This window comes from Narcine bancroftii, chromosome 1, assembly GCF_036971445.1.
Source record: "Narcine bancroftii isolate sNarBan1 chromosome 1, sNarBan1.hap1, whole genome shotgun sequence".
Lineage (NCBI taxonomy): Eukaryota > Metazoa > Chordata > Chondrichthyes > Torpediniformes > Narcinidae > Narcine > Narcine bancroftii.
Genome location: NC_091469.1, coordinates 115,272,256 through 115,848,971, shown reverse-complemented (window position 1 = coordinate 115,848,971; position 576,716 = coordinate 115,272,256). Strand labels below are relative to the sequence as shown.

General features: G+C 41.2%; 4 protein-coding genes and 1 long non-coding RNA gene across 6 annotated transcripts in view; 2 read left to right on the top strand and 3 right to left on the bottom strand.

The window, feature by feature from the left end:
- The window catches only part of fam151b (family with sequence similarity 151 member B), a 404,076-nt gene extending 379,026 nt beyond the window's left edge, over positions 1–25,050 (top strand). Inside the window, exons 2-6 of the mRNA XM_069936502.1 lie at positions 2,925–3,038; positions 5,825–5,975; positions 13,792–14,006; positions 19,388–19,523; positions 21,435–25,050. Of these exons, the coding sequence (XP_069792603.1) occupies positions 2,925–3,038; positions 5,825–5,975; positions 13,792–14,006; positions 19,388–19,523; positions 21,435–21,579 (761 nt within the window). The 3' untranslated portion in view covers positions 21,580–25,050. The remainder of the gene's footprint in view (positions 1–2,924; positions 3,039–5,824; positions 5,976–13,791; positions 14,007–19,387; positions 19,524–21,434) is intronic.
- Positions 25,051–67,640: 42,590 nt separating this feature from the next.
- On the bottom strand, positions 67,641–69,242 carry ankrd34bb (ankyrin repeat domain 34Bb). Its single transcript, XM_069898000.1, has one exon. The coding sequence runs from the start codon at positions 69,240–69,242 to the stop codon at positions 67,641–67,643; it is 1,602 nt and encodes a 533-aa protein (XP_069754101.1).
- A 79,064-nt stretch (positions 69,243–148,306) lies between these two features.
- dhfr (dihydrofolate reductase) lies at positions 148,307–214,816 on the bottom strand. Of its 2 annotated transcripts, none has more exons than XM_069936483.1 (6): positions 214,663–214,816; positions 211,038–211,087; positions 209,744–209,849; positions 182,668–182,794; positions 149,912–150,027; positions 148,307–149,397 (listed from the first exon to the last, which is right to left on the bottom strand). In XM_069936483.1, the coding sequence occupies exons 1-6, from the start codon at positions 214,752–214,754 to the stop codon at positions 149,313–149,315; spliced, it is 576 nt and encodes a 191-aa protein (XP_069792584.1). In that variant the 5' UTR covers positions 214,755–214,816; the 3' UTR covers positions 148,307–149,312. The 2 variants fall into 2 exon arrangements, with proteins under 2 accessions (XP_069792584.1, XP_069792591.1); XM_069936490.1 differs by lacking the exon at positions 148,307–149,397 and adding an exon at positions 155,537–155,607 and having other exon boundaries at positions 149,941–150,027.
- A 2,753-nt stretch (positions 214,817–217,569) lies between these two features.
- On the top strand, positions 217,570–558,137 carry msh3 (mutS homolog 3 (E. coli)). The gene is made up of 24 exons (XM_069936474.1): positions 217,570–217,821; positions 226,370–226,484; positions 234,393–234,622; positions 241,810–242,031; positions 258,516–258,632; positions 266,617–266,734; positions 270,521–270,669; positions 277,311–277,477; positions 308,505–308,617; positions 318,030–318,144; positions 320,672–320,756; positions 325,473–325,582; positions 332,455–332,587; positions 335,497–335,684; positions 340,495–340,663; positions 348,598–348,662; positions 371,514–371,630; positions 375,715–375,822; positions 406,254–406,368; positions 415,027–415,184; positions 486,221–486,407; positions 510,075–510,198; positions 524,501–524,675; positions 557,179–558,137. The coding sequence occupies exons 1-24, from the start codon at positions 217,663–217,665 to the stop codon at positions 557,258–557,260; spliced, it is 3,321 nt and encodes a 1,106-aa protein (XP_069792575.1). The 5' UTR covers positions 217,570–217,662; the 3' UTR covers positions 557,261–558,137.
- On the bottom strand, positions 327,515–330,488 carry LOC138762993 (uncharacterized). Its single transcript, XR_011357283.1, has 2 exons — positions 330,391–330,488; positions 327,515–327,785 (listed from the first exon to the last, which is right to left on the bottom strand). It is a non-coding gene; the product is annotated as an uncharacterized lncRNA (long non-coding RNA).
- Positions 558,138–576,716: the final 18,579 nt, after the last annotated feature.

The following is a 576,716-nucleotide window of genomic DNA, read 5'->3' as shown; positions in this document are numbered from 1 at the left end:
TACCATTTTGATGATTTTCAATCACCCTCTGAGCAACTTTTTTGTCCATTTCTGGCCACTTGCAAGGTTTATCTCTGTTAGCACACTTTCCTTTCAGGATTGTTTGAAGTTTATTTGATCTCTTTCTCCAGTCTGTCACATGTTTCTCTGAAACGCAATTTTCTTTTGCTGCTACAGAGTTATTTGTCTTCTCAGCAACTTCAATAATCTTTAATTTAAATGCAGCTGTATATTTGTTGTTTTTTTTTTGGAGGGCATTTTTACACAAAATGGCATCAAAATTTTAAAACCTCAACTGTACGACTGTATTCCGAAAGTGCTGTATAAAAACTGAGGTCATCTGACGTGCAAACTGAGATTGTGACCCTACCTTGACCTGACACCTTTTTAAATTTTCACGCCAAATTCTTCCACGTCTGTCTCTTTTCTCATCCACAGTTTATTTTCTTAATGTTTAAACTAACATCTGAAGCAATTTTTTTCTGATTTAAAAAAAAGTTATCAGACACTTGGCTTACGTACTCTCCAATTATTGTAGCCAAGAAAAATCAACAACAACTTCATGAATCTTGCACAAAGCAAGAAGGAGTAAAAATGTTGTAACAGTGAAAAAAAGGGCAAAGCGGTTATTAAAAAAAAATAGATCAGCAGTATTTTACTGGTATTAACAAATTTTTGACAATCTGAAACTGACAGTAATAATATAATGTTAATGCACTTTGACCAAATTGACCTAGCTGCTATCCAAAGCTGTGTTTAACATCTGTAAACAGTTGGCAGACCAAGCATTGTGTTAATGTACCCATTCAGAGATACATTACTTACAGTGGAGTACTGTTAATGCAATGCATATCGTATGAGCTTACCATATATAAGGAATAATGATGTGATATACTTGATACTGACTCAGTAATGGGATAATCTAATGTTAATGAATTTTGGTCTAGCTGTGTTCCTACCCCTACCCATTTACATCTGTGAACGGCAAGCAAACAAAGTGTTGTGTTTGGCTTTGTTATTTTATGGAAGTTATGGTATTAAGTACCCATTCAAGGATACAGTAATTCTCATGAAGTAAATTCATATCGACTAGCTTATATAAGAAAAGGTAGTATGATATACTTTGTGATAATCACACAAATTACACTGCTGGTAATTATAATGTTGGCTGATAATGAACTTAAGGAATCTGTAACCTAACATTTGAATAAATTGTACATCAAAACAGAAAAAAAATTAATCTCCTCATTGTAACATTTATGGACAAGTACTTGCAACTGTTGATCTGTTATCTGTGAAGAAGTAGGTGGTCAACTTTTACATGAGATGCATGGAAAATTCCTGACTTTTTGGCCAAAACTAGGGGAATCAACATTTACATGAGATCAACTTTAATATGTGTATATACAGTAATTTGCATAAGATTAAGTAAAATTTACAATTTAACTTGTTTTCATAAAGACAAAATTATATATAATTTTTGCCAGTTGTATGAGAATTATGGATGCCAGATAAGAGTGTACTGTATTTAATAATTACAGCGTGCATTCCTGATTGTTTCAGTGCTGCAGCACTCAGCAATAATTGTAGCTTTAAAAATAATCACAAGAAACTCATGCAACATAGTTATTGTGAGGTTATTTTAGAGGCAAATATCTGAATCTTTTGTTAATTCATGTGATTTGACTGGTTTACATTACAGAAGTCCCATTTAGCCCATTTCTTTCCCATCCATGTACCGGTAAGAATGTAATTATACCCATCTCTACCACTTTCCCTGGCAGTTTGTTTCAAATAATACCACCCTGTGTGAAAAGGTCATCCCTCAGGCCCCTTTAAATCATTCCCCTCTCAATTTACATCTATGCCCTTTAATTTTAGGCTTTACTACCCTGGAATAAAAAGACAATGACTATTCTCCTAATTTATGCCCATCAAGATTTTATTTATACCTCTATCACATGATTCCTCAGGCTCCTTTTCTCCAGAGAAAAAAAAAGGCTCAAGACAACCTGATTTCTGCTGAAAGCTCAAGTCCTTCAATCCTGGGAATTTAATTGCAAATCTTTTCTGCACCTTCTCTGGATTAATGACATTCTTCCTACAGCTAAATGACCAAAATGTCACACAATATTCCAAGTGTGGTCTCACCAACATTAGTTATAAAATGATGTCCCAATTCTTGTATTCAGTGCCTTGATCAATCAAAGCAAGTGTGCCATATGCCTTTTTCCTGTCTCTGTGTTACCACTTTCAGGGAACAATGTACATTAAAACCTCCAGAATCTGGCACCTACAGGGATTGGTAGATGCCGGATAAGTGAATTATTCAGTTGCTTGAGATTGCATTTTGTGTGATTGGCAAACTAACTGCTGGGGGCACCAATTTTAACTTCTGTATTTTTTACCTATTTATTTTCTGCGGTTTTTTTTTGCTGGTTGTTTGAATTCCAGATAATGAGGATTTTACTGTCCTGAATTCTTTCGGTACAACAATGCTGTCCCATGCCTTGCCATTTACCATGTAAGGACTGTCCTGGTTTATCGTTCCAAAATTAACACGTGCGAAAAAATCTTTTTGATTGCTGTTCACCTCCCTTGTTTTTCCATTAAAATTACAGCACAGATGAGGTCCATTGCCTTTGTGCCTGTCAGGGCCCATTTTTCGTGTGGTTATTTTAAATCCAATCCCTTACCTTAAACATATCTTTTTATATTATTAAGTTTTAAAGTGCTTAAATAATTTATTTTTAAGGTTATATTACAGACAGCCTTAAATTCATTTGTGGTGTTTTCCACTAATTCTCTTTGTGAAAGAATCTTCCAGCTCCCCTTTAATTCTGGATTTATTATACTAATGTGAAGCAATTTGAGATGTGAAAGCCTAATGTAATTGTATTTTCTTTCTTTGTTGGTTTGTGGAGAAAATGCAGTGGAGTACTTTTTTAAACAAGGGAGAATACGTTCCAAAGATGCTGCAGAAATCATCTGGTATCACGCTGCCAACAAAAAAGCACAAATGAAAGAGGCATTGCAAAGTAAGATATCAATCAACAGATAAAATGTTCCAGCTGTAAAGTGATTCTGGTCCAGAGGATAACAATACTGTATGGTGTACACGTTAGGTTCCAATCTGTACTGTACTGGTCTCAACTAAACAATTTTTGTCCCAGTATTATTGATAACAGATTATAGATATTTAGATTGGTGAATAACATGAAATGAATCAAGAAATAAAATATCTGGCTCAAGACAATAAAAATGGTAAAATCTCTATAATTTGAACTACCAATTTGTGTTTTCATATCCATAAGCAAAAAAAAGTTCAAATTACAAGGTTTAAAGTGTCAGAGAGGATAGATCTAATTTAATTGTTTGTCTCTCCAATGGCCATCAATTCAAAGAAAATCTTTTAAATGTAGTTGAAAATGCAGGATGATCTGATATACCAAATGTTGCAAGCTTCTGTTTTTTAGTGAGTGTTACGTTGGAGGTTGAGTTCATGACATTTTCTAGACAGCCTGGCACCATCCAGTCGACACCATAAACAAAGATAATGCTTTGGAAGAAAAAAAGACAATGATTGTTTATTAATGTAAAAACAGATGGGATGTTTACAGGTCATATGATTATGACTCATGTGTTTGAGACAATTGAAGAAGTAGCATTGAGTAAGAGAGAGAGAGAGATAGATAACAAGCCAGGAGAAGCTTGTTAGAACTGAAACAGAAACTCCAGAGTGGTGGATGGCTGGAAGTGCTAGCTGTCTGATGTTTCTCTTGGAATAAGTTAGACAGAAACAAACTCTGTGGTCGCCTGAAAGAAGGAGGTTATCATCTGGAGAACCCTAATGGGGCAAGTTTCATCAGCAAGACATTGAGGTGACTAATGTTGGCACCTCAGTTGTGGAAATCCTGGAACAACAAATCTCTCTGCAAACCCTACAAGAACCTTCCTGAGCAGTAAACATTTACCTTTTGAACACCAAACCCTAGTGAACTTTATACATGTTAAATTCTGTGCACAGTATAAGAATTGCCTGCAACCAGAGAATTTGGAAGAATGAGAAGTGAGATTGAACTGTGAACCAAAGAAATTTTCTTAAATTTACACAAACATTACATACATGTGCGCTTAGAATTAGAAGGGAGTTAAGATGGGTTTAGTTAAATTAATAGAGATAAGTTAAAGTTTGATTCTGTTTTCATGTTTAAAGATAATTAAAAACAACTTTTGTTTAAGTAGCTACTTGTCGTGGTGAATTTGGACTCATACCAAGATCTGCAAGAGACAGAAATGACATGACTTTGTGTGAAATGGACACTTCTGATGTTTCTCCTTGTGACCATTGTAATGGCCATTTTTGATTGATCCATATCTAGGTAAAAAAAAGCAGAATTGCTTCATTGGATTGTGACCATTTTGATGGTTATTTTGTGTGACCCCTGCCTGGGTTCTTGGAAGCATTATGGAAGTCACACATTTTGTTTCCCCTTCACAAGGAAGAGGAGAATTGTGACAATCATTCGTATTGAACATTTCTCTGGAAGCAACTTGACAAGGATTTGTGCGTTTTGAGCAGACTAATAACTCAATGTTTCATCTACTTCATAATTACTTCTGAACATAAATTTAAAAGTTCTGAGTTTCAACACAGATTTCTAAGACTGAACTCTTTCCAGAACACACACACACATACACACACACACACACACACGCACACACACACACACACACACACACACACACACACGTATATTTGTGCATACTTGGGATTACATTTATATTTGAGTAAGATGCTATATTACTGGTAATCATTAATAAATATATTATTTTAAAAATAACACTGTCTTGGTGAATTTCTATTGCTTCTGGTCTATGATGTAACACAACATAAACATACATTTAAGGATTCTCAAAGAATATTAATCATCAGGAATATTCTAAATTTTCAGAAAATCCTGAATTTTTTGAAGCAGTGCGAACCTGCTCCATCCAATTTATAGCAGGCCTATTCTTTGCCCTGTGGCAAATATGTAGATCTACATTATTGATATTTGCATTAAGGAGGAATACAATATTGAGGGTAAAACATCACTGTATTAATACTGAATGGTAGGCAGAAGTCCTGAACCACTGAGGTGACAACAAAACTCCACCTGTAGGTTCCAGAGCAGATTGTAAACTTCCACAGAAACCTTAACAACCATGCTTGGAAATATCTTCCTTGAATCTCTAGCCCCTTTTACACAGCGCTTGAAAGCCATGTTTTATCAGCCTTTCAAGTGGTGTGTGAAAGCATTGAAGGCAGATTGGGGTGGGGGTGTGAGGAGGGAGAGGGGTCTTGACTTACCTGTCTTCAATCCGCCAAGGTAAGTCAAAGATATGATGAAGCGTATTTGACTCACTGAGCCAGCTTTTCTCAGTTCTGTGTGAACAAGCAAGCCAGCTTCCAGAGACAGGACGTGTATATGGCAATAACGCAGCTTTTCAGTGTGAAAAGTACAGTAGCCCTTTAATTTTTGTGAAAGGAATGATGGTGATTTATTAAAATTTATTTTTAATTTAGAGATAAAGCATAGTATCAGCCCCTTTTTGTACAAAGTTAAGTTTGCAAAGCCAGCGGCCAAAGCAATTCTAGGGACAGGCGTCCACATGTAGTCTTGAAGTGGCTTACGGATCTGGTGGGAGCTGGCTCACCCGAGGAGTTTGGGCCTGGGTTCTCTTTGCAGGAAGAGATAACTTAACAACCGAATGAAATTTGTGATTTGCAAACGTATTGGAAATATTGGATAACAGATGCCTTCTTTATATATTAACAAAGGTGATGTACACATGATTGAAGCAGATGTCAATTTTGGGAGACAAGGACCAATTATGGCTCATCCTCCTGAAACTGAGAGTGACAACACATTGCAGAATTGGTTGAACGAAGTGCTGCAATCAGATAAAGGCATCAAACTGGATTTTAAGAGGTACAACACTAAAATATCTATTTGTGGAGAATTTTTTTTTGGATAACTTACCAATTTAGGGCTGATATGGCTTGTTTCCGTACTGTAAATTGTTATGTGGTTAATGCTTTTTCATTCATTTAGTTGCAATGAAAGTCTGCAATTTTAAATAGGATTTTAACTAGTTAGGGAAAGGTTCAAGTGATAGGAAGTTCAAATAATCAAACAAGAATAGTGTAATAGTATAGTGATGGGGAAAGAGAAAATTGAAGTGTGACTGAACAAGGCAAAACAGGTATATGTGGCAGAAAATCAACCTGGAGTGAATAGAAAGGGAAAGAAGTCAAAGCTTATACATCTTCTCTGAATGGACGTAGCATTTGTTACAAGATGGATGAGTTAACAGCACAAATAGAAATTTATGAATATGATCTCATGACTATAATAGACTTGTGGTTGCAGGATAACCAGGACCAGGAACCAAATTTTTTTCCAGTTATTTCAAAAGAATAGCTTTGTTAATCAAGGAATGTATCCACTCAGTCTTTCTTTCTTCTTTGGCTTGGCTTCGCGAACGAAGATTTATGGAGGGGGTTAAAGTCCAAGAGATTTCTTTAGGCAGTCCTTGTACCTCTTCTTTGGTGCACCTCTGTCACGGTGGCCAGTGGAGAGCTCGCCATATAACACGATCTTGGGAAGGCGATGGTCCTCCATTCTGGAGACATGACCCACCCAGCGCAGCTGGATCTTCAGCAGCGTGGACTCTATGCTGTTGGCCTCTGCCATCTCGAGTACTTCGATGTTAGGGATGAAGTCGCTCCAATGAATTTTGAGGATGGAGCGGAGACAACGCTGGTGGAAGCGTTCTAGGAGCCGTAGGTGATGCCGGTAGAGGACCCATGATTTGGAGCCGAACAGGAGTGTGGGTATGACAACGGCTCTGTATACGCTTATCTTTGTGAGGTTTTTCAGTTGGTTGTTTTTCCAGACTCTTTTGTGTAGTCTTCCAAAGGCACTATTTGCCTTGGAGAGTCTGTTGTCTATCTCGTTGTCGATCCTTGCATCTGATGAAATGGTGCAACCGAGATAGGTAAACTGGTTGACCGTTTTGAGTTTTGTGTGCCCGATGGAGATGTGGGGGGGCTGGTAGTCATGGTGGGAAGCTGGCTGATGGAGGACCTCCGTTTTCTTCAGGCTGACTTCCAGGCCAAACATTTTGGCAGTTTCCGCAAAACAGGACGTCAAGCGCTGAAGAGCTGGCTCTGAATGGGCAACTAAAGCGGCATCATCAACAAAGAGTAGTTCACAGACAAGTTTCTCTTGTGTCTTGGTGTGAGCTTGCAGGCGCCTCAGATTGAAGAGACTCAGCAATGAAATCACGAAATGGAATTGTTTTTGGTTGAAATAATGAATTTCAGGAGAAGGAATACACAGGGGAGTAATGTATAGGCCACTGCTTCTTGATAAGACGGGGTACATGGGGAAATATTAAAGACAGTAATTATTGTGGGTGATTTTAATCTGCAAATTGTTTGGATTAATCAAACTTCAAGGGTAGAGTAAAAATTTGAAAACCTGCTATCTGACCATTTGGAAATTCTGATAGTTCAGCATCCGGCTCACCTGATTATCATTCTCCCTATCCTCTCTCCAAGACCCTGTTCCTGTTCTCCGTATCCTGTCATTAAGTCCTTTTTCCTGCACTGCTTTTCACTCACTAGGCACCAGTTCCCAGTCTCCCCCATCTGCTCATTGGGTTCTAGTTCCATAGAACCATAGAAAACAGGCTCAAAAACAGGCTCATTTGGCCCTTCTAGTCTGCGCCAAACCATTTTTTTTTTGTTGCCTCGTCCCACGACCTGCACCCAGTCCATAGCCCTCCATACCTTTCTCATCCATGTATCTGTCCAAATTCTTCTTAAATGTTAAATTGAGCACATATTCACCACCTCAACTGGCAGCTTGTTCCATATTCCCACCACTCTCTATGTGAAGATGTTCCGCCTCACGTTCCCCTAAACTTTTCCTTTTTCACTCTTAACCTATGTCTTCTGGTTTGTATCCCACCTACCCTCAGTGGGAAAAAAAAGCCTATCTGCATTTACTCCGTCTATCCCTCTCATTATTTTAAATACCTCTTTCAAATCTACCCTCATTCTTTTATGCTCCAGGGAATAAAGTCCTAACCTGTTTAACCTGTCTCTGTAACTCAGTTCCTGAAGTCTGAACACCTAGTAAATCTTCTCTGTACTCTTTCTTTCTTATTGATATCTTTCCTATAGTTAGGTGACCAAAACTGCACACATTTTTCCAGATTTGGTCTCACCAATGACTTATTACAACTTTAACACAATATCCCAGCTCCTATGCTCAATACTTTGATTTATGAAGGCCAATATGCCATCACTTGTGACATCACTTTCAGGGAATTATGGATCTGTATTCCCAGGTCCCTCTGTTAAACTGCTTTCCTCAGTGCCCTACCATTCACCATGTACATCCCTTCTTGCATTATCCTTCCAAAATGCAGCACCTCACACTTGTCTGCATTAAAATCTATCTGCCATTTTTCAGCTCATTTTTCCAGCTGGTCCAGACCCCTCTGCAAGCTTTGAAAACCTTCTTTACTGTCCACAATACCTCCGGTCTTAGTGTCATTTCCAAACTTGCTGATCCAATTTACCACATTATCATTGATATAGATGACAATCAACAATGATCCCAGCACTGATTCCTGAGGCACACCTCTAGTCACAGGCCTCTAGTTTGAGAAGCAATCATCCACCACTACTCTCTGGCTTCTCCCATCCAGCATTGTCAAATCCAATTCATTACTTCACTTTACATATATGAATTCCTAGCGTCTGAAACTTCCTGACTAACCTCCCATGTGGGTCCTTATCAAAGGCCTTACTAAAGTCCATGTAGTCAACTTTAACAGCCTTTACTTTGTCAATGTTCCTGGTAACCTCCTAGGGTATAAGATTGGTTAAAAATGACCTACTATGTTGAGTATCCCTAATTAGTCCATAGCTATCCAAATAATTATACAAATGATCTCTTAGAACACCTACTATTGATGTCAGGCTCACTGGCATATAATTTCCAGGGTTACTTTTGGGAACCTTTTTTAAAACAACGGAACAATGTGAACTACCCTCCAACCCTCCGCCACCACACCCGTGGCTAAGGATATTTTAAATATTTCTGTCAGACTCTGTGCAATTTCTACTCTAGCCTCCCTCAAGGTCCGAAGGAATATCATGTCAGGCCCTGTGGATTTATCCACCCTTATTTGCTTTAAGACAGCAAGCACTTCCTCCTCTTTAATCTGTATAGGTTCCTTGACATCCTACTTCCCATGACTCTGTGCCTGTTTCCTAAGAAAATACTGATGAAAAAAAAATTAAGAACTCTCTCATCTCTTTTGGCTCCATTCAAAGCCTTCAAGGGGACCAATTTTGTTCCTTACTATCCTTTTGCTCTTAATATACCTGTAGAAACCCTTAAGATTTTCCTTCACATTGTCTGCCAAAGCAACCTCATGTCTTCTTTTAGCTTTCCTAAATTCTTTCTTGAGTTTTTTCTTGCATTTTTTATACTCCTCAAGTACCTAATTTTCTCCATGTTGTCTATTCCTGCTATATACCTCTCTCTTCTGCTGAACCAGATCTCCAATATCCTTCAAAAACTAAGGTTCCCTAACTTTGCCTTTGATCCTGACAGGAACATACAAGCTCTGTACTCTCAAAATTTCACCTTTGAATGTCCTCCACTTACCTCGCACAATTTTGCCTGAAAACAACTTTTCCTAATCCACGCATTCTAGATCCTTTCTCATTTCCTCAAAATTGGCCTTTCTCCAATTTAGAATCTCAATCTGAGGCCCAGACCTATCCTTCTCCATAATTAACTTGAAACTAATGGCATTATGATCACTGGGCCCAAAATGTCCCCTACACATACTTCTGGCACCTGTGCTGTCTCATTCCCTAAAAGGAGATCCATTATTGCATTCTCTCTAGGTGGTACCTCTATACATTGATTTAGAAAGCTTTGCTGAACACATTTGACAAACTCAGACCTTTTACAGTTTGTGAGTCCCAGTCAATATGTGGAATATCAAAATCTCTACGATCACAATCTTATGTTTCCTGCAGCTGTCTGCTATCTCTCTACAGATATGCTCCTCCAATTATCGTTGACTACTGAGCAGTTTATAGCACAACCCCATGAGTGCGGTCATACCTTTTCTGTTCCTCAGGTCCACCCATATAGCCTCAGTGGATGAGCCCTCTGGTCTGTCCTGCCTGAGCACAAATGTGATATTTTCACCGACGACCAATGCAACTCCACCCCCTTTCATCCCCCCATTCTATCGTGTCTAAAGCAATGGAAGCCAGGAACATTGAGCTGCCAGTCCTGCCCCTCCTGCAATCAAGTTTCATTAATGGCCACAATGTCATAATTCCCTGTGCCAGTCCATGCTCTAACCTCGTCTGCCTTTCCTACAGGGATACTGCTGGCTTCCCTTGCATTTAAATAGATGCACTTTAGAAAATTTCGACAACAACAATTCGTTGACTTCTAACAGTGCATGCAACTTTCACATAATCTTTTCCTTCCTCTACTCCTCTATCTGCTCCGGTTCCCATTCCCCTGCAAATCCAGTTTAAACCCACCAGAGCAGCATGAACAAAATCATGCAAGGATATCAGTCCCCCTCCAGTTCAGATGCAAACTGTCCTGTTGGATCAGGTCCAACCTTTCCTGGAAGAGAACCCAATGATCCAGAAACTAGAAGCCTTCCCTCCTGCACCATGTCTTATGCACATGTTAGCTGCATTATCCTCTTATTTAACCTCACTACAGATAGGACATGGTGCAGGTAACAATCCTGAGATCACAAACTTGAGGTCCTGTCCTTCAACCTAGCGCCCAACTCTCTGAACTCTCCTTGCAGGACTTCCTCACCTTTCCTACTCATGTCACTGATCTCTAAATGGATCACAACATCTGGCTGCTCACCCTCCCTCCTGAGATATCTCCGACCCTGGCACCAGGGAGGCAACATGCATCCGAGATACTCGATCTCTTCCGCAGAACCTCTTATCTGCCCCCCTAACTAGGGAATTCCCTATCAATATAGCTCGCCTCTTTGCCTCCCTTCCCTTCTTAGCCACAAGACCAGACTCCGCTCCAGAGACTGATCACCATGGCTCGTGCCCCTTCCACCAAAATGGTATACTGGTTATTGAGAGGAACTGTCACCGGGGTGTCCTGCACTGCCTGCCTGTTCTCTTTCCCTCTCCTGTCATCTATCTACCCTTCTGCTACCTCTTAGGTATAATAGTGTCCCTGTAACTCCTGCCTATCACCCCCTGCCTCCAAAATGATCTGGAGTTCATCCAACTCCAGCTCCAATTCCTTAACTTGGCTTGTCAGGAGCTGCAGCTGGATGCACTTCTCACAGATGAAGTCATCAGGGATACTGCTGGCTTCCCTGATGATCCACATTCTACAAGAGGAGCATTTGCCTGCCTTGGCTGCCATTCCCACTGTTTATGACTAGAAGAACAAAATATATGATATCTAAAATCTGCCTTTACCAGTGCCTACCTGCTGAATCCTTTTTGTTGGGTGGCACTTTTATACTTCAGTTGCTACTATTCCTCACGCCTTACCTGTTCTCACCGAAGCCAGTAGAGCCAAAGGCTTATTACCCTGACTCAGCCCACTCTAACGATGACTGCTCCCATTGGTCCAATAAACTCACTGGGCACCAGTACCAACAATTCTTATCTACTTGCTAGGGCACTGGTTCCCACATTTACTATCCACTCACTGGACACCGGTTCCCACATGCCCCATTCACTCACTAGAGCCTTTGTGTGATAGAGTATATAGAGTAAATAAATATGTTTTTGGGAGATAAATTGGGAAAGGTTTGTTAGAGTAGGTCACACACAAACACTTTAAAACAGATATTATTTAAAATACTGGAGCTCTGCCCCATGCTGGTCGTATTGGCTCCAGAGCTTTTGCAAGAGCTCAAGAGACTTTACTAAAGGATTGTTGTTTGCAAAATGCAACAGATGAAAGAGCATGCTGGAGCTGCTGCTGTCTGGAAGAGAACTTGCTGTTCTAAGAGGGTCATGTGGTTTTGCAAGCAGAGAGAGTCAAACAGGCTTTCTATCAGAGAGAGACAGAGATTACTTGTACAGTGTTACAGCCAGCAGACAGCAGCTGAGACTGGAACAGGACAAACTGGCAAGCTTATGGAAAGCCTAGTTGTAAGAGAGCCTGGTCAAAGCACTTGTGGTTCGTGCAAGAGGAGAGGACTGGCTGTCTAATGTTTCATTTGAAATAAGAGAAACAAAAAAGGAACTCTGTGGTGACCTGAAAGGAAGAGGTTATCATCTGGAGAACCCTGAAGGGGCAAGTTTTGTCAGCAAGACACTGAAGTATCTGATTAAAAAGGAACAACAAATCTCTTTCTGAAAACTACAAGAACCTTCCTGAGTGGTAACCATTTACATTTCAAGCACCAAAGCCTGGTGAACTATAAATGTTAAATTCTGTGCACAGTGAACTTGGAGGAATGAAAAGTGAGATTGGACTGTTAACCAAAGAACTTTTCTGAACTTACATACACATTACATACATGTGCGCTTAAAATTAGAAGGGGGTTAAGTAAGTCAATAGAGATAAGTTAAAGTATCATTCTATTTTCACGTTTAAAGATAATTAAAAGCAACTTTTGTTTAAGTAACCATTTGTCTTGGTGAATATCTATTGCTGCTGGGTTTTGGGATTCTCTGGGCTCATAACATTAGTTCCTGCCTTCTCTTCCCACATATTAAAGCCCCAGAAACCCCCACTCCTCTTTCATTCACTCACTCCCTATACACTTACAGTTCTCATATTCCCTTTGAACTTGATTCATCAGTTATCTGCCCTTGAAACTTGTCTGTTTTTGTTTCCCACACTCCCTTTAAACTCGCCAGGTTAACTGAAAATTTTCTGTGTAAAATCATTTTTTAAATGTGAATTAAAAGTGTGTGTTTTATCAATAAATAGCTTCCATTGATGGTCCATTGTCACCAAAACACTGTGTTGGATTAATTGAGTTTGACTGTACAATGGAAGAGAGATTTGTGGATAATTAAGGATAGGATTTTATCATGAAATGTTTGGACTTTTATCATGGAGCAATCATTTGCTTAAAATAACTAAAAATTGACAAAAGGGGAATAAAATCAATGTGCACACATTTGTGAAAAGAGAACATTCACTATTTTGCATGTCGAGTTCATCAATCGTGTGGAGAATGGGTGCATTTTCCATCCAACACTCAGGATTATTGTTAGCAATTGGGCTTTCAATCAAGATAAAGAGATAAAGAATATTTATTATACTTTATCTTAATATTTTAGCTGCTTCTAATTATTTTAATTAAAAATTGTTTCTTAATACATTAAAAATAATCATTTCAGTTTCTTTGAATGGTTCTTGAACTGTGGAGACATATAACCTCAAAGTGATGAGGAGAGCAAAGACCAGGGAACAGTCAGTACCATTGATGCACCTATTATTGGTGGTTTCCATTGGAATGCCACTATGAACAAATTACACAGCCAGAAGTGCTCAGTGAGATTTTTGGAGTGGTGCAATGTTCTCAGAAATGGAAACGATCAAGGTAAAGGATAGCACTATGTGATAATATTTCTAGCTACACAAGTAGCCTGCATTGTGTCACATTTTTTAACATTACATTAACAGATATATCTGGTGAAATTATTTTGCATTAAAATTTAACGCTTTGTTATTTTTGAAGTTTATCAGCCGTGGAACCTGCCATGAAAATGTTAGTTTCAGTGAAGCATTTTCTCACCCGCCCAATTTGGATCAATGCTGATATTCTTCCTGGACCAAATGGAAGCAGTAAAGCAAGGATTTCAAATGAGTTTCTGCACATTGTGTCTTCATACTTGCCGGATGTGACACTGTCTCTGGGATGGACATCTGACCAGTTGGTTGACCAAACTCAAGGTAAGGCTTGGGAAATGCTTTAAAAATAATGATGCAAATTGAGCCATGTATCACCTTGATGGTATTTGCTTTGTGTTGGGTTTGTATTTGTTCATCTTGAAAATGAGTAAGAGTGATTTAGAGAAATTGGGTCCATTGAAGTCTGCTCCATTTATCATCAAGATTGGGCAAATACTGTACTAACAATAATAGTAGTTGTAGAATATTTGGATCTCTTGAAAAGCTTAACTAAATAACACATTTGGGTGCCTCAGATAAATAAAATTGTAAAGTGTAGTGTCATGGATAACAAGCCACAAATGCACTAAAAACAGGATGGAAATAAAAGTCAGTTTATGAAAATAAGCGATTTTCCATAAGTATTAAAAACACTGAAATGCTGGAGGAACTCAGCAGGTCTCACAGAGGTAAAGAGAAAACCAACATTTCAGGCCTGAGCCCTTCTTCAAGGTATGAGCAAAAAGCAGGTAGTCGCCTGGATTTAAAAAAAGACTAGTAGAGAAGGAAAGAAAGGGCAGGAGGAGGATCAGAGATCAAAAGACTAAAGGTGATAATTGGACATGGACAGGAGGAAAGGAGAGGAAAGGTGAGAATTGATTGGGAGGAGGGTGGTTGTTCTGTTAATGCAGAGCTGGAGAAAAGGAAACAGAGGGAAAGAGAGAGAGAGAGAGAGAGACACACACATAGAGCTGGAGGAAAGGAAACAGGGGTAGGGAAAGAGAATGCTATAAGAAATGAAAAATGAGGATGGGAGGTGGAGAGACTGAGTAGGGTGGGGCGGGAAAGAAACTAATGGAAACTGGAGAAGTCGATGTAAATGCTATGCAGGGTGCCCAGGTGTTCTTCCAATTTGCAGGTGGTCTCAGTCTGGCAGTGCATGAGACCTTGGATAGACATGTTGGCATGGGAATGGGGTGGGGAATTGAAATGGATTGCCACTGGGCGATCCAGTTTATTGCAGCGGACAGGCCTAAGGTGGTCAACAAAGTGATCTCCCAGTCTGTATCCATTCTCTCCAATGTAGAGGAGACCATAGCAGGAGGACTGGATGCAGTAGATGACCCCTGCAGATTCACTTGAAATGTTGCTTCACTTGGAAGGACATTTTGGGGCCATGAGTGGTGGTGAGGGAAGAAGTGACCACAGCACTTCCTGTGGTCATGGGATTAAGTGATTGGTGGAAAGGGAGGAGTGGTCAAGGGAGTCACATAGGAAGCAGTCCCTGTGGAAAGAGTAGAGGGGAACATATGCTTGGTGGTGGGATCATGTAATAGGTGGTAGAAATGGGGGAGGATGATATGTTGGATGCAGAAGCTAGTGGGGTGGAAGGTGAAGACTAAGGAGAATCCTTGTTGCATATAAGGCTGAGGAGTCCAGGGGAGGTATGGGGGTAATGGAGGTTATGTGATTGAGGGCTGAGTAGAGAGGAAGCCATGTTTTTTTGCACAAGGAGGACATCTCAGATGATCTTGCCTGGAAGACAGAGGAGTTGCAAGAAAGGAATTGAATCCTTGTATGGGACAAGATGTGAAGAGGTGTAGTTTTTTTAATAATTTTTTTTATTTTTCACACTATATTAACCAAAATACACACAAACATTTCCCTCTTGAATATACACAGTGTCATTTTCTTCCCTTTTCCCCCCTCCCTTCCCTCCCTCCTTCCCATCCCCCTCCAAACCCATTAAACGTTCAACATATACAATACAATAAACCCATTAAACAATGTCATCACACAATGAAAATAAACAAGAAAATTGTGTCATCAACTTTTACACACTAGGTCAGTTCATTTCGTCTTGTGAAGGGGTATAGTTGAAGAAGCAGTGGAAGTTGGTGGGCTTGTAGAAAATGTCTGTCGAGAGTTTTCCTCCCAAGATGGAGACAGAGAGATTGAGAAAGGGAGAACATTGCTAGAGATACCAATTGAATCAGGCACCTTCTCTTACCCCTTCAACAGGACATCACCAAAATCATTAAACCACCATCTCATGCACTATCTCTGAACTCATCTGGCCATCTCTCTTCCGAGACCTCCCGCCTTATTGTTTCCCAACCACGCACTGCCTGGTGTTGCATCCTACCCAAGATGCACAAACTCTTCTCTTTTCCCCCAGCTTTTTTATTCAGGCACCTGCTTGGTTTTTGCTTATACCTTGACGAAGGGATCAGTTACAAAACTTTGGTTATATATCTTTATCTCGTATGGAAACTGGAAGACCTGCTAAGTTCATCCAGCATTTCTGTGTTTTTACTATATTCACAGTGTCCGCAGACTTTGTGTTTCATTCCTTAAATATTATTCTGCGACCAAGGTTACTGAATTTCATTATAGATATATGCAAAGTGATACACTTTGCTGGAAAATAAAAATGCCATAGATTCTTGGAATGGAATTGTTTAGATGTTTTAAAGGACATTTACACAAATCATTAAAAGTAATTAGTTTATACAGCAATTAAAACAAAGCACTGGGGTCCATTTACAGAAGAGGAGAATTGAAAAGTAGATAACATTAAAATTTGGAGAATTTGCCATGAAAAAAAAAACTGGTGGCGCTGCTAGAGTTGCTGTAACACCAGCCCTGCTGCTGGTGTGAGCCTGTGGAGACCCAGTGCTGCCCCGTAGTGTTCTACTGCCCAGTCCGACTGCAGTCGGCTCTGTACAGGCTTTAAACGTGCTGTTAAAGGAGCCAATGGTTTATTTATTTTAAAATCCTGTGACTGTGATGTCTGAGGCCAAGATGGTGATGCCTATGATTGGCAGCAGCCACAAAGGGTTGCAGACTCCGGGGAGCAATGGACTGGGACTGAGCAACAGAAAATGGGGAGAACACCTCCCGTCTGAGAAGGAGAAGCGGAGGAGATGGCTTATGGGATAATGACCACGTTGGTGAACCAGCGAGGGGCCCTGAGACTGAAGATCACACAGGCGGGGTGGGAGGGGGGGGGTGTTGCAACTTACAAGGAGACTGCAAACTGCTGGTGACTGCGTCGAAGGACTCACACCAGGCTGCAACTACAGGAGACAGGTTCAAGCTTGGCTGAAGGCATACCATGTATTAGAACTGAGATGCAAGATGGTGCCAAGGGCACTGAAGGCTTCATTATTGTGTCAGAGGTTTGGATCTGGAGCTCAGGTTGCCGATGGTTTGGACTGAAGACTATGTGACTGTGAAGGCTGCAGGAGTGCTGTGGGCAAATCCACGGACACTCAGTGACTCAGAAGGGAATCTCTTTTGCTTCTCTTTCTCTGACTGTGCACTGGGCACTGGGCACTGGGCAATTTCTGCTGAATCTTTGTCTGCCTTAGTAAAGGAAATTTCACATAATATTGCATTTTCTATTTTATTACATGACAAAATAATTTTGAATCTTGAACTTTAGACAGATCACTTTTGGAATTCTTACTATAACTAGGATATACTGAGAAAGGTGTAAAAATGATAAGGGAGAAGATGTTTCTGCTTATGGGAAAGACCACAAGGAGACCATAGGTGCAAGTTGGTGATTAGTAAATCAATGGGCAATACAGAAGAAAAAGCCTTACTTTGACTGTGGGACACAATACTGTAAAGTGAAAATTGTGCAGATGCATTCGGACAGAGGCTATGCAAGCGTACATCAGAGAAAGGAATAATATATGTTCTTGGGACTGAATAAAAATAGGTGGGAGAAAGCTCATGAAAGCTATCTCCAATAATATGGATCTGTTGAACTGAATGGCTTGTTTTACAATATATTACTGCATTAAAAAGGATATATAAAGGAATTTTGGTCATGTCTTGCTATTTTAAAGTATTTAGCTAATATATGGTTTCAAGTGTAATGCCATTATCCTGACCATTTTAGCTTGAGAAACTTTGGATTTCTTCAAAATGACAGGCACTAAAATGGCCAAGATTTCTCAGTCCAAAAAATGCTTCCTGGTTTCATAGATGCCGGGGCAAAGACGAAGGTATTAATAGTATTCAGGAAAAGAGAAAGGTAGAGAAATTTGGAGAAGGAATTATAAAGTTTTGATATGTTGAGTAGTGAGACAAAGAAAACATGAACCAGTCAAAGAGAAAAAAGAGTTCAAGGTTAATGTGGGTTATGTTTATTTACCAGGATCCTATGAACTTGTTTGTCGAGTTGATTTCTTTAATATTGTTTTGAGACTATATAAATTAGCTTTAGTGATTAACAACTTGTAATGTTTGTAAATTATATATGTGTGTGACATCATTAGGTGACATTTTAGTGTGTGTTGAAGGCCCTCCATGGCTGCAAGGTGCATACAAGTTAAGAGTCTAATAAAGCATCTCGTTTGAGCCTTCCTACGATTGAACGTGCAAATTATTATACACCAACATACTCAAACACAACTAGTTATTTAAACTATATAAAGAGAATCAAGGGATGGGGTCCTTTGGCACAAAATATTAATATTTTAAAGATGATTAATAAAAGATTAATATAGATAAAATATAGATAAATAAATCCAGGTAACTGAAACCAACATATGTTTGATTTATTACATGTTTCTTTTTGTAGTTGCCATATACACAAATAAAAATATACAGTATCTTTTCCCACTTTTCTCACAACTGCCACAATGCTTACCACGCACACGCATCGCGTGGGAACAAGCAGTAGCTCGATGGAGTCTGCCTTCCCCCATCAGTTTCTTCAAGTTCATATGTTTGTTATGTTGTATAATTGGTTTATAAATAGATATCTGCACTGAGCCTGTGCAGCACCCACACACACTCACCACACAACATATCTCTTTATTAAATTTCAGAAAACTTAAAACAGCAGATAAATGCAATCACTTTGAGTAGTCAGGCCTGTGAGTAGTTTCAATGTTGTTGATACATTATTATATTTTAAATTAATTGTTTCATTATTAGCTTTGTTGTTGAGAGCTGTCTTTTGAGTTTTATAAATTCTTGTTTTTATTTTTTGTTAACTGTTAAAGCAAAATACTTTTTCCACTAATATATTTTATATTATGTTAAATATAATAAAATTGCAAAGTTTGTGAACATCTTCTTGGTCCATAATTTTGCCTTATTCTTTCTTGCAATTTAAAGTAAATGCACCAGTTTCAAGTTTTTCATTTTTTCTATAAAACATCTGTTTTTGAAAATCAAAGTTGGTCATTTTTTTGGGGGGCGAGGTTTAGTGGTGCAAGTAGTTGGCCTTTCCTATGGTGCAAAATAGTCTGGCGCCGGCCCTGGTAATTACAGTATCACATTGTTCTCTATCTGGGGCCTGTCACACTAACACTTTTTGACTCTAATTTTGTAACATTTCCCAAATTACCTTGTTGAAAGCATACAGATGATTTGAAAACGAAGAGAAATACCTTTAAAAATGGATTTACCTTTGCATCCAGGCTACACCTGGGAAATGGTGAAGGAGATGGAACAGATCTGCCAGATGCTATGTCAACCGGTAACATTTCCTGTCAGAGCAGTGCTTGTTCGATCATCCTGGCCACAGCTGCACTGGTTGCTGCAGCAGTCGGAAAGGTAAAAGGAACTGAATCCAGGCAAATTGGAGCAGCTTGGGTAAAAACTTGATTGGCTTGGGCACATTGGGCCAAAGGGCCTGTTTCTGAGCTATACAACTCTGAGACTCCCTAACAACATCTTAGTTAAATAGTCATAGGGTCACAAAGAACAGAAACATACCCGTTGAACAGGAACGTCTGTAGATACTGTGATACACAAAAGTACTGGAGGAACTCAGCAGGTAATGCAGCATTAATGGGAAGCAAAGGGTAACCAACTTTTCAGGCCTCAGCCCTTCATCAAGATACGAGCGAAATGCAGGCAGGTGTCTGAATAAAAAAAGGTAGTGGGAGGAGAGGAGAGAAAGGAACAAAGGCCAAGGGTAGGAGCACAGGCCAACAGATAAGAGGCCATAGGTGGATATGGGTGGGAAGGCAGAAGAGAAAAAAGTAGAAAGGTGATAGGGAGAGGGAGTAGCTCCCTAAATGGTGAGGGAAGGGGTAGGGTAGCTGAAGGAAAGGAGACAGAAGGATCAGGAATGAGAGAGAGAGAGCCAGGGGAGGAACCTAATGGAAACTGGAGAAGTCAATGTTAATCCCATCTGGTTGGAGAGTGCCCAGGCAGAACATTAGGTGTTGTCCTTCCAATTTGTTGATTGCTTCAGTTTGGCAGTGCATGAGGCCATGAACAGATATGTTAGTGATCAATTAGAGTATGAAATTAAAATGGTTGGTTACTAGGAGGCCCCTTTTATTGCAGTAAATAGAGGGAAGGTGTTCAATGAATTGATCTCCCATTCTGTGTCTAGTCTCTCCGATGTAGAGAAGGCACCAAGTCAGAACCAGATACAGTAGTTGACCCCTGTACATGAGTGGTCTGTGCATCCAGCCATGCATATACAGTCCTTTTTCTGCTGCATAGCATTCTGGGAGAGCAGGTTTGCCATCGCTTTTTCCCATGGTCCTTATAGATTGTGTGCGATAACACTATCAACTTTCCCACGCTGTATAAATTGTATGTAATAGCGCTACCAACTTTCCCACTCTGTTTAAAAATTATCTGCTATTGGTATTTATTGCTAGCACTTTCCCATGGTCCCTTATAAAGATTTATAAATGCTGACACAACAACAACAGGGCTGAATGGTTCATACCATGCTGTACATAAAACTTAATTTTGTTATAATTAAGCATGATTAATTTTGTTCAAATATAAGATCTTAATTCATTGACCAGGATTTATGGCAGGTCCACCATCGATCGATGCGTCATGTTGCCACAAGTCGAAGGTAGAACAGTCCTAACCCCAGGGATGGCTCCTTGGAAGTGTGAATGTATGGAAGTTAAGGGTGGTCAAGTGTGAACAGCAAAAATGCCATTCTTATTCCGGGACACTGAACGATATAGTGGGACGCAAGTGTAAATGGGGCTTAAGAATGGGAGAACTTGCGATAGAAGGTGTTCAATGAAAGTGCAACAAACTGGTTCTGCATTTGAGGAAAGGTTAGGTCAACTAGTTTTGTTTCACAATGATGTTGGGAAAATGAGAGGAGATCTCGCAAAATTAGACAGACTTGATGATGAAAAAAATCCTCTGTCTGGAGAGTCTCAAACAAGGGAAAAATATTAGGACAAAGATTAGGAAAATTTTCTTCACTCATAAGGTAGTGGAATCTATGAAATTTGCTATCATGGAGCAGTATAGAGACTAAATCACTATTTAAGGACAGAAACTTGTAGACACAAAAGGCATCAGAGTATTGGGAGAGTGTGGGAATATGAAACTGAGCAGTTTCAAATGACCAATGCTCCAATTTCTACATTTCTGTGTTTTATTATTGAGTATTTCATACATTTTTATTTCAATGTGTTTTCACAATTTGATCCTGCCTGCAATATCAATTTACTGAGAGAATTCTTTTTAATGCAGGTACAGTCTAACTGTGTGGACAAGAAGAGAAGATTCATACACTCTTGAAGATATATTGTATCTCAGAGAAGAGTTCAACAAATCAAGGATTTATTATGATATTTTTGAACCTCAAATCAGTGAATTAAGACAGACACTTAAATGAGAAAATTCACAAACCACATTTAACAGCAGTTACTACACAACAGAATGTACATTAATTCAGCATTTTTAACGTAGCAAAGTACTCGAAGTCCATTTTCAAAGACAATTTGATTCCATGAAAATACTATCGCAGGATCAAGGTACATTTTAAGGATAATTTTGGAGGAAATTCCAGTGTTGGAACACCGAGATGGATGCCAGCAGTGAGGTGAATAAAACAGTTTAGGCCCTTGTGCTGACCAGTATAAGCCTACTCCACAATCAATTTAACCCTTCCCTGCCTTATCGTCCATAAGAGGCTAGAAATGAAGGAGCAGAAAGGGTGGCATGGTTGATGTAGCGGTTAGCGCCACGCCTTTACAGCACCTGTGATCAGACCTGGACCTGGGTTCAAATCCTGTGCAGTCTGTAGGGAGGTTGTACATTCTTTCCATGTCTGCGTGGGTTTTCACAGGGGGCTCTGGTTTCCTCCTGATATGCCATAGCCATAGACATGGACCAGGCAACTATTACACTAATACTGGACTTTTATTAACAGACTATAACCACCACTAAACTGACCAGTGGGAAAACATCTCCCATTTGTTACACCAGTAGGGTGGAGTATCTCTACAGCCATAGGCAATTGCAAGGGGTCAGTATAATACGCCCCCCCCACAAAAATTGACCAATTTTAATAAAATACAATGATGGCAAAAGAAAAAAAAATTAAGGAAGATCAAGGGTTACACGCAGAATTAATGAGAATATATTGCAGAGAGAAAAAAAGGCTGCAAGCCTGAGATAATACAGGGTCACTGTAATTATGACTAAGGTTAGAAATGGGCATAACAGAGCCTCTGAGGAGGCTTCAAGATTCGTGTTGATCTTCGTAAGGAGTCTTACCTCTAACCAAAGGACTTCTGTTGCCAGGTGTGGAAGGGAGTGGAGAGTGCGAGGTAACATTCCCATGAAGAGGGTATTGTTCCTCAAGTGTTTCTCGTGATTGGGAGGGTAGAGAAGGAGTCAGGTCAGTGGAAGGGCTATCAGGCTGCAGACCAGGTGAGGCTAGATCCTTATGGGAAACAGAGTCCTCTCTTCCATCAGGAAAAATAACATGAGCATACTGCGGATTAGCATGAAACAGTTGAACTCGCTCTACAAGTGGGTCAGTTTTGCTGGGTCTAACATGTTTTCTTAATAAAACTTCTCCAGGCTTAGGTAGCCACGTAGGCAACGTCGATCCAGGTTTTGATTTTCTAGAGAAAACAAAAAGACATTGGTGGGGAGTCTCATTGGGAGCTGGACAAAGCCGTGTACTGATAGAGTTTAATGCTTCTGGCAGCTCATCTTGTCAGCAGCTGGTGGGGAGACCTTACGATTTTAGTGCAAGAATGATAGCTTTCCAGATTGTACTGTTGCTGTGCTCCACTTGACCATTACCCCATGGGTTAAAGCTTGTAGTATGACTAGTAGCTATACCCCTATCAAGAAGGTATTGCCTAAGCTCAGAATTTATGAAAGCTGGTTATCTGTCACTATGAATGAAGTTAGGATAACCGAAAATACTAAAAATCATATCAAGGCATTTAATAACAGAACTAGCAGAAACATCAGCACGTGGCTTAGCGAATGGGAAACAAGAGAATTCATCAATGATGTTAAGGAAGTAGGAATTATTATTTGAGGGTAGTGGTCCTTTAAAATCCATGCTGAGGCATTCAAAAGGTCTAGACGCCTAAATTAATGTGGAAGCGGAAGGTATGTAATAGTGTGGTTTACACTCCGCACAGACATTAGTCAGTTTCTTGATGTCTTCTAGTGAGTACAGCAAATTGAGCGACTTCACATAATGATAAAGTCTAGTGACCCCTGATTGACATAATTCATTGTGAAGGCATTTCAAATGGTCTAGCTGCAGACTTGCACAGGTCGTGCAAGAAAGCGGGTCCGGGGGATCATTGAATTTTCCTGGGTGATAAGAGTATATCATAAAAAATATGTAGAAAGCTCAATTCGTCAACGCATGATCTTATTGCTTTTAATCTTGCTCTTCAATTTAGTGTTGAACATGTAGGCAACAGATTTTTGATCAGTCAGTAAAGTGAATTTCCTTCTGGCTAAAAAGTGAATAGCGAATGGATTCTACAATAGCTCGTGCTTCCTTTTCGATAGAGGATTGCCTGACTTCTGGCCCATGTAATGTCTGAGAGAAAAAGGCCACAGGTCTACCAGCTTGATTTAGCGTAGCTGCTAAGGCCCAATCTGGTTTACCATGTCTGAGATACGAGGCAGTGGGTAAGCATCTCGTTGCGTAAACCTGTTTATAGTTTGGCTGTAGACCACGACCATTCTGGGTTTTGTGCCACTTTTGACCACTACCACTTGTGTGTGCCAAGGACTTGTACAGGGTTCGATAATTTTTTCCTTCAAATAATGTCTAACCTTGTTTTTAATAAAGAGTTTGTCTTCTTTGCTATAGCACCTACTCTTTGTAGCTATAGGCTTACAATCCAGGGTTAGATTGGTAAAAAGGTTTGGAGATTTAATCTTTAGAGTTGATAGCCCGCAAACAGCCTCTTGGGGTACCGTGATAGATAGTAATAGGGCATTAAACGCCAATATAATACTTTTCATTTGGCACTGGAGATCTAATCCTAAAATCATCGGTGGGCACAGACCGGGGAGCATGTGCAATTTGAAATCTTTATATTCATTTCCCTGTACCTTCAGGGTTACTTTACAGCAACTTGTAACATCTCGTATTAGTCCAGATAAGCCATAGAAATTTTGCGCTTAGTCTGATACAAGATAAGATTCAGGTGCTAGCAGTCATAGGTGAATATACTGACCCAATCGAACAAACAGTCAATAGGTTCACTGTTTACCTCCACCTTCATCGTGGAATGCTTCAGGCTGTGGGGTTCATCTTGATTTATCATTATTGACACCAGGACAGGGTCTCCCCACTGCAGGTGGGCCTTGGGGATGCCGCTTCAGCTCCTCTTTCTTTCTCGAGGCTTTAGCATTTTGTTGTGCGGTGCTAAGGGTCTTTGCTTATTGTAGAGCAGCATTAAAAGTTAGGCCTGGGGTCTCCAGTAAATGTTGCCTGATGTACCCCGACTCCAATCCACTTATGAATGTGTCCAGCATCAAAGATTCTCGGTGGGCTTTGGCTGTGACAGCAGTGGAAGCACAGGCTCTCGATCACCCTTTTAGTGTGAGCGCAAAAGCATCTTCACTCTCTCTGGCTTGTTGTTTTCGAGTGTGAAGTTGATGTCTTGCGAACAAAGTGTTCTGTGGTATATCATAATAGGTTTTGAAGAGATCCAGTGCATTCTGGTAGACAGCTGTCTCTCTCTAACCATGGAGTAGGGTACTTCTCCGAGGAGGGCCACAAGATGGTCCATTTTCGCTGCATCTTGCACAACATTGTTCACTCGCATGTATGCTTCAAAACACTGGAGCCAGTGGTGAAAAATATCTCCAGCTCAGGTGGTATCTTGATCTATTTTGAGTCTTTCAATTATCCATGATTGATAGTCTGTTAATAAAATTGATATGTCATAGACATGGACCAGACAAGTGTTACACTAATACTGGGCTTTTATTAATAGACTCTTTCTTTCTTCTTCTCTTTGGCTTGGCTTCGTGGACGAAGATTTATGGAGGGGTATGTCCACGTCTGCTGCAGGCTCATTGGTGACTGACAAGTCCGATGTGGGACAGGCAGGCACGGTTGCAGCAGTTGCAAGGGAAAATTGGTTGGTTGGGGTTGGGTGTTGGGTTTTTCCTCCTTTGTCTTTTGTCAGTGAGGTGGGCTCTGCGGTCTTCTTCAAAGGAGGTTGCTGCCCGCCGAACTGTGAGGCGCCAAGATGCACGGTTGGAGGCGATATCAGCCCACTGGCGGTGGTCAATGTGGCAGGCACCAAGAGACTTCTTTAAGCAGTCCTTGTACCTCTTCTTTGATGCACCTCTGTCTCGGTGGCCAGTGGAGAGCTCGCCATAGAACACGATCTTGGGAAGGCGATGGTCCTCCATTCTGGAGACGTGACCCACCCAGCCCAGCCAATGCTTGCGGACTCTGCCAGCTCGAGTACTTCGATGTTGGTGATGAAGTCATTCCAATGAATGTTGAGGGTGGAGTGGAGACAGCACTGATGGAAGCGTTCTAGGTGATGCCGGTAGAGGACCCATAATAGACTATAACCACCACTAAACTGGCCAGTGAGAAAACATCTCCATATGTTATACCAGTAGGGTGGAGTATCTCTACAGCCATAGCCAATAGTAAGCAGTCAGCATAATATGTGTCTCCCCCCCCCCCCCATTACATCATCACTCCTCCCACCCTTCAAAACATACCGGGGTGTAGGTTAATGGGGTGTAAATGGGTGGCACTGACTCGTGGGCCGAAATGACCTGTATGTCTAAATTTAATTTTTTTTAATTTAAAGCTTTTGGGATTTGACGATAAGAATACAATTAAGAGTGTTACGAACCCAAAGGATTCAAAAACCAGTAGCAACTGAAATTCACCAAGACAGTGGCTACTTAAACAAAAATGGTTTTATTTTCTTAATACATAATAATATCAATACTTAATTTATTATTATTACCTTAACTAAACTTATCCCAACTTTTTATTTTGTAAATTTTATTTATAGTTTTATAGACTCCTATTAGCCAGGTGTTATAGGGGAACAATTCTCCCCTTTTACAGGTCGTTTGCGAAGTCCTCCCTTTTTCCTTCTTCTCCCCCCATCCTTCACCCTCCCTCCAACTTCAACCCAGGTAAAAACATAGAAATCAATTATTAAAAATAACAATACAAATGCATGAGGGGGAAAAAAAAATTAAATAAATTGGGGGAAGCTGGCAGGACTTCCAAATTATCTCCTCATTCTCAGGGCTTGTGTGATCTTGATATTCCTTTTGAGGAAGGCCAATTACAGCTGCATTTCAATGTGTCGCAGTTATAGCTGCCACACTCCAGTGAATGTGTCATATCTCCCTCTTGAGTTGTAAGTAATTTTCTCCAGGGAAACACAGCTCTGCATCTCCATGTTCCATCTTGCTGTGCTTAGCTGAGAGTCTGATTTCCAGGTAACCATTAAGCATTTCCTGGCTACCGCCATGGTGACCTTCACAAATTGAATTTGATGTTCGGACAATTTTGGACTCGTGTCCATAATATTCCCCAACAGGAACAAGGCTGGGTCCTGTGGATACTCCACCCCTGTGATTTTGTTTCCAAAATGTCCCCTAATTCTACTCAGAAGGGTCTCACCTTGGTGCACAGCCAGGTTGAATGCACAAAAGTTCCTGTTTCTGTGCGACATCTAAAACACAAATCTGAGATTTCCGGTTCGACCTTACGCAATTTTTGCAGCATAAGGTATAGCTGGTGCAAAAAGTTGTATTGCACCAGCCTACATCTGGCGTCCCAGCAGAAGTCGGACCAGCATCGCTCATGAATTGTTGTTCCTAGATCTGATTCCCATCTTTGCCTTGCTTTATGGAGAACCGGTTTCAGACTCTCGTTTTGGAATAGGAAATATATAGCTGAAATAGATTTACATGTGATTCCCCCTTCAAATTAGAGCCTCCATGTCACTACACAGCGGTAGGGCCATAGATGGACTTAATTTGTCCCTCGAAAAAAATATTAATTGAAGATAGCTGAAGCAAGTCTTGTTTTATAAGTCAAATTAGTTTCTTATTTGCTCAAATGACATGAGCTGCCCCTTCTCATAACAGTGCTCGATACAGATGATCCCATTCTGGCACCAGGTGTCCAGGATCCTGTTACCCATTGTCATAGGGATTGTTTGTTCTGGGTTTGGGGTGCTTTAGGGGACAGCCCTACTTTTAACCCAATTATCTGGTTTATTTTTTGCCATGTTCGGATTACATGCTTTAGTATCAGGTTGTCTGTTTTTTGCATTATTAACGGTATCCCATTTGTAAATGATTTCTCCTATCTCCTCCCCTACCGTGTGTAGACCAATTTGTGCCCAGGAGGGTAAACTGCCACCCTCAAAGAATGAGGTGATAAAACTTGCCTGGGCTACTGAATAATATTTTTAAAGTCTGGGAATCTCATTCCTCCCAGGTTATATTCCCAAGCCAATTTGTCCACTAAGACTCTAGCTACTTTATTCTTCCATAGGAATTGTCTGACACATCCATTGTGTCTTGAAAAATCTCTGGGACAGTGGTATTGGGAAAGATTGAAAAAGGTGTTGTAGCCTTGGCATCACTTTCATTTTAATGCCATTAACACTGCTCATCAACATGATAGGCAGGTGCATCCACCTATGTATGTCCTCCTCAATATTTCCAAGTAGGGGGAGAAAATTCAATTTACATAGGTTTTATAAGTTCTTATCTATCCATATTCCCAAAGATTTCATCCCCTTTTGAAGCTACTTAAATTTATCCTCCTGTTGGCATTCATCATACTTCACTTTTGTTAGCGGCTGAAGGAAGCCCAGCACGTGAGTAGAATGGCGAATTAAAGTGACAGATGATTGGAAGCCTAGGGTTGTCTTTGCCCATTGAGTGGAGGTGATCCGCAAAGTGGCCACCAAATCTGCATTTGGCTTCTCCCGTGTGGAGAGGACCACCTTGTAGCCACAGAGAAAGCAAGTGTGTTTTAAGCTGCAGAGAGGGAAGAGGGGATGTCTACAATAAGATGACAGATGTTTCGCTGTAAGAAGGAAATGGGAACAACAGTACATGCAATTTGGGCATGTGAGAAAATGGAAAAGTTTTGGGAAGATCTAAACCAGGTATTAAATAAAATCACAAAAAGCAACATACCAAAGAATCCAGAGATCTTTCTTCTGTAATATAAGAAGTAAAGAACTTGGACTCGATTTTGGATGGAGCACAAAAAAGATTTATTATGATAGCCTTAGCTGTAGCAAAAAAATGTATTATGTCAACCTGGAAATTAGAAGATAGCCTGAGAATACAGCAATGGTACATAGAAATGAATAAATGTATTCCATTGGAAAAAATAACATATAATTTAAGAAATAACATCACAGTATTTGAAATGCCATTTGGGAACCGTACATGGAAAAAAAATAGAGAAGTCCTACCGCGGACCTCCACCGCCTAAAATGACAGAAGGAGAAGAAGACGAAATAAATTGACCCAGAATGTAAAAGTAGATGACACAAATTTATTGTTTATTTTCATTGCGTGATGACATTGTTTAATGGGTTTAATGTATCATATATGTTGAATGTTGAGTGGGTGGAGAGGGGGGGGGTGAAGGAGGGAGGGAAGAGAGGGGGAAAAAAGAGGAGAAAATGACACTATGTATATTCAAGAGGGAAATGTTTGTGTGTATTTTGGTCAGTATGGTTCATAGTGTGAAAAATAATAAATTTTTAAAAAATAAGATGTCCAGCATAATCATAGAAAAGAACCGTTGACTGTGCCTTTGGCTCACCATGACACCAAATTAAACTAATCCCATCTGCCTGCCTGTCCGTATCCCCCTATTCCCTGCCTGTGCGTGTCTGCCTAAGTGTCTCTTAAGTGAGTTGTCATGGTAACAATTACTTTAAAATCTGGCAGAGACAGATGCTCATCAGCTCAAGGACCACCACCTTATCTCTTACCTGTATACATTAAAGCCCTCTAGACTCAACTTGATTTTTAACAATTTCAGATAAGCTTTTTTATTTGTTGTCATGGATATGGTTGTATTTATTTCAATTGGCTTCATTTTTCTCTTCTGAATTTGTTCTCTTTGCCTCCCCTACTATCCTTATCCTCCCAGTTCTGATGGAAGGTCCTTGACCCAAGTGTCATCTCTGTTCCTCCGTACACTGATGCCTGCCTGACCTGATATGTGTTTTCATGATTTCCAGTATCGGCATTATTTTTGCCTCACTTAGGGAAATTTGCTTGCTTTCTTTCAATGTAAAAATGCAGGAGGGTCTGAGAACCAAGGAGTAAAGATCTTTTTTTTTTAGCAGAGTGAAGTGCTTAAAGGAAAGTTGTACCAGGGAATGGCAAAAATAGCTTGAGAGAAAGACATTCAAAAGTTTTTTTTCGATTTGCTCTCAAACTTCTTTTGACTGGATAGTTCTGTTAAATTTGCTTTAGACACTATATATGTTTTAAACTAACTGAGGCTGTTATGAATCACCTCTCCAGGATGTAAAGGAGCTGTTTCAACAAAATCAACTAACTAAATTAAAAGACTACAAATCTGATCCAATAAATTCTTCCACAACCTCAAGTTGAAGTTCTTTCCCTGATTCCCTCAGCAATAAACTTCTGTAATTTTGCAAACAACGGTGCAATCTTATAAATTAAGCTGAGTTTTCTTTTAATCTTCTGCGTTCTATGATTCTTCGAGGAAGTTTCCCAAATGTTTGTTTATTATCAATGCTGGAGGGTGAAGGTTGTAAACATGACCCTGGAAAGCAACACAGTTCATTAAAGGATAGGTGCTCAGTAAGATTAATTTAAAGGCAGGATCTCGTACTAAAATGTAACGACAAGCACTTGTTTATGCATTAGTGTATTAGAAAATCTTGTGTGGTCACAGAAAGTAAGTATTTTGGTGCATCTTTGTACTTTGTACATTATACTTGTGTACCTGACCACAAACTCATATCACATCACATTATATTGTAGGACTGTTGTCCAGCCAAGCAACTGCCTTTTTTTTTTGTAATTGGCCAAGGACCATGCATCTGAGTCAAATGCTCTAAAACCATGCCAGTGCTTTAAGCATCCCTCATCACTTAAACAATCGGGCAAGGATGCTGAATAAAATTATGTTCATTTTTCATCTGTTCTCTTGCACAAAGTTGGCTGAATAGGATCTTTGATCTATTTAGCAAGGACATATGTTAGGAAATGCTGATAAAATTCAACAAATTTAAACTGGTTCCCAAGGTGTCATGACCAAATATTCTTTAGCAAACAGCTGTGCAAAGTTTTATTTTACCATTATATAGTTCAGGAAACCCACCCTGCATTTGCAAGAAAGTTTGATTGGAACAGGAAATGTTAAAATTTTAACCAGAGACTGCTTACAATTTTATTTCTAAGTTAAAATAGAATTGAGATTTAACAAGGAATATAAATAATATAAGCTGCATCTTTCCTTTCCAACAAAGAAAGAAATTAATGGATTTATAGAAGTTATCAAAATGATACGAGGAGAATTACCATGACTGATAAATTGTAACTGAGGAATGATGGGATAGCTAGAGAGTGCCTAAAGCCACTTTCAGGTGGAATCACCTGGAGAATATGGCTCTGGAGCAGGCTGAAGGGACGTTCAGGTGGCAGCGCTGAAGGAGGTCTGAAGGTCTGAAGTGGGGAGAGGGGCCGCAGAGCAAACGCCGGCTCCTGAGTCCGGGCGGGGGCAGCCGTCTGACAGCTTGTCTCCCCACTGCCTGACAGCTCCCTCCTCGCTGCCTGACCGCCCCCGGTGCGGGACTACGGGGCTGGGGCTGGGGCGGCCAGCAGGGGACTACGGAGGTGGGGCAGCTGTCCCTGAGGATCCGGACTTATCGAAAGCTTTCACCTTTTAAATTTAACGGGATAATGCGTGCGTGCGTAAGCACTACAGATGTACAGTGGCAACAAGCGACCACTTTATTTTTCTTTAAAATGTTCGTTTTGACAAATGAACTACGTTGTATTTGCTGATGAATAAACTATCACAATTCACCTGTTCATCTCTTCTTTATTCCTCCTTGAATATGAATTTTAAAATTACTGCCCAAGAATCCAGAAAATCAAGACCAACCTAATCCCCAAGCAGTCCAGATTTTCGCAAGAAGTATCATAAACCATTTTAGTCCTTGGTTGGTAATTCAGTACCATCTCACAACCTCAAACGACAACGAAAAAAAACAGGAGTAGCAATTCTACCGCATCAGGTTCTTTTCCACTGCTGGAGCACCTGACTCACCTGCACCTCGAGGGCAGAAACAATTTACAACAGCTCAAACAACTTCTCAGGGCAGGAAGAGAAATCTCAATACTACGGCTGCCCAGCCCTGTAGTCCCCCTCCGGCCACCCCAGCCCCGTAGTCCCCTGCCGGCCGCCCCAGCCCTCTAGTCCCCCACCGACCACACCAGCCCCATAGTCCCACGCCGAGGGACTGTCAGGCAGCGGGGAGTTGGGTCGTCTGCTGACTGTCATCAACCCGACCGCTGGTAGGCACCTGAAAGCTGCTAGCAGCTTTGCCTGAGCTGCTTTCAGGTGCAACAGGGGATTCTCGGAGCAGGATATTATACCTACAGGACGAGGGTTAGGTACCTCCTGGCCGGGTTCTCCACTTTCAGGTGGCCACCCGACAGCTGCATAGGAGTACAATAGGCTGCTTTACAGTCGGGTATTGTGGCCACCTGAAAGTGGCTTAAGAAAGAAATGCAGGAAACGATCTGGCTCTTGAAGATATTGTAATGGAAGATTAAAACCATGTACCCTGATGCTTTTTGCTTATGTGGAACTGACGACACTGGGTCCACACACAGGTCACCTTACTTTCAGAACTAGCAGATGTAATTAAACTCAGCCATGGGGACTTATTTGAAGATACACTTTGAAATGGAATTCCACTGTGAGGCCCAGGGAAAGCAGTTGTCAAATGCAACACTCTGAAATTGACGAATTGGTCACAACCTGTCTTGTTCGAGAAGTTTTAATAAGTCTTTGTATCTACGAGATAAACCAGGAAATCATAACATACTGGTTCCATAATAATTAATCTTCTAAATTGTAGAATATAATGTTCAGTTTTGATTTTGACTGACAAATATTAGAAGGAGTAGGTGCATGATTAATTGTTTTTGGGGTATATAAGCCTGTGGTCCTGCTGCTGAAGTTTAGACTCTCCGAGGGGTGGGAACACCCCTTGTCAAGAAGGAAGAACAGCCAGAGTCCGAGCAACGTCCCGGTCGGGGGAGGTGGAGAAGCTGCTACCGGCGCCCTGACAACCTACTACAAGTGTGCAGTCGTTGCCTCGCTTTGGCAGTTGGGACCAGTCCAAGCGCTGATAAGTATAGTTGGGAAGGGCTTGCATATTGTAGTGTGAAATCAGCTTTTGAATTAGTAATAAACATTTGTATAAACTGAACTGCTCTCGGTGTGTGTGTCTATTTTCTTTCGATAGCTCAAACACTGTGACCAATCTAAAATGAACAAAATGAGAGGTATAAGTTTACCCAAGACAATTGGCGCTGCGAGCAGGGTTGGTCTCAAGATGTTTCGCCGAAAGAAAGAGGTGAGCCCTGAGCAGTTCTTGATTCCTGGATGGACTTCCAAAGACGATGGGTTTGGCATGTTGGCCAATACCCTGTCTTTGTTGGGACCACCCATTAGTTTGGATGAGAAGTTAGACCCATCAAGTGCACCTCTGGGAGAGCTGCCACTCTCCTTCGAGAAAGTAAATTTCCTGATAAAAAGGGGACACTGACGAATGGTTTTTGGTTGCTGGCCACAGCATTACGCCACTCCGTTCAGCGTGAAGCAGAATCAATTCAAAGAGAAGTAGAATCTCAGTGCAAAAGAAAGCAATTAGAGGAGGAGCTAGAAGCCATGCGACAACGCTGTTCCATGATGAGCGAGATTGTTCGCACCAGTCAGGACAGCCAAAGAATGGGAAGATAAGCATGTCCAAATGATCTGCTGTAATATTAAACTCCGGCAGCAGCTCTCTGCAGATAAGGAAAGGCATGGAGTAGAACCCGATCCATATCGTATTCATGCCATGATAAGGAATGGTGACGATCCTGATGTAATTGAGGATTGGGATGGGAATATCTGGAATGACAATGGTAATAATGCAGATACTCCTCAGCATGTGTCTAACACACTACCCTCTCCACCTGCTGTTCACGCCCGCCCTATAAGGCAGCAGACGTTCCAAACAGACGGAAGGGGGGTTGATGTAAGGGTAGAGATTGAAGGGATAGATACCCTGGTCTCCCAAGTGGACCCAGGGGAAAATACTCAAACCCCTGAGGAATTGTTGGGATTAGGAACATTATCTACTGATATCAGGGTCACTGCTGAGCTGCGGGGTAGAGGGAGAGAGATGGATTACTTACTTACTACTCTAGGGATGCCCTGCAACGAGTATACCCGTCACCAGTAGATTTGGATTTACATTTGCAGAACAATTGGGGCATCCCAGAGGAGGGTATAGCAGTAATTCGTCAGCAGGCCCTGGCCTCTGCCTTGTATGCAGGGCGTTTGAGGCTGTGGGTACATGGGGGGAGCCCTGATAAAGAGATATTCATGGCCGGAATGCATACCAGATTGGTTCGTTCTGCCCAACCCACCACACGGGGATTGGTTCTGTCTGTAACTAGTCCGCTAATTGGGCACCCTGTGTCTGAGGCGATGCACGCCTTATCTGGGCTTCGAGAATTAGAACTGGGAGGTAAAATCCACTCACGTACAGCCCAGGTTAAATCAGACAAGCAGGATGAAAAGAGAGGGACTGCTGCTAATAACGGACCGACAAGAAAGGACCTTTTTCTAACCTTGTTAAAGTTAGGCGTACCTAAAAGTGATATTGATGGGAAACCTACTGCAGTCCTTTATGCCCTTTATAAGAGAAAGGCAGGGGAACATCATCCCCAGCTGCTGATTCCTCCTGGCCCAGCTGTGCCATCTGTTCCCACTGCTGCTTCTATCGAGCTGGCTTCTCCTGCTCCAGTTACTCATGATGAGGTAAAACAATGGGTTAAACAGGCTCTTAAAGATAACAATAGCATGTGGTCCTGGAAGCCCCCGAACCCTTCTGAAGCCTGAAGGTGTGGGCAGGATTCCCGTGTCTACTCCATCGAGACACGGCGCACACACGGGGATCCGCGGCCCTACATACCATTAACAATCCACTGGGGTGGGGGTAATGATCGCCAATACTTGGCTTTGGTCGACACCGGTGCAGAGCACTCGGTGATTCCTGGTAACCCCGACCTCTGGACTGGACCGGCCTTTCGAATAGAGGGGTTGGGAGGAGCAGTCACCCTGGCAAAGGAAATAAAAGTCTGTGCCATGGTGGGTGATAGCCCTTCCCCTGTCTGGTTACGTGCCCTGGTGGCTGCTACTGACGAGTGTATCCTGGGTATTAATATGTTGGCCGGTATGGCCCTTAATACTAGCCAAGGGGGATTTGAATTTGGAATTCGAACTATTACAAAAAAAACTAGTAGTGGGTCAGGCTAAGTGGGATCCTGTGATGGTGCCAGCCCCCATGAAACCGATGTGCATTCCACAATATCGTCTCCCTGGGGGGCAGGAAGAGATTACTGCCACCATCGATGCTCTGCAAGAAGAAGGGGTAGTGAGGCCCGCAACGTCGCCCTTTAATAGCCATGTTTGGCCGGTCCAGAAGCCGGACAGCTCCTGGAGAATGACAGTTGATTATCGTTTTTTGAACAAACGTGCCCCACCACTTGCTTCAGCAGTTCCGGACATTGTCACCCTTATTGAAAACATTGCTACTGGAACTCAGGAACGTGGTATGATGTCATTGATCTCGCTAACGCCTTCTTCAGTATTCTTATAGCTGAGGACTCACAGGATCAGTTCGCCTTTACCTGGAAGGGGCGCCAGTATACCTTCACCCACCTTCCAGTATCGCCTTCCCTCTCAATTCACCATTATATTGATGATGTGGCCTCCTGGAGCCTCTGGCAGAAACAAGAGGGTCGCCGAGTCCCACTGGGATTCTGGTCACGTACCATGCCCGAGGCTGCCACTCGTTATTCTGGTTTTGAACAACAGTTACTAGCCTGTTACTGGGCCCTGCTAGAGACTGAAAGAATGACAGGCGATGCAGATGTTCAATTGCGACCTGCACTTCCTATAATGAATTGGGTCCTGGCTAATAATGCTAATCTAAAGATCGGGCGGGCTCAGCAGTCTTCTATTGTTAAATGGAAGTGGTATATTCAGAGTCGTGCGACCAGAGGGCCTGAAGGGGTGGGCCGCGTACACGAACAGGTGGCTTACCGTCCCAGGTCAGGAACTCACTTATCGGAGGAGGGGGATGGTGGCTCCAGTCAGTATGCTGAGTTGAAGGCAGTCACTTTACCACTAGATCCCCATGATCACCCTCTTCACCTGTTTACTGATTCCTGGGCTGTGGCTAATGGACTTGTGGTATAGATTTGCCTGATTGGCAAAAAATAACTGGATGATACATGACCGCCCAGAATGGGGCAAAGAGTTGTGGCAGCTGTTGTGGGATGCTTCCCACCATCGTGAGATAACCGTTTATCACGTTGATGCCCATACCAATATGGCGACTAACATGGCTCAACATAATGCAGTAGCAGATCAGCTTGCCACGATCAACCATGCTGATACCGTCCCCCTGGCTCGATGGGCACATGAACAGAGTGGTCATTTGGGGGAGAAGGGATCAGCTATGTGGGCCCGTACACATGCTTTATCCGTCCATCAGGATGATGTCCGCATGGTCGTACGTACATGCCCAGAATGTCAGCTTGTGAAGTTCCATACCATTCCACCGAATAAAATGGGGTGCTCACTCAGCTGCGGTCTGGCTAATTGATTACATAGGCCCCATGCTAGACTGTATGGGTAAACATTACGTCCTAGTAATGGTTGACACCTTTTCGGGCCTGGTTTTTGCTTTTCCCACCAAGACGGCTGACCAAGCTAGCACTATCCAAGGACTAAACCATTTGATTTATCGTTATGATGTTCCAGAGGAGATTCACTCTGATAATGGCTCGCACTTCTCCGGGAAAGCAATCTGTGATTGGGCAAATGACAACAGTATTTTATGGGTTCACCATATTCCTTATTACCCGCAGGCTGCCGGGTTAGTTGAACGAATGAACGGCTTACTGAAGGAACAAATTCATTTGTTAACATCACGGGAGACCCTGAAGGGGTGGTGCCATGTGCTGCAGCAGGCAGTCAACAATTTGAATCATCGCCCTTTAAAAGGAGGTACACCTTTCCACTGACTTCTTCACGCCTCTGAAGTACAGCCTATTCCAGAGGAAAAACAGTAATTGCCCCCCATTCCCGAACTAGAGAATGTTGGACAAAAGGTATGAGTGGCACCACCAGGTAGTGGCCCTCCTGTAAAAGGGGAAATAGTGACACCTACCCAGGGTATCACTCGATGGGTAGCTATTGAGGGACAGGATGGTTTAGTCTGTTTAAACACTGAACGCTTATGGTATCGTGAGTGACATGTGTCAGGCTTCTTTGTTCCAGGTTCTCCATTTTACACTCCTGGTGATTTGGCTTAACAGCTGCTTTGATGCCAGCAATTGGATTTGTAATGTCGAGGACGTTCCGAGGGAGTTCCCTGTGGGAAACATGGTCCGATGCATTACACCAAGGAAGTCCTTGGTCACCAGCCTCAAGTGCAGCTTATATAAATATGTTATTGTTCAGCATGTTTCAAAATCTGTTCGTGAGCTCCAGTATCTGGGTATTGTGGCCAGCAAGGATAATTTGAGCCTTGGTTGGAATCCTTTCTCATGGCTAACTGCTACATTTGGGGGGTTGGGCCACACTATCCTCCGTTGGTTGCTCGCGTCATTGCTTATCTTTGTAATTGTTGTTTTGATTTCTCTTTTTTCGCTCCCTCTGTACTCAAATACTGGTTAGGCCTCGCAAATGACAGATTGTGACCAAGGGGTGGAATGTAATGGAGGATTAAAACCATGTACCCTGATGCTTTTTGCTTATGTGGAACTGACGACACTGGGTCCACACTCAGGTCACCTTACTTTCAGAACTAGCAGATGTAATTAAACTCAGCCATGGGGACTTATCTGAAGATACACTTTGAAATGGAATTCCACTGTGAGGCCCAGGGAAAGCAGATGTCAAATGCAACACTCTGAAATTGACGAATTGGTCACAACCTGTCTTGCTCGAGAAGTTTTAATAAGTCTTTGTATCTACGAGATAAACCAGGAAATCATAACATCCTGGTTCCATAATAATTAATCTTCTAAATTGTAGAATATAATGTTCAGTTTTGATTTTGACTGACAAATATTAGAAGGAGTAGGTGCATGATTAATTGTTTTTGGGGTATATAAGCCTGTGGTCCTGCTGCTGAAGTTTAGACTCTCTGAGGGGTGGGAACACCCCTTGTCAAGAAGGAAGAACAGCCAGAGTCCGAGCAACGTCCCGGTCGGGGGAGGTGAAGAAGCTGCTACCGGCACCCTGACAACCTACTACAAGTGTGCAGTCGTTGCCTCGCTTCGGCAGTTGGGACCAGTCCAGGCGATGATAAGTATAGTTGGGAAGGGCTTGCATATTGTAGTGTGAAATCAGCTTTTGAATTAGTAATAAACATTTGTATAAACTGAACTGCTCTCGGTGTGTGTGTCTATTTTCTTTCGGTAGCTCAAAACTGTGACCAATCTAAAATGAACAAAATGAGAGGTAAAAGTTTACCCAAGACAGATATGGTACAAATCAATCAATCTAGAAGCCTGTTCTTTAGAACTAATGATAATGAACGTGCATTGGCCCATGTCCCTCTAAACCTTTTTTGCTCACATATCTGTACAAATGCATTTTAAACTTTCTAATTGTATCTGCCTGTACCACTTCCCATACAGCCACCAGCATCTGTGTTGAAAAACCTATCCCTCAGGTCCCCTTAAAACTATACGCTCTAGTTTTAGAAGCCATTATCTAGCCTGGGAAAAGAGACTATTCATCCACCTTATCAATGTTCCTCATGATTTTATAAAGCTCTGTAAGGCCACCACATAAACCTCCCTTCACTCTAGGAAAATCATTACCAGCCTATCCAGTCTCCTTAGAACTTATCCTCCAGTTCTTGGCGATATTCTTGTTAATTTTTCTGTGCCCCCTCCCCACCCCCACTTAATAACATCCTTCTAATAGTATGGCAACCAGAAATGCATGCAATACTCCAATTGCAGTCTTGCCAATGCTGTGTATTGATATAACATGGCATTCTAACTCTTGTACTCAAGTTCAAATTTATTTATCATCCGATTGTACAAGTTCATGTTTATTACTATCCACTGAGGAAAGTACAACCCGTGAAATAGCATTCACTGGTTCTCAGTGCAAAACAAATAGTCATAACATACATACAGATCAACGCCACATACAGTATGCACCGTGTGTATATACAATTATTGTTAAATAAATAATTGAGTCACAGAGGGTTTGTATGAGCAGTTTATCAGTTCAGCTTTCTCACTGCCTGTGGAAAGAAGCTGTTCCTCAGCCTGGTGGTTCTGGCTCTGATACACCTGCATCTTATTCCCAATGGGAGCAATTGAAAGATGCTGCATGCTGGATGGTAGGATTGATTTTGCGAGCCTTCTTTAGACATTGATCCCAGTAAATCATGCCAATTCGGGAGGAAGGGAGACCCCAATGATCCTCTCTACCCAATCTGATACTCTACAGCATACTGTGATGCAGCCAGCCAGGATGCTCTCGATTGAGGTCCTGTAAAGATTTGACAGGATGGTGACATGCAGCCTAGCCTGCCTCAGTCTTCTCAGGAAGTGCAGTCGCTGATGTACCTTCTTGACAACTGAGGAGATGTGTGTCCAATGCCCTGACTGATAAAGGCCATGTCATACATGTTGCTCAACCCCCCCTAACTCTTTTACCACTTTCAGAGAACAATGTACTTGTACCACTGCATTCTTTTGTCCTACAGCATTCCCCTCGGCTCTGTCCATATGACTTGAACAATTTTAACTTCCCAAATATGTCACATTTGTCTAGTTAAATTCCACTGCTGTTCCCTTACCCACTTTCCCAGTTGATTGAGACCATATTGTAACCTTAGACAGCCTTCTTCACTGTCCACTAGTCTACAAACTTTGGTTTCATCCCACAAACCTACAAATCATACCATCCACATTTTTATGCAGATTGTTAATATAGATGGCAATCAACAGGCGGCCCAGCACCGATCCCTGCATTTGAAGGGATAACTGCACTATTTGTTAGCCTGCAAGTTACTAAGATCAGAACATCACAACAAAGTGATTAATCACTGTCAATTGCAACTCTTTCTGTTCAGTCTTTTCCTGAATATTTTTGTCTTGTGCCTAAGACTTCAGAACTGCTTCCATAACAGATCAAAGCTTCTCAAGTGGGTTTGTGAAGGGCCATGGTCGTTCACCTGGCCTTTCCAAGTGATTCTTGTATGTAATTATTCATGATACGCTAATTCATGGTGAATACAATGGATGCAGCTAATTTTAAAATGTATTGACAGGATAAATAGTACCCTAGGAAAATAAAACACATTAGTGGAATGAGTCAACTTGTACTTAATGTTATGTAGTCAGGCATTTGTCTCTTGGTCGAGTTTCTTGGAGGGGTGTTGCACATAAGTCCTTATAAAATTTATCCCCAGATAATCACAATTCGATTGGGTTCAAGGTTTTTGAGGAGATTAGTCATGATTAAGCAAGTCAAAGATCAAAATATAAAGGTATTATTGCATGGAATATCATTTAACAATTTATTGTAAACCTTCAATGCAAGTACAAAGTCTTTGACAATACAGAATTAAATATGCATCTCGATCCTGAGAAAAATACATTTTAATTCCATTACAGGTCCACCTCACTCGCTTCCTGTGTTCAATATGCCCACCATTTGAAACGCAGTCATTGAAAACAGTCTCCATTTTAACTTTAGTTATTTTTAAATTACATTAGCTAAGGTAAGAAATAGCTCCATTGTTCCCAATAAATGCTTCAAAGGACAAAATAGATGTTTTAAAAATTGTGATTGTTCCTGGATTATTTGTTTTTATGTTTACATTTAACTTGGTTATAATTCTATTGCTAATAATTTTATGTCAAGGCATTTAGTAGAAATGCTCTAATGGCCATAATTCCTATCTGGGTGTAGCTATGATACCCTGTTTCTTATTTCTGAAAATAGAATGTCAGTTGAAGATATTTGAATGATCACCCCAATAATTTGTCTTTCATGTACTATGTATTAAATTCTGTGAGATAGCTGCAATAATCATGGACTATAGAAGAGAGCAGACAATTCAGCAATGTGTGTTCAATACACAAATTATAAAGTAGGTGTGGATTATGAAATACTCCTGATTGTCGGCCACATGCTGTTACTCCTGCAGCTTTCCTGAAATTATATGTGGCATAATGATCTAATTTCAGGTTGAGTAACCTTAAATGAAATGAATGAAATGACAAGAACTTTTTTGTTTAATCTCTTCCTCGCAGGTTATTCAAGATCATTTTCTGGATTTTTTTCTTGCAATCTTTGGAAGGTTTTATCGCCGCACACACACACACACACACACACACACACACACACACACACACACACACACTCACACACACACACACTCACACACACACACTCACACACTCAAACACACACACACTCACACACACACACATACACTCACACACACACACTCACACACACACTCACACACACACACTCACACACACTCACACACTCACACACACACTCACACTCACACTCACACACACACTCACACACTCACACACACACACACATACACTCACACACACACACTCACACACACACTCACACACACACACTCACACACTCACACACTCACACACACACACACACTCACACACTCAAACACACACACACACTCACACACATACACACACACACACACACAAAAGATTTATATCTACTTGGTAATAGTGATACAGACATTTTTGGTAACAGCAGTCATTTAAAACCTCAAAGAAGTTGCAAAATGACTTCGCTAGTGATTTCCAGTGATGAGATTCTGGATACTTTTCTCTGAGATTCTTCAAAGGGAAGGAACATTGAAGCATTTAAAAAAGGCTTATAAAATGAATATAGTTAGAACATAACAAAAAAAACCTACCTTCATAAAATAGGACTTGAGCAAAGGTCTCGTCTTTCTTTTGAAAGTTTTGCACAATTGATCCACAGTCCAAAAATAATTAAGAAATTTTAAGATTTCAAAGACCTTTTTATGGTAGCCACTTTTACCATCTATTTCTCCAAATATAAAGGCATCGATCCTTAGAAGGAAGGCCTTTAAAAACAATGTGTAGATGTAATTTTGCCCATGCTTCATTTGGTTATTAGTTACAGTATGCGTGGCCTGTTTTATAACTGACCACATGTTTACTGTTAATTACAGTAAAAGCCCAGTTATCTGAACTTCAAGCATCTGACAAAAAATTGCAGAAAATAAATAGGTTAAAAATGTGGGTTTAAAATTAGCACGCCTCGCCATTTGTTCGCCACTCCAAGCAGCGTGCATTCTCAAGCAACTGGAAAATTCATTTATCCGGTATGGTGTCTTCCAATTCCACAGGTGCTGGAGACTGGGGTTTTATCATTAATCCAACTGCTGCAGTCAAAATGGTGTTCATTGCTACACTTAAATTTTGTGATGAAAGTAAGGAGTCATCATTTCATTTTTGATTATGAAGTATCTTGCAATAATTTTCTACAAAAAAAATGTTGTTCTTTATGTTGGTGTTTTTTTTAGCAGTGACACATGTTTATAAGACAAATATATTTTAAGATGGATTAATTTAATAATGCTTTTGTGATATTTCAAGAAAGTTATTCTCAACCTTTTTTCATCTATGGCCACCTTAGGACCCTGCTCAAAGTTTATGGACCTCTTCCCTGTGAAGCATTTAAGTTAAGTTGGTTTCTACCGACTACATAAAAAAACAGAAAAAATATGTTATGATTTCACTCCCCGGCCCTCCTTCAATGTGCTGTGGCCTCTGGGAGGTGGGGGTGGTTTTGGCCCCCTATTGAAAATGGCTGTTGTGAGGTATTGTGGCAGACTTGTGAATGCAGAGATCTCTCACTGGTTTTATTCATCCAGGTTCTCTCCAGTGATACAGCCCACATTTAAAAGCAGAACATCGATAATCCTCCCAGGGCTGCTTTTCATGTTTGGTTAAATAGACTTGGAAGGAAGTCATCACACAATCTTGTACAGTAAAATCATTGCAAAATAAAAAGAACTAATCCATAATTTAAAAATTGTAGATTAACTGTGGTTTTAGCCAGGGTCTTGTGGCATTGTTTGTTCAATTAAACAAATACTTAATGTCACAAACAATTGACAATATTTTCCCTGACATGTCAAATCTATCCCGATGTTCTTCACTTGTTCCTGTTGTTCATGGGTCAGCCATTTGGACTGGTCGTTTTGCCAACTTGGGAAAGACCATTTCAAATCAGAAAATAGTAGGGCATTTTCAATGCAACACACCATATCAATACTTAGCCCAGTTGATCATCAGAGGTGAATCTGTAGCTAATATTGTCCATTTATAAACTGTAAACACACGTTGATCATTAGTTGTTTTGGATAGCAAATAGTACATTACAAAACTGAAAATTAACTCCATTTAAAATGGTATTAAAACAGTATATAATAATGTTAACATTCAAAATATCTGCAATTCAAGTTTTCTTTAGACAGCGTTTGCCTTTCTCCAGCAGTAATCACCAGGAACCATTGTTAGCTGGGAATATGTCAGAAGGCCATACATAATGTAGCTCCATTACAGAATGACTGTTTACAATTTTATTTCTAAGTTAAAATAGAATTGAGAAAAGACATTTATCTTTTAACGTGACAACTTAGTTCTCAGAACTTATCAATGATTCCAATCATTTCCAATAACCAGCCTTTCTAGCTTTTATCAGATCTGGTGACTTGACAGAACATGGAACAGCACAGCAGAGAACCATGCCCTTCAGCCCATGATGTCTGTGTTAAACATGATGCTAAATTAAGCTAAATCTCTTCTGCCTGTAAATGATCCATATCTCTACCCTCCTTGCATATTCATGTGTCTATTTAGAAGCCTATTAAATACTCAAGTATATCTGCTTGCATCACTACCCCTGGCGGTCCACTTCAGGCCTTCATCACGCTGTGTCTAAAATCAAATTGCCCCACACATCTTTAAACTCCCTCTCTCAGTTTAAACACATGTCCTCCAATTTTTGACACTTTTACCCTGGGAGAAAGATTGTGATCATCTACTCTACCCCATCTAGAATAACATTTCCAGGTGTCCGCTGCTCTTGTTCTTCCTTTTGAATATTTTATTTATAAATTTAAACCACAGAAAATCACATACATTACCAATTTTTAAGTCAATTTCAAATACATGTGGTATTTAAAAAGAAAAAAACCCTCTCCCCCCCCCCCCCCACTAAACCCCATAAGGAAAGGAAAGAAAGGAAAAAAAAATTAGGACTAGAGATTGTCAGTAGGGTAACTTCCAGTATTTAATGCCATCGAATAAGAAAGACCATCAAGAGAGAGAGAAGAATGTCGGGATTTCAATTTAATATTCATACCCATATTTTGTTCCTTAAATTGTATGTAATTTTCTCAAGTGATATGCAACTCCAAACTTTGCAGGCCATCTCTCCTTTCCTAAATCCGTGTCTGATTTCCAAGTTATAGCAATGCAATGCATTTTCTAGATATTGCTAAAGCAATTTTAACAAATTCCATTTGATTCCATTCCAATTTTAATTTAGGCTGATTCCTTTAATATTACCTACTAGAAAGAGGGTTGGTGCGAGAACGCAGCCTTGCTTCATGCCATTGTTAATGGAGAAGGGTTCAGAGAGCTCATTGCTGTATCAGACCCGACCTTGTTGGTTTTCGTGCAGTTGGATAACCATGTTGAGGAACTTTGGGGGCATCTGATGCACTCTAGTATTTGCCAAAGCCCTTTCCTGCTCACGGTGTCGAAGGCTTTGGTGAGGTCAACAAAGGTGATATAGAGTCCTTTGTTTTGTTCCCTGCACTTTTCTTGGAGCTGTCTGAGGGCAAAGACCATGTCAGTAGTTCCTCTGTTTGCGCGAAAGCTGCACTGAGATTCTGGGAGAACATTCTCGGCGACACTAGGTATTATTCTATTTAGGAGAATCCTAGCGAAGATTTTGCTTGCAATGGAGAGCAGCGTAATTCCCCTGTAGTTTGAGCAGTCTGATTTCTCGCCTTTGTTTTTGTACAGGGTGATGATGATGGCATCCAGGCGCCTGCAAGCTCACACCAAGACACAAGAACAACTTGTTCGTGAACTATTCTTTGCAGACGATGCCGCTTTAGTTGCCCATTCAGAGCCAGCTCTTCAGCGCTTGACGTCCTGCTTTGCGGAAACTGCCAAAATGTTTGGCCTGGAAGTCAGCCTGAAGAAAACTGAGGTCCTCCATCAGCCAGCTCCCCACCATGACTACCAGCCCCCCCACATCCCAATCGGGCACACAAAACTCAAAATGGTCAACCAGTTTACCTATCTCGGCTGCACCATTTCATCGGATGCAAGGATCGACAACGAGATAGACAACAGACTCGCCAAGGCAAATAGCGCCTTTGGAAGACTACACAAAAGAGTCTGGAAAAACAACCAACTGAAAAACCTCACAAAGATAAGCGTATACAGAGCCGTTGTCATACACACACTCCTGTTCGACTCCGAATCATGGGTCCTCTACCGGCATCACCTATGGCTCCTAGAACGCTTCCATCAGCGTTGTCTCCGTTCCATCCTCAACATTCATTGGAGCGACTTCATCCCTAACATTGAAGTACTCGAGATGGCAGAGGCCAACAGCATCGAATCCACGCTGCTGAAGATCCAACTGCGCTGGGTAGGTCACGTCTACAGAATGGAGGACCATCGCCTTCCCAAGATCATGTAATATGGCGAGCTCTCCACTGGCCACCATGACAGAGGTGCACCAAAGAAGAGGTACCAAGACTGCCTAAAGAAATATCTTGGTGCCTGCCACATTGACCACCCCCAGTGGGCTGATATCGCCTCCAACCGTGCATCTTGGTGCCTCACAGTTCGGCGGGCAGCAACCTCCTTTGAAGAAGACCGCTGAGCCCACCTCACTGACAAAAGACAAAGGAGGAAAAACCCAACATCCAACCCCAACCAACCAATTTTCCCCTGCAACCGCTGCAACCGTGTCTGCCTGTCCCACATCGGACTTGTCAGCCACAAACGAGCCTGCAGCTGACGTGGACATTTTACCCCCTCCATAAATCTTCGTCCGCGAAGCCAAGCCAAAGAAGAACCTACTAGAAATAGAATTGGATCCTATGGGAATACAACTCCTGTAATTCATTCCAATAAATTACCTACTTCCATCCAAAAAGATTTAACTTTAGGTCACTGCCAAGTAGAACGTAAAAGTGTACCCACTTCCTGTCCACATCTAAAACAGAAATCTGTTAAAATATGATTCAATCTATTTAATTTTTACGGAGTTAATATAACTGATGAATAAAATTATATTGTACCAGCATGTATCTTACAATTATTATACTTTTCATACTTTCTTTAGTGTTACGAGCCCAAAGGACCCCAAAACCCAGCAACAATGGACAATCACCAAGACAAGTGGCTTTTAAAACAAAAGTTATTTTTAATCCACTTCAAACATGAAAATAGAATCGAACTCTAACTTAACTCTATACTTATACTATACTCTATACTAACCCAAATTAACCCCCTTCTAATTCTAAGCATACGTGTATGCAATGTGTGTGTAAAATTTAAGAAAAGTTCTTTGGTTCACAGTTCAATCTCACTTCTCCTTCTTCCAAGTTCTCTGATTGCAGGCAATCACCATACTGTGCACAGAATTTAACATGTATAAGTTCACCAGGCTTGGTGCTTGAAAGGTAAATGTTTACCGCTCAGGAAGGTTCTTGTAGGGTTTGCAGAGAGAGATATTTGTTGCTGCAGGATTTCCACAACTGAGGTACCACCATTATGAAACTTGGTGATGAAACTTGCCCCATCAGGGTTTTTGAGATGGTAACCTCTTTCTTTCAGGTTACGACAGAGCTCCTTCTATTCCTCTTATTTCAAGAGAAACATCAGACAGATATCACTTCCGGCCATCCACTGCTTTTGGAACTTTTCATCAGTTCTTCCTGGATTGCACTGTGTCACACACATACCAACTGAGAGGGCTTCTCTTCTCTCTTTCTCTCCAACTGAAACTCTAAAGAGAGCATGTGACTCATGTCTTTCAAAACCCCCACCTTCTTCAGCAAACAACAGGAGTTCTGTCTTCTGCTCCCATCTGTTGTTAGATAAACAAAATCCAGGTGTGACCCTAATCCTAACCCTTTCTGCAAAGTGCTCATAGAAAGCATTTTATGACGTCAGTTCAATTAACACCTATTTTGAAAAGTGGTTACATTCTCCAGAGATCTTCAGTATTTCTTCAGTCTTTCAAAGAAGATATGTTTTAAAATGTGTGAATGTATGTGACCTACTCTAAATCTTACATATTCTCCCCAAATATTAATATTGTTACATTATGTAAATCCTTCCAACTATGTTCATCTATTTGGTTATTCAAATCTACTTCCCATCTCTGCCTTGATTTATGTTCCCCTACTTTAAAGGCTCTCCTTTGCAACAAATTATACATTATAAAATAAATTTCTTTATATTACTATTACAAATCAATAAGTCCACCTCTGTCTCACTTGGCAATAACAGAGCCAAATTTATCAGGTAAAAAAATTCTTAACCTGATAATAACAAAAGGAAGTATTAATGGGTACCCTCAACTTTTCCTTCATTCACTCAAAATTAATAAATTTCACAGGTTCAAAACAATCCTCAATCGTCTTAATGCCCTGACGATGCCAAACCTTTAAAAGTTGACTATCCATAGAAAATGGAATAAGTTTATTTTGAAATAAAGGTTTTCTTGACAATAACACCCTCCCACCAATTTCTTTATCAATCTTATTCCAAAGCTCAATTAAACACTTCAAAATAGGGGTATCTCTACCCACTATTAACAACCTCAAATTCCATTTATAAATAAAATCTTGTGCATTTGCCAGCCCTATCTTACCAAGTTCTATACGCACCAAAGCAGGAATTTCATCTAAGTCAAACATTACATTAACAAATCGCAGTTGGGCTACCTTATAGTAATCCATAAAATTGGGGAGCTGTAAACCTTCTAATTCATATTTTCATATTAATTTCTCCATAGAAACCATTGCCATCTTTCCATAAAAAATTTCTAACAGTAGAATTTAACTCCTTTAAGAACTTTTGAGGGACTACAGCTGGACGTGACTGAAAAAAGATATTGTATTCTAGGGAAGATTTTCATTTTAATACAATTTACCCTAGCTACTAAAGTTATAGGCAATGTATTCCATTTATTCAAATCTTCTATAATTCTCTTAAATAATGGTGAATAACTTATATAAACTCTTTAAATCCTTATCCACACGAATACCTAAATACTTTATTCCAGCATCTGGCCATCTAAACTGAGTAGCGCTTTTACATTGTGTATTGGGTAGGTCACGTCTCCAGAATGGAGGACCATCGCCTTCCCAAGATCGTGTTATATGGCGAGCTCTCCACTGGCCACCGTGACAGAGGTGCACCAAAGAAGAGGTACAAGGACTGCCTAAAGAAATCTCTTGGTGCCTGCCACATTGACCACCGCCAGTGGGCTGATATCGCCTCAAACCGTGCATCTTGGCGCCTCACAGTTCGGCAGGCAGCAACCTCCTTTGAAGAAGACCACAGAGCCCACCTCACTGACAAAAGACAAAGGAGGAAAAACCCAACACCCAACCCCAACCAACCAATTTTCCATTGCAACCGCTGCAAGCGTGTCTGCCTGTCCCACATCGGACTTGTCAGCCACAAACGAGCCTACAGCTGACGTGGACATTACCCCTCCATAAATCTTCGTCTGCGAAGCCAAGCCAAAGAAAGAAGAAAGAAGAGTCCACATTTACTAAAGGCATAATTTCACTTTTATTCCTATTAATTTTATAACCAGAAACCTCTCCATATTCTTCAAGTCTTAATTGCAGTTGACTCAAAGCATTATAAGGATCTGTTAAATGAATCAAAACATCATCTGCAAATAAATTAATGTTGTACGCTTCCTGATTCACCATGATACCTTTCATCTTAGAATCCTGTTTTATTTACTCAGCCAGGGGTTTAATCACTAAAATAATCAAAGCTGGCGATAAAGGGCAGCCTTGTCTACTTGACCCAGCCAAGTCAAAGAGTGCAGTTGTAATCCATTGGTTACAACTTTTGCACATGGTAATTATATAACATTTTAACCCATTTTACAAATCCTGGTCCTAATCCACATTTTTCCAAAGCTTTACAAAGAAAATCCCATTTTAATCTGTCGAACGCCTTTTCTGCATCCAAAGCAACTGCCACACTCATTTTCCCCCTTTTTTGAGCTAAATGAGTTAAACTAATCAACCTTGCCATATTATCCACAGATTTCAATCTTTAATAAATGCAGTTTGAACCATATGAAATTATTCAAGCGGTGAAGATACATTCTTTACTGGATTCTTTTTCAACTGCAATTATTACTGTAATACATAAGAAAAATAGAGATTTGTTGAGTACAGCATTGTACAGGCCAATTTCATTGTTAAATGTAGATTGTAAAATAGTTGCTAAAGCACAAGCAAATAGATTGCTCTTGTCCTTCCTGATGGCAGGCAGCACTGATTTAGGAGGTATGGCTGGAGTGGACTCTATTGATACCAAAGTTGTAGTGAGTGAGTGTTTAGCATAGTGAATGGATGAGAATCAAATGGGTTGCAGAGTCCCAGGTGGTGTTCAGTTTCTTGAGACTTATTAAAACTGTGCTCATTTGATCACACCTCAGATGTGTGTCTCAAGGCTTGGAATGGCTTTGGAGGACTGAGGGTGGGTCACAGAAAGCCCAGCCTCTGACCTCCCATTGTTGCCACTATATTTATGTGGCTGGCCCATTTGAGTTTGTCCTCAGCAGTGCTCCCCAGGATACTGAGTTGGGGAACTTGACAAGGGAACTGTCAGTGGGAGGTGGTGGTGGTGGGGAGAAACGGCATAGCTGGACTTTCTTGTTGGAGGTATCTTCCTCTCTTGTGAAGCCAGTAAAAGCAGAAGGAATGAGATCAGTTATAGGTATTTCAGTTCCTCTTTCCTGCCCTGCTAACCAACAAATCAAGGCTGATGTTTTACTTCAGTGCACTAACCCCACATCTCTTGATTCCATTAAAATCTAAATACATTTTGCTTTCTGGTTAAACCTTCATGGTGAAAGAAAATCCTGCAGATGCTGGAAATCTAAAATAAAAACCAAAAATGTTGGGAAAATTCAGCAAGTTATGATAAACAGTATTAATGCCTCAGGTCAAAGACATTTCATCAGGTCTGGGAAGGAGCAAAAAAAAAACTTGTGGAGCAATAAGTGTAAGGGAGGGGATGTCTGTGATAGAGTAATAAACCAGGGTGACCATAGGAATAAACTTGACAAGATTATTTCATCATTGGGTGAACGTCACAGTTAGAGAGCAAGATCATAGACAAATAAATGTGAGAGTTGCAAAATGCAGAACAGAAAGACATACCAGCAGGTCAGGCTGGGCATGCCTTCTACTCTCAGAAAAAAAGGGGAAAGCAAACAAGCTGAACCAATGTTATGATGGACAACTGATACAGATTGAAATCAAGTTACCTACAATTGTGCAGTTCAGTGTTGAGGTCAGAAGGCTGCAGTGTGCCCAAACAGAAGATAAGGTGCTGTTTTTCAAGCTTTCATTGGGTCTCATTGCAACATCCAGGAGGCCTCAGACTGATAGGTTAGTGTGGGTGTGAGATGAAGAAACAGAGATTAATAGATAATTAATATTAGAGGAGTCAAGGGAATGGGGCGGACAATAGTAAAACAGCTTTTTAGTCAGATCTAATGTTATGGAATAGCAAACTGTTCTGGAGATGTTCAGTATTGTTCAGTAATATTCAGTATTCCTGGTCCTACTTCTACTGTTTGTATGTGGTGTTAAGGCCTCAAGAGCAGGCAACATCCCTGCTTAAATTCAAAACGTTGAATTTCAATTACAAAAATTAATAATTACATCTTCCTCATCTTGGAAGAGCAATGATTACCATGGATCTCTGAGTCCACCTTCAATTAAGGAGATAAATTCAACTGAGGCAACTTCTGAGAAAGTAGAACAGGCCCTGCTGTTAAAATCACAATGTGGATTCCATTCATCCAGAGGCACAAAGGACATGATCTTCTCTATATATCACTCCCCTGGAGAAAAGCACAGAGTAGCATGAATCACTACATCTGATATCTATTGATCCCACAAAAGCCTTTCAATCAAGAAAGTCTATGAAGGGTTTAGCACTGGCTGTCTGTAAAAATTCATCTCTATTTTACATCGGCTTCCTGATAGATGGAAGCTGCGATCTGAATCAGTGGGTTCTTTTTAAAAAAAAATATTTATTAGAAACAAAGTAATAACCACAATTACAAAATTAAAATATTAACAAACTATCAAAAAATATTTCATGGTAACGTGGAAAAAAAATCTAACAAGAACTACAAAGAAACCTAAAAAAAAACCTAATCACCCACACCCCCTATCTACCCTTCCCCTAAACCAAATCCTACCCCCCTACTTTCCTAAGAAAAAGAAAATAAGAAAAAAAGAAAGATAAGGAGAATAACTTAAATCGTTCACTCACTCTACAATGTGGAGACCCAGCTGCACCTACCACCAGTCTCAGATTTTCAAGTTGGAATAATCCAAATATGGGCTCCAAATCTTTTTAAATACAAAATATTTATCCTGTAAATTAGAAGTTATCTTCTCCATTGGTATACAGGACCTCATTTCTGAATGCCATCTTTGTAAATTAAGCTCCATCTGATCTTTCCATGAAACAGCTATACATTTCCTTGCTACTGCCAAAGCTAATTGTAAAAATGCCAATTGAAATTTATCTAATTTATTAAGCAAAGCCATTTCAGTAACTTCCCCAATTAAAAAGATATTTGGATCTAAAGAAAATTGTATTTTCAGGATATCCTGCAAACAGAATCTTAATCTAACCCCAAACCCTTAACCCTTAACCCTATCGTAAGACTAAAGAACCCTTTTGCTCATTATAACAAGAACACAAAACTGAAGCACTCAGTTTATATCATTTCAAACGTTTTGGAGTTAAATATTATTGGTATAAAATTATAAGTCACCAACCTATACCTAACATTAACTAACTTTGTTATAGTGTCTCTGTTAATCTTCCTCCAACTATCCATGTCAAACTGAATCCCCAAATCCTTATCCCATTTAAGTCTCGATTTATACAAATCAATCTTAGATAATTTTTGCTGCATTAATTTATACATTTCTGAAATAAACCCTTTCTTTCCTCTGTTTTGAATCAATACTTCAAATAATGTTTCTTTAGGTAAATCGAGACATCTCCCTAAACAATCCTACAACATTGATTTAAGCTGATAATAACCAAAAGAGTATTATTAGGGATTTGATATTTTTCCTTCAACCTATCAAATATTAAAAAAACGACTCACCTCAAAATAGTCATTTATCATTCTAATTCCTTTCTGGTTCCATGCTCCAAATCATCAGCGTGAATCAGTTCATGAATGGTTACCAGAGCACAGACTTTATTCTCAATATTCACATAACACGTCCTTTCCAAGCTTCCTTCAATGAATAACACTGTCCCACAACAAAGATCCACAACACTGTCCCGCAATAAAGATCCACAACACTGTCCTGCAATAAAGGTCCACAACACTGTCCCACAACAAAGATCCACAACACTGTCCCGCAATAAAGGTCCACAACACTGTCCCGCAATAAAGGTCCACAACACTGTCCCGCAATAAAGGTCCACAACACTGTCCCGCAATAAAGGTCCACAACACTGTCCCACAATAAAGATCCACAATACTGCCCCGCAATAAAGGTCCACAACACTGTTCCGCAATAAAGGTCCACAACACTGTCCCGCAATAAAGATCCACAACACTGTCCCGCAATAAAGGTCCACAACACTGTCCCACAATAAAAGTCCACAACACTGTCCCACAACAAAGATCCACAACACTGTCCCGCAATAAAGGTCCACAACACTGTCCCACAATAAAAGTCCACAACACTGTCCCGCAATAAAGATCCACAACACTGTCCCGCAAGAAAGGTCCACAACACTGTCCCGCAATAAAGGTTCACAACACTGTCCCACAACAAAGATCCACAACACTGTCCCACAATAAAGATCCACAACACTGTCCCACAACAAAGATCCACAACACTGTCCCACAATAAAGATCCACAACACTGTCCCGCAATAAAGATCCACAACACTGTCCCGCAAGAAAGGTCCACAACACTGTCCCGCAATAAAGATCCACAACACTGTCCCGCAATAAAGGACCACAACACTGTCCCGCAATAAAAGTCCACAACACTGTCCCGCAATAAAAGTCCACAATGAATCCTTGACAAAAGTAGATCACTTCCCATATCCTGGGAGCCACCTCTCAATGAAGGCTGACATTCTTGATGAAGTTGACCATTTTTAATGACCTTTGGCCATGCAAGGCAAAGAATGTATGAAAATCAAGACCACATACCCAGTGCAATGTAATCATTCCTGGTCTTTCGTGTGCTCTCTCAATTACATTCAGTTATATCTGTCAGCAGTCCCCTTGGTTCACATGCAACACCAGACTCACAAAAATAGGCACTATTCCGAGATCTGTCATACCTCCCAGACTGCCCCATCAAGCACTGCCTATCCCACCTATGGAAGACGGGAGGTCCTACACTGCCATCATCAGCTATGTGTAGCGCGATCAATGACCACTCACAGACACAAAGTAAGGGCCAAAGGCTTTATTGATCTAAAGATCCAAGCATGCCTCAACATAATGCTGGCTCAAGTCCAAGGGCAGGTATGAGGGAGGAGACTAGGGCTTTCGGCCTTTATTAGGGGTCTTAAGGGGAGAGGCAAGCGGGCCAGCCTGCTCAGCTCAGTGGGAAATGTGCCTGCAATACCATGTTCCACCACATTCACCCCTCCTTTTTAGATAGAGTCTGGTGGGGTAAAGCGGTCTCACAGCAATGTTCAGAGGTTTAGTCTCTCCGGTGGCTTTACCTGTTGTTGGGACCTCTGCAGTCCTGCTGGCTGTATCTCTTGCTCTGGTGGCTTGGTCACTGGAATGGTTGTTGGGGGGCTGAACCGTGTCAGTGTCTCCAAGGTCCCTGGGAGTGGGGGGGGGGGGAAGAGGGGAATTAGTCAGTAACCGAGGAGGGGAACCCTCCAGTGGGGGGAAATATTCGGGGGCCATGCTAGGGGTGGGATCTCTAAGTCCTCAACCTGGGTGGTCCCGGAGAGGAGTCACGTGATGGAGTAGTGGCCGGACGGTGAACTCCAGCCCTCTCCAGAAAAGTCGGGAAAAACAAAGGAAAACACAAAGGCACAGAAATAAAAGTTACAGAAAAGTGAGTATAAAGGTGGAAAGAAGATGGCGACAAAAAAAGAAAAATCGAAAGCAACGGTAAGAAGAGAGGAAGAGAAGACAAAGGAGGAAAAAGGTGAAGGCCTTACCTGTCCGAAGATGCCCGCTGCGGAGAGAGAAACCCGCTCCCTCAGGTCGGTAAATAATGGACTACAAAAATGGCTCGCTGAGCCGAGTAAAAGTGCGCAACCGCGCATGCGCGATTCTTCGCGCATGCGCGATGCGAATGAAAAAAAACACACCGACGGGAGGGGGGACCAGCTGGGGAGTCGATCTCCACAGCCGGCAACGACAGCTGCAGAACACCTGCAGCAAGAAGAGACCACAGAAGACAATAGAAACAAGAAAGAAGAGAAGGAAAGGGCACCAAAGAAACAACAGATGGCCAACCCAGAGGAAGAAGAAGAGGAAGAGGAAGAGTACAGTGAAATAGAAGAAGAAAAGAAAGGCAAGATAAAGGATATACTTTCTCTTATTAAAGGATACATGGAGTCATTTAAAGAATGGCAAACACAGGAATTTAAGGATTTAAGAAAAAGAATAAACAACACAGAAGAGAAAATGAATAAAATAGAGATGACCTTAACAGAAATGGGAAAGAAAATGGACAAGATGGAAGAGTGGGCAGTAGCAGCAGAAATGGAGGTAGAAGACTTAAAAAAGAAATTGGAGGAATCTAATAAAAAAACTAAAGAGACACAAGAACTACTAGCTCAAAAAATAGATACAATGGAAAATTATAACAGAAGAAATAACATAAAGATAGTGGGCCTTAAGGAAGATGAAGAAGGCAAGAATATGAGGGAGTTTATAAAAGAGTGGATCCCTAAGACCCTAGGATGTCCAGAACTACAGCAAGAAATGGAAATAGAAAGGGCACATAGAGTATTGGCCTCTAAACCACAACCACAACAAAAACCAAGATCTATTGTAGTAAAATTCCTAAGATATACTACAAGAGAAAAGGTACTGGAGAAGACAATGGAAAAAGTAAGAGAGGGCAACAAACCACTGGAGTATAAAGGGCAAAAAATCTTCATTTATCCAGATATAAGTTTTGAACTCCTAAAGAAGAGAAAAGAGTTCAATACAGCAAAGGCGATTTTATGGAAGAAAGGGTATAAATTTATACTAAAGCATCCAGCGGTATTGAAAATATTTATTCCAGGACAACAAAACAGACTATTCTCGGATCCAGAAGAAGCACGAAAATTTGCAGAACAATTACAAAAATAGACTGAGGGAGGAAGACGGGTAATGAGAGTTAAAATGATCACGATTGATATGTATGTGGGTAAAGACAAAAATAGACTGAGGGATGAAGACGGGTAATGAGAGTAAAAATGATCACGATTGATATGTATGCGGGTAAAGAGGTATAAGAGTGAATAGAGACAATGTGCATACGTGAATGTATCTGTACTTAGAGGAAAATATGGATAGTATAGACAAGAATTAATAAGGGAAGGTAATGGAATAGAGAGAATAAGGAGGGAACTAAAAGAGTGACCTTTGTGACATATGAAAAGTGAAATCTTTTCTGGGGGGGGCGGGGTGAGGGGAAATAGCGGTCACTGCAAAATCAGTTGACGCTTGCGAGTGGATTCGCAAATCCAAATGGAGAGGGGAGATGTGGTTGTCCGACAAGGGATAAAGGACAACTCAGGAGGGGAAGGGGAGATTGGGGATAAATAAGATAGAAATAGGAGAATAAGGAAAATGTTGGATGTTGTAGGAATGTTGTCTTATAAAGAGTTGAAATAAGAAAACAGAAATGGAAAAGGAGGAAAGGTAATGATGGAAAAACGGAAAGAGAAGATAAACAAAATATAAAATGGCTACGCTGAACTATATGACTTTAAATATTAATGGAATACATAACCAAATTAAAAGGAAGAAACTACTAAATTTAAATGAATAAATGTATTCCATTAGAAAAAATAACATATAGGTTAAGAAATAATATTGAAATATTCGAACAAGTATAGGAGCCTTACATTAAATACAATAGCGAAAACCTACTGGGGACAAACATTACCTAAGTTGATGGAAGGAGAAGGAAAGAAAAGAATGGACTCAGTAGAATTTCTGGTGTATTTTTGTTGAATGACAACATTGTCTGACTGGCTTAATGCAACCTAGATTGTATACCTAAAATGGATGAGAGGGGGGGTGGGGGGTGGCTTGGGAGGAGGGGGGGGGGAAGAAAAAGTCACTGTATATGTGTGAAAAAGAAATAGTGTATATCATGGCTAATGTGATTTATGGTGTGAAAAATAAAAAATTTTAAAAAAAAACCTGGGTGGTCCCCAGGGCCGGCTGGCTGCTGCTCAACGGTATCAGATGCACCTCCCGTGCTGGGATTCCTGCTCATGCCAGGTCCCAGACACCATCTGGGTACCTTCCCACCACATACTAGGGGTTCAGATGCAGGAGGCGCACTTCCTCTACCAGTAGGCCCGCCTTGTAGAAACACTCTTGCCAGCCATTTCCTCTTCCAGGGGCATTTTTCATGCCAAAAGGTAACACATTATATTCGTATAAACCAGATGGTGTCACAAATGCAGAAATAATCCTTCCTCCTTCAGTGAGAGGCACACACCAATAACCCTTTAACAAATTCACTTTAGTATAAAATTTAGCTTTACCAATTTTATCAATACAATCATCAATTCTAGGAAAAGGATAAGCATCTGTTTTAGTTACTGAATTAACCTTCTTGTAATCTGTTGAGAACCTAACAGTTCCATCTGTTTTAAGTACCAGAACACAGAGAATTCCAATTTCAGTTTGAAGATTAATTAGAATAATATCATTTTTCAACATATATTCCACCTCCTGAGCCCAAGATAGCAAAGTTAATGTTCAGTAACAGCCTTGAGGGCTGCAGACTCCTGGGAAGCAGAGGATTGGTACAGGGCACTAGAAAATGGGGAGACAACCCCCATTTGAGAGGGAGAAGCATAGGAGATGACCTGTAGGATGGTGACCATGGCAGTGGAATAGTGAGGGGCTTTGCAGCTGAAGAACACACAGGCAGCAAGCTGTTGGCGACTCAAAGCGAGGAACACATGCAGGCTGTGGGTTGCTAATAGCTGCAGTCAAATGACTCACACCAGGCTGTGGACTGCTGGAAATTAGCTCAAGACTGCCTGAAGGGGTACCTGGTATCGGAAATGGGATGCAAGAAGGAGCCAAGGGTAATGGAGCGCTGGAATCGAATCCACAGATACTTGGTGACTCTGGGGGTCTCTTTTATTCTTCTTTCTATTTGAGTGTAAGACATGCCCAGCTCTTTCTGCTGATGGCAAAATCTGAAGCAAATTTCATGTAATATTAGACCTGTTTTATTACATGACAATAAAGGGATCTTGAATCTTGAATCCATATGCCCACCATCCTCTGACCCTCATCTCCTCTTTAAATTTTTTCTTTTCACTGTTGAGCCAAAACATCTAGTTATTGACTCCTGAGCCTTTGGAAAAAACAATGTGTCCATCCAGCTTTGATGACATTCTGTCAGATCACCCCTCATCCTCCTTCAATCAGGTGAAAAAGGCCATAGCTTATTCAGTCTCTTCTTGAAACTCAAGATTTTCAGCTCCACCAAGAACCTTGTCAACCCTTTTTTGTGCCCTCTTGAGCTTAATCACCTCTTTCCTATGGTGTGGCAACCAGAAGTGGAGTATCACCAACTTCTTGTTCAGCTACAACATGACTTCCCACCTTTATTCAATGTCCTGTCCAATGAAGGAAAGCATGTCATACACCTTCTTCATTATCTTATCTACCTGTGCTGCCAACTTCAAGAAACTATGTACAGGTACCTCTAGGTCTCTCTGTTCTAGAACATTCCAAAAGACCAACAAGCTGGGCTTGGGATTAACCACAACAATGTACTTTTATCTAGCTGCTTAAAAAAATACATTTTGCATCAGCATCAAACCACTGATTTTCTACTGCTCGAGAATAAAAAGGAAGTAGATTTTGAAAAGTAAGCATACTTGAATACGGCAAAAAAAAAATTGGTAATAGCAGTGATCCCTCATTTCTTCTTAGGATATTGGCTTAGATTGGTCTTAGTACTCTACGTAAGGATAATGCTTAGTACTGTTTGGTGGTGCACAGGGAATAGACCATTGGCTACAGTGAGTCAAGTCATGTGGAAATAAATGGATACGAGTTGAATAGGTTGTCCATAAACTCAAACTAGCTTGGGAAGAGGTTTAATATTATTGGTAGGTTAACAAAGATTAGAATTTCACAGGCACATAACTGAAGCACAGACTTTCTTTGCAATTATAGTTGGGGGTTTTTGATCTTTTGCCATTTAATGTCACTGCAGCATTCACTTTGTATATTTCACATCTTATAATGAAGGCACATTGTTGGTTTTTGCTTTCAGCCATTAAAGCATACTATTGAGATACTGCAGTTAATACCATATATTCTCTTGTAGGACAGTGCCATGAGATCATACCTTTGTGCTTATGTCTAGTATTTGATGAGACATGAAACAAAGACCATAATTGGACTCACTTCAATTTGGCAAAAGGATGGAATACTATGTTGTTTCATTGGTTTGGTGAGAAGGTTTAATGTTTCCTCTTATTTGACAATTTCTCATGGGTAGTTTCCCCATAAGAGATCAATAGGTGAATGATTCTGATAAAATTTTGCACAATAAAGGACTGGAAGGTTTGGTGTTGGTCAAATGAGTTCAAGAAAGTTTTCTAAATCTATATATAATGGTACCAACTAGAGAGAGTGCAATACTGGATCTCCTTTTAGGGAATGAGACAGCAGGTTTAGGGGAACATTTTGGGGCCAGCGATTATAATGCCATTAGTTTTAAGTTAATTATGGAGAAGGATAGGTCTGGGTCTTGGGTTGAGATTCTAAATTGGAGAAAGGTCAATTTTAAGGCAATGAGAAAGGATAGCATGGTAATAGGTTGTATAAAGGAAGGGGATGAGTCAGCACACAGGATGGAGATTGAAAACTTGGCTGAATGGTGCACCAATGCACTCAGTGTCAACAAAACTAAGGAGCTGATTGTTGACTTCAGGAAAGGAAAGACAGAGGTCTACAATCCAGTGATCATTGAGGGATCAGAGGTGGAGGGGGTGAGCTCATTTAGGTTCTTGGGAGTCACTATTGTGGCAGGCTGCACCAAAGGAAAACACAGGTACAATACTGTTTGGGGCAACACAGCTTTATTTAGAGAGAGAGAGAGAGAGAGAGAGAGAGAGAGAGAGAGAGAGAGAGAGAGAGCACATGGTTGCGATCTCGGCTTTATTACCATGGGCCCTCTGGGATATCATTAGGCCGGGTGCCATGTCTCTAGGCCACCTGATGGCCAAGTGATGTACTGCAGCGTATCATCACCTTCACCCCTTTTAAAAAAAGTCCTGGTATTGCTCACAAGTCCAGGTGTACCGTTGGTTTCCGCACCCTCTGGGTCCTCCAGGGAGGGTGCGTGGTTTGGGCTGGGGGAGGTGATTATTCAGCCAGGTGTTCTGGGTATACTGGGTGGGTTGGGGTTCCCCACGGGTATGGCATTTGTCCTCCGCTGTATGGCTGAAGGGGGTGTGGGTGCTTGGAGGGGTGCTGATGGTATGTCGATTGGGTTGGGCTGTGGTTCTTCTGGTTCTTCCTCTTTTTCTTCGGTCGGTTCTTCTTTGGCTGGCAAAGGAGACGGAGTCCTCCCTCCCGTCGGGGAATGACACAAACGCATAGTTCTGGTTCATGTGGATCAGCTCTCCCCTCTTGACCAGCGGGTCTGTCTTATGTGTTCAGCCATGTTTCTTAATCAGCATGGAGCCCAGTGAGATCATCCAATGTGTCACCTCTGAGCTCAGGATTGATTTCTTTGTGAAAGAGAAAAATTTGTCATGTGGGGTCATGTTGTGGAAGTACACAATAACGAGCGTATCGTATGTAATGCCTCGGGTAACCCTTTCTGCTACCTGGATACCGGGAGGGCCTTTGACTTTAGTATCAGAAGGACTGTCTTCCAAATGGAACCATTCTCCCTCTCTACTTGCCCATTCCCTTGGGGGTTGTAGCTTGTGGTGCGGCTGGTAGCAATCCCCTTCTCTCGGAAGTATTGCTGCAGCTCGGCACTCATGAAGGCTGCCCCCCCTGTCTGTGTGGATGTAGTTAGGATATCCACACATGCTGAAGATGGGTTTCAGGCACTTAATTACTGAACATATCTGCGCAGGGTTGGCGAAGGGGAACCAGGAGAACTCATCTATCACAGTGAGGAAGTAACAGTTGTTATTGGTGGACAGGCCTTTAAAATTGATGCTGAAACGCTCTAATGGCTGGGTGGAATTGATAAGGGCTGCCTCAGGCGGGCGGTAGAAATGTGGTTTGCACTCCGCACATAAACGACAACCTCTTGTAGTAATCCTGACCTCTTCTGCCGAGAACGGCAGGTTGGCGTTCTTAATGAAGTGAAACATCCTGGTCACTCCAGGGAGCCCCAGCTCGCTGTGGATGTTCAGCAGCTGGGACATGTGTTGAGTGGCCATGCAAACACCCCTGGACAGCGCATCCGGGGGTTCATTGAACTTACTGGGGCGGTATCGGATTCATACGTGTAAGTAGACAGTTTGATCCTCCAACGTAAGATTTTATCATTCTTAATTTTCCCCGTTCTGGTTGTCAAACATAAAAGCTACTGACTTGGTCTGTAACCCATGTAAAGCGGCTGCCTGCCAGGTAGTGCCTCCAGTGCCTTACTGCCTCCACTATGGCCTGGGCCTCTTTCTCCACTGCTGAGTGCATGGTTTCTGAGCCCTGCAGCTTTTGAGAAAAGAAAGCCACCGGGCGTCCCTCTGGTTCAGGGTGGTTGCTATAGCTACATCTGAGGTGTCGGTCTCCACCTGGAAGGGGAGTGTTTCGTCTACAGCCCTCATGGTGATGTGTGCCAAGTGATCAGGCAGGCTGTTAAATGCTTGGACCGCCTCACTGGGCAGAGGGAATTCTTTTGCTCTCATCAGTGGACGAGCCCTGTCTGCGTACTGGGGTATTCACTGCGTGTAATAGGCAAATAAGCCCAGGCATCTTTTGAGCAATTTGGGCATAGTGGGGATAGGTAAGTCCATCAGGGCTTGCATGTGAGCCGGATCTGGTCCCACCTCCGCGTTCTGTACAACAAAGCCAGTTTCCTAGCCCCGAACACACACTTGTCTTTGTTGTATGTCAGGTTGCGTTCTTTGGCTACTTTCTTTAGGTTTGCGTTGTGGTTGTTCACCGAGTGCCCACAGATGGTAACATTGTCCAGGTACGGGAAAACAGCCTCCAGGCAGTAGTCGTCCACCAGTTGGTTCATTTCCCTCTGGAACAGTGATAGCCCATTAGTGACTCCGAACGGGAGTCGGAGGAAGTGATAGAGTCGGCCATCGGCTTCAAATGCCATATAGGGCTTGTCGCTCCTCCTGATGGGCACCTGGTGGTACGCAGCCTTGAGGTCGGGTGGAGAAGATCTTATACTGGGCTATCTTATTCACCATTTTGCTAATCCGGGGGAGAAGGTATGCGTCCAGCTGTGTAAACTTATTAATGGTCTGGCTGTAGTTGACCACTAAGCGTAGTTTCTCCCCTGTCTTTGCTACGACTACCTGGGCTCGCCATGAGCTGTTGCTGGGTTCAATGATGCCCTCCTGCAGCCATTGGCGTGTCTCTGTTTTAATAAAAGCTCTGTCTCTGGGACTGTACCTCCTGCTCTTTGTGGCTATGGGTTTATAGTCTGGGGTGTGGTGGGTAAATAAGGGGGGGGAGCTCGATATTAAGGACCGATAACGCACAGCGCTTTTGGCTCATAAGCACTAGAGGAGGCTGTGGGCCATTGTGGACTACCGTGAGGATCTCCAGTTGCCACTGGAAGTCTAATCCCCACAGAACCAGGGCGCAGAGCTGTTCCAGGACTAGTAGACGGAAGTCCTTATACTCCCCCCCCCCCTTTTATTTCTAGTGTCACCACACAGTACCCCTTTGCTTCCACTGAGTGGTTGTTGGATGCTAGGAGAATCTGCCTGTTGTTGGGTATATGGGGAACCCGCAGTCTTTGGCTAATTTCAGCTCTATGAAACTCCCCGTGCTACCGCTATCTAACAGACATTTAAATTTTAACCCGCTCAACCGCACAGAGACCATAGCCTCTGACAAATTGTGTGAACTTGCCTGATTGATCCTGAGGGAAGCCAACGTGCACTCCTCGGTCTCCTCTTAGTCTCCGTAGTAGTGGCACTCCTTCTTTGGATCCTAGTTCCAAAATGGCCGCTCCCTCTGGTGTTCTTTCCTGGCTGACCTGGGGAAGAAGCAGAGCTATCCCACCACCCATATACATGACAATGGGTCTTGGCGGTCCCCCTTGGGCTCCTGCAGACCCGAGCATAATGGCCTCATTTTCTACCTTTCGAGCAGTCTGCGTCTCTTGCTGGGCAGCGTGCCCGGAGGTGGGGGTTTTGGCCACAGAACTGGCATCTACGGGTCGCATCTGGCTGACCTGCTGTTGCTGCAGCCTTTGTCATCTCCACATTATCTGCCTGATCTTGGCGGGGTGTCAGCGAGTCTAGCAGGGTTGGAGTGGGGTGCTTGGCGCTGTGGCCGGGGAGGTATTCCCCAAGGTTGTTTCATCGTCTCTGCCACCCTCATGCCTCTTCCAGGGACACCGTGCTTTGTTCTAATAGCCACTGGCAGATTTCATTTGACTGGATCCCTGCCACCAGCGTGTCCCTCATCAGGTCCTGCGGTATTTGCTGTGGGGTTCTAGAGCGGAAGTTGCATGCCCGTGTTAGGGCTCTTACTGAGAGCATGAAATCCTGGAAGGACTCCCCTGGTTGCTGTCTTCTGGTCAGGAGACGGTGTCTCGCATGTACTTTGTCTCCCCCTTAGAGATAGTGGGACTGGAGCATGTCCATAGCCTGCCTCTATGAGGTGCAGTCCTGGACGAACGCATATGGGAGGTCTCCCAGCTGGGCCACCAGCAGCATGAAAAGGTCTTCAGGGTGCGCAGTGGGCATCATCATGCGAGCGTAGTTCAGGAAACAATGTCCCCAGCGGCTGAGTTGCCCCGATCACGCTGGGGCTGGGGACTGTCGCCTCCACTGATGGACGTGGGACTCCCTGGGGTCCGGCGTTACCTGGTAGGTGTCCGTTGAGGGTTTAGCGTCCTCGCTCTCATCCCCGTGTCTGAGCCAGTCTCCACAAGGTTTGGGGAGGCTCGCACATGTCTCAACTATGAAGGGTTTGTCCCCCTCCTCGATTTCCTCCTTGTGCTTGGGTGGGATTGCCCACATTTTATGTGAGTGGAATAAATTGTGGCAGACAGCACCAAAGGAAAACATAGGCACAATATTGTTTGGGGAAACACAGCTTTATTCCACTCTCATAAAGATCTAGTTGGCTGCTAGCTGTGCTTGCAGTGATCCTGGAGCAAGAGAGAGAGGGAGCACATGGTTAGGACCTTGGCTTTATACCATGGGCCCTCTGGGCCCACCTGGTGGTTGGATGTCATTAGGCTGGGTGCCATGTCTCTTGGCCACCTGTTGGCCGAGTGATGTACCGCAGCGTATCATCACAACTATGTCTTATGGTCTTATGGAATGGGTCTATGTCATTGGTAGGTGTGTCTTGAGGCGCTCCTTTACCAGTCACTCAAAGCACTTCATGATCATAGAGCTCAATGCCACTGGATGGTAATTATTTTGTCCAGCTACCATCACTCTTGGGTACCGGGATGATGGTGGCTGTCTTGAATCCTGCGGGGACAATAGACAGCTGGAGTGAGACATTGAAGATCTCTGTTAGGACCTCAGTCAGTTGGTCAGCCCAGCCCCTCAGCACCCGACCAGGTATGTTATCTGGTCGTGCTGCTTTGTGTGGATAAGATCCACTTCACTACAGCTGCTGCTCTCCAGGGTGCCTGTTTCTTGGCATGAGGAGGGAAAATAGGGCTTTATTTGGTGTGTTGTTTTCCGCATCAAACCAGCCTATCTGGGAGAAAGTGTCAATATCATTGACCAACAAGGTTGACTTGCAGTCCATTATAATTTTAATACTATGCCACATGCGCCTCGTATCACCAGTGTTGCACAGTTGTCTGTGGATCTTCTGTGTGTATCCCCTCTTTGCCTTCCTGATTACTTTGGAGATTTTGGCCCATGTTATTATTACTGTCTTATTTCCTGTCCTGAAACCAATGTCTCAAACTCTGAGTAGCACACAGACCTCCATGTCTAACCATGGTTTCTGGTTTGCTCTGGCTGTGTAGTGTTTGGTCACAGTGATATCCTCTGTACACTGGCCTACATGGCTTGTTATTTCACGCTTATACTTCTGATAAGTGGAAGAAGCCAATAATTACTCACTTTTCGTGTCGGTTTTTTTTTGACAAGTCAACTTTCAGAAGGTAACACAACACTTTTCCAAGAACTTCTGAGGTTGCATGTTTGCTCAAGAATTACTCTAATCATTTTCTGGGAAATGTCAGATAGTATGTGAGATTCACATCCCAAACAGAGTTTTATCAGTCGTTCTTATTGTGGCAGAAGCACTGTTGAAATATAATCTGAAGATTCAGAATTTATTGTCATGAACAATTCACAAAATTTGTTGTTTCACAGGAGCATCATTAGTGGAAATATTCATATACCTCACAACAATAAATAAAATAGTGCATGGAAAGTCAAAGTAAGGCTGTGCCTTTGGTTCATTGATCATTCAGAAATCTGATGGCAACGGGGAACAAGTTGTAATGGTCAAGATTATGGCACCTAGACTGGACCCTCAGCTCAGAAAGGAAGGAGGGAAAAGAGGAGAGCAGTAGTGTGTGCTGCAACCACTGTATGTATGGGGTGGCCCGTCCCCCTGAACCTGTGACTTCTCCCTCCCAGAAATCCCTTTAAAGGCTTTTACGCCCAAACTCCTTCCTCAGTACCTGCCTCGGAACCGGGCCAGCAACATGTTAGATGTGTTGATGTCTTAAGGTGATTAAGCACAACTCTCTGTCTAATGTGGTTGATCTGTTGTGCTACAGTAAGCAAAACAAAAAGAACTCTTATGAAAATTAATTATAGATAAGGATCGGTCTGGGCCTCGAGTTAAGATTCTAAATTGGAGAAAGGCCAATATTGTAGAAATGAGAAAGGATCTCGGAAGAGTTGGGATAAGTTGCTTCCTGGCATGGATGTGTTCCATAAGTGGATGGCCTTTAAAAGCAAAATTTTGAGTGCAGAGTTTGCATGTTCCTGTTAGAATTAAAGGCTAAGTTAACAGGCAGAGGGAACCTTGGTTTTCAAGGGATATTAACAATCTGGTGAAGAGGAAGAGAGAGATGGACAGCAGGTATAGGCAACAGGGAGCAAATGAAGTACTAGAAGAGTATAGAAAATGTAAGAAAATACTTAAGAAGGAAATCAGGAAGGCTAAAAGAAAGCACGAGGTTGCTTTGGCAGATATGTGAAGGTAAACCTAAAGAATTTCTATATGTTAAGAGTAGTGGACAAAATTGGTCCCCAAGAAGATCAGAGTGGTCATCTATGTGTTGAATCTAATGAGATGGGGGAGATCTTAAACATTTTTTTTTGCAACAGTATTTACTCAAGAAACTGTCATCATGTATAATGAAGGAAGGGAAACAAGCAGTAATGTCATTAAAGAGGAGGAGGTGCTTGCTGCCTTACAGTGAATAAAGGTAGATAAATCCCTTGGACCTTAAGGGAGACTAATATAGAAATTGCAGGGACCCTGGCAAAAATATTTAGAATGTCCTGAGCCATGGGTGAGGGGCCAGAAGATTGGAGGGGAGCTCATATCTTTAAAAAAGGTTCCAAAAGTCAACCAAGAAATTACAGGCCTGATGTCTGTAATAGGTAAATTATTGGAGATTGTTCTAAGAGATTGGATTTTAATTGGAAAATGTTTTTCCCTTGAGTACAAAATGCAAAAGCTAAGCAAAAATGGAAGTATGGAAAGAATAAAAGAAAACATGCAATATTTAAAATGTCGCTTATAATTTAAAGTAGTTAATCTTTTTTCCAGATTTCACACCTCAGATAATTTAACTAGAAATCTGTAAACCTTGCAGGTATCAGCTCAACAGCTTCAAAATGAAATTAGCAGCCTTCCTGCTCCAGTAACCCCAGCAAGCAACCCATTGTCAGTTTTATAAGCAATCCCATCCAGAGTCGTCATAAGTCCATACAAAAAGTACCCCAGCATCCTGTGTGTACATAGGATGCAACAGATTATCTGCAAGGAAAAATTGGACAAAATGTGCATCAATTTAGTCATACAGTCAAAAAGGTAAATTCTGTCAGTTGGTTAGAAATAAAAATGTACTCAACATGGAAATATCGTAAAATCCTTGGTATCCGGCACCTATGGGGATTGGTAGATGCCGAACAAATGTATTGTCCAGTTGTGTGAGACTCTTACAATGCCTAACTAGCATACTTGTATGAAGAATAAACCATTTAAAAGACAAAAGACAAAAATACTATACTGTACTTCAACTGAACAAACTTCACTTGCATGAATAAAGCATTTTACTTTCATTTCAGTCACATTCTTTAAAATTATTTAACCATTGTTGCATCTGCAGGTTCCTCCCCCTCCATGGAGTTGCCGAAAGATGAACAATAACATTATAGATAATTAACCCCTACCCTCCCACAAGTTTACAGACCAAGCCTCTAACTGGGGTGACACTTACTAAGCAGGGATAAGGAGACATTTTAAGAGATCATGCCAACAGTGAGCAGCATCAACCAGCTCTTCATCCTGGGCAGTGCCATTTTATTCAAACACAACTTTATTCAAACAACTGCTACGAGCAAAGCATGACCAAAACACTCCGCTGGCTGAATATTTGCTCCCATCTTCACCAAAGGTTTATGTGTTACTTCAGAGAACATTAACTTTTACAATTTTAAAGTTACATATTTTTATTGATTTTTCTTATTTTAATTTTTTTAATTTATTTTCCTCAATTTTTTTTTTTGTCAGCTTCTTGAGGCTGCTGTTCGCTTGAATTCCGGATCCCAGGGGTTTTATTGTACTTTTCAAAGGTTTTAATAATTACTCCATTTTTTTTATATCTGATTTATTTTTACATTTCTTAGTCTTCTTCAAATGTCTGTTTATCATCCTTAATAATTTTTCTCTTGTTTGTCAGGTAATTAATAAGATTAAGCCTGATGTCAGTCTCTGTGTGAATTGTAATTTGCTGACAATGGTCCATGGGGAACAATCATGTAGAAAGGTGGAACTTGATGGACAGCACAGGTGCCACGGTGATTGCCAGTGTGCTGGAGCTTCTGACATTGTTTCAACCTCTGTTGCCTCTCTGTCTGCCTTTCAGGATATGAAATTAGCCAAATTATTGATCTGTGCTTCACATTATATTGCTGAGGCATGATTTGCCATTAGTCTGGGTATTTGACAACTGGAAATTGTTTTTTCTTGTTATCTGTTATTTGTCAAATCCCCACAAGAATGAGCATCTGTGATGCGAGTGGCCGAGTTTGCAGTGCTAAACCTAAGGAAAGTTGCTGCACCTGGCCATTTATCTATTCTAACAGAAATACTTTAGAGATTAGCGTCCTCCTTCCCATAATATCTCCTTTCTACTGAGAAAGCTGTCACTGTCCAAACATTTCTTCAAAGTTTGCTAATTGCTTCATTTGTTCAACCTGGACAGAGTGTCTCCTCAGTAATGCTTTTTTGCTTTTTGCCTCTGTTCGTTTCTGACTGCTTGGCACTGCTGGTATTAGAGATTTTGCAGCACTGGAAAGGGCCAGGGAACCTTTGGTATTGGCTCCATTATCAGCAATTGGACGAGGAGTGTTGACCTTCAAAGGAGGGAGGTATCCTGTCCGTGTTTGCAAAACGTGGTCAGAGAGCAGTGTCCCTGAATCTCGTCTCTCCAGAATGCCAGCGGATCTCTTGCCTGCATTACTCAGAGAAGCAGCTCTCAAATTGTCCAGAGAATTTCTGGAACTGGCTACAACAGATAAAGGGGAAGAGATCATTTTTTTCCTCTCCAGAAATGATTTGCTCTCATCAGTTGACATTTGTTTTGAACGGATAGTGAGCTGTGAGTCAGAATTATAATGGTCAATGCCTAGGTTTCGTTTCTGGACAATGCTGCGTAAACTAGAAACAGAAATTGGTGGAATTGAACCTGGATCCTGGTCCAAAGGAATTGTGTTACTCTGGCATAAGCCAGAGGGTAGAGATTGAGAGTGGATATCTTCACAGGAGAATTTCCTTGATGCAGTTAAACCTGAAGCTTGACCCAAGGACCTTAATAAGGCTGCAGCGTCTTTCACTTCGATACTTTGATGCCTGGTGAAGAGTCGCTTAGGTAGAGAGAGGCCATTGATTTTGAGAGAAAGAGTTTCTTCTGCGGTCAGGTTGTTCATCACTTCTTGAAACGAAGATGTCTTCTGCTGAGATAAGAGTGATGGTGAAGCAGTCAGCCATGGTTCAGAGTGCAACCTTTGTAGCTGAGTTAACTTGGCTCCTGGTCGGGGTTGTTTGGAGTTCCTGGTGGGAGAAGCTGGTTCTGACGAACCTTTATCATTGAAGAGGTGAACCGGGCCTCTGAAAGTGAAAACGTGCTTTTCTTCAACTACATTGTGTGTGAGGGGAGGTGATGTTTTAAGCTCAATTTCTGAGGGTGACGTACAAGGGACTGGTGAATTTTGATCTTCATTATCTTTAGGTGGTGGTACATTTAGATACTGCTTGGTTATCTGTCTCCCCGAGGGTGATTTATCCTTTGTGATGATAATTACTTCCTTTCCTCTCGCTTTGCAGGCATCCAGAAGAACTTTAAGGGTTTCCTTATCATTAGTGTTTATGGCATAAACCAGAGCAGAACTACCTGAGCTGTCTTCCAGACTTGGGTCAGCTCCACTTCTCAGCAGCGATGCTGCAACCTGGACACCAGCTTGCTCTATGCATGCATGCATTAAAGCAGTCTTCCCTGATTTGTCTTGGATATTGGGATCAGCGTGGTTTTCCAGGAGATATTTCACCATCTTTGCTTTGCTAGTGCTCTGTTGGTCCATATGTTTGGTTTTGCAAGCAATCATTAGTGGAGTTTCACCTCGTTCATTGCTCTCATTAATATAAGCCCCACCTTCTAATAATAGTCTGGTCAGGCGCAGTCTGCTCAGGTAAACAGCTTTTAATAGGGAGTTACCATCTGTCTGCGCATCCATGATCTTGTCCATCATCCAAAAACAGTTGGTAGATTAATGTGCTCCAAACTGGTACTTGGTTCTGTAACAATAAAAGAAGTGTTTCAACAGGACAATTTTCCAAGATCACCTGGGACAATTTTACAAATTCCATTTTAATCAATTTCTTTACCAAGAAAGGCTAGGAAATATCAGCCATTTACCAATGGCCAGAAAATAGGAGTTAAATTAACCCCTTAAATTGTAATTTCAGCCTGTGCTGTGCTCAGCTTTGGATAAAATTCTCCACGTCTACCAATAATTTTGATGATCTTTGACTCCACATAATTTGTTTTCCAACATAATTAGTTTAAATTTATTTTAAGCCAAGTGTTTCCCAAAATAACAAACGCACTTGGCTCAACTTGTCCATGCTGACAGGTGTCTTTAGCGGACAGGAGGAAAGTCATCAGAAATAACAACCCATGTCAAAATAAAAGAATATGCGTGAAATGGACAAAGATGCTGTTAACTCCCTTGTGAAAAATGTTTGCATATTTGGCACTTCTCTAACTGTGTGAAATACGCAACTCTTGTTAGTTATGGGTAAATTCAAATATTACAATAGTTATTATGAGGAAGTAGCTGTATTTTCACCTTTTAAGAAATCTAGAGAATATCATCTACCCCTCTCCAAATCGTCAAAATAAACTGTTTTCCCATATTTTGAAACATACATTCCATAAACATTAGACTTTGGATTTTACACAAAACTTCTATAAAAAATTAAATAGGCTTCACGTAGTTGAAACTGATACTTGAATTGAATATTACAGTACAGGTATAGGATCTGTGAAATGTAGAGTTACTGAAAATAGAGTTCTAGCAATGGTTTGGTTTCACTGTCCATCTTGTAGAAAGACGAGGGAGTCTTTTGAAGTCACCATAAATGTAAGTTCAGAAATAATTCATTTATGACAAGTTCAATTACCCTACATTTATTCTAGATTCCTCCAAGGTACCGGTGATGATTGACAGGTCATCTTGAAAAATCTGGAGTGACTGACATTGGCATTTCTTCTCTCCCACCCCAGAAAACAACTGCAACCAGCCAACTACTGTCTGCTCATCCATCCCTCACTGCAGTCAGTTTCAGATGAGGCCAATTCATGTCAACAGAGGCTGAAAATGTCTGAGTTTCTATGCATCATATCAGTCATGGAATTGGAGATTAGCAGCTGCAGCCAGATCCACTCCAATGTTTTTTTCTTCTGTTTCAGGTACTGATTCAGTTCCCTTTTCAAAGCCACAGTTTTTCTTCTTGTCACTTTTGCTTCCGTTTTTCTATCAATGTGGTCTTTCTATGCTGTCTGGTTCCACTTTACTTTGGCTACTTCCACCACATCAGAATCTTTGCCTTAAGAAGGACAATTCCCGTTAAAAGATGTAGTCACCTTATATGAAGAATATGAATTTAGTAAAATTGTAAATTTTTGTTTATTTTTAATGCTTCCCTTTAGGGATCTGTTGTGGGAGGTGGGGGGAGGGGATGGGTTTGTTTTATTGTTAGACTACTTATTCTGTAAAAGTCTGTTTATTTTTATGGAAAAAATACTAAATAAAGTTTTAAAAAAAAAGGACAATTCCAATTACATTATACTTTCCTTCATCTCTGGCTATCATCTGTCAATCATTTTGTACAGCTGCCATGCATCAAGCAGAATTGGATCCAAAACTCCAGGTATGGGTGAACCATTTTTCTATGAAGGCTCACCATAATTTTGTTCTCTATAACTTGATTTACGAAGCTCGGGATTCTGTGTATTATTTCCATGACTTTTTCAACATAATCCCTACTATTCCAGAACCTCATTCAAAATTGATTCCTTTACCATTGTATCATTTCACTTTGGTAAACTTTATCATTATTACACAGTGCACACTGAAAAGCTGTAATGTTAATGTGCTTCTTCTAAACACATTTCCACTATAATGTCCACTGACCTTTTTAATATTTGCTTTCCAGTCTGATTAAACAGTGATTATGTCACATAATTTCAAATTCCTGATTCTCTGTAAGTTTTCAAAACAGGTAGAAAAGGTATTGGATTATAAAGTGTGTTACTGAGTCATACTGTACCTATCAAACTTCAATATGGTGTCTATTTAAGTTGACTAATTTCAGTTGGCTTGTTATTAGATATACCAGTTGATCAGTATTTGTGAAATAAAAGGGCAAACTTGGTATGGTTGTAGCAGTAGAGTTGTTGTTTGATAGTATAAAGGTGGGGAGGGGGGGGGGGTTGGTTTATGCATATATGTACTTAACAATTGGTGCACTAATACAGAAATCATAGACAGTTACTGTTCTTCTGAGCAGGGGTAGCAGACAGTTCAAGGCAGGCCTATTTATCGTCCACGGGAGCTTACTATTGACATCGTTACAGCTGCTTACATTCCACCAGATGCCAATGTGTGTATAGCTTTAGGCTATCTTCTCAACACTATGCATTTACAACAGAGCTCCTACCCCAAAGCAGCCCACATTATAGCTGGAGATTTTAATCATGTAGATTTAAAGCCAGTCCTCTCAAAATTTAAAAAGCACATTAAATGTGCTACTGGGGTAAAAGAAAATACACTAGATAAAGTCTATTTAAATATTAAGAATGGCTTTAGGTCAATATCGCTACCACACCTGGGCCAGTCGGATCACTTATCCATATTCTTAATCCCACTATACACTCCCCTTAGAAGAAAAGCTCAACCCACTATAAAGACAGTTAAGACATGGTCAGAGGAGCTTCCTTGCAGCTGCAGGAGTGCTTTGAAAGGACTAACTGGGACATTTTTGAAGATCAGGATTTGGAGGTGTACACATCAGCTATTCTCTGTTACATACAGAACTGTGTTGACAATGTCACCGTCGACAAACATTCCAACTAGAAATCTTGGATGACAAAGGAGGTCAAAACTCTTCTTAAGGTTCATAACACCACCTTCAGATCTGGCGATAGAGCATTAGATAGTGCTGCTAGAGCCAATCTGAAGGGAGGCATCAGGGACGCTAAAGTGGCTTATAAAAAAAATTGAGGAGCACTCTATCAATAATGATCCACGGTGAGTGTGGCAGGACATCCAACAACTCACCAATTACAAAACCAGCAACGGTATGACTGTCTGCAGTGATGCCATGCTGGCCAAGGATCTTAATCATTTCTTTGCTTGTCCTCACTGTGCAGTGATGATGTGAGACAAGTGCTCAGGGAGGTGAATCCAAGGAAAGCCACCAGCCCTGCTGGCATGATAGGAAGGGTGTTGGAGGAGTGGGCATACCAGCTCTCTGAGGTCTTTACAAAGATCTTCAACCTGTCCTTGTCTAAATCCATCATCCTACCTTGCCTGAAATCTGCTACTAACATCCCACTGCCAAAGAAGAATGTTATTAGCAGCCTCAATTACTACTGTCCAGTAGCACTTCCACTGGTCATCATGAAGTGCTTCGAGAGGCTGGTCTTGCAGCATGTAAAAGTCTGCCTCCCACCCACCTTTGCTACATATCAGTTTGCCTACAGGCAAATAAGTCTACAGTAGATGCTATTGCCACTGCTCTTCACACTGCACTAACCCATCTTGAAGATGCTTGAAGATGTGAGGATGCTTTTTATGGACTTCAGTTCTGCCTTTAACACGATCATCCTGAGCAGACTGGATACAAAACTTGCTAAATTAGGATTTTCTAGATCTATTTGTCTAAGGACTTTCTAAATAATTTCCCCCAGATTGTTAAAATTGACACTCATCTCTCCTCTACCCTTTTACTTAGTACCGGCTCCCCACAAGCATGTGCATTGAATCCCATCCCATTCTACCCATGATTGTGCCTCCATGTATTCTACCAATACTAGCATCAAATTTGCAGACGACACAACTGTGGTTAGATTTGTTTCAAGAGGAGACGAGGCAGCCTACAGGGATGAAGTCCAAAGACTGACAGCGTGGTGTTCAGAGAACAATCTCGTCTTGAACTCCTCAAAAACAAAAGAACTTATAACAGACTTCAGAAGGAAGAGTATTGTTCCAGACACAGGTGTTAGCTCTGACTCCATTTTTCTTGCAATCCATACTTCAACAGGGACTGTGTGGAAAGGGTCACTGCTTTCAGGTTTCTGGGGTACGCACTTTGCTGAAGATCTCTCTTGGACTATCAATACAATCGCAGTAGTTAAAAAGGAACAGCAGCGACTCCATGCCCTGAGGATTCATAAGAGGGTCAAACTGCAAGAAAAACTGCTTTAGTCCTTTTATCGCTGCTGTATTTCGACCTGGTTTACCAGCTGCTCTGCAACAGACAAGAGGGACCTTCAGAGGGTCATCAGTACGGCCCAGAAGATTATTGCTGTGCACTGCCTTCTTTGGAGGATTTATTCAGATCTCGCTGCCTCAGCAGAGCAGCCAAAATCCTGAAGGACCCTTATCATCCTGGTCATCATCTGTTTGAACTGCTGCCCACCAGTAGACGTTTTAGGTCCATTAAATCACAGTCAAACAGACTTAAAAACAGTTTTTACCCCATACATGTACTGAATACCACCAAACATTGAATATTGTATTGTTTTACTGTGTTGTTGTTTTTATATTTTATTGCTTTATGTATGTGGGCACCGTCCGGATCTGCTCAGTTTTGTTGTACTTTTGCAATGACAATAAAGGCTACCTTACGTTATCTTAATAGTTATAGTCCTGAATAAATTATCCGGCAAGTACAAACCAAATCCTACTGTGGCAGGTGTAAGATTATGGATTTTAAAAATTCAGTTAATAAAAAATTGGCATCAGTAAAAGTGACCAGAAATCTGACTTAAGAACATAAGAAATAGGATGTAGCTTTGTGACAGGAACCATTGTGCACGCAACCTGGACATGTACCAAGGTGAGATCCTTTTGGGTGGAACTAGGCCAAGGCCTAGAAAAATTCATAGATATAGAATTCCCACAGGACCCAGAGCTGTTTCTTTTGGGTAACATGATGGACATAAGGCTTAAGATGAAGCTGTCCACATTCCAAATCCAATTTGTAATGATTGCATTTAGCAGTGGCCAGGAAGTGTATGGCGGTTACCTGGAAAACTGACTCCCACTTGGACATTGCGCACTGCAATACAGAAATGCAAAGCAGTGTTTCCCCTGAAGAAATTTACCTATAAATTAAGGAAAAAATACAATATTTTTCTAAAAAACTTAGCAATCATATTTAAACTTTGTAGGAGCACAGTTATAGTGAGGATCTGCATATCTTTCCACTCTGTCTATTTTTGTTCTGAAGGAGGGGCGGGATCCATTCCATCCCAATCAAGTAAAGTTAAGAAAAATGTAACAGCCTAGGTTCTGGCTATCAGACTGTGACTTTTGTTGTGGGTGTCTTGAATGTTGTATGTAATTGTGGTCTGTTGAGAGGGGAAGTGAGGAGGGGGGGGAGGTGGTGGGGAGGGGAATGGCTCAGACTCAACTGCAAATTTTGTATATGATAACTGTAATTTGTGATTGATTACTGGAAATTGTTTGAGTTTGAAAACTATAAATAAAATATTTTAAAAAGAACACAAGAAGTAGGATGAGAAGTAACCATCTGTCCTATTCAGCTTCCTCTGCAATTCAATAAGATCATGGCTGATCTGTCATGGACTCAGCTCCACTTACCTGCCTGTTCCCCATAATCCATCATTCCCCAATTATGCAAAAATCTACCTATCCACAGATACTCAGTGTCTCTGAAGGGCCTTTCTTTTGCTTCTCTTTCTCTCATTGTTGGGGGCACTGGGCAATGCACTGGGCATATTCTTTGCATCCCTTTGTTTAAGGGAGACATAAGGGGTTAAGTTGTTTACACAGAGAGTTGTAGGTTCCTGGAATGCACTGCCAGGGGAGGTGGAGGAGGTTGGTACAATATGGGCATTTAAAAGACTTTTAGACAGGCACATGGATGAAAGAAAAATAGAAAGTTATGAGGTACCTGTAGTTGATTTTTTTTGGTAGGCATGTATGGGTCGGCACAACATTGTGGGCTGAGGGGCCTGTACTGTGCTGTCATGTTCTATTTTCTAAAACAATAATAGAATCTTTAATCTTGAACCTCTATGAAATGCTATGTCCTTTCAATAGAAACATAGAACATAGAAACATAGAAGATAGGAGCAGGAGTAGGTCATTCGACCCTTTGAGCCTGCTCCGCCATTCAACGAGATCATGGCTGATCTTAAATTTCAGTACCCCGTCCCCGCCTTCTCTCCATAACCTTTAATACCCTTATACTGAAGAAATAGATCTAATTCCCTCTTAAATATATTTAATGAACCTGCCTCTACTTCTCTCTGTGGCAATGAATTCCACAGATTCACCACCCTCTGGGTAAAGAAATTCCTCCTCATCTCGGTCCTAAATGGTTTGCCTATTATCCTCAAACCATGGCCCCGGGTTCTGGATTTTCCCATCATTGGAAACATCCCATCTGCATCCATTCTGTCCAGTCCTGCCAGAATTTTATATGTCTCTATGAGATCCCCTCTCAATCTTCTAAACTCCAGCGAGTACAATCCCAATTTGCACAATCTTTCCTCATAAGTCATTCCTGCCATTCCAGGTATCAGCCTGGTGAATCGCCTCTTCACTCCCTCCATTGCAAGAACATCCTTCCTTAGATAAGGTGACCAAAACTGCACACAATACTCCAGGTGGGGTCTCACCAAGGCCCTGTACAGCTGCAGTAAGGTATCCTTGTTCCTATACTCAAACCCTCTTGATATGAAGGCCAACATACCATTTGCCTTTTTAACCGCCTGCTGTACCTGCATGCACGCCTTCAGAGACTGATGTACAGGTATCCCTAGGTCTCTCTGCACTTCCCCATCTCTTAATCTATTGCCATTCAAATAGTAATCTGCCCTCCGGTTTGTATTACCAAAGTGGATAATGTCACATTTATCCACATTGTAGTGCATTTGCCATGTATCTGCCCAGTCCTTCAATTTATCCAAATAGCTGGAACCATGTCTCACAAACACAATGCTAATTGGTCTCGACTATTTTGTCAATTAAAAAAAATTTAAATTTAGACATACAGCACAGTAACAAGCCATTCTGGCCCAATTTACACCCAATTAAGCTACACCCCTGGTACATTTCAAACGGCGGGAAGAAACCAGAGCCCCCGGGGGAAACCCATGCAGACAAGGGGAGAACATACAAACTCTTTACAGATAGCGCAGGGTTCGAACCCGGGTCCCAGTCACTGGCGCTGAAAAGGTGTTGTGCTAACCACTACACCAACTGTGCCACCCCTAATATTGGGAGACTTTGGCTAGAGAAAAGGATTGACAATGGCCTTGCAAAGCAATCACTTCTTCCGATCTTTCTCTGCCTTGGCCCAGGAATGAGACTTCAGTTGGATGGCTAGCATGCTGCACCAACAAAGACCATCTGATCTGGGCAAAAGCTAGCTCCAGCGCTGCTCCAAACCACTCTGAGAACAAAACCTCCAGTGAGCTGAGAACATCCTTTATGGTTAGCTACACTGTAATACAATATTCACAAAGCAAAAGTTGTGTTTTTCTATTTGAAGCCCTCATGTTGAAGGTTTGAAATGATCTCTGCAGGGATTTCTTTTAAATTCTGAAAACCTTTCTTTTGATTTATCAATTACAGATCAAAGATTTTTTTTAAAGCTGTGTTAATATTCTGATTATCAAAGACAAACACTTTATGATGCAGGAAGGATGAATAAAAGGTAAAAAAAAAATGATGCGAACACAGCATACTGGATAGTGTGATGCAGAAGGAAATCATGAACAGGACATTTAATTTAAGCACTTTTTATAAGAGCTTCACTAATGTTCAATTTTGTTGTTTGGTTTCACACATGCCATGTTCTATGCTATGTAAATACAGATGAATTTTGTTGTGTAAAATAAGCCAAAACATTTTGGGTAAACTGCCGGTAATTAAATGTTATTACTGATTAGCCTACATTTACTACAAAACTAATTTTTCGAGCTTGACATGCCTAAGCCCTGTCTACAAGGATTGCTGAGAGTGTAGTCGACCTTCATAACTACAGTGCCTTCTGGAGACACAGCATTCACAGCACAGCATGGGATACCTCAGGGCAGATTCCAAGGCTTGATCATCTTCAGTTGTTTCATCAATGACTTTCCTTCACTCAAAGTCTGAAGGAGGGATGTTCATCAATAATTGCTTTAATTGTTGATGAATTAATTAATTATTTTCTTAACTCCTCAGCGATTGAAGTCCACACTTGCATGCAGTACAACCTAGACAACATTCAGGCAGAGGCTGATAACACTGGACAACGAAGATTTTTCTTCCTGAACACTTCTGGGTATATTTTCTGGATTTTGGGCTGCTGATCATGAAAATCACCTTAAAATGTTCCTATCACATATGGGCTTTAGATATATCCTATTTTTGTGATTTACTATCACATTTTAAGCCTACTTCAAGCATACGAAACTACATTCACACTTGGACTTCTTCCCTGCTTAACTTGGTGTAGTCAGTGACGAACATGGTGAAATGTTTCACCAGGATATTGTGACCATGGAAAAATGGTATCAAGGCAACTGGAATCCATAAATACTGGCTGACTATTATTGGAGACTGACATGAGAGGCATCAGATGCTGAGTACAAATGAAAATCAGAGGCAAAATATTTTTAGGTCAGTTAATGTCAGCATCATTATGCGATTAAACATAACTAAATTCAATAAAAGTTAATTTAATGTTTCTCCAACTTCTTATGTGATACAACAAATCTGAAATTTATCCTTGTGTTCAGCTTGAAGTTGTCTATCATAATCACTCATTTTCTTTCAGGAAGCAAACTTTTTATTAAAATTTGTTGTCCAGCCTAGCCAGTTTTTAATGTTCGGGGGAGAGAGCGCACATAAAAAGGTGCCACGACCATGACTGTGCACAGATGCACACATTTTGCATCCAGCGTGCACAAATACACCCACACACGCTCTCACATACACACACCGAAGCACGCATGCACACACACTGTGGGGGTCTCCCTATTATGTGGATGGGAATGGGCTATTAAATTAAAGGGGGCAGCTTGTTGGCATGATGTCTGTGCAGTCGGAAGGGCTGGAGATTGCAGAGTTACCCAGAGGCTCCATTTTGACTGGAACCCTCTCTGACTACGTTGGCCACAATGGTGACACTAATCTTTACCCTCATCTCTGATTGGTCTGTGATCTCATCCTGGCCTGGACTGTCCCTGCCTTGTGGAGCCACCTTGCTGAAACATAAACTGCCCCCGATGGCTAAATTGTCTTTTGTTGAGCAACCCCTTGTTAACAAGGGAGGCAACCACTTCAGTGAATCCCTGCTGTTGCCATGTTAAAGTAGCCTTAGTGACCCGTGTGTTCAGGCAGTTTAGGAGGGAACACCATCAATACTGGCAGAGGACTCCCAAGTATCGTGGAACCAGAAAATAAACTCAGATATGATTTCTCCTGAATTTGGTGCCTCAAATCATGATGTTGACAGCCACGCCTCGAGCTAAATTTATCTTCACCCATTGCCTTGACCATTACCACCGTGTGAATCTCCCACTATTCCTCTTGGCACTCCAGCTCCCTTTCACAGTGCACCATACGCCATCTACAATAACATTTGAACATCCATTGTAAACTATCTGTCCGTTGTTAAAGATTATATATCTTAGAAATTTGATCCCACCATTTTTTTTAATGGGGTGGACACACCCTGCATTGACCCCCAGACTCAGAAGGGTCCAAGGTCCATTGTTGTTCAACAATCTCACTCCTTTCATTCTCCTCATCTCTCCCCCTTGAGTTGTATCGGTTCCTGTCCTCTTCTCCTTCCGTCGCAACTTCGGAAATTATATTTATTGTCACCCCGTCTTGGCGGTTTTCAACTGCCTGAAGCACTGCTAATTTCACTTTTGTGTTGTGCTGCCGACAGGTGGATTGACCAGTGAACTGCCTGCTTCCATATGACCGGTGTACCTGGCCTATGGCTTCTGCCATGATTTGGCCCTGATACAGGGCTGGACAGAAATGCCGGTATAGGTCAAGGGGAGGGTTCAGAGTCAGGACTTGGGCATCAGGAGCTCCAGTGTAGGTCGAGGGGAGGGTTTGGAGTTGGGCATCGGGAGCTCTTGGCTCTGATGACCATTGCTCCTGATGGCCCCCCCACCCCACTGTGGGGCACAATTTGCAAATCAATTCATTTTTTAAATAAAACAAACATTTTACTCACAGCTCTTGCCTCTCGGGCTCTTCCTCTCCAATTTACTGTTCTAACATAAATCGCTAATTCTTTTCGTGCCTTGTGTTTGCGGTGATTCATGTATGCACGGCATGCGATCCATGCCAGCTAAATAGCTGAAGGGCTAAGAGTGTGCCCAATCAGCAGGGAGCACACACAAGGAGATGGCAGGGTAGATCAGTGGCGCCTGTTTTTGAATGAGTGAGACAACGGAATCTGGAATCTCTCTTCAATTGCGACCCTCTGAGGTCTGCGCCCGAGGCAGCTGCTTAGTTGGCCTAATGGTAGCACCGGCTCTGAATACCTGAATTTGAGTTTAAAAAAGTTGAAAATAATAAACTGAAGCAACAATTAGAGAACAGTCAATATGAGAGTTCAAACCATTTCCTGCAGGAAACGGGAGAAGTAAAGGAGAAATGAATACATTACATTACATTTGAGTCAGTTTCAGATGCAAGCAAAGAATCTCCAGAAAAGCTAATATCAGGGAAGGAACAAAAACATTAGAGGAAGAAAATAAAAAATTAGTTAAATATAATGAGCATTCATTTATCAATCCATCCATTCACTCACTCACCACCGGCAGAGTGAATATTTTGCATGCAAACCACTGCAGTTATACACATAGACTACGCCAATTGCACCACTAGACTCGTGCATGAACATACACATGTAACAGTTTAAAATACATGGCAATAATGCAATCTTATTCATTTAATTTTAATATCACAATTTATGAATAGATATTATGGGCCTATCTCAAAAAGCACATTAGAAATGTGAAAGCTTCAGTGAAAGAAAGGAAAAGATTAGCTAGAATTCAGGACACAGTTCACTGTTGCCCATAGGACCAATTTAGGCTGCCAGTGAACATCAGGCAAGCCTATGGGAAAGGGGTGTGGAGCGGGGGTGCAGGGGGGGGGTGGTGGTGTGGGGAAGCATTGTACTATGTGGCACTTTAGAGCCTGAAGGGGTGCACTCCTCAAGGAAAAAATTACTAACTGTGGCTTCCAACTATCCCTTGTAAATGGGCAAGACAGCAGGAATGGAACAAATCATCTCAGCAGATGATCAAACCCCACTTGGAATATTGTGAACAGTTTTGGTTCCTCATCGAAGGAAGGATGCGTTGGCATTACAGAGGATCTAGAGAAGGTTCACCACAATGATCCCTGATGAAAGGGTTATCATATGAGGGGTGTTTGATGGCTCTGAGTCTGCACTTTCTGGAGTTGAGAAGAACAAAGGGTGATCTCATTGAAATCAATCAAACACTGAAAAGCCTGGATAGAGTAGACATGGAGAGGATGTTACCTATGGTGGGGGAGTCTGCGACCACAGGGCACAGCCTCAGAATATAAAAACATTCTTTTAGAATAGAGATGAAGAGGGTAGTGAATCAGTGGAATTTGTTGCCATGGACGCTGTAGGAGGTCAAGTCATTGGGTATATTTAAGACAGAGGTAGATAGGTTTTTTGATTAGAAAGGGAATAAAGGGTTATGTGGTGGAGGCAGGGGAATGGGTTGGAAAGAATAGTAAATCAGTCATGATGGAATGGTGGGGCAGTCTTGATGGGCTGCATGGTTTAATTTCTCTGCCATTGTGATGCGCTGTGGTAGCAGCAAGCAGACACAAAACACAAAAGACTTTTTTGCTAAAAGTCTGTACACACCAGTTTCAGCTGTGGTGGCTCCCAAGTGACTGGCTCAGAAGGGGCTAGCTCAGGTCTACATTCAGTTTGGCTGATTGACAGCCAGCCAGGTGGAGCCAGCCCCCGGTGGTGCCTCTGCAGGTACAGAGATCGCCCCCTGCAGTAGGCTAGTGGTCATATCACCACAGCCATGTCCTATGGCAGGGGTGTCAAACTCAACTTCACAGAGGGCCAAAATTAAAAACTTGGACTAAGTCGTGGGCCAAACTAAATATTTATTGAAAATTTTCAACAACATCTGCATGTTTTCTCTTCTTTCAACATATGTAATGTTAAACTTTTTCTTATTAAAATAAATGTTTAATAATAGTTTTGGTTAAACTCTTTCCAGAAGAAGCATTAACAAATGAGAAATAAAATATTCAATAAATAATATTTCTCTATAGCCTTTAAGCTCCTTTTAAATGTATTTTTTTTCACAAGCCAACAAGTCAAAAAATTAACAACTTGCTTCAATGTCTTTTAAAATGATGAACATATAGTCTGCCTCCCACCTGTCTTGAAAGGTCCTGTTTTCTATCTTTCGTCTGGCCATTTTTCGTAAGGGGTTTATTACATGTGAGTTAGGCGACAGGTTGTGGAGCTCGTCGAAAGAACCAAAAACTTGTTGATCCAAACCAAGGCTTTTATTAGCAAAAGACAGGAGCTTTTCATTGGTGGCCGACCAGTCCGGAATGATCCGACCTGGCTAGGGACACAACCCTTTAAGGCCCAGACAGTAGGCGTGGCTACGCTCTCAGCCAATCGCTTTAAGCACAGTCATTACACTCTAGATACTGTAACTATATACATTGGTGATAGGTCTGTACTATCACACAGGTCGCACATGCTAATGAAAGTAAAGAGAGGAGGTGGGGGCGATTAGCGGGCTGACGGGCCGGCGCCAACGCATTTGCAAAGCATTCTGGGATTTGTAGCATTAGCTGTGTATGTGCTATACTGGCACAGTGGCCAGCGGGCCAGCTCTAATACATATTTGATATGATCTTGCGGGCCAAATATAATTATATCACGGGCCAAATTTGGCCCGGGGGCTTGAGTTTGACATGTGTGTCCTATGGTCTTATTTAAAATGGGCTAATAATGCTTTCAAGTGGGTGCCATGAATGCTTAAAAGAGAATAAGAACAATGGTGTAGATTGAATAGATTTTGACATCATTATATGAATGTAAAAAGTAACAAAATTTTTCCCAATAATAACAAAAAAGCTTGGAACAGCTCACAGTGCAACTTTATCTACGTCAGCAGCTCATCAATCTAACTTGAATAACCAACTGCACAATGAAAGCACATCATGGTCTGCAAGGTGACTTCCAGTGTTTTGTATTATGACCACAGAAGAATAAAGGAGTACATGGATTTGTGTTCACAATACCAAGAGAATGATATGAATGCTTCTGGATCCTTTGATGTTTCAGAATTAGAAGCTGCACTAAAGGAAAGTGAGCCTATCTGAGCTTCAAGCAACAATGGAAGGATGAGGGGAACGAAGCAATGTTGCTGACGTTGTCCCTGTCATTCCTCTGGTCCTTGACTCCTGTCGATAAATCAAACATCGTTTTATTTTCATCAGAAGAACATGAAAGTGAATGGGGTCCATCAAGCGTAGCAAAGACCAGTGCTACAGTACCCCAACATTCAGTGACAGGTACCACTCAGAGTACCTTACACATGCATAGATTTTTAAACACACCCTCTCTTACTGGCCAAATTTAAACTGCATTTTCCTTCTGCAGGTGGAAGTGGTTAACAAAGAGAAGTTGTTCTGGGTGCAGCCTCTGCTAGATTGCCCTAGGGATGAATCCCAATTAATGAAAACATGACATTGCTTGATGCAATTACTGGCAAACAATGATTCCGTGACCTGATCACACCTGAACATTCAAACTCTGCCAGCCTCTTGTTGGTCATGAGATTAATTCCAGGATGTCTGATGCTTTTCTGGTTCTCATTTTTGAATCTTCCATTGGAGAGAATTGTACAAACCATAGAACCTGCAGCACAGAAACAGGCCTTTCAGCACATCTAGACTGTGTCGAGCTATACTCTGCCTAGTCCTATTGACCTGCACCCGGACCATAGTCCCCCAGACCCTTTCCATTCATGCTCCTCTCCAAATTTTTCTTAAATGTCAAAATTGAGTCGACATTCATCATTTCAGTTGGTCGTTCATTCCACATTCTCACCACATTATGCGAAAGAAGTTTCTTTTAACGTTCCCTTTAAACATTTGACTTTTTGCCCTCAAGTTCTTATCTCACCTAACCCCAGTGGAAAACCTTCACACTAATTTTTCCCTTCTGCAGGAGAGCGATTAAAGTGAAGCTGCTTTGTCATCACAGCCTTAGGGCTTTACTTAAGTGTAATTTTTAATTATAGTTTTAACAATACAGCGTGATAGAAGGCCCTTTTGGCCCATGAAATTACACCCAATTAACTTACCAGGCCCATACTTTGGAAAGGTGAGAAGAAACCCACATAGACATGGGGTTTACGTACAAGCATCTTACAGTCAGTGCTGTATTTGACCAGATTGTTGGCACCGTAATAGCACTGCACTAACCACTATGATAACCAGGCCACAGTACTTGATATATCTGTTCACTGCAGGCTGCCTCAAATGGAAGATGGTCTCAATAATGATTTTGAAGACATCCAGGAGCATCAAAGCTTCATGCTAAAATAACCGGGATTTTTCACATGAAGAGGAAATACAAGCAATTTTGCAGAAGATAGAACCATAGAACACTACAGCACAGACAACAGGCCATTCAGCTCCTAGTCTATGCTGACCATAATTCCACTAGTCCCATTGACCTGCTTCCATTCCATACCCCTCCAAACCTCTCCCATCCACGTATCTATCCAATTTTCTCTTAAAGCACACGATCAAACCCCCATTCACCACATCAGGTGGCAGCTCATTCCACATTCCCACCACTCTCTGAGTGAAGAACTTTCCCCTAATGTTCCCCCTAAACCTTATCCTTCAGCTTAAAACTATGACCTCTCGTATTTATCTCCCCTAATCTAAGTGGAAAAAGCTTACTCACATGCACTCTGTCTATACTTCTCATAATCTTGTAAACCTCTATCAAATCTCCCCTCATTTTTCTTAGCTCCAAGGAATAAAGTCCTAACCTGGGTGACTTCAACTTGCAAGTGGACTGGGAAAATCAAGTAGGTGTGGGAAAGTTAGAGAATTAGTTTATTGAATGTTTCCAAGATACATTCCTGAAGCAGCTTGTGACGGAACCTACCAGGGGGAAGTCGATTCTGGACTTGATACTGTGCAACGATGTGCATTTAATAAGGGACCTTGAGGTAGGGGTGCCATTAGGTAATAGTGACCATAATATGATTACTTTTAATCTGCAAATGGAAAGGGAGAAGAGAAGGAAGTCAGAAACATTAGTGCTACATCTAAATAAGGGTGAATATACAGCAATGAGGGAGGAGCTAGCCAAAATAAAATGGAAGGGCATTCTAACTGGAAGGACAAGTGGACAAAAATGGCAGGTATTGCTAGACATTTTTCACAGGATTCAGAAAAGATTCATCCCAAAGAGGAGGAAAGGCTCTACGAAGAGCAAATGGCAACTATGGCTGTCAAAGGAGATCAAGTGCAGTATCAGGTCTAAAAGAAATAAGTATAAGATGGCAAAGCAGAGTGGGAGGTTAGAGGATTGGGAGGCCTTTAAAAAACAACAGAGAGAAACTAAGAAAGTAATTCAGGAGGGGAAAATGAAGTACGAGGGAAAATTGGCAAGAAATATAAAATGGGATAACAAAAGCTTCTTCAGATATGTTAAAAGGAAGAAATTGGTTAGGGCCAAAATTGGACCCTTGAAAATGGAGAAAGGTGAAATTATCAGTGGGGACATGGAGATGGCTGAGGAATTTAACAATTACTTTGCATCTGTTTTCACCAAGGAGGATATAGGTTATGATCAGAACAGGGGTAGGGGTCAAGAAATATCGAGGGACTTGATGAAATTACAGAAGGAAACAGAGAATCTGATGGATATTCAGATCCAGAAGCAGGTGGTTGTGAGAAAATTGTTAGAACTGAGGCCTGATAAGTCCCCTGGGCCTGATGGGCTGCATCCCAGGGTGTTTAGAGAGGTTGATCTGGAAATTGTGGAAGCACCAGTTGATATTTTCCTAAGTTCTTTATAGATTCGAGGAAGTGCCTGCAGACTGAAGAGGCTGTTGTTGTACCACTTTTTAAGAAGGGAGGGCGAGAGAATACAGGAAATTATAGACCGGTCAGCCTGACGACAGTGGTGGGGAAGATATTGGAATCCATCATTAAAGGAGAAATTGCAGAACACTTAGGAAGGAATAATAGTATTGGTGCTGGTAAGCATGGGTTCCTTAAAGAAAAATCTTGCTTGACTAATCTCCTGGAATTTTTTGAGGACATAACAAGGAGGGTGGACTCAGGAGAGCCAGTGGATGTGGTGTACTTGGACTTCCAGAAAGCTTTTGATAAGGTCCCACACAGGAGGCGAGTTAGCAAAATCAAAGAGCATGGTATTGAGTGTAGGATGTTGTCATGGTTAGATAGTTGGTTGAGAAATAGGAAACAAAGGTTTGGGATAAACAGGTCATTTTTCTGGATGGCAGAATGTGATGAATGGGGTCCCGCAGGGATTGGTGTTGGGTCCTCAGTAGTTTATCATTTATGTAAATGATTTGGGTGAGAGGATTAATAACTACATATGCAGGTTCGCAGATGACACTAAACTGGGTGGTAGTGTGAAGTGCGAGGAGGATGTCAGGAAGTTGCAAGGGGTCTTGGACAGGTTAGGGGAGTGAGCGGAGAAATGGCAGATGAAGTTTAATGTGAGTAAATGCAAGGTTGTCCATTTTGGAGGCAGAAACAAGAGAGCAGAATATTATTTAAATGGTGTTAAGCTAGGGAGTGGGGTAATGCAAAGGGATCTGGGCGTACTTGTTCACCAGTCATTGAAAACTAGCATGCAGGTTCAGCAAGCAGTGAAGAAGGCAATCGGTATGTTGGCTTTCATAAAGAGGGGATTGGAGTATAGGAGCAGAGATGCCTTCCTGAAGTTGTACAGGGCCCTGTTGAGACCTCACCTGGAATATTGCATCCAGTTCTGTTCCCCATATTTGAGAAAGGACATACTTGCTCTAGAGGGAGTGGTTAGTTCCCGGGATGGCAGGATTGTCATTCATGGATAGGTTAGAAAGACTTGGATTATATGCGATGGGGTTTAAAAGGATGAGGGGGAGACATGATTGAGGTATTTAGGATTATCAAAAGGCTTGACAGGGTGAAATCAAAGCACATGTTCCCAATGATGGGAGAGACTAGGACTAGAGGGCAGAGTTTAAGAAAACAGGGAAGGCCATTTAACACAGAAATTAGGAGAACTTTTTTTTACCCAGTGAGTTGTGGGTCTGTGGAATGCATTGCCACAGAGGGTAGTGGGGGCAGATTCGTTGGATAGATTTAAGAGAGAGTTGGATAAAGCTCTTGTGGGCAGGGGAGATAAGGGTTATGGGGATAAGGCTAGGATTGGTTATTGAAAGGAAAAGATCAGCCATGATCCGATAAATGGCAGTGCTGGCTCGAAGGGCCAATTGGCCTACTCCAGCACCTATTGTCTAATCTTTCCCTGTAACTCAACTCCTGAAGACCCGGAAATATCCTAGTAAATCTTCTCTGCACTCTTTCAATCTTATTAATATCTTTTCTGTAGTTAGGCAACCAGAACTGCACACGATATTCCAAATTTGGCCTCACCAATGTCTTAAACAACTTTAATATAACATCCCAACTTCTATACTCAATACTTTGATTTATAAAGGCTAAGGTGCCAAAAGCTTTCTTTACAATCCTGTCCACCTGCGATGCCACCTCCAGGGAACAATGTATCTGTATTCCAAGATCCCTTTTTTCCTTTGTGCTCCTGTAGCATTTTTCCAAAGCTGGTTGCCAGAGGTCTTGGGAAGGGAGAAACTGGGGGAATCAGAAGAAGTTGAGAGGACCCATCGGTCCTCCTTCCCGGGCCCTACCATTTACTGTGCATGTTCAACTTTGATTTTCCTTTCACCTCACACTTGTCTGCATTAAAATCCATCTGCCATTTTTTGGCTCATTCTCCCAGTTGTCCAGATCCCTCTGTAAGTTTTGAAAATCTTCTTCGCTGTCCACAATGCCTCCTATCTTTGTGTCATCAGCAAACTTGCTGACCCAATGAGGAGGTTGGAGGCAGCATCAGGAGAAAAGAGCAGGGAAGACCCGGGATCCACAAGGGAAGCAAGATGGTGTTGGCAAGAGGGGGAGGGGGCACTCACTACAAGACATTTTAAAGGCCATGGGAAGAGTGGAGGAGAGACTGGCCAGAGACTTAAAGGAGAAAATAGGGGAATTGTACAACAAGGTGGACAGATGGGAAATTGCCCTACTTGGACTGACTGGAAGGGTGTCTGAAGTAGAAGACAGAACTGGGATGAGGACAGAATAAGTAAATTGGAGAGGGAAGTCACTGTGTGGGAGGTAGAAAGGGGATATCCTCTAGCAGAGAATTGACACTTTGAAGAATCATGGCTGGAGGAATACCATAAAAATTATGGGGTTGCCAGATGGTAAAGAAGGGAGGGACCCTGCAGCATTTTTCCAATGCTGGTGGCCATAGGTCTTGGGAAGGGAGAAACTGGGGAAGTAGAGAGGGCCCATCGGTCCCCCTTCCTGTGCCCGGGCCCTGGCCAAAGACCACAGTCGGTGTTGGTGAAGCTCTTATGTCACCAGGACCATGAGAAAATTTTAAGTGCAGCGGCTGTAGGGTCGAAAGTGAGGGGGGGGGGGGCCAAGGAACCAGGGGGGAATAAGGTGCTATTTTACACAGAAATAAGTGTGGCCCTCCTAAAACAAAGAAAAGAATTCAAGCCAATAAAAAGAATGCCCAAGCAGAAAGCATATGAATGTGTCCTTAGATATTCAGCAACTCTAAAAATTGTAACGCCAGGGGGTGAGAGAAAGTTCCTGTCAGACGTCAAAGAGGCCCAGTAGTATATAAAACAGCTGCCGGTTAGTAAGAAATAGTATAAATGTGCGTAGTGCCAAGTGGGATAATGCCACCATTTTGTTGTATGTAAGAATACATTGCTATATGAGAATAACACTGTTTTATAAATACATTATTGGGAGAATTTATAAAGAGGAAAATGGTCCAGGGGGCTTGGGGGATGAGGGTGGAGAGGTGTGGGAGGTAGATAGGTACAAAATGCACACCCTGTGGTGAGGAGGGGGATGGTGATGACGTGGAGGGTGAAGTCATGGGTTGGGAGGGTGGTGGAGAGGGAGGATTAAAGGGAAGGAAATATAAGCCACTTTCAGGTGCTCGGATGCAGATAATGCGCTGACAAACGCGGCTGAGGGAGTGCAGCTGGGACGTTCAGGTGGCTGCAGAGAAGGCGCCTTTCTGTCACCTGAACGTGCCAGCTGAAGGAGAGCCGCGTCCGAATGAACGCAGCTCCTGTGGACTGTGGCTGTAGTCACTGCTGTGTTCCAACTGTTCTTCTATTCCAGATAAGTTTCTCCTATAGCAGTGGTTCTCAACCTTTTTCTTTCCACTCACTTTAAGGAATCCCTATGCCATTGGTGCTCTGTGATTAGCAAGGGATTGCTTAAGGTGGTATGTGAGTGGGAAGGAAAGGTTGAGAATCACTGCTCTAGACCCAATTGTTACTGAAATATTTTGCTGATAAAATTTGTCATTGGCCCATTTCCTTTGGAGTTATGAAACCGTGCACAATACGAGTCAATTAGGTACGATTAAAACAGTAGTTTTCAAATTTTTTCTTGCCACTCACATATGACTTTAAGTAATCCCTTACTAATCACATGTCATAGGGAATACTTAAAATGAGTAGTATGTGAGTGGAAATAAAAAGATTGAGAACCACTGCCCTATAGTATGGAAAAGGCCATAATCTGGTCAAAACAAAAATATAATGAATTGGGAGAGAGAGCTCACAAAGGTCTATCTTGGCAGCTGAGGAGACAACAGGCCTCAGGATGATCAATGCGATGATCAATGGCAGGATCTTGCATAAGCCAAAAGAAATTAATGAGACCTTTAGGGAATTCTATGAGGGTTTATATGAATCAGAATTGATGGGGCGGGAGGGATCTGATAAAGGTAGTGAGTTCCTGTCCAAATTGGAGTTACCAAATTTGGGATAAAAGGCCTCGATCCTCCCTTCATGGAAGAAGAGATAGGAAAAACACTGATTTTGCTGCAGACCAGCAAGTCTCCAGTGAAGGATGGGTTTTCACCTGAATTTTATAAAGGATTCAAGGACCTATTAATACCTCTCTATATGGAGATGGTAGATCAGGTAATGGAGACCCACACCCTCCCAGACCTTTCTCGATAGCAATCATTATGACGATCCTTAAAAAAGACAAAGTTCTGCTCACACCATCTTCTTATAGACCCATTTCACTGTTAATCAGACTATAAGATACTTGCCAAAGCCATGGCAAATAGATTGGCGAAACATTCGCCAAAGCTAATAAATAAAGAACAACCGGGCTTTGTACAAAAAAAAGGCATGCAGTGGATAACATTGGCAGACTGTTAAGTATAATGTATCTGGCACAAACCAGAAATAAGAGGGGTTTAGCTGTGGTCCTGGATGCAGAAAAGGCATTTGACAGATTGGAGTGGGATTTTTTACTCAAAGTGCTGGAAAAGTTGGGGCTAGGGACAACTTTTATAAATTGGATAAGGGCATTGTACCACACACCCAAGGCTAAAGCTGTGACCAATGGACATATATCTCCAGCTTTCCCACTGACAAGATCAAGTAGACAAGGGTGCCCGCTATCTCCAGCCCTGTTCACACTAGCCATGGAGCCATTGGCTGAAGCCATCCATCAGGATCCATTCATCAAGGGTTTTAGAATAGACCAGGAAGAACATAAAATCAATTTATTTGTCGACAACATATTGATATATCTGACAGACCCAAAAAACTCATTGTCCAAGCTGCACTCTACTCTGGAGGACTATAGGGAGATCACTGGGTATAAGGTCAATTGGGACAAGAACAAAGACATGCCACTTACTAAGGAGGATTATAGTCAATATCAAGGAAATAGCCATTTTAAGTGGCCACAAAATGGAATCAAATATCTAGGAGCTAGAATAGACAATAACTTGAATAATTTATGTAAACAATAGGGGGAGTTGTGGATAGTGAAGATTGTTTTCAGAGACTGCAGAAGGATTTGGACAGCTTAGAAGAGTGGGCTGTAAGATGGCAGATGGAGTTTAATGCTGGTAAGTGTAAAGTGCTTAATTTTGGGAAGAATCATCAAAACAGGACATATGCAGTGAAGGGGACGGCACTGATGGATGCAGAAGAACAGTGGGATCTTGGAATAATGGTTCATCTTTCTTTGAAAGTGGAATCTCATGTGGATAGAGTGGTAAAGAAGGCTTTTGGTATGCTGGACTTTATAAATCAAAGCATAGAATATAGGAGTTGGGAAGTGATGTTCAGACTATTCAAGGCATTGGTGAAGCCAAATTTGGAATATTGTGTGCAGTTCTGGTCCCCAAATTATAGGAATAATATCAATAAGGTAGAGAGTATGCAGAGAAGATTTACTAAAATGTTGCCTGGATTCAGTATGTAGAATGAGAAGATTGAGTAGACTGGATCTTTCTTCATTGAGGCGTAGAAGGTGATTTGATAGAGATATTTAAAATTAGGAGGGGATAGACAGAGTAGATGTGAATAGGGTCTTCCCCTGGAGATTGGAACGAGGGGTCATAAGTTAAAGCTTGGGGCAAAAATTTAGAAGTAACATGAGAGGGAACTTCTTCACTCAGAGAGTAGTGGCTGAGTGGAATGACCTTCTGAAAGAGGAGGTTGCAGCAAGGTCAATTTTGTCATTTGAGGAAAGGTTGGATAGATGTATGGAAGTGAGGGGATTGGAGGGTTATAGGGAGGGTGCAGGAACTAGAGGAGATCACTTAAATCGGTACGGATTAGAGTGGCCAAGATGGCCTGTTTCTGTACAGTAATTTTTATATGGTTATATAAATTAAATTATATCCCCTTGCATGAGAGAATTGAGGAGGACTTAAACAGGTGGATGTCCCTGCCCATAACGTTAGTGGGCAGGGTCAAATATGTTAAAATGAATGTATTGCCAAGACTTCAGTACCTCTTCCAGATACTGCCTGTGGCATTGCCCCAGGATTCTTCCAAAATTTGCTTTCGCGAATAAGGACATTTTTATGGAAAATTCTTACCTTGTATTATAATCTGGGTGGACTACGAATGCCAGACTTCAAAAAATATAATTGGAAAGCCCAGTCGAGATACATCGTCCCACTCTTTGAGGGGGGTGGTGTACCATCCTGGGCATAAATTGACCTGCAAGTGGAAGGTGAGAAGGTAGCAGAGGACTTTATTTATAAATGGGACACCAAATTGTCATCTGAGAAAAACAGGCAGCCCTATACTAAAACAAATAAAGTCCATTTGGAATAAAATTAACCAATATGTAGGAATCAAAGTGGAGATGTCACCCAAAACACCCCTGACTCCAAATAGATTAATACTATTGAACAAGATCCTGGACACCTCGTGTCATAATGACATCAGCTGTGTAGAGGACTGTATGAGCGGGGGCGGCTAATGTAGTTTGAACAAATTAGGAATAAATATGATTTATCAAATAAGACATTCCACTGCTACCTTCAGATAAGATCTTTTCTGCAGGACAAATTAGGTCCAACTATGGCCCTACCAATGTGTAGTGACATATAGACCCTAATTCAAAAGGGAAACTCACAGAAGTTCATCTTGACAAAGTATTTCTTGCTCCAAGTGGAAGAACCTAAACCAGGCTTTCACAAATCAAGGCAGAGGTGGGAGTCGGGCATGGGAATAGTGATTGATGAGCAGTCTTTGTCCAATCTGTGTACCGCATTTATTAATGCGTGGTTCAGGCTGGTACAATACAATTTCCTATACCAGCTGTACCTGACACTGCAAGAATTGGACAGATCAAAATCAGAATGATCAGACCCATGCTTCAAATGTGGCATTGCAACAGGAACCTTTGTGCATGTACCAAAGTGAGACCCTTCTGGGTGGAACTGGGATAAGCCCTGGAAAAAAATCATAGGTAAAGATTTCCCACAGGACCCAGAGCTGTTTCTGTTGGGAAACATAATGGATGTCAGACTTATGATGAACCTGTCCAAATTTCAAATCCAATTTGGATCCAATGTGATCCAATGATCATATTGGCAGTGGCCAGGAAGTGCATAGCGGCTACCTGGAATCTGACTCCTGCCTGAGCATTACACGTTGGAACACGGAAATGCAAAGTTGTGTTTCCCTGGAGAAAATTACTTACAACTTAAGGAAAAAAATACAATACTTCTTGAAAATTTGCCAATCATACCTAAATACCATAGGAGCTCAATTACAGTGGGACCATCGTGCCTTGCCGCCCTACCTTCCCTGTCTACCCCTCAATTGCCCGGGGGGGGGGGGGTGGGGGAAAGTCCCATCCCAACCAGGAAAAGTCAAGAAAAATAAAACAATGTGAGCACTGGCTGCCATGATGTGACAAACCCATAAACCCCTGATGTATGTTTCATACCTTTGTTGTGAATGTCCTGAATGTTGTGTGCAACTGTGGTTAGTTAAGGGTTAAGTGTTCAATGTGGAGGGTGTAAAGAGGGGGAGGGAAGGGGGATAGAAAAAGCTTGAACTCTCCAGAAAACCTTGTATAGAATTGATAATTGTAAACTGTAATCAATGTTGATGTTGTCAACATTAATATCGATAAGACTGATAACTTTGAGTTTAAGTTTGGAAAATATAAATAAAATATTCAAAAAGAACCTTGTTGACCCAATTTACCACATTATCATCCAGATCATTGATATAGACAACAAATAACAATGGTCCCAACACGGATCCCTGAGGCACATCACTAATCAATCTATCTTCAAAACTCAAGATATGTCCAAACAAGTGAAGAGGGGTGACCCAGTGTGGTCCCGTTATAATAACACTGGACAACAGATTTTTCAAAAGGTTTGCTTCCTGAAAAATAAGGGGATTACAATAGGCAACTTCAAAGTGAAAACGAGGATAATTTCAGATTTGTTGTATTATGTAGGAAGTTAGAGAAACATTAAATTTACTTTTATTGAATTTAGCATGTTTAATCAATGATGCTGACACATTGACATAAAAATGTTTTGCACTGATTTCTAATTATACTTAACATCTGATGTTTCTTGTGTCAGTGTTCAACAATAGTCGGCCAGTATTTATGGATTCTACTTGTCCTTGGTTGCAATGTCCCGGTGAAATCTTTCACCATGTTCGTCACTGACTGTTCAGCAGGGAAGAAGTCTAAGTGCGAATGAATAAAATGAATTTTCAATGGTATGTTGCACTGTATGGTTTTGTATGCTTGAAGTTGTCTTAAAATATAACAGGAAATCACAAATATAGGTTAAAAAGTGGTACGTGAAAGGAAAGTTTTAAAGTGATTTTCGTGATCAGCAGTGCAAAATCCACAAAATACATTCAGAAGTGTTCAGGAAGCAAAATCTTGGTTGTCCTGTGTAATAGATGTGTACAAAATGCCTTAAGTATTGTTGCATCAGTACCCTGTAAAAATAATCTTTTGACAAGATCATGCATGGCAGGATGGCCCAGAAGGTTAGAGCACAGGGATTGCAAAATTGGCTGGATGACTGAAGACAGAGAGTGGAGCTGCATGGGTGGTTTTCAGACTGGAGCTCCGTTACAAATGGTGTAAACACTTGTCATTTGTAATATATATATCAATAGGCAGTATGGTTAGCACAATGCGATTATAACTCGAGCCTGGTCAGGTCACTTGTCCGAGTGCCACTGGTACCATGTAGCTTGCCTGGTGGGGAGGATGGCTAGGCACTTTACAGGATGAAAAACATGACCTGTCAAAGGATGGATGAACCCTCTCGTAGGATCGATGGCCATCTAACAAACACGTGCCATGAAGCGCAGAAAGGGCATCCCTTGCGTTGAAGCTTGATCAGGCCATTCACTGCAACAGAACTTCCCCAACCGTCTTGGACCTCACCATGCTGCTGGATGTGGGAGGGACTGTCGAGACATGCGCAACCCCTACTCACCCAAATCCATTCAGGCACACGCTGTTCCTTTCTGAGGAGAGGCGTATCCTCATACCAAACCGACTGAAAGAAGCCATCATCATCCTATGGGATGGATAGCCAGAAAATTATAATGCTAGCAAAATGGGTTCAAATCTGGTGCCGTTTGGAAGGAGTTTTTATTCTCTTTCCATGACTTGTATGGGTTTTCTCCATGTGCTCTGGTTTCCTCCTACCCTTCAAACTTGTTGGGAAATGGTAGGTTAATTCGGTTGCATGGGATTCATGGGCCAGAAGAGCCTCTTCTCATGCTGCACCATTAAAATTAAAATTTAAAATGATGAAGGTAAAGGTTCCATTATTATCATGTAATACTACATTTAGAAAGTAACATAAATGAATTTTTTTTTAACTTTTGTCCAGCGCCCCTCACAGAAACTTTGTGTCTGCAGGCGGTCTCCCCTTCAAATACTGACCAGGCCTGAGCCTGCTTAGCTACTGAGATCAGACAATCAGGCTATTAGACTTCTGAAGAATACATATGGGAGAATACATACAGTGTGGTCTTAGCAGAGATTTGTAGAGTTGCAACATGACCTCTCTACTCTGAATTCAATCCCCCTATTAATGAATCCCAACATCCCATAGGCCTTCATAACCATCTTATCAACCTGTGCGGCGACCTTGAAGGGATGTATAGCTAAAATTCTAGCTAAATTTAACTTTAGAGGGATGTATAGATAAAATACTATCAAATTTAACTTTAGACATACAAGCTCTATGCACAACTTTGAATTGTAATAGCGAGTGACAGGCACAAAGAGAAAATGTATTAACCAACTTAAAAATAAAGTTCCAAGGATCATATGAAATAGAAATATGGAAGTCCTGTTCCCAGGCCTTTTTAATGTTATCCACTGAAACACCAGGATTTCAGCAGAATATTATATAAAATAGCTATTATCCTTTTCTGAGAAGGCTGAAGATTGTAAATTATTTCTATCAAATTCATAACAGGAACCTGTGAGAATTTTGAAAATTGAGAATGGAGAAAGTCCCTAATTTGCAAATATCCAAAAAAGTGAGAATTTGACAAATTAAATTTAAAAGAAAGTTGGGCCATCTCTTGCCTGCTGCATCACAGTGTGGTACGGCTGCTGCAGAGAAATGGATCAGAGATCAATCCACAGGACCATAAGAGTGGCAGATCTACCGGGATCATTGACTGAAGAGGGCATGAAAAATCACTGAGGACCCCTCCCACCCATCTTTCAGCTGACCCCATCAGGGAAGAGATATAGGAATGTCAGAGCTGGCACCACCAGGCTGAGTAACAGCTTTTTCCCACAGGCAGTGAGAATGCAGAACGAGCAAAGGAACTGCTCAAACTAACCATATGAGGCTCTCATTTGTACAAAATAATATTTATTATAGATAAAATATATATTATTGCTTGTCTATATGTGTGTTATGTCTGGCTATGTGTCTGCATGTTTTGCACTGAGGACTGGAGAACACTGTTTCACCTGGTTATTTCCTGTACAATCAAATGACAATAAACTTGGCTTGACTATTTATTTAACAATATTTATTTATTTATAATATTTGTACATATGTATCATTTGTCGGTATGTGTGTTATGTCTGAATGTGTGTTTGCAGTTTTTTGCACAGAGGGCCAGAGAATATTATTTCATCAGGTTGTACTTGTACAAACGAATGATGTAAACTTGAACTAACTTTTTTTGTGAGCTCAGAACTGGTACCTATTGGAAATAATTGAATTGGGATTTGAGGGATTTCATTATGTAATTTTGAAGTCATTGGTTAAATTCCAGTGGGGAAAGAGAGGGCTTTGTAAGAATTTTGAATCAGTTGAGTTCATTGTAATTCTGTACACATTTACTTCCTGTTTCTACAAACAATTATATAGAATTTATTGTTTTTTGTCCCGGCAGGTTAATGTCAGAGTTCATGCTCCACAGAAGCTTTTCCTCACCATCTTCTTTCTACATTGTCAAAATATAGTTGTTTCACTCACTCTTGTGAATTTACCTTCCCTTTAAATATATTAAAATCTTTGTGTGGTGGTTAACTCCACATGCCTACCAATCTCTAGAAATTGTTCCTAAACTTCCTGTTGGATTTATTGGTAACAACATATTTTCAGACCCCCATCCCCATCCCTAATGCCCTTTGTGGCAATGTTCTTTCCACATTGAATCACTCTGGAATTTTAAAGGTATCTTTTCAGATCACTTCCCTGATCCTGATTTGAGTTTTGGCCTAATGGAAAGTTAAAGATAATGGGGAACTGGCAGAAAAATAGAGCCCAAGCTAGGATCAGACCAGTCACCATCTTATTGAATGGTGGAGCTGGCTTGAGGACTTATTTAAGGCCAGTTGAAATTTCCTGCAAATGATATTAACGACTATTCTCTTTGAAATTAAAAATATTCCACATTTATCAATGCATATTCTTTACTTTTCTTCTTATGCTCACCAATCTTTATGGTATTTTCAATTGTTAGAAATCACGAGTAAAAATGTCAATATATTTATGATTCTTGGAGATTAGCTGACCCATTTCTGGAATTGTTCTAGATTTCTTATCATCAACATAATATTTGTGGTCCAGCAGTCTTCTGTTATCTTTTCATTAGTCTTTTAAAGATTGAGATCTTTCTTGCTCAGGCACTAGGTCTTTGAAACAGGAGCAAAATATTTACTTTATGCTCTATTCTTGTTAAATGTGGCAAATGTTCAATTCCAGTTATGCTATCTTTCTGAAATATTTCAATTAACTTTGCATAAGTGTTTCTCAATCTTTAAAATAAAATTTGTCCTAGATTTCTCTGCAACCAAGTTAAGTCAAACTCATTATTTATGCTTACACCATACCTTTGTAAACAAGAGATGAAACTACAATTGTACACTCAGTGGCAGAGCACATTGGCCCCAGAGACATGATGAAAAGCTGAGAAACACAAAAGTTGCCTTGAACAAACAAACCAACCCCAAAGGAACTCAGCAGGTCAGACAGTATCCATGGGTAGAAGTGATTGGCCAACATTTCAGGGCTGAACCCTTTTATTAAAAGTAATTTCGTTTTGATAAAATATTCAGCCCTGAAATATGAACTGATCATTTCTCCCCATGTCTAACCTGCTGAATTCTTCCAGCAATTTCTGCATAGCATTTCACAGGGTATTCTGTAACTTGCTTACCTAAAACTAACATAAACTTTAGGGTTAACATTGAAGTCCAATAAAAGAATTTAAGAAGATTCTTCCAGCAATTTCTGCATAGCATTTCACAGGGTATTCTGTAACTTGCTTACCTAAAACTAACATAAACTTTAGGGTTAACATTGAAGTCCAATAAAAGAATTTAAGAAGATTCTTCCAGCAATTTCTGCATAGCATTTCACAGGGTATTCTGTAACTTGCTTACCTAAAACTAACATAAACTTTAGGGTTAACATTGAAGTCCAATAAAAGAATTTAAGAAGATTTTAACAGAAAGATTATTAAAAGATATAATTTGACATTTGTCCTAAAGATATCAGGAATAAAAGTTAGCGCTGTACCTCCGTCTTGCAATATAATGTCCTCTTGTGTTCACATGTATGGTTCTCTATCTCTGACCAAAACAAGGACATTTAACACTGTGAATTTACATCTGCTTGAGGGCAGCTTTTCTATAGGTCATACGATATTAGATCGGACACCACTGGTGCAATACCATCAATTCTTCACCAATTAATATGCACATTTGTTCAGTTCTTCATGCTCACTATAAATATAATTATGACAGACCAAATACAATTAATTCATCTACCACACTGACAGATAATGGTAATCATTTGGAAATTTGAGCTTCAGATATACAAAACCACTTCAGCAATCAATTCACAAATCAAATGAGGAGATCTAAATTAGACATTTGAGTTTGCAGAGTATGCCAGTAAAGTGCTAGTCAAAAGAGAGATTAATAATCAATGTACAAAGTAAAAGTGAAAAGTTGATGGTGATAATGATTAGACATGTAAATTGAAGACATTACAGGAATTTAGAACAAAATCCTTTTTCAATGCTAACATTGCAGTAGGGACAGGTAGTTACCGAGATCTGGAAAACATTCTCTACCTTCAATGCTAACATTGCAGTAGGGACAGGTAGTTACCGAGATCTGGAAAACATTCTCTACCTTCAATGCTTCTCATTTCATTTGGTTGCTGTGAACACATTTTAAGGACATAAGACACTGAAAGGGGTGGGGGTGGAGAAATCAGGCAATGCTGGAATAAAGTAAGAACAGCAGGAAATTATCTACCAACCAACAGCACAGTTAATTCTTCAGGAAGATGATTTGGAGATGAATGCAGCCAAGGAACCAAGTCTTAATATAAAGTCATAAAAATTCTTACCCAGAATTTAATCCAAGAGGCAAAATTACCTGAAAATAATCTTCATTGAAATGTCAATTCGTGCTATCCATCAAAGACCAAATGGAGGAATAACACAATAAATATCTTGCATTTAGAAAAAAAATCTTCATTAATTCTGTTCAAAATTCACTACCCCTGTACAGTATCCAGATGACTGCTCTATGTTTACAGCTTAGATTCCCCTCATTCCTGAATGTCAACTCATTAATTTTTAACTGACTGTGCTCGCAGTGCGAATATTATCGAAGTACAAACGATTTCCAGGATCGTGGTGGCACCTGAGAGGTTCGGATTTGGACTTTGTGCCGCTCCTCACCTGATCGAACCTGGTGCCGGCGATGCTCTGATGGGCAGATCCAGCAGCCAATTACAAGGGCGGTCTCGACCCGGAGCGAGGCGTGGCCAAGTGCAGTAGCAACATCTTCATGTCAGAGTTGCCGACTCCGCAGCCGAGAGCCACGGCGTGGAGCCATCACTTAGCCGGTGCATTTTAGAGGGCAACAAAGGCAGATCATGTGGGCTTTTATTATTAACGGGAAATGTGTTCAGGATCTGCATTCCGTGCAAAAGCCAAAACAGCCGCTTGCGAGAATAAAATCAAATGCTGCAGTAATTCTGGGAATTTAACAAGACTGGAGCGAATAGTTTGACAAGAGACGTTGGCTCTTCCACCTTCACCTGTTCAGACACCGCAATGCAATGAACCCGCGTCTTTTAAAACATGTGGGACAGTTACTGCTCAAGAAATATCGACTTATCCTCGGCTTGTTAAAGAAGCCTGATATCCCCCTTCGCAGATCCCACCCCCCACCCGACCTGCCGTGGAGAGTTAAAACCACACGGGAAACTTTCCGGATTTAGTTCGCAGTCTGTTAATTTAAAGATTGGTCTTGAAGTGATGGGCTTGTCCCTGTTCTGGGGTCAGGAACACTGTTGGCGAATCCTAGCTATTGAAATTTTGATCCTTTTGGATGGACGATTTATTGGGCTTTTCAGGTTCCCTGGAAATGCGAGGTCGAAGAGTCTCCAAACTTTGAAACGTGGAACCATAGGAGCAGGAGGCCTATCATCCCCTTGAGGCTGCTTCACCGTTCAATAGGAACTCTGTACCTAATTCCTGTTTTCTCTGCAGACCCCTTGATCCCTGTTAGGACCACACCAACAATCCCTTTTCAACATAGCAAACAGACTGGCCTCAAGCAGTTTTCTGTGGTCTTCAATCTCCTACATGTGGCTGCTGGACATTTGGAGCATTTTGCTTTAGATGTCCAGGATCTGCAGTTTTTATATTAATTTTCATTATTCCAGGGAGGTGACACGTTTTCTCTATCTCAAATACACTGTTCTTATGACAGAGCAGGAAACCATTTGACCCTCTGAGTCTGCACTGTCATTCAGAGCAAAACTATCAACCCTTTCCCTTTTATTCTTGTTTCCCTTTATTCATTTTTTCTTTTGTAAGGCCTATATTCCCTTGTGATTCTCCTGTCACACACACACACCTATGCTAATTGATGAATTAATTCACAAACTAGCATGTCTTTATCAAGTCAAGTTTATTATCATCTGATTGCATCAGTATAATCCGACAAAACAGAGTTCTCCGGTCTTTTTTTAAATTTTTTAAATTTTTCACACTATAAACCATATTGATGAAGATACATACATTTGACTTTTCAAATATATACAGCGTCGTTTTCTCCCCCCTTCCCTCTTCCCTTCCCTCCCTCCCTCACCTCCCCTCCCACTTATTTAAAGTTCAGAATCTAAGATACATTAAACCCGTTAAACAATGTTGTCACTCAATAAAAATAAACAAGAAATTCCACTGAGTCAGTTCTTTTCATTATCTTCTCCTTCTGTCATTTTAGGTGGTAGATGTCCACGGTAAGTTTTCTCTATTGTGTTTCACGTATGGCTCCCATATTTGTTCAAATATTGTAATGTTATTTCTTAAATTGTATGTTATTTTTTCTAATGGAATACATTTATTCATTTCTATATACCATTGTTGTATTCTCAAGTTATCTTCTAATTTCCAGGTTGACATAATACATTTTTTTGCTACAGCTAGGGCTATCATAACAAATCTTTTTTGTGCTCCATCCAAATCAAGTCCAAATTCTTTGTTTTTTATATTACTTAGGAGGAAGACCTCTGGGTTCTCTGGTCTTTGATGCAAAACACGCAGAAACACAGCCCAACATAACACACAAACAATACGTATGCAGGTCAAGTATTCAAATGTACAAATCAATATTGTTTTGTAAATATGAGAGTCTCAGATGGTTAATGTGAGCAGTTTCTCTGGAATGTGGGAGGAAACTGGAGCACACAGTGGAAAAACATGTGGTCACAGGGAAAATTTGCAAATTTCACGTGGAACGTATCAGTGGTCAGGGTGGAACCTAGTCTACGATACTCTCAGGCAATAACACTGCCTGCTGTACCATCCAAATTGAAGCAATTTTTTCCCTCCAGAAAATACCTTTAAAATATTTTACTTGCCTTAGCAATGAGCAAGAGCCTTTTTTTGTTGCTGCCAACTTTCCCCTGAACATGCTGCTTCCTCCTAGGTTTGAAGTTGCACTCTCTGGGATCCTTTGGCTTGCAGCTGGGAAAGAGTCCCAGTGCTGCATGTCAGCAGTGGGAACTTTGAAAAGACAATGGAAAAATCAGCATGCCTATGTAATTCAATAGACAAAAAAATGTTACTGTTTCCCATGGAGACAGATGCCAATTGACACTCCTTTCTCAAATGCTGACCATGGATATTTGATCATGTACAGCAGTGGGGCAAGGTTTAAACTAATTTGGCAGGGGTATGGGAACCAGAGTAATAGGGAAAAGGGTAGGGAAGATAAAATAATGGCCAGGAAAAGTAAAATAGGAAAAGTAATGTTGGGAGGAGAAAGTAAAAAATCAGATGGTGCAGTGAGTTTTCGGGTCAATGATAATGTTAAGAAAATTACAAAGAAAAATAGTGGGCAGAAAAATCAAAAGAAAAGGTTACAGAAGTCACTAGATATTAAAAGGACAAAGAGCATAGGCACTTTATCTGAATGCCCGCAGTATTAGAAATAAGGTTAGTGAACTTGAGGCACAAATCGGTACCCATGCCTATGACTTGGTAGCCATCACGGAGGTCATAAGAACAAGGTGACCCTAAATGGGAATTAAACTTTCAAGGGTATCAGGTGGTGCAAAGAGATAGACAGGATGGTAAGGGAGGTGGAGTTGCACTCTTAATCAAAGATGAGCTCCAGGCAGTAGTGAGGGATGATATAAGATCTAAAGAGCAGCATAATGTTGAGTCCATTTGGGTAGAGATAATGAATAACAAAGGGAAAAAAAATTATTGGTGGGTGTTATCCATCGCCCACCAAATAACAATAGTTTAGAGGCACAGGAAAAATAGAGAGATAAGTGAGGCATGTAATAATGATACGGCAGTCGTCATGGGGAACTTTAACTTCCACATAGATTGGGAAAATCAAGTTGCCCGTGGGAGTCTACAAGAGGACTTCATAGAATGCATCCGCGATAGCATTCTTGAGCAGCATGTTAAGGAACCCACAAGAGAAAATGCTCTCCTGGATCTAGTGTTGTGCAATGAGATAGGTAGAGTAAATGATGTAATAGTCAGAGACCATCTGGGAAATAGCGATCATAGTATGATTGAATTTCTCATTCAGATGGAAGGGGAAATAGTTAGATCTAAAACTAATATATTATGCTTAAACAGGGGTGACTATCATAGGATGAGGGAAGAAATGGGCAGAGTGGACTGGGAGCACAGGCTAATTGTTGAAACAGTTGAGGAACAGTGGAAGATTTTCAAAGAAATATTTTGTAATGCTCAACAAAAATATATTCCGGTCAGGAAAAAGGGCAGCAAGGGAGGGAAAAATCAACCGTGGTTAACAAAGGAAATAAAGGAGAGTATAAAATTGAAGGCGCAGGTGAACAAAGCTGCAAAGAGCAGTGGGAAACTGGAAGATTGGGATAACTTTAAGAGACAATAAGGAGTTACAAAGCGGGTAATAAGAAATGGGAAAAAGGATTATGAAAGTAAATTGGCACAAAATATAAAAACAGAAAGCAAAAAATTTTATAAATATATAAAGCGGAAGAGGGTGGCCAGAGTTAACATAGGACCCTTGGAGGATGAGAAAGGAAAACTGGTAGCAAAAAATGAGGAAATGGCCAAGGATATTTTGTGTCAGTCTTCACGGTGGAAGACATGTCCAGCATGCCCAAGTGCGGAGTTAACGATGCAAATGTTGGGGAGGGCCTTGATAAAATAGTTGTTACAAAGGAAGTAGTGATGGAGAAACTAATGGGACTAAAGCCAGACAAATCACCTGGTCCTGATGATATGCATCCAAGGGTTTTGAAGGAAATGGCAGAAGTTATAGTCGATGCATTGGTGATCATATATCAAAATTCCTTGGATTCTGGGCAGGTCCCGGCAGACTGGAAGACAGCAAATGTCACGCCACTTTTTAAGAAGGGATGTAGGCAGAAGACTGGAAATTATCGGTCAATTAGCTTGACGTCTGTGGTTGGAAAAATGCTTGAAGCCGTCATTAAAGATGAAATAGTGAAACTTTTGGAATGTAAAGGTTCAATCAGGCAGATGCAGCATGGTTTTAGAAAGGGAAGATCTTGTTTGACAAACTTGTTAGGGTTCTTTGAGGATATAATGGATGCGGTGGATAGAGGGGAACAGGTTGATGTTGTATATTTGGATTTCCAGAAAGCGTTTGATAAGGTGCCGCACAAGAGACTTATCAGTAGGTTACAGAAAAGTTGGGTCCGGGGAAGTATATTGGCCTGGATTGAAAATTAGTTGTCTGACAGGAGGCAGAGAGTCGGGGTAAGTGGGAGTTTTTCAGGTTGGCAGAGAATGGTAAGTGGGGTGCCGCAGGTGTCGGTGTTAGGCCCACAACTGTTCATCATTTACGTTGATGACTTGGAGGAGGGGACAAAATGTGGTGTAGCCAAGTTTGCGGATGAGTGGAAGAGCAAATTGTAATGAGGATGTGGAGAGTCTGCAGAGGGATATAGTTAAGCTGGATTTGAGGGCAAAGGTCTGGCAGATGGAGTACAATGTTAGTAAGTGTGAGGTTATCCACTTTGGCAAGAAAAATAAAAGAGCTGAATATTATTTAAGGGGTGAAAAACTACAGCATGCTGTTGTGCAGACGGACTTGGGAGTGCTTGTGCATGAATCGCAAAAAGTTAGGTTGCAGGTGCAGCAGGTTATTAAGAAGGCAAATGGAATGTTGGCCTTCATCGCTAGAGGAATTAAATTCAGGAGTCAGGAGGTAATGTTGCAACTGTATAAGGTACTGGTGAGACCGCACCTGGAGTACTGTGTCGTGTTCTGGTCTCCATATTTGAGGAAGGATATACTGGCTTTGGAGACGGTCCAGAGGAGGTTTACTAGGTTGATCCCTGGGATGAAGGGGTTGACTTATGATGAAAGATTAAATCATCTAGGATTGTATTCGCTCCAAGTTCAGAAGAATGAGAGATCTTATAGAAACATATAGGATTATGAAGGGTATGGATAGGATAGATGTAGGAAGGTTTTTTGAGCTGGCCGGGGAAACTAAAACGAGAGGACACAGTCTCAAGATTTGGGGGAGTAGATTTAGGACAGAGATGAGGAAAAATAGTTTTTCCCAGAGAGTAGTGAATGTTTGGAATGCTCCAACCAGGGAAGTGGTTGAGGCTGCCTCATTAAACATATTTAAAATTCGGTTAGATAAATTTTGACATGATAGAGAAATTAGGGGATATGGGGAGAAGGCAGGTAGGTGGAGTTAGGTCATAAATTAGATCAGCCATGATCTTATTGAATGGCGGAGCAGGCTCGATGGGCCATTTTTTGCCTACTCCTGTTCCTACTTCCTATGACTAGCAGAGAAGGGATTGGACAGAGTCAACATGGATTTACAAAAGGTAAATCATGCTTGACAAATCTATTGGAATTCTTTGAGATGGTGACAGGTAAAATAGATGGGGGAGAGCCAGTGGATGTGGTGTACCTGGACTTCCAAAAGGCCTTCGATAAGGTCCCGCATAAATGACTGGCTTACAAAATCAAGGTTCATGGGATTGGGGGCAAAGGTAGAAGACAGAGAGTTGGGATAAATGGCTCATTTTCTGAGTGGCAGGCGGTGACCAGTGGGGTGCCACAGGGATCTGTACTGGGACCCCAGCTGTTCACAATTTACATTAATGATCTGGATGAGGGGATTGGATGTAATATCTCCAAATTTGCAGATGACACTAAGCTAGGAGTGGTTGTGTGTACGGAAGAGGGGGTCAGGAAGCTCCAGTGTGATTTGGATAAATTGAGAGACTGGGCAGATACATGGCAAATGCACTATAATGTGGATAAATGTGACGTTATCCACTTTGGTAGTACAAACCGGAGGGCAGATTACTATTTGAATGGCAATAGATTAAGAGATGGGGAAGCGCAGAGAGACCTAGGGGTACTTGTACACCAGTCTCTGAAGGCAAGCATGGAGGTACAGCAGGCGGTTAAAAAGGCAAATGGTATGTTGGCCTTCATATCAAGAGGGTTTGAGTGTAGGAACAAGGATACCTTACTGCAGCTGTACAGGGTCTTGGTGAGACCCCACCTGGAGTATTGTGTGCAGTTTTGGTCACCTTATCTAAGGAAGGATGTTCTTGCAATGGAGGGAGTGCAGAGGCGACTCACCAGGCTGATACCTGGAATGGCAGGAATGACTTATGAGGAAAGATTGCGCAAATTGGGATTGTACTCCCTGGAGTTTAGAAGATTGAGAGGGGATCTCATAGAGACATTCTGGCAGGACTGGACAGAATGGATGCAGATGGGATGTTTCCAATGATGGGAAAATCCAGAACCCGGGGCCATGGTTTGAGGATAATAGGCAAACCATTTAGGACCGAAATGAGGAGGAATTTCTTTACCCAGAGGGTGATGAATCTGTGAAATTCATTGCCATAGAGGGCAGTAGAGGCAGGTTCATTAAATATATTTAAGACGGAATTAGATCTATTTCTTCAGTATAACGGTATTAAAGGTTACGGAGAGAAGGCAGGGACGGGGTACTGAACTTTAAGATCAGCCATGATCTCGTTGAATGGCGGAGCAGGCTCGAAGGGTCGAATGACCTACTCCTGCTCCTATCTTCTATGTTTCTATGTTTCTATGTTCCTATGTTTAACCCAAGACAAATAAATAATAATTCAAAAGACACAAAAATATGTTCTCCAAATTGGTTGCTTGCATTTTTGTAAATGGGCAGCAATGAGTGATGGTGCTTTTCATGTTTACATTTTGTGCTTTATTTTCACATATGCAAAGTAAGTAACCAAGGCAATTGTTTCCTCTGGAAACTTTCAAAGTTCTTTCTAAAGCACAAGATATAGATAAATGGGAGTAAAGTGACAGGAAAATGTGTAATAACAACAGAAAATGCTAGGAATATGTTGCAGTTGCGGCTGCAGCTTTGGAAAAAGAAAGTTAGCAATTCAGGTTGATGACCTGTAAACAAAATTTGGAAATGTAAGAAATTGGATATCTTTTCCTTTGCAGAGAAGTGAAAGGGTGGAGAGAATAGATAGAATGGCCCGTCAAGTGGAGACCAAGGAAGACTGACATGATAGTGGTGCTTGCTGACAGAAGGTGGAGAAATAAACCTCAAAATTAAAGGGGCCATGACTCTGGAATTTAGCCTGGAGAGGTGTAGAGACAAAGGCTTGGATATATTCAAGGCCCAAGATGTTTGAGATGTTTCAACTTCAAATGAGTCAAGGATTGGGAGAGAGAGTGGGACATGATATTGTGGCCAAGGCTGGATCTTACCAAAAGGAAGAGCAGGCTCAGGGAACTGATGGCCTTGTCCTGCTCCTGTTCATAAGAGATGAATGCGAAAGGAGGAGAGACAAATATGGGGACTGTGAGATTCAAGCCACTGCAGTTGCTAGAAATCTGAAATTAAAGAAATCCTGGAAATACCCAAGAAGTTAGACCGCTTCAGAGGAGGAAAATAATTATATATTTGGACAAAGTTTGGGCAGAATGTTGACTTGATGAATAATGATATGCAATAAAATAATTAGAGGAAACAATTACATTAATTGGAACTGATATAAACAGAATGCAAAATACCATGGGATTAATATCTACAACTTAATTAAACATAATGATCAATAGAATCATTTTAACCCACAGAGGTAAACAATATCAGTCATTTCAAACTAGCCTGGTAGAAAATAGAAATGCACCTTCTGTAATTTCTATTTTCTTTCCTGACTACCGATGGCCTTGGCATTTGTCTGCTGTTCTCCTTCCAGCATATTAGCGGAAACTATGGCCTAATAAGAGGAGATTCCATTTGAGAATGGATACAGTGAAAGATACCGGCAGGGGCCTAAATGACATAGCCTGCTACAAAATCAAATTTGGTGCAATAGGAGGCCCCTAAGCTTCACTCGAAGCCGTATGTGCCCGATTTGACCACCAGAACAAGGAAAATTCACTGCACACTTTCCCCTGATGATGTCAGTATCTGAAGATGATGATGATCCAAGGAAAGCACCTGGTCTGGACGGAGTTCCTGGCTGAGTACTGAAATCCTGTGCTGATCAACTGGCCAATGTTTTCATGGATATTTTCAACATCTCACTCCCTTCTTTTTCAATATTTTTAATCGGTTTTATAAAATAAATGTTCCACAGGCACATAACAATGAAATAAGGTATTAACAAATCTTGTATAGCAATACAAATAGTTACATTAAAAAGAAAGATAAAAATAAAAACATTAAATAATTCAATCCCCTCCCTTTGGAGGCTACTGACTAACACAGTCCACTACAATTAATAAATATTAATTAATTAATAACATGGGATTGTGAAGCCGTCAGAATTAAACCAGATGGCCCACTTATTCCAAAGAGAGCAAGAAAAGGATTTGGAATCAAATTAATATTAAGAACTACAGGTATGAAGTACCCCTTCCCAAAAATTGGAAAGAGAAAAACATAACCAAAGCATATTTACCTTCAGTTATACATTTAGGAGAGATTTTAGAATAGAATTTAGCCAATTGAACTTTGGAATAGTGGGCCTGGTGTTCTACCTTAAATTGTAATGAAGTGTGTCTACCACAAGAGAGGATGAATTCCCTCATTTCAGAATAGAGACCCATGTAGTTTCAGAAAGTGGCTGTTGAAAAATCTTGTTCCCATAATTTTTAAATTCTGTCCAGGGAACTATCCCTAGAATTTATAAGTAATTCATCAAGGCCAGATCCCACCCCTTTATAATAGGTTGAAAATTATAACTCATCTCAATCATATTAGGTTCTAGGTTCTCGGGAGCTTCAAAATCAAAGATTTTAAACAGTTTACTTCTGACAGGGTGTGGTACCCACCTGTTTCAAACAGGCCTCAATTGTACTGGTGCTCAAGAAGAGTGTGGCAACCTGCCTAAATGACTACTGACCAATGGCACTTACATCACAGTGATGAAGTGTTTTGAGAGGCTAGTGTTAAAGCATATCAGCTCCAGATGGAGGAAGTGGGGGGAGGGGGGTGGTGACATGGATCCATTCCAAGCTTCCCACAGGAACAGGTCTGCGGCAGATGCCATCTCACTGGCTTTACACAAAGCTTGAAACATCTGGACAACAAACATGCATAAATCAGGATGTTCTTTATTGACTATAGTTTGACATAAATTTGGGGCACACTTAGGTTCCCGTTCCTCATGATATCAATGAACTTATTTTCTGCTTACAGCCATGCTTCAGAAGTTTTGCTGATGACAATCACTCTCATAGTGAGTCCCTCCTACAACAGTGGTGTATCTAAGGTATGGCACATGCCCTGGGCATCACTTGAAGGGAGGGGAGGGGGACACTGAGCAGTTTTTATTAAAGTCGGACAAGCCGTTCTCTGAGGAGCAGTATTTTTGTGCATCGATGTTGCTGCCGCTAAATGGTTCAAAATCTGGAGAAGTGACGTGCCGGTTACCATGAGAATGGGAGTAAACGCTGCTATCTCCATGGCGACAATACTCTGGCATGCACCCAGGGGCCGAGGCCAGCTCAGCCATGAGAGCATGGATCTGGTGGTAAGGCCCAGCCCAGTCTGGCCATGTTGATTGACGACCACTGCCTCAAGTGGCTCTGGGACTGTGTTTATGAGGTGTTCGGCCTGAGCGAGCCCGAGTGTATTGATAATGGGCTGCAGGAGCTCGCTGTGCTGTGCTTCCTCAATGACACGCATGACAAAGACTTCCCGTCTGTCCTGCTGGTCTTTAGGAGCGGCTGCACTGAGCTTCCATGGGTCAAGGCCGACTCTGTGATCTTGCTCTGCTGAGTGTAGAAAGAGAAGAAACTGAAACAACTGACTTTGATCACATCATAGACCAAATTGCATCAGTGAAAGCAAGGAAGGTTCAGTTATAATTTTCATGTAGTGCCATAATTTATTAATTAAAAGATTAATGAGCTTGACGTGTATTTTTAAGCTGATATTATGGTACAGTTATCTAAAAGGTGGGTGCCAGATGTTTGGACAGGGGCACAGTTTCAGTGCTTGCCATAGGCGCTATTTTCCGTAGATATGCCTTAAGACTAAACCTTGAGGATGATTTTAAACTAGAAATATCAACCTGGAAGGCCTCCATCGTTTTGCATCCAAAGGGAGTAGAGTTGCTTGCAGACCTCTCTATTGTGTTACTGTGAACAGTTACTCCTCACTCTCCCCATATTTAAAAAAAAACATAGCCCAGCATTTCATCTGATTTTACACTGATCAACTGTTGCAGGCCAACCTGTGTATTCAGATTTTTATGCTCTTGGACTGTACTCTAATCCCGTTTCACATATTGATGAACCCCATGCAAAGTTTAATGGGCTACTTCTGAGCCGGGACATTTTAATAGGGGCTGTTTAATATTTGGCTGCAAATTTTTCTTTATTAAACTAGACTAGATTCAGTGTGCAAGATCTTATGACCTGCAGAAGCATGTGTTTATGAAATATAATAATGGATTTTGTCTAGTCATCCATTTTCCTCAGAGTTTAAAAGGAATTCCTAAGAAAAAATGGCCATGAGAGGAATGTGGACTTTGTACCAGAGATAAGGACAGCCTGAAATCCAAAAGGTTCTCAGGTAGTCCAATACTGTCTTTGCTCCCACATGTTCTCCAATGTACTCTTCAATCCTTTGGTACAAGTTTTTATTTGCCAAGCCTGAGCACATTTGTGGTACACATGTCCAAAGTTAAACTCTCTCATTTTTATTCTGATGTTGATCCACTATGTTATTAATATAAATACTTTGAGGCTTCTCTGATTCATGTGTCTTGGGAATGTCCAGAACTAAAAGAACTTTGGGAACAATTCTTCCAAACTTTATCAAAGATTCTTAGGATTAAATTGGAACTGTGCCCTTTTATTGTTTCATTTGGTTATTTTCAAAAGGAGAATATTTCCTTGAATTTAATTCAAGAAAGAATAATAGCTTTTACTCCATTGATAGCCAGATGAGCAATTTTGAAAAAATGGAAAGATATCTTAGCATCAACTCATATGCAATTGTTATGGGCCCAGAGGACCCCAAAACCCAGTAGCAATAGAAATTCACCAAGACAAATAGTTACTTAAACAAAAGTAATTTTTAATATTCTTTAAAAATAAAAACAGGGTCAAACTTTAACTTATTACTATTTACTTACTTAACCTAACTTAACCGCTTTCTAATTCTAAGTGCACATGTATGTAATGCGTATATGTTCAGAAGAGTTCTTTGATTCAGTCCAATCTTACTTCTCACTCATCCAAGTTCACTGGTATTACGCAATTCTTATACTGTGCACAGAATTTAACATTTATGAAATTTTGCCAAGCTCTGGTTACCACTCAGGAAGGTTTTTGTTGGTTTCAGAGAGATTAGTTGCTCGTTGGACACACACAAACTGATTCTTTCTGATCAGCCACTTCAGCCGAAGAGACTTGTCCAATCAGAGTTTTCCAAATGATAACCTCTTCTTCTGCAGGTCACCAGAGTTCCTTTTGTTTCTCTTATTTCAGGTGAAACACTCGAGCCAGCCATTTTCTCTTGTATGGACCACAAGGGTTTTCAACAGGCTGAACTCAAAACTCACAATCTGTCTTCAAAATGCAGTTTCAACAACCTGCCAGCTTGCCATGACTGTAGAAACTAGCTCTTTCTCTCTCTCTCTTAGAGAAAGCCTATTTCGCTCTTCTGCTTGCAAAACCACATGACCTTCTTAGAACAGCAAACTGCAGTCAGATAGATTGCGACACCGGATCCAAACTTCTGAGTCCGTTCATCTGTGGCTTTTAAAACAATAATCCATTTACACCTGTGTAATACGTGTCGAAAGAACCAAAGACTTGTTGATCCAAACCAAGGCTTTTATTAACTAAAAGACTGGAGCATATCACAAGTAGGTCGACCAGTCCAGAATGACCTGGTCTGGCGAGGAGCAATCCTTTAAGACCTGCCAGTATGTGTGGCTACACTCTCAGCTAATCACAGTCATCCTACACGACCATCTGTAGATATGTACATAGAATCTGTACTATCACAACCTGCTTTTTAAATTCTTTAGCAAAGCAGACTCCTTGTTTTATTGTTTTTGCAAAGGCTCTCAGTGCCTGAATGACTCACTTTCAACAAAACTCTTGCATTTTAAATGAGATCTGTTTTGTGAAGTGTTTGTTTGTTTGTGACCTACACTATCCCCACAATTCTATTGCCTTAAAAAACATATCTATATACAATATAAAATATAATATAATCCATCACACAATGGGTACAGGATATTATGTCTGCTTGAGTTTGGAGAAAATTAGATACAATATTAAAGAGATTAAGATTGAATTTGACGGGGGAAGTCATGTGATGCAGAGGACAAAGGACTTGGGATCCTAAATTGCCTGGGAAAATAGAAGAAAATGATTACTTAGCTAAAGTAAACAGATTAAAATACGAAGGAAGAAGATAAAGATAGTCCATTTACTTTCTAAAATGCCTTTGAAGAAAGGAATTGTTGTTGCTGGAGCTGATGAAGGTGTGGTTCCTGGATATGAAAAGAGGCCTCTGATGCAGATAAATCCCAGATCTGGAGTGACAACTGATGCCCATCAGAGAGTTGAGTTGCTGGGAGTCGCAGCGAGTGTGACCAGCCTTATGGCTGGTGAAGATGACTTCAGGCCAAAGAAAACAGATACTTTAAGCAAGGTTCGAGTGAGATGATTGATTTCAGTGGTGAATTAGCAAGCGTTGTCGAACAAGGACAGACAAGGTTTGGAGAGGTTGCTTCAGTCTATAAAGATGTTAAACAAGTTAAATATAAAACTAAGGCTATACAAAGGGATAAAGAGAACTCTGATGGTGGACTGCAACAGAGGGTGTGGGAAATGTGGGATTATATCAAAATGATGTGGAAAGAAAGGGTTAAAGATATGAATGAAAAATACGAGTAGTTATCAACAAATATGATGGAAGTACAAGAACAACAGAATGAGGAAAATCAGAATATTATGAAGGTTGATGAAAAGGTAAACATATATAGAAGCTGAAAATTTTGGAGTTTGAAGTGAAGGAAGAAATTGTTGAGAGGAAGATAAATTCTGAAAAAATTGATAAGATGGAAAATTTTAATAGGAGAAGCAACATTAAGATTGTTGGCTTGGAGGAAGAAGAAAAAAAAACATGACATGATTCAATTTCTCCAAAAATGGATACCTAAAGTTCTGGGGGTAAATCAATTTGAAGGTCCAACTGAAATTGAAAAAGCACATAGAGCCATTAGACCATAACTTCAATCAAATGAGAGCCTTGCTCCATAGTAATTAAGTGTTCAAAATATCAAGACAAGGAAAAGATTTTAGCCTTTGCAACAAAAAAAAGTAAGAATAAAGCAAAGTCCACTTGAATATCATGGTTCAGAGGTTTTCTTTTACCCAGATATTACTACACAACTGTTGGCTAAGAGGAGACAGTTTAATGAAGTCAAGAGAAGTCTTTGGGAAAAGGGATACAAGTTTACACTACATTATCCAGTGAGGATGAAGATTGTATTACCGGAAGGCAAAAATAATTTTTTAATGGATTATAAACAAGAATCAGATTCTATGGAAACTTTACCTTCTAATAGGACAAGTAAATATGAAGGAATTATTTGCAATGAGACAATGGACTAGCAAATTAGAGACTCTGTTTTGATGTAATACCTGAAGGTGAAGGGCGTCGGAGTCCGTCGGCTGGTTTGTGGCAATGAGGGGGGTGGTGCTTTTTTCCTTAGTGCCAATGGGGGAGGGTGGGTGGGGGAAGTTCCATATTATATATATATCTAAGAATGGAGTTGTATTGATGTTTTATTTTACTTTAGAGAATTGATTCAATATTGAATTTAAATTGGATGTTGGAGAGATGTGAGATTTTTAATGGATATATGATTAATTAGGATTATTGTTAGATGTATTGGAATTTAACATTGAGATCCAATTGAAATTGAACTCTCAGACAATGAAATCAGAATTGGTGGAAACTTTGCCTTTTAATAGGTAGAGTAAATGAGAAGGAACTATTTGGTATGGGGCAATGGACTAGTAAATTGGAGACTATTCTGATGTAGTATTTTGGGAGGTGAAAGGTGCTGGAGTCCGTCAGCTGCTGCTTAAGGGCTTGTTTGTGGCAATGAGTCACATCTTGTTAGATAGAGGAGGGGGTGGTGGTGTTATATTCCTTAATGCCACAGAGGGAGTTCTATTAATATTAAATATATGTTGATGAATGGAGTTGTATTGATTACATTGATGTTTTATTTTACTTTAGAGAATTGATTGAACATGGAATTTAAATTGGATGATGGAAGAGATATGAGATTCTTAATAGATATATGATTATTTAGAATTGATTTAAAACATAAGATTTACATATTTGGATATACGGTAATGTGTTAGTTTATGTAGTATCTTAAAAAAATCCACTCCATTCTTTTTTCCTTTTGTACTTTCTTTCTTTTTGGGGGAGGGGGGGGATAAAAACAAAATTACGTTTCATTTTGCATGGCTTCTATTGCAATATATTGTTCAAGATGAAAAAACATATGTTAATGTTTGATGCAAATGGAAAATAAAATTTATATAAGATTGAATTTGACAAGATATGGGGCTCATTTACGGATTATTATCAGAATTTGCATACATAGGTGGGGGTGCTCTGGGGGTTTCCTGTCAGATGTCCGGGAACCGAGACTCCATTCTTTACACGTTATTCACTGGTGATCATGTTTAGTGGAAGGGGTAGGATTAAAATGGAGGAGGGTTTTTTCTTCTGTTTCTATTTTCCTTATAAGTAGAAGAGATTTGTATGATTAGATAACCAACAATGAATATGTTGTCATATTAGAATATCAGGTGAAGTTTTCACAAGGGAATTTCCATTTTATTCAAGCATTGTGTACAAGACAATGTAGAAATCACTAATGATTCATATTCCATATTGCATTATATAAATGTTTTGTAACTAATATGTAGATAATATATAACATTGCTACCAAATCAATAAAAACATTTTAAAAAGGATCACACTGTAATGGATGTTTTTTGCCCATACAAAACAGTTTCACCTCTCCTGGTCTAGTCCAATTTTCTTATTACTCCAGGTCTAAATACAACTATAAAGTCAAATACAAATCTTTCTAACTTTAACCTTTTTCTCTTATTTGTTTATCCTCACTTAATGTTAAATACTATCATTATTTGTAAAATTGAGGTAGTCTGATAGTTTGGGGTGGCAGGGTTGGTATCATGATTAGAACAACATTGGTACAGTGCCATTGATCAGCACCAGGGTTTGAATCCCACGCTGTACGTTCTCCACATGTCTGCGTGGGTTTCCTCCGGGGGGCTCCAGTTTCATCCCACCATTCGAAACGTACTGGGTGTAATTGGGTGGTACGGACTCGTGACCTGAAATGGCCTGCTATGTGTTGTATGTCTAAATTTTAAAATACATAATTTTTTTTTAAAAGTTGCTTCATTTCTTGGCAGCTATTTAAACATGAATCATTTTGCCTCCATATATTAATGTGACCATGTTTTACAAATGTTGCTGAATCATCTAATTATACTATAGATCCAATGTTCAGTGCTGGGCAAATGAGAGCTTCCTTAAGTTATTTTTGCATCATTTGGTGGGAGCATCACCAACCCATTCAGGTCTAACCAAAATTATTCCACCACAAATGATCCATCATTTAGATCACTTCCAATGTACAAACAAAAAAGTGCTTGAAATACTCAACAGGCAAGCAGCATGCATGGATCTTCTCACTCTTACCATCAGCAGAAGGCACCCAAGCCTGACAATCAGCACCTCTAGGTTTGAGAACAGCTTCATTCCAACAGTTATCAGGCTCTTTAACCTCTGGTATTACCTAAACTGTGACATTGCTACAAGACTACCAATGATGCACTGACATAACAATTTTTTCCACTACTAGCCAAATGTGAACATTTATTAAGATTTTTATCTTCTTTTTATATTTATTATCTTTTATTTCTCTTTGTACAAATTAATTATTTTTGATTTGTGCTGTGTGTTTTATGTAACAGGAAAGTTGCAACAAGTAAAAATTTAATTGCACCTGTGCTATGACAATAATCTCTTATTTATTCATTCATTTATTTATTGATTCAAACCTGAAATGTTAATTCTGTATCTTTCTAAAAGAGTTGCCCTACTTGAGTAGTATTTTGAGCATTCTCTCTTTACATTTCAGATTTCCAGCATGTGTTTTTATTTACTTTGTGCCAATAATCTAATCTACCCTACTCCACTGCCCAGTAAACTAAGTCATGCCTTCAATGCCCCCAGACTCACTTTATTGAACACCCCTCATTACTTTCTCCATCCTCAAATAATACCAATTTTATTTCATGCACTGCTGGCCTGGCTGCGTCCCCTCTCATGTGAAGTGCCATCACCTATCAAGTATACATTGTCCTTGGCTCTTCTGTACAGATCCTGATTTTCTTCAAATCCATTCCTGGATTTGACTCTCTCTCCACAGTTGCCTTCAGTTCTCTGTCCCATTGTGCTCTTCTTTCTTTGGTCAACAGTACACATGCTGAGTTAAATGTCATATCTGGATTTCTTGCCTGGAGCTTATTTCTGCGTAGACTGAAGTATATGTTTATATCTGTGTATTATAGTTAACAACTTATAGTTAACAACTAGGAGATGTCTGATATTATCACAATGTTTGAGAAGGAACAAAGATGTTGTAATTGAAGTTAATGGTATCCAGTAGCGACCTGCTGCTTTTAAGTCTACTTCAGATTTTCAGACAATTAGATACTTGCTTGATATTAGTATTCAGTAATTAGCATTGCGTTATTGATATTTAAACATCTAGTTTTCATTTATCTTCAAAGACTTAACAGAACAAAACCAATGCTTAATCAGATCCATTTTTCATGCAAAAATCTTGCTAGTTATTTATACTGTTTTGTCCTTTAATTTTTTTTCTTGCTGTATTCAATTGAAAATAAAATGAACATACTTTTTACACTGATTATACAGACAACAAAATTCAAATTTGGATGAAAGAACATCTCTCTTTACACTACTCAGGGTGAATTTCAAGTGCAAGTTCCAATTTATTAACATCTGATTGTACATATGCTACCCTGCCTATTTCTGGTGGTCACATGGTCTCCCTGTCTGAAACTCATTTGGAAGTCACATCACCTGTCAGTACGTGGTGTACCTTTTGTTTCACTCAAAGTTACAAATTCTGGATGGTTTGCAGGCGGAGTGTCAGTTAAGATTGGACGCCGGCCACTGGTCAGTGCACACTTTGCCATTGGCTGGTTCAAATCACCTGGCATCTTTATTGACTAGAGCCCTGTATTTAGCACCAGCACCAAGGACAGTCAGTCTCTCTGCCTTTTGGTGATAGCCTCGGACACCACTCCATGCCAGGTCCCTTTTGTGGACATCACTTGGAAAGGTCATGGGTAAGGTGCACTCTGCACTGAAGCTGATCCATGGTATTGCTATAGATCAATCCTGGCAGTAGAGCTGTTGCTCTCATCTGATCAGGGATCCGAGAGCGTGTGTATACCCCTGCAGGTACAGCGGTACCAGATCTACCTCCTTTCAATCAGGGGTCTAGATAGGGGAAGGTGTGCATAACCCCTGCTTATAGTGCAGGTAGCCAACCTTTTAATTTTTAATCTTTTAGACATACAGCACAATAACAGGCCATTTCAGGCCACGTGTATGTACCAGGAGTGTAGGTTAATTGGGTGATACATAGGCCAAAATGGCATGTTACTGTGCTGTATGTCTAAATTAAAGATTAAAAATTAAAAGGTTGGCTACCCCGTTATAGTTCAACCCTGCCTTATAAATTGTGCACGTATGTTCTCTCCCCCCTTATAATTTGTGCATGTATGTTCCCTCCCTCCCTTATAAATTGTGCACGTATGTTCTCTCCCTCCCTTATAAATTATGCATGCATGTTCTCTCCCTCCCTTATAAATTGTGCACTTGTGTTCCAACCCTCCCTTATAAATTATGCACGTATGTTCCAACCCTCCCTTATAAATTATGCGCGTATGTTCCAACCCTCCCTTATAAATTATGCACGTATGTTCTCTCACTCCCTTATAAATTGTGCACTTGTGTTCCAACCCTCCCTTATAAATTATGCACGTATGTTCTCTCCCTCCCTTATAAATTGTGCATGTATGTTCCCACCCTCCCTTATAAATTGTGTACATATGTTCTCTCCCTCCCTTATAAATTGTGCACGTATGTTCCAACCCTCCCTTATAAATTATGCACGTGTTCCAACCCTCCCTTATAGATTATGCACGTATGTTCTCTCCCTCCCTTATAAATTGTGCATGTATTTCCCACCCTCCCTTATAAATTGTGCACCTATGTTCTCTCCCTCCCTTATAAATTGTGCACGTATGCTCCTAGGCTCTCTTATTAATTGTTGTGTTAATAAAGTTACGTTTGATTGTAAACCCTTGTGTCCAGACTAATTTCTCTTTAAACCCATCGAACTTGACACTTTCTCAACAAAACAGCGTCTCTTCAAATTATGATGCACAAAGAAAAACCACAAAACACAGTACATAGCAATCACATATATAATCAAAATAAATATATATAAATATTTGGGATGATTTGTCATGGTTACAGGATACTGTTCATCAGTCTCACAACCTGTGGCAAGAAGCTATTCCTGAGCCTAGCAGTCCTGATTTTGATGCTCTTTTGCCTTCTTCTTGATGGTATGAGGGTGGAGTTGCAGAGAAGACTCGATGGGCTGAATAGCTTACTTTTGTTCCTTTATCTTGTGATCTTGTATTGGGTTGAAGACACTGTGCAATGGAGTTTAGGGTCTTCTATAATTCCTTGACAACACTCCCAGTTAATGCCATCAATAAAGGAAAAGTACATCCAGTGATTCTCTCAGCTGTTTTAATGATCCTCTGTACAGGCTTCCGGTCTGATACTTTGCAGCTACTAAACCACACAGTGATACAGCCAGACAGGAAATTCTCAATTACTGTGTGCTCCTGTGAAAGGTTGTCAAGTGGGTAGCTGGTTGCCTTGTCCTCCTCAGTCTCCTCTCCGAATGAACACGAATTGGGCAGAGTCGAGTTTGTTGGGGAGGTGGGCCGGCCAAGTGCCGTGGCGTGCTGGGGGTGTGGGGTCCAGGGAGGCCAGTCTCTTGTGGAGGTCCGCCAGCAGGTTCATGGCCCCGGGCGCGCTGTCAGGTTCTGGGCTGAAGAACTCTCCGGGCAGGGAAAGTGATGTGCCATATACCATTTCTGCCACCGAGGCTTGCAGGTCCTCCTTGGGTGCTGCCTTGATCCCGAGGAGGATCCAGAGTAGTTTGTCTGTCCAGTCTGGGCAGTGAGTCTGGCCATGAGCGAAGACTTAAGGTGCCGGTGAAACCTGTCCACCAAACCATTGGACTGCGGATGGTAGGCCATGGTGAGGTGGAGCTTGACCCCCGAGAGTTTCGCCATTTGGATCCACAGAGTAGATGTGAACTGGGCACCCCTGTCACTGGTGATGTGCACCGGGACCCTGAACCAGGCAATCCACTGGCTGAGAAGGGTCTTGGCGCACGTCTCTGCAGAGGCTTCCTTGATGGGGACAGCCTCGGGCCATCTCATGGCTCAGTCCACCACCAAGAGTAGGTAACGCGCCTCCCTGGACACCGGCAAGGGGCCAACAACATTTACGTGGATGTGCTGAAACCTGTGAGCCCCTGAGTCGAAGTCCTGGATGGGAGCCTGCGTGTGCCGGTGGACCTTGGAGGCCTGGCACCTGATGCAGTTCATGGCCAGCTCCGCTACCTCTTTCTTAAACCCGTGCCATACGAACCACTCTGTGACCATCCGCATGGTCATCTTTACCACGGGGTGAGCGAGGTCATGTACAAGACTGAAGACTCTTGCTCTCCAGTGCGGTGGGACTACCGAGTGTGGTGTACCTCTTGAAACGTCGCAGAGCAGCATGTCCGGGCTGTTGGGTACTTGGACATCCTTGAGTTCGAGGCCTGAGATGGCAGTCCGCAGGGCTTGCATTGGTTCGCTGGGCCTGGGCTAGTTTTGCATAGTCCAACCCAGGGGTGAGTGTCCTTGCCTGCCCTGTGCCAGATGTCGGTAGTGAACTCTAACATGTACGAGAGGTGGCACTGCTATCTGGCAGTCCATGGGTCCTTGGCCATCACCAGTGCCTGGGTAAGGGGCTTGTGGTCCATGAAGACTGTGAAAGACCTGCCCTCCAGGAAGTAATGAAAATGGAGGATGGCCAAGTACAACGCCAGGAGCTCCCAGTCGAAGGCGCTGTATTTGAGCTCTGGCGGTCACAGCTGCATGATGAAAAAGGCCAGCGGATGCCATTGACCATCAAGCCATTGTTCCAGAACCCCCCTGACTACTGTAGCTGAGGTGTCCACGGAAAGTACCGTGTGTGCCTCTAGCCATGGGTGCACCAGCAGCATTGTGCTGGCAAGGGCCTCCTTCATCGCCGCGAATGCCTTGTCCACCTCTTCCAGCCAGGATAAGGTTTTCTTATTAGTGGCCATCAGCGCAAACAATGGGCGCATGATATGGGCAGCCCCGGGGATGAAACAATGGTAAAAGTTCACCATCCCCACGAACTCATGCAGGCCTTTAAGGGTGGAGGGTTTGGGGAAACGTTGGACGGCTGCCACCTTCTCCGGCACTGGGGCCACGCCAGTCACCAAAATGGTATGCCCCAGGAACTGGAGGGACTCCTTGCAGAAGTGGCTTTTGGCTGCGTTGATCGTAAGGCCACAAATCCACCAGCCAGGCAAAGGGAGTGCGGAGATGGGCTTTGTGCTCCTTGTGGTTGTGACTGGCAATCAGTATATCATCTAGGTAGATGAACACAAAGTCCAAGTCCTTTCCCATCACGTCCATGAGATGCTGGAATGTCTGGGCTGCATTCTTTAAGCCAAATGGCATGCGGAGGAACTCAAAGAGGCTAAAGGGGGTGATAATGGCTGTCTTACCCACGTCATCTGGGTGCACCGGGATCTGATGGTATCCTTGCACGAGGTCCACTTTGGAGAAAACCTGTGCGCCATGGAGGTTGGAGAAGTCCTGTGTATGTGGGGAACTGGGTACCTGTCAGGAGTGGTTGCATCGTTCAACACATGGTAATCCCCGCAGGGCTTCCAGCCCCCAGACAATTTCGGGACCATGTGGAGCAGCGATGGCCAGGCACTGTCCAAGCGTCGGACGATTCCCAGCTTCTGTAGTCTGGAAAACTCCTCCTTCGCCTGCTGGAGCTTTTCAGACGGCAGCCATCTGGGCCTAGCATGCAGTGGGGGGCCTTGTGTGGCGACGAGGTGAAAGACCTCGTGCTGGGACAGGGATTCGTCAAAGCATGGCTCCAAGATACCGGGGAACTCATGGAAGATATCAGAGAACTTATCACTGGCAGTGGCTACAGCGGTGATTTCTGGCTTGCAGGCGTCTGCTGTGTCCAATCGAACAGAGTGGAATGTGCGAGAGTTGACCAGCCTCTTGCCCTTCATGTTGACTAGTAGACCGTGAGCCCTCAGGAAGTCAACCCCCAACAGTGCAGTGCCCACTGAGGCTAGCACGAACCTCCAGTGGAATTTTTCCTTGCTGATCTGGATCTGTGCCCTGAGGGTGCCGTAGGTCTTGATGGTGGAGCTGTTGGCCACCCGCAGGGTTGGACCGCAAGATCAGGTGTGAGTCTCTAATGCTGTGGGGGGGGGTAAGATGCCCAATTCGGCCCCTGTGTTTACCAGGAAGCGGCGGCCGGTGGATTTGCCCATAACATGAAGGAGGCTGTTCACATGGCCAGCCATTGCAGCCATCAATGGCGGCTGGCCTGGTCGTTTCCCTGAAACCCGCAGGGTTGTTGGCACTTATGGGCTTGTGCTCCCCAGCGCTGATGGTAGAAACACCAGGTCGACTGGCTTTCCTCTGGCTTGGTCTTGGGGGCGGCTTGCAGTTGGCTGATTCCCGGTCATACCACCTGGTTGAGGGCTGCCTCATTCTCCCTCTTTGTTTGCTAGAGGGCATTCATCCGGGCTGCAGGTTTGCATGGGTCCGAGAAATCCTCACTGGCGAGGAGCAGCTGGACGTCCTCCGGCATCTGCTCAAGGAAAATTTGGCAGAAAACAGGGCTTGTGGTCTTCCGCCAGGACCAGCATTTCGTCCATCAACGTTGAGGGACTGCGGTCTCCGAGCCCATCCAGGTGCAGGAGCCTGGAAGCCCATTGCTAGGGTGTGAGCCCAAATGTCCCAAGTAGCAGGTCTTTGAGGGCGGTGTACTTGCCCACAGCCAGGGGGTGGGGATGAGGTCGTCCACCCTCGCTGCCATGTTTTGGTCCAGCGCACGATGTGGTAAAACATCATGGCATCTGCGGATATGTTTTGAAGCTGGAACTGTGCTTCCGCTTGCCCGAATAACATCCCTGGGCGGTGGGTCCAGAAAGGGAGGGGGGATTGGGGGGAAGCTTGATTGAGATGGTGTTAACCTCTGCTGAATCCATGATTCAGAGTCCAGAAAAACGTCTAGGCTCGTCGGGGTCACCAATGTGGCGGGTGAGCAGTGTAAGAAGCACAGCCACCACGCTGAGTGTTGTTAACGACTGTTTTATTGGAATTTGGCGCATGCATGATGACGTCACAATCGCTGCCTGGGGCACACGGGAGGTTTGAGTGAGGAAGAAACCCCTGACGATGCCATCTTCCCAGGGCTGCCCCACCATATGGCATTGCAAGCGGGGCCAGTTTGCTCTGAGCGAGTGCGCCGCCACACTTATCAGATTTTTATCAGACGAGAGAAAAACTGGATTGGACTAAGATAGAGCTAGATAAGATAGGAGAGAAGGTACTGAAACATATACTTTATAAATGGGATGAAAAAGCTGGTGCAATATAACAACTCACCAGTACTGCATCACATACATAAAATATGGAAGAAGATACACGTAGAAAGGAAAAAAAATTACAAAATACCAAAAATGCTATTGATGCTAAATCCACTAATACTCTTTACAATAGATAACTTATTCTTTAGAGAATGGGAGAGAAAAGGAATCAAAAGAATAGAAAATTGTTTTTTTGGGAAACAATTTATTAACATTTGAACAGTTGAAGGACAAATACGGAATAACAAACAGTACAATGTTTGCATATCATCAATTGAAAGCTTATTTAAAGGACAAATTGGGAAACAGACTGAGATTACCAGAAGGAAGCAGCATTGAATATGTAATTACAGACACAATGATAATTAAAAGATTTATAACAAATATGTACATTAAGCTGCAAGGCAAGGAAAATGATGAAATAAGGTACAAACCTAAAGAAAGATGGGAACAGGACTTAAACATAAAGATAAAGAACGAAACATGGGAAAAGTTATGTTCTGAAACTACAAAGAATACAATAAACACAAGGCTATGCATGATACAATATAATTGGTTACACAGACTATATATCACCCCTCAAAAATTAAGAGAGTGCGACCCAATAATATCAAACCAGATAGATGCTTTCACTGTAAAAATGAAATTGGAACAACAATACATGCAGTTTGGGCATGCACAAAAGTGAATATGTTTTGGGAAGAACTAAATCAGATATTAAATAAAATCACAAAAAAACAACATACCAAAAAATCCAGAATTTTTTTTCTTTTAAATAACATAAAATGTAAAGAACTAGGTCTCAAATTGGATAAAGCACAAAAAAGATTCATTATGATAGCCTTAGCAGTAGTGTCAACTTGGAAAATGGAAGAAAACCTGAAAATACAACAATGGTACATGGAAATGAATAAGTGTATTCCATTGGAAAAAATTACATACAATTTAAAAGACAAAGTTACATTGTTTGAACAAATCTGGGAACTGTACATGAAACATAACAGAAAGAGCCTGCCTCGGACCTCCATCTCCTAAAATGATAAGAAGATCAATGCGATCAGATTTAATGTGTAAAAGTAGATGACACGTCTTTCTTGTTTGTTTTTCTTTTGTGTGAAGATGTTGTTTTATTGTATTTTATATGTTCAATATTTATTGGTTTTGGAGGGGGTTGGGAAGGGGGGATGGGGAGAAAAGAGAGAAAATTTCACTGTGCATATTTAATGAGAAACATCTGTAAATATTTTGGTTGATATAGTTCATAGTGCGATAAATAAAAAATTACCAAAAAAAATAAACATTTATTCAAGAAAGAACATTTGAAATTAAAAAGAGATTGGGTTGGACATGTAATGTTTTCTTTATTTGACTCTAAAGCAAGAGGTGTGACAATTTTGATAAAAAAGAATCTTCCAGTTAAAATTCAAACCACTCTGATAGACCCTGCAGGGAGATATGTAATGATACTGTTAGGTCTGCTTTGTTCATGAATGAGTGAGACAAACACCAGGCTGAGTCGAAATCAGGGTTCTTTGTTCTTTATTACCGGATTGTAACACTTGCGACTAACAAAGTTAGTCGGAGAATGCATTCTGCCGTTATCAGCAAAATGGTGATTTTTTATACCCTTGGATACGTGCTTAGAACATCATCATATCATTACTTGTCCAATGACTAAAACTGTTGCTATCCTTTCCCTGCTAGCTTCCTGCCTCTCAATCCATCAATGTCTCTCTTATCTTGTAAGTACAAGGATGCATTCTGTTACTCCTTAGTACTGGGTGACTCCTTCTCCGGTCCCATCTCATGATGTTTTACCTAACAGGAGTACAAGGACACCTCCCCTTCTTGTTACTGCCCTGAACAGGGTAACTCCCTACACATTCCCATCTCATGATGTTTTACCTTACAATACATTGTCAAATAGATTCTGAACTATGGACTTTCTTAAATCTATCTGCTCCAAATATTGAAGATGAGAAAGTTATTGAAGAAACACTTCTTAATCCAGCAGAGGCACATGAAAATCTTTGAATAGGAGGAGACTTTAATTCTTATTTGGATCCATTGTTGGAAAGATCTACTCAAGTAGTGACAAGAACAAAAGCAGCAAAAGCTACTTTGGTATTAATGAGAGATTTGAATTTATTATGGAGGAGGATTCATCCCAGAGAGAAAGAGTATTCATTTTATTCAAATAAGCATAGCTCTTATTCTTTTATTCCAGAATTGATTTATTTTTAATTTCAGCACAAATGCAAGTTAGAATTCTTGAAGCTGATGATAAAGCGAGGATTTTATTAGGTCACTCACCTTTATTAATGACGATCATAATGGCTGATAAAAAGAAAATGATTTATAGACAGATATTGGATTTGAATTGGAAAAGATAACATAGAATTTATGTGATAACTGTTTTTTTTACCAGAAAGTATGGATCCCCTATTTGGATTATATGGGTTTAAAGTTTTAAACTTTCTGTGGCCCGTTGTGGTGGTGTTACCTTTATTCATGGTATTTAGTTATGTTATTGATGGTTGAATCTCCTTTCTTTCTTTCTTCTATCTTTGGGGTTGGGGCTAGTAGGGAGGGGGAGGGATTGGAGGGAAGGTTAGTGGGGTGGAGGGGAGGGGATGGTGGGTAGGGGGGGGGGATTTAGTATATGCAACATGTTTTCTTGTATATGAATGATCATACTTGAACATATTTGAATGTATTGTGGTTTAATTTTTTAAATTAATTATTTAAAAATAATTAGATTGAATTCGACATTATTAAAAAGGAAAGATTTTGTGAATTTGTTATTAGACAAATTCAGACATTTTGTGACATAAATCTTAACTCTGTAAATGATAAGTTTATTATATGGGATGCTTTGAAAGCATATTTGAGGGGACAAATTACTTCTAAAATTAAAAAGTAGTATATGAGAGAGATTTGTCCGTTAAAAAGAAAGATAACAGTTTTAGAAAAAGATCTTCAAAAACTGGGTTCTGAAGATAAGCGTTGGCAGTTAGTTAATAAAATACTTCAGTACAATACATTACAAACTTACAGGTCAGAGAAAACAATCACAAGAACAAAACAGATATTATGAATTAGGTGAAAGATCACATAAAGTATTGCTTGGGAATTAAAAACAGCAAATCTTGAGAACAATTAATGCAATCAAAAATTATACTAATGTCATTACATAAGCCTCAGGAAATAAATGAATCCTTCAGAAATTTTTATATGAATTTGCATAGCTCAGAACCTTTGAAAGATAAAAATAAAATAGATAGATATTTATCACAGTTGACTTTGCCGAGATTGAGTGTGGAAGAGCAAACTGAGTTGAGTTATTCAGGAAGCCTTGAGTTCAATACAAAATAATAAATCCCCATGAGAAGATGGGTTTCCACCTGAATTTTATAAAGAATTTAAAGACTTATTAATCCCTATATTTATGGGAGTATTAGAACAAGTTTCAGAAACACACTCTCCCAGAAACTTTTTTCGATGATAATTACAGTGATACCAAAAAAAGATTGAGACCTTTTAAAGCCTTCATCCTATAGACACATTTCATTATTAAATGTCAATTATAAAATCAAATGTAGATTATAAAAATAGAATGACGAAATTTTTACCTTAATTAATAAATATGAATCAGAAAGGTTTTGTGAAAAAAGACAGTTGGCTGAGAATGTGTTTAGATTACTTAGTATAATTCATTTAGCAAAAAAAGAGGAGATTTAAGTGTGGCAATGCTCTAGGTGCAGAAAAAGTATTTGATAGACTGGAATGGGACATTTTAAACTGTTGGATAAATTTGGATTTGGATTGACCCTTTTAAATTGATTAAGCCATTATATAATAATCCTAAAACTAAAGTAGTAACCAATGTTCAAATATCTGCATCATTTCAACTGGAAAGGTCAAGTAGACAAGATTTCCCTTATCTCCCAGCATTGTTTATTTTAGCAGTTGAACCACTTGCAGAAGCAATTTGTAGTGATTTAAAAATTAAGGGATTTAGAATTGGTCAAGAAGAGCATAAGATTAGTTTATTTGCAGATGACAGATTGATCTATTTGACTGAACTTGAAAGTTATTTACAAAATTGTATATTAAATTGGAGGATTATGCTAAAATTTCAGGATATAAAATAAATTGGGATAAAAATGAAATTATGCCATTAACGGAAGGAGATTATACTCAATGCCAAAGGGATACTCAGTTAAATTGCTGAAAGATGATATTAAATACTTAGGGATTTGTGCAAATAATAATTTGAAGAATTTATACAAATTGAATTATTTACCGTTACTTAAAAGTTGAGGAAGATTTTAAAAAGATGAATATATTCCCAGAATGCAGTATATTTTCCAAACATTACCTATTTTAATACCTCAACAAAAATTTCAAGATATAAAGAAATTCTTCTGGAAAGGCAAAATGTCAAGAATCTCTATAGAGAAGTTAACAGGGACAACTTCCTAATTTCAAAAATTATTATTGTGTGGCGCAAATGAAGTTTCTTACATCTTTTTTTGAAAGGGAAGAAAAATCGACATGGGTTAAAATAGAAATAAATAAGTTTGGAGAGATAACAATCAGAAGAATTTATACATAAATGGGATGCAAGATCGATGGTTGAAGAAAAAGAAACACCATTGTTGAAACATCTGATTAATATGTGGATAAAATAAATGATGAAATTGATGTAAGAGACTATTTATCACCTAAGATGCCTTTGACTCAACATTCCCCTTATATCTTTTTCAAAAGACAATCAATTTTTAGACATTTGGTTTCATAAGGGAATTATAAATGTTGAAGATTGTTATGAAAGAGGTCAATTAATGACATTGAACAATTGAAAAATAAATATGGAATGCCTCAAAGTATTCTCTTTTGTTATATTTGAGAGACAAGTAGGACCAACCATGTTGCTGCCTGTCTGTAGTGAAATAGAAATTTTTATTAGAAGAGGAATTGTTAAGAAATTTACTTCTCTAATATATTCCTTACTACAATCAGAAATTCCTAGAAACGGAGTTCATAAATTGAGACAGAATTGGGAATTGGATTTAAATGATACATTTGATGAGCAAAGATGGGTGGATCTTTGTAGAGATTGCATGACTAATTATTACTAATGACTATTAATGTAAGATAGCGAATAGTTCAGTATAATTTCCTACATCAGTTATATCTTACCCACAAAAATTGAATAGGTTGAAATCAGACTAATCAAATCAATGTTTCAGATGTGGTGAAGAAATAGGAACTTTTTTATATTCAACTTGATCCTGTTCCAAAGTAAGACCTTTTTGGATGGCAGTAGCAAAACGTTACAGGTGTTGCATTTCTGTAAATGCCAGATTTATTTTTATTAGGAAATGTTGAAGGAACAGTTTAAATTAAAATTGTCAAAATATCATTGAGTTTGTTAAAATTGCATTAGCAGTGTCAAGAAAGTGTATTGCAGTTACTTGGAAATCAGATATGTATTTGGGTATTGCACGATGGAATGCAAAATTAAAGTTGTATTCCTTTAGAAAAAAATCACATATAATTTAAGAAATAAATATGCTATTTTTTTTTTACAAATTTGGTGCCTGTATACCCAATTATTAGGTTTAAATTTATCATGTTGGGCTTCCTATACCTTTGAACCCATGAGAAATCTCCTCTGGAATGCATTAAAAGTTTTTGCTAAAGTAGGTATGTGGGAACATATTTCCTCTGTACAATCCTGAAACTCTTTCATTTTTTCTTTCTATATATTTTATTCTTATTCTGTAGGGGGGGGGGGGAGAGAGATTTGGGGGATGGGGGTTCTTGGATGTGGGTGTTATATACCACATGCATGTAGTTTTAGATTGTTATCTATTTTGTATTAATATGTTGAATTTGATCATATATGTTGGAAAATTTGAAATAAAATATTCCAAAAAAAATGGTTGACTTCTGTCCTCCTGAAATCCACAATCATATCTTATGTCTTGTCCACATTGAGATTCAGGTTGTTGTTCTTACAGAATTTTATGAGCCTTTCAACTTCCCCTTGGTTATGCAACTCATCATTGTTACTGATGAGGCCAACTACTGTTGAATCACCTGCAAATTTAATGATTCTGTTGGTACTGAATCTGGCAGTGCAATCGTGAGTCAGCTGTGGGAACAGTAGTGGGCTGATCACCCAGACCTGAGGTGCGCTGCGTCTCAGCATAATGCACATTTGACAATATGAAGAAATTATTTACTCATTACAGGTCAACAATGGGACATCAATAAAAATATGATATTGAATGATCTGAAGATGTTATTGCCAGAAGCTCCCAAATGATCAGCTCCACGAGCAATGTTTAAAAGATTCATTTAGTCAATATACTCTGCAATCAGTGGTGATTTCTATTGAAAATCTTTTTGTCAAAAAATCCAGTCTTGCAGTGATATTGTCAGTTAGCAACACTAATAAGGTTGTGAGGTTTCACTTCAGAGATATGAGCACATATCATGAGGTTGACATTCTGATCCAATACTGACAAAGCTCTGAACTGTCAGAGATGCTGCATTTTTGATAAGATATTCAGCTAAATTATTGTCAAAACTTTCAAGTTGTTATACAATACACCATCTCACTATTTCAAAGAAGAGCGGAGGAAATGTCCTCAATGTTCTGACAATATTAACATTTTGGCCCATGTCAATAAAAACTGATTATCCATTCATTTCACAATGGTGTTTGCGGGAACCATTGAGCACAAGTTGGCTTCTGGGGTTCCTGAAGCAAAGTACAAAGGCAACCAGCAACAATCCAGTCAAATTTCTACAGGAGCTCTATCGAAAGCATCCTGGCTGGCTGCATCACAGTGTGATACGGTTGCTGTAGAACATCCTGGATCAATCCACAGCACCGTAAGAGTGGTAGAGAGGATCACTGGGGTCTCCCTCCCTGCCCATCGACACGTTTTACCAGGATTATTGCCTAAAGAGGGCTTGCAAAATCAGTGAGAACTCCTACCACACCACATGCAGCATCAGAGCCAGAACCATAAGGCTGAGAAACAGCTTCTTCTCACAGGCAGTGAGAATGATGAATGATTGATGAACTGCTCATATAAACTCTCCATGACTCTACTATTTAACAAAAATGTTTATTTATTTTAACAATTACATATGAATATGTATCATTTGTCTGTATGTGTGTTATGTCTGTATGTAAGTTTGGAGTGTTTTACACTGAGGACTGGAGAACACTGTTTTGTTGGGTTGTACTTATACAATCTGATGATAAATAAACTTGAATTTGAGTATGACTGTCGTCCAGAAGTACTTCATTGGCAACAAAGCACTTGAGAAATTCCAGAAGCTGGGGAATAAGGGAGATAATTTTCATGTGCTTTCAATGGTTAAATTGTGAGCAATGTTATTTTGAATCTATTAATATTATTGATAAATAATCTACTCAATATTTTTGTATATTTTGGCATAATAATGCTGCAAATATTTAAATTATTACAAAGATTTGCTGAAATGATAATGAGTGAGATTTATAAAAAAGCTAATACTTTTGAAAATAGTATTTGACTTAAAATATTTAACATGCTATTATGTTATTTATATCGGTTGTAATATCAGTATGTTGTGACAGATTATGTTATATTTTATATTATATATAGAAATGTTTTTGGAAGATAGATTGTGGGGTTTTAGTTAGGTCATAGATACAAACATTTCAGAACAGATCTCATTTTAAAATGTAGCAGTTATGCATACTATGGTGCCTACAAGTTTGCAAAGACAAAAGACTGCTGTGCTGGAGATTTTCACAAAGAGGTGGAAATGGAAGGGCCCATCTCAGAGAGAGAGATTGATTGATTGATTGATTGATTGTGAGTTCAGCCTGTTCAAAGCCCTTGTGGTCCATACAAGAGGAAATGGCTGGCTGTATAATGTTTTGCCTGAGATAAGAGAAACAGAAAAGGTACTCTGTGATGACCTGAATGAGGTTATCATCTGAAAAACCCTGATGAGGCAAGTTTCTTTGGCAAGACACTGAAGTGGCTGATCTAAAGGAATCAGTTTGTGTCTAATGAGCAACAAATCTCTCTGTGAAAAACTATAAGAACCTTCCTGAGTGGTAACCTTTCAAGCACCAAAGCCTGGTGAAGATTCATAAATGTTAAATTCTGTGACAGTGTAAGAATTGCCTGATACTGGTGAACTTGGAGGAGTGAGAAGTGAAATTGGACTGTGAATCAAATAACTTTTCTGAACTTATACACATTACATACACGTGCACTTAGAATTAGAAGGGGGTTAAGTTAGGTGAAGTTAAAGTTTGATCCTGTTTTTATGTTTAAAGAAAATTAAAAGTAACTTTTGTTTAAGTAACCAATTGTTTTAGTGAATTTCTATCGCTGCTGGGTTTTGGGGTCCTCTGGGCCCGTAACAATGGAATATCAGATAATATGCATATTCTGTGCACAAGTTTGACAACTGTATGTTGAAGGGAAAAGTTTCAATATTAAAAGTTCTAATTGCAATATAATTCAATTTTTTTGCGTGATAAATAAATAGAAAGGTGGAAATGAATGATGAAAGATTCCTGGTAAATGCTACTAAATAATGGCTAGACACCATCCAAATTATACAAGGGATTAGGGACAAGAGATTCTGTCTTAAGGTCACCCATGCAATAAGAGGTTAGATTCCATCCCAGTGAAGATAAGTGAACTTGATATAAGTTAATTATTGGACGAGGTTTTCTTTTACTTACAATTCAGCAAAAGGCAGCACATTTTTGTTACATTTTAAATTTTTATATTTTTAATGATACAGTTCAGTAGAAGGACCTTCCTGACATTTATTAAAGTATTACATGCTCACATTTCATTTAGTGTTATTGTCACTTTAAGGGTTAATACAGACTGCAAACATTCAGAGTTGTGGTGAGACTGATTGGCACCAACTATAAACAGGGTTGGTGGTCTGAAGGAAGGGAAAGAACAATGGTTGTTTATCCAGGAAAACAAGTGGGACACTTACAGAGAGTCATGTGAGTGGGAAACTTAAAGAAAAAAGATTCTGAATAAGTGAATCCACAAAGGTGGAGTGACTGTGTGAAATGGACAATCCATTGATTCTCCCTTTCAGGGGAATTATTGACCCATTGTGACCAAAGGAAAGTAAATTCTGTAGGCACCATGGTTGAAGTAAAAACACAAAATGCTGGAGAAATTCAGCAGGTCATACTGAGTCCTTTATGTAACAAAGCTATTCCTCAACTGATATTTCAGGGTTGAGCCCTTCATTAAAGTATGAGAAAATGTGACCAAAGAAAAGGTCACTTTGATTTACCCATATCTGGGTAAAGGAAGCAGGAGAATTGCTGCATCGAACCGTGACCATTGTGATGGTCATTTCGACAGACCCGTGCCTGGGTTTTGAAAGCATTGTGGAAGTCACTCGTTTTGTTTCCTGTACGTGAGGAAAGGGGGAGCTGTGACACCCGTTCGTCCAAAAGGATATTTCTCACCATGAAACTCGACAAAGATTCATAAGTTTTCAGCTGTCCGGTCACTCAGTCTCTCCCACCTCCTTCATTATTATTTCTGGGCATCAGTTTAAAAGCCTGAGTTTCAACCATAGACTTCTAAGAATTAAATTTGGAATGACTTTCCAGAAACACACACGTGTTTGTATTATTAGTAGTTATTAATAAATATATTGTTTTAAAATTAAAGCAGTAATAGTAGCTTGTATTGATGCTGGTCTGCAATGCAACAAAAGACACAAAATATTTTGTTTAAAATAAGCAGCAAAATTCTCAATTACTGGCCTTCAGCACCTCAAGTTAAGGTCCAGATAAATACTGGCAAACTTATATGGACCATTAAGGTTTTGAAGTTCTGTAAGAGCTCTATCGGTTTCTACCTTAACTCCAATCAGAGTTGGTGTAGTTGCCAGACAAGTGGAGAAAATAGCCATTTTACTTGTCATAACTGCTATTTGAGGTTATGTAAGTTCTCATTGCAGGAATCATGTAACCCACTTGTTCTTTGAGCGAATGAATCACACCTTCTTGTATTATAGTGATAATATATGACTAAAAATCCAGCTTTATACCTTTCAACCTAATATGCTGGTCGATGGAAGTTTGACCATTTCACAAATAGATTCTGCTTCACAGTTCTAATGCTTCAGCCATGTAAATGTAGTATAAAATGTAAAAAGACAGGGCATGAGGAGAAAAACACAAACCTATTTTATGTGTGAAGATTTGGTTTTTCTAAAGCCCTGCAAAAGGCACCAAACAGATATGTGAAATGGATATTTGCTCAAAATTGGGATGAATAGACTCTTTTCTATTTGAAATTTTTGTGAGTTTTTCATCAAAAAGTCCAGGAGGAACACAAGAATAATATTGATTTAATTTGAATTGTTAGATAACCCTGTAATTGATTCACTTCAGAGAGATGTGTGGAGATTACAACCCATCAGTGCCGTTGTCATGGGTAACCAGAATCTTTTGGTGTTATAATTGAAGATGGACACATTCTGATCACCAGTTAAATGATATATGACTTGGATTGGTCTGTACCAAGTATTACTTTGAATTTCTGCCTTGAAACAGAATGTATTTCATATAATCTATTTAATACATAAACAGAAAGGTTTGTAAGCATCTAAGAAGGCAATTCATATTTTTTCCCCTTGTAAATTATTTAATGTTTCTGCTTTAAATCTTAGCCTGGTCTTTAATTATTTGAAGTTCTTCCCTTTCACACATCTCTCTGGCTTTGGATATGGAAGAAGTGAATGTGCCTCAATTAGGAGCCAAATACACAGGTATATTCAGCACATAAATATGGACCACATCTGGACAAATAAATTAATCTCACATAAACACCTATTACGCAACATATAGATAAAAGTCAATGATATATACAGATATATATTTTATCCACACACATGTAGAACTACCATTTAAATACAGTGCTTGCTAAAACATTAATCAAATATACATGCATGGGAGTAAACACATTTGTTAATTACTCACCTAAATGAATTTCAGTTGCAGTATTTTTAGAGCATTATTTTCTCTGTATCCACTAAATTTTCACCTGCAATATTTTACTGCAGTCCCAACCCATTTTTAATGGGCATAAATATAACCTGTCAGGAATTTAAAATATGACATTAACTATGCATTGAAATAGAACAGTTAGCAGATTAAACCATTCAAATGTTTTTTTTTCACAGTCACTCAATACTGGGCTTGACATTTCTGGCTATTTGAATATTTAATTAAAGGTAACTTCATTTCTACTGCTTGACAAGTGACAGAAAGCACTGAGTGGTGGTGGGTGGCATTGAAATTAAAGTGTTCTTGAAATCTAAAGCTCCTCCTGATTTTCTTCCCCTTCAGTTTCCTCTTACCTCATCTCTCCCCCAAGTCTTATTATTCTTTACTGCTTTTACACTGGACCTTCTGATCTTATCTCCTGATCTCAGCCACACATGAGGCTGCTAAACAAGATGAGAGCCCACGATACAACAGGAAGGACACTAGCATGGGTAGAACATTGGCTCTTCGGCAGGAAACAGTGAGTGGGAATAAAAGGATCAGTGGTGCAACCCCTGTATGTATGTATTGTATGGGCTGGCCCATCCCCTGAACCTGTGACTCCTCCCTCCTGGAAATCCCTTTGAAGGCTGTGACGACCAAACTCCTCCCTCAGTACCTGCCTTGGAACCAGCCCAGCAACCTGTGAGATGTGTTGATGTCTTAAGGTGATCAAAGCCTATTAATCACAACTCTCTGTCTAATGTGTTTATCAATAGTGCTGCAGGATCCTATTCTGTTTGGCTACCATTTACCAGTGGTGTATGGCAGGGGTTGGTGTTGGAGTCACTTATTTTTACCTTGATTGTTAATGATTTGGGACATGGAGTAAATGGCCTTGTAGCTATGTTTACAGATGATACAAAGATAGGTGAAGAGGCAGGGAGTGATAAGGAAATGGAGAGGCAGATAGGAGAATGGCAAAGAAGTGACAAATGAAACACAATGTTGGAAACTGTATGGTCATGCACTTTGATAGAAAGAATAAAAGGGCCGACTACTATTTGGAGAGGGATAAAATTAAAAATTTGGAGGTGCAAATGGATTTTGAGAGTCTTCGTGCAGGATATACTAAAAGTTAACTTCCAGGTTGAGTTGGTGGTAAAGAAGGCCAATGCAATGTTGGCATTCATATCTAGAGGAACAGAAGATAAGAGCAGGGATATGATGTTGTGGCTTTATAAGGCACTGGTGAAGCCTCACTTATATATACACGTGGCTGAATTGCCATCATCCCAGTTCGAATGGTGGGGGTGAGGTGGGGGGGGGGAACCTTGATGTATGTCTGTAATTTTGACATCTGGCAGTGCATGCAAGTTCTGGCCCATTGACTGACCTGCCAGGTGAACCTGCTGGCTACCATCTTGACGGTGCACCAGGTTGTGTACTGCATCGAATACCAGTCATCTCCATGCTGCCGGGACAATGGGGCGAGGCTTGCTGGTTGAAATGTCGCAAAGGAGGGTCTGGTCACTGGGGCTGATGTGGACGTCCTCCAGTTTGAGTCCTGTCATTGATGTCCTGTACCTGGAGATGTCGAGGTCCCTCTGTTGTGCCTGGGCCAGAGCATGTAATTGATTCCTTGGGATAGAGTCTGTATTGCCTGGACAGTTGGATGGGACAGTGCGTCCGCCACCACATTGGTCTTCCCAGTGATGTGCTCAACATCCGTGGTAAACTTGGATATGCAGGACAAGTGCCTCTGCTGCCTGGCTGACCAAGAGTCTGAAACTTTATTGAAGGTCAATGTCAGACCCTTGTGATCTGTGAAGACCTAAAATCGTCTCCCCTCCAGGAAATATCTAAAATATCGGACCACTAAGTACAATGCCACGAGCTCTGTCCTTGAGCTCGGGGGGCTGGAGGTGCCTGCTGAAGAAGGCCAGGGGTTACATTCCCCCCGCCCCCAACGCATTGCTCAAGTACACCCCCATTGGGGGCGTGGCAAGATGGCATAAGGATCAGACGTGCCTTCCAGTCCTCTCCTGACTCTATCTTATTGTTTTGTCTAGAAATGCCCGTTAAAATTCTTTAAAAGTTTAGATCATTTCAGTGCTGTTAATTTAACTTATGATGGTACAATTGGTGAAAAAGAGCAAAAAAAAAACGACAACAGATCATCAAAAAACTACATTTTCCAAAAGTTCAAGTTTTGGAGTCTACCTGCAGGAAAGACACCGGGACTCAGCGTGAAATGGATCCCAGGAGAGAGGTACAGTGTTCGGATGTAGAGCTCTATGTTACATCGGTAGAGCCTCCTAAAGAGGGCGCCAAACAGCCTTTAGAACAAAGAGTTACTCAAAGGCATTTGTCAACTGTAGAGGTGGCGCTGCAAACTGCACCTCTTGAGATAGAAGAACCTATACAACTTGATGTACTGGGAGAACTTAATACATTATGGACTGGGGAAAACCCTGGCCAGCGTCCTCCAGTCACTGCTGAAGAGGCTGTGGCTGGGGTTTCCACACGCAGTCATACTACAAGGAAGGCAACCAGAATGAAGGAAGGAACAGAAGATCCTTTGGTTATGCAGAAGAAGCAGGAATCTGTTGAGCCAAAATCTCTTCCAATTGAAAAGATTTTTGTGAATCTTGAATCTAAATTATCTTATACAATGCAGGGATTATCCAAGATTATGACTGAACTTGGTACTAGGTTTAATACTCTGGTGAAAATACATTCTCAACATATGGCTGAGTTTGGAGCTTTTAAGCTTGAAGTGAGAGATAAATTTAATTTGTGTGAAGAAGATATAGACGAAATACGGGATCAAGTTTTTGTTGTGACCAAAATGGTCGAAGACTTACAAACTCAAAATAAAAATTTGGTGAAAAAGATTGATTATTTGGAAAACCAATCCAGACGGAACAATATAAAGATTATTGGTTTGCCGGAAGGTATGGAGGGACCAGACCCAAGAAAATTTTTTACTGAATGGATTCCGCAGATGCTGGGTCAAGAACATTTCCCGGAAGGTATAATACTGGAACGTGCTCACAGAGCTTTGCGTAGAAGACCTATTTCAGGTCAAAGTCCAAGACCTGTTTTGGTTCGTTGCTTGAATTATTACGACAGAGAAATAATTTTACGAGTGGCTATTAGAAATGCACAACAGAGAAAATCACCCTTGATGATTCAAAATAATCGAGTTTTCTTCTATGTGGATTTGAGTCAAGAAGTTATGTTCCAATGACGGGAATTCAATCCTGCTAAAGAGTTGATGTGGAAGAAAGGTTACAAGGCAACCTTTAGATATCCAGCTGTTTTGAAGGTTTTTCAAGATGGTTACCAACCAAAGTTCTTTGATTCTCCAAAGGAAGCTATAGCATTTGCTCAAGAGCTGCCAATTACTCAGTTTCAACAGAGACATAGTCTGCCACGATCTCTAAGGAGACAAGAGATGGAAGAAAAGAGCCGTGCTCCAAGAAGGAATGGTTGTAATGGTGACTCGGCAGTTGGAGCTGATTAAAAGAAGAGTTGTCCTTTTTTTTCCTAATGTTTTTTTTTTAAAAAAAGGGATATTAAATAATGATGATGTTAGTTTAAGATGAAGTGAGAGTTGGGGGAGAGAACTGGATAGGCACTATTTCCTGAAAGTCATCTGCTATGTGTGGGTTATCTCACACCCATTTTTTTTTAGGAGTTACCGCATTGCGCGGTTTAGACGGGAGGGGGTATTTTTAACCTCCTACCTGTTTTTTTTCCTTTTTTTTTGTATTATTAGATTAAGGAGTGAAGGGTTTTTTTTTTGTTTAAATATTAAAAAAAGCATAAGAAAGTATTTGATTGTTTAAAAAACTAAAAATTGATGTGGTTTTTTTTTGTAAAGTTTATTCAGTAGATAAGGAATATCTGAAATTTAAATGTGAATGGGATGGATAAGTTTTTTTAAATTTTTTCTTTAACTTTAAGGTGAAAGGAATGGTAATTCTGGTGTATATTATTTTGCTATTTTAGTTATAGAACGAAGGGAATAATGGTGAAAGTTATAAATTGAATTGTACAATTCTTAATGAGGCTTGAATTTTGTTTGTGGTTTATGCTCCATTTGTTGAAGATATAGATTTCGTTGTAGATGTGTTTTTATTATTTGGATATCTGAATTTTAACATAATGATTGGGGATATTTAAATGTGGTATTGGAGCTATTATTGGATAACTATTCAAGAGTAAAAGGGAAAAATGGTGGAAGAGTACTAAAATTGAATTGTACAATGCTTAATGAGGTTTGAATTTTGTTTTAAGATGGTGGTTTATGTGACTAATATGATGATAGATGTGAAGTTAGTTGATATTTGGTGAAGGTTTATCTCTATAGAGAAAGTTCTTTTTCATCTTTTTTTTCATGCTACAATGTTTTTTTAAGAATTGATTATTGTTTAAGAATTTTTGATAGATGTTACTAACTTTACTAATTTTTTATATTAAGTTTGAGTTAAATATGTTTCATCTTAACTCCGTTTGTTAAATATATGCATTTAAGTTTGATTTAAATATGTTTTTTTAAGTCTGATATCTTAGTATTAATTACTTTTCTTTTTGTTAGTATTTTAATCGGTTATGTTTTTGTTTTTTTTTGTAAGTGGGTTTTTTTTCTCACATATATTATTAACTTTATTAATTCTTCACTCTTTATTTTGGGGGGAAAGGGGGGGTTGGACTAATTTGAGTTGGGTTATTAATGTGTAATAATTATTGGGGAGGGTATAGTTTATTTAGATTACTGATACTGTATTGTAATTTTATTATTTTATTCTTAATTTTTTTTGAATGTAATCCTATATGTTATTCATGTTATAAAATCTTAAATAAAGTTTTAAAAAAAAGTACACCCCCATTGATGCATCCACCGTGATGGTGGTCGGGGCATCTGTTCTCAGATGCAGCAGGAGCATTGCATTGGCCAGGGCATCTTTAGCCTTCTGGAAGGCTTCTGGTAATATAAATGTAACCTATGACCATGTCCTCCTTTGGAATGGCCACCCTACCTCCACCACCTTCCTGGTCCCAACCAGCTCCTTTTCACCATAGATGCAACACCATTGTTGCAGATTCATCGTATTCACTGACAATTTCCACCCTACATAGTCCATGAAGTAAAAAAAAAATGTCACATGCTGGAAAGCTGAAATAAAAACAGAAGCATGAGAGTCATTGGGTATGGCAGTGTCTACAGAAAGTGAAGCAGAATAAATGTTTCAGGTCAGAGACTCTTTCTCATTGTACAAATGCTGACAGACCTGCTGAGTGTTTTCAGGATTTTCTGTTCACACAGCCCACCTGACTCCTGCCTTTCTCGACTTCTCTTTATCCATCTCAAGGGATAGTTGAGTGATCAATGTGCAAAGCAAGCAACTATCTTATATGTCCTGCCGCTCTGTGTCCCTGAGGAATTGTTTCCATTTTCAAGCAGTTCTATTGGTGAAGCTTCCACACCACTGATCTGGTATCTTTAACCAGTCACCCTTCCAAACATTGAATCATTTATTATCACATGTACCAAGATATAGTGAGAAGCTTTTGTTTTGCATCTTATCTGTTACAGTAGGTTGTTCAATAATAAAACAAAAGTTCAGGGCACAGTGTCACAGTAAGTGTTACTGAAGTGCAGGACATGGAGAAAAATAAAGTTATCAGTGCGAAGGCATCACCTTTTGAGATGTCCATTCAAGTCGACGTGGCAGTAAAGAAGGTGCATGAGTGCCTGTCTTCAATGGCCAGAGCAATAATTATAAAAGGGCAGCGCAATTAGCATAGCAACTAGCGGGGAGGGGTGTAGATTGATTGGTGTATTTGCGGGGCATGGCTTGTAAGCCAGAAGTGCCTGTGACCACGCTGTATGTAAAATTTAATTTATAAATTAAGGAAATCATATCACAGCTACATAAAAAATTTGTTAGGCTGCATGTGGGGTATTGGGTGCAATTCTGGTCACCCATAACAGGAAGGATATGGAGGGTTTGGAAAGGGTACAGGAGAGATTAACCAGGATGCTAACTGGATTAGGGGGTGTGAGGTATGTGGAAAGGGTGGCCAAACTTCGGACATTTTCTGAAGGTTGACCTGAAAGAAGTGAAAAAAAAATTATGAACTGTATTGATAGGACATAGAACTCTACAGCACAGTATAGGTCCTTCAGCCATGATTAAATTTAAATTTAGACATACTCCACAGTAACAGGCCATTTTGGCCCATGAGTCTGTGGTGCCCAATTTACACCCAGTTAACCTATGTTATGTTTTGAACAGTGAGAGGAAACACAAAGGAAAAGCTATGCATACGTAGGGAGAACATACAAACTCAGACAGCGTGGGTTCCAACCTCAGTCCCGATCGCTGGTACTGTAACGGCAATGTGCTAACGTCTACACCATCTGTGCCAATCTATTAAAAAAATGAAATCCTCCCTACCTCATAACCCTCTATTTTTCTTTCATCCATGTGCCTGTGTCTCTTAAATGCCCCTAATGTTCCACTCTCCACCACTATCCCTTACAACCAACTCTCTATGCAAAAAACTTACTCTTGATGTCTCCCCTAAACTTTCCTCCCTTCTCTTTGTACAGATATCCTGTTTTTTTGCTACTCCTGCCAGAAAAAAGGCAATGACTGTTTGTCTACCTTAATCTTATAGACTTCTATTAAATCACCTCTCATCCTTCCGCTCAAGAGAAAAGCCCTAGATCTCCTAACTTTGCCTCATAAGACATATTTTCCAATCCAGGCAACATTCCGATAAATGCCCTCTGCACCCTCTCCATAGCCTCCACATTCTTCTTATCATAAGGTGATCAGAACTGACTCTCACCAGAGATTTATGGAGCTGCAACATGACATCTCGACTCTTGAACTCAATCCCCTGACAAATGAAGCCCAGCATCCCATAGGCCTTCTTAACTATTCTATCAACCTGTGCAACAACCTTGAGGGATGTAAAGATTTAGACCCCAAGGTCCCACTGTTCCTCCACACTGTTAAGTATCCAACCATTAACCCTTTACTCAGCTTTCTGGTTTGATCTTTTAAAATGCTTCACCTCACACTTATCTGGATTGAACTCCATCTGCCTCTTTTCCACCCAGCTCCGCATCCTGTTTATATCCTTTTGTAACCTATAACCTTCAACACCTTTGTATCATCTGCAAACTTATTGACCCATTCTTCCACTTCATCTGTCATTTATAAAAATCACAATGAGGAGGGGTTCCAGAACAGATCCCCATGGAACTTCGCTTATGACGGACCTTCATGCAGAATACTTCCTGACAACTACTACACGCTATTTTCTACAAGCCAATTTTTAATCCACACAGCCAAGACTCCATGGATCACATGCCTCATGATTTTCTTGTCAAAAGTCTTACTCAAATCCATGTAGACCACATTTACAGCCCTATTTTCATCAATTTCTTTTGTTACCTCCTCAAAATGTCAATTGGGTGTGTGAGGCACAACCTTCCCTTCACAAAGCCATGCTGACTATCCCTTAGTAGATTGTACTTCTCCAAATGCTCATAAATCATATAAACATATATAACCATATACTGCACAGAACAGGCCAGTTTGGCCCTATTAGTCCATGTCAGAACAAATCCCCACCCTCCTAGTCCCACTGACAAGCACCTGGTCCATACCCCTCCAATCCTCTCACCTCCATGTAATTATCCAGTCTTTCCTTAAATGTAAATAACGTCCTTGCTTCAACCACCTCTGCCGGAAGCTTATTCCACATCCCAACCACCCTTTGCGTGAAGAAATTTCTCCTCATGTTCCCCTTATAATTTTCCCCCTGCAATCTCAAACCATGGCCTCTGGTTTGAATATCCCCCACTCTTAATTGAAAAAGCCTATCCACGTTGACTCTCTCTGTCCCTTTTAAAATCTTGAACACCTCCATCAAATCCCCCCTCAATCTTCTACACACCAGAGAAAAAAGCCCCAGGCTGCTCAACCTTTCTCTGGAACTCAAACCCTGACATCCTGTCAACAGTCTCGTGAACCTTCTCTGCACTCTCTCTATTTTGTTTATATCCTTCCTATAATTCAGTGATAATTCCTATAATCCTGTCCTTCAGAATCCTCTCCAACAATTTGCACACCACCGATGCAAGACTCAACGGTCCATCATTCCCAGGATTCTCCCTATTACCTTTTTTACACAAGGGGAGAACATTTGCCTTTCTCCAATGCTCTGGCACCTCCCCTGTGGCCAAGGTGACGCAAACATCATTGCCTACATCCCAACTATCTCTTTCCTCCTTTCGCATAGAAATATGGGGTATATCTTGTCCACCCCTGTGGACTTATCTGTCCTAATGTATGCAAGAAGATCCAGCACTTTCTTTACTTAATCATGATCCAGTATATAAGTCTGTCAATTCAGACCTCACCCTGATCAAGGTCCTTTTCTTTGGTGAACACTGAAGCAAAGCATTCATTAGGACCTCTCCAACTTCCTCCTCCTCCAGGCACATGTCTCATTTATCCTTAAGTGGCCCCAACTTCATTCTCATCATCCTTCTCTTCATGTATGTATATAATGACTTGGGGTTCTCCATAATCCTTCAGGAAGCCTAATAGACTGAATATACATTGTTTGATCTCAGAAGCTAAACAGGCACAGACCTGGTCGGTACTTGGAGGGGAAACCACCTCGGAACACCAGGTGCTGTAAGTTTCTGTGAGGGGCACTGGACAAAGTGGCGACTCTCTGTCTGCCTTACGGTAGACAAAAGTCAAAGAATTTCATGTATATTACATTCTAAATGTAGTACTACCTGACAATAATGCAACCTCTACCTTTACCAAGGCTTTCTCATGCCTCCTTGGTGTTCTCCGTGGTCCTTTCTTAAATTCCTTCTTGGCTGGCATATAATTCTCATGAGCCCTTCCAGTTTTTGCTTCCTTCTTGCTCTTAATTAGCTGTCTCGTCTGTTTTGGCAACCATGGTTTCCTTTCTTTTCATCTTTTCTCAGTCTCCATAGGTCAAACCTATTCAGAACCCAGCGCAAGTGGTACTTAAATATCCGCCACTTCTCATTCCAGGTGAAGCACTTTACTCTTTCCAGTTCATTTAATTTTTTTATAAAATAGACATACAGCATGGAAATAGGCCCTTTCAGGCCATTATACCCATGATAGGTTTTTGAACAGTGAGAGGAAACCAGAACACACACGAGGAGAACACACAAAGTCTTTGCAGACAGCACCGGATTTGAACCCAAGTTGCTGGAACTGGAACAGTGTCGAGCTAAGTGCTAAGCTAACCGTGCCCTCCCCCCACACCCACAAATCCAGTACTGACAATTTCCTCTCCTGTCAGGCAAATTCAAGGGCAGCTTCTTTGCTGCCAATATCACTCTTGAACAGACCTCCCATTTGTATACTTTGCACTGCTGATCTGCATTCTTCTTTCTAACACTACACCCTGCACTTTTTTCTCGTATTACCTGCGGTACCATGTATACATTAACTTGCCTGGATAGAACAGAAAACACATTTTTCACTGTATATTGGTTCACGTGATAATAAACAATTCACTTCATCTGTTTCTCTCTCCACAGATGCTGTGTGACCTACTGGGTTTTTCCTGCGAGTGGATTTCAGATTTCCTGCAACTTTTTGCATTTCCATCATTTTATATTCCCTTCTCTCCACTGTTTCATTCATCTTCTTCCACTTACATCTCTTCAACACAGACTACAATGACCAGGCTGTCAGCACCCACTGGATCAGATATTTCCTCTTCTTTATTCATCTCTACCCTACCTCTACACCATAACATGTTTGATTCCTTACTTTTCCCTGATCTGAAAAGTTGTTGTGAAGAAAGAAAGCTGTCTATTTCCAGCATTTTGTGATGCTGAGGTCTACAACCAAAATGTGCCAGTGATCCTGAGGTCTACAACCAAAATGTGCCAGTGATCCTGAGGTCTACAACCAAAATGTGCCAGTGACCCTGAGGTCTACAACCAAAATGAGCCAGTGATCCTGAGGTCTACAACCAAAATGAGCCAGTGATCCTGAGGTCTACAACCAAAATGAGCCAGTGACCCTGAGGTCTACAACCAAAATGATCCAGTGATCCTGAGGTCTACAACCAAAATGTGCCAGTGATCCCGAGGTCTACAACCAAAATGTGCCAGTGATCCCGAGGTCTACAACCAAAATGTGCCAGTGACCCTGTGGTCTACAACCAAAATGTGCCAGTGAACCTGAGGTCTACAAACAAAATGTGCCAGTGATCCTGAGGTCTACAACCAAAATATGCCAGTGATCCTGAGGTCTACAACCAAAATGTGCCAGTGATCCTGAGGTCTACAACCAAAATGTGCCAGTGTTCCTGAGGTCTACAACCAAAGGAGTGCAAGTGATCCTGAGGTCTACAACCAAAATGTGCCAGTGTTCCTGAGGTCTACAACCAAAATGTGCCAGTGATCCTGAGGTCTACAACCAAAATGTGCCAGTGATCCTGAGGTCTACAACCAAAATGTACCAGTGATCCCGAGGTCTACAACCAAAATGTGCCAGTGATCCTGAGGTTCTCAACCAAAATATGCCAGTGATCCTGAGGTCTACAACCAAAATGTGCCAGTGATCCTGAGGTCTACAACCAAAATGTGCCAGTGATCCTGAGGCCTACAACCAAAATATGCCAGTGATCCTGAGGTCTACAACCAAAATGTGCCAGTGATCCTGAGGTCTACAACCAAAATGTGCCAGTGATCCTGAGGTCTATGTCTACAACCAAAATGTGCCAGTGATCCTGAGGCCTACAACCAAAATGTGCCAGTGATCCCGAGGTCTACAACCAAAATGTGCCAGTGATCCCGAGGTCTACAACCAAAATGTGCCAGTGACCCTGAGGTCTACAACCAAAATGTGCCAGTGAACCTGAGGTCTACAACCAAAATGTGCCAGTGATCCTGAGGTCTACAACCAAAATATGCCAGTGATCCCGAGGTCTACAACCAAAATGTGCCAGTGATCCTGAAGTCTACAACCAAAATGTGCCAGTGATCCTGAGGTCTACAACCAAAATGTGCCTGTGATCCTGAGGTCTACAACCAAAGGAGTGCAAGTGATCCTGAGGTCTACAACCAAAATGTGCCAGTGATCCTGAGGTCTACAACCAAAATGTGGCAGTGAACCTGAGGTCTACAACTAAAATGTGCCAGTGATCCTGAGGTCTACAACCAAAATGTGCCAGTGAACCTGAGGTCTACAACCAAAATGTGCCAGTGATCCTGAGGTCTACAACCAAAATGTGCAGGTGATCCTGAGGTCTACAACCAAATTTGCCAGTGATCCTGAGGTAACAACCAAAATGTGCCAGTGATCCCGAGGTCTACAACCAAAATGTGCCAGTGACCCTGAGGTCTACAACCAAAATGTGCCAGTGATCCTGAGGTCTACAACCAAAATGTGCCAGTGATCCTGAGGTCTACAACCAAAATGTGCCAGTGATCCCGAGGTCTACAACCAAAATGTGCCAGTGACCCTGAGGTCTACAACCAAAATGTGTCAGTGATCCTGAGGTCTAGAACCAAAATGTGCCAGTGATCCTGAGGTCTACAACCAAAATATGCTAGTGAACCTGAGGTCTACAACCAAAATGTGCCAGTGACCCTGAGGTCTACAACCAAAATATGCCAGTGATCCTGAGGTCTACAACCAAAATGTGCCAGTGAACCTGAGGTCTACAATCAAAATGTGCCAGTGATCCTGAAGTCTACAACCAAAATGTGCCAGTGATCCCGAGGTCTACAACCAAAATGTGCCAGTGACCCTGTGGTCTACAACCACAATGTGCCAATGATCCTGAGGTCTACAACCAAAATGTGCCAGTGATCCTGAGGTCTACAACCAAAATGTGCCAGTGACCCTGAGGTCTACAACCAAAATGTGCCAGTGATCCTGAGGTCTACAACCAAAATGTGCCTGTGATCCTGAGGTCTACAACCAAAATGTGCCTGTGATCCTGAGGTCTACAACCAAAGGAGTGCAAGTGATCCTGAGGACTACAACCAAAATGTGCCAGTGATCCTGAGGTCTACAACCAAAATGTGCCAGTGATCCTGAGGTCTACAACCAAAATGTGCCAGTGATCCTGAGGTCTACAACCAAAATGTGCCAGTGAACCTGAGGTCTACAACAAAAATGTGCCAGTGATCCTGAGGTCTACAACCAAAATGTGCAGGTGATCCTGAGGTCTACAACCAAATTTGCCAGTGATCCTGAGGCCTACAACCAAAATGTGCCAGTGATCCTGAGGTCTACAACCAAAATGTGCCAGTGATCCTGAGGTCTACAACCAAAATGTGCCAGTGATCCTGAGGCCTACAACCAAAATGTGCCAGTGATCCTGAGGTCTACAACCAAAATGTGCCAGTGATCCTGAGTCCTACAACCAAAATGTGCCAGTTATCCTGAGGTCTACAACCAAAATGTGCCAGTGATCCTGAGGCCTACAACCAAAATGTGCCAGTGATCCTGAGGTCTACAACCAAAATATGCCAGTGATCCTGAGGTCTACAACCAAAATGTGCCAGTGATCCTGAGGTCTATAACCAAAATGTGCCAGTGATCCTGAGGTCTACAACCAAAATGTGCCAGTGATCCTGAGGCCTACAACCAAAATGTGCCAGTGATCCTGAGGTCTATAACCAAAATGTGCCAGTGATCCTGAGGTCTACAACCAAAATGTGCCAGTGATCCTGAGGCCTACAACCAAAATGTGCCAGTGATCCTGAGGTCTACAACCAAAATGTGCCAGTGACCCTGAGGTCTACAACCAAAATGTGCCAGTGATCCTGAGGTCTACAACCAAAATGTGCCTGTGATCCTGAGGTCTACAACCAAAGGAGTGCAAGTGATCCTGAGGACTACAACCAAAATGTGCCAGTGATCCTGAGGTCTACAACCAAAATGTGCCAGTGATCCTGAGGTCTACAACCAAAATGTGCCAGTGATCCTGAGGCCTACAACCAAAATGTGCCAGTGATCCTGAGGTCTACAACCAAAATGTGCCAGTGATCCTGAGTCCTACAACCAAAATGTGCCAGTTATCCTGAGGTCTACAACCAAAATGTGCCAGTGATCCTGAGGCCTACAACCAAAATGTGCCAGTGATCCTGAGGTCTACAACCAAAATATGCCAGTGATCCTGAGGTCTACAACCAAAATGTGCCAGTGATCCTGAGGTCTATAACCAAAATGTGCCAGTGATCCTGAGGTCTACAACCAAAATGTGCCAGTGATCCTGAGGCCTACAACCAAAATGTGCCAGTGATCCTGAGGCCTACAACCAAAATGTGCCAGTGATCCTGAGGTCTACAAGCAAAATGTGCCAGTGATCCTGAGGTCTAGAACCAAAATGTGCCAGTGATCCTGAGGCCTACAACCAAAATGTGCCAGTGATCCTGAGGTCTAGAACCAAAATGTGCCAGTGATCCTGAGGCCTACAACCAAAATGTGCCAGTGATCCTGAGGTCTACAACCAAAATGTGCCAGTGATCCTGAGGCCTACAACCAAAATGTGCCAGTGATCCTGAGGTCTACAACCAAAATGTGCCAGTGATCCTGAGGCCTACAACCAAAATGTGCCAGTGATCCTGAGGTCTACAACCAAAGGAGTGCAATTCCTCCAGTGCTTCATGCATCATTTATTTGCCTGCTGCAACTTGCTGTGCACCAATGACAGGATAACATTTCCAACATTAACAATTCAATATGTATGTTTGCCTGTTTGGGCACACCCATTGGCTGACTGTGCCTGTGGCTCCTCCCACCAGCTCCAGAATGTTCCGCAGGCCCCCTGTGCAGAACAGTTGAACAACATGGATCTGCTTTTGTTCTGTAGCTAATAAAAGCCAATCAGTTCATTCAACTTCCGTCTTTTTGAGTTGTTGATGGTGCATCAATTTTATTGACTTTAGTTTTTATAACGGAGCAGATCCTGAAGCCCGAGAAGCAGGAAATTGACCCTCAATCACCTGAGGCGTCTACCCACTTTGAACCCTGGCTACATTGTTTCAAGGCATTCCTGCAGCCACTGTGCGATCAGAGACCGACAAATTACAGGTACTGCACTCCCGAGTCAACACCTTGGTGTACTTGATCATCAGAGACACTGCATTGTATCAGGAGGCTATGGACATTCTTCAGGGCCAGTAACTACAAAAGATTAATGAAGTCTACAGCATCTCCTGGTGACCCGAAAGCAGCGACCTGGGGAGTCAAACGCCAGGTTCCTTCAGGGCCTGTGAACCCTCAGAAGGGCCTGTGAATGTGAGGCCGTGATAGCTACGGATACATGGAGGACCTGATCAGGTATGCCTATGTTGCAGGGATCAGGTCAAATCGTGTTCGCCAGAGATTATTGGAGCAAGAGGAGCTCAGTCTGTGGAGAGCAGTTGAGCTGACGAGTATGCTGGGAAATGGTCCTCCAGAGTATGGAGGCCTACTCAACTGACAATGTGGCCGCCTCATGATTGCCCCAAGTGCTACCATCTTGGGACGTGTTTTGATTATTTTTTTTCCCCCTTGAAAGCCAGTTCCTGGAAGCAAAGTGCTGCAGCTGATTAATGTTAGAACTAATAATTTAAAAATACAAGTTGTGCTGAAACTGTGGCTTAATTTGTTTATACCTCATAGCTTGCATGTCTCTGTAGTTGACTACATAAAACATGAGTAAAATGCAAGCAATTGCCAACAGTGAATGTGAATGCTTGTTCATTTTGTCTTGTGAGGAATGTCAATGCTAATAACTGAAACACCACACATCACTACCTCAAGTAAATATTCCATTCTCTCAGAATAACAAAAGTTAAGATTTAATGTAGATATTTCAAAGAAATGGAAAAAATACAAAGTTAATGTCAACCTCAGAAATGCACCAAATTCATAGCCATTTCAATCTTTCAGTTTTCATTGAGCCTTTTCACATACATTGTAATTTACAAAATGAATGACGTCCTCACTGATCCTGCATTGCTGGCTGCAAGGAGTCATGCCCAAAAGCAGCTCTGGTCAGAGTTAACATAGCTATCTTATTACAAATCATATGTACTTCAATTAGAAGGTAGCATGTCAGGAAAATCATCGGTATTTAAAAGTCTCCACCACATCCAAGAGAAAATATTTTTTATAGTTAGACACCTTAAAACATTATTATTTGTGTGTGGATGCACTGGCATTTATTATTTTATTCCTCATCCATTTCCCCCTCAAAATGATGGCTACTGGCCTTGCTGCAGACTATGTGGTCCAGGAACTCATACAAAACGGTTCAACTGAGAGTTCCATGACTTATGATCTTGTGGTGATGGACGAACTTGAGCACATTCCCACCCAGGATGGAGTGAATTGGAGTGAAATTGTTCATCACTAATGGCTGCAGCTTTGGAAGCCTGTGTCAATAGAGCAGATTGCTTTTCTCTGAATGGTGCTGAGCCTGTGTAGTTGGAGATGCACTTCCCCAGGCACATAGAAATCATCCTAATCACAGGTCTCATTGTAGTTTGCAGTTGACGAGGAGATTTCACATTACAGATGGATCAGTTGCCACAAATACTCAGCATCTGATGTGGTCATAAAATCTCGTAGGCCTGTTCTACTGAATTTCTCATGGAAGGCTCAAGTTGGGAATTGAATGATGTATTTGGTCTTCAAAATAATGCTCCTGTTCTTTCAAGATTTTAACAGGCATTGCACACATTTGTAAACATGTTTGTAGCAAATGATTACATATGATTAGAACTTGAATTATTTCAGAAATGCCCAAAAATCACTGGTACATGTAAAGGGAATTTTTTTCCCCACTAAATAGGTGTGATTCTTTCATACACTTCAAACTTAAACTGGATCCCATTCTCTTCTTGAACATCCATAGGTATACCAGGGAACCTGTGCAGAAGAGTTACAAGAACTTTATAATCGAAAAATGCAGAATTAAAAGTGCCTTCACTTCTGAACTTTATCCAATGCAAATTGTTTTCTCTGGAATCCAATTTCCTGGTCAGACAATTCTCCCCTCCCACAACTCCCAAAACAGGACCTCAAACACCAAACATGCAAACATGTGCCCATAAGAGATCAGCATTACCACTGAATTCTCCAAGCTATTCTTTTGTTAAACTGGACAGACCTTTGCAGATTGAAAGCTACCCACCAACTGGAGAAACACTCCCCAATTAATATTTCTGCAACAACTTCCAATTAAACTTTTAATAATAAATCATTTATTCATGTAGATCTAAAGCAATAATCAAAAGTTAGCCAAGATGAATCTCAAAGCAATGATGAATCGATGATATTGATAATTCCTTAAAATTAGATTACCACATTTAGGAATCCCTCAGTTGCAGGCATTTATGCAGACGATGTCATATATGGTGAGTATTGCAACTGAACAACTTACTCAGGAAGCAGTTTAAACTTATTCAAGTTTATCTCTGTTATGAAGGTATCACTCTCAAAGTCTTGAAGAATACGAGTCACAAATATACGATGCAAAGCTGGGCTTTCAATGGCCTCCTGGAAAATAATTTTAAAGTTAGCCAAGTGGGGAATTTTGCTCTTGTTAAATTGTAAATTTCATTGCCTGATTTGCACACAAACTCATGAATTCCACTGTTAGGTAGGAACATAGGAAGTAGGAACAGGAGTAGGCCAAAAATGGCCCATCGAGCCTGTTCCGCCATTCAATATGATCATGGCTGATCTAATTTATGACCTAACTCCACCTACCTGCCTTCTCCCCATATCCCCTAATTCCTCTATCATGTAAAAATTTATCTAACCAAATTTTAAATATGTTTAAATTTACATATAATACATATAGTAACGTCCACAAAATACCAATTCAGTATATGGGAATTTGAATTCATCAGTTTCTTTACCTTTTACAACATAGTGATAACATTTGCTCAATTCAACTAAATATGGGAGACTTCAGAACAACTTACAAACAATAACTTCTAATTATAGTCAAGAAGGAAGTCACAGAATGGACAGAGACCACTGTGGTCTCATTGTGGTCCAGAGACCACATTTGCTCAATATTAGTTTTTTTAATACAAATTAAATCTAGAAATACAGCATGGTAACAGGCCCTTCTGGCCCATCAGCCCGTGACACCCAAATGTACCAATTTATCTACAAACCCTGTATATTTTTGGAGAGTGGGAGAGAACCAGAGAACCTGGAAGAAACCAAGGGAGACACGGAGAGAATGTACAAAATTGGGTCACTGGCACTGTAATAGCATTACACCAACCACTAGGCTATCTGCCCACTCAATCTATATTAATCTATCCTGATACTCTCCTTTACCTTCTTCCCATAGATCTGTAAATTCTTTCCTTGTGAATACATAATCAGCTCATTTTTGAACATTATGATTGCTATGTTGGTTAGTGCGTGCAATACCATAACAAAACATGAAAACATGATAGAACACTATCCACCCAAGTCTCTCGTATCCATGAAACAATATTTATTCATTTATTTGTTTGTTTAGATGAAATACTTGTCCTGCACATATATTGTTTATTTGCATGTATGTGAGTTATCAGTATGTCTGGTTGCATGTCTGCGTATTTTGCACTGAGGACTGGAGAACGCTGTTTCGTCAGGTTGTACTTGTACAATCTTGTACAATAAACTTGATTAGAACATTTTTCATATTGTTTTTGGTTCTTCTACCCTTCACCTTGGTTTTGTCAATGAGAAAGTCTCTCACCTTGCCCATCTCCAACCCTCTCCCCTTCCTGGATCTGTCTCCATCTCAGGAGACAAGCTTTACACTGGATATATACGACAAATGCTCTAACGTCCACAACTTCCTCACACTCTGTCCCCTGCAAGGATTCTATCTCCTTCTCTCAATCTCTCCATTTCTGCCGCACCTGTTCACAAGACGAAGTCTTCCAGTCTTGATTTTCTGAAATGTCTGCCTTCTTCCACAAATGTGGCTTCCCCTCCACCACTATTAACTCAGCCCTCGCCCACATCTCCTCCATTTCCTGCTCATCTACCCTGGCTTCCTCTGCTCCCAGATGGAACACAGAATCTCCCTCATCCTCACCTACCGCCCTACGAGCCTTCGCATCCAACATATCTGCTGGAATTTCCAGAACTTGCTACAGGATCCCTCCACCAGACATATTTTTCATTCTCCACCCCTCTTGGCCTTCCGCAGGGACCGCTCCATCCATGATTCCCTCATGCACTCATCCCTCCCCACCTATTGCACCCCCCCCTCCACCACGCACCTGCTCCTGTGGCTGCAGGAGGTGCAACACTTGCACCCACACCTCCTCCCTCACCACAGTCCACACAGGCCTTTCAACACTTCACTTGAATATCCACAGGACTTATTTACTGCATCCGGTCGGTGCTTGCTTTCTGGTGTTCTCTACATCAGAGAGACCGGTCTCAGATTTGGAGATCACTTCGCTGAGCACCTCCTCTCCGTTTTCAACAACAGCGGCCTCGCAGTAGCCAACCATTTCAACACTGAATCACACTCCTTGACTCACATGTCTGCGCATGCCTTATGTACAATCCCATCCTGTCTACTCGCGGATTGGAGGAACAACACCTTATTTTCTGTCTGGGCACTTTATAGCCAGATGGCACTACACCCATTGATTTCTCTGCTTTCTGCTAAACATGCTTGCCTTTTCTTTCCCCTCCCCCTTTCCTGTCTTTCCAGTTCTCCTCTTACCCACCCAGCCATCTCTCCTCCCCCTCATTGCTGCTGTCTCCTCCCTTCTTTCTCCTCCTATCATCACCTACCTTTGCCACCTCCCCCTTCCCTTTTCTTTGGATGGCTGCCAGCATTCTAAATTTAAATTTATTAAATTTCAAGGCATTCCCTCATACCTTGATGAAGGGCTCAGGCTTGAAACGTCGGTTCTGTATCTCTACCGTTGCTACATAAAGGACACTGTTTGACCTGCTGAGCTTCTCCAGCATTTTGTGTTTTTACAGTCTCTAATATCAACAGGACATTCAATTTTTGTATGGGTTTCTGCATAAAAATGTGCCTACAGTTTCTGTATTTTGTGCAACAATCAGGCCGCTGCAAGAGTTTCCCCCAGATATTCCCATTTACCCCACATCCCAAGGATAAGTAGGTTGTTAGCACCACTGTACATTGCACCGAGTGAGTGAGTTGTAGAATCTGAGTAGAAAAAATAGGTTTGAGGGAAAATTACTGGGGGAAATGGGCCTACTCAGAAGGGGGATAACTTCAACTCATTAAATCTATGACAGGTCACTGTCTTAAGGAAATGTGAATACAAAAATGCAATAGGGTTGCTGTAACCTGCTGTACCAGAGGTCCCAGCATGATCAATCACTGCTGCACCAAGATAAGGAAGGCCTACCTTTCTTTCCTGTGACCCCATTTTGGCAAGTTGGATTACCTAACTGTGCTCCTTCTGTCTTCATGCAGACAGAGCCTTAAAAGAGAGGCTCTGGAGATCAGGACAACTAGAAATGGTCACAGGAGGTTGAAGAACGGTTACAAGACTTTCTCAAGTCAGCGGATTGGGCAGTGTTCAACGACTCAGCTAAAAATCTGAATGATTACACCAGGGCTTTCACAGACTTTATCAAAGCAGGGTTTTCCCCAACCAGATGAACAATAAAATCTGGAAGCTACTGAGAGCCAGATCACAGGCATTTAAGACCAGAGATCCAGATCAATAGTGAAGGAGCAGGTATGACCTGCAGAAAGCTATCTCCCAGATAAAGTAGAGATTCCAGATGAAAATGGAAATAACAAGGCACACCCAACAGCTGTGGCAAGGCCTAATGCCATAACCTACTACAAAACCAAATCCGGTGAAGTAGCAGATGGCAAAGCTTTGCTCCCAGAGGAACTCAATGCCTTCTACGCCCGATTTGACAACAATAACAGGGAAGAACCACCCCTCCACACCCAGTGATGATCCTATCCTGTCCATATCTGACGATGACGTGTGTGCTGCCTTCAGGAGAGTGAATCTGAGGAAAGCATCTGGCCTGGATTACAAGGGAGGGGGAAAAAAAAAAAAAAAAAAACGGGATTTTTTTCTGCAGCTGCTATCTGAGCTGTTGGGTCTTTCCAGCATTTTCTGAAGTTATTTCAGATTTCTCGAATCTGCAGCTTTTGATGTTCATTGAGAAAATAGCACAAGTGAATTTGAAGACACAATTTAATACTGTGAAGAGAAGCAGGACTATGCTGTAGCAGGTAGAGACACGGCAGGATTCAAAATTGTTTATCTTTGGGGTTCTCCCTATTTTATAAAATGTCTTTGTCCATATTCATTATGAGAAGCAAAATGACACATTTGGCATCTTTAACATTGTAAAATGTTTTAAAATCGTTAATCTAATTGAAAATATTGGAATACAACACCAGAGCAATAACAGAAATAAAATTTGTTTTGATTCTTATTCAAATTAAACAACAGATAAAAAGATAGTTTAAACTGCATTCAATTGATACAATTCACTATTGGACTATTATGCAGAAATTTAAAGTTTTCCCTTCCACTTAGTATTCCAAAATACTACACTCTATTGTAATCTGGGGAAAATCTACTCTTTCTTTAATGTTACACTGTAAGAAATTATGCGTTTCAAAAAGCAATACAAGAACTGAAATTACACAAATTGGAGAATCGAAAAAAGAACACAGGAATAGGCCCTTCGACCCACGATCTATCAACCAAAATGGGAATTTAAGATAATCCCATCTGTTTGCACACAGTGTATATCCATCCATTTCCTGTCAGCACATGTGACTATCTAAATGCCTCTTAAATGCTGCTGTCATATCTGCTTCCACCATCTCCCCTGGCAGTACATTTCAGCACCAACCACTCTCTGGGTAAAAAAAATTGAACTGGTAAATAAATGTTCTGACCTCTCACCTTAAAGTTGACATAGCAATTGACTTTTCCACTGCAAGAAAAACACTATCTACGCCTCTCATAATTTTATGTACTTCTTTTAGGTTTCTGGCGCTTCAGACAAAACAACTTAAGTTTGTCCAACCTCTCCTTATTGCTAATATTTTCTAATTCATAAGACATAGGAGCAGTAATAGGCTATTCAGCCCATTGAATTTTTACTGCCATTTAATCATAAGCTAAGACCCAACTGCTCTGGGTGGGTCACGTCTCCAGAATGGAGGACCATCGCCTCCAAAAGATCGTGTTCTATGGCGAGCTCTCCACTGGCCACCAAGACAGAGGTGCACCAAAGAAGAGGTACAAGGACTGCTTAAAGAAATCTCTTGGTGCCTGCCACATTGACCACCGCCAGTGGGCTGATATCGCCTCCAACCGTGCATCTTGGCGCCTCACAGTTCGGCGGGCAGCAACCTCCTTTGAAGAAGACCGCAGAGCCCACCTCACTGACAAAAGACAAAGGAGGAAAAACCCAGCACCCAACCCCAACCAACCAATTTTCCCTTGCAACCGCTGCAACCGTGCCTGTCTGTCCCACATCGGACTTGTCAGTCATCAACGAGCCTGCAGCAGATGTGGACATACCCCTCCATAAATCTTCGTCCGCGAAGCCAAGCCAGGAATCCTTGTATACACCTGACAAATTCAGCCCCATCTATCCTCTAGCAGTCAGTAGGTGCCAGTCAATATTAGGGAAGTTGAAGTCACCCATAACTACAACTCTGCATTTCACAAACCATTTCAAAACCTGACTGTTTACCTGCTCCTCTGTGTCCTGAGGGTTATTTGGCGATGTATAGACTATTCCCAGCAGAGTGATAACTCCCTTCCTGTTTCTAACTTCCACCCACACCGATTCAGTGGACACTCCCTCTAGTGTCCTCCCTTTCTATAGCCTTGATAGTATTCCTGACCTCCCATCCTATTCTTTTTAAAAGATCTAAACCGCAGTACCTGCATCAGCCAATCTTGCCCTTCCTCCAGCCATGTTTCAGTAATAGCCACAACATAGTATTTCCATGTATTGACCAAATTTGTCATTTGTTATTATGTATTGTCACCGACCATGGACTGACCTTTTGGACTATCATCATAAAGGATGGAATTCTGCTGGAAACTGTGTGACTTGTAGTGTAGCTGGGTTGAGCTGTGCAGACAGAGAGAGAATAGAACATTCAGAACTGCATTTGGAGTGATGGAGACCAACTGGAGAGCTGTGTGAAAGGCACATGCCTCGTAAGTTGATGAAGGGTTAAAAAACCACAGTTTGAGAACTGAAGGAAGTCATCTAAGGAAACCTTGAAAAATGATTTGTAAGCTTATGGCAACACAACAGCAGTCATTTCTCTCTCCAACGTTCAATGCGATGTCCTTTAGTTATTCAGTTAAAGAATTGGACATCAGCTTTGAGATTGAATTCTGTGGACTGTGTTTTTGGATTGACTTACTTGACTGACTGACCTGGGGATTTTTCTCTTTTTGAATAGAACACAGACTGTAATGGTCTGGGTTTTATTTTACATACAAAGATATTACATCTGTATACTTGTTGATAATTATAGTGGGGTTAATTTGGTAAAGACATTATATTGTTAATAGTCATTAATAAATTTAGAGTTAAAATTTAACCCTTTTGAATTGTTCCTTCTGTTGTTGCTGGTTAGAGGCCTAACAGTATTCCATAAATGGTTAATGAGTTGTCAAATTTGTCATGTTATTAATATTATTATTCCATAAATGTTTTGTATATGCATGCTTATATTTGAAATTAATAAAAATATTTAAAAAGAAAAACCTGTGTTGACCAACTTGCCAATGCATTTACAGATATTTTAAGTATCTCACTCTGGCAAGGGGTGGTACCTACCCATTTCAAACAAGCCCAAGAAGAGTGTGGTAACCTGTCTGAATGACTCTCAACCAGTGGCACTCACATCAAGAGTGATGAAATGTTTTGAAAGGGTGGTGATGAAGCAGATCAGCTCCTGTCTGAGGGCAACATGGATCTGTTGCAATTTGCCTACCGTAGCAACAGGTCGAAGGCGGATGCCATCTCACTGGCTCTACACAAAGGCCTGGAACACCTGCATACCAAAGTTGCATACATCAGGATGCTCTTTATCAACTACAGTTCTGCATTCAACACCACCATCACCTCAAAATTGATCAGCAAACTCTAAGACATGGGCCTCAACACCCAACAGTGTAATTGGATCCTAGATTTTCTCATCTCCAGTCCACAATCAGAAAGAATGTCTCCTCCACAATCTCCATCAGTAGCAGAGCACCACAGGGTTGTGTTCTTAGTCCCCTGCTCTTCACACCTATGACTGTGTGGCTCAGGACAACACCACCATCTCCAAATTCACTGATGATACCACAGTAGTGAGTTGAATAAAAGGGGTTAGGAGTCAGTATACAGGAGAGAGATTGAAAACTTGGCTGAATGGTGCACCAACAACAACCTAACACTCAATGTCACCAAAACCAAGGGGCTGATTGTTAACTTCAGAAAGGGAAAACCAGAGGCACATGATCCAGTGATCACTGGGGGAATCAGAAGAGGGCAAGAAAATTTAAGTTCTTGGGAGTCACCATCTTGGAAGACCTTTCCTACTTACTCGGAAGTTTACAGAGGTTTGATGTGATATCAGTGACTCTGGTAATTTCTACTGAAACTATCTGTGATGGAAAATGTGCTGACTGGCTGCATCACGGCCTTGTACAGGGACACCAATACCCCTGAGCAGAAAGTCCTGAAAAAGATATTGGACACAGCCCAGGATATCACAGGCAAAACTCTCTCCACCATCGAGAATGTCGACATGAAATGCTGCCGTGAGAGAGTAGCAGCAATCACCAAAGAGCCACATGACCCAGCACACATTCTGTTCTCGCTGCTACCATCAGGGAAGAGATATAGGTGCCACATGACTCGCATCACCAGGTTCAGGAACAGCTGCTACCCCTCCACCATCAGAATCCTCAACAACAAACTCAATCAAGGACTCTTACCTTTGCACTTAGTTCAACAGAGAGAGAAATAAAAATCAGTAGTTCGTTTACATTTCTTTATTTGTTTCCATGTGTAGGCATCTTCTCGAGTAGTTTTTTTGCACTACGAATAAGTAGTAATTCTGCTTCGCCCGCAGTAAAAAGAATCTAAGGGTTGTTATGTACTCCAACAATAAATCTGAACTTTGATTTCAAAATGTATATTGCCCATAAAACTACTCGTTTTCCATTTAAGTTAATCTGTACTGGGCCAACTCCACAAGTTCAATAAGCAATCTTCCCATCTAAACTGTGGGGTGTTATGCTTCAATGTTGTAATCCAGGGATACCATTTCAAAGAGAGAAAAAGAGTGACAACAGCAAGGTCCTCTCAGAAAGTTTAGGAGAATGATATTATCTGAAGCAATTGATAATTCAGATAACTGAAATGGTAAATCTATTTTCGATAAATAGCTTTTCAATGATCCAATCAGCAAGGAAGGACAAATAAATAATCAATATCTTAGCATTGCCTATTAATTGCCAACCTTGAACAACCAGCTATAAAAGCAAATCTATTAACCCGAAATATGTTTCAGCAACATTATGCTCAACTGGACAGTGACAGAGCTAATAACAGCAGTTGGTATTTTGCTTCCTTCAAAAGGATCCAATATTTCTTTTCCTCTGAACTCCTACACAAAACGTCCTTGAAAGAGGATGGAGAGAGATGAAGTCTTTAATATTAACATGCTTGGTGACTGCAGCTTTCTGACTCATTTCTTCCTTTTTTCCTCTAAGAGATATTCAGATAATGTTAAATCACTAAGACTCTCTCAGGCAGATGACCTTTTCTGTGACACTGCTCTTCCTGCTTTTCATTGCAAAGGTGTAAACAAATTTAGATACATACAGATTTCAAACAAATTGTAATCAATTCTCAGACACTTCTGGGCCTTCAGATCATTTTACAGAAAAAAAAAACATTACCTACATTCCAAGCTGATTTTTTTTGGACAAGTCATTTTTTTCCCCTTTTAATCAAAAATTATTGTGAATTGAAAGCTCCATTGGGCAATTCTGAGCATCTTCAAGCAGTTGGAAGAAGGAGACTTGGGACTTGTACAGGGAAATATCAAGTTCTCATCAACAAGACAATCATCACAGCCTAGCATACAGGGGATTCTACACTTTACGCAAAACACTTGGCCACGCATACATACCAGTAATGAAAAAGGCTGCCTCTCATAGCCTCACAATATCCCAGACCTTTCTAATGTTGAACTAGTTCGAATAAAAATGGTAGGGAACATTATTAGAAATATGATTATCTGGTCATTATTGGATAGGACACTAGAGACAACAGCCTGATATAACCTGTGAAATATGACAGTCTGCAGATGCTGTGATTGTAGCAAAAACTCAACAATGTTGGAGGACTCCAGCCAGTCTTGCAATGTCCATAGGAGGTAAAGATATGTAACCAGCATTTTGGGTCTGAGCCCTTCTTCAAGGTAACCAGGTCATCACAGCAGCAGACTAGCAAGGGGTTCAGTGGCTGAAGCTGCAGGCGATTGTGGTCAGGGGACCCACACGGGCTGCAGGAGACTGGCTCATGGGAACCAGGTATTAAAGCTGGGATCCCAAAAGGTTTCACGTGCTGAAGGTTTCCTGACAATGGAGGTCTGGATCTGGAGCTTGGGTTGCCAATGGACTGTGCGGCTGCAGAAACAATGGAGGTGAATCCATGGACACTCAATTACTTTGAGGGCACTCCCTTTCACTCCTCTTTCTCCTATTGTTATGGGCACCAGGCAATACTAATGGTGACTCTTTGTTTGGCTTACAGAAGGCAAAAGTTAAAACACATCATGCATTTGACAAAAGGGTGAAAGACCTGAGAGCGTCAACTATCACTTCAGAAATGAGTATGCTTCTTGCTGAACAAGGAATACCCAAGCAAGTAATATGTGACAATGGAACACAGTTCATGTCACAAGAATTCAGAAAGCTGGCTGCAGAGTATGGGTTTGTTAACACTACATCATCCCCATACTACCCCAAAGGTCATGGATTCATTGAAAGCGCAAATTGTGAAATGCACACTAGTTAAGTGTCATGAAACAAAAGAAGACCCATACCTAGCTCTTCTATCTGTGACAGAGTATATAGAAATGTTTTTTGGGAGATAAATTGGGAAAGGTTTGTTAGAGTAGGTCACATGCAAACACTTTAAAACAGATCTTATTTGAAACGCTGGAGCAATGCTAGAAATAGTGGCTTCTCACATCCTTTTGCAAGAGCTTTGAAGAGTGCTCAAGAGATGTCACAAATGGATTATTGTTTATCAAGGCAACAGATGAAGGAGCAGGCTGGAGCCACTGCTGTCTGAAAGGAGAGTCTGCTGTTGTAAGAGGGTCATGTGGTTTTGCAAGCATGTGTGTGTGTGTGAGAGAGAGAGAGAGAGAAAAGCAAAGATCACTCCGATTGTGTTTCAGCCAGCAAGAGCAGCTGGAAGAGAAACAGGAAAAGCTAACAACAAGAAGCCCCAGTGTGGAAGATGGCCTAGTCACAGCCCTTGTGGTTCATGCAAGAGGAGAGAACTAGCTGTCTAATGTTTCACTTGGAATAAAGGAAACAAAAAGGAACTCCGCGGTGACCTGAAAGAAAGAGGCTATCATCTGGAGAATCCTGATAGGGTGTTTAGTCAGCAAGACACTGAGGTGGCTGATGGAAGTACATCAGTTGTGGATGTCCTGGAACAACAAATCTCTCTCTCAAAACCAACAAGAATCTTCCTGAGGAGTAACCATTTATCTTTCGAGCACCAAAGCCTGGTGAACTTTATAAATGTTAAATTCTGTGCACAGTATAAGAATTGCCTGCAACCAGTGAACTTGGAGGAATGAGAAATGAGATTGGGCTGTGAACCAAATAACTTTTCTGAAATTACACACACGTGCGCTTAGAATTAGAAGGGAATTAAGTTAGGTTGGTTAAGTTAAAGTGTGATTCTGTTTTCATGTTTAAATATAATTAAAAGCAACTTTTGTTTAAATAACCATTTGTCTGGTGAATATCTACTGCTGGTGGGTTTATGGGTCCTCTGGGCTCGTAACACTATCATTATGAGCAATACATTTAAGAGCTGACATTAAGTCCCTAGCAGAACTTCTAAATGGCAGGAGATACAAAACAACTCTGCCAAGCAAAATCCACCCTCCAGAAGACCAGAAGGAAACCAAAAGAAGTCTGGCTGCATACAAGACGACGAACGCCAGCATTACAACAAACATTGCCTGAACTCTTCAGAGGGCAGCATGTGCATATTCAAGATCCGATGTTGAAAACATGGACCCCAGTAAAGGTCATCAGAGAAGCTGAGACGCCAAGATCATATATTGTTGAGACAGATTCTGGTAATCAGCTGAGGACAGAATTCACATCAGGCTGACACAATGCTTTCTGTTTTGTCACAACTTAATAGCAGCAAAGCCTGCAACACCATATCAGTGAGGTAACAAGTGAAGAGACCACAAGACCACAACCACTAATACCAAAACATCAACACAGCAGTTGTCAGGTGAAGCACAACAAGCTACATCACTTACACATGTACCGGAAACACAGAGCCCAACGGTCACAGCCAAATACACAAGATGGCAAAGCGACATACTGCCACCAGTGTGATATTGATAATAGTTGTGTAAATAAACTAGTGTACAAGTTCAGTAACTTAAGTTTCACTGGAAGGAAAGAACACTAATTTTTTTCTTAATCTTGAGGAGGGGTGTTATATAGTCAGGAAAATGTGAACAATTTTGTAACTGCATAATACACCCTTCTCACTGTAGTAACTGTAGTTCCCCATTGTGGGACATATGTATATGTACATGTGTGAACAGTTTCCTGAGATGATGGAAGGCATCAATAAATCTTTTTTGTTATTTGAATCTTGAATCTTTACGTTATTTAAGAAGCCTCCCAAGTAACACAGAGACATAACAAGAATATTAGTAGCTAGGCACCAATGATCAGATATTTGTAATTCCAAATGTCCCATATTAAAAATAAACTGTGATCACATCACTGTTGTGAAGTAGTCATAAGGCTTTGAAGCACTCTGGGATATACTAATTTCTTTCTGTTCAATCACTGCTTTACTAGCTAGATTTTGGTTGTGCCTTGCAATGAAAGTTGCAGTATCAGAGTTCATTTTTTCCCCTCGATTCTTTCCAATCAGTTGAGGTATAGGCGAGAGATGGTATTATTATCATAATAATTAATGGGTGAAATGCCAAATTTTCTAAATATTAATATTAATGGGATTAAAAATCCAATTAAAAGAAAAAAAAATAATGGTATATATGAAAAAATGAAAGTGGATATTGCTTTTTTTAAAAAAAAGCAAGAAACACATTTAACTGAAGTTGAACATCAAAAATTGAAAAAGAGATTGGGTAGGATGTTGCAGCATCTTCATTTAATTCTAAGGCTACAGGAGTAGCAATTATGATTAATAAAAACATTCCAGTTAAAATATAAAGTATTATCATAGACAAGTGGATAGGGCGCATTGTCAAGTTTGGACTTCTGAATATATATGCTCCAAATTTAGATGATGAGAAATTTGTGCAAGAAACATTTTTGAATTTAGCAAATTCCCAGAAAAATGTATTAATAGGAGATTTAATTTTTGTCTTACCCATTGTTGGATAGATTAGAGAAATGTTGTTAAAGGTAAAGCTGCCAATGTTACACAGTCATTAATGAAAGATATGTATGGAGAATTCATCCAAAAGGAATTATTTTTTTTATTCAAAAAGACACAACTCTTACTCAAGAATTGATTTTTTTCTTAATATCGGCACAATTGCAAGGAAGAATAAGAAGAGTAGAATATAAAGCAAGAATTTTATTAGATCATTCACCTTTTTTAAAGCAGTATCAATAGAAGACAGAGAGAAGTCCGTTTATAGATAGAGATTTAAATCTATGTTATTAAAAAGGAAGGATATTTTTGAGTTTATGGAAAAGCAAATAGGGATTTTTTGGAAATTAATTCTAATTCAGTAATGAATAAGTTTGTTTTATGGAATGCAATGAAAGTATATTTAAGAGGTCAAATAATAAGTTATACATCTAAGATTAAAAGATTATATGCAAGTAGAACAAATTGAGAAAGAATTAATAGTTTGAAAACATTTACATATACAATCAAATGAAGAAAAAAATGTTGTTAAATAAGAGAACTTAAAAAAATAGAAAGATACAATGAGAACTAATCAAAGATAATGAGTTAGGAGAAAGCACAGATTTCTTGCATAGCAATTAAAAACAGAATATAAGTTTCTAGGACAATTATAGCAACTAAGAAAGAATCAAGTCAGATAACTTGTAACTCACAAGAAATAAATTAAAATTTAGAGTTCTCTAAAAATTTATATCAGTCAGAATAGTTAAAAGATGACAATAAAAGAAGAATTTTTGTCTCAAATAAATTAAATACAGAAGATCAAAGAGTATTGGCTACTCCATTTACTTAAAAGGAGGTTAAAGAAGCATTGGGTTCATAACAAAATAATAAGTCTCTGGGAGAAGAGGGCTTTCTCCCTGAATTTTATAAAGCAATTAAAGATTTATTAATTCTTCCATTTATGGAAGTACTAGAACAGGTGGGAGTGACAAATGATTTACCAGAATCATTTAAGACATTGTAGCCAACTGCTACAAAGAAACACACACACTCGCAATGTGGGAGGTTAAGCTTTGAGATTTATGGAGGCTGGAAAGGCTCCTTTTATACAGTTTGAGTTCCCACCATTTGTTAGATTGGCAGACATCAGCCGCATGAATAACAATAGCAGGCGGGAACATTCTTGTATGTGAATACCCTTTTTCCCCAGCCTGTTATTGATCTGTTAGCTGGGTAGCTTGGCCAGTGCCATTTTAGGGCTGCGGGTCTTGTACTGCTCCAGTTTTCAACCTTGCCGGTTCACTGTGTTAAGGGACGTGTTACAGTGTGTTATGCTGCTGTTCACTACTGCACGTGCCGCATGATGTGCCATTTCGATCTCTGTGGTGACGGGCCACCACAACATCAATATTAACAGTGAATCCGAAAAAAGGGAAAAATCCTTTGAAACCACCTTCATATCGACCTATTTCATTGTTAAATGCAGATTATAAAATAACATCTAAAATGTTAGCAAATAGAAAATTAATAAATATTGATCAAACTGGATTTGTTAAATGGAAATTAGCAGTTAATGTAACAAAGTTAGAGTATAATACATTTAGCACAGTTAAGAGAGGTACCTGGTGCAGTAGTTACTTTAGACCCTGAAAAAGTATTTGATGGACTTGAGTGAAATATTTTTTTATTTAAAGTAAGTAAATTTGGAAAAGCACCTACATTTATGGATTGGGTCAGAGCTGTATATAATAAACCTAAAGCGAAAGTGGTAACAAATGGGCAAATATCAGAATCTTTTTTACTGACTAGATCAGGGGGTTAAGGATGTCCATTGTCACCTTCATTATTTATTTTAGCAAAATTTTACCAGAATTAAAGTGCAGTTTTTCAACAAGGTTGGCAGCTTGCCATTTTGCAGCCTCCATTGCTTCTGTGGAACTGACTTCTCTCTTTGAGAGAAGAATCCTGTTTGTTGTTTTTTTTCCTCTCTCTGCTTGTAAAAACCAATTTACCTCTCCCAAAGCTCCAAACCCAATCTTTGAAAGATCTCATCAGTTCCTGAGCCTGGACTGTTCCATTTCCACCTCCTTTTGAAGTTCTTTCCAAAGCAGTTCCATTGTCTCTGCAAAATCGACTGGCCTCGGCAAAGCTCTGGCATTTTAAATGAGATGTCTTTTGTGACGTGACCTACATTAAACCCGCATAATCTCTCTCTTTTAAAGAGAGATTTATCGATAACCATTCTAATATAACCCGTAACACAAGACCATAAAAGTTTGTTTTCAACTTCAATTACGTTTGAGCAATTGAAAAGTAAGTATGGAATACAAAATAATACAATATTCTATTATTATCAGTTAACAGCATATTTAAGAAAAAATTTAGGTCCAGATTTGATATTACCTGAACAAAGTTAATTTGAAACAATTAATTACAGATAGAAATATTAAAAAGTTTATTTAAATTATGTAACTATTTTGCAAAAAGGAATGTATAAACTAGCTGTTCATAAGTCAAGACAACGATGGGAGAAAGATTTAAAAATAAATATTTAAGAAGAAACTTGGTTAGAACTTTGTTAGGATAATATGACTAACACAGTTAATGTCCAGTATAGAATGGTATAATATACAATCAACTATATCTTACTCCTCAGAAATTAAATGTTTTACGTGCAATAAACAAATAGGTACTTTTCTACATTCTATGTAGGAATGTTCAAAATGAAGACCCCTTTGGACAGAACTGGGCTTATTTTTGGAAAAAGTTACACAAATTAAGTTTCATCAAGATCCAATTTTTTTTAAAAACTTGGAAATATTTTTGAGACAGAATTGAAATTGAAATAAATACCAAAAGGAATTAGTTAAAATAGCCCTAGAAGTAGCTAGAAAATGTATGGCAATAACTTGGAAATCAGATGTGTATTTGGGAATGGGTAGATGGCAGACTGAAATAAGTAGTTGTATACCATTTGAAAAGATTATACATAATCGACATAAATTTGAATTTGTTTGAATATTTTATAATTTTTAAATCATATAATAGCAATTATAACATATTCATACAGAAAGTATATAATTGAATTAAAAAGTAACCTCACTCGTCCACCCCACTAACACCCACCCTCCTCCCTCTTCTACCCACTAAGAAAGAAGAGACCATCACTTAAGCTGTGGAAACTGAGACACCCACTGTGGAACAGATTGAGAGATTAAATATTCAAAGCAAGAATTTTTAGATATGGGCTCCATACTTTTACAAAAAAAAATGACATTTATTCCTCAAATTATACATTATCTTTTCTAAAGGAATACAGGATTTCATTTCAGTGTGCCATCTTTGCATTCCTAAAACTGAATCAGATTTCCAGGTGACGGCCAAACATTTTTTAGAAACTGCCAAAGCTAAATATAGAAATTCAATTTGATACAGTCAAACTTAATCCTAAAGCAATCGACTTAATATCCCCTAATAAATACAACATTGGGTCAAACAGAGACTCACTTTTAATACTTTCTCCAAAAATAATTTAACTTGTATCCAAAAAGTCTCAACATTAGAACAGATCCAAGTCAAATGTTTTAAAAAAGTACCCATCTCTTCTCTACATCTAAAACACATCTGAAGAAACTAAATTTATTTAATTTTTGAGGGGTTAAATATTATTGATGTAGAAAATGATATCTTTCATTTTTAACCTTAGTTATACTATCCTTACATAAATTTCTCCAAACATTTTCATCTATCTTCCTATTTAAGTCAGATTCCCATTTTAATCTTTATTTATGAACATTTAACCTAGACAATTTATAAACTTATTTGTTTCTTCCTTTATAAGTAATAATTTCAAAGCAGATTATCTAGGTAATTTTAAACTGCGACCTAATTTTTCCAATAAAAAGGCTTTTAACCTGATAGTAGTAAAAAAAAGTATTACCAGGAACTTGAAATTTTTCCCTCATTCCCTCAAGATACAAACTTCCCTGCTTCAAAACAACCTTCAACTTTTTAAATCACCAATTGATTCCATATCTTTAAAAACTGATTATTTACAGTAAAAGGAAAAAAATGTTTATTTTGATATAAAGGCATTTTCACTGAAATCTTTCCTTTTTCACCTATCTCAATCAATTTTATTCAATTTTTAAATTAAATGTTTCAATATTGGTGGGTCCCTACCGATTAACAGTTTTGAATTCCATTTATAAATAAATTCTGACAGATTTCTCATCAATTTTATCTAACTCTAATTTTATCTATACTTGCCCAGATTGAAGGTTTATTTAAATCAAACATTCCATTAATAAATTTCAATTGTGCAGCTTTATAATAATTCTGAAAATGTGGAAGTTGTAAACCACCTCATTCAAATTTCCAATTTCTCCAAAAGGTACCCTGTTCATTTTCCCTTTCCATAAAAAAATTCCTTACAATTGAATTAAGATCTTTAAAAAAATCTTGAGATATTGAACAAGGAATAGATTGAAAAAGATATTGAATCCTTGGAAAAATATTCATTTTAATACAGTTCACTCTACCTATTAAGGTAATAGCCAAGTAATTCCACTATTTAAATCATATTTAATTTTATTAAATAGCAGTATATAATTTAACTTGTACAAATTATCTAAATTTCTATCAATTCTAATACCTAAATATTTTAATCGGATTTTGTGTCCACTTAAATTGAGCTACTTGTTTACATTGATCATAATCTCCTTCCACTAATGGCATAACTTCACTTTATCGCAATAATTTGGTAACCAGATTATTCTCCCATAATCTTGCAATTTTTTAAATAAAGAAATTAAAGAATTTTCAGGATCTGTTACATAAATCAATACATAATCTGCAACCAAACTAATCTTATATTCCTCCTTATTAACTTAAATTCCTTTAACACTAAAATCTTGCCTTATTGATTGTGCTAACGGTTCAATTGCTAAAACAAAAAATGTGGGAGATAAAGGACATCCATGTCTATCTGATCTAGTAGGAGTTAAGTTGTAATCACCCAACTTGAACCTTCTGACTTCTAAACTTAAGAAAATTAAGATGGTTAGATTTTATTTGATAGTTTTATTAAGTTTTTATAAATATTATCCAGATGTTTTCTTTCTTCTTTTCTATCGGTTTGTTGGGGAAAGATGGGAGGGGAAAGAATTTTTAAAATCATGATATATTAATTTTTCACTATTTTCAAATAAGGAATATGTGAAATTAAATAAAATTTCCAATCTTCCTGGACAACAGACCTAATCAGTCCCCCTGCTCTGCCTGACAGGAATTGTACTTGACCTCAAAATCTTCTCCTTTGGCTGATCCCACTTTCTCCAAATCAGATGTATAACACAAGCCTGCCTTTTTGTTGGATATGTGGAGCAATCCATGCTGCAAACTTACACAGGCAAAGGCCCTCAACTCTCCTCTGTTACATTACCAATGGCATTGGAGTTGCCCCTGCCAACTTCTACCCTACCTCAAATTCACTTGGTTCATCTTCCCTTCTTGATTGTTCTGTCACCATTTTGAAAACAAATAATTTACTAACATATTTTATAAGCTCACCAACTCCCACAGTTACCTTGCCTACACCTCTTCCCACCATGTCTCCTGTAAGTATTCTATCCCCTCCTTTTAATTCCTCAGACTCCACCACATCTTCTCTCAGGATGAGGCTTTCTATTTACAGAACATCTGGTGTGTCCTTCAAAAATGTGGCTTCTCCTCTACAACCATCAACTTACTCCCTCTCACCTGCACCTCTATTTTCCTCACATCTGACCTGACCGTTTCTACTCCCTGCCCCCGAAGGAAAAGGTCCCTCCAGCCCTTACTTACCACCCCACCAGCCTCCACAATACATCATTCTCCGTAATTTCTGGAACCTACAACGGGATCTCACCACCAGACACATCCTCCCCTCCCCAGTTTCTATAGGGATTGATCCCTCCACAACTCCTTCATCCATTCACCCTTCCAACCAATTGCCCCCTTGGTCCTTACCCTGTGGCCACAAGAAGTGCTATATTTTCACTTTCTCCCTCATCAATATTCATGGGCTCAAAGTCCTTCCAAAATGAAGTAACAATACCTGAAATCGGCAGGGGCCATTTACTGCAACCAGTGCTCCCGATGCGGCCTCCTATACATCAGGAAGGCTGGATGCAGATGACTGCTAAAACAGCAAGGATCTCCCAGTGGCCAACCACTTGAGTTCTACAATGACATATCTGTCCATGGCTTCAAGTACTGCCAAGATGAGGTAACCAGCAAACTGGAGGAACACCACCTTAAATTCTGCAATAGCAGTCCCATCCGATGGCATTATAGAGATTGTAGCAGCTCACCAGAGGCTTAATTGAACTGGATTGAGAGGTTTCAAGTGACGTAATGACATCGCAATGCGATGACATCATTTGGAACATGTGGGGTTTTAAAAAGCTGTGTGTGGCTGTTTGCGAAAACTACTTTTACTGAACTTTGACTTGACTACGTCTGATCGTTTTCATGTTCTTCATTTTGTACTGTGACACAGTTGCTACATTGGTGACCCCGACAGGCCCAAATGGATTTTGGACCCAACGTGAACAACACAGTGATTTAATCAAATAGCCTGTCTTTTGGACCACTCAACCAGAAGTTTAGTTCAGGCAGGCTGAGGCACAGCTCCACATTCGCAAGATAGAAGTGGATGCCACTGAATGTGGTAAGTGGCCTCGATTAGGACACGGCCAGTCGAGTAGTGGATTTTGTTCAGGACCCACCAGCTCTTGGCAAGTACGAAGCCCTAACAGCCCTCCTTCTCTGGATTTATGGTCTCTCATGGCGCGAGCGAGCTGCATGGCCTCTCCATTTTGATGGCCTGGGGGACTGCGCCCATTTGAAGTTAATGAACAACATGTTGGCACAGGCAGATGGCCATAGGCCTTGCTTGGTCTTCGAGCAGTTTTGTTTTAAAGAGCATATGCCAGAAGACTTCCGCCTCATGTTGGCTGACAAAGACTTTGATAACACTCGAACAGAGGCTGCCTGTGCATTAATTCTGTGGTGCGTGAAACAGCAAGGCACAAGGCCTACAAAAATTAGTGCTGTGTCACATCCAAAGATCCAGGGTCCACGAGTACCGGCAACGAGGGCGCACACTCCCCCAGACAAGCAAGACTCTGTGACAACTACCTGGTGTTTTTACCATCAACGCTGTGGTTCTGAAGCTCACTGCTGCCGACCCCCTTGCACTTTTCTGGGAAATGCCACGGCCAGTCGTCGCTAATGGCTACGGCGGCTGGCCATCGTAACAGCCTACTCAACGTCTGGGACGAACTCTCCAAGTGCAAATTTCTAGTCCACACAGGTGCCGAAGTTAGTGTCCTTCCTGTTTCGGGCTTTGACACCCGTACCAAGAGTGTGGGTACAGCGCTCACTGCAGTGAATAATAGTTCAATTTGTATGGATGGCTCACGGATTATACCCCTGAAATTCGGTGACAATAAGTCCAGATGGAAGTTCATTTTTGCTGCTGTCTCCCGGCCGTTGCTAGGTGCCAACGTCCTCAGAGCCCACTCACTGATGGTGGACTTAAAAGGGCATCAGTTGGTGAACATCACATTCCAGACTTTCCGCCTTGGAAAATCCAAACTACCCAGTCCACGCACAGATGGCGTGGAGTAATCGAACAACGAATTTGCCAAACTTCTTGTGGAGTTTCCGGACATTTCACGGAGGTCTGATAGCCCGTGGGCTTTCCCCGCTACATATGGTGCCCAAAGTCACAGGAGGCTGGAGACCTTGCAGGGATTACAGGTGTCTCAACAATGCTGCCACTGCAGACCGCTACCCTGTACCCCATATACAGGACTTTACAGCTAATCTTCATGGGGCCAGAATATTTTCTAAAATTGACTTGGTGTGTGGGTACCACCAAATACTGTAAGCCCAGAGGATGTGCCCAAGACTGCCATCATAACACCGTTTGGCCTCTTTGAATTTTTGAGAATGCCTTTTGGTTAACATACATAACAATTACAGCACGGAAACAGGCCATTAGGCCCTTCTAGTCCGCACCGAACCAAACACCCCTTTCTAGTCCCACCTCCCTGCACAATGCCCATAACCCTCCATCTTCTTCTCATCCATATACCTGTCCAAACTTTTCTTAAATAATACAATTGACTCCGCCGCCACTATTTCTCCCGGAAGATGATTCCACACAGCTACCACTCTCTGAGTAAAGAAGTTCCCCCTCATGTTACCTCTAAACCTCTGCCCCTTAATTCTTAACTCATGTCCTCTTGTTTTAATCTTTCCTCCTCTTAACGGAAATAGTCTATCCACATCCATTCTGTCTATCCCTTTCATAATCTTAAATACTTCTATCAAATCCCCTCTCAACCTTCTACGCTCCAAAGAATAAAGACCCAATCTGTCCAATCTCTCCCCATACTCCAGATGCTTAAACCCAGGCAACATTCTGGTAAACCTTCTTTGCACTCTCTCCACTCTGTTTATATCCTTCCTATAATTAGGCGACCAGAACTGCACACAGAACTCCAAATTAGGCCGCACCAACGTCTTATACAATCTCAACATCACCTCCCAACTCCTATATTCCATGCAATGATTGATAAAGGCCAGCATACTAAAAGCCTTCTTCACCACCCTATTCACGTGAGTTTCTACCTTCAGGGAACGATGTACCGTTACTCCTAAATCTTTCTGCTCTTCTGTATTCCTCAATGCTCTCCCATTTACCACATATGTCCTATTCTGATTCTTCTTACCAAAATGAAGCACCTCACACTTATCAGCATTAAGTTCCATCTGCCATTTTTCAGCCCACTTTTCTAAGCAGCCCAAATCCCTCTGCAATCCTTGAAAACCTTCTTCATTATCCACTATTCCACCTATCTTAGTATCGTCTGCATATTTACTAATCCAATTCACCACCCCATCATCTAGATCATTTTTGGGCTCAAAAATGTTGCATAAACATTCCAGCGACTGATGGATGCAGTGGGGCAAGGCATGAACTTCCTTTTCGCATACTTGGACAACATACTCATCGCCAGCCACTCCCACAAAGAGCACCTGCAGCATCTGCATTTACTCTGCTCCCGCCTACAGATTTTGAACTAAATGTAAACCCTGCCAAGTGCGAATCAGGTAATCCTCTATTGAGTTCTTGGGACATCAGATCAGTAGCTAGGGTGTCATTCCATTGCCTAGCAAGGTGGAAGTCATCCTCAAATTCACAAGGCCCGATACAATCAAAGGACTCCAGGCATTTGTGGGGTTGGTCAATTCCTATTGCTGCTTTCTACCCTCTGCAGCTCATTATGAAACCCCTGTTCGATCTCATGTCCAGTGGTGTCAAAGAACTCAAATGGACAGCGGAAACGACAGTAGCATTCCAGCAGACGAAGGCAACATATTGCTGGTCCATCTACAAATGGATGGACCAAACACCTTGATGAAAGACACGTCCCATGTGGCAGTAGGCAGGGGGTCTTGGAACAGTATACTAATGGACAATGGAAGCCTCGAGTGTTTTTTTTTGTAGGCCCCTCTGCCCTCCAGAAACAAAATACAGCACATTCAATAGGGAATTGCTGGTGCTTTACTTAGTGGTCAGACACTCATGCTATTTTTTTTTGGAAGGCAGGGACTTCATGGTTTTTACTGACTGCAAACGTTTGCCTTTGTGAAGGCATCAGATCCCTGGTCAGCCCGCCAGCAACTTATATATCCGAGTTTTCAACCAGAATTAAATACATCTCTGGTAAGAGTAATGTGGTGGTTGATGCCCTGTCCTGCTTCTCCGATCAAGCAATATGTGCCCTCTTTCCCGGTGTAGACTACATGGTGCTCGCCAAAGCTCAGCGCCAGGTCGATGAACTCCCGGCTTATAGAACTACTGTCACTAGCCTGCAACTTGACAATGTAGCCTTTGGGCCGCAAGGTACCACTCTCTTGAGCAATGTTTCCACAGGTCAGCCTCACCCTATTGTCCCTGCTGTGTGGAGACATTGCATTTTCGATGCCATTCACAGATTGTCTCACCCTCCATTTGAGTGACAGTCCGCCTGATAGCCAAAATATTTGTATGCATGGAATCAAAAAGCAGGTCAAGTACTGGGCAAAGACGTGCATAGACTGCCAATCTGCGAAAGTGGAATGAAGGTGCCACTTCACCCTTTCCAGCCACCACAGCTCAGATTTGACCACGTGCAAGTCAAAATTGTTGGCTAATTTCTGGTGTTATGAGGGTCTAGGTACTTGTCAACGGTTATCAACAGATTCACTAAGTGGCCAGAGGCAGTTCCTATAATGGAGTCATTGACTGATTCACATCTCAGAGCTTTCATTTCTGCCTGGGTATCTCCGTTCGGCCTACCCACACACGTCACCTCCAATAGAGGCCCACAGTTTACCACTGCATTCTGGGACAGTTTGTTGCAACTGCTGGGAATGCAGCTCCACCACATGACAGCCTACCACTTGCAGCTGAATGGCCTGCTGGAGTGGTTCCATAGGCACATGAAGCCTGCACTGATGGCCCACCTCTAGGGACCTGATTGGGAGGATGAGCTGCCCTGGATCCTCCTAGGAATAAGAATGGCACCCAAGGAGGATCTCATCTCCTCATCGGTCCAGTTGGTTTATGGAGCCCCACTCATTGTACTGGGGAGTTCGTGACAGGAGGCACAACCGACTGACTTCTTAGGTAGACTGCAGGGGTGGTTTGGAAAATTGGTGCCAGTTCCCACATCAAGGCATGGAACAACAACACCTTTAATCTCAAAGGAACTCTGGGACTGTGAGTTTGTGCATAGAGGTGCACATGGGCCACCCTCACAGAGGACCCTTTGGAGAGCTACGAAACAATCATACAACTTGTGACCTGGACATTGTGGGGGCATCCAGAGACATTTACAATTGACTAAGGCCCGCTCATCACTACCTTGATCGGCCTGCCATGACCCCTGATGTGAAGGCACGGATGACTGTCCAAAAGTGGTGGACAGTAATGGCACTTGAGGTTTAGCCTCCAATTGCAGGTTCTTTGGCCGGGGGGGTGGGGGGGCAGAAAATATAGAGGCTCACTAGAGGCTTCATCAAACTGGCTCTGGAGATTCTGAGTGATATCACGATATCACAATGTGATGATATAATTGGATCGCACAGAATTTTAAAAAGCTATGTGTGTCTATTTGAGTAAATGACTTTTACTGAACTTCGACCAATGTCTGATCATTCTCTCATTCATTTCACATTGCGACACAGCTGCTGCACACCTCCAATTTCAATCAAGAAACCCCCCTTGCCCCAGTCTCTCTTTCTCATCCCTCCACCTCCCTTCTCCCAGTTCCCCACCCCTTCCTTTCCTTCCATCAGAGCCATCTTTCTTAGCCCCTGTATCTGCCCTCTTCCCCCTATCCTTTCTCAGTTTCTTTCTCTTCTCCCCTCTCCCTGCATACATTACCTTTTGCCTGTTAACCTGTGTTGGTTCCTCCTCCTCACCTCATTAAGGCATCTGTTTTATTTTTGGCCTGTTTCAGATCGAGATCGTCAACTGCATTACTTCCTATGGATGATGTGCAATCTGAATTTCTCCAGCATTTTTGTGTACCGCACTTATCCCCAGCAACTGCAGATTTTCTTGATTACCACCTTCCAATCTTTGATTCAAAGGAATCCAACTCCAGATGCAGCTGGAGGTTGTAGTACAAATACAGACGAAAGCAAACCAAGTATAATCATCTATTTTCCATAATCTTATTGTGCACTCAATAAAAATACTTGATGCTGCAGTATGAAATGTCATTGATATTTTTATAAACTGGATAGGAAAAATACAGAAGGAATTTCCACAAGCTTCTTCCAATTAGCCAGTATGTAATGAAAGCTCCACTTATAACACTCGACAGGGCATTAATGGCATAAATAAAAGCTATTTGTTAAAAGCTCAAGGCAGAAAGATTCCTCTGATTGGAAATGTTCACACTGCAATACTGGCAAGAGTTTCCTCATGCTGTTTCTACAACTCATTTGTAATCCAAATGATTTTGGCAAAGACTTAACAGTCATGCACTTCTTTTGAAACAATCAGATTTAACTTCCTCAAAAGCAAGGTCCGAATCGAAGCAATGATCTTTTAAGTCAACGTAAAAATCAGGTCTAATAGACTGCTTAAATTAGACAGCAATGTGTCAGACAACACAATAGGGGGCATCAACCTGTCTTGTTACAGATATTGACAAAAAGATCACGACAGACAGCAAATTACAAAAGCTTTGAAAATCAGTTACTTTGAAGACATTTGGTTGACAGCTTTTTGTAAAATGATGGGATTTAAAAAAAACAATTGCTGTTGATATGAAAACTTGGAAATGATGACTAATTCAAATTAACATTTTTGTTAAAGAAAAAGCCACATTTTGGACTTGAACGTTCCTGAAAATTCTACAGCCTAAGTAAAGTGTTCACACGAGGAATGCGTAATGATGTAGCAGAGACAGTTTTGGTTCTTTTGTTCACCGCTGCAAACTTCACCCATGTCCAAGGCTCAATGTGCAACACTATTGAAGGGGCAGGGACAATACAGCGTCTGAAATTGTTGTTGGGGTCAGGTGAAGGAGAGTTCAGGTATTTCCATATAGCCATAGTGGAGGATCAGGAGAATACCTCTATCAACTGTTCACATACTGTGAATTTATTTAAGGGGCAAACACTAAACTAAAAATATTTTTCTCAAATTAATTGGCATCTTTGGCCTGAGAAACACCGAACATCTGATGTAAACATACAGTGTGGCTAGAATGACGTTCAGATTTAGACCGTAACTTTAGATCGGGGAATACAGGCATGCAGCTCCTTGAAAGTGAAAACAGGTAGACAAAGTGGTGAAGAAGGCATTTGGTATGCTTGACTTCATCAGTTAGAACATGGGGTACGAGAACTGGGACATCATGCTACAACTGTACAAAATATTGGTGAGAATATTGTGTGCAGATCCTGTCATTCAGCCATAGGGAAGACATTATTAAGCTGGAATAGGTGTAGAAAAGATTCACAAGGACTTTATCCTGGGACTGGCAGGCTTGGGTTATGAGAAGAAGGTGGACAGTCTGGCATTTTTATCCCTGGATGGTGTGAAGTTGAGGGGTGGTCTTATAGACACAAAATTGTGAGCATAGATAAGGTAAATATTCATTAACTTTTTCCCACTGGGTAGGAGAGTCTACAAAAGGGTATAGATTTAAGATGCTCAGCAAAATATTTAAATAGATTATGGGGTAGACACCTCTCCCTCCCCCCTGCCCCCCACCACACAAAGAGGATAGTTGGTATGTGGAACAATCTGCCAGAAGTGGCAATTGGTACAATTGTGATCTTTTAAACATGTAGATAGGTACATGGATAGAAATGGTTTGGAGATTTGAGCCAGATGAGGTAAGCTTAGGTAGACAATTTGGTCAGCATGGAAAAATTGGGCTCAAGGGCCTGTTTCCATGCTCTACATCTCTAATATTCTGAATAAATTTAGTTTCATATAGCAGACGTTCCTTGCATTACTGTCCCTTCCAGTAAAACATGTACCACCTTTAAGGCAGCTCAGACCAGATGGATTGCACCCTCAGGTTTTGAAAGAAATAGTGGTAGAGATTGTGGAAGCATTGGTTATGAGTCAAGATTCTGGTATGGTCCCGGAAGACTGGGAAAAATTGCAAATGTCACACCACTATTCAAGAAGGGAGAGAGGCAGCAGAAAGGAAATTATAGATCAGTTAGCTCGAAGTCAGTGGTTGGGAAGATGCTGGAGTCAAACATCAAGGATGAGGTTACTGAGTGCTTGGAGGCACATGACAAAATAGGCCAAAGCCAGCATGGTGTCCTTAAGGGAAAATCTTGCTTGACAAACCAGTTGTGTCAAGCAAGCTGGATAAAGGAGACAGTGGATGTTGTGTATTTGGATTTTCAGAAGGTCTTTAACAAGGTGCCATTAAAGAGGCTACTTAAGACAAGGACCCACTGTATAACAGAAAACACACTAGCAAAGGTAGAGCATTGGTTGATTGGCAGGAAGCAGAGAGGGATCATGTTCTGGTTGGCTGCCAGTTGCTACTGGTGTTCCACAGGGGTCAGTGTTGGGGCTGCTTCTTTTTACTTGCACAGTTCCCTCCATAACGTTTAGGACAAAGACACTTACTCCTTTATTTGCCCATGTTCCACAGTTTTAAATTTGTTATCAATCAATTTACATGAAATTAAAGTGGACATTTTCAGATTTTATTCAAGGTTATTTGTATACATTTTTGTTTGACCATGTAGAAATTAAAGCACTTTTTAAACATAGTCCCCTCATTTCAGGTTACTATAATGTTTGGGACATTTGGTTTCACAGGTGTTTGTGAGTACTCTGGTCTGTTTAATTGCTTCATTAGTGCAGGCACATGAGAGCTAGGTTTGCCTCTCTGCTTTTGATCACCTTCGGAGACTGTCGTTAACATTTTTCAACACGAGGACCAGAGTTGTGTCAATTAAAATCCAAGAAGCAATTATGAGACTGAAAAACAAGAACAGTAAGAGATATCACCCAAGCCTTAGGATTACCAAAATCAACAGTTTGCAACACCATTAAGAAGAAAGAGCACTGGTGAGCTCAATAATTGCAATGGGGCTGTTATTCCAAGGAAAATCTCCATTGCTCCTGACAGAAGAATTTTCATCATAATTAAGACATTTTTAGGAACGAGGTTCCTTTGATGTTTATCTCATCACGTTCAAGGACATTTGGTGAGTATCTTTCAAATATCCACCCTTGATCGGATGGCAGAGCACGTAGACCTCGTTATGTTCATGACCTCTGTAATGAAAATAGAACGATTGGCTAATTCCCCTAGTCCGCAGGAGCAAATGCTTACTGAACCTTGTGAAGCACCAGCACCTTCTCAATCAAAGATAACTGAGTTAGAGTAGTACTATCTACACAGGTCCAGGCTTTGGGCACGCAACAGAATTCCTTCCGTTGACCTGATTGGAATCGTAGTGGCAAAGGATGTGGTAGAGGCGATGGACATTGTATTTGATGGAAGCACAGGAGATTGGTGGTGGTGCTGCCTGGTCCTGTCAACCACCTTGCAATGTTATGTCTGAGAAGAATAAAGACGACTCAAATGTGTGCTGAAAGAAATGAGTAAGCGTATTCTTTAATTGTGTGTAAACTGGGGTAAATAGGTGCTGTTACAAGATCCTCAAACATATGTTCAACAAATCAGAAACACTCTTCAGAAGACTTCATGAACAGAACTCGAAGCAGCAATGCAAGATGCAAACATGGCAAAGGTGGTATGCTTTGGATCTTAGGCAGTTCCTTTACACCTTCATTCTTTGCTCTTGCCATCACTCTGATACAGGTTTATCTTAGTCTCATCTCTCCACAAGAACCTTTTCCAGAATTCTGCAGGCTCTTTAAAAATACTACTTGGCAAACTGTAAACTGGCTATCCTTTCTGTGGCTAACTAGTGATTTACATCTTGCTGTGTAGCCTCTGTATATTTTTTTCATGAAGTCTTCTGCCGACAGTAGTCATCGATTATATATACATTTCCTCCTGAAGAGTGCTTCTGATCTGTCGGACATTCGTTTGGGGATTTTTCTTCGTAATGATGAGAATTCTGATGTCATCAGCAGTGGAGATCAGCCTTGGAATAACAGTCCCTTTGTGATTATTGAGCTTACTGATATGCTCTTTCTTCTTAATGATGTTCCAAACATCATTGATTTTGGTAATCCTAAAGTTTGGGGAATGTCTTTTATTGTTTCATTCTTGTTTTTCAGCCTCCCCCCCCCCCCCCCACCCCAAGAAAGGCTTAAATCACAGGAACAAAATAAGCTTCCGTCTCACTGCTCCCAATCTTACGCACAGTCCTGATGTGGAATGTGGGGTCGCAGCTCCACGTTCACCCGAGTTCAGGTGCTGTCTGTGTGGAGTTTGTATAATGGCTTCTTTAACTTTCATTGGCACAACTCTGCTCCTCATGTTGAAAAATGACAACTACAGGCTCCAAAGGTGATCAAAAGCTCAAAAGCTGAGAAGAGCACGCGCACACACACACACACACACACACCACACAAACACACACACACACACACACACACACACACACACACACACACACAGAGAATAAAATCTGGAATGAGCACTTTTATTACAGGTGAATTGCTTGATTACAAATTTAAAATTGGGACAAATAAAGGAAAAAAGTGTCTTTGTCCCAAACATTATGGAGGGCACTGTCTATTAATGATTTGGATTATGGAATTACTGGCTTTGTAGCAAAGTTGCGAGGGGAGGTGGAGAAGCAGGTAATGTTGTGGGAACAGAAAGGCTGCAGAAGGGTAGATTAGGAGGATGGGCAGAGAAGTGGCAAATGGACTACAATGTCAGAAAGTTCATGGTCATGAACTTAGGCAGAAAAAAAAATAAATGGGCAGATTATTTTTTTATATATTCCGGGAGAAAATTGAAAATACCCAGATGCAAAGGGACCAGGGAGTCTTCGTGCAGGATAGCCTGAAAGTAAACTTGCAAGTTGAGTCGGTGGAGAAGGTAGCAAATGCAATGTTGGGATTCATTTCAAGAGGGATAAAATATGATGATGTGTTTTGATGTGCAGGATGTGACATTGAGGCTTTATAAAGCACTAGTGAGCCTGATATTGGAGAGGGTTCAGGGGAGGTTCACAATAATGATACCAGGTATGAGATGAGTTATCAAATATACAAATATAGTTTAAAAAGTTATCAAATGAGAAGTGTTTGACAGTTCTTGGCCTGTACTCATTGGAATTGACAGGTATGAACAGAGTAGATGTAGAAAGATTTTTTTTTGCCATGGTAGAGAGAGTCAAGGACAAGTGGGCACAGCTTCCACTTAGAACAGAGGTGTGGAGGAATTTCTTCAGCCAAAGAATGGAATTTGTTGCCACAGATTATTGTGGAGGCCAAGTCATTGGGTGCATTTAAGTCAAGAAATGCGGCAGACAACACCCCTACAATGACCAAAACAAATGCACTGCATACGGTTCTGAATGTAGAAACAGTGGTAAAGCCAACCACTGGATGAAGATGTGCAAGTCTGATATGTACAGTAATACCAGGGAAAAAAGACAAAGATCCACTACATAAAAGGAAACAACAATGAGGACTCAGACACCCAAATACTGGACATAATGTCGGGTGAGAGGAAAGAAAGAAGCAAGTTGTTCACAAGGATCAAAATACTGAGGACAATTCAGAACAACCTCAAGATATTTAACCTGAAGGTGAAGCTGGATACTGGTTCACAAAGCAACACCCTTCCATTCAGACTCTACCGCCAGATGTTTTCAGAGAACATAATAAAAGGGTATCAAAAAGACGATGCATTGGAAACAGCAAATGTCACATTAATGGACTATGGTGGACCCATGATCAAGCAGTTAGGGAGAATGAAGATCAATGGCTGCCATAAGGGAAAGAACATTCTCTATACATTCTACATAGTAAATGCAGATGGACCAGTAATTCTAGGTCTGGATAGCTACTGTTGCAATTGATCTGTCAATTATGAGATCCAGATGAAGAAGATATCCAAAAGGATCAACAGAAACACACAACAAAAAGAGGAAATGATTTCCAGAAAAGTACCTGCGAGGCCATGGCACATAGTGGGAGCAGACTTGTTCACTGAAAATCAAGAGTGGTATTTAATAGTAGCTTGTTACTTCTCGTTTCCATTCATCAAAAGGGAGAAAGACCCGAGAGCGTAAACTATTGCCTCAGATATAAGAGCACTCCTTGCTGAACAAGGAATACCTGAGCAAATAATATGCGATAATGGAACACAGTTCATGTCACAAGAATTCAGAAAGCAGGCTGCAGAGTATGGGTTTGTTATCACTACATCATTCCCATACCCCATACCCTAAGGTCATAGGTTCATTGAAAGACAAGTGCAAACTGTGAAATGCACACTAGTTAAGGGTCATGAAACAAAATATTACCCATATTATCATTACGAGCAACATCTTTAAGGGCTGATAATGAAGTCCCCGGCAGAACGTCTAAATGGCAGGAGATATAATATAAATCTGCCAACCAAAATACACCCTCCAGAAGACCAGGAGGAAACCAGAAGAAGACCGGCTGACACGCAAGATGAAAGACGCCAACATGATAACAAACAGGCACAAACATCGCCAGAACTCTTCAGAGGGCAGCATGTGCATATTCAAGAGTTGATGTTGAAAACGTGGACCCCAGTAAAGGTCATCAGTGAAGCTGAGACACCAAGAACATAGATTGATGAGACAGACTCCGGCAATCAGCTGAGGAACAGAATTCACATCAGGCCGACACAAGATGTGATGAAGCAGAAAGCATTAATACCAGCAAAGCCTGCAACACCATATCAAGTGAAGAGACCTCAACCACTAACACTGAAACATCAACCCAACAGTTGTCAGGTGAAGCCCAACAAGCTATATCACCTATATGTGTACCAACACAGAGCCCAATGGTCACACCAAATCCACAAAATTGCGAAGCAACATACTACATCATTCCCATATCGCCAGTGCAATATCGACTCCTAGAACGCTTCCACCAGCGTTGTCTCCGCTCCATCCTCAACATCCATTGGAGCGCTCACACCCCTAACGTCGAGGTACTCGAGATGGCAGAGGTCGACAGCATCGAGTCCACGCTGCTGAAGATCCAGCTGCGCTGGATGGGTCACGTCTCCAGAATGGAGGACCATCGCCTTCCCAAGATCGTATTATATGGCGAGCTCTCCACTGGCCACCGTGACAGAGGTGCACCAAAGAAAAGGTACAAGGACTGCCTAAAGAAATCTCTTGGTGCCTGCCACATTGACCACCGGCAGTGGGCTGATAACGCCTCAAACCGTGCATCTTGGTGCCTCACAGTTTGGCGGGCAGCAGCCTCCTTTGAAGAAGACCGCAGAGCCCACCTCACTGACAAAAGGCAAAGGAGGAAAAACCCAACACCCAACCCCAACCAACCAATTTTCCCTTGCAACCGCTGCAATCGTGTCTGCCTGTCCCGCATCGGACTGGTCAGCCACAAACGAGCCTGCAGCTGACGTGGACTTTTTACCCCCTCCATAAATCTTCGTCCGCGAAGCCAAGCCAAAGAAAAAAAAATTTAAAAATAGTTGTGTAAATAAACTAGAGTATAAGTTCAGTTACTTAAGTTGTACTGGAAAGAAAGTGATAAAGAGTACTACATTTTTCTTTATCTTGAGAAGGAGGGGTGTTATATAATCAGGAAAATGTGAACTATTTTGTAACTGCGTAAGAATACAACCTTCTCACTATAGTCATTGTAATGCATCACTGTGGGGGGGTGGGGGGGGGGGGCATGTATATGTGTGAACAATTTCCTGACATGATGGAAGACATCAATAAGTAACGTTCTTTTGTTATTTGAATTTTGCATCTCTAAGTTATTAAAGAAGCCTCCCAAGTAACAGAGACGTAACAACCAGAATCACAAATTTGGCCCCAATGATCTACAAAGGTGGAAATCCACAAATTCTACAAAACATTATAAATTATACAATTTAGAAGCAAACTATCGAGTCCACGCTGCTGAAGATCCAGCTGTGCTGGGTGGGTCACGTCTCCAGAATGGAGGACCATCGCCATCCCAAAATCGTATTATATGGCGAGCTCTCCACTGGCCACTGTGACAGAGGTGCACCAAAGAAAAGGTACAAGGACTACCTAAAGAAATCTCTTGGTGCCTGCCACATTGACCACCGCCAGTGGGCTGATATCGCCTTAAACCGCGCATCTTGGCGCCTCACAGTTCGGCGGGCAGCAACCTCCTTTGAAGAAGACCGCAGAGCCCACCTCACTGACAAAAGGCAAAGGAGGAAAAACCCAACACCCAACCCCAACCCACCAATTTTCCCCTGCAACCGCGTCTGCCTGTCCCGCATTGGACTTGTCAGCCACAAACGAGCCTGCAGCTGACGTGGACATTTACCCCCTCCATAAATCTTCGTCCGCGAAGCCAAGCCAAAGAATTCATCCAACTACACCTTCATCAACTTTAAGACAAAGCTTCTCAAATCAAAGTTAAAAGATTAGAGGCAATTATTTAAAATTGTGGTGCACAGTAACTTCTTACAGTACATGGCAAGTATCCAAAATCTTCTACTCTAAAGCGTTGTGAAGACTAGATTATTGGATACATTCTACTCCCTCTTTAAATGATTCATTAATTGAGGACTATGGGAAACAGGCAGAAGAGATGAAGTCTGGGGCACATCAACTACAGTGATAGCCTAGTCAGGCTCCTATTTTATCATCTTCAACCCACTCTTTCATAACATTCCACTTCAAGGACCCAACATCAGTGAATAACCTACAACAAATTATACCTTTAAATATTCACATCACCCTCTAGTTCTTGGTAATCACAAAGTCCAAAGGGCACTGTACCTTGTAGAGGGCACTACCTCCGATTATCCACACGAGGTCGACTTTGTCCTGTAGGTCTGGTGAATCCAGTAGAGCCAATGCAGAGTCAAAGTCACAGGCTAGGTAATGTGCACCTTCTGGCTTCTCCCTAAGAACAAAGCACACAACAACTTCATTCTGTGGCTTGACATTATTACAATGATACAGGAATTTTAAAAAGAGGAAAGGTTTGTGCGTTTTTTCCAATCAGTTTAGTAAAACAAAAGTAATCTTGCAGCAGTGCGCCAGAGTGAGAATAGATGTGAAACCATTTTGGATATGCTAGCTTGAAAAGAGGGAGCTGGCAGCAAAACATATATTCGAGCAATAAGAATAGCGATTCAAGAAATGGCTTGAATATATCAGTAACAGTGGGTGGCCCTTAAATATAAAGGATAGAAACCATGTGGAATAAGAGGAACTGGAGCTTCCAGCTTCTTGGTTGCTTTAATTCTCAGTCACAAAGAGGCCCTTTAGCCCATCAAGTACCCATATATTAACATCATTCTACTATTGAACTGTTCATACTACATTAAGTGTTCAGCTAAATACTTCTCAAATGTTGTTTGAGGCTCCGTCTGCAGCAACCCCATTTTCCTCAAAACCTCTCCACATCTCCAACCTCCTCCTGTGACCATCGACACTTCTGTCAAGGGAAACCGTTTCTCATTATTACCATCTAAACAGAAATGCCGGAGAAATTCATTGGTCTCGCAGCATCCATATAAAGATGTATTACAGAAATTTCAGGAAGGGCTCAGGCTGAGTTCTTCCAGCATCTCTTTTGACTATAATCATAGAGTCTGCAGACTTTTGTGTTTCAATCACATTAAAATATTGACATTCCTCGATTCTGTACACCTCAATCAGGTCAAACTTCATGCTCTTCTGCTCCAAGAAAAACATGCCTATGGGGTTATCCCCTGAAGCAGATATACTTTTCCCAATTACTGCCTGATACAGGTCTACATTCCTCTTTGAGTTATACTGCCCAACCATCCAAGGGACTTGGGTCCATTGGCTTAATAATGTCTCCTAAATGGGACAAGACGGCACTTACACTAAGCCAGAGGAAACTCCTTCCATATTCCCCACGGCAGCTGTTGTAATACAGTAAGCCAATATTCTATTCTGTAGAGTTTGTGCATCATACCCATTCAGGATGATACCCTAACTGATTTCTTGGTTACTCAACTACTGGAGACCCTATAGCCAAAGGGATGCAATGATGTGAGACAGATAAGGTCAGCGGAACTATTTAAAGTATGACTGGACTCCACTAAGCCTATATCCTTGTGAAGTTGCTCATAATTTTGACCAACTATGGAAAATGCACAAGTACCTCACCACTTCGGGAAGACCACAATTAGTTGCCAATCTCCTTTCTGCTATCCAATTACAATGATCAAATGTACAGCTCCCACTAATGGAGAAGATGAAATTCCTCAATGTAATGCATGGGCAGATTTTGCTGCCAAAGCAGTAGGAGTGAATCCCATTGGACATGTTGTGCCTCAGTGTGTTCAGGCTGCCATTCCCTTCTTGATCTATCGATGAACCTGCACATTTACTCTGTAAAGGCTTTGTGGACTAATACACAGTATGTGCAGGGTTTTCAAGGTGTCTGGCACCATCTGATGGTCACACCTCCACCACTGATACAGGTCAAACAACATTTGAGAAGTATTTAGCTGAACACTTAATGTAGTGTGAACAGTTCAATAGTAGAATGATGTTAATATATGGGTACTTGATGGGCTAAAGGGCCTCTTTGTGACTGAGAATTAAAGCAACCAAGAAGCTGGAAGCTCCAGTTCCTCTTATTCCACATGGTTTCTATCCTTTATATTTAAGGGCCACCCACTGTTACTGATATATTCATGATGGGGATAAGCAGCAACATTTGGTATGCTTATGGATTCCTGACAATAAGAAAAAAATCTGGCTCAAACCCCAGTGGGACAGACTGTACCAAGCCTTTTGCAGGGCTTTCAACTTAGAGATATTGACACCCCTATACATGACACCTACAGTCAAAGGCAGCTGAATTGGGTCTACCCATCACATTCCAAACCTGCTTCACCACCGAATCAAGAGACCAGTGACAAAGAAGACTCCAAGAGTGAGAAGTGATTAACTGGTCTGCTTTACTGAAAACTTTATTCACCAAGCATTTTAAATTGTGAATATTTTGTGTGCTCATCTTCTGCAAAGAAATACATTAAAATACCTTTTTTTAAAATTCTCAGTTATGAATATGACCTGCATTCCACCCAGTCAAACTGTTGGTTACTCATGCATTCAATAGGGATTTTTTCAGATTCTATTCACTTTACCCTTACCGACATGGAAGCGTGCCATCAATTTAACAATGAAACTAGCTCAAGAATACATACATGACATCACAGAGAACCCTAAGATTCTTTTTCCTGTAGGCCAGTAAGAATTTCTACTTATCCGTGGTGTAAAACAAATTGTAATCAAGGCAAGCTACATGTCCAAAGCAGAGAAATGTAAACAAGGCGGCAGCGCAAACTGACTGCAATGCAGACAATAAACGTTTAATAATAAATAATGTTCTAAATTAGAGTCCTTAAAGGAGTTCCTGATTGAGTTTGTCGTTTAGGTGTCTGATGCTAGGTAGAGTAGCAACTGATTCCTAATCTGGTGATACGGGTTTTGATACCTCTTTCCTTTGACAGCAGTGACAACAGGGCATGTCCTGGGTGGTGTGGATCTTTGCTCTCCCTGTAGATTTTCTTGAGGGTGGGATGTTTTTCCTGTGACGTACTACCTTTTTCAGGGCTTTCAACTCAGAGATATTGACACCCCTCTACCAATCCGTGATGCAACTGGTCAGCACACTTTCTACTTGACATCTGCATTAGTTTTCCAAGATTTTTGATGTCATACCACACCTCTGCTAACTCCTGGAAAATAGAGGGGCTGCTGTGTTTCCTTCAGGATAGCATTCATGTGTTAGTTCCAGGAAAGGTTATCTGAAATAGTGACTATCAGGAATTCAAATTTGCTCACCCTCTCCATCCCCAATAATCACTGGATCGTTCACCTCTGGTTTTCCCCTCCTGAAGTCCTCAATCAGCTCCTTGGTTTTGGTGACATATAGTGTGAGGTTGTTGTTGTTCCATCATTAGGCCAAGTTTTCAATCTCCATCCTGTCTTGACTCATGCCCCTTTTTATACAATCCACTACCGTGGATGGTATATGTAGATGGTGTTATTAACATACCAACCCACACAGTCATAGTATAGTGGGGGGGGGGGGGAGGTGGGTAGGGGGTGTAAGAACAGAGTCCTGTGGTGCTCCAGTACTGATGTAGATTGTGGATGTGTTAAGGATCAGTATCAGGCTTATTGTCATGACCATGTGTCACAAAATTTGTTGCTTTGCTGCAGCAGTATTACACATTACAGGTATAAAATTACAATAAATTACCATTCTGTAAATACAATATTTAAAAATAAATAATTGGTGCTTTGCGTAGAGCCAGTGAGATGGCATCTTTACCACTGTAGAAAAATTGGAATAGTTCATGTCACTGCTCAGACAGGAGCTGATGTCCATCAAGACCAGCCTCTCAAAACACTTCCTCGCTGTGCATGCAACTGCCACTGGTCAGTAGTCTCTAAGGCAGGTTACAACACTCTTCTTGGTCACAGGTAGGATTAAGGTTTGATTGAAACAGGTGGGTATCATATCCTGCCGGAGTAAGATGTTGAAGATACCAGTGAATACAGTGGCAAGTTGGTTAACACAGCTTTTCAGTACTTGGCTGGGTACTTTGTCCGGACCAGATGCTTTCCTTGTATTCACTCTCCTGAAGGTAGCCTGCATATTATCCTCAGATACGGACAGTAGAGGATCATCAGGGGACACTGCGGTGCACAGTAGCTCTTCCTTGTTCTGGTAGTCAAATCAGGCATAGAAGGTATTGAGTTCATCTGGGAGTTCAGCTTTGCTGTTTCCGATTTCACTGTATTTGGTTTTGAGGCAAGTTATGTCATTAAGGCCCAGCTACAGTCCTTTGTTGTTTCCATGTTTGTCTGGAATCTTTAATTCACCCAGGAGATGGCTTTTCGTAGGTCACACCTGCCTATATATCATATCTGCCTTCCTGTCACTATCCCCCTTGGCCTTAATGGGCAAGGAATCCATCTGCCAGCAAGGGAATGCTACCTTAAAGTGAAGTTGCAGATGTAGATTTAATAACACTCACACATCATCTTGACTACTAATGGAAAGTATTGGGTGGGCGGCACCAAGGCATACCACTGGCTACCTATGAAATAGAAGGTGTTTGCTATCTGGCTTGTGGGGTGTCTATGTGGATAACCAGCAGCCATACCTTGAAGAAGGACTCAAGCCTTAAACATTGGTTACATACATTTATGGATGTTGCGAGACCTGCTGATTTCCTCTAGCATTTTAATGTTTTTACTGCAATCATAGCATCTGCAGATCCTTGCACTCAGTTGTACAAAGCTGTGAGCAAAGGGCCATGATGGAGATGGATTATTGCCACCCCCATTTTGGGCCTCCAAGACTTCTCAAAAAGCCCCTCAACGGCCTTTGCAATGAAAAATCTTGCTAATGAAATGGCTGATTCATGCCAGTCTGACTATTAAGGGTATTACAGACAAGGTGGTAGCAATTTGAACTATGGCACTTCAGAATGAGCTAGCACTGGGGATGCCTTGCTAGCTAAGGAAGGCAATACCTGTGCCATTATTCGTTGGGAATGTTGTCAACAGCTTTGATTTGACTGCCAAGGTCAGAAAAATAGGGCAAGAATTGCAGAGATCTCTCTTCCTCCCCTTAGGAACCCTTTAGCTGGCACGGTTCCCTTCTTGGTGGATGGGGTAGCTCCAGTGTACAATGGGCAGTGGGAGCACTATTTCTATTGATTACAACACATCCTAATCTGTTTAAAAATCACTCTGCAATGCCATGACAAAAAGGGCAGCAGCGTCTATAATGATCCAACAACTGACACCATCTAATCCTGACAGTATTATTGTGGAATTTCAGAAGCTTTGTATCATTGAATCTTAGTGTAACCTTGTCCTTTTTAGGACAAAGGGTGATGGATGAGGTGTGGAAGTTGCAGTGCACCAAGGGAGTGCAAGTGTCAGGAACCATTTGGAGGTGAGTGCAGTTTAAAAGGAAACGGAAGGCAGGTTAAGGGCTAAACAGAACAGTGATTGGTTGGAGGAGTAATAAAGATAAGGGGTAGTGACAAATAAAGAGTAGCTCAAGCAGAGCAACCAGTGTGCGACTGGCCCAGTGTAGGAGTGGGACCTCAGAGGCTTTGGCTCACATGGCTTTGGCAAGCAGAGGACGAGGACGAGCTGGATTCCAGTGAGGCAAGGCCAGTTAAGATATTTGTATTTAAATTAAAAAAGAATAATGGAGACAGCTAGGGCAGTGGAATGCTCCAATTGCAGGATGTGGGATATCTGGGACAGGACAATTGCCTCTGATGACTACACCTTCAAGAGGTGCTCCTGGGAGACAGAGTTAGGGAACTAGAGCAATTCTGTATCATTCTGGCAGCAGAGGCAGTGATAGAGAGGAACTTTAGGGAGATAGTCATCCCTAAACATCAGGAGGGAGGTAACTGGGTGACTGTTAGGAGAGGGAAGGGGAATAAACAGACAGTGTAGAGCACCCCTGTGGTCATTCTTGTCTTCAATAATACTGTTTTGGATGCTGTTGGGGGGGGGGGGAAATGGTGGGGAGACTAGATGATCTACCAGGGACAAGTTGTGGTGGTCATCTCTGGCACAGAGGTTGGCCCCTCAGCGCAGAAGGGAAGGGGAGAAGTGGAGAGCTATGGTGATGGTTGGACGAGAGGATAGGAGGTTCTGTGAACAAGATAGACGCTCCCGAATGATATGTTGCTTCCCATGTGCCAAGATCAGGATGTTTCTGATAGAGTTCACAGCATTCTGGACAGGGAAGGTGAGTACCCAGATGTTGTGGTCCACATGGAGACCAATGACATAAATAGGAGTAATGATGATGTCCTGAAGAAGGAATATAGGGAACTAGAAAAGTTTAAAAAGGACCTCAAGGGTGGTAATCTCAGGATTGCTCCCTGTACCATGTGCCAAAGAGGGTAGGAATAGGAAGTTGAGGCAGAAGAATGCTTGGCTAAAACATTGGTACAGGGGTTCAGATTTGTAGATCATTGGGATCTCTTCTGGGGAAGGCCTGACCTGCACAAAAAGGATGGGCTGCACCTGAACTAAAAAGAAATCAATATCATGGCAGGCAGGTTTGCTCGAACTATTGAGGAGGGTTTAAACTAGTTTGGCAGGGGGGGTGGGAAGCAGAATGTGAGTGCAGAGAATAGGGCTAAAGGTCAAAAGCATGAGGCTATGTGTTCTGAGTTTGTGAGGAAGGACAGGCAGGGGACAAAATATAAATGCAGCCAGTTCAAGGGTTTTAAATGTGTCTATTTCAGTGCTTGGAGTATGAGGAATAAAGGGGATGAATTTAGAGCATGGATCAGTACTTGGAACTATGATGTTGCAGCCATTACAGAGACTTAGCTGGAGGAAGAACAAGATTGGCTGATGCAGGTACCGGGGTTTAGGTGTTTTAAAAGGAATAGGATGGGTGGTAAGAGAGGGGGGGTGGGGTGGGGTGGGGTGGGGAGGAGGAATAGCATTAATGGCCAGGGATAACATCATAGATATAGAAAAGGAGGAGGCTGTAGAGGGAGTGTCCACTGAGTCAGTGTGGGTGGAAGCCAGAAATAGGAAGGGAGCGATAACTGTGCTGGGAGTATCCACAGCCCCCAAATAGCCTCCGGTGATCAAGGAGCAGATAAGATGGCAGATTTTGGATTGGTGCAGGAAATACAGGGTTGTAATTATGGGTGATTTCATCTTCCCTAATATTGACTGGAACCTCCTCATTGCAAGAGGGACAGATGGGAATGAGTTTGTCAGGTGTGTCCAAGGATTCCTGATACAGTATGTGGACCAGCCAATGAAAGGAGAGGCCATACTGTATCTAATTCTAGGTAATGAACCTCATCAGGTGGTGGACCTCTTGGTGGGGGAACATTTTGGTGAGAGTGACCACAACTCCTTAAGCTTTAGCATAGCTATGGAAAAGGATAAAAGCAGACAAAATGGGAAAGTGCTTAACTGGAGAAGGGCTAATGATGATGGGATGAGGCAGGAATGAGTGAGAGTAAATTGGAAACAGATGTTCAAGGGAGAAAGCACAGAACTATTGTGGAGGAAGTTTAGGGATCACTTGTGCTGGGTTCAAAATAGGTTAGTCCCATTGGGACAAAGAAAAGATGGTAGGAAAAGGAAATGGGTAAGGCAGCTAGTCAAGTGAAAGAAGGAAGCATACATTAGCTAGGAAGTAGGAAATCAGAAGAGCTCATGAGAAGTATATGGTAGCCAGGAAAGAACTTAAGGGGACATGGGAAGGACTTGGCAAGAAGGATTAAGGATAATCCCAAGGCGTTCTATGCATATGTGAAGAACAGAAGGATGACGAGAATGAAGGTGGGGCTGATAAAGGACATAACGTGCTGGAAGCAGAGGACATTGGGGAGGAACTAAATGAATACTTTGCTTCATAATTCACAAGTGATCAGGGTGATGCTGGAACAGAATAGGATTGTGTTCTGCACAATGTGGTGATTAAGGAAGAGGAAGTGTTGGATCTTCTTGAAAACATCAAGATTTTTAAGTCCAAGGAGCCAGATATGATATACCCCAGGTTGTTGTGGGAATTGAAGGAAGAGATAGGTGGAGCAGTAGCTATCATCTTTGAGTCCTCTTTGGCCACAGGGGAGGTGCCATAGGATTGGAGAATGGCAAATGTAGTCACCTTGTTTAAAAAAGGAAATAGGGAGAATCCTGGGAATTATAGACCAGAGAGGCTTATGTCAGTGGTGTGCAATCTGTTGGAGAGGATTCTTAAGGATAGGATCTGAGCATTTGGGGAAGTAATGTTTACTCAAGGATAGTCAGCATGACTCACAAGCTTAATTGAGTTTTTTTTGAGGAGTAAATAAAATAAATTGATGAGGGTAGGGCAGTAGATGTGATCTATATGGATTTTAGCAAGGATTTATAAGGTCCCCCATGATAGACTCATTCAGAAAGTCATGAGATCAGTGGAACCTTGGCTGTGGATAAAAGAAATTGGCTTGGAGGAAGAAAGCAGAGAGTCATAGTGGAAGGAAAGTACTCTGCCTCGAGGTCAGTGACTAGTGGAGTACTGCAACCATCTATTCTGGGACCCCTGCTCTTTCTAATTTTTATAAATTACCTGGATGAAGGGCCAGAAGTATGGGTTAATAAGTTTGCAGATGATCCGAAGGTTGGAGGAGTTGTGGATGGAGCGGATTGTCAAATGTTACAAAAGGATATAGAGAGGATGGAGAGTTGGGCAGAGAAGTGCCAGATAGAGTTCAATCCAGATAAGTGAGAGGTGATGCAATTTGGAAGGACAAACCAGAAGGCTGAGTACAGGGTTAATGGTCAGTTACTTAAGAGTGTGGATGAAAAAAAGTATGGAATTCATTACACAATCTTCTGCTATTTTCAACAAGACCATTTCTAAGAAATAAATTAGGCCAAACAATGTTTTTACCAAATTGTAGTGATATGGAGACTGTAGCAGCCCACTAACCAGGATGCAACCTGATAAACAAGATGGCTGACAACCCGGACCAATGACCTTCGTCCCAGGTGACCACCTGCTCGGCGGGAAGCAACAAGCAACGCCAACCAATAAGAGGCTGGCGCTGCCGTGACATCACTCCTGTCGTCAGCAGAGGGGAGAGAATATAAGTGGAGTTGCCAGTGCAAAAAAATAGTCCTCGACTTCTTGGGTGTGCTTCATTCTTTCCACACTTCTTGGTAACATGCATACTACATTGGTGACCCCAACAAGTCCAACTACCAGTTGGACTTGAAGATGACTGACGAAGTGGCTCTTCATGCAGTTTTGTTGAAGCTGTCAACGTTCTAGGCATTGCAACCACACGTGTGGTTCAAAAAGGCCCAGTTCTACCTCCGAAAGATTAGATCACTGCCAATACTACACGCTACTACTATGTGGTGAGCTCACTCGACCAGGACATGGCAGCAAGAGTTGTCGACTTCCTGCAGCAGCCTCCAGAGCAAGGCAAATACAATGCTCTCAAGAAGCTATTAATCCACACTTTTGGCTCTCACGGAATGCGCGAACCACCCAATTGTTGCACGAGGATGGCATGGGGGAAACAGGGCCCCATCCACACTCATGAGCAAGATGCCCTCCTTTGCTGAGGAGCACAGGCCTTGTCTGCTCTTTGAGCAGATTTTCCTGGAGCAGCTGCCCGAAGATATCCAATTCTTGCTCGCTGATGATGATGAAGACTTCAGTGACCCCTGGAAAGTCGTGGCCCATGTGGATGTGCTCTGGAGAGCAAAGAAGGAAAGTATCACTTCAGTGGAGCAGATTGCTGTGCCCCACATACAACTAACAACAAGGCCACAGCAAGTGAAGAGGCAAATGGACCCCCTACCCACCATTACCATTATTATCACCAACGATGGGGTGCCCGTTGATGCCACCCACCCTGTGTGACAGCCTCCTCCATGTGTGGGACTCTCTGTCAGGAAGGCGCTTCCTCATTGACACTAGTGCTGAAATAACGGTCCTTCACCACCCCCCCCCCCCTCGGCTTACGACACCCGGAATGGCAAACTGGGCTCGGCACTGAGGGTAGCTCCAACACCACCACAAGAACTTTAGGCACCTGCACCATTCTGGCAGCAACTGGTTCACGTGGACATTCATGATTGTGTCAGTGACGCATCTGCTCCTGGGAGCAGACTTCCCATGAGCCCACTGCCTGTTGGTGGACCTTAAAGGGCTGTGTTTGGTGCACGCCAGGTCTTTTCAAACATTGTCCATGGGGGAAGCCAAGTTACTTCCCCCCCCCACCTCAACTCTACTACTTTGTCCGATGTTACAAGCTCAGAGGACCCATAAACCCAGCAGCAATATAGATATTCACCAAGACAAATGGTTACTTAAACAAAAGTTGCTTTTAATTATCTTTAAACATGAAAATAGAATCACACATCAACTTAACTCTATTGACTTACTTAACACAATTCAACCCCCTTCTAATTCTAAGCGCAATTGTATGCAATGTGTGTATAAGTTCAGAAAAGTTCTTTGGTTCACAGTCTAATCTGACTTCTCATTCTTTCAAGTTCTTTGGTTGCAGGCAATTCTTATACTGTGCACAGGATTTAACATCTATAAAGTTCACCAGGCTTTGGTGCTCGAAAGGTAAATGGTTATGGCTCAGGAAGGTTCTTGTCGGTTTTCAGAGAGAGATTTGTTGTTCCAGGGCATCCACAACTCCACTCCAGTGTCTTGCTGACGAAACTTGCCCCTTCAGGGTTCTCCAGATGATAACCTCTTTATTTCAGGTCACCACAGAGTTCCCTTATGTCTCTCTTATTCCAAGTAAAACATTAGACAGCCAGTCCTCTCCTCTTGTATGAACCATAAGAGCTTTGACTAGGCCATTTTCCAAACTGGAGCTTGCCAGCTTGTCCTGTTCCAGTCCCAGCAATTTCTGCTGGCTGACACTGTCAAGTGATCTGTGTCTCCCTTTCTCTTTTTCTCACACACACTGAGATTGAGAGAAAGCCTGTTTGATTCGCTCTCTCTGCTTGCAAAACCACATGACCCTCTTACAACGGCAAGTCTACTGCAGACAATAGCAGAGCCAACCTGCTCTTTCATCTATGCTTTTGTAAACAACAACCCATTAGTGAAGTCTCTTGAGCACTCTTCAAAGCTCTGGCAAAAAGGTGTGAAGAGCCAGTATTTCAAAAAATATCTGTTTTAAAATGTTTGCATGTGACCTACTCTAACAAACCTTTCCCAATTGATCTCCTAAAAACATTTCTATATACTGTCACACCGACAACACCCTCGCGTATCCTGGCAGAGTTCCCTTCGATCGTAGCGCCACAGTTTTCCTCCACCGAACCAAAGAATGGGATAAGGCACCACATTCTCACCAAAGGGTCCCCCGCTCCATGCCAGGATGTGCCACTTCCCCCCACTCCCCATCCTGAGAAGCTTAATCTCACCAAGGAGTTTTAAAAAAAGAGCTGGGAATAGTATGGCATTCAGACAGCCCCTGGGCCTCTCCCTGCACATGGTACCGAAGGCAGCAGGAGGGTGGTGACTATCACCACCTCAATGAGGCTACCACACAAGACAGATACCCCGTGCCCCAATCAAGACTTTACCGCTAACCCTCAAGGGGCATAGGTATTTTGAAAAGTCAACCTCATTGGGGGCTATCACCAGATCCCAGTCCATCCCGATGACATCACTAAAAGTGCCATCATTAACCCTTTCAGACTGAGTTCTTGAGAATGCCTTTTTGGACTTGAGAATGCAGCCCAGACCTTCCAGAGGCTAATGGATGCGATGGGCCAGAATCTCATATTAGCGTTCATCTATTTGAACGATATTCTAATTGCCAGCCGCAATTACACAGAGCCAGCAGCCCATCTAAGCCAACTGTGCACTCAGCTCCAAGAATTCGGCCTAACTATAAACCCTGCTACGTGCCAGTTCAGACTAGAAACAATAACTTTCTGGGGCATCGAATCAACAAGCATGGAGCAAAGCCCCTGTCCAAAAAGGTAGAGGGTGCTCGGTGCTTCACCAAGCCCCATAGAATAAAGGCGCTGCAAGAATTCGCTGGTATGATGAACTTTTATCAATGATTCATACCGGCAGCATCCTGCATCATTGTGTTCCCTGTTCGCACTCATGGCAGGGCAAGGTAAAAACATTACCTGGGACAAAGAGGCCTCAGAGGCATTGCAGAAAGTTAAGGATGCACTGGCCAACACCATCCTTCTGGTACACCCCAGGCCAGAGGTGGCAACTGCTCTCACAGTATACGCCTTTAGCACAGCAGTACTGTATACTGGAGCAATTCAGAGGGCAATGGCAGCCCCTTGCCGCCTTTAGCAGGCACCGCCGTCCACCCAAACTCAAATACAGCGCCTTTGACCGTGAACTATTGGCACTGTACCTGGCAGTCAGGCACTTCAGTTATTTTTTGGAAGGTAGACAATTTAGGGTCTTCACGGACCACAAACTATTAACCTTTGCCTTCCATAAAGTGTCAGACCAGCGGTGGACCAGGCAGCAGTGACACCTTTCATATGTGTCTGAGCTCACCAAATATTCAACACATGGGGAAAATCAACGTGGTGGCCGACTCACTGTCTCAACCCGACATTGAGTCCATCCAGGCCCTAGCCAAGGCACAGCAGGAAGACCCTGAGATCCTGGTATACAGGATGGCAGTTTCCAGGCTCAGGCTGGAGGACATTGTCATTGCCCCTGGTAACCAGACGCTCCTATGTGACATATCCACAGGCAAACCCCACCCCATTGTGCTGGCAGCATGGAGACGGCAGGTCTTCAAGGTGCACAACCTGGCACAACCAGCCATCAAAACTTCAAAAGTTCACATTGCCAGGCTACAAACAACTTATTCTTACCTGGGAATTATTCATGCAAGGGTTATGCTTCATCTTGTATTCATATGTATGAGTTCTTAGACAACACATGGATGAAGGAAAAGGTTCTTTAAAGTTGTTGTAAACAACACTATGAGGCAAGCCATGAGGTTGCAAGCCTCCATTACAGATCTGCATACTGTGTCTTGATCTCTGTCAGCCCCCTCCTGCAGCCAAGTCTAATCAAACGGTAAGGCATTGCTAGTTGCATTACAACCATGATCACTATCATTACAGGGTAGGAGTAGTTTTCCATTATTTCTGGATGCCCTGGTGGAGGACATCTATATTAAAAAAAGATGGTGTCTTTCACTGGATACCAAGAAACACAGCAGTGGACATCGGTACTCAAAGTGGTGGCGGGGTGGGGGGGGTGAGTGGTGGAGGAATTCACTGAGAGCCACATCTTACTCCACCATTCAATAAGATCATGGCTGATCTTGTACCTCAACACTTTATGGATATCTAAAAAAAATTGCTCAAAGATTATGTATCCACAGTACTCCATGGTAGAGTGAAGCAGAGCCTTCAATGTCACAAGGCCTACCTGCAGTATCCTTCACCAAATTCAGCAGCTCCGCCAAGAATAGAATGATATCAGGAACATAGTGCCAGATACTGGTGAGGATGAGGCACAAGAACAATGCATTTGGATCATTTTATTTGACTTTTTAAAACATTATTTTGATCGGGACTGAATTATAAATTTGATTTTGAATATGTTTATTTGTGGCCTTTTCTCCTCCATTGCATTATGGTCATTTAGATGCCGTGATCATCCTCAGCAGAGCAAAGACTCGTATTCTTCAATGGACAATTGTGGTAATGTTTGTCAGTGACCAACGTGGCTTGAAAAGAGTCATCGATCTCACCTCTTCCTGTTCTGCAATTAATCACCAAAAGCTCATGTTATGAGTTCTCATTTCACATCTCAAACTAATCTCCAAATATTTCTGGATAAATCTATTAGAATATTTATATCTATTTCAGATCCTACCACCTCATTTTGACTTTTGATTTCTGGAAATACCAGTTTCAAAGTTTTTGAGGCGAAAGCTGTTGAAGGATTATAATAAAACACAAAAGTTTGCAGATACCATAAAAACCACAATGCTGGAAAAACTCAGCCAGTCAAACAGTGGATTTTATATAGCAAACATAACCAACATTTTGGGTTTGAGCCCTTCATCAAGGTATGAGCAAAATTTAGGCAGGCACCTGAACAAAAAGCTCAAAATGTTGGTTATGGATCTTTACCTTCAGTATATAAAGTACACTATCTGATCTACTGATTTTTCCCTTCATAGTGTTTTAATGAAGGACTACACCTGTTTTGTTGTTCAGTGCCAACCGCTCAGTCCAAGATTCTGCCCTGCTCCAGCTCCCTCAACAGCCCCTAAGGCTAGAGCTGGATGAGGTTCCCACCCTGGATGAGACATATAAGGCAATCGAACAACTGAAAAGTGGCAAAGCAGCAGGTATGGATGGAATCCCCCCAGAAGTCTGGAAGGCTGGCGGCAAAACTCTGCATGCCAAACTGCATGAGTTTTTCAAGCTTTGTTGGGACCAAGGTAAACTGCCTCAGGATCTTCGTGATGCCACCATCATCACCCTGTACAAAAACAAAGGCGAGAAATCAGACTGCTCAAACTACAGGGGAATCACGTTGCTCTCCATTGCAGGCAAAATCTTCGCTAGGATTCTACTAAATAGAATAATACCTAGTGTCGCCGAGAATATTCTCCCAGAATCACAGTGCGGCTTTCGCGCAAACAGAGGAACCACTGACATGGTCTTTGCCCTCAGACAGCTCCAAGAAAAGTGCAGAGAACAAAACAAAGGACTCTACATCACCTTTGTTGACCTCACCAAAGCCTTCGACACCGTGAGCAGGAAAGGGCTTTGGCAAATACTAGAGCGCATCGGATGTCCCCCAAAGTTCCACAACATGATTATCCAACTGCACGAAAACCAACAAGGTCGGGTCAGATACAGCAATGAGCTCTCTGAACCCTTCTCCATTAACAATGGCGTGAAGCAAGGCTGTGTTCTCGCACCAACCCTCTTTTCAATCTTCTTCAGCATGATGCTGAACCAAGCCATGAAAGACCCCAACAATGAAGTCGCTGTTTACATCCGGTACCGCACGGATGGCAGTCTCTTCAATCTGAGGCGCCTGCAAGCTCACACCAAGACACAAGAGAAACTTGTCCGTGAACTACTCTTTGCAGATGATGCCGCTTTAGTTGCCCATACAGAGCCAGCTCTTCAGCGCTTGACGTCCTGCTTTGCGGAAACTGCCAAAATGTTTGGCCTGGAAGTCAGCCTGAAGAAAACTGAGGTCCTCCATCAGCCAGCTCCCCACCATGACTACCAGCCCCCCCACATCTCCATCGGGCACACAAAACTCAAAACGGTCAACCAGTTTACCTATCTCGGCTGCACCATTTCATCAGATGCAAGGATCGACAATGAGATAGACAACAGACTCGCCAAGGCAAATAGCGCCTTTGGAAGACTACACAAAAGAGTCTGGAAAAACAACCAACTGAAAAACCTCACAAAGATAAGCGTATACAGAGCCGTTGTCATACCCACACTCCTGTTCGGCTCCGAATCATGGGTCCTCTACCGGCACCACCTACGGCTCCTAGAACGCTTCCACCAGCGTTGTCTCCGCTCCATCCTCAACATCCATTGGAGCGCTTACACCCCTAACGTCGAAGTACTCGAGATGGCAGAGGTCGACAGCATCGAGTCCACGCTGCTGAAGATCCAGCTGCGCTGGATGGGTCACGTCTCCAGAATGGAGGACCATCGCCTTCCCAAGATCGTGTTATATGGCGAGCTCTCCACTGGCCACCGTGACAGAGGTGCACCAAAGAAAAGGTACAAGGACTGCCTAAAGAAATCTCTTGGTGCCTGCCACATTGACCACCGCCAGTGGGCTGATAACGCCTCAAACCGTGCATCTTGGCGCCTCACAGTTTGGCGGCCAGCAACCTCCTTTGAAGAAGACCGCAGAGCCCACCTCACTGACAAAAGGCAAAGGAGGAAAAACCCAACACCCAACCCCAACCAACCAATTTTCCCTTGCAACCGCTGCAATCGTGTCTGCCTGTCCCGCATCGGACTTGTCAGCCACAAACGAGCCTGCAGCTGACGTGGACTTTTTACCCCCTCCATAAATCTTCGTCCGCGAAGCCAAGCCAAAGAAAAAAAGAAACACCTGTTTTGTAATCACTTTTAAATAAACTCTGCAATCTGCCACTTGCCACTCTGCACATCTCACATCAAAAGTTTGAATCACTTTCAATAACTGATTATTTAGTGAGGGAAAATTCACCCACACTTCACTGCAGGACACATTGCTACTGCACACTCAATTATCACTTCAAACGCTACTTCTTACTGTCACCAAGGAAACTTTAAATAGTGACATTTAAAAAGAGTCTGCAGGAATAAAGGTAGTTTCTACTATTGATTGACACACAAAATATCTACTTTTATCCCAAATATAGAGCTTTGTATTAGCTTTTAAGTTCCATTCTATTAAAGCAATATTTAACTTCAAGCTTCCTCGAGAAAGGTTTATGATGCATATTTATTTGATCAGAAAACAGTAAGGGACTCATTCGCAATCAGGAATAGTTGGTATTTTGTTCTACTGGCTCAAGACAGCATTATACCCACTGATTGAAAGAATTACAGAAGAATCACTGTTGAGCATTGGTGTAGTCAACTCACCCACAATTAAAAACCTTTTTTTCTTGATTCAGTTTTTAATCTTTTTGAGCTCAAAGGCATTACAAAATATCCTAACTTGGTGAAAACCACTATTTAGATTTCTACACCTTTTATTTGGACACAAGTTGTGTATGATTTTTTTAAAGTAAGAATACCATTGAAAACCATGCCAACTTAATAAGCTATCTTATCAGCAAGCATGAGTGGGAATCAAATTTGACATCCTACTCATAACCATGAAAGAAATAAAGAAGAAAATTAGAAAGGCAGAAAGAAGGCATGAGGGTGCTTTGGCAGATAATGTGAAGGTAAATCCAAAGTGTTTCTACAAGTATATTGAGTAAGAGGATAACAAGGGATAAAAATGGTCCCCTAGGGGATCAGAGTGGTTAACCATGTGAGGAGCCTCATGAAATGGGGGAGATCTTAAAAAGTTGTTTTGCATCAGTATTTACTCAGGAAACTGGAATAGTACATAAAAATGGAAGAGAAAAAATTAGAAGCGTCATGAAACATGGAGATTAAGGAGGAGGAGGTGATTGCTGCCTTAGAGTGAAAAAAGGTAGACAAAACCCCTGGGCCACATATGATATTTCCTCAACCTTGAGGAAGACATGTGTTGAAATTGCAGGGGCCTTGACTGATGTATTCAAAACGTCCTTAGCCACAGGAGGGGTGCCAGAGGATTAGAGAGTAGTTCACGTTGTCCTGTTTAAGACTCCAAAAGTAAACCATGTAACTATAGCCCAGTGAGCCTGATGTCAGTGGTAGGTGAATTACCGGAAGGAGTTCTGATAGATAGGATTATATAGGTACTTGGATAGCCAGCATGGCTTTGTGAGTGGTAGGTCATGGTTAACAAATTTTGTAGAGTTTTTTGAGGAAGTTACCAAGAAGGTAGATGAAGGAAAGACTGTGGATGTTGTCTACATGGACTTTAGTAAGGAGAGGAGTCACGTGATGGAGTAGTGGCCGAACGGTGAACTCCAGCCCTCTCCAGAAAAGTCAGAAAAAACAAAGCAAAACACAAAGGCACAAAAATAAAAATCAAAGTAAAGTGAATATAAAGGTGGAAAGAAGATGGCGACGAAAAAAGAAAAGTCGAAACCAACGGTAAGAAGAGAGGAAGAGAAGAGAAGTGCGGGTTACAAGATCAACGTAAATAAAAGTGAAGCAATGCCTATGAATAATGCGGATTTCTCAAAATTTAAGAAGGAATCACCATTTAGCCTCAACAACTGTGTGGAGGACAAAGTGACGGATGGCTCAAAACTTCCTGCAGCTAAACGAAGGCATGTCTGAGATCATCCTATTTGCCCCCCCCCCCCAAAAAAAAATTATCGCGCAATACTCTTGGTAACTTATCCATCCTCCTTAAACCACACATCAAATCCCTTGGTGTGATATTTGATTCTACCTTCAAGTTTGACAAACAGGTCAATGCAGTAGTAAAAGCTAGCTTCATCCAGCTCTGCACTATTGCCAAAATCAAGACATTCCTGTCACTGAAGGGCCTCAAGTTATCCATACCCTCATTTTCTCCTGTTTCAACGACTCTAACCCTCTATATACGGGAATTAGTCAGTCATCATTATCCTGTCTGCAACTGGTTCAGAATGCCACAGCAAGATTCCTGACTGGAGTCAAGAGGGACCATATCACTCCTATTCTTGCCTCCCTTCACTGGCTGCCAGTGCAGCTCAAAATAGATTTTAAAGTTCTCCAGTTTGGTTACAAAGCCATAAATGGACTATCCCCCTCCTACGTCACCAATCTCCTAATGCCCTACTCCACTTCAAGACCCCTCAGATCGGTCAATTTAGTGCGCTAGGTTTTGTTTTATCCTCAAGTTGCAAACTCAGGGAAATCATGTCTTTACTAATTTAGACCTCAAACTGTGAAACAACATTCCTCCCTCCATCAAATCAGTCCCTTCCTTAACTCTTAAATCCAGGCTGAAGTCATATTTTTACTCACAAGCGTTTTGAAGTAATTGTTGATTGTTACCATATTGTATATACAATTCTAAACCTTGGGTGCCAGTTTTATACTGCACTTTAAATAGCTGTTTAAGATTTAATTTATAATCTGTACAGCACTTTGGTCAACACGAGTTGTTTTAAATGTGCTATATAAATAAACTAAATAAAGCAATTTTTCTAACTGAATACCACATCTATTCTTAGTTTAGGAAATGTATTTAAGAAAAAACAGAACAAGAATATTTTTAAATAACTTGCAGTTGCCGCTCACCATCCTCCACTTTTAGGGGTAAAACACAGGATGCTGTTGACACCGCGGTTAAGTGAAAAAACATACAAATGCTGGAGAAACTCAGCAGGTCAAATAGTGCCTTTATGTAGCAAAGGTAAAGATACAGCAGGTCAAACAGGGCTCAAGCCCGAAACATTGGTGATATATCTTTACCGTTGCTACATAAAGACACTGTTTGACCTGCTGAGTTTCTCCAGCATTTGTGTGCTTTTTTAATCCTCCACTTTTATCTTTGGCTGTGGTCCCCTAAGGACTGCTCAAATTTTAAGGGCCCCTTTCCTTGTGAAGAAATTTATTTGGTTTCTTCTGTACTTCTCTCCAACCGACTACTTAAAAAACATTATGATTTCAGCCTGTCACCCTTCCTTAAATGTTTTAATGGCTCCCGGGGGTGTGTGTGTGCGCGTCTGCCTGTGCGCGTCTGCCTGTGCGCGTCTGCCTGTGCGCGTCTGCCTGTGCGCGTCTGCCTGTGCGCGTCTGCCTGTGCGCGTCTGCCTGTGCGCGTCTGCCTGTGCGCGTCTGCCTGTGCGCGTCTGCCTGTGCGCGTCTGCCTGTGCGCGTCTGCCTGTGCGCGTCTGCCTGTGCGCGTCTGCCTGTGCGCGTCTGCCTGTGCGCGTCTGCCTGTGCGCGTCTGCCTGTGCGCGTCTGCCTGTGCGCGTCTGCCTGTGCGCGTCTGCCTGTGCGCGTCTGCCTGTGCGCGTCTGCCTGTGCGCGTCTGCCTGTGCGCGTCTGCCTGTGCGCGTCTGCCTGTGCGCGTCTGCCTGTGCGCGTCTGCCTGTGCGCGTCTGCCTGTGCGCGTGTGCCTGTCTGTGTGCCTGTCTGTGTGCCTGTCTGTGTGCCTGTCTGTGTGCCTGTCTGTGTGCCTGTCTGTGTGTCTGTCTGTGTGTCTGTCTGTGTGTCTGTCTGTGTGTCTGTCTGTGTGTCTGTCTGTGTGTGTATACATATGGCCCCTGTTGAGAATGGCTGTTCCTCATTACAGTTCAGTGATTCAAATTCACCCAACCATGTTAAAAATGTTGATATTCATGAAATGATGGCTATTTGTGCAATTCCTAATACAACGACTCAAAAACCAGAGTCATGTTATCAACTATCCAATCCATAATTTTGCCATTCACTCCTGAAATTCCGCCCTACTCCATTCTCCAAGATGCTCTTTAAAACCCACTTCAGACCACACTCTGTCATTATGACTTGATGCTTGCTGATGCGCAGGGGGTGCACGTTGGTAGGTTTAGCTACATCATTTAAGAATTAATGCAAGTCATTGACTAGCTTACACTAGGTTCACACAGGTAATAAGAGGTAGCAGGTGTTAGTGATGGCTTTTTTTTGTGAATGGAATCCTGTGGAGATACCTTAACTATTTGTTGTGTACAGTAATGATTTGGCGACGAATATTGAAAGAGAGGTCATAATTGTGTCCAAAAACAGTCGTGTTGTTGACAATGAGAATCGCTTTTGGCTACAGCATGAAATTGAATAGTTAGTCAGAAGGGCAGAGCAATTGCAGATGAAACCCTGATCAGTGCAAGGCCATACACTTTGGTGGACTCATAAGGGTTGTACATACGTAATGAATGGTAAGATTCCAGGAAGCATTGAGGAACAGAGGGACCTTGGTGCAGAAGTCCAATGATCTCTGAAGGTCATAAGAAGGCATAAGGGAGACTTACTTCATTAGCTGGGGTATAGAACTATAGGATCAGGAAGTTATTGTACAACTTTTTAAAATGAAATACCAGTTATGGTGAAGCTCAATTACTGTATACACTTCTGGTCAGCAATTAAATTGGAGTGGAAAGGGCCTGTTTTGGTACTGTCTGACTGTATGACAAATGTTTGGTGTATCCACAAAGTAAAATTATGTGCAACTCTTAGATGTAACACAGAAGAATTTGCAGATTATGGCAATGATCCTTCATCCAGTATTTTATGCAAAATAAAATCTGAAACATCCTGAATATTTAAAGGGCTAGATAAAGTGGATGTGGAAAGGCATTTCCAGTAGTGGGAGACTCTTGGATGAGAAGACACAGCCTCAGAAACTCTTTAAAACAGTGATAAAAGGAGAAGGAAAAGGCAGGAGAATAAATTGAAAGGAAAAAATTCTAATGGCAAAACAGACTTGATGGGCTGAATGGCCTAGTTCAGCTCCAACATCTTATGCTCAAACACAATCACCCAATTGAAAATACTTACTGCAAAAATACATTTCTACAAATTTTAATTCCCAATTTTAACAATGTCTTAAGATTCTTTGTGAAATTTCCTTTAGAGTTAACACAACATATTAAAAAGTGCTTAAAAATACCCTAGAAAAAATGGAAAATTATAAAATTTAGTCATCACAATGTAATTAATTTGAATCGCTTGATGCTTCCATGATCTCAAGCAATCAATAGCAAAACTTGTGGATTCATTGCTTTATGTAGCACGTCTGTGGTTGCTCAGTAATGACATTCAACATTGAGAAGGGAGAATGGAAGAAGAAGCTTTAGTTTTTCCAAGTCATAGAGATCTTGCTAATCCTGAATAAGTAAAAAGGGAATCAGCAATGGTATGCTTAATTTCTCTGGTGTCGTCATGAGAATTTCCTTCTCATGATTGTTTGGTTTATACGGAATCATTTTACAGGTACTCCCTGACTTCTGACCTATGCTACTTGCGTCCATCCGCACATAAAACACGAATTATGTTGTAGTTGACAAATTATAATAGGGATTTAGGGCATGTAATGGCCAAAATGTGCATACTTACCTTGTTAGTCAGTGTCTTGGGATGCGCAGGCTGGGCGCTTACATCTTGATTCCTGAGCGTTTGCGTGAGTCTTTGGTTGGCGCATACGCAAAGGAATCAAAAATGGCAACACCCAGTCTACGATTCCCAGTATGCTGTCTAACAAGGTAAGCATGGACAAGAATGTGGAAAGATTCGCCAAGTTTGATCGACAAATTCAGGAAGCTTTAAGTGGTTATTGTCAAATCTACGATGTAAAAAAAATTGATTAAAAAGTTTGCTTTAAGATTTCGGTACTCCACGAGTGGGGGAAAAATTCCGATTTGCGTCCATTTTGAGATACTTCAATCCCAATTACAGCCATAAATCGGAGAGTACCTATTTTGTGTGAAAAATACAGAGCCATTTTTGAATTCATTTGGCCACATAATCTAAAGCAGTTGTTCCCAGACTTTTTCATTCTGCCTCCCCCTTAGCCTCAGGCCACATCCTAAGCAATCCCCCCCTCTCCCATACAACGGCACTGGGTGGGGGGGGGGGGGCAGGCGCGGGGGGATTAGTGGTGGCACTGAGTTGGATGTGGGTGGGGTAGGGGGTGGTACCGCCGCCAAGGGGAGGGGGGGTAGGAAAGGCAGGGTTGCGGCCCTGCTGAGTGAGATGACCACAATGAAAGGGATTAGTGGCAGTGCTGAGAGGGCGGTAGTGACACTAATACAACATAGCAGCTGCTGAGACCAGCTTTCATAAGAACGCCTTGTCGTCATTTATTTTGCTCATGATGCCACTCAGTGTCTGGCCAGAAAATTACTGCACGAGGGGGGCGTGGCAAGATGGCGTAGAGTCTAGACATGTAATCTCGACCTCTCTGGCCAGACATTTAAGTACCCGTTTTTTAACCCCTTGTTTTCAAGTTTAAACTTTTTAAATTTTAGTTTAAAGTATTAAGGAACTATTATGGCCATTAATGGTAAAAAAATTAAGCCTCAAGTGCAGAAGAAGTTACATTTCGAGTGCTGAAGATTTGGGGCCTAGACGACTTGATACAGCTTCAGGTTTAATTTCTTCAGTGTTTAAACCTCAAAGACTGCCTGTGGGAGCTGAAAAATAAATGTCTACTACTCACCAAGTGAAGGATGGCACTGGAATTACCCGTTCTCTGGAAGAATGTGCGTGTTCCCAAGAAGTGGATCCCGATTTGGAAAGCCTTTCAATTTTAACGGAGGGAGCACTCAGGAAGACGACTCCATTGTTGGAAATGCATCAGGAAGCATTTCAACCTGAAGACATCGCTTTCCTTTGTGATTTTGTGAAAAAACATTGAGATGCGGGGGGAGACCAGCGGTGACCCCCTGAGGAAGTCGGGGTGCTGTCGCTGGGAGTCCTGACCCGCAGTAAAACTTCTAAAATGGTTCTGCCACTATGTCAGAGAAAGCAGGGCTGAGCTTTTCTGATTTGCAGTGTATGCAATTAAATGCAGTCATTCAACCTTTAATGAATGAGATGGTTCAAATGAATGCTAGTACAAGTTCAGAATTGAATACAGTTAAAGCACGTGTGGATGCATCTTACGAAGAATTTAAAAAATTTCAAACTGCTTTTTTGGACTGTAAATAACAAGTGGCTTCTAACACAGAAAAAGTGTTGAAGGTTGAAAAATCAGTCAGAATTGGGAGAACGCGAGAAGGAGTTAGAGAGGAAAATAGACTACTTGGAGAATCAAAGTAGAAGGAATAATGTGAAAATCGTAGGTTTGCCAGAAGGTATAAAAGGACAAGATCATCTTCGTTTTTTTAAAGACTGGATCCCACAAGTATTAGGACAAGAATTTTTTTCTGGAGGCTTGGTACTGGAAAGAGCCCATAGAGCTTTAAGAAGAACACCCTTAGCTGGTCAACCACCGAGACCGGTAACAATTCGATGTTTGAATTATTTGGACAGAGAAGCAATACTTTGACTAGCAGTGCAAAATGCAAGACAACGACAAACTCCGTTATTGATTCAGAATAGCAGTGTTTTTTTATCCTGATTTGAGTCAAGAGGTTATTCAACGTCGACGTCGATTTAATCCAGTTAAAGAAGTTTTGAGGCGTGAAGGTTACAAGTCTACTTTTCGCTACCCGGCAGTGTTGAAGGTGTTTTATGGAGAATATCAATTTCGGTTTTTTGAGAATGATTGTGAACCAATGATTTTTGCTGATTCATTGTCAGATATAAAAAGACAAAGACGTAGTCCACCATTGTCTCTTAAAGAAAAATCTGGTTGTTCTGGAAATGGAAGAAATGGCAGAAATGGGAAAAACGGGAATGGAAAGAGTCCAACTTCTTCTGAAATGGGATCTTCCAGATTGGAATCTCTTGGATGAAAAGAAGAATTTTCTTTTTCTTACTCTTTTTTTTGTTATTGTGATATTTTGATGTTATTCATTATTTGGCTGGGAAGGGAGAGATTTGCTCTAAGTTCTTTACTGGTCATCAGCCACTGGTGGGTGACCCACACCCAATTTTTGTTCAGGGATTACTACCTTTTGGTAGGTTTTTTTTGGGGGGATTTTCTTTTTTTTTTCTTTTTTTTTTAATTTTCAGTTTAGTTAGCTTTTAATTTGTGATTTTTTTTCTCCTATTGGAGGGCCTATATATGTTGATTTGAGTTTTCATATAAAGATATTATTGGTATTTAGTAATAATAGTAGATATGTCAAAGTTGAGATTTGCTACTTTTAATGTTTGAGGTTTAAACAGTCCGATCAAGCGTAAGCGAGTCTTGGCGTATATTAAGAAAATGAAAATTGATGTTGTTTTTTTTACAAGATACACATTTGAATGTGAAGGAAAGTATGAAATTAAAGAGGGACTGGGTTGGGCATGTATAATTCTTCATTTAATTCTAGGGCTAAAGGCGTAGCAATTTTGATACATAAAAATTTATCTTTTGAATTACAACCAATGGAAGAAAAGTCAGGATCCATTCTTACATTGAATTGTAAGATTTTTAGTGAATTTTGGACTTTACTTAATATTTATGCCCCAAATGTAGATGATGAAATATTTATTTCGATGCATTTTTATGTTTGGGTCAGGCTAATGATAATATTTTAGTTGGTGCTTTTAATTGTGTTTTGGAACCTTTATTAGATAAATCTCCGAAGAAAGTTAAGAAATCTAAGATGGCAGTTCAGGTTCAAGCGTTGATGAAAGATTTTAATTTAGTAGATATTTGGAGACATCTTAATCCGACAGAGAAAGATTTCTCCTTTTATTCATCTAGACATAATTGTTTTCAAGAATTGACTTCTTTTTAGTATTGGCACATTTACAAGGGAAAATACAACAAGCGGAATATAAAAGTAGGGTGATTTCAGATCATTCTTTGTTATATTTTACATATGCAACTTCTGAGAAAACTCAAGTGGCCTATCGGAGGTTTCATATAATGTTAAAAAATACGGAATTTATTGATTTTTTGAAAAAACAAATTAATTTTTTTTTAAAGAAAATTCTAATTTTGTTCAAAGTAAGTTTGTATTATGGGATGCTATGAAAGCTTATTTGAGAGGACAAATAATTACTTATACTTCTAAAATAAAAAAGAATCGATTAAATCAGAGTCTTGAATTAGAGAAACAGATTGATGAGTTAGAAAAGGAATTCCAGAAAGATGGTACAGAAGATCAGAAAATAGAATTATCTAGGTTAAAATTGGAATATAGTACTTTGCAATCTTATCAATTTGAATGTGTGATTAATAGGACTAAACAACGGTATTATGAATGGGGAGAAAAAGCACACAAGGTATTGGCATGGCAATTAAAGAAAGAACAGATTTCGAGGACTATTAATGCTGTTATACGGAATTCTCATTACTTATAAACCTCGTGAGATTAATGATGAATTTTGTTCAATTTATAAAAAGTTATATACATCTGAAGGAAAACAAGAAACTGGATCGATTGATTTTTTAAAAATCACATTTGAATTTACCGATATTAGAGGATGCAGATATACAGGAGTTAGAAGAACCATTTACTGATTTGGAAATTAAAATGGCTATGATGGAAATGGCGAACGGTAAATCGCCTGGTGATGATGGATTTTCGGTTGAATTTTATAAAAATTTTTTAATGATGATTTATCTACAGTGTTTCAGGATGTATTACGTCAAGTTGGAGAACAATATGAATTACCCGAGTCTTGTTCTAGTGCTTTAATTACAGTAATTTCCAAAAAAAGAGATCCTTTGAAAGTATCTTCATATAGACCAATTTCATTGTTAAATGTAGATTATAAAATAATTGCTAAAATATTAGCGAATAGAATGGCTAAATTTTTACCCAAGTTGATTTATATGGATCAAACAGGCTTTATAAAGAATAGATATGCTTCAGATAATATTCTGCGTGTGATTAGTTTGATTAATAGATTTTGACAATCTTCAGATCACCCGATGGTGATATCTTTAGATGCAGAAAAAGCATTGATAGAGTTGAATGGAATTTTTTGTTTAAAGTTTTGGAGAAATTTAAGTTTGGTCCTTTATTGATTGGATTAAGGCTTTATATAGTAAACCGGTAGCTAGAGTATTGACGAATGGTTTGATTTTGGAACCTTTTAAATTGACTCGATCAACTTGTCAAGGTTGTCCTTTGTTTGCGTTAGTGATTGAACCTTTAGCACAGCTGATAAGACAAAATATACAGATACAAGGTATGAAAGTTTTAGACGAGGAGTATAAAATTAATTTATTTGCTGACGATGTATTGGTGTATTTAACAAACCCAGCTCAATCACTTTTGCACTTGAAGGAGTGTTTAATACAATATGGATGTCTTTCTGGATATAAAGTTAATTGGGAAAAAAGTGAAATATTACCAGTAAGTGAAGGAGATTATTCAGTTTTTAAGAATATTATTAATTTGAAATGGACTGATTGAATTAAATATTTGGGTATAATTTTGAATGTTAATTATCAATCTTTATATAAATTTAAAAAAATAAAAACTGATTTGATTAAATAGTTTTTTTATTAATAAGTGGTTGTTATACTCAGAATATTTACATTTCAATTTACATTGATTAGATCTTAATATGTATATTTAATTTTTCTTTAATATTTTTTCCTTTTTCTTTCTTTATAGCTCTCCTTAGGAGAGTTGGCTGAAGGGGGGGCGGGGTTCTTTTTTCTATATATATGAAAAAATAACATTCATGTTTATGATTAATTGTTGTATATGTTATGTACTATTTGTTATTTGAACGAATAAATAAAGTTTAAAAAAAAATTACTGCACTGGTATCTTCATAAAATTTTGCAGCAAACTGAATACCAACAAGATTGAAGGTTCAGAACACTCCCTTTTTCCTCACCAACCCCTTGGACCTTTCCACCGGCCACTTTGGGAATCACTAATCTAAAGCTACATTGATTCCTAAAAATAGGAATTGTATTGACCAACTCAAACAAAAAAAGCTTAAAAGTTAAATGAAATCTGTAACCACCTAGAAATAGACATTAGTATTAAATATTCCAGATATTGAAATAAAGGGTAGAGGAACAGACTATTTATTTTCTCACCTAGCCATCATCGGGAATAAAAACAGTTCAGTGACATACAAATCTAATGACATTTTAAGACAAAAACAATATTAATAATCTTTCATTAGAAACAAATGCTGTTTCACAGATACTTACTTAAGCTCTCTGCTGAGTACAATGTTAATTCGGTTTTCAAGTGGTCTGCACTTTTTTGGAATAGAGAACCAGGTTTTCCGTCCCATCAAAACAGCATTGCACTTCCCTGTCATCAGAAAAGACATAGAAAGTGTCATTTCTGTGCATAAATGGGAAACAAAATCACATTCTCAAAGAGTAGTATATCCTAGCTAAGACCTCATCTTTAATACCACAGCTAAAATCACATATGCCTGATTTCAAAGTTCCACAATATTTCTCAAGTAGGAGCCTCAGGGACAAACTGATAGAAATATCTAAAATTATGAGAGGCATAGATACAATAGTCAGGGTCTTTTTCCCCCCAAGAGAGGAAAAGTTAAATATTAAAGCACATAGGATTTAAGGTGAGGGAGGTGGCAGGGTTGGAGGGGTGTGGTTGGAGGGGTGTGGAAGAGAAGTTTAAAGGAGACTTGCAAAGCAAGTGTTTTTTTTTAAATAAGATGAAAAGTGGTTGGTTCCTGGAATATGCTGCCAGAGGAGAAGGCGGGAGCAGATATGATAAAAACATTTAAGAGGCATTTAGATGGACACATGAACAGGCAGGGAATAAAGGGACACAGACTATGTGCAGGCAGATGGGATTAGTTTAGATTGGTATTAAGGTCAGCATAGATCTCGTGGGTCCAGTTCCTGTGTTGTTCCACGTGGATTTTAAAGCTCCCAGGATTTACCAGGATGTAACTGCTGTACCAGGATGTAACTGCTGTACCAGGATGTTTATGTTACAGCAGCCAAGTAAAAGTGTGAAGGTATGTAGTACAACAGTGACACAAAGTGGTGCAAAATCAAATAGCAGATGCTCAACACAATAATGCTTTCAAACAAATTACTGAAATCACATAAGGAATTAAATTATATGGAATGCTAAGAAGCCATTCAATGCCTTCAGACTGTTTGAAAGCAAGTCTTCATCAAACATGCCCTGTGATCAGTCTTCCACGTGAAGTTGTGCTTCCAAATTTCACATCCAAATTACATGGCTTTCTTTGAAAGATTATGTCCATGCACTTGTCCTGGATTCTCTTTACCTATTATCCAGTATTTCCTGATTTTAAAACCTATGAAATCACCCTGAATCTCAAACTTCAAGGGAACTCAATGCAAGTTTGCACGACCTTTCACTATGTATCTGTGACCCTCACCAGAAAAAGTCAAATTCAATTGCTTCAACGAGCTTAAGCTCCCACTGGGGACAGTGGTCAGAACCTGGATCTATGATATTCATTGCAATTCTTCAGACTGTTAGCAGTACCTTCTACTGAAGGGGTGGATGTCATCTTCTGGAAGTGTTTCAAGTCTTTTCTGAAAAAATTTAAGAGGTGCAAATCTTAAACAATTACTTTGATTGTAGCCAATAACAAAAATATATATTAATATGCCACTTGTAACATTTTCAACTAAACAATTTGTATGCTAATTGTTATAGAAACTCACGGATACAACTCAAGTAAAAGTTATAATCAATGAAAAATATTCTAACAAACTGTCATACCCTCACAAAAGTTCAATTTGGGAGGATGGAGAGAAAGAAGGGGTTTCTGAGTGTTTATGCTGAGCACAGCTGAAATGTGAATTAAAAAAATTCTGTGGGTCAGCTCACTTTTCTGGTCACGAGTCCTGTATATTTTGGCCTTAAACAGAAAGCCAAGTTTACTGAAGGAATAGAGACAAAATACAAATTCAGGCACAATTTAAGAGGAACATGATAATTTAAGTAGAAACAGCTGCAGGAAATGGGATAAACTAATCACGTAACTTTTGAAACAACTTAGAAAACATTTCAAATGTTTTGCAGTTAGAGGAGGGAGAAATAACTCAAATAAGCCAAAACTGAAAACAGAGATGGATTGCAACTAAGAGACAGTAGCATACAGTTTAAAATCTAGTGGTGGACTTTATGATGCACAAGGAAAAAGTCATAAAACCTGGTGACACCAAACAGTGTAGTTTTGCCAGTTGAAAAAATTGCAAACTAGCCTAATCTCATCTCAGAGACCTGAAGAATCACAGCTTTTTGGATGGATTCAGAATACTGGTGTTCCTCATGAGCTGACAGTTTGGAAGGTGTTGTAGTATGCCTAGGAGTTAGAGTAAGGCACATCTTAACCTGGAAGTGTTGCATCTATAATGTAATCAATGAAAATATAGAAATGGGATCGAACAGAAAGCAAATTATGAATAAATGGGTAACTTTCTGGTCTCGAAGCTGTAAGAATTAGTGCTGGGGCCCCAGCACTTCACAATCTATATCAATGCTTTGAACGAATCTATCCAGGTTTGCTGATGGTGCAAAGCTCAATGACTTTTAAGAGAAAATGCAGTTGAGCTTAGACAACTGAATGGCCAAGAAAATAGAGAGAAAACAGAATGGAAAAATGTAAAGTCATCCAATTTAGCAGAAAGAAAGTCAGGCACAGTATTATTTTTACATGGCAAGAGGTGGAAAGTACACAGAGTTAATGTGTAGGCATTCCAGTAATCCTGGTTTAATAATCAACAAGCACAATCTGCAATTGCTCGCTGCCTTTTGATATTATCAAAGCAAGTTGCATTGGATGACATGACTATTTGACTTATTGGTCCATGACTCTGGAACCTTTGATCAGCAAAGGACAGGAGCTCAATAAAATCTGCTCCGACCACTTGCAGCAAATCCTCATCATTGGAACAATTTATTTAAATAGCTAATGAATTTCTCCATCTAAACTTATTCTACCGATTATGACAAACAGGCGAATATATTGAATGTATTCACTCTGCCAGGTGGATTTGGCCATAGCCATACAGGAGGCCTGGCGGGTCAAAGAGGGGATTTAACATTTTTAGCAAATCTACCAGCTAAACAACTGAAGGAGTAGAGTTTTGTGAAAGTTACACAATCGTTAGGCTGGATGTTACTGAGCCATATTCATCCACAAGGCATAAAAATACACTGAGGCTCGGGGAATTCTCTGGAGCCTGTACCGTGAGTTGTGGTCAAGACACATCAACTCTGGAGGCACTCAGCCGGTCTGGCAGCGTCCATGGGAGTTGAAGAATCGATGTTTCGGGCTCAGACTCGGTCATAAATCTTTACCTCCTATGGTCGCTGCCACACCGACTGAGTTCCTCCAGCATCTCTGTATCTTTTACTACAATCACAGCTTCTGCCACCTGTCCCTCGGTGTGGACGTGGTCAGTGAGCACCACCCAGGCGGACCATCACCGGCCCCCCCACCACACCCACATGGGCCATCGCTGGCCCATCACACCCCGCCCCCCCCCACAAACACTCAGGCGGACCATCACCGGCCCACCCAGGCGGACCATCACCGGCCCACCCAGGCGGACCATCACCGGCCCACCCAGGCGGACCATCACCGGCCCACCCAGGCGGACCATCACCGGCCCACCCAGGCGGACCATCACCGGCCCACCCAGGCGGACCATCACCGGCCCACCCAGGCGGACCATCACCGGCCCACCCAGGCGGACCATCACCGGCCCACCCAGGCGGACCATCACCGGCCCACCCAGGCGGACCATCACCGGCCCACCCAGGCGGACCATCACCGGCCCACCCAGGCGGACCATCACCGGCCCACCCAGGCGGACCATCACCGGCCCACCCAGGCGGACCATCACCGGCCCACCCAGGCGGACCATCACCGGCCCACCCAGGCGGACCATCACCGGCCCACCCAGGCGGACCATCACCGGCCCACCCAGGCGGACCATCACCGGCCCACCCAGGCGGACCATCACCGGCCCACCCAGGCGGACCATCACCGGCCCACCCAGGCGGACCATCACCGGCCCACCCAGGCGGACCATCACCGGCCCACCCAGGCGGACCATCACCGGCCCACCCAGGCGGACCATCACCGGCCCACCCCACCACACCCACACCAGGCGGGCCATCACCGGCTCCCCCCACCACACCCACATGGGCCATCGCTGGCCCATCACACCCCACCCCCCCAACACCCAGGCAGACCATCACTGGCCCACCCCACCACACCCACACCCAGGCGGGCCATCGTCGCGGCGGGCCATCACCGGCTCCCCCCACCACACCCAGGCGGACCATCACCGGCCCCCCACTCACACGGGCCATCGCCGCCCCCCCACCCACACGGGCCATCGCCGCCCCCCCACCCACACGGGCCATCGCCGGCCCCCCACCCACACGGGCCATCGCCGCCCCCCCACCCACACGGGCCATCGCCGGCCCCCCACCCACACGGGCCATCGCCGGCCCCCCACCCACACGGGCCATCGCCGGCCCCCCCACCCACACGGGCCATCGCCGGCCCCCCACCCACACGGGCCATCGCCGGCCCCCCACCCACACGGGCCATCGCCGGCCCCCCACCCACACGGGCCATCGCCGCCCCCCCACCCACACGGGCCATCGCCGCCCCCCCACCCACACGGGCCATCGCCGGCCCCCCACCCACACGGTCCATCGTCGCCCCCCCACCCACACGGGCCATCGCCGGCCCCCCACCCACACGGGCCATCGCCGGCCCCCCACCCACACGGGCCATCGCCGGCCCCCCACCCACACGGGCCATCGCCGGCCCCCCACCCACACGGGCCATCGCCGGCCCCCCACCCACACGGGCCATCGCCGGCCCCCCACCCACACGGGCCATCGCCGGCCCCCCACCCACACGGGCCATCGCCGGCCCCCCACCCACACGGGCCATCGCCGGCCCCCCACCCACACGGGCCATCGCCGGCCCCCCACCCACACGGGCCATCGCCGGCCCCCCACCCACACGGGCCATCGCCGGCCCCCCACCCACACGGGCCATCGCCGGCCCCCCACCCACACGGGCCATCGCCGGCCCCCCACCCACACGGGCCATCGCCGGCCCCCCACCCACACTTGCCTAAAATTGAGCGGATGCCACGGGAGTTTCCCGTTTTGCCCGATTCCCATGTTCGGACACACGGCCACAATGGAGTAGAGCAAACGGGGCATTTTCTTCAAGCGAGACCGTGAACTGAGTGGCGCAGCTTTCCCTGAAGCGGCCGCGGCCAGAATCGCGCGCCAAAATGATGTATCCTTAAAGCAGCCAATAGCGAGCTGGCAGATTCCAATTCTTTAACTGGGTCAATGTTCCATTCTTCTTCTGCTGAAACTTGGAAAGATCACGTCTGCCTTAACAATATATACATATTCATTTGAAAGATTTAGCAACTCGTCTGATATCATAAAATGAGTTCATATCAATCTTTTGCAAATGCTAATCTTCAATGTAAACATCACACTGAATATGTGTTCAAGACTCTTTTATTGTCATGTCATCAAATAAAAAATGTGATATTCCATACTATTTCCTCCCCCTCCAATTCTTCCCCTTTTCTCTCTCCAGTCCTTCGCCAGATACCTTCCTGCTTTTTGCTTACACCTTGAAGAAGGGCTCAGGCCCAAAATATTGATCCTATATCTTGATCTCCGATGGACGCTGCGAGATCTATGTTCAGCCCATCTAAACATTCACAGCCCATGAAGGCCACTACAGGTTTGATTCAGTGGCATATTTTTGGAATTCCTACTCCACGGGGTTATGGAGACTGAGTCCTTAATTGCATTCAAAGTCGAGGCTGTCAGTTTTCTGGAATATTAAGGGTATCAATGGATGTAGGAATGGGACAAGAAATGGTGTCTGAGTAAAAGTTCAATCATGATTTTGTGGAATGGTGGGGTGTTTGAAGGGAGGAATTTCCAATTATTGGTCTATTTATCATATTCTTTTCTAACGGGAGTCTTTGCATCTACATACATCCTAACTCAATCTACAAATTCCCTGACCAGACCTTTGTTGTTAGCTGAATAACTGGAAATGATGAATCTGTAGACAGGATGGAGATTGAGAGTCAGGTTGGGTGGTAACAGAACAACAATCTTGCTTTCAACATCACGAAGATGAAGGAATGTATTGTTGATTATAGGAAGGAGAGGCTGAGGGGCCACGGATCGGTCTGCATTCATCGATGGAGAGGGTTACAATCATTAAGTTCGTGGGAGTCCAGGTTTCAGAAGACATTGAAGTGAGCACATTTTTGCAAGCGTGACGAAGGCACAATAATGTCTCTACATTCTCAGGAGATTTGACATTCCGATTTATTGCCAGAGAACATCATAAACAACCTGACATTCTTTTCCCTGCTGGCTAGACAGAATGACCACTTATTGGTAGTGCAAAAAAAGTCTGTACTCAACCTACCCATGCAAAGAAATAAAGAGATGTCTGCAAAATGACTGTGCAATAAAGAGAGAAAAACATCAATAATGTGCAAAAAGTAAGAGTTCTTGATTGAGTTTGTCGTTGAGGGGTCTGATGGTGGAGATTCCTGAATCTCGTGGTGTGAGTCTTGAGGGACCTATACCTCTTTCCTGATGGCAGGAGTGAGTACAGAGCATGTGCTGGTAATGTGGATCCTTGATGATTGCTGCTGCTCTCTGACGGCTATCTACATTCTTGATGGTGGGGAGGGTTTTGCCTGTGATATTCTGGGCTATGTCCACTAATTTTTGCAGGGATTTATGCTTAAGGGTATTGGTGTTCCTATACCAGACTGTGATGCAGTTGGTCAGCACACTTTCCATCACAACTCTGTAGACATTTTGCAGGGTTTTCAATGTCATACCAAAGCTCAACAAACTCCCGAGGAAGCAGAGGTGCTTATGTGCTTTATTCATGATGCTATTAGTGTGTTGGGCCCAGGAAAGAGCCTCCAAGATAGTGACTCCCTAGAACTTAATTGCTCACTCACTCCACCTCTGATTCCCCAATGATCACCTCTGGTTTTCAATGATCAGCTCCTTGGTTTGGGTGCCATTGAGTGTTGTTGGTGCACCATTCATCCAAGTTTTAAATCTCCCTCTTGCATGCTGACTTGTTGCACCTTTTTATGCAATCCACTTCCATGGTATTGTCAGCAAATTTGTAGATGGTATTGTTGTTGTAGAGAGCCACACTGTCATAGGTGTATAGCGAGTAGAGCAGGGGGATAAGAAAGAAGCCTTTTGATGCATGTTGTTAAATACTCTGTCAAACTTCTACAGGTGAACTGCAGAAAGTATACTGAATGGTTGCATCATAGCCTTGATTGGCAACTCAAGGGCTCAGGAACACAGAGGGCTGCAGAAGGTGGCAAATGTAGCCACATCCATCACAGGCTCTGACATCCCATCCATTGAAGACATCTATGTGAGACCCCCATCTTCCTGGTCACAACCACTTCTCGCTGCTACCTTTGGGCAGAAGATCAGCATCTCGAGGTTCCAAATAATTTCTTTCCAAAGTCTATCAGGCCCCTCGTTACAAGAATCATGGACTGCTCTCCAAAGGGTCTGCTGCATCAATTTTCCTTCTATCTTGCACATATATTGTCTTTTAATTCAATTATGTCTACTACTGTAGTTTTTTTTTAAAAAAAACAAAGTACCTGTTTGGCTGTAGCAAGTAAAAATATCCATGCATATGTACATTGTACAAGGTATATGATAATAATCTCGTAATCACTACATTGTAATGTTTGACAAAGGCCATTCATAGCTGCTTAGAGTCTTCCTCAACTTCAGGTCACTTTTGGGATAAGTAAAAGAGATTTTGTACTTTTTTTATGAACGAGGAGTGGCTTTAATTAATACCAGTAAAATAAAAACAGTGGAAACAATTTTTTTTTGTCACTAAGGTTCTGTTCTGCACCTTGGTTTTGACTGTGTGGGTGCAGCTTTAATGCAGCGGCTGTGGGCTGGGCCCAGCCACTGACACTGACGTGTGTTCCTGACGCTGACGCTGCGCCCGGGAATTGACCAGCCCGTGCTGCTGAACCACAGGGCGGTGAATGCATGTGGATGCGAGGGGCTGACAGAAGCAATGTCCAAGGCGAAAGGCCGCGGGAAGAAGATTGTTGGGAACCATGTTGTGATCAGCAAGTTCTTCCGCCCTGTAGCAACTAAAGATCAGGGGAAGGGTTGGAAGCAGGAGCGCGTGGAAGACAATGTAGCAACAACTTCCCTTGACCGAGGGCAGCAAGTGAGTTAGAGCTCGTTTGTATTGAGCCCAGTTAATTGATAACAACTTGTTTGAGCTTGATGTGCACTACATATTTTGAATGTTTGTCACCCCATACTTTCTGGTGTCTTTGGGTTCAAAGTATGTAATGCAAATATTTTATTTTTATTGCTATTTAGGGGTACACTCCCAGTGTAAGGCTGTAGGAAGGTTTCCACATAGGACCAGCCTGAATTTTGACCCTGGTATTTTGTTGTCTGACTCTTGGAAATGTAACTTGGGTAGTGTTACCTTTGAAGGGGCACTTGGGTAAATTTGGCATCGCGTCTAGTATTGACATTGTGGGCCGAAGGGCTTTTTGAATGAGTACGGTTGTAGATGTTAAGTTCTGTGAAATGACCTCCAATTTGGAAGAGAATGTTGAATCCAATTTTGGGGAAGGCAATGGGTCCTTGCACTGGGGGAGCATTTGGAACCTGGTTATCACAATAGAAACGAGTTGGAATAATTATTGCAAATGACAAAGAAACTTGAAATGGTGGAGATCTAACTTAAGTGATTTTACCTAATCACTGGTTCTCAATATTTTTCTTTCCACTCACATCCCACTTTAAGTAATTCTTATGCCATAAGTGCTCTGTGATTAGGTGGTATGTGAGTGGGAAGGGAAGGTTGAGAATCACTGCTCTCGGCCCAATTGTTACTGAAATATTTTGCTTGAGAAAAATTGTCATTGGCCCATTTCCTTTTGGAGCTATTAAACCGTGCATGAAGTGAGTCCATTAGGTATGATTAAAACAGTGGTTTTCAAACTTTTTCTTTCCACCCACATACCACCTTAAACAATCCTTTACTAATCACAGAGCACTTTGGCATAGGGAATACTTAAAGTGGTATGCGAGTGGAAAGAAAAAGGTTGAGAACCACTGATTCTAGGTGTACTGGAGTTGTCCACTGATTGGTAAAGCAGGAATTAAGCAATAGAGGAAATGGTTCAAATGCAAAAGATACACTCTGCCACGGCAGATAAAGAAAAGGCATCCAAAAGTCCTTTGCTGTCTTCTTTAAGTCTCTATTTTTAATTATTCCGATATGAAATAGTATCGAAAACATGGCAAATAAATTAGAGGTTTAAATTATAACAAAAATGTTTACTGAATATAGACAATAAACAGGAGATTTTAAAATGGGAACACAGTGGAGCTCAATCCTGTAAAAAACCGAAATGCTGGAAGAACTCAGCTGGTCTTTTCAGCATCTACAGGAGACAAAGATACATTTGCTGATGTTTCGGACTTGAGCCCTTCTTCAAGGAAAAAGCAGAATGAGTGAAACCCCGCCCCAGGAAATCTCATAATTGAGACAATGCTGTCTGAGGGGAGGAATCCAGATGAAAAAAAGGTGTTAATTGGCTATTATAAGGGGCAAGGCAACAATTGATTATATCTATGCAAAAGGAGATGGGGGGGGCGGGAGGAGGGAAGGGAAGGGAGAAAGGGAGAGAGACAGAGCTGGGGTAAGGCAACAAGGGAAGAAGAGTGGGGGGGGGGGATGTTTATGAATGCTGTCCAGTTTGAGGGTGCCCAGTCGGAAGATGAGGTGAGGTTCCTCCAATTTATGGGTGGTGTCAGTCTGGCAGTACATAAGATGATGGATAGACAGGTTAGCAAGGGAATGGGATAGGGAATTGAAATGGGTGGCCACTGGGAGATCCACACTATTGCAGTAGACAGAGTTGAGGACCCCAACAAAGCGATCTCCCAGTCTATGTCCAGTCTCTCCGATGTAGAAGAGCCCACAACGTGAGCACTGGATGCAGTGGATGACCCCTGTAGATTCACAAGAGAAATGTTGCTTCACTTGGGGCCCTGAATAGAGGTGAGGGAGGAAGTGTGGGTGCAAATGGAGCATCTCCTGCCGTCACTGGGGTAGGTACCAAGGTGGGGAGGATGGAGTGGACAAGGGAGTCCGTGGGAACGGTCCCTGCAGAAGGCGGGGAGGGGAGTATGTGTCTAGTGGTGGGATCAAGTAATACGTGGCCAAAATGGCGGAGGAGGATGTGTTTGATGCAGAGGCTCGTGGGATGATGGGCGAGGATAAGAGGAATCCTGTCCTAGTTGCACGTAGGGTCAGAGGGGGTCAGGGGCAGGTGTGGGTAATGGAGGATATGTGGGTGAGGGCTGAGTTGGTGGTGGTAAAAGGAGTACATCTCTGATCTGGCACGGAAGACCTCATCCTGGGTGCAAATGCATGGGGATGGAGGAATTGAGAGAATGGAATGGAATCCTTACAGGGGAGGGTGGGAAGAGGTGTAGTTTAGGTAGCTGTGGGAGTTGGTGGTTTTATAGAAGATGTCTGTCGACAGTTTGTCTCCCAAGATGGAGAGAGAGAGATTGAAGAAAGGGAGAATGTTGCTTGAGATGGACCAAGTAAATTTGAGGTTGGGATGGAAGTTGGCAACAAAGTGGATGAAGTCACTGAGCTCATCATGGGTATATGAGGCAGTACCAAAGTAGTAATTGATGTAGCGGAGGAAGTGTCGAAGGACCTTGCCTGTGTAAGCTTGTAGCATGGATTGCTCCACGTAGCCAACAAAAAGGCAGGTGTAGCTGGGGCCTATGCAGGTACCCATGGCTACCCCTTCGATCTGGAGAAAGTGGGATGAGTCAAAGGAGAAATTACTGAGGGTGAGTGCAAGTTCTGCCAGCTAGAGGAGGGTGTTGGTGGAAGAGGACTGGTTAGGTCTATTGCCCAGAAGGAATCAAAGGGTTTTGAGGCTTTAGGTATGGAAGATGGAGGTGTATAGGGATTGGATGTCCTGGAAACATGAAGTGATCAAGTTCAGGCAATTGGAAGTTGTTGAAGTGATGGAGGGTTGTGAAATGCCCCGGATATAGGTGACGAGGAACTGGACCGGAGAGACCAATTTAATGGGGCAGGAGCATGTGGACACTATGGATCTTCTGGGATAATTTGTGGATTGGTGATAGAAATGGGTGGTGCAGGTTTGGGAAACAATAAGGTTGGAGGCCATACCAGGGAGGTGACTGTAAATGGAGCTCAGAGATGATGCATGATTGGATTGGGAAGGGTTGTGGGTGTCATGTGACAGCACTGCCCCCTACCTAGTCAGAGGACGCACCAATTGCCAATCAAGGTTGGGATCCGCCCACCCATTAGTGCACACCTTGTTGTTGGGAACATATAGATTACCTGGACTGCACTCTCCAGCCTGCCTGTACTTGGTCTTGGGCCATTGGCTGTTGTAATGAGATTAACCCTCCTGCCACTGAGCTATTGGCCCTCAGTAAATGATGTGGCCTTGTCCCTCCAGCACTATAAAAGTGCCATGTGCTTTGTTCTCTCTTTTTGCCAGTTTAGGACCACCCTTCTTCACTCCAGGCCCAGAAACTGTTGGTAAGATGTGCACTGTTAAAAGGGTTGGGAGTGTTTAATTAGTGTCCCTTGTAGCATATCCCCGTGCCTGCACTGAGTCAAGGGATGGTGGGGCATCATAATGAATTTTCCCTGATTAGTGTATGCACTAGTTCATTGTGTGAGTGTGTATGTGTGTGTGCTGTGCATCAGTTACCATTTTCCTACACTTGCCTTCTGAAAATAAAATCCTTTCTCACATCAAAACTGTGTTCAGTGTCCTTGCCCTTTGAGACCTACCAAACCTGTTTCCTCACTCACAACGATGATACTGTGGTTTGATGAGTTTTGGTGGGGTCCTGTTAGAAGGGTAAGAGGAATGAGAGTTGTCTAGCTTTGGCTAGGTAAAGGTCAGTGTGCCAGACCACAACAGCACCACCCTTGTCTGCAGGTTTGATGGTGAGGCTCAGATTGGTACAGAGAGAGTGGAGGGCCAGGTGTTCCACGAGGGTGAGATTGGAATGAATGAGGGGAGTAGCGAAGCCAATTATAGTTGATGAAATGTAATGAAAGACCGGCTGAGTTCCTCCAGCATTTCGGTCTGTTTTTGCTACACAGTATCTGCAGACTTTTGTGTTTCACTAGGTTCAATGCTGTCCTCTGAAGATTGGTATTTGCATGTTCTCCCAATCAACATGTAGCTTTCTGCTGGTACTTCTGTTTTCCTGCAAACCAAAGACTGGTGGTTTGCGAGGTTAATTGGCAACTGTAAATTGATCCTAGCTGAATGGTAGAATCCTGGAGTGTTGATGGTATAAAGTGATGGGTAAAATTAGTGGGGAATGTGCGATGTCACAGAGCATTCATAGACTCAATGCTCGCCTTCAACATCATGAAGAAATATGGAAATATCGGCACTGTTTCCCAGTTGAACGACACCTTTGATTTTAAGAGTAGAGCCCCCAAGCCATCAGAATCCTGAATTCCCAGAATATTTGTGGATAGGGCACCGTAGACTGTTACTGTATATGTCTTAATATTTTTATGTGTTTAACTTCTATTCTAACATATTTATATAAATATACTCCGTGGTCCTGGAGAAACGCTATCTCGTGAGAGCATGGAATGAACGATAAATAAAGGTGACGACTAAAGTCTGCAGACACTGTGATTGAATTAAAAACACAATTCTGGAGAAACACAGCATGTCAAACAGTGCTCTTTATCTTCTTCTTTGGCTTGGCTTCGTGGACGAAGATTTATGGAGGGGGTAAAAGTCCACGTCAGCTGCAGGCTCGATCGTGGCTGACAATTCCGATGCGGGACAGGTAGACACGGTTGCAGCGGTTGCAGGGGAAAATTGGTTGGTTGGGGTTGGGTGTTGGGTTTTTCCTCTTTTGTCAGTGAGGTGGGCTCTGCGGTCTTCTTCAAAGGAGGTTGCTGCCCGCCGAACTGTGAGGCGCCAAGATGCACGGTTTGAGGCGATATCAGCCCACTTGCGGTGGTCAATGTGGCAGGCACCAAGAGATTTCTTTAGGCAGTCCTTGTACCTCTTCTTTGGTGCACCTCTGTCACGGTGGCCAGTGGAGAGCTCGCCATATAACACGATCTTGGGAAGGCGATGTTCCTCCATTCTGGAGACGTGACCCACCCAGCGCAGCTGGATCTTCAGCAGCGTGGACTCGATGCTGTCGGCCTCTGCCATCTCGAGTACTTCGATGTTAGGGATGAAGTCGCTCCAATGAATTTTGAGGATGGAGCGGAGACAACACTGGTGGAAGCGTTCTAGGAGCCATAGGTGATGCCGGTAGAGGACCCATGATTCGGAGCCGAACAGGAGTGTGGGTATGACAACGGCTCTGTATATGCTAATCTTTGTGAGGTTTTTCAGTTGGTTGTTTTTCCAGACTTTTTTGTGTAGTCTTCCAAAGGCGCTATTTGCCTTGGAGAGTCTGTTGTCTATCTCGTTGTCGATCCTTGCATCTGATGAAATGGTGCAGCCGAGATAGGTAAACTGGTTGACCGTTTTGAGTTTTGTGTGCCCGATGGAGATGTGGGGGGGCTGGTAGTCATGGTGGGGAGCTGGCTGATGGAGGACCTCCGTTTTCTTCAGGCTGACTTCCAGGCCAAACATTTTGGCAGTTTCCGCAAAACAGGACGTCAAGCGCTGAAGAGCTGGCTCTGAATGGGCAACTAAAGCGGCATCGTCTGCAAAGAGTAGTTCACGGACAAGTTTCTCTTGTGTCTTGGTGTGAGCTTGCAGGCGCCTCAGATTGAAGAGACTGCCATCCGTGCGGTACCGGATGTAAACAGCGTCTTCATTGTTGGGGTCTTTCATGGCTTGGTTTAGCATCATGCTGAAGAAGATTGAAAAGAGGGTTGGTGCGAGAACACAGCCTTGCTTCATGCCATTGTTAATGGAGAAGGGTTCAGAGAGCTCATTGCTGTATCTGACCCAACCTTGTTGGTTTTCGTGCAGTTAGATAATCATGTTGAGGAACTTTGGGGGGCATCCGATGCGCTCTAGTATTTGCCAAAGCCCTTTCCTGCTCACGGTGATAAAGATACGCAACTACGTTTCAGGCTTGAGCCTTTCAAAGTTTCTCCAGCATTGTTTTTACCTTTGATTTTAAAACTAATTTCTTTTCAAATCCATGCACGATCTTTTCTGTCACTATCCCTGTGACCTTTATAATACAGGTAGTCCTGTGTAAGTTACAAAATTTAAAAAAAAATCTTCATTTAACTGTTGCACTAGTACATATTTTGTATTAAAAGTACTGTATACAATGAACCCCATTTTTTTCTCCCACCGCCCCCGGCAGCCCAAGGTCCCCATTCCCCATCTTATGACCAAATCCAACCAAGTTGCAACCAACCCTTCGATCTCTGTTATGGTTGTAAGTCGGGACCACCTGTGTTTGGGATAGCCGTGTTGCTACAATTGTGCCCTCTAGTGCACTAGTGTAATTAGAATTGCTGTACAGTTGGGCCTTTCAAAAGTGGTCAGGAAACACTGTGTGGGGAGGAGCTTGGAACTTTTCTTGCAATACAGTGTAAGGTAGGACCCATTGTTAATTTTAGATCTTGTGATCCAAATATTTTAGTAAGTAAAGGACTAAGGTGATACAAGATATTACTGAATGGCAAAATGTCATTTTCCTTTTGGCATTTGAAGAGCTCATGAACTATTTGTTTTTCTGTTCTTGGAGAGTGAGTTAGTCCTCAAGTTTTTTCAAAAAATGTTACCCCTTATAAATGAAATATGTTTTTCAAAGCAATGAAGTGTGTGGAAGGAGCTCTGGGCACAATTATCCTATCCCCTTCATATTTTGAGGTAATGCTAGGAAATGGAAAGTTGCAAATGATCTATTTATTTTCCCTAGAAAAGAGATGAATAAATCAGTAGCAGAAGGGTAAGTTTTTAGATCATGGTTGCAGGTCATCATCTAATCAAGGACTGTGAGGAAAGTTCTGGTCCTGCCGATGCCCACATCTCAACAATAAAATAAAAATAGAAAATGAAAAGTCTGGGAAGAAGGGCCACTTTACCTTTACAGTTTGCTTCCTTGTTTGGTCCGTGGTTGGTAGATGACCACCTAGAAGTAGTGGTCACTGATGGTAGGAAATGCACACAGCAGTAGCGATCTGGGTAAGTTTTAGAAATGGTGCCTTTCAGATGATAAACTTTAGTGTGTTCAGATGAAGGAGGAAGGGAGATTGAGATATGAGGAGAATGTGTACGATTAATTGTGGGATTCAGTGCTAGAAAATATCATGGCAAATTTTAGTCACTCATGCCTGCTGCAGTGTGGAGATCGAAATGCTGTTTGTGGTTACTGGTATCATATTCTGTTAATTTGACAATCTGTGGTTTTGAATATGTATATGGGGAGGAGAGAAGAGACCGAATATTTTGAGAGTAAAACACAGGATTCTGTTGATGCCGTGATTAAGTGAAAAAACACACTATTGGTGGAGAAACTCAGCAGGTCAAACAGGGCCTTTATGTAGCAAAGGTGAAAATACATCACCAACGTTTTGGGCTTGAGCTCTTCGTCAAGGTATGGGGGAATGCGAGAGCTGTCTAAACAAAAGGGGGTAGGAGATGTGGTGAGGGTGGGAGATGATAGGTGGGGGGGGGAGCACCACAGGAAGGAGGGGGGAGGAGTCTAGGCAGAGAGAGAAAGGAAGTAGGATCTGGAATAACTAGTTAAGGGGGGGAGGGGGGAAAATGCAAGCTGATTAGTGGAATGCAGTGAACTCAGTAGTGTTCATGCCCTGGGGTTGATGGGTGCCCAGATGAAAAATGTGTTGTTCCTCCAATCTGCAGGTGGTCAGGGTGGGGTAGTGTGAAAGGCCATGGACAGACATATGAGCTTGAGAGTGTGTCTCAGAATTGAAATGTTTGGCCTCGGAGAGGTTGTTTTTGTTGCGGACGGAGAGGAGGTGCTGGGCGAAATGATCTCCTAATCCGCGACCGGTCTCTCCGACATAGAGAAGGCCTCAGAGGGTGCACCGGATGTAGTAAATGAGTTCTTTGGAGGTACAGGTGAAGTGTTGCTTCCCCTGAAAGGTCTGTTTAGGACCTTGGACCATGGTGAGGGAGGAGGTGTGGGTGCAGGTATTACACCTCCTACGACCACAGTGGAAGGTGCCGGGGGTGAAAATGGATGGGGAGGGAAGAGTGCATAAGGGCGTCACGGAGGGAGCAGTCTTACGGAAGGCTGAAATGGGAGGAGAAGGAAAAATGTGTCTGGTGATGGTGTCCTGTAGTTAAGTACTGGAAATTCCAGAGATAATGTGTTGGATGCGGAGGCTGGTGGGGTGGTAGGTGAGGGCGAGGGGGAACTCTGTGTTTATTATTTCTAGGGGCGGGGGGCTAGGGCAAATGAGTGGGGAATAGAGGTGATGGGGTTGAGGGCTGAGTTAATAGTGGTGGAGGGGAAACCATGTTTTAATAGTTGTCAATGTCCCTTGGAACATGAACCCAGAAGTTCGTACTTAATTTGTCAACTTCTGAAGAAAGATCAGCATCAAAATGATTGCTCAGTTACAATTTAATCTGATATACTTATTGTGAAATGAGAAATTTAAATTGGTCATAATTGCTGTTGGATGTAACAGAGATTAGAGCATTCAAACGGAAGAGTTGTGTAATTTAAGTTTAAATGTAAAAACTCTCATCATGCAGACACTGGACTCTGGCAGGAAAAATGAAGCAAAAATCGAGCAAGGTGAACCGATGGCAAAACGCAGAAAACTGGCAAGACAAGAAGAGAATGGGGATGCGGTTGAAAAAGATTGCAGTAAGTGCATGAAAAATAGTATCTATCTGGAGTAAGCTTTTTAAATTACTGATGGTCCATGGTAAAACTGACATCATAAACTATGTCGGCATTGTTCATTTCCATGCCCCTTGTGACAGTTTTCAGTGTTACAGTTACTATTTAGTTTGTTGCTAAATTAGTGTTCAAATACAATAAAATCCTAGTTATCCAGAATTCCAGCAACTGGCAAAAAAAGGGAAATAAATATGTAAGAAAATATGTTGTTTAAAATTGGCACCCCCAAGTAGTCAGTCAGACAACCTCACAATCTCAAGCAATCGACAAATTCACTTATCTGACATCTACCAATCCCCAAAGGTGCTGGATACTGGGGGGTTTTACTATACTGGGATTTGCTGATAAATATTAGTGGCTAATTGATGAAAGTTAAGATTTGAAATGGGCTAAAGTAAAAGAGATGAGTGTGGATAAAGCAAAAGCAAAAGTAAAAAAAAGGAAATGGAAGAGTGGAGTGTATAAATATCAAGTGGAAAAGAAGCAAACAATACCAGATTTTAAAAGCACAATGGGCACTTTATTTGAATGCCCCAAGTATTTGAAATAACTCAATTAAATTTTGGAACAAATCAGTACAAAATGTATGATTTGGTGGCCATATTGGAAATGTGGTTGCAGGCTGGAGAGGATTGGAATTAAATATCCAAGGATATCAGGAAATATGGAAGAAAGGAGGTGTAGAGCTCTTGGTTAAGGATGAGATCTGGGCAATATTGAAGATGATGCATAATCCAAGGAGCAAAATGTTGAATCCATCTGGGTGCAGATTAGGAATAGTGAAGGGAAAAATAAAACACTGATGCAAATTGTCTATAGGCTACCCAATAAGAACATTACACTGGCACAGGCAATAAACCAAGAAATATCGGAGGCATTTAAGGATGGAACAGCTGTTATCGTGGAGAGATTAACATGCACATTGAATCAGGTTGATTGGGGCAACCTTGAGGAGGACTTCATAGAATGTATCCAAGATAACTTGAACAGTATATTACTGAACCTACAAGGGAAAATGCTATAAATACAGAAATTCCAGAGAAACTCAACAGGGAGACTTGATAGAAGTTTTTAAAATGATGAGGAAGTCAGACAGAGTAAATGTAGTGAGATACAAACCAAAGAACATGGGTTAAGGGTGAAGGGGGACAGGTTTAAGGGGAACTTCTTCAAGGTGAGAGTGGTGGGAGAGTGGAACGAGCTGCCACCTGAAGTGGTGAATGGTGGCTCAATTTTAACATTTAAGCAGCATTGGAAGGGAGGGGTATGGAGGGATATGGACTGGGTGCGGGTCAGTGGAATCACGCAGAACAATATGGTTTGGCACAATGAAAAGGGCCTGTTTCTGGCTGTAATATTCGATGGTCTGCAGCGTCCACAGGAACAGTCAAGGTATAAATGAAAAGCAGGCAGGTGTCTGAATAGAGATGGGTCAAACTATCCTGGATCTGGATAGATGCAAAGATGCAGGTAAAATTAGTGATCTTGTAGTTTGGGATCCTCTTCGAAAGAGTGATCACGTTCTGATTGAGTTTCTCATACAAATTCAGGGTACAGTAGTTCGGTCTAAAACCAGTGTGTTTATGTGTTTAAATAAGGGAAACTACAAGGGAATGAGGGAAGCATTGGCCAGGATAAACTGGGAATGCATGGTATATGGAGGGGCAGTTGAGGAACAGAGGAAGACTTTCAAAGAGATTTTTCATGGTATTCAACAAAAATATATTTCACCCTTGGGTAATTAAGGAAATAAAGGAAGGCATCAAACTAAAAGCTCGTGCACACAAAATCGCCAAAAGCAGTGGGAAACTAGATGATTGGGAAAATTTAAAAAAACAACAAAGAATCACAAATCAAGCAATAAAGAGAGGAAAGGTAGATTATGAGGTGAAAAATAGCCCAAAGTATTAAAAACAGTAAAAGTTTTTATCATTATATAAAGTGGAAAAGGTTGGCTAAAGTGAAGGTTGGTCCCTTGGAGAGTGAGAAGAAGGAATTGATATTGGGTAATGAGGCTTTGAATGACTATTTTGTGTCAGTCTTCACAGTAGAGGAAATGTCTACCATGCCAAAGACAGATGTTATGGGATGTGGATGGGAGGAGAGGACTTCTTTAGCTATCACTAAAGAGGTAGTACTGAGAAAACTTGTGGGTCTAAAGATAGATAGGTTCCCTGGTCCTGATTGAATTCATCCTAGAGTACTGAAAGAAATGTCAGAAGTTATAGAGGCTTCGATGATTATTTACTAAAACTTTGGGCAGGCCCAGGCAGATTGGAAGATGGTGATCAAAAAAGGATGAAGGCAAAAGGCAGATAGTTTAACATCTGTGGTTAGGAAAATGTTGGAAGCTATTATTAAAGAAGAAAAACTGGTAAGTGGAGTGCAATGGATGCATCAGCCATATGCATCATGGATTCAGCAAAGACAGATCCTGTTTGAAGAACTTACTGGAGCTCTTACAGTGGGACGGTTAGTGTGGGTTAGCGCAATGCTGTTACAGTGCAGTGATTGGGACAAGGGTTCAAATCCCTCTCTGTCTGTAAAGAATTTGTACGTTCTCCCTGTATTTGCATTGGACTCACACCCACCCACCCAGATTGATGTTGTTTACTTTAATTTCTAGAAGGCATTTGATAAGGTGCTGCATAAAAGATGTCTATAAGATAAGGATGCATAGAGTTGGGGGGTGGGGGGAATGCATTGCCATGTGCAGAGGATTGGTTCACCAATAGAAAGCACAGAGTTGGGGTACAGGTGTGTTTTTATGGTTGACAATTAGTGGTGAGTGGGATGTAGCAGGGGTTGGTGCAACGACATACATTAATGATCTAGAAGAGGGGACAGAGTGTAGTGTATCTAAGTTTGTTGTTGATACTAAATTGAGTGGAAAATCAAATTGTGCAGAGGCTATGGAGAGTTTGCACAGAGATATAGATAGGTTAAATGAGTAAGGGCCTGGCAGATGGAGTACAATGTTGGTTATCCCACTTTGGAAGGAAAAAAGTGGTAGAGTGGATTATTATTTAAATGGCAAGCATTTTTAGCATGCTGGCATGCAGGAAGATTTGGGAGTGTGTGTGTGTGCATGCATCACAAAAGGATGGTGTGCAGTTGGCATGCAGCTGCAGCAGGCTATCAAGAAGGCAAATGGAATGTTGGCCTTCATTGCAAGAGAGATTGAATTTTGGAGCAAGGAAGTTATGCTGCAGCTGTATAAGGCACTGGTGAGGATGCATCTGAAATACTGCGAGCATTTCTGGTCTCCTTTCTTGAAGAAGGATGTATTGGTGTTGGAGGCGGTCCAGGGGAAGTTCACTAGGTTGAGTCCAGGGATGAGGGGGTTGGTCTATGAGGAGAGATTAAGTCGTCTGGGGCTATGTGTGCTTGAATTTAGAAGAATGAGGGGGATCTTCTAGAAATGTATAAAATTATGAAAGGCATAGGTAAGATAGAGGTAGGTGAGTTGTTCCAATTGGTGGGGGAGATTAGAACTAGGTGACATAACCTCAAGATCCAGGGTAGTAGATTTAGGACAAAGTTGTGAAGGAACTGGTTTTCCTCGAGGGCAGTGAATTTATGGAAGTTGATTCCCATTGAAGCAGAGGAGTGAATATATTTAAGATGTTTGGATAGATTTTTTAAAAAGTAGGGAAATTGAGAGATATGGGGAAAAGCCACATAGATGTAAAACCTACGACCCAAGGACCTCGCTGCCACGTCCCAGCTTGCTTGGCCACGGCACACGAACCATGGGTGTAAAGGGTGGGGCCAGTACTGCGCGCACTGCACTCCACCTAAAAGCTCCTTTGCGCAGGCCCGAGGACAGGTCCACGTCCTCCCCCTCCACGTCCTCCCCCTCCACGTCCTCCCCTCCACGTCCTCCCCCTCCACGTCCTCCCCCTCCACGTCCTCCCCCTCCACGTCCTCCCCCTCCACGTCCTCCCCCTCCACGTCCTCCCCCTCCACGTCCTCCCCCTCCACGTCCTCCCCCTCAAAAGATGCTCACAAACTCAAGCTAGCATGCTGGAACATCAGAACCATGCTAGACAAGACTGACAGCCACCGACCTGAACGTCGGTCTGCCCTCATTGCACATGAACTCCTCAGACTTGACATCGACATAGCCGCTCTCAGTGAAGTCCGCCTGGCAGATGTAGGCAGCCTCCAAGAACGCGGCGCGGGCTACACACTCTACTGGTCTGGCAAGCCTTCGGATGAACGACGCCTATCTGGTGTAGGCTTCATGGTCAAGAGCTTCATTGCCTCCAAACTCGAAAACCTTCCGACAGGCCTCTCGGACCGAATCATGTCCATGCGACTCCCACTTCAAAACAAGCGTCACATCACCCTCATCAGTGTCTATGCTCCAACCCTCCAGGCGGAACCAGCAGAAAAGAACAAGTTCTACACCGACCTGCGCAACCTCATCCAACGTACCCCTACAGCCGACAAGGTTGTCATCCTGGGCGACTTCAACGCTCGTGTCGGCAAAGACTCAGAAACCTGGCCAGGAATCCTGGGCAAGCATGGCGTCGGCAAGTGCAACGACAATGGGCGCCTCCTGTTGGAGCTCTGCGCAGAACAGCGGCTTGTCATTACAAACACCCTTTTTCAGCAGAGGGACAGCCTTAAGACCACCTGGATGCATCCCCGATCCAAACACTGGCACCTCCTGGACTACATCCTGGTGCGAGAAAGTGACAAACAAGATGTGCTCCACACCAGGGTCATGCCTAGCGCGGAATGCCACACTGACCACCGGCTGGTTCGCTGCAAGCTCAACCTTCACTTCAAGCCAAAGCCCAGGAACAATAAAGCCCCCAGAAAGAGGTTCAATGTTGGAAAACTGCAGTCAGACGAAGCGAGAGGAAACTTCCAGGCAAACCTCAAAGCAAAGCTCGACGTTGCAACCCGCCTCACGGACCCGTCCCCTGAAACCCTCTGGATCAGTTGAAGGCTACCATACTGCAATCCACTGAAGAGGTACTGGGCTTCTCCTCCAGGAAAAACAAGGACTGGTTTGACGAAAACAGCCAGGAAATCCAGGAGCTGCTGGCAAAGAAGCGAGCTGCCCACCAGGCTCACCTTACAAAGCCGTCCTGTCCAGAGAAGAAACAAGCCTTCCGTCGCGCATGCAGCCATCTTCAGCGCAAACTCCGGGAGATCCAAAATGAGTGGTGGACTAGCCTCGCCAAACGAACACAGCTCAGCGCGGACATTGGCGACTTCAGGGGTTTCTACGAGGCTCTAAAGGCTGTGTACGGCCCCTCACCCCAAGTCCAAAGCCCGCTGCGCAGCTCAGACGGCAAAGTCCTCCTCAGCGACAAGATCTCCATCCTCAACCGATGGTCAGAACACTTCCAATCTCTTTTCAGTACCAACCGCTCAGTCCAAGATTCCGCCCTGCTCCAGCTCCCTCAACAGCCCCTAAGGCTAGAGCTGGATGAGGTTCCCACCCTGGATGAGACATATAAGGCAATCGAACAACTGAAAAGTGGCAAAGCAGCAGGTATGGATGGAATCCCCCCAGAAGTCTGGAAGGCTGGCGGCAAAACTCTGCATGCCAAACTGCATGAGTTTTTCAAGCTTTGTTGGGACCAAGGTAAACTGCCTCAGGATCTTCGTGATGCCACCATCATCACCCTGTACAAAAACAAAGGCGAGAAATCAGACTGCTCAAACTACAGGGGAATCACGTTGCTCTCCATTGCAGGCAAAATCTTCGCTAGGATTCTACTAAATAGAATAATACCTAGTGTCGCTGAGAATATTCTCCCAGAATCACAGTGCGGCTTTCGCGCAAGCAGAGGAACCACTGACATGGTCTTTGCCCTCAGACAGCTCCAAGAAAAGTGCAGAGAACAAAACAAAGGACTCTACATCACCTTTGTTGACCTCACCAAAGCCTTCGACACCGTGAGCAGGAAAGGGCTTTGGCAAATACTAGAGCGCATCGGATGTCCCCCAAAGTTCCTCAACATGATTATCCAACTGCACGAAAACCAACAAGGTCGGGTCAGATACAGCAATGAGCTCTCTGAACCCTTCTCCATTAACAATGGCGTGAAGCAAGGCTGTGTTCTCGCACCAACCCTCTTTTCAATCTTCTTCAGCATGATGCTGAACCAAGCCATGAAAGACCCCAACAATGAAGACGCTGTTTACATCCGGTACCGCACGGATGGCAGTCTCTTCAATCTGAGGCGCCTGCAAGCTCACACCAAGACACAAGAGAAACTTGTCCGTGAACTACTCTTTGCAGATGATGCCGCTTTAGTTGCCCATTCAGAGCCAGCTCTTCAGCGCTTGACGTCCTGCTTTGCGGAAACTGCCAAAATGTTTGGCCTGGAAGTCAGCCTGAAGAAAACTGAGGTCCTCCATCAGCCAGCTCCCCACCATGACTACCAGCCCCCCCACATCTCCATCGGGCACACAAAACTCAAAACGGTCAACCAGTTTACCTATCTCGGCTGCACCATTTCATCAGATGCAAGGATCGACAATGAGATAGACAACAGACTCGCCAAGGCAAATAGCGCCTTTGGAAGACTACACAAAAGAGTCTGGAAAAACAACCAACTGAAAAACCTCACAAAGATAAGCGTATACAGAGCTTTTGTCATACCCACACTCCTGTTCGGCTCCGAATCATGGGTCCTCTACCGGCACCACCTACGGCTCCTAGAACGCTTCCACCAGCGTTGTCTCCGCTCCATCCTCAACATCCATTGGAGCGCTCACACCCCTAACGTCGAGGTACTCGAGATGGCAGAGGTCGACAGCATCGAGTCCACGCTGCTGAAGATCCAGCTGCGCTGGATGGGTCACGTCTCCAGAATGGAGGACCATCGCCTTCCCAAGATCGTATTATATGGCGAGCTCTCCACTGGCCACCGTGACAGAGGTGCACCAAAGAAAAGGTACAAGGACTGCCTAAAGAAATCTCTTGGTGCCTGCCACATTGACCACCGCCAGTGGGCTGATAACGCCTCAAACCGTGCATCTTGGCGCCTCACAGTTTGGCGGGCAGCAGCCTCCTTTGAAGAAGACCGCAGAGCCTACCTCACTGACAAAAGGCAAAGGAGGAAAAACCCAACACCCAACCCCAACCAACCAATTTTCCCTTGCAACCGCTGCAATCGTGTCTGCCTGTCCCGCATCGGACTGGTCAGCCACAAACGAGCCTGCAGCTGACGTGGACTTTTTTACCCCCTCCATAAATCTTCGTCCGCGAAGCCAAGCCAAAGAAAAAGAACATAGATGTAGATGAGTCTATCATCAGATCAGCCATGATCTTGTTGAATGGTGGAGCAGGCTCGATGGACCAGATGGCCTACTCCTGCTCCTATTTCTTGTGTCCTTATGGAAGTCATTGGGTGTATTTGAGGCAGAGACTGATAGATTCTTGATTAGCCAGGGCATGAAAAGTTATGGGGAGAAGGTCAGGTAGAGGGGTTGAGTGGGGAAAATGGTCAGCATGTTTGGTGAGGCAGACTCGATGGGCTGAATAGCGTATTTATGTTCTGTCTTGTGGTCTTGCATGACAGTCACACAGGTGTGTCTGTATGACACATTACCCTTGGAGAGGATGAGTTGCCTGGTGCAGAAAACTTCCATTGAGGTTTTAAAGAGAAATGGTTCTGATATGGTGGAGGGGCTCATCATAATCTTCTTCCCTAGATATGGGTAAGATGTCTGAGGATTTGAAAGTGGCAAATGTGACATTCTTGTTCAATAAAAAGGCATCAGGTGCCATTTACCATGTAATTGAGTTACAGGGTTAAATTTTTTTTGTTGAGTAGTTTTTAATATAATTGTAAGAACTGTCATTTTGATCATTCAAATGATTTCTTTTTTTTAATTTCTAAGATGACCCAAAAATAAGAAAACAGCCGAAGATATCTTCATGCACATTGGACAAACTGAAGGAATTTTCTGCTGACTGGCACATGGAACCATCTGGTGTGAAGGAACTGGATGGAGATGTCCAACCGAAGAGGGATAGGTGCACAGATAATTCCAATTTAAATTCTGACACTGTTGGCACAGAACTGCAAGATAAGATGCTTATCAATGATTCAGACAGAGGATTAGAACAGGTAAGTTAATTAATATATTTTGTGGCCTTCATATAATTGATTTAATATGTCCAAATGATAGTTTATTCAACTTTTAACTTGCCTCATGTACTTAGTTAACCTGTCACTTTCTTGCTTCTGCACTCTAATTTCTTTCTTATCAATTTCCTGATATTGTTTGATAAGTGAAACACAAAAATCTACAGACACCGTGATTGAAGTAAAAACACAATGCTGGAGAAACTCAGTCATACAGAACACTTTATCTCTTTGGCTTGGCTTCGCGGACGAAGATTTATGGAGGGGGTAAAAAGTCCACGTCAGCTGCAGGCTCGTTTGTGGCTGACAAGTCCGATGCGGGACAGGCAGACACGGTTGCAGCGGTTGCAGGGGAAAATTGGTTGGTTGGGGTTGGGTGTTGGGTTTTTCCTCCTTTGCCTTTTGTCAGTGAGGTGGGCTCTGCGGTCTTCTTCAAAGGAGGTTGCTGCCCGCCGAACTGTGAGGTGCCAAGATGCACGGTTGGAGGCGATATCAGCCCACTGGTGGTGGTCAATGTGGCAGGCACCAAGAGATTTCTTTAGGCAGTCCTTGTACCTCTTCTTTGGTGCACCTCTGTCACGGTGGCCAGTGGAGAGCTCGCCATATAACACGATCTTGGGAAGGCGATGGTCCTCCATTCTGGAGACGTGACCCATCCAGCGCAGCTGGATCTTCAGCAGCGTGGACTCGATGCTGTCGACCTCTGCCATCTCGAGTACTTCGACGTTAGGGATGAAAGCGCTCCAATGGATGTTGAGGATGGAGCGGAGACAACGCTGGTGGAAGCGTTCTAGGAGCCGTAGGTGGTGCCGGTAGAGGACCCATGATTCGGAACCGAACAGGAGTGTGGGTATGACAACGGCTCTGTATACGCTTATCTTTGTGAGGTTTTTCAGTTGGTTGTTTTTCCAGACTCTTTTGTGCAGTCTTCCAAAGGCGCTATTTGCCTTGGCGAGTCTGTTGTCATATAGCAAAGAGAAATATACATAACCAATGTTTCAGGCCTGAGCCCTTCATCAATGTATGAGAAGAATGTAGGCAGGCACCTGAATACAATGGTGGGGGGCGGGGGTTGTTGGAAGGAGGCAGGCCCATAGTCAGGAGGTAATTAATGGATGAGGGAAGGAGGACACAAGAGAAAATGGGGGGGGTGGGGTCGTTGGATAGCTCTGTGAATGGGAAGGGGTTAGAGAGCTGGAGGAAAGGTAACAGAGGGATCAGGAAGGGAGGGAGAATGGGGACAGGTCTAGCAGAAACTTGAAAAGTCGATGTTATTGCCATCGGGTTGGAGAGTGCCCAGATGGAATATTAGATGTTGCTCCTCCAATTTACAGGTGGCCTTGGTTGGACAGTGCATTATGCCATGGACAGAAATATCAGTGTGGGATTGGGGCATGGAAATGAAATGGTTGGCCATTGGGAGATCCCTGTTATTGATGCAGACAGAACGAAGGTGCACAGTGAAGCGATCTCCCAGTCTGTGTCCAGACTCTCTGATGTAGAGAAGGTCACAGTGGGAGCACCAGATGCAGTGGATGACTCCTGCAGATTCACATTTTAAGTGTTTTTTCACTTGGGAGAACTATTTGGGGCCCCAAATGGTGGAGGGGGTGTGGGCACAAATATGGGACCCTGCAGTGACAGGGGAAGGTGCCAAGGTGTGATTAGTGGATGAGTGGATGTGGGAGTCACATGGTCCCTATGCAAGGAGGAGAGGGGAAGATCCTGTTGGATCCTGTTGTCGTAAGATAATATGTTGGATGTGGAGTTAAGTGGCGTGGTAGGTGAGGACAAGGGAAATCCTGTTCTTGTTGCATCTAGGGGCAGAGGGGGCCAGAGCAAATATGCAGGAAATGGAGGAATTGCGGGTAGGGGAGCTGAATTGGTGGTAGAGGGGAAGCCTCGTTTTCTGAAGAAGGAGGCCATCTTGGATAATTTGGAATGGAAGACCTCATCTTGGGAATAGATGTGATGGAGACAGAGGAATTGAGAGAAAGGAATAGAACCCTTACAGGGAACTGGGTATGAAGATGAATAGTCGAGGTAATTGTGGGAGTTGGAAAGTTTGTAGAAAATTTGTGTTCGAGATGGATACTGAGAAATGGAGAAAGGGGAGAATGTTGCCGGAGATGGTCCAAGTGAATTTGAGGTCAGGGTGAAGGTTAGCAGCAAAGTGAATAAAATTGATGAGCTCATCATGAGTGCATGAGGTAGTGCCAGTGTAGTTAATTTGTAGTTTAACTGTAGTTGATATTTATTGCTAACTGGGAAAATACTGTAAGGATGTGATATCAAGATTTGTAGAGACTAGTATGATTGGACAGAACCTTTGTGGGTTTATAAAAGGGAAAATATAGTTTGATCTAATTGGAGTGTATAATAGATTAGATGAAGGGAGAACAATGAATATAGTGTGGCGGCCCACTGCCGCACCTATCAAACCAGCGCTCCGGGTGGCGAGTGCACCTAAAAGCCAGCAGACCATGCCCAAGCAAGCAAACTGGTGGATGAACGGCAAGGGCAGCTTAAGGGCCAGCTACCCCAAAATGGCGCTGGCCCTGCTGCACAGCCAACAGACAGGGACAGCATGCGGGGAAGAAGGAATTGTCATGCAAGAAGGTACCTGCGCGCAGGAAACCCGATTTTGGTATGCGGGTCATTACGGCAACAATTGGGAGAAACAGTGGGAATGTGAGAGGTATAAAAGTCAGGCTTGAGTCCCAATAAAACACAGCTTAACCGGACTACACTCGTAAATGTGTCTTTCGAGTAGTGCACGGCTACAATTGTTTGATTTTTTTGGAATGCTTTTAGTGATTTTGCATGGGAGTTGGTGAACAAGCTTCGCACACATTGAGTTGGAGGCAACAAGCAAGTGTGAATTGATTAACAGAATACATGGTAGGAATAAATGTGCTCTTCTTCGGTTGGCAGCTGTGAATAGTGAGACAGCATTAATTGCTGTGCTGGGGCCCCAACCCAACTATTCACCATCTACATGAATAATTTCACTGAATGGACCAAATGTAACATTTCCAGGTTTGCTGATGAAGTAAAACTAATTGGGAATGCAAAGAAGCTTAAAGGGATGTGGCCAGGTAACAAATGGGCAGATGTGGAAATGAGTGCCTGTTTGCTTCAGTCGGGTAAACGGATGTGTTCAATTTTAAATGGGGGAAAGGTTGGTATATGTTGAAGTCACTGAAAACTACCATACAGATCCAACAAATAGTTAAGAAGGCAGATGGTATGTTGGACATTATTACAAGAGAATTTGAGTTCAAAAGTGAAGATGATGTGTAACAATATGTCAGACTGTATCTGGAGTATCCTGCATCTTTTTGGTCTCTTTGCTTGTAGAAGCTTTGGAGGATCTGTGTTGATATGAATCTTTAGAATAATGTTAAAACTATATTTTATCTGGATATGTTTTCTTAGTAAGTTTGTTGTGGACTGGTACAGGGTCACACACAGGTCACAGCACATTTACAGATACACTATTGTACTCAGAGTAGAGTGTTCATTCTTGGAGCCGCAGCGTCTTGGACAGACAGAGCTAATGGATTTCAAGTGGATCTTAATTATTCAAGAAGGAACTGCTAAAGGAAGCCATCTCTTTTTAATCAAAGCCACTTAAGCCTCTTGAACAGAGATGAGGTCAGAGGTGGTTATGGATATGGAATGGTTTTGAAAAAGGAAGAGAATTTTGGTAGAAATAAAACTGGTGGTCATATGGTTTCCAACAATTGGGACTCACCCTGGTGAGTAACTGTTACATAACTTGGAGCACTATATGACTGAATTCAGACATTTTGAGTACAGTTTTTGGAAGAGTTCAGTTTGGAGAGTACAGAGGTCAAACCCCCTGTGACACAGGGGTTTAAACCTTGTGAAAGACAGGGTTGAGTTACAGTAACCAGAATTGGTGCTCTTGTGCGTTTCTCCTGGAAAGGGGGAACACAGAATCAGTGACTTTTGACACTAGGAAGACCATTTTTCTGTCTCTTTGGAAAAGAGGGCAGATTTCTACTGGGTCTATCTTTGTATGGCCACTTCGTTTAACCCTTCTCTGATTTGTGACTTCATCGTGGAAGAAGACAACCATATTTGCTTAACCCTTGTCTGGGTTTGTGTATTCATCATGGAAGAAAATAGCTACATTGTGAGTAAAGAGGCCTGAAGATATGGTTTAACAGTGCCATATAATTATTTTTGAATTGAGAATATAAGACCTTCAAGCAAAACTAAAATGATGCTAAACTTTTAAAGATTGACTTTTCAGAGTGGGACACCCACCCACCCACCCACCCACACACCCACCCACACACCCACACATTTAGTGGGATTAAATTTAGAGTTGAGTAAGTTTAGATATAAGTAAGAAATGTTATGTTGTTAATAATTTAATAAAAAAACTATTATTTTCAATTTATCATTGTCTGGTGAATTTTCCATTGCTGTTTCTGTGTTAATACTAACAAAGTCCCTTGAGTCCTAAAAATAATTTAAAGGGTTGTTAGTTTGTAACAATGCTCCACGTGTGGAGTATCTTTATCAGATGAGGTTCTGGGCTGTCCAATTCACATAGGCCTTAAATAGGTTAGGCCTCTGTACTGTAGAATTTAGAGGTGATCTCAATGGTAATACACATTTTTTGAGGGCTTGGCAGGTAGATGTGGAGAGGGTGCTCCCCTTTTTTAAACAGTTTATAACTGCGCTGGGTGGGTCACGTCTCCAGAATGGAGGACCATCGCCTTCCCAAGATCGTGTTATATGGCGAGCTCTCCACTGGCCACCGTGACAGAGGTGCACCAAAGAAGAGGTACAAGGACTGCCTAAAGAAATCTCTTGGTGCCTGCCACATTGACCACCACCAGTGGGCTGATATCGCCTCCAACCGTGCATCTTGGCACCTCACAGTTCGGCGGGCAGCAACCTCCTTTGAAGAAGACCGCAGAGCCCACCTCTCTGACAAAAGACAAAGGAGGAAAAACCCAACACCCAACCCCAACCAACCAATTTTCCCCTGCAACCGCTGCAACCGTGCCTGTCTGTCCCGCATCGGACTTGTCAGCCACAAACGAGCCTGCAGCTGACGTGGACATTTACCCCCTCCATAAATCTTCGTCCGCGAAGCCAAGCCAAAGAGAAGAGAGATAACTGGGATTCTAAGTCTCAGAGTAAGGGCAAGAACATTTTGGATGGAGATCAGGTGAAATTACTTCACTTGGAAGGCTGCAAGAACTCGATCATTGATTGCATTTAATACGAAGATCAATAGATTTCTGAATTTCAAAGGAATAGAGGAACATGGGATTAGACTGGAACATGATGCTTGGAGTAGAAGATCAGCATAATCAAGCTGAAGTACCTGAGACTGTTTGTCTGAAACTGGATCTTTGACTTCCTCATCGACAGGCCCCAATCAATGCGGATTGGAAACCTCTCCTTGCTGACGATCAACATGAATACCTCACAAGGCCGTGCATTTATCCTTGCACTTTTCCTTGTACCCCCAAGACTACATAGCCAAGTTCAACTCTGTCTCAATCTATAAATTCCCTGATGACATCACCATTATTGGCCAGATAACTGATGAGTCAAGATGCAGATGATCTGGTTGGATGGTGCCAGAACAACAATCTTGCTCTCAACACCACAGTTAGTGTCATGGTTAGTACAACTCTATTGCAGTGCTCGCGACCTGGGTTCAAATCTGGTGCTTTCTATAAGGAGTTTGTCTGTTCTCCTTATGTCTGCATGGGTTTCCTCTGGGTGCTGCATTTTCCTCCCTCATTCCAAAGACATGCGAATTTTGTAGGTTAATTGGCAATGCTGGCAGAGCTGCTGTAATGGCAGCACCACTGTTGGTGTAGACCTTGGAAAATGGGGAGCAGAGACACAGCACTGCTCTGAAGGGTTAATCCGCCTGATCCTAATGCTGGCTTCTTCATACAGGTTTAAACGGCCTGTTAAAGGAGCCGACTGTGTTTGTAAGTTAAATCCTGCAGCTATGGAGGTCTGATCCTATGATGGTGGCACCCATGCTCGGCAGCTGCCACAAGGGGTTGCAGAATCCAGGGAGCAGCGACTGTAGCAGGGCAGCAGAAACGGGAAGAACATCCCTCGTTCAGAAGGAGAAGACCCTACAGAGCGGTGATCATGGCAACGGACCAGCGAGGGGCTCAGTGGCTGAAGGACGTACACAGGCTGTGGGTGACTTGCAGTCGGGGGACCTGTGCAGGCTGCTGCAGACTGCCTCATGGGAACCAGGTATTGGAGCTGGGATTCGGGATGCACTGAAGGCTTCCTCTTAATGTTGGAAGTTTGGATCTGGAGCTTGGGTTGCTGATGGATTGAACAGGAGACTGTGTGGCTGGAGAGAGCTTGAGAATGCTGGAGGGGATTCGTGGATACTCTGACACTGAAGGGACTCCCCTTTTCTCTTTTTCTTTCTGACTTTAAGAGGTGCTGGGCAAAAATAAAGGCAACTCTTTGTCTTATGGCAGGCAAAAGGTAATTTTGTGTAATGTTACATGTTCTATGCTGTTACATGACAAAAATGGATCTTGAATCTTGGTCACATGGGTGTATTTGGGCAGCATGAGCTCTTGGCCTGAATTTTTCCTGTATCTCAAAATTAAAAAAACTTGAACACCAAGGGGCTAATTGTTGATTTTTCGTGGAGAAGCTGAGGGACTTGCTTATGTCTGTGTTTATCAGAAGGAAGTGGAGAGAGTCAGAACCTTCAAATTCCTATGAGTCCATATTTCAAAAGATCTTTCATTGAGCCAGCACATCAAGGCAACCATGAAGAAGCAACACCAACTTTCTCAGAGGTCTGAGGAGATGTAGCAAGTTGTCAGATCTTCCATGAAACTTCCACAGATACATTGGGAAAATATACTGACTAGTTTCTCCACAATCTGGTTTGAGAATTTAACTGCCGAGGAATGCAGAAGGCCGAACAAGGTAGCAAATGTTACCAGGTCTATTATCCAGGAGAATTGTTTCCTCCCATCCTTTCAGTTCATCTGCTACTTGTATTGTCTGTGTAATTAAGATCTCTTTCCAAAGATGTCATTACTAAGCTTTGCATATGAGTATTGGTGAAGAATTCTGAAATTTGCTTTACTTATTTACTTATCCTTTTGCTTTGCTTCTGACAGCCTTATTCCCAGGAAATTACAAGCCTTGATTGGAGACGATTTTCTACTTCAAACAAGGGAACTGGTGTGAAGAGCATGGAAAATGGGGGAGTTAATCACAGGACGAAAAGTGTATACACTCCACTAGAACTGCAATTCCTGGAGATTAAAAAACAACACAAAGATGCAGTACTCTGCGTGGAGTGTGGGTATAAATACAGGTTCTTCGGTGAGGATGCTGAGGTAGGTCATTCAAAATTGCAGACAGATTTAACTAGTAATTTAGTAAAGTTTCAGTCTTGTGTGTTCAAGTTGCAGGTACAAGCAGTACTTACACCAAAGCTGCTGGTTGTGGTCTGAGTCTCAGTTGGGTAGATTTCTGTCTTTTACTGCTGCGTTTGAAACTTAGTTCTCCAGGTAACAGCACCAAATAGCTTGAATACGCCTGGAATTGTCTGATCTTGGAAGCTAAGCAGGCTAAGCTAAGCAGTACTTGGAGGGGAGACTACCTAGAAACACTAGGTGCTGTAGGTTTCTGGGAGGGGCGCTGGAGAAAGTGATGAATCTCTCTCTGGCAGCCTTAAGGTAGACAAAAGTTAAAGAATCTCATCTTTGTTACATTCAAAAAAATGTATTACTTGACGGTAATGAAACCTTTACCTTTAAGTCTCCATGTGTTTGTTTCAATTGGGACTGGATGCTAAGTGATACTTAGCTTCAGTGCCCTGTTTCTTGAATCTGATCAAGCCCAAATTTGGCATGTATAAGTTAACATGTAATTTGATAGTTCTCCTATGCTGGTAGCTGCACTGAATAATACTCAACTTGACACAAAATGCCCAAGTCATGATAAAATATGCTGCCAGGCCCCATGGTCAAAGCGATCATGGATTATCCTCTTTGGTGCTGGTTGGGTTTGTAGGTTAACCAGTGTATTTGGGCTCATGGGGTGGAAGGGCCTGTTAACATGCTGTATGTCTAAATTTCAAACTATATATATTAATTGATCTTTCAAATATTTATCTCCACTTGAAATATTTCAAATGATGTGGTCTTCACCCACTCTGGGGCAGAGAATTCCAGGGATTCACTACCCTCCGAGAGAAGAAATTTTTACATGCCTCTCATTCTTCTAAACTCCAGGACATACCACCCTAAACAGTCTAGCCTGCCTTAATAGGAAAACGCTTTCATCCCAAGAAATGGCCTGCTGAACTCCATTGGATGGCCTCCAATATTACTGTATCATTTTTTTTTAGGTAACGGGACAAAAGTCATACCATGTATTTCCAGGTGAGGCCTCACCAACATATGTACAACTCCAAATGGGGGTTCCCAAATTTGTTCAAACATTGTGACTTTATTTTTTCAATTATATGTTATTTTTTTCCAATGGAATACATTTATTCATTTCCATGTATCACTGTATACTCATGCTCTCTTCCATTTTCCAAGTTGAGATTATACATTTTTTTGCTATCACTAAGGGTATCGTAATGATTTTTTTTTTGCACTTTATCCAATTTTAGGCCTAATTCTCTACTTTCTTATGTTACTTAAAAGAAATATCTCTGGTTTTTTAGGTATGCTTTTTTTTTGTAATTTTATTTAGTATCTGATTTAATTCTTCCCAAAATGTATTTACTTTCGTACTGTAAGGTAAAACATCATGAGATGGGAATGTGTAAGGAGTTACCCTGCCCTGTACAGGGCTGTAACAAGATGTAAATGCATCCTTGTACTTACAAGATAAGAGAGACATTGATGGATTGAGAGGCAGGAAGCTAACAGTTTTAGTCATTGGACAAGTAATGATATGATGATGTTCTAAGCATGTATCCAAGGGTATAAAAAATCACCATTTTGCTGATAACGGCAGAATGCATTCTCCGACTAACATGGTTAGTCGCAAGTGTTACAATCCGGTAATAAAGAACAAAGAACCCTGATTTCGACTCAGTCTGGTGTTTGTCTCACTCATTCATGAACAAAGCAGACCTAACAGTACATGCCCAAGTTGCATGTAAGACATCTGTAGGTTTCCTCAATCCAGTCTCCCTGTTGTAGCCTCAAAGAATTTGAGCAAATTCACCAAATGTGACTTGCGTTTCATAAAACCATATTACCGGGTTTGCTTATGTTTGGTTTTCACAAATTATTATTTGATTATTGTAAGTTTGCAGTTGATACAAATATTGATGGTGTTGTAGACAATGTAGAGAGCTATCAAATAATATGACAGGATAGTAATCAGTTACAGATACGAGCCGGGAAATGGCAGATGGAGTTTAATTCAGCCAAGTGTGAGGTGTTGCACTTTAGGAGGTCAAATGTCAGGGGAATGTGTACAGTTAATGGTAATACAGTTAACTTGTATGGATGGATTTTTAGAGCAGCTTGTGGTTGAGCCCACTTGGGAAAAGGAAGTTTTGGATTTAGTGTTGTGCAATGAACCAAAATTGGTTCAGAGGTCTCAGGTAAACTAATAGGAGATTCAGTAGAAAAGGTTGAGACTCTTGGATGGTGTATTTTGCCCCCCCCCCCCCCCCCACCTCCCTACTGGGTGCCAGTATCTGAGAGGTTGTTGATTATGTCCTTGGCATTTAAAAAAAAAATTATTTTTCACAAAAATAAAATGAATAATTCTAGAATTTCAACAAAAATGTACATATGTATATTAAACTTTATAAAAAGCAAACTCTACCCCCTTTATTTTCCCCCCTTCCCTTTATTAAGTATTCTTTCATGCTCCATCACAGCTCAGTTTAAATTAACCTTGGAATTGAGGGAGAGATCACTTTTGATTTTAGCAGTGTTATTGAAGTTGAGCACTAACATAGTTTAGGTATCGTTGCCATATTTTCAAAAACAAAACATACTTGTTCCTTAAATTGTATGTCTTTGTTTCCCCATTGGTATACAACTATCCATCTCTGCTGTCCACCTTGCCGAGGTAACCAGAGAGACCAACTTCCATGTGATTGCAAAATATGTTTTGGTCACTGCCAATGGAATTTTAACAAACAAAATTTTGAAACTCTGAGAGATCTTTGCTATTAAATTGCCTAATAAATACAAGTTCTGGATATTTCCCCCCCCCCACCCCCCCCCCCCCACCGAAGGTTATTTTTGTTAGTACTTCAAAAGGGTCTAACCTTCACACATGACAAGGTTGCATGAAAAAAATGTTCCTTCTAAATCGTATCTAAAGCACTTTCTGGCTTAGATTTGTGCAACCTCTGTGGAGTAAGATATAGTTGGTGTAAAAAAAAAAAAATGTATTGAATCAACCCATATCTTGCATTAATAGTTGAAGTTACCCTATCCAAGCATCACTCAGACTAGGATTGTTGTGATATTGCAACACCCAAGTCAGACTCCCACCTTTCCCTTGATTTCTGCAAACCAGTTTTAACACTTCCAAACTGAAGAACAAAATACATTATAGTAATAAATTTGAGTATATTACCCATCCAGAGTGTCTGCTCCATTTCACTAACTCCCAGAGAAGATTATGCCTGTCACCATCTTTCCCTCAAGAAAGGTCTCAGTTGGAGAAAACGTACATTAAGTACACCATATGTCTGTCTCATTTGTTCAAATGACATCAAAATAACATCTTTGTAACAATCTGCTTTACAGCGTATAACCTTTTGTAACCATATGTGTAAAATTTTGTTACCCATATTTATAGGTACTAATACATTATTGCATAATGGAGCTCTTAACGAAATACCCACTTTTCTCTCGAAATATTCATTAATTTCCTGCCATTTTTTTTAACCGTATGTACCAAAATAGCATTATTTGTCTTTTTTTAAATTGATTTAGGCTCCACTTATAGATAAAGTTTTAATTCATTGAATGTAGCCCCATACAAACCCAATTTGGTGAATTCCCTTCAAAGAAAGATGCCAAAAATCTTGCCTATGCAGCCAGATAGTATTTTTTCAAATCTGGAAGTCTCAGCTTCCCCCTAATTTATAATCCCAGGTTATTTTTCCCAACACAATTCTGGGGACTTTGTTATTCATATGAATTGTCTTACTTGATTGTTTAACAATAAAAAAATATCTTGGGTATAGGCATTGAATGATTGGAACAAGCATTGAAATCTCTGCATCACTTACATCTTTACACAACTCACTCTTCCCCTTAATGTTAATGGCAAATCCTTCCATCTTTGTAAAACCTATTTTACTAAGCAGAGGAACATAGTTAAGATTATACAGATTTTGTAAATTATTGTCTGTTACTATTCCAAATATTTAATTCCATCTGCTTTCCATTTAAACCCACTATCTCTTTTATATGTCATAATTATGATTTGTTAAGGGAATTATTTCACTTTTATCCATATTAATTTTGTAGCCAGACACTCTACATATTTTCTAAGAAGCTCCTGTAACTTTTCCAGGGATTCTTCAGTATCTGACAAATCTTCTTTGGCTTGGCTTCGCGGACGAAGATTTATGGAGGGGGTAAAAAGTCCACGTCAGCTGCAGGCTCGTTTGTGGCTGACCAGTCCGATGCGGGACAGGCAGACACGATTGCAGCGGTTGCAAGGGAAAATTGGTTGGTTGGGGTTGGGTGTTGGGTTTTTCCTCCTTTGCCTTTTGTCAGTGAGGTGAGCTCTGCGGTCTTCTTCAAAGGAGGCTGCTGCCCGCCAAACTGTGAGGCGCCAAGATGCACGGTTTGAGGCGTTATCAGCCCACTGGCGGTGGTCAATGTGGCAGGCACCAAGAGATTTCTTTAGGCAGTCCTTGTACCTTTTCTTTGGTGCACCTCTGTCACGGTGGCCAGTGGAGAGCTCGCCATATAATACGATCTTGGGAAGGCGATGGTCCTCCATTCTGGAGACGTGACCCATCCAGCGCAGCTGGATCTTCAGCAGCGTGGACTCGATGCTGTCGACCTCTGCCATCTCGAGTACCTCGACGTTAGGGGTGTGAGCGCTCCAATGGATGTTGAGGATGGAGCGGAGACAACGCTGGTGGAAGCGTTCTAGGAGCCGTAGGTGGTGCCGGTAGAGGACCCATGATTCGGAGCCGAACAGGAGTGTGGGTATGACAACGGCTCTGTATACGCTTATCTTTGTGAGGTTTTTCAGTTGGTTGTTTTTCCAGACTCTTTTGTGTAGTCTTCCAAAGGCGCTATTTGCCTTGGCGAGTCTGTTGTCTATCTCATTGTCGATCCTTGCATCTGATGAAATGGTGCAGCCGAGATAGGTAAACTGGTTGACCGTTTTGAGTTTTGTGTGCCCGATGGAGATGTGGGGGGGCTGGTAGTCATGGTGGGGAGCTGGCTGATGGAGGACCTCAGTTTTCTTCAGGCTGACTTCCAGGCCAAACATTTTGGCAGTTTCTACATATTTTCTAAGAAGCTCCTGTAACTTTTCCAGGGATTCTTCAGTATCTGACAAATACATAATACATAATCTGCAAGTAGACTAATTTTATGCTCATCCTGTCTGACCATGAAGCACTTATTAATCTCAGGATCTCTTCTAATAATTTCAGCTGGAGGTTCAATTACCGTTAGGAACAGTGTTGGAGACAGAGGTCATCCTTGTCTACTCTATCTACTGAAAGGGAATACCTTCAACATTTGACTATTCATAATTATCTTTGCCTGTGAATTGTGATAAAGTGTCTCAATCCAATTAATAAATTCCCCTTCCTGTATCAAATTTCTCCAATGTTTTAAACAAAAAAGAACATTCTAATTAATCGACTGCCTTTTCTGTGTCAAGAGAAACTGTTATACTTGGATTACGCTCAGATTTTGTCATATGTATTAAACAGTCTGGCTGAATGTCTACCCTTTACAAATCCTACCTTGTCCAGATGTCTTAATTTCGGTAGATGTTGCCCTAGCTTTTTAGCTAGTGCCTTTGCTACAATTTTATAGTCAGCATTGAGAAGAGAAATTGGCCTGAATGACAATGTTTTAATGGGTCTCTATTTTTAGGCAATATTGTAATTATCGCTGTTGAAAAAGGTTCCGGAAGTGTCTTTGTCTCCACTTTCTTGGTCCAATACATCCATCAGTAATGGCATTAACACATCTTTAAATTCTTTAGGTGGAAACCTATCCTCACCTGGGGACTTGTTAGCCTATAAAATACTCAGTGCTTTCTCGATCTCCTCCCTTGTAAAGGCAGTATCCAGATCATTTCTATCATTTTCATCCAATTTAGGTAACTTGGCCCCTTCTAAAAACTCGTATTTCATTTTTATCCCCGTTATTCTGATTTTTTAAAGCTCAGTGTAGTATTGCTGAAAGGCATCATTTATTTCTTTCTGATTACATTGGCATCCTTCTGTATTGCATTTATGGCCCTTGATGACTCTTCTGCCTTTAACTGCCATGCAACCTGTTCCCTCAGTTCATAATATTTCTGTTTTTTTTTCCACTCTGTATGTTTGTAAGGTGTTATAATGCATTAAAAAAAAATCCATTATTCTATATTTATCCCATTTCCTTTTCTCTGATATTCTTTTTCTAATTCTAATATCTCTCTTTCCAAATTATTTAATTCTGTATTATATCCCTTTTCACATTTTTCATAAATGAAATAATCTGACCTCTCAAATAGCCTTCATTGTATCCCATATTTAAAAAAAAAAGCTATTACCTGTTGAACCCAGATTTGTTTCACAAAAGATTTCTATTTGTTGCCGAATAAGTTGTTTAAAATCCACCTGTTTAACATTATTGGATTCAGTCACCATCTTTCCGTTTCACTCTATTGAAATTGTTAACGAAAGCAGTGAATGGTCAGAAAGTAACCTTGTTAAATATTCTGATTTCATCACCCTATCTTTTAATCCTGCTGACAGTAAAAATAAATTGATTCTTGTGTGTGTCATGCATCCTTGAGTAGAAAGAATAGTTCCTTGAGTAGAAAGAATAGTTCCTTTCTGTTGGGTTAATCAATTAATCAATTAAGTTAATTAATCAATTAAGTTAATCAATTAATCAATTAATTTAATTGATCTGTTGGGTTAATCAATTAAGTTTAAATCCTTCATATAGGATAATGTCATTTAGCAGCCCTACTGTTCTTGTAGATTTATCCAATATCGGATCAAAACATTGATTTTTTTTGGTAGTTTTTTATTTATTGCACTATGAACCATATCAACAACAATATGTACAAATGTTTCTCATTGAAGTTGAGCACTAACATAGTTTAGGTACGGTTGCCATATTTTCAAAAACAAAACATACTTGTTCCTTAAATTGTATGTCTTTATTTCCCCATTGTTTCCCCATTCCCCAGTGGCATTTTCCCTCTTTTCTCCCCCCCCCCATCCAAACATAGATTAAAGTCTCCTCCTATTAAAATATTTTGTCTCCCTTCAGCATCTTTCCAAAATAGATCCTTCATGAAAGCTTAAATATTCATACAAGTCCATGATTATGAATAAATCTTACAGTTTACCATCACATATCTCCCTGCTTGATCTTTTGATATATTCCCTTCAGTAACCTTAGAATTGAACGACAAAGAGAAAACCTGCCCCATCCATCCTCTCTTTAACTTGTCATGTTTCACTTCAGTAAGATTGTTTCCTGTAAAAAGACCATATCTGCTTTTAATTTTTTTTGTGAGCTAAGATCTTCTTCTGCCTGATTTTTTTCAATTTAAACCATTAACATTAAAACTTATAAACTTAAACGTCTTATCCATATTGATTTATAAATATTGAACAGTAATACAGTCACAATAAATAATCTCGTGATCTCATTCCTTTTTAAAAAAAAAAGTTGCAAAGGCCCTGCTCTGATGGTGACATAAACGAGAAACAGTGGAAAAATCCCGCGGAATCTGCAGGGATGGAAAAGAAAAAGAACCCCACCCTAAAGCGTCATCTTTAAAACAAACTTCCATCCTGATGCATTACCCTTAGACTGAAAACCTTATTCAACATTTTACATTTCCCTGGGCTCTCCATGAAGTATCAATAAGAAAGATTAATATTACATAATAAATATCAGATGACTAAAAAAAATCTTTACTATGTCCACAAAAATACAATCTTTTAAAATCTCTCTTCCAGAGTCATTTTTCTTTTTAAAGTCCACAAGAAAAGGTACGGTAGATTGTTTTGTGTAGTGAGTATGTGAGGAAGGACAGGCAGTGGATGGAGCACAAATTAGATGGTTGAGATGTGTCTGCTTCAATGTGAAAAGTATTAAGAATAAGGGTGTTGAACTTAGAACATGGATCAGTACACGGAATCATGATGTTGTGGACATTTCAGAGGCTTGGCTGACGCAGGCACATGGTTGACTGATGCATATTCTGGGTTTTAGATGCTTCAAAAAGGATAGGGAAGTAAGTAAAAGAAGGAGGGGGAGTGGCATTGCTAATCAGGGATTGTATCATAGTTGCAGAAAAGGAGGAAATTGTGGAGGGACCATGTACTGAGACATTGTGAGTGGAAGTCAGGAAAAGGAAGGGAATGATTCCTCTATTGGGAGCATTATATAGGCCCCTGAATGGCTACCAGGATGCTGAGGAGCATAAATTTAGGCAGATTATGGAAATTTTCAAAAATAACTGGGTTGTTATGATGAGAGACTTAAACTTCCCTAATATTGACTGGTACCTCCTTGGGGCAAAAAGTTCATATCAGGCAGAATTTGACAGGTATGTCCAAGAAAGTTTCCTGACCCAGTCTATGTGCATGCTGACTAGAGGAGAGGCTATACTAGATCCAGAACTGGGTAATGAACCTGGTCAGGTGACAGACCTCTCGGTGGGGGAGCATTTTATGGACAGTGAACCACAACCACCTGTCCTTTATCATAGCTATGGGCAAGGGTAGGAGTTGACCAAAGTGTTTAATTGGGGAAAAAGGCTAATTATGATGGGATTAGGCAGGAACTAGGGAGAATAAATAGGCAACAGATGTTTTCAGGAATGCACAGCAGAAATGTGGAAGGTGTTTGGTGACCACTTGTGGGATAGTCTGGATAGGTTTGTCCCACTGAGAGAGGGAGAAAATGGTAGGGTAAAGAAGCCATGGTTGACAAGAGAGGTGGGACAGCTAGTCAAGAGGAAGAAGTAGTCAAGAGGAGGAAGCAAAGTAAGGAAGGGCTTATGTTAGCCAGAAAGGTACTGAAGAAGGGACTAAAGAGAGCTAGAAGGGGACACAAGGAGGCCTTGGCAAATAGGATTAAGGAAAACCCTGAAGTGTTCAACAAATGCATGGACAGAAGGATGATGTGACGGAGGATAGGGCCGCTTCAGGATAAAGGGAGGAACGTATTTTGGAGGTACAGAAAGTCTTAAATTAATACATTGCTTCATGGTTCACTAGGGAGAGGGAGCTTGGTGAATTTGACATCTGTGTAAAAACCTCACAAAGATAAGCGTATACAGAGACGTTGTCATACCCACACTCCTGTTCGGCTCCGAATCATGGGTCCTCTACCGGCACCACCTACGGCTCCTAGAACGCTTCCACCAGCGTTGTCTCCGCTCCATCCTCAACATCCATTGGAGCGCTCACACCCCTAACGTCGAGGTACTCGAGATGGCAGAGGTCGACAGCATCGAGTCCACGCTGCTGAAGATCCAGCTGCGCTGGATGGGTCACGTCTCCAGAATGGAGGACCATCGCCTTCCCAAGATCGTATTATATGGCGAGCTCTCCACTGGCCACCGTGACAGAGGTGCACCAAAGAAAAGGTACAAGGACTGCCTAAAGAAATCTCTTGGTGCCTGCCACATTGACCACCGCCAGTGGGCTGATAACGCCTCAAACCGTGCATCTTGGCGCCTCACAGTTTGGCGGGCAGCAGCCTCCTTTGAAGAAGACCGCAGAGCCCACCTCACTGACAAAAGGCAAAGGAGGAAAAACCCAACACCCAACCCCAACCAACCAATTTTCCCTTGCAACCGCTGCAATCGTGTCTGCCTGTCCCGCATCGGACTGGTCAGCCACAAACGAGCCTGCAGCTGACGTGGACTTTTTACCCCCTCCATAAATCTTCGTCCGCGAAGCCAAGCCAAAGACAAGACAAGAACAGGCTAATTCACTGGAGCGTGTTTGAGGTTAAGAAAGAGGAAGTGATGGATCTTGAAAACATTCAGATGTTTTCAGTCCATGTGACTGAATGCGATATACTCCAGGAAGTGAGGGAAAATATTGGCAATGATTTTTATGTCCTCTCTGACCATAGGAGAGGTTACTAAAGGATTGATGAATGGCAAATGTTGTCCCTTGCTTCAGAAAGGTAACAGCAAGAATCTTGGGAATTGCGGACCAGTTAGTCTTGTGTCAGTGGTTTGCAAACTGTTAGAGAGGATTCGTGGGCAGCATTTAAGACCACAATGTTTGAAGCATTGAACTAAAATTAATAGCTGGATGGTGCGGATTCTAAAGCAACGGGGTCATCAATTTCACTCATCTGATGATGCTTTAGAACAGCTTTCTCACAAGAAGCATTATGGGCATTTAGTAGACATGATGGGTTGTTTACAGTGCACTCGTTTGCGTCATCGCTGCAGAGACTGTGAGCGTGGTTGAGCCAGCATTACGAGAGAGTATTGTTACAAGCCCAGAGGACCCCAAAACCCAGCAGCAATAGATATTCACCAAGACAAATGGTTACTTGAACAAAAGTTGCTTTTAATTATCTTTAAACATGAAAACAGGATCAAACATTAACTTAACTAACCTAACTTAACCCCTTCTAATTCTAAGCGCATGTGTATGTAACGTGTGTGTAAGTTTAGAAAAGTTATTTGATTCACAGATCAATCTCACTTCTCACTCCTCCAAGTTCACTGGTTGCAGGCAATTCTTATGCTGTGTGCAGAATTTAACAGTTATTAAGTCCACCAGGCTTTGGTGCTTACAAGGTAAATGGAAGGTTCTTGTTGGTTTCAGAGAGAGATTTGTTGTTTGCTGGACACCTACAATTGATTCCTTTTAATCAGCTACATCAATGTCTTGGCAAAGAAACTTACCCCATCATGGTTTTCCAGATGATAACCTCTTTCTTTCAGATCACCACCGAGTTCTTTTTTGTTTCTCTTATTTCAAGTGAAACATTAGGCAGCCAGTCCTCTCCTCTTGTTTGAACCACAAGGGCTTTGACCAGGCTGAACTAAGCACTCACAACCTGTCTTCCAAATGGGGTTTTTCTACAAGCTTGCCAGCTTGTCCTGTTCCAGTCCCAGCTGAACTGTAGAACTAAACTCTCTCTCTCTCACTCAGATAAAACCAATTGATCCTCTTAGAACAGCCAACTGCACTCAGACAGACTGTGGCATCAGACCCAATCTTCTGAGTTCATTCATCTGTTGATTTCCAAAACAATCATCCATTACTCCACAGCACTTCCAATTAACACCTACTTGTGAAGTCCTTATAGGCATCCTTCAAAGCTCCCCTTGAGTTTAGGTGCAACTCATCTCACTTGTACAGGTCACCCCTTTCCCAGACAAGTTTCCAATGATCCAAGAATTTGAAACCCTGAAATATCTCTTCAGCCACACATTTGTCTGCTACCTGTTCTGACCTTCCATAGGTTGTGGTACTTGGAGCAATCACCTTGGAGGCCCTGCTCTGCAACCTTTTTCCTAACTCCCTGAACTTGCTTTGCAGGATCTCAACCTCACTCTGACATTGGAGCTAGTATACCACATGACCTCTGGCTGCTCTCTGTCCCCCTTAAGAATATTCTGCACATGCTCAGAGGCCTTCTAGACCTGATAACTCAGGAGATAACACACTATCCTGTAGTCTTTTTTTTTTGGCTGCAGAATCTCTTCTATCTGTTCTCCTGACTATGCTCTATCTGATTCACCCTTCTCTTCTGCCGCTCAGAGATTACTCATCCCCCTCACTAGTATCCAAAGGGGTATACTTGTTGCTGATGAGAAAGTGCAGGGTACCCCTGGCCAATCTGCCTATTCCTTTTCCCTCTACTCACTGTGACCCCGCTACCTTCCTCCTACCTCCTAGTTGTGATTGTGTCCTTGTCTATTACCCGCTCAGCCTCCTGAATCATCCAGAGTTCATCCAAATCTGGCTTAATTTCTCTAATATGGCCTGTAATGAGCTGCAGTTGATGAAGTCATCAGGGATATTGCTGGCTTCTCTGACTATCCACATTCTGCAAGAGGAACATATCCCTGCCCTGGCTGCCATCCTCTCTGTCTCTGGAAAAGGAAAGATTGAGGAAAAACCTGACCTTGCCTTAACTCTTGCATCTCCACCTCAGCTCAAATACACTGGGCCATTCACACAATGGCCGCTCTGCTTGTGCCTGCTTCATTTGTATTTCTTCCTACTGATGAGAATGGCAAATGTAATCCCCTTGTTTATAAAAGGTAATAGGGAGAATCCTGGGAATTATAGACCTGTGAGCCTAATGTCAGTGGAGAATATTCTTAAAGATAGGATCTATGAGCATTTGGAGAAGTAAAGTTTACTCAAAGATAGACGGCTTTGTGAAGGGAAGGTCGTGCCTCACGAGCCTAATTGAGTTTTTTGAGTAGGTAACAAAAGAAATTGACGAGGGTAGATGCGGACTACATGGATTTTAGCAAAGCATTTGACAAGGTCCCCCATGAGAGATTCATTCAAAGTCATGAGGCTCGGGATCAGTGGAACCTTGGTTGTGTAGATTAAAAAAATAATTGGCTTGCAGTAAGAAAGCAGAGTTGTAGTGGAGGGAAAGTATTCTGCCTGGAGGTCGGTGACTAGTGGAGTAATGCAAGGATTTGTTCAGGGACTCCTGCTCTTTGTGATTTTTTTTGGAATGATCTGGATGCAGAAGGATGAGATAGTAAGTTTGTGGATGATGTGAAGATTGGAGGAGTTGTGGATGGAGCTGAAAGTTGTTGAAGGTTACAAGTGTATAGACAGGATGCAGAGTTGGGCAGAAAAGTGGCAGATGCTGTTCAATATGGATAAGTGTGAGGTGATGCATTTTGGAAGGACAAACTAGAAGGCCAAGAACAGGGTTAATGGTTGGTTACTAAAGAGTGTGGTTCAAATTCATACATCCTTCAAGGATGCTGCACAGGTTGATAGGATAGTTAAGAAGGACAATGGGATGCTGGGCTTCATTAATAGGATGATTGAGTTCAAGATTCAAGAGGTCATGTTGGAACTCTATAAATTTCTATTGAGACTACACTTTGTGCTATTGCATTCAGTTCTAGTCACCTTATTATAGGATGTGGAAGCCTTGGAGAGGGTGCAGTGGAGATTTACCAAAATGTTTCCTGGATTGGGAAACAAGTCTTATGAGGCAAGGTCAGCAGAGCTGGGACTTTTTACTTTTGAGCATAGAAGGATGAGAGGAGACTTGATGGAGGTCTACAAGATTATGAGAGACATAGATAGGGTGACCAGCCAGTGCTTGTTTTCCAAGGCAGGGATAACAAACATAGAGGACATGAATACAAAGTGAAAGGAGGGAAGTTTAGGGGAGACATCAGGGGTAAGTTTTTTTATGTAGAGAGTTGTGGGTGTCTGGAATGCCTTGTGTAGGATGGTGGTGATGGTTGAAACATTGGAACGTTTAAGAGAATCTTGGATAGGCACATGGATGGAAGAAAAATAGAGAGTTATTGGATGGGGAGGGTTAGTACATTTTTTAAGGAATTATATGCATCGGTACAGCATCGAAGGCTGAAGGGTCAGTACTGTGCTGTAGAGTTCCATGATGAATTGCGATTTGATGGGTCCACTAATGAGTCAGGTCCGCCGATGATCCCTTTTAAAATCATCTCCACAATTTGTGTGGAACTCACTTCTCATGAATTAATTAGTCTGCTTAAGCCTAACTATGCCAGAGAAGCTTAGATTTTTCCGGGATAGTCAGCATGACTTTGTGAGGGGCAGGTTGTGCTTCATGTGCCTAATTGGATTTTCTAAAGAGAAAACAAAAAATTGATGAAGGTAAGGTGATGGGTGTGGTGTATATGGATTTGATTAAAATATTTGACATGGTCCTTTATTTAAATTAAAAAAAAATTAGACATAGAGCATGGTAACACATTACTGTGGCCCACAAGTCTGTGCTGCCCAATTTACACCCAATTAACCTACACCCCCGGTACATTTTGAATAGTGGGAGGAAACTGGAGCCCTTGGGGAAAGCACAAGTAGGCTCAGGGAGAATGTACAAACTCCTTACCTACAACGTGGGATTCGAACTCTAGTCTGGCTCCCATTGCTGGCGCTGTGAAGAAATTGCACTAACTGCTATGCCAACCATACCAATGTTAGACTCATTCACGTAGTTGTGGAATGTAGAATCCATGGATCCGTGGCTGTGTAGTTTTGGAATTGGCTTACCAAAAGAAACAGAGGGTGGTAGAAGATGGAGCGTATTCTGCTTGGAGATTGGTGACTAATGGAGTTCTGCAAGGATCTGCTCTTTGTGATTTTTCATAAATGACTTGGATGAAGAAGTGGAGGGGTTAGTCATTAAGTTTGCAGATGACAGGAAGGCTGGAGGCATTGTGGGTAGTGTAGTAGGTTGTCAAAGGTAACAACACGATCTCAACCGGATGCAGAGTTAGACAGTAAAGTGGCAGATGGAGTTCAATTTGGATAAGTCTGAAATAATGTACTTTAGAAAGTGGAGTATGTGGTTAATGGCAGGATTCAACAGTGTGGAGGAACAAAGGTATCTTGGGGTCCAAGTTCAGAGATTCTTCAAGATCGCTGCACATTCGACAGGGTGGTTAAGAAGGTGAGTGGTGCGCTGATCTTTATTGGGCGGGGAATTGAGTTCAAGCTATGAAGTTGGGCATATTTCAGCTCTATAAAGCTTGGGTTAGACCACTTTTGGAATATTGCTTTCTGTTTTGGTTGCCTCTTTACAGGAAGCTAGGGCTTCACTCCTTAGGTGAGTGGAGGAAAGTTGAGGGAAGATGTCAGAGGAGGTGGGAATAATATGATCGAATTCACACTATGTTTTGAGAGGCAGAATCAAAAATTGGATATATTAATATTACAATTGGGTAAAGATAACTGCAGAGGTGTGAGATTGGAGGTGGCCCTAGTTAATTGGAAGGAGACCCCAGCGAGAAAGATGGTGGAGCAGCAATGGGAGGAGTTAAAAAGGCACAAGACATTTTGTCCCAAAGAAGCAGCATTCTAACGTGATGAGACCACTGTGGCTGGCAAGGGGATTCAAAGACGGCATAAAAGCTAAAGAGAGGGTATACAATATTGTAAAACTTTGTGGGAAGATGAGATTAGAAAGCTTTTGAAAGCCAACAAAAAAACAACTTAAAAAAAGTAAACAAAGAGAGAAAAGCTGAAATAGGATGGCAAGCTAGCCAAAATATTGAGGCCAGAGTAGATATTGGATAATGCTGAGAAGTGGTAATGGGGATTAAAGAAATGGTGAATGAATTGAGTAGGATGTTTGTGTTAGTCTTCACTGTTGTGGACACTAGCAAGTGAGTCAGTGGTTGAGGGTGGGAGGGTGGGTGGGGGTGGGAATGCTGAAGTGAATGTAGTCCTTCTTACTAAGGAAGAGGTGCTTGGGTCTGAGGGTGGATGTCACCTGGAATGATGGACTACATCCCAGGGTTCTGAAAGAGGTAGCTGAAGAGATTATGAACTATTTTCTTAATGGGGAGAGAATTCAGAAAGTGAAGGTTTAAAGGGACTTGGGAGTCCTCATGCAGGATTCCCTCAAGGTTAACGTAAGACCATAAGCTGTAGGAGCAGAAAATAGGCTATTCCAACATGAGCTGATCCCACTTCCAAGCTTTCTTCCCACAACCTTTGATGCCCTGGATAATGAAGAACCTATCCATCTCTTCCTTAAATGTACCAATGACTTTGCTTCCACAGTGGCCTGTGACAACACATTCCACAAATTTTCCACCCTCTGGTAAAATAAATTCCTCTGCATCTCTGTTCACAGTGATGCCCTTCAATCCTCAAGTTGTGCCCTCTTCTTTAGACTCTCCCACCATGGGAAACAATCTTTCCACATCTTCTCTGTCTATGCCTTTTAATATTCAAAATGTTTCAATGAGATTCCACCCCCAACCTCATTCTCCAAAATTCCAACAAATGCAGGTGAAGAACTGTTGAATATCCTTCCTATGATAACCATTTAATTCCCAGAATCATCCTTGTGAACAAATTGCTCACAATATTCCAAGTGAGGTCTCACTTGTAGCTTTTCAAGCCTCAACATCACATCCTACTTTTATATTCTACTCTATGTGAGTGGAAAGAAAAATGTTGAGAAACACTGAACTAGATAAAAAAAATTAAACATGTTGCATGAGGTGAAAAGAAAAAGGCTTTTACTTAAATGTGCTGTTGCCCCTGTTGTGGGGGGGTGGGGGGGGCGCGGGTGGGGTGTGTGTGTAAAGCCCCTGTTGAGAAGGTGTGATATATGTCATGATTGCAGATGGGTTGTTTTACTGGCTGAAGGGCCTGCACTGTTCTATGAATTGTGGTGTAACTTTACTAAACATCAATGTCGAGGGAACGTGTGAAATTAAGTGCACATTGAATGAACATTTTGCATGCATTGGAATAGTTGTTCAATGAAGTATTGGTAAAGGCAATGTGTTCATGGTATTTGTGCACCTCTGTTGGATATTTGAGCTTTTCTTCTGATACCTCAACAATGTCATACATTCATTATTCTTCAAGGATACTGGCCGATTAGGTTTTCTAGACTTTTTTTAAATGATCAATTTTGCATACTTTCAGATTGCCGCTCGAGAACTGAATATTTACTGCCATCCAGACCATAACTTCATGACAGCCAGCATACCAGTTCACAGGCTATTTGTCCATGTACGGCGACTGGTTGCTAAGGGATACAAGGTAGGTGTTCTCAATTTTGTATTTTTCTCCTTTTACAGGAAAAGGGGAAGAAGGAGTCAGTTTAATGTACCCCATGTGTCAACCATTAGAAGAGCAGGAAAGGATGGAGCTGCTAAGCTTGGAGGAATAGACTTCATGATGCGCAAGGTTTGAGTGGGGGAGGGGACAATGTTGTCATATTGCCACATTTTGGAACATGAAATCTTCCAGGGCGATGCTTTGATTCTCCCTCCAGTGACACGCTGAAGATGGTGGAACTGAAATGGGAATCAGAAGTACAAGCTTGAGCCGGTACTTCTAATTGCTGCCTATTCGATAACTTTGATATCCTTGGCTATTGGAAGCTTTCTGAAGAGTGAGATTACAAACAAGATCAAAAATGATGGAAACAGCCAGCATTTTGGATGGTGTCTGGAAGAAGGAATGGTTAACATTTCAGGTCTAGGGCCCTTCATCAGAAAAGTTGATTATTTCCCTTTCCTCAGTTGACCTGCTGAGTGTTTACTTTTTTATTTTTTTTTATTTTCAGATTTTATAACCACTTACAGCACAGAACAGGCCAGTTCAGCCCTATTAGTCCATGCTGTAACAAATCCCCACCCTCCTAGACCCACTGACCAGCACCCGGTCCATACCCCTCCAGCCCTCTCCTCTCCATGTAACTATCCAGTCTTTCCTTAAATGTAACCAATGATCCCGCCTCGACCACGTCTGCCAGAAGCTCATTCCACATCCCTACCACCCTTTGCGTAAAGAAATTTCCCCTCATGTTCCCCTTATAATTTTCCCCCCTTCAATCTTAAACCATGCCCTCTAGTTTGAATCTCCCCCACTCTTAATTGAAAAAGCCTATCCACATTTACTCTGTCTGTCCCTTTTAAAATCTTAAACACCTCTATCGTCCCCCCTCAATCTTCTACGCTCCAGAGAAAAAAGCCCGAGTCTGCACAACCTTTCCCTTTAACTCAAACCTTGAAATCCTGTCAACATTCTTGTGAACCTTCTCTGCACTCTCTCTATAATTTGGTGACCAAAACTGTACACAGTACTCCAAATTTGGCCTCACCAATGCCTTGTACAATTTCATCATAACCTCCCTACTCTTGAATTCAATACTCCGATTTATGAAGGCCAACATTCCAAATGCCTTCTTCACCACACCATCTACCTGAGTATCAGCCTTGAGGGTACTATTTACCATCACTCCTAAATCCCTTTGTTGCTCTGCACATCTCAATAGCCTACCTTTTAATGCATATGACCTATTTAGATTTGCCTTTCCAAAATGTAACACCTCACACTTATCTGTATTAAATTTCATCAGCCATTTCTGAGCCCACACCTCCAGCCTTCCTAAATCACCTTTTAATCTACGGTAATCTTCCTCACTGTCCACAATACCACCAATTTTTGTATCATCCGCAAATTTGCTTATCCAATTTTCCACCCCTACTTCCAGATCATTAATATATATAACAAACAATAGTGGACCCAGGACCGATCCGTGAGGAACTCCACTAGTCACCGGCCTCCAATTGGACAAACAGTTTTCTACCACTACTCTCTGACACCTCCCATCCAACCATTGCTGAATCCATTTCACTACCTCCTTATTTATACCTAATGCTTCCACATTTTTTCCTAACCTCCTGTGGGGAACTTTGTCAAAAGCTTTACTAAAGTCTAAATAGACAACATCCACAGCTTTCCCTTCATCAACCTTTTTTGTAGCCCCCTCGAAAAACTCAATCAGGTTTGTCAAGCATGATCTACCCCTGACAAAACCATGCTGATTACTCCCTATATACCTCCAAATATTTGTAAATACCATCCCTCAGAACACTTTCCATCAACTTACCCACCACAGACATCAGACTCACGGGCCTATAATTCCCAGGTTTACATTTGGACCCTTTCTTAAACAGCGGAGCCACATGCACCACCCTCCAATCCTTTGGCACTACCCCCGTGACCAGTGACATCCTAAATATCTCTGTTAATGGCCCCACTATCTGTCCACAAGCCTCCCTGAGTGTCCTTGGGAATATTTTGTCCGGTCCTGGAGATTTATCCACCTTTATCTTTTTCAACACAGCCATCACTACCTCCTCGGTTATCCTTGTATGCTTCATGACCTCCCCACTACTTTTCTTTACTTCAACTGGTTCAATATCTTTTTCCCCAAGTGAATACCGAGGCAAAGAAATCATTCAAAATTTCCCCCATTTCCTCTGACTTCTCACTCAGCCTACTTTCGCTATCTACAAGGGGTGCAATTTTATCCCTCACTAATCTTTTACTTTTAATGTACTTATAGAAACCCTTTGGATTTATTTTTACTCTGTCTGCCAAAGCCTCTTCGTGCCTTTTTTTGGCCTTTCTAATTTCTTTCTTAAGATTCCTTCTACACTCCTTGTAGTCCTCCTTCAAACTCTCAGCTCCCTGCTCTTTATACCTCATGTACACCTCCCTTTTTCTCCTAACCAAATTTCCAATATTCCTCGAAAACCAAGCCTCCCTATGACTTCCAGCTTTTCCTTTGATCCTCACTGGGACATATCTACTCTGTACCCTCAAAATTTCTGTTTTGAATATCCTCCATTTTTCATTTACATCCTTACCTGAAAATATCTTGTCCCACTCAATACTCCCCTAATCCCTTCTTATTCCTTCAAAATTTGCTCTTCTCCAATCCAGAACCTCAACTTTAGGCCCCTCCTTGCTCTTCCCTAAAACTACCCGAAAACTAACAGAGTTATGATCACTAGACCCAATTTGTTCTCCAACATTAATGTCTGATACCTGACCTAGCTCATTCCCTAATAGGAGATCTAGTATTACACCGTCCCGAGTCGGTTCTTCTACTAATTGATTGAACACATTTAACGAACTCTAGCCCATCCAGCCCTCTAACTGTATGGGTATCCCAATCAATGTGAGGGAAGTTAAAATCTCCCACGATCACTACCTTATGATTCTCACACATATACGTTATCTTTCTACACATTTGTTCCTCTAGTTTTCTTGACCCATTTGGTGGTCTGTAATACACCCCTATTAGCACCCTCATGCCTCCTTCACCCCTCAATTCCACCCAAACAGCCTCACTGGACGATCCCTCCAGACCATCCTGCCACCTCACGGCAGTAATGTCCTCCTTAACAAGCAGAGCAACTCCTCCCCCTTTTTTACCCCCTGCTCTATCACATCTAAAACAAATGTATCCTGGAATATTGTTGCCAGTCCTGCCCCTCCTGTAGCCAGGTCTCACTAATTGCCACAATATCATGACCCCAAGTATCTGTCCATGCTCTAAGCTCATCTACCTTGTTCACTATGCTTCTTGCATTAAAATATAAGCATTTGAGAGAATGACCCTCACCTATATTATCTTTTCTACCTTTTACCCTAATCTTCATCCTACCTTTGTTATCGTTATTATTCCTATCTAGGTGGCCATGCTCCCTTGACACTGCACTCACATTCTGTTCCCCACCCCGCTGCCAAACTAGTTTAAACCTTCCCCCACAGCTCTAGCAAATCTGCTTGCCAGCACATTGGTCCCCCTCCAGTTCAAGTGGAGTCTGTCCCTTTTGTACAGGTCCGACCTTTCCCAGAAGAGATCCCAATGATCCAGAAATCTTATCCCTTGCCCCTTGCACCATCTCTTTAGCCACACATTCATCCTCCACATCCTCCTATTTCTACCTTCACTAGCGCATGGCACCGGCAGCAATCCAGAGATTACTACCTTGGAGGTCCTATTTTTTTAACTTCCTACCTAATTCCACATAATCCTGTTTCAGGACCTCATCCCCACTTCTAACTAAGTCATTGGTCCCCACATGGACCACGACTTCTGGCTGTTCTCCTTCCCCTTGCAGAATGCTATGAACTCGATCACAGATATCCCTGACCCTGGCACCAGGGAGGCAACAGACCAACCTGGATCCCCGATCTAGGTTTTTAAAATCTTGCAAAAAAGGAAGTGTAGTTTCAGAATTGATTTTTTTTTAAAGGAAAAAAATGAGATGAGTATGGAAAATGGACATACGGGTGAGGTGTGGGTGCAAATGATGAGGCATTTTCTTTGGCAGTAATTCCCCCTTTCCACTTGAAATCCTGAGCATAATTGGCTATTTTTGACAATGTTGTTTGACTCTGAGTTGAGCTTTCCTTTCCTCTCCCCACTCAGTACCACTCCCTTGAAACTCATGTTTCACTTTGTCCCCAATATCACTTGGTTCTATCTTCACAACACTGCCTAACCTGCCTCGGTACACAACATTACTAGAGAAACTCAGCAGGTCATGCAGCATCCATAGGAAATGAAAGGGCAATCAACTTTTTGGGCCGTATCCCTTCATTGGGAAATGTCTTGTTTAACTGTCTAACCTGCCCCTCCCTCCACCCTATTCCCCATAGGAACTCATTCCTCTGTCTTTCGATACCATTGTCAGCTAGGCCTTTGTCCAACCGTCACAATTGTTTGAATCTTTCTTTTCCCTTCTGCTTGACCCTGCTTAGATTCTTTTCCTCTGCCAAAAGTGGCTTTTTTTGAATACTTTATTTTCATTTTTTAAAGGCTTACATGTATCAACAATAAAAAAATATTTGGTATACAATTTAGAATTCGTAATCTGATACATGATGACTATAACCTTTCAACCCTCCCTCCCAAAGAAATAGAAGTAATGATTAAGAAAGGGAAAAAATAACGAATCCCAAAGATAATTTAAGAAGGAAAATGGAAAAGACATGAAAGAAAGATGAGAAGATAGAGAGGAATTTTTCAGGGTCCACTCCAGGGGTTAAATTTCTGTGACTTACCTAGATCTCAGGGGCAGTTGATGCAAGATTCAAGGGTGAGGAGGGGCATCGCTAGAGGTTTACACCTATGCTCTGTAAATATGGTTGTCAGATTTTCAAAAATGTGCTATACTTTCTTAAGTTGTAGGTAATTTTCTCAAGGGGAACACAACTATGCATTTCTACATTACAACAGACTATACCCAGGTGGGAATCAGATTTCCAGGTAACCGCTATACATTTCCTGGCCACTGCTAATGCAATCTTGACAAATTCTGTTTGATATTTGGACAGCCTCATTGGACCCGCAGCATTCCCCAGTAGAAACAGTTCTGGGTTTTATGGAAGTCACTTTCCAATAATTTGTTCCAGGGAATTTCCTAGATCTTCTCAAAAGGGTTTCACCTTGGAACATGACCAAGTTGAATGTAAAAAGGTTTCTGTCTGTTTGCCACATCTAAAACATTGATCTGAAATATTAGAAATTAGTTTATGCATCTTTTGCGGCATGAGATCCAGTTGGTTCAAGAAATTATATTGCACCAATCTATATCTTAGATTTATTGTATTAGTCATACTGTCCCAATGCAAGTCCGACCAGTTTTTTTCACCAATGTTTATATTCAAGTCTGGTTCCCAACTTTATCTAGATTTACAAAATGTGCTAAACTTTCTTAAGTTGTAGGTAATTTTCTGTTTTGGGGGTTCCTGTTTGAAGTAAATGTACTTTGCTGAAGTAAGTTTCCTTGTGTTTCCCTTTTGAATTTTGGTAGAATCATTGTTGGGCCCAACTTGTCCCTTAAATAAGCTCTTAACTGGAAATGGCAGAAGATTGCGCATTTGGCAATATTGTATCTAGCTTTTAATTGTTCAAATGATATAAGTTGCCCTTGATCATAATAGTCCTCAATATACCTGATCCCCTGCTGGGACCAGATATCCAAGATCTTATTATCCATTGTTAAATGTATTGATCTATTCTGAGTCATGGGAATTTTTGGAGCTATCCCTCCCTTAGTCCCAATTTGATTACTTATTTTTATACCGGATATTAATTTATATGTTTTAACAGGGGCTTCTTTCTCACCTGAAATTAATTTTGTTCCATTTTGCATATAAAAGCTTCTGCTATCTTTTCTCCCACCTTGTGCAATTCAATTTTCACAAATGAAGGCTTGTGACAAATGTCATATGGCTGCCCAATAATAATTTTCAAAATTTGTGAGTTGTAAATCTCTGATTTGTTATTACCAAGTTAATTTCTCCATGGAGACTCTGGCCATCTTTCCTAATGTATTTATTTAAGGCCTGGAAGAACCTCCGAGGTAATGACATGGGCAGTGTCTGGAAAAGATAGTGTATTTGTGGAAACATTCAATTTTATGCAATTAACTCTTCCAACTAATGTTATTGGAAGGGTCAGCCACCTATTCAAGCCCTCTTCAACCTTTTTAAGCAAGATGGTTGAACTTGTGTAAATTCTGTAAATTATCTGTTCTGATCCCTAAATATTTAATCCCATTTTTAGGCCATTTAAATTGAGATTTCCTTTGACAATGACTATAATCCCCTTCTGTAAGTTTCATAATTTCACTTTTATTCCAATTTATTTTATATCCTGAAACTTTTTCATAACCTTCCAGCTGTTAATACAGTTTTTGTAATAAAGTTCTGTCAGATATATTAATACATTATCTGCAAATAAATTAATCTTGTATTCTTCCTGGTTAACCCTGAACCCCTTACTGTCTACATCTCGCCGAATTGCTTCTGCTAATGGCCCTCTAGCCAAAATGAAAAGAGCTGGAGATAATGGGCATCCTTGCCTGCTAGATCTAGTGAATGGGAATCAAAAGTAGCATTGAAGTGTTTTAACTGCAAGCAAGTTGTCTTATTATTCAATCAAAATTATTTAATTTTGTAACTGATGACCATCTGTGTAAAATAATTCCAAGTGCTTGTTATAAGAGTTTGCAGGAGACTGCAGATTCTGGAATCTGAAGCTAAATGCAGTCTACTAGAGGAAGTCAGCAGGTTAAGAAATGGAAAAGAATGGTCAATGTTTTAAGCTGAAACCCTTTATCAGGTCTCAATGAAAGGTTTCTGCTCACAATATCGACCATTTTTCTCTCCCAGTGATGTTGCTTGACCCGCTGAGCTCCTCCAGCTCATTGTATTTAGCTAGTGGATTTAAAATAATGAAATATTTGTGGTGCTTTAATGACTGATCAGAATACTTGTTAAAATGTGCAGGTTTGTTTTAAAGAAAGTGCTAATTTGGTTGGGAAGTTTTTAACTAAACATTTGATGAGGATAAGATGACTATTCATGTTGGCGTTATGCACTCGAAAATAGAGTTACTAATATTGAAATGTGATAATGACCTTTCCTGGACATGCCATTCCAGATATGATGCAAGATCGTTTCTGGTACTATGAGCTTGTACATCTGATATGATTTTGTACAGCATGCCAATTGTGTCTCATGTTACACCATTTCCCGTTCATTAGGCCTTTAGGGCAGTGGTTTTCAAACTTTTTCTTGCCACTCACATACCATCTTGTGTAATTCCGAAACCAGAGGTGCCCTGTGATTAGTAAAGGTTTGCTTAAGGTGATATATGAGTAGGAAAAAAAGGTTGAGAACCACTGCTCTAGACCCAATTGTTACTGAAATATTTTGCATGTGAAAAATGATCATTGGCCCATTTCCTTTGAAGTTATGAGACCATGCACATAACGAATCAATTAGGTACGATTAAACCAGTGGTTTTCAAACTTTTTCTTTCCACCCACATACCACCTTAAGTAATCCCTTACTTGTCACAGAACCACCTGTGGCATAGGGATTACTTAAGGTGGTATGTGAGTGGAAAGAAGATGTTTGAAAACCACTGCTTTGAGCATTGCAGAGGAAGCTGCAATTCCATGAAAACCAGCACCCTCCACTTCCCCCTTCTTGCACAGAGACACGCCCTACAGTTGTTCCTATTCTGCTGTACTCCCTGTAAGAATTATTATTTCATAGCAATATTGTGCCTACGAATGAAAGTAATGTTCATGTTGGTCATTTTAGTTGGAATTGAATTGCTGCAGTAGCTCAGAACCTTAGCGTAAAAAATGTATTGAGGGTAACGTGTAGACTGAGAATGATGACTGCTCTGTTTATCTTTCAGGTGGGAGTTGTAAAACAGACAGAGACTGCAGCTCTTAAAGCTGTTGGAGAGAACAAAGGCAATCTGTTTACTCGCAAGCTGACTGCTCTTTACACCAAGTCTACACTCATCGGGGAAGATATCCTTTCATTTTGAGCAGATCCGTGGCTTTCTTGTTTTCATTCATGCTGAAATCCAAGGTTCAGCAGAGAAACGGTCCCTTCAGCCCAACTTGTTCAAATTTAATTTCACTGTAGTAATTGTACCCACCTCTACTACTTCTTCTGTCTTCTTTGGCTTGGCTTCGCGGACGAAGATTTATGGAGGGGGTAAAAAGTCCACGTCAGCTGCAGGCTCGTTTGTGGCTGACCAGTCCGATGCGGGACAGGCAGACACGATTGCAGCGGCTGCAGGGGAAAATTGGTTGGTTGGGGTTGGGTGTTGGGTTTTTCCTCCTTTGCCTTTTGTCAGTGAGGTGGGCTCTGCGGTCTTCTTCAAAGGAGGCTGCTGCCCGCCAAACTGTGAGGCGCCAAGATGCACGGTTTGAGGCGTTATCAGCCCACTGGCGGTGGTCAATGTGGCAGGCACCAAGAGATTTCTTTAGGCAGTCCTTGTACCTTTTCTTTGGTGCACCTCTGTCACGGTGGCCAGTGGAGAGCTCGCCATATAATACGATCTTGGGAAGGCGATGGTCCTCCATTCTGGAGACGTGACCCATCCAGCGCAGCTGGATCTTCAGCAGCGTGGACTCGATGCTGTCGACCTCTGCCATCTCGAGTACCTCGACGTTAGGGGTGTGAGCGCTCCAATGGATGTTGAGGATGGAGCGGAGACAACGCTGGTGGAAGCGTTCTAGGAGCCGTAGGTGGTGCCGGTAGAGGACCCATGATTCGGAGCCGAACAGGAGTGTGGGTATGACAACGGCTCTGTATACGCTTATCTTTGTGAGGTTTTTCAGTTGGTTGTTTTTCCAGACTCTTTTGTGTAGTCTTCCAAAGGCGCTATTTGCCTTGGCGAGTCTGTTGTCTTCTGTATACTTGTTACAACTACCTACCATCGTCTGTATGATTAAACTTGCCCCTCGATCCACTTTAAACCTTTCCAATCTTGCCTGAAACATGCTTTTTCATGTTAGACTCTCCCATCCTGGGGAAAAAGATTGTGACTATCCACCTCATCAGTACCCCTCTATAAGGCCTCCTTCAATCTTCGCTCCACAGAAAACTAGCTAATCCAGTCTCTCCTTTTTACTCAAGTTCACGAGTTCCACCACCACCTTTATGAATCTTTTCTGCACCCTTTTCAGCTAAATCATGTTCTTCCTTTAGTAAGACAACCAGAAATCCGAACCATCCTGACTCTTGTACTCAGTGCTATCTCTTTTTGCTTATACCTGATGAAGGTCCCAGGTACAAAATGTTAGTTACCCTTTGTAGTGATATGTAATTACACCACTAGGTCACCAGGGGTCATTCCAGTGACGTATATAAAGCAGTCCAGAGCTATAGTCTAGCCTTCCAGGTTCGTCTTGCAGAGAGACAAGACCTCTTAGTGTACATATTAGTTTATTAAAGCTGTCTTACACTCACACTGGTGGTGTGGTTATTGTCAATACACCCTTTACTTCCTATGGATGTGGCATCACTTGCTGAGTATCTCCAGAATGTTGGTGTAGTGCATGGTATATATTCTACCCTGATTTAACTTCCCAAAAGTGTATCACTTTGCACTTGCATTCTATTTGTCGATCCTTTACTCACTTTCCTAGTTGAAAGTATTCTGCAGGTCACACAGCATCTGTGGAAGTGGAATCCACATTCACTCTTCAGATCATCAGAACTTGAATGAATTCAAGAGGGTGCAGGTCTGAAGAAGGGTTGAGGCAGCAAAGATGAGCAGGAAAAATTATATAGAGCCATGAACATTGCAGCACAGATAAAAGGCCATTCAGCCCTTCTAATCAGTGCTGAATTATTATTCTGCCTTGTCCCACTGACCTGCATGCATTCCACATCTCTATACCCAGTTGAGCCCACATTACACTTCAGGAGGCAGCTCGTTCCATGCTCCTAACACTCTCCGTGAAGAAATTTCCCCCTATTGTTCCTCCTAAGCTTCCTCTTTCATCCTTCACCTGTGTCGTCTGGTTTGTATCTCGCCTAACCTCAGTGAAAAAAGCCTATCTACATTTACTCTGTCTCTGCCCCTCATAATTTTATAAACCTCTTATCATTCTTCTTCACTCCAGGGCATAAAGTTCTAACCCGTTTAACTTAGTTGCTCAAGTGCTGGCAACATCCAAGTGAACTTTCTCTCCACTCTTTCCATTTTATTGAAATCTTTCCCATAGTTAGGTGACCAAAACTCCAAACAATTCTCCAAATTTGACCTCACCAATGTCTTGAATAACTTTATTGTAACATCCCAATGCCAAAAGATCTCTCCATGACCTTATCAATCTGTGATGCCACTTTGAGGAAACTATGTTTCTGTATTCCCAGATTCCCCTGTAAGCCTTGAAAGTCTTTCTTGCTGTCAACTACACTTCCAGTCTTTGTGTCATCTGCAAAGTGGCTTATCCAATTTACAACATCATTATCTTTATCATTGATCTAGATGATGAACAACAATGGACTGAGTACTGATCCTTGAGGAACATGCCTCCAATCAGGGAGGCACTCACTCATCCACTGCTACTTTCTAGCTTCTCCCATACAGTCAATATTGAATCCAATTTACTACCTCGCCAGAAATACCAAGTGACTGAACCTTCCTGGCTAACCTCTCATGTGGGACCTTGACATTTATGTAGACAACATCTACAGCCTTTTCTTCATCATCTCTCCTGGTAATCTCCTTGAAAAACTCTTATCAAATTGGTTAAACACGACCTACTAAGCACATAGCCATATGACAAAAGTTGTTGTTTTTCTTAAGGCCTTAAATTTATAAAATGTACAATTATTTAGATTGTGTGAGAGCCCAGGTTTTTTGGACCCTGAATAATATTTTGGGGTCTGCCACTGTACCATGGGACCATGATCACCACACCTTTATCTCTGCTTTAACCTTGATCCTGAAAAATAATGTTAAATAATCCAGAGACAGCAAATTCAAATAAATTGCATTGATAATTTGTTTTGAAATAGAAATTAAAATATTATTCATAAAACTGACTATACATTAATCATATTGTCCAAAAGAGCAAAATACATCTACTCATGTATTTTCAGGAAGGATAATTGCTATTTTATACTATTTTGGGCTGATACAACTTCAAAGCCACAGTTATGTGGTTGCTTCTGACCTCTGAAATGGGTGATCAAACCATTTGAATTGTATAAAGTCACTGCAATGGTTCAAGTGAGAGGTCCATCAACCCATTCTCAGTGATAGCCAGGTCTGGGAAGTGAATACCAGTAGCCATGTCCATGGAAAATAAGATCACTCGATTAAAACTTTGTTGCCCTAATTTCAAACCCCTGGTTCTTTCAATATCTGAAAAGCTATTGAATTCTGTCTTGCTTGTATTGAGATTCCTGAGCTTTAAGTATTCCCATTAGATCCTACTGCCAAATGGTGTCAACTTTTTGTTTGTTCGGGAGTTGTGGAAAAACTTTTATTTTACTTAATTCTTCCACTTTTTGATGATAGAATCTTCATGGTTAAAATATAACATTGTGGAATCCTTTGAAACTGCATTTCACATGGAAAGGTGTACTCCATACTTCTTCCCCCTACCTCCACTCACCTAAAGAGTATTACCCCTGCTGCGGTGCAACTGATGTAGACCCTCTCTTAATTTTCCAAAATCAAGTGACTGCCACCACTTCAATTGACATCTGCCTCTTTACTGAATATGTTGATGGGATGGCACTTGCATAATTACTTGGGTAAATAATAATTTGTCCTTGATGATTGTCACATATTAATCCCTTGTTAAATCTGGATGGCGAATTGGGCGATGTGGGAGAAGTAGCAAATGAAGTTCCTAACAACTACCTGATGTGCATCTGTGAGCAAGCAGAGAGCAAAAAAGACTGCAAGAAGCAGGGAATTCAGATTGGATTTGTGGTAAGTATCCCTATACATTGAATATCTCCATAGATTAATTGGGACTGCATGGTTAACGTAGCGGTTAGTGCAATGCTATTATATTGCCGGGACTCTGGGTTTAATGGTTTCCTCCCACCCTTCAAAATGTATGAACAGTTGTAGGTTAATTCAGGGGTTTGGGTGGCACAGGCTTGTGGGCTGGAAGGGCTTGTTATGTCTAAAAATGTAATTGTTTCCAATTCATGCATGTCCTCCAGAAAAATGAAACATCAGTGTTGATTCATTAACCCTTAATTCATTTTTCTGTAAGTTTGTCTTGCAGTTACCAATTCTCATTATAAACATTAAACTTATTTTGGACTAACGTTGAGCTTTATTTCTAAAATTTTAAATCTCCTTGCAGAAGGAAAACATGGTATTTGTGGAGACAATATAAATCTATATTCAGTTGTGTGATGTCATTATTCAAATTCTGCCTTCCGGCTGCGTACACTGCTGCTGACCTCGTAGGTGTATCATGGAGATCCATCTGTGGTCTTTCTTCCTGTGGCAGTGTATTCAGTGTACTCGGTAAATTTAGTCATTTAGACCATTGTTTCTTTGTTACATTGTGCTACAACAGCTGTAGTTGTTCCCTGAACTAAGACTGGGTGGCATTTTTCTCCATAAAGTATTGTTACTGCTGAGAAGCCAAATGTCAAAATTCGCACCGGAACCTCTTTCCTACAATTTGGGCACATTTCCACCATTTTAGCAATGCAGGTGTAACTACATCTTTGCTAATCTCCTGAGAAAGATGAATTCTAACCTGACCTCATCATTTATGTATGGTGTTTTTAGTTGTGTGGCCACTAGATGGTAGCATAAGGCAACACCTTGTCCCTCTCTTGATAGCAGCGAAGCAAAAGGGTTAATTTCCCAGTTAATACTCAGATCCAGCGCTAACAGCGTTGGTGATAATACCAGCAATTTAATTGTTTTGTGTGTTAAACAATTCAGTTTTTTTTACATTATTACTAGTTAGGTCAGTCAGAATACACAGCTCTTGGAAATTATTGAAATTAAATGTACTGTTTGCACGTTTGGGAGGTTAAGCAAAAATGAGAGTATAAAAATGATTAAGTTCATAGTTTTAAAATTTCAGACACTTTTTTTGCCATTGAGATGTGAGATTATTTTGCTTTCTTGCAAACACATTCTCATTTTCCATGTTGAAGTTCAAAAGATTTGGCAGATGTCAGGAGTCAGATTTTCTTCTCTCACTCCTCCTTGGGCAGTTTCTCTGGGGCAGGGGGGGGGGGGGGCGGTTGAAAAGGATAATTTACTTACAGTAGAGTTCTGAGGTGACTAAAGCGTTATCTGCAGGATCCATGAACTCTGCCGCTGATGAGGTAGTTTGATTTTGAAAGGTCAAGTAGGAGCAGGGTTTGGACTATTGTTTACTTTTTCCTCTGTTGGCTTCTAGCCTTTGCAGGCTCCTCTTTCCAGATGCTGCTCTGACACTTTAAGGGATCTTTGGCCAGGGATGTCACATTTTATTCCAAGGAAGCTGAGAACAAAGCATCTCCTCTGTAGATTTTAAACTTTCTTAGTGTGGCGGTGCTTGATAGTAGAGTGCTCATTTCAGATGTCTGGTGTCAACACTGGACAATGAATGCTGTCCATTAGAGATGGTTCACCACTATTAGAGGCTCAGTGCTGGGGATGTTGGCCTGGGAGAGCATGGTGAGTTGCTGCGGATAAGGTGTAGACCTGCATTGCAGGCTCGATCCCGTATGCCACTAGAGATGAGGTGAAGACTTGTGTCGGAGGCTCAGTCCAATTGGTCACCATGTCAGGGTGGGAGTTCATGACAGTAGGTCTCCAAGGCAAAGAACTTTGGTCCTGTAAGCAACCAGGTTGAGGGTGAGAGTTTGCGTCAAAGGCTCGGTCCTATAGGTTTCAGGGTGAAGCTGGAGGCTTGGACCTGTAGACCGCCGGGGTCAATTTGGGAGATCATGAAGGAGGCAGAGTCTTGTCAATCGCTGGGGCTAAGGTGGAGACCCCCATCAGGAGTTCAGTCCTGTAGGCTGCTGGGGCCATGTTCACTTGATCCCAGCACCAGAGCCATGCTCTCCTCTCCTCCCCCTCCACCTTCGCAGGGACTGCTCCCTCCGCCACTTCCTTGTCCATTCCTCTCTCCACCAATTGCCTCCTTAGCACCTATCCCTGCGATCACAGGAGACTCTCCACCTGTGCTTACATGTCCTCCCTCACCACCATTCGGGGCCCCAAACAGTCCTTCTCAGTGAAACAACATTTCACTTGTGAATCTGCAGGGGTCATCTACTGCATCCGGTGCTTCTGTTATGGTCTCCTCTACATTGGAGATACTGGATGCAGACTGGGAGATTGCTTTGCACCTCAGCTCTCTCCACTGCAATAGTGTTGACCTCTCCCTCACCCTCTGCCCCCAACCCGCACATTCTTCCACATTTTTCGCCCTGTCTTTAACACAGACTTCAGTCTCTTTCTTACTCATAACTGTTGGTGATATATCTGTGCCTCCAATGGACGCTACGAGACCGGCTGAGTTTCTCCGACATTTCTGTGTTTTTTTCTACAATCACAGCATCTGCAGACTTTTGTGTTTGACCACATGCCAAATTTCTTCAGGCTTTTGTGGAAGTAGAGGCATTGGTGGGCTTTCTTGGCTATTTTATCAATGTGGGTGAATCAGGGAAGTCACTGAAGATGTTTACCCCTTGAAGGCATCTTCTACCTCCACTGCAGCAAATTGATGTGGACGAGGAGTGAGCTTTGCCTCTCTTCCAGTCGTCTCTAACGAATTCTTTGGTCTTCCTAATTTTGGGGAAGAGGTTGTTTTCCTGACACCAAGCTTCAAGTCCCTCTGTTTCTCTTCTGTTCTCCATTTTATCATTGTTAAAGGTCCTGCCTACGACGATGGTGTCGTGCAAATTTCTGGATGGAGTTGGAGTTTTGTTTGGCTGCGCAATTATGGGTGTACAGGTAGTATATAGAGGACTGAGTACAAAGCCTTGTGGTTACTAACAATTTGATGTCAAATTCATGATGAGAGTATTGGCACGATTGCTTTTACATGCATATGATATCTATTGATTGTTAAGTACAAGGGACAAAATCCAAATGCATATTAATATTAAAAAATCATTAATCTCTCGATTTTTGTCATTAGCATGACCAAAACAACATCTGGATAACTAATGGATTGATGGCTGACATAGATGAATGGCAAATGAAATGCATCAGACATTTGAGTAACTAACATCAATAATACTGTTAGCAATTTTTATCCATTAACATTTGTCCTTTAGACACTGAAAATCATCCCTGACATCTCTGCAATCTTATTTGAGCATTAGTTTTAGTTGGAGACTTTTTAAAAAAAAATGTATTTTTTAAATTTAGTGATAAATAAATTATTTAGCTTGGTAACAGGCCCTTCCAGCCCATAAGTATGTGTTGCCCAATTACACCCATGTGACCAATTAACCTACAGACCTCTTACCTCTTTGGAATGAGGGAGGAAATTGGAGAACCTGGAGGTAACCTATATGGACAAGGGGAGAATATACTATCTTCTTACAAATAGTGGTGGATTCAAATCCGTGTTGCTGCCTCGGTTATAGTGTTGCACTATCCGCTATGCTAACCATGTACTTATTTTTAGCGTCCATATATCCCTCAGGATGGCAGTTATTATTTTGCTCTGTGTGCAGTTTGACATCACTGGCCTCTCTCCATTCCTTAGTTCTACAGACAGGTTGATTAAGTGGGGATGCCTGCTACTTTTCCTGTTCATTTAAATACTAGTAGTTTGTTGTTCTGTACTGCTATGTTAACAGCTCTGCCATCACCTTGCCAAGCACTAATTGTAAATGTCTAAACATGTGTGAGCAGGTCTAACAAGTTGCAGGCATTGTTAATACAAAATCTAGACCTTCAATTGATTTCAAATGGCATTTGTAGTATTGAATTATATTGTACAACTGTGGTTACTAAATGCCATAGTGTATATTCAAATATGTTGCGGTACTCATCAAGTTTATAACCTATTAAAGTTGAGCTGAAAAAAAATAAAGAAGCAGCATTTGCATGTATTTGTTATAATGTGTCTTGTTCATCACCAATACAATTTTAATTCAGTTGTTTAGTAAATTCTGATTGTCTCCCATAAGAAAATGGAGGGTTATAAAATTGACACCTGGTGCCACAGAGGGATCAGGCATATTGAAGATTGATCCAAAAGGGGGAAGCTTATGTCATTTGAGCAGTCGAGAAACAAATATGATTTCTCCAACATAACATTCTTCTGCTATCTGCAAATAAGATCTTTCTTAAGAGAAAAATTGGGCCCATCTATGACCCTACCTAAATGTAACGATATGGAAAGGGAATGTGTGTAAATTTATTTCTAAGATGTATTACGTTATTCCAAAGTGAGGGCCCGAAGATGGGGCTTACACAGGTCGAGGGAGAGATGGGAGTCGGACTTGAGCACAACAATCAATGAAGAGCGGTGGCAGGACCTGTGTCTGGACAGTGTGATGGGGTTGTCAATGCCAGATACAGGTTGGTGCGGTACAATGTTTTTGCACCGTTCTACCTCCCGTCACAAAAATTACACAAATCAAAGCCTGAAATTTCAGAAATGTGCTTTAGGTGTGGTGTGGTGGTTGAAACTTTTGTCCACTCCACCTGGCTATGCACAAACATGAGACCCTTTTGGGAGGACCTGGGGGACATGCTGGAATACAAAAGTGGATTTTCCGCAGGATCCGGAGTTGTACCTTCTGGGAGATATTGGGGACGTGAGTGAGTTTTAGATTGATCAAAGATCAAATTCTGTTTGTAAAGGTCACCTTGGTGGTAGCCAGGAAGGCTATAACAGTTTCTTGGAAGTCTGACAGCCAACTAAATACCACATGATGGAATATGAAAATGCAGAGTTGCTTTCCCCTGGAGAAAATCACATACAATCTGAGGAAGAAACACAACATATTTGTTAGGGTGTGGCAACTTGCATGAAAAATATTGGCACACAAATTGATTAGCCCCCCCCCCAACCCTTTGAAACAGGGGTACTGTAGCAATCCGTCCCAGCAGGGAAAGTGACCAAGAAAGTGGGACATGGTGCAGGCGACGTGTGTTTTTTTTTAAAGTTTTAAGTTTTTTTTCTTTTTAATTTTTTTTCTTTAGCCTTTGTTATTTAACCATCCTGGTTGATTTTTTTTTTCTCTAGGTTTTTTTTCCTAGATTCTGTTGGGGTCTATGACCCCCACTGGAATTTGTATCTGTATCTTTTAATTGACATTTTTTTCCAGTAGGGTAAGGGTTAGGGGGGTGGGAGGAATAATCACAGACTCTGCATTGTTGAAAGATTATACTGTTTGTTTTAATTTTGTGAGTCCATGAAAATCAGAATAAAATATTAAAAAAAAGAAAATGGAGGATTTTGGAGGGAGAAACAGTCAAATGAGCATTTGTCCTTTATGGTCCAGGAATGCAAGACAACAGAGGATAGTCTAAGCAGTGTTGCCAATATTAAAAATAAATCCTAAAGTTTCTCTGAATATCTAAAGCAAATGATTTATGCTTAAAAAAATAAAATGGATGCAGGAAATCAATTTTGACCATCAAGGGAAGGCCAGAGGAAGCTAGTTAGATGCTAAAAATCTATGTAAAGTCAAACCTCTGAACATGCACCTATCAGTACACTGATAACAGGAGATGGGGTACCTTGTAATATTTTAATTGGACTTCATTAAGTGGTGGGAAGGTTGAATTTAAAATCTAATAAAACAGCGAGTAAGCTTTTCTAAGGCCCAAGAAATTCAAAAGTTAAACTGAGATGGAAGCAAGTACATGTTTTAGTCAGGCTGTTGTGAGTCAGGGGAGCACCCCATTCCTCACTAATAGCTTCCACAGACCATCTTGGTGAACCTTCTTCAAACTTGCCATTTCTGCTACCTCATTCCTCAAAAAAGCTTGGATAAATTCTCGCAGTTGGAATAGATTTTTGGAAGATTTATTTGGCTTACTGCTGCTCAGATTCAAACCTCCAGATTCTAATGCAATTGCAATGAGGGAAGCTCGAGGAAGGAGAGTTCATTGTACGAATAATCTTGAGGATGGACCGTATGCATTAGGGCCACTTCCAGGGCTTTATAATTGTGTACTCCTTGGGACCCATCAACAGTCGGTTTTGAGGCATTTGTGCATCACGGGCTGTCAGTTTTCCTCGAATTGTAAGCCACTATTTAAAGCATGCCTCTAATAGGAGGTATTGATTGATTTTGGATTTAATTTGGTGTTTTCTTAATGGTGCTGTTTTGACAGTGGAAAGATTGTTGATCAGATGTAAACCTCCCAATTCATTTCCTTGACTGAATTTAAAATCAGGTTGAGAGTCTTCTTGTTCCAGTATCTTGGTGATTGAACCACTTCTTGTTACCTGCTTTCAATAATGTTTATTATAAATCACAAGGGTATCTGCACTGTTCTGGTAATGTATATTTTCACAAAAAAGACATTAACAATTTTAAAACTAAGCCCATCTGGTTTCATGGAATCTTGACACTTTAAAATTAGATGTAGGGTCTTTTTAATTTTGAGGTTTTGAACATTGTTTTTGACAGGCAGTTCAGCCCAATACTGGCGACGTGGTTTATGATTGTTTCCATGATTGTAAATCGCGGTCAGAGCTGGAAAGTCGGATCCTGTGTCTGCAGCCCGTTGAAATTCTGCTCCCACCGGAGTTGTCCCAGAACACGGAGAAGCTTCTGGCAAGTATCTCAGCTTCCAGGTGCGTGAGCACGTTTACTTGAAAGGTCGAGGGGCACGCTAGTGAATCCGTTTTGTGTAGATGACGTATGATCATTGCAAACCTTAATTTGTCTTGTCCTGCACCAGTGAGTGATTGTGCAGCGGATACTGAGATAACATTGGGATATGGTTGTTTACCTTTGTTAGGAGTGAGGTACACATCCAGTGTGCATGGTTGGTTTGGTCTTGGGTACAAGAGTCCTCACTGCTTTAATCTTCCTAAACAATTGCAGGGAGTTGCTTAAGAAGCCTGAAATTGTGAGACCCTAATGACACACCAAATCAGCCATGCAATTACCTGCTTTTGTGTTCTTGTCTTTTTTTTCCCAAGAGATGAGATGGAACTTCAGTTAAGCAAGGTCTGTCAAATGTTTTTGGTTCTACTGCAGCTCTTAGAGAGATCCTAAGTGGCTGAAGGGGGTGATCACGTGATGGAGTAGGGACTGGTCCAGTTAAACCAGCCCTCTCCAGAGAAAGTGGGAAAAATAGTGATAGAAAAACAAAGTTTTGATTCACAAAATAAAAAAATTGTTAAATAAACAGTGGAGGAAAAGCCTGAGGATGGTACTGAAGAAGGAAAGACTTTCAGCGACAAGAAAAGAAGAAGCAAAGAAATCATCAGAAAAAAAGAGGAAGGCCTTACCGGATTTCGGGATCTGGGAGCTCTCCTGAAGAAGGCGGCCCGAGCTGTGAGGGCCCATAGGCGAAACAACTCCGGGCGACGACATGCAGGGTGGACTCCAGCAGTGGCTGGGGGAGCCAGGGAGAGAAGTACCAACACGCATTTGCGAAACGCATTTCAGACAAGGCACCAGTGAGTGCGGATGTTGGCAGCAGACTGCTGCAAACGCAATGGAAATAAATACAGAAGAAACAACAGAGGAAACGGGCTCATCAGTGAGTGAAGATATGGATCAAGAGAAAAAAGCTGTGGAAAAAACAAAAAGTAAAAGCCAAACTCAAATGGTAGATAAGAAGTATTTTGATGATCAGATAAGAACATTGATGTCAACATTGATGTCAGAGATTAAAACTATTAAAAACTGTGTACAGGAAACGGATGTAAAAATTCAACGAATGCAAAATATAATGATAGAAATGAAAAAAAAATATGAAAAAATGGAAGAAAGAGTGACAGGGTGGAAATGGACGTGACTGGTTTAAAAGAAAAAATGGAAGCTATAGGTAAAGATATTATGAAGTCCCAGGAATTATTGGCCCAGAAAATTGACATTCTAGAGAATTTTAGCAGATGTAATAATATAAAAATAGTGGGCCTGAAAGGTGAGGAAGGTACAGACATAAAATAATTTTTAAAACAATAGATCCCGTAAATTTTAAGAACAGAAGAATTTCAAGAAGAAATTTAAAGAGCCCACAGGGCTTTGGCACAACAATTACAGTAAAAACTGCGCTCCATATTGGTAAATTACTATGATATCCAACAAAGGAAAAAAATATTGGAGTTGGCTGTTAGAAGTCAAGGGACCATTGGAATACTAGGAGAATAAAATATTTTTTCTATCCAGACATAAGCTTCAAACTTTTAAAGGAGCGCAAGGAGTTTAATTAATCAAAAGCTCTATTATGGAGAAAAGGCTACAACTTTATCTTGCGTCATCCAGCAGTTTTGAAGATATTTATCCCTGGCGGACAAAATAGAATGTTTTCTGACCCAGGAAAAGCTTGTTACTTTTTCAAACAACTGCCCAATAACCAGACAAAGAAGAGTAAGAGATATAACAAAATAACTGTTAAAGATAACATATATAAATACATTGGGAAGTTAATAACTTGATTATATGAAAGCTTTGTTTAATTGTGTAGAAAAATATATTGTAAATTCTCTGGGGGAGGGCTGGGGATGGGGAGAGACCGTCTGCTGCAAAATCAGTGGACCATTGTGGTATATACTGCAACGCATGAAGTTAAGGGTCTTGTGGTTGTCTTGCAGGTTGGCAAAGACAACTCATTAAGTGGGGGGGGGTTTCTTCTTGTTCTTTACAACTCTTAGCTCCTATTTTTTCTGTTGTTCGTGTCAGTGTGTATAGTGAGGAATAATAACTTTCAAAGCTGTAGCTTTAGAGGAAGAGAGTTGGAGGGTTTGAGGGTGTGGCAACCAGGGAAAAATGTGTTAACGAAATGAATATATTGAAATTTATGACTTTCATTATTAATGGAATACACAACCAAATTAAAAGGAAAAAAATAATCGATCTTACTAAAAAAGGAAAAAATAGATATAGCATTTGTACAGAAAACACACTTAACAGAGGCAGAATATCGTAAATTGAAGAGAGACTGGGTATGACATGTAGTAGCATCATCTTATAATTCAAATGCTAGGTGTGTAGCTATCTTAATTATTAAAAAATTGCCTATTAAAATAGAAAAAGTAATCACAGACTTGGCTGGTAGATACGCTATGATAGTATGCCAGATATACTCAGAATCTTGGAACATGTTAAATGTTTATGCACCTAACAAAGATGACCAGAAATTTATGCAAGACATTTTTTTTAAGTTATCAAACCACAAGGACATATTCTACTAGGGTGAAGACTGATTCCCCATGGAGTTTTACAAGGTCTTCAATAGTTTACTAATTCCACCTTTTTTAGAGGTAATAAAACAAGTAGAAGAAACTCAAAATCTGCCTGATTCTTGTAAAATGGCAATAATCTCAATAATACCAAAAACAGGAAAAGACCCTCTGTTACCAGCTTCATATAGACCAATATCCTTATTAAATACTGACAACAAGATAATTGCAAAATTATTAGCAAATAGATTAACGGATTTTTTTACCGCAGTTGGTGAAGCTAGACCAGGCGGGATTTGTTTAAAAATAGAAGAACAGCAGGTAATGTCTGTAAATTTATTTATTTGATTCACACGGCACAAGCAAGCAAAGATCCAACAGTGGCAATAGCCCTTGATGCAGAGAAGGAATTTTTTTCAAAATTGAATAAATAGTAAGAAAATTCATATGGAAAGGTAAGAAGCCAAGAATAACTTTGGATAAGCTAACATGGACATATAAACAAGGGTTACCAAATTTTAAAAACTACTATAGGGCAGCCCAATTAAAATTTTTGTCAAACTTCTATCAGGTAGGAAAAAAACTGGCTCTCCATGCAGCGAAAGCCCTGAACCTCAGCAAGTGTGTGTTCAGGACTAAACAACTGGCTATGTGGTGGAGCTGTTATTATTAGCCCCAACCCTGATAGGATGTTCCCCCTGTTCCAAGAACCATGAAAACTTTGAGGAGATGCCTGGGGTTTTTCCTCATATTACACCCAGTGGGTCTCTCATTATGCCAATAAAGTTCGCCCCCTTTTAAAATCCACTACTTTTTCCTCTCTTGGCTGAAGCCCAAATGGCTTTTACCTATGTCTGAAGCCACATTGCGAAAGCTACCATGCACGTGGTGGTCGAGAATGTACCTTTCCAAGTGGAAAGTGATGCTTTGGATGTGGCTCTGGCTGCTACCCTTAACCAGGTGGGCAGGCCGGTGGCATTTTTCTCCCGTACCCTGAAAGGCCACTAGCTCCGGAATCCCTCTGTGGAGAAAGAGGCTCAGGCCATTGTAGAGGCCATCAGGCTCTGGAGACACTATCTGGCTGGTAGGAAATTTACGCTCCTCACTGACCAGTGCTCTGTCGCATTTACGTTTAATAATGTCAAGAGGGGAAAAATTAAAAATGACAAAATTGTTAGATGGAGGATCGATCTCTCCATCTACAATTATGACATCACCTATTGGCCAGGTGCCCTTAATGACCCTTCAGTTGCCTTATCCAGAGGAAGCTGTGCCACAGCCCACACCGGCCAACTGCATCAGTAATTAAGTTCCTAGATTCTATTTTCACCCTATTTGTGTATCCGGCTATATCCATAGTGACCGGGGCTCATCATTTATGAGCGAGGAACTACATCAGTACCTGCTGGCAAGGGGCATCGCATCCAGAAAGACTACTAGCTACAACCCCTAGGGGAATGGGCAGGTTGAAAAAGAAAATGCCATGGTCTAACTCTCAACCTGATTTTAAATTCAGTCTAGGTAATGAATTGGGAGGTTTACATCTAATCTGTCAAATTGGCCCTCAAGTCAAGAGCCTCCCAGACTCACGCTGGTAGGATGTCCTACCCATGACACTCCATTCCATCCGGTTGCTACTCTGTACAGCGACCAAAGCGACTACTCAAGCTTTTATTCAATTTTGAAAGAAGGTCGAACTCGGGAACTAGACTCCCAACCTGCCTCACCACACCAGGTCTGGTCCTTCTAAGAAAGCATATGAGCAGTAGCAAGACCAATGCCCTGGTGGAGAGGATGAGACTACTCCATGCTAACCCCATGTACACTAACATGGAGTAGCCGGATGGCAGGGAAGACACCGTCTCTATCAGAGACATGGCATCTGCCGGAACAGAGATTCCCTTGCCTCAGGTGACCCACGAGTTCCAGAACTCTTTTTCAACACCTCCAATCAGGGCTTTAGGATATTCAGTTCAGGAGGAAGAGTCATTCCCGTCTGTCATAGAACTGGAGATCCTACCACCCCTCCCCTATGAGGGGATCAGGAGACCCAAGGCCCACTGGTGCTGAATCGAGGATTTCCAGACCCCCGGATTGTTTAAATCTGTAAATAATTGTATATATTTTGATTTTTTTTTTGCTGAATCTGTATTCTCTGCTTTCACCCACAAACCCTAATTCTGCAGGAAGGGGTGAATGCAATGAACTGAGATTCATTGGTGATGGGTAGTGCTGATGGCTGACTCCTCCCCCAGGCTCCAACCCATCTACCCATATATAGCCCAGGTTTCCCACCTCAGCCCTGAGCCCTACTGAAGACCCATGTAATAAGTTATATTAAATGTTTGGCCTGGAAATCAGCCTGAAGAAAACTGAGGTCCTCCATCAGCCAGCTCCCCACCATGACTACCAGCCCCCCCACATCTCCATCGGGCACCAGTTTACCTATCTCGGCTGCACCATTTCATCAGATGCAAGGATCGACAATGAGATAGACAACAGACTCGCCAAGGCAAATAGCGCCTTTGGAAGACTACACAAAAGAGTCTGGAAAAACAACCAACTGAAAAACCTCACAAAGATAAGCGTATACAGAGCCGTTGTCATACCCACACTCCTGTTCGGCTCCGAATCATGGGTCCTCTACCGGCATCACCTACGGCTCCTAGAACTCTTCCACCAGCGTTGTCTCCGCTCCATCCTCAACATCCATTGGAGTGCTTTCATCCCTAACGTCGAAGTACTCGAGATGGCAGAGGTCGACAGCATCGAGTCCACGCTGCTGAAGATCCAGCTGCGCTGGATGGGTCACGTCTCCAGAATGGAGGACCATCGCCTTCCCAAGATTGTGTTATATGGCGAGCTCTCCACTGGCCACCGTGACAGAGGTGCACCAAAGAAAAGGTACAAGGACTGCCTAAAGAAATCTCTTGGTGCCTGCCACATTGACCACCGCCAGTGGGCTGATATCGCCTCAAACCGTGCATCTTGGCACCTCACAGTTTGGCGGGCAGCAACCTCCTTTGAAGAAGACTGCAGAGCCCACCTCACTGACAAAAGGCAAAGGAGGAAAAACCCAACACCCAACCCCAACCAACCAATTTTCCCCTGCAGCCGCTGCAACCGTGTCTGCCTGTCCCGCATCGGATTTGTCAGCCACAAACAAGCCTGCAGCTGACGTGGACTTTTACCCCCTCCATAAATCTTCGTCCGCGAAGCCAAGCCAAAGAATAAAAGCGTGCGTTCTCCCTCCAGTTGTGAGAGCTTTTATTTGCCTCAAACCCGCTGAGTTCTTTCATTGAGTTTTTGTTCCAATCAAAGAGAACCTGATATCAGGATTGAAATAGTGTTCTTGCTGCCATGAGGCAGCTCTCACTGCTGCACTCCCACACTGCCCAATGTTAAAGTTATTCTTTCTCCATAGCAACATGTTTCTTGCTTCTCTAGCTTCTTAGACTTTTTTGTTCACATCTACAAATTTATAATTTGTGATTTTTTTTGTGCTCTGTGTTAACTGAATATTCGTGATCTTATCTTTGTGTTTGTTATCTCTTTTGAATTTAATGTGTTCTTTTTTTCCAAGTAAACTTTGTTGGTTGCAGCAAGTAAGACTTTCAGTGCATCTGTTCACTTGACAACATGTGTGTCAATAAGCTCATTACACATTTTCTGGTAATTTAATAAAATAATGTTGGATTAAACACTACTTGGTTTAATGGAGAAAGAACAGAGATGCTTCAAAGGCTATGGTCAGTGTAAAAGAATTATGTTGCTATTGAAAATTTATTTTTAGTGATATACTTGCTCACTGGCATATTGGTTTTTCAGGAGTGGTTGAGGCATACTGTCGCAATATAACATCTTTTCAACATATTCCTTTATCTTTGCAAAATCTTCTTTCTTTGGCTTGGCTTCGCGGACGAAGATTTATGGAGGGGGTAAAAAGTCCACGTCAGCTGCAGGCTCGTTTGTGGCTGACCAGTCCGATGCGGGACAGGCAGACACGATTGCAGCGGTTGCAAGGGAAAATTGGTTGGTTGGGGTTGGGTGTTGGGTTTTTCCTCCTTTGCCTTTTGTCAGTGAGGTGGGCTCTGCGGTCCTCTTCAAAGGAGGCTGCTGCCCGCCAAACTGTGAGGCGCCAAGATGCACGGTTTGAGGCGTTATCAGCCCACTGGCGGTGGTCAATGTGGCAGGCACCAAGAGATTTCTTTAGGCAGTCCTTGTACCTTTTCTTTGGTGCACCTCTGTCACGGTGGCCAGTGGAGAGCTCGCCATATAATACGATCTTGGGAAGGCGATGGTCCTCCATTCTGGAGACGTGACCCATCCAGCGCAGCTGGATCTTCAGCAGCGTGGACTCGATGCTGTCGACCTCTGCCATCTCGAGTACCTCGACGTTAGGGGTGTGAGCGCTCCAATGGATGTTGAGGATGGAGCGGAGACAACGCTGGTGGAAGCGTTCTAGGAGCCGTAGGTGGTGCCGGTAGAGGACCCATGATTCGGAGCCGAACAGGAGTGTGGGTATGACAACGGCTCTGTATACGCTTATCTTTGTGAGGTTTTTCAGTTGGTTGTTTTTCCAGACTCTTTTGTGTAGTCTTCCAAAGGCGCTATTTGCCTTGGCGAGTCTGTTGTCTATCTCATTGTCGATCCTTGCATCTGATGAAATGGTGCAGCCGAGATAGGTAAACTGGTTGACCGTTTTGAGTTTTGTGTGCCCGATGGAGATGTGGGGGGGCTGGTAGTCATGGTGGGGAGCTGGCTGATGGAGGACCTCAGTTTTCTTCAGGCTGACTTCCAGGCCAAACATTTTGGCAGTTTCCGCAAAGCAGGACGTCAAGCGCTGAAGAGCTGGCTCTGAATGGGCAACTAAAGCGGCATCATCTGCAAAGAGTAGTTCACGGACAAGTTTCTCTTGTGTCTAGCATCTGCTTATTTCACCTTAACTTCTTTGTAATGTTCCAAGTTCTCAATGTCATCTGCTTTTCAGTTTGTATCTATTCTGAATGAAATTAACTGGTGTTAAATGGGAAAGTCTGCAGTGCTGGGTTTCTTCAGTGCTTTTGTGTATTGAAATCAACTGGTGCCTTGTTTGAAGGCTTCACAGGTTTAATGTTTGCTTTCATGAGTTGTATTTCTGTACTGAATCCCACTGCAGACATTATGTCCAGAAAGTATCTGTACTCTGGTCCTTTTATCAAAATGCCCACCTCAAGTTGCTCATGTTGCAGTGACCTCTGTGCAGGCGACCCTGGTTATGGAAATTTGCCCTTGAATTTACAAATAACCACCCAAATATTTGAGATGAGGAATAAGATACAGTCTGATGAAATTTACACAGTACGGTGAAAATAAGCAAGTCAACAATTTGTTTTCATCTATAATTTGTTGACTCATCTACAGGTACACGATCCTTTATCTGGACATCTAAAATCCAGAAAGCTCCAAAATCCGGCAAGTGGGGAGAGAGGTGGCAGCGCGAATCGGGGTGGGGGGGAGGAGGGAGACCAGCAGGGAGAGATCAGCAGTGCGAGTTGGGTGGGCTGGGGTGGGGGGAGGGAGACCAGCAGCGCAAGTTGGGTGGGTGAGGGGGAGAGACCGGCAGCACGAGTCAGGTGGCTGAGAGACCGGCAGCGCGAGTCGGGCGGGCAAGTGGGGGTGGGGGCGGTTGGGGGTGGATATGGCAGCACAATTCAGGTGGGCTTTCCGAAATCCAGAAAAATCCGAAATTCGGAGCACACTGTCCCCCAAGGGTTCCGGATAAAGGATCGTGTACCTGTACAGACTTGTGTTGTAAAACTTGCAATTTGGACTGTTTTCTAGGAACGAAACCCCCTGTAATATGGGGTTACCTCAATTTGTTTCCACAGCTCTATGCAGCTTACTATTTGTTTTTCCACATTTACTCACCTCACATCTGCCTGAGTTTAGTTCTGAGTGTACCATGTAGTACCTAATTGAAGCCCATTTGAAAATTCCAAGAATATTGTATCTGTAGACCTACACTATTTTGCAAACCTATTGAATTGAAGGAAATTATCAGTTGAAATACAAAATAGAAATAAAGCACATCAGTGGCATTTTGCAAGAGGGTATAAGCAGGTTTTTGGATTTGTGTCATTCAAATCCCACTTCCAAAATCTGTCAGCCTGGGTGTTATTTGTAAGATCACTTTTCCATGCTGCTTTAGCTGATTTTCCTTGTCACATTTTCATGATTGCACAATAATTAGGCTGTTAAAACAAAATGTTTGAAACAAAATGAATATTCAGCTTCAAATTTTCTCTCCGTATCATGGATCTTTGTAATTGGGCAATCCAATTCTTCCAAGGTCGTTAACATTGATGTTAGATTCCAAGATATTTGCTCGTCACTCATAAGAATCTGGTCCTCCATCAGTACACAAAGTCCTTGGCAGTAATCCCACAATCTTTTCTCTTCAAAATGTCTCCATTAAAATTTCCAGTGTATTAAATCCTGCGACAAATAAAATTTGGGACCTTTGTCATTGTTCACTCTATCTCCCTTGGAATAGATAATGGGATAGAGAACAGATAAACAAGACAAAAGTTGGAACAGTGAACAGTGGAAGTGAAGCAATAGTTAATTTCTACTATAATAGACATGAATTTAAAAGCAGAAAGCATTGAGAACTTGTTACTGACCAAGTTGTTAAGGTTTTTAAAAAAAAATGGTAAGATAGACATTGTAAGTTCATCTTATTGCAACTTCAACAGGTGTGATAACAGAAAGGTTAATGGTTTGGGGCCACCCATGGATGGGCAGCAGCTTTTGACACATGAATACGAGGGGATGGAGTGGTACCTGTTGGGTGCAAGCAGCAAAGTTTTAGTTTGATTTGGAAGTCAGGCATGTGTCCTGTGCTATATTGTTCTAATTTCTAGGTGCACTCAGCAGTGATTCTTTGCTTCTCTAATTTGTACACATTTCCTTTTGATGTGGGAGGAGGCCATTTGGCCGATTTGAATCTATGCTGGCATGCAGAACAATTCCCTTTCTGTATGTATTCTCTCTTATGTTCTCATACCATCTGCACCAGGGGCAACTCACAGTGGCCGATAAACATACCAACCAGCAGGCCTTATGATGTGGGAGGAAAATGGAGCACCTGGAGAAAACTTGTGTGGTCTTGGGAGGGCATCAAAGCTCCACGAAAAGGCCTTGGAAATCTGGATTGATTTTGGGTTGCAGGAGCTCTGTTGTGCCATGGTTTTATTTGGCTCATTTTCTTTGTCCTTCTATGATGTCCACCATGACATGCTGTTGCAGTAACTTAACATGTTGTCTCCTCATTATAGTACACTCTAATTGTAAAATACTGCCCTATTTTTGTAACCTCTGATTCATTATGATTGGTGATAAAGGAAATGAGCTAGTGATTTTTGTGGACATTGTATTGCATTGTCTTTTCCTTTCTCTGCCAGGTTATTGACCTTTGATATTCCCTGATTTTGAGATCCTGATCAGGATGTAATCAGTTTTATCAGATAATGGAGTTAATTGGTAAACTGAAATGGCAGTCCTGCCACTGGTGCAGTCTTGTGAGAGTGGAGAGCGCAGACGTAGCACTTCTCTGAAGGGTTCAACTGCCTGGTCCTTATGCTGGCGGCTCCGTGAAAGCTTAAAGCAGTCTGTTAAAGGAGCAGATAGTGATTGTAAGTAAAATTCTGCAACCGTGGAGGTCTGTGCCCAAGTTGGCGGTGACTGAGCTTGTCAGCAGCCATGAGGTGATGCATACTCTGGGGAGCAGTGGACCAGCACAGGGAAGAACATTCCCCCCCCCCCCCACCAAGGTTGAGGACCCTATAGGATGGTGCCCACGGCAGTGGACCAGTGAGGGACGCACAGAGGTTGCAGGCGACCCTTACAGGCTTCTTGTTGCTGGAGACTGGCCCCTGGAAACTAGGTATCGGAGCTGGGATTCGAGAGGGTGCTGAGGGCAAGAAGGACTCCTAAAGGGCCTCGGGCACTGAAGGCATCCTGATTGTATCGGAGGTTTGAATCTGAAGCTCAGCTTGCCGATAAATCAAATGGGCCTGTGTGGCTGCAGGACGTGAATCCATGGATGCTTAGTGACTCTGAAGGGACTCTTTCTCTCTTATTGGAAGTGGTGCCAGATGGCATGAACAGTGACTCTTGCTCTTTGTCTTTTCCAAAATGAATTTATTGAGCTTCCAAAACAACATTATACAGATATCCATTTCTCCTATTTTAAAAAAATATATAAACAGAAAACCCAACACACAAATGCAGTACACAAATGTTCACACATACCCTCTGATACACGCCAGACACCCCACACCCTGACCACCTTGGCATCTTTGGTGACAGTATTGTCGGTTTATTACCGATTGTACTGGTACAGTTGTCTCACAGTTAGTCTTTTACTCCATAAACACTCATATAATTCAGAGAAAAAAAAATGCATCAAGGGTTGCCATTTGTGGAAAAAATTTCTAGTGGACCCTCTTAATGTGTATTTGATATTCTCCTGTTTAATAAAGAAATTGATATCCTTAATCCACCGGGTAATTGAAGGATCTCTGTCAGACTTACAGTGCAACAAGATTTGATACTTGGCTAATAGGGGAGTAAATGCTATCTTGTCTTTCTGTAGGGAATTTGGGGAGTTGTTGGAGATTCCAAATATTGCAGTCAACTGGCAGGATTGCAGATATTTTGGATAGTGTGCTGACAACTCTGTTCCAGAACCCTTGCATTTTGGGGCATTGATGAAACATCTGATTTGGGTGGCAAGGGGAGCCATTACACCTATTGCATTCGTCCTCTATTTCAGGATCAATGGGTGCTTTTGAAAAATGAGCCCTGTGAGTGCAGGAGATGGTAGAACAAATTCTCTCAATAACCTCTTCCCACAGTTCTCCTCAATTTCCATTTAACTGGTTTGGATGGGAGAAAACTTTTGATAGGGCTTCCCATTCCTTTGATATTCCAACTGAGAAATCTGACAGGCATCCCCTGCCAGGAATGCTGGGATTCTTTGGATTAGACATTTAAATTTTGTGGGCTGTATAGCCCTAATTGACTGTAAGCAACAAAGTGGTGTCCCCGACCCCTCATCCCACCCCCCCCCCCCCCGCAACATACACAAACAAATCTGCATACATGCCCACATACTTAATACACTTGTCCCTGTATTAGGACTAAGCTGTGGGGACAACATTTTACATCCACTTGGTTCAAACATCCTTTCCCTGAAATGTCGTGGGCTCAGAGAGTGAGCTCGGGTAGAACAAAAACCTAATTATCCCTCCTGCGAATTTTGAATTGGATTTGCATGCACGTTATAAGGCACTTCGGTCAGCTCTATGTCATTCAGGCCAATAAATTTGCATATATATTTAACAGTAGTAATGCTATTTTATATGTAATGAAATTTCACTTTAACTTAAAGTTTGGTAACTGAAGAATGCCCAACAACTGGCGGTGCCCATTGCACTCGTGCTTTAATCAGTTGTTTATCAACGTTTTGACATACATTCTCACCTCTTCAGCTGAGAGGAAATCCTTCACTTCGTCACCATAAGTGATCTGTAGTCGGGCTGGGTATGCTAACCTACATTGAACCCCCTGCATGGTATGCAGTTCCCTTTTGCCATTATTGAACCCTTCTTGGGCTAGTTTCACAGTAAGATTGAGGTAAACTAAAATAGTCATCCCCATCAGTTTTACCTTGCGGCATTCTCTGGCACGGCATAGAACATCCACGCAGTCTGGCCACTATGTCCCATGGGCACTCTCCCACCTCTGTCCTGGTATCACCATAGTGTACCTTGAGCTTGGTTCACCAGTGGCTCTTTATCCAGTCCGAACACTTCTTAATAAAGCTGATACAGCATTTTCACTTGTGCTGTCGGTTCTTTCGGGAACCTCCCACTATCCTGATGTTGTTTCTCCAAGACCTCACTTCTAAATTCTCACATCTGTTTTCCAGCTTTATCATATATGGGTAGTGAGAGTTTTCATTTTCTTTTGCATTGAGCTGATGTCATCCGAACACCCTGACATTGAACGTTCTATCTTCCAAGCGGTTTCTTCAATTTCTCTGTCTGCTGTCTGTGGATACATTTTCAGCCACAAATTGTCTGTTTTTTTTTACAGTCTGTAGCCCTGCCTTAAGGTAGCCAGTTCTCCAATAAGTATTGTTACAAGCCCAGAGGACCCCAAAACCCAGCAGCAACAGACATTCACCAAGACAAATGGTTACTTAAACAAAAGTTGCTTTTAATTATCTTTAAACATGAAAAGAGAATCACACTTTAACTTAACCAACCTAACTTAATTCCCTTCTGATTCTAAGTGCATGTGTGTCTATAAGTTCAGAAAAGTTATTTGGTTCACAGCCCAATTTCACTTCTCATTCCTCCAAGTTCACTGGTTGCAGATAATTCTTAAACTGTGCATAGAATTTAACATTTTTAAAGTTCACCATGTAAATGGTTACTGCTCATGAAGGTTCTTGTTGGTTTTCAGAGAGAGATTTGTTGTTCCAGGACATCCACAACTGATTCCTTTTTAATCAGCCACTCCAGTGTCTTGCTGACAAAACTTGCCCCGTCAGGGTTCTCCAGATGATAACTTCTTTCTTTCAGGTCACCACAGAGTTCCTTTTTGTTTCTTTTATTCCAAGTGAAACGTGAGACAGCCAGTCCTCTCTTGCATGAACCACAAGGGCTTTGACCAGGCTGAACTAAGCACTCACAACCCGTCTTCCAAATGGGCTTTCCTCAAGCTTTCTAGCTTTTCCTGTTCCAGTTCCAGCTACTTCTGCTGGCTGTCACACTGTAGAATGATCTCTCTCTCTTATGACTCTCTCTGCTTGCAAAACCACATGATCCCCTTAGAACAGTAAGCTCTACTCCAGACAGAAGGTGCTCCGACATGATCTTTTATCTGTTGCCTTTGTAAACAACAATCCATTAGTGAAATTCCTTGGGCACTCTTCAAAGCTTTTGCAAAACCTGTGGAGCTGATATGACTAGCGTGGAGCAGAGCTCCAGTATTTCAAGTAAGATTTGTTTTAATGTGTTTGTATGTAACCTACTCTAACAAACCTTTCCCAATTGATCTCCAAAAAACAACTCTATGTACTCTGTTACAGTATTCTTATCTCTATTTTAATGGTCTCTACAATGTCTTTATGAAGTTAAGTCAGCACTTTCTAAGTCAGTTCCAGGTCTGAGAGTGAGCTGCCCTGGGAGACAGGATCAGGCGAGGCTGAGGCTTTAGTCAGCTGGGTGGGCCCCTAGAGCTGCTGCATGCTGTCTTTACTTTTAGCCTTGTTTGGCTTTTCTACACTTGAAAATCCACCTGTTATTTCAAACCATTGCCAACTATAATCCAATGGTAGGACACTGCCTGGATTTCCTTATTAATACAATTCACAGGAGCTTGGTAGGTTGTGACTTACTCCATCAACTGCCCTCTAGAACACCCACACCCCTCAGCAACTCTGCCCTTACTGCAGGCAGAAGGCAATTTTGTGTAATATTACATGTTCCATACTATTTCATGACATAAAGGAACCTTGAATATTGGTTTCCATTGACTGATAATCATTAGTACAGTACCGTGGTTTCAGGAGACATAAGAATCCATGAGTTTATTGTTTTGGCTTTCTTTGTTAATTTTGAGGTAATTCTTGTATGTTTCACATTCCCTGTAGGAAAGATTTGCAGAACTTGAGTTCACTTCATGCAGATATTAATTTCTAAGCTTAAAAATTTTGAAGGTTTTCTGGAGGATTAAGTCTTGGTATAGAATTTGTGGCCTAATCTGTAATCCCCCCCCCCCCAAACTAGAGATTATGATAATGAGTTTATTGTCATATACGTGTACAATGTACACATACAGAAATTATTGCTGCAGCCAAACAAATGCTTTGTTTTAAAAAAAACTTGGGGTTGCACATTGATGAATGGCTCTACTGTCCCAAATTCAATCCTGACCTCCAGTGCTGCCTATGTGGAGTTTGTACGTTCTTTGTGTCCATGTGAGTGTTCTTCCATATCTCAAATTCATGCAGGAAGGTGGATTAATTGGCCAATGTAAATTATCCCTAGTGTATAGAAGTGTATTGGAATCTGGGGAGAGTTGATGAGAAAGAATATGCCTTAAAAATGGGTGCTTGATAGTGATGTGGACTCTGTTTTCATGCTGTGTCTAAATGTCAGCTTCAGTGATTGATATTTTCAGTGAATAACTCAGGAACAAAAAAATAGAAAGCTCAGTTTTGATTTGGATGCTGGAAGATCACCAAGGATGACTGTCAGATTGGCTGGGCACAATTGTTTGTCATGCACAATGAGGTTGTAGTTATGTCACAACGGCTATAGCTATGTTATAACTCTCTGTTATAGCCCCAAGGCTGTACCTCGAATCTGCAGGAAAAGAAAGACGCACGCACCAGTAGAGTGTATTCGAGGCTGACTTTATTCATTGGCAGCTCTGCCTTTTATAGTCAGCTTGGCCGCATCACCACTGGGACGTGGCTTGAGCGGGCCAGCTGCCAGTTGGTTACCTCGGATGCCCGGGCCCCAATTGGGCCCCATGTGATCCACTGGCGGTGATTGGCCAGTTTCACGGCTCTGCCAGTGGTCTATGGAAACGGGCGTTTCAGCCCACACGATATTTTACTGGTTGCTGCTCTTGATGGCCGTTTCCTGTGTTGGCCTGAGGTGCAGGCCGCTACACGAACCCCCCCCCCGCCCTCCCTGAACCAGCGATTGGAGCACTTTTTAGGAGGCCAACCCCTGCACTGTCTTTGCACAGCCTTCAACTACCTGCTCGCTGCCTTGAGGACTATGTAGAGAGAGGAGGCGCAAGGACTATTGGAGAGCTGCACAATGCCGAGTTCCTCGATCTTTGAACTCATCCTTGGCTAGATTGAATTTCTCGAGGGGAGCCACTGCACCCTGGCGTGGAGGGGAGGGCCATCTGCAATGATTTGGTGCCTCACCCCATGTTTTGGTTCTGCTGAATGGAAGTGAAGCGTGGTGATGGAGCGGAATTCAGTTAGGACCCGAGTTAATTCCTTGTCAGCAGTACTAACTGATTGCAGATGGGGACTGGTGAGTTCAGTGCCCTTGAGCGAGAGTGACTGAAATGTCTGGGCATGCACCAGCCGGCGCCCCTTGATATCCACCAGCTGTGAGTTGGCCCGCAGGAAATCTGCACCCAGGAATGGTTGTTGCACGGCCAAGTGAATTGTCTGCCCCTGAGGTGCAGGTAAATGGTCCGGGTGCTGAATGATTGGACGTTGGGGCCGGTTGCCACTCAGAGCTCCTGGTTCACTTTGCTGTAGCGGACTTCCAGGCTGTTCAGGCAAATGACACTATATCGTGCCTGAGTGTCCATCAAGAAGCATTGGCCCAACAGGGAGTATTGAATGTGTAGCAGGTTATGCAGTTGGCCGGTCATCACGCCATTAATGATGACCGGCCTGGGCATTTCTCTGGAACGTGCAGGGGAGTGGCATCGACGGGCCTCAGAACCCCACTGAGGTGATAGAAACAGTACTACTAACCAGTGGGGCATGGTCAGTGGTCTTCCTGGCCAGGTGCTGATGACTGGGTGACGTCACCTGCTCAAGCGAAGTGCAGACGTCCCTCTTTGTTGCTCTTAGCAGGTCTGCTTGGGTGGCCATCTTCCTGGGGTCATTGAAGTCTTCCTCTGGGATGAGCAGCTGGATGTCCTCAGGCAGCCTCTCCAGGAAGATCTGCTGTAACAGCGAGCAGGAGGTGTAGCTATCGTTGAGAGCGAGCATGTCGCTCATGAGGGTGGAAGGGGCCCTGTTGCTCAAACTGTTGATGTGCAACAGTTGGGCAGCGCGCTTTGAGAGCCCAAAAGAGTTAATAGTTCTTTAAAAGAGTTCTGGGGACTGCTGGAGGAAGTTGATGATGCGGGCTGTGGTGTTCTGATCGATGGCGCTGACCACAGGGTGGTAGCGCGTGTCATAGCGGAGATCAGTCGAATGGTGAACTGCACCTCGACCTACTGGAACCACAAACGTGGTTGCAATGTCCAGAAGCCGGGCAGCTTCAATACTATGGCATTAATCGCAGGCTGCACTTCCATCTTTGAGTCCAAAGTGCCATTTAGACCATTCGTGTTCACCACTGTAGCGAGGTCGCTATGGCTATAGCTAGGTTATAGCTCTCGGTTATAGCCCTAAGGCTGTAGCTCGAATCCGCAGGAGATGAAATACACACTTACCAATAGAGTGTGTTCAACACTGACTTTATTCAGTGGCAGCTCTGCCTTTTATAATCAGCTCGGCTGCGCCACCACTGGGATGTGGCTTGAGCGAGCTAGCTGCCAATTGGTTGCCTTGGATGCCGAGGCCAGTTTCACCACTCTGCTGGCGGCCTATGGAAACGGGCTTTTCAGCTGGCCCAATGTTTTGCCAGTGGCCGCATTCAATGGCCATTTCCTGTTGGCCTGAGTGCGGGCCGCAGCCTGCTACAAGGTAACCAGCCAAGGCTCTCTGTAATGACTACCTCATTGCTTCCCCATGGTAGAGCCTTAATAATTTGCTGGTTCTTTCCTGAAAACATTTTCTAAAGTACAAATCTGAGCTTGCTCGTCATTTCTCTGTCATCTGCACTGGGTTTCTGTCAGGAGATGCTTGTATTTTCCCCTCATTGCTGTTTTCTGTGTAACCTGAAGTATAAAATAGATGGTTTTGATTTGCACTTTCTGATTCAAGACCAAAAAAACTTAAAAAAAAACTACTCTCACAGAGACGGGTTTCTATTCTGTGGTTCTGTTCAGCATAATCAGTCAGGGCAAATTAAAAAAAGGAAAACATCAGGAAGTCTTATCAAGATGTACTTTCTCTCTGTTAATTTAGGCTGTTTTTCCCAATCTTCACCTGACTATTGAAGGAAATACCTTTTATAAAGTGCCCTCTGACTGATTGATAGTCTGTTGACATAAAATAATGGGGCTACGTTGAAAACAAGAAAATGAGTTTTCCCAGTTCCTTGGCCAATACTTTATCAATGCTGCTCAAGGCAAAGATCATTATTATTGCATTGCTACTTTTGAGAATTTTTGGACAATAACAGTTAAAGTATTTACTGACATTGAAGTTTCTTTGATGTTCTAAGGTTGTGAACAAGCTAAAGGTTGGTGCAAGTTTTGGGCTAAAGATTGCACCAACTTTGCAGTCATTTACATGGAGTCAGAATAAAATTTGGCTGCTGAATATAAATGACTCCAAATTATCCTTTACACAAAGTTCTACTGTGCAAATAATGCCTTTGAGATAATAAAGTAGGCTTTGACCTACCTGGACCACTGCCAGTGTGTCTCAGCTACCTGGTCCACTTCCCTCCTCTCACTTCATCATTTTCATTATCATCTTCTATCCAGTCACTATGTTCTACACCATCCTATCATTAGTATGTCATCAGAAATTCCATCAAACCTTTACACATACCTGTGGGAGGTATACTGACTGGACACATCACAGCCAGTTTGGCAGTACAAGTATCCAGGTATGCAGAAGGCTTCAGACAGTGGCAAACATAGTCAGGTTCTGACCTCTCATCCATTGTGGACATCTATGTGAAGTGCTGGTTCAAGAAGGCAACCAACATCATAAAATATCTCCTTCACCTTGGTCACAATCTCTTGGTGGGGTGAAAGTTCTGTTTCCTCATGATAAATTTCTGTGACAGCATACTCTCCACTTGCCCATATGAGTCCAACACCAATTCTTCAAGAAGCTTGACCCCATTTGTCGAGAACAAAATGGCCTGTTTGACATTCCATTGACTATCCTAAGCATTTATACCGTCTCTCATTGGAGTACAAAGTGCACTACTTATAGAGGTTGCTTCTCCCAAAATACATCCACTTCAATCACAAGGGCAGCAGGGGAATGGGAATGCTCCCACTTGCAGGTTCCTAAAGTCACGGGCCATCCTGAATTGGAAATGTTTTGTTGGCCCTTCATCAGTGTGGGGGTCTAAATTCTGGAGCTTCCTATCCAACAGTACTATCGAAGTACCTTCTTCAGAAGGAATGTAGCAATTCACTGCCACCTTCTTTAAGGAATAAGGTTTGTGCAATAAATGGATTGATCCTGAGATCCCAAAAATAGCCCTTCAGATTGCCAAACAGTTCAATTCATTTTGTTTAAAATGATAATTTATGAAAGTAAATGAGAAGATGTGGACACAGGCAAAATTATCTTACTATTAGCAAGAATAAAAATAAACAGTAGTCTACCTTTTTTGTTTTCTGTATCATCTTCATACATTGTCATTGTTAATGGTTTTGAGTTGGTTGTGTCTGAAGAAGAGCCAGATAAATATCTCTAATTGGATTGAAGGATATAAAGCAAAATATACCTGTAGGTTGGGATGATCAAAATCACCCCGGCTTCTTTGCTGAGGAGTTCTGAAATTGTATGCACAGTTAACGTGCCAAGTGCATTGTGCATAATGAACGGGCAAGATTACTTATTGCCAATATTGCTTGGTTATTTTTTAAATGGAAGCAAAAGTTGTGGTTTATTTTAAGTGATAGATTTCCTCAGAATGGAGGCAGAGTTTGTTATGTAGTCTGGAGAAATGAGATGAACATGTTTTAACCTCTGTACTTTTTAAAAAAAAATGAACTAGTATTCACATTTATGATAAGCATGAGTTGCTTTTAAATTTTTTAAAAATCGCCATTTTGACACATTGCTGCTCCTTGTTGATCCCCACAGCTTTTTGAATGAGCTGATTTTGCATCTGATTAAGACTTAAACTGTGATGCACTGAAAATATTGTTTCAAGTTGTGAAGATAGCCCTTTAATTAGAGGTTAATTTTTTGAAAGACCAGTTTTTTTAAGAATGGTTTGTTCATGTGGCAGGGCTAGGCAGCAGAGAGCGCAAGAGTATTACAGCACCTGCAACCTGAGTTCGATTCCGGCACTGTCTGTCAGGACTTTATGTGATCATCTTGTGTCTGCATTGCTTTCCTCCAGGTGCTCTGGTCTCCTCCAAACAAAAAAAGTACAGAGTTTGTAGGTTAACTGGTGTACAGTATTTGGGTGCCACGGGCTCGTGGGCCAGAAAAAAAATGTGACTGGTGATTTGTGAAATTGGAACCGCAACTGGGAACATGATTTGTTGAGTAAGAACAAATAATGAATGTGTAATCCTGCTCAAGTTATCTCCTCTTCTGGCAAATTATAGAATAGGCGAGATCACAATAGAAACTAGTATATGATGGCAATGGCAAAGGGGCATCCTGACCATCACATTGTGAACTGTTATCAGCCAATCAACAGGGAGTTTCTAAAATTCTATTTGGGTAAAATGGATGTGCTGTTAAAAATGATGGTTCTGCCAAGATGCATGGCAAAATGATCAGTCTGGAGATAATTGTGCAATGATTGATCAGCCTTTTTATTTGTTTAATATTTCACTGTGAACTACTACAATAAAAATATATATCCAAACATTCATCATTAAAATAGACACAGTGACATTTTTTCACCTTTTCCCTTACTCTCCCCACCCCCATAACATAAAACAAAAGTAAAAGAAAGAAGAAAAATAAGAAGAATAAACAATAAAAGAATATAAAAGAAAAAAGAATTTGTGTCGTAAATTCTACATTTAAATATTTTCATATTTGTTTATCATTTTAAGAGATGGAGGTCTGAAATTGGTGGTTTCTAGTATACTCTATGGTTTACAAATTTGTTCAAATAAAGTATATTTGTCTTTTAGATTGTAGGTCATTTTTTTCTAATGGAATGCACTTGTTTCTTTCTATGTGCCACTGTTGTATTTTTAAGGTTGCTTCTGTTTTCCAAGTTGTCATTATGCATTTATTTTGCTGCTGCGAGCGCAATCATAAATCTTTTTTGAGTCCTATCTAATTTTAGGCCTAATTCTTTGTCTTTTATTTTATTTATTAAACAAGAAATTGGAACAGTAATGCACGCAATTTGGACATGTACAAAATTAAAAACTTTTTGGGAAGATTTAAACTTAATATTAAATAAAATTACAAAAAATAAGATACCAAAAGATCCAGAAATCTTTCTGTTAAACAAAATAAAATGATTGATCAACCTTGAGAAGTGTTTTCATTCCTTTATCAAGATTAGAGGTTGCTTTGCACTTTAAAAAATATTTCTTGGTGCTTACTCGAGACCACTTCAACTTGAAGCTGTGGAAATTGTACTTGCACTCTTGTTGATTTCCACCAACAGAAATTGTGGGTCCAGAGAACAGCCATTGAGAAATAGTGTTGGTGAATCTAGAAGCTGTCATTAATTTGTTGCTTTTTTTGGGTAACATGAAATGACAATAGATGGTTCAAGCACTTCCAAGGACCATGGGCTGGAATTAATGCCAATATTTAACTGCTGCATTAATCTGTGTTGATGCTACCAGTAGCACCCAATTGCTGGAGGTGTTTTGCTGGCCATTAGTAAGAATACAAAAATACTTGAGGTACTAACAGGTAAAGATGTCTTGGGCCTGAGACCTTTTTCAAGGTAAATTTACTGCTATCTTAGTGTCTGCAGACTTTCATGTTTCCCTCCTATGGATCCTGCGAGACCTGCTGAGTTCCACCAGCATTTTTTTGTGTTTTTACTATAATCACTGTATTTGCAGACTTTTGTGTTTCACTCTCTATGGCCATTGGTAGCCATTTGGGGTGAGTTTGAATCTTGCAGCAGGAAGCCATCACTGAAGGTGTTCTCACACAAAGTCTTCACAGATCTTTCTGAAGAGCAAATGATTGAAGAGCAAGGATTTCCAAGGCTGAAATATGCAACATTCTGCAGGAAATCCTTTTTGCGCCTGATTGCCTCTTTATTGTGGTTAAGGTCACATTCCCTCTCAACTTGACCAGCATAGAACATATTGCTAGTAGTCACAGCAAATCTCCTTCAAAACTTTTAAATTTTCTACTTCAGGGAATTCACTCAGATGTCGCATTTGTGAAGAAATTATTCTGTCTGTTGAGGAATGGGTGGCACCTTGGGCATGAAGATGAGCATTTCTGGCTTCTTGTAAACTGGTCAGAGAAGTTCCCCAGACCATTTTAGGATCAGAATTTTGTTTACTATATATTTTGGTGTATAAGTCAACTCGACTTTTTCCAGCCTCTTTTTAAGGGTTTTGCAGTATATCTGGCATTTAAGCCAACCCCAATTTTCTGACTGCCTGAGCTCCCCTGTTGACAATACAAGTCGACCCCAAAAGCTCACGATGCCTGAGGTGGGCTGTTGACCAGCGTATAAATCGACCCCAATAGATTGCATGGATTGATCTGCTGGGTGTTTGTTAGAGGTGATTGCTATCATGGAGGGTCCATCGATACAATGTTGCATGCGACGAAAATATGAAGCGAGCTTGAAGTTGAAAGTGAAAGAAATGGCCAAGAAAACCAACAACTACGCTGCTGTGAGAAAATTTGTTGTCCATGAGAAGTTGCTAAGAGATTGGAGGAAGAAAGAAGAGACTTTAAGAAACATACTAAAAAAGCAATGTTCTTTGAGAAAAGGAATCACTTGTTGATCAGAGTTGGAAAATCACGTTGCAGAATGGTTATGTGAACAGAGGTAAGATTGCTACAGTCACCCAAAATAAAATAAGAACATTTGCACTGCAGTGGGCCAAGTTGCACCCAGACCTCAATGCTGATTTTGAGGCTACAGTAAGCTGGTCCAATCATTTCATGAACTGGAAAAATCTGGTATTACACCAAAAAAAACAAAAGTTGCACAGAAACTACCAAAAGATCTTGATCATAAAATTGTAAATTTTCACCAGTTTATTATACGGAACCAGCAGAAACACCAATTTGCATTGGCAAATATCGAAACCTGGATGAAACCCCCATGAATTTTGACATGATAGGCAATAGAAGAGTGGAATGGAAAGGTGTTAAAATTGTGAAAACCAGAAGTACAGGCAATGAAAGCACCAGGTTTACCATGATGTTATTGTGCATGGCTGACGGGACAATGTTAAGACCTATGATAATCTTCAAATGCAAAATTAAACTGAAAATAAAATTCCCTGCAGATATTTTTATGCATTTTCATAGAGAAGGATGGATGGATGAAAATGGTGTAAAACTATGGATATATAATGTATGGAACAGGTGGTTTATGTAAAGAATGGAGTTTGTTGTTCTGGGCATGTTTCGTAGACACTTAACTGGAAACACTAAAAGTAGATTAGCATTACATAATACTTACAGGATGGTTATCCCAGGTGGTTTGACGTCTATATTGCAATGTCACAATGTCTGCTTGAATAACCATGTGCGAGAGAAATGGAATACATGGATGTCGAGTACAGAAACGTCATTTACGAAAGGCGAGGCAATGCATACTGCTTCTCTTGATATTCTGTGTAGCTTCATGCTCAAGGCATGGGTCAATGTTAGAGACTGATAAAATAGTTTAAAAAGTACTGTATCTCTTGTGCATTTGATGGCACAGAAGATGATTTATTGTGGGATACTGACGACGGAGCTGAAACCGCCTTATCAGATACAGACTGGGACCCATATGATGCCTGTTTAAACAGTGAGAGTATGGATGTGATAGCGAGAGTGATTTTGAAGGGTTATAAATGTGTTGTTTTCAATAAAAATTTAAATGAAAATCTGTTGCAGTTGAGTTTTTTTTCAAGAGTTGACTTGTACATCGGATCAGCGCAGATTGGACTTTGAGCTGAATTTAAGGTCTCAAAAGTATATCAGGCATATAAGTCGACCCCCTTTTTTTGAGAGAGTATTTTTGGTTTCATGACTTATACGATGAATTATATGGTCCAATGTCTTTTGCTTGTGGTGAATGCCATGATTTCGAGAAGCCCGTGCAACTTTGTCATCATAAGGGAGATCGCACTTTACTAGCTAGGGAAGGGGGTCTTCGCTCACATCCCAATCTGCACAAAGCAGCTCAGTGTAGAGTTGCAGTGACCTCAGCTTCTCATTCTGATGATGTGCACTGGGAGGCGTGCAGGTCGTGGCTTGCTGATGGAAAGCATTATTGGGCCCAATGAGGTTTTATTTTTTGCGTCGGTCTGCACAATCCAGCAAATTGTGGAGCAGGGATGATACCCAGAGTCTGAAGGCTGAGGTGGAATCTGACGAGCAGAAGGAAAAACTGGGAAAGCTGCCAGGATGATTTTCTAACTAAGCCTTGACTCCCAGCTGAGAAAATGAAGCAGGCATTGGCTCCATAGAATACATTGGTGATGTTTGTAATCCCCAAAAGAAAATGTGATGTCTCCCTAAACAATTCCTGACGCCAGCATTCAACATCAGTAATCAGTCAGAGGATGTCAGATGATGATTAAAGTCCCTTCACACTCTTGTTGAACATGGGGCCTATTCATGTGTTGTGCTGTTCAATGTTCTATAGAATTAATTCTTTGCATCTGTATCATGAAACAAGTCAGTTTTCTGGAGCAGATTTCATGCTGTGATATTTATAACAAAGAATGTGGAACATTGCAGCAAGGCATCAGGCCTTCTGCCTGCTCTCGTGTGCTCTGTTCCCTGCATATTTATGTTATTTCCAACTAACTCAAATGCATCTATTGTATCTGCTTCCATAACTACCCTGGCAGCCCATTCCAGGTACTTAGCATTCTGCTCAAAAAATACTTGCCCCTGTGCATCTCCTGCTTTAAAAAAAAATTATTCCTACTCTCCTTAACCACGTGTCCTCTACTCTGTCTTCACTTTGGGGGCAGGAGATTTTGATTGTCCATCTTGTCAATGTCTCGTAATTTTATAAACTTTTCTCCAATCTCCCCTTGGCTTCTGAGCTCTAAAGTCAGAAACCCATGTTTGTCCAACCCCATCCCATAACACATACTCTCAGATGCAGCAGCATGGAAATTCTTGATGAAAGTGGAAACGACAAGGGACACCCAACACCTGCTACAAAGCCAAATCTGGTGAAATAGCAAATGGCAAAGCTTTGCTTCGCATGGAACTTGATGCCTTCTATGTCTGATTTGATGACAGTAACAGTGAAAAACCACCCCTCTGTAGCCCCACATCCCCTGATGCTCCCATCCTGACTGTATCTGAGGATTACGTGTGTGCTGCCTTCAGAAGACTGAATCCGAGGAAAGCATCCGGCCCGGGTGGAGTTCCTGGCCGAGTGTTGGGATCCGTGCTGACCAACTTACCAAGGTATTCACGGATATCTTCAATATCTCACTCCAGCGGATCGTGGTACCCACCTGTTTCAAACAGGTGTCAATCATACTGGTGCTCAAGAAGAGTGTAGAAGCCTTTCTTAGTTCCTGATCCTCCAAAATATTCCATATAGAATTTAAACTGGAGTTGGGGGAGGGTGTCCTTATGGAGGAGATGTTTGAAGAAGAGCTGTCTTAAATTTAATTGGGTCTGGTTGTGTGAGTATGTTAGTGAAGATTATTCCATGCTTTCATTGTACAGGGGAAGAATGTATTGCTGTACCCATCTGTCTTGGAAAATGGCACTACAAATTGGGTTGTGTGTCCTCATCTGCTCCGAGGAGGCTTGGGTTTGGTGTAGAATTGGTAGTTTATATTGAGCTGGCAGTTTAACATTTTGTAAATACAGGTCAGGCGGTGTGCTTCACGTCTGATTTGGCGAGAGCTCCACTTTAATAAATCCAAGAGCTTTGTAATCCTTGCTTCTCTTCCAAATGTATTGGTACCTTAGTGACTATTGACCAGTAGCACTTGTATCAACAGTGATGCAGTGTTTTGAAAGGCTGGCATTGAGGCATATCTGCTCCTGTCTGAGCAGCGACATGGATATGTTCCAGTTCACCTATTCTAGCAACAATGATGGATGCCATCTCACTGGCTCTACACGAAGCCCTGGAACAGCTGGACAGTAAAGGTGAATTCATTTGGATGGTTTTTAATTGACTACAGATCACCATTTAACACCATCAGCCCCTTAAAACTGATCAGCAAACTCCAAGACCTGGGATTCAACAACCTATTGTGTAATCAGATCATAGATTTCCTTACCTCCAGACCACAAGTAGTGAGGATTGGTAAGAACATCTCCTCCAGAATCTCCATCAGTTTTAGAGCACCATAGGGCTGTGCTCTTGCCCCCCTGCTCTACTCACTTTACATCTACGACTGTGAGGCTTGGTACAACATAACACCATCCTCAAATTTTCTGACAGTACCATGGTAGTGGGTTGTATAAAGAAAGGTGATGAATCAGCATACAGGAGGGAGATTGAAAACTTAGCAGAATGGTGCACCAACAACAACTTTGCACTCAATGTCACCAAAACTAAGGAGCTGGTGGTTGTTTTCTGGAAGGGAAAGCAAACGGTCTACAATCCAGTGATTATTGGAGGAATCAGAGGTGGAGGGGGTGAGCAAATTATAAGTTGTTTAGAGTCACTATCTTAGAGGATCTTATCTGGACACAACACACTAATGGCATGGTGAAGAAAGCACATCAGTGCCTCTACTTCCTCAGGAGTTTGCAGAGGTTTGGTATGACTCCAGAAGCCCTGACAAATTTCTACAAATGTGTGGTGGAAAGTATGCTGACTGGCTGCATCAAGGTCTGCTATGGGGACACCAATACCTCTGAGCATAAAGCACTGCAAAAGATAGTAGACACAGTGCAGGGCATCACAGTCAAAACTCTCCCCACTACAGGGAACACTGCTGTTGGAGAGCAGCAGTAATCATCAAGGATCCAGGTCACCCAGCACGCACTCTGTTCTCGCTGGTGCCATCAGGAGAGAAGTATAGGTTCCACAAGACTCGCGCCACCAGGTTCAGGAGCAGCTTCTTCTACCCCTCCACCATCAGACTCCTCAACAACAAAATCAATCAGGGATTCATTTAAGGACTCTTGTGCACTTTATTGATTTTTCTTATTCTCTCTGTTGCACAGTCAGTTTGTTTACATTTGTTACCGGTTTACATTTGTTACCGGTTTACATTTCCAATCCTCACTACTTGTGGTCTGGAGGTAAGGAAATCCATGATCTGATTACACAATAGGTTGTTGAATCCCAGGTCTTGGAGTTTGCTGATCAGTTTTAAGGGGCTGATCTGTAGTCAATAAAAAACATCCAAATGAATTCACCTTTACATTCGTTACCGGTTTACATTCACTATGTTTCTTTTATAGTTCTTTATTAGTTTGCAAGTCTAAGTGATAATTCTGGCTCGCCCGTGGGAAAAAGAATCTCAGGGTTGTATGTGATGTCATGTATGTACTCTGATAATAAATCTGAAATCTAAATCTATTCTGGTTAAAAATGATCTGTGGGAATTCAGATCAAGCAGTGTTAGTGGATGATCCAAAGCAACAACTATTCTTTTTCTCCCACTGATGTTGCTAGACCTGCTGAATTCCTCCAGGAGATGGTGTATTGTTTCCTCTCCAGATCCTAGCATCTGCAGTCTGTCATATGTGTTCATCATTCTGATAAATTTCCTTTCCAAAGCTCTCACATCGTGCCTAAAATGAGATGACCAAAATTATATACAAAATTCCAAATGCAGCCTGACTAACAATTTGTGGAGCTGCCACGTTCAAGATTATTTTGTAATAAAACAGATGTACTGCAATATTACATGAAATCACATTTAGCCTACTGTGACAATGAGAGAAAGAGAAGCAAAAGAGAGTGCCTTCAGTCACTGAGTGTCCGTGGATTCGCTTCCAGCGGCCCCTTGGCCTCTGCAGCTGCACAGACTTCAGTCCAAACCATCAGCAACCTGAACTGCAGATCTAAACCTCCAACACAATCAGAGTCCTAGGCCGTTCGGGAGCCCCTACTTCCCTCTTCACCCTCTTGCATCCCGGTTTTTCAATCCTTGGGTACCCCTTCAGCCAGACATGATCCAGCCTAGTGTGAGCCCTTTGACTGCAAGTCACCCACAGCCTGTGTTCTTCAGTCGCAAAGTCACTTATTGGTCTGCTGCTGTGGTCACTGTGACTTCCTTGTTCTTCTACTCAATGCCCTGAGCAATGAAGGCAAGCATGCTTTGCACCTTCACTACCCTATCTAGTTGACCATTTTTGGGGAGATTTGGACCCCCAGATCCCTCTGTCTATCAATGCTGATTAAAAAAAAAAGTCCTGTCTTTAACTATATTTTCTCCTTGCATTTGATCTGTCCATGTGTAGGTCCCCAGGCTATGCCTTGCAAACATGCTGATGCCTTTGTGCAAGTTAAATGCTAGAAAATCTATACATGGAACCATTTTCAGCATCTTCTAGAGGTATCTGAATATGGATAGTTAAAGGGATGGGTGGTGGTGGTGGATAGAAATGGAGTGGCACCGATTCAAGCTCTTGAATAATACCTTTCTGCTCTTTCATCGATAGATCTGAGACGCATATAAAATCTATACTAGCAATTTGCAGATGCGTTAAGAATGCAATTAACCATAAGTGAAGAAGGGGGTGCAGAGGGTACAATGGTATGTGAGTAAATTATCACTGCAGTTGAGTATGTAAACATGAATTCCAAAGGGCAATGAAAGATGCGTGTTTATTGAAATAGAGACTGAAACACAAATATTTCCCAGGATTTAGCATTTCTATTCTTTATCAGAGAAGGGAACCTTGGAAGTTTTTAGCAAGTGTATGGTGTATTTTAGAATGTACACTTTTATAATATGTTGCAAATTGTTTATAGTACAGAAACTGTTCATTAATCCAACATATGATGCAGATATTTGGACTTCACATTCCCCTCACTGTACCCTCCATCTAACCCATTCAAGATATAATTTTATTCCTTTGCTGCTTTGTGTTTATCTAACATCCCGCACAGTTAAAGTCTGTTATCTGGTACCTATAGGGATTGGTAGATGTTCTGGTTGCCTGAGATTTTAAACTTTGGTATTTTTAAAAAAAATCTTTTTATTTTCCGCATTTTTTTTGCCTTGAGGGTGTGGATTGCTTTAATTCCGGATAACAGGATATTTTACTATGTCTGTTATACCATTTGACCCAACTCTTTGTGGTTGTGAGTTCCACATCTTAACTCTGACCTTCCGTGAGCTTCTCTTGGATTCCCCACTAGTATCTATTTTATTAGTGGCTGTAATAATATATTTTTTAATAAACCTTGTATACACATGCTGTCCTGGTCTGAATCAACTGGAAGGTGTTGGATCTGGAGAAGGAACTCTGGGTTATGTTCTGAAGGGGACCTGTTTTTTCCATTCTCTGGGTTATGTTCGTCTGAATCAGATTGTTGCCTTCTTCCCTGGCAATCTCATAATATTAACTTCCAGCTGAGTTTAAATTCTCAGTTAAATTGCATGTAGCCATGGAGATGCAAATTAAATCCAGCTTTGGATTTCTAAGGAGCATCACCTGTGCTGTGTTTTACAACGTCTTGCATTCTGAAAGGCTTTTTTTTTAATGTGCGTGACTTTAAAAAAAAATTGTGCTGTGATACCGATGGGGCCAACTGCATGCTTTCCATCAGCTTAATGGATTCTGTAAAGCCTATTTATTCTGCAGACAGTGGTTTGATCTGCACATGGGGAGTAGGGCATAGTTCCAAATGGGGATGCTGTGACAATTAGCTCCCAGTCCTACACATGTTCATCTTATTATTCCAATAATAATTTTTGAACACTACTTCTAATCTCCAATATCTGAGATCAAATAAATTTAACTTAATTATTTTACTTATTACACTGATCTATTGGAATTATTTCTGAATTTATGTAATGGTTTTATCACAGCCACTCCTTGAAATCTGGTGTTTGACGGTGACATGGTTGTCTTGCCTGAAGCAACCATGTTAACCATGTTATTGTTAAGTGAACCTGGATTTTGAAATCCCAGCCCGTGCACTTTTCAAGGATGCATTGATACTGTGCGAATGGATTTTTGTTTATTTCTTGGGCGTGTCTGCTCAGCTTTTTAAGTTTTGTTTGACCAACATTTTTCTGGACTACAGGAATCTGTGCGGACTTTGGGGAACTTGAAAATGTACAAGACAGATTTCTCACAGTTTTTGGGTAAACTTCAATAGAAAGAGAAGAGGTTTAATGCAAGTCTGCAGATTTAAATTGCACAATCTTGCATATTGTCAACTTCAGCACACGTACTTAGAGCGGTCTGTCTTTGTGGAAGATCTTGGGTGGTTTGCTGCCCAATGATCTGCTTTGTCTTCTCAAGTTCATCAGCAGGAAACCTGGGTTTTAGTTTCATATTGACACTGATCTTCTGAACAGAGGAATGCTAATTATTTCCAGAACTTTGGCTCATGTAACTTGTACAACTCACTACCTAGATTGTGAAAACTGCAATCAAGACCAAGACGATATATTCAGATGTTTTTCTTTACCATTGCCAGTTATGCAGCTGTGATTCTGGTTGGTTTTTCAGTTGGAATCTTTTCAATATTATTTCAAGGTGATATTCCAGAACTAGTGTGATTTTTTTTTTCCCCAGATCTTCCCAATATTCATGACATAAGAAAAGGAAAAGAATCAATGACTATATATTGATCTCACTTGATAACTGTTCTTTTGACAGACAATAGAAACGGAATGGATGAAAACTGAACGAGCAGTATTTACTGTTCAAGGATTTAGTAGCCTGTTAACTAACTGAAATATGACTTTGTTCATATCACCTCCAATTAGTTTGGAACTACCTTTGTTATGTGGGAGACTAAACAATGCTCTGGTATGAGGACGCAGCAAAGAGCAATTTATGAACTGATTGAGACAGGCTGTAATTACATCTGCACATTTTATACCCTCTTGTTATTTTGCTGCAATCTAGGGTTTTTATTTCTGCCTTTGCAGTGAAACTCCCAGGGCACGATTCTGAAATATTTCAATATGATATACTTTAAAAAGGGCTTTTTATTTTGTATAGGTCCATTTTCTAAAATAATACTTCAGTCCTAATGATTTTTCACAAGTGGTATATTGTTATTGCATATCTTTTGGAAAGCTTTTCTGTTTTCCTGGCACTGACCTCTTCCAAATATTTGTACATATTGCAGCTGAGGCAATTTCATTGGTGGGTAGAGACAGTAATTAGCTGGATTCTGCCAAAACCATGGCAACGTTTGAGTTCCAATTTTAATGATGGTATCGTGTATTTATTTAATTTAAATTTCGCTTTTAATTTTTAAACATGGCTAATTCCAGATGCTGAGAATGTGGCTTGCAATTAAGAATCTTTAAAGAATGAAGTCCTCAAAGAGAAAGTGCTTTGCAAAAGTGATGGGGATTTTTGCACCTACTCCAAGCATTTTGCACAATTTGCACCTACTCCAAGCATTTTGCACAATTTGCACCTACTCCAAGCATTTTGCACAATTCCTTCACGCAAATGTGTATTTTAAAAATTGTAATTAAAGTTGATTGAAATAATTTGGAAAAGATGATGCTTATCCTTTTTGTTTCCTTGCAGTTTATGCGATGATAGAATTCGTTTTGAACGGATGGACTCCTTCCATTTTATGTACACAAATGCTTTTCAGTTAACTTCTGAGTTTTATGCTGCTAGATCTTCTGATGCATCAGGTAGAGTACTGCAGTGGTTAAATTACTGGAGATGAAGGTGATCCAAAGTGGGAGTTTGAATCCCATTTTTTGAACTTGCTCATTTACATTTTAGGTGCTTCAATAATCCAGAGAGTAAAAAACCCTGGTATCTGGCCCCGACGGAGATTGGTAGATGCTGGATAATTGTACTTTCCAATTGTTTGAGATTGTTTGTTGTGTGGATTGGAAAACTAACCGCTGGGGGGGGGGCGTCAATTTTAAACTCCCCTATTTTTAACCTATTTATTTTCCACGATTTTTTGCAGGTTGCTTGAATTCCAAATAACGGGGATTTTACTGTATCTTAAAAAAAATTACTTTAACATGACAGTTATGTTAGTTTTGTTTACAAAATCATACCTGGCTCACTGATGTCTGTTAAAGAAAGGAAAGCTATAATTGTCAACTGATGTGACCTTGATCTAACCAAGATGTAGAGGAACATACTTGGCACCTAATTGCCCCCTGAAATAATCCACTTATATGGAACATCCACATCATAGCCCAATGATCTGTGTTGTGCAGACTAATTGCAGTAAAAACGTCAGCCTCTAATTTCATTTCCTTGTGTAACTGACAGCAGCTTCAGGATTTCTGCATGGAATATTAAAATTGCTCTTGGTAGTTCTTTGCTGGGTGGGAGGGAGAAGGCTGAGGGAATGTATTGGATACATTCTAGGTTCCCACTTGCAAAAGGCTGGCTCCAAAGATCCCACACTCACATTTTGCAATCACCAGAGAATCCAGCCATGAATTGGAGACTGCACAAGAGTTTTCTCTCTTTTGATGTCTGTGGAAGGAACTGGCTGCAAAATATCAGATAAGGGGCTGTTAATTCAAGAAAACCTCTAGGTAGATAATTAGTTGAAGGTACCCTTTTTAATCTAATTTGTGCTCATTAAAGGGGTTAAGTATTCTATTTCTTTTCACCTATGTTCTAAAGGGGTGCAATTTTATTCTGAGACTGTGCCTTGTGGTCCTAGATTCTCACACCCATGGGAAGCATCTCCACATCTACAGGCCTTTCTATATTTGGTGGTTTCAATGAGATCCTCCATCATCTTTTGAAACTCCAGTGAATACAGGGTCAGAGCCATCAAACATTCCTCATGCGTTAACCCTCTCATCCCAGCATCATTCCTGTAAACCTCCTCTGAATCCTCTTCAACACCAGCACATTCTTTTTTAGAAATGGAGCCCAAAACAAAAGAAATTGATGAGGGTAGGGCAGTAGATGTGGTCTACATGGATTTTGGAAAGGCATTTGACAAGGTCCACCATGAGAGACTTGTTCATGAGGCATGAGATCCATGTAACCTTGGCTGCGTGGATTAAAAAAATAAATTGCCTTGCAGGTAGGAAGCAGAAAGTAGAAATGGAAGGAAAGTATTCTTCCTGGAGATCAGTTGCTAGTGGAGTACTGCAAGGATCTGTTCTGGGACCCCTGCTCTCTGTGATTTAAAAAAATATATATATAAATGACCTGGATGAAGAGGCGGAAGGATGAGTCAGTAGTTTGCAGATGATATGAAGGTTGGAGGAGTTGTCAATGGAGCTGAAGGTTACAAGAGGATGCAGAGTTGGGCTGAAAAGTGAAAAGTTCAATGTGGATACTGTAAGTGTGAGGTGATGCTTTTGGAAGTTGAGTACAGGGTTAATGGTCGGTTACTTAAGAGTGTGGATCTCTTAAGGTCACTGCACAGATTGATAGGATAGATAAGAAGGTCTATGGGATGCTGGGCTTCATTAATAGGGAGAATGAGTTCAAGAGTAGATAGGTTATGTTGCAATTCAACCAATCTCTGGTGAGGCCATTGTTATGGAATAAGTTAATAAATTTATGATAAATTATATCTTAAAAGGATAAGATTGTGAGGTTTAGTTATCAGGTCACATTTCACAAACATCTCATTTGCCATGCAAGAGCTATGTGAGAGTAGACTTCGTGCCTGTAGTTGGCTTTGCAGAGACAATGGGAAGTGCTTGTGAGAGTTTCACAAATAGATGTTAATGGACCAGCATGTTTGAACAGTGTCCAGGCTCAAAAATTGAGAAATCTTTTGGCTATTAACATGGTGCCAGAGTTTTAAAATTTTGGTTGAAGTTTGTTGTCCTAAGATGGGGCACGTGGTTTTGCAAACAGAGAGAAAATATCCATTGTTTGGGAGGATATTCTGTAGCAGTTTGTGGTGACAGCTGCAAGTTGCATGACCACATTTCAAGATGGGTTTTGAGTTCCCAGGTCAGCCTATTATAAATCTCTGTAGTCAATTGCAGAGGTTGTGACTGGTTATTGCGTTTTTCCTGAAATAGTAGGGAAATGAGGAACACCTTGTGGTAATTTGGAAGAAAAGGTTATCTTTTGGAAAAACACAAGAGGGGCAAGTTTCTTCAGTAAGACACTTCAGTTGCTGACTGAAGGAGATCAGACCTTCCTGAGCAGTAACAACTTAATTTAAAGCACCAGAGCCTGGTGAAGATGATAAATATTTAATTCTGTGCACAGTATGGAAGATTTTCTGATACCAGTGAACTTGGAGAATTGAAAAGTTAATGATTGGACTGTAGCGGCAGCTACACTGCTCCTGCAATAACACACACAACCAGATGGGTTGAGCTCAGTGAGCAGACTACTTTATTGCAGGCTGCTGGGCTACACTTATACTCCCAGCCCGGACCTGGCTGAGAACTGTGCTGGAGGGCGCTGACGTCACCCAGGCGTCACGTGGTCCCCCAGCCTGGGTTTCTGAGCCCCGTATTGGAAGGAAGGGAAACTCCCGATGGTGCTATTTTGGCCGGCTGCCCCTCTGCATGGCTTACAAGCGGAGCCGGTTCGCCTACCTTTTGGTGAGCTGCCACACAGCACCCTCCAGAACCGACGCCAATGTCCTTTTTCGACGGGCGGTCTCGCTTCTTGGGCTGGACAACGACCATGGGCTTGGTGAGCAGACTACTGGGCTGCACTTATACTCCCAGCCCAGACCTGGCTGAGAACCATGCTAGAAGGCGCTGATGTCACCCGGGCGTCACGTGGACCCCAGCGCGGGTTTCTGAGCCCCGTGCTGGAAGGAAAGGAAACCCCCGACGGCGCCATTTTGGCCGGCTGCCCTGCCGCGTGGCTTACAAATGGGGCCGGTTCGCCTGCCTTGTGGTGAACCACCACAGGACAGTGAAAAATAACTTTCCTGTACATAAACATTACATACACATTAACTTAGAATTAGAAGGGGGTTAAGTTAGGTTAATAGTAATAAGTTAAATATTAATCTTATTATATATTAAGAAAATAAAACCAGTTTTGTTTAAGTAGTCATTGTCTTGGTGAATTTCAGTTGCTACTGGTTTTTGAGTCCTTTGGGCTCATAACACTCTACTTAAGAGTATTTTGTTCATTTCTGGTCACCTTATTACAGGAAGGTTGTGGAAGCTATGGAGAGGGCACAGAGGTGATTTACCAGGATGTTACCGATTGGAAAAATATGTCTTATGAGGCAAGGTTAGCAGAGCTGGTACTTTTCTCTTTGGAGCACTGAAGGGTGAAAGGAGATTTGATAGAGGGCTATAAGATTATGAGAGACATAGATAGGGTGGACAGCTTGCGCCTGTTTCCCAGGACAGAAATAGCAAACATCGAGACATCTCTACAGAGTGACGGAATGGAAGTTTAGGGGAGACATCAGGGGTAAGTTTTTTTTTTAAACACAGAGAGCTGTGGGTGCCTGGAATGCCTTGCTAGGCATGGTGGTGGAGGCTGAAACATTAGGGGCATTTAAGAGATTCTTAGACAGGCACATGGATGGACGAAAAATAGAGGGTTACTGGGTAGGGAGGGTTAAATACTTTTTAAAAGGAATATATGAGTTGACACAAGGGCCAAAAGGCCTATATTGTGCTGTAGTATCCTATGTTCTGAAACTATGTGCAATACTCCAAATGTGGTCTGACCAATCCCTTATAAAGTCTCAGGATTATGTCTTTGCCTTCCCAAAATGAATGCCAACATTGCATATGCCTTCCTTACTATCAACTCAATCTGCAAGTTAACCTTATTTTTATAATTCTTTATTTATCACACTATTATCTATATCAACCAATATATTTACAGATGCATCTCTTTAAATATTCACATTGACATTTTCTCTTTTTCTCCCCATCCCTCCCTTCCCCCTTCCCACCCCCCTCCAAAAACAGTAAATAATGAACATATAAAATATAATAAAACAATATCTTTATACAAAAGGAATATAAACAAAAAAGACGTATCATCTACTTATTCACATTAAATCTTATCGTGTTTATCTTCTTACCATTTTAGGTGGTGGTCCTAGGCCTGCTCTTTCTGTTACGTTCCATATATGGTTCCAAGGTTTTTTCAAACATTGTAACTTTGTCTTTTAAATTATATGTGATTTTTTTTCCAATGGGTTACACTTAAACTTGGTCATATATTCCATTAATGTTTATAATCATATTGTCCTACGTGGCCATCTTATATCTTTATTTTCACTTCTTTTCTGACTCTTCACCACCTCCATCCCTTTTTTTCCATTACTGTTTTTTAAGTTTTCCTTTTTAATCTCAATATATGACAACGAACTTAACACATGAAATACCCCAACAATCCCCACAAGCTTTAACCCCAAATGAACCTCCCCTCCTTGGATTGACCCTTGTCCCTTGACGGCAACCACTACTCCCATTTCCATTCGGTTTGAGAACTTACTCACAAGCGTCAACCGATTTCGCAGTGACCATTATTCTCCCCCCAAGCCCACCCCAGAGTACACTATTTTCCTATACTTATGAACAAAACTCTCTTTTTTTCCTTTCTTCCCCTTCTCTTATCCATCTTTAAATCTTTATATATACATTATCTTTACTTTATATTTTTACATATTTTCTTGCCAGTCATCCTTCTTGTCACTCCTCCTCCTCTCCTGTCCTGCAAATCTTCAGCAAATTCTTGGGCTTTCTTTGGGTCCGAGAACAGTCTATTCCGTTCCCCAGGAATAAATACTTTGAGTACTGCTGGATGTCTTGATATAAAGTTATACCCTTTCTTCAATAAGATTGTTTTTGCCGTGTTGAATTCCTTCGTCTTCTTTAAAAGTTCGAAGCTTATGTTTGGGTAAAAAAATATTTTTTGTCCCTCATATTCCAATGGTTTATTGTCTTCTCTAACCTTCTTTCTTGCCTGCTCCAGTATGCTTTCTCTTGTCGTATATCTTATAAGTTTTACCAATATGGATCTCAGTTTTTGATGTGGTGGATGTTTCGGTACTAGCGCTCTATGTGCCCTTTCGATTTTGAATTCTTCATGTGAATCTGTCGTTCCCAGCACCTTCGGGATCCATCCTTTTATAAATTCCTTCACATCTGACCCTTCTTTGCCTTCTTTCAGGCCCACTATTTTTATGTTGTTTCGCCTACTGTAGTTTTCCAATACGTCAATTTTTTGTGATAATAAATCTTGTGTCTCTTTAATTTTTTTTCGCTCTCTTCCAACTTCCCTCAAATCATTTATCTCCATTTCTACAGCAGCTTCTCATTCCTCGACATTTTCTACTCTTTTCCCTATTTCAGTCATGACCAACTCTAAGCTTTGCATTCTGTCTTCAGCTCTTTTCATTTTTCTTTTGATTGAACTAAATTCTAATGATAGCCATTCTTTTAATGACCTCATTTGTTCTTCGAAAAAGGCTTTATCTAAACTTTCTCCTTCTATTTTACCTTCTTCTTTCCTTTGAAATTCTTGGTCTTCTTCCTCCTCTTCTTCTGTGTCTGTATCTATGTCTGTGTCATCTTTTCTTCACTGTATCTTCAACCTTCTCTGGTGAACTGCTTCTGTATCCTTGCTGGCCTCCAGCTGGTGTGTCTCCTGTTGTTGGGCCTCCTGTTGCAGGTGGACCTGTTGTCGGGCCTCCTGCCACGGTTGGACACGTTGTCGGGCCTCCTGCCGCAGCTGGACCCCCGCCGATCACCCTTTTGCCGTTCACTCTCTTCCAGCCCTTCATTTTCTTTCTCACCACTCTTCTTTTCTTATTTGCTTCCCCCAGCCGAACACCCCGATACTGGGCGTCTCTCAGCTGAGTCCCCCTCCCGCCGGCGTTAACCTTTCTTTTACTTGTGCACTGTGCATGTGCAACTCTTTGCGCATGTGCGTGCGCACCTCTTTTTGGCTCTGAGAGGCATTTTTGAAGTCCGCCTGTCGGGAGGACACCGCTCCCCTGGGGACTCACCAACACTGGAGATCGGCTGCTCCTCTCCACGGTGGCTCTCTGCTTCGATGTACAGGTAAGGCCTTCTTTCTTCTCCAGTGATTTTCCTTCTTCCCTTTTCTCTGTTATTCTTATTTTCTCTCTTTTGGGTCCCATCTTCTGTCTCTTCTCTGTAACTTTATCTTTCTCTTCCTGTATTTTATGTTTATTGAGCTCTGTTTTTTCACACTTTTTTTTCTTTTCTCTGGAGAGGGCTGGTTCCACCCAACCAGCCACTACTCCATCACATGACTCCCCTATCTGCAAGTTAACTTTTAGGGAATTCTGCTTGAATACCCCCAAGTCCTGTTGGACTTCTGCTTTCTGAATTCTCCCCTCTTTTAGAAAACAGTTCATTTCTTTATTTCTTCTTCCAAAGTTCACGACCGTACACTACCCTATGCCATTTCATTGCCCATTGTCCCAACCTGTCCAAGTATCTCTGCAGACTCCTTTTTTCCTCAACACTACCCACCTCTCAACCTATCTTCATAGCACCCACAAACTTGGCCACAAATCCATCAATTGTGTCATCTAAATCAATGTGAAAATACAATGTGAAAAGCAGCAGACCCAACACCAACCTATGTGGAACACCACTGGACACTGGCAGCCAGCCAATCTTCTGTTCACGGTAGTGCCTTGCCTGTATTACCACTGTTATGAGCCCAAAGGACCCCAAAACCCAGCAGCAATAGACATTCACCAAGACAAGAGGCTTTCAACAGAAAAGTTATTTTTAATCAACTTCAAACATGAAAATAGAATCAAACTTTAACTTAACTCTATACTTATACTATATACTAACCAAAATTATCCCCTTCTAATTCTAAGCGTGCAATGTGTGTGTAAATTCAAGAAAAGTTCTTTGGTTCACAGTTCAATCTCACTTCTCCTTCCTCCAAGTTTTCTGATTGCAGGCAATCACCATACTGTGATTTAACATGTATAAAGTTCACCATGCTTGGTGCTTGAAAGGTAAATGTTTATTTAATGCTAGGAAGGTTCTTGTAGGGTTTGCAGAGAGAGATATTTGCTGCTCCAGGAAATTCCACAACTGAGATACCACCACTAGTCACCTCAGGGTCGCGCTGATGAAACTTGCCCATCAGGGTCTTCCAGATGGTAACCTCTTTCTTCAAGCTACCACAGAGTTCCATTCCTTCCTCTATTTCAAGAGAAACATCAGACAGATAGCACTTCCATCCATCTACTGCTCTGGAACTTGCTTTCATCAGTTTCAAACAGTTTTCCCTGGATTGTACTTTTCAGTAACTTGTCAGTGTCCCACACACTGACTGACTGACTGAGCTGTTAACTCGACTCTCTCTCTTCTCCAACTGAAACTCCAAAGAGAGCATGTGACTAATTTCTTGCAAAACCCCCACCTTCTCCAGCAAATAACAGGAGTTCTTTCTTCTTCTCAAGTTGTTATCTTAGGTAAACAATGCAGGAGTGACCTTTCTGTGCACTCTGGCAAAAAACGCTTGGAAAGAGCTTCCACTAGCCACCATGTCTCCAGTTCCAAACAATGGTCATTCATTTTATGATGTCAGTTCAATTAACACCTACTTGTGAAAAGTGCTTACATTCTCCAGAGATCTTCAATATTTCTTCAGTCTTTCATATAAGACCTGTTTTAAATGTGTGTATGTATGTGACCTACTCTAAATCTTATAGATTCTCCCCAAATATTAATATTGTTACAGCACAAGGCTTCTATCTTGTTTAGTAGTCTTGTGTGTGGCACCTTGTAAAAACCTTCTGAAAATCCAAATAAACAACATCCACTGACTCTTCCTTGTCTGCCTTCCTCATTATTCCCTCAAAGAACTCAACAAATTTGAAAGACAAGTTCTCCCCCACAGGAAACCTGACTGACTGGCCTATTTTGTAATGTGTTTCAAGAACCCCAAAACCTCATTCTTAGTAATGAACTCTAGAATTTTGCCAACTACTGCAGTTAGGCTAACCAGAGTATAATTTGCTGTGTTTTGTCCATCTCCCTTAATGATTAGAGTGGGATTTGCAATTATTCCAACTCTCTGCAACCATTGCTAAGTAGTAATTCCTGAGAAATTGCTACTAATGCCTCCACAATCTCTTCAGCTACCTTATTCAGGCCCTGGAATCTTGTCTATATAGTCCAAGTGACCAATCCACCTTCAGCTTCCCAAACACACTCTCCTTAGCAATGTTAACTTCACTCACTTCTGCCCTTGACACTCAAATTTCCGGCAGGTTACTGGTGTGTTCCACCATGAAGACTGATGCAAAATGCCTATTCAGTTCATCGCTCATTTCTTCGTTCCCCATTACCACTTCTCCAGCATCATTCTCCACTGGTCTGATGTCCACTCTTGCCTCTCTTTTACTCTTTATACATCTGAAAAAAAAAACTTTTGGTATCCTCTTTTTTGTTACGGGCTGGCTAATCTTCATATTTCTTCTTTTTCCCTTACTGTTTTTTCGGTTGCCCAATCTTCTGGCTTCCCGCTAATATTTGCAATACTAAAAGCCCTTACTTTTGCTTTTATGCTGTTTGACTTCCCATGTCAGTGACAGTTACCTCACCCTCCCTTTAGAATGTGTCTTCTTTGGGATGAAACCATCCTGCTAATTCCACTTTATTCCCAGAAACCTCTGCCATTGCTGCTCAACTGTCTTCCATGCTTAGAGTCCCAATCTAACCCACCTTGGCTAGCGTAATCTCTCGTGCCTCTGTATTTAGGTTTTCTCAGCTGTAATGTGGACACATCTGATTTTAGCTTCTCTCTCTCAAACTAATCAAATCTGGTTCATTGCACAACATCAAATCCACAATTGCCTTTCCCTAGTACGCTCAACCACAGGTTGCTCTGAAAAGCCATCTCATAGGCCTTCCATAAATTCCTTCTCTTAGATCGAGCACCAACCAGATTCAGCCAGTCAACATGGATGTTGAAGTCCCCCATGTCCACCTTTCTTGCATGTCTTCTTGAACACCTGTTGTAATTTGCATCCTACACCTCGTTGTTATTTGGGGGACTATATGCAACTCCCACCAGGGTCTATTTCTGAACACTGGTATATATCCCATCAATCCCTGTGGACTTGTCCACCTTAATACAAAAAATATGCTCTTTCTTTTGCAGGATCAAAAAAATTATCCACCATATTGAATTTGGAGCTGCCTGTTGTTTCCTGTTTGGGAGCAGTTATCAAATATCTATCTGAATTCAAATTAGATAAGGTCCTAAACAACTTGAGGTGAGCTTGAGAAAATGGTTATGTGTTTTAAATTTTGTTTTGCAGCAATGCACAAGTACTTATGAACTTGAACTGCATTCACAGACACTTGCAAATAACCAGAAGGGAAATTCTTCAGAAGGCGTAGTCTTTCGGTGCACATATTGGTATGTTAAAAATTCGTACAGATCAGAAAGTTTCCAGGGAATTATCCCAAGATAGGCAATCTCACTTGGTTATGGGAGGTGGACTTGCTCCATGGGGAGAGAGAAAAAGAATTGTCAGCCAAGGTAAAGATATTTGTTCACTCAGTAAATTGATTTATGGAGGGATGAATGGAGGCAAAGTGAGGCCAGTTTCCCCATAATAACTGACAAGATAATGTGAAGATTTTTTTGGCAGCTGGAGAGGCGATGGAGAACCATCAGCAATAATTGAATTCTAGTCACGCTTACTTCCATGTCTGGAAGAACACGTGTTAGAAACCTAAGGAGAGGCACCTTGTGTCCAAGTAGTTTTATAGAATAGTGTTATAAATCCTATCATTCCATAGAAATTGTGGTTTGCAGCTTGTGACTTAAATTTGGCATGAGTGAAATCACTTGTCTGGAGTTTTATACCACTGCAGACAGAAACTTGGCACACCTAGTCCATGATTTGAATATTGATTTCCTTTGCTTTTCCATCCTGTTCAATTTTCACCATCAAGAAGAGGATTTTTGGCCATTAAACGGTAGTGAGTCACTGACCTGAGTGATTCATAGTTACTCATTTGTACTGTTGTCAAATAATATGAAGTTAGTAACTCAAATAAAGTTTAGAGTTTAAAATAAAACGTGGATTGTCAGACAATTTGATTTAAGATATTTTGACCATCGATCACAAGTTGGAAATGAATGTGTTTTTTAAAAAGCTGCAAGCCTTGCAATAATTCAATTTAAAACAGCCTGTCATGGTGTTGTACTTTAACAAATGAGGACTTTGACCCACCATGTCCATGTCAGTGATCAGATACCTATCTCTACTAGTCCCAGTTCTCAGCACAGAAGACCATAGTCTCACAGCAGTTAAATAGTATCCAGCCTTCTTAACTGCTTGTCTGGGTATTATTTAACTGTTGTGAGAGTACTGTCTTCCTCATACCCTTTGATCTGAGGCAGTATGTTCCAGACACCAAACAACCTTCGGGATGGTACATTGCCTCTTCAGGTCCCCTCTAAATTCTTTATCCCAAACATACACCTTCCAATTAAACTAGTTGGTAGATCACGTCTGACACAGAAAATTTAAATTGCTGTTGTTTTATTGTTTTGGATATGTGCTGCAAAGCCCACATTAGATGAGTTGATTTTTCACAAATATTTATGAACAATTTTGAAAAATTTGGATCTACAAATCAAGGCCACTTGTCTAATTGTCAATGAACAACTGTTGTCACTTGTGTCAAAGAGTGAAAAAGATGCTGGTCTTTGAAATTGCAGTGCATTCTAGACTTTGCTTAGCTTATCAGTATTGTCAGGACTGTATGTATTAACCTGATTCGGAATACCTAGTGGGATAAGATTGGCAGAGCATAACTGCAATCTTCCTGAGGCCATTCTTACAAAAGCCAATATATTCAAGAGATAAAATGCCTCTGCAAGTCGGTACTTTGAGCTGAGTGATTACAAAATGAAGGTAACCAGCAATCTAATGGTAAAGGTTCCATTATTGTCATGTAATTTTACACTTAGAATGTAACATATATGAAATTCTTTAACTTTTGTGTCCTGTAAGTTAGACAGTCACCACTTTGTCCAGCGCCCCTCACAGAAACCTATAGCACCTGTTGTTCCTAGCCAGTCTCCTCACCAAGTACTGACCAGGACTGTACATGCTGAGCTTTTGAGATCAGACAATCTCATGCATATTCAGGCTATTAGGCTTCTGTGCATAGAGTTATGAATATTTTGCTATTGACCTGCACTTGTTAGCTTCCATTGCATTTTTGTATATTTTGGAAGTCCTTTTAAATTTTAACATTCCTATCTGTGCATCTGACTGATAGATGGAGAGACCCTAATGGGGAGCCAGAATTTGTATTCCTTACCGAATGAACACAATGCATGATTTTCTATGGGGTTCTCAGAAACTTGTCCTGAGGTTTTCTAATTTAGTTCTAGGAATGCATATACGTACAAGGACTGACTAAAAACAAAAGTTGAATGGAATATAATGTTAAAATGGCAGAGGGTTAGTATTTCAAGAGAATAGTTAATATTTCAGATATCTTTAATGACTTAATATGACCCTTCCCTGCAACAAAATTTCTGATCTGTTGTTGACTCGGGAGCAGCCAACAGCTGCATACGTCAGACATATTGTGTTTTCATTTTGGGTTTTAAAATTTTATTTAGTTCGCTTTAATGGCAGTGAAATGTATTGTGAAATGAGAGGGAATGTACTTTAAAGGAATCAAAAACAAATAGCAATCTAACCCGATAACGAATTATGAGACTAAATTATGAGTTTTCTTTATCTGATGATCATATGAGCACATTTTGTTTAGTAACTTGAGCAAGTTTTCTGAAGAGTCCACTTGGATGTCAATCAATGGAACAACCTTGAAGAACTTGGAAATTTTACAAAACCAGGTAAGAGGAAGGAGTCAAATGAAATGAGATACTGCATTTAAAAAAAATCTTTATTTATCTGTTGGGGCCTGTGTTTTTGTCCATCCCTAATTGGCTTTGGAAATGTGCTGATGAGCCAGTGTCTTGGAGCACTGCAATATGTCTGGTGAAGCTGCTCCCACAGTTCTGCTGGGTTGAAAGTTAAAAGTCAAAAGGAGGGTAATTGACAGGAGGTGGTATTACCATGCACTTACTACATTTTGGAGTAGCAGATGTGGGGCATACTGTTAGAATAGTCCAGACAGCATGTTTTGCAGATGGCAGAAGCTACAGTCACCATGCAACATTCATGTAAAGTATGGATATTTAGAGTTGTTGATTGGGTGTCAATTAAGCATTCTGTTCTGCCCGTAATGATGTCAGGCTTCTTGATTATTCTTGGACCTGGTTTGGCACTCATCCAGTCAAGTTGCATGAATTGCCCATCTGGTTCATCTATCACCTGCCTGCCTCTGTTGTATTGTACTGCTTTCTACTGACAAACTTTCCTCTTCTCTCTCATTCCTCCATGGATGCTGCCTCACCTGCTGAGTTCTTGCAGCATTCTGTTTTATTTTTTGTTCCATTTTGCTCCTGATATGCCTCGTGGATTATGAAGAAGCTTTGGAGTATCAGAACCTGAGTTGATCATCACAGGATGCTCAGCTTTGAACTGATTCTTGGTAGTCATAAGGCTGGTACAATTTCTGGTTAACAAGTCTTTGGTGCTCTGAGATACCATTGAATCCAGTGAGTGTGGAAGAGCAACGTCTTGTTGGGATGCTCAAAGTCCAGCACTTTTGTGGAAACCATGTCTCCTTTTTGTGTGCATTTATCAATGTACCTATTTCATTCTGACCAGATATTAGGAGGAGGGTCATTGATGAAGGAGTGGAAGATGATTAAGCCCAGGACATTGCCCTGAGGAACTCCTGCACTGATATACTGGGGCTGGAACAATTGATTTCCAACAATCATAACATCATCCTTTAAGGTGTTTGACTCCTTGATAACTAATAGCTGCAGTTTTACCCGAGCTGCTTAATGCCACACTTGGTAAAATGCTGCCTTGATATTAACGACAGTCTCTCTCACCTTACTTCTGAAATTTGATAAGATCTGGAATCAGGTGATCTTGATGAAACCTACATGGGGCATTTGTTGGCGTTGGTTCCTTTGATATTTTCTTGTTGTACATGATTAAAATAATCTGGTAGCTTGTGCACAAGTCAGTGAATGGACTTATCAACAGGTTTTCCTTGTGTGCCTTTTTCTCTCCCTTTTCTTATACTTCCAGAAGAGCTGGAAATAATAGACAACTTTGAGTTCCTCGATCTAACTATTTTTAGTGACTTGTCCTGATCCACCCACATTGACACAATGGTCAGGAAGTGATCAGAGGAACAACAGCAGACATTCTGTCTCTGCAGTATCCATCCAGACTGGATCAATATTGACCTCCAGTTTCTGTTACCCCCCATCCCCAGTCTCCCTTTCTCTGTCTCTCTTCCTCCAGCTCCTTCTCCTATCAGATAGCAATTCTTCTCAGTCCTCTGCCCTTTCCCCATCTCTTCTCTGCTTCTTTCTCTTCTAATCCCTCATCTGTATCCACCTATTACCTCTTAATTGATGGCCTGTGCCATCTGATCTCTCTCTGGACTTCTATTCTCTGTCTTTGTACTATGTTTGAGATGTCTAGCTGGACATCTCAAAATAAACTTGATCACAACATATTGGTACATGTGATAATAATCTTGAAATTGAACTCTGGCATCTTGAAAAGATTTAGCCATCTTAAATTAGAATAGTGAGTTCTTTGGCCATTAATTGTAAAGACTATCCACACAGGTTAGAACTGATAAGTAATTTGGGAAAGCTGATAGAAAGATTACATAGAACAGGCCCTTCATCCCTCGATGTTGTGCCAACCCATGTATTTGTTTTTAAAAATGTACTAAACCCACCTTTCCCCATAACCTATTTTTCTTTCATCTATGTGCCTGTCTAAAAATCTCTTAAATGGCCCTAATGTTTCAGCCTCCACCACCATCTCCGGCAAGGCATGCCAGGCACCCACAACTCTCTGATTTAAAAAAAAAACACACCTGGTGTATGCTACCCCTGCTCTGGGAAACAGGCACAGGCTGTCCAGCTTATCTATGTCTCTCATAATCTTGTAGACCTCTATGAAGTCTCCTCTCATCCTTCTACCCACCAAAGAGAAAAGTCCCTGCTCAACTAACCTTGCCTCATAAGACTTGTTTTCCAATCCAGGCAAAATCCTGGTAAATTTCCTCTGTACTCTCTCCATAACTTCTACATCCTTCCTATAATGAGGTGACCAGAACTGAACACAATACTCTAAGTGAGGTCTTACCAGAGATTTGTAGAATTGCAACATGACCTCTCTACTCCTGAACTCAGTCTATTGGCCTTCTTAACTGTCCTATTAACCTGTGTAGTGACCTTGAGGGATGCATGGATTTGAACCCCAAGGACCCTCTGTTCATCCATACTCTTAAGTATCCAACCATTAACCCTGTACTCAGTATTCCGGTTTGTCCTTCCAAAATGCATCCCCTCATAGTTATCCACATTGAATTTCATCTGCCACTTTTCTGCCCAACTCTACATCTTGTCTATATCCTCTTGATTCCTCCAACCTTCAGCTCCATCCACAACTCCTCCAACCTTCGGATCATCTACAAACTTACTGACCCATCCTTCCGCCTCTTCATCAAGGTCATTTATAAAATTCCCAAAGAGCAGGGATCCCAGAACAGATCCTTGCGGCACTCCACTAGTCACCGACCTCCAGGCAGAATAATTTCTTTCCACTACTACTCTCTGCTTTCTTACTGCAAGCCAATTTTTTATCCACACAGGCAAGGTTCCACAGATCCCATGCCTCATGACTTTCTGGATGAGTCTCTCGTGGGGGACCTTGGTAAACGCCTTGTTAAAATCTATGTAGACCACATCTACTGCCCTACCCTCATCAATTTCTTTTGTTACCTCCTCAAAAAACACAATTAGGCTCATGAGGCACGACCTTCCCTTTACAAATCCCTGCTGACTATCCTTGAGTAGACTGTACTTCAAATGCTCCTAGATCTTAACTTTAAGAATCCTCTCCAATAGTTTGCACACTACTGATGTAAGACTCACTGATCTATAATTCCCAGGATTCTCCCTTTTTTAAACAAGGGGACTACATTTGCCATTCTCCAATCCTCTGGCACCTCCTCTGCGGCCAAAGACGATTCAAAGATCATAGCTACTGCCCTAGCTATCTCTTCTCTTCTCTCATTTCCACAGTAACCTGAAGTATATGGTGTCTGGTCTTGGTCTTGGGGTCTTATCAATCTTGATGTTTTTAAGAAGATCCAACACTACTTCTTCCTTAATCTCCACATTGTCCAGCACACAAGCCTGTTCAATTTTGACTTCACCCTGATCAAGGTCCTTTTCTCATGTGAATACTGACTGAAACAAAGTATTCACTTAGGACCTCCTCTGCCTCCGGGCACATGTTGCCTCCTTTATCCTTGCGCGGTTCCACCTTCATTCTCGTCATCCTTCTGTTCTTCTCATATGCATAGAATATCTTGGGGGGGGGGGTGTTCTCCTTAATCCTGCATGCCAAGGCCTTCACATACCCCCTTCATCTGCAGTTATTATTTCTGAGGTTGTTCTTCTCTGTTGGAAAGGAGAACTACATTTGTCTTGCAACTTTCCCAAATACTCTCAACAAAATGGAATTATGAATGGGTTGCTTATCAAGAAAAGTTTAAAAAAAACCCAAAGTAGATTTATTATGAGATGTATGCTGGTAAAATAAAAGGCCAAAGCAAAAAGTATCCTGCATTTTAGTTCTACTACCTACTTCTTATTTTGTTTTAATGAAAGGAGATGGCTATAAATTTGGCTGTCAAAGCCCTGGAAACACAAGTGTAAAGAATTAGATGAAACTTGGATCTAATATTGTCAGTGGGCTTGTGTGTTTTATATTTTGACTATCTAATCACAAACCAAAATCTGCAAAACCAAAATTTCAATCACCTCCCTTTTCCATGTCTTCCCCAATTTTCTGCTCTCCTCTATTCTGGGTATTCATACTTGGATTATGATTCAAGGTGAATATCCCCCAACTGTTGTTTCATATTGACAGGCTACACAATATTGATGATTGACTGGTCAGCAGTAACTCACTGTGGCCAGAATTTTCCGCCAGGAAATACTCTGCAAGTACTTGTAGCGTCCCAACTGCTTGTATAATAGGTCTCAATTCATTTGGCACAGATGGAGGATCTAACCTGGAAATATTCTGCTCTGTTTATTTCAGAGTTGCTGTTCCACTGGTCAAGCAGAGTTTTTTAACCAATATATAAAATACAATATTCAAATAAAATAGATGATTTTAATGTTAATGCATGAATTCATATTACAGGTTTTAGAATACTTTGTTTTTCAATAATACATTGTAAATTTGAAAATGTGCTCTTAAGTGCCACACAACTTAGTTGAATGTTGAGATATCAAAAAGACTTTGTTAAAGATTTTAGGCTGCTGGGGAAGGCATTGTAAAGGTGGAAATATTTTTTGTAATAATCTCAATGTAGAAAAATAGTCACAAGAATTGTCTTTTTTTAAAAAAAAAATAACTTGTACGTAATTTCCTTTTGTCATTCTTGGCAGACCACTGGCACAACTAAAGCTAGTCTCTTGTGGGTCCTTGATCATACACAGAATTCTTTTGGAAGACGATTACTCAGGAAATGGGTGGCACAGCCTTTAATAAAAACAAGGTGAGTTTTATTGTATTGTTCAGTGCTCACAGGGAGTTATTCTGAAACAAATGTATTGAACCTTGTGCAATAAAATTTTAGCTGGCAAATAAATTGCAGTACAGGTTTTTGTCAACCTAAGAGTTGATGCTAGGGATTCTGATCTAACTGCAAACTTTTCAAAGGATTTCTATGAAAGATTAATGGGTACAGCTGGGATTGGTAACTTTGGGGATTAATGCTGTTGTTGGTGTAGATGATTAAATTACAGATTAACCTTTTAACATTTTGAAAGCATAACATTTTACTCCAGCAAATGTTCCATATGTAGTGTTAACTATGTGAAGGTGACTGTGCAAAACATCTAGATGGTGGGTTTTGGCAGTTCCTTGAATATTTTTCAAGACAGATAATATTTTCATATTTTTATCCCTTGTCCACATGATCTTTGACATGGTTTTGTATTGCTTATGTTTTATAATTCATTGAGTGTAAATTGAGCTGAGAGAAGAAGTGAATGATAAGAATTGACCACGGGCCATGCTCATTATTTCAGCCAGGGCATTGACTGACCATTTCTGCACAGTGGTACTGACTGACCTGCTGAGTTCCTTCAGCAATTCTGTGCTTGCTCAAGGCTGGTTTTGCTACCTTGGGGCCAGCCATTGATGCAGTTTACTTCAACCAGATGTTTAAAGGACTGGGGAATGATTAGTGGATGACATCTCAACCCTTGAGTATTAGAATTCCTAATCATCGCTTTCAAGGAGTGTGCTAGGGATGTGAAGAAACCTCAAACATCAGAAGGGTGCCCACTGTTTGGTGTGAGAGAGTTGGACTGAATGCCCTGTTTCTAGGTTGTACCATTTTATGACATCATTATCTTTGAGTCTAGAGACTCATCAAATCTAGGACTAAGCAGCTTGTTGATTTGTGACACTGCCTCTGGACTCAGCAGTCATACCTCTCGCCACAGATGTAACATGACTGCAATATGCATGGTTCACAGGCTGCGCTGAAGCAGCTTGAAAAAAAAACTCACCTTGCTCGTGACTGCTGCTATCATTGGAGCCGAGAACAAAAATGTCTTAGTTTGGTCCAAGTGGATGATCAGCAGTTTCTTCAGACTCACTGTGTTAACTTCCAGGCATTCTCTGTCTGAAATCATAGCGGGAACACCAGGAATGAAGGAGTTCAAGAAAGAAGTTCTCCACTGCTTTTCTAGAGCAAATAAGGATGGTGTCCAGGTCTTTTCCTTGTTTTTGGAATGCATACCTTATTATAAAATAAATGAATTTGGGAAATAGCCAACTGTTAACTTGTTTCTTTTTTTTTGAATATTTTTGATTTTTCAAACACTCATGCAAATCCATTGAACAAAATATTATATTCTCTTTCCACGTAATATGATTTACAGAGACTTTATTTCCCCCACCTTGCATCCTTCCCTCTATCCCTTAAATTGTACAAATTATTAACTTTTTTCTTGCTACTTTGTGCTGTGAGGTGATTATGTCCGTGAAGCTTTTCAGATTTAACCTCTGTGGCGGGCTTTGTTGGATTGGGAAAAACAAAGCAAACTAATTCCTTTTCTGGATAAGATTGTTGTCTGTTTGGCTGCACTGTGGCTACTGCCATGAGTAACAAAACTAGTCCAAATTGCCCATGAAGGTAACATCGTTAACTTTTAATTGAGTGCAATTTTTTTTTAGCTTCTTGGATATTAGGAAATCTGAAGCATTTGGGTAAAGCAATCATAGCTGGCCCACTTATGGACTCAAGAATATGTTCCTGGCTCTCTTCCTATACCCCATATGATTTAATCATTTGCCACTCTTCACCATGAATATGTAGTGTCCTTCATAATGTTTGAGACAAAGACCCTTTTCCTTTATTTGATCTTGTGCTCCACAGTTTTAAATTTGTAATCAAACAATTTACAAGTAATTAAAGTGCACCTTCCAGATTTTATTCAAGGTTATTTGTATACATTTTGGATTGACCACGTAGAAATTACAGCACTTTTTATACATAGTCCCCTCATTTCAGGGCACCATGATGTTTATGATATTTTCCTTCGCAGGTGTTTGTGAGTACTCAGCTATGTTTAATTGCTTCACTGGTGCAGGTATTGGTGCTTCTCAGCTTTTGATCACCTTCGGAATCCGTAGTTGCCATTTTTCTATTGGTGTTGCACCAATGAAAGTCAAAGAAAACATTGAGGCTGGAAAAACAAGAATAAAACAATAAATGACATTGCCCAAACATTAAGCTTTCCAAAATCAACAGTTTGGAACATTATTAAAAAGAAAGAGTGAACTGGTGAGCTCACTAATCGTAAAGGGACTGGTATTCCAAGGAAGATCTCTACTGCTGATGGCATACAAATTCTCATCATAATGAAGAATAATCCCCAAACTTATCCTCAAGCCATTGAAAGGATGGCCAAATTACAGTTTGCCAAGAGATATTTAAAAGAGACTGCAGAGTTCTGGAAATGGTCTTGTGGACAGATGAGACTAATGCCACTTTCAGGTGGCCACAGTACCCGATTGTAAAGCAGCCTATTGTACTCCTATGAGGCTGTCGGATGGCCACCTGAAAGTGGAGAACCCGGCCAGGAGGTTTACCTACCTAACCCTTCTCCTGTAGGTTGTTAGGTCTGCTTTGTTCGAGAATGAGTGAGTCAAACACCAGACTGAGTCGAAATCAAGGTTCTTTATTACTGGATTGTAACACTTGCAACTAACAGTGTTAGTTGGAGAAGGCGCATTCTCTTGATATCAGCAAGTGGTGTTTTTTTATACCTCAGGACACACACTTAGTAAATTATCATACCATTACACTGTCCAATGAATAAACTGTTGCTACCCTTCACTGTTAGTCTGCTGCTCATCAGCTTGTTAGTGCCAAACTTATCTTGAGCGTACAAGGTCACACCTGCATCCTGTTACTCCTTAGTACTGGGTGACTCCTTCTCCGGTCCCATCTCATGATGTTTTTACCTTACAAGGTATAATATCCTGCTCTGAGAATCCCCCTTTGCACCTGAAAGCAGCTTAAGATTTTCCTGAATCAGAGAAATGGAAAGATCAAAGTGTGACCTTTGCCATAGTCTACATCTTGTATTTTTTTTGATAGAATCTTCTGAGGACAGTCATCGTTGACTCATTTTGCCTCCTGAAGAATGTTTCTGATCTGTCGGACATTCATTTGGGGATTTTTCTTCATTATGATGAGAATTCTTCTGTCTTCAGCAGTGGAGGACTTGCTTGGAATACCAGTCCCTTTGCGATTACTGAGCTCACAAGTTACATTCTGTCTTCTTAATTATGTTCCAAACTGTTGATTTTGGTGATCCTAATGTTTGGGCCATGTCTCTTACTGTTTTATTCTTGTTTCTCAGCCTTATTGCAAAACTCAGGTCCTCATGGTAAAATGGCAACTGCAGACTCCAAAGCCTAGCTCTCTTATACCTGCACCAATGAACCAGTTAAACAGACCTGTATCTGAATACTCACAAACACCCTTGAAGCCAAATGTCCCAAGCATTATGGTGCCCTGAAATGAGGGGACTTTGAATAATAAGTACTGTCATTTTTACATGGTCAAACCAAAATGTATACAAATAAAATCTGGAATGTGTACTTTCACAACATGTGAATTTTTTTCACATGTGACTGCATTCCATGTCTCTGCCTCCACAGCTCTGGGGTGAAGAATTCCAAAATACGATCCTCAGAGCAAGTATTCCTCGCAGTTTCTTGTGGAAAGGGGGCCTCTAATTTTGAAACCAAGGCTTCTAATTCTAGATACCGCAACTCGGGGAAATATCCTCTTTGCATCTTTCAGGATGTTGCTTCAAAATACTATGTTTCAATTAGAAAACTGCATGTTCCTTTATGTTCCAATGGGTATAGGCCACATCTGCCAAGCTGCTCAATTTTTCTTCATTCATCAACCCTTTCATCCAAGGAATTGACCCAGTGGTCCCAACTCAATCAAAGTGGTATCTCACAGATCTGACTGAATTTTATTTTGAAGGCAAGCAAGAGGATTGACAAGGGTAAGGTGGTAGATATTGTCTACATGAACTTAGCAAGACCTGCATGGTGGACTGGCCTGGAAGTCTAGATCACATAGAATCGAGGGTGAGCTAGCAAATTGAATACAGATCGGCTTGGTGTTAGGAATCAGAGCCAAGAGTGAGGTCCATAAATAGTGGTGTGGTGCAGGGATTGATGCACTTCTGTTTATCATCTTTATTAAGGAGTTGGAGGAGAATATAGTTGTCACGATAAATTCGCTGATGATACCAAAACTGATTATAATAGGATCTAGATCAACTTGGAAAGTGAGTGAAGGAAAGGCGATAAGCAATGGTAAAAGAATTTAATATCTACATCAAAAGCAGTTAATGCAATGCTAATATAGTGGCAGCGACTGGGGTTCAAATCTGGTGCTGTGTGTAAGCAGTTTGTACATTCTCCTCGTGCCTGCATGGGTTTCCGCCAGGTGCTCCGGTTCCTCCCAGCATTCAAAAGCTTACCGGGAATGTTGGTTAATTGCGTGTATTTGGGTGGCACAGGCTGGCGAGCCAAAAGTGCCTGTTACTCTGTTGTAGGTCTAAATTTAAAATTCAAATTTAAAAAAGTATTGCATTTTGGGAAGTTGAACCAGGACAAGACAGGCAAAGATGCATTCATCAGGTTGTTGTTTATCGACTACAGCTCGGCATTTAACAGGATCATCCTCACAAAACTAATCAGCAAACTCTAAGACCTGGGACTTGACATCCCATTGTGTAATTGGATCCTTGATGTCCTCACCTACAGACCACGATCAGTGATGACTGGTAAGAATATCTCCTTCACAATCTCTATAAGTACTGGAACATCACAGGGCTGCATTCCTAGCTCCCTTGTGTTCTTGCTTTACACCTATGACTGTGTGGCTCGGTAAGACAACACCAGCCACAAATTCGCTGATGATATCACAGTAGTGGATTGTATAAAGAAAGGCGATGAGTCAGCATACAGGAGGGAGATTGAAAACTTGGCTAAATGGTGCACCAACAATAACCTCTCACTCAATGTCACCAAAGCCAAGCAGCTGATTGTTGACTTCAGGAAGGTAAAACCAGATGTGTACGATCCAGTGATCATTTGGTGATCAGAGGTGGAGAGGGTGAACAAATATTAGAGTCACTATCTTGGAGGAACTTTCCTGGAACCAACACTCTAATGGAATCATGAAGAAAGCACATCAGTGCCTCTACTTACACAGGAGTTTGCGGAGGTTTGGTATGACATCGGAAACCTGACAGATTTCTACAGATGTGCGGTGGAAATTGTGCTGACCAATACCCCCGAGTGTGAAGCCCTGCAAAAGGTAGTGGACACAGCCCAGGATATCATAAGCAAACCTCTTCCCACCATCAAGAACATTTACATGGAGCGCTGCTGTCAGAAAGCAGCAACAATCATTCAGGATCCACACCACCCAGCACACGCTCTGATCTCACTGCTACCATCAGGAAGGAGGTATAGGGGCCACAAGACGTGTACCAACAGGCTTAGGAACCAGTTGATACCCCTCCACCATCAGACTCCTCAACAACAAATTTAATCAGACTCATTTAAGGACTCTTCTGCACTTTATTATTTGTCCTCACAGTTTGGCGGGCAGCAACCTCCTTTTAAGAAGACCGCAGAGCACACCTCACTGACAAAAGGCAAAGGAGGAAAAACCCAACACCAACCAACCAATTTTCCCCTGCAACTGCTGCAACCGTGTCTGCCTGTCCCGCATCGGACTTGTCAGCCACAAATGAGCCTGCAGCTGACGTGGACATTTACCCCCTCCATAAATCTTCGTCCGCGAAGCCAAGCCAAAGATTGCACAGTCAGTTGTTTACATTTATTTATTTGTTAACATGTACATTGTGATTTTTTTTTGCACTACCAAAAAGAGGTAATTCTGCCTGGCCTGCAGAGAAAAAGAATCTCAGGATTCCATGTACTCTGACAAAAATAATCTTACTTGCACAGTTATGGCAGGGCCTTGGAAAATGACATAGAACAGGGAAACCTAGGGGCGCCGGTACATAGTTTGCTGCAAGTGGGATCACAAGTGGACAGGGTCGTAAAGAATGCATTTGGCATGCTTGCCTTTATAGATCAGAGTACTGATGTAGAAATGTTATGTTCCATCTGTACAAGGATTTGGTAAGACTGCACTTGGACTACATTGTGCAGTTCGAGCTATGTGAAGGATATCATTAAGCTGGAAGGAGGGCAGAAAATATTCTGAAGGGTGTTACTGGGACTGGAGGGTATGAGCTGTGTGGAGCGACTGGATTGTCTGAGGATTTTTTTTTCTCTGGATTGTAGAACCAGGTAAAATTAGAAAAGTTAAAAAAAAAAGTTTAAAGAAGTATATGGATAGGAAAGTTTTAGAGGGATATTGGCCAAACACAGGCAAATTGGACAAATCCACATCATATTTTCAGAATAGCTAGAAATAAATGTTTTAATCTCCTGTGCATGGGCTGTGTATTGGCTTATATCTTTACATTGGATGAACAATTGAATCAATATAAAGATGAACTTGATCATAAATGATCATAAATTAAGATCTTAATTTCCTTTGCCCTTATTTCAGGCCCTCTTTAAACTTCTGCCAAAATATCCTACCAAAATCTCTACTTCTGTAATTGTGCAGTGGAAGGTCATTTGATTGGGATTTTTGAAAATATTTAGGAGCAGATGATTTAATGCGCCAACCATCTTGTATTTTGGTGCATCTTAATTTGAAATATCCATCTGTCAGAACATCCTTTTATATTATAATCAATGGCTGTAATTACTGTTCTTCAATGTTCTCATTTCTAGTGAAATTAATGCACGCTTGGACGCCGTCACTGAAATCTTATCGTCAGATTCCATTGTCTTGGCAAAGACCCAAAGCTTGCTGTTTAAGCTCCCTGATCTGGAGAGAGGAATCTGTAGTATTTATCACCAAAAGGTACATGTGCACATTGAATAGATGCAAGTCTCATTTCAACCTTGGGGAGTTTATCTCTGGTACATAATTGAGAAGGAGCAGAGAATAATCTTTTTGATCAAGAAAAAGATTTATATTTACTTTCAGGCCTTTGGAACATCAGAAAACCGACTGTAATGTGAAAATATATCCACACAGTGACTCCACAGACAGCAATATGTTAATGATTTGGTAACATTTTTCATTTTAAGTATAAAGAAAATTAAATGTTAGTCAGGAGACTGGACAATCCTTTTTTTTTTGAAGCCCACATTTTGTTGGGTGAAAATTTGTACTATTACCGGAAATCAGTTGAAGATGAAGCGCTGATTTTGCATGATCCTTATCTACACTGTTTGAATAAAGGAATTTTGAGATTGTTTATGATTCACAATTAACGTGACTGTTAGAGACTTCCATACTTATTGCTGTTTAGCCAAGAATGAACTTTCTTTCAGAAATCCACAGAAAACGAATGAGCGCGGATACTCAGGATTGTTACCGGTCATCTCAGAGATTTGTTTGTAGCAGATATAGGTGATCAAAATAACTCTTCAGTAAATAAATCAATTTTATAATTTTCAGCAGAAAATGTAATCCATTAAATTAATCATTCATACAGCAAAATATTTTGTTCTTTATTATCATGAAAGTTAGGAATGGATGAAGCTCAGAAACATTATTGTTTATACAAGATAAATCAAAGACTTTGAAATGGATCATGCATTGTGTAAACGTGAAATTATGCAGTTTCCTTCTCACTTGTTTACTTTATGATTGCAAACTGATCAATGTGGAATTGCTACTTGTGAATAAGGATGAAGCTTTTTATTTCCTGAAACGTGTGGTGCAGTATAAGATTATTTGTCAGTATGTCATTTGATTTGATATTATAAAAATGAATAGTTATTGTCTCAATTGTGTTTTATCTGGTGAATCCATAATTCTGTCAGGAACCAGAGATGGTTTGTCAACCTACACGAATATTTAACTGTTGCATCAATTTTGGCAATCCAGAAAATAGGTCAGACATTTTAGATCAATTTGACAACATTTTCATGCAGGGCCAATAGCTGAGAAGCCATTAGGATCAATTGTGCTGCCCACCTCATTGGTTCTACACCATGCCAATTGTTACCGTGTTGGTACTTGTGAATAATGGAGACCGTCAGGGTTTGGGCAGCAGTCACTGTGTTGTACATCAGAATGCCAGCAGAATATAAGAACATAAACCGGAGCAGCAGAAGGCTATCCAACCTGGTGAGCCTGCTCCACCATTCTGTGAGATCATGGCTGATCTGATGATAGGCTCATCTTCACCGATCTGTCTTTTCCCCATATCCCTTAATTCCCCTCCTATGTAGAAATCTATCCAACCTTGCCTTAAATATATTTATTGAAGTATCCTCCACTGCTTCAATGGGCAGCAAATTCCATAGATTTGCCGTGCTCTGGGAAAAGAAGAAACCAATGTAGAAGCAAAACAGTGGAAAGGAGCAGCCTCTTCAAATTAAAATTGTTTGGAAATTGCCAGAAGTATGCTGAGGGAATAGAATGGCTCAGCTGGTATCAATTGGCTTTTAAATAGCAATGTGGTTTTTAGTCTCATTTAAGCATAAGAAATTATCAAAGCAAAAAAAAAAGCACACAGCCATTAATATTACTATTTTGTTCAGTAAATCCTGGTGGATTTTTTACTTCACTGGGAATTCCTGTTTCCCAGGTTGATTGATGCAGTCTTGAATACAGTGAATGAGTCAGCATCTTTGGTCCACTGATGTGTAGAATTCAAAAAAAATCAACCCGGCAAACAGAAATTTTTCTTCTTGAATAGCTAGCTATTTAGACAGAGGCTGTAACCTCTGATATATTTGCTTTCATTAAAAAAAATAAATGGCTTGTCTATATCTCGATCAAATCTATAATTTTTTTGGTGTCTGATTGAGATTCTCCCTTCCTGCAGCATTTCGACATCAGAAGCCTACTTGTTCAGTTAAGACAACCTTCCAAACTCTGAAATCAAACCAGAGCTAATTTTTATTGTACCGTATAGGGCAGCTTATCCCACCTCAAGAAAGGAAACGTTTCCAGTGTTGCTAACATAACTAATATTGGTGTGTTTGTGCAGTGCAGGAGAATGTGTTTCATAGATTTGATATGGAATTTCTGTCTTTTTACTTGAGGAGATACCGGTTTTTCTTGAATGAGTTAAACCTTTCAGTAAAATGATATTTTTTCTCTTTGTGACATTTGACGCAAGCTTTGCAGGGTATGAAAGCACTGCAATTCTTTACTTTTCAAATTGAAAAAAAATGGAATTTTCAAATTGAAAAAAATGGAATTTTCAAATTGAAAAAAAAGGAATTTTATTTTAAAACTGAGATTTTGATTCTGTATTAAAAGCACATTGCTGTGGTTACTGATGGATATTAAGATATTACCTCTAACTAGAATGGTCGTCTTCCACTTGGCCTTTTAGGGAATAATGAAATGCAATGTTACAGGCTGAAGGTCTGAAGCTTTTGTTAATGTGGTCCAGTCATTTTTTTTGCATTGTATGTACTTGCAATAAAAAAAAATTGAATGGCTCCTTTTTTTAAATCTGGAGTACGTTTCTTGATTTAGAAACAGTCCCATGTTGTGTCATTCAGGTCTTTGATACTTAACCCCATCATCAAAGCTGCAGATGTTTCAAACCGAAAGTGCTGAAGATAGACAACAAGTCCTGTAGCAGGTGTTCAGAGAGGAATATTTCGGATTGGTGATGGCCTTAAATCTCTTTTTCTGTCTAAAGATGCTGTCTGTCTTGCTGAGTATTTCCTGCATTTTGGGTTTAAATGAGATAACCCAATGTTTGTTGAAGTCCCTAACTTGTGTCTCTCATGTTTTAGTGCTCCACTTGGGAATTCTACCAGTTGGTCCGTACTTTAACCAACTTGGAGGTGGGTTTCCAGGCATTGCTGCCAGCTGCTGAGTCTCAATTAAGTTCATCTCTTCTGCGTAATATTCTGTTGGAGCTGCCAAGGCTACTGAATCCTGTGCATCACTACTTGAAGATTCTGGATGAAAATGCGGCCAGGTATGTTTAGCCAGAAAAGTTAAATATTTGTTATTTAGAACCTGCCATCTTGATGCTGAATTAGCCGGTGAATATGAGGGGATATTTCATTTTCATTTAATACTTTGATCCTTAGAGGGGAGAAACTGGGCCCCATTATTTCTACTTTCTACAGAGAAAATGGTTGAGTTTTGCAGAATTGTAATCCCAAAACCAGCTTGGGTTTAGCTTCAAGTTTGCACAGTTGTGATTCTGTAAAGTATCTGAAAGTGAGACAAACCAATGTACCCATTGACAATATTTCAATATTGCTTTGGTTAGTTTGCTTTTGGCTGCAGACTGTAATAACTTTGATAGGAACATTAAAAGGGCAAATTTGGTCCTTTGGAGCAAGATAATTTATACCAGGAAAAGGAAGAGAAGTGATAGGTGTTTTGAATAAATACTTCGTCTACCTTAATATAAGTCTGCACAAGAAACTTACCAGAAATAAAAGAGAAGCAATGCCAAGGCCAATGAGGAAATGGAAGAAATAAGTATGAATAAATGAATCCTTGGAGAGTTGTTAATAAGTATGAAAACCTATAAATTCCAAGACCTGGTGACCTATGTCCCAGAGTTTTGAAAGAAGTGGCTTGGAACTGGAATGCTCTGATTATTGTCCTTGAAAGTTCTATTAAGTTCTTGTATAGTTCCTGCAGATTGGAGGGTCTCAAATTGGACTCTACTATTTGAAAAGAGGGAAAATGGGGGAACTGCTGAACTGTTGCAATCTTTAATCAAGAATGTGGTATCCGGATACTTGGAAGATAATGGTTGTATTTGAGTAAAGTCAACAAGGTTATGAAAAATACAAGATTCTGTTTGTTGTTATCTACTCAAAGATGCGCAAAAAAGCTCAAGTGGTACATAACGCCGCCACTAACAGGGCTCCACTATCAAAACAACAAAGAGAAGGAAAAGAGAGTCCCTTCAGATATATTGTATGCCCATGGATACTGTCACTTCCTGAACTCCTGCAACCTCCAGTGGGAAATATCACTGTCCAACTTTTAGTTCGGATTCAACCTTGTTTCCTGGATAGAGAAGGAGAATCAATACAATCACTATTCAAAAACATCAGTCACATCCAGAGTTGTACATGTACAGGCGAACTCCAAGCTCTGATTCCTTTGTTCTTGGCACTGGCAGTGACACCAGCCCCATAGTGAAGCTCCAACAAGTGAACGAGTCACGAGTATTGTTATACCCCTTTGATTAAACAGGATCTGCAAGTTAGTACCTTTCCCATGAGTTTATGTGCTGCCCTTTTATTTGATGGTTCTTCATTGTAAATTGCTAGATAGTTCTTATCACCTTCACCAGATGTCCTTGTGGCTTCCTGTTTTGTGCTGAAGTTATCAGCTCTTCAGAATTGTCTCTTTGAAGTCCCCACATTGGTTATGTTACCCTAGAGTGACTGCATGCTAGTACAATGAGGAGGAATCTCTTTCTTTGCAACCTTTGGCCTCTTGCCCAGCAGTGAACCTGAGCTCAAGGCATCTTCCTCACCTCCTGAATCCCTGAAGTAATTAGGAATACTGCAAGAAGCCTTCGGTAAACTTGTTTGCCATTGGCACTGTTACAAATCAGAGTCCTGATACTTGGTTCCCAAAGGCCAATCACCAGTAGTCCACATTTTGGTGCAAGAATTTTGGCCACTGAGTTCTGCGTTGGTTTGCTGAGGTGTTTTCCTTCCCTGTAGGATCCTCTCCGAGGCTTCTCCTTCTCTGTGTAGGATACTCTCCTCTGGTGCCCTGTGATAATCCACTGCATCCCTGGAGCCTGCAATGCTTGAGATCTGGGCTGCTGAATGTGGGCACTGCATCTTGAGTACCCAACCTTCCCTGCTCTTCAATGGAAAAACTGCCTCTGGTTCCATTCTGTGGACAACTTGAGATTGTCCGGGACATCAAATTTGAGTTTACTGATGGTCATTTAATTGCTCTGAAGGGGAAAATTATTGACCTGAAGAGAAGCCTTGTACTCATCCTGGTTCACCCAATTGATGATGCAAGATTCTCATTTCGAACTCTCCATGTCTTCACCTTGGTTTTACAGATTGCTCTGGTCATACATCCCTTCTGCAGGTCCTTGCTCCCTCCTCTCTCCTTGTCCCTGTGTCATCTAAACTGTGAGTGCTTTGGAGGTGTCTTTTAAAAGTTTGGTACCTTCTTCATTCTTATCCTGTTCCACAAAACATTTTCAAATTTTAAATAAAAGGTATTATAAAAATTATGATAAGAATCATTGCAGATGATGATAGCTGTGAAATTAAAAAATAGAAAATGCTGACAATACTCAGGAGGTCAAGCAGTTTCTGCAGAGATGTGAAGGATTGAGAGTTTATTGTCATATACGCAAGTAGAAGGAGCTGTTGAGGGTACATCCGGTACCGCACGGATGGCAGTCTCTTCAATCTGAGGCGCCTGCAAGCTCACACCAAGACACAAGAGAAACTTGTCCGTGAACTACTCTTTGCAGATGATGCCGCTTTAGTTGCCCATTCAGAGCCAGCTCTTCAGCGCTTGACGTCCTGCTTTGCGGAAACTGCCAAAATGTTTGGCCTGGAAGTCAGCCTGAAGAAAACTGAGGTCCTCCATCAGCCAGCTCCCCACCATGACTACCAGCCCCCCCACATCTCCATCGGGCACACAAAACTCAAAACGGTCAACCAGTTTACCTATCTCGGCTGCACCATTTCATCAGATGCAAGGATCGACAATGAGATAGACAACAGACTCGCCAAGGCAAATAGCGCCTTTGGAAGACTACACAAAAGAGTCTGGAAAAACAACCAACTGAAAAACCTCACAAAGATAAGCGTATACAGAGCCGTTGTCATACCCACACTCCTGTTCGGCTCCGAATCATGGGTCCTCTACCGGCACCACCTACGGCTCCTAGAACGCTTCCACCAGCGTTGTCTCCGCTCCATCCTCAACATCCATTGGAGCGCTCACACCCCTAACGTCGAGGTACTCGAGATGGCAGAGGTTGACAGCATCGAGTCCACGCTGCTGAAGATCCAGCTGCGCTGGATGGGTCACGTCTCCAGAATGGAGGACCATCGCCTTCCCAAGATCGTGTTATATGGCGAGCTCTCCACTGGCCACCGTGACAGAGGTGCACCAAAGAAAAGGTACAAGGACTGCCTAAAGAAATCTCTTGGTGCCTGCCACATTGACCACCGCCAGTGGGCTGATAACGCCTCAAACCGTGCATCTTGGCGCCTCACAGTTTGGCGGGCAGCAGCCTCCTTTGAAGAAGACCGCAGAGCCCACCTCACTGACAAAAGGCAAAGGAGGAAAAACCCAACACCCAACCCCAACCAACCAATTTTCCCTTGCAACCGCTGCAATCGTGTCTGCCTGTCCCGCATCGGACTGGTCAGCCACAAACGAGCCTGCAGCTGACGTGGACTTTTTACCCCCTCCATAAATCTTCGTCCGCGAAGCCAAGCCAAAGAAGACGCAAGTAGAATGTACTGAGGCACTTGCTGCAACTTCCCAGTTGAATAAAACACAGCAAAAGAGGTATAATTAAGACAACATGAAGGGAAATTGTAATAAATGGAAGTGGAAATAAAATAAATAATATTCTCTGTTGGCTGGTCATGCTAAAATGTGTTGTGTCAATAGTACAGACATATTTTTGGTGATCTTGTAGAAAGTAATAGCGTGGGTGATGTAGGGACATTCAAGAGCCTGATAGAATATCTCACTCCAGGCTGCGAGCTGCTACCTTTGGGGAATGAGGTACCGGGATCAGTGGACCTATGTAGAGAACCAGAGAAGGAGAACAATCTCACTCTCTCTCCCCTCTAAGAGGGACAAGACCCTACAGGGAAGATGACCAAAGCAGTGAATCATGTTCATAAGGCTGCCGATGGTGAGCAGGACTCCTGAAGGGCCTAAGGTGTTGACAGCCATCCCCTCCCCACCTCAATTGGTTTGGTGGTTTGGAACCAGGGGCTGAGGAGAGTGATTTGGATGCCTCAAGATCAAATTCATTGCTAGACTGGACAGAAGGCCATGCAGCTATCGAGGTCACAGGGGTGCAGGATGTGGCAGCACTGGAGGAAGTGGTTGGATCCACAGATACTCTGCTTCTGGAGTGACTCTTTTGTGCCTCTTTTTCTCGACTTGATGGTGGCGTTGTTATGGTGGTGCCTCTCTCTGTACCTTTACTGGGCAAAAGAAAGGTATTTTGTGTACCTGCTGACAATAAATAGTGCTGGACTTAAGACTCCTGTTCCTTCAGCCTGAAGGTAATGGTGAAAAGGGAGCACAGCTAGGGTGTTGGCTGTTGATTCTAAAACAAGATGTCCATGTACTAGAGCACAATTTACACAGGTAATTGTTGCATTGCCAAAAATAGAACACGTGGAATAGAATAACTTTTCCACTTGAGTTTAGTTTTCTTTAGATAAGGATTGTGGAGGCTGCCCTTTTGAACAAAGAATGGAAATGTGCTATTTTAGTTTTTTTGTTTCTTTCCTCCCCACCCACATAAATTCTTGATTAGTTTGCCAAAATATCCTGTCTCGCATTTCTCAAACCTATTAATCTCACTGCCACATTTGGGCCTTGATGATTTTGAATTGATGTAGAACCAGCAGTGAAACACAATTTTTAAATTTGAAAAATAAAGGTGATGTAATTCTAATAACAAATTGAAATTCGATTGTTAGGAGTCCAGATGTGCAGTTTTGTTAAGGCGCATAAGAGCGGGTATTCTTTCCATTTTGAGCAATGGCTGCTGTAAACATGAGAATTTGAAATGCTTTCAGGTCGGGTGATAAGACGCAGCTCTTCAGGGACCTCACGGACTTCCCTGTAATTCAACAACGAAAGCAGAATATTCAGGGAGTATTTGCTCAACTGCAGCAGCATCGCAGAGAGATTCGGTTGATTTTGAACAAACCATCTTTAGATTACATCACAGTTTCGGGACAAGAGGTAAATCGATCTTAATGAAGAAAAGAGGTTGTGTAGATTCTTTTAAAGAAATTCACCAAGGTTCAAACCCAATGAACTTCGTTAAATTAAAAAATTTATGATGTAGAATTTTCAACTCCATACCAATTCAGGCAAATAATGCATCTTCTAGATACTCGTCCATCTTTATAAAAGTTGGGGTTGGACAATCACAGTTTCAGCTTTCTTGCATTACTTATAGAATAAAGTGTGGTTTAAAATTTTCGATGTGGCCTGATGATACCATATGATCCAAAATGTCAACATTTCCTATTCCTCCACAGATGCTGCTCAAACCCCACTCAGTGTTCCTACCGCAGTTTGTTGTTTGCTGCAGATTCTAACAGCTGGCATCTCTTTCTTTCTCCAGATTTTTTTTGTTGTTCTTTTGTGCTCTGAGATGTTTGGCAAGTTACATGAATTGCATCTCAGCATTCAAAGTTAGGGAGACTTCCAGATTATGTTTCAGAAACATTGTGGTGTTTCAGTTACTGCGCAGCATGGCAGCAATAAATGTAGATAAAAATCGGTATGTTTTGCCACAAGAAACTTCTGTCATCTTGTACTATTTATTGAGGCTGAAGGTCTTTATTTTATTGGCAGGAGACCACAATAGTTTTAGTGCAAGGTCTGATGAAAAATGGAGTTGTTCTTGGAATTTGTATGTGAAATACGTATTTTATTTCTTAAATTTAGCAATACCGCTCAGTAACAGGCCCTTCTAGCTCATAAGCCTGCATTGCCCATGTGACCAATCAACCTATTAACCCATCTGTTTTTGGAATTGCTCCTACACTTGTGGATGATGTTGAAAAGTACCATTTTTCTTTTGAATAAATTAAAATACAAAGGTTTATTAATTTGAGCTGACTTCAGGAAGACTAGACAGCAATTAAGCCAATTGAAAAGATAAGCAAGTTAACCATTTGGCCTTGAATGGACAACCCAATGGTGTAGTATTGATTGATAAAGTAGAGAGACCACCTTGATGCCTCAATAGCTATGCTTTCCCAAATAAGATATAATTATCAACTGAGGCTTATTTTGGGCTTATTATCTCTTTATACATTGTAAAAGGACCCATGGGGGTTTTTTACAAATGAAATCCAGGTATTTACATTTATAGTTGATGGTTAAGATTGTTTTGAGTTGAAGCACCATAAGGGCTTGATTTAGCAGCTGAGTGATTCCAGACAGAAAGTTATTGTGAGAACATTATAGGGACTTGTTTCCATTTCTTCCACTCCTTGTTAGCAGGACATAATCTCGGTAAGAGTCCAGAAATGTTAACTCCTTTCTTCTGTGATATCCCTCAGCACTTGAGGATTTCCAGCTGAGTTTTATTTTTAATTTGTTCAGATTCTTGTACAATTGCAGACAATACACCAAAGTATTTTATATTTTTAGACCACTATTTCATTGAGGCAAAGATATCATACTGAATCTTGGGACTTGTAAAGGGATATATAGCTTAATCAAGGGAGAAATCGTATTAGATCAGCTAGATATCTGCTAATTTATCACCCCAATCTATAAAGTGATTAATTTTCATGTTTCATGATTATTTTGTCATGTAATAAAACAGAAAATGTAATATTACACAAAATTTCCTCCAGTCTGCTGTATGGCAGACAAAGTTTCACTCTCAGCAAAAATTGCCCAGTGCCTTTTGTAGCCAGAGAAAGAGAAGCAAAAGGAAGTTCCCTCAGGGTCACTGCATATCCATGGCTTTGCCTCCAGTGCTCCCAAAGCCTCTGCAGCCATCAGACCAAACTATCAGCAACCCGAGTTCCAGGTGGACACATCTGACATGATCAGGAAGCCTTCAGCTCCCTCTCTCATCCCGATCCAAGACCTGGTACCCCTTCAACCAGTCTCCTGCTGCTGCATTCTATGTGGGGACCTTTCCTCAAGACACCAGCAGCTCACTGCTTGTGTGTACTTTAGCCACAGAGCCCCTCATTGGCCCACTGCCGTGGTCACCATCCCATGGATCAACTCTTCTGCATTTTTTTATTATTTAAAATCTCTGGGAATTGGGAAAGGAATTCAGTTTGGATTGGAAAAGAGTATTTTATACTTAATATTTATCATAAGTTTTGATAATAAATTCATTATAGCTTTCAAAAATGTTATTTTATTTTTCATGGGGCATGGACGTTGTTGGAATTTTCAGCATTTATAATCCATCCCTAAATGCCTCTAAACTGCGGAGTGTTTTAAGAGTCAACCAAGTTGGTGGGTTTGGAATTGCATTGGACCGGACTAATTAAGTCTGGTAGATTTCTTTCCATAAAGTCTGTTGATGAACCACAGATTTTTTTAATGACAATCTATAGTTTTATCGTTCTTCTTTCTGAGGCTAGATTATTTTTTTTTAATTGCAAAATTAACTACTTGTTTGTGCCAAGGTGGGAATTTTTGGATTCTGGTCAAGAGATTAGTGAGCCAAAAGTTCAACTCAGTAACTTGAGCACTGCATGATTGTAGTTCCAAAGATTAATGATATAGGTTCATGTCTTTTGTGATTATGAACAAGCTTTATGAGGATTATAAAGGGGTTTGCTATTTTTGGGCTTGAGTTGAATGAAGCTAAATGCATCCAAAATGAACTGTTCTGACCAGAAAAGCTCCAAGTTTAAAAGTTTAATTTATTTCTCAGTGATGGATTTTTGCAAATAAATTTCACTGCCAATACTATGCATTGTGAATTTAGGTTCTTGGGAGTCACTATCTCGAGGACCTTTCCAACACACTAATGGCATTGTGAAGAAAGCACATCAGTGCCTCTACTTCCTCAGGTGTTTGTGGAGATTTGGTATGACACCAGAAACCCGGCAAATTTCTGGATGTGTGGTGGAAAATCTGCTGACCAGCTGCAACACGGTCTGGAATGGAGACACCAATACCCTTGAGCGTAAAGCCTTGCAAAAGGTAATGGACAATGCCCAGGACATCACAGGCTAAAACCCACCCCACCATCAACAACATCAGGGAATTAAGGATCCACATCAACCTAGCACACATTCTGTTCTCACTGCTACCATCAGGAAAGACGTATATGTGCCGCAAGACTCACCACCATGTTCAGGAACAGCTGCTACCCCTCCACCATCAGACTCCTCAACAGCAAATTCAATCAGGGATTTTTACTTTTGCACTTTATTGGGTTTTTTTCTCTCTCTGTAATGCACAGTGTTTGTTTACATTTCTTTATTTGTTTACATGTGTATGATGAGTACAGTTTTTTGCACTTCCTCACCTGCAGGAAAAAGAATTAAGGTTGTATGTACTCGGACAATAAATCTGAACTTTGTCATTCATTCTGTTTGGAAGATATTGTGTGAGGCAAAGCTCCATTTGACGTACATCAGCTCTCCGTCCTCATCCCCCAACCCCACCCCACACACAAGAAGAACAAGGACAGAATCCTTTTCATTCTCACTTTCTACTCCACCATCATCTGCATCCAACATATTGTCTGCTGATTAATTTCAGCATGATTCTACTACCAACTACGTCTTTGCCTCCCCATTCCTATCTGCTTTTATCAACGATCAGACTCTCTATGTGCTCTTTCCTCCCCATTTCCTTCCCACCCACCCTTACACTCTTTTTTAAAAAAAAATATTTTTCACACTATGAACCATATTAACCAAAATACACACAAACATTTCCCTCTTGAATATACACAGTGTCATTTTCTCCCTTTTTTCCCCCTTCCCTTCCCTCCCTCCTTCACCCCCCCCCCCCACTCACTCAACATTCAATATATATGATACATTAAACCCATTAAACAATGTCATCACACAATGAAAATAAACAAGAAATTTGTGTCTTCTACTTTTACACACTGGGTTAGTTAATTTCGTCTTTTCCTTCTGTCATTTTAGGCGGTGGAGGTCCGCGGTAGGACTTCTCTGTTGTGTTCCATGTATGGTTCCCAAATTTGTTCGAATACTGTGATGTTATTTCTTAAATTATGTTATTTTTTCCAGTGGAATACATTTATTCATTTCTATGTACCATTGCTGTATTCTCAGGCTATCTTCTAATTTCCAGTTTGACATAATACATTTTTTTGCTACAGCTAAGGCTATCATAATAAATCTTTTTTGTGCTCCATCCAAATCGAGTCCAAGTTCTTTACTTCTTATATTACTTAGAAGAAAGATCTCTGGATTTTTTGGTATGTTGCTTTTTGTGATTTTATTTAATACCTGGTTTAGATCTTCCCAAAACTTTTCCACTTTCTCACATGCCCAAATTGCATGTATTGTTGTTCCCGTTTCCTTCTTACAGCAAAAACATCTGTCTGATACTGTTGGGTCCCAATTATTTAAATTTTGGGGCATGGTGTATGGCCTGTGTAACCAATTATATTGTATCATGCGTAACCTCGTGTTTATTGTATTTCTCATAGTTCCGGAGCATAGCTTTTCCCATGTTTCATTCTTTATCTTTATGTTTAGATCTTGTTCCTATTTTTGTTTGGGTTTACAGCTTGTTTCCTCGTTCTCTTTCTCTTGCAGTTTGATGTACATGTTTGTTATAAATCTTTTAATTATCATTGTGTCTTGTCATCACATTCAAAATTGCTTCCTTCTGGTAACCTCAGCCTGCTTCCCAATTTGTCCTTCAAGTAGGTTTTCAGTTGGTGGTATGCAAACATTGTACCGTGAGTTATACCATATTTGTCCTTCATTTGTTCAAAAGATAATAATTTATTTCCCGAAAAACAATTTTCTATTCTTTTGATCCCTTTTCTCTCCCATTCTCTAAAGGAAAGGTTATCTATTGTGAAAGGGATTAGTTGATTTTGCGTCAGTATTAGTTTTGGTAGTTGATAATTTGTTTTATTCCTTTCTACTTGAATCTTCTTCCAAATGTTGAGCAGATGGTGCAGTACTGGTGAATTCCTATGTTGCACCAGCTTTTCATCCCACTTGTATAGTATATGTTCAGGTACCTTCTCTGCTATTTTATCTAGCTCTAATCTGGTCCAATCTGGTTTTTTCCCTTGTTTGATAAAAATCTGATAGGTATCTTAATTGTGCTGCTCTATAATAATTCTTAAAATTTGGTAGCTGTAAGCCCCCTTGTTTGTACCATTCTGTTAATTTATCTAGCGCTATCCTCGGTTTCCCCCCTTTCCATAAGATTTTCCTTATTATTTTCTTTAGCTCCTTGAAGAATTTCTCTGTTAGGTGAATTGGTAACGATTGAAATAGGTATTGTATCCTTGGGAAGATATTCATTTTAATCCTATCAGTGTTAGTAGTAAGTCATTCCAATGTTCTAAGTCGTCTTGTAATTTCTTCATTAATGGGTGATAATTTAGTTTGTATAGATGGCCTAGATTATTATCTATTTGTATACCTAGGTATCGAATTGCTTGTGTTTGCCATCTAAATGGTGATTCTTTCTTAAACTTTGTGAAATCTGCATTATTCATTAGCATTGCTTCACTTTTATTTGCGTTGATCTTATACCCCGATACTTCTCCATATTCCTTCAATTTCTTATGTAATTCTTTTATTGATATTTCTGGTTCTGTTAAGTATACTATGACGTCATCTGCAAATAGACTGATTTTATATTCCTTCTCTTTTATTTTTATCCCTCTTATTTTATTTTCTGTTCTTATCAGTTCTGCCAGTGGTTCTACAGCTAACACAAACAGTGAGGGAGATAGTGGACATCCCTGCCTAGTTGATCTGCTTAATTTAAATTGGTTTGATATATATCCATTTACTATCACCTTCGCCAATGGTCTCTTATATAATGCTTTAATCCAATTAATATATTTCTCTGGTAGGTTGAACCTCTGTAGTACTTTGAATAAATAATTCCATTCTACTCTGTCAAAGGCTTTCTTTGCGTCTAAGGCAACCGCCACTATTGGCGTCTTGTTTCCTTGTACTGCATGGATTAAGTTAATGAACTTACAGATATTGTCCGTTGTTCATCTTTTCTTAATAAATCCAGTTTGATCTAGTTTTACTATTTTTTGTACACAGTCGGCCAATCTGTTTGCTAATAGTTTAGCAATTATCTTATAATCTGTGTTAAGTAGAGATATTGGTTTATACGATGCTGGTGTTAGTGGATCTTTCTCCGACTTTGATATTACTGTAATTATTGCTGTTTTGCATGAATCTGGCATGTTTTGTGTTTCTTCAATCTGGTTCATTACTTCCAGGAGAGGAGGAATTAATGTCATTACATGTTTTATAGAATTCTATTGGGAGACCAACCTCTCCCGGCATCTTATTGTTCGGTAGTTTTTTTTAATATATCCTGTTTTTCCTCTATTTCAAATGGTTTTATTAATTTATTTTGCTCCTCTTCTTGCAATTTCAGTAGTTTAATTTTAGCTAGAATCTCATCTATTTTGTCTTCTTTCCCTTCATTCTCAGTCCGATATAGTTGCTCATAGAATTCCTTGAAGTTTTCTTTGATCTCTGTTGGGTTATATGTAATTTGTTTGTCCTTTTTCCTTGATGCCAATACCATTCTTTTAGTTTGTTCTGTCTTAAGCTGCCAAGCTAGTATTTTGTGCGTTTTTTCTCGTAGCTCATAATACTTCTGTTTTGTCTTCATTATGTTCTTCTCCACCTTGTATGTTTGTAGTGTTTCATATTTTATTTTTTGTCCATCAATTCTCTTCTTTTTGTTGTATCTTCCCTTATTGCTAATTCTTTTTCTGTACTTGCTATTTCCCTTTCCAGCTGTTCTAATTCCTGATTGTAGCCACCTTTACACTCTTGAGGCACTTTCCATTGTAATCATAGTAAGTGGAAAACAAAGTTGTCCCTGGCCTCTTGCACTGAATGGAGAAAATTCATTGCCTTAGTAAGTGTTTCTAGTATTTTTCCTCTTTCTAATGTCATTGGTTTATAATCCCCATTTATTTGCTTTTCTTCCATTACAAAGTTTTCATATTGTCCAGTCTATTCATAGCCACCTCTTCTTGACCTTATTTTAAATGGTGCATGGCATTTCAATGAAGTTCTTGGAGCTTGCGTTTGTTAAAGATAGCAGCATGTAATTTAAATGACCAAATACAAGCAGATATATTTGTTGATACAAGGTATGTAAATTTATAATAAATAATGAGTTTACTGTCATGTAGGACTACTGTATCTTTCGCAGGTAGCAGTGAGAAGAGGTTGTGACCAGGGTGAAGGTGGTCATTTATGACATTGGCTGTTTTCTTCTGCAATGAATAGGAGGTCAGAGCCTGTGATATGCCTGACTATGTTTGTTACCTTTTGCATTTCTGGGTACTTGAATTGCTAAACCAGGCTGTGATGCAACCAGTCAGTATGCTTTCTACAGTGCACCTGAAGAAGTTTGATAGAGTATCCAATGCCAAATCTCCACAGATTCCATGGAAAGTGGAGTTGTTGATGTGTTTTCTTCCCACTTGTCTCATTGGCTGGCTCCAGTGAGATGTAGACTCCCAGGAGCTTGAAAGTTTTGACTCTCTCAACCTTAAACAATACTGACAATATATAGATTTCTCTTTTGAAAGAAAAATGGATTCATCCAAAACAAAAATAAAATGCTTGAAACACTTGGCTGGTCAGTTAACACTTTGTGGAGTGAGAAGTTGTGTTTACATATCAGATTAATAAAGAGTCATTGACCTGTTTCTCTCCTTGACTTGCCTCTTTTCCAGCACTTTGCAGATGCTGAAAATTCTGAAATAAAAACAGTCTTGAGTTTCAGTGCAGATTCTCCTGGTTAGTGTTAATATTTTCAACCCAAAAACTAGTTTACTGCAAATGCAGCACAAGCTCTTGCATTGTTACTAACAAAAATGTATGGTATCTTGGAATGAACCTCTGGGATAGAACAACCACACTCCTCCGTCACAACCATATAATTTTATGATTTCCATTTTTTTTTAGTTTCTCATAGAAGTGAAAAATTCTCTGCTGCACATCGTTCCATCTGAATGGACAAAAATTTCCAGGCACGTAATGTATGAAATGTATTGCAACGTAAAAAGAGATGATTTTGACCATTTTCTGTTAAAGTATTTAGAAAGTTATGAGATTGCTACCAATCACCAAACTTTAATTTATGAAGTTCATTGTCACATCTTCATAATATTCCAAAGCATTCAACAGTTAATGGATTACTTTGAAAAGTCTAAAATCTCCACTCACATAATGCACCACAAGGTCCCACAACGTGAAGGAATGAATTTTTGTTTCCTGTAAAACTGCTTTCCTTCACAAGATGGGATAGGTCTATTTTATAATTTGAACTCAAGGTTGCTTTCCCTCCGTTTAGTTCTGGCATCCGCTGTTTTTATGTATTTAAGTCAATATTGAATCAAAAGTACACCTGACCCAAAGTAGACATGATTTGGGATACAGCCAGTAACAGGTATTTAGAAGTAGAAACAGCAACTAACTTTCAAGGAGGAGCCTTCTTCCCCCCCCCCCTTTTGACCTTCTTCCCCCCCTTTTGACCTTCTTCCCCCCCTTTTGACCTTCTTCCCCCCCTTTTGATCCTGTAGCACCACAGTAGCTGTATTCTACAACAGCAAAAGCCTGACAGCAGCTTTCATTGTACTTTCTTTGAAATATTCATCAACCAGGTCGCAATATAAGTTTGTCAATAATTGGCATTGCTTTGTTAGGGTTTAGAAGGGCAATTTAGTTTATTGCTGTTTCCATTCCATACAATTTCCTTCCTGAGAGCCATTTTGGAGGTTACACATGTGCATATATCAATCTTGTTCCTGTTTTTGCTGTTGTCAAGTTAACCAATGTAAGCTGTGAATCTCATTGGACCATATCTGAATTTTAAAAAGGCATGAATGAGCTTGGATAATCCAAATCCAAGGAAAGCTTGAAATTTGTGTTGTGTATTTCTTGAAGTATAAAAGAATTGTATACTGTGCAGTCCTCATTACACATTTATAAATTGGCAATAGGAAAAGCTTTTCAATGTATATTTATGTCGTAAATTAATTAAAGAAAAAGAACATGCAGAGTAGGTTCAATTTTTAATGGAAAGACAAAGGAAAATTCTTATTTAGAAAAAAAACATTAGAGGAACGAATACCTTACATGCTAGAGTTGAAAATACAACCTTTTTGACTCAGAATAAATGTAAATACTTGGATTTAAATTGAAACCAAGTTGGATTGTGAGATGTGTAAGTTTTGTAGTTATATTTGTAACTCTAACATAAATCTCTGCAGTTATTCAGTCAATTGATTTCCAAATAAATTATATGGGTGCAAGTACAGAGGAGAGGTTTCTTAATTTATATATTTTGATCTTTTCACTACTTTGTTTTTTAAAATTTTAAATGTAAATTTAATTTAGACATACATACAGCACAGTAACCAGTCATTTTAGCCTATGAGTCTGTGCCGCCCAATTTACACTCAATTAACCGACATAAACACGTGTATGTTTTGAACGGTGGGAGGAAACCGGAACACCCAGGGAAAACCCACGCAGACACTGGGAGAACGTACAAACTCCTTGCAGACAGCGCAAGATTTGAACCCTGGTCCTGATTGCTGGTGCTGTAAAGGCGCTGCGCTAACCGCTACGCCAACTGTGCTTTGTTCTTTAATCTTTTTCATGTCCACTAGTAATGTGGTGCATAAATGCAACAGCAAAGGGAGATGTTATAAGGAAAAGGGTAACCACTGAAGTGGTCTTGTCTATTCATTTGTAAAATTATTTTTGTGGAGATAAACTTGGCAATTTTTATTTGAAATAATCCCAAATGCAATAATAAATTGGAGAATATCTCACCCAGGATAACATTGTCAGTAGCTTGTTAAAAGTATAGTGGGATCTTCCATATTAAAAATATTGGGATTATATGTCTCTCCTTTACATAAGAAAAATAGAAGGTTATGGGTCCACCAAACAAAAATAGTTTGGGATGCGGGGTAGAGAAAAAAATACTTCATTCAATGTTCTATTAATCAGGATTATTGTCAAGAACAAGTCATGAAATTCGATGTTTTGCGGCAGCATCACAGTGGAAACAATCATATTCTAACCGTCTTATGACATTATTAATATTTTAGTTTTTATAGTAGCAATAATTGTGCATGAAAAGTAAGGCAGTGTCTTTGGTTCATTGATATTCAGGAATCTGAAGGCAGTGGGACAGAAGCTGTCCTTGTGCTACTGAGTGCTCGTCTTTAGGTTCCTTTACCTTTTTCCTGATGATAGCAGAGCGAAGAGCTCATGGCCTGGGTGGTGGAGGCCTTTGAGGATAGAGGTTGTTTTTTTAAGACTCATGTAGATGCACTCAATAGAGTGAAGTCTGGTGCCTGTGATGTTGCAGGCCGAGTTAACAACCATCTGGAGTTTTTTTCTTGTCCTGAGAGTTGGCACCTTCATACCAGGCTGTGATGCAACCAGCCAGAATGTTGTAGAAGGTTATGAGAGTCTTCGGTGACATAGTGAACCACCTCATACACCTCACAAAGTATAGCCGCTGGTGAGCCACCTTTGTGACAGATCTTTGGAGCTGTTGACATCCAGGAATTTGAAGTTCTTGATTTTTTCCACTACTGAGCCCTCGATGAGGACTGGATCATGTTCCCCTGACTTCCACCTAAGGTCCACATTAATCTCCTTTGTTTTGCTGATGTTGAGCGCAAGGTTGTTGTTGCACCATTCAACGAGCTGATCTATGTATGTTTCCTCATTGCCGTTTGCAATTATTCTGACAACTGTGGTGTCTTCGGCAAACTTGGAATTGGAATTGTGCCTGGCCACACATTCATGGATGTATAATGAGTAGAGCATCCTTGGGATGCACCAGTGTCGATGATCATTAAGGAGAAGATGCTGTTTACAATTCGTACTGACCGGGGTTTTCCAATGAGAAAGTCAATGAATCAGTTGCAGAGTGGAGTACAGAGGCCTATAGTATGTAGCTTCATGACCAGCACTGACGGAATAATAGTACTGAAGGCCGAGCCGTAATCTATGAAGAGTAGCCGTATGAAAGTATTGCTGTTTTCGAGGTGATCCTGAGTGGAGTGGAAAGCCAGCGATACTGCATCTGCTATGGAGTGATTGTGATGATGGGCGAATGGCAGACGGTCCAGATCTTTGCTTAGGTACCTGTTATGTTATGCTTTGACCAACGCCTCAAAGCATTTAATCACAGGAGACGTTAGTGCTACTGGGCAGTAGTCACTGAGGCAGCCCACGCTACTCTTCTTGGGTACCATGATGATTGATGCCCGTTTGAAGTTGGTGGGAATTTCTGACTGCCACAATGAGAGGTTGAAAATGTCCATGAGCACTCCGGCTAGTTGGATGGCACAGATTTTCAGTACCCTGCCAGGTACAACGTCAGGGCCTCTCGCCTTGCGAGCGTTTACCCTCATGAATGATGTTCTGACGTCGCCCTCAGAGACAGATATCACAAGGCCCTTAGCCTTTTCAGGGATCCTTTTCAAAGTGGGCATAGAAGGTGATCAGCTCATTGGGTCGTGAAGTATCGCATCCATCTATAGTGTTCGCCTTTGCTTTGTAGACTGAAATGGCCTGCATTCCTTGCCATAGCTGCCATGTATCTGTCTCTGTCTTGTTTCCTCCGGAATTGCCACTTTGCTTTGGAGATGGTCTTCCGCAGGTCATACCTGGACTCCTTGGAAAGATCTCTTTCTTTCAAATGATGTTCTATATCAATGGTTCTCAACCTTTTTTTTTCCACTCAAATATCACTTTAAGGAATCCCTGTGCCATTGGTGCTCTGAGATTAGTAAGGGATTCCTTAAGCTGATATGTGAGTGGGAAGAAACGGTTGAGAATCACTGCTCGAGACCCAATTGTTACTGAAATATTTTGCTTGAGAAAAATTGTCACTGGCCCATTTGCTTTGGAGTTATGAAACTGTGTCCATAATGAGTCAATTAGGTATGATTAAAACAGAGGTTTTCAAACCTTTTTCTTTCTACCCACATACCACCTTAAGCAATCCCTCACTAATCACAGAGTACCTATGGCATAGGGAATACTTAAAGAGGTATGTGAGTGGAAAGAGAAAAGGTTGAGAACCACTGTTCTATATCTTTTTTAAAAAAAGGATTTAATCTGTTTGTATAGACTCTTTGCTTGACATGTTTGCACATGCTAAAAAAGTAATTTGAGTATTTACCATAATGTTATAGTAACCTCTCACTGCAGTGGTATAGTTCTAAGATACCCTGCCCTATTACATGGCCAGAAAGGTAATAAAACTAAAGCATAGGCCAACAGTCATACATATCATTCCAGCAAGGGTATTTTGTTACCTTCTTTGGAAAATAACTTGCACCACTTTGCCACACAAGTTGATGTAATTTTCCTTTCAATAATTTATTTGCTGCATCAAATGTCATGGTCTGGCAATATGGGAAAGTTTGGATTTAAGAAGGGCCCTATTCACTTTTAGTATGAGGTAAATCTAACAGCAGGTTCTGCCATTGCATGGTCCAGTTCTGAGTGTGGTTTTCTGCGCCTGATCTACTTTAGTAATGTTGTTGCTATCATCAATTGTTTAACAGCATTTTTAAGCATCTCATTAATTATCATTTTATAATATATTTATATGTGTGCAAACTAGAGCCTTTACCTGCAGAGTACATGGCACTCAGATGGAGTATGTGTTGCATCACATTTATTACCATAATGATATCCAACTTGTTTTGTATTTATTCATTTAAAAAAAAATTATCTGGACATTGCTGCCAAAGGCAATGTTTACTGCTCATCCTTAATTTCCCCCGAGAAGGTGTCGTTGAGTGGCTCCCTTACTCCACAACGCTGTTTCTGGTGAAGATAGTCGCAGTGTTTTGGTGGAGCGAGTTCCACTTACAGGCACTGATCTCCCACTGTACCTGCTGTGCTTATACTTGGTTGCAAAGGTCATTGGTTTGGGAGGTTGAGGGCTAGGAATAACCTTCGTAAATACATTGATGATGTGAGCACCAGTGGTAGAGTGTTTGAATGCTTTGGATAGATTGGGTATCATTCAGCTAGGCTATGGGCTGTGTTTTCCTGGAAGCTGTCAAGCCTCTCGATTGTAGTTAGACATTGTGTAGTCACTTGTCTGTGATCTTTGGACCACTCTGCCTTGAGGTGAGGTGAAACAAATTGGCTGGTGACCGATTTTTATGATACTGGGTATATCTTGGGATGAGCTGGATTATTCACTTGGTATGTCTGGCTACAGGAGATTCAGGTCAGGATTTAACACTTTCTTGGACCCTTCTGTGGTTCAGCATTGTGTGCTTTCTTGGAGCTTCATGACCAGATATGGCAGGAGTTTTCTCTGGCTTCTTGGTCGTGTATCTCAGGACCGTGTGATATTCGCACTGTTTATTGTGTTATACCTTCACCTGTTGACATGGCATTTTTAGTTTTCCTGATGCTGCTCCCATTCTCTCCTTCTTCCCTCTTCACTGAATGCAGGTCGATCCCCAGATTGGGGTTAGTTGGGGATAAGATGGATAATCAAGTTACAGCTTATGGTGAAAGACAATTCCACAGCTGTTTATGTTCCAGGGTGCTTTTTATAATGCCCAGGTTTGAGTTGTCCAATCTCTTCTTATGACGATGGCAGGCAACCCAATATATGTATCGTGGGCAATCTGCCAATGAGTCCGCGATAGAGTAGGTTATTCCTAAATATGGATTCTCTTGGTACCTCCCATACGTGCAAATTGAAAGATTATTGAAGGGTGGGGTTGTTTCCTCATCCAGTATACATTTCATGCTGTTGCTACTCCGCTATTATTTAACATGGAGGATCATTGTGACTCATCAGCTGGAAGAGTGATTAGTGGTAATCACCTGGTGGTTTCCTTACAACATCTTGGAGTGGAGTAAATTTGGGGGACTCCTAATGCTGCTCCCTTCTCCCTCTCCACCACTAGTAAGATTGTAAGATGAAGCTGGAGATTGCTTTAGGTTGAAATTTATTGCCACATGTATCAAGATGAACATCTCATATATTGTAGAATATATAAGACAGTACAGAAGTACAGAGAATAGTTAGTGCAGAACAAGGTAACTTAATTTTACTAGAGTGAGGTTCAGTCTGGAGTCTGATCACGGCAGGCAAGAAATTGTCCTTGAATCTGTTGGTGGGTGATCTCACATCCACGAGTTATCTTTCTGATGGGAGGGGTGAAGAGAATGCAGCCAGGATAGGAGGAGTCTTTTAATATATTAGCTGCTTTTCAGAGGCACTGGGAAGTATCGATGTTGTTGATGGAGGGGGCGGTGGTTTGTCCAGCGGACGGGGTGTTTGTCTAATAGCTTGAGATGGAGGAGCCTGCAACATTGTCTGTTGGGCATTAATCTGTGAGTCTGAGGTGCTCGATACTTTGTTCAAATGAATTTACTTCTGATTTTTCTAAGTCTATAGGGCTCTTTGATCTTGCCTCAAGCTCTATCTCTTTTGCCTCCCCGAGGGAATACCAGTATCTTGATTACTTTTCACCATGTTTTATTCATTTTCTGGATATGGGTGTCATTTTAAAAAAAAAAATCACCCGAAATCAATGCTTCTATGGCTTTAAAATTGCTATACATTATATTAAAAAAAAAGTTTCATCCACTTTGTTATTATATTTACAAACAAAAGATTTATATATAATTGTTGTGAAATGCTGTTCAAAAATGATTGGAAGATATTTTATGCCATGGTTTTTAGCTCTGGCTGAGATTTCAGCCAGAAATCTCATCTTGTATTATAATGGAATGCTGCCCTCTTGGTGGTGTGGTCCTTCAGCTGATATCATATCTCACTTCCTGGATTAAAACTAAACAGTTTAAATGCAATCAAGGGTCCTAGTCAAATTTTATCCAACAGTTGGCACCGATAAAACTGGTTTTCTTCGCATTATCACCTTGCTTCTCCTAATTTGTTATTGATACACAGAATTTAAAAATGCACAGTTTGACAAGAGATTTGAACTCAGAAATCTAAGCTTCATATATTGCTGGCTATGTTAAAATGACTTGTGTGCCAAAACTGTATGACATTGTAAGCTTTCTTTGCTGCACCAATGTGCATGTGGCAATGCAGAACACCAGTGTACAATATTCAGACAGTACTTTCTTTGATCCCCTCATCTCAGACACTAGCATCCTGTCCTATGCACTTGATTGTTGCAAAGGCAAAAGCATCATGATTCAATGTCCTGGTAGAGGGATTTGCTGGAATTGTGTGGGTGTAAACCTGTGTGGCATGGGAATGGGATAGAAAGTAGGAGGTGAGGAACAAGAATACATAGAAAGGAATACATGTCTGCCAAATCGGTAGAGCATATAGAGAGTTGATGAGACACATGGCAGTGATGCAAGGCACCATTGCAAGAAACCTGACAAGTAAGGCAGTTGAACTGAGGGCATTGATTAGCAAGAATTGATACCATCCTGAAAATGTGGTTAAAAGTTGGACAAGATTGGCACACAACATTCCATGGATTAGAATCTTCAGAATTTGTTGCGGGGTTAGGATGGAAGAGGAGGCAGCAATGCAGTTATAATTCAAATGTCCACTACTGGAGTAGGAGGGACAATATCCTAGAAGGTTCTTCAACTGGGCCATGCAGGTAGAGCATCGAAACAAGAAAGGGAGATTATTGTGGTAGTGGTATACTGCAGGCCACCAGGCAACAGACGAGAGAAGAGCAGAAGCAAATCACAGAGGTGTAGGATTCAAGAATTTTTAATTCAGTGTTCATACCATCGAGCTGAAGAGAGCTCAGGAGGCGTTGTTCCTCCAGTTTATGTTGGGCCTCACTTTGGCAGTAGAGAAGGTCAGTGGGGGAATGTGAAGGGGAGTTGAACTGGTATGCACCTGGGAACTTGGCATGTCCAGTAAGGACAGAGCACAGATACTCTGCGAAATGGAACCCTTGCCTTTGTTTCTCTTTCCTCTCTCTGCCTTTGACAACTGCCAATCAATTGCCTCTGTCATCCTTCACCTCTTCCTGGTTCAACAATTCCTCTGGCTGCCCCTGTTAAACCTCTCCCACCTTGACCACATTATATCAGCTGTCTCTCCACCATGCGCTCAATCCTAATGAAGGGTTCTGGCCTGAAACATTGACAATTCTTGTTCTCCCACTGGTGATGCTTGACCCATTGAATTCTTCCATTAGACTGCCTGTTGCTTTAATTTCCTTGAGATCAATGTTGATAATTTAAAAATGGGTTTATTAGACATTATCATTGATATTGTGTATTTGGAAGCAGAAGTAGGAAACAGTTGTTTTAATTTTAGATTTTATGTCAGTATTAGGACAGGTAAAATGTTTCCTGTGAAAATGTAGTGGAACTTCGTTCATTGTAACTGAAGGAATTTAGAATTTTGAGCCAGATGATGTGGAAGAGTATAGCTTTTGATTTTGTACCCACAAAAAAAATTAATCCCAGTTTTATAATGCTGTTTAAACACTCTTGTTTGAGTACAGTTACTAAGTTTTGCAGTTTAGTTTTTGTCCACTGATGCAGATATTTGCCACTTAAGCCTTCAGTTATTTTTGTTGCATTTTCTGGTTTTGCCGAGGAATGATTTATCCTTTCTCTGGTTTTCTCTCTTTTTATTACTTTGAAAGGCTTGTTTGAATTGCACTGTGAAATATAGTCTGTGCTATGATCAGGTCATTTGATTCATTTCAGTCAGAACATTTTTTGATTTAGAGCTTTATTGAGAATGAGACTTAATTAGATAAATCCTTGGAAGAGTGAATGTGATTAACAGTTATTGTGACCTTTTCTTGTCCGTAAAGCATGCTTGATGTTGGCCAGTGGTTTTCAAACTTTTTGTATTGGATTTATGTTAACCTTTAATGTTAAGCAATATTTCTTTTATAGTAAAGTAAATTATAGAGTTAAAATATTGTATCTGAATTCTTAGTAAGTTAGCTGTGGTTTGGTACAGGGGCACACACAGGCCACAGCACATTTACAGATACACTGTTGTACTGAGAGAAGAGTGTTCATTCTTGGAGTCATAGTATCTGGGACAAATGAAGCTAATGGATTTCAAGTGGGTCTTAATTATTTAAGAACTGTTGAAGGAAGTCATTTGTTTTTAATCAAGGCCACTTTAGCCTTTTGAGCAGAGATTAGATCAGAGGTTATGTGTTTGAAAAAGGAACAGAATTTTGGTAGAAATAAAACTGATGGTCATGTGGTTTCCAAGAATTGGGGCTCACCTTGGTTATGATATAATGATTTGGAGGAATATATTACCAAATTCAGACATTTTGAGTTCAGTTTTGGAAGAGTTCAGTTTGGTGAGCACAGAAGTCAAAAGCTCTGTGACACAGGGGTTGGAACCTTGTGAAAGACAGGGTTGAGTTAGAGTAACCAGAATTGGTGCTATTGTGTGTGTTACTCCTGCGAAAAGGGAAACACAGAATCTGTGGATTTTGAAATAAGACCATTTTGCTGTCTCTTTGGAAAAGAGGAAATATTTCTACTGGGTCTATTTTTGTATGGTAATTTTGTTTAACCCTTGTCTGGTTTGTGACTTCATCGTGGAAGAAAATAGCCACATTGTTAGAAAAAAGGCCTGAAGATACTGTTACGAGCCCAGAGGACCCAAAAATCCAGTAGCAATAGATATTTGTCATGATAATGAATATGTATGAGATGTTCCGGAAGTCACGTGGTATGAGAGAGAGATAAGAACACAAGCAGGAGAACAAAGGAAACGGGAAAATAAAGCCACTGAGAAGTTTACCTGATAAAACTTGTGTTTGATGTTTTATTAACTTCACATTTCGGGCCACAAATGTGACATTGGCGACGAGGATGAAAGAAGCTTGAAGAAAATTAAAGACTAAACAAGATTACAGAAGGATTACAGACAACTTCAAGGTGATAAGAATTTTCTCTTTGACTCAGTACTTTTGGGGCTGGAATATTTCCTCATGGCTGGTGCAGACGGTGACTTTCTAACACATAGTGGAATTGCTCATTTTGACCCAACGGGTGATGCAAGCACTGTAAGTGTGAAGTGGAAGGCATGACTGGAAGAATTTTAATCCTACGCCGACAGTCGTGGCCTATTTCTAGATACCGGTACAGTTGAACAAAAAGTGCAGAGAAGGGCGTTACTTCTTTTCACTGCTGGACCTGCAGTTCGGGAAACATTTAAGACACTTTTGAATACTGGAAGAAAGGATGAGTACCAGAAAGCGGTAGATGCATTAAATGCACACTATGTAGTGACACCGAATGCTACATTTCAACGCCACTTGTTTCGGGGAACGAGACAAGAAGATGGCCAGACAATTGCTCAGTACGTGACGAGACTACGCCAGCTAGCTGTTGGATACAATTACATGCCAGCTGATTTGGACAACCAATTATTGGATCAAGTTGTACAGCACTGTAGATCAGATAAACTCAGAAGACGTCTACTGGAAAGTGGGAGTGAGTTGGAACTCACCGATGCTTTAACCATTGCTGCTGCATTAGAGGCTGTTGAAGGGCAATTTCATACCATGACCCTGAAAGACAACTCAAGCCAGCAAATTAAGAGGCTCTCACATCGCCATAATCAGCCAAGATATACGTCGACACAGGACGTGGAGTGTTATCGATATGGAAACCGAGGTCACTTTGGAAAAGACCCATATTGCCCGGCCAAAGGCAAAGTTTGCAGAAAATGTGGAGGCAAGGACCACTTTGCAAAGAAGTGCAAAAGCAAGTCCAATGCAGACCAGAAGAGGAAGAGTACAACTTCCAAAGGCAAAGCCTGGGGGAAAGGAAAGTATCCTGGAAAGAAAGATACCATTCGCCAGATAGACGGTGACGATGATGATACCCAGGAGGAACAGAGTTGTTACCATTTATGTTGAATGAAGTACATCATGAGAAGGTCCCAGTGATCATTGGTGGAGTGACAGTACAGGTCATTCTAGACTCAGGCAGTGACAGTAATGTGATTGATCGACATTTATGGGAGAAGTTGAAAAGGAAAAAGATCATCTGTACCTCAAAGAAGTGTTCCAAGAAACTGTATCCATACACAGCAACCAAGCCATTGCAGACCATTGGATGTTTTACTGCAACTGTTGAAGCTGGAGATAAGTACACCGAAGCAGAGTTTATGGTCATAGAAGAGAGGGGAGAACCATTGCTGAGTAGAAGCACAGCGCAAGACCTAGCAATACTTCATATTGGAGCTTGTGTCAATTCAATTCAGTCATACGAGGATATGAAGCAAGAATTCCCCTCAGTCTTCCAAGGAGTAGGAAAGCTGAAAGGTCGATAATTGAAGCTAGCGGTAGATGAAACAGTCAAACCCAAGGCACAACCAATGCGCCGAACTCCGTTTGAACTTCGTGGGAAAGTCGAAGCCAAAATTAAAGAATTGATCGAACAAGACATTATTGAACCGGTGGAACATTCGACACAATGGGTCAGTCCCGTAGTGATTGTGCCCAAACCAAAGGGTGACATAAGACTATGTGTTGACATGAGAATGGCCAATGAAGCTATAATTAGAGAACGACACCCTATACCAACAGTGGAGGAAATACTTCAAGAACTAACTACCAGCAAAGTATTCTTAAAAATTGATCTGAATTGGGGCTATCATCAATTAGAGCTGGATCCAGGTTCCTGAGATGTAACAACATTTGTGACTCACTGTGGATTGTATCGTTACAAGAGACTATCATTTGGAATTAATGCAGCTTCGGAGATCTACCAGTATGAAATCCATCGAGTGATTCAAGGCATTCCTGGAGTTGCCAACATTTCTGACGACATCATAGTTCATGCACCAACGAAGGAAGAGCATGACAAACGGTTGAGGCGTGTACTATCTAGACTACAGGAGGCAGGCCTTACCGTGAATGGAAACAAGTGCCAGTTCGGTGTGTCAGAAATGGACTTCATGGGACACAGACTTACACGGGAAGGACTAAACCTTGCAGAGGCACGTGCACCTCAGAACGCAACAGAGGTGAGGAGTTTCCTGGGATTGGTCAATTTTTGTGCAAAGTTCATTCCTAATTTTGCTACAGTGGCAGAACCACTAAGGAAACTAACCAGGAAAGGTGTACCATTTCATTTTAGATCTGAGCAGAAGAAAGTGTTCACAGCGCTGAAGCAAAACCTGACAGATGCAAAAACTCTTGGATATTACGATCCGGCGGCATCAACCAAAGTCATAGCGGATGCCAGCCCGGTTGGTTTAGGAGCCGTGTTGGTCCAGATGCATGATGGAGGACCAAGAATCATTGCCTATGCCAGCAGATCGTTATCAGATGTGGAAAGAAGATACTCTCAGACAGAGAAAGAAGCACTCGGACTTGTATGGGCCTGTGAGAGGTTCCATGCATATTTATACGGCATTGAATTTGAACTCATCACAGATCATAAGCCATTAGAGGTGACCTATGCACCTAGATCCAAACCATGTGCCGGAATAGAGAGATGGGTACTCAGACTACAACCCTACAAATATAAAGTAATCCACATTGCAGGGAAAGCAAATATTGCAGATCCGCTGTCCAGATTGGTGAAGGATGGTGGTCCACAATCCAAGTCAGAATTGGGAACAGAAACAGAGAGCTTTGTACGCTTCGTAGCTATTCAGTCGACACCGAAAGCTGTGACTACGAAGGAAGTCGAGAGAGAATCTGAACGTGATCCAGAACTCATGGAAGTAAGAGAATGCATACAGAGTGGACAATGGGACAAGTGTACTCACAAGGCTTACATTCCTATTAGAGACAAACTTTGTTGCATCGGACAGTGTGTATTGAGAGGTTGCAGATTGCTGATACCGCAAAGATTGAGACCGAAGATCGTATCCTTAGCGCATGAAGGACACCTAGGCATTGTTGGTACCAAGCAAAACATCAGGACCAAGATATGGTGGCCAGGTTGTGATAAAGACGCAGAGAAATTTGTTAAAACTTGTCACGGATGTCAAATCACAAGTAGGAGTAATCCGCCAGAACCGATCCGGAGTATGCAACTTCTGACAGGACCATGGATCGACGTAGCTGTTGATTTTCTTGGACCTTTACCGATGGGTGAATCAATTATGGTAGTGATAGATTACAACAGCAGATACTATGAGTACGTGGTGTTGAAGTCCACAACCACTGAAAAAACAATACAAGCGTTAGCAGAGATATTCGCAAGATATGGATTACCTGTTACATTGTACTCTCACAATGGTCCACAATTCATTTCAGAGACATTTGCGGAATACATGAGGACCACAGGTATCCACCATCATAAAGTAACTCTGAAATGGCCGCAAGCCAACGGAGAAGTAGAGAGACAAAATCAGTCCATTGAAAAACGATTGAGGATTGCACACGCAGAAGGACAAAATTGGCGAGAAGCATTGCTTTCTTATGTGGCTGTCTATCGAGCAACGCCTCATGCAACCACTGGAAAAAGTCCTGCAGAAGCATTTTTTGGGAGAAAAATCCGCACAAAAATGCCAGAAATAAAGGAAATCCGAGACGACCAGGAGATGAGGGACCACGATGCTGAAAAGAAAGGTGCAGCAAAGCTGTACACAGATTCGAAACGTGGAGCCAAGTACTCAGACATCATGCCAGGAGATAATGTTCTAGTGAGGCATGAAACTGGTGGTAAGCTAGACACACCTTATTACCATCAACCCTATACTGTCGTATCCAGAAGTGGCAGTATGGTGACAGTCAAGTCTCCGACTGGAGTCCTGTATAAGAGAAATATATCAAGTGTAAAAAGGTACCAGTCCAGAGATACATCGAGCGAAGAGGTTGAAAGGCCAATACGAGATGCTGAAACAGAGAGACCTGATGATGTTCCAGAGGCAGTTACCAGCACTCCTGATGAAGTGACTAGAGCGCCAGAAACACCCGAAGCCGTGGTGAGCAGTATTTCTGACGCTGAGAGTGAACAACCGAGAAGCGACGACAAAATTGCAGGCAGGCCAAAACGAAACCGGAAAGTGCCCAAACGATACGAAGACTTTGTGCCATAGTTTTAATAAGAACTTTGGGACAGTACTTTAATCTTATATCATAAAGTGCATGTATGAGTGCTGTAGGAAGTAAATTTTATGTAGTTGAGTTATAGTATTACCATTAGTTACGATGTTTGTATGTTTCCGAGGGATATTGGTAAGTGAAGGTAAAGTTTATTTCTGATTAAAGGAGGGATGTCATGATAATGAATATGTATGAGATGTACCGGAAGTCACGTGGTATGAGAGAGAGATAAGAACACAAGCAGGAGAACAAAGGAAACGGGAAAATAAAGCCACTGAGAAGTTTACCTGATAAAACTTGTGTTTGATGTTTTATTAACTTCACATTTCGGGCCACAAATGTGACAATATTCACCAAGACAAATGATTACTTAAACAAAAGTTGCTTTTAATTGTCTTTAAACATGAAAAGAGGATCAGACTTTAATTTATTACTATTAACTTAACCTAACTTAGCTTCTTTCTAATTCTAAGTGCATGTGTATGTAAGTTCACTTCTCATTCCTCCAAGTTCACTGGTTGCAGGCAATTCTTATACTGTGCACAGAATTTAATATTTATGAATTTCACCAGGCTTTGGTGCTTGAAAGGTAAAGGTACTTGTCAGTTTTCAGAGAGAGATTTGTTGTTCACTGAACACCCACATTTGATCCCTTCCGATCAGCCACTTCAGTGTCTTGCCGAAGAAACTTACCCCATTAGGGTTTTTCAGATGATGACCCCTTTCTTTCAGGTCACCACAGATTTCCTTTTTATTTCCCTTATTACAAGTGAAACATTACACAGCCAGCCATCTCCTCTTGTATGGACCACAAGGGCTTTGTCCAGGGTGAACTGAGCACTCACAACCCATCATCAAAATGAGGTTTTCCACAAGCTTGTCCTGTTCCAGTTCCAGCTGCTGCTGCTGAACTATAAAAACTGCAGAACTGAATTCTCTCTCTCTCTCTCTCTCTCTCTCTCTCTCTCTCTCTCTCTCTCTCTCTCTCTCTTCACTTAGAGAAAAGCCTGTTTTACCCCCTATGCTTGCAAAACTACACCACCCTCTTAGAACAGCAAGCAACCCTCAGACAGTCTGTGGTTCAGAACCTAATCCTCCGAGTTCTTTCATCTGTTGATTTTCTAAACAACAATCCTTTAGTGAGGTCCCTTGGGCACTCCCCAAAGTTTTTGCAAAGGCTCTCTGAGCTGGCCTGTCTTGCTTGAGCAGAGCTCCAGTATTTTAAATGAGATTGTTTTGAAGTGTTTGTATCTGACCTACACTAAAAAGAAGCCCACACTTTATCTCCCAAAATCATATCTATGTACAATATAAAACACAACGTATTCTGTCACAATATAATGTTTAAAAGCACTTTGTAATTATTTTTGTACTGAGAATTTAAGACCTAAAAGCAAGACTAAAATGATACTATTTTTAAAGATTGACTTTCCAGAGTGACTCACACACACCCACACACCCACACTCTCTTACATTTGTGCATAGTGGGGTTAAGTTTAGAGATAAGTAAGAAATGTTATGTTGTTAATAATTTAATTAAAAACTATTATTTTGTATTTACCATTGTTTGGTTAATTTTCCAATACTGTTTATTTGTTAGTGCTAACGAAGTCCCTTTAGTCCCAAAAATAATTAAAAGGTTAGTTGGTTCATTACACTTCCCACTCACATACCACTTTAAGTATTCCCTATGCTATCAGTGCTCTGTGATAGCTTAAGGTGGTATGTGAGTGGGGAGGGAAGGTTGAGAATCACTGCTCTTGACCCAATTTACTGAAATACTTGAGAAAGATTGTCATTGGCCCATTTCCTTTGGAGGTATGAAACCTTTCATATAACGAGTCAGTTAGGTACAATTAAAGCAGTGGTTTTCAACTTTTTCTTTCCACTCATTTACCACTTTAATCCCTTATTAATCACAGAGCACCCATGGCATAGGGATTACTTAAGGTGGTATGTAAGTGGAAAACAAAAATTTGATGTAGGCTTTTGGTTTACTGGCCATGAAAATTTAATATAAAGCAAATGCGTGGTTTGAGATTATATATTGAAATTAAGATTTGTTTGGATAAGATTTAACATTTCTATTTTAAACTCCATTACAGTGTTCTCTACAGAAAACTATGTCCCAAAGTTAGGGCTCAGACCCGAAACGTTGGTTATATATCTTTACCTTCAATGGACGCTTCAAGACCTGCTGAGTTTCTCCAGCATTTTTCTGCTTTTACCCCAAAGTCAGTGCCCAGCTGTGTGGCTCATCTTCTGATCAAGGTTTTGAATGTTTCTATTTTAAGATTTTTAATAAATGCAAAGAGACACATTTATTAAACAGGAAATGTGTAATCTTAACAGGAAAGTGCCAGGAAGTGTTTTGATGCCTAATGGGGAGATGTGAACAAAATTTGGATAAAACTTTCCAAGATTCTGCACAAATCAAGGGCACCATTGAAATGGATTCCACTCCCATGTGAAGTTCAAACACAGGCTCCAATCTCATCTTGTATCACTACATGGTTTGAATTTCCACAGTCTAGCAGGGCCATGCCTTGGTTGTAGCACTGGCATCATTCCAGACAATGTTTCAATAATATTTACTGGTGCTGCAGTCAGTGTATGTTGACTAATTTTGTCCCTTCATATGTTATTGCAACTGTTTGAATCATAGAAGCATGGAAAATAGGTGCAGTAGTAGACCACTTCGAACCTGCACCACTAATCAATACGATCATGGCTGATAACGTGCAGTACACACATGTGCTGGAGAAGCTCAGCAGGTGATTGCAGCGTCCATAGGAAGTTGACATTTCAGGCCTGAGATCATCTTCAGGATTGAAAAATCATGAAAGCACCTGAATAAAAATGTTGGAAGGGAAGGGGAGCTGCACACGTTAACAGGTGAGGTAATGGGTGGTAAAGGTTGGAGGGTAGAAGAGAAAGAAGCTGAGTAGTGATGGAGGGAGATGATAGAGGGCTAGGAAGGGAAGCTCTTTGAGAGAAGAAGGAAGGGAGAGGGTGGGGAGTTGGATGAAGATAGACAAGAAGGAGATGGAACAGGGATGGATATTAACGGAAATAGGAGGTTGATATTTATGCTGAGTGGTGGGAGGCTGCTGAGATGGGATACAAGGTGGTGTTCCTCCAATTTGGAGTAGCTTCAACTTGGCAGCACACGAGGCTATGGACAGACATGTCAGTGTGGTTGTGGTGTGTGGAATTGAATTGATTTGCCACTGGAAGCTCCTTACTGTTGCAGTGGAAGGTGCCCTGTGATGGATTCTATCATATTTTATATTGTATATAGATATGTTTTTGAAGGAGATAGATTGTGGGGATAGTATAGGTCACAAACAAACACTTAACATTTCACAAAACAGATCTCATTTAAAATGCCAGAGTTTCGCTCAAGCCAGACAGTCCAGACTCCCAGTGGCTTTGCAAAAACTTTGAAGAATTCCTATAGAGACTTCACAAGTAGGTGTTAATTGGAAATGCTGTGGAGTAATGGATAATTGTTTTGAAAGCAACAGATGAACAGACTCAGAAGTTTGGGTCCGGTGCCACAATCGGTCTGGTTGCAGTTTGCTCTAGAGAGAGGAGATCAAACAGGCTTTTTCTGAAAGAGAGAGAACTGGTTTCTGTAGTCATGGGAAGCTGGCAGCTTGTTGAAACCCGATTTTGAAGATGGGTTGTGAGTTATGAGTTCAGCATGTTCAAAACCCTTGTCTATACAAGAGAAAGTGGCTGGCTAGAGAGCTTTCCTGAAATAAGGGAAACAAAAGGAACTTTGTGGTGACCTGGAGAAGAAGAGGTTATCATTTGGAAAACCCAAGAGGGAATCAGTTTGTGTGTGTCCAATGAGCAACAAATCTCTCTCTGAAACCAACAAGAACCTTCTTGAGCAGTAACCAATTACCTTTAAGCATCAGAGCTTGGTGAAAATTCATAAATGTTAAATTCTGTGCACAGTATAAGAATTGCCTGATACTTGGAGGAGAGAGATGTGAGATTGAACTGAGAATCAAAGAACTTGTACACATTACATACACGTATGCTTAGAATTAGAAGGGAGTTAAGTTAGGTTAAGTTAATAGTAATAAGTTAAAGTTTGATCCTATTCTTATGTTTAAAGAAAATTAAAAATGACTTTTGTTAAATTAACTATTTGTCTTGGTGAATTTCTATTGCTGCTGGGTTTTGGGGTCTTCTGGGTCTGTAATAGCTCAATGAAGCAATCTTAGCCTCAGTCCAGTCTCGCAATGTAGAGAAGGCCGTATCGGGAGCAGAGGATGCAGTAAATGACACCTGCAGATTCACAGGAAGGACTGTTTGGGGCCCCAATTAGTTACAAGGGTGGTGGGGTAAATGTTGCACCTCTTGTGGTCACAGGGAAGGTAGGTAGCAAGGGGGTAATTGATGGGAAGGATGTGTGGTTGAGGGAGTCACTGAGGGAGCTGATCACATGACTTCAGTATCCTATTCAAGTACCCTGTTTTCTTCTACTGCTTATCTTCTGTTGTCCAAATAGATAGAACCATTTTCTGGTCAGTACTTCCCTTGCATAATCGGCCTTGAAGTCCTCCAACAATCTGTTGCCAACCTTCTTCCCTTGCTGTGTTATGGTGACATCCTTTATGCTTGGCAGATGAGCCGAAGCATTCATTCAAATATGTACAGCACTAAAATCAATGGTAAGCCTTTAGTTTGGAATTATTATTTGAAATTATTTACGTAAAATAATGATATTGATGGTATCTACTTCTATTATTCTATCACTTGTCATAATCCTTCAATAGCCTATGCACTGTGAAATTGTGGCTCCTTCAGAGTAATTTTAGCCTGTCACATGCTGATCAGTGGCTTGAACGGTAAATCTTTTATATTTGTTTGGATCTAAAATGAACTTTATATCCATTATCATTGTTCATTAATCCTATCCCTGTCACATTATCTTGATCTGAATCTAACGTCTCTTGCACTGTTGACACATTTACTTTCAACTTCTAAGTTGCATTAGTTTTCCAATTGTTCTAATATTTCCATTTGTTTTGTGTCCTGTCCCATTTCCTTTGTTAATCCCATTTGTTTAAATCTCCATTTTCAAATCTTTGGGAAATAGGGTGGAAAAAATTGAAACTTGGTCTCAGTGGAGACAGTACTGAGCACTCTCAGTAACAGCGCTGAACGAGCCTCTGAATCTTGTAAAATGTGGTTGTGATATGGTGGTGATAAAAGTAGTATATCTGGAAGAACTGATTTTCTTTCCAGTCTGGGCCATTCAAATGAATTCAAATTTCTGCACTGAAAGTAATCTGTTTTCCACCTTCTGGCCTCATCCACAGAGAAATGGACTCCAAGGGCTCCTGCAATTTCATTCTCTGTTTCAGTTGCCCGTAGATACAGGTTTTCACTGAATCAGCTTTCAGTTGGTCAGTTCATCATTTTGTTGTTGCCATTGAGCAACTTTTTTTGATTCTGTAGGGAGCCTCAGCTTGTTGAATCAATTTTGTTAGATCATCGAACAATAAGGAAAGAACCAACAAGTATTGTTTCAGATACATTTTTTTTGCTACATTAAAGTAAGGAAAAGGATTAAAATCCAGTTAATTTCTATAAATGCAGAGCAATTTATTTGTACAAAGGTACAAGTAACCGGTTGCATTCAAGGTACAAAGGCAGAAGTTCAATGCAGTGAACTCCTAAATGGCATGCTTGGTAGAATGAGGAATAACAGAGGAACTGAATGGCATAATTTTAAGTGGGTGCAAGAGCAGAAGATATCAAGTACACAAATCTTTGAAGATGGCAAAATGCTAATGTTTTAAAAAGCACACAGGATCCATGTCTTTAACTTCCCCTTCTGCTGGCAGGTCCTACCTGCTTTAAGAAGGCCATGAACATCCCAAGGCCAAAGAAAGTGATAATAACAGGCCTGAATGTCTACTGTTGGGGTAACTCTGCCATTCACCATCATAAGGTACGATGAGTGGCTGGTCAAAGCTCTTTTTAGCCTTGAACCACTTCATTTTGTCAACCGTTACAAGTGGCCCACAGCAGGTGCCATACTTGTCCCTTGAACATTTCAATATCAAGGATACTACTTTTCAACAACATAGTCCCAGTAAACTCTTCCCCAAATTCCAGAACTTGGGTCTTAGCAACCCCTCTGCAATGGAATCCTCAACTTTTGTAGACTCCAACCAATGAGGATTGGAGGCAACACCTCCTTCATAATCACTTTGACAACAGTATCCACTACTATGCTCCCTGTTCACTCTGACTGTGTTGCCAAATTATGCTCAAGATCTATCTTGAAATTTGTTATTGACATCATCGTTGTTCAAGATCCAGCCTACGACGATGAGTTGGAATTTAAAAGGGAGTCCAATTGCTTGATGCTGGGTCAATGGCCTGTCCTTCAATTTCAGCATGGCAGGGGAGCAGGTCATGGACATCTAGAAGATGAGTGGAACTTTCTCCTCTGACTGTGTCATTGATGTGATGGCCAAGAAAGCGCACCACTGCCTCTACTTACTCAGAAGGTTGAAGAAATTTGGCATGCCCCCGAATCCCACAACTTTTTCAGATGCTCTATTGGAAGTATTCTGTGTGGATACATCATTGTGCAGTACAGGAACGACCGTCTCCAAGGCTGCAACAAAGTACACAGTTGTGAATACACCCCAGACTATCACATAAACCTCCTTCCCGCCATCAACGCTATACTTGCACCTGTCTTGGAAAAGAAGCCAACATATGAAAGGATTCTTTCTGTCCTGGCCCTGCTCTCTTCCCCCTCCTGAGAGAAGATTGGAAGAAGATTTCACAAATATGAAAATTGACATCACAGATTCAAGGAGAGTTTATTTCCCACTGCTAGCAGACTCCTGAATGAACCTTGCATGAGTAAAATCACAGTGACCAGCCATTTCAGTTCTGCGCCCCAATCCCATGCTGATGTCTGTCCATGGCCCTGTGCACTGCCAAACCAAGACCACCAAGCAACACCTAATTTTCCATTAGGGCACTCTCCAACTGGATGGTATTGGCAGAGACTTTTCTGGTTTCTGCCAGACCACTCCCTGTTCTCCCTTTCTTTCCTATCTCTGTCTCTCTTCCTCCAGCTCTTCACCTCACTCTCTCTTTACAGAGCCATTTCCCCCCTTCCCTTATCCACCTATTACTCTTGCCCATGGGCCTGTGCTCCCCCTTCTCCCCCCACCCCCCATTTTATTTGGGCACCTGCCTACATTTTGCACATATCTTGATAGTGTCCAAATGTGAAATGTTGGTTGTTTCTTTATATTTGCTATGTAAAGTGCGCTATTTAACCTGCTGAGTTCCACCAGCATTCTGTTTTTACTTCAATCACTGCATCTGCAGGCGTTCATGTTTTACTCTGTTCTAAATTAGCTCTGGATGCTGTATTCTCTTTTATTTGCTGTATTTGTGTCTGGGTTAACTGTCTGGATAGCAGACAATAAACCTTTCTGATAAACCTCAAACACCAAGTAGTAAACTTCAACTTTATAAAAGAGGAATAGATTTCAGAAGAAAGGAAATTCTGCTGATCTATTATAACATACTAGTTTTGTTTCTCCTGGGGTAGTTGTTATGTTCTGGTTGCAATATTTTAAAAAAGATGTTAAAGTCTTTGAGAAGGTGAAGAAGAGATTTATTAATGGTTTCAAGATGATGAGCATCAGTCCACAGTATGGTTTGGAAAGGCTGTATGTCTTGGAATGTAAGAATGTTTTTGAGGAGATGTAAATGTTAAACAGCAGAATCTATTAATTATAGGCTTTTGTGGTGTATCATTCTATAATTTGGTGTTTTTTTTTACTATACATCTTGTATGATAAATTATATAAATCTGTCTACTCATTAATGGGTAGGCGATTTGCCTCACCATAATGTTCTACAAATTTTAGTACTTGCTGAGAGGTGCGTAACGTTTACCCAGATGACTGCAGTTTTGTATAAACAATTTCAGAAACTGCACAAATAATGATTTTAGCGGCAAAACAAAAATATTTAAACAAAAGGGTGTAGCAATTAGCACAACACCTTTACAATTCCAGCAATTGGGACCGGACCAGGATTCAAATCCCATGCTGTCTGTAAGGAGTTTGTACGTTAAACATATTTAAAATTCGGTTAGATAAATTTTTACATGATAGAGGAATTAGGGGATATGGGGAGAAGGCAGGTAGGTGGAGTTAGGTCATAAATTAGATCAGCCATGATCGTATTGAATGGCGGAGCAGGCTCGATGGGCCAGTTTGGGCCTACTCCTGTTCCTACTTCCTATGTTCCTATGTTCTTCCCGTGTCTGCGTGGGTTTTCTCTGGGGGCTCCAGTTTCCTCCCACCGTTCAAAACATACTGGGTGTGTAGATTAATGGAGTGTAAATTTGGCGGCATGGACTCGTGGGCCGAAATGGCGTGTTACCATGCAGTATGTCTAAATTTTAAAATTTTACAACAATTACATTTAAATCGCTTGTCCTGCTTTGAAAATTCCAGCTTTATGATGTGACTGTTTTGCTTGATCATTATTCCCATATATTTTAGCAGATGCAAGGAAGGTTATTGCATCTTGAAAGATTTTCGATGGGCTGCATCTTTGTTACTGGATGCTTCCTGTGACATAATGAGCAGTGTAGAAAATAGATGTTGTATAACAGCACATATTTTTCATTCAGTCTTTCTCAAGGTTGATTCAGAAAGAAGCTTTTGTGAATTTGATTTCCTCCACCAGTGACATAATGATTACATTAGTAACCTTGGTCCTGTTCCTTTTTCTTTTCTGTAGCACAAAAGCTGTTGTCCGCTTCCATACCCCATTCATCGTGGAGCAGTATAGGCATCTGTGCCAGCTTCGTGAGCAACTTGTCCTCGACAGCGGTGCTGAGTGGTTGAAATTGCTGGAGTAAGTCAAGGGTATTTACTCTGAATTTGAACTGTTTGCCTGATTGTTGAAGCAGAATGCAAATATGAGATTGAATCGGTCAACTGCTTTGACAAATGTTTTTAGGAAGGTTGGTGTCTCGGTTCAAGATTTTAAGACTGAAGATCTTGAACTGCAGAGCCAAATGATGCACTGTATTTCTGCAAAGTTCACAAAAAAATGTGGTTAGATTTAGAGAGCATATGAGAGAGCTTTGAGGATGTAGTCAGGAATGGAGGACTGAGCCAGACACTAGACTGTTTTTGGAGAGCAGGTGACTTGCAGAAAAAGGGTGATTTAATTTTGTTTAAATGTTATGAAGGTATATAGAAGGACTGCTTTAACAAAGAGAAAAATGTTACGGGCCCAAGGGACCCCAAAACCTAGCAGTAATAGATATTCACCACAACAAATGGTTACTTAAACAAAAGTTGTTTTAAATTATCTTTAAACATGAAAACACAATCAAACTTTTAACTTATCTCTATTAACTTAACTACTGAACTTAACCCCCTTCTAATTCTAAGCGCACGTGTATGTAATGTGTGTGTAAATTTAAGAAAAGTTCTTTGGTTCACAGTTCATTCTCACTTCTCATTCTTCCAAGTTCTCTGGTTGCAGGCAATTCTTATACTGTGCCCAGAATTTAACATGTATAAAGTTCACCAGGTTTTGGTGCTTGAAAAATAAATGTTCACCGCTCAGGAAGGTTCTCGTAGGTTTGCAGAGAGAGTTGTTCCAGGATTTCCACAACTGAGGTACCACCATTAGTCACCTCAATGTCTTGCTGATGAAACCTGCCCCATCAGGGTTCTCCAGATGATAACCTCTTTCTTTCATGCTATTACAGAGTTCCTTTATGTTCCACTTATTCCAAGAGAAACATCAGATGGATAGCACTTCCAGCCATCCACCACTCTGGAGCTTCTGTTTCAGTTCCAACAAGCTTCCACTGGCTGACACTGTTTCTCTCGCTCTCTCTCGCTCTCTCTCGCTCTCTCTCGCTCTCTCTCGCTCTCTATCACTCTCTTTCGCTCTCTCTCACTCTCTCTCTCCCTCTCCTCTTTTTAGGTAAACAAACCTCTCATTGACCTTTGAGTGAGCACTTTGCAGGGAGGTCAGAAGTCTTGTAAAAATCTCCAACACACACTACCTTACTCCACTCCATTCATTTCATGACATCATTTCAATTAGCACCTACATGTGAAATATTCATAGCATTCTCCATAGTTTCTGTAAAGTCACTAAATATGAGTTCTTCAATATTTTAAATAAGATCTGTTTAAAAGTGTGTGTATGTATGTAACCTACTCTAATTTTACCAATTTATCTCCCAAAAACAATTTCAAATATTCCGTCACATCAGTAACTATGGAACATGGATTTAAGATAATTGTTGGAAGATTTCGTTCCCAGAGAGAGATGGGTCCTAGAAATTGTTCCCTTTGAGGAATGAAGAAGGCAGAAACCATCCATTTATAGAAAAGTATATTGCTGAGCTCGTAATGTGGCATAAACACAGAAAGTATCTTCAATGCCCCAAAATCCATGAAAAGTCTTGAAAGTTGTTTGGTGCTCCTGAAACTACTAGAATTTCTCAAGCTTTGTATATATTGGGGGACATGGCATGATGGCGAAGGGGGAAGATGTGGTAAATGCCTCTCCTGGAAGAATTAATTAAAACCTGACTTTTAAAATTTAAAAAAAATTAGTGGATAATTTTTAAATTCTTCTAAAGGTCTCAAATAATGGCTGCAAGAAAATCTAAAGCTCAAACTGTTTAAAAAAAAACGGCTACTATGGAAATAATTGTAATGGAAGAAGCTGGGCCTTCCTTGAAAGTTCAGCCTCTGATCTTGATTCCTCTCCAGCCTTGTTCGGTGCAACCTCCTTGGGTAAGAATTCAGTCTCCTGCGCCACCTTCTCGGGGAGCTGGAGAAGATGACGCTGGAGCATGGAAAAAGGTGGCAGAGACAACTTCTGAACTCCCGTGCATGTGCAGGTCTTCGCGCATGTGCACAATGGAGCGACCAGTTCGGAGCCTGTGGGCCCGACAACAGGTACCGTCACAAGTCAGACGAGGGCTAGACAAAGAGCCCGTACATAATTTCAACCATTAGCTACATCTACAAAAGAAGAAGAGGAGGTCAGAATGGAAGGAGAAAGTTATGTACCACAATCGCAAGGAGAGGAGACAGAAGAAGAAGGAGGAGGTCAATATACTCAATATAAAGTGGGTGCATATTATGTTACTCAAGACACTTTGACCCACAGATTTTTAATAAAATTTCTGAACAAATTAATTCATTGAATGAAAAAATGGATGCAAAGTGCAGAAGTAAGAACAGATTTTATTAAGGAAGAAATGACTGTAATGAAGACAGGCATGGAAAAGTGTATTAAAACTGTTGTTAAAATTAAAATTAAGGTTCAAAAGTTTGATAAAGATTGCCATATGGAAGTAGAAGAATCTAAAGATACAGTTAATAAGATAGAAGATTCTTTTAAAGCGTGGGAAATTCAGAAAAAGGATTTATTGCAAAAAGTTGACATGTTGAAAAATAAAAGTCGAAGAAATAATGTCAAAATTGTTGGTCTTCCTGAAGATTTTGAGGGTACTAATCTCACAATTTTTTTCAAAATTGGCTGCTTGAAATTTTGGGACTTGAAAATTTTCCAAATGGTTTGGAACTTCATAGAGCTCTTAGAAGAAAACTGTATCCAGGGCAACTGCCATGCTCTATTTTGATTAAACGCTTACGTTATCAAGGTAGAGAAATTATTTCGAAGATGGCAGTTCAAAAAGCCAGGGAACAACAAAGTCTGTTAATGATTCAGAATAACAGAGTCTTTTACTGCGGTTTTGAGTAATGCCATTATTAAAAGTAGAAAATAATTTAATCCAGCAAAGTCAGTTTTATGGAAGAAGGGATATAAATTTGCCTTTTGATATCCAGCAGTTAGTCTTTTATGGAGAACACCAAGCACAATTTTTTGCTAATGAATCTGAAGCTTTGGAATTTGCAAATTCATTACCTATCAACAAGCAAAATGGAAGGCAATGTTATTAACCTCAGCAAATGGAAGGAGATAAGATAAATTAAAAGGAGAGATTTTAACAGAAAGTCAAAATCCGACTGAAATTCAAGTTGAAATTGATGATGATCAAGTTAATAGAGACTTTGAAGAAGCTTATCGTACTTGATTGACTGATTGATATCAATTTTTGATATTCTTTCTGTTGGTGTGGGGCAGATTCCATTTTTTCTGCTTTCTTCTTCTGGGGCCTTGTGCCACTTGTGGCGAGAGCCACTTCTTGTAATAAAGGGGGTTAGTGCTGACCTAATCAGCACTTTTGTGGGGGTTTTTGTTTTTTTGTTTTTTATTTTATTGTTGGGATTTCTTATATACAAACCTTGTTTTTCTTTTTTTTAAATATATCTACAAACATTGGGATGTTCTGATTAGTATGTGTGTTTTATTTAAATTACTGGAATATATTTATTGACATAATCATGATGTCTATCTTTTTCACTCTGGAGTGAATGATATACCTACTCTTTAAATATTACATCTTCCAAAGTTAAAATTAATCATCGCTGCCATGAGCATTCAGCAATTTCTGACAGGGTGTATTTCTCAGTATATCCAATAGCCAATCATTTAAATTTTAAATATTGTCACTGAGTTTGCAGTTGGAGTTTGATCAGGAAATCTGATTCTTCCGAGAGCTAATTTTCTTTTGAATAGTGATGTGAAATTGTTCTTGTCATTGCATTGGAACAACAGCAGTTGCAATCATTCGAAGCTCTTGAAATGAAGTGCACCAGTTTGAAGGAAACAAAGGATTTTCACCATGCTGATGTCTGAAAATTCTCTTGGCATTTGTTGTTTGAGGAAAATTACTCAGTTGGTTTCTGTAAAAACTTTCAAAGTCCAAAGCACATTTGTGCACGATGGTGAAACTATGGTGAAAAGGATGTATATTAACTTGTTTAAGGAATATTTATTGTAGCCTGAACTGATTTTTTTCTTTCAATGCAATTCTCATTCTGTTCCCCTACAGTCGGTTTGGTGAGTACTACCATGAAATAAGAAAGGCAATCAGTCACCTGGCAACCATTGACTGCATCTTTTCATTGGCGGCAGTTGCTAAGCAAGGAGGATACTCCAGGTAAAATCTTGCCTTTGTATTTTTCTGCCATTCATTTTAAGGATTTCTTTAATATTTGCTTTCATTCTAGTTTTCCAATTCCATTTTACTGGGGTTTTGCTCAATCTCACTTTCGTGTGCCATGTTTGCTTTGGGAAGAAAACACTTCTGTGTTATTAACATCTCTATCAACTTTCATATGTCTAAAACACTGCAATCAACAAAATATTTTTGGGACACTGTCATCACTGGATATGGAATAAGGAAACAAACAATTTTGTGCCCAGTACTTCTCCACTGTTTCTTTTCATTTCTGTTTCATTTACATTAGAAAGTGAGCCAAGTTTTGATTAGGGTCTCTGGGGAAATTTCTTGACATAGTGCCATATATCATCTTTTTAATTCATCTTGGAGTCTGGATCTTTGTTCATTCCTTCATTTGAAAGAGCACAACACAACCAGAATGACATTCTACTAGTAATGTACTGAAGTGTCTGTTATGAATTTTATTTGGGACTAAATGGACTTTGTTAGCACTAACAAAGGAACAGCAATGGGAAATTCACCAGGCAATGTTAAATTCAAAATAATAGTTTTTTTTGAACTAGTAATAACATAACATTTCTAACTTATCTCTAAATTTAACTCAACAATTGTTAGGTCTGCTTTGTTCATGAATGAGTGAGACAAACACCAGGCTGAGTCGAAATCAGGGTTCTTTGTTCTTTATTACCGGATTGTAACACTTGCGACCAACCATGTTAGTCGGAGAATGCATTCTGCCGTTATCAGCAAAATGGTGATTTTTTATACCCTTGGATATGTGCTTAGAACATCATCATATCATTACTTGTCCAATGACTAAAACTGTTGCTATCCTTTCCCTGCTAGCTTCCTGCCTCTCAATCCATCAATGTCTCTCTTATCTTGTAAGTACAAGGATGCATTCACATCTTGTTACAGCCCTGTACATTCCCATCTCATGATGTTTTACCTAACAGGAGTACAAGGACACCTCCCCTTCTTGTTACTGCCCTGTACAGGGTAACTCCCTACACATTCCCATCTCATGATGTTTTACCTTACACTATGCGCAAATGTAAGTGTGTATGTGTAATTAAAGTACCACTCTGAAAAGTCAGTTTTAAGACTTCAGCATCATTTTAGTCTTGCTTGTAGGTTTTAAATTTTCAGTTTAGAAATAATTATAAAGTGCTTTGAAACATCATATCTTCAGGCCTCTTAAACTGACAATTCTTTTAATGAGTTGACCTTGAGAGATATTCTTCAAGCAAAAGTGATCAACTTCAGGCCACATGCATCTCCTATGAAAAGGATAATACAAGTTCTGTCTTCCCAGGATCAACTCTTCTTTATTGAAATTTGTTTTCCAAACAATCTACTTATTCTGTGTCCCTCTATTATTGGGAGTAACACATAGGCAGCTTTTCTCCTTTCAGGAAATATGGCTGCTGGTCAGTTCCGCATCTTAACAGAATGGTGAGTTTCCTTAAAACTGACTTCTTTGTCTCTCATTTCGATAATATACATCTTGCAAATCTCTCATGTCACACGGTATGTGACATCATTTCTGTCTTTGGAGTTCATGGGGTTTTTTGATATGGATGTGCTAAAAGCATCTAAATCCACTTACTCATTGAATCAAAGTGATCAACTTGTTTGATGGTTCTCTTCTGTCTCCAAGCTGTCTGGATTTCACGAACAAAATGGCTGTGTGTTTACACAGGTACTCTGAAATAACATCTATTGTTTTCAGTATCTCAAAAACTATCTTAAAACCTTTTATCTTTCCTGACTCCAACTTCAATCAGCAGGCCATTTTCATCTCAAACTGGCTTCTGCCATCTGAAAAAAAACATGTTTTAAAAATGCTAATATGTTGTCTTTGTGCCCCTGTAACCACCCAAACTAACTTATTAAACCATATTTAAATAAAATATAGTTTTAACATGAATTAAGGATTAATATTAAAATAGATCCATTACACATCAGATTGAGTAATGAGCGCATTTTATGTTGGCGCTTTGACCTTGTACCTCCTGTTCTTTTATCCTTGTTCATTTGTATTGAGTATATTTAAACCAAATTATCATTCCACTACCTGATACCTTAACTTCCCAGTAAAAGACATGTGGGGTGGCACAGTTGGCTTAGTGGTTATGCCTTTACAGTGCCAACGGGTTCGAATCCCGCGCTGTCTGTAAGGAGTTCATACCTTCTCTCTGAGTCTGCGTGGGCTTTCCCCAGGTGCTCTGATTTCCTCCCACCATTCAAAAAGTATCGGGGTGGGGGGTGGGTTTAGGTTAATTGGGAGTAAATTGGGCAGCATGGACTCATGGACCAAAATGGCCTGTTGTCTAAATTTAATTTAAAATTTAAATTTAAAAAAATCTAAATAAAAAAATGAACTTCTAACAACATGTGCATTTGTTTGATTTTTATTTAATGATGAGTATTTGTTGTAATTTGCATCAGTACAATGCACAGTTGCAATGAAACTCTTGCCTGCTGCAGCTGCATAGGTTACGTAAAACACATTAACAAACAATAAGTAACTGAGAGGGGGGGGTGGGGGGGTGGTTTGGGAGGAGGGGGGGGGAGAAAAAGTCACTGTATATGTGTGAAAAAGAAAAAGTGTACATCATGGCTAATGTGATTTATGGTGTGAAAAATAAAAAATTTAAAAAAAAACAAAAAAAAAACAAACAATAAGTAACAATTGGCACAATGTACCACGAGAGGAAAATGAGAAGTATAGAGGATGGATAAATATTCACAGGAGGGTATTATAACCATATAACTATATAACCATTTACGGAGCAGAAACAGGCCATGTTGGCCTTTCAAATCCGCACTGGTTCACTGATTTTGTGCTTCACAGAGCAGTTGTGACAAATGTGCTATGATTAATCTTTAGTGTTTAAAATTTATATTTGATATATGATATACCTTAGCAAAACTTAGTTTTCAGTGGTCATAGAAACAAAGACATTCATTTACATTCTACAGACACACATGGTTATTTGTAACTGGTAGTTGGCTTCAGCATCAACAAATGCATTTGCATTTTAAACACTCTTGACCACAGAAGCCAGTTTGAAAAGCCAGAGTCTGATGTTGCCTTGGAAAGTGAAGAGATGAAAGATTTTTATGTTAGTTTTGTGAGATAAGTGGGACAATAGATTGTTTGCTTGAGAATACAAGAAGCCGTTTTGTTAGTAAATCCCATTCAGCCCAGAAACCAGAGAAAACCATCAAACAGAGTTTGATTCTGTAAATAAGTGGACTTGGATGCTTTTAGCACATAAATGTCAAGAGACATTATGAACTTCAAAGAGGGAAATGATGTCACTTGAGAGATTTGCAAGATTCAGTTGAAGAAAACCTGCCATTCTGTTAAGACACAGAACTGACCAGCAGCAGTATTTCCGGCAGAGGGAGAAATGCTGCCTTTGTGCCTCTTGGAAAAGGAGAGCACAGAATAAGGGCTTTGAAATAAGTAAGCCCACTTTTGACTGTCTCTTTAAGATAAAGAGAGCAGTTTCAATGTTTGAAACACAGATTCCAAATGCCTTTATTCAAGAGAAGTAAACAGACTCTGGAACTCTAATGCAAGTTAAGAGGGCGTTTGTGAAATCACTCGTATGAAGGAAAATCTTTCTGAAGGACAACTCACCGAAAGAGTTGTGAGTTTAAAGAGGCCTGAAGATATGAAATTTAAAAGTGCTTTATAATTATTTCCGAACTGAAAATGTAAGACCTCAAGCAAGACCAAAATAATGCTGAAGTTTTAAAAATTGACTTTTCAGAGTTTGGGACTTTAAACACACCCACACCCCCACCCCCACCCACATTTGTGCATAGTGGGGTTAAATTTAGAGTTAAGTAAGAAGTGTTTTGTTAATACTAGTTTAATTAAAAACTATTGTTTTGAATTTACCATTGTCTGGTGAATTTTCCATTGCTGTTGCTTTGTTAGTGCTAACAAAGTCTCTTTAGTTCCTAACAAAATAGAGAGGGTTGTTCGTTTGTAACATAGTAACCATAGTACAGCCAGATCAGTGCCAACCGCTCAGTCCAAGATTCCGCCCTGCTCCAGATCCCTCAACAGCCCCTAAGGCTAGAGCTGGATGAGGTCCTCACCCGGGATGAGACATATAAGGCAATTGAACAACTGAAAAGTGGCAAAGCAGCATGTATGCATGGAATCCCCCCAGAGGTCTGGAAGGCTGGCGGCAAAACTCTGCATGTCAAACTGCATGAGTTTTTCAAGCTTTGTTGGAACCAAGGAAAACTGCCTCAAGACCTTCGTGATGCCATCATCATCGCCCTGTACAAAAACAAAGGCGAGAAATCAGACTGCTCAAACTACAGGGGAATCACGCTGCTCTCCATTGCAGGCAAAATCTTCGCTAGGATTCTCCTAAATAGAATAATACCTAGAGTTGCCGAGAATATTCTCCCAGAATCACAGTGCGGCTTTCGCGCAAACAGAGGAACTACTGACATGGTCTTTGCCCTCAGACAGCTCCAAGAAAAGTGCAGAGAACAAAACAAAGGACTCTACATCACCTTTGTTGACCTCACCAAAGCCTTCGACACCGTGAGCAGGAAAGGGCTTTGGCAAATACTAGAGCGCATCGGATGTCCCCCAAAGTTCCTCAACATGATTATCCAACTGCACGAAAACCAACAAGGTTGGGTCAGATACAGCAATGAGCTCTCTGAACCCTTCTCCATTAACAATGGCGTGAAGCAAGGCTGTGTTCTCGCACCAACCCTCTTTTCAATCTTCTTCAGCATGATGCTGAACCAAGCCATGAAAGACCCCAACAATGAAGACGCTGTTTACATCCGGTACCGCACGGATGGCAGTCTCTTCAATCTGAGGCGCCTGCACGCTCACACCAAGACACAAGAGAAACTTGTCCGTGAACTACTCTTTGCAGACGATGCCGCTTTAGTTGCCCATTCAGAGCCAGCTCTTCAGCGCTTGACGTCCTGCTTTGCGGAAACTGCCAAAATGTTTGGCCTATAAGTCAGCCTGAAGAAAACTGAGGTCCTCCATCAGCCAGCTCCCCACCATGACTACCAGCCCCCCCACATCTCCATCGGGCACACAAAACTCAAAACGGTCAACCAGTTTACCTATCTCGGCTGCACCATTTCATCACATGCAAGGATCGACAATGAGATAGACAACAGACTCGCCAAGGCAAATAGCGCCTTTGGAAGACTACACAAAAGAGTCTGGAAAAACAACCAACTGAAAAACCTCACAAAGATAAGCGTATACAGAGCCGTTGTCATACCCACACTCCTGTTCGGCTCCGAATCATGGGTCCTCTACCGGCATCACCTATGGCTCCTAGCGTTGTCTCCGCTCCATCCTCAACATTCATTGGAGCGACTTCATCCCTAACATCGAAGTACTCGAGATGGCAGAGGCCGACAGCATCGAGTCCATGCTGCTGAAGATCCAGCTGTGCTGGGTGGGTCACGTCTCCAGAATGGAGGACCATCGCCTTCCCAAGATCATGTTATATGGCGAGCTCTCCACTGGCCACCGTGACAGAGGTGCACCAAAGAAGAGGTATAAGGACTGCCTAAAGAAATCTCTTGGTGCCTGCCACATTGACCACCGCCAGTGGGCTGATATCGCCTCAAACCGTACATCTTGGCGCCTCACAGTTTGGCGGGCAGCAACCTCCTTTGAAGAAGACCGCAGAGCCCACCTCACTGACAAAAGACAAAGGAGGAAAAACCCAACACCCAACCCCAACCAACCAATTTTCCCTTGCAACCGCTGCAACCATGTCTGCCTGTCCCGCATTGGACTTGTCAGCCACAAACGAGCCTGCAGCTGACGTGGACATTTACCCCCTCCATAAATCTTCGTCCGCGAAGCCAAGCCAAAGAAGACAGCCAGATTCTTGGTGGTTCTTGAGTAGCGTTATGGTTAAGGTAGTATGGGGAAGTTCAAGTGCCTGATAGATTTAAACCTAGAGGTGCCAATCTTCAAGATTCTACGCATTCACCCTGAAGGTAGCAGTGAGAATAGAGCATAGCAAGGTGTGGGGGATCCTTTAGGAGGTTAAAAACACAAAATATTGGAGATGCTCAGCTGGTCAAACAATGTCCTTTATGTAGCAAAGGTAAAAATACATAACTGACATTTTGGACTTGAGCCCTTCTTCAAGGTATGAGGGAATGCCGGCAGATGTCCGAACAAAAAATGGTGGGGGTGGTGACAAAGGCAAGAGATGATAGGTGGAGGGAGGGGACAGCAGCAGTGAGGGGGAGGATAGATGGCTGGGTAGGTGGAGGTGGAAGGGAGGGGGAGAACTGGAAAAACTGGAAAGGTAGAATAGAAAAGAAAAGGTGAGCTAGTTAGCAGAAAGCAGAGAAGTGGATATTAATGCCATCTGGAGAGTCCCTAAATGGAAAATAAGGTGTACCTCCAATCTGCGGGTGGTCAGGATGGGATAGTATATAAGGCCATGGACAGACATGTGAGTGTGGTAGTGTGACTTAGAATTGAAATGGTTGGCTAATAGGAGGTCACGGTTGTTGCAGACGGAGAGGAGGTGCTCAATGAAGCGATCTCTCAGTCTGCAACCGGTCTCTCTGATGTAGAGAACGCCACAAAGGGAGCACTGGATGCAGTAAATAGGTCCTGTGGATGTACAAGTGAGGTGTTGCTTCACTTGAAAGGCCTGTTTGGGGCCCCGGACTGTGCTGAAGGAGGAGGTGTGGGTGCAAGTGGAAGGCGCCAGGCTGATGATAGGAGATGTGCACGAGGGAATCACAGAGGGAGCAGTCCCTACGGAAGGCTGAGAGGTAGGAGAAGCAAAAAATGCATCTGGTGGTGCGATCGTGTAGTAAATGCCGGAAATCCCAACAAAAAATGCGGTGGCTGGTAGGGTGGTAAGTGAGGATGAGGGGGATTCTATCTTCATTGCATCTGGGGACAGAGGGGGCCAGGGCAGATAAGTGGGAAATGGAAGAGATGCGGGTGAGGGCTGAGTTGATAGTAGTGGAGGGAAGCCACATTTGTGGAAGAAGGCAGACATTTCGGAAGATCTGGACTAGAAGACCTCATCTTGGGAACAGATGCGGAAGAGACAGAGAAATTGAGAGAAGGGATCCTTGCAGAGAACAGGGTGTGAGGAAGTATTGGAAGTTAGAGGGTTTGTAATATGTGTCGGTAGAAAGCTTGTCTCCCAAGATGGAGACTGAGAGATCCAGGAAGGGGAGAGTGTTGTTGGATTTGGACCAGGTGAGTATGAGATCGGGGGGTAAGTTGGACACAAAATGGATGAAGTTGACAAGCTCATCACAGATGCATGAGGCAGCCCTGATGCAGTTGTCAATGTACTGGAGGAAGAGTTGAGGGCCCTTTTCTTTTGCAGGCTTGTAGCACGGATTGTTCCACAAAGCCCACAAACAGGCTGGGTCCCATGTGGATAGCCATAGCTACTCCTTTAATTTGGAGGAAGTGAGATGAGTTAAACAAAAGTTTATTTAGAGTGAGGTCAAGTTCTTCCAGGCTGAGTAGGGTGACTGGTCAGGTCTTTGATCCAGGAAGAAGCAAAGTGTTTTCAGACCTTCTGTGTGGGGGATGAAGTCATTGAGGAGATGGAGGGCATATGAGGTGTTGTGGATGTAGGTGGGGAGGGATTGGACCTGGGAGAAATGACAGTCAAGGTAAGATGAAACAAGATCGGTAGGGCAAGAGCAAGTTGAAACAATGGGTCTACCCAGATAGTTGGGTACCACCATCTTTTGCCTTGTGGTATCCGGCTTTGATTCCAGGCCTTACAGTTTGGCCCTCACAAGGACCTCTGGTACCTACACAGCATCAACTGCTGCCCTCTCCGCTTCTCCCAATGACTCATGCGCACCACCCTTGCCTCAATGCGGAGATATCAGTGGCAACTCACCCTCTCGCTGCCACAGCTCCAGACCTAACTGGCCATGTCCTCCAGTGGATCTCTCCTGTACTACATTTGCTGCTGGATCCATATGTTCATTTGCCAACTCTACACCCACCTGGTGTCCATTGAGGACTGTAAGCTTGCATCCCTCGAGACTGCAGCCTCTGCAACCCTTTACGTGGAACCCCATCCCAGTCCTGGCTGCTTGCCCTCTGAAGATCACGACTTCACGGCGACCGACCCAAGTCCTGGCCTTGGCTGCCCACCCGATGGCGCTCCCAATGCCACGGCAGCCCACCCGAGTCCCGGCCGACCCCACGTAGCTCCCAACGCCATGGCTACAGACCTAGTGAGCTTCTCCCCGTTTTGTGGTTAAACTTCAGTGTCTACAGTGTTTACTTGGGATCCTTTATGATGTTGACTGTCTTCTTTCATTCATCTGCAAGTGACAGTCAAATGAGGAGACAGCTTAGAATCAGCTGTAGTGGTGGACCTGGAGTCTCATATAGGCCTTGCAGGGTAAAGGTGGCATGTTTTCTTCCTTGAAGAAAATTAGTGAACCTGATGATGGATTGATAGTGGACCAGATCAGTTTCTAGTTCATGATGATTTCCAAGATGTTGATGGTGGAGGATTTGACAATGATAATGCCATTGAATGTTAAGAGTAGGTGTTGTCTATCTTCTATTGGAGATGATCAGGATGTGATGGTGGAGAGTTACTTTTGTGATTGGATGTCGGTAACAAGTAGTGTAACACAGGGAACGGTATGGGATCCTTGCTGTTTGTCAAGTACATCAATGACTTGGAAATTAATAAAGATGGCATGAAAATATGTGAGGGAGAATCACCTTGGTTTATAAAATGATATTGATCAACAGATGATTTAAATTTTTTTTAGATATACAGCACTGTAACAGGCCATTTCAGCCCACAAGTCTGTGGCGCCCAATTAACATACAACCCCTGTATGTTTTAAGTTGAGTAGAACAATTGACTGGTGGAATTTAATCCTGTTAAGTGTAAGGTGTTGAATTGGTGCAGGTGGGACATGTGCTATGTAGAGCCCTAGGAAGTGTTCAGAAACAGAACGACCTTCATGTGCAAATCACATATCCCAAAAAGAAATAAAATCAGAATCCGGTTTAGAAACATGTCACGAAATTTGTTGTTTTGTGTTAGCAAAACAAGGTGAAAATGACCATAAGTTACAATTCCAAATAAAATATTTAAAAAAAATTACTAGTGCCAAATGAGGAAAAAGTAAGGCAGTGTCCAAAGGTTCATAAATCTAATGGTGGAAGGGAAGAAACCGTTTCTGTAATGTTGAATCTGTGCCTTCAGGTTCCTCTTCTCATATCTGATAGTAGCAGTGAGATAAGGGCTTCTCCCCCACCCCACCCCAGCCCCTCAAATTGACATAATCTACTGGGATCATTGTCAAAGAAGGTGTGCAAAGTCATTAAGGACTTCTTCCACCCTGCACACAGCATCTTTCAGCTGCTCCATCGGGGAAGAGATACAGGAGTATCAGAGCCAGCACCACCAGGCTGAGGAAAGCGTTTTTCCCACGGGCAGTAAGAATGCTGAATGACCAAAGGAACCACTCACACTAACCATCTGAGACTCTCATGTGTATAAATCAATATTTATTTGTATAGATGAAATACTTGTCCTGATTATGTATTGTTTTGACTGGATGTGTGTATATGACTGGTTGTGTGCCTGTAGGTTTTGCACCGAGACTGGAGAATGCTGTTTTATTGGGTTGTACTTGACAATCAGATGAGAATAAAGTTGACTTGATGATGGAGGCTGCCTTCTTGAGGCATCACCTCATAATGACATCCTTAATGGAGTGAATACTAATGCTCATGATGCCTTTTGTAGCCTTTTCCTGTCCAGACAGTGATGCAATCGGTCGAATGCTTTCCATGGTACACCTGCAGAAAATTGCCAGTCTTTGGTGACGTACCAAATCTCCTCAAGCCCCTAATAAAATATAGCCGCTGGCCTGCATGCCTTCATGATTGCGTCGACTCAATGACCCCAGGTTTGGTCTTCAGAGATGTTGACACCCAGAAATTTAAGTTCTTAACCCTATCCACCGCCGACCCCTCTGAGGACTGATACCACTTGTAACCATATACAGCACAGAACAGGCCAGTTTGGCCCTACTAGTCCATGCGGAACAAATCTCCACCCTCCTAGTCCCACTGACAGCACCTGGTCCATACCCCTCCAATCCTCTCCCCTCCATGTAATTATCATAACTAGTAGATCCATCTCACTCTTGTACGCTTCTTCATTGGCATCTGTAATTCTACCATCAACTGTGGAGTCATTCGCAAATTTGTAGAAGACATTTGAATAGTGCCTAGCCACATAATCATGGGCATAAAGAGAGTAGAGTTGAGTACACATCCTTGAGCTGCGCCTGTGTTGATTATTAGCAAGGAGGAATTGTGATAGATAATCCACACTGACTGTGGTCTTCTGACGAGGAAGTTAAAGAGCCATTTGCAGGGGGAAGTGCAGAGGATGAGGTTTTGAGGCTTACTGATCAGTTCTGAAGGGATGATGGAGTTGAAAGCTAAGCTGTCATCAATGAAGGTAGGCTGATGGTTCGGGTGAACCAGGTCAGAATGGAGGGCCAGTGAGATTGCATCCGCTGTGGAATGATTGTGGTGATAGGCAAATTGCAATGGGTCCAGGAATTTTCTTAGGTACAAGTTAATTCTGGCCATGAGCAACCTCTCAAAATATTTCATCGTCGTAAATGTGAGTGCAACTGGACGATAGTCATTGAGGCAACTGATCTACTCTTCTTGGGCCTTCGATATGATTGATGCCCTTTTGAAGCACATGGGACCCTCTGACTGCAGCAGTGACTAGGCCTCTGCACCCCACTCTGCAACTAGATCCTTGACTTTTTCATTGGAAGACCGCAGTCAGTACAAATTGGAAACAATGTCTCCTCACTGATCATCCACACAGGCACACCCCAAGGATGCGTGCTTTGCCCACTGCTTTACTCGTTATGCACCCACGACTTTGTGGCCAGGAAGAATTCCAATGCCATCTACAAGTTTGCCGATGACACCACAGTTGTCAGCAGAATCACAAATGGCAACAAAGAAGCGTACAGGAGGGAGATGGATCAGCTCGTTGGATGGTGTAACGACAACAACAATCTTGCGCTCAATTGTCAGCAAAACCAAGGAGATGATTGTGGACTTCTGGAGGAGGTCGGGGAACATGACCTAGTCCTCATCGAGGGCTCAATAGTGCAGAGGGCCAAGGACTTCAAATTCCTGGGGGTGAACATCTCCGAGGATCTGTCCTCGAGCCTCTACTTTGATGCTATACTTTGTGACGTGTCTGAGATTCAGATTGTCACCGAAGACTCTTGCAAACTTCTTATGGTGTACTGTGGAGAGTATTCTGTCTGGCTGCATCATTGCCTGATATGGAGGTGGCAACTCCAAGGACAAGAATAAACTGCAGAGGTTTGTTAACTCAGCCTGCAACATCACAGGCACCAGACTTCACTCCATGGAGGACATCTTAAAAAGGTAGATTCTATCCTCAAAGACCCCCACCATGCCCTCTTCACTCTTCTACCATCGGGGAAAAGGTACAGGAGCGTAAAGACGAGCACTCAGCGGCCCAAGGGCAGCTTCTTTCCCACTGCCATCAGATTCCTGAATAATCAATGAACCAAAGACACTGCCTTACTTTTCCTGCCCTATTATTGTTATTATTTTTTTTATCGTAATGTAACATGAATGCTCTATGGTGCTTCCGCAAAACACTGAATTTCATGACTTATTCATGACAACAAATTCTGATTCTGAGAGATTAAAAATGTCTGTGAACAAATTTTCAATACCCTACAAGGTACGTTGTCAGGGCCTGATGCCTTGCAAAGGTTCATCCTCTAGAAAGATGATTTGACTTTGGTCTTTGAATCAGCACAGGCAGCTTTCATTTCTCAGGGCATAGAATATAATATTCTGGAGGTCATGGCACTTCATAAAACTTTGGTTGGGCCATAGTGGAATATTGTATTGAGTTCTGGTCACTATACCATTGGAAAGCCTCACTGAAGTCAAAATAAGACTACATCAGCTGCACTATCCTTATCAGCACACTGAGTTACCACTTCAAAAAAAAAATTCAATTAAATTAGTCAGATGGATATCCACTTGACAAAGCCATGCTGATTATCATGGATTAATCTGTGTCTCCCTAAATGTAGATTAATCCTGTCCTGAATGTTATCAAATAATTTCCTTACTACGGAATTTAGCTTTGCAGGCCTTATCTGTACAGCCCTGCTTGAATTAAGATCTTCTGTACACACCTCTTCTGTAGCTTGTGTAGACGTGCAGATTTGTTTTGTTTGCCACAAACTCCCTTTATTCCTCTTCACAATTCAAAATCCTGCCATTTATTGCATATTTGCTTGTCTTTTTGCATGTCCCCAAATACTTAATGGAATGTAGTTCCTGCAGACTAAATCTTACACTCAATTGATGTATCATCCTTAAATTGGATCGCTGTAATTTTTCCACTGCCTGTTGAAGATATGCTCTTTCAAATACTGTATATTTAGGCATACCAGTTGAGTCGTGAAACCCTAAAAATTTTCTCAAAAAGGGGGCGTCGACTTATACTCTGGATATACTTTTGAGACCTTAAATTCATGAAAAGAAACAGATTGACATTGATTCGGTGTACAAGTCGATGCTGGAAGTCACCGCCAGTGCCGCTGCTGCCCTACACCTCTCCACAGCTGGGCGCTGCCTTAACTGCTCCCACCTGGGACTCTGAAGTCTCTGTTGCCACCCCTGCCTGATAGGTTGAGATTCCTGTTCTCGTTGGGAGCACGATGTCAGCTCCATGGGCTGACGTCGCTGCTGCCTGGTAGGCTTAAGGGTTTTTTTTAACTTAATTTACAGCTTTGTTAATTGCGATTGGGGTGTTCTAAAAAAAAATTTGGGTTGTCATGGGAGGCCCAGACAGTCTGAAAAATGGAGGGGGGGGATCAACTTGAACACCAGATGTAACGTAAAACCATTAAAATGAGACAAAAAAAGAGGGGGTTGACCTACCGGCTGATCGACTTGTATGCCGTAAAATATACGGTAATGTCAGCAAATCTTCTTGCTTGCCTGACTTTGGAAGTTGTATGAGATCTGAAAATTTTTCTTAGCAGTTGCCTGTCACTCAGTCTTATGAAAATATTTTTCAATTTTCACATTCCCCAAACCTTCATAGTCAGTCTCTGAATCATGTTAAACAAGAAAATCTGAAGATGCTAGAGTAGAGTGCAATACACAAGTGTGCTCGAGAGACTCAGCAGGTCGCGCACCATCCAAAGGAAGAAAAGTTCTTAAAATCTGTAGAAGTGAGTCTGTGTCAGATGGTAATTGAAATTTTAAATGTTTAGAAACTTGCACTTGAATGTATCAACCCGAAGAGTTTTTGGCTTGTTTAATATTTGACTAATAATTAGTACTGTAGTTCAGGAATGAATTTTTGGCTATTAGTTATATGGTGAAATACCAACGTGATGCAGATTTTAGTTTGTAAATTTGAGATACAGCACGGTAACAGGCTCCTCCATCTCGGCCATACTACACCGGCCATAGGGCAATTAAAACTTAAATACTTGTTTTTTGCATTTAACTGAGCTTGTGTTCTTGTTCATTATTAGTGTCTCATTTAATCCATAATGACAGACTGCAGTCATAACTATACTATTATTCCTACCCCATAGTTTGGCTGTTGTAATGGACTGAATTTTGTGCTGTATAATTTTGTAATAATTTTTAAACTCATTTATGGCAGTTACTATCATGACATGTCAACTGGACAAGGATGGAACATTTCCTTCCTTATTAAAACCCAAGTTTAGGTTATCCATTGTTTTTCACTTGGATTAAATTAACAGAATTTAAATTTTCCCCTTGATGTGGTGAAATTCAACTTGTGAACAGGCCTACGGTTTTTAGCTCAGTATCTCAATCACGATGCTGTTGTGCCTGATATTGTTAACAAAGGCTCTTCAACCCGCAGTGTGGGGCTGATCAATATAAACTTGTTTCACCATCAATATAACTCTTTTCTACCTCACAGTCCATAATCCTCAATTTTTCTTGCATCTATGTGCCTAAGAGAATCAGGATATATTGTCATGAGCAAGTCCTGAAATTCATTGTTTTGCAGCAGCCTCAAAGTGCAAACATTCGTATTATAAACCATCTTAAAACAAAAAAATAAAAATACAATAGTGTACAAAAAGTCAAAGTAAGGCAGGGTCTTTTGTTCAGTGATCATTCAGGAATCTGGTGGCAGTGGGGAAGAGGCTGTCACTGTGCTGTTGAGTGCTTGTCTTTAGGCTCCTCTACTTCCTCCTCCCCGATGGTAGCAGAGTGAAAAGAGCATGGCCTGGGTGATGGGGGTAGTTGAGGATAGAGACTGCTTTTTTTAAAGACACTGCCTCAGGTAGATGTCCTCGATGCTTGTGATGTTACAGGCTGAGTTAACAACCCTTTGGAGTTTATTCTTATCCTGAGATTTTGTGCCTCAGACGGTGACGTAACCAGCCAGAATGCTCTCCACAGTACACCTGTAGAAGTTTTTGAGAGTTTTTGAGAGGTGACATACTGAATTTGTCTCTGGTATCTCACAAAATATAGCTGCTGGCGTGCCACCTTTGTGATTGCATCAGAATGGAGACTCTGGGACAGATCCTTGGAGATGAAGTTCTTGACCCTCTCCACTATTGAGCCCTCAATGAGGACTGGGTCATGTTCCTCTGACTCCTTCCTGAAGTCCACTGCTCTACTAATTTTACACCCATGACCTTGTGGCCAGGAACAATTCCAATGCCATCTACAAGTTTGCTGATGACACCACAGTTGTCGGCAGAATCACAAACGGCAATGAGGAAGCGTCCAGGAGGGAGATAGATCAGCTCTTTGAATGGTGTCATATCAACAAAATTGCGCACAGCATTAGTAAAACCAAGGAGATGTTTTATGTCCCTATTGCACTACCCCTTCAGTGCATTGCAGGTACCCATCCACCATACTCTGTATATATTAAAAAAAAAACAAAAAAATCTTTGCTCCTGACATCTCTCTAAATGTTCCTCCACTTTCCTTAAAGAGATGTCCTCTGTTATTAGCCATTGGAAGTATTCGAACAGAAGGACCTTGGTATATGTTCACGTATCCCTCAAGGAAACAACACATTTCTCCTAGCATAAAATATAATATTATGGAGGTCAAGGTACTTTGTAAAACTTTGATTGGGCCACAGTGGAGTATTGTACATCTCGATTATATTGCCTCTCATCCTCCTCTGTACCCTTTCCAAAGCTTCCACATCTTTCCTATAATGAGGTAGCTAGAAATGAACACAAATGTGTAGCTTATTTTGTTTTGCTTTGTATGCAGTATGTTAGCATTGAGCTGCAGGACATAATGCATAAATAAAATTTACTGTGCCAGGTCCATACATATGTATTTGTGCAACTAAGATGAAATGGTGGTCTCAGCATGCAGTATGTTTTTCCTGTAGTTTTTCAGTGGGTGGTTGAGTAAAGATTTTTCTTTGCAATCATGTAATTAGAAACTCATGAGAACTGTATTTCTTTTCAAAGGATTTATTTGGAGTGGGTTTGAACATGTTGATAACAGGTGGTGTTGCACAGATTAATGTCTTCATTAGACTGTCAAAATTTCATCAATTTAGAAATTGTGATGGGAAACTGATCCATACTCTTTTTAGTGGTTTCAATAAGATTGAGAACTTGGCAGCTCCACCTAATGCTGGAGGAACTCAGCTGATCTATTCAGCATTTATAGGAGACAAAGATATATTACCAACATTTCAGGCCTGAGCCCTTCTTTAAGGATAAGGCAAAACCAGGATATATCAGAAGGTCTCAGAATTAATGCCACCTGGATAGAGGGTGCCCAGTCAGAAGAAGAGGTATTGTTTCTCCAATTTACAGGTGGTCTCAGTCTGGCAGTTCATGAGACCATAAACAGACTTGTTGGCAAGGGAATGGGATGGAGAATTGAAAAGGGTGGCCACTGGGAGATCCACGCTATTGCGGCGGGTAGAGCCAAATTGCTCAACAAAGTGATCTCCCAGTCTACATGCAGTCTCTCTGGAGACCACAGCGGGAGCACCGGATGCAGTAGATGACCCCTGCAGATTCACAAGTGAAATGCTGCTTCACTTGGAAGGAGTGTTTTGGGCCCCAAAAGATGGTGACAGAGGTGTGGGCGCAAGTGGAGCATTTCCTGTGGTCATAGAATTAGGTCCCAAGGGGACAATTAGTGGGGAGGGAGAAGTGGACAAGGGAGTCATGGAGGGAGCAGTCCCTGCAAGAAGGCAGAGAGGAGAGGGGAATATGTCTAGTGATGGGATCACGTAGTAGGTGGTGGAAATGCTGAGAAGGATGTGTTGGATGCAGTAGCTGGTGGGGTAGTAGGGAAGGACAAGATGAATCTTGTCCTTGTTGTGTGAGGGGGCCTGGGCAGATTTGCAGGTATTGGAGGATATGGGGGCAGTGGTAGAGTGCCGTGTTGATGGTAAAGGGAAAGTCACATTGTTTGTAGAAGGAGGACATCTCTGATGATCTGGCATTGAAGTCCTCATCCTGGGTGTAGATGCAATGAAGATGGAGGAATTGAGAGAATGGGGTGAAATCCTTTCGCACAGACGTGATAAATTCTACCTTGTCCTTTATCACATCCAATTAACACCTTTTGTTGGTCTGGATTCTTCCACCATTGTTTGAATTTTGGGCTCAGGCCCGAAACATTGGCAAAATATCTTTGTCTCCAATAGATGCTGAAAAGACTAGATGAGTTCCCCCAGCATTTTGGTGTTTTTACTACAATCACAGCAGCTGCAGCCTATCGTGCTTCTCTCAGCTTTAGCTGATGTCTTCCATCTCAATTGGCACTGAGATGAAAGGATTTCAATCCTGAAACTTTCTATGAACAAATGTGAATTCCATTTATCTGCAGAGGCCTTTAGTTCCTTCTGCGTGCAATTTTGTAAATACACAATTACAAAACATTGATGGAGAAAGATTTGTTCATTATATCAAGATAAAACTAAGTAAAGTGATTGGCTTAGCCTCAGAACTATTAGTTTAATGGAAAAAAAGATCTTTTGTATTTTGGCAAAGTCGTTTAAATGTTCATTGACATAAAAATAGTGAGGTTTAAAAAAAAATTCTATTTAAGTCCAAGTTCTGAAATTACATTTGAAACCTAATGGACTTTTACTTTCCAAAAATCTTTTTAAATTTCAGAATATACTTCTATTCACAAGAAAAATTATATCTACAGTGCAAAGTTTTTTCACATTCGCAGTGTCATATTAGTTTGTACCATCTTTCCTAGTACATTATAGCATTGACCATTTACAACGCCATTGCTCGAATGAGGTACCCGCGGGGTTGATCCTGCTTCTGTTGCTTGAGGGGCTTCCCCATTAATCTCAATGCTCGCAAGCAGAAGTATCCTTCAGCACAGAGCTATTGTGCTGGCTGCGTCAAGCTTCAGGGCATCCCTCAGCACATAGTTCTGCAGCCAGGATAATGTCATGCAAGCAAGGAAATCTGCTATTCCCTACTCTATTTGGTCTTCATCGACTCCAGTCATGTAGTTAATCCTTAGTGCCAAATTTACAAGAGAAAACACCGTAAGTTGTGCACCTAAGATTAAACAAAGAGAAGGTGGTTGAACATGTGAGACAGAGGAATATTTAGTTGTGATGAGAAACACAGGGTAGTAGGAATGTTTTAGTTATTTTTTCTAAACACTGTCATGCTGCTGAGGAGGGACAATAATTGAAAGTCTTCCCACCTATTGGAGGTCAGCGAGGTCTCACTGATCTAAGAATACTCAAATGTTTTTCCCTATTACTTTAGGAATATTTTGCTTTTGTCCTATCTAGATTAATTTAACTAGTCATATCTTGCTTATTTTAATGTAAAATGAATAACATTACAGCACACTGCAGGCCCTTATAACCATATATAACCATATAACCACTTACAGCACAGAACAAGCCAGTTCGGCCCTACTAGTCCATGTCGTAACAAATCCCCACCCTCCTAGTCCCACTGACCACCACCCGGTCCATCCCCCTCCAGTCCTCTCCTCTCCATGTAATTATCCAGTCTTTCCTTAAATGTAACCAATGACCCCGCCTCAACCACGTCTGCCGGAAGCTCATTCCACATCCCCACCACCCTTTGCGTAAAGGAATTTCCCCTCATGTTCCCTTTATAATTTTCCCCCTTCAATCTTAAACCATGCCCTCTAGTTTGAATCTTCCCCACTCTTAATTGAAAAAGCCTATCCACATTTACTCTGTCTGTCCCTTTTAAAATCTTAAACACCTCTATCAAGTCCCCCCTCAATCTTCTACACTCCAGAGAAAAAAAGTCCTAGTCTGCACAACCTTTCCCTGTAACTCAAACCTTGAAATCCTGTCAACATTCTTGTGAACCTTCTCTGCACTCTCTCTATTTTGTTTATATCTTTCCTATAATTTGGTGAACAAAACTGTACACAGTACTCCAAATTTGGCCTCACCAATGCCTTGTACAATTTCATCATAACCTCCCTATTCTTGAATTCAATACTCCGATTTATGAAGGCCAACATTCCAAATGCCTTCTTCACCACACCATCTACCTAAGTATCGGGCTTGAGGATACTATTTACCATCACTCCTAAATCCCTTTGTTGCTCTGCACATCTCAGTAGTCTACCATTTAATGCATATGACCTATTTAGATTTGCCTTTCCAAAATGTAACACCTCACACTTATCTGTATTAAATTCCATCAGCCATTTCTCAGCCCACACCTCCAGCCTTCCTAAATCACCTTTTAATCTTCGGTAATCTTCCTCACTGTCCACAACACCACCAATCTTTGTATCATCCGCAAACTTGCTTATCCAATTCTCCACCTCTACTTCCAGATTGTTAATATATATAACAAACAATAGTGGACCCAGGACCGATCCCTGAGGAACTCCACTAGTCATCGGCCTCCAATTGGGCAAACAATTTTCCACCACTACTCTCTGACACCTCCCATCCAACCATTGCTGAATCCATTGCACTACCTCCTTATTTATACCTAATGCCTCCACCTTTTTTCCTAACCTCCTGTGGGGAACTTTGTCAAAAGCTTTACTAAAGTCAGAACCTTTGGCACAGTTAATACGTCAAAATGAAAATGTTATGGGTATGAGAGTTTTGAATGAGGAATATAAGATTAATTTATTTGCAGATGATGTTTTATTATACCTGGTAGACCCTGATATTTCTTTACCAGCAATTCAAGAATCTTTAGAAAATTATGGTCAATTATCTGGTTATAAGGTAAATTGGGCTAAAGTGAAATTTTGTCAATTTGTAAAGATGATGATTCGATTTATAAAAATATTACGAAGTTGAAGTGGACAAAACAAATTAAATATTTGGGAATTAATGTCAATACAGTCAAGATTTATATTCAATTAATTATCTTCCTTTAATAAAAAAGATTAAACTAGATTTGATTAGGTGGAAGGACTTACCTTTAGGTTTATTGGGGAGGATTAATACTATAAAAATGAATATTTTTCCTCGGATATAATATTTATTTCAATCAATTCCTTATTTTTTTTTTAAAGTTTTTTTAAGGATTTATATAAAGCAGTTAGAGAATTGTTATGGAAGGGAAAATTTCTGAGGGTAGCAATGAAAAAATTGATGTGGGACTTTCAATTTGGAGGTTTGAGATTACCTAATTTTCAATATTATTATGAGGCAGCTCAATTTAAATTTCTTAGTGCATTAATGAATATGGAGGATCCGCCCAGTTGGGCAAAGATAGAACTGGCAGTTTTTTTAGAAAAATCTCCACATGAATTTTTATTTCGATGGAATAAATATTTATTACGAACTTACGATGTACCAATATTGAAACACTTGTTGAATTTATGGACGAGTAAACTTGATAAAATGGGGCTTAAAAATAAATGGTCTGGGCGATTGCCATTATATAATAATCAACTTGTTCCTTTTACGGTCTCCAATATCACTTTGAAACAATGGGAAAGGAAAGGAATAAAAAACTTATCTGATTGTTTTTTTGAAGGACATTTTTGTTCTTTTGAGGAATTACAAAAGAAATTTGGTATTAGTGGAAATTCTGTATTTATGTACTATCAGTTATGATCATTTGTAAAACAAATATGTGGTCGCCAAATGACTTTATTGCCCGAAACTAGTTTTGAAAAATATATACTTTCAATACCAGAAAAGGGGTATATATCTGATTTGTATTGTATTTTACAAGAAAATGAAAGTAAGAAAGATTGGGATAAAGATAAGTTGAAATGGGAAAAAGATTTAGGTTCTACAATAGCTGAAGAAGCTTGGATGGAAATTTGTCAAAACAGTATTCGGAAATTGATTAATGCTAGATTAGCGATGATTAATTATAATTTTATACATCAATTATACTTAACACCAGAAAAATTTAAAAAATTTGGTCTTAGTAAGTCAGACTGTTGTTTACGTTGTGATCAGACACATAGTACTTTTTTACATACTGTTTGGTCCTGTGACCGATTGCAACAGCTTTGGAAAGGTATTCAATCTATATTTAATAGATTATATAATATTTGTGTTGTTTTAGATCCTGATATATTTTTATTAGGGAATATGCAATCATGAATTGATTTAGGATTAAATGATTATCAGATTTCTTTTATCTATTTAGCTTTAGCAGTGGCCAAGAAATGTATAGCGTCTACTTGGAAAGATAGAAGTATACTAACTTTGGATAGGTGGTATTTAGAGATTAAGTCTTGTTTAATTATGGAAAAGATATCTTTTTCAATTCAAGATAAGATGTCTTTTTATAAGTTGAAGTGGACTCCATTTGTTAAGTATATGCAATTAAGTTTGATTTAAGTATGTTCCTAGATGTGATATTTTAGATCTGATAAATTTTTTTAAAATTATTTTTATTTGTCATATTTTTATTTTTTTTGTGAGTGCTTTTTTAATACATAATATTATTAATTTTACTAATTCTTCACTCTTTATTTGGGGGAGGGGAAGGATGGGGTTTTTTTAATATTTTTTTTAGTTCTTGTATATGTGGGGGGGGTGATTGAATTAAGTTAGGTTATTAATGTTGTATTGTAATTATATTATTTTTATTTTATATCTTTTCTTTAAATGTAATTTTTCTTTTTATTCCTGTGATAAAATCTTTAAATAAAGTTTTAAAAAAAAAGCTTTACTAAAGTCTAAATAGACAACATCGACAGCTTTCCCTTCATCAACCTTTTGTGTAACCCCATCGAAAAAATCAATCAGGTTTGTCAAGCATGATCTACCCCTGACAAAACCATGCTGATTACTCCCTATCAATCCTTGTACCTCCAAATATTTGTAAATACCATCCCTCAGAACACTTTCCATCAACTTACCCACCACAGACATCAGACTCACGGGCCTATAATTCTCAGTTTTACACTTGGACCCTTTCTTAAACAACGGAACCACATGCGCCACCCTCCAATCCTTTGGCACTACCCCCGTGACCAGCGACATCTTAAATATCTCTGTTAATGTCCCCACTATCTGTCCACAAGCCTCCCTGAGTGTCCTTGGGAATATTTTGTCCGGTCCCGGAGATTTATCCACCTTTATCTTTTTCAACACAGCCATCACTACCTCCTCGGTTATCCTTATATGCTTCATGACCTCCCCACTATTTTTCTTTACTTCAACTGGTTCAATATTTTTTTCCCCAGTGAATACCGGGGCAAAGAAATCATTCAAAATTTCCCCCATTTCCTCTGACTTCTCACTTAGTCTACCCTCGCTATCTACAAGGGGTCCAATTTTATCCCTCATTAATCTTTTACTTTTATTGTACCTATAGAAACCCTTTGGATTTATTTTTACTCTGTCTGCCTTTTTTTGGCCTTTCTAATTTTTTTCTTAAGATTCCGTCTACACTCCTTGTAGTCCTCCTTCAAACTCTTAGCCAATGACGTGCTGACCTATGTAAACCTACTCCACAACAATCTAATTTTACCCTACCTCACTCACATAAATTATTTTTTCTTATAGCCATGTGCTTATTTGAGTCTTAAATCTTCCGATTGTTCTTGCCTCCACCAGCTCCCTGACAATACATTCCAGGCACTCACTACTCTATTTTAAAAAAACTTTCCTCTAATATCTCCCCTAAACTTCTCTCCACTCACCTTAAACAGATGTTCTCTGGTAGTTGTTAATGTTGCCCAGGGGAAAAAGGTCCTGGGCATCCACCCTATCTCTGTCTCTCATAATCTTATGCAGTCACCTCTCATCCTTTGTTGGTGCAAAGAGAAAAGCCCTAACTCTATCAACCTTGCTTCACAAGACATGTTCTCCAATTCAGGCTACATTCTGATAAATCTCTCTGCAACGTCTCTAAAGCTTCCACATCCTTTCTATATGAAGCAACCTGAATTGAAAACAATTTACCAAGTGAGGTCTGACCAGAGTTTTTTTAGAGCCATGATATTACCTCACAATTCTTAAACTCAGACCTCAAGATCTGTGTTTTCTCTCCACACTACAAATGAGTCTAATACTTTTTGTTTGTATGGATTAACAACCAATTTGTCTTGTGTGAAACCCAAGTTCTTCTTGTCTACCTTCAGATATCTAGAAATTCATTTGCCAAGCGACTTTACAGTGTCAGTGCTGTGATTTTCTTTCATTAAAAAATTCTCGGTTTTTCAATTATTACATTCATCAGTGTCCATATCATTCATTCATTTAACCATTGCATTTTTACTCATCCTTTTTATGTCAACTGAGTTATTTAAAAACATGCAGTACTGTCATAAGATCATCATCGAAAGTGCTTTATGCCTCTCAGATGAAGTCTTTTAACAGTGGTCTAAAACTACAGTATACTTATCTGCTCTCAAAGTCTGAACGCAGCCAGTTCATGGTTTTCAGGAGATTTTGGGTGATTGTCTCTGATACTTTCAGAGTTTTATCTTCAATGTTACATTTTGTACCACTTAATTGTTGAACTTCATCCTTTTGTAATGCTTTCATTCAAAGTAAAAGATTAAAATGAACAAATGGGCATGACATTTATTTTTGCTATTAAGATTTGTAGAATATGTATTTTCTCTTTGTCATGGTTGCTTCAATCCTAAATGTTTCCTTTATCTTGGAAATAAAAACAGCACCTATTTTGTTTGAATGAATGCAATGCAAGTTCAAAAATTCCAATCATGCAATGCAGAGGCTTCATTTATTAATCATTCATACATCCTTTTTTCTTACCCAGCTCTCTACCACATGTTAAAATCTGTATTTCTGTTATTTTAATCTGCAAAAAAAATCACAATTGGTAAGGAATTCTGTACAACTGCCTCGGTCTTCTGCTTTGTTGCTTGGTGAATTTCACCTTCAAAAAAATTCAAGTCACACATTCTGTTCTAATTGTAACTCTCTATTCTGCAGTGAAAGCAATAGTGAGACCTTGGCTAAGAAATTAGATTGGACGTGTGTATGGCATACTGAAACATGGCTATATTTAGCGGTAATGCTGATTGGGTACCCTCCCAAAAAAAAAGAGATGGTTGTTTGGTATCTTTCTCTCAGAAACGAGTGCTAAATTAAAAGTTGTGGGCTTTCAGGGCAGATTGGGCTCTGCTGAATACACTTGCCAATTGGGTAGCAATCACATCAGGTGCGAGGTCGCACAGATGCACGCTCCATGGCTGACATCCAGCTAGACCTCAGCACACTTATTATGGCTGCCAAGGAGCTGAAGAAGGCTGAGCGAGCACCCAGATTCTCCAAAAGGATCATTGTACAAAGCATTGGTGAGGCCAAGTTTGGAATACTGTGTGCAGTTTTGGTCACCAAATTATAGGAAGGATATAAACAAAATAGAGAGAGTGCAGAGAAGGTTCACGAGAATGTTGACAGGATGTCAGGGTTTGAGTTACAGAGAAAGGTTGAGCAGCCTGGGGCTTTTTTCTCTGGAGCATAAAAGATTGAGGGGGGATTTGATGGAGGTGTTCAAGATTTTAAAAGGGACAGAGAGAGTCAGCGTGGGTAGGCTTTTCAATTAAGAGTGGGGGATATTCAAACCAGAGGCCATGGTTTGAGATTGCAGGGGGAAAATTATAAGGGGAACATGAGGGGAAATTTCACGCAAGGGTGGTTGGGATGTGGAATAAGCTTCCGGCAGAGGTGGTTGAAGCAAGGACGTTATTTACATTTAAGGAAAGACTGAATAATTACATGGAGGGGAGGGGATTGGAGGGGTATGGACCAGGTGCTGGTCAGTGGGACTAGGAGGGTGGGGATTTGTTCCGGCATGGACTAGTAGGGCCAAACTGGCCTGTTCTGTGCTGTATATGGTTATATGTTATATGGTTATAAGTCATAACAGATCAATGACAAGAGGGATGTCTTTTGCTCTGGAGAAATAGGTGACCTTCCAGGATAATAGTTCAAAGAGTCTAAAAGTTTCCTACATGAGTTAGAAGCCAAGCAGCAGGAAGCAATACTTGAAGAGGTGTCAAGAGCTTGTATCTGTCACACCATTATCAAAGTGCTGTTGAATATAGACACACTTGCCCAAATGTGCACATACTCTTATAAATATATCGGTAGCAAATGCTAATCATGCAAATGATTGCATCATCTTTACCCTCCCTATCCTACATCACCTGTGGATCCTACCATGTCCAACATTGGAGATCAAGTCTCCAATGATGGGACAATCAAAAGCTTACTCAATGCTGCTATCGCCTTTATTTGGACTAAGACAATAAGGAGTAGGAAGGATGGCGCCAACATTACAAAGACCAGGTCTATTTCTCCATAAAATTATGCTAGATACAAAATGAATCTCCAGTATGATCTGCTGCAGGTAAAGTCAAAATTGAACCAAACAGCACTCAGAAAATGGGTGCAATGTGATTCCGTTATGAACTTTATAAAAACATTTTTAGAAATATAGTTATAGGGCTTTATAGATTGTAACTCTCCCTGTGCAATATCATGGTTGATTTATTATCATTTTATTAAAGGTGTAGCATGTATTACACATTTAAATATTAAGTTATGTGTCTCTGGAATCATGGCCCTTTTATTATTAACATTGAAGTAGTTTCCATTATGTTCATAATAAAATTCTCTCACAAACTGCTGTTGATATAAGCTACTTGTCAGTTCTCTCTGTCATTGTGGTTTGTCAATGAGTTGATTGAAGCACTTGAGCTGCTTTTGAAAACAAAAATCAGCTGAAATATTTCTTGCTGTTTGATGTTATTAATAGCCAAAACATAAAGTTACAAGCGTTACCTAAAAAATGCATACTTCACCATGATTAAATTTATCCATTGAGATATCTTTGTTATGTGCTAAATGGCTTATTTAAAATTATTACTTGACAGCTACTGTTTCTTATTAATGTTCTCAAGTGAATTAAAGCCTTTTGATTTCTCCACAATAATCTCCTGAGAGATTGATGGGGTATCAATTTAATTCACATGAAGTTTTCTACAAAGGAGCAGATCCTGAAGCCAGAAAAGCTGGAAATCGACCCACTTTCGCCTGAGGAATCTCCCAGCTTCGAACTCTGGCTGCGCTGTTTTGAAACATTCCTGCAGGCCTCCTCTACCATCGTGCGATCAGAGACCGACAAACTGCAAGTGCTGCACTCCCAGGTCGGCACCCTGGTGTACTCCTTGATCAGGGACGCCACAACATACCAGGAGGCCATGAACATCCTCAAAGGGCAATACCTGCGTAAAATCACCTTCTAGTGACACAACAACAACAACACCCCAGTGAGTTAAATGCTGAATAACTTCGGGCCCTGCGAGCACTTGGCAGGGCCTGCAAATGCAAAGCCGTATCCACTGTAGAATATACAGAGGACCTGATCTGGTAGGCCTATATTGTGGGGATCAGGTTGAATTACATAAGACTTTTGGAGCAAGGGGAACTCAGTCCTTGGAGAGCAATTGAGCTGGCAGGTATGCTGGAGGTGGCTCTCCAGAATATGGAGGCTTACTCAACCAACAATGCAGCCACCTCGTGGTTACCCCAGTCACAACCATCCTAGGACACGCCACCACCCCCTTGCTCCACTAATGACCAGAATACAGTAGCAGTGCTCCGCAAAATGCTCTCGACAGGCTCTGGTAACAACCTGATCGCACCTGCAATGTTTCGGGAACCCACAAAGTGCTACTTCTGTGGCCTGGGCAAGCATCAGAGGAAACGCTGTCCAGCAAAGGATTCTCTCTGTTCCAGCTGTGGAAAGTAGGGTCTCTATGCCAAAGTGTGCAAGTCCAAACCCCTTCCTAGCAGCGCTAGCAACACCGCCATCACCCGGGGACAGCAGCACCATGCGCAATCCGTGGGGGACGCCATCTTGAGAACCCAGCTTCCCCCATGTGCGGGCCGCGGAGGCCGCCATCATGGGTGCCGTCTTCCGGATCCAGCAACACCGTGTGCAGACCCTGGGGCTGCTATCTTGGATGCCGCTGTCTTCTACTTCAGCAATGTGCAACAACCCGGGTCTAGTCTCTACCACTCTCAACCAGGTCAGTCCACACCAACTCACCTGGCCGATGATGGACATCAAGGTAGATGATCACGTGATGAGTTGCTTGTTAGATAGCGGGAGCACAGAGAGTTTTATACATCCGGAAACGGTGCAGCGCCTCTCCCTCACATTACTGCCGGTGAACCAGAAGGCCTCCTTGGCATCCAAGTCATATACAGCGGATGTTCGGGATTTCTGTATTTTGACTTTTCAATGTGGGGTACTGTGTATGATGATTTTAGACTGATGGCAGTGTTGCAGCTCTGCGCTGCCGTACTGTTGATTTTCAATTTCACCTTAAAAGCGCGACAATGGTTTTTGATGGGCCCCATCCACCCCTCACCATTTTTACCAGCAATTCAATAGCCAACCCCCTCGCTGTACACATCTACCTACCAAACTACTCACTATGCACAACCTGCAGGCTCCACACTTAAAGACCCCCTCCATCACTATTTACCAACCACACCCCTGACTGCAAACCCGTCGCCACGAAAAGCAGATAGTACAGTGTCAGGGGCAGACTCTTCATCCAGGAATAGCCCTTGGAGAGCGCAGGTAGTGGTAGTGCAGAATGGGGAGAAGAATGAAATGGTCATCGACTACAGTCAGACCATCAATAGATACACTCAATTGGACACGTATCCCCTTCCACAAGTTACCGACATCGCCAACCAAGTTGCCCAGTATCGGGTCTTTTCGAACATCGACCTGAAGTCGGCATATCATCTGCCCAGAGGATCTTCAGTATATGGCGTTCGAGGCAGATGGCTGCCTCTACACTTCCTGCAGGTCCCCTTTGTTATCACGAAAGGCTTATTGGTCTTTCAGCGGGAGATGGACTATATGGTGGATCGGTATGAGTTGCGGGCCACTTGTCCATATCTCGATAACTTCACCATCTGCGGACATGACCTGTAGGACCATGATGCCAATCTCCAGAGATTTCTTGAGGCTGCCAAGCTCCTTAATCGGACTTTCAATAAGGCCAAGTGCATGTTCTGCACAACTTGCCTGGCCATTCTTGACTGTATTGTGAAGAATGGCATAATTGACCTGGACTCAGACCATATGCGACATCACCAAGACCACAGTCCATGCTGTGGATGAATCCACCCCTTTTCAGGTGGAAAATGAAGCGTCAGACTTCACCCTAGCAGTTACCCTTAATCATGCTGGCAGGCCTGTCGCATTTTTTTTACGCACCCTGAGATTCGACACTCCTCAGTCAAAAAAGAGGCCCAAGTCATTGTCAAGGCAGTGCGGCACTAGCGCTATAACCTGGCCGGTAAGAGATTCACCTTGCTGACTGATCAATGTGCTGTCACATTCATGTTCATCAATCAGCAGTGGGGCAAAAATCAAAAATGATAAAATACTGCAGTGGAGAATAGAATTATCCACCTATAACTGACATTGTGTACTAGCCGGGGAAACTTAACGAACCACCAGACGTCCTGTTCCATGGGACTTGTGCCAGCGCCCAAATCAAATGCAAAACCTCCACAATGATCTCTGTCACCCCGGAGTCACCAGGTTTTTTCCACTTTGTCAAAGCATGCAACCTGCCTTTACTCCATTGACAAGATCAGGACCATGAAAAAGAACAGCCAGGTCTGTGCTGAGCGCAAGCTGCACTTCTACCAACCTGACAGGGCGCAACTTATTAAAGCCACTCACCCCTTCAAGCAACTCTGTGTCGACTTTAAAGGACCCCTGCCCTCCACCAATTGTAATATATACTTCCTTAACATCATCGACGAATACTCCCATTTTCCATTTGCCATCCCCTGCTCAGACTTTACAGCTACCACAGTCATCAAGGTCCTGTGCTTCCTCTTCACTCTATTTGACTTCCCCAGTTATATCCACAGTGACCGGTGGGGGGGCCTTCCACTATGAGTGACAAGCTGGTCCAGTACCTGTTGGCCAGAGGCATTCCCACGAGCAGGAACTCTAGTTACATGGGGTAACAGGCAAGTGGAGAGAGAGAGAATGCTATGGTCTGGAAGGCAGTTCTCCTGGCCTTGAGGTCCAGGGGCCATCCTGTCTCCTGCTGGCAGGAGGTTCTCCCAGAGGCCCTCTACTCTATCAGGCCCTGCTGTTCACTGCCATTAACACTACATGACATGAACATATGTTTTCCTTCCCCAGGAAATCTGCGACAGGGACCACACTACCAATGTAGCTGAGTCCCCAGGGTCCATCTTGCTCCAGAGGCATGTGAGAAACCTGTTGGACGGAAGGGTCCACCTCCTCCATGCCAACCCCCAATATGACTAAGAAGCATATCCAGATGGACACGAGGACACTGTTTCCATCAGGGACTTGGCTCCCTCAGGGGCCCTGGAAACTGCTGATATTCACCCCATACCCTCCTCACCATTGAACGCACAAGATGCACTCAATCTCAGGTATCCTGCCCAAGGCCCTCCAGGACTCTATTGCTGCATCACAGCTGCAACCAGTTCTACGACAGTTCCAGCGAACGACCAGACTACCTGAACTTAAGACTTTCAAATTGTAAACTTATAAATTTCACTTCACCCCACACCGCAGGACTTTTTTTAAAAAAACGAGGTGAATGTGGTAAACCACTGTCATGTTAATTATCTGGTCAAGCATGCCTATTGGCCGGTTGTACCTGTGGCCCCTCCCCTTCAGGCTCCTGTATAAAGATGGCTGATCCACAGCCCCCTGCAACTCAGTGCAGGACAACTGAACAGTAGGGATATGCTACGTTCTCAAATGAATTAAAGCCCATTGGATTCTCCACAATAGTCTTCTGAGTGATTGATGGCGCATCAGTGATCAAGCATAGTATGCATAATTTTGTAAAATGTAACAGTTGGATTTGATTCCTCAAATAGTTGGATGTTTCCCTATCTAACAAAACATGGTTACTTTTCTAAATGTCTGGCATTAAAATAGAGGCAAAGAAGCATTGAAGGAACTAATCACCAGAAATCATGAAGCAAAGTTCAAAAGTCGCTCAAGTAATTATTCTTTTGCAATTTTGAGAACAATATATGAAGATGTCAATGTTATATTAAAACCTCATCACCATTATCAAAGGTGTGGAGTGGAGAGCAAAATGTGTCTTTGTTGTCTGGGAAGAGTAGCTGATTCAACTGTTTTTTTGCCTATTTATTTATAGAGTGATTTGTTGAGACACAGTAATGGATTAGTTGGAGAGGATATACGTTTCTTCTTTGGCTTGGCTTCGCGGACGAAGATTTATGGAGGGGGTAAAAAGTCCACGTCAGCTGCAGGCTCGTTTGTGGCTGACAAGTCCGATGCGGGACAGGCAGACACGATTGCAGCGGTTGCAGGGGAAAATTGGTTGGTTGGGGTTGGGTGTTGGGTTTTTCCTCCTTTGCCTTTTGTCAGTGAGGTGGGAAAGGATATACGTTTATGGAGGTGTTAAAAGACAAAGTAGGAAGTTCTTCAGAGCAATGGACAAAATTTAGAGTTTACTTCAAAAAGGGTAATATAAGATTTGGGAACTGTACATTGGCAAAAAATTAGGATAGATAGTTGTGTAGAGAAAACCATGACAGCAGCTTGATGGCTGAACCCTCATTTGGGAGCTCTATCATTCTAGTTGTTGACTTTCATTGGAAAGCTAAGGTGGTTAATGGTATAGACTTTATAGTGGAAGAATTTTCAGATTCTTTTCATGGCCTTTCAGTGAAACATCAAATAAGAAAGAAGATACCATGGTCACTTTCACTGAATGTAGAGATTGTGCTATTTTATTCTTAATAAAATACTAACATTTTCTGTCAATCATACAGGCCAACTGTTCTGCAAGAAAAGAGACAAATAGTGATCAAGAATGGCAGACATCCTGTGATTGACATTCTGCTGGGAGAACAAGAACAATACGTTCCAAATAGCACTGATCTGCACGTGAGTACTCGATGAAAGATTTCACTGATTGCCTTCCAATGAGGTAGCAGAGTGCGGTGGCTTGTTTGGATTCCATGGATAGAATACTATTTATCCAGTTGTGCCACATGTTTTTATTTGGAGAACTGGGGTTGGTGACTTACCTACCATGTACTTGGTCATCTTTTTATCAACACCTGAATTCATGTCCTAATGATTGGCACCTATCATTCACCTAATACTTTGTCACTTGTAATTCCTCATCTTTGTCATTTTTTTTTTCTTTTTCTGATGTATCTTTTCCTTTCCAGTAGGAGATAATGATGGGGATGGTTAGCGAGTCGGGGGAATACCAGCACTGTAATTTACCTTTGGTTTGGGTCTGGGCACACCAGTGAACCACAGCGGCTGCTTCTGGCCCTTCTCAAAGTTATCCGTGATTCCCTTTTTCCCATCATAACCACCCACACTACTAGTATGTCTTCTTCCTTCTCCTACATCTGTACACCTATTTGTAAAGCCCAGGGTTCTATATAATTTTTTAGTTCATCTTTTGACCTGCCTTGTTACTTTTATTGGACAATGCACATTTAGTTGCAGATTTCTGCTTTCTTGCATCTCTTTTTAAAAGTGTGCCCTATGATTTGTATTGCTTCACATTCTTTCTTACAAATGCAACATTTTACATGTCTCAACCTTAAATTCCAACCATCTGCTACCTGCCCAGTTCAACAGATTGTATCTCTATGAAGTGTGTACTTCCCTTTTCGCATTTTTGTGTTGTCTGCAGAATTAGAAATTGTACTCTGTGCACCAAAGTCAACATCATTAATGTGTATGTTTAGAAATGTAGTAGTAATAGTGGAGTGGAGTTCAGCAGGAATCAGTGAACCTCTCTCCAGTCTGGAAAAAGTGACCTGTTGGTTAGCCAATATTCTGTCCAGCCCTTTTCAATCCATATCCTTCAATCTTCATGAGTTGCCTATTTTGTGGCACCTTTCCAAACACCTTCTGGAAATCTACGACTACCATATTTCACTCATTGACTCTCTATGTTACTTCATGAGAAAAGATCTATTGTTTGTTAGAAGTAATACACAAAAGTCTATAGACACCATTGAAGTAAAAAAACAATGCTGGAGAAACTCAGCAGGTCAAACAGTGTACTTTATATAGCAAAGATAAAGATACATAACTGATGTTTCGGGTTGTGATTTGCCTTTACCTAGTTTGTTATGGTTTTTACACATAAGTAATGTTAATTTTCCATAATAAATTAGCATACTTCCTCCAGAATTGTCCGTTCACACAGGCAGGGTGTTTACACTGAGTTGCGGTGATTTTGGAGTCTGGATGTTTGAGGTGGGGGTAGGTTGAATGAAAGATGCCTCCAAATATAACTGCTGGGGTTTTTAAAATGTTGTGCAAATATTCTCCATTTTCAGAGGGAGACCCCCCCCTCCCCCCATCCCTGCCCCCGTGGGCGCCCTCTACTACCTTTGGTTCTAAGGCGACTCTCGGCCCTGAGCATCCAGTGGGAGAGAAGCAGGTGAAGGCTGGTGGCTGGCTCAATGACCACCTTCCTTACCCATAATCCCCCACATAGTTGGAACTGCTCTGTGATTTCCTGGCCCTGGCAGAGCAGTTCCAGCTGCATGGGTTATGGGTAAGGAAGACAGCCATTGCTCCTGCATTGAGCTGTTGCCACGAGCCGGTATGGTGCTCCAGTGAACTCTAGGCTCAGCACCATTGCACCCCTGCTGCCGCGTTAGGTGTTAGATGGGGGGCCAACAGATGGCCAGGGCGGGGTGGCAGCAGGGGAGGGGATGGGAGGTGACAGATGGAGGAGGTGGTTGCGAAGGGCGGCCGAGGACAGGGGGGTAGGGGGAAGACGATGGACAGGAGTGAGGTGGTTGGGCATATTGTTGAGTACAGCCTGCAGTTCAGTTTAGACAGCAGGCTGGCTGCAAAAATGTCTAGGGCTCCTAGTTACTGTCCTGACCTTTTTATACAGGCTGCGTTGTGGGAAATTTGCACAAATTTCCCACTTCTCAGTGGCAGTGTAAAAGTCATATATGCTGGCTTTCTCCAGTCAATCCACTATAGTCTGAGTGACCACTAGTTCTGTCCCTGATTATTGTTTCCAGGTATTTTCTGATCATGAATGTGAAACTTGAAGAACCCTTCTTTTACGTCAGGCTGTTTTTCATTGGCTACAGCTCAGTTTTCAACCCCATTGTACCAACAAAACTCATGACTAAGCAAAAAGATCTCCTCCGGCAGGCTGACCATAGACACAGGCACAACAAGGCTGCATGCTCAGCCCCCATCTCGCTCTCAGAAGCATCCTCCTCGGAAACTTTGGCCTCTCCTGTCAGCAGTGCGCCACCAGGCTCCTACACCAGGACGGTCTGGGTGACAGAATCCCGTCTGCCCTTGGGGACGAAATGCTGGTGCTAGTGGAGGGCCACAGACCCTGCTTGATGTTCGAACAGGCTTTCCTTGAGCAGGTGCCAGAGGACATCCAACTCCTGCTGGCGGATGAGGATTTCTCAGATCCACGCAGAGTTGCAGCCCATGCAGACGTGCTCGGCGGACCAAGTGAGAAAACTAAACCGCCCTCAGCCAGGTCACCCGCCCAAGACCCAATCGACCACAGCCGACACCCAAGCACAAGCTGGAGGAACATCACCTCACCTGGTGTTTCTACCATCAATGCTGGGGGGGCCCAAACTTGCAAATGCAGACAGCCTGTTCGTTTCAGGGAAATGACCTGGCCAGCCGCCGTTAATGGCTGCGACAGCTGGCTGCACTAACAGCCTCCTGCATGTAATTGATAAGTCCAGTGGCCGGTGATTCCTGGTAGACGTTGGAGCAGAACTGTGTGTGCTTCCCCCGACCGCCCTGGAGACCTGCGCACGGGCCCCAACTCTATGGGTGGGCCAAAGGTTCGGCACACACAGCACACAGATTCAGAGTAGCAAGGACAGGTTTCGCTGGAAGTTTGTACTGGCCTCGGTGGACACAGTGCTTCTGGAAGCCAACTTCCTCCAGGAGCACAGCCTGTTGGTGGACATCAAAGGCAAGTGATTGGTACATGCCCGCACCTTCCAATCTGTCCATCTCGATTCCACAGACACGTGCAACTCAGGAATAGCTTCCATCAGCACCCCCAAGGATGAGGACTCCTGTATTCTCGACGTTCCCCTCCATCTGCAGCCACAGTTTACTTCAGCCATGCCCCAACATAGATTCCACCACCACATCTCAACCCAGGGCCTCCCCCTCCATGCAAAAGCCAAGCGTTTGCCCCCAAGAAGCTACAATTGGCAAAGGAGGAGTTCTCCCGACTGCAGGAGCTGAGGATCACTCGCAGGTCGGATAGCCCTTGGGCCTCCCCCCTCCACATGGTCCCAAAGACTTCTGGGGGTTGGCGCCCATGCAGAAACTACTGCCACCTCAATGAGGTGACCAAGCCGGACCGATACCCCATCCCGCATATACAGGACTTTACGGCCAACCTGCACGTCGCCCGAGTTTTCTCAAAGATTGACCTAGTACAGGGTTACCACCAAATCCCTGTCCACCCCGACAACATCAGCAAGTCTGCCATCATCACCCCGTTTAGCCTGTTCGAGTTTCTATGGATGCTGTTCGACCTTAACGAGGCCCAGACATTTCAACGGCTGATGGACGCAGCGGGCAAAGACCTGGATTTCGTGTCTATCTATCTTGACGACATTCTCATCGCCAGTCGGGACCACGATGAACATGAGGTTCATCTCCGTGCACTATTCGCCTGCTTGGCAGATTTCGGCCTCACTGTCTACATGGCCGAATGCAGTTCCTGGGCCATACCATATTAGTGGATGAGGCTGCCTCAGCTGTCACAGCTGTATGCCAGTTCCCAAAACCTGACGCCCTCAAAGGTTTTCAGGAATTCACCAGGATGGTCAACTTTTACCACCGCTTCATCCTGGGGGGTGGCTCGCATCATGCGCCCATTGTTTGCATTGATCGCCACCAAAAACAAGACCCTGGAATAGACGCGAGAGGATGAGACTGCCTTCACCGCGATGGACGCCCTGGCGAGCGCCACCTTACTGGCCCACCTGCAGCCTGACGCCACACTGCACTCTCAGTGGACCCTTTAGCAATCAATCAACGGCCAGTGGCAACCACTTGCGTTCTTCAGCAAGAATCTCCCCCCCACCGGAACTAAAATACAGTGCCTTCGACAGGGAGCTTCTGACCCCAGACCTGGCCATTGGACATTTCTGGTACTTTCTGGAGGGCAGGCCTTTCACCATTTTCACCAACCACAAACCACTCACTCAGGCCCTCACCATGTCAAAGGATCCCTGGTCAGCGTGCCAGCAGCGGCATCTGTCCTACGTATCGGAGTTTACCACCGACATTTGATACCAAGTGGGTAAGGACAATGTTGTTGCAGATGCGCTCTCAAGGGCCACCATCCACAGTTTAGCCCCCAGCCTGGACTACGCCCAGTTAGCACAGGCGCAGAAGGAGGACACAGAAACACAAGCTTCCATACCGCCATCACATGGCTCTGACTCGAGGACCTCAAGGTGCTGCAAAGCCTCGACATGCTGCTCTCCACCGGCTCACCGTGCCCAGTAGTCCCACCACAGTGGAGACCACAGACAGGCCTTCAGCATGGTCCATGACTTGGTTCACCCCTTGGTCAAGTCCTTGGTTTGCATGGTGGCAGAATGTTTCAGGTAGCCCAGATGGCGAGAAACTGCACGCAGTGCCAGGCCTCCAAAGTCCAGCGCCATGTAAAGGCCCTGGTACAGCAGTTCAACTCCCTGGCTAAGAGGTTCGAACACATTGACAACGTGGGACCTCTGCTGGTGTCCAGGGATGCCCAGTACTTGTTGTCGATTGTTGACCGCACGATGACGTGACAAGAAGCCATCCTGCTGAGAGACACTTCCGCCGAGTCCTGCACCAGGAACCTACTCACCTACTGGATTGCCAGGTACGGAGACCCGGCACACATGATGAGCGACAGGATGCCCAGTTCACACCCGCCCTCTGGTCACAGCTGGCAAACCTCTTGGGGATCAAGCTCCACCACTCCACCGCATACCATCCCCAAGCCAACAGTCTAGTGGAGCGCTTCCTCGGGCACCTCAAGTCAGCTCTCAAGACTCGCCTCACCGGCCCCAACTGGACGGACAAATTGCCCTGGGTCCTGCTTGGCATCAGAACAGCTCAAAAAGAAAACCTACAGGTATCGTCCATGGAGTTAGCCTATGGCGCACTGTTGTCGCTACCCAGGGAGTTCTTCGGCCCAAGCATTGGTTCCGAGACCAAGAAGCAGACCTTGCTGGCAGACTTGTGGGGTAAGCTTGCCTCACTAGCGCCCCCACCACCGACCCACCACGGCACCCGCCCGTCCTGCATCCCCAAAGAACTGGCCACAACTGACTTCATTTTCGTCCAGCGAGGCCCACACCCTGCTCCCCTGCAGCGGACCTACGAGGGCCCCTACAAAGTTCTGAAGCGCTCAGGCAAGACGTTCACATTGGACATTGGGGGCAGGGAGGAGGTATTCACATTCGACAGACTCAGAGCGGCATACCTGGACCTTAACCAGAGAGTACTGACGGCCTGACCGAAATGGCGAGGTTGGCCACCCAGGCAGTGAGACGCGTAAACTGGTTCGGGGTGGGGGGGGCTGTGTGGCAGCGCACATCACTTGTGGTGAACCGACCCACTTGTAGAAGCTGGAACCGTCGGGGGACCTCCGTGCGTTGTGGGTTAAAGGGCACGCGCGAAGTTTGAATAAACAGTTCATTTGAAACCCCCATCGTGTTGGTGTGTTTCATTCTGTGTAGCTGTCGCTACAAACATTACTTTAATTGCAATGCCTGGAACTTGCAACTGGAGCAAATACTGACATTTATTTTTAAGTTTGTAGTTTTGTGCATCATGGAAATGCACCTGAATTTAAGGTTGTGGGATGGCACAAATTTTGAAATGCATCAATTCTCAGATAATTATTTTTTTCTGATTGGGGGAAAAAAGCCAATCAATAGATGGAGTTGAGTTTAAGGTCTTCGTGTAAGGCACGGTAGCATAGCAGTTAGCACAACACTGTTGCAGCACCAGCGATTGGGACCAGGGTTCAAATTCTGTGCTCTCTTTCACCAGTTTGTACGTTTTCCCTGTCTCTGTGTGGGCAACATTTGTGAATAAAGAGATTTAAGGTCAACATTTCAAAATCTGGAGCCTCAACTTCAACTACTTTTTTTTCCAAACAACACATTTTGTGTCTTATCAATTTTACATATGGATTAATTCCAAAGAAAGGTCATCAGTTTGAAATACAGTGCCCTCCATAATGTTTGGGACAAAACACTTTTTTTTCTTTATTTGCTCTTGTGCTTCACAGTTTTACATTTATAATTAAACAATTCACATGTAATTAAAGTGCACATTCCAGATTTTATTCAAGGTTATTTGTATGCATTTTGGTTTGACCTTGTTGAAATTACAATACGTTTTATACATAGTTCCACCATTTCAGGGCACCATAATGCTTGGGACATTTGGCTGCACAGGTGTTTGTGGGTTCTCGGGTATGTTTAATTGCTTAATTAGTACAGGTATAAGAGAACTAGGCTTGCTTCTCAGCTTTTGATCACCTTTGAAGTCTTTAGTTGCCATGAGGACCAGAGTTGTGCCAATGAAAGTCAAAGAAGCCATTATCACACTAAAATAAAATAAGAATAAGATACTAAGACATCACCCAAATGCTCGGATTACCAAAATCAACATCAACAATGCACTGATGAGCTCAATAATCGCAAAGGGACTGGTATTCCAAGAAAGATCTCCACTGCTGATGAGAAGAATTCTCACCATAGTGAAGAAAAATCCCAAAAGTATGTTCGACAGATCAGAAACATTTTTCAGGGGAAGTTTTTTTTTTGTTGAAAATGTAGCTTGTTTGCTGCTGTAAATAAAAAAAGAAAGAATGCTCCTCAAATTTGAATCTGGGAAACTATATAAATGAATTGTACTACAGTAAAACTTCAATAATAAACATCGTTGCAACTTTGGTAGTTTTCTAAACTTCTGGATGTTGCTCTCTTTCACCATTTTAGAACACGTTCTGTGATAATATAACCTTTCCAGTAAAATTATGAGTTTACACGAATGGCAAGTACTCTCGATCTTGCTCCCTCCCCAAACTTACCCACTCTTGAATTGTAGTCTAAGCCATGGCCACTCGCCAGACCCCTGGCTCTGGCTGTGCACCCCATTAACAGTCTGGATCCCAACCCAGATTCCCACTAATGAATGAGCTGGCATTTCCAAGCTCTCTGATGCCAGGCCATCGGAGTTTAACTGTACAGTATTATTTTTTTTCCTATTGCACCTGCTTAATTTGTTGTAAAATTTCATTTGCAATATCATAGATTTGTAATTCTGCCATTGCTGTCAAGCATGAAAAATACTTCAAGAAGACTGTAATCTGGGCCAGTATTTATTTACAATCCCAATTTATTTTTAATAGGATAATGGTGATCTGCCTTGTGATTTGCTGGATGCTGCGTAGAGAGCCTTGTTTCTCAGTGATATTAGGTAGAGAATTTCAGAAATTAGACTGAAGAATATATTATCCTAGGAATGCATCTTGAAGGGGATATACTTTAGCATCATTCTTAGAACCTTGATAGTGGTTTCATTAAAATTTGACCATCATAAAATTGCTCAGCAATTGAAATCTAATGATATAGAACCAAGAGCTATCAGATTTGAGCAAATATTTTAAATTTTAATTATCGATTATTGTGCCATTGGTGTTTGTCTACAAACCAGTCCTCATCAAGGGGTCAGCAGAATAGAGTGTAAAGAGCTTCAAATTTCTGCGTGTCAACTTCTCTGAAGATCTATCTATCATTTTGAGGCAATTGTGAAAAAGGATTGCCAATGGCTATATTTCGTAAGGAACGAGGAGATTTGCTATGTCACCAATGACTGGCAAATTGCAATATTGTTTGGGGTGGAGGTGTCAATGCACAGGACAAGGAAAGGCTACAGAGGGTTGTAAACTCTGCCATCGCCATTATGGGCCTTAGTGTTCATTCCATTAAGGAGGGAGTGTCTGAAGAAAGCAGCTTCTATCCTCAAGGAGCCTCACCATCTAGGCCATGCCCTCTTCTCACTGCTACCATCAGGAAGGAGGTGCAGGAGCCTGAAGACAAACACCCAACGTTTAAAAAAAAACCCATCTTCTTCCCATCTGAATGAGCAATGAACCACAGACACTACCTCACTTTTTTTTCCCCACATTTGCACTTATTTATTTTTAAAGAGTGAATTTACAGAAGTGTAATTTATTGTAAATTTTGCATCATGCACATTCCTGCTGCTGCAAAACAACACATTTTCTGACACCTGTTCATGACAATCAATCTGATAATGATTCAGCATCGCCTAGTTACCTGGTTTGAAACTAAGTATTTGGTTAATTGATTAATTTGTAAGATTATTTCCAGGATCATGTCAAAAGTTTGGATCAATATGTGAGGGAAAAAATAGAACTAGCTTGCATGAGTGAAGCATTGAATATGCTTCCTGGCTTTTGAAACTTTTGGAAGTTAATATTGCTAATGTTTATTTTTCATGGGTCTTGCTTCTCAGGGAGATGGACAGAGAGCTATGGTAATTACTGGACCCAACATGGGAGGAAAGAGTTCTTACATTAGACAAGTAGCACTGATCACCATCATGGCACAGATTGGGTCCTATGTCCCAGCAGAAGAAGCTGTGATTGGCATTGTAGACAACATTTATACAAGGTATGATTTTATAATTTCAAATGAAGTGAATATCTTTTATATTCAAATTGAATTCCTCAACAGATTTCACTTTTCATGAGAGATTATGTGTCTGTTTGTTTTACTGAAAATGTTTTTCCTTCTGCACACATCTTGCATCTAAAATTAGATTTTATATTTAACGGTTTCAAATTATTAACGAAGAAACGATTTCATATCATGTGAAAGTATGACTCTAATTTGGGGAATAAGCCTTTCGCTGTTTGGTGTCGAGGTGCCAATGGACAGGACAAGAAAAGGCTACAGAGGATTGTAAAATCGGGATGGATGATAACTTATTTCTGCCTCAGGTCTGGGATACTGAGGAGGTCAATGTGGAACACTCTTCAGTGGATGGAGCAGGAGGTGCTTGACAGGGTCAACTGGTGTGCAGTGGAGTGGGTAGTGTTCTGCCATTGATGCTGAGTTAGTTCCAGTGAATGGGCTTGAGGCCTCAATGCTGTTGTAAATATTCTGAACACATTTTAAATAGTCATGGGCTAAGACTTCTCAGAAATTGGTGAGGATGATGTTTTCAAGGAGACTTTGGGAATGTATGCAAATTTTTGGTTCGGCTTTAATGCCAGTGGATTCAAAGGATTTTGTGTGGCAGTTTTCCATTGCTCTGAAGTGCCTGCTCCAGTTAGTTCACAATTAAGGAGTGTACAGGAGGGTAGGAATCAATGCTGCCTGGTAGACCATGAACTTTCTGCAGCATTTGAGACCTTAATCTTCAGACATTCTCTTCAAGTAGTGTACTATATATACTGATGGATTTCACCATTGATGTCCATCTTCTTCCTTTTTCCCCACCCTTCTCCTCTAAGGAACTTATTTCTAGCCAGTGTTTCTAAGGTAAACCAGAAGTCTGCAAATGCTAGAGAATGAGAGTGACTTAGCAGGTTATACAGGTTCATCAGGGCATTCCTAATGAAGGGTCCAAGTCTGCGATTTGCTTTGCATCGACGTGTGACCTACTGAGTTCTTCCAATATTTGTGTCCAGGGCTCAATTTTCTTTTTTTTTAATGTTTGACTTTTCTAGTTTGGAACACATATAGTGACTGATGTCAGTGAGTCTCAATGAGTCGTATCCTTTCTGCCTATGAGATTTATTAGAATTTACCTGATTTGAGGATTCCATTTGCAGAAACTGTTAAAACACCTTATTGCATCTCAAAATTCTGTAATCTCTAATCTGAAGTATAATTGAAATATATATTGCTTGTAGCATTGATGCATGTCAATGTGTGAGAAGCATCACTATAGACCAGGTTTCATCAATGTTGCTTTGGAGCACAGATTTAAAGAAGTTGTAATAGGTGACAAGAGCTATTCCAGATGGAGAATTTGATGTGCTACTGGTTCATGGACACAATGAACTTCTATCCAGTTTTCGAAGCTCGAGTGTTTTTGGGGGAAATGCATCATGTGACTCATTAATAATTCTACTTCTGCCCATCTACTGTCCTTGTACTTGATTGCATTCACTTTGGTAAATCACTGCCATTAAGAAAGTTACGAAAGTTCTCCTAATAGGTAAATGGAAATTTGCTTTAAAATTTCAGGAAAAAAAATTAAATTATTCTTAACACGCTTATGTTTAAGAGTGCTGAGAAAGATGGTAGCTCTCTGAGAAAGGGAAGATTACAACAGGTCTTCCAGAAGTGCTCTTTCTCACATCAAGGAACAATGCTTCAGGAGACTCTGAAGAGGTCCTCATCAAATGAGATGGTCAAATGTCTGTGTTGTCAGTGTGGTGGGTGTATGGATGCACTGCCGGCAATGGCCGTGGAGGTAGGTACAATAAGATCTTTTAAGAGACTATGGGATAGGTACATGGAACTGAGAAAAATGGAGGATTGTGCTGAAGGGAATTTCTAGACTATTGTTGCGGTAGGTTGTTAGGTTGGCGCAACACTGCAGGCTAAATGCCTGTATTGTATATTTTTATGTTCTTTTTCTCTCCACTCACTTACCACTTTAAGTAATCCCTATGCCATCGGTGCTCTGATTAGTAAGGGATTGCTTAAGGTGGTATGTGAGTGGGAAGGGAAGGTTGAGAATCACTACTCTAGACCCAATTGTTACTGAAATATTTTGCTTGAGAAAAATTGTCATTGACCCATTTCCTTTGGAGTTATGAAACTATGCACATAACGAGTCAATTAGGTATGATTAAAACAGTCATTTTCAAACTTTTTCTTTCCACCCACATCCCACCTTATGCAATCCCTTATTGATCACAGAGCACGTGTGGCATAGGAAATACTTAAAGTGAGTGGAAAGAAAAAGGTTGAGAACCTGTTCTATAGGTTTCTTTGGAACTGAGACTGAGTAGAGCCACAACCTATCTGCATCAAATTATGAAAGAAAATTAAAAGTACTGTTAGTACTGAAAATCTGAAATAAAAACACAGCATGCTGGAAATACTCAGCAGGCCAGGCAGTATCTGTGAAAAGAGAAGGTTAACATATCAGATTGAAGATGGACTTCACTGAATAAATAGGATGGCCTTGTTTCTCTTGGCAAAGTAAAAAATCAGGGGCATATGTAGTTAAAGTAAATTTCTGAAGTATTAGAAGGGAGATTGTTATCTAATCAGACAGCAACAATAGAAATTCACCAAGACAGTGTAATATTTAAAATAATATTTTAATTTATTAATCGCCAATAATATAACATATTATCTAAACATAACTATGCACAAATATGTGTGTGTAAATATCCCAAACCATAACAGTTTTGTCACAATTCTGGAACTTCACTTCAAAGTTCTGTCTCAAAAATCTAGTGTTGACATGAAGACTGTTAAATTAATGCAAAGTGTTTATGAATGAGGTGGTAGAGTGACAGACTGTTGTCAAGTCACAAAATTCTTGTAGAGTTGCTTCCAAAGAAATATTTTTCAGACACATGGTAGTCAAAATTCCCCTTTTCTTGGTGTGGGGGTACACGAAGCAAGTGACTTTCACAAAGCTTCCAGAGCCCTTTTGTGGGTCAGTTCAAGTGACCTTTTCTTTAGTCACGGTAAGGTTCAGCAGTTCCCTTCAAATTTACCTTTCCTTTAGCCTTGGTGGGACTCAACAAGTCCCCTTCCAAAGTGACCTTTCCACCACTTCAGCACAATATTCCTCAAAGAGCTGCTACTCCCATGCTGCTTCCTTAAAATGGCCCTTGATCAAACAGTGTACTGTTTCTTATTAGAAAATTAGTCACATGGTCTCTGCACCTGTGTTCCAGGCACTTCCTCTCTCTTCAGAAATAGCGAATTTGAGTACACGCTGTCCCCAGCCTGTCAGCCCACAGTCAATCTCCAAAGCTTGCAGGGTTTGCAGCTTGATTTGATCTCTTAAAGTGACAGTCACACACAAATGAAAATGAACTGGGAGCACGTAATAAGGTGAAAAGGGGGAAATTCTTTGTAAGGGTTTGGATACAGGAACCTGTTAGTTGTAAGGGAGATGGGGCCAACTTCACATGTAAGAAGTTGGATGTGGACTTATAGACAATAACTTATTCCCATGGCTGAATAAGTATTAGACTCAGAAAGATATGACAGGCTGGAATTTTCTTCAATTCTAGAAGCACTAAATGCGTGTTAACCACAAGAAACGCCACATTTTAATTTAAAATAAAAGTACATATACATCATGGCAACAGGCTCTTTTGGCCCATGAGCCTGTGCCGCCCAATTGCACCAAATTGACCTACATTCCTGGTACGTTTTGAAGGGTGGGAGGAAAATGGAGCACCTGGAGGAAACCCATGCAGACATGGGGAGAATGTACAAACCCCGTACAGACAGTGCCGGATTTGAACCCTGGTTTCTGGTGCTGTCTTTGGCTTGGCTTCGCAGACGAAGATTTATGGAGGGGTATGTCCACATCTGCTGCAGGCTCGTTGGTGACTGACAAGTCCGATGCGGGACAGGCAGGCACGGTTGCAGCGGATACAAGGGAAAATTGGTTGGTTGGAGTTGGGTGTTGGGTTTTTCCTCCTTTGTCTTTTGTCAGTGAGGTGGGCTCTGCTGTGATGATGTTGCACTAACCACTATGCTAACAGTTAACCAAAGCCATGTCTGACAAGTAAAATGGACGAGCATTGTTGGGATGTAAATATCAAAAGTCAATAGTTATGTTCCAGTAATGAACCACTTAGTATGTAAACCTTCAAACTTTAGAAAGTACAATTATAAGGCCATAATGGAATGCTTCAGGTGTGAATAAGAACCACCTTTAAACAGAAAAGCCAACTTTCAGGAAGGAATAATAGATTGGAAATAAATGCTGAAAGACACATCGAAGTGATGCGAGGAATGATTTGCTTGAGAATTTAATATTGATTGAACATTTGCTTTTTGTCTGATCAATATACACCACTCACTGGAATTGTCAACAAATGGTCTTTGTGTACCTAAGAAGTTCAAAGAGAAATTATTATAATAGATGCACACATTCTGAGGATAATAATTAAATGTTTGGAATCCAGAGGCTGATGGGATGACAGTCGTGTTTTAGTCGAAGCTCAAGTGTCAAATTTTGGGTGGATTTCCTTGTAAAAAATCTAAAGTTAATCATAGCATGGGAGTAGTTTTCAAATAAACAAGCATTTTATTTGTTTGGATGCAGAAGGATTCACAATGATGCAGGGGACTGGAACTAATATACGTAAAATTTGGAGATTTGGAGGTGTGCAAAATAGATATTGTGCAATGTCTAGTTAGATCATAGTAAAATGCTATTAGGTTCAAAATTCTAACATGAACCCACACTCTGTATGATTCTGTTTCTTTTCAAATCTCCCCAGGAATGTGTGATTCAATCTTAGTTATTCTTGGCCAGCTAGTCAGCAGGGATAAATTGGGCAAAAGGGTCTGTCTCCATGCAGTGTGTGTAGTTCTATGACTCTATGCAACAACCTGGTGCATTTTAACTCGATATTATTTTATACTTGACAAATTGTCCCTCTGAACTGGCTCAGTTACTCAAAGATAATTCTTTGGGAGCTTTTTAATTGAATTTATGTTGCTGACTTGGCATTGGTGAATAGATCTTGACAGATGGTGCATCCTTAAATATTTATAAGAATTGACAACAGGAAAGAAGAGATTTATCCACTAAATCATTGTTATGCATGGTTCGGCTTTGTATGATCCAGAACAGATCATGCAGAGGGTTTATCAGGCCTCACAGATGGTAAATATTGGCTTTATCAATCACAATAATGTGCTGACCACAGATTAGCATACTGCCCCACGTTTATTTGTGGTATCTTGGATGCAAAAATAACAATGTCACTCACTGTTAAAAATGATAGACAAACAATAGTATGTCACAGAATGGTTGCAGAACCGGGGGCGGGTGGGTGGGGGGGGAGAGGTATTCTGTTATTCTGTGGCTGTGCAAGGGCAGTCCACTTTGTCATACTTCCATGACTCCTCCCATTTGCCCTGCAAATTTGCCTTGTTTCTGATACTTGGCTCTCTATTGAAACTGTCTCCATGATTACCAATGGCAGCACATTTCAGACAATAATCATTTTCTACTCGTGCAGCTTCTGATGTTAATGTGTAAAGATCCTTTAATTAAGAAACAAGTGATGTAAAATGCTGGTAATGCTTTGCTGGAGAGAGAACTAGCAATGTTTAATGTCAAGGAGTTTAATTGAAATTGGGAAAAGTTATATATCAAATGTTTTGAAATGCTTGGAGTGTTTTGCATTGTTCAGCTGGGGTACAAAATTCAAAGTGTAAGACTCTACCACATCTGCTTAGGCAGCCACCTCCAGACTTGGCTACAGAGATGGACTGCTGGTTGAACTGTCAAGGTGACCTCTGTAAAAATGGAGTCACTCAAAACCGTGTTGGTCATGCCTAGGTAGTTCTGATCAGTCTTATTTTTTTGGCACAGTTCAGGCCCTTCAGCAGCCCACAACTTTCTGTTTTTCTCACGTCTCTGCATCAAAGAGTCTTTTAAATGTCCCTATTATACCACCACCATACTCAATAATGTATTCCAGGCACCCACCACTCTCTGGGATTATATTTAAAAAATACACTCTGATATCTCCCCTAAACTCTTCACCATTCACTTTAAATAGGTGCCCTCTGGTTGTTGCTGCCATGGTAATATGTTGTTGGCTGTTCACTCGATCTATGGTTACGAGCCCAAACGACTCAAAAACCATCAGCGACAGAAATTCACCAAGACAATGGCTACTTATTTTCTTACATAATAATAAGATCAATTCTTAACTTATTGCTATTAACTTAACCTAACCTAACCTAACTTAACCAATCCCTCCTAAAATTCTCAGCGCATGTGTATGTACTCATTAACCATATAACCACTTACAGCACAGAACAGGCCAGTTCGGCCCTACTAGTCCATGCCGTATGTAATGTTTAGGTGTTCAGGAAAGTTCTTTTTTTTTACTGTCTAATCATTCACTTTTCACATTTCCAAGTTCACTGGTATCAGGCAATCTTCCGTACTATGCAGAGAATTAATTAGCTGGTATATTCACCAGACTCTGGTGCTTTAATTTAAGTTCGTTACCTCTCAGGAAGGTCTTTATTGGTTTCAGAGAGATGTTCAATCAGGAATTGAAGTGTCTTACTGAAGAAATGCCCCCTCTTCGGTTTTTTCAAAAGATAACTTCTCCTTCCAGATTTCCACGAAGGAGTTCTTCTTTACCCCCTATTTCAGGAGAAACAGAATAACCAACCACAACCTCTGCAATTGGCTACAGAGAATTAGAATAGGCAGAATGCAAAACCCGTCTTGAAATGGGGTCCAGCAGCAGGCCTGCCAACTTGCAGCCTTCACCACAAACTGTTGCAGAATACTCTCCCAAACAATGGATGTTTTTTCTCTGTTTGCAAAACCATGTGGCCCCTCTTAGGATGACAAATGTCAACCAGAAATTTAAAATCTTGGCTCCAGTTTAGCAGCAAAAGATTTCTCAGTTTTTTGAGCCTGAACACTGTTCAAACATGCTGGTCCATTAACATCTACTTGTAAAACTCACAAGCACTTCCCTTTATATCTTCAGAGCCAACTGCAGACATGAAGTCTACTCTTGGATAGCTCTTGCATGGTAAATGAAATGTTTGTTTGTGAAATGTCACCTAACAACTAAACCTCACAATTTTACCCTTTTAAGATGTATTCTAAATAAATTGAAATTTGAATTATCTAATTTATGTTTTTGATGCGGTCAAGATACAAGGACCTTTTTACATTTGACCTGGTCATGCCCTAAGGTGAGATCCTTTTAGGAAGATTTGGGGAGTCTCCTCAAACAAATGACCAGCATCTTTTCATCCCAGCAAAAATGGCCCTTCTAGCAATGAGGAAAGAAAAAGCCACGACACGGGATTGTGGGAGAAAACACACACTCCAAAAATACCAATGAAAGGGCGAGGAGTCAAGTTAATATTAAGAACTAGCAATGAGGTACAAAATAATTCGTAAAGTAATTCATAAAAGACAGAAACCAATCCATAACTCCAAATTTTAATGGCCTCTTCATTGATTTTCCTCCTGCACCCTCAGGTACCAGAATTGTTTTTATTGGGGAAATTAGCAGATATAAGACCTAAAATAAGAGCTGTCAAAATATCAGTTGAAAGTTGTTAAACTTGCTTTAGCAGTAGCCAGGAAATGCATAGCCATTACTTGGAAGTCAGAAATGCAGAGTTGTGTTCCCCTGGAGAAGATTACTTATAACCTCAGAAATTGTTACATGTTCTTAAAAATATGGAACCCATATTTAAGATATATGGGGCTTAACTTTTAATGATTTCTCCTTCCAGTCTCCAATTCTGCCATTGATCCCTTAAGGGAAAAAGTAAGCTCTGGATGAATCATGTAATGCTTCATCTGTATGTAATTAATGCTTTTGGAAAACAGATGATTTTGTCACATCATATGAGGGAATGGCCTTTTCTTTTTTTCCTTTTTCTTGGGGGGGGACTTTCTCTTTTATCTCTTTTTTCTATTTCCTACTTTTTTAAGGATTGGCATGGTGCATAATTTTGTATTTATAACAATAGTTTAGAATTTGATGATTGTGATAGAGTGTTTATTCTTCCTTCTTTGTATATCACATGTACTTTGGTTTTGGTAATTTAGTTATATCTGTGATATTTCTTTGATTTTGTTTGTTTTGTAACTCCATGTTGTTTGAAAATCCTTAATAAAAAAATTTATAAATGTAAGATACAGATTAGTAAATATAGTATTTTCTACACCAATTATACCTCACACTACAGAAACTACATAAACAAATATCGGAAATAACAGAGATGTATTTTAGATGTGGAATAGAAATAGGAATGTTTGTACGTGCTACGAGGTCGTGTCTGAAGGTGAGACTTTTCTGGCAGGAAATTACTGAAATACTAGCAAGGGTGACCTCTGTGGATGACCTAGAGCTTTATCTTTTGGGAACTTTTATTGAAATAAGTAATAAACTGGCTAAATTCCAAGTTTCATTTGTTAAAACAGCTTTAGCTATGTTTTCAACAACTTGGAAATCCAACACCCCTCTACATATAGCACAATGGAAGACAGATGTACAGTTCTATACCTTTGGAGAAAATATCACATATAATCTATAGAGCAAATATGACATTTATAATAATATGGCAACCATATTTGGATTATACAGCGGCCCAAATATAATTTAAAAAGGTGCTATTATTGATAAAAATATGTGACCGCCCCAATGAGGACTTAATTTTTAAAAAGCCCAACTGTAAGCTCTGACAGTGTATGGATTTATACCGTGAAGGGGGTGGGAAGGAAGGGGTTATTTTATTTTGTAAGAAAAGGTATAGCGATAGATATATATATTGAAAATAAATAAAAAAATTGAGCTGTACATTTATGGAAAAAAACCAAATAAAATATTTTTAAAAAGGCAGGCACAACAGCAGCTACTTCCTGAGAAGACTGAAACGGGCCAGGCTACCGACCACTATCATGTCATTCTTCTACAGGAGCTCTGTCAAGAGCATTCTGCCAAGCTGCATCTCAGTGTGGTTTGGTTGCTGCAGAGAAATGGATTGGAGGTCAATCAACAGGAGCATAAGAGTGGCAGAGGGGATCATCGAATCACTGGAGCCTCCCTACTCCCCCTCAAAACCAATCAACCTCCCATTGATGTGATCTACTGGGATCATCTGAAAAGGTGTGCAAAATCATGTGGGACTCCTTCCACCCTGCACACAGCAGCTTTCAGCTGTTCTGGTCAGGAAAGAGATACAGGAGTATTAGAGCCAGCACCACCAGGCTGAGAAACAGCTTCTTCCTACAGGCAGTGATAATGCTGAATGACCAAAGGAGCTGCTTACACTAACCATCTGAGACTCTCATATTCATGAAACAATATTTATTTATTTGTATATATGAATACTTGTCTTGCATATGTATTGTGTTTATGTGTTATGTCTGGTTGTGTGTCTGTGTTTTTCACTGAGGACCAAGGACACTGTTTTGGCGGGTTGTACTTGTGCAATCAGATGACAATAAACTTGACTTGATTTGACTTAATTAAAGAAAAATAAGTTGATGCCCACCTTTCTCATTTCATTTATATTCTTAATATCATGGGTAGGCAGCAAAAGATTTTGTGGTTTAATGTTCTTTCATGGTCCAAACACAGCATCTAGTTGCTTTAGCTTCTAGGCATTTTGATTCATTTCACACAATTTGTTGCTTTCAAAAACGCAGAAAGGAGAACCCAGGCTGTCCCTGCGATGGCTGGGAGAAAAAGAGATTGGATTATTTCCTGTTGAGTAAACAAGCAGTATTGGTATTTTAACGTAAACTGGATAGCATGAAGCTTTAGGATCAAATGTACAACCCAAATTGCAGGAGGAAAATCAATGAAGAGGCCATTAAAATTTGGAGTTATGGATTGGTTTCTGTCTTTTATGAATTACTTTATTAATTATTTCGTACCTCATTGTTAGTTCTTAATATTAACATGACTCCTCGCCCTTTCATTGCTATTTTTGGAGTGTGTGGGCCAATGGATTTAATATTGACTTTTTCACAATCCCGTTTGGTGGCTTTTTCTTTCCTCATTGCTAGAAGGGCCATTTTTGCTGGGATGAAAAGATGCTGTCCCTCCCACTCATCCTCAATGGTTGTCAGATGTGATGGCATGTCTGTCTCTAGAACAAAATAGGTGTTCTACTACTGCAATGGATCTTAACTTTTTTTCTCTTTGGGCCGTGGTCCATGTTGGGATCAATGGTGTGGGTAGGAAGGGTGAGGAGGTGCTGCTAGGAAAGTTTAGGGAGTTAGGTGGAAAGTTGAATCACAGGACCTCCAGGGTGGTAGTCTCAGGATTGCTATCTGGGCCACATGCTAGTGAGGCTAGGAACAGGAATATAATGCAGGTGAACACATAGCTAAAGAGATGGTGCAGGAGGGAGGACATCAAGTTTCTGGATCATTGACTTTGTTCCAGGGAAGGTGGGTTCTGTTCCGCTGGGATGGTTTGCACCTGAACTGGAGGGGGACTAGCATCCTTGTGGGTAGCTTTGCTAATGCTGTTCTGGGGTGGGGCGGTTTAAACTAGATTTGCAGGGGGAGAAGGTGACCCTAAATGGGAATTAAACTTTCAAGGGTATCAGGTGGTGCAAAGAGATAGACAGGATGGTAAGGAAGGTGGAGTTGCACTCTTAATCAAAGATGAGCTCCAGGCAGTAGTGAGGGATGATATAAGATCAAAAGAGCATAATGTTGAGTCCATTTGGGTAGAGATAAAGAATAACAAAGGGAAAAAAATTATTGGTGGGTGTTATCTATCGCCCACCAAATAACAATAGTTTAGTGGCACAGGAAATAAATAGATAAGTGAGGCATGTAATAATGATACGGCAGTAGCCATGGGGACTTTAACTTCCACATAGATTGGGAAAATCAAGTTGGTAGTGGGAGTCTGGAAGAGGACTTCATAGAATGCATTCGCGATAACTTTCTTGAGCAGCATGTTAAGGAACCCACAAGAAAAAATGCTCTCCTGGATCTAGTGTTGAGCAGTGAGATAGGTAGAGTAAATGATGTAATAGTCAGAGACCATCTGGGAAATAGCGATCATAGTATGATTGAATTTCTCATTCAGATGGAAGGGGAAATAGTTAGATCTAAAACTAATATCTTATGCTTAAACAGGGGTGACTACCATAGGATGAGGGAGGAATTGGGCAGAGTGGACTGGGAGCACAGGCTAATTGATGAAACAGTTGAGGAACAGTGGAAGATTTTCCAAAGAAATATTTTGTAATGCTCAACAAAAATATATTCCGGTCAGGAAAATGGGCAGCAAGGGAGGGAAAAATCAACCGTGGTTAACAAAGGAAATAAAGGAGAGTATAAAATTGAAGGCGCAGGTGTACAAAGCTGCAAAGAGGAGTGGGAAACTGGAAGATTGGGAAAACTTTAAGAGACAACAAGGGGTTACAAAGCGGGTAATAAGTAATGGGAAAAAGGATTATGAAAGTGAATTGGCACAAAATATAAAAACAGAAAGCAAAAAATTTTATAAATATATAAAACGGAAGAGGGTGGCCAGAGTTAACATAGGACCCTTGGAGGATGAGAAAGGAAAACTGGTAGCAAAAAATCAGGAAATGGCCGAGGCATTGAACAAATATTTTATGTCAGTCTTCACCGTGGAAGACACGTCCAGCATGCCCAAGTGCGGAGTTAAGGATGTGAATGTTGGGGAGGGCCTTGATAAAATAGTTGTTACAAAGGAAATAGTGATGGAGAAACTAATGGGACTAAAGCCAGACAAATCACCTGGTCCTGATGATATGCATCCAAGGGTTCTGAAGAAAATGGCAGAAATTATAGTTGATGCATTGGTGGTCATATACCAAAATTTCTTGGATTCTGGGCCGGTCCCGGCAGACTGGAAGACAGCAAATGTCATGCCACTTTTTAAGAAGGGATGTAGGCAGAAGACTGGAAATTATCGGCCAATTAGCTTGATGTCTGTAGTTGGAAAAATGCTTGAAGCTGTCATTAAAGATGAAATAGTGAAACTTTTGGAATGTAAGGGTTCAATCAGGCAGACGCAGCATGGTTTTAGAAAGGGAAGATCTTGTTTGACAAACTTGTTAGGATTCTTTGAGGATATAATGGGTGCGGTGGATAGAGGGGAACAGGTTGATGTTGTATATTTGGATTTTCAGAAAGCGTTTGATAAGGTGCCGCACAAGAGACTTATCAGTAAATTACAGGAAAGTGGAGTCTGGGGAAGTATATTGGCTTGGATTGAAAATTGGTTGTCTGACAGGAGTCAGAGAGTCAGGATAAATGGGAGTTTTTCAGGTTGGCAGAGAGTGGTAATTGGGGTGCCGCAGGGGTCGGTGTTAGGCCCACAACTATTCAGCATTTACATTGATGACTTGGAGGAGGGGACAAAATGTGGTGTAGCCAAGTTTGCGGATGACACCAAATTGAGTGGAAGAGCATATTGTAATGAAGATATGGAGAGTCTACAGAGGGATATAGTTAAGCTGGATGAGTGGGCAAAGGTCTGGCAGATGGAGTACAATGTTAGTAAGTGTGAGGTTATCCACTTTGGCAAGAAAAATAAAAGAGCTGAATATTATTTAAGGGGTGAAAAACTACAGCATCCTGTTGTGCAGAGGGACTTGGGAAGGCTTGTGCATGAATCGCAAAAAGTTAGGTTGCAGGTGCAGCAGGTTATTAAGAAAGCAAATGGAATGTTGGCCTTCGTTGCTATAGGAATTGAATTCAGGAGTAGGGAGGTAATGTTGCAACTGTATAAGGTACTGGTGAGACTGCACCTTGAGTACTGTGTCCAGTTCTGGTCTCCATATTTGAGGAAGGATATACTGGCTTTGGAGACGGTCCAGAGGAGGTTTACTAGGTTGATCCCTGGGATGAAGGGGTTGACTTATGATGAAAGTTTAAATCGTCTAGGATTGTATTCGCTCGAGTTCAGAAGAATGAGAGGAGATCTTATAGAAACATATAAGATTTTGAAGGGTATGGATAGGATAGATGTGGGCCGGGGAAACTAAAACGAGAGGACACAGTCTCAAGAACTGGGGGAGTAGATTTAGGACAGAGATGAGGAAAAATAGTTTTTCCCAGAGAGTAGTGAATGTTTGGAATTCTCTAACCAGGGAAGTGGTTGAGGCTGCTTCATTAAACATATTTAAAATTCGGTTAGATAAATTTTTACATGATAGTGGAATTAGGGGATATGGGGAGAAGGCAGGTAGGTGGAGTTAGGTCATAAATTAGATCAGCCATGATTGTATTGAATGGCGGAGCAGGCTCGATGGGCCATTTTTGGCCTACTCCTGTTCCTACTTCCTATGTTCCTATGAGAGGAACCAGAGTGATAGAGTGAAGTGGAGGATGGTAAGGGTCATGTGAGGACTACATGCAAAGACAGAAAGCAGAGGTTTGTACATTATAGAAATGATCTCAGATATATCTATTTCAATGTGAGGAGTAATGTCCGTAAGGCAAATGAGCTTATGGTGTAGATTGACACATGGGATTATGATGTTATTGCTGTTGGTGAGACTTGGTTGCATGAGGGACAGGAGCGGCAGCTTGATGATCTGGGGTTCAAATGTTTCATACATGATAGAAGGGGAGGGATGAAAGGGGGAGGAGTGGCATTGCTTGTAAAGGAAAATATCACAGCTGTGCTTAGAACAACACTGGACTTGCCTACAGAGGCCATATGGGTGGAACTAAGGAATGGGAAATGTGTGCTTATATTATAGACTGCCCATTAGTCTGAGAGAATTGGAGGTGCAAATCTGTCAGGAGATAGCAAACCATTGTAAGAAACAAATTTGTTGTAGTAGGAGATTTTGACTTGCCTCATATTGAAGGGAACTCCCATACTGTAAAAGGACTGGATAGCTTGGAGTTTGTCAAATTTATACAGGAAAAATTTCTAGATCAATTTGTAGTGGTACAAATGAGAGAGGATGCAGAACTTGATCTCCTAGTAGGGAACCAGGCAGGTCATGTGGCAGAAGTCTGAGTAGGTGGGTATTTTGCGTCCAGTGACCATAATGAAAAAAGATCTCAGAAGAGTCTATTGGAATAAACCGTTTTTTGTCCGGCCAGTGGAACCCTTTCAAAGGGGAGATTTTGAGCATGCAGTTTGCATGTTCCTACCAAGATTAAAGGCAAAATCAACAGGCATAGGGAACCTTGGTTTTCAAGGGATATTGGTGATATGATTAAGAAGGAGAGGTGTGTAACTGATATAGGCAACAAGGAGAAAATGAGGTACTTGGTCTTTCATATAGAAAATGAAAGAGAAGACTAATGAAGGACATCAAGAAGGTAAAAGATGGCATGAGGGTGCTTTGGCAGATAATGTGAAGGTAAATCCAAAGGGTTTCTACAAGTATACTAAGAGGATAATGAGGGACAAAATTGGTCCCCTAGAGGATCAGAGTGGTCAACTATATGTGGAGCCTCACAAAATGGGGCAGATATTAAACAGTTTTTTCGCATCAGTATTTGCTCAGGAAACTGGCATAGTTGGAAGGGAAGGGAAACAAAGAAGCGTCATGAAACATATGGAGATTAAGGAGGAGGAGGTAATTGCTGCCTCAGAGTGAACAAAGGTAGGCAAATCCCCTGGACCAGATATGATATTATCTTGGTCCTTGAGGGAGACAAGTGTTGAAATTGCATGGGCCCTGATGGATATATTTAAAATGTCTTTAGCCATGTGAGAGGTGCCAGAGGATTGGAGGATAGCTCATTTTGTTCTCCTGTTTAAGAAAGGCTCCAAAACTAAACCAGGTAACTATATGCCAGTGAGCCTGACGTCAGTAGTAGGTAAACTATTGGAAGGAGCTCTGAGAGATTGGATGTATTTGGACAGCCATGGGCTGATTAAGGACAGTCAGCATGGCTTTGTGCGTGGTAGCTTGTGTTTAACAAATTTTGTAGAGTTTTTCCAAGGAAGAAGTTGAATGAAGAAAGGCTGGTGGATGTTGTCTACATTGACTTTAGTAAGGGCTTCGCCAAGGTCCAACATGAGAGGTTAGTTCAGAGGTTTAAGGCACTAGGTATACATAGAGGGGTTGTAAACTGGATTTGAAATTGGCTGTGTGGGAGAAAACAGGGAGTGGTATTGGATGGTTACTTCTCAGACTGGAGGCCTGTGATGAGTGGTGTACCTCAGGGATCTGTGTTGGGACCTTTGTTGTCTATATCAATGATCTGGATAATAACATGGTAAATTGGATCATCAAGTTTGCCAATGACACAAAGGTAGGAGGCATAGTGGACAATGAGGAAAATTTTCAAAGTCTTTAGAGGGACGAAATGGGAAAATGGGTCAGTAGACTGGATGATGGACTTTAATGCAGACAAGTATGAGATATTGCATTTTGGAAGAACAAATCAAGGAAGGTCATACACTGAAAATGGTAGGGTACTTAGGAGTGTGGAGCAGCAAAGAGACCTGGGAACACAGGTACATTGTTCCCTGAAGGTGGTATTGCAGGTGGACAGAGTTGTAAAGAAAGCTTTTGGCATCTTGGTCTTTATAAATCGAAGAATTGAGTATAGAAATTTGGATGTTATGTTGAAGTTATTTAAGACATTGGTAAGGCCAAATTTGGAATATTGTGTGCAGTTCTGGTCACCCAACTACAGGAAGGATATCAATAAGTTTGAAAGAATGCAGAGAAGATTTACTAGGACATTGTCGGGTCTTCAGGAGTTGAGTTACAGGGAAAGATTAAACATGTTAGCACTTTATTCCTTGGAACAAAGAAGAATAAGGGGAGATTTGATAAAGGTTTACAAAATTATGAAGGGTATAGACAGAGTAAATGTGAGCAGGCTCTTTCCACTCAGATTAGGAGAGATAAATATGAGAGGATGTGGCCATAGGGTGAAAGGGGAAAGGTTTAGGGGGACATCTGGGAGAACTTCTTCACTCAGAGAGTGGTGGGAGTGTGGAATGAGCTGCTGTCTTGTGGTGGTTGCGGATTCGATCTTGAGTTTTAAGAATAAATTGGATAGATACATGGATGGGAGAGGTTTGGAGGGTTATAGAATGGGAGCAGTTTATTTGGGACTGGCTGAACAATGGTCAGTACACATTAGAAGGCTCAAATGGCCTGTTTTCTGTGCTGCAGTGCTCTATTGTCCTTTTCTCAATTACCTTCAAAACTTGTAGATTAATTAATTTTGTTTTTGTTGGTTTCTTAACTCCATAGTTATTATTAATTAGTCATGGATTCCTTAACTTGGCCAGCAACCCTCATTGGGTGGGATTTGATTCTTAGTTTCAGAATATGATTATTTTTTTCCTTTCCCTTTTTTTTCCATTTAATAACATGGGTTCATATGTACTTTGTTCATTGTTATTTGATACATGTAACTCGATATTTATTTACTTTATTATTATTACCATACGTACCTAAGTATTTGCATCTGTTAAAACCAATAAAAAGATTGAAAAAGAAATTTTGAGTTGGATTTCTAGCACAAGTTCAAGTTTATTCCACTTCATGGTTATCCCTTGTAGTCGAGGATGATGGCCTTCGTTCTGTTGATTCCAGAGTGAAGACCACTGCACATGTATTTATTTAAAGTGTACTTGATGTTGCACTCCAAGAAGCACAAGATACTTCACAAATCAACCAACTAGTTCTAATGGCATGAAAACTATGATGGTTGGAGCTAATGAATTTGTTGCAATCTTTGACCATCTCCACAGCCGTTGAGTTCAAAGTAACTTTGTCTGCCTGTTCCACAATTGAGATCTTGTTTGGATTGTTCCTTGACAGGGACCTTACCGCCAAGGGTGACCCTGCCAGGAGCATAGCTCCAGAGCACATCACTTTTGGGAACACAGGACCACACAAGTTTCTCCACCACAAAGCAACAATCCACAGAGAAGTCAAGTTTATTCTCATCTAACTGCACATGTAAAACCAGTGTTACGGGTATATTATATTTGATATTTATCTTTAAAAGAGATAGATTGTGGGTATTTAGTGGTGGTCACTTCACAAACAGACATTAACATTTCACAGAAGACATCTCATTTGAAATGCAAGAGCAATGCATAAGCAGAGGCTTCATCTATGTTTCACAAGTAGGTGTTAATTGGACTGATGCTATGGAGTAAATGGATTGTCTGTAAAGCAACAGATGTCCAGTCTCAGATACTGATTCTGGTGCCAGCGATCTGTCTGGTCGCAGTTTGCTATTCTGAGAGGGGTCATGTGGTTTTGTAAACAGAGGAAAAAAAACAGGTGATTCTTTGGGGGGAGAGAGAGAGAAAGAGAAAGCAGTTCTACAGTTCTGCAGTAGATTTTGGAGGCTTCCACATGGCAATCTGGCAGGCTTGTTGAAACCCCATTTTGGAAGGCAGGATGTGAGTTCTGAGTTCAGCCTGTTGAAAACCCTTGTGGTCCTTACAAGAGGAAATGGCTGGCTGGAGTGTTTCTCCTGAAATAAGGGAAACCAGAGGAACTCTGTGGTGACCTGGAAAAGCCACGATGGGGCAAGTTTCTTTGGCAAGACACTGAAGTGACTTGTTAAAGGAAATAAGTTTGTGTGTGACCAACAAGCAACAAATCTCTCTCTCTCTCTGAAATTGACAAGAACCTTCCTGAATGGTAACCATTTAAATTTAAGCACCAGAACCTGGTGAAAATTCAAAAATGTTTCTTTCTGTGCACAGTATAAAATTGTCTGATACCAATGAACTTGGTGCAGTGAGAAGTGAATGATTGGACTATTAAAGCAAATCTTTCAGATCTCCATTTAGTCACCTCTCATCCTAAATCTCATCAATAGAGGAAAGGGAGATTCTAGTGATTTTCTTGACTGTTTTGATGATCCTCTGCATTGACTTCTGATCTGAAGCTTTACAATTGTTTAAAAATGATGCAGCCAGACAGGACATTCCCAATTGTGCTCTTGTAAAATGTTGTCAAGATGGGGGCCGGTACCCTTACCCTCTTCAATCTCCTTAGCAAGTATAGGAACTGCTGTGCCTTCCTGACTCATGAAGGGGTGCTGTGGGTCCATGCACACCTAGGAACTTTGTGCTCTCCACGACAGAACTTTTGTGGAGAGTGATTGATCTTTCTTTGTCTTCCTTAAGTCCACAATCATATCTTTAGTTATGTTCTCATATCATTTTATGAGCCTCCCAACCTCTCCGTAAGCTAACTCGCTGTCGTCAGTGAAGCCAATAACTGTTGTATCATCTGCAGACTTAATGAACTAGTGTTTTATATTAATTCATTATTAGTTTATTTTAAACATGCTGAAATGCCATTGCTGGTCAATATAGCAATATTCACGTAAGTCAAATAAACATTGTGTCGGTCAATTATGAAGTTCACAAAGAAGATTGCTGAGTTTCACTAAACAAGTTTTGACATGGCATTGAGATATTGATCTTTGGAACTTTTTGCAGTTGCCAGTATTTGAAGAAGCAGTTGCGATCACAGCAACTAAGATTTTAAAGGGACACAAGACCCAGTCCTCTAGATGTATTAGAATTTTGATTTTTAATGATTTGGGATCCCTCCTCAAGTTCATTGGGACCTGCTATAGAAAAGTGGCACAGGAGGCATGTTTTTTTTATGTAAAGGGATGAATAGGACGAGAGTAGTTGCCAATAAAATGGATGTCAGGAATAATATGATGGAAAAAAAAGTGTTGGAATGCTTGTGCTTTGTGAAATCTGGTATTTAGTCACCTGGTCCATGCATGTGTCCAGATTGAAGGAAGTGTACAGGCAGTCCCCGTGTCATGAATGTCCAAGTTATGGATAATTCGTACTTACAAACTGACTCTTTCCCCAATTTGCGCATGCGCATAATGTTACCTCATGAATTCCCCTTCTGGTATGCAAGACATCGATGGAACAAGAGTAAGTGTTAACTTTTAATCATGATTTTTTTGCATAGATAGGTAAAGTATATACTATAAATGTTTTTGACCAACTGACATTAAAAACGCTAAATAAGAACCGTATGTACCTTTTCCGACTTGCTTACAAGTTCGACTTAAAGACAGACTTAGCAACAGAATGGACTGCATGTACTTCAAATCTTCTCTCTTTGAATATGAAGCTTGGGTGACTTCTCCAGTGTACCATTGAGCCACAGATTCTTCATTAAGATGAGTTTGTACCTGAAATGTTGACAATTCCTTTCTCCCCCACCCCCTTCCCTGCTGATGCTGTTAGCACATGCTGTTTTCTCCAGATTCCAATGCATGTAATCTGTTGTATCTCAAGAGTTAAGTGGTCTTTATTTTCATGGGCAGAGTAGAAAAAGGGCACAGGTGAGCCTGCATTTGAGATCACAGGAGATCATAAATCTTATTGAGAACAAAGGATATTGTTTATGCATTGTTCCTTCAAACAGCACGATTACAGAAAAACCAGTAAAAGTTGGTTGGTCTGTGGGTGAATAAGAACTGCCTTTTTCAGATTAGTGTGGTTGAAAATCAACCTGGTTATGAGTTTTGGCATTGCATCACTGTTAATGTTATTTGAGTTAATATTAAACATGGAAAAAAGATACTGCTGTTAACAGAAAGCCAAAAGTTAAATCTTTCCATGGATACAATGCAGAAATGAGCATATCTCCTTTAGATTAAGCTTATTTTGAACAATGTGGTGCTACTTTCATTTGGAGCTTTGCAAAAGAATTTCTATGCGCTCATCAGAAGATGAAAGGATTATTTTATAAATATAAAAAATAAAATGGAGGAAGAGACATACATTTAAAATGTTACCCAAGAATGCAAAAGGAGGACAGAAGCAAGGTTTTTAATAGCAACTTATTAGAGCATGGGATGCTTCGGTGATGAAGGCAAAGCCCATTCCATTTTTATGGGAAAAGTGGGATGTTTGATTGAAGGCTGAGTGAAGAGAATAAAATAGCAGAGTTAATTTTGGATTTGCTGTGGAAAAGAGCTGGCACTGAAAATAAACACTCAATAGTTCCTTTCTTTGCTGTAAACATCCATGGTTCGATACAAACCAGATTTCCTAATAACAGAACCCATCTTTTTAGTTGCCAAAATAAATCAGATTTTTAATCTTGTTGATAGTTTTGAAGTAAAAATGATTAGACTGGTTTACAGCAAGGCATTTGTCACTTAAAATCTGTCAACAATCACTGTTCTAACACAAGCTTAGAATTTAAAGACATTGAACATTACTCAAGTGTGCAAGATATTAAAATGTTACTTTCTACACAGCATTTAGGAAAGATGCTTTCAAGGAGGGATCACAGTCAATTTTGGGTTTAGAACCTGAATTTCCAGTGGATTTCCACATTACCCATCTCATCATTTGAACCTTGAACCTCCTTGCTGGTGCAAAGTAGCTCCGCAGAATCCAAGATCTTTGTGATCTGTCGGTCTGTTACCTGATGCAGAGAATGTACCATAGAGCCATGGTAGAATAGTTTGTACATATTTAAACACCAAAACAACCCAACCTTGTACCATTTTACATCAGGAGTAGCACTCCTTAAAATGGAGTGTGAGAACAAATTTGTTTTAGAAGTACTTAATCTACTTAATTATCTTTTCATTTTAAATTATTTTTATTAGTTTTAAACAATACAAATTTAAAAAATTAATGAAAATCCATTATGAAGTGTTGTACGTGGCTATTCAACAATCAGTACATCCAGACAATTGAATAAATTGAAAGAAACACATCTATAAATCATAGTTCAGGAATTATACTCAAACAAAAAAAATTTAAAAAGAGGAAAGAGAAAAAAAAAATCCCTATTCTTTCCCTTACCACTGTTGTATATAATACTTAGCATTAAAATAAAAGTAAAGGGAGAAAAACATTTTTAAAAAAGATATAGATCAGACAGTCAAATTATGTTGAAAAATTATTAAGTGGGAAAGTGAGTCATGAATGACCCCCACAACATCTGAAATCTTATACCTGAATTATTAACTATCGAATCATTTCCATATTCAGACAGGACATGATGTCCCCCAGCCATTGGCCATGAGTAGGTGGGGCAGCATCCTTCCATTTAAGCAAAATCTCACATCTTGCCAAAAGTTAAACAAAGGAAAGAGTACAACTCTTAACTGAAGACAATAGAACGCCATTCTTTCTTAACTGAAGACAATAGAACGCCATTCTTTCTTAACTGAAGACAGTAGAACACCATCCTTTCTTGTTGTACCAAAGAGAGCAACCAAAGGATTTGGCACTAATTTTATATTCAGAATTGAAGATAGGGCGCAGAAGATTTTTCTCCAGTGCTTTTCCAGACCAGGACAAGACCAGAACTTATGAATTAAGGAAGCGTCTCCTCTCATACACATATCCATAGAGCCACAGAACCATAGAACATTGAGGCACAGAAAAACAGGCCAATTGACCCTTTTAGTCTGTGCCAACCAATAAAACTAGCTTGTCCCACTGGCCTATCACAACAAGAACTATCTGGATAAAAGCAAGACAATTTAGCCTTAGACATGTGTGCTCAATGTACTACTTTGAATTGCAATAACCATCTTAAAAATAGCATCCTAATCTTCATCTGATATAGTGAAATTAAGGTCTCATTCCCAAGCAGATTTAATTTTAAGTAATGAGGCCTGTTTTAAATGTTATAGCTTCTCATAAATGATTGATGTTAAATCTTTACGAAAGGGCTGAAAACTTAAAAAAAAAACTCATCAACAAATTTGTTTCAGCTACTTTAGGGAAATCAGAAATTTGAGACTAGAAAATGCCAGATTTGCAAATATCTGAAAAGATGAGTAATTAAACATCAGAAAGCTGACTAAATGATGCAAAGTAGCCATCAATAAAAAAAACCTTTAAAACATTAAATAACCCGCTCTACTGCATTACTGAAAAACAATATTATGCAAAGAAGGTTGAAAAAGGTGATTAGATAGAATAGGACTTAAGAGAGAAAAAAAATTGAAATGTAAAATGTTTTCTGAACAGTGCCCAATTTCTCACAGAATGCTTCCAATGGGGTTGTCCATCAGCTTAATTGAAAGAAATGCAAGTGAAGAGCCAAGAAGCACTAAATGAGAGATCTTTTGAGGGGAATTCGGTGCCATAGAAACTCATAATGGATGGTCAGTATAATTATACAAACATGAGGATGTCTACCCTTCAATATATAGGAAGATATAACCGAATTGAGCAAATTGAAAAATGATTTAGATACAAAAATTGGTACAGGTTGAAAAAGATACAAAAATTTAGGCAAAATGTTCCTGTTAATAGAATTAATGCAGCCAAAGATATAGACAAAGGTGACCATTGAATTAAGGACTGCTTCACTTGCTTTAGTAAAATAAGATAGTTTTACTTAAAAAGATGCCTATTCTTTTGTAATTGTAATAGAAAGATACATAAATTGGTTTTTAACAGTCTTAAAAAGAAAACCAATATACATTGAAGTAGAAGAATTGAAACGATAAAGTTTATTTTTATGTGGATTCAATTTATAACCTGAAAATTAACTAAATTGTGAGAGTAATGATATCACGTAGGGAATGTACCACAGAGCCATAGTAGAATCATTTGTACAAATTTAAACACTAAAATAACCCAGCCTTGTACCATTTTACTTCAGGAGTAGCACTCTTTAAAATGGAGTGCGAGAAAAATTTTGTGTTACTAGTACTTAATCTATTTAATACTATATCTGATTCCACCAAACACTGCCAGGTTCTCTCTCTCTAAGCTTCCTCCTTTCCTCCCCCACTATTTTGTCACTCGGCTACAGTGAGGACATTAATAAATTGGAAGGGTGCAAAGGAGATTCACCATGATGTTGCCAGGACTCTGGGGCTTGAGTTATAGGGAGAAATTAGATAGGCTGGGTCCAGCAATGGAGATCAAGGGGTGATTTTATAGAGGTTTTAAAGTCATAAAAGGTATAGACATGGTAACTCATAGAGATATTTGGGTCTGCGACCTTCCAGGAATGTGGATTGCACCCCTGGGTGCAAATTGTATTATTATCCCACACTTGGACAAAGATTTTGAATTTTTGTCAGACCTGCCTTGAGAGCGATCTGCCTGTCCAGCAGGGTCCTGCACTGGGAACATCTTCACTCAAATCCTTGTATTGACTTCCCTCCAGTGGGTTCTCACCACCCCAACCCTTAAAAGAAGAAAACCTTTAATCTGCTGCCAAGGGGATAGATAATTTCCACAATTATGTCTTTTGAGTGAACCTTGAATATTTTGGTTCCTTTCTCAACATAATTTTTCTTTAGGGGTTTATAATCTGGTGGACTCAACACCGCTCTCTGTAATTAGATCCAGGACTTTCTAATGGAAAGACCACAGTCTGCCTGGGTTGGTAGCAGAATACTGTCACACTGAGCGCAGATGCACCTCAGGGCTGTGTCTCGGCCCACTTCTGTCCATGCTACTCACCCACAACTGCATCACCAGATTCAGCTCCAATAGTGTCATCAAGTTTGGAGATGTCACAACAGTAGTTGGCCTCATCAGCAACAATGATGAGTTGCACTACAGAGAAGAGGGGAAATCTTGTGAAATATTGCGAGAGTAACAGTCTGAGTTTCAACATGGTCAAGACGAAGGAGATGACTGTAGACTTCAGGAGGACCAGAAACAACCACTCTCCACAACACATCAACAACTCTGGAGTGGAGAGCACCAAGTTCCTTGGAGTTCCCTTAACTAGTGATCTATCATGGATATTATGACAGATTATATTATATTTTATATTGTATATAGATATGTTTTAAAGGAGTTGAATTGTGGCAGGTTTTTTAGTGTAGGTCACATACAGACACTTCAAAACAGATCTCATTTAAAATGCCAGAGCTCTGCTCAAGTCAGACAGTCCAGGCTCCGAGTACCTTTGCAAAAACTTTGAAGGATGCCTATAAGGACTTCACAAGCAGGTGTTAATTGGAAGTGCTGTGGAGTAATGGATTATTGTTTTGGAAAGCAACAGATGAACGAACTCGGAAGATTGGGTCTGGAACCGCAGTCTGTCTGAGTGCAGTTGGCTGTTCTAAGAGGATCATTTGGTTTTCTCTGAGTGAGAGAGAGAGAGAGAATTTAGTTCTACAGTTCAGCAGCAGTAGCTGGGACTGGAACAGGACAAGCTGGCAAACATTTTGAAGACAGGTTGTGAGTTCTTAGTTCAGCCTGGTCAAATCCCTTGTGGTCCATACAAGAGGAGATGGCTGGTTCTATAATATTTCACTTGAAATAAGAGAAACAAAAAGGAACTCTGTGGTGACCTGAAAGTAAGAGGTTATCATCTGGAAAATCCTCATGGGCCAGGTTTCTTCGGCAAGACGCTAAAGTGACTGATCAGAAGGAATCAGTTGTGGGTGTCCAATGAGCAATAAATCTCTCTCTGAAAACCAACAAGAACCTTGCTGAGTGGTAACCATTTACTTTTCAAGCACCAAAGTTGGTGAAATTCATAAATGTTAAATTCTGTGCACTGTATAAGAATTGCCTGCAACCAGTGAACTTGGAGGAGCGAGAAATGAGATTGGACTGTGAATCAAATAACTTTTCTGAACTTACATACACATTACATACATGTGCGCTTAGAATAAGAAGGAAGTTAAATTAGATTAAGTTAATAGTAATAAGTTCAAGTTTGATCCTGTTTGCATGTTTAAAGATAATTAAAAACAATTTTTGTTTAAGTAACCATTTGTCTTGGTGAATATCTATTGCTGCTGGGTTTTGGGTCCTCTGGGCTCATAACAATACACAGCATCTCTTCGCTTGTAAGGAAGTTGCCATAGCGACTGCAATTCCTGAGAGAATGAAGTGAGTAAGGCAACCGGCTACCGTTATGTCAACCTTCTATAGGAGCTCTATCGAGAGTATCCGAGCCTGCTGTATCACAGAGTGATATGATTGCTGCAGAGAAATAGATCAGAGGTCAATCCACAGGACCATGAGTGGCAGAGTGGATCACTGGAGTCTCCTCCCCCCACTCCCATCAAAGTGATCTACTGGGATCATTATCTGAAGAGTGCGCGCAAAATCATGTGGGACCCATTCCACCCTCCACGCAGCATCTTTCAGCTGCTCCCATTGGGGAAGAGATACAGGAGTATTAGAGTCAGCACCACCAGGTGGAGGAACAGCTTCTCCCGAAGGGCAGTGAGAATGCTGAACGACCAAAGGGACAGCTCACACTAACCATCCAAAACTCTCATTTGTACAAAATAATTTTATTTATTTATTTGTATAGATGAAATACTTGTCCTGCAAAGGTATTATTTGTCTGTATGTGTGTTATGTCTGGTTTTGTGTCTGCATGTTTTGCACTGAGGACCAGAGAATGCTGTTTCGCTAGGCTGTACTTGTACAAGATAACATTAAACTTGACCTGACTCACGTTACTAACTTGTATATCCATGACAAAGAGACATAGGTCAGACCAGTTGCAGAGTACCGAAGGGCTCAGTCTAACACTATTCATGTCCTTTACAACTTGAATGGCTTAATAATTTTGAAATGCAATGACTGTTACAAAAACAAATTTGATTATTAATTTATACTCAATAGTTTCTTCTTGTATACAATATTAAATGATCAGCTATTCTTTTGATCATGTTGGCCAAATAATAACATTTGAGCAAATGTTTAAATATGGCACAAGGATCAAGGACCAAAATGGAATTTTTCAATGGAATTTGCATTGCATTTTTGTTTTCATTTGAGTAGGATTAACTAACTGAGGATTTAAGGCAAAATTTAAAAAAATGTCCCATTTAAAGTGTTGATAGGAAAGGGAGTTTACAGTGTTTGATGACAAGGGAATCATCATTTTGAGTTGATCAGGGCAAGGAGATATTTCTTTACTCAATGTTGTTGGAGCTTGGAGTTTTGACCACAGGATGTGGTTTTAAGGGATGGATCGGCTATGTTTATATATAGTTACTGAAGTGAAAATATTCTCATTTTCTAAAATAGGATTACTTTTACATTTTAAGATTTTAGATTTGCAGTTTTGATGATGTAAAATTAGAAAAGTTATTTTCATTTGAATGTCTATATTGTCCTCTGCCTAACCTCCTGAACTGAAACAAACCAACGAGAAGTGATGCAATGTTGACTTTGGATTTCTCATTGTGGGTGTTGAAATCAGACTGCAACTCAAATATTAAGATGCTGGAATTGAATGCTGTCTCTGAGAATATTGACATAAATAGATAAAGTAGATTATCTTCCTTCAATAATCTGCTCAATAGTTTCTCGTCATTCTGAACAAATTTTATGAATCCAGATTTACTGCAGTCATCAGGACATTGATTGTCAGAATATAATTCCATAACCTTATTATTGAAAATAGATTTGAAAGCTTTTGTATAAGAAATTGTACAGCTATGGATTGGAGGAAGCTGCGCTTGCTGCTACAGAGTGAGGAAACGAGGATAAATATTCCCATCAGCAATGTGTAATTAGTTTGATGAAGTGAATACAATGTCTGCACTTCAGTAGGACTGCAGAGTTCATTATTTGTTGCTTACGTTGGTGTTGAAGTGATTTTTTTTAATAAAAAGGTCAAAGTAAAATCTGCTGCTCAGCATTTATATGCCAGAATGGAATTTGGGATGTTAGCGCGAATAAATGGAAAATCAAAGTAAAGATGGTCGGTCTGTCGACCTGCAAAAGGAGAGGCAACCGCAGAACTGAAAATGTTTTTCATCTCGAGATGTTAGGGTAAATCTCGGAGAGAGAGAGAGAGAGGGGGAGAGAGAGAGGCACATGGCAGATCGATTCAGGATTTCACTGAGAAAAGTTGAAAATGACATCCTTTTTATTTTTAATGTTGTGGACAACATTCATTGCTCTTTCTTGAATGCCTTCGAAAAGAGGATGTTTTTGAATGCCTGCAGTTCTGGTAAAGGTACCTATAGATTGTTTGGTGGTGCAAGTTATTGGCAGTTGCTGTCAAAGTGGCCTCAGCAAGCAATGGGAGTGACGTATGTAGATGGTAAACACTGGGTCATGGAGGAAGTTGATCTTTTTTGGCAGGTGAATCTGGTTCAAATTAAGCAGGCTATATTTTATTCTGAATGGTGTCAGGATATGTGTGTTGTTGGTGGATTGCAGGTAAATAGAGAAAACTCCATTCTGACGTGTTTTTAATCAATGGAAGACATCCATTGGGGTGTCAGCCGGTCCACTGCCACTTCTGCTCATTGGTGACTCCAGGACATTGACAATGGAGGACTGGGCAACATTGTTAAATATCAAGAGGGAATCATAGGGATGTAATGAAGTTGAAGGTAGAGAAGGAATAAATTTCATAATTTCCTTTATGGTCCACCTGTCATGTTAATGATGCTACAAAGTGAAAATGTTAGCAAACAGTGTGGTGGGTGGGTGGTCAGTGACTGTTGCTTTAGATGAGCATCAAACAAGACAGCTTTTGAGTTAGACAGAGGTAGGGTCCAGAACCATGCAGAGCCACAAATATTGAGCAAAGAAAAAAAAACTTTAAAACAGAGTAACTTTACTGTGAATCCAACAGAGGTCTATTATTATGATCCGCCTAAGGAAAAGGAGCATCTGAGGATCCAAGCCCTCAGAAGTGATACCAAGGTCACGATCCTTATCAACTTGTAAAATAGAACATAGTAGAGCACAGGAACAGGCCCTTAACCTACATGCCTGAGCTGAACATGATGTTCAAATCAAAATAAATCTCTGTTGCTTGCACTTGATAGGTTCCTTTCATTCCCTTCCCTTCATTGTCTATATATTTTAACTGCTTCCACCACTACTCCTGGCACCTAATTCCAGGCATTCGCTACTCTATTTTAAAAACAAAATTGCCTACATATCCCCCTGAAACTTTGTCCCTTTCATCTTAAACATGTGTCCTCTCATGTGAATTTTCCTGAGGAAAAGGTTTATGCCTCTTAGATCATTTCTATCAGATCACTCCTCAGTCTCTGACGCTCCAGAGAATACAACTCATTTGTCCAACCTCTCGCCCATAACTCATACGCACTAAGCCAGGCAACATTTTGGTAAATTTCTTCTGTACCCTTTTCAATGCCTCCACATCCTTCCTGTAATAGGACAACCAGAATTGCACACAATATTCTCAGTGAGGCCTAACTAAAGTTTTATATAGCTGCAACACGACTTTATTATTTTTGTACAATGCCCCACCCAATGAAGGCAAGCATGCCACGTGCCTTCTTTACTATACTATCTACTTGTGTGGCTGCTTTTGATGAGCTATAGACTTGGTGTCCAGATCCCTCCACACATAAGCACTTTTAAGAATCTTGTCATTAACTGTATAAATTTCCCTTGCATTTGACCTCCCAAAGTATAGTATATTAAACTCCATCTGCCTCTCCTTTGCCCATATATGTAACCGATCAATATCCTGTTTTTTTTTTTGATGACCCTCTACACCATTGGTTGACAAACTGCCCACCGCTAAACTCTCATTCCACCTTAAGGTGGTAAGTGAATGGGAAGGGATGGTTGAGAATTACTGCTCTAGACGTTGTTACTGAAATATTTTATTTGAGGTAAAATTGTCATTGGCCCATTTCCTCTGGAGTTATAAAACCGTGAACATAATGAGGTACGATTAAAACAGTGGTTTTCAAACTTTTTCTTTCCACTCACATATCACCTTACTAATCACAGAGCACCTATGGCATAGGGATTGCTTAAGGTCGAATGTGAGTTTAGGGGGACAGTTTGAAAACCACTGCTCTACACTGTCCATGATTCCATCGGTCTTTGTGTCATCTACAAATTTACTAACCCACCCACCTACTTTTCATCCAAGTAATTCATATAAATCACAAACGACAGGGGTCCCACTGATGCCTGTCATGGACCTATGGTCAGAATAACATCCTTCCACCATGCAATCAAATTGGTAAGGCATGACCTGCCCCTCACAAAGCCATGTTGGTGGTCCCTAATCTGATCTTTCAAAATATTCATGAATCCTTTCAAATGATGTTTCTACCACTGATGTGAGGTTTACTGGCCTATAATTTTTTTTTGGTCTGTCTTTATTTCCCTTTTTGAACAAAGTACAACATTAGGTACTCTCCAGTCCTCTGGGATCTCACCTGAGGGTGCACAGATCTTTGTCAAGGCCCCAACATCCCCTTTACTGGCCTCTTTTAATAAACTGGGACATATCCCATCAGGTCCTGTGGAATTATCCATTTTAATACTCTTCATTGAAATGGCACTATTTCTTTCTTGATCTCAAAATGCCCGAACACATTCTCCACATTTTGTACCCTATCTCTATCCTCAATGTACTTGGTGAGTATGGAGTCACTCACTTCATCTGACTCCAATCATAAGTTCCTTTCCCTGTCCTGGAATAGTGATATTCTCTCCCTTGTCATTCTCTTGTTTTTAATGTAACATGTAAAACACTGTGAGATTCTCTTTAATCCTCCTCACCAGGGACATTTCATGCCTGCTTTTGGCCTTCCTTTTTGAGTTTTTTCCTCCCACCTTACATTTTCCAAGGAACCTGTCTGATTGTAGCTTCCTGAACCTTGTGTATGCTATTCCCTTTTGACTAAATTCATGACGTCTCTTGTCACCCAAGGACATCTAACCTTGCTATGACTGCCCCTCCTTCACACTGGGACATTCCAGACCTGGACTGGTTGATTAGTTGGTCCTTCAAGTCAGTTGAGGTCTTTCCCCCCCTCTTTTCCTATGTCTTCTTTCCTCTCTTCTCCTTTCCCTTAGGTCTGCTTCACAGAGCCCCAAACATCCCCCTCCCCCAGTCAATTCTTCCCTTTACTCTCTCCTTTGTCCATCCATATTCAATTAACACCTTTTGTCAGTTGGCCTGTACTCTTCCCCCTGTCCATTCTTCCCTCCCCAGCTTTTTATTCAGGTTCCTGTCTACTTTTTTTTCAGACCATGAAGAAGCTCGGGCCAGAATTGTTCATACCTATCTTGAATATTAAGGAATAGTGATCACTATTCACAAAATACTCTCCCAAAGAAACCATGATCACTTGGCTGGGCTCATTTGCCAATAAAAGATCTAGTGTGGGCCCATTCCTGGCTGGGCTATCTACATGCTGCTTCAAGAAATCCTCCTGGACGCACAACATATTTCCCCCAACTTAGCCTTCGGTGCTAGTAACGTCCCAGTCGACATTGTGGAAATTTAAGTCTCTCTCTACGTCAAATCTGTTGCTTTGGAACTTGCCATAATCTGTCAAAAGTATGTGGATCTCCACCTCCTGTGGGGATTGGGAAACGTGTAGTATAGCCCTACCAGCATGACTATATCTTTCTTATTTCTGATCTCTGCTCACACTCCCTCAGCAGATGAGCTAACCATGAGGTCCTCCCTGATTAGCACGCAATGCCTCCAACTCTCTTACCTCCTTTGCTAACCCAGCTGAAACAAAACCCATGATCTTGAAATGCCATTCCTATCCTCCTTGCAAGCCAGATCTCTGTAATGACCACAGCATTATAATTCCAAGTAGTGATACAGGCTCTAAGTGATCTGTTTTACCCAGTATTCCTTGCATTAAAGGAAACATATTTCAAGTAGCAGTCTCATTGTGACCATTCACTTGTACCTTCCTGTCCTTCCTTTCAGACATTGTCCTAGCATCTGTCATCCCCTCAATTCATCCACGTGCTGCCTTGCTGCTCTGCTTCCCACATCCCTCCCCCCCCGTCACGCCCCACCACCACCATCTAGAACATTACCAGGGCTGTTATCAAAACAGCTGTGGATAAATATGTCCCCACCAAATTGTTCAGGGTTTTCCCCAACTAGAAGCATCCCTCTACAACCTCCATCAGTATTGGAGCACCACAGGGCTGCGTTCTTAGCCCACTGTTCTACTCACTTTACACCTACGACTGTGTGGCTCGGTACAACAATAGCGCCATCCTCAAATTTGCCAATGATGCCACGGTGGTGGGTTGTATAAAGAAAAGTGATGAGTCAGCATACAGGAGGGAGACTGAGAACTTGGCAGAATGGTGCACCAACAACAACCTTACCCTCAATGTCACCAAAACTAATGAGCTGATTGTTGATTTCAGGAAGGGGAAGCCATAAGTAGACAATCCAGTGATCATTGGGGGATCAGAGGTGGAGAGGGTGATCAAATTTAAGCTCTTGGGAGTTTCTATCTCAGAGGAACTTTCCTGGACCCAATACACTAATGGCATGGTGCCTCTACTTCCTCCAGGTGTTGGTGAGGTTTGGTATAACACCAGAAATCCTAGCAATCTTCCACAGATGTATGGTGGAAAATGTGCTGACTGGTTGCATCAAGATCTGGTATGGGGATACGAATACCCTCGAGTGTATAGTCATCCAAAAGGTAGTGGATATTGCCCAGGACTTCACAGACAAAACCCTCCCCACTATCGAGAACATCTACAGGGCAGCAGCAATCATCAAGGATCCACACCACCCAGCACAAGCTCTGTTCTTGCTGCTGCCATCAGGAAAGAGGCATGGGTTCCACAAGACTCACACCAGTAGGTTCAGGAACAGTTGCTATCACTCCACCATCGGACTCCTCAATGACAAATTCTATCAGGGACTCATTTAAGGAGTCTCATGCACTTTATTGACTTTTTTAAATTCTCTCTATATTGCATAGTCAGTTTGTTTACATACATTAACTGTTTACAGTTCTCTATTTCTTTACATGTATGTGATGTCATGTATGTACTCTGACAAGAAATCTGGATAAACATACCAAGAAAGTTCTGAACATTTTGAGGAATGTTCATATGACTGATCTACTCATTGATCTCTTCTTCTTTGGCTTGGCTTCACGGACGAAGATTTATGGAGGGGTATGTCCACGTTTGCTGCAGGCTCGTTGGTGACTGACAAGTCCAATGCGGGACAGGCAGGCACGGTTGCAGCGGTTGCAAGGGAAAATTGGTTGGTTGGGGTTGGGTGTTGGGTTTTTCCTCCTTTGTCTTTTGTCAGTGAGGTGGGCTTTGCGGTCTTCTTCAAAGGAGGTTGCTGCCCACCGAACTGTGAGGCGCCAAGATGCACGGTTTGAGGCGATATCAGCCCACTGGCGGTGGTCAATGTGGCAGGCACCAAGAGATTTCTTTAAGCAGTCCTTGTACCTCTTCTTTGGTGCACCTCTGTCTCGGTGGCCAGTAGAAAGCTCGCCATATAACACGATCTTGGGAAAGCGATGGTCCTCCATTCTGGAGACGTGACCCACCCAGCGCAGTTGGGTCATCAGCAGCATGGATTCAATGCTTGCGGACTCTGCCAGCTCGAGTACTTCGATGTAGGTGATGAAGTCACTCCAATCAATGATCTACTCACCTTATTAAGCTCCATCTGCTTCACCAATGGCAGTGTCTGCAGACCCTACAGAGGGCTTATCAATCAGCTCGGTGTCCTCAGAACTGTAATAGATTATAATGAAAGCAAGTTATCCTAGTTCACACATGTCAAACTCAGGCCTGCGGGCCAAATTTGGCCTGTGATATAATTATATTTGGCCCGCAAGATCATATCAAATATGTATTAGAGCTGGCCCGCTGGCCACCGCACCAATATAGCGCATGCACAGCTAATACTACAAATCCCAGAATGCTTTGCAAATGCATTGGCACCGGCCTGTCAGCCTGCTAATCGCCCCCACCTCCTCTGTTTACTCTCATTAGCATCTGCGACCTGTCACCTAAATCACATGTAATAAACCCCTTACGAAAAATGGCCAAACGAAAGACAGAAAACAGGACCTTTCAAGACAGGTGGGAGGCAGACTATATGTTCATCATTTTAAAAGACAAACCTGTTTGTCATTGAAGCAAGTTGTTATTTTTTTGGCTTGTGAAAAAAAATACATTTAAAAGGAGCTTAAAGGCTATAGAGAAATATTATTTATTGAATATTTTATTTCTCATTTGTTAATGCTTCTTCTGGAAAGAGTTTAACCAAAACTATTATTAAACATTTATTTAATAAGAAAAAGTTTGACATTACATATGTTGAAAGAAGAGAAAACATGAAGATGTTGTTGAAAATTTTCAATAAATATTTAGTTTGGCTCACGACTTAGTCCAAGTTTTTAATTTTGGCCCTTTGTGAATTGAGTTTGACACCCCTGTCCTAGTTGTTTGTAGTTGAAAGATGAAAGGGTTTGGGAGTAGATGTTTCTTCTTACAAGAGTTTGTAGAACTTGAGTATTTTTTTACATGAAAAGCATCGGCAATTTCAGATATAGATTAGGCCAATATTTTTCTCTTTGTTTTGTGAATCTTTGGACTTTAGGCCTTGTAACATTTTTTAAGGCAGAGATGGACACATTTTTGATCAGCAATAAAGTACAGTACAACTCCGATTATTTGAAGTAGGATTCTCCGAAATTTTAAATGAGGATATCCAAAACAATTGGAAAGCCTCATTTATCTGAATTTTTTTTCTGAGCTCACAGATTGGAAAAAAAATTCATCTGACATGTAATTAGAACGATGATTGTCCTCGTTTCAGGTGACTCACTCCCATCTCTCTTTCTATTTCTTCTTTAGCTTCCCCTATTTACTTTTCTCTCCAACTCTCCCTCTCAAACTGCATCCCACTGTCTCCCAGCCACAAGGAGTTGGAAGAATCCCTTGTCCCAGTGTCTTCAAGGAGAGCAGCCTCCCAGACGGGAGTGGGACCTCTGGCTCAGTTGTATTCCTTCATCTCTCCTCCCCTCCCGTCCTTTCCTCCTTGGTACACAAGAGCTCCCGAAGCTGAACTCTCCCCTTGTTCTACTAACACACATGCACGCCGGACTCTCCAGTGTTTGTTGATGTTTAAATATTGATACAAGTGACTTGGCGTTGCTAATGGGCTATTTAAAAAAAAATTGCAGTTATCCAAAAAACTTTATCCAACATAGGCCCGGTCCTGACCATTTTGGATAATTGGGGTTGTACTATGAATGGGGAGGTGCAGCTGAGATTGCAGTCAGATCAGTCATGAGGCCTATTTCTACTCTTCTGAATAGATACCAAAAGCACACCCATGTTGAAAGTGAAACAAATAACTCGTATTCGCAGTCATTAGATTTCAATTCTTCAACGAATTGATTCTTTACAGGAGATGGACAGTCATGTTCCTACTCTGGGCCATATGAGCTAGCTGGAAACTTTAATTGATGTGGTACAAAATGAATGAATGGAAATTTATTGTCATATTCGTAAGTACAATGTACAATGAAAGATTTATTTGCTGCAGCTTCCCAGTTGTTGTGTTTTACCTAACAACTATTTGAGTATTATTAGTACATTAGAAGCTGTAAAGAAAAAAAAGTAAATAGAAAAGGAAAATAAATAATAAATCATAAATATGTAGGCTTAAAAGTAAAACAGTTAAATATATCAGATTCAGATTTATTGTCAGAGTACGTACATGGCATCACGTACAACCCTGAGATTCTTTTCTCTGCGGTCGAGGCAGAATTACCACTTATTGGTAGTGCAAAAAAATAGTGCATAGCATTTACATGTAGACAAATAAAGAATTGTAAACCGATAACAAATGAAAACAAACTGTGCAATACAGAGAGAATAAAGAAAATCAATAAAGTGCACAAGAGTCCTTAAATGAGTCTTTGCTTGAGTTGTTGTTGACGAGTCTGATGGTGGAGGGGTAGCAGCTGTTCCTGAACCTGGTGGTGTGAGCCTTGTGGCACCTCTACCTGTTTCCTGATGGCAGCAGTGAGAACAGAGCATGTGCTGGGTGGTGTGGATCCTTGATGATTGCAGGAAATAATTTTAAGAAAAGTTCTCTGCAAATTTTTGATCTACCAAGACCAAAACTCTTTGTGTACCTATTTAAGATATAAAATGTATTTGACAGATTTTACTCTTGAAATAAAAATTTGTGAGACTAACTACACTAATTAAAATGTGACAGCATCCTCCAGGAGACACACATTTCATACAAATCATAAATCAGTTTTAAAAGAAGCTTGTCTCTGATGGTATCCTGATTTATCATTCTAATGCCTTTATTTCCTTTTATTCATTTGGTTGACGAAGACAATTCTGGAAAATAAAATATTTCTGCTCTCAATTTTAATAGAGATCTGGGATCTTTAAATTGGGATATGAGAGAATGAATCTCTCTGCAAAGTAATATTTACTTCATAACATTTATATTGTGCATCACCAATCAGTGGTAATTTTGCCTCGCCCACACTAAAAGGGAATCTCAGGGTTGTATGTGATGCCATGTATGCACTTGGATAATAAATCTGAATCTGATATAAATGGCATTTATGTATGAAAGAAATCAGTATAATGGTTTCAATGCTAACTTGTGAGAGACTGGTATTATAGTGACTGCAAAACAATTCAATTAAAAACATGAAAAAAATTCCCATTTAGATTGTTTTTAAAGGTAATTGGCAAATCTGTAATGAGTAATTATCAAGTTGAGGTGGTTATCAAGAGAGTGAGAAATTTATGGCATGAAATGATATGCCATAGATAAGAGTTGAGGCAGGAAGCATTTCCTTGTTTAAGGTGGAGTAGCTGAATATTGCAGATAAAGAATTAAGTTTCATAGATATTGGAGGATCATGGGTTTCTTGACCAATAACCCTGAGGTATCTTTAATTTAACAATCTGTTTAACACTTTATTATAATTAAGGTGTTGTTTCACTCTCAAGTTTAATAAAGCTTTGTTACAACAGACTCAGCAGGCACTGTCGTTAAATGCAGTGTTACTTAGCAACAGGAAAGATGCTTTCTTCTTGATGTTTTTCTCCATTCCATTTATAAATTCTGGTAAGTTTTATTCTTTTCATTGTTGGATCTTGCTGTTTCCTTTAATCACAGGGTCAGAATTATATAGCGCAGAAGAACAGGCAGTTTGGCACAACTTGTGCCTGCTGTACAGCGTGGCTACCTGCACTCATCCCATTTACCTGTGTGTGCCCATACCTCTCAAAATCTTTTCCAACCCATGCACCTGTCTAATTGCTTTTTAGGAGTTGTAATTTTACCCACCTCTACCTCTGGCAGCTTATTCTAAGTATCTGCTACCCTACGTGTGAAAAAGTTGTCCCTCGGATCCCTTTTAAATCTTTCTATTACCTTAAACCTATGGTTTTAGACCTCCACCTTGAGAAAAAGACTGTGACCATTTCCCTTATCCATGTCTCTCATGTTTTTATAATACCTCTGTAAGGTTACCCCTCCCGAACTCCAGGGAGAATAGCAGCAGCCTCTTCTTGTAACTTAAACCTTCCACTCCCTGCAACGTCTCCATGAGGTTGAGGTCTTGTCCATGGTATGTGTTTTGCTGTCGCAGAATGTGTCCATGAAGAAACAAGAGGCACACAAAAGAATAGCTGAGCACCATGCAAGGGGATAGTTGTGTTCTGTGCAAAATTGAGTCTCTCCAGTGTGCGAACAAATGCTAAATGTCGCAGTAGTTTATGGTATCACTGACCAGGAGTCTTGAAATTTCCAAATTCTTATGAAACATTAGCTGTGCAGCCCTGTATTTATTTCATATTTACAGCAATGGCTTTCTGTTGCAGAGTTCAGCTGTGAGTTAGTTTTTAAATCGGTTAATGTTGAGATATTTTTAGTTATGGACAGTGTAATCTCTGTAATCCTCTTCTGCAACCCAAACGAACGTCAGTGGTACTTACCAAAGTATTTCTGGCGCCAGCTTTTCTGTGCATCTGTAACACAATTCCTTAATTATTCCACATATTGGCTGTTCCATATTAAGGAAAAAAATTCAGGGAAATTTGCCAAGTGTCAAATGGTGATCAATTTCACGTCCTTTTATTTCCATAGTTTTAGTTGAAAAGTAGACCGAGTAGCACAGGCCAACAAAAGTTTTGATAGGTTATAATATTCCATGCAATATTGTAACAAGCTGTTGACTGCCAGTGGCATGGGATAAGAACATGTGTGCTGCAATTTTGCTGAAAAATAGTAAAAATGCACATTTATTTGTGAGAGGAGTCAGTCGTACAGTGTGGAAACATCCCCTTTTGTCTACTAAGTCCATGCCAATCATCAGGCCTTATTAATCAATCCTATATTGATTCCATTTTATTCTCTCCACATTCCTATCAACTTGCCTAGATTCTACCACCTGAGCTCCATTTTACAGTGGCCAATTAACGTATCAGAATCCGAATTTTTTGACATGAGCATGCCATGAATTTTATTGTTTTGCAGCATTGCAATGAAATATTGCTATAAATTACATTGGGGATAAAAAGTTAAAGTGAGGTAGTGTTTGTGGTTAATTTTCCATTCAGAAATCAGGTAGCAGAAGGGAAGAAGCTGTGTTTGTACTGTTGGATGCTTGTCTTCAGGTTCCTATACCTCCTTCCTGATGATAGCAGAGTGAAGAGAGTATGGACTAGGTACTGGGGGTCCTTGAGGACAGAGGGTGCTTTCTTAAGACACCACCTCTTGTAGATGTCCTTGATGGGGTAAAGACTGATATCCATGATAGTGCCGGCTAAGTTTACAACACTCTGTTATATTTTCCTCTCCTGTGCATTGTCACCTCCATAGCAATCAGTGATGCAACAAATCAGAATGCTCTCCACGGTACACCTGTAAAAATTTAAAAGAGTCTTTGGTGACATACCAAATCTCCTCAAACTCATCACAAAGTATAGCCGCAGTCAAGGCTTCTTCATGATTGCATCGACAGGGAGATCCCAGGATACATCTTCAGAGATGTTGGCACCCAGGAACTTGACATTCTTTACATTTCCAACTGCTGACCCTTCAATGAGGACTGGTCCATGTTCTCCTGCCTTCCCCCTTCCTGAAGACCACAATCAGTTCCTCAGTATTTCTAATGTTGAGTGCAAAGTCGTTGATGTGACACCATTCAACCAGCTGATCCATCTCCCTCCTGTACACTTCCTCATTGCCTGCACGTTTTTAGGACGTGGGAGGAAATGGCAGCACCCAGAGGAAACCCAAGCAGTCAGAGGGAGAGCTTGTAATAGGCATTATTTGAAGTCAGAATCAAACTTGGTTTACTGGAGAGTGTGGTAGCAACTCTGCTACCTCCACCACTGGGCTGTCTTGTGTCATCAGCTTTGTTTTGGTATTGCTGCTTGCCAAAGTCGAGCTATCAACAGAGCTTCTTTATTGAACGGAATAACTCAATTAAACTCAATGTCTAATATTCTAAATGTTTACATAGGTATATTGTAATATACTGCATTGCTCCCTCTTTATGAAAAACAATAAAATGATACAAATTATGAAGAGAGTTTTTGGCATGTTGACCTTCATAAATCAAAGTATTGGGTAAAGGAGTTAGGATGTTATGGTAAAGTTGTATAAGACATTGGTGAGGCCAAATTTGGAGTATTGTGTGCAGTTTTAGTTGCCTAACTACAGGCAAGATATCATAAGATAGAGTGCAGAGATTTACTAAGATGTTGCTGGGACTCCAGGAACTGAGTTACAGGGAAAGATTAAACAGGTTAAGACTTTATTTCCGTGAACGTAGAAGAATGAGGGGAGATTTGATGGAGGTATTTAAAATTGTGAAGGTGACAGACAGAGTAAGTGTAGATAGGCTTTTTCAAGTGAGAGTAAATGAGATACAAACCAGATGACATGGATTGGGAATGAAAGGAGAAAAGTTTAGGGGCTACCTCTTGACACAGAAAGTGGTGGGAGTGTGGAATGAGCTGCCAGCTGAAGTGGTGAATGTGGGCTCAATTTTAACATTTAAGAAGAATTTGGACAGGTACATGGATAGGAGAGGTATGGAGGGCTATGGACTGGGTACAGGACAGTGGGACTAGGCAAGAAAAATGCTCTGGCATGGACTAGAAGGTCCGAAGAGGCCTGTTTCTGTGCTGTAATGTTCTATTATATCAACTACCGAAATAGGTACATAAATTAATTATTTACATGAATAATGTTATGAGCCCAGTTGGACTTCAAAACCCAGCAGCAGTAGAAATTAACCAAAACAAATGGTTACTTAAAAGTTGCTTTTAATTATCTTTAAACATGAAAACAGGATCAAACCTTAACTTATTACTCTTAACTTAACCTAACTTAACACCCTTCTAATTCTAAGTGCATGTGTATGTAATGTGTATATAATTTCAAAAAATAATTCTTTGATTCACAGTCCAATCTCACTTCTCACTCCTCCAAGTTCACCAGTATCAGGCAATTCTTATACTGTGCACTGAATTTGTCATTTATGAATTTCACCAGGCTTTGGTGCTTGAGAGGTAAATGGTTACTGCTCAGGAAGGTTCTAGTTGGTTTTCAGAGATTTGTTGCTTGTTGGACACCCACAACTGATTCCTTCCAATCAGCCACATCAGTGACTTGCCGAAGAAACTTGTCCTATCAGGGTTTTCCAGACGATAACCTCTTTCAAGTCACCACAGAATTCCTTTTCTGTTTCCATTATTTCAAGTGAAACATGTTACTGCCAGCCATCTCCTCTTGTATGGACCACAAGGGCTTTGATCAGGCTGAACTGAGAACTCACAACCCGTCTTCAAAATGGGGTTTTTCCACAAGTTTGCCAGCTTGTCCTGTTCCAGTCCCAGCTGCTGCTGCTGAACTGTAGAACGGAATTCTCTTCCTCTCTCCTTAGGCACTTTCAGGTGGCCAATTTCCCCACATGTAAAGTCTCATGTTTAAGCAATATCCTGCTGTTTTGAGGCCACCTGAATGTGCAGGAGGCGCTCTTGAGGTGAGCTCCGTAACCCTCCTCCGAGAGGGATAATCAGCTTAGCTCAGTGGCTCCCCCAGCCACCTGAATGCAGCTGGATGAAAGCGGATGCTAAAGGGTCAGGCTGCTAATCACAGCTGACACTGGGCAGGAGCTGGAGTGTGCTCAGAGCTGCATCCTGTGCAGCTGTGTCCTTCAGGTGGCCAGTGTTGCGTTTTAAATGCTGCCACTTGAACGTCAATTTAAAGGGCCGCTTCTGCTTCTTCAGGTGCATTCTTAACCTAGAATGCACCTGAAAAAGCCTCCTCTCTCCCTCTCTCTCTCTCTCCCTCCCTCCCCTCAGACAGACTGCGGCTCCAAACCTAATCTTCTGAGTTTGTTCATCTGTTGCTTTCCAAAACAATAATACATTACACCTCTTCTATAAAACATACCTAGATATAATATAAAACATATCATAAATTGTCACAATATACAGTTTTAAATTCACTCGGTTATCTTATTCAGCAAACAGTAAGGCACCCTTGAGATCTCAAGTGTCAAGTAAGTTCAGGGCATCTCATAGTTCTAGAAGTAGATGGTTCAAACATGACACGGAAGGAGGTAAGAAGTGAGGCAGTTTCACTACTTATTAGGGAGAATGTCATGGCTGCACAAAAGGAGGATTGTTAGTTTTAAGATAATTATGGATAAGGAATAAAAATGTTAAATTAGAGGAATAGGAGAAAATAGATTTGGGGCGGCTGTTGGAGGGTAAATCCACATCTTGTGAGAGTCTCATAAAGGTCAGTTGATGAGAGTTCAGGACCAGCTGTGAGGATGAAAGTTGAAGATCAGAAGGTTCAGGAACCCAAGATGACAAGAGATATGGTAAGATCCATACTTGTGGGCAGCACTGATAGCGTGTCGCTGTGACAGCACCAGTGATTGGGACCAGGATTTGAATTTCACACTGTCTGTAAGGAGTTTGTATGTTCTCCCAGTCTCTGTGTGAGTTTCCTCTGGGTCTTCGGTTTCCTCCCACTGTACAAAATGTACCGTGGTTTGTAGGTCAATTGGGTGGGTCGTGCTCATGGGCTGAAATGGCCTGTTACTGTGTTGTATATCTAAATTTTAAAAAAAATTAAATTCATCAAAAAGGAAAAAAGAAGCATATTTGTTAGGAAGCTGAAATCAGTCAAAGCTCCTGAACAATACAAAGAAAGTCGGGAAGAAAAACATGTAACTGAGATGGCTGAAAGGGGCCAAGAAATATCCTTGGCAAGAAGGATTAAGGAGAATCCCAAGGCATTTTATACATGTGTTAGGAACACAAAGGGAACTAGGGAAAAGGTAGATCCACTCCATGAGGATATGAGTGGAGGCAGAAGGCAATGGGTGAGGTCCTTGAGTATTTTGCATTGGTATTCTTCAATGAGAATAACATGGACTAAGGAGGCATATGTTGATAATCTATTGTAGGCATAGTTAGTACATGAAGGGGATGGTGTTGGGCACCTTGGAAAATCTCTAAGGTGAATAGATGCACAAGGCCTGATGTCATCCATCTTGAAATGCTTAAGGAGGTAGGGAGGAGATTGCTGGGGCCTTGACCAAGACCTTGGTCATTTTAGCCACAGGTCTGGCACTCGAAGACTGGAAAATAGCAACTGCGATTCCTTAGGTGCACCGTTAATTGGTGTGGTTGTGGTTACCAAGGATATTAGAATATGGGTGGAGAAATGGCAGATGATTCATTTTGGAAGGTCAAATGCAAGGGGAAAGTATGCAATAAACACCTTGTCACTTTGGAGCACTGATAAACAGTGGGATCTTGGGGTGCAAGTCCAAAGCTCCCTGCAAGTGGCAAAACGTGGATAGGTAGAGTGGTATGGATAGATAGGATGATTAAAAAAAGGGATATTGCATGCTTGCTTAGACATTGAGTGTAAAAGTTGTTAACCCTTTGGACTCTGTGTCCCTGCTTTCAGGGACTACTAACAAGCGAATATACTGTATCCCTGTTTTCTGGGACTGGTTTTATACTCAACCACCAGCTGGTTCGTACTGGTGTTGGTACTGTAGTTTACCCATGACCCAGTCTGGAGTATATGTAAGTAACTTTTGTTAAGCTGCATTTGGAGTACCATGTAGGTTACCGCATATAAGAAAGATATGGAGGTTTTGGAGAGTGCACACTAATTATAAGGAGAGATTGGACAAACTTTGATTGTTTTCACCAGAGCATTAGAGAATGATGGGGCAACCTGATAGAAATATGTCAGATTATGAGAGGCAAAGATAAGGCAGATGGACAGTATCTTTTTCCCCAGAGAGGAAATGTCAAATACTAGAGGACAATGCTTTAAGAAGAAAAAGGGAAAGTTTAAAGGAGATGTGCAAGGGAGATTTTGTTTTTACTCAAAAATGGAAGATGCCTGGAATGAGATGCCAGGGGAGGTGGTAAAAACAGATACCAAGCAAAGTTTAAGAGGCATTTAGACAGGCTTGTGAACAAGGGAAGGAAATAGAAGGAAGTGGACCATGTGGAGGCAGGTGGGGATTAGTTAAACTGCAATCATGGTTGGCACAAATATAAAGGACCGAAGGACTTTTCCATTCCTGTTGCTGTTCTGTTCTACAACATCACCAATAGGAACATAGGAAGTAGGAACAGGAGTAGGCCAAAAATGGCCCATCGAGCCTGCTCTGCCATTCAATACAATCATGGCTGATCTAATTTATGACCTAACTCCACCTACCTGCCTTCTCCCCATATCCCCTAATTCCTCTATCATGTAAAAATGTATCTAACTGAATTTTAAATATGTTTAATGAGGCAGCCTCAACCACTTCCCTGGTGAGAGAATTCCAAACATTCACTACTCACTGGGAAAAACGATTTTTCCTCATCTCTGTCCTAAATCTACTCCCCCGAATCTTGAGACAGTGTCCTCTCGTTTTAGTTTCCCCGGCCAGCTCAAAAATCCTTCCTACATCTATCCTATCCATACCCTTCATAATTCTATATGTTTCTATAAGATCTCTCATTCTTCTGAACTCGAGCGAATACAATCCTAGACGATTTAATCTTTCATCATAAGTCAACCCCTTCATCCCAGGGATCAACCTAGTAAACCTCCTCTGGACCGTCTCCAAAGCCAGTATATCCTTCCTCAAATATGGAGACCAGAACTGGATACAGTACTCAAGGTGCGGTCTCACCAGTACCTTATACAGTTGCAACATTACCTCCTAACTCCTGAATTCAATTCCTCTAGCGATGAAGGCCAACATTCCATTTGCCTTCTTAATAACCTGCTGCACCTGCAACCTAACTTTTTGCGATTCATGCACAAGCACTCCCAAGTCCCTCTGCACAACAGCATGCTGTAGTTTTTCACCCTTTAAATAATATTCAGCTCTTTTATTTTTCTTGTCAAAGTGGATAACCTCACAATTACTAACATTGTACTCCATCTGCCAGACCTTTGCCCACTCATCCAGCTTAACTATATACCTCTGCAGACTCTCCACATCCTCATTACAATTTGCTCTTCCACTCAATTTGGTGTCATCCACAAACTTGGCTACACTACATTTTGTCCCCTCCTCCAAGTCAGTTGTGGGCCTAACACTGACCCCTGCGGCACCCCACTTACCACTCTCTGCCAACTGAAAAACTCCCATTTATCCCGACTCTCTGCCTCCTTCCTGTCAGACAACCAATTTTCAATCTAGGCCAATATACTTCCCCGGACTCCACTTTCCTGTAACTTACTGATAAGTCTCTTGTGCGGCACCTTATCAAACGCTTTCTGGAAATCCAAATATACAACATCAACCTGTTCCCCTCTATCCACCGCACCCATTATATCCTCAAAGAATCCTAACGAGTATGTCAAACAAGATCTTCCCTTTCTAAAACCATGCTGGGTCTGCCTGATTGAACCTTTATGTTCCAAAAGTTTCACTATTTCATCTTTAATGACGGCTTCAAGCATTTTTCTAACTACAGACGTCAAACTAATTGGCTGATAATTTCCAGTCTTCTGCCTACATCCCTTCTTAAAAAGTGGCGTGACATTTGCTGTCTTCCAGACCTGCCCAGAATCCAAGGAATTTTGGTATATGACCACCAATGCATCAACTATAACTTCTGCCATTTCCTTCAAAACCCTTGGATGCAAATCATCAGGACCAGGTGATTTGTCTGGCTTTAGTCCAATTAGTTTCTCCATCACTATTTCCTTTGTAACAACTATTTTATCAAGGCCCTCCCCAACATTCGCATCCTTAACTCCGCACTTGGGCATGCTGGACGTGTCTTCCACTGTGAAGACTGACACAAAATATTTGTTTAATGCCTTGGCCATTTCCTCATTTTTTGCTACCAGTTTTCCTTTCTCATCCTCCAAGGGTCCTATGTTAACTCTGGCCACCCTCTTCCGTTTTATATATTTATAAAATTTTTTGCTTTCTATTTTTATATTTTGTGCCAATTCACTTTCATAATCCTTTTTCCCATTTCTTATTACACACTTTGTAACCCCTTGTTGTCTCTTAAAGTTATCCCAATCTTTCTTTGAAAATCTTCCACTGTTCCTCAACTGTTTCATCAATTAGCCTGTGCTCCCAATCCACTCTGCCCAATTCTTCCCTCATCCTATGGTAGTCACCCCTGTTGAAGCATAATATATTAATTTTAGATCTATTTCCCCTTCCATCTGAATGAGAAATTCAATCATACTATGATCGCTATTTCCCAGATGGTCTTTGACTATTACATCATTTACTCTACCTATCTCATTGCACAACACTAGATCCAGGAGAGCATTTTCTCTTGTGGGTTCCTTAACATGCTGCTCAAGAAAGTTATCGCAGATGCATTCTATGAAGTCCTCTTCCAGACTCCCACGACCAACTTGATTTTCACAATCTATGTGGAAGTTAAAGTCCCCCATGACGACTGCCATATCATTATTACATGCCTCACTTATCTCTCTATTTATTTCCTGTGCCACTAAACTATTGTTATTTGGTGGGCGATAGATATCACCCACCAATAATTTTTTCCCTTTGTTATTCTTTATCTCTACCCAAATGGACTCAGCGTTATGTTCTTTAGATCTTATATCATCCCTCACTACTGCCTGGAGCTCATCTTTGATTAAGAGTGCAACTCCACCTCTCTTACCATCCTGTCTATCTCTTTGCACCACCTGATACCCTTGAATGTTTGTAATAATTCTGGAGGAGCACTTCAGATAGACCTCATGGGTATTTAGTCTCACATTCTGCTCTGCAATGCTAATTCAACATAATTGCCCTCATAAATAAAAAAAATGTGCATTCTAGGTCACCGTCTTCTCAATTGCAAATTGTGTACATTCATTTCAATTATATATCACAATAGCGTAGCGATTAGTGTAACGCTGTTACAGCGCCAGTGACCGGAGTTCGAATCCAGCACTACCTATAAGGAGTTTGTACATTCTTCACATGTCTACGTGGGTTTTCTCTGGGTGCTCTGGTCTCCTCACTTCGTTAAAAGCATACTGCGGTGTAGGTCATTTGAGTGTTAATGGGTGGCACAGGCTTGTGGGCCAAAAGTGCCTGTTTCTGTGCTGTATGTCTTAATTTATATCTAAATTTAAATTTGATATATTACTGGATAACATGAATTCATTTACAATCATCCTTGCTTGGGTAGTTTCTTAAAGCTCTGCATCTTTGTATTTCTGGTTTCACGGTACATTGGATGCTTCTTATTGTCACATCAAAAGAAGTGAAGTCCTCTCTAACTTTCTCTGAATGGCTTCCAAGATTTTTAAATCTGAATGATTTCAGTCTGTCTTTTTACAATATAACAATGTGGGAGTTGATGTTGTAATATCATTCAAAAGCTTTTAAGCGCTTTAGAACCACCACCTGAGTGCACTGCAGTCCTGTCTCGATTTGAACTGCATTTGATGCAGTCCATTCGCAATTCGAGATGTAATATTTATTATTGATCTCTGTGACCACTCATCTCTTCCCAACAATTTACACATTTTCCTTCTGGATCATCTTCACCAATCTCATGTCATGAGAGCAACTCGTGGAGAGCCATTTTGCTTATCACTTTCTTATCTCTTTCATATAGATTACAGTCTCTTCTGCTGAATGAATGGTGTGCCTTCAAATTTTCTGAATAGTCCCATTGTTCTGAAATGTCCAGCTACTGAATGACTTGCTCGACCACTCAGAGGCCAACTACATCAGTGAGAATGGAGTCACCTATCGGTAGTTTGAGGAGAGATGTCAGGTTTCCCTCACAGATGTTTACAGCACTTGCACCTTTCTGTATATTATTTTTGATGAGTGATTCCACAACTGCTTGGTAGGATATGAATGCAGATCGCCGGATTACTTGTATGGTAACCTGGCTGCATTGTTACAGCCTGCTGCACGATACCAGACATCACCAAGGACAGTGTGGACCAATGATTAATGAAGAATGACCTCACTCAGGATTCCTTTTACACCTCTGGAGGGGTATCATTTGTTAGTTTTATCTTCACTCGTGTAGTCTGCTTTGGGGGGTTTTAATTTAATTCAGAGATATAGCATGTCAACAGGCCATAATATCCCATGAGCCCATGCTGCCCAAATATACCCATGTGACCAATTAACCTACCAACTCCATAAGTCTTTGGAATGTGGGAGAAAACATGAGGACCTGGAGGAAACCCATGCAGATCCTACGAGAATGTACAAACTTCTTATAGTCAGTGCTGAATTCGAACCCGGGTCACTGGCGCTCGAATAACGTGTTAACTCTGTTGCCCATTAAGGGCTGTGCTGCTTGACACAATACCTAAACCTGTCCTTGCGAGGACTCTGTACCCCTCTCTGCAACAGGATCCTGGACTTGTTGATTGAAAGACGACAGTTTGTCCAGGTTGGCAGCAAAACCTTGATCTCCATCACACTGAGCACTGGCTCACCTCAAGGTGAGGTGCATGCTCAGCCCACTATTGTTCACGCAGATAACTCGCCACTGAACTGCTAGGTTCAACTCCAAAAGAATCATCGTTTGCAGATGACACAATGGTAGTTGGCCTCATTGGCAACAATGATGAGTCAGCTTACAGAGAGGAGGTTGAAAGGCTTACAATGGTGCAAGAGCAACACCTTAGTCTCAACATGGTCAAGACGCAGGAAATGATTATGGACTTCAAGAGGACGAAGGACCACTCCCAAGTTTTCAAGTTTGGGATGCAATATTGTTGCTGGCTCTTCACTCAGCTTTGTATTACCTCGTAAACAGCAAGTCATATATACGGCAGCTCTTCATAGACTGCAGCTTGGCCTTCAATGCCATTATTCCCTCAGTGCTGGTCAAGAAGCTACAAACTCTTGGCATCTGTACCCCACTCTACAACTGAATGTTTGACTTTCTCATTGGAAGACCACAGTCAGTACTAATTGGAAACAACATCTCTTCTTTGTTGATAATCAACATAGGTGCACCCCAAGGATGTTGTGCTTAGCTCGCTGCTCTACACGTTATACACCCATGTCTGTATGGCCAGGCACAATTCCAATGCCATCTACAAATTTGCCAATGACACCACAGTTGTCAGAAGAATCACAAATGGCAATAAGGAAGCATACAGGAAGGAGAGAGATCAGCTCGTTGAATGGTGTAATGACAGCAACGTCAGGATAACCAAAAGATGACTGTGGATTTTGGGAGGAATTTAGGGGAACACGACTCTGTCCTCATCAAGGGCTCAGTAGCAGAGAGAGTTAGGAACTTCAAATTCCTAGGTGTCAACATCTCCGAGGATCTGTCCTGGAGCCTCTAAATTGTTGCAATCACAAAGGAGGCTGGCCAACGGCTAAACTTTGTGAGGTGTCTGATGAGATTTAGTATGTCTCTGAAGACTCTCGTCAACCTCTATAGGTATACTGTGGAGAGCATTCTGGCTGGTTGCATCACTGCCTGGTATGGAGGCGCCAACTCTCAGGACAAGAATAAACTCCAGAGAATTGTTACTTTGGCCTACAACATCACAGGCACCAGACTTCACTCCATCGAGGCAGTGTATTGAAAAAGCAGCCTCTATCCTCAAAGACTCCACCACCCAGGCCATGCCCTCTTCACCCTGCTACTATCAGGAAATGGTACAGGAGCTTAAAGACGAGCACAAGGACAATTTTTCCCCCGCTGCCATCAGATTCCTGAATAATCAATGAACCAAAGACACGGCCTTACTTTTTGTTCACTCTTATTGTTTTTTTAATTTTTTTATCAGATGGCTATAATTCGTATGTTTGCTGCTGCAAAACACCTAATTTCTTATCAATCCTGATTCGGATTCAAGTTCATTTATTGTCCGATTGCATAAGTATAACCCTTCGAAACATTGTTCTCTGACTGTTAGTGCGAAACATGCAGACACTCAACCAGTCATAACACACATACAGACAAGCAATACATATGCAGGCCAAAGATACATGTAGAAAAATAAATAAATATCGTTTTATAAATAGTTGTCTAGGATAAATAGTATATCTTCCAGTAAAATGTAAAGTTGAACTGTTTGCCATTTCTTTAAGTCTAAGGTTTACATTATTTTTCAGATGGTCTATCACTGAACAAAGGACACTGCCTATTTACCTCCTGTATGTGCATTACAGCACCTGTCCTGATGGATGGAGCAGCTTTTGTTCACTGGACTCTCCCATGATCTGTTTTTCTCTCATTATTGCAGAGTCGTTTTCTATTGCTGTTTATTTGATTTGCAGCCTGCACTTTATCCTGTCATTCCTTGGCAGCTTCCAAGCCAAACTGTTAGGTGGTCTGCTTGGATGGGACCAATTCATCAAAGTTGTTAGTAGCTCCTGATCTTGCTGCTTAGTGATATGATCCCTCAGACCATTTATTCACATGGTCTCTGGTGCTTGCTGATAACCCATTAACTTGATGGTGTCAGGACCCCGCGCCACCCTACCCCTAACGGTTCTCCTGTAACTCTGGGGTCTTCCAGCTCTATTTTGCCTCGATGGGAAATTTTTGAGTTGTTTTAAACATGTTTTTGGCCTGTATTGTATTTATGGTTAATTCCACAAATGACATAGTGATTTGTAAATGCAAATACCATGTCATTCTCCACATAAATTTTGCAGGGACAAGACTCTCCAAGTCTCCTCTTTCCTCCCCACCGAGTGTATTCAGTCTGAATACATATTCACCAACCATTTCTGATTCCTGGCTGCATTTTCAAAACACATAGTTCTCAAAGATTTCTAACAGAGCTCGATTAAAATGGTTCTTCCTGGTTTCACTATGTCCTCCTCGGAGACATGGTAGTTAGTGGGAGTAAACTGTTGTATGCCTCTATCCTACCTTCCTCCTCTTGTAGTTTCTGCATTTCTCTGTTTAACATCATTTCTGCAGTTCTTTATGATGGTACAGTCTCTTGTGTGACTCCAATTCCTCATAATACTGTTAGCCTCTCTACTCATTCTATGTACAGAGTGAATGGGTCTCTCGAGTTCAGCAAGTAGCCAACTTGTCCACTGCTTGCTCTTTGCATTGTTGTACTCCGAGAACCCTGCAGTTTATTTTTTTGGCACTAGGTTAACAGTTCTGTTTCTCCCATGAGCTGCCGAATTTTATCCTTGTTGCCAGTTCGGAATCTTTCGTCTTTTATGCTTCTGCAAAAATAAGCAAATAAACAGAAATCCGATCACCTGTTTATTGAAGGCATTAACTCTCAATTAAAAGGTATTGAATGTTAATCAAAGAAAATGATTTGTCAGTCTTTTAGTCTTCTTATCGGAAGGCTACTACTGGAGGCACTGTGTAAGATTGAGAACAGTTCAGTCATAAACTGCCCCATTACCACCATCTCAGGCCCTCTGAAACCTAACTGAGGAAGATAACTAAAGAAGGGTAGCAGAGATTAATAAAATATCTACACAAGGTGTATTGTTCTAAGTTATATTGTATTTCTTACACATATCATTAAAAAAAGCAGCCTATTTGTATTGCAGAAGAAATATCTGGAAATAGCAGAAAGTAGCTGATTTACACAAGAGACTGAATGAACATCTGTGATTGATTGTAGTAATTTTATTTTCAAAATGGGCTTAGAATTTTCAGTGTGCTTCCATCTAAACTTTCCTGGCAACGGAAATTTAAACTCTGCTTGACCTTGTGCTTTCTTAACAGCATTCAAACTTCTGTGGTATTAAAGGAGCGCCAATTTTACTGATTGATGTATTAAAAGTGATGTGACAAACACCTTTTCCTACAAAAAAAATTCATTGCAATTATTGTGACATTGTTTGGATACATTTCTGAAGCTTTCATTACATAGGGCATATCATCTGTGTCCCAACCATAGTTTTTCCTGTAAGAAGCAATTAATTTTTCTTAGAAACTCAGTACTCCAGCATCTGAGCTTCAGATTCACCTTGCACTTATTCCAGAGAGGCATTTTGGTGTTTCAGCCCCAACCTGCCTGTCGTAATCCACTGAAAACATTACTTTCCCATCAGCCCTGGCTATGCTGATCTGGAGAACCAGAATAGGAGACAGTGAGTGCCAATTTTCCCTGCATCCTGGATTGTCATTGTTTCTGCACATTGGGGAGTGATCATTTGGAGTTTGCTGGTGTCAGTTGCCAGTTTAGTTGTTTCTCCTCTCCTTTACTCACAACGCTGATTCTGGTGTAACACCTTGCAACATAAATGAACAATTTCCAAGTTCCCCCGAAGGTAAACTCTGCTGACGGCTCCATTTCATTCAACTGATCAGCTGTTTCATTCCACAGCACGACATTATTATAAACCATGATTTATAAAGCCTGTTTATGAATTGATCTTTGGTTTGTGCACTCATGAAGTAAATGTGCATGCGCATTGCCCACTTAAGTAGCCCTTTCTTGAATTTAAATTCACAACAGATAGCTTTAGGACAGTTTGTAGGTCTGTAATTTGTGGAGTTGTGAGTTTGCACCCTAGGCAATGAGCTGCTGGCCACTGGTGTTCCACAGACAATCTGTCTTAAGTTTAAAAGGCAAACCTTTGGTTGATTGACCAATGATAAGTTGCAGAGTTTTGGTGAATGGGAGAGATCTTGTCCAAGATGTTTATGATCAAATCCTGAAAATAAACTCTCGGAAGAATTCTGACAACCAGTGAATGGGGAGGTGTAGGAACTTCCTGATACCTTAGGGAGGTCACCTTCAGTTGACTGGTGCTCTGTTAACTGAGCTTGGGCAATTTACCAAGTCAGCTTCATGACCTCCTGCCATATAAAATCACCTTTTTCCCCTCAGATTTTTTCTAAACAATAATTGCAATTATATGGATTGTTTATTTTTTAAATTTCCTTTTGTGGTTTCTCTAACAAGGTGCTTGCAATGTATGGTAGTCCAAAAGATTAATCTTAAATTCCAAGGAATACAAGGCAACTTCATGTATTCAACATTTGCTTATTTCCCAACTTAAAATGTTGGCCTATTGATGGAACATTTCTGATTTTATATTCAGGCCCTCCAGGAAAAAGCCATGATGTCAAACAGTGCGGAACATTTCTTTCAGATTTGACAGAAGCTTGGATGTGAAACTGGTGATAGAAGAAGGGAAGTGATGGAAGTTTGAATGATGGAGGCATGTGTAGTGGAGTTGGGGAAAGAGAATTAAAAAGCCACAGCCAAAAAGAGATGTAGGAGATTTTATCCAAAAACTGGCACGCAATGAGGATTTGAAGAATAGGTGCATTAGTGGCGTTAGTCAGTTGGCATTGCAGCAATTTAAAGGAACAGACTTTAGAAAAGATGCATTTCAGAACCCATGAGTACATGTGGCATAACAAGAGGGAACAGTTATTCCAATGTATAGAATAGCCTCAGACATTGCTGATTGCTTGGATGTCAACTGATTCATGATCAAGCCAAACAGAGAAGCAAATGGTTCAATTCCTTGGGCTCCAAAATTATTAATCTTTGAACAATGAAGATTAAAATAGAGAAGAAAAATTGGTAAATAATACTCTGGGGAAAATTACACTTATTTAAGTGATTTATTTAAGTAACATGTTTTTTGCAACTGTAAAACAGTGAATGATCTGAAGGTTTAAAAAAAATAGAATTGGAAAAATGTACCAGGTTGACTGGAAATGAAAACTTAAAAAAAAAATAATAATAATGACACAACAATTGCGATGAAAAGTAATTGGGGGAAAAAAATTAAGAGAAGAATTGAGAGTTTCCATGGGGCCACCTGATTTCCCGGACAACTATGACTAATACAGAAGAGGACATTGGTAAGGATAGATGTGTTTTGAAGAGTCACAAAAAGTTTTAGTGAGGTTAAGATGTTGTTTCAAGTGTATTGAAATTTTTATTTCATCCACAGTGTTTTACCAGCTTTCTCAAAAATAATCCACATATATGTAATGTTAGAAACTGGATAACATTCGCAGTAGCTTTCCTGTGCTTTTTTTGGCAAAAGAAATGTATTAACTCTTAGACTATCCTTTCAGTAAAAATGTGCTGTATTTACTCAGTTGGAATGCTTATTGTTATAATTTCTGCTCTGTGAACCATCAGTTTCAGAATTCAATGGATGGTTTGGTGGAAGGAGATTTACTGTAATGGCACTCTGACATTTAGGCCTGAAATTCTTTAATAGAAAATTGCAAATTCCAGAGTTGGTTTGACCGTATCATAGATAATGCTGTCTTTGGACAACGAGTAAGACCATATCCTACATGCATTAGGATGTAAGATCATCTATATTTCCTCTATTGTCATAATTTCAAAACTTATGAAAAGTAATTAATTTTGTTAATTGCATTTTTAATTGCTCAGGGCAGCCACAAGACTAAATGACCAGATGAAGGTGCAAAAAGTTATGTCGGTTTGTAACTACTCCATGAAATAGCTTGGCGTGCCATTTAGTTTTAACAAAGTTGATGTGTTAAAATGTAGCCCGGAAGAAACCACATAAATTACCAAATCACCATGGACATCAGTCTGGTCATCCTTGCAAAGTCATGCACAACTATATCTGCTGACTGGTTACACCACAATGTTGGGTTGATGTACTTTGAGAATCGATATGCAGTGGTTAGTCAAACTTAAAAATCAAACTTAAAAACCTGATTATTATGTTTGGTACATATCCCTCCATTGCCTTTATGTTCATATGTCTGTCTAAAAGCCTCTTAAACACAACTATTGTATCTACTTTCACCATTGCCCTTGACATCCAGTTCCAGGCATCTACCACTCTGTAAAATATTTGCCTTGCGCATCTCACTTAAAATTTTTCCCCCTCATCATAAACACATGCCTTCTAGTGTGTGAAGCTTTTTCCCTGGGGAAATGATTCAGGCTGTCTAGCCTATCAATACTTCTATCAGATCGCTCATCAAGCCCCCTACACTCCCGTTTCTCCCCATAAGCTGAGGAACACATGGTCTGCGTGGGTTTTTTCTGGGTGCTCCGGTTTCCTCCCAACCTTCAAAATGTATGGGGTTGGCAGATTTAATTGGGTGTTAATAGGAGAGCATGGGCTTCATGGGCCGGAAGGACCTTCTGGAACTGTATTGTTAAAATTTTAAAAATTAAACAGGATTCTGTGCCCTTTGGAAAGATTCCACATCCTTCCTGAGGCAGCCAGCATTGCACACTGTATTCCAAATGCAGTCTAACCAAAGTTTTGTATACCTGCAGTATAATTTCTTTAAATATGAGGAACACATTACTTCTGTAGTGATTGAAGAAGATAGCAGAGAAACACTTAAAGGTTTGATGGTTGGGTGGGAGAAGGGGGTATTGGCAGCCCTGTAGATATGATGTAAAAGAGCCTAGGGCTCTCACATGAATCTCTTTCAACACAATACACTGCTTTCCAAGTGAATGAGGAAAGCTTGTTTCTTATTGAAGCCTTCTGCATTCAGTGAGTAAATTTGATAAAATGTTTTGCCTAAGCACTGGGATGAGAAGTCTGCTTCTCCCGACCAGATGATCGTCAAGCAGTCATTGAAGTTGTGGGTAATAGTGTCAGTCATTTAGGATTGAGATGAAGAGGAATTTCTGCATTAAGGCTTGTAAATCAGTGAAAATTTTCACCACACAGGGGTGCAGCTGCTCATTTAATGAGTACATTGACTTGGATTGGTGAATTTACGAGTACTGAAGGAATCAAGAGCCATTTGGAATGGAAAATGTTAAGTTCAGCTGTAGAGCTATGAAATAGTGGAACAGGCTCAAGGGACGGTATTCTATATTCCTGCTCTGACTTCACTGCATACAAAGTTGAGTCAGAAGTACACCAAGTGGATATTTAAAGTTGCTTTATTTTCAAATATTGTTTTACTGCTATATTTTCATTAAAAAAAAGCAAATTAGCATACAAACAGGGCACATGGAAATAACTTGAACATCTATGGAAAGTGAAATGATTTTTAAAAATTCTACCCAGCAGCTGAATGAATGTGTATCAAAATAAAAATGAAGCCATACCCTTTGTTCTTCTAATGCAGTGATTTTCAAACTTTCTTTCCACTCGCATGCCACCTTAACTATTCCCTATGCCATAGGTGCTCTGTGATTGGTAAGGGATTGCTTAAGGTGGTATGTGGTTGGAAAGAAAAAGTTTGAAAACCACTGTTTTAATTGTACCTAATTGACTCGTTATGTGCACAGTTTCATAACTCCAAAGGAAATGGGCCAATGACAATTTTTCTCAAACAAAATATTTCAGTAACAATTGGGTCTAGAGCAGTGATTCTCAACCTTTTTTTCCCCATTCTCATACCACCTTAAGTAATCCTTTACTAATCACAGAGCACCGATGGTAAAGGGGTTACTTAAAGTGGTATGTGAGTGGAAAGAAAAAGTTTGAAAACCACTGGTCTCTGGTTGAATCTACAGGTGCCTAACTTTGCAAAATTCAAAAAAACTGGCAACCTCCAAAAACTGGCACTTTTTTTCAGTAGATGACATTACATCTAAATAACGCTAATTTCCCGTAATAAATTCTCCATTTTCAGAGGGAGGCCCCGACATCCCCGCCCCCTGTGGGTGCCCTCTCTTACCTTCAGTGGAAAGGTGACTCTCTGCTCGAGCACCTGGTGGGAGAAAAGGAAGCGGCGGCTGGCTCAATGTGGGGCCAATGGCCGTCTTCGTTACCTATAATGCCCCATGCAGCTGGAACCACTGTGGCGCTGGCAGAGTGGTTCCAGCTGTATGGGGGATTATGGGTAACGAAGACGGCTAGTGCTCTCACATTGAGCCATCGCCGTGATCCGGTGCAGCGCTCCTTAAACACAGGACTCAGCAGCACTTTACCCCTGCTGCCACATCGGGAGTTAGATGGGGAAGGTGATGGACAGTGTTGCGCTACCGGGGTGTGCTTGAGGGCTGGCCTTTTCAGGTGGAGCGCCTGAAAGCTGCCAGTGTTCGGCACCACCGCCCCGACGCCCCGCTCCTGCTGCAGCTCTGCACCTCATGTATGGCACTCTATCCCCCTTGGCCACTGGCTCCAAGCAGCCAGTGCTGACCACCTTTTTGGCCAAGCTCCCACCTGACAACTGCCATCTGACCAACACGCTAGTCAAGAGCGTCCTGTAAGGTGCACATCAAATCCTGCCCTCTGCTCAGCTTGACCAAGGGCACAAAATAGTCTGGCACTTGGTGGGTGAGGGGGCCGACAGACGGGCGGACGGCTGGAGGGGGCGAGGTAGTGACAGCAAGCTGGGTGGACAGATGGTGGGGGCAAGGTGTGAGGCATTTGCTTAAAAGTATCGAAATCTGGAAGATTCTGAACAACGGCAGGTGCCCTGTCCTGATGATTCTGGATTAAAGGTTAGGCACCTATATTTACCTTTTAAACTGTAACAGCAGGGACTTCCTGATATTCCCACCAATTTCTGGTTTTATTTGCAGAGACTGATACAAGTCTTTGATACCAATTAAAAAAAACATACTAAGTAGTATTTCATAAGTCATTTCATGAAGAATTGGAGCAACTGTGAAGTCAAACTGTTGCCAGAAAATGATTAGAAGTTATAACTATCAGCGCTGATTTATGATCAGCCATCAGCTTGTCTTTTGAATTTATTTGCATCTCCACAGTGCTCAGATGGCTTTCACGTGTGTGCTAATGTGACTTTGTTCTTTTGGAATATCATCATTGATTGCATCTGTTTTTGTGTTCACTGACCTAACTGGGACCTTTCAGATTCTTGACTTTGTGGTAACATTTCCCTGAACAGCAGCATTTTAATACACAGATGTTCCTGTGCATTGAAGATAAGGCTTGTTTGGAATCCAAATGTGAAGAATTTGTACAAACATTACTCTGAAGATACCACAGGGAATGACATTTTAATGACACCCTTTGGTAATTTTAGTTCTGCATTTCCCAGAACATTTAAATGACCTCAATGCAGCCACGTGCTTTAGTCTAGTGGTTCTTGATCTTTATTCACCAACTCAGTGTCCCTCTAGGTACCGCAGTTCACCTCTAGCAAACTGAAAGGCCAACAGCGGAGGGAAGGGGACTGGCGAGTTCAAGCTCCTTCATAGACCTTCATAGACCACACGTGGGATTTCTGCTTTGATTTGTTGGGAAAATATTTTTGACAATTTTCATTTTTGTCTTCAATTACAACATTGTTTTACACACTGCTTATTTATTATATCAGTAATATTTGTCTTTGCTGCGTCTCCACAGGCTGAGAAATAATGCTTTACTCAATAAAGCATCTGATGAGAGAACATAGAACATTACAGCCCTACTTTAAAAAAAGTATTAACCCTCCCTACCCCGTAACCCTCTATTTTTCTTTCACCCATATGTCTGTCTAAGAGTCTCTTAAATGCCACTAATGTTTCAGCCTCCACCACCATCCCTCGCAGGCATTCCAGGCACTCACAGCTCTCTACCTATATATAAAAAACTTCCCTCCCTTCACTTTGTACACGTCCTCTGTCATTTGCTGTTCCTGCCCTGGGAAACAGGCACCCTATCTATGCCTCCTATAATCTTGTAGACTTCTTTTAAGTCTCCTCTCATCCTTCTATGCTCCAAAGAGAAAAGTCCCAGCTCCACTAACCTTGCGTCATAAGGCTTATTTTCCAAACCAGGTAACATCCTGGTAAATCTCCTCTGCAATCCCTCTCTATAGCTTCCACACCCTTCCTATAATAAAGTGACTAGAACTGTACATAATACTCCAAATGTGGTCTCACCAGAGATTTTTAGAATTGCACAAGACCTCTCAGATCTTGAACTCAATCTCCCTATTAACAAAGCCCAGAATCCCATAGACTTTCTTAACTATCCTATCTACCTGTGCGGTGACTTTTAGGGACGTATGGATTTGAAACCCAAGATCCCTCTGTTCATCTACATTCTTAAGCAACCAACCATTTACTCTGTACTTCTGGTTTGTCCTTCCAAAATGCATCACCTCACACTTACAGTATTCAGATTGAACTCCATCTGCTTCTTTTCCACCCGTCTCTGCATCCTGTCTATATACTCTTGTAACCTTTGACAACCTTCAGCTCCATCGATATCTTCTCCAACCTTCGTGTCATCCAGAAACTTACTGCCCCTCCTTCCGCCTCTTCATGCAGGTCATTTATAAAAATCACAAAGAGCAGGGGTCCCAGAGGACATCCCTGCAGTACTCCACTAGTTACTGACCTCCAGGCAGAATACTTTCCTTATCTGCTTTCTACCTGCAAGCCAATTTTTAATCCACAAGGTTTCATGCCTTAACTTTCTGAACAAGTCTTATGGAAGACCTTGTCAAATGCCTTGCTAAAATCCATATAGACCACATCTACTGCCCTAAAATGATTTATGACTATGCAATGTTGTATTTGCATGACCTGCCATTAAAATTTGAGATTAGAATTTCTGAAATCTGTGCTGGTCCTTTTGAGAAAATGGTTCTTGACCTCTATTATCATAACTATTTACACCACAGGCATCATCATTATATAGCTTATTTGTTATTGTTCGATTGTTGGTCATTGTTACAGTCGCACTTAGAATATTGTGTACTGTTCTTGTTGCCACACAGTATGGTAGCTTTGGAAAGGGTGTAGAAGAAATTCTCCAGGATGTTGCCTTTAATGGAGGGCTTTACTGAGAATGAGAGTTTGAATAGGCTGGGTTTACTCTCACTGAAACATCAGATGTTTGACCCACTGGAGTTTTATAAAATTATGAGTGGGGTAGAGATAGGTGGAAAAGAGTGGTGTAGTTGTCAGTGTTTTTTTCCTAGGTTGGATGCGCACAGGTTAATGGTGAAAGGGGAGAAATTTAAATCTGAGTGGCAAGTTTTTGGGTAATGGTTACGTGGAACGAGTTGAAGAAGGAAATGGTAGAGGCTGCTAAAATTAAATTGTTTACAATGAACTTGACCAGGTTCTGGAAAAGGAGGGGTGGTGAAAGATTAACAGTCTAATTCTGGCATTTGAGATGAGTGTGGATATTCATCATGGTCAGACTGGCGAGTTGGAGCAAAGGGACAGTTTTTCTGCTGTACAACCCTGAATCCATAACTCTTTTGAATTGGAGGCTTTTGCAATACATTTTTAAACAACAGAAATTGTTAAATGTCAAATTGCTTTCATGTAGCAGTACAATATCCTTTACATTTAAGATTGTGCAAATTATTCATTCATATTGAAAATCCTGCTTTCTATTTCATCCAGGGTTTATGTTCTGTTGAGCAATAATGGAAGATCTTCAGTGCAAATATCCAAAAGACGATTTCTTTTTTTGGAATTCTTGCTAAAAATTGTAGCTGCTGCCATTTTGATCCAAGGCATGGTGCTTTGTCATGCAGCAAGCATCTGACTACATGAGCAGAGTATATTGGCTCAAAAAGAAAGAACGTTACCATAACAATGGTTCTGAAAGTTGAAAATCTACAGATATTAAATAAGGGCAATGTGGCGTGCAACATTGGGGGATGCTTTCATTCTGTTATGTGACCACAAGAGGCAATGTGAAATAAACATAATGAAATAGCTGATTAAACACAAGTAAAGGCCCATGCATGAAGATAAATCGGTCAGACTTGATAAGTTCCTTGACTGTTTAAGCAACACCACAGCAAAAGTGTGTGTTTCTGGACACTATGGTGTAAAAACGAAAAGAAAAAAAATCTATTTGGGTTGTTAAAATGAGAAGAAGCAGGTGGCATAATTATAAAAAGAGTACAAGAACAGCTAGACCTGGAGGTAGGTGTACATAGGAGTAAAACACTCAAAGCCTGCAGATACCATGATTGAAGAAAAGGCACAAAGCTGGGTAAACCCAACAGATCAAACAATGCACTTTATATAACAAAGATAAAGATACATAACCAATGTTTCGGGCTTGAGCAAAATATGGCCAGATGCCTAAACAAAATGGTGAGGGGAGGGGCAGGGGAAGGAGCTCAGTCCCATGGGCAGGAGGTAATATGTGGATATGGGAGGGAGGACACACCAGCAAACACCTCCAGTTCTCCACCACCTTTCCTCCCTTTCTCTCCCTTATCCACCTACTACCGCCTGCATGTGGGACTGTGCTCTTCACCCCCCCCCCCCCCCCCCCCCAACATATTGTTCAGGTACATGCTTACACTTTGCTCATTCCTTGATGAAGGGATCAAGCCCGAAACATTGTTTATGTATCTTTATCTTTGCTACATAAAATACACTGTTTGATCTGCTAAGTTTCTCCAGCTTTGTGTTTTCACTAGGTATGTGAACATAGTTTATTGTAAGTAGCAGGGCAGGATGAAAAGGTGCATAAAGATGTAGGAATTTCTGTGGTTAGGCAAAAAGATGGAGGTGCTGGCTAAAGGACCATCTCCATACTGTACAACTCTAATGCTCTAAATAATAAATGGGTCACGATCACTAACGAGCTGACTATTGAGTGACTTGATATGAGCTGAGTGGCAGAGATTTAGGAATTCTGCCAATATGTGGATTACCAGAGGATTGCAAGATTGATCTCTCTCTAGCCAGTCCTGATGGAGAGTTTTGGCCCAAAACATTGACTGCTTATTGCCTTCCATGGATGGTGCTTGACCCACTGAGTTCCTTCCGCATTTTGTGTGTTGCTCCAGTTTAGTAGGCTTTTTGGTGCCTGATTTGGTTCCTGTTTATTTGCTGACGGGATTGATAATCCAAGAAACAGCGTACGATTAGGAACAGCATCAGTGTGCATTGATGCAAGCAGCATTTTAAAGGCTTGGCATTTCATTATGTTGGTGAAACACTAACATTTGCAGTCACTGTGATTGAAGAAAAAGCACAGAAATGCTGGAGAAACTCAACCGATCTCGCAGTATCCATAGGAGTTTAAAAAATATATGACTGAGGTTTCACGCCTGAGCCCTTCATTGTGATTGAGAGCTTGGTAAAGATGACTTTTAAAACTTTACAATTTTGGACAAGAAGTAAGAAGCAGATCAGTGGTCATGGTTAGATGACCTACGTGAAGATTACATTGTGGAATGGAGGAGTTGTGAACCTGAAACATCTGGAATCTGTTAGGTGTTGCAGTTATCTCCATGGTTATGAATCCCATTGAATACAACAGTGGCAGTGATGGTGAACTGCCTTGGGGAGACTTGCTTTAGATCAGGGGAGGCAAACCAGTAAATCTGAAAATGGTGGGGTCTAGTGCAGTATTGGAGAAACTCAGGAGGTTACGCAGCATCCACAGGAAGTAAAAGATTCGGGCCTCAGTCTTTTGTCCTGAGCCCTGATTCCTGACAAAGGGCTCAGCCCCGAAATGTTAACTGCCTTTTACTTCTTATGGATGCAGTGTGACCTTTGTGTACTTCATGGTTCAGAGGAGACCTGTGGTAGATTCATGTATGAGATCCTTTGAGCAGAAGAGTTTCATTAATCAGCAAGAAATTGATAAATCAAGAAAAACCTACATTTATAAAGTGATTGCCACCATAAGAAGTATCATTACAGATATTTCAGAAATCTCAAGACCTAGACCACCATGCTGTTGTTCCTCTTCGTTGCTCATCAGATGATGAATGAACCACATGAGGGAGAGCATTGTTTATTTCCAGTCACATGTTGGCATTTGTTGGAGGTCCACTGTTCATTTTGCAGAGAAACTAAGTCCTGATTTTACACTGTGATTGCCCTCCTTTGTGTTATGGGGCACTACCATTCTAAACGACATAGATCTGGATCTGATGTTTTAAAGCCCAGGACTCTACGAGTTGAATTTTCCAACCAACAAACTCTAATTTTTATCCATCGATGATGATTATTTCCATTATTTTATTTTTAATTTATCTCTTAAAGCTGTATGCTGTGTCAAGGCAACTAATTTGGAAATTACTTGGGTCACAGAATGCAAATGCAGAAATCTGGACTGTGGATCCAAAACCTCGACCCATCATGGCAGCAGAGGAACTTAAATGTTTTGAACAATTTGAATGCAGGTTAAGAAAAATTGCTACTCTTACGGTAACCGGCTGTCAGGAAAATGTAACTGGTTCACTAGCTAATCACAATCTGCTGGAGGAACTCTGGGTCAGGCAGAATCAGTGGGATAAAAAGAATGTTTGATGTTGAGAGCCAAAATGCTTTACACTGGTTCACTGACATTCTTCCTTGCTCTTTGTGGATTTTTGTGGCTCTGGACTGTAGAAAATCAAGTTGGAACTTAATTATGTGCTGAAACTAAATTAACGTTATGTAAAGCAAAATAAGAATTAAAACAAAGAGACTCCTTGGCTTTGATTTCAAAACTGAATTTGGACAAAGTGAATTGACTCACAACCCAGGCAGCCATGCAGTCATTTTTGTGAACATCTGAGGAGAGCTGTCCCACAGGTTTGTCAGGTAATAGCTTAGTCGTTGAATCCTGCTTTATGGTAATTTTCTTGGACTCTTCCACCACCATTCAGCAGGATGGATCTACCATCAAAGACTGATTGTGGTGAACAGTTGGGATGGAGCCACCTTATCTGTTCTCAACATTGATTGGAGTTTTCTGGCATCAGGTCAAAGATGGCAAGGAAACATTTCAACTTGCTTCTGATGAAGAACCATGTTATTCTATTTGCAGATTGAGGTGAGCAGTTGGGAATCTAACTTTTAAAAGGAAATAAAACTCGATTCAAAGTAGTTAGAGTTTATCAACATTAAGCATGAACAAACCAAAGTGAGGGATGATTAAGATTTACTGCATATTTCGGTGGACAAGACTACCCTTGGAGGATCCAAAAAACACCCCCAAAAAAGGGGTCATCTTATAGACCAGATACAAACACAGCTGACCTTAAAATTCTGGCTGGAAAAGCGAACTGGTCCTTGACACCTCCCCACTGCCACCGCCAGTACCCAACAATTCCCCATTGTAATTTGTTAAAAAATAATTTTAGAGCCTGAGGTCCCCACTCCTTCCCTGGGATGTCGAGGTCACCGAGCCTGCCTGGGAGCCCAAAGCTACTTCTTTGATGTAGAGCAGATGACACCGCACCCGATGTTGATGCTTTGTTACTGTAATCACTTCCACCTCGGTAGCAAGAACAGGAAGGCAGAATACTATCTGAATGTTATCATTAGGAAAAGGCAAAGTACAACAAGATCTAGATATCCTTGTTCATCAGTCACTGAAAGTAAGCATGCAGATACAGTATCCAGGCAGTGAAGAAAGCTAATGGTGTGTTGGCTTTCATAACAAGGTGAGTTGAGTATAGGAGCAAAGAGGTCCTTCTGCGGTTGGGCCCTGGTGAGACCACACCTGAAGTATTGTGTACAGTTTTGGTCTCCAAGTTTGAGAAAGTATATTCTTACGACTGAGTGAGTGCAGTGCATGTTCTCAAGGTTAATTTCTGGGATGGCGGGACTGAGCTTGTATACACTGAAATTTAAAAGGATGAGAGGGGATCTGATTGAAACATGTAAGATTATTAAGGGATTGGACACTTTAGAGGCAGGAAACATGTTCCCAATGTTGGGGGAGTCCATAAACCAGAGGTCACAGTTTAAGAATAAGGGGTAGGCCATTTACAACAGAGTTGAGAAAAAACTTGTTCACCTAGAGATTTGTGGATCTGCCTCAGAAGGCAGTGAAGGCCAATTCTCTGGATGCTTTCAAGAAAGAGTTAGATATGGAATTAGAATCATTGCTGTGCAATAGAGATGTAAAGAAATTTATTTCAGTGATGATTAGGTTATTACAAAAGAAAGCTCAAAAAGTAGGGGTTCCTAAATCTAGACATATAACCATATAACAATTACAGCACGGAAACAGGCCAATTTGGTCCTTCTAGTCTGCACTGATCCAAGTACCCTCCTCTAATCCCACTTACCAGCACTCTGCCCATATCCCTCCATCCTCCTCCCATCCATATACTTATTCAACTCTTTCTTAAATGACAAAATTGACCCTGCCTCCACCACCTTACCCGGAAGCCCATTCCACACAGCAACCACTCTGAGTAAAGAAGTTCCCCCTCATGCTACTCCTAAAGCTTTGCCCGTCAACTCTCAACCCATGACCTCTTGTATCCATCTCTCCTACTCTCAATGGGAAAAGCCTTTCCACATCAACTCTATCCCTCTCATTATCTTCCTATCAAATCCCTTCTCGGCCTTCTACGTTGCAAGGACTAAAGACCTAATTTGCTCATACATGGGAACTAGATTTGAATAAACAAATAGATGAACATGATTGGATTGAGTTATGTAGAGAAAATATGAAAAGTACAATAAATTTAGGTACAGACTGATACAATACAATTTTAATCATCAGTTACATTTGACACCACAAAAATTTTTTAAAAATTGAACCAGACCTTTTCAGATTTATGGTTTCGATGTGGACAGGAAATTGGTGCATTTTTGCATTCTACTTGGCAGTGTCCTAGAATTAAACTTTTTTAGTTGGAAGAAGTTTGTTCAAATTGCTTTAGCAATAGCAAGAAAATGTATTGCTATAACTTGGAAGTCTAATACAGATTTGGGTATAGAAAGTTGGCACGTGGAAGTTCAGAGTTGTACACCACTTGAAAAAATTACTTATAATTTAAGAGATAAATACCATATATTTTGGAGATATGATGCCCATTTTACAAAGTGTGGGTGTGAATATTTAAATGAAGCTCTGATATTCCTTTTCTCCTTAAGCTCTCAGTACATTAAAAGAAACCTTAAAGTAATAAGCCCTCCTATTCAGAGTCTCTTGCCCACTTTTCTTTTTAGTAAAGGGTTAGAGGGGGTTGGGGGACATATAGGAGGGATTTCTTTTTTTAGATGCACCACATGTATTTGGATTTGATTTGTAATATCAGTTATGTGAATTATTTTAAAAAAAAAGGTTCGATAGAGCTCTTAAAGATAGTGGAGTCAAGGTATATGGGAAGAAGGCAGGAACGGGGTACTGATTGTGGATGATCAATCATGATCAAAGGGCTCAATGGCCTACTCCTGCTCCTATTGTCTATTAATTTACAGATTTATTATTTGGTGATTGGGGTGTTGTGCTAAAATCAGGCTGGAATTGGGATCCTACCTTATCTGAAAGTCGTCTTATCCACCAAAATTTACAGTAGATCATATGAATAAAATATTATTTACTCTAGCCTGTGCTGGAGGGACGTATGAAAGCACTTAATGAAGTGAATGTCATGGACAGGTTAAAAACAATACATTGGAAACTTTAGTCATGAGAGATTTTTCATAAGAGATAATTCCCAAAGCAAATTCCCTGTTCAATTTTTCCATTCTTGCCCCACCAGACTAAATACTTTTCAACAACATCTTACTGTCTGAATGTTACAACTGAGGAAAGCTATAATTTACATTATTCTGTGAACTTTTCCCCCTCCAAGTTCACTTTCTTTCCCATTTTCAATAGAATAGACAATGTGGCTATTTCCACATTGTCTGCCTCAGGCAAAATAAAGTGGGGTTTGTAGTCGAGAGTGGGAACTTGCATACAGTTTGTAACATCCAGAGCATGGCTGATATGATGACAGGCCCTTTTATAAAGCAGAAAATCCAAATGTAAAGGTGGAGATTCTCTGCCCTCATGTTGGAAAACTTGCCTTCATAAATGGTCCGTGGCACTAGAAGTGCAGGGGTGCACTCCATCTCACTGTATAAAGGTACATCCGCTGCAAGCGGCTGGCTAGGTGCGGGCTGATGACATCACGATGGCGCCGTCAGCCTACAACCCAATTCACTTTTCTCTCTCCACTCACCCCTCTACTTCCATGACCTCCTCAGGGCAGGGGCGGGCAGCGGGGGCCATCAGGGATGGAGGGGGGGAACTGGCGGAGACATCAGGGGACGTCCGGGGCAGGCTGTGACAACCCCGCCAGCTGCTCCAGCCTCCGACTCATCACCGGGCTGCTTCAGCCTTTGGGAATGCTCGTCAACACCAGGGGCTCAATACGCAGTAAAGCAGTGGTCATCTACCCTAATACCCCACGCAGCTGGAACCGTTCTGTGGATCCGAACAACGCATCGAGATGCCGCTCCGGATAAAAGCAGCGCTGCAGCAATCTTTTAGAACTGCTCCATAAACATAAATTTAAAACTTTTATCTGTGTTTGAAGCTGGCCTCGAAGCAGAGGCCCAGCATAAAAACACCTAAAGTTTACAAAGCAAGAGTACGAGGGCTGATCCCACACTTGCTCATCATTTTTCATGGTATTACAATTAGATAAATATCTCCAGATTAGTTTACAAGATTTATTTCTAGTGGCACTTGAATGACAGCTAAATATCTTTGCTTAACTTGAAGGTGACCGCATTTTTTGCCTGCTTTAAAATATTGCCTTCAGAGAAAAGGCATAGAAAATGGACCTTTGGTCTATTAAGCCTAATTATTGTATTATGTTAATTGTCATGTATTGTGAACAATCACTTTATAAGCATCTCCAATTATCTATTATTCACAGCTTCAATTATTTGTTAAAATGAGCATTACCAGAATGTATTGCCCACCCCAATTATCCTTGAGAAGTCAGTGGTGAGCCATCACTTGCATTGATGGTGTTTTTCTGGTGAATATATAACAGTTAAGGATTTGGACTCAGTGACAAAGAAAGAGTCACAAGATAGAAGAGCAGAAGTATGCCAATTGGCCCGTCCATCCTGCCTTCTCCCCGTAACCCTTGATACCCTGACTAATCAAATACCTGTCCATTTCTGTCTTGGATACACCCAACAACCTCGCTCCACTGCCGCCTGTGGCAAAAAATTCCACAGACTCACGACCTGCTGGATCAAGAAATTTCTCTGCATTTCTGTTTTAAATTAACACCCTTTTATCCTAAAGTTGTAGCCTCTTGTCCTAGACTCCCCTACCATGGGAAACAACTTTGTTACATCTACTCTATCCAGACCTTTCATCATTCAAAGTGTCTCAATGAGGTCCCCCCTCATCCTTCTTTACTCCAACAAGTACAATCCCAGAGCCATCAAACTTTTCTCACATGCTATCCCTTTCATTCATCGTGTCATAACCATATAACAGTTTATGGCATGGAAACAGGCCATCTCGGCCCTTCAAGTCCACGCCGGTTCAACATTACACCCCTGCTCTTGTATGCTATTCCTCTAGAAATGAATCCTGCGCTGTCTGTAAGGAGTTTATGTTCTCCTTGTGTCTGCATGGGTTTTCTCCAGGGCCTCCGGTTACTAACTGGGGATGTAGGTTAATGGGGTGTAAATTTGGCGGCATGGACATGTGGGCCAAAGTGGCCTGTTACAATGCTGTATGTCTAAATTAAATTAAATTAAATTGCAATTGCTTTCTTTACTGCCGACTTAATCTGGAGGTTAACCTTAAGGGACTCCCAAGTCCCTTTGCACCTCCAAATTTTGAATTTTCTCCCCATCTAAATGATAATCTGTCCATCTATTTCTTATACCAAAGTGTATAACAGTACATTTCCCAACATTGTATTTAATCTGCCATCTCCTTGCCCATTCTCCTAATCCATGGTTGGGCAACTTTTTAATTTTTAATTTAGACACGATAACAGGCCTCTTCAGACCACAAGTCCATGCTGCCCAATTAACCTACATCCCCAGTACTGACTTGTGGGCCAAAATGCCCTGTGTCTAAATGAAGAATTAAAGGGTTGCCCACTATCCAAGTCTCTCTGCAGCCTTTCCGTGTCCTCATCACCGCTAGCTCTACCACTTATTTTGGTGTCATCTTCAAATTTAGTCACAAAGCTATCTATTCCATTATCCAAATAATTTACAGGTATATACAATGTAAAAAGAAGCAAGCCCCACACTGACTCCTGTGGAATACCATGAGTAACAGACAACCAACCCTTATGTTTCCTGCCTACTTACCAATGTTCCATTCCTAAACAAAAATCCCTTCCTCACAATGTGATAAATGCATGATCCAATATGAAATGTTTTTAAAGGTCTAATATTATAACAGAGGTATGATTATTTATTTAAGGTGTTGGGAAATTAAAAGAGAACCTAGATCCTTCAGAAGTTTGGTTACGTCTCATTCCTTTGGCATCATTGCTTATAAAATTTATCTCTCTTGCTCATCTGATGGAATGAGATGAGGAGGGAAACCTGCAAGTGAGCCAATGGGTCTGCTCTTTCTGTTTGATGATGGAGGTGTGAGTTTGGATGTTTGTATGCTTGCTTGGGCTACTACAATTGTCGATGCAGGTAGTACATGTGAATTAATTCAGCAATATCAGTTTCATGGCTACTGGTAAGAAACTAAAATTTCTTTCACCCATGTTGAGTGGCCTAGATGAGTAATTTTTAAAAAAATTTAGACATAAAGCATGGTAACAGGCCATTTCACCCCATGAGTCCATGCTGTCCAATTTGCACCTCATTAACCTACATTAATGTTTTGAATGTTGGGAGGAAACTTGAGCCCCTGGAGAATACCCACACAGACACAGGGAGAATGTGCAAAGTCCTTACAGCGCGGGATTCGAACCCCAGTCTGGTCCTGATCGCTGGCACTGTAAAGGCGTTGCACTAACTACGTCACCATTTTATAGGTGAGGTACATGTTGCCACCGTGGTGCACTCGAGGTTGCAGGTGATTTCCGTAGAGTAGGGCTAATAGAAAAATGAGCGAGGTTTCAATGTGCCAGGTACTCGTTCTTAAATTTTAATCTTCAAAAAAAACTACTTAAGGATTCATATCAATAGAGTATTTGTTTTCCTGATCATAAATGCACATTTACTCCTTAAAGTGAGACCTTCAGATTTATCATTCAGAAAGCTTCATGTAGATTGTCACCCTGGAGACAGCATGGTATTAACTTGCTGAAATTATGTTGATTAAGATTTTGCCATGTATTAAAACATAAAACGTGATATTACACATTTCCTTTCGTCTACTGAAAGGTAGACAAAGATAAGCTCTCAGCAAAAAAAAAAATTGGTCAGCACCCCTTGCAGCTAAAGAAAAAGGAGCAAAAGAGAGTCCCCCAAAGACACTGAATGTCCTTGGCTTCATCTGCAGAGCTCCCGCAGCCACACAGGCACCAGTCCAAACCATTAACAACCCAAGCTCCAGATGCATACCTTTAACGTGATCAGAATGACTCCAGCACCCTCTCACATCCTACTTTCAGCCAGTCTCCAGGAGTCCGCAGCCTGGTGTGAGACCCTTGACTGTAGTCACCCACAGCTCGCAGCCTGTGTGGGTTACTCTCTTTGATTAATAAGACAGGTGAACTTCAGGCAGTTTCTACTGCTAGAGATTCGTCTCTTCATGCAGTGGCTTTAAATTGAGGAGCTGACTGGGATAAGTTTCAACTAATTCCTTGGGGTGCATTCAGTAAACTAAGCTGGCTACATTGTCATCTTACCATATAGTTAATTACTGTGATACTGAATATAATATTTTTTTGCCTTGGTGAGTCTGAAGACTACACAAAAGAGTCTGGAAAAACAACCAACTGAAAAACCTCACAAAGATTAGCGTATACAGAGCCGTTGTCAAACCCACACTCCTGTTCGGCTCCGAATCATGGGTCCTCTACCGGCATCACCTACGGCTCCTAGAACGCTTCCAGCAGCGTTGTCTCCGCTCCATCCTCAACATTCATTGGAGCGACTTCATCCCTAACATCAAAGTACTCGAGATGGCAGAGGCCGACAGCATCGAACCCATGCTGCTGAAGATCCAACTGCGCTGGGTAGGTCATGTCTCCAGAATGGAGGACCATCGCCTTCCCAAGATCGTGTTATATGGCGAGCTCTCCACTGGCCACCGTGACAGAGGTGCACCAAAGAAGAGGTTTAAGGACTGCCTAAAGAAATCTCCTGGTGCCTGCCACATTGACCACCGCCAGTGGGCTGATATCGTCTCAAACCGTGCATCTTGGCGCCTCACAGTTCGGCGGGCAGCAACCTCCTTTGAAGAAGACCGCAGAGCCCACCTCACTGACAAAAGACAAAGGAGGAAAAACCCAACACCCAACCCCAACCAACCAATTTTCCCTTGCAACCGCTGCAACCGTGTCTGCCTGTCCCGCATCGGACTTGTCAGCCACAAACAAGCATGCAGCTGTCGTGGACATTACCCCTCCGTAAATCTTCGTCCGCGAAGCCAAGCCAAAGAAAGAATATAATAGCATAGTGGTAGAATATTTCTTCTTTGGCAGATTCCCATAAGCCTCAGTCCCCTGATCTTTGAAAAATGTATTTACTTCCTCTTTGCTTCCAGGGTATTGGATTCGCCACCTTCTGTGACTACACACCATAGTTTGGCAAGATTATGGGATAGTCATTTAACAATCCCCTCATTTAAAGCTCTCCCCCTCATGGAAATGTCATGACCCCAAAGAATTCTGAATATTTCAGGAAAATTACCGCTCATTCTTCTAAAATCCAAACAATATAGTGTAGATCTAATTTCTTCATGTTAGGGAAACTATCTCATCGCAGGAAGTCGCCTTGGTCTGCCTCCAAAGCTAGTGCATCATTTTTGTTTAGAATAAGGGGACCAAAGCTGTGCACAGTACTCCAAGTAGGGTCTCACCTTATTCAATATGTAACTCTAGCCTTACAAGAAAATCCTCTTATCTTCCTTGTAGCACCTGGCTACTAACTTTTCATGTTTGTAGATGAAGATACTTTGATTCCTCTGTACTGGTGTCCAATTTTTTTGTCATTTAAGTAGATTCTTCTCACCACAGTGCCATATTGAACTTCATTTGCCAACCTTTCATCCACTCATTCAACCAGCTGCAGAGTCCTAATCGCCTCATCACAACATGCCCTCTAATTTTTTTTGTGTGAATTTAGACATGATTCAGTTCCTGTTTTGGGGTCAGCCTGAATAGAAGGAGTCCTTGCTTCAGTTTTCCTAACTGGGAGAATAGTCTTTTGTTCCCCAGCATTGAATGGGATGTGAAAGATGGTAGTCTGCAGTGGTTATGTCATTTGTTTGTTATAAAACTACAGCAGTTAAGGGTTCAAGAGAAAGGTAAACACCAATAATTGAGGTGATTTGTTAAAATCATAAATCTATCCAAACTGCATCATTGATTGCATTTCTATTGTTTATTTGCTCTTTAAATGTCACCTAAATGGAGATCAAAGACTGTTTCTGACGCAGGTTTTGCACCAACCTAGAGAAGGTCTAATCTAATCCACTAATTATAAATTGCAGTTGTCATTTGGGAACCCATTCTGTGCTAAGGGTCCTGTGTATATGGACAATCTCTAAAGAATGTACATTAACAGCCTAAAACAATAACCAAACATTCCTTGATTTTCATTGCAATTGTGGTTAATCTTAGAACATTACAGAGGCACATGAGACCCTTCAGCACGAGATGTTCTGCCGACCTTATGTACGCCTTTTAAAAAAACTAAACCCTTCATAACCCTTTATTTTTCTTTTATTCATATGTCTGTCCTAGACTTTCTTAAATGCGCCTATTGTTCCAGCCTCCACCACCACCCCAGGCAATGGATTCCAGGCACCCACCCCTCTGTGTTTTTCAAAAAATATGCACCCCTGATGTTTCCCCCAAACTTTCCCCCTTCACTTTGAACAATCTCCTTGAGTGTTTGCTACTCCTGCCTTGGGGGAAGAAAAGGTGCTGGCTTCCTACCTTATCTATGCCTCTCATCATCTTATAGACCCTATTAAGTCACCTCCTATCCTTCTTCGTTTCTGGTCTGTTAGGAAAAGTTTATTTCCTTTTTTTTAAATCTTGAACGTGACAAAAAAATGGATTTGTTTTCAGAATGGGAGCTTCTGACAACATCTACAAAGGTCAAAGTACATTTATGGAAGAACTGACTGAGGCAGCAGAGATAATTAAGAAAGCAACATCTCACTCATTGATCATATTGGATGAGCTGGGAAGAGGCACGAGTACTCATGATGGAATCGCCATTGCTTATGCCACCCTGGAACATTTTGTCAAAGACGTAAGTAAATATGCATTGAGAAAAAATATGACAAAACTAATGCTAAATGTGGACAAAACACCAATAAGCATAAAGTGTTTTCTTCTGCTGCTCTTTAACGGTGAATCTGGACATTTGACTTTGTTTCTTGGTCTCAGTGCAGTCCCGATAACACATTTATTGGATAATGTATTAGGGAGTTTTATTGCTTCCCATTAAAAAGACCAGTTCCTGAAGCATTGTAAACAGCATTTTGTGCTCATCATGGAATATAGAGGAGTAGAATGTAGGAACAGGCTCTTCTGCCCACATTCTGTAATGAACATGATGCCTAAATTGAACTAAAAATCTGCTGCTTACATATGATACGCATCCCTCTATTTCCTACATCCGTCTTGAAGCCTCTTAAACACTACTATTGTATCTGCTTCCAGGATGACCCTTTGATGGCCTGTTGCAGGCATAAAGGTTAAAAAAAACCCAAAGTTGCCCTGTACATCTCCTTTAAACTCACCTTAAATGTATGTCCTATAGTATGTGAAGTTTTTACACAGAAGAAAAAGATTCTGACCATCTACCCATCAATGTCTCTCATAGTTTATAAACTATCAGGTCACTCCTCAGCCTCCGAAGCTTCAGAGAAAAGAACCCAAGTTCGTCCAACCCTTTCACCTAACTCGTACCCTCTAATCCAGACAACATCCTGGTAAGTCTCCTGGGTACCCTTTCTAAAGCCTCTTCATCCTTTCAAGTGCATCCTAACCAAGGATTTATTTGGCTGCAACATGACCTCCTTCCTTTACACTCAATGCTGCAGCCCCCAAAAAGTGAAGCATTCCATACACCTTTTTCACTACTCTTTCTAGTAGTGTGGTAATTTTCAAGGATCTGTGAACCCCCAGATCCATCTGCATATCAATACTTGTATGAGTTATGCTATTAAATGTAAACTTTCCCCTTTCATTTGATCTGCCAATGTTCAAAACCTCACATTTGTCTGATTAAACTCCATCTGTCATTTCCCTGCCCATATCCTGATCTATATCCTGTTGTATAATATGACAGCCCTCTACACTTTCCACAGCACCACCAATTGCAGTGTCATCTGCAAACTTCCCAAATGCCCCACCTACATTTCCATTCAAGTTGTGTGTATACAGTATATCGCAAACGACAGGGGCCCCAACACCAATCCCTGTGGTACACCACTAGTCACGGACCTCCAGCTAGAATACACCCTTCCACCACTACCTTCTGTTTTCCATGGGCCGGCCAATTTTGTATCCAAAGTATTAATTCACCACGGATCCCATTCTTCTGGATTTGATCTGATGATAAGAAGGGGTCAATCTCAAAATACATTTAGTTAAACTCAGATTGCAATTAATTTGTAACTCTAGCATCAAACTTTGTCTACTTTTCCTGAAGCCTGTTAAAAATGTATATAGTATTCTGTATATATTGTTAAAAAGTACAAGTAACATGCAAGCAATAGACCATGAACCAGACAGTGTTTAATTTTAAAACATAAATTTTATTCATAACTCTTAAACTATAGCCCTCAACTATGCGCAGGGGTGTGTGTGTGTGTGTATGTGTGTGTAGTGTGTGTAGTGTGAGTGTGTGTGTGTAGTGTGTGTGTGTAGTGTGTAGTGTGTGTGTGTGTAGCGTGTGTGTGTGTGTGTGTGTGTGTGTGTGTGTGTTTGACTGAGATACCCAAACCATTACAGTCCAGAACCTCGAAAGTTTCTCAAAGTTCCGTCTTTTAAATTCAGTGTTGAAGCGCAGGCCTTTGAAATTTGATGCCCAGAATTAATGTTGAACTGATGGGGAGACTGGATGCAGTTCATGTCACAGAAGACTGAAGATGGCTGCTACAGACTCACTAATTCTCCTTGCGTTGCCTTTGAAGAAATTTCCATCCACACGAGCTGGTCCTTTTGTAGGCAAGACTTGAACTGGGCGGCCTCCACGAAGCTTCCAAGACCCTGGCACTGGTCTCTTCAAGTGATCTTCACTGTTAGTCACAATCAAAATGAAGCACTTTGCTTCCCAAAAAAACCCTCCTGGCACAAGTCAATCCTCTGAAAAGGTTTTGCTCTGAATTCCACAAAAATGCGGCTTTCTCTTCAGCTGTCAGAATGGATCTCTCTTGCCAAATCATAATATCTTTGTAAATTATAAAATCTGGAACAGACCTTCCCTCAGTTCTTCCAATGTACTGAATTGTCGCTGGGCTATGACTTGTATTGATGGTGGTGCTTGTGTGAAATGTTAACTGTGACCATTCATTTCCTCCTGTCTATACTATCCCTTACAGTGATTATTCCTTTTTACTAAAATGGGAGCTCATAATAATATTCAAAAAAATATTTTGCAAGCATGTCTTTTCAACACAGAGGTATTTTTGAGATTTGGGAAATGGGAAAATTAGGTCACGCTCTATATAATAGTACACATTTGCTTCTGACACCTTTGGAGTGATGCCATTTAAGAAAATCTGCCAATACTGGGGCCAAATGCAATACACAAATGTGCTGGAGAAACTCAGCAGATCATGCAGGTTTCATGGCAAAAGGTTCAGGCCCGAACCATTGGTTACATTTAACTTCCTATGGATGTTGTGTGACCTGCTGAATTTCTACATCATATTTGTATATTGGGGAGCGATGTCACTCTTTGAATGCTGCTTGTGTTCAGGAAAACTTGGGTTCCTTTTCATTTGCCATTGCGAGAAATGAATCTTATATTGCCTCTCTTCAATTCCAATAGACTTCTTTTGAAAATGCTACTGAGAACTTTTATCTTTGCCCAAGGGGAAAGGTCACAAAATGCTGGATTTTGACTGAGGGTCATGGTCCTGCGAGACTTGCTTTGTAAAATGAGCAGATGTACAACTGTATTCCACATTTAGAGGAGTGCCATTAGTGTCATATTCTATTTATACATTGATCTGAGAAAGTTTATGCCAATCATTTTTTTTACATTTCTTTGTTATCATTTGCTGACTGCTGCTAAATCATGGTCTAATATGGAAGTGGTGTTTGCAGTCCAAAAAATGTGTTTCAAGCAAGAAAGATGACAGACCTGGGAAAACTGGAGCAAGACACAAAATGCTGGAGGAACTCTGATTTCGCCAGCATCCACAGAAGGCAATGGATTGTCAGCATCTTGGCCTGAAATGTTGATGATCTGTTGCCTTCTGTGGATGCTGCCCGATCCACAAAGTTCCTCTTACACTTTGTGTGCTTCTCTATAAAATATGTCCAGCATTGATGCTTTGACGCCCTCGCTCATCTGTGGTGAAGATCTGTAGTCACAGATTTAAATTTAAGTCTGACTACATCATGATATGGTAAAGGGTGGAAGAGAGGAAATCAACCTTTGCATAGGACAAGTGGAATGAAATGAAGAGGATCAAAGGATTGGTGGGTTTCCCATAAAGAGCAACGGCTTATTGAATTACCTGCTGAAGTAATGAATGCACAGCTAGCATTGACTTCAGTGTCACTCATGTATTGAATGTCTATATCTAGCTTGTTAACAAGTCCTTATTAATAGGTTCACTTTGGAAGGATGGACATTCACCTTATGGTTTAAACTGGTGTTGTAAGGGGATCATCTTAATACCATGGAGGGAATATATGGAACTTGTTGATTAACATTTATAAATATTTATCCATGACTCCTGAAAATAGTGTGATAATTTCACTTCTTTGAAGGCAGGAAATTGAATAGATTTGAGTTTCCTGGATCATTGAAATAAAAAGCATAATTAAAGACAAAGAATTTAATGAAATGAATTTTGCTTAATGCATGGTGTCAAAAATAAAATGCCCTTGTATACATTACCAGAATTGCCCCTATCTTGCCCATTTTCTTTCACCCTCTCCCCTCACCCAGTGACTACTATTAGATTGGTGGGAGATTACTCTGAAGCAGGGATGGCAGACCAAAAGGAGCTGTTGTGCTCTCCCACAAGGGGTTGTAGATTCTACCAGCACCTCGTGTAGCAGAGGAAAATGGCTGACACACCAAGGGATGATGGTACTTTCCCATTCTGCAATGCCAGCAAAACATACCACGACCAGCAGTTCCATGTTTCTACACCCCATACACCATTAGCAACCAAGACTACTTCCGAGGGGTAATCAAGGTTTTTGGTTTTCTAATCTCTGTTCACACAAAAAACTGCAATCTGCTTCCAGTGGCAAACATTCCTCTTCCAGATGGCACCTCCCTGCTTCTTGTGATGAGTGCTTTGCTCCAGGCTAATAACAATCTGTCCTCAGGCAGAGACCATAAGAAATTGCAGATGCTGGAATCTGGAGCAAAAGGAGACTGCTAAAGGAACTCAGTAGGTTGAGCAGCTTTTGTGGAGGCAAATGGATAGTCCACATTTTGATTTGAGATCCTGCATCAGGACTGAGAGTGTAGAGGTAGTACAAACATTAACTTTTCTAATTCAGGATCACCCACTTCCCAATGTCCTTTCCCTCTGCCTCCCTTTGCTTTGACAAATGCTGCTTGACCTGCTGAGTTCTTCCACCATTTAAATTTTGCTCCTGTTCCAAGTGGAACCTCTTTTGCCATGGCAACAATCTGCACTTGGATGACAGTAAGCAAAGCTGTGATCAGGTTAGTTGAGACTTCAGATGCAGGGACACTTTAAATGGAAACAGAAACCAAGTGGGCACCATTTCTGGAGGGGAAATAATTTCTTCCTAGCTTTTATGAACTCTGGACACATTTGTTCCTTGCAAACTCTTTCTGGCAAGCTCTATCCTCATTAGAGGTTTCATCTTTGTCCCCCATTGCTTTCACCTTAACAAATTCCTCACACACCATGATGCTGAAATCTTCTTCCTTGGGCTCAGTCTCCATGCCTACTTCAAAAACCACAATTCTCCACCGCCACCCCCCCCCCACCCCCACAGATCCTTTCTCTCATTTTAAACCACCTTCCTCCTCCTAGACACCTCATTCCTGACTTCTGCCTGCTTTGGACCTTTATATTTCAAACTGCTACTGTGACATCAACTGCATTGATGCCACTACTCCCCTCACTCATTCCAATCTCACTCCCTCTAAAAGCCTGGCCCTTCACTCTCTCCGCACCAATCTGAACCTCACCATCAAACCTTCATACAATGGTGGTGCTGTTGTGGTCTGCTGTACTGACCTCTATCTGACTGAAGCCTGATGACAACTCTTAGACTTACCCCTCCAGCAGGACCACACCAAAACTCATCAAATCACTGTATCACACGCCATCTCTGAACTCATCACTTCTGGTCACCTCCCTGGCACAGCCTCCAACCTTATTGTTTCCCAACCCTGTTAAGCCTATTCATACCTCCTACCCAAGATCCACAAAACCAATCGTCCCGGCAGACCCATTGTGTCCACATGCTCCTGCCCCACTGAATTGGCCTCTGCTTACCTCAACTCATTTTTGTCCCCCTGGTCCAGTCCCTTTCCACCTACATCCAGGACATTTAACACGCCTTCCATCACTTTAACAACTTCCAGTTCCCTGAACTCGATTGCCTCACGTTTACCATGGAGAATCAATCCCTATACACCTCCATCCCCCATACTGAAGGCCTCAAAGACATTGGTTTCTTTCTGGACAGTAGAACCAACCAGTACCCCTCCACCATCACCCTCCTCTGGCTGGCAGAACATGTCCTCATCCTGATTAATTTCTCCTTTGACTCACCCCACTTTCTCCAGGTTAAAGGGGTAGCCATGTGTATGGGCCCCACCTATACCTGCCTTTTTGTTGGCCTTGTGGAACAATCCACTCTACAAGCCTACACAGGCAAGGCACCTCAACACTTCCTCAGCTACATTGATGACTACTTCAGTACTGTCTCATGTACCCATGATGAACTTGTTGACTTCATTCACTTTGCTGCCAACTTCTACCCTGATCTTAAATTTACTTGGTCCATCTCTGGCAACACTCTCCCTTTCCTCGATCTCTCTGTCTCCATCTTGGGAGACCAACTCGACAGACATCTTCTATAAATCCTCCAACTCCCACAGCTCCCTCGACTACATATCTTTCCACCCTGCCCTCTGTAAGGATTCTATTCTATTCTCTCAATTCCTCCATCTCCATTGCATCTGGACTCAGGATGACGACTTCCATTCCAGATCATCAAAGGTGTCCTCCTTCAAACAATGTGGTTTTCCCTCTACTACCATCAACTTGGCACTCACCTGCATATCCTCCATTACCTGCCTTGGCCCCCTCTTACCCCTCACGCAACAAAGCCAGGATTCCTCTCGTCCTCACCTACCATCCCATGAGTCTCCGCATCTAACACATCCTCTTCCGCCATCTTCGCCACCTACTACATTATCCCACCATTAGATACAGTTTCCCTCTCCACCTTCTGCAGGCACTGCTCCCTCCATGACTTGCTTGTTTACTCCTCCTTCTCCAACAATTGACCCCTTGAGCCCTACCCCTGTGACCACAGGACAATCTCCACTTGTGTCCATACCTCCTCCGTCACCATCTTTCGGGGCCCCAAACAGTCCTTCCAAGTGAAGCAAAGTTTCCCTTGTGAATCTGCAAGGTTCATCTACTGCATCCAGTGATTACATTGTGGTCTTCTCTACATTGGAGAGATTGGACACAGATTGGGAGGTCACGGCATCTTGGATCTGTCCACCACAATAGCGTGGTTCTCCCAGTGGCCATGCATTTTCAATTCTCCACCACTTTCTGTCTTGTCTGTCCATGGTCTTGTGCACTGCCAAACTAAGACCACCTGCAAACTGGAGGAACAACACCTCATCTTCTGACTGGACACTCTCCAACCAGAGGCATTAATATCGACTTCTCTGGCTTTTTTTTAAATCCCACTCTTCCCCTAGTGCCTTTCCTTATCTCTTTCCCTCCATCTCCTTTCATGATATGTTCTTAACTTGTCCCTTATCATATCCAATTAATATCTTTTGTTGCTCAGGATTCCTCCCCCAGCCAGCATGGTCTGAATTCTGAGACTTCCTGAGATTTCCTGCTTCTGGCACATTTCTTGAAGAGGGGCTCAGGCCCAAAATGTCAGCAATATATCTTTGTCTCCAATAGATGTTGAAAAAAACCTAGCTGATTTCCTCCAGCATTTTAGTGTGTTTTTACTACACAAACGTGTCTGAAACCTTTGTGTTTCACCAAGTTGGACAACCTGCCTAGTATTTACCATGTATGTTGGAGTGTAAGACAATATTTGAACCTTAAAAATGTCACCCCAAAACCAGGGGTCGTCTTGTACAACAAGTATAAAATCCAAATCTTAATATCCTGTGGCGGCAGTTTCCTCAACGGAGAATGGCGATTGCTACTAGGTTCAATGTGGAAAACCAATCAACAGTAACACTGTGGCAACACAAGTCAACAAAAGAAATGTCTGATTCGTGGACTTTGTTGGCCTTTAAGCGGATGTACTATCAGACATGAATAAATGCATTAATTGACCTCACTCTCAATCAGCTTTTCTTCCAGAATTCAGCGCAGAATCACAGCAGCCGTGTGGACACACCAGCAAGGTGCCAATAGACAGTGGATCTTCTTCCCTCGGCTGAGAGTTGAATAATGGCAACACATTGTGATGTGTCACGGAACTCCTCACAATTCAATGTGACAACGATAAACTATCTCTTTTTTGTAAATGGAAGTGATACAAGGTTTTAACGCTCACTCTAAAGGCTTTTTATGCTATAATCTATCAAAGGACCAAAGTAGAAATAGAAGTAAACTGATCACCTTCATTTACTCCTGATTGGGAAGCAGCTGTGAGACTTTGGGAACAATAATTACTGCTATACTGTCATTCTAAGTTATTCATGAGGACACATCCACAGGCAAGGGTGAATCACAGCTATCTTCACGAGCAGTGATGCAGAATTGGAATATTCGAGCTGACTGGCGGCAATTTGAACACGCTCAATAGATGTGGATATTTCCGATGATGAAGAGAGTGGATTGCAGCATATGAAAATCACGGAAACGAGTTTTCACTCCTCAACAGCATCACTCCACTTGTCAGTGAGATAGTTGGTAAAGGGCGATTGGGGCATTAAGTGGTCAGTGCCAGACTTGGGTAGTCTGGTACATTGAGGATAGCTCAAAAACCTACATTTTAAGTGGAAATTCTGGAGGTTGTCTTATATACCAGTCATCTTACATGCCGACATTTCTGGTAGTTATGCAAAAAAGAATCAGCTGCAACAGCCTCGTACACTTTTTAATCTGGGCGTCATCCGAGCCCCTTTGCTACACCCCAGAGATTGGATACCCCTTTAGCAGGGTGGAACTGGCCTTCCCATTGACTTTCAGAAATAAAACTCCTCTCCTGTTCGGTTATGCTGCTGAGTGTGGAGTGTCAGCACCTGTGGCTGGACCAGCCTTTTGTTTTGGAAGCTGAGCCTGCAGATCTGGAAGGTAAAAAGGAAACCTTGCTCCCAAGCATTGACATGATTGTCATTCTGTCTGTCTGTCTGTGTGTGTGTGTGTGTGTGTGTGTGTGTGTGTGTGTGTGTGTGTGTGTGTGTGTGTGTGTGTGTGTGTGTGTGTGTGTGTGTGTGTGTGTGTGTGTCTCTGTGTGTGTGTCTCTGTGTGTGTGTGCGCGCCTCGTCAGAAAGTTCTTAAAGTTGTCAGGATGCACAATTGAGTTGTAGTTTTCATTTCAATGTACCTTCTGAGGTTATACAATTTTTCCTGCATTTATCTATTATCCAAGTGAATCACATTGTAAGCATACCTCAGTGGCCACCACCTGCCCTCCCCAAATGTGACAAACCTGGTCGAACTCTTTCATTATCAGGATCCAAGGTGTTGGTCAATGAAAATATGCTTGCATTTTTACCCAGGATTTGTAAACTAAAGCTCCATCTTGGCTGCACTGGAATGAGTGGGCTGGAATTAGTACAATGCTGGATTAGTGCTTCAATTCAGGAACGCATCTTCCAGGCAACTTTCTCTTTTATCTTTTGAAATAATTCTTTCCATTTTAGAAAAATAGCATTGGAAGATTGATGCTGTTATATTAATTGTTCTGCATAATTTATTACTGCAACCTTCGCAGCATTTTTCTGGATCATGTACAAGAATAAAAAATTTTCGAGGTGAAAAATGACATTTACCCTCCTCCAAATAACTGGTGAAGTTTGTTTTTTGTTGAAATCTAAATTTTGAGTTTAAAGCTTGCCTGTCATTTAAACACCTGACCTTTTCCTCACTGAATATGCATTTTCGACAGCTTCAAACTGCTGATGTAGGAATGTCGATTGATCACTGCTTACAGTTTACGTTTTATAGCAATGTCGTTTCTACAAAGGCTTTTAACTGTGTATCCTGGCAACATGTTTCTATTTTTATAAGGTATATTATGTTGAATTAAAACCATATAATATTTCATAATTGCAAACACTGATGTGCAAAATGGCATTGGGATAAAGAGGTAGTTTACCAAAAACTTTGTCCTTAATTTTGTTTAATATTTAGTGGAATTGTAAATGACCCCAAAAAACTTGTGATAAATATAATTGGTTAAGTTTGACAATTTACTCAAAGTTAACATCCGATGATTTACCTACTCAGTCAAGGATTAAGACAAAAAAAATATCTTTTAGATGGAAGGGATATTGATATTATTTTGATTGAATCATATTCCCCTTTAGGACAAATGTGATACTGCTGGTGAGGGCGCAGAGGAGACTTAACACAATTGAGTGTTTTGGATATGAGGAAAGACTGGAGAGGGTCTGATTGTTTTCCCTAGGGCGGAGAAGGTTAAGAACTGACATGAATGAGGTATATAAAATGGATAGATGTAGATAGAACAGACTGCAGGAAATTTTTCCCCAGTTTAGAACGTGTTAAAACTAAAGGATGTAGATTTGGGATAAAGATTTAAAGGGGATCTGAGGGGGATATTTTCACTGAGAGAATGATTAGTACCTGGAATTCTCTGCCTGAGTGACTGATGGAAGCAGAGTTGCTGACAGCATTTCTGAAGTGTCTGGACGAGCCTTTGAATTGCCTAGATAAAGGTTTTGGGCCACGCGCTGGAAGGTGAGATTAATACGGATGGGCATCCAGTGGTCACTGTGGACTTGATGGGTAGAATGGCCTTTATCCACCATGATGTACGACTCATGATTCTGCAAATTAAATGACATCATTGCCTTTACAATGTTCCTCAACATTGTAGTGTGACAATTTTTAAACACGATCTTTCGGCGGCACAGTTAATGTAGCCATTAGTACATCAATGTTACACTGCCAGCGATTGGGATAGGGGTTCGAATCCTGCGCTATCTATAAGGAGTTTGTATGTTCTTCCTATTATCTGCATGGGTTTTTTCCGGGGCCTCCGGTTTCCTCCAGGGGTTGTAGGTCAATTGGTTAGCACGGGTTCGTGGGCCAAAAGGGCCTGTTACTGTGCTCTTTGTCTAAATTTAAATTTAAAAATGCTTGCAGGATGATGTCTTTGTAGCACACTGTCAAGTTGACGCAGACCAAGGTCAATCCCATATTTACTTTGGTTTCTTCACTGATCCGGGTCTACTGAATGGACTTCTGACCTCTTGTTGTCTCTCCTAGACCTGGCCTGATCCTAAGCAGTACTTTTTCGATTGTAGTGGCAGGGTCACATTGTTGGTAGTCAGTAGTGCGCTGCATTTTCAAGCATTTAGCACATCTGTCAGAATGTTCGAAATGGGAGCAGGAGCAGGCAGTGTGGTCCATTGAACTGCTCCAGCACTTAATAAAATTCGTGTCTGATCTGCTCTTGGCTGAGACCAAGATCAGATTAGAAGCTTTGAAAAGGTAGATGCAGGGATGATGTTTTCCCTGGATTAAGAATAATGTTCTTCATGGAAGAGGCCAAGGTATGTGGGGTTAGTACAGGGAAATGTTGTTAGGGTAAACATCAGCATGAATTTTATTGAATGGAGGAGCAGGAAAATGTGACTAAATAGCCTACCCCCTCATCTGTTTCTTATGTTTGTTCTTAATACATACTGAGGGGAAATAAGGGAGGAAGAAGCTGTCATTTTATTATTCATGGGCAATTTGGGGGGATTGCTAGTAAGGTCAACATTCACGGATTGTATCTAATTCACCCTTCGAAGGTGATGGGAAATCAAACTTAACGGCTGTTGTCTGTGCCAATGTGCTTTTGGTTGAAGGTTCTAGGATTTTAACTTAGTACTGATGAGAATCAGGGTGGTTTTGTTAGAACTGCACTCGTCCAAGGAACAGAAAGCTATTGAACTACCAACCTGTTTTACAAATAGTGAAAAGTCATTGGATGCTGTCATAGGTTAAGACATGACAGTTCTGACCTCTTATAGCAACTAAATGTATGTGACTGATTCAGTTTATAGCCAACAATGAGCCCTCAGGACTTTGGTGAAGACGAACTAGTTGATGGTAGTGTTTTGGGCATAAAGGGGTGGACTCACTTTGATAACATAAAAGATAGGCTGTCACAAATGTAATATTAATTGAATATATGGACTGTCAGGACTGTCATTATTTAGTAAAATGGTAAACTGAGTACCAGCTCTAAAAGCACAGTCATGTTCCATTGAGAAAGTCTGAATCCAGTGAATGTAGTGAGTTCCTCTCTGTTCCATTGAGATCAATTTTATAAGGTCAGTGAGACTGAACAGTCTTTCCAATTGAATCTGTAGGGGTCATCTACTGAATCTGGATGCAGACGAGGGCATTGTTTCAATGAGCAATTTCACTCAGTCCAGTGCAATAACAGGGACCTCCCAGTGGCCAAGCATTTCAAGTTTCACGCCCTATTCCATCATCGATCTATTTGTCCATGGTCCTGTGCACTGTCAAGTTGGGGCTACCCACAAATTAAAGAAACAACACCTAACATTCAGTATGGGCACTTTCCAACCAGGCAGCATTAACGGTGACTTCTCCAGTTTCCATTCTCCCCCGAGTCTCTCTCTTTCCCTATCCCTCTGTCTCCTTTCCTCCAGCTCCCCATCCCCTTCCCTCTCCATTCAGAGGGCTGACCCCTCCCTCTTATCATGTCTCAGCTTTTTTTCTCTTCTGCACTCCCATTCTTATCCACCTATGACTTCTTGCCTGTTGGCAAGTGCACCTCCCCCTACCCTTTCTTCCCTCCTCCCCTCACCTGCCCCACCCTTTTATTTGTGCACCTGCCTGCTTTTTGCTAATACTTTAATGAGGGACTCAGGCCCGAAATGTTGGTCAGATCTCTTTGCCTTCTTTTGATGCTGTGTGGCCTGCTGAGTTTATCCACCACTTTTGTGCATTGAGTGGAAATGACACTTTTATCACGTTGCTGATAAGTTGTGCATTTGCTTGTGAAAAAGCATTTAGTCAGGATTATTGTGATTGTTTTTTCATCCAGTTGTCATTAAGTAAGGTCTTAAAGTGCAGTTACATTATCGGATTCCCTCACTTTGGAGTGCAAATCTTCAGTGTAACTACTGACTTGTTTTCATGGCCTTTGCTATATCCAATCATTTCTTGATATCATGTGAGCATCTTGTAAGGCTCTCAGGAGGAGGCAGAGATGGATATCAAATGTATTACTTCACCCTTGTGTACTTGTGCAATTGGCTCAATCGCCTTTGAAGCTGAAGATGTTCATGTAGCAGCTACATCCTCATCACCCAGGAGATGGCTGTTTATTTCTGATCCCATTCCACTCTGGATGTGCTAGAATACAAACTTTTGACTCTTTGGTTGTCAAATCACTTAATTTTGGTAATATCCCATTGCTTCCATTTATTAATGAAAATATAAGGGCAGTAGAAAAATAAAACCAGCAGCCATTAAAACAAAAATGGTTTCTATCAGGGTTGTAATAAAGGAGTTGTCACATTAAGAGGTGATCTACATAATAAATAATAATGGCGAGATGGAGGAAGAAAAACTGATAAATTCTGGCTGAAAAAGCTGCATTATTTTCAGAGCAGAGAATTGAGGATGTGATAGAGGTGTTCGTTATTAACATTGGACAACATTATTGCAAGTTCAAGGAAAGGTGATTGGTGAAAAAGCAAAGGATGCAGAGCGATGATTAGGAGGAGGGATTGGAGAGATTAGGTCTATTAGGGTGTACTAACAACATGTCGCACTCAGTGCCACCAAAATCAAACAGCTGATTGTAGACTTCAGGAAGGGAAAACCAAAGGTGTACGATCCAGTGATCATTGAGGGATTAGAAGTGGAGAGAATAAGAAAATCTAAATTCTGAGGAGTCACTATATCATAGAGGACTTTTCCTTGACTCAACATATTAACATCATCGTGAAGAAAGCATATCAGTGCCTCTCACTTCTCAGGAAATTTGCAGAGGTTTGGTATGACTTCGGAAACCTTGACAGACTTGTTCAGATGTGTAGTGGGCAATGTGCTGACTGGCTGCATCGTGGCTTGGTAAGGGGGAACCAATGCCCCTGAGTGGAAAGCTTTGCAAAAGATACATCACAGTCAAAACTCTCCCCACCATCAAGGTAACACTGCCGTCAGAGAGCAGCAACAATCATCAAAGATCCACACCACCCAGGACATGCTCTTTTCTCACTGCTGCCATCAGGAAGAGATATAGGTGCCACAAGACTCGAACCACCAGGCTCAGGAACAGTTGATACACCTCCACCATCAGGCTCCTAACACAAACTCAATCAGAGACTCATTTAAGGACTCTTTCTTTGCACATTATTTATTACAGAAATTTATTTTTCTGTATTGGACAGTTTGTTTACATTTCTTTCCTTTTCTTTTCTTGAGTGCAGTCATCTTGGGGACAACATACATTGTGGGTCATGTTTGAGTTGTACAAGAAGGATCTTGCTGTCAATCAGGTCAAGTCCTGGTGCTTGTTTGTAAGCACTGACAATGAGCCATTCCGCCAGATGAATTGGACGGTATGCTAAGGGAACCATCGCACCATGTCCATTGAATCCTTGTCTCTCAGTGTCTGCTGACCAATGCCTGATGGCCTTGTGGTCAAAGGTGTTTGTCTGAAAATACTTTTCCACAAAGGATAGGTAGTGTGGCAAAGTTTAGATGACTTGGACATTGTGCACCAATGGGGCCAGGCCCATCTTTCACAACGCCTGGGACAGGTAGAACCTCAGCACATTCTGGCTCTTGGTACCCTCTTACTTTGGTTCCCCACACAGCTTGATGCAGCCATACACCAATTAACCACCAAATCCCATATGTTATTGGAGGGTGGGATGAAACCAGAGAACCTGCAGGAAACCCATGCAAGGCACGGGGAGAAACTCCTTACCGACAGTGGAGGATCTGAACTGAGTTACTGGTGCTGTCTTAGTGTTGACTAACTGCCATGCTATCCTTCTGCCCCTTGAAGGGATTGCATGTGAAATGTATCACTTGATTCACGGTTGAGGTAAACACAATAAGCACGTTCAGAAGGGCTTTGGATCAGTACATTATCCTTGCTATGAACTTGAAGCTCACCACCTGTGTCATTTATGTTGTCTGATTTTATACTAATTAGGTGAATAAATGAAAGAGAGTAACCTTGGTTTGTGTTCAGTGCAGTTATGAAAGGTAGATAATGGAGAAGTGTTCCAATACTGTGTTTGTTTCCTTTCCATTCTACTATCTAAGAAGTTTGTAAAGGAAGTGTTACTATTGCATATAGTAATAATGAATGTATTACACCAGGTATTGAAGTCAATATATGGTCATTTTTAAGCAAATAATATGATAGGTGAGAAGGACCTGGGCATAATGTAGATTGAACAAAAGCTAATTTTGAGGTAGTGGGGACAGAACTTGGGAAAATAAACTGGTTAACAATGTTGGCTTTCAGTGGTGTAGAAAAACAATACATTACATTTAAAAGAATGTTCAATTGGGAAATGAAAAAAAAAATTCTATTGGAAAAAAAAACAAATTAAATGTAATGAGGCACCACAGATGAATAAGACGTAAGGGAAAAATTCAGGGCAAGGAAATTGGTAGTGGCAACTGCAGAAAGCATGACAAGGGAAAATACTAAGATATTAGAAGAACAGTCTAAAGCTATTTTGAAAAGCATAGAACTATAACATCAACTTATCAAGGAAGTTAAAGTAAAATCAAAAATATTGGACTGGATCTGGCTTGCTAACTGCAGCCTTTGTGTGCAAGTACTCACCCAGGTCAAGTCGAGAGGGCTGACAGTGGTCTCGGTGGGAGCTGCAGAGATCCTGTCCACCAGAATGTCCTTGACAAGCTTTGAAGTTGAGGTGTTTTCAAAAAAACTAAATAATTTGAAGAAACAAATAGATCATGTAAAAGTATATTAACATGGAGTTATTGAAGGTGTTATCGTAAATATCTTTTTGAAAAAAACTTGCCTACTCTCCATTTTCCAATTTGCAGGCTGGCAAGCCCCTTGAATTTAGTTGGGTCACTCCTTGTTCAAAAAGAGAAAGTTATCCACAGATCAATGAGTCTCATATCTATCATTGGAAAATATTACAAGAAATTATTATGGAAGTAGTAGAAACAAGTTTGGGAAATCTTATTACACCAAAAAGAGTCCGTACTTACCCAGGAAGGAGGAATCATGCCTAACAAATCAGATTTTTTTGAGGAAGTTTTGACTACATTGCATAGAGGGGACCATTGTATTTGGACGCAGAAAGTATTTGATAAAGTGCCTTGCATTAGGTTCTTACAAAGCCTACTGTGTTGGAAAAATATATATGGGACCAGATAGAAGGTTGGCTTACATTTAGAATGCAGGCAGTAGGTGGGTTAGCAGTGATTTTTGGTTGGTAACCTTTGACCAATAGAGTACCACAGGATCAGTGTTGGGGCTGCAATTGGTTGCAGTATATATTAATGATTTGGAGGAAGAGAGCAAATGTATGGTAGCCAAGTTTGCAGTTGATGCAAAAATAAGTGGTGAGGGTTGTCAGGAGAGAACTGTTTTTGGAGAGATATTAATATGTTGAATGAGTGGGTGGAAAAGTTGGCAAATAAAGTATAATCGTGAAAATGTGAAGTTATTCATTTTGGAATGAAGACCATAAGTCTTATTTGCATGGAGATAAAATGTAGATAGCTTTAGCGCAAAAGGATTTGAGATTCTTGTGCATGAAACATAGGAAGTTAGCATTAAAGTGCAGAGAAAATGAAGACTCATATTGTTGGCTTAATTTCAAGGGGTTTTGAGTATAAAAGTCAGGAATTCTCACTGCAGTGTATAACACCACATCTTGAGTCTCAATGATTTTGATCCCTTTATTTATTTCTTTGGAGGCAGCTCAGGGAAGGTTCACTACGATGATCCCAAATGTGAAGGCTTGTCCTATGAGGAAAGGCTAAACATTTTGTGACTCTACTCAGTGGAGTTCCGAAGAATGAGAGGTGTTCTTATCAAACTGTACATTATTGTTAGGGAGATAGGGCAAATGCTGAGAGGATGTTACCTCTTGTGAGAGAGGTCAGAACCAGAGGGCATGATCTCAAAATAAGAATCTGCTTTTAAGAGTGAGGAAAGATTTCTTCTCCCAGAAAATTGAGTGTTTGGAGCTCCTTACAGTAGAGAATTGTTGCAGAGAAGTTGGTGGATATATTTAGGACTGAGATTGATTTCTAATCTGCTACAGAATCGAAAGTTATGGGGAAAGGCCAGAAAAGTGGACATGAAATGTCAAATCAGCCATGATTTGAATGGCAGAGCAGACTTGAGGGGCTGAATAGCCTACTCCTTTTCCTCCCCTTTATGGCCTTTTGGGTCTCTGATCTTATCCTACATTTGACCTGGTGCAGGATTGAGAGAGGGCAATTTCCCCAATCAATTACTTCAGACTAGCCATAGCTAGAAATGATGCAACAGTGAAGTAGGACAATGATCTAAATGCAAATGAATGGCATTCCTGGCAAAACATCATCATCATTTTTGATGGAAGTTCATTGATCTGGAAGATAATGATTTTGCTTAGCTTGCCTATTTTATTTCTGTTGGTGGTTATTGGCCAGGACACCAAAGACAATGACGTGTTGAAGACACTGCCTCAAAAATGCACCAAACTTAAAAGGCCCTCATCACCCTGGCCATACTCTCTTCTCACTGATGTCTCCAGGCAGAAGATATGGAAGCCTGAGGCCTAACACCTCTAGGTTCAAGAAACTGTGAGACTCTTGAACCTATCATCATCCTAACCATAACACTACAAAACCAACAATGCTCTGTCAGCACTAATGAAACAGTGCTAATGACACCGCTAACCAGCTGTGAATATTTATTATTTTTCTCTTCATTTTATACTTCTTAGCTTTTTTCTCTTCTTACGTATTAATTGTACTTGTTAGTAGAGCGTGACATTAAACTTAATTCGTACCTCTCTTCAGAATAGTTGCATGGGACTTTTGTGTTTCGGATAACATTGACCAGGAAGCATTCACTTAGTATTCTCTAGAGTGTCAGCTTGTATTTATTGTTCACATCTCCAGAGTAGGACTTGAACATTAAATCTTCTGATCCCAAGAAGAGAAAATGATCATTTGTTAACTGGCAGATATGTCTTTTATATCCCTGTATCCCTGACCATAAAGCCCTGCAAAGGTAGTGAACACAATCCAGAACATCACAGGTAAAACCCACCCCACCATCGGGAACATCTACAGAGAAGGCTGGAGCAATCATAAATCAGATTCAGATTTTATTGCCATGAAATTCAGTGTTCTAGGCAGCATCATAGTGCAAACGTTCATATTATAACCATCTTACAACACGAGTATAAAAATAATTAAAATAATCGTGCACGAAAAGTAAGGCAGTGTCTTTGATTCATTGATTATTCAGGAATCTGATGGCAGTGGGGAAGAAGCTGTCCTTGTGCCGTTGACTGCTTGTCTTTAGGCTCCTGTACCTTTTTCCTGATGGTGGCAGAGTAAAGAGGATAGAGGCTGTTTTTTTAAGATGCCGCCTCTTGTAGATGTCCTCGATGGAGTGAACTCTGGCGCCTGTGAGGTCGCAGGCCAAATTAACAGAGAGTTGGTGCCTTCAAACCAGGCAGTGATGCAACCAGCCAGATTGCTCTCCACCTGTAGAGGTGTACGAGAGTCTTCAATGACATACCCAACCTTCTCAAACACCTCACAAAGTATAGCCACTGGTGAGCCGCCTTTGTGATAGCATCAACGTGGAGCCTTCAGGTCATATTCCCAGAGATGTTGACACTCAGGAATTTGAAGTTCTTGACCCTCTCTACTACTGAGCCCTCGATGAGGACTGGGTCGTGTTCCCCTGACTTTCTCCTGAAGCCCATAATCCTCTCCTTTGCTCTGCTGAATTTGAGTGCAAGGTTGTTGTCGTTACACCATTCAACGAGCTGATCTGTCTCCCTCCTGTACGCTTCCTCATTGGCATTTGTGATTCTGCCGACAACTGTGGTGTCATTGGCAAATGTATAGATAAGATTGGAAATGTGCCTGGCCACACATTCAAGGGTATATAATGAGTAGAGCAGTGGGCTAAGAACGTATCCTTGGGGTGAGTTTGTGTTGATGATTAGTGAGGAGGAGACATTGTTTCCAATTCATACTGACTGGTCTTCTGATGAGAAAGTCAAGGATCCAGTTGCAGAGGTAGGGTACAGAGGCCTAGAGTTTGTTGCTTTTTGACCAGCACTGAGGGAATAAAGGTATTAAAGGCCAAGCTGTAGTCGATGAAGAGCAGCCGTATGTATGAATTGCTGTTTTCCAGCTGATTCAGGGCTGAGTGGAGAGCCAGCCATATTGCATCTGCTGTGGAGCGATTGTGACGATAGACAAATTGCAGTAGGTCCAGATCTTTGCTTAGGTACGTGTTAATTCTGGCCATGACCAGCCTCTCAAAGCATGTCATCACAGTAGAAGTTAGTGCTACTGGGCGGTAGTCATTGAGGCCGCTCACACTGCCCTTCTTGGGTACTGCGATGATTGATGCCCTTTTGAAGCAAATGTGAACCTCTGGCTGCAGCAATAAGAGGTTGAAAATGTCCGTGAACACAAGGATCCACGTCACCCAGCACATGCTCTGTTCTCCCTGCTACCATCATGATGCCACAGTTCTCCACCATCAGTCTCCCAAACAAAAAAACTCCATCAGGAGCAGATTTAAGGACTCTTACTTTTGCACTTTATTGACTTTTTCTCCCCCCTCTCTGTATTGCACAGTCAGTTGTTTAGATTTCTTTATTTGTTTACATGTGTACATTGAATCAGGATTTTTTTTGCATTGCCTTGCCTGCAGGAAAAAGAATCTCAGGGTTGTAAGTGATGTCATATCTGACAACAAATCTGAAATCTGTATGCTTGTCTATGGAATCGCCCTTCTACTTGAAAACTAATTGTGGTCCTATATCTCCACTGTGTCTCATAAACATCTGCCTGGGAGGCCAAGTAGGTGATGAAAGGAGTTGTGAATTTGTAGGGCTCCAATTGCTATTTAACGAGTGAGTTCTTGTCAATGCCTCTTCTCAGTCCCCATTGTGGAAACCTTACTTTAGCCAAAGCATCACCATTGAAAACGCTGTCCCCATAGCCCCAGCCACTTGTCATTGACTAACACTAGCCGACTCCGTGATCACGAGATGAAACTGATCTGAACAGGGTGAGTACGTGACAACGGTGTTGATTCAAACTGTTATAATCTGGCACTGAGGGCAATGGTATAATTCAACAACAAATAGTTTGTTTCCTCTTCAAGTGTGCATCTATAGTTAATATTTGTGTTCAGACAGCAATTATCTATCTAGATTTTTTAAATTAATGAAAATTACAATCTCTTTCATTTTTTTTTACTCACAGCCTGAAATTAACCAGAAAAATGGTGTAGTTTTGGCCATGGAAATGACATTGAAATTTTGATGGCGCCAAGCAACAGGCCTTAGAAAACACAAAAGAGAAGTGCCTCAAAATAATTATGCAGTGGATGGAAATGTAGATGAAAATATTAAAAAGAGATGCAAATGCTAGAAATCTGAAATAAAGCCAGAAAATGATGAAAACACTCAGCAGGCTTAATAGCATCTATGCAAAGAGAAACAATGTTTCAGGGTATAGACTCTTGGCGAGATTATAGGACCATTGCATGGTACAATCTAGAAACTGCTGCACGTAATTCCCAATTGCAAAGCAGTGCAATGTTACTTATTTACCTTTTTCTCTTTAAAGAAAGTGTTAGAAACTGGATATGGCCAATTCTGTACATGAGCTAAACTAGCCATTTTTTCTCATTTAAGCTTCATGTTCAATTTTATTATTACAATGCAGTGAAGCAGTCCATCTTGACATTCCACAGTACAGCAAATAAGACACAATATAAAAGTGGAGAATAATACAGAAGTACAATAGAGAGAGAGAGAGAGAGAGAGAGGTGCAGAACAAAGGCAGCATAATTTTATTATTCTGAGGTTTATTCAGGAGCTTCATAATGGCAAGAAAAAAACTGTCCTTGAATCTGGTGCATGAATCTTCTTTCTGGTGAAGCGGTGGTGAAGAGAGTGTTTTGGCTGAATCTTTTAATACATTGTCTGCTTTTCCAAATGCAGCATGAAGTATAGATATAGTTAATGGGGTGTATGAGTGATGGAATCAGCCATGTTTGCAATTCTCGTTATATTCTTGTGGTCTTCAGTGGAGCAGTTCCCGTACCACGCTTTTGATGGTGCAGATATAGAAGTTATTAAGGGATCCAGATGATGTGTAAATTTCCTCAGGCTTTTGAGTGCACTTTCTTGGCCATTCCATTGATGTGGATAGACCAGGACAAGTCACAGGAGGTGTTTTCTCCCAAGTACATGTAGCTGTTTACTATCTCTGCCTCAGCAATTTTAATGCCGACCCCTCTTTTGGAGGACTTTGCTCTTGCTGACATTGAGGGAGGAGCTGTTGTTTTGGTACCAAGCCACTAGTTGCTCTATATTCTTTCTGAACTGTGATTTATTGGTATCAGCAATCCTGCCTACAGTGTTGATTTCATCCACTAATTTGTAGATGGTGTGGAAATGAGTTGGCAGAAGTGACCAAGATATATCATGTAGCAGATTTCACCAATTAAGCTGGCTGCTCATTTCACACTCCCACTACTTTCTGTGTTTAAAAAAAAAATCCTCTCAATGTTCCACTCTTAACCCATGTCCTCTGGTTTGTGAGTTCACCACCATCATCTTGGTCATAGTGGACATTCCACCCCAAGCTGGCACTGGAGGGACTGAACACTGTGACGTTGAGGCAGCTCATTCTGATCATTGTGGAAAATTTCAATCAGGCCAACCTTTTTGTTTTCTCTTTTTCGATATTTTTATTGGAATTATCAAATAAATGTTCCATAGTTACGTGACAATAAAATAAAGTATTTACAAATCTTGTATAGCAATAAAAATAGTACTGAGACCTATGTTACGTTAAAAAGAAAGATAAAAATAAAAACATTAAATATCGAATTCAATCCCCTCCCTTCAGAAGCAACTGACTAGCACAAACAGTCCACTACTAATAATAAGAAAAAGGAAGGTAAACATTGGGTTCAAAAACCAAAAAGGACAGTAGTTAATCTTACAAATTTTAAAAATAATTAAGAAAAGAATCCCCTAAAGAAACAAAGTTAAGATTCATTTAAATTTAAGATTACTTTTAAATTCTAGGACTAGTTCTTGGACAGAATTAAAAACTATGGGAACAAGATTTTTTAAAGTTATTTTCTGAAACTACATGGGTCTCTATTCTGAAATGAGGGCATTGATAGAGTATTGCAAAGTTCAATTCCAAAGTTTAATTGGCTAAATTCTATTCTAATCTCTCTTCTAAATGTGATAAATATATAACTGAAGATGGTATGTTCTGGTTATGTCCTTCTCTTTCCAATTTTTGGGAAGGGATATTTTGTACCTTGTCTTTAGTTCTTAATATTAATTTGATTCCATATCCTTTTATTGCTCTCTTTGGAATAAGTGGGCCATATGGTTTAATTCTGACTGCTTCACAATCCTATGTAGTTCTCCTCACCTCCCTTATTGCAAGAATAATGAGATGGAAGGATGCTGTCCCTCCCACGCATAATCAATATTTGTGAATAAACCAAGATATGGTTGCTCACTCCAATTTTATCTGGGTGCACGAGCATTAGATTGTAAACTGCTGGGAAAAAAAATCTGATGAGATCCAAATACTAGGGATTATCTGCTAGTTATATGCCTAAAAGTTGGATATTTATCCCATAGATTTGTTTTGATTGTGATTAATGTCAATGGATTGACAGTGATGTGTTTCCATTGGACAGTCCATGCATTGATCCCAATATAAACCACATTCAGGTTTTCCTAGCAACAGGAGAGTTGGTTGCAGTTGTTACAATTTTGTATTCAGATCAGATTCAGATTTCAAATATATTGTCAGAGTATATACATGGTATCACATTCAAATCTGAGATTCCTTTTATCCAGCGGGCGTGACAGAATTACCACTAATTGGTAATGCAAAAAATACTGTACACAGTGTAAAACATGTTAACAAATAAAAGAACTGTAAACAGATAACAAATATAAACAAACTGATTGTGCAGTACATAGAGAGCAAAGAAAATCAATGAAGTGCACAAGTAAGAGTCCTTAAATAAGTCTCTGATTGACTTTGCCATTGAGGAGTCTGATGGTGGAGGGGTAGCAGCTGTTCCTGAACCTGGTGGTGTGAGTCTTGTGGCACCTATACCTATTTCCTGATGGTAGCAGCAAGAACAGACCATTTGCTGAGTGGTGAGGGTCTTTGATGGTTCCTGCTACCCTCCAACGGCAGTGTTCCCTGTAGATATACTCAATAGTAGGGAGGGTTTTGCCTGTGATGTCCTGGGCTGTGTCCACTACCTTTTAGGGGGCTTTACACTCAGGGGTATTGGTGTTCCCATACCAGACTATGATGCAGCCGGCCAGCACACTTTGCACCACACCTATGTAGAAATTTGTCAGGGTTTCTGGTGTCATACTAAACCGCTGCAAATTCCTGAGGAAGTACAGGCCCTGACATACTTTATTCACAATGCCATTGGTGTATTGGGTCCAGGAAAGATCCTCCGAGATAGTGTCTCCTAAGAACCTAAAGTTGCTTACCCTCTCCACCTCTGATCCCCCAATGATCACTGGATTGTATCCCTCTGACTTTCCTGAAGTCAGCAATCAACTCATTAGTTTTGGTGACATTGAATGCAAGGTTGTTACTGGACCATTCAGCCAAGTTTTCAGTCTCCATCCTGTGTGCTAACTCATCCCCTTCCTTTATACAACCCACTACAGTGATATTGTCGTCATATTTGTAGATGGTGTAATTGTCATACTGAGCTACACAGTTGTAGGTGCAAAGTGAGTAAAGCAGGAGGCTAAGAACACAGCCCTGTGGTGCTCCAGTACTGATGGAGATTGTGGAGGAGAAGTTCTTACCAATCTTCATTGACTGTGGTCTGGAGATGAGGAAATCCATGATCCAATCATTTGTTAGGTCAAGAATTCCTTGTTTACTTTGTTGAATACAGTGGTTCCTTTTTTTTATGTATTCATTATCAGGCTCTCTTATTCTCAGTGACGCTGTCTTTCGATCCATTATGGAGTTCATTGATGCTAATTATTCAAATGTCGGGTAACAAAATATTACAACTTTGCTTTCAGGTGACATCCCTGACACTTTTTGTTACCCATTACCCGCCTGTGTGTGAACTGGAGAAACTCTACCCGCAGAATATCAGGAATTACCACATGGCTTTCCTGCTCAACGAGGACGACGACCAAAATGGTATGAAAGAGCGTTTGAGAATGAGTTTCAGAATTTGAATCGTGATACTTTTTGTTTGGTTATCACACTTTTTTCATGTGTTTTTGTAACCTTCAGTTTACTTTTGGTTTTTGTGATTTGCTGGTACCAGATCAAGAGTCTGAATAACAAAAACAAAACACTTTTATGTAGCTCTTGAATTCAGTAAATTATCCAGAGACCTTCACTGGAAATGAAGAGTTCCTTACAGAATTGTGATTTTCTCAATACAGGAGCTTTTGGGTTTTTTTGTGAAAGATTTTAAAAATTGCCCAGGTTTTGGATCTTTCCTATCTCCCCCATTACCACCAGTTCAGAAACTTGTTTGATGGAGTTGGATGTTTTGGCATCCAGAGTTTGGAGCTCGCACTGGGTGACGGACATGGGATTTAGTTTATTATAATTTTAATTAAATATATCAAATATAAAATTGCTAATTTGTTTGATTAGGTTTAGGGTTAACTCTGATTCCCGTCTCCCTGTGGTGATATCTCTGCACTCCCCTCTCTCCGCGGTGACATCTCTGCACTCCCCTCACATTGCGGTGAAATCCACCTAACTATTAGCGCCAAAATGTCGGGCGCCAAAATATCCTAGACCCCTGGTTTGATCAATTTACTACTGTGAGCAATTTTAGGGTTCTGAGGGTTGCTTAGGAGGTCATCTATTTTCTGATCACCCGAATGGTTAGCTCCATTGGAGTGCTGGATTACCATCCATATTTTAATAATTTGATCTATATGGTGGCCAATGATTGGTCATTTACCATGGAAACATGCCCTTCATCCCATCAAACTGCTGCCAGCTATCATGCACCCACTTAATGACAACAATTTTTATTCGGATCAACTCCTTAAATTCCACTAGAGGAAATCTACAGTGGTCAGTAACCTGCCAACCTGACATCTTTTGGGATGTATCACATGTTAAGTTGGTGTCATTTTTTTTTTGCTTTTCATGTGCATGACTCCTTCTTGTCTTTGGATAACTGGAACTGTCATTGTATTGGCACCCTTCAATTCTTTTGGACTGTGTGAAATTCTTCATTACCCAGAGAAAAAAGAAATAGCTGGAGGAACTCAGTGGATTGAAGAACAGCATCTATCATTGAGGGGTGAAGTTGTGGGGGGGTGGGGGGTGGGAGGGGGAATTGATACTTTGAGTCAAGACCTTGTATTGGACACGAAATATCGACAATTGCTTTCCCTCCAATGACTGCTGCTCTATCTACCGAGTTCCCCCAACTATTTTATTTTTAGTCCAGATTCCAGCTTTTACACCTCTTGTGTCTTTACTCCCCAGAACTGGCTAGTAATGCGACACAAGCATATGCTCAGAATGGCCTTCCACATAGTGTTTTTGCTGTTCTTGCAATTTATGAAATATAATGATGCTTTCTCCTCATTTAAAAAAAGTGCCAGTCATTTCATGTGCAAGGGAGTGGCTCAGCTGGTTAAAAAATATAAAAGGACAATCTGCATGAGCACTGTATTCCACGGTTATTTCAGAGGCATGAATGGGCACCTGTGGCCGCCACAACATCCTGTGTTTATTTCAAGCATCAGAATGAACTGCGGATGATCAGAGGAGGTGCCCTATTGCCACAGCTGGTCTTTATTTATTTAGAATTGCCCTTTCAAAATTGGCTTTGAGAAGTTGGTAATGAGCCATCCACTTGAACCACTCTCTGCACTCCTCGTGAAGACTCACATGGTGCCATAGTGTGTGGACTTTCATGACCTAAGGAAGAAGTGATAATGTACTGAAATTCTAAAATAAAATTAAGAAATGATGGAAAATATTCAGCAAGGTAGGATGGTGTGTAACTTGGAGTGGAGTCTACAGATAGTAGGATTCCCATACATCTTCTGGCCTACTGCTTCATGGTTCTAATGGTTACAGACTTTGGATTGGTCTTGCAAGTTCTAGACAAGTAATTGCAATACATATTGTGGGTGGTGAACACTAGAGGCACAGTATATCCATTCATAGGTCTGAAATATCAATTTCATATTGCTTAATCTTTATACAGCTTGGCTCATCAAGTACTTGCCGAGCTACTTATTTTGGCATGTCCCATTGACCAGCACCCGGATTATACCCATCCCAATCATGTAACTGTCCAATTTTCTCTTCAATGTTAAAACTAAACCCACATCCATCATCTCCACTGGCAACTCATTCCACACTTTCACCAGCCTCTGAGTGAAGAAGTTTCTCCTAAGGTTTCCCTTAAACATTTCATCTTTCACCTTCAACCTTGGTAGAAAAAGCCTGTTTGAAATTGCATCATTTTTTTTAAAATTTAGGCATATAGCACGGTAACATTCCCTTCCGATCCACAAGCCTGTGCCACCCAATTACACCCAATTGACTAACAACCCCGGTACTTTTTATTTGAATGATGGGAGGAAACAGGAGCAGCCGGAGGAAACCCATGCAGACACTGGGAGAACGTACAAACTTCTTGCAGACAGCACCAGATTCGATAAATAAATATAACCCTCATAATTTGGACACCTCAATAAAATCTCCTCTCATTCTCTGAAACTCCAGGGAATAAAGAGCTGACCTATTCAATCTTTCCCTGTAACTCAACTCTTCAAGTCCTGGCAACATCCGTATAAATTTTCTCTGAACTCTTATTGATATTTTTCCTGACGATAGGTGACCAAATTGTACAGAATACTCCAAATTTGGCCTCACCAATGTCTTGTACAACTTCAACGTAACATCCCAACTCCTGTATTTAATAATTTGGTTAATATAAAGTCCAATTTCAAAGATTCAATTTTAAATATACAATTTATGCCAAGTTGTGTATGGTGTTAATATCAGAAATCTCTAAAGCAAAATACGGCTGATACTGGAATTCCTAAATAAAAATAAGAAATAATGGAACATATTCAGCTAGTTAGGCACTTTTTACAAAGGCTTTCCAACATTTGAAACTTTTTTTTATTAGCTTCTAAATCATAGATTGTATTTGACTGGAACAAATGGGGGGTGCTGATAACCTAAATCATTGAAAAATGAAAACATGAATCAGGCAAAGCATGTTATTAACTAACAGGATCATACAGCAGTTAATTAATTTGCCCAAATCAGTCGAACAGTGTAGTTGCAGGAATGATGCTGGAATGAGATGGTTTCAAACTAATTCCTGTATATTCATCCTTTAGACAGAGAGATCATGGCTTCATGTCTTCATTCTGGCCATTCAGGTGACTGGAGAGAGTACAAAAGAGATTGACCAGAATAATGCCTGGATTAGAGGACTTTGGTTATGAAGTGGGCTTGTTTACCCAAAGGGTGACCTAATGGAGGGAAGTATACAAGATTATGAGAGATCTTGAGAAAATGGTCAAAATCTTTTTCCCATGGGAATGGTATCAAAAACAAGAGAGCATATGTTTAAGGTGCAAGGAAGGAGTTTTAAAGGGGGTGGGGGGGGGGGATGTTTTTGATGCAAAGAGTGGTTAATATTGTGGAATCAGATACGATAACTATGTTTTGGAGGCATTTAAACAGGCAAGGCATAGAAAGATATGGTCTTAATATGGACAAATGGAATTAATATAGCTGGGAAAAGGTTGACATGGATATGATGGACCAAAAGCCTGTTTCTTTGATGCAAAACTCTGACTCTTGTCAGTTTTTAAATTGAACTGTCCAACAGTGCATTCTATGAATTTTTAATAATAAGCAGGAAATAATTATTAATATTGCATTCCACAAGCATTCAGCAAGTAACTGCCATGCGAGCGGTATGTTTTAAGGAGCTTGAAAGGAAGAGAGAAAAGCAGGTTTTAAGATGATAAGAAGGTGTTGCTTATTTTACCCCTTATAGTGCTGGAGAAACTCTGCTCATACGTTCACTAAGGGCCCAGGCCCGAAATGATGATTTTAACAATGTCCCACTAATAGACATGTGATAATGTCAGATAATCTAATTGGCAATTATATTACGTGAGGGAGAAATAACAGCCCCGACTGACACTGTGCAAATCTCTACTCTTCAGCATTTGCTGTACTCTCATTTACATTCTCATGCAAGAGGTGGCACCTCCAACAGCACAAAACTCCCTTGGTTCTGTATTGGAATGTCAGTCCAGCTTTTTGTGCTGAGGATTTGAGTGGGAATTCAACACTGAACCTTCCGATTAGGATGAGTTTTTTTCCAACTGAGCAATGTCACAGGCTTTGGAAAGTGAATAAAATATATTTGAGCAAAGGTAGCAGAAAGTATTGCTGCCAGCAGTGGGCTGGGGAAAACTGCAATGTGCAAAAGATCTGCATTGGAAGAATACAGAAATCTCAGAAAGTTGCATGATTCTAACAAGGCAAAAGGAGATGTGAAAATTGCATGTAACATTAGAAGTCAATGGGTTGTATGTGGTGGAAATGTTCTCAGATGCATCTATTTCAATGTAAGGTGTATTGTAGGAAAGGCAGATGGCCTGTACCCAGTTCATAGCCCTCCATACCTCTCCCATTCATATACCTGTCTAAATTCTTCCTAAATGTTAAAATTGAGCTTGCATTCACCACTTCAGCTAGGATCTCATTCCACACTCCCACTATTCTAAACTTAGTCTCACCAATGTCTTATATAACTTTACTATGACATCCCAGCTCCTATAGAACCATAGAACATTACAGAACAGAAACAGGCCTCTTCATCCTTTCTAGTCCATGCCAAACCATTTTGTCATCTAGTTCCACTGACCTGCACCCAGTCCATAGCCCTTCATGCCTATCTCATCAATGTACCCGTCCAAATTCCTCTTGAATGTTAAAATTGAGACCACGTTCACCACTTCAACGGGAAGCTCTCCCACCATTCTCTGTCTGAAGAAGATGCCCCTAAACTTTTCCCCTTTCACTCTTAACCCATGTCCTCTGGTTTGTATCTCATCTACCCTCAGTGGAAAAAGCCTACCTACATTTACTCTGTCTATCTCCTTCATAATTTTAAATACTCTATCAAATCTCCCCTCATTCGTCTGCACTCCAGGGAATAAAGTCCTAACCTGTTTAACCTTTCCCTGTAACTCGGTTCTTGAAGTCCAGGCAACATCCTTGTAAATTTCTCCTGCACTCTTTCTATCTTATTGATATCTTTCCTGCAGTTAGGTGACCAAAACTGCACACAATTCTCCCAATTTGGCCTCGTCAATGTCTTGTACAACTTGACCATAACATCCCAACTCCTATGCTAAATACTATGACTTACGAGGGCCAATATGCCAAAAGCTCTCTTTACAACCCTTTCAGGGAATTATGTATCTGTATTCCCAGATCCCTCTGTTCTAATGCATTACTCAGTGCCCTACCATTTACCGTGTATATCCTTTCTTGGTCTGTCCTTCCAAAATGCAAAGCCTCACACTTGTCTGCATTAAATTCCATCTGCCATTTTTCAGCCCATTTTTTCAGCTGGTCCAAATCCTTCTGCAAGCTTCGAAAACCTTTTTTATTGTCCACAACACCTCCAATCTTAGTGTCTCTTGCAAACTTGCTGATCCAATTTACCACTTTATCATCCAGATCATTGCTATAGATGACAAACAACAATGGTCCCAGCACTGATCCCTGAGTCACACCACTAGTCAAAGGCCTCCATTCTGAGAAGCAATCATCCTCCACTACTCTCTGGTTTCTCCCATCCAGCCATTGTTGAATCCAGTTCACTAGTTCACCATGAATACCTCGTGTCTGAACCTTCCTAAACAACCTCTCAAGTGGGACATCCACACCCTTTCCTTAGTCAATTCTCCTGGTATTTCTGCCAGAGCCCATGCAATTTCTACACTAGCCTCCCTCAAGGTCTGGAGGATTATCTTGTCAGGTCCTGGAGATTTATCCACCTTTATTTGCTTTAAGACAGCAAGCAGCTCCTCCTCTTTAATCTGTAGAGGTTCCATTACCTCACTACTGGTTTTCTTTACTTTGCACAACTCTGTGCCCATTTCCTGATTGAATATTGATAGAAAAAAAACATTGAAGATCTTACCCTATCTCCTTTGGCTCCATAAAAAGCCAACCACTTTGATCTTCAATGGGACCAATTTTGTCCCTTCCTATCCTTTTTCTCTTATTATACTTGTAAAAACCCTAAGGATTGTCCTTCACATTGTCTGCCAAAGCAATCTTTTAGCCTTCCTGATTTCGTACTTGAGGTTTTTATTACATTTTTTTATACTCCTCAAGTACCTCATTCTCTCGGTGTTTCCTACACCTGTTATATACCTCTCCCTTCTTCCGAACCAGATCCACAGTATCCCTCGAAAGCCAAGGTTCCCTATTCCTGCTAATGTTGCCTTTAATCCTGACAGGAATATATAAACACTGTACTCTCAAAATTTCACCTTTGAACGTCCTCCACTTACCTTGCACATCCTTCAGGCACATCCTTGACTGAAAACAACTCATCCCAATCCACACATTCTAGATCCTTTTGCATTTCCTCAAAATTAATCTTTCTCCAATTTAGAATCTCAACCCGAGGCCCAGATCATCCTTCTCCAATAATTAATTTGAATCTAATGGGATTATGATCACTGGACCCAAAATGTTCCACTACACATGTCACATTTGTGGCCCAAAATGTGAAGTTAATAAAACATTAAACACAAGTTTTATCAGGTAAACTTCTCAGTGGCTTTATTTTCCCATTTCCTTTGTTCTCCTGCTTGTGTTCTTATCTCTCTCTCATACCACGTGACTTCTGGTACATCTCATACATATTCATTATCATGACATGCCTCCTTTAATCAGAAATAAACTTTACCTTCACTTACCAATATCCCTCGGAAACCTACAAACATCGTAACTAATGGTAATACTATAACTCAACTACATAAAATTTACTTCCTACAGCACTCATACATGAACTTTATGATATAAGATTAAAATACTGTCCCAAAGTTCTTATTAAAACTATGGCACAAAGTCTTCGTATCGTTTGGGCGCTTTCCGGTTTCGTTTCGGCCTGCCTGCGATATTGTCGTCGCTTCTCGGTTGTTCACTCTCGGCGTCGGAAATACTGCTCGCCACGGCTTCGGGTGTTTCTGGCGCTCTAGTCACTTCATCAGGAGTGCTGGTAACTGTCTCTGGAACATCATCAGGTCTCTCAGTTTCAGCATCTCGTATTGGCCTTTCAACCTCTTCACTCGATGTATCTCTGGACTGGTACCTTTTTACACCTGATACATTTCTCTTATACAGGACTCCAGTCGGAGACTTGACTGTCACCATACTGCCACTTCTGGATACGACAGTATGGGGTTGATGGTAATAAGGTGTGTCTAGCTTACCACCAGTTTCATGGCTCACTAGAACATTATCTCCTGGCATGATGTCTGAGTACTTGGCTCCACGTTTCGAATCTGTGTACAGCTTTGCTGCACCTTCCTTTTCAGCATCGTGGTCCCTCATCTCCTGGTTGTCTCGGATTTCCTTTATTTCTGGCATTTTTGTGCGGATTTTTCTCCCAAAAAATGCTTCTGCAGGACTTTTTCCAGTGGTTGCATGAGGCGTTGCTCGATAGGCAGCCACATAAGATAGCAATGCTTCTCGCCAATTTTGTCCTTCTGCGTGTGCAATCCTCAATCGTTTTTCAATGGACTGATTTTGTCTCTCTACTTCTCCGTTGGCTTGCAGCCATTTCGGAGTTACTTTATGATGGTGGATACCTGTGGTCCTCATGTATTCCGCAAATGTCTCTGAAATGAATTGTGGACCGTTGTCAGAGTATAATGTAACAGGTAATCCATACCTTGCGAATATCTCTGCTAACACTTGTATTGTTTTTTCAGTGGTTGTGGACTTCAACACCACGTACTCATAGTATCTGCTGTAGTAATCTATCACTACCATAATTGATTCACCCGTCGGTAAAGGTCCAAGAAAATCAACAGCTACGTCGATCCATGGTCCTGTCGGAAGTTGCGTACTCCGGATCGGTTCTGGCGGATTACTCCTACTTGTGATTTGACATCCGTGACAAGTTTTAACAAATTTCTCTGCGTCTTTATCACAACCTGGCCACCATACCTTGGTTCTGAGGTTTTACTTGGTACCAACAATACCTAGGTGTCCTTCATGCGCTAAGGATACGATCTTTGGTCTCAATCTTTGCGGTATCACCAATCTGCAACCTCTTAATACACACTGTCCGATGCAACAAAGTTCGTCTCTAATGGGAATGTAAGCCTTGTGAGTACACTTGTCCCATTGTCCACTCTGTATGTATTCTCTTACTTCCATGAGTTCTGGATCATGTTCGGATTCTCTCTCGACTTCCTTCGTAGTCACAGCTTTCGGTGTCGCCTGAATAGCTACGAAGCGTACAAAGCTCTCTGTTTCTGTTCCCAATTCTGACTTGGATTGTGGACCACCATCCTTCACCAACCTGGACAGCGGATCAGCAATATTTGCTTTCCCTGCAATGTGGATTACTTTATATTTGTAGGGTTGTAGTCTGAGTACCCATCTCTCTATTCTGGCACATGGTGTGGATCTAGGTGCATAGATCACCTCTAATGGCTTATGATCTGTGATGAGTTCCAATTCAATGCCATATAAATATGCATGGAACCTCTCACAGGTCCATACAAGTCCGAGTGCTTCTTTCTCTGTCTGAGAGTATCTTCTTTCCACATCTGATAACGATCTGCTGGCATAGGCAATGATTCTTGGTCCTCCATCATGCATCTGGACCAATACGGCTCCTAAACCAACTGGGCTGGCATCCGCTATGATTTTGGTTGATGCCGCCGGATCGTAATATCCAAGAGTTTTTGCATCTGTCAGGCTTTGCTTCAGCGCTGTGAACGCTTTCTTCTGCTCAGATCCAAAATGAAATGGTACTCCTTTCCTGGTTAGTTTCCTTAGTGGTTCTGCCACTGTAGCGAAATTAGGAATGAACTTTGCACAAAAATTGACCAATCCCAGGAAACTCCTCACCTCTGTTGCGTTCTGAGGTGCACGTGCCTCTGCAAGGTTTAGTCCTTCCCGTGTAAGTCTGTGTCCCATGAAGTCCATTTCTGACACACCGAACTGGCACTTGTTTCCATTCACGGTAAGGCCTGCCTCCTGTAGTCTAGATAGTACACGCCTCAACCGTTTGTCATGCTCTTCCTTCGTTGGTGCATGAACTATGATGTCGTCAGAAATGTTGGCAACTCCAGGAATGCCTTGAATCACTCGATGGATTTCATACTGGTAGATCTCCGAAGCTGCATTAATTCCAAATGATAGTCTCTTGTAACGATACAATCCACAGTGAGTCACAAATGTTACATCTCGGGAACCTGGATCCAGCTCTAATTGATAATAGCCCCATTTCAGATCAATTTTTGAGAATATCTTACTGGTAGTTAGTTCTTGAAGTATTTCCTCCACCGTTGGTATAGGGTGTCGTTCTCTAATTATAGCTTCATTGGCCATTCTCATGTCAACACATAGTCTTATGTCACCCTTTGGTTTGGGCACAATCACTACGGGACTGACCCATTGTGTCGAATGTTCCACCGGTTCAATAATGTCTTGTTCGATCAATTCTTTAATTTTGGCTTCGACTTTCCCACAAAGTCCAAACGGAGTTCGGCGCGTTGGTTGTGCCTTGGGTTTGACCGTTTCATCTACTGCTAGCTTCAATTGTCGACCTTTCAGCTTTCCTACTCCCTTGAAGACTGCGGGGAATTTTTGCTTCATATCCTCGTATGACTGAATTGAATTGACACAAGCTCCAATATGAAGTATTGCCAGGTCTTGCGCTGTGCTTCTACTCAGCAATGGTTCTCCCCTCTCTTCTATGACCATAAACTCTGCTTCGGTGTACTTATCTCCAGCTTCAACAGTTGCAGTAAAACATCCAATGGTCTGCAATGGCTTGGTTGCTGTGTATGGATACAGTTTCTTGGAACACTTCTTTGAGGTACAGATGATCATTTTCCTTTTCAACTTCTCCCATAAATGTCGATCAATCACATTACTGTCATTGCCTGAGTCTACAATGACCTGCACTGTCACTCCACCAATGATCACTGGGACCTTCTCATGACGTACATCATTCAACGTAAATTGGTAACAACTCTGTTCCTCCTGGGTATCATCATCGTCACCGTCTATCTGGCGAATGGTATCTTTCTTTCCAGGATACTTTCCTTTCCCCCAGACTTTGCCTTTGGAAGTTGTACTCTTCCTCTTCTGGTCTGCATTGGACTTGCTTTTGCACTTCTTTGCAAAGTGGTCCTTACCTCCACACTTTCTGCAAACTTTGCCTTTGGCCGGGCAATATGGGTCTTTTCCAAAGTGACCTCGGTTTCCACATCGATAACACTCCACGTCCTGTGTCGACATATATCTTGGCTGGTTATGGCGATGTGAGAGCCTCTTAATTTGCTGGCTTGAGTTGTCTTTCAGGGTCATGGTATGAAATTGCCCTTCAACAGCCTCTAATGCAGCAGCAATGGCTAAAGCATCGGTGAGTTCCAACTCACTCCCTCTTTCCAGTAGACGTCTTCTGAGTTTATCTGATCTGCAGTGCTGTACGACTTGATCCAATAATTGGTTGTCCAAATCAGCTGGCATGTAATTGCATCCAACAGCTAGCTGGCATAGTCTCGTCACGTACTGAGCAATTGTCTGGCCATCTTCTTGTCTCGTTCTCTGAAACAAATGGCATTGAAATGTAGCATTCGGTGTCACTACATAGTGTGCATTTAATGCATCTACTGCTTTCCGGTACTCATTCTTTCTTCCAGTATTCAAAAGTGTCTTAAATGTTTCCCGAACTGCAGGTCCCGCAGTGAAAAGAAGTAACGCCCTTGTCTGCACTTTTTGTTCAACTGTACCGGTATCTAGAAATAGGCCACGACTGTCGGCGTAGGATTCAAATTCTTCCAGCCATGCCTTCCACTTCACACTTACAGTGCTTGCATCACCCGTTGGGTCAAAATGAGCAATTCCACTATGTGTTAGAAAGTCACCATTTGCACCAGCCATGAGGAAATATTCCAGCCCCAAAAGTACTGAGACAAAGAGAAAATTCTTATCACCTTGAAGTTGTCTGTAATCCTCTGTAATCTTGTTTAGTCTTTAATTTTCTTCAAGCTTCTTTCATCCTCATCGCCAATGTCACATTTGTGGCCCGAAATGTAAAGTTAATAAAATATTAAACACAAGTTTTATCAGGTAAACTTCTCAGTGGCTTTATTTCCCCGTTTCCTTTGTTCTCCTGCTTGTGTTCTTATCTCTCTCTCATACCACGTGACTTCCGGTACATCTCATACATATTCATTATCATGACATCACATACTTCTGTCACCTGTCCTGTCTTGTTCCCTAAAAGAAGATCCAGTATTGCATTCTCTCTAATTGGTACCTTTATATATTGATTTAAAAAACTTTCCTGAACATAATTGACAAATTCCAAGCCATACAGCTCTCTTACAGAATGGGAGTCTGAGTCAATGTGCGAAAAATTAAAATCCCTTGTTTCCTGCAGTTGTCTACTGTCGCTACAGATTTGCTCCTCCAATTCTTGTTGACTATTGGATGGTCTATAATACACCCCATGAGTGTGGTCATACCTTTCTTGTTCCTCAACTCCACCTATAGAGCCTCAGTAGACGAGCCTCTCGTCTGTTCTGCCTAAGCACAACTGTGATATTTTCCCTGTCGAGCAATGCCACTCCTCCCTCCCCCTTTCATCCACCACCCCCCACCCTCACTACCCACGGATCTATCGCATTTGAAGCAAAGGAACCCTGGAACATGCATCTGCCAGACCTGCCCCTCCTGCAACCATGTTTCACTAATGGCCACAATGTCATAATTCCACATGCCAATCCAATCATAACCGTCTACTAACTGATGCCTACTTCTGAATCCAGATTTCTTCAACTAGAGTTTGCTTTTTAGCTGTTCCAGCTCATTTTTTAAAATTTCTCAGTGTAATGCATAATTATAGCAGCAGTTTCATATGCTGATTCCAGTTCTACTTATTCCCAAAAGCAGAAACAACTCAACCACATGGAACATTATAGAAAGCAGCAGCTGGCCAGTGCAGTGCACTGAAAAGGGAGTGGTGTTCAAAGGCCGAATTCTGGGATACCAGAGATCCAGGCCCTGGAGTCTAGTTTGAGATTTAAAAAATAAAGTAAGGAAGAAATGACTACATCTGTTAATAATCAATGATTGTCCAGCAGTTTTATACTTTGCACTGATTAATCAAATAATTTAAGTACACTGAAGAAATAGGTTAGCAATACCTCTCTTAGCAGATAATATTCTTTGAAATAATGGTTTGCACAAGTCCATTTAATTTTGCAACGAAAGAATCTGTAATACTTTTTTGCAGAAATTAGTTCAACTCAAAGGCCAAATTAGCATAAATTTCAAAATGCCAGAAAATGCAAAGAAAACAAAATCACTCTTCATCTTAGACCATAAAACATTACAGCACAGTCTGGAGAAACTCAGCAGGCCACGCAGCATCTACAGGAAGTAAATGGTAATCAACGTTTGGCATGTGGAATTATGACATTGTTTCAGGGTTGAGCCATTCATCAAGGTATGCGCAAAAAGCAGGTAGGTGCCTGAATAAAAATGTGGGTTAGGGGAAGAGAGGAGGGAGGAAGGGGTACGGGGAGGAATGCAGCTGTAGACAGCTGCTGCTATCAGCTGTCCTACTCCCATTGCAATCGCACTGCAGCCTCTGTGCCGACAAGGGTGCACTGTCCATTTGCAGGTACTGCGAGGTCATTAGAGTGGAGTACTGTGAAGAGAGCAGACGCCAAGCTGCAGGCTCTCTCTTCCTGCCATGTTAATATGTTTGATTCATACTTAGTAAAGTTCATTGTTTGGTTCACTGCACCCACCGGATCCAGTCATTACTTCAGACACAATAATGAACAGCATCTAACAGGGAAGCAGTCAGAGGTGGAGTAAAAACACAATGCTGGAGAAACTCAGCGAGTCAAATAGTGTCCTATATATATATATATTAAAGATAAAGATACGGAACCAACATTTCGGGCTTGAACCCTTCATCAAGGTATGACAAAGAGCTCAAGCCCAAAATGTTGGTTATGTATCTTTATCTTTGCTATCGAAAGGACACTGTTTGACCTGCTGAGTTTCTCCAGCATTGTGTTTTTACTTCAATCAGTTGTCTGCAGACTTTCATGTTTTACTTAGGTCAGAGGTGGATACTGGTGGGAGGGCAGAAGAGAACAACAGATGAGAAGTGATAGGGGAACAGGATGGTTCTCTGAATGGAGATCGAAGTGAACATCCACGTCAGTCATTTAACACACAATGAATATTTCAGTACAAAATATGAGAAACTCGAAATAAAAGATAGATTTTTCAGAATAATGCAGAAAAGAATGATAAAGAATAATAAATCAACCAATATTTTTCTGATGAAGGGTGTTGGATCTGAAATGTCCCACTTGTTTTTCTGATCCCCTGAGTATTTTGCACCATTGTCTATTTTTATTTCAAATTTCCAGCATCTGCAATTTTTTAATTTTAAAAATTAAACTGATCTATGAAGAATTTATTTACTTAAAAAAGAAATATTTGCAATTAGCTGTAGTATGGGAAAGATAAAAATATAAGGAACAAAATACAGCAAGCAATTGGTTAAGATACAAGAACAAGGAGGATCAATGGGATTAAATGGTTCTTTCTAATTTGCTTGTGCCTGTATTTGTATAAGGAAGAAAAGTGAATAATACCTTTTACATAAGAGTGTGATCTCTTTTATTTGCTTGTGACCAATGGTATAGACAGAAACAATGTCCACCTTATGGTGTTGTCTGAAAGATCATCGTAATCAATAACATGTTGCACATGCTACTTTCTGGTAGATTTTGATTTAAATGCTTCTTTTCAATTTTGTCACAGTTCCTCTTGCAGCATTTCCATAAATCAGGAAAAAAAAAGGCAAAATGATGTTCACTAATTAAAATACCAACGTAATCTAAAAATAAATGTGCTTTAACAAATCCGGTGTGGTAACATGAGAACTAACATTTTGGAGTCTGGCTGAGTTCACTTTGCATTTAAATTTGTGTGGAGCTTTCAACAAAAATCTCTGTAAAAGAGCGGTGCAGAGGAAGTCATTTTATTCCTTGGTATTCTACACTTGCACATGGAATATGTTTTCTTTTTTCTGACATGAATAGAAGTATTCACCTTTTATTGCCAGCTTTAATTGTTGGCCCAGTTAAGGATTAATTGACAACATGCCCTTTTAATCCTCTAGGATGTGTGGAAGAACTGCAACTTGATTCAATCACTTTCCTCTATCAGCTGACTGAAGGGGCTGCTGGTCAAAGTTATGGACTGAATGTTGCCAAGCTAGCAAGTATTCCTGAAGAAGTGCTAAAGAAGGCCACTCAGAAATCCAAAGAGCTGGAAGGCTTGATGAATGCAAAGAGGTACGATAATAGAACATAGAATATTACAGCACAGTGAAGGCTCTTCTGCCAACCTTTGTAAACTTATTCGACATTTGAAGCTTTCCCTACCTCACACCAATAACCCTCCCTTTTTCTTGCATCCATGTGTCTGTCTAAGTGTCTTTTAAATATCCCTATATTCCACTACCCTGGCATTCCAGGCACCCACTCTACTCAGTACTATTTAAAAAAAACTTACCCCTTATGTTCCCCTATACTTTCCTCCCCTCACCTGAAACAGATGTCCTCTGGTACAGTACATTTTTCCATATCCAAAAAAATGCTTGCGACTGGATGGTTTTTGTTTATTGGGTTTTTTTCGATCAACAAAACTGAAAAACCCCCAAAACAGCACAGTAGCATCAGCTGTTGCCTGTCCATGACACCTCCCCACCGCAGTCTCCGGTCCCCTGACACCTCCCCACCACCGTCTCCGGTCCCCCGACACCTCCCCACTGCCGTCATTCCCGACTACGATCCCTGCTCCTGTCTGGGAGCCCGAGATCCATGCTCCTGCTTGGGAGGCCGCTCTTCTGATAATGCGAGGACAAAGGATTCTTCCGACCACTTGCGGCTGGGAGATAACGACACGCAGTTTGTAAACCAAGTACGGTGGAGGGTAACGAAGAAATGGAAGAGTGAGGGGAGGGAGTTCCCTGAAATTAGGATCATTGGCATTCTAATTTCTCCCTACGCGCTGCTTGACCTGCCGACTTCTTCCAGTTGCTGACTGATGGCTCGAGATTCCAGCCTGCTTCCCTGAGTCAACATCAGCCGTTCAGCATCTGTCTTCCCAGTTGGTTCTGAGTTCTGTTGTTACCAAATTGGCACCAACAGAGTGATAGAATCCCACATGTGCAAGTTGGGTGATAAATGTTTTTCAACTTGTGATGATATGTCAACATCACAAAAAAGTTTGGTTAACGGAATATTTTGGTTAACGTAACTTTGGATAAGGGGAAACGTACTGTATTTGCTAATGTTGCCCCAGGAAAAGGTGCTGGCTGTCCACCTATCTATCTATCATAATCTTGTAGACCTCTCTTAAGTTCCCTCTCATCCTCCTATGCTCCAAAGAGAAAATACTCAATTTATCAACCTTGACACGTTCTCTAATCCAGAAAAAATCCTGGTAAATCACCAATACACCCTTTCCAAAGCTTCCACATCCTTCCTGTAATGAATTAAACATATCTGAACACAATATTCTAAGTGTAGTCTAACCCAGAGTTTTGTAGATCTGCAGCATTACCTTTTGACTCTTGAATTCAATCAGATTTTAGATCAGATTTAACAGAGGTTCTGCAGCCCACAGAAAGTTGCCTTGGGTCACCGGCAACACTCTTTTTAATCCCTTGACTAATTAAGGCCACCATACAAGAAGCCTTTTTTTAACTGTCCTATCAACCTTGAGAGATCTATGTATTTGGACCATAAGGTCCTTGTTCTTCCACATTGTAAGAACCCTGTCATCAACCATTACCCCACTTTCAAGTTCAACCTTCCAAAATGCATCACTTTACATTTATCCATATTGAACTCCATCTTCCACTTCTCCACCCAAATCTGCATCCTGTCTATATCCTGTGTAGTCTTCAACATTATCCACAACACCTCCAACTTTAGTGCCATCTGCAAACTTACTGACCCATCCCTCTACTTCTTTGTCCAGGTCATTTATAAAAATCACAAAGAGCAGGGATCTCAGAACAGATCCCTACAGAACTCCATGAATCACTGACCCTCAGGCAGAATAGATTCAAAATATTACTGCCTTTTACTTAGGGGACCTTGTCATATGCCTTATCCATATACACCACATTTACTGTCTTTGTCAATTTCTCTTGTCTCTTCCTCAAAAATATCAATTAGGCCAATGAGGCACAATCTGCCCTCACAAAGCCATGCAAGCTATCCCTGAGAAGACCTCTCTAAATGCTCATAAATCCTGTTCCTAAGAATCCTACCAATAGTTTGCCCACCACTGACTTAAGACTCACTGGTCCATAATTCCCAGAATACTCTTTATTACCTTATTTAAATATTGGGGCTACATTTGCATTCTCCAATCTTCTTGTACCTCCCCTGTGACCAGGGTGGACACAAAGATAATTTCCAACACTGCAGCAACCTCTTCCCTTGTTTCCTGAAGAAACCTGGTAGATATCTCATCCAGTCCTGGGGACATCAATCCGAATGTTTCTAAGAAAATCCAGCACTTCCTCTTTCTTAACTATCACATGCTCCAGCACACAAGCTTGTTCTGCACAGATCTCTTATTGAGAACACCGAAGCAAAGTATTAATTTAGGGCCTCCCCTTACTCCTCTGCCTCCAGGCACATTTCTTTTTTTTTCTTAAGCAGCCCTACCTTCACTCTAGTCATCCTTCTGTTCTCCGCTTATGCATAGGTACCTTACGGTTTTCCTCAATTTTATTTTCCAAGGCCTTCTCATGCCCCCTTTTAGATCTCCTTCATCCTCTCCTAAATTGTTTTCTGGTTATCTTATAATTTGCATGATCCTTTCCTGACTTTTGTTTCCTAAACCTTGTGTCTGTTTCCTTCTTCCACTTAACTAGCTGTCTCACATCTTTTGTCAACCATGGTTCCCTTATCCTGCCATCTTTTCACTGACTCAGTGGGACAAAGCTATCAAGAAGACTACGCAATTGATCCTAAAACATCCTCTGCATTACTTTTGTGTTTTTTCCTGAGAACGCATCTTCCCAATTTACTCTCCTCAGTTCCTCCCTAATCCCATCATTATTGGCCCTTCCCCAATTTAATGGTTTACCATTTTGTCAGCTGCTGTCCCTTCCCAAACTAGTTTAAATCCTCCTCTACAACTCCAGCAACCCCTCTCTGCCATGATATTGGTCCCCTTACAGATTGTACCTTCTCCAGAAGAGATCCCAATGACCAAGAAACCTGAAACTCTGCTCCCTGCACTAATTATACAGCCTCGCATTCATCTACCATATCATCCTATTCTTACCCTCACTGGTGTGTGGCACAGGCAGTAATCCTGAGATTACTTCCCTTGAGGACCTGTCTTTCAACTTCCTACCAAGCTCCCTGTATTCTCTGTTGAGGACATCATCCTTTTTCCTACCAATTTTGTTGGCACCAAAATGTAGCATGATTTCTGGCTGCTCACCTCCCATTTCAGATGTCATGAACCTGATCCAAGATGTCCTTGACCCTGGCACCAGGGAGGCAACAAACCATCTGTCTGTCTCTTTCATGTTCATAGAAACTCCTGTCTGCTCCTCTGACTATTAACTCTTCTATCACTACCCACTCTCTTTCTCTCTGTCCTTCCCTTCTGAGCCATTAGGCCAAAGACACTGTCACTGCGGCTTTGCCCTGATAGGTAGTTTCATCCCACTCTGCCCCCCCCCAACACTATACAAAAAGGTATTCATTATTTGAGGGGAATGGCCATGGGGTACCCTGTATTACCTGTTTGCATTTGCTTTCCCTCTCCTGACAGTCACCGTTACCAGCCTCCTGTAGCCTCAGTGTGACTGCCTCCCTGTAGCTCCTATCAATGGATTCCTCATTTTCCTGTTCGAGCTGCAGGTCATCGAGCTGCCGATCCAGTTCCCTAACACAGTCCCTGAGGAGCTGCGTCTCAGTGCACCTGGATAATTGGGTTTGTGATCTTGGGTAGGAGGTAGAACCAGCCAGTGTAGGGATGGGAAACCATGAGGTTGGTAGCCATGGGAGGTGGGTGACCAGAGGTGATGAGGTTAGAGATAGTATTGGAGATGATGGCTTAAAAATAAAAAATTTTTATTTTTCACACTATAAACCATATTGACCAAGATACATACAGACATTTTTCTTCTTAAATATATAGTGTCGTTTTTTCCCCCTTTCCCCCCCTCCCTTCCCTCCCTCCCTCACCCCCTTCCCCATTTATTTGAAGTTCAATCTATAAGATACGTCAAACCCGTTAAACAATGTTGTCACTTAATAAAAATAAACAAGAAATTTTACTGAGTCAGTTCTTTTCGTTATCTTCTCCTTCTGTCAGTTTAGGTGGTGGAAGTCCACGGTAGGTTTTCTCTATTGTGTTTCATGTATGGCTCCCATATTTGTTTGAATATTGTAATGTTATTTCTTAAATTATGTGTTATTATTTCTAATGGAATACATTTATTCATTTCTATATACCATTGTTGTATTCTCAAGTTGTCTTCTAATTTCCAGGTTGACATAATACATTTTTTTGCTACAGCTAGGGCTATCATAACAAATCTTTTTTGTGCTCCATCCAAATCGAGTCCAAATTCTTTGGTTCTTATATTACTTAGGAGGAAGATCTCTGGGTTTTTTGGTATATTGCTTTTTGTGATTTTATTTAATATCTGGTTTAGATCTTCCCAAAATTTTTCCACTTTCTCACATGTCCAAATTGCATGAATTGTTGTTCCCGTTTCCTTTTTACAGCGAAAACATCTGTCTGATACTGTTGGGTCCCATTTATTTAACTTTTGAGGTGTGATGTATAGCCTGTGTATCCAGTTATATTGTATCATGCGTAACCTCGTGTTTATTGTATTTTTTAATTATCATTGTGTCTGTAATCACATATTCAAAATTTCTTCCTTCTGGTAACCTCAGACTGTTTCCCAATTTGTCCTTCAAGTAGGTTTTCAGTTGGTAGTATGCAAACATTGTATCGTGAGTTATATTATATTTATCCTTCATTTGTTCAAAGGATAATAATTTATTTCCCAAAAAACAATTTTCTATTCTTTTGATCCCTTTTCTCTCCCATTCTCTAAAGGAAAGGTTATCTATTGTGAAAGGGATTAGCTGATTTTGCGTCAATATTAGTTTTGGTAGTTGGTAATTTGTTTTATTCCTTTCTACATGAATCTTCTTCCAAATGTTGAACAGATGATGCAATACCGGTGAATTCCTACGTTGTACCAATTTTTCATCCCATTTATATAGTATATGTTCAGGTATCTTCTCCCCTATTTTATCTAGTTCTAATCTGGTCCAATCTGGTTTTTCCCTTGTTTGATAAAAATCTGATAGGTATCTTAATTGTGCGGCTCTATAATAATTCTTAAAGTTTGGTAGTTGTAAGCCTCCTTGTTTGTACCATTCTGTTAATTTATCTAGTGCTATCCTCGGTTTCCCCCCTTTCCATAAGAATTTCCTTATTATTTTCTTTAACTCCTTGAAGAATTTCTCTGTTAGGTGTATTGGTAATGACTGAAATAGGTATTGTATCCTTGGGAAAACATTCATTTTAATACAGTTTATCCTTCCTATCAGTGTTAGTGGTAAGTCTTTCCAATGCTCTAAGTCATCTTGTAATTTTTTCATTAATGGATGGTAATTGAGTTTATATAGATGGCCGAGGTTTTTATTTAGTTGTATACCTAGGTATCGCATTGCTTGTGTTTGCCATCTAAATGGCGATTCTTTCTTAAACTTTGTGAATTCCGCATTATTCATTGGCATTGCTTCACTTTTATTTGCGTTGATCTTGTACCCTGATACTTCTCCATATTCCTTCAATTTTCTATGTAATTCTTTTATTGATATTTCTGGTTCTGTTAAGTATATTATAACGTCATCTGTAAATAGACTGATTTTATATTCCTTCTCTTTTATTTTTATCCCTCTTATTTTATTTTCTGTTCTTATCAGTTCTGCTAGTGCTTCTATAGCTAACACAAACAGTGAGGGAGATAGTGGACATCCCTGCCTTGTTGATCTGCTTAAGTTAAATTGTTTTGATATATATCCATTTACTGTCACTTTCACCAATGGCCCCTTATATAATGCTTTAATCCAATTAATATATTTCTCTGGTAGGCTGAATTTTTGTAGTACTTTGAATAATTAATTCCATTCTACTCTGTCAAAGGCCTTCTCTGCGTCTAAAGCAACCGCTACTGTTGGAGTTTTATTTCCTTCTACTGCATGAATTAAGTTAATAAATTTACAGATATTGTCTAATAAATCCAGTTTGGTCTAGATTTACTATTTTTGGTACAAAATCGGCCAATCTGTTTGCTAATAGTTTAGCTATTATCTTATAATCTGTGTTAAGTAGATATATTGGTCTATATGACGCTGGTGCAAGTGGATCTTTCAAAGTCTTTGGTATGACTGTAATTATTGCTGTTTTGCATGAATCTGGGATGCTTTGTGTTTTATCAATCTGATTGATTACTTCCAGGAGGGGAGGAATTAATAAGTCTTTAAATGTTTTATAGAATTCTATTGGGAATCCATCCTCTCCTGGTGTTTTATTGTTCGGTAGTTTTTTTTAATATCTCCTGTAATTCTTCTATTTCAAATGGTTTTATTAATTTATTTTGCTCCTCTGTTTGTAATTTCGGTAGTTAAATTTTAGTTAGAAATTCATCTATTTTGTCTTCTTTCCCTTCGTTTTCAGTTTGATATAGTTGCTCGTAGAATTCCCTGAAGTTTTCATTGATCTCCGTTGGATTATATGTAATTTGTTTGTCCTTTTTCCTTAATGCCAATACGATTCTTTTAGTTTGTTCTGTCTTAAGCTGCCACGCTAGAATTTTGTGCGTTTTTTCTCCTAGCTTATAATATTTCTGTTTTGTCTTCATTATTTTCTTTTCCACGTTATATGTTTGTAGTGTTTCATATTTTATTTTTTTATCTGCCAATTGAATTCTTTTAGTTGTATCTCCCTTTATTGCTAATTCTTTTTCTATATTTGTTATTTCCCTTTCCAACTGTTCTGTTTCCCGATTGTAGTCCTTCTTCATCTTAGTTACATAACTTATTATTTGCCCTCTGATGAACGCTTTCATTGCGTCCCATAGTATAAACTTATCTTTCACGATTCCGTATTTATTTCAAAGTACATTTTAATTTGTCGTTCAATTAATTCTCTAAAATCCCGTCTTTTAAGTAGCATGGAGTTTAATCTCCATCTATACATTCTTGGTGGGATGTCCTCTAGCTCTATTGCCAATAACAGGGGTGAGTGGTCTGATAATAGTCTAGCTTTATATTCCGTTTTCCTAACTCTCCCTTGAATGTGGGCTGATAACAGGAATAGGTCTATCCTTGAGTATGTTTTATGTCTACCCGAATAATATGAATATTCCTTTTCCTTTGGGTGTTGTTTCCTCCATATATCCAAAAGTTGCATTTCTTGCATCGATTTAATTATAAATTTAGTTACTTTGTTCTTTCTGTTAGTTTTTTTTTCCAGTTTTATCCATGTTTGAGTCCAAATTAAAGTTAAAATCCCCTCCTATTAGTATGTTCCCTTGCGTATCTGCTATCTTCAAAAAAATATCTTGCATAAATTTTTGATCTTCTTCATTAGGTGAATATACATTGAGTAAATTCCAAAATTCTGAATATATCTGACATTTTATCATTACATATCTCCCTGCTGGATATATTATTTTCTCTTCTATTTTGATTGGTACATTTTTCTTGATTAATATAGCTACTCCTCTGGCTTTTGAATTATATGATGCTGCTGTTACATGTCCTATCCAATTTCTCTTTAATTTCTTGTGTTCCACTTCAGTTAGATGTGTTTCTTGTACGAATGCTATATCAATTGTTTCTTTTTTCAGTAAATTTAACAGTTTCTTCCTTTTGATTTGGTTATGTTTTCCATTAATATTTAAAGTCATATAGTTCAACATAGTCATTTCATACTTTGTTTATCTTTCCTTTCCGTTTCCTCATCACCACCTTCCCTTCTTATCCATTGCTGCTTTCTTTTTTTGAACACTTTATAAGACAACATTTCTAAAATATAAAATATTTCTACTATTCTCATATCTAAAATTCCTTTAACCCCAATAGTCCCTCCCCTTTCTGAGTTGCCCTTTGTCCCTTGTCGGGCAACCACATCTCCCCTCTCCATTTGGATTTGCAAATCCGCTTGCAAACGTCAACTGATTTCGCATTGACTGTTATTCTTCCCCACCCAGCCCCTCCAGAAAAGATTTTAATCTTCATATATAACAAAGGTCACTCTCTTAATTCCCTCCTTACTTCCTTTCTTCCCTTTCTTTCCCTTCTTAGTTCTTACCTATACTCTATTTTTTATATATACATACACATATATACATGCATACACACATACATATAGTTTGTTGTCATTTTTGTTCTTGTTACATCTCTTCATCTCTCTGTCTGTTTTGTAGTTGTTCTGCAAATTTTCGTGCTTCTTCTGAATCTGAGAATAGTTTGCTTTGCTGCCCCGGGATAACTATTTTAAGTACTGCTGGGTATTTTAACATAAATTTATAACCTTTTTTCCATAGGGTCGTTTTTGCTGCATTGAACTCCTTCCTCTTCTTCAGGAGTTCAAAACTTATATCTGGATAGAAAAAAAAATGTTGACCCTTGTATTCCAGTGGTTTTTTGTCTTCTCTTATTTTTTTCATTGCCTTCTCCAATATATTTTCTCTTTTTGTATATCTTAGGAATTTTACTAGAATGGATCTTGGTTTTTGTTGTGGTTGTGGTTTAGGGGCTAATATTCTGTGTGCCCTTTCTATTTCCATTTCTTCGTGTAATTCTGTTCTTCCTAGGATGCTGGGGATCCATTCTTTTATAAATTCTTTCATATTTTTGCCTTCTTCATCTTCCTTAAGGCCTACTATCTTTATATTGTTTCTTCTATTATAATTTTCCATTATATCTATCTTCTGAGCTAATAGCTCCTGTGTCTCTTTAACTTTTTTATCAGATTCTTCTAATTTCTTTTTTAAGTCATCTACTTCCATTTCTATGGCTGTTTCTCATTCTTCCACCTTGTCTACTCTTTTTCCTATATCTGTCATGATCATCTCTAATCTATTCACTTTTTCTTCTGTATTTTTTATTCTTCTTTTTATTTCACTGAATTCTTGTGACTGCCATTTTTTTACTGTTTCCATATATTCTTTAAAAAATATATATCCATGTACTTGCCCTTCCCTTCATCTTCCATTTCTCTGTGTTCTTCCTCCTCTTCTTCTGAGTCCACTCCAGGATCTGTGTCCTTTACCTCTGTCTCTTCTGGTTTTCTTGTTGGGTTGTTTGTTTTATTTTGTTGGGTATTTTTGGTCTTCTTATTTTTATTAAAAGTGTCTTGGTGTTGATATTCTTCCTCTGGGTTGGTCATCTGTTGTTTCTTTGATTTCTTATTTTTATTCTCTCCCTTCTTGTTCTCGTTATTTTCTATGCTTTCCTCTTGCTGTTGTATTGTAGTTGTCTGTTTCAGCTGTGGAGATTTACTCCTCAGCTGGTCCCCCCTCCCATCTGTTTTATTTTTGTCTTGCGCATCATGCATGCGTGAATCCTCGCGCATGCGCGGTTGCGCACTTTTGTTTGGCTCCGTGAGCCATTTTTGTAGTCCCGAGTTTGGGGCTTCCACTGACCTCAGAGAGCGGGCTTCTCTCTCCACGGCGCGCCTTCACTTTCCTCCTCCGACATCCTTCTTCTTTTCTTCCCATTTTTGGTTTTTCTTTCTTCGCTGCCATTTTCTCCACACTTTTACTTTCACTTTGTTATGGTTTTTATGTTTGTGCCTTTGTTTTTTCTATATTTTTTTTTACTTTTCTGGAGAGGTCTGGAGTTCCCCTACCGGCCACTACTCCATCACGTGACTCCTCTGGAGATGATGGCTTAATGTTGTGTGGTGGGGTCCCATGGAAGCGGTAAGTAAGAGGAGGTGTAATCTGGCTTCAGCAAGGTAGAAGTCAGTAGGCCAAACCAGTAGTTCAGTGGGGCAGAAGCAATGGATCTCCCTGGGCAGAAGCATACGAAGCAGTGGGTCTCCCTAGACAGAAGCATACAGAAGCAATGGGTCTCCCTGGGCAGAATTATGTGGAAGCAGTGGATCTCCTTGGGCAGGAGTAGGTGGAAACAATGGGTCTAAGGTCATTTCATTTGTCGGTGTTTGGTCTATATCCCTCCAAACTGTTTCTATCTAAATATCTGTCTAAATACCTTTTAACCATTGTATTGTAGTTTCCTCTACTGTTCCCTATGGTAGCTAGTTCCACATATCTGCCACCCTGTTTGTGAAAAAGCTGTCCCTCAAGTCAGATCATTCCCCTCTCACTTTAAATCTAAACCCTCTAGTTATTCATTTTCCTACCATGTTTACCATGTCTGTGCCCCTCATGATTTTCTATAGCTCTCTGAGGTCTCCATTCTGCCTCTTGTGCTGCAGGCTCTACCTGCAACTCTTGCAAATTCTTCCTGCATCCTTTCCATCTTAATGATGTGTTAACTGTTATTGGACTTTAGCTGAGCTTTCTTCCTTTATGTAAGGCATGATTTCAATCATAATATAGGTCAAGTACCCCTTATCCGAAATGCTTGGATCCAGAAGTTTTTTGGTTTTTGTGGTTTTTTTTTTTTGATTTTTGAACGATGGAACTAAATAGCACAGTAGCGTCTGCAGAATACCTGTATCAGCGGTTAAATAGCAACAATAAACAACAGCAGGCTTTTTGAGCTTCGACATGACACCACAAGTGGAAATTCACATGAAATTATGTTTAGTACTTGCCAAATAAAACTTCATCTCTGCTTACAAAAGAAAACCACCTCCCTGACTCCTCCTCCCCAACACCTCCCCACCGCCGCCACCAGTCCCCAACATCTTGGCATAGTCACCGCCAGTCCCGACACCTCCCCACCGCTGCTGCCAGTCCCCAACTACAGTCCCTGCTCCTGGGCAGGAGTCTGAGGTGACTTCTTTGATGTGGACAGCACCGCACCTGATGTTGAGAATGGAGTCACTGTTGCCGACTCCGGCTACAGCTGATGCTAAAGACTTGAATCCAGCTCCAGTTAGTATCTTCCCGACCAGAAGCAAAGATTTCAGTTTTTTTAATTGAATCAAAACTGGTGCCAACAGAGCGTTGGAGGCCCACATGGGTAAGTCAAGTGCTGAATTTTTTTCCACTTGTGATGTCATGTCAGCGCTAAAAAAAATTTGGTTTTTGGATCTTTTCAGTTTTTGAATCTTCGGATATGGGGTACTGAACCTGTAGTACTCTCTCCTTGATCTGTACATGTGTCAGTTTTACCAGAGCCCCCTGATGTAAAATGCTGCCTTGATGCCAAAGGCGATCACTCTCACCTCTTCTGGAATTTGGATCTTTGGAATACATTTCAATTATTGCACTCATTGATATCATTAAATTTAAATACATTGGTTAAAGGTATGTAAAATTATTAAAAGTAATAAATACTATTTGAAAAAATAGAGCAGAAAAGTGAAAGTACAAATTTTCATTGCTTTTTCCATCTAAGTTGGTAACCCCAATGAAACGAATAGGGATGGCTAGATGCACCAACCACAGCTGGTGTAAAATGGCAGAGCTACATATGAATTGTATACAACTTCTGGACTTTCTGGACTTAGCGCTTAGCCCAATGGTGGAATAAGCAATAGGATGTGCAGGCACAAATGTACAGTTGCTTGTTAATGTATTTGTTATCAAACAGCCTCCAGTAGAACCAGGCCTTCATTTAATGGATAAGCATGGTATAAATTTTCACAAAGAAGCATCATGCTGTTTGGATGGTTATGTTGCTAAATAATAGGTTCTGATTTCAACAGTATGTTGGCATTAAATTCTGAGTCCCCAGGTAGTTGCTTTTGTGATAGTCCAGAATTTATGGTTAATTGGTTATCGTTAACATGTAAATTACCAAAGAAATATGATGGGATTAGAGATGCATGAATTGTGAATGTCTGCAAATTGTCGATGCTGTGCACTGCAATATTGCCAGCTTGTGAAAACAGCTTGCACCCATCCTCACCATGAGATTCATGAAGTTGCAGATTTAGCATGTTAAATTACCAATGAAGTACTTTCTGAGGAAAGAGGTGAATTGGATCTCATTCCTCACAATATAATTTATAGTCTGTTTTTTTTCTTTCTGTGTAAATTAATTCAATCTTAACTTTTCTGTCAATCACATCACTTTCTCATTCCATAAAATTTATTGATCAATAATCGAATTTTTTATCCCGCTGTCCACCAAAATGCCATGGGCTAAATGCTTTTCAGCTTGGTCCTTCCATTGAGTTGTATGGAAATAAAATAAACTTGAAAAGCAAGATAAAACATCTAACTGACAGAACATACAATGGGATACCAATCTGCAGTAATCTTTGCACCAATAGAGAATTTATTTTGTAGATTAATAATAATTGAAGGACTTTTACTTCCACACTACATTTTTAAACAATTTTTAAAAGAGTGCCTGGGCTAAACTGGAAAGTTGACTTTATTCCTAAAACACTATATATCTCTGTCATTAATATTACGTTAATGTCTGATGGATAATGAAGTTTGAGTATCTATAATGTTTAATGAGTAGCTGAGATTTCAGTGTTCCTCTAAATAATAACTAACATGTAATATTGGAATAATATCACCTCTTTCTGGTCTTGTGTAATAATGAATGCTGATGTTGGACGTGCAAGTGATTCTTCTAAAACTATACTGTAGTTCACAAACAGACCTCTTGAAAATTATTATTCAATTATGGTTTTATTCTGTTTGATTAAAGACCTTACACTTCGCATCCACAAAATGTTCTCGCTAACTTTCTATTTCAAATGTAGGAAGATAGATCTTTTTTTTTGTTGGTTTGTGGGTTTTCGTTTTTATAATGAAATACAATGTATTATTCAAATGAGGCCAGATCTCCAACACTAAATTTCCTGTGCATCACAGAAACCATTATCACCAACTCTTGAGCACTACCCAATTCTTATTAACGAATATAATATTGGACATCTTAATAAGCAGTCACTTTTAGAAATTGAATGTTTCCTTGTTGAGATCCCTTCACGCTGAGATTGTTAAACATTTACCAGTTCTCAACTCCAGAGGCAGCAATCCAGATAAAGAATTGGACAATAAATCTAAAAAACTAGAATTAAGATAACATTTCTGTAAGCAGAATGCAAAGTAGTAGATCTTGCAGACAGAAATGATTTTACACTTGAAAAAGACCTGCATACCAACTGATCTTAAATTATTCCCTACCCTTGATCATGGGTCAAATTCTACATTCATTGTGTGTAAGATTTTAAGCTGAAGCAAGTACAGAAGTTATTTCTTGGCTAATTTCATGCAGACAATTTCTGGTCCCAGTTTTTTTAGATTTGAAAAAGGAATCAGGCCATCGTCTGCACCACACATACTTAAGAGCATTGGTTTGTTGACTCAATGAGAAGCAATCACTACCAAACCCTTGATGAGAAAGAGTTTGCATTTTGTACTTCCTAAAATAATTTCCTGTGTTTAAAAAGGTCCATACATTGCTTGCCAATAGAGATAATCAAGGACAGTGGCTGATTATTGTCCCTTGCTTTTGCCGGGGAAAAAAATCAGGCAAATTTTAGATTTTATTTCTACACCTGTAAATTCAGAAGAGAATGATGCACATTCTCCCTGTGACCATGTGGTTTTCTTTCAGGCATTTTGGTTTCCTTCCTCATTCCAAATATGTGCTGGTTGTTAGCTTAATTGGCTATTATAAATTGAGTGTTGTGTAGAAGGGAGGGAGGAGAACCAGGTGGTTCGTCGTCCATTTCATTGTGAGGGAATGGTATACACAGGGAAGTGAGTGGGGGAGTAGAACTGATGGGCTGTGAGAGCAAGCATTAACTTGATGGGCCAAATAATATTCTATACCAGTGGTTCTCAACCTTTTTCTTTCCACTCACATATCACTTTAAGTATTCCCTATGCCATCGGTGCTCTGTGATTAGTAAGGGATTGCTTAAGGTGGCATGTGAGTGGGAAAGGAAGGTTGAGAATCACTGCTGTCGACCCAATTATCACTGAAATATTTTTTTGCTTGAGAAAAATTTGTCATTGGCCCATTTCCTTTGGAGTTGTGAAAATGTGCATATAACGAGTCAATTAGGTACAATTAAAGCAGTGGTTTTCAAACTTTTTCTTTCCACCCACATACCACCTCATGCAAGCCTTTACTAATCACAGAGTACCTGTGGCATAGGGAATACTTAAATTGGTATATGAGTGGAAAGAAAAGGGTTGAGAACCACATTTCTATATACTTAAGAAATTATCCAAGAGGCAAGGCCACACAATTTTAAAGTGCCTATTTCCTACTGAAAAATATATGCATTTCAGTCTATTATCATTAAGACAAGAGGTTAAAAAAAATTAAGACAATAGGTATTCAAGACTTGGATGGATTTTAGGCTGACAAAAATGATAGACTCTCTTGGGTAAACTGTAGTGAAAAGTAAACTGCTAGAATATGCAATTAAAACTCCTGCTTTAAAAAGATAATATCAGTCAGGCTGGATTTGGAATTGATATTAAAGAATACGATCTTGTATTCAAGGATGACATTGGGCCATCATCAGTTTCATCGCGAGCGAAGAACCTAATTCCCTAAGACGAGTGATAACAAAATTAAAACAGCTTAATTGTTTTTGCATGAGGAGGCATTGTATTTAAAGGATGTAGATCTGCTGTAAAGTGCACTGCATATTCTTGTCAATGACAGATGCAAAGTAATCTGCTGATAGGTATTAAGGTATTAAATCCTTGATAAACTGATTCATTGTTCTGATACAATTTTAAAACAAAACAAACCTAGTATTTTTCAAATTAATCTATACATTTGGTGTGTTCTATTTATATTAATGGAAGTGGAATACATAAAATGTCAATTCAAAATTAATTTCATCGCAATATGATTTAACTCAAATCATGAATCCAATTTTGATGATAAATCTAATCTTGAAGATTCATCAGTCTGAATGATTTTCTTGTTATCCGGTGTACTGAAATGCAGAAAAAAATTATTTGTTTTGCGAGGTATCCAGGTAATCCAATTTGTAGAGCAGATAATGCCATAGTAACAAATAAATATTCTAATTAATCAATAAACAGTGTAGGATGTAGTGTGTGTGTGTGTCTAAGATTGTTTTCAATGTCTATTTGCACCAGTCTCCACCATCACCTCTGGCATGCATACCCAGGCACTCAGCACTCTCTGTGTGTATATAAAAAAAACTTGACTCTAACATCTCCCCTAAAAGTCTTTTCAATTTCCTTCCTGTATTCCTTCTCATTCTTTGATACCTGGCCTTAAGACTGTGGGGGTCATTGTTGAATTTGAAAATGGAGTTGAAAAGGTACAGTCATGTTTTTAGAGGTTATACAGTGGAGGATAACTGTACCCTTAAAAGACAGTTGCGTACGTTTCTGGAATATTAGGGTATTGCAGGTTCTATTTTGGACTTAGAAGTTAGATGCCTCAATAAAAAATATATTGTGATGGCTCTCCCATGCAGCAAGCGAACTGGCTCCAGTGGTCGTGGGCGGGCTGGCAGCCAGCGGCATCCATAGGAACTCTCAGTGTGGGGCAAAGCCTCGGCCCGGAAGCTGACATCACTTCCGCCCCGCAGGGCACGAGAGTCACTGGGAAGTGCGAGCCTCTTAAGTGCGCAATTTTGAATTAGTAAATCAGTTGAACTGAAACTTTGCTCGACTCATCATGTTTCTTTCACTTGTAGTGGCAAACTAGCCACAGTGGTGACCCCGAAAGTCCAATGGTATTTTGGACACAACACGAATGACACAATCAACATGGACAACGTGAATGACTTGGCTCTTCAGAACACAATTTTGCTTTCACTGCCAGCTTTCTGGACCACTCAGACCCTCGTCTGGTTTCAACAAGCAGAGGCCCAGTTCCGGGTCAGGAACATTGTCTCTGATGAGACCAGATACTACTATGTTGTGGCTGCACTCAACCAGGAAACGGTGGGCCGAATAATCAACTTTCTGCAGGCTGGCAGGTATGAAGCACTCAAGGCCCTGTTGGTCAGCACACTCAGCTTCTCGCCATGTGGATGCTACATATGGGTGACCGCGCGCCGTCAGCCCTGATGAGTGACATGCTGGCACTAGCAGATAGCCATAAACTGTGTCTACTCTTTGAACAGATTTTTTCAGAGCAGATGCTGGAGGGCATCCGCCACCTACTAACAAACAAGGAGTTCTCCGACCCGCGCAAGGAAGGCACGGACGTTCTGTGGCATGCCAAACAAAATGGCGGAGCCAGCATTGGGATTAGTGCTGCATCAAGGCCGAAAACCCAGCCATATCGCATCCCAGTGGCAAATCTTGCAATGCCCACACCAAGAGACAACATCATTTCTGAGTCCTGGTGCTTTTACCATCAAAAATGGGGATCTGGGGCCACTGATGCTGACTGCCATGTTCATTCCAGGGAAACAAAAGAGCCAGCTGTCATTGATGGCTATGGCGGCTGGTCACTGTGATAGCCTCCTATATGTTTGGGACAGACAATCTGGGCACAGATTCCTGGTAGACACAGGAGCGGAAATCAGTGTCCTTCCCCCCTCAAGCCACAGATACCGGAACCAGAAGGGCTGGACTGGAGCTCACAGTAGCACCATCCATGCCTAAGGCTCGTGGAATTCAGTTCAAGTCACTTCACATGGACTTTTACATGGCAGCAGTATCACAACCATTGCTGGGTGCAGACTTCCTTCGTGCCTGGTCGACGCAAAGACATTCTAGACCTTCTCCCTGGTGAGGCTAAATTTGCTGGCTCCGCACCTGGACTCAGTCACGTATTTGGACAACAAGTTCGCCAGGGTGTGCTGCAGTTTTCCTCATCAGCCCCCAAACACAGTGTGTGATGCACCACATTTCCTCACAGGGACACCCCCTGCACGGCCGGGCCTGCAGGCTACCATTAGACATGCTCTGACTTGCTAAAGCAAAATGGAGGAGATGCGGATCGTGCGGCATTCAGATCACCCATGGGCCTCCCTGCTCATTATGGTGCCAAGTCCACGGGAGGATGGAGGCCGTGTGGTGACTACAGGAGGCTGAGTGACGCAACTGAATCCAATACATGCAGTCCCTCGCATCCAGGACGTCACGGCCAACCTGCACAGGGCATGCATCTTTTCAAAGATTGGCCTGGTTCAAGGGTATCACCAAGTCCCTGTCCACCTGGATGATATTCCAAAGATGGCCATCATTATCCCATTTGGCCTGTTCGAATTCTTAGGATGTCATTCGGCCTTAAAAACACAACGCAGACCTTCCAGTGCCTCATGGATGTAGTAGGGCGGGATCGGACTTTCTGTTCATTTACGTAGATTACATCCTGGTAGCCAGCCAATTCCGCCAGGAACATCTGGCACATCTGCGCCTGCTCTACCGCTGCCTGCAGTGATTATGGCCTGGTGATCAACCTTGCCAAGTTCTAGTTTGGCCTACCCACCATCGACTTCTTGGGACACCAGATTAACTGTCACAGAGCTGTTCCGTTGCTGGTAAAAGTGGAAATCATTTGTCAGTTCACCAGGCCAAAAACAGTCAAAGGCCTGCAGGAATTTGTAGGGATGGTTAACTTTTACCACCGGTTCATTCCCTCAGTGGTCACGATCATGTCCTCTTTTCGGTTTGATGTCCGATAAAGCCAAAGAAGTTGCCTGGATGGAGGAGGTGACGGTGGCTTTTGACCAGACCAAGGATGCTCCAGCTGACCCTATGGTCCTGGTCCACCCTTGGGTAGATATCCCCACAACCCTCACTGTGGATGCCTCCGAAGCAGCAGTCAGCAGCATACTTGAGCAGCTAATCGAAGGCCAGTAGAAACCACTTGCTTTCTTCAGCTGGCATGTGCGATCCCCAGAGATCAAGAACAGTGTGTTCAGCAGAGAGCTGTTGGCCCTGTACCTGACCATCCAGCACTTCAGGTATTTCCTAGAAGGGAGGGAGTTCATGATCTTCATAGATCACAAGCCCCTCACCTTCGCATTTGCCAAAGTGTCTGACCTGTGGTCAGCCCACCAGCAGCGCCACCTATTGTACATATCCGAACTCACCACTACGATCAAGCATATCTCAGGGAAGAACAACATGGTGGCCGACGCGCCACCATAGGCATCCATCCAGTCGGTGCACACTCTGTCTCCAGGGGTGGACTACGTAGCATTAGCAGAGGTGTAGCAGGTGGTGAGTGAAATACCAGCATACTGAACTGCAGTCACTGGACTCCACCTCAAGAACGTACCCATTTAACCAAGAGGTAGCAAGCTCCTTTATGATGTGTCCATTTGGAAAACTTGGCCCATCGTCCCGACTGCTTGGAGGCACCGAGTTTTCAGTGCCTTACACTGTTTAGCCCACACTTTCATCCAGGCAACCGCCCAGCTGCTCGCGGATCAGCTCATGTGGCACGGCCTACACAAACCGATCGGGCACTGGGCCAGGATATGCACACACTGCCAGGCCTGCAAAATCCACAGGCACGTAAGGGCACCATTGCAACCTTTCCAGCCACTGCATAGGAGTTTTGAGCATGTGCACATGAATATCGTTGGCCCATTCCTGTCTCGAGAGGAGCAAAGTACCTATTTACAATGGTGGACAGTTTCACAAGGTGACCAGAAGCTGTCCCAATCACTGACGTGACGATGGAGACATGCACCAGACGCTGATTACTCTCTGCCCACATCATTTCAGACAGCGGGGTGCAGTTCACATCAAGTCTATGGTCCACGCTGGTGCAGCTTCTCAAAACCCAGCTCACCAGACGACTATACCATCCATAATCAAGTAGCCTGATGGAACGTTTCCACAGGCTCATGAAATCAGCCCCGATGGCATGCCTCCTGGGACCAGACAGAGCAGACGAGCTCCCAAGGTGCTTCTGGGCATCCACACAGCACCCAAGGAAGACCTGGCAGGATTATTGGCCGAGCTGGTTTACGGCTACCCACTCACAGTGCCTGGCGAATTTGTCCCCACATCTCACGGTCAAGAAGACACACCAACGGAGTTCCTGACCAAGCTCCAAGAGAGACTTGGAGCACTGGCCCTGGTACCGATGTCCCACCATGGAGCAGTGCCTTCCTTTCTGCCAAAGGACCTGCAGCAGAGTGAGTACATTTTCGTTCGCTGAGGAGCATAGACCGCTCCTGCAGCAGCTGTATGAAGGATGGATGGCCTGCTCCTGCTCCTATTTCTTAAGTTCTTATGACCCTTCAAGGTGGTGCACCATGATGGGACAACATGTGTTCTGGACATTAGTGGCCGGGAGGAGACTTTTACCAGTGACCATCTCAAACCAGCACACCTGGACATTGAACAACCAATTGTGGTGCCACCTTCTGGGAGATGAGGCCGGCCACGTAAAACGGGCAGTGTACAGTTTACGGTTTCTGAGCCTTCTATCGCTGGTTCTGGGGGTGGGGTCATATGGCATCTCACCCACGAGGCAAGCACGGGGAGTCTCAGTGCGGGACAAAGCCTCAGCCCAGAAACCGACGTCACTTCCATCTCGCGAGGTCACTGGGAAGCGCAGGTCTCTTAAGCATGCAATTTTAAATCAGTTGAACTGAAACTGCTTAACTGGGCATGTTTCTTTCACTCGCAGTGGCATACTAGCCATAATACATAAACTGAAATCCTAAATTGGAATGACTCGACAAGCTTAATTCTGGCACAGTTTTCATTATATAATCAATTTCCAAATGAAAGCCAAATGGAGTGACAATTTTTCTTATCGCTTTGTTCAGTGCTAGGTCCAACATTCTGATCCTGGAATGTTAAGGATGAAAAGCTCGAAACTGCCCTCTGAAGTAGAGTTTTAGATAATCATGTGATAACTTCCCGGAATGCGCATAAATATGAAGAAGCTATTATTATGGAATAAAACTATTGTGTTTGATTATTTATAGAGATTTCCCATCATTTCTCAAGCAATAAAAACCTTGACAGAATTGATTCAAATAAAGTTATGCCATAAAAATCTCCTTTAGATATTAACTTTATTGTCATCTTTAGCGATCAATCCCTTTTCGTTTTATTGTTAATGCAATAAAAAGTTTTCACTTTGCACTGAGTCATATAATACATACATTATGGTCCAGTTATGGGAAAAAGTCCAGTTTTCATTTCCATTGACAGTCAGTCTATGATGTTGGTTCTGTGCCTAGAAGTAAGTTGTAAATTTAGCATGTCAAATATTCCACAACTGGCTTTGATTTTTATCGTTACAATGCAGGGTTTGGCATGTCAACATTACTAATTGTGCAGTATTGGCAGGTAATAGTTATTAATAATAATTATTGTGACTGCAGTTCACAGCAGGCGAAGCCTTCTGCATGGTATGATTAGAGGCATCAGGTCAGATGCAGCAGAGGTGGGAATTCCACAGTCTGCAGCAACTCCAAATCAGACAATATCCTGATATAAATACATAATTCTTCCTTCACTGCTGTTGACTCCAAGTTTTGGAACTCTTCAGGCATCAATACTGTGGGAGCATGAAATAAAAAAAAGATGCTGGAAACGCACGGAGGTCAGCCAGTGCCTGAGGAAAGAGAGAGGATTAACATTTTGGGACAAACACTCTTTTTCTCTTTCCAGATTATTTTCTATTATGTATATCTATATATGTTTTTGGAAGATAGATTGTGGGGTTTTAGTTAGGTCACAAAAAGATTAAAAAAAACATTTCAAGGCAGATCTCACTTTAAAATGCAAGGGTTTTGCATAAGGTGCTGCCTACAAGGTCTACGATAGACTCGTGCTGGAGATTTTCACAACGAGATGCAAATGGAAGGGCCCATCTCATGAAACTGATGAGATCTCTCATGAATTGATTTTGGGAGTCAGCAAGGTGTTTTGGTGGGGTGTGCTGTTTTAGAAGGGTCATGTAATTTTGCAAGCAGAGAGAGTCAAACAGGTTTTTTCTTTAAGTGTGACAGAGAGAGGGACTACTGGTTTTCTGCAGTGGCATTGTTTGAGCTTGTTTGAAACCCCATTTTGAGAATGGGTTGTGAGTTCTGAGTTCATCCTGTACAAAGCCCTTGTGGGCCATACAAGAGGAGATGACTAGCTGTATAATGAGATAAGGGGAAACAGAAAAATAACTCTGTGGTGACCTGAAAGAAAGAGGTTATCATCTGGAGAACCCTGATGGGGCAAGTTTCTTTGGCAAGACACTGAGGTGGCTGGTTACAAGGAATCAGTTGTGGGTGTCAGCGAACAACAAATCTCTCTCTGAAAACGACAAGAACCTTCCTGAACGGTAACCATTTATCTTTCAAGCACCAAAGCCTGGTAAACTTCACAAAAGTTAAATTCTGTGCGCAGTATTAGAATTGCCTGCAATCAGTAAACATGGAGGAATGGGAAGTGAGATTGGACTGTGAATCAAAGAACCTTTCTGAACTTACATACACATTACATACACGTGCGCTTAGAATAAGAAGGGGGTTAATTTAGGTTGTTAATAGTAATAAGTTAAATTTTGATCCTGTTTTCATGTTTAAAGATAATTAAAAGCAACTTTTGTTTAAGTAACCATTTGTCTTGGTGAATATCTATTGCTGTTGGGTTTTGGGGTCCTCTGGGCTCGTAACATTTTGGGGGGATCGTCCTTTTGGATCGAAAATTGGAGTTTTGGGATCTTAAACTATTGGAGTTTTTGTAATTTATTAGTTAATTCATTTTTTTCAAGCTAATTTAAAACGTGTGTGGCAAAACAGCAGCAATGGATGTTGATACATTTTTGTCACAACCATCACCTGCAGAGCAAGAGAAAAGAGGAACTGATGGTTACTTTTAAGTCATTAAAGCTGAGTGAAGTCAAGCATTGGATGAGGAAAATTTGTTGAGAAACACTTAGATAATTTTTCCGGAGGATAGATCTTTTGAGTTGGAATTGGAGAAATTGAGTGTGGAAGAGGAAAGGGAGAAATGGAACTTTGAGTTGCAGAGATAACACTATGAGGCAGACCAATCCGAAAAACAAAGAGAGGAGGCAGAAAAATGGAGGATACATGAGTTAGAGAAAGCTGAAAGACAAAGAAAATAGGACTTGGGAAAGATTGAAAGGGACAGAGGGTTTCAATTAGAGAAGTTAAAAACTGAGATGGAGGGAGGTAAGAGAATTGAGGCTGTAACTCCTGGGGAGAGGTTTTTGGCTAGTAGAGAGGTAAATTTAGTTCCTCCTTTTGATGAGGGAGATATAGATACATATTTTCAGCTTTTTGAAAAGGTTGCTGAGAGCTCAAGATGGCCAAAAGTAAAATGGCCTCTTATGCTTCAAGAGTATTGCACAAATTGCACGTTCTAGTTTGACTACAGAACAAGTGGCAAATTATGATACTGTTAAACAAGCAGTCTTGAAAGCTTCTGAGTCTGTTCCAGAAGCATATAGACAAAAATTTAGGAGTTTGGTGAAAACGTGGAGTCAATCTTGAATGGTTTTTGCTCTGGCAAAATCTGTATGTTTTGACTGTTAGTGAACCTCAAAAGTCATGAATAGTAATTTTGGCAGATTGAGAGAATCGATATTAATTGAAGAAATTAAAAGGTATGTTCCAAATGAGATTAAATGATACATTGATGAGAGAGACGTGGGGACGTGCCAGTAAATGGCTAGGTAGCGAGCAAATTTGCCCGAATTCACAAAAATACATTTCAGAATAGAGAGCATTTTCAGATTAATGAGCCTGTTCAAAAGGTTAATGTGGAGCAGACTAGTAAACCTGAAATTCAGTCTGGGGAAAAGATGAAGGTAAGATGGGAAAGGACAGAACTTCTGGATTTGTATGTCATTTTTGTAAGAAACCTGGTCAGGTTATTGTGAATTGTCTAGTATTGAAAAAGAGACGAGAAAAGGAGATTTTTTACCAGAAGCATGTATTCAGACAGTTGAATTTAAGGAGAGCAGATGTTCCAAACCTGGTAAGGGTGTATGGATGTTTTCAAACCTTTTGTGTCGGAGGGCTTGGTTTCAGTAAAGGAGGGAGAATCACAGGTCCCAGTTAAAATTCTTAGAGTTACTGGGGTTGTCCAGTCACTGTTGTTGGAAAATATTTGAACGCTTGATCAAAAGACTGACACGGGGAGACGACTTTGATTAAAGGTGTTGGAGGTGAAGTAGAGTCAATATCCATTCACAACATAGTGCTGAATTCAAAATTAGTTAAAAGACCTGTTATAGTAGGAGTTATTTCAAAGTTACCCATGCAAGGAGCTCAATTTTTATAAGGGAATGATTTGGCAGAGGATAAAGTTGGGTCAGTTTTGAGGTTAACAAATCAGCCTTGTAAGGATGATGTTAAGGAGGATTGTGAGTTGTATCCTGCATGTGCTGTAACAAGGTCTTTGTCTAAGAAAATGATGAGAGCTGAGGAAGATCCAGTTGATAGAGACTTGCCCAGTGCTTTTGAAATAGTCTTGAAAGAGCAGTGTAATTGTGAGAGTAAGGATTTCTCTTTATCAAGGAAAAAGTTAATTCAGCAACAGTGGAGAGATACAGATCTTATTGACTTAAGGGACACAGTAGTAAGTGAACAGGAGATTAAAGAAATGGCTTGTGGATATTACTTGAAGGGTGAATTGTTGATGAGGAAATGGAGACCTCTTGATATTCCTGATAATGAAGAGGGGGTGGGGTGGGGGGGAGGTGTTTCATCAGGTGGTCGTTCCTAGAAATTACCTGAATGAAATTTTAAATCTAGCCCACAGTACACCTTTAGGTGGTCATCTTGGTGTAAAGAAAAACATGAATAAGATTTTGAGACAATTATTCTGGCCTGGTCTGAGGAAGGGTGTTGTAAATTGGTGCCGGACATGCAACTTGTGTCTGGTTGTGGGGAAGCCTAATCAGACTCTTCCAGTAACTCCATTACAACCTATTCCTATTGTTGGGGAACCTTTCATTAGGGTTATTGTGGATTGTGTAGGTCCCCTGCCTAATACTAAGTCTGGGAATTAGTAATTGTTAACAATTATATGTGCAGTGTCGAGATTTCCAGAGGCTATACCATTAAGGAATATTAAAGCCAAAATGGTGGTAAAGGCTCTGGAAGGATTTTTCACAGTTTTTGGATTGCCTGAAGAGATCCAGAGTGATCAAGGATCTAAAGTGATTTATGAGTTGGGAATAAAACAGATCACTTCATCTATGTACCATCCTGAAACTCATGGAGTTTTGGAAAAATTTCATTCTACTCTTAAAAATATGATGAGAGTTTATTGTCTGGAGAATGGAAAAGATTGGGACGAAGGTATTCATTTATTGTTATTTGCAGCCAGGGAGGTTGTGCAGGAGTCGTTAGGTTTCAGCCCTTTTGAAATTGTGTTTGGACAGCAGGTTAGAGGACCTTTAATGTTGATAAAAGATCAGTGGTTTAATGAGGATGTGCAGTTGGACTTGCTGGATTATGTTTCTAAATTTAAAGATAGGTTACAAAAAGTGTGGACTTTGGCTCAAGAGAATTTAGAAATGGCCCAGGGTGAAATGAAGCATTTATTTGACAGGAAAGCTCAAGTGAAGAATTTTAAGACAGGAAGCAAAGTTTTAATTTTGTTCCCAACACATGACAATCCCTTGAGAGCTAAATTTTATGGACCGTATGTAGTTAAATCAAACCTCAATGATGTTAACTATGTTGTTAACACTTAAGATCGAAGAAATAAAACTCGGGTTTGTCACATAAATATGTTGATATATAAATATCCTTTTTATGAGGATAACGGTAGTGAAGAACAATTTGTATCAGAGGTGTTAGTTGTTGATAGGGTTGAGGAAGTTATTGATTATAAGATTATGGAAACAGAATCTTGTGAGGATAACCTTAAAGAAACCATGGTTTCTGTGCGCCTGTCTAACTCAGCAATTTTGGAAAATCTGTAGGAAGAGTTAGGCCAATTTAAGTCACAAGAACAGATATAGTTAAAATAATTAATTTTGAAATGTACAAATTTGTTTCCTGATGTTCAAAAAAAGGACATCAGTGATTTATCATGATGTGTATGTGGGAGAAGCAAGTCCCATATAACAACACCCATATAGAATAAACATTCAGAAAAGTAAAATCATGGATCAGGAGGTGGAATATATGTTCAGAAATGATATTATTTGACCTTTGAACTCAGATTGGAGTTCTCCTTGTATTCCAGTAGCTAAACCAGATGGAACTGTTAGTTTCTGTACAGATTACAGGAAGGTTAATTCAATAACTAAAACAGATACTTATCCTATTCCGAGAATTGATGACTGTACTGATAAAGTTAGGAAAGCTAGATTTCTTACTAAGTTGGATTTGTTGAAGGGTTACTGGTGTGTGGCTCTAACTGAGAGAGGAAGGCATATTTCGGCTTTTGTAACTCCATCCAGTTTATATGAGTATAATATGTTACCTTTTGACATGACAAATGCCCCTGCAAGATTCCAAAGGATGATTAATTCAGTAATCCAAGGATTAACACCTACAGCTGCTTATATTGATGACTTGGTCACAAAAAGTGAGACATGGGAAGAACATCTAAGGGAATTGGACAAATTGTTTGCAAGATTTCTGAATATTATTTAAAGGGTGAAAAACTACAGCATGCCGTTGTGCAGAGGGACTTGGGAGTGCTTGTGCATGAATCGCAAAAAGTTAGGTTGCAGGTGCAACAGGTTATTAAGAAGGCAAATGGAATGTTGGCCTTCATCGCTAGAGGAATTGAATTCAGGAGTAGGGAGGTAATGTTGCAACTGTATAAGGTACTGGTGAGACCGCACCTGGAGTACTGTGTCCAAAGATGTACTGGCTTTGGAGACAGTCCAGAGGAGGTTTACTAGGTTGATCCCTGGGATGAAGGGGTTGACTTATGATGAAAGATTAAATCATCTAGGATTGTATTCGCTCGAGTTCAGAAGAATGAGAGGAGATCTTATAGAAACATATAGGATTATGAAGGGTATGGATAGGATAGATGTAGGAAGGTTTTTTGAGCTGGCCGGGGAAACTAAAACGAGAGGACACAGTCTCAAGATTCGGGGGAGTAGATTTAGGACAGAGATGAGGAAAAATCGTTTTTCCCAGAGAGTAGTGAATGTTTGGAATTTTCTAACCAGGGAAGTGGTTGAGGCTGCCTCATTAAACATATTTAAAATTCAGTTAGATAAATTTTTACATGATAGAGGAATTAGGGGATATGGGGAGAAGGCAGGTAGGTGGAGTTAGGTCATAAATTAGATCAGCCATGATCGTATTGAATGGCGGAGCAGGCTCGATGGGCCATTTTTGGCCTACTCCTGTTCCTACTTCCTATGTTCCTATTATTCAAAGCAATCTTAACTATTAATTTAGCAAAAAGTAAATTTGCAAATGCTACTGTAAAATTCTTAGGTCATGTAGTTGGTCATGGCAAAGTTGCACCTATTCAAGCTAAGGTGAATGCAATTTCTGAGTTTCCTATTCCCAAAGGCAAGAAAGCAGTGAGAAGGTGTTTAGGAATGGCAGGATATTATAGGAAATTTTGCAGAAATTTTGCTGAGGTTGTTCTTCCTTTAACTAATCTTTTGAAGAAAGGGGAGAAATTTGTCAGAGATCTTTAGAAAATTTAAAGGAGATGCTATGCCATTACCCTGTGTTAAAATCTCCTGATTTTGACAGACCATTTCTTAGCAGTGAATGCCAGTGAAGGGGCAGCAGGTGCAGTTTTATTACTAAAACATAATGAAATTGACCACCCAGTTGCCTGGTTTTCCAAACAAAAATGTTCATCAAAGGAATATTCCACAATTGAGAAGGAACTGTTGTCTATATTTGCTCTGCAGAATTTTGATGTATAACTCGGTACCTCTCTTGAACCAATTGTGATATTTACTGACCACAATCCTCTGGTGTTTTTGAATAGAATGAAGAATAAAAACAGGACCATTGTTAAACTGGAGTTTAATATTACAAGAATATAATCTGAAAATTAATCATATCAGAGGTAAAAATAATGTGATAGCTGATTGTTTGTCCAAGATGTTAAAATTGATCATGTATAGAAAAATATACTCTCAGCAACGTGTTATAATTGAGTATTGTTATCACTTACATGATTTTAAAATCAGTTTGGTTATTACTGAATTTTAATTCAAGTGTTAAAATTCCTTTGTAGGGGGAAAGTGTAACAGATTATCTTGTTTTTATATTATGTATAGATATCTTTTTGGAAGGTAGATTGTGGGGTTTTAGTTAGGTCACAAAAAGATACAAACATTTGCAAACAGATCACATTTTAAAATGGAAGGGTTTGGCATAAAGTGCTGCCTACAAGGACTGCAAAGGCAATAAACTCCTGTGCTGTAGATTTTCACAAGGAGGTGGAAATGGAAGGGCCCATCTCAGGAAACAGATAAGATCTCTCATGAATTGTTTTTTGGGAGTCAGCAAGCTCTTTCGTGGGGTGTGCTGTTTTAGGAAGTTCATGTGGTTTTGCAAGAAGAGAGAGTCAAACAGGTTTTTTTTCCCCAAGTGTGTGTGTGTGTGTGAGAGAGAGAGAGAGAGAGAGAGAGAGAGAGAGAGAGAGAGAGGAGGGGGGGTGGGGTAGTGTTTTTCTGCATTGCCTTTTGGAAGCTTGTTTGATACCCCATTTTGAAGACGGGTTGTGAGTTCTGAGTTCAGCCTATTCAAAGCCTTTGTGGTCCATACAAGCAGAGATGGCTGGCTGCATAATGTTTCACCTGAGATAAGGGAAGCAGAAAAGGAATTCTGTGGTGACCTGAAAAATAGAGGTTATCATCTGTAAAACCCTGATGGGCCAAGTTTCTTTGGCAAGATACTGAAGTGACTGATCAGAAGGAATCAGTTTTTATGTGTCCAATGAGCATCAAATCTCTCTCTGAAAACCGGCAAGAGCCTTCCTGAGCGGTAACCGTTTACCTTTCAAGCAGCAAAGCCTGATGAACTTCATAAATGTTAAATTCTGTGCACAATATAAGAATTGCCTGCAACCAGTGAACTTGGAGGAGTGAGAAGTGAGTTTGGACTGTGAATTAAAGAACTTTTCTGAACTTTTGCACACATTACATACACATGTGCTTAGAATTAGAAGGGGGTTAAGTTAGGTTAAGTTAATAGTAATAAGTTAAAGTTTGATTCTATTTTCATTTTTAAAGATAATTAAAAGCAACTTTTGTTTAAGTAACCATTTGTCTTGGTGAATTTCTATTGCTGCTGGGCTTTGTGGTCCTCTGGGCTCATAACGTTTTATTCTACTTTGTAAAGTTATGTCTGCTAGATTCTGTGATGGGATTGCTCAAAAGATGGAAGAAATATTTGAATAAAATCATAGCTTTAATAATAAAGGGTAGTCCTGGACCCAATGTTTGGGAATATAGCTATGCAGTGATGGGAGTTTAACCAGGAGAACATTTCAGACACAGTGAGCATAATTCTGTAACTTCTAAGGTAGTTATGGACGAGGATGGATCAGAAATTCGGGCCCTGCACTGGGTGAATGCTGATTTTAATGTGATGAAACAGGATGTGACAATAGTAGATTGGGAGCAACTACTTTCCAGTCACTTGTGGAAGTGATTCAAAATGAAATAGTGAGAGTTCAGGCTTGCGTGTGCCTGTAACGATGAAAGGTAAAGTCAGCAGGTCCAAAGAATCCTGGATGCCAAGAGAAAGTGAAGATTGGTTAAATTCAAAAGAGATATGGCAGGTATAAAGAGCCAATAATAGCATTCAACTTGTATGAGTATGGACAGTGTAGAGTTGGGGTTCTTAAGGAAAAATAAGTCATATGGAGGTGGCACAAATTAGAACCGGTGGGCATTCTGTAAGTTCCTTAATAGTGATGAGTTTATTGTCATATACATTGTACATGCGCGCCAACATTTTTTGCTTGCAAAACATAAAGTACATAAGGTAGATAATATTCACAGTGATTCTCGTGTAAAAAAAAAAGTGACTTGCATTAGTACAGATAGTCCTTTTGTACTGTTGATGCAGTCCATGATGAGCTTTGGAAAGAAACTGTTCGCGAACCTAGAGGTTCTATTAGAAATATTAAGGGCATGAGGGTAAGGTGGCAAAAAGCTGGGCCAATAGGGGACCAAAGTGGCAAGCTGTCCATGGCAACAGAAGATGATGGCTTTCTTGAAGTTGTTATTTATTCTATTACTTGACCAAATTGGAAAGTTTGGTGAAGGAGATGTGGAACTTTAGAACAAATTACAGTTACAAAGCTAGATATATCAGATATTTCAGCAGGCGCAATGGTGAATAAATCTCCAGGGTCTGATGAGATGTTTCCCAGGATGTTATTGGAAGCCATGCTGTCCCTTGGCACTAGAGGAAATTGAATCTGAAATAGCAGACAATACTTGCCAGGAAATATTAGTGATTTATTGCAGAACATTATGTGAGTTCTGCCAAGTTTGCAACTTGTGAGTAAAAATGGAAGCACCCAGTTTGTTTTTTTTTGCTCTTCACAAATGATTTCCCAACAGTATGCCAACGTTGGATTTGAGGCAGTCTGGAATTATGGCAGTTTACCAGCACTTGCTCTGGGAATCTATCAACTGAGCTTGTGCCACCTTGGACCTGCCGCAGGAACAGCGAGTCCATTCATTTAAAGAGTAAAATGCCGACAAATGATAAATACCATAACTTACATTTTGAATGTAAATTAGTTGAACAGATTTTCAATAATTTTCACATACAAATCTCAGGACAATGATAATGTTTCACAGTGGCAAACCTGCAGTAGGTGCAGTTGTAGTTACCACATAGGTCAGTGGACAATTACTGTCAGCAAGTTTGACCCAATTATTTTGAGGATAAAACTGCACTGTAGAGTAATATTTGTCAGGTAGCCATTAATATCATCAAATCTTGTTATAATTATATGTTGATAAAGGGAAAGTTATATAATTGTGAATCTATAGAAAACTTCAACCTGTTTTGAGTTTGTTACCACAGGGAAAATGTTGGGCAAATAGAGAGTTGCAGCACTAGCTCAAGAAGACTGTCCAATTTGAGCAAATACAAATATGAAGAAAGGCTTGGAAAATGGAAGCTTCTTTACTTAAATAAATCACAAGCCAATTTAATAGTGGTGCTAAAAATTCTGAACCATCCTAGTGGTTCAGAGTAAATCCTGTTAAGTTACATGCTGAAATGGTTTGCAGACAGACATAAGACTTGCAACAAAAGAAAGTACACTGCTCTTTCTAGCAACCCATTTCATAATCACCTTTTGATTGTATGGTTCATCTAAAATATTTGACCAGTTTGAATTTATTTCTGGTCTCATGCTTTCCATTTGTTGGCTATTTGTAGGTCGACCTACTTGTTCTCCGCTTGTACAGTGTTGATCTTTATCATTTGTCAAGACCGAAGCTTCCTCTCCCCCCCCCCCCTCCCCCAACAACTCAACTTTTTCCTCTTGCTGAGCAGATTTGTGAGTTTTCTATACTTGGCTACTTACCTTTTCTTGGCTAATGTCCTTGTAAATGTTTTTGTCACTCCTGCAGTGCAAGAAATCACCTCTGCATTTTCTATAAGTTACTTATATTGGAGATGTTCCATCTCTGAATGTTCTAAGGTTTGAGCAGGTGCAATGTCCACCACAGTTGGTTACTGGGGCTAGAAAACATGTCTGTTGTATCCTTTTTTTAAAAAATTAACATTACACAATATGCACAGCCTTCGGAGACTAGAAATAGCACAATTAAAATGATCTGTCCAAGTCTATGTTGTATAAGTATCATAAATTCCAAAGAGAGAAAATGTGGCATAATTCTTCTAAAAAGAAAACAGAAATAAAGAAATAATTATAATATATAAATTTTAAAAACCCAACTAATCTACTAATAAAAATATACAATTAAAAGAAAAAAGTACTGAGCGGCCTATCCCAAGGATCTGTTGAAGTTTGTTGTATCCTGAGGATAATTTGCGTCTGAACCTGTATCATTGAGAAAAAATATACAGTATAAATAAAATTAATAAGGACTTCAACAAATTTTAAAAAAAATTATTCACACTTCTGATATTCACAGATTATTTTGTATCGCAATTTATCCACTTAGTGAAATAGATTCCTATTTCAGTCAATACATTAAGTAAAAAATCTAGTTACTTCTGTTTAACTGGTCATTTCAGCTACCATTGTTAATTGAGGATGGGTAGCTAACATTGACTGGTTTTGTAGGTTGTCCTGGTAAAATATTTCATCCCTCCCTCCACTCCCCCTCATCCTCTTGGATAGAGAATTCCAAAGTTTAAACACTTCATCTCAGTATTCACTGGTAATATTGGTAAAATCTGGAGGTTAGTAATTTACCTCTGGTTATGGTATTGGCCCAATGAAATGACTATGGAGGTGTGGGCATGGTAACTCATACCTGAGAGACCCCTGTGGGTCTCATGTTCCTCTTGTCTAACTGTAGTACATTGCAATTTTTTCAAAAGTGTGATCTTTTCACGTGTAGTCATTTCCACTATTTAGTGCCATGTTCTGTGAGGTGACTAATAGTCCGATACACAAAATTTCCAGTGAGATTTTACAAGTTACTAATTATAAATCTTTGTCCGCGAAGCCAAGCCAAAGAAAAAAAAGAATTATCTTCAGGCACTGAGAAGAAGTGGTTTTTCAGTGAAAAACCATAATGCCAATAATCAGTGTGAATCCACTCGAGACATTTTAAAGCTTTCATAAAGCTCTCAGACTGCTTCTATTTTCCTCTTTGAAAGGATAATGAACTTGAACTTTCCAGTGCTTGTTGTTGTGTCGATGCTTCATACTAGTTCTTTCTCATTAGTAGTCTATATGTTCTTTTTCTCTGCGGCATTTTAATTAATATTAAAAAGTTGTTCAATGGAATTTTTAAACAGGTAACTCCATCGATTTTCCAGTACATCTGTCACATTATTGCTATAGAGGCTGCCACAGGATCATAGTCTACATTATTGGACGGGAGCTGGGTTGATGGCCCCTCAGAACTGCTTCTCATTCAATTAGATTGAGGCTGATTCAAACCTTAGCTTTATTTTCCTACTAATGATCCATCCAGGTCCTCAAAGCTTGAGTATTCCAAAGATAAAACATTTCTCTTTATCTTAATGCTCAATGGTTCACAGGTGAAGAATGAATGGGTGCTCTGGAGCACAATGGTGTGCAAAAACACTAACAGTTAAATTTTAGCACTTCAATTCTCCAGTAAATTTTGATAAACAACAGTTCACAATTTATGTACTACATAACATTTGATTTATGAAAATGTAGTTTATTTTTGCTTGCTAGGTACTCCCTAATAATGGTGGTTGTAAAAGCTCATTTCTAGCCTGGGCAGAATGAGTGTTAAGCCCTTGCATAAAGATACATTAAGGTCTGTACCTTCCTGCAGTGAAATAGGCAGGGTTGTTGACTAACATTTAAACAAGTTCAAGTTGTTAATGTTTATGGATATTATTGCTTAGAATTAAAGACTATCAGGATTTTGTTCCCACATCATTGTGGGACTTAAATCATGGCATCCAACAAAGTTGTATAATTAAATGTGAAAATCTTCTTCACATTTGCACTCTGTTGTAGACATGGCAGCCAAATCTTAATGCGACACGTACAATCTGTCACCCTGCTATTATTGTTTCTTCTAGAGAGAAACTGAAATCCTTCTCTGAAGTCTGGAAAATAAATGAAGGGGAAGAACTAATGGACTGGATATTGGTGAATAAATAAGATTAATTTTTGTCTTTTTGAACAAATAAAATGATAGGATCCTGTTTTTCTCTCTTTTGTGTTATTTTGTAAGGGAAATGAGGTTCTATAGCAGCTGATGGGACTGTTTCCAAGCACTGTTAGTAAAGATGGATGTGATATTTCAGATGTTTTGAAATGACTTGCCCTGTTTATATTCATCATGTAAATACTAGAACTTAAAATGAATAGTGAAAAATGTTCAATTCGTCTCCATTCTTCGTGAAGAGCCAATTGTTCCTGCATTGCATTACAGAATGTAGCTTTCTGGCATTCTTTTTTTGCTCTTTCGTGGTTGTCCATTTTAGTCTGTTCACTTAGAACTGTCAGATACTACTCAGCAATGCCAGCATTATATCATTTGGCTCTTGTCCTGAACAGTACAAATTTGATATTTTTGTTAAACGCTCAGCGGACTTCAAAAAGATATTGTCATTGTTAGTTGCTAGAAAAGACGTCAACCTTTAATACAGGGAATGCTGTTCAGCACTGAATTCTGATTAAATGAACCGCACAGCTCCAGGAATCAGCATTTTTTTTTCTGAATATTATGAAGTTGGATTGAGTAGAATTTAACTTTATTTTGACTGATTATTTTATTGCATAATGCTCCCAATATTGTGGATCACACAGTATGCTAAAGCAATATGGATGCTATTTTTAAATGGAAAGTTTGCTTAACTTATTCTGTATTTTGGTCAATAGAACTCGGTGAGAAACACTGTTGTGTTGTTACAGGGGGGAAACATTATGTCCATCTGAAATAGAATGTATGTAATTTCAGTGTGAAATTGAAAAATATGCAGAAGAACTTAATAATTAATGCAATATTTTGTAAGTAAAACCAAATAAATTAAAATGGGTTATCTTTGTGTTATCATTTTCCTCCTTGAGCCTCTCATGGTGCACTCTGCTTCTTTTTCTAATGTCTGATGACACAAATTAATGCCTCTGATTTATCCTTTTCAAGTTCTTGCAGGTATTTCATTAGTGCTGAATTAAGAGCCTATTCTTCATCTGCCAGTGGGTTATGAATCATTTTGTGTGTATTGCTTCCCAAGCTGAGAACACTGAAGGAAATATCAGATCTAAGATGCTTCTTTCAAGGAGGATCAGCTTTTTATAAAATCAGAAGGAAGTAGAAACACTCACTGGTGCTGACAACATCCATGAGAATCAAATAGTTTCATCAAAATTGGAAAATGCTTGATATCAGTGATCACAAATGAAGCAGGTTACAGCATCTCCAAGTCACTATTCTTGGCCTCCTGGAGAACCTAGCAGAACACATTTTCTGCCTGTTATTAATTCAGTGGATTATAATTGGGTACTTCTAAATGACTTCATCCTCTGCACTGTCAGGGTGATACTTCTCTCATGAACATCATAGCAAATGTATCACTTGTGACTGTAATGTTACAACAACTTTTGAATTTGAGCCATATGAAAAGAATGTCGGATCTTGCATTTACAATTCACATTTTATAACCTCTGAACTTCCCAAAATTTTGCACCTCTTGTGACAAGTGTGAAATTTAATCAGATCTATATTATACAACCCTATGAACTGAACAAAATACATTCAGAACAGTAGCCTCCCTGTTTTAATCTGTTGACAAGGATTTTCTATGGCATATGTACAGATTCTTCATAGACCAATTGCTTTTAATAAAATATACAGTAACTCCATTTCTGTCAACCAGTGAATTAATTTGTCATTTATCTATTTTTTTTTACTTACCTATTCACTCATCATTTGTCCTGTTACATCTGATCATTTATCCATACAGGTACTTGTAGGTCTTATCCAATCATTCCCCCTGAAGTATCGTATTTCACATAGATTTAGCTATGCAGGATTGGTTATTTGTTACAGTAATTATGCATAGCTGTTGATTTCTCTTTGGACAGGGGTTTGTCAGTTTGCAAGAATATTTTTCATAGAATGTTGCAAAGATACAAATTGAAAGAAAACCCCAAGATTAGATATGGATTGACATTCTTAAGTTAGGATTTCATAACAGCTTCAGCATTTTCAACTAAATGTGGCAATAATTTGTTCAACTAAGTGCTCTCTTAATTTATCTTGCCCAACAGGAATTAACTATTATTGCAACTGACAGAAGTTTCTCCTCTTCAAAAAATGATTAAGTACATACCTTCCAGTGCTGAAAATCACTGAAGCATAGAAAGGGGGAATTGAACTCTCTAGGGATAATGTGATTATATAAAATCAAACATCCATAACAGCTCAGGAGTGAAATCACTTTGCAGTGCAGACAGCTGAATAGACTGATATGCTGAGAGAGAGAGTGCAGAGCACTGAAATAATTTAAATCATGGAAACCTGAGATGATAGTTATTGTATATTATAATTGCACTTCATTTGGAATTATCGATATAATCCAGATAAAAGAGTGGCTTTGGGAATTCAGAAGAATCCTATGTGGCCAATCATGGCTACATCAGCTCTTTAAACCACTACAACCCACTCCCAACTCTTCCCTGGGCATAATAAGACATTTATTAGAACCAGAGAACAGAAGACAGGCCCTTCTTATCTGTGCCAAACTATTATTCTACCTATTGAATAGCCCCTATTCCCATGTGCCCATCCAAATTGTTCTTGTGTTAAAATTGAGCTTGCATTCACTACTTAGCTTGTTCCATACTCCCACCACTATCTGTGTGAAGAAATTCCCCCTGATGTGTCACCTAAACTTCTCCCATTTCACCCCTAATCTATTGTGTTGGGAAGAGTATCAGTTTTGGTGGGTTCACAGAAAGATCAGTCTGGACACAAGTGTTTCTATCTAACATAATTTTTATTAACACACAGGAGACAAACAGGGGAGAACATTAAACAGTACTTGAACACTATTTCACTTAATCAACGATATTGACATTCACCTCGGACTTTGGTTGAACTATAGAAAGCCTATACTCGACCCACTCACACACTACAAGCAGAGATTCTTACACACACACCCAGTTCCCTGACCAATAGGGTTGTGGCTCTCTTACCGACCTATTGCAGTACTAACGGCTCAGTTTCAGTGTAGTGCACACCTTACCCGTGGCACTTCCAGTGATGTCTGCAGTACTGACCCAGTATGGACTGATGTCTACGAGACAGAGAGAAAAATGTCTTCCGAGTAAGTTCCAGACGAGGAGGACACATGACCACCCGCAATACACACATTCCAGACATTCCACACACAACATTCCAACCCTCGGAAGCCACATTACTCTGCAACCAACTATGAAGCCAATCAATAACTATGTACTTGTAATAACTATATAAGAAAAAGATGCGTTTAAAAAAAACGATGCAGATCAATTTACAGGCATACCTTGTACAATACGATTAATATATTCCAAGCAAGTTCACTGTTATAGAAAACTACACTGATCAAAGCATTATTACAATGCACTTTAATGTAATATATTCCAATCTTATAATTATTTATTCTTTTACCTAGAACTCTTACACAAACATGTGCTTAAAATATTTAGAAGGGATATATGAAACTGAAAAATGACAGATCTTTTTCATTGTCCACATGTCTTGAGACAATTTTAATTTGTGCTCCAAAACTAGTGATATTACGTGCATTATGTGGTAAAAAATCAGACCAATCAGCTCTCATGTTGTTTGTAGTGACCTCAAGCCACGATTCACCGATTTTTTCCGACTGCAAACTTGATGTTATAACCTTTCCAAAACTGTGTTGAAGTCATGGGGTTTTCTCCTGTTGTGCCTTCAATGGTTTGAGAGAATGTTCATCGCAAATAATAAGCCTTGAACATGGTAACGACACCTGGATCCAAGGGCTGCAGCAATGAGATTCTGTTTGGCGGCAAAAAAATTATTTTGACATTTTCATTCAACTCAGATATAGCAGTTTGTATGAGCTGGTGCATTGTCATAAACAACAATAAAATTTTAAAGTCTCAGTTACTATCTCTGCAGTTATGTTTGACTGCAGGTCAAAGGTAGGTTATGAACTATTCTTCAAACAATTATCTTGTCTCCCAAGCTTTTCTATTTGATCACCATATTACAGTAAGTGCACTTTTTGGTTATTACTATATCAAAATTATAAACCATGTTACATCAAAACCTGTGCTGTACCCTGTGTTGTGAATCTGGTTTTTGGGGTCCTCTGGACTCCGTAACAGTACATAATCAAATTCAATGACAACCTTCTCAGATCTCCCCCACCCTGACCAAACAGAGTCGTTGTGTCACCGATGGGGAAGGGTGCTGTGGGAGCCACTCCCCAGTGTCAGAAGGGAGGGTAGAGAAAAAATTTGTCTGATCACTGACTTACGTGCCTGGTTTCTCTGGCTTGGCTGGCAAACGTGAGCACTCTTCCCACCAATGACTGTGAGCAGGCAGTGCAAGGTCATCCATCAGGTGCCAGAGCCCTCTCTTGGCTTGCGCATCCCACGCCTTGGCCTCACATTTGGGTGCTCCCTAAGCATAGATGGCTATTGCTCTGCTATGCCGAGGCAGGGGGCAGGCCAGCCGAAGTATATCCAGGATGTTCCTTGGCTGTCTCCCAACACCAGGATGTCATTCCCACTTGCATCCTCTTTAAATGGATGCCACAAGTGGTAATGTTGGATCCCTGTAACAATAGCCAGGAGGAGTCAGGACTGAAAGTTAGCCAATTTGTGATTTTGAATAATAGCTCCTGAAGTCCCCTACCCCATGAGGTATTTGTTTTTGTTAATGGGAGGGCTGGGGCGATGCTTTCATTGTCAAGTGAAAGAAAATATATACGTTTCTTACTATTTGATCTACTTATCTACTGCAACTTTGAATCTTTGACACTACTTATAAATTATAACTTCATTTCCCTGACTGTGCTTAAAGACATCATTACTGCAGCTCAGGGTGGTTAAAACGGAGTAAAGCAAATCAACAGATCCATTACAAAATCTGCACCTGGAATGCGCATAACAAAAGTTGTGCTGAATGCCCAATGCTGAGGTTTAAGTTTCCACGGCAACAGCTCTTGCCCGTCTTGCTGAGAGTTCTTTGCATAGTAAGTGTCAGAAATGGAGAGTAGAGAGACCCCGAGTCAGGTGGGGCGGGGGGGGGGCGGGGAGCAGGGCAACGTGCTGATGAACTGCAGGTTGCCGATTGTGAGGGTGGGAAGGGTATTGCAGTGTAACACTCTTGAGGTGGCCCCTTTCAAGTCCAACTTACTCTGCTTGTGTAGCCTCTGGTGTGCATAGTCCAACCTGATGCCTGCAACATAGGCATCCCAGATCATGGTTTGGGCAGCCAACACCTACTGGAAGTTGCACGCTGTGTGAGTTAATGCAGGGCCTAGAGGAACTAATCACTTGATTAACCAGTCTGCAGATAGCCAGCGTGTGCCTGGCATATACCTCATTGTCTTTCTTCCTGTACTGGTCCTTGAGTATGTTCCTGCCTCCGTGTTCGTTGAAGCGTGCATGATCATCAGGAGCACTTGATGTCCGACCTGGGAGAAGAGTAGGTGCAGCTTTTTTGCCTCCATGGCCATGACTCCAGTGGAGTTCTGTAGAAAGACCTCAAAGCAGCGTAGCCAGACTTCAAAGCAGCCTGAGGCTTCTGCTATCTCCTTGCAGATTTGCTCCTCCAATTCTCGCTGACTATTGGGTGATCTCTAATACAACCCCATTAATGTTATCATACTTTCATACCTTCCCCATTCCTCAGCTCCACCCATATAGTCTCAGTAAACAGGCCATTTCATCTGACCTGTCTGTGCACAGCTATGGTATTTTCCCTGATGAGCAATGCCACTCTTCCCCCATTCATTTCTCCAGCTATTTTGCAATTAAAACAAAAGAACCCCAGAACATTGAGCTGCTGGGCCTGCCTTCCTGCAACCAAATTTCATTAATTGTCATATTTCCATGTGCCAATCCATTTTCTAAGCACGTCTGCCTTTCCTACTATTTCTTTGGCTTGGCTTCGCGGACGAAGATTTATGGAGGGGTATGTCCACGTCTGCTGCAGGCTCGTTGGTGACTGACAAGTCCGATGCGGGACAGGCAGGCACGGTTGCAGCGGTTGCAAGGGAAAATTGGTTGGATGCTGCCCACCGAACTGTGAGGCGCCAAGATGAACGGTTGGAGACGATATCAGCCCACTGGCGGTGGTCAATGTAGCAGGCACCAAGAGATTTCTTTAAGCAGTTCTTGTACCTCTTCTTTGGTGCACCTCTGTCTCGGTGGCCAGTGGAGAGCTCGCCATAGAACACGATCTTGGGAAGGTGATGGTCCTCCATTCTGGAGACGTGACCCACCCAGCGCAGTTGGGTCTTAAGCAGCATGGATTCGATGCTTGCGGACTCTGCCAGCTCGAGTACTTCAATGTTAGTGATGAAGTCATTCCAATGAATATTGAGGATGGAGCAGAGACAGCGCTGATGGAAGCGTTCTAGGAGCCATAGGTGATGCCGGTAGAGGACCCATGATTTGGAGCCGAACAGGAGCGTGGGTATGACAATGGCTCTGTACACGCTGATCTTTGTGTGTTTCTTCAGGTGGTTGTTTTTCCACACTCTTTTGTAGTCTTCCAAAAGCACTACTTGCCTTGGCGAGTCTGTTGTCTATCTCTTTGTAGTGTGCCCAATGGAGATGTGGGGGGGCTGGTGGTCATAGTGGGGAGTGGCTGATGGAGGACCTCAGTTTTCTTCAGGCTGACTTCCAGGCCAAACATTTTGGCAGTTTCCGCAAAACAGGACGTCACGCGCTGGAGAGCTGGCTCTGAATGGGCGACTAAAGTGGCATCATCTGCAAAGAGTAGTTCACGGACAAGTTGCTCTTGTGTCTTGGTGTGAGCTTGCAGGCGCATCAGATTGAAGAGACTGCCATCTGTGCGGTACCAGATGTAAACACCGTCTTCATTGTTGAGGTCTTTATTGGCTTGATTCAGCATCATGCTGAAGAAGATAGTAAAGAGGGTTGGTGCGAGGACACAGCCTTGCTTCACGCCGTTGTCAATGGAGAAGGGTTCGGAGAGCTCATTGCTGTATCTGACCCGACCTTGTTGGTTTTTGTGCAGTTGGATAACCATGTTGAAGAACTTGGGGGGGGGCATCCGAGGCGCTCTAGTATTTGCCAAAGCCCTTTCCTGCTCACGGTGTCAAAGGCTTTGGTGAGGTCAACAAAGGTGATGTAGAGTCCTTTGTTTTGTTCTCTGCACTTTTCTTGGAGCTGTCTGAGGGCAAAGACCATATCAGTAGTTCCTCTGTTTGCGCAAAAGCCACACTGTGATTCTGGGAGGACATTTTCGGCGACACTAGGTATTAAGGAGAATCCTAGCAAAGATTTTGCCTGCAATGGAGAGCAGCGTGATTCCCCTGTAGTTTGAGCAGTCTGATTTCTCACCTTTGTTTTTGTACAGGGTGATGATGATGGCATCACGAAGGTCCTGAGGCAGCTTTCCTTGGTCCCAGCAGAGGATGAAAAACTCATGCAGTTTGATATGCAGAGCTTTGCCGCCAGCCTTCCAGACTTCTGGGGGGATTCCATCCATACCTACAATACTCCTTGCATTAAAATAGATGCATCTGAGAACATTATTTCCACCACACACAACCCTTTGATATCTGTCTCTATATGCCATCTTAACACCATTTTTTTCCTCCTCCACTCCTCTATCTGCTCTGGCAGTCTATTTCCCATCTCTCTGCAAATCTACTTTAAATCTCCCAAAGCAGCACGAGCAAACCTTCCTGCAAGGATATTAATCTCCTCCAGTTCAGATGAAGACACACTGCCTATGGGAAGAAGCTGTTTCTCACCCTAGTGGGTGAGAATACTCTGATACTCATGTATCTTTCCTGACTGGAGCAGCTGAACGATGCCATGTGCTGGGTGGTAAGGGGTCTTCAATAATATTACGAGCCCTCTTGAAACAATGATCCTGGTAGATCACATCAATGATGGTGGCGGGGGGAGGAGAAGGGAGACTCTAGTGATCCTCTGCCACTCTTGGGTTCCTGTGGATCGACCTATCCAATGCTCTGAAGCAACCATACCACATCCTGGATGCTCTTGATGGAGATCCTTTTGAAAGTTGACAGGATGGTGGGTGGTGCCTTGCCCTCCTCAGTGTTCTCAGGAATTGCATCTTCCTGACAAGAGAGGAGATGTCGTGTGTCCAGGATAGGTCACTTCTTAAGTGAACTCTGAGGAATTTGGTGCTCACTATTCTCTCCACTACCGAGCCTTTAATGTGTAGATGTTGGGTGGTCATCCCTAGTCCACTTGAAGACCACAATCACCTCCTTTAACCTTGTCCACGTTGAGACTCAGGTTGTTATTCTCCCACCATGCCATAAGATTTTCCTCTGCTTCTCTGTAGTGCGACTCATCATTGTTGCTGATGAGGCCAACTACTGTTGTGTCATCTGCAAACGTGATCATTCTGTTGGAGCTATTTGGCATTGCAGTTGTGGATCAGAAGTGGAGTGAGCACACAGCCCTGAGGTTCTTCTTGATCCACCAAAGTATTCCGTATGGAATTTAAACTGGAGGTGGGGGAGGGTGTGCTCAACGTTCTGCTGCTGACCTGGACAGTCTGTGGCCCGGAATCCCCAGTGAGAACAGCTTCTCCCCTAGTATTAATTGTATTAAATGTCGAGCTGAAATTGATGAACAGCAGTCTGGCAGCACTTCACCATGGTGTCAACAGAATCCTGCATTTTACCTTCTGATGTAGCACAGTTTGCATAGCAGTAGTGCATTGGTATTACAGCAGCTGGGTTTGAATCAGGTGCTGATTGTAAGGAATTTGTATGTTCTCTCTGTGACCTGCATTGGTTTTTCCTGGATGTTCTGGTTTCCCTTCACCCTCCAAAACATACAAGGTTGTAGATTAATTGGGTATAATTGGGCAACATGGGTTTCAATGGCATTGGCTTCTACTGTGCTATAAATAAAAAAATTTAAAATGCAATTTAATACCTGCTCAGTGAATAAGGTTTAAATTGGACCTTGTCTAAGAATGGGCCTCAGCATACGATTGAGAGAATTTAATATTAATTATCATAAAGCTTGAACGAGCAGACACTCCATGGATGAGTTTCGTGAAATGTCAAAGATTGCAAATATTTAACTCAGCAAAAAAAAAGACTGATTAATGCAAGAAATCTCATTTCCACATTGACATTCCACTTAGAACAAAGAATATTGGAGCACATCCCACATTGCTGTGCCAACCCATGTAAACAATCTGATTGTTCCCTACTTCATACCCCTACCCCTCCATTTTTCTCACATCCATGAGTTTTTATAATGTCCCTATTGTACAAGCCACCATCACCACCCCTGGCAATGCATTCCAGGCACCTACCACTCTCCGTGTAAAAAAAAAACTTGCTCTGGCATCTCCATTAAATTTTCCTCCACTCGCCTTACATCAGTGTCCTCTGGTACTTGCTAGTTTTGCCAGACTTTAATATTTTTGAATTCAAAGATTGTCCATCCTGAGGTGAGTTAAGATGCAATTTCCACTTTTGTTTCTTGTTAAGGCACCCCTTTGTTAAGCTGAGTTCTGAAACGATGGACTGTGGTCAAGGTCACCCTGTTTAAGAATGGTCATTTGTGGTCTCTGCACTCAATCCTTAATTGAATCATCAGTGTTTGAAAGCATGAGAATGCAGACAAACATCAGACTGTGATAAAAATTCTCAAAGCCAGTGGTCAATTTGGTAATTTTCAATATTTAAACAAACTAAGAAGAAATAATCAAGTAAACTACATGTACTAACCTGCATATCCCAAATTAGAGACTTCAAAGCTCAAGGACATTGAGGAATATGGATGAATATTTTTCAAAAATGGGGAGTGCAAATATTACCTCTCTTTATGCCATAACTAACCATAGCCTATTCTATGCCCACACACAAGACAATGCTGCAATGCCTACTAGAGGCATTTTAGGATTCTCGTTAAAATTCATCCAAAACTGTTTGTTGCTCCACAGAAACTGCCTGTCGTGTCGAGTATTTCTATCTCTCTATTTCATTTACAGGATTGATGGGAACTTTCTTGGTAAGATGTTCTTTCAACAGACGTGTTTTGGCGACTGAGGTTGGCCTGAATTGTTAATGTTGTTTCTCCCAATCTCAAACAATCTTTAACTTACCTGAGCTTTTACTGCATTTTCTCTCCATTGCAAACTTTCCCATGATATTTTCTTCAGTGGCATATTGCTTCAATGACCAGAAAATGTTAAGAAGAACTCCCTTCTCCAGTAGCATCTTCTGTTCTTAATTATCTCTCCCATATCCCTTCCCTTCTTTAACCATAAACCATACTCATTCTCAGTCTTCTTCTTTGGCTTGGCTTCGCGGACGAAGATTTATGGAGGGGGTAAAAAGTCCACGTCAGCTGCAGGCTCGTTTGTGGCTGACCAGTCCGATTCTCAGTACAAATAAAGCAAATGTCATACATTCAAAGTTGTGAACCACATGAACTGGAAACAACCTCGCCTCCTCACTGACGATCAGTACAGGCGTACCTCAAGGGTGCATGCTTAGCCCACTGCTCTGCTCACTCTACACCCATGACTGCATAGCTAAGCCCAATTCAAATGCTATCTGCAAATTTGCCAATAATATCACAGATGATGGCAGAATGAGGAAGTGTACAGGAGGGAGATCGATCAGCTAGTTGAGTGGTATCACAATGACAGCTTTGCACTCAACGTTAGCAAAACCAAGGAAATGGCTGTGGACTTGAGGAGGAAATCAGGAGAGCCAAAACCAGTCCTCATCGAGGGGCCAGCAGTGCAGAGGGCAAAGAACCTCAAATTTCCTGTGTGTCAACATCTTTGAGGATCTGTACTGGAGCCTCCATCTTGATGCCATTGTAGTGACTACCTTGGTAGAGCTACTAAAGCAATGCATATACACCAGGTTAGTCAAACCAAGACTATTTATTTGGGTTTTACATACTTCTTTTATATCCCTCACGTTCCGGGCTCCACGCAATGGGGTGGTGATATCACTATGAGTTTGCCGCCGATCCGTGGGGGTGGCATGTTTAAATTAGACACAGTGGGGTCCCCACACCTTCTGGCAGGAGGCACAGCAAACCCACATGTCATTACTTGACATGCAGCACCGCGCACGAACGGTCCATTGACCGTGTGAGTACCCAGCGGTCTGGTCTACGGCTCCACAAGCCTGATGAAGAACCACGTCAGCGACGGTTCATGATACCGCGCTGTGTGCCCACTTGGCCCGCTACGCGACTGCTACACCATCACAAAAAAAGGCTTTTCAGTGGTTATACTTTGTGAGGAGTTTGAGGAGATCAAAGATTATTGAAAACCTCTACAGGTGTACCATGGAGAGCATTCTGTCTGGTTGTATCACTGTCTAGAACAGAGATGCCAATGTTCAGGATAGGAAAAAAACTCCGGAGAGTTGTGAACTCAACCTGCAACATCACGGGCACCAGTCTTCACTCAATCGAGGACATCTACAAGAGGCTGTGTCTTAAGAAAGTAGCCACTATCCTCAAGTATCCCACCACCCAGGCCATGTCCTCTTCCCTTTGCTGCCATTGGGAAAAAGGTACAGGAGCCTGAAGACAACGACCTGGTGGCACAAGGACAACGTCATCCTCTCTGAATCCCAACAAACACTAGCTCACCTTGTCTCTTTTTCATTATCTTGCACTATTTTTATTTATTTTTAAATGTGGTTTATTGTCCAGATACGGGAAGGTAGCGGTTAGCCCGTTCTGGTCCACCATCCGGTCCATTTCCCGCTGGAAGACCGCGACACCATTCGTGACCCCAAATGGTACCCTGAGAAATTGATATAGCCACCCATTCACTTCAAAGGCCGTGAATGGTCGGTCATCACAGCGGATCGGGAGCTGGTGGTAGGCTGAACGTAGGTCAATGGTGGAGAATATGCGGTATTGGGCGATTTGGTTCACCACATCCGTGATGCGTGGCAGGAGGTACGCATCCAGGACCGTGAAGCGGTTAATGGTCTGGCTATAGTCGACCACCATCCGTAGTTTTTCCCTGTTCTTGACAACCACCACCTGGGCTCTCCAGGGGCTTGAACTGGGTTTGATGATGCCCTCATTCAGCAATCTGAATTCATTAGAATTGCCTGTTTTCGTAACTATATTGCCGACTTTTGGTGGCCACAGGCTTCCAGCCAGGGGTGAGGTTTGCGAAGAGTGCTGGCGGGGCAATCCGGAGTGTGGAAAGGCCGCAGGATTGGCCCCGGGGCACGGGGGCGGGTTGCTCGGGTGCTTCGGGGGTGGGGCAATGGCAGACCGAGAGGGGGCTTGGGGTCCCCCAAAGTGTAGGGACACCGTTCAGAACTGACACTGAAAGTCTAATCCCAGCAACACTGGGGCGCACAATTGGGGAAGGACGAATAATTTGAAGTGGGTGACCGTTACGCCCTGTACTTCCAGCGTGGCGATGCAATACCCCTATATCCCGGTCGAGTGCGACCTCGTCGCTAATGAGATCCTCTGGGTAGTGGGGATAATGTTAAGTCCCCAACGGAGGGCCAGATCTGGCTGGATAAAACTGTCAGTTGACCCAGAGTCAAATTAGCAATTGGTGTAGTGTCCATGCACTTTAATCAGTTCCATTGCTCTGGTGAGGGGATGAGAGCATTGCTGGTTTAGTGTTATTGAAGCAGTTGACGGGGAGTTTGGCGTGATGACTTCACGCAACGGTATGACGTCATGCAACGGGATGACGTAATAGACGTAGTCAACGCTGGAGGAGCCGGTTGGAGGAACTCCCGGAAGTGCTGTTGTGGCGGCATCGGCGGATGAAAGGTAAGTAGTGGGTTGGCGGTGGGTAGGTCGTCGGTCGCGGCGGTCGGGCCCCGGCGGTCGTCAGCGATAGACGCTAGGGTGAGTACCTGGTTGGCCGCGGGGGTGGCTGTGGCAGCGGCAGCGTCGGCCCCGGGGGTGGCTGTGGCGGCGGCAGCGTCGGCCCCGGGGGTGGCTGTGGCAGCGGTAGCAGCAGCGGTAGCCACAGTCTGGACTGAGGCCGGGTCGAGTGTTCCGCATGGGGGTGAGAGACGGGCCAACACCATGGTTGCGAGGGTGGGCTGCCCCTTCCGGGTTCGGCGTCTCCATAACGTCAGGCGTTGCCGTGCAGGGGAGCCCTCGCTCTCATTGGACGAGAGCTCTGGGGAAGAAGAGTTTGAATGGGATAGTGGCGATTGGGCTTCACACGAGGCACTGTGTTTGCCGGCGGCCATTTTAGACCTACAGACTGCAGCAAAGTGGCCCTTTTTAAGGCACTTCTGGCACCTGGCTTTTCTTGCTGGGCACTGGGACCTGCTGTGCTTGTCCCTCCTGCAGAAATAACATTTTGGGTTCGCACGGGGCAGTGTAGCAGCAGCCGACAGGCTGTCAGTATCTCGAGGGGTGGTAGGGTAGAAGGGCACTCTACTCACATCAGAACGTGGGGTCCAGTCCCTAGAGAACTCGTTGGACTTTAAGGCTGCATCCTCCATTGTGATTGCAATCCGGGCCACGTCCTCTAGTTTTTCTACCCCTTGCTCGAGCAAGCGCAGCCTCACTTCGTTCGATCGGAGCCCGGCCACATATGCATCCCGGACAAGATCGTTTGTGATCTCGGCAGCAGTTTTGTCCACACAGTTACAGTCCTTGCCCAATGCCTTTAATACTTGTAAATATGCCCTGCTGGAGTCGCCGGGCTGTTGCTTCCTCGACACAAGCATGAGCCGGGCATGAACTCTGTTGACCGATTGATTATACAGTTCTTTCAGTACCTTTATGGCTGCGGTGTAAGTGGTCTCATCCTGGATGTTCTCGTAGACTCTCAAGGACACCATAGACAGCAATGCTGTTAGATGCTGGTTATCCTCCTCCACCTCAATGAATCTCAGGAAGTTTTCAAAGTTCAGCAGCCAGAACTTAAAGGCTTTGAAGGCTGTAGCTGATTGTGGGTCGATATCAAGTTTTTCTGGCCGAGTTAAACGCTCCATCCCTTTCAAAAAAAATTCTTTTTGCTAATAAAATTGTAGAGCTCGTCGAAAGAATCAAAGACTTGTTGATCCAAACCAAGGCTTTTATTAGCAAAAGACAGGAGCTCTTCACAGGTGGCCGACCAGTCCGGAATGATCCAACCTGGCTAGGGACACAACCCTTTAAGGCCCAGACAATAGGCGTGGCTTAGCTCTCAGCCAATCGCTGTAAGCACGGTCCAGATACAGTAACTATATACACTATGTACATTGGTGATAGATCTGTACTATCACACCCTCCTCTTTATACTTTACTCCCTTCCTCTCCCGACTTTTCTTTAGGCCCAGTAAAAGCCCTTAGAATAATTTCTCTTACCTGCTCACTTCTGCCTTCCTCCACTCCCTTGAATGTTTGATCAGGCCCCAGTCAGAGCCTTTTTATAGGCCTTACCTTCCCGACTTACCTCTATTCAAAACAGATTCCGATCATTGTAACTTTGAAAGAACATCGTAAGCTGACTCTATCTATATGGAGAAGCAGTTTGGAGGCAAGACAGGGGCCAGTACAGAATTGATGGACCAGGACTGGAGGGATTTAGTAAATGTCTAAATGTAGATCAATATTCAGGTGAATTTTTGCAAATTTGTTTAGGGAGCGTTGAGTTTTGAAGTAAACATTTAAGAGAGTTCTTAAAAGACACAAATAAAATTTTATTGTGATCATTTAATATTTTAATAAAATAGAAAATGTATATTTTTGATGGGCAACTTTCCTTTAGAAATTATGCACCAGATTTCATAGAATATAGAAATCTACAGCACAGTAAAGGCATTTTGCCCAGAGTGTTGTGCTGACTTAATAACCTACTCTAATAACTTCTTAAAATTCCCCCACTGCATAACACTCTATTTTCCTCAGCTGCATGTACCAAATAGTCTCCTAAAAGATCCTATTGCACCTGGCTCCACCACCATTGTCGGCATTGCATTCAATGCACCCACCATTCTCAGTGTGGTAAACTTACCTCTTACATCTCCCCTCGCACTTATACCTAAGATACTTAATTCTAACCCTCGCTGTAGTTTTGGGAAAAAGCATCTCAATGAGCCAAACTTTAGAATGTTCCACCAGAAGAATATGCTACAGAATTGGATAGTTTAGAGAGAGACATAACAAAATTGGAAAAAAAATATCAGAGAACTGGGTTGCAAGAAAAATGTATACTATTAGAGAATTAAAAAGTGAAATATAACACATTACAAACATATAGAATGAAAAAGACTATATTAAAAACCAAACAAAAATATTATGAATTAGGAGAATGAGGGCATAAGTTTTATCTTAGCAGGTAAATGCAATAAAAACAGAGGCCAATATTATAACATATGACAAAAAAAGAAAGAAATAATATTTTTAGATAATATTATACGAAATACCCTTAGCAGTGTGGCTAAGAAATATCTCGCAATTACTTGGAAATCCAACTCCCCTCAACATATAGCACGATGGACTGCTGAGATGAATAGTAGCATACCTTTGGGAAAAAAATTTAAAGAACAAATATGACACATTTATTAAGATATGGCAGCCATATTTGGATCATATAGGGGCCCAAAAATAATAATAAATACAATAATAAAAAGAACAATAATAGATGATGCTATAGTATAAATGCTTCACCATTGAGAATTTTTTTTATGGTCAATATAAATGTGAGCCCTGATGGTGTGTGGATTTATACTGTGAAAAGTGTTGGGGAGGGGAGAAGGGGGAAGGGTTGTTTTGTTTGTTTTATTGTAAGAAAAAGTTATATATACACACACATACACTTTCAAATTGGAGAGTTTACTATGAAAAAAATAAAATATTTTTAAAAAAGTATGTTCCACCAGATTCAAGGACAATATCTTTCTCACTGATATCAAAGTTTTGAACAGTCAGGGATAAATTTGCATCACTGTGGTTTAAAAATGTTTTGCCAATTATTATAAGTTTTTAAAATAGTTCTATTTTTCCATTAATAAAGAAATGAATTGTATATTTATTGACATGTGTATCTAGGCACATTGTCAATCTTTGGTTTGAGTGCTCTCCAAGCAAGTCAACCCATATTTAAATACAGCAGGTCTTGGAAAATTAAAAGTACAGTCTATAGAGTTACATAAGTAAGTTATGTACATCATAAGTTACAAAACATAAAGGTATCCATAAATAGAAACAAACATGGTAGTAAGAACTATCAATATAATAACCATATGTGTTTATTTAGACCTCTAATAGCAGAGGAAAACTGCCGCTCATCTGGCACTGCAACATCTACCACTATTCCCAACCCCCACATCCAGGAAACCTAAATATTTGCCCCAGTTTTGTGTATACATGTCATCTACAAATTTATCTAAACTAGGGGACATAGCCTAAAGATTCAGGGAAGTAATTTAAGGCAGAAATAAGAGGAACTGCTTCTCCCAGTCAATAGTGATTCTATGAAATTCTATGCTCAATGAGCAGTTAAGGCTGCTTTATAAAGTGTTTTTAAGAAACACATAGATAGATGTTTTGAATTAAAGGGGAATTGACATTTCTGGAGAACGGGCGGGTAAGTGGAGCTGGGTCCGCAGCCAGATCAGCCATGATTTGTTTTTGAGTGGAGGAGCAGGGTTGACAGGCCAGATGGTCTAGTCCTCTTCCTATTTCCTGCATTCTGACTGAAATGTATCTTGTCTCAAAAAAAATAGTTACATCTTTGCAAATTCTTTAACACCAATGAATTTGAAGGATGAATGTTCCTGCTTGAACAGCTAGAGGCCACAAAGATTATTAGATTTGTTTATTGGTCAAGTTATTTCACATTAAGGGTGCGATTAAGCTAAAGAGGGTGCAGAAAATATTCAAAACATGATTAATGTAATCACAAAAATCTTGAAGAGAATGCAGAAAATGTTGCTGGGATTGGAGGGCTTGATTTATTAGGAACGTCCGGATAGGCTGAGACTGTTTGCTCTTAAATAAGGAAGGCTGAAACGTGACCTTGTGGAGGGTTAGAAAGCCCTGAAAGACATAGATAAGATGGACGGTCGCAATAAAATGTATTTTGGACTATCTGAGGCTACAAAAGGGGCAGCAATTTAATTAAATATAGTTGGGTATTTTTCTCTTTTCATTTTTTTTACATCAGATGTCGGATAACCTGGTAGACTATTCCAATTATCCTTAGTTATTACTCAGATCTTTACATCTTTATATATATGTTCACTGATTTGAATCTTTCATCTTCCAGAAGTTTTTTTTTGTTGTTTTTAAGAAAACCTGGGAATAGGACCAGATTGTTTATTAAGAATCACAAGATCATTGCAACCCTAGCAACAAACAAAATGCTGGAGGAACTCAGCGGGTCACACAGCATCCATGGAAGGCAATACATAGTCAATGTTTCAGGCCAAAACCCTTTTACTGATGAAGGATTTTAGCCCAAAATGTTGACTATCTATATTGCCTTCCATGAATGCTGCCTGACCCACTGAGTTTCTCCAGCATTGTGTACGTTGCTCCAGTTTCTCTTTGTTACCATCATCATAGCCCTGTCCCGTCATTAGAAACTGGATGGATAGGCATTCCTAGAATGCAGGACATTCCCAGAGGTTCTTAATGCTGATTCCACATGTTTTGATTTTAACTTGCACTTTTGACCAGGCAAACATTTGGTAAAATTGTACAGTCCATTGTCACATATGCAAATAGAGGATGGAATGTGCTGTGATTGGATTCCTAGTTCAACCATTTACCAACAGAAGGAAGTAACTTTGGGCCAGTGAAAGTTTTTTTTTGGGGGGGGGGGGGAGGAATAGGTTTAAAGATATTTTTCCATGTCCTTCTGATCTGCCTGGAAGATATTCAGTCTTCCTGAACCGCACATTATCCTCATACCTTATCATCTTCTTCACAAAACTGGCCGTGCAGCATTCTCTGTGTCTAAACCTGGTAATCAGGACTATTCTTTGGACCACAGTAGAAACCCCTTACCATCTGAGGTTACACTGGCTGCCCAGGTTAGGTTGGGGTACCAGTGCAGAGGATACACCTCAACGCCCTCTTTCTGGACTTAGTTTTTGCCTGACTCTCAGCTACATTGTACAGTGATTAAGATCTTGACAATCAACAGCCATTGCATAATATTTTAATTTCTCTTACAATTTCTGGCAGCCCTAACCTATTTATGTGGATTTCTACTTGTAATTATTTGCATTAAGTGGTAACAATGCATGAAACAACTCATCGCAGCCAGCCTTGAAGCTCATTTCTATCCTTTAACTACTTTATGCTTAGTTGAGAATTTGTATTTTCACTTTGGTGAAAGTTATTCAGCATTCTTCTTGATTTCATCCTTTGTCCAGGTGTTGAGATAATGTCAACATTTACCAAGCTCCCCCAGTGCAGAATCAGAATCTGAAATAGAATTTATTGTTATAAATGTGTCAAACATTTGTTGTGTCACAGCAGCATTACAGTACAAATAATGCTATAAATTACATATAAAAAATAAAGTAGTGCAAAAGAAGAGAAAGAGAGGTAGAGTTTGTGGGTCATTGTCCATCCAGAAATCTGATAGCAGTGTGACGAGGGCATGGCCCAGGTGGGAGGGGTCCTTGAGGATGGAGACTGCTTTCTTCAGACACTGTCTCTTGTAGATGGAGTGAAGACTGATGGCACTGGCTGAGTTCTGTAATATTTTTCTGTCCTCTGTATTGAAACCTCCATACCAGACAGTGATGCAACCAGTTAGAATGCTCTCCACGGTACACCTGCAGATGTTTTCTGGCAGGTAAGTCTATTTTGATTTTTATCCTGACAATTGGCATTGTAGTTGGACTGTTGCAACAGACTAGGAACACATTTAAAATACTGTATTGGGAAGGGTTGCAGCTGTCATGTGACAGCACTGCTCCCTACTTAGTCGGAGGACACACCAGCTGCCAATCAAGGTTTGGTTCCACCCCACCCATTAATGCACACCTTGCTGTTGGTCACATGGACTGCATTCTCCAGCCTGCCTGGATTTGGCCTTGGCCCATTGGTTTATGTAATTAGATTAACCCTCCTGCCACTGAGCTATTGGCCCCCAGTAAATGATGTGGCCTTGTCCCTCCAGCACTATAAAGGTCCCATGTGCTGTTTGTTCTCTCTCTTTTGCCAGCTTGGGACCACCCTGCTTCACTCTAGGCCTAAAAATGTGGGAGGGTGCTGGAGAAACTGTTGGTAAGATGTGCACTGTTAAAAGGGTTGGGAGCATTTAATTAGTGTCCCTTGTAGCACAGAGCCGTGCCTGCACTGAGTCGAGGAGTGGCGGGGCATCCTAGTGATTTTGCCTGATCATTTTATGTACAAGTTCATTGTGTATGTGTGTTGTGTGTGTGATGCTCTGCATCAGTTGCCTTCTGTA

Bases quoted from the DNA above. Each gene is read 5' to 3' on its own strand.
- dhfr (XM_069936483.1), bottom strand. From the start codon at position 214,754: ATGCCCCGTTTGCTCTACTCCATTGTGGCCGTGTGTCCGAACATGGGA. The intron at 209,850-211,037 runs GTACTGCTAACA...TTCTGATGACAG, and splicing joins ATCCACCCCTTCAGTAGAAG to GGAAGTGCAATGCTGTTTTG. The intron at 149,398-149,911 runs GTAAGTTGTTCA...TCTTCTGCACAG, and splicing joins AAGTTTAAACTGCTTCCTGA to GTTCCCTGGTATACCTATGG.
- ankrd34bb (XM_069898000.1), bottom strand. From the start codon at position 69,242: ATGATGGACAAGATCATGGATGCGCAGACAGATGGTAACTCCCTATTA.
- msh3 (XM_069936474.1), top strand. From the start codon at position 217,663: ATGTCCAAGGCGAAAGGCCGCGGGAAGAAGATTGTTGGGAACCATGTT. The intron at 217,822-226,369 runs GTGAGTTAGAGC...CTCATCATGCAG, and splicing joins CCCTTGACCGAGGGCAGCAA to ACACTGGACTCTGGCAGGAA. The intron at 242,032-258,515 runs GTAGGTCATTCA...GCATACTTTCAG, and splicing joins TCTTCGGTGAGGATGCTGAG to ATTGCCGCTCGAGAACTGAA.